Here is a 465,984-nt window from a genome sequence, read left to right as displayed (position 1 = left end):
CTCTCACATCATCTGAAGCTTTCTCTTCACGACAGTAACTATCTAGTTGTGATGATAATGAGTTCAAAGGTAATCATACATAACGAAGTATAGGGAAACAACACAGTCACATTAAATGTGGGGAACTTCATCATACGAGTCTGTTTGTACTAATGAGCCAAGTTTTGACTTGGTATGGCACAAACTGCTTATTTGCAAATGGAAGAAATTTGGCTGTGCTTTAACAAACACTAATTCAGTGACTACCTTGCTAGTCTCGTAGTCTGGACAGGCTAAGTTTGGGACCCAAGAAAGCGATGAGAAGTGATGCTTTAAAGTGTGTTGATGGTGCCAATAAGGTGGGAGAGGCCATTATAGTAAGAGTTGCAGTACTGAAAGGAGAGGTCCAGTCTTTACCGTGTCAGAGCTGAGGAGCTAAACTGAACAGCTCTGTTGGTCTCCTTGTGATTTCCTTGGGAGTGCAACATGCTGGTGGTCACCTTTAAGGGGCACCCAGCAACGTACTCTGAATACGAGCTCCCAGCATGCTGATCTGGCATCCTCCCGACAAGTGTGAATGGGTCACTTGCCAAAACCAGCCATGCTTTGGGGGAAACACTTACCTTTTACCTAAAGAAGCAGGCAGGCTGTGTTTGATGGTGCCTTTTAAACAGGAGGGCTGTTTAGTTCTGAAACTAGAACATTCCATGGCAACTGGAGAAAGTTCTGAGGAAAGTGCAGCACGAGCGGCAGGATCCCCCTCCCCCTGCCTAGAGGAGAGACAAAGAACAGGCAAGGAGGGAACTGAAATAGGAAGCAGGAAGCATGTCAGGAGGCTAGGGACTAAAAGAAAGCAAATTAATAAACCACTTGGGAAAAGGAGCACAACTGTCCAAAGCCATTAGGGAAGATAAGCACTTTCCAGATTCTTGAAGTGCTCTGTGTGTGTGTGTGTGCAGCCTGGGCAGTGCATTTAAAGACAATCATTTTCCTCACTGTGGCAAGTACAACTCTTGTGACTTGTGGCACACGGACAGACTTACAGATGTAAGCACTGCATTACCTACATAATACGGTTTATTTGAGCTGGGTTCGTCAGCACGGGTACTGCTCCAACCACCTCAGGTTTCTAAAAATACACGTCCCTATCAGGGTGAGTGCATACATAAAGCAGCAATAAAAAGCTACTGATGATACTCTGCCTGCAGTGAAGTCAAACAGCTCCTATCGGAAGCAGGAGCACTCTGGCGTGCAGGCGGAGGGCACTGCGTGTCCCGAAGAGTTGATGTGAAATTGCATTTTGGAGACCAGAGTCGGTGCGCTGGTTTGCACATAAGCAATTCGCACGCTGCTCCAGCTGTACAGCGCGGACCGAGCTTGTGCGAGGCTTGGGAGTTCGCGGTTCAGCGTTTTCCACAGAGCGGGGTGCCGATACCGGGCTGGGAGCAGGTCACGCGAGGGTTCTTCGTAAGGCTCGATGCTGCAAACGGAGAAAAGTGCCCTCCAACACTTTACTGTAAAGTGTCGCTTTCACAGACAAAGGGCTCTGCTCGGCCGCGTGCGTGTGCGGGGGTGTGGACTCGCGAGCAGCGGGGAACTCTCCTCGGAGCAGTCCGTTCAGCCGCGCCGGGTCCCAGCGGTGCCGGGCGGTTCAGCACCAGGACAGCCCGGCGGGACCGGCGCCGCCGCTCCGGGAGGAAAGCGGTCCGCACCAGAGCGCTCCCGGCGCCTCGCCCCGGGGGCGGCAAGAGGCGGGCCTGCAGCCCCCGGCCCGGGGGCGATGGACGAGGGGCCTGGCCGCGGGGGGCGGCCCCGCAGGGTCCGCGCCGGGCGATGCGGGAGGGGGCGCGCGGCCCCCGCCCCTCCTCCCCTGGCGGCGGGGGGGCTAGGGAGGGGGCGCGGCGGCCCCGCGGCATTGGCGGATCGGTGCGGGGAGGGGGGGCCGCGGCCCCCGGCCCCGCGGGCGGGCGGGGTGGGGGCCGGGCTGCGGCGCTGCTGCTCCCGCATTGGCGGATGCGGGAGGGAGGGGGGCAGGAAGCGGGGGGGCAGGGGAGCGAAGAGGGGGGGGTCTCGGCGAGCGGGTGGGGGTCTGCGCGCCCGGAGAGCGGAGGAAAGTTTGCGGCGGTGGCGGCGGCAGCGCGGGAGGGCGGGCGGGGCGGGCGAGGCCCGGGCCGGCAGTGGCGGCGGCGGCGGCGTGGGGTCGGGGGGCGGTGGCCGGGGGGCCCCGCTGGATTTTCGTAGGGGGGGTGGTATCGCCCCCTCCTTCTCCTCCCCCCAGGGGTGAAAGTGCAAGAGGAAGTGCGGCCGCTGCCATCTTTCCTCCGCTCCAAACACACGGGCGCGGACGGAGCCGGCAGCCCGGAGCCGCCGCCGCCGGAGCCCCCTGCCCCCCCGTTCCCCGCCGGCTCGCGCCGCACGCGCCCCTTCCCGCAGCGGTCCCCGCGCGCGGCGCCTCGCGGCGGCGTTCCAGGCCGAGCCCGCGCGCGCCCCCGCGCCGCCCGCGCCTTTTGTCTCGCCGCCCCCCCACACCCCCCCGCGGTCTCTCGCGCCGCGCGGGGGGCGCCGCGCGCGCCGCCGCCGCCGGCCCGGGCAGGGGCGGGGAGCAGAGGCGGGCGGGGAGCGCGCGCCCCCTGCGGGTGGCGGCGGGTGGCGCGGCCCCATGGAGCGGGTGAGCGAGGCGGGCGGCGGGGCCGCCGCGGGCTGCTACACGTACCAGGTGAGCCGGCACAGCGCCGACATGCTGCACAGCCTCAACCAGCAGCGCAAGAACGGCGGCCGCTTTTGCGACGTGCTGCTGCGCGTGGGCGACGAGAGCTTCCCCGCGCACCGCGCCGTGCTGGCCGCCTGCAGCGAGTACTTCGAGTCGGTGTTCAGCGCGCAGCCGGGCGACGGCGGCGGCGCGGAGGGCGCGGAGTCGGCGGCCGGCGCAGCGGCCGGCGGGCGGGAGCTGGAGATGCACACCATCAGCTCCAAGGTGTTTGGAGACATCCTGGACTTCGCCTACACCTCGCGCATCGTGGTGCGGTTGGAGAGCTTCCCGGAGCTCATGACGGCCGCCAAGTTCCTGCTGATGCGCTCCGTGATTGACATCTGCCAGGAGGTCATCAAGCAGTCCAATGTGCAGATCCTTGTCCCCCCCACGCGCCCTGACATCATGCTTTTCCGCCCGGGGGCTGCAGACCTCAGCTTCCCTCTTGACATGACCAACGGTGCTGCCTTGGCGCCCAATGGCAATGGCATCGCAGGCATGCCCGAAGAAGAGGCAGCACGGGCAGCGTTGACTGCTGCGCAGTCCTCCCTGCCTGTCCTACAGGGCGTGGACCGCCTGCCCATGGTGGCAGGGCCGCTGTCTCCGCCGCTCCTGGCCTCCCCTTTCCAGAACGTTGCTGCGAGTGCCCCCACCCTGGGCACAAAGAGGGGCAGAGGGCGTCCCCGAAAAGCCAATCTCTTGGACTCCATGATGTTCGGCACCCCCGGAGGCCTGCGAGAGGCCGGTATCCTGCCCTGTGGCCTCTGTGGGAAGGTGTTCACGGATGCTAATCGTCTTCGTCAGCATGAGGCTCAACATGGTGTGACAAGCTTACAACTGGGTTACATAGACATCCCAGCCCCAAGACTGGGTGAAAATGGTGTTCCTGGTCAGGACGACCCCGATGCGCCCCGCAAAAGAAGCCGGACGAGGAAACAGGTGGCCTGTGAGATCTGTGGCAAGATCTTTCGGGACGTATACCACCTGAATCGGCACAAGCTGTCGCACTCCGGTGAGAAGCCTTACTCTTGCCCGGTGTGTGGCTTACGGTTCAAGCGGAAAGACAGGATGTCCTATCACGTTCGATCTCATGATGGCTCTGTGGGAAAGCCCTACATCTGCCAGAGCTGTGGGAAAGGCTTCTCCAGGTAAGAGAGTACTGGTAAGGACCATGGACACCAACAGAAACCTAGGAAGTTGTCTTTCCTATCCCTTGGGAAACAAGAACAGTTGGTACTTACGCTAGTTTGACTGTGACTTCTTGAGAAGTGAGATTTCCATCATTCCACTGGGATGCTATTCTGCCCTCTCTTGAAAGGGTTTAGAAGTAATTAAGTCATAGAACTGGGAGGAGCTGGCTTCAGGTTCAGTGCTTGCCTGTCCTTGGGCAGATCGGTTTGTCTCTCGAATTACTCCTCTGTGGAATGGGTAATGGGTAGCGAAATAGGTACCTGCCTCACATCGGGGTCCTGAGACTGCTGACTCACAGCTGGTTTGAAGGTGCTGTTGAAGTGCGAATATTAATACATCGCAAGGTTATTCTTTTTCTTGTATCCATTTTAAATTTTCTTTTTCTTAACTTCCCTTCATTTCTCTTAGTTTGTAATGGTTTTTATCACCCAAATGTGAAGGAAGAGGTGAGATTTCAAGGGCTGCAGCGTCAAGTATCTTTTAATACATGGTCTTTGTGTCCTTTGGGTTTGCATCCTTCTGAAGGGGATCCTCTGTCTGCCCTGCAACATACGTAAGAGCCATGCATTTCATGTTGCTGATGTCGCTGTTTGTGGGAGTTAATTTAATAAGTAGTTTGATACACGTAGTTGTGTTAGTGGTATCTCGTAGTCTGAGTTAACGAATTCAAAACTTGTTGGGAAGTTTGGTGCTGGCTTTGAGGCTGGAAGTAGCGGGGGGTGGGGGATGCCTGCACTCCGTGTTATTTTCCACAGCAGTCGATTGGTTACAGCAGGAGGGAAGGAACCCCGATACCAAAACAAATCCAAAGGCTACTAGGTCTACAGTTGTCCCCACTGTACAGATGTAGGAAATTGTGTTCCCGCTCACTCTCTTTGACAGAGGAACTTTTTGTTACTGAAATAAATTTAAAAAATGTAGACTCTCGTTTTAAAATCTGCAGTAATTAAGGATGCAGCTTCATAAGGACTAGAAACATAGAGATGGAAAGTCATAACATGAACATTCCACCTATAGCTGGAAGTGGGAGTATTTTTATTGTTAAAGTGCTGCCTGGGATCACCTGCCAATTCTTATTATTTTTATTGACGCTTAAAGGTTTCTGCTGTTGTTGTATGAAAGGTTTTTGTCGACAAGGAAAAGTGCAAGATCATTGTTGAGTTCTCATTTTTCCCAGTAAGTTAATGTAAACAGGCAGTACTGCTGCTATAGAAGTAAACGACAAGTGTCTACACTTCTTTGTAAAACCAAAGTATGAATGAAAAGTGGAGACACTTTCTTTAAGTTTCAGTATCCAGTCGTGGAAGCAGCCAAGGGATTTTGGAAATCTGGTTCCGCCATCCTTTTCTCCACTCAGTAGTGCAGCGTGGTGGGCTGCCAGGCTTGAGGGGCTGGGAGGGACCCCAGCCTGTCTCTCTGGTTACACCGCTCCAGCCCGCAGGGACATCAAGGCAAGCAGCCTGACTGCCAAGCTGGTCTATTTTCTGTCTGCAGTGCAGGAATTCCATCCCGCGCCCTCTCATTGGCGCAGCTGGGGAGTTGGGGGAGGAGAGGATGGAGAACTTGTTTCCAAGCAGTTTTGGCCTCATACAATGAAAAGCTTTCTTGCCACTAGGAGAAACTCCCACCAGGAAAATCTGCAGCTATTCAGCCCTCTCTTCTTCGAAGTAGGCTTTACTGGTTGTGAAGATGATCTTTTTTCAGTAATGATTTGCTCTTCCATTGCACCTTCTAGTTGGGAACCTCACTGTATTTGTATTTCTGCAGTTTCCCAGCCGCACTGTGAGTTAGGACAGTGCTTTTTTATCTTGCTGGTAGGAAATGTGTTGCAGCAGCAGAGTTCAGTCAGTCTCGTTACACAGAGGTGCTCAAAGCTGGCGTTTGGAACACAAACCAAAAGGGTCTGATTTTCAAATATTCAGCAGCTGTAAATCAAAGTTGCCCCCATTATCAAGATCTAAACAGGATTTGGAAGGGGACATGCAGTCATGAAAACTGTAGCTTATATTCCCTGTTCGCTCTGCTCACTCAGTCATAATTTCTTCCTGAGGAAACGGAGATTTTTAGCGAGGGTGCTTCCCGAGCAGTGTTCCAGCTGCTAACAGTCTGGGTCTTGGAAAGCTGAATATTGCTATGCTTGTCATAGATGCACCACGGGGCTCTTCGCTTTTGTTTTGTTTCGTTAAAATTATGGGTTTATTCTCAGTACTTGTTTTAAGTGCTCTGTGTGTTTTCTCTCGAGGCCAGACCACCTGAACGGGCACATCAAGCAGGTGCACACCTCGGAGAGACCCCACAAGTGTCAGGTAGGAGCTGGCGGGACCGAGACCGACGTACGGGCAATCCTTGGCATCGTGTTTGTGTGCGCAGGCAGTTACGGAGTATCAGTAAAAATCCCACGTACGTGTGAGTTGGGATAAACATTTGTAGATGACAGCATGGGACAGCAAACGCTGCTTTACGTCCCTCCCATCTCCCAGCCCTTTGTGTCACCCATAGCGCTATCCTCCTAGCCCCTCCCCTCTACCAGATGTTCTCCTGCTGCTCTGTCCCAGGTTCACCCTGCATCTCTCACCCAGTCACCTTCTCCCCCGGCTTAGAAGCAACATCACAGACAACTCTCTCCACCTCTCCCCGTTTTTATCACAATGTTTGCCGACAGGAGGCTCTGACGATGACTTCATTTTTTAGAACAATTTCAAATAAAATTTGTGGATTTTCATAACTTGCAAAGATACTCTTTTTTTTTTTTTTATCACATAACCTTCAGAACATTGCACTGAGCAAAACTGGAAGCTTTTTTCTCTCCCAGGGGAACAGAGATGACAGCATCACAGTATCCTAGACAGTTATCGTCACGATGTTGTATGTGGCTTTTTACAGTTAATAAATTACTCGTTAGGGTTTGAAAGATCAAATCAAGAAATATATTTTCTAATCAACTTGCAGAGAGCTTTAAAAGGTGCCTGGAAGTATTAATTAAAACCAAAGCTCAGAATCAGCTTCCACTATCACCCACTGCCCTCATGTAGTCGTTGGGCAGACTTGTAACACATTTGTTGGCCGAACAGTCTCCAGCTCGGTCCCCCTCTAAAATATTTAAATAATTATTCATTTAAAGGCAGTTGGAATAAAGATGATTTTCAGTTTCTTTGAAGACAGTGAAGGTTAGGGGTTTTTTTTTCTTCTAAGATTTTCAACCATATGTCATGAACTTGCTCAGCCCTGCGTGGCTGCTGCTTCCTGGTCTGCTTTTTTTTTTTCCCTATGTCTTGACACACTTCTCCTATGTTTCCTCCAAATTATGAGAGTTTGGAAACATTTTGCAGCTTTAATATTACACTGCACATTTTTTCAGACTCCTAGAGCCACCCAAGGTTTCTGTTGACCTCTGCATGATCTGTGGAAACCCAGCACCTTTGAAATCAGGCCATGGAGCCTTCACGTTAATTTAGCTGCATATTCTATATAAAGCCTTAGATTGGTTTGAGCTTCTTAAGATGATTTAGGGGCTACAGATTTCTATAAATTGGAAAGTTCCACTCATAAAAAGATTTCACAGTTTGCGGATAGCAAGGGGTCTGGGTAGATGAACTGAGGGCAAGTATGGATTTTTTTCCATAAGTATATATTGGTATTTAGGTACAGAAGTGAATGTTCAGGTCCCAGCATAATCTTTTGCCAGGTGATATCAAGGTTACTGAATGAACACAGGTTATGAATAATGTTGATAGACATGGATCATCCTCTGCCAGTTGATGCCTGTTAATTTGTTCATAGGTTTCTGATTGATTTAAGAATATTAAATATAAACTCTGTCAGTGTGAATCAGAGGGTACAATGAGAGTGAGAAGGTCAAGAAATATGGAAGCTGAGATCATACAGCCAAGCGCAACTCGGTCTACTTGCACACATGTATTTTCTGATAGCAGTTTCTAAGAACAGTCTTTCTCATTATGTGTTGTTTAAAGTGCCATAATACTGTGTGCCTTGTTGATTTCAGTTAAAAGGTGCGGGCTATAGGGTACCAGCATCAGGACAGAGGTGGGGTTGTCATTCAGGTGTGGATTGGGTTTGAGTTTTGACTGCTTAACCCGCAAAGTTAATTTTTCGTAAATCTTAAGATATAGAAAATGTGTTAAGGAGCTGTCTGCAAAAACATGCTTAATATCCTGTCAGATTTAGGAAGTTCTCTTAAATATGCACAGATCTGCTATACAGGGTACAAACCACAGAAGGAACACCATCACACTAGGAATCTGTTTCACATCTGAAAGCTGATGTATAAATTGATAACGTTCTCCTTGTGTTTATCTCATAACTGGTTACACTTCTTTTTCATGACATGTATCTGAGCACAGAATCTGGCCCCTAAGAAGGAAAACGGCTTAATATTGGCGTGTTGTTTTGCCATTTTCCATTATCTTTTCCCGTTGATTTTGTTTGGCAGATTAGCTCCCTGCGAGAGCAGCCTGAGAAGCATCAAGCATCCTTTTTGAATGTTGAGTTCGTGTTGAAAATTCCTGTTACTGTCACGCTTTGTTGATGTTTGCTGCAGAAGAGAAGTGCTCTGTCAGTAAACAGGAAAGCTTTCCAGAACCCTCTATCCTAGTGGCATTCTTGGAAGCCGTGTTCTGTTACGATTTAACCAAAATCCACTGGCCGCTTACCGGAACCCTCATGTGTCTTGGCAAACCAGTGGGTAGTTGATGTTCTGTTGGTGTGGCATCACGGGACAGTTTTGGACTACCAAAACAGAGCGTGAAGGTGTCAGCCCAACTTCAGAATAAATAAAATGAAACTATGAGAAGCAGGACAGTTGCAGCTGAACATCATGCAACAGCAGTAGTTGTTAGTGCTCAGCATGTAATCCTGCACTCATCCCCCTGAAGCAACAGTTGTGCTTCACAGATCTTAAAAAAACTATACTAAATTCCAGCCCCTGTAGCACCAGATGCCAGACAAAGACCGGATCCCAGCCTTTTAATTACTGTTTAAATAGACTCAGGACAGGGAAGGCCCCCACAGAGACAAGGCAGCTGAGCAGTTGGATCCAAAGAGTTGCTGTGGTGTCCAGCCTTGACTGACACCAAATGGCACTCTGGATCCTCTCCCCTAGGTTATTGCAGTGGTGATTTAATCCGACAGTCGAGTACGTGGTGTAGGAGAGTGGGTAAGTCAGTTTTCTGGCCACAACAGGGTAGCTCAGTTTGCTGATGTGTCACAGGAGTGGGCAAAGCTGGGTTGTATGCTTTAGAGTGTGAGTGGTACCAAAGTTACGTGCTTCGTGGGAGGAAATGGTGGCCTAAAAATCTGTGGACGTGAAAGAACATGGGGAGAAAACTGGAGTTTGCTCCTTCTCAGAGGAAAAGAGACAGTTTGTTCTTCTAGCAATTTAAGTAAAAAAGAGAAAAATGCAGGTTAAATTAAAGCATAACTTTTGTCAAAGATCTAGTTATTTAAGTAAACCTAAAATTGGCACCCCAAGTCCAGTGCTTTTCCCATTGATTTCAATGCAGAATGAGTTTCTTCCTGTCCTAATTTCTCTTACTTCCTGCCTATTAGCAGGAAAATGGCAGCCACCATGGAATAAGCTCAGAGACATCCACATCCATAGAAAAGTTGAAACTTCAAGAGGTATTTCTTAAACAATGTTTTTTAAACTTTATATATATTATTTTTGATCTATTTATATACCTGTGCAATGTTTGATAGGAAAGCACTGGAGGGTTTTCTGCTGTGATTAACAATTGATTATAAATACTTAGCACTTATTTAGCACTTCACATCTTTTTGTAAAATAAAACTTTTTTTTTCTCTATACCTTTTATAAATATTAACTATTGGACCGTTAACTTTGGGTTTTCCTTTAAACCTAGTCCTGTCTCCCATTGTTACGATTCAGCTGAACTGCTTCTTGCTTTCTCCACTGGACTTAATTTTTTTGAAGCTTCTCTGCAGATATATTTACTATATTGCTTATCCAGGGTGAACTTCGCTCAGCTCAGCAGCAAGAGTGAGAAATCAAACACACAAATGGTTATATTGCCTTTCCCTAAGCTTTGAACTCGATAAGCTTCCAGTGGGACAGATGCAGCTTTGCTTCTGGCATCCCTGTGTTTATGTGGTTTATTCCCGGTCTGCGGTCCCAGTGTTTTGTGCGGAAGCTCACTGTGGCTCAGCGTGGCCAGACGTGCTGATGGTGGATCTTCTGGCTGCCATCCCCGATTGCCTTGTTACCTATCTTTAGTTGATACCCAACAGATGGGTTAAGAGTCAGTGCTGGAATCCCGCCCTAAGTGAGTGCTTCCCCCTAGAAACACTTCAGTAAAGCGCAAGCTGCACCTGTTTTGCCCAGCGCTGTGTAGTGAGATTTCAAACTAAGACAAATCTTTCACATTCTGAGCTTTGCCTCTTAATCTTAACTGCTCATAATTTAAGAGTCTTGGTGTGGTGAGTTCAGCTGAACTGTGTGTATCACAGAAATCCGGAGAATGTCACTACTGTCTAAGTTTGTCCCTGCCCACGGCAAGAGGATTAGAACTGGATGATCTTTAAGGTCCCTTCCAACCCAAACCATTCCATGTTTCTATAAAGTCCCGATCCTCTGAGGTGCTAGGCCTTGCGCTGGCTGCAGAGGAGCCTCAGCTCTGTCGGCATTTGGCACACTGAAACACCCCATAGGATCTAGCAAGGGGAAAGCGTGTTGAAATTGATAGGTGCTTTTCCGCTGCCTTCAATACCTTTTTAATTGAGTTCTTAATTAACTAAATTATTTGGGTTATCCTCTTCTGTATTATCAGTTTCACTTACTTGAAATTGTAATTTTGTAGTTGTACCGGGAGTGTTACTTTAACAAGTCTGTCTCTGTTGAAACAGTAGTTTACATGCTGATACTTGAAATAACAGAATGTAACCAGTTCCCCACTCACTCAGTAGTCTCCTATAACCTGTTAGAGGGCTCCGTTTATACATCTCAAACTTGCATTATTTTATATAAAGGTGGTATAACTGAAACACTGTACAGTCATTAATTCACTGCTGCCCACTTGCTCCGGTCATGCTAGGGTATGCTTGCCTGTTTTACCACTTGCGCTATTGAGCAGTGGTTCCAGACTGTGTCTTTAATACCCTGGTGGTGTATTTCCCTCCGTGCATCAGAGACAAAGCAAACTGTTCAGAACTGTTGGGCTGTTATAGCAGGCTACGTACGTGCATGCCTGCCAGTGCTGTGATTACAAAGGAGGGAGGGAGCCTGCACTCACCTCATCCTATGGATTGTGTCTGGGAAGTGGGCAGGTAGAATCAATATTATCTTATACCAAATCAAGCTTGTTTCCTGGCAGTAAGTGGAATGTGATACCTTGATCAGGGGTAAGTGATAAACCGATTACAGTGCCATACGCTGATACCTGCTCAGTTCTGAGGCTTCATTTGCAGCGTTTGTCTGCACTGCTGCTGTGGCACCAGGAGAGCTCTTTACTGTCTTTTGACACATCCTCATCCCAGCCAGTTCTCCGATGCTTTGTGTGTGTCTTCATACTTCAAAGACTTTCTGTGTGCTGAAGTGAGATTGATCAGATCAAGGAGTGAAACTTAGGACAATGACAGAGAGGACATTTTGAGTGGTCTAAAGCAATGGTAATGGCTCAGAAATGGCAGAATCTACTCTAAATGGAATTAAGTGGTTTGTGCTGTTTCTTTTGTTAAATATTACTTAAAGTTTTAATATCTTCATCCTCAGATAGGAGATCATAGAATCATAGAATCACCAGGTTGGAAAGGACCCACTGCATCATCGAGTCCAACCATTCCTAACACTCCCTAAACCATGTCCCTAAGCACTTCATCAGCTCGTTTCTTAAATACCTCCAGGGAAGGTAACTCAACCACCTCCCTGGGCAGCCTGTTCCAGTGCCCAATGACTCTTTCTGTGAAGAATTTTTTTCTGATATCCAGCCTGAACCTCCCCTGGCAGACCTTCAGGCCATTCCCCCTTGTCCTGTCCCCTGTCATTTGGGAGAAGAGGCCAGCTCCCTCCTCTCCACAACCTCCTTTCAGGTAGTTGTAGAAAGCAATAAGGTCTCCCCTCAGCCTCCTCTTCTCCAGGCTAAACAACCCCAGCTCTCTCTGCCGCTCCTCGTATGACTTGTTCTCCAGCCCCCTCACCAGCCTCGTTGCTCTTCTCTGGACACACTCCAGAGCCTCAACATCCTTCTTGTGGTGAGGGGCCCAGAACTGAACACAGTACTCAAGGTGCGGTCTCACCAGTGCCAAGTACAGAGGGAGAATAACCTCCCTGGACCTGCTGGTCACGCTGTTTCTGATGCAAGCCAAGAGGCCGTTGGCCTTCTTGGCCACTTGGGCACACTGCTGGCTCATGTTCAGTCGGCTGTCAACCAACACCCCCAGGTCCTTCTCCTCTAGGCAGCTTTCTAGCCAGACTTCTCCCAACCTGTAGCACTGCATAGGGTTGTTGTGCCCCAAGTGCAGGACCCGGCATTTGGCCTTGTTAAACCTCATGCCGTTGGTCTCAGCCCAGCAGTCCAGCCTGTTCAGATCCCTTTGCAGAGCCTCCCTACCCTCCAGCAGATCCACGCTTCCACCCAGCTTAGTGTCATCTGCAGACTTGCTGAGGGTGCACTCAATGCCTTCATCCAGGTCATTGATAAAGACATTGAACGGGGACCCAGTACTGAGCCCTGAGGAACCCCACTTGTAACTGGCCTCCAGCTGGAGTTAACTCCATGTACCACCACTCTCTGGGCCCGGCCATCCAACCAGTTTTCCACCCAGGAGAGTGTGCGCCCATCCAGTCCAGAGGCAGACAGTTTCTGAAGCAGAATGCTGTGAGAAACTGTGTCAAAGGCTTTACTGAAGTCTAAGAAGACTACATCCACAGCCTTTCCCTTATCCAGTAGTGAAGTCATTTTGTCATAGAAGGCTATCAGGTTAGTTTGGCATGACCTGCCTTTTGTATACCCATGTTGACTGGGCCTGATCACCCAGTTTTCTTGCATGTGCTTCATGGTAGCACTCAAGATTACCTGTTCCATGACTTTCCCTGGCACTGAGGTCAGATTGACAGGCCTGTAGTTCCCCAGATCCTCCCTGCAACCCTTCTTGTAGATGGGGTAATAGATCTTGTAGATAAATAAATCTTGTAGATGGAGATAAGGCTTTACTACTCTATCTTGATTTAAGTTTTACTGTCTGTATAATGTTAGAGCTGTTTTCTGCTTTCTTAATTCTTTTGGGAAGTAAGATCACATTTTGGGCAGTACTTTTGTGATCTGAATTTTGCTTTTGTGAGAAAATGGTTTGTGCATCATCATGTCGTGTGTGTGTGGTTGCACAGGGTGTAAGTTATTTAAAGAATACCGAATGTATTGGACAATATCAATTCTTTTAGCAGAGCAGATGAATCACATGGTTCTTCTTGTATCTGCAGACCTGTAATGCTTCCTTTGCCACCCGTGACCGACTGCGCTCACACCTAGCGTGTCACGAAGACAAAGTTCCCTGCCAGGTGTGTGGGAAGTACTTGCGAGCCGCGTATATGGCCGATCATTTGAAGAAACATAGTGAAGGACCAAGCAATTTCTGCACTATCTGTAACCGAGGTAATGAAGAAGCTGTTTTTTTTTATTTCAGTGGGATGGGGCAGCACTGGAGGGAAGCTGAAAGGCTTTGTGACGCTGTCTGCAAAAGGACGAGGTCATACTATACATGTGTCCATGTTTTTCTAATGGAAGGCTTAACCTTTTTACATAGCTGAAGCAAATTGTTTCTGGACAGTTTTAAGATTTTATTTGCTAAAGAGCAGATCCCTATAAAATAACCATGGTACTTGAGTCTTTGCATTCAGTTTGGAAGAAAAATCTTTGAAATACACACCAAGCTGAAAATTATACACTGTACATAAATATCTACATTATATGATCAGTCTTGCTTAACCTCCTGGTGCAGCAGAAGAGTCAAGCTGCTTCTCCCTCTTCACCCAATGAATTGCCTTGTAATAACAGATTTCTAAAACAAGTTTTGTAAAGAGTGCTAGAAATGAGTTTTACCTTTATTTGAACAGATACAGCTTTTCATAGAATGCTAGAATATCTCAAGTTGGAAAGGACCCGTAGAGATTATCAAGTCCAACCCCCTATTCCTCATAGGACTACCTAAAACTAAACCATACGACTAAGAGCTGTTGGAGCTTTTCCATCTGTATGTGGTACTCTTCACTTAAAGAGAGTTGTAAATTTAGGCTTTGTGGGATGTAAAGCAAGCTGGAAAAATAATTTTGACTTCTTGGTGCCTTTTTCTGAATGATTAATACACAACTTCAAAATACACTGTTGGCTCGCATGGGGGTACAGACCGCTGAATGTGTTGGAAGAGGTTGCTGGTGCGTTTTGGGATCTTGTTTTTTCTAATGAGCCATTTTTTGATGATGTGTGTTACCTTTTCTGATTTAAGAGAGGTGAAATCCTTTGAGACAACAAAGCTGTTCTGTGTTTAATGTCAGAACTGTCCAGGGAACTTTTGGATAATGAAGAGATGATGGGCAATGAAAGACATTAAATTGCAAGGGAAGTATTTCCATCAGTGGAAGTGTCAGGTCCTGGCAGTGATGTTAACAGTGTGAAGGGAAAGGCATCTGGGCTGGACACCTTCAGATTCTGAAGCTCCAGGTAGATGGTACAACATGAAGCCTGGCCTCCATTTCAGCTGAAGGCTTACTCTTATCCCAATCATTTTTGTGGTAGCAACCTGGAGGATGCTGTCCAAGATCCAGGCACCATCTTGCTCTCCTTCAGCTGATCATGGTGCCAAGCAGAAACTCATAGGGGTTGGGAAGAATTGTGTTTTTTCAAACATCTGTAAGCTTGAGTTTCGACCTAACTACCACTGGATGTCACTGCAGCCCTTCAGGAACTCAGCCAGCGTGACAAAGGCAAGTCTGGTGTTCAAACAATGAAAGCACTGCATTATTTATTCACGTTTTACAGGCTAAGTGTGCAGGGGAGATTTGAATAAAATGTGCACTTTCCTGCAGAAGGATAGGGAAACTGTTGTACAGCAGACTTTAAGCAACTGCTTTCTTCATACAATTCGTGTATTTCATGTGTGTTGTCAGAATTCAGTCTGCTGTGAATTTCAGTTTTACTGGGGAAAGGTGATTATTCTGATGAAGGTGATTATTCTGGTGAATTATTGTTAAGTATCTACCCTGTGTTAAAATTCCTACAAAAGGGAAGTTACAGACTGGATTTGTCAAACAGCCGTAGTATGAACTCATTGTTATGTGCAGTGAATTTTAAATACAGATTTATGATCCATGACAGCAAAAATTTGAATCCAAAGTGTTCTGGAATCAAATCATAATGTTCACTGTTTTAAGTAGATATTTAAATAGATGTCTTTTAAATTGTAGAGTGTGGCAAGATGAAGTAAAGTGAAAAATTTCTGAATTTGAACACCTATTTGGTAGCACTGGTGCAGTGAGAGGCCACGTGCCTCGCCGGGCTGCAGCTGTGCCATGACGGGGTGCTTGCACGGTGGGGTTTGGTTTATTTTTCCTTAGCTGATGTGCTGAGGAACTGCTGAATTGGAGCTTAGCTTGTTCTGGATATAGGAACTGTCGAGCCCTCGATATAGGAATTGTCAGGCTCTCAATATGGGAATTGCTGAGTCCTCGATACAGGAATTATCAAGCAAGAATACCCAAGGTGCTTGTAGAGAGATGTTTGGATGTTGGCCCACCAAAAAAAGCAGTGGGTGGAAAGGTGACTGTGAGACAGCTGCACATGTCCCAGTGTTGGAGACACAGCTTGGAACGCCTCAGTGTACCCCAGCAGGCTGAGCGTCTTTCTGTGGAACTTCATCAAGTGTCTCATGTTCTCCTAAATGTTTACTGGATTTGGGAGATGGGGAGCTCAGTACTTAGCTGGAATCAGCAGCCGCAGGCTTGCCGTGTCACACCTGTGCCCATCTGCTGAGGCCATTTATTTATTTATTTTATGAAATGGCAGTATACTGTCCAAAAATTGCCATCCAGGTTATTTTCTTAATTTATGCTTCGAATAAATATGGAAGCACCTGTTTTGTTAAATGAGGGAAGTTGTGCAATATAGTTGTTTTCTAAGACTTTTTTTTTTTTAAGAATTTTTCTAAAGTGGTCTTATGGAAACTAACCCTCAGTCCTCACTTTTTAAGAAAAAGTATCTTTAATCAGTTCAAATAAAAGACCTATTCCTGCTATGTTATTACGTTATCTTTTGTTGCCATACTTAGGAACTTTATTTGCTTGTATGGGCTTTTTCAAAGACCCTAAGATCGATTATGATGGCAGGTCTAGAACTGGTGCAGCTCAGAAGATTCATTTTCTGTTTCAGACACGTATGCATTGTTTGTTTCATAAAAGTCAAATTAGGAAGGGTATAAATACTCCAATGACAAGTTAGATGGAATTTTTCTTTACACTAAGATGAATCGTGTTATATTTCCTGGTGGATGCAGAGTTGATTAGAGCAAGGCACTCTCCAGATGTTCCACATTGGAATTTTTTAAAAAGGAGCATCCCGCAGTGATTTATGGAGCCTGTCTCCTTGGAGGTGTTATCTGAAAATCGAGGAATAGATCCCATTTACATAAAGCGGATCATTTCCTCTCTATGCATGTTTTTAGTATTGGTTCCTCTGTATGAAGAAGTAATCTGCTCTGCAAAGGTGAGTATGGGTAAAGCGATAAATACATTCCTTCTTTGAAAAAATACCACCACTTCCTCCTCTATATTAGCCTGGCTTCTTGTTTAAAGACATTTTTAAAAGTAAGGGATTATTGTCTATGAATCCCCCATCTTCCTAGGACAGGCATGCATAATGAAGGTCTGGTGGGAAAAAGAAGACCAGTGCTAAGTGCTTCAGAGAAAAAATAGGGTAGAAACAACTAAAAAAATCTCACTTTAGGCAGTGTCCTGTGAAGTGGTGGCATTCTCACTGCTTTGGTGGAAGTTGATGACTCACACGTTCATCTGCCAAGCGCATAAAGGGGAGCTAGCACTTTGCAGGCAGTTTTGATTATATAAAACAATGTACTCTACAAATAGAAATTGCAGAGCTCAGAAAAAATACTGTATAGCAGAGATTACAGCTTCAGATTTTCCTGTGTAGTACAGAAAACTACTGAATACCTGTATGTGGTCCTTACTTGGTGATTGGCAGAGAGAACTGAGTGCGTTGCTATGTGAAGAGGCTCACACGTGGTTATTGGACACACATATGAAGTAAGGGAGGTGCCTTGTCGTGAGGAGTATCACCATTGTATCGGCACATCATGTCCTCTTCTCTACCAGTCAGACAAGTGGTCTTTCCATGCCTAAAGTGAGTGTTTGGTGTTTAGAAAAACATATTCTGTGGCCCAGTGAGATGTGCAGCACAGTATTTTGTATTCAAGGGCAGGCCTGGCATGATTTTGGGAGGACAACATCTGTACATGAATTCCCTGAATGACCCTGCCTAGTTGATTCCGCTCCATTGTATTTTGAGTGTTGTACATGCCTGGTCCCTTCAAATGTGATGTCTCTCCAACTTGGGGTCATTACAGCAACGGTCTCGTTGGTGTTCTGCAGTCTGTCCTTTCCCCTTGGGATGCTGTGGAGTTCTGTCCTGCTCCTCAGGTCCTGTGCATCGAATCCTCAATGACCCCTGGGTGATCTTTAATCCTGGCAGGTTTGGTAGAGAGATTTCCTGTTGGTTAGGCACAGGGAATTCTGGTATAAATCCACAATCATGGTAAAATCTAGCACTGGGACTAGGAGCTGCTATCAGAGCATCCACCCAGGATGCAGTATTGGTTCTACATCCTTCCCGATATAAAATATTATATGTCATCAATGTCAATGCAGCTATAGCACTATTGAAATGGCTTTACAGAAGCGTATCTATTCATATTTAAAGCAAAGCATTGCTATGAAAGTTCTCTTGCGAGGGCTTGTGTTATAAATGCTGTATTGGTTTAAAAAACCGTCTAGGTATTGGGTTTTCTCTGTCCAGAAAGGGAACCTTGAGCTCTGTGTCTGTGATGGTAAAACTTGTGTTCTTAGTTTTTAAAGGAAAATGTTTAGAACATGAAAGTATGATAATATTCTGTGCAAAATTTAATAGAGAATTAAAGTGGTTGTTGATGGACTTACTTGTGTAGGCAGTCTTTAAAACTCTGTCTTCTTTATGCCTTACATATGGGCCAAATGTATGACTCGCAAATCTGATTATGATCTGAATTTTAAAACATTCCAAAATATATGTGATATAGTTGATTGATTAAAGGAAAGGGCCATATTTGTGAGACTTCAATAACAATTTAAAAAAGCACATGCACAAATGTAAAAACCTGTTTTGTTAATAAGTCGGTTGTTTGAAATAAATGTTTTTAATGTGAGTGGTTTGGACTTGCAAATCAGAGCTAACAAATACTGACATTTCGTTTCAGGGGTTTTTTTGTTAACTGCTGACAAAATATGAGTTTTAGTCTGTTTTTTAAAACTCAGGATGAGCTGAACGGACAAAATGTATTTCAAATATTACTATGAAACAAAATTTTATACCTTGAAGCTCAGTAGTTTGTGCCTTTTGGGAGTCATGTAAATACTGGAAACCTGAGGGGAAAGCGTACCAAATAGGATGCTCGTAACTGGCATTCCTTCGGATCTTAGCAGCACAGAGGATAAACTAATTTGGACTGTCTCCCAAAGTATTATGAGATGATTAAGGCATTTTTTAATTAAAATAAATGAAACAGCATAAAATTGGTGAAGAGGCATTGGTGTCTATTTGTGTCATGTCTCTTTTGCCTTTTTCTAGGTTTCATGTCATCAGCTGAGTTTATTCCATAGAGTTTTTCTCCTCAAGGAGGCTGTTCTTTCATTACGACTTCCAAAAAGCAAATGAGGCCTGATGAAAGGTGTGCTTGGCATTCATTGCCCAATGGTGCCTGGAGATCCTCCTTGGGCACGCTGTAGTAACCAGAAATCCAGCTCACGTAACAGCACATTTGTTATAGGGAGTAGGAGCCAGAAATAATTAAAAGAACAGGGAAGGCAGACATGTGTCTTTGCTGCTGGCAGGATCTCATCTCCTTTTATCTTGTTTAGGTTTCTCCTCTGCCTCCTACTTAAAGGTCCATGTTAAAACCCACCACGGTGTTCCCCTTCCCCAGGTCTCCAGGCACCAGGAGTCCATCCCGAATGGGGGAGCAGCGTTCCACTGCGTCAGGACCTATGGCATCAAAGGCAAGAGACTCGCTGCTCTGCACCTTGCTGCTCTGTGCAGAGCTTTGTGTTGTGGGTTGTTGGGCTGGGCATGAGGAAGGGGGAGAGGAAAGGACAGGGAAAACACTGGAAAGATGCTTAGGGAGATGCAGAGAAATTGCATAGCATGGTACAGCATATAACTCTGTCCTCGGATAGCTGGGGGGAAGGAGAGGGACACAAGAGTATTTGATTTTTTGGCAGCTTCTTTGATGTTAGAGATTGAAAAAGCCATGTTAGTTCATCCTGACCATCTTCCTAGCAGCAATCAGCATGTGAATTTTGCCTGAGGGATGCAAATCCTTGTCCATTCCTTAGTCCCACTACACTTGAGTCTCGCGTTAGCCAAACTGTTTCTGATTCGGGGTGAAAGAAGGAGGAGTCACAGAATGCAGCTCATAAAAATTCTTGAATGGTGAAAGCAGTATTCATCTTCAGGTTGATGAGGAGCCGTGCAGCTCTCTGTAGTTAAACTTACCCTTTTAATCCTGCTGTTGGGGAGGAGAGATAGAGGGTGGTAATAGTTCGCTTACTTTTTGGGGGGTTTAATCTGCATTTATCTCCTGGGGAAAAAAAAGATTTTTTAAGAATAGCTAAAGAGTATTTAACTTCGGATACGTAAATCTTTGTGTTAATCTGTGTAGATTTTTACTTGGTTTGAGCTGTCAGTATTCCTGGTGAAACTGAAACATCAGAATAGTCTTCAAAATCATGATTGTCCCAAAAAAGCTTTTTTTTTTCCTTGCCCGGGAGAGCACAGCAGGCTGGGTTAAACAAAGTCTGTGCCAGCAGAAAGCTAAGGTTGTTTAATTTTTTTCTGTTGAAGTCCTGATAGAGTTACCACAGAAGCCCTTTGGTTTTGGGTGGTGTGCTGACTTAACAGAGCATTACTCCAGCTCAGTGGTGTATTGATTTCATGCATATCCTGTTTGGTTTGTAATGCCGAGTCCAGAGCAAATCTGTCTTTTGGGTTGTGCCAAGTGGTTCTTTGGTCTTTCAGAATTAACACTAGATACAGCTTATTTGTATTCAGAGACCTGTTTAGGGAGCACGTCTGGGTTTCCCACGCTCATTCATATGCAGTGAGCAAAAAGTATGGACAAACTTCCTTGGCTTTCTGCCAGCGGAGAATGGGAACACTCTGGACATATCAATGGCTTGGCCCGGATATGTATACAAATGACATAAAGAAAGGAGTGTCCCTGGCCTCCCTCCTGTTTCACGTCACAGCAATTCTAAATTATGAAGTTGACTTCTAACAGTGTTGCACTTACTTGTAAAATAGAGTTCCTCAAGGCTAAATGGAATTGCGCTTCTAAAATTGCCATAGCTCATTGCTGTTTTGCTGAATTTCCAGTTAAAAACTCATCGTTACACCTGTCCTTTTGTAGTGCCTGAGGTATAAATGTGCTGAGACGCATTTGGGTTTCAAAAAAGTGTTGTGTAAACCAAAGATCCATTATGTATTCATTCAGTATCATGACAAATTCATAATAAAACCTGGATGTGGCTTTGTATAGAGAAGAGCTGTGGTCAGGGGCTTTAGAATACGAGGGATTGCAATGTTAAGTGTGTATCATTCTGTCATGACAAGAATTAGTGAAATTGGGTGGCAACCATATCATATATTTAAATGCACATTAAATGATTCTTTGGAGGGAGATAAGACTCTGAAAACATCTCTTTTCTTTTTCCTGTAGAAGGCCAGAAATGCTCACATTCGGACCCGATTGAGAGTTCTGATTCATACGGAGACCTCTCTGACACCAGTGACCTCAAGACTCCTGAGAAACAGAGCACCAACGGGTCCTTCTCATGTGACATGGCAGTCAGCAAAAACAAAGTGGAGACGGAAGGAGAGAAGAAGTACCCTTGCCCTGAATGTGGCAGCTTTTTCAGATCTAAGTCTTATCTGAACAAACACATACAGAAAGTTCACGTCAGGGCTCTTGGTGGCCCACTGGGGGACCTCGGTCCTGCTCTAGGATCCCCCTTTTCACCCCAACAGAACATGTCTCTCCTGGAGTCATTTGGGTTTCAGATCGTCCAGTCAGCGTTTGCGTCATCCTTAGTGGATCCAGAGGTCGACCAGCAACCAATGGGGCCAGAGGAGAAATGAGATCAGCTGGCTCTTCACAAAGCAAAGCAGCAGTCTGGCTGTAATGATAAGATGCTGTGAATGAACGAGGAAATAATGAAATTTGGTTCTATAGCTGAGAATTTTTTATTCATTTTAGCTTCCCTCTTTGTCTCATGCCTATTCCACCTTTAAACCTTCCCTGGAGAGAGGGAGAAAGTGCTTCTGAGCTGATCAATTACAGAAGATGGTGACCTTGAATAGGAGATATGTCCTAAAACACCAAATGGAGTTTTAGAGGATGCTGCTGGTGTTTCATCATGATCTTCTAGGATAAGTAAAAGTTGCCAGCACTGATCTGAGAATTAGACAGTCCTAGTGACCGAGGCACCAGAGGAGCTACAGCTGCAGGGCACTCTGCTTCTGTTCTCTCTCTATTCCCCACCTTCCCTAACTTGCCTCAGAAAAACAGTAAGTTTTAGAAACAGACCCATTATTGACCCATTATTGAATATAACATTAAGAAAAATGCCCTGTGGTACCTAGCAGGTTACAATGCAATTGTCCTTTCAAAAACAAAAATTTAAAGAAGGTGAGAGAATTTGTCCCCCTTCTGCCATTTGTGAGGCTGTGAGTGCTGCAGCAGAACTGAACTGCTGACAAAAATCACCATGCAGAACAGGTTGGTTTTGTTACTTTTAATGATTAAACTTGCTGTCCGTTTTTTAATTCTCTATTATTATTATTATTATTATTTTAGGACCTGTTGTAGTGAAATGCTACTGAAAAGCCAGTCTAAGGCAATACACAGAGCACTCTGAAAACAGCAGTCACATTAGGGTTAGTATTAATTTTTTTTTAAGATGTACCATAATTAATAACTTGGCTAGTTGGTTGTTTTAAGTCTATGAAAGAAATAGTTTTATGGAAAAAAAAAAAGAAAAGAAAGGAAGGAAAAACACCATTGCAGTCTGGTTGACTGGTGCTCATTTTTCATATAGGGAGCTAGGGTGTAAACATGCTCAGCTATCGGGTAACACTATGTACCACTGACTTGTTTAGTGTGAATAAACCCAGGGGTTTATTTTGGGGTGATTTTGGTTAATTGGGTTGGACTATTAAAGAAGTTAGTACGTAACTTTGCATCCCCTTGTTCTGTCTGGTTTTTGAGAAACTTCGCCACCTGTCACAAAGGTGTGCAAACGAGAACCAGTAAATAGGGCAGTAATCTCTCTCTGCATGGTACCGCACTTCCAGTGACCTGGGCTGTTTGGCTGCAGTTGTGTTCTCTTGATATGCCTCTAGTCAGATTTGCAAAAGCTGGTTGTACTCCTTCCTTTTCCAGAGAAGGGAGTTTCTACTATAAGAGATGAGAATTGCAAACAGCGTCTGTCTGAAAAAGAATTGATTACAGAATGCAAAGAAGCTGGTCTCTAGGCTGTTGGAGGTTCCATTTGATCTGAAAGAATGCAGAAATAATGGGGTTTTTTTTGACCCTCCTCTTCCCATGTAAGTTGTCAAGGTCTTTATGTACCAAATCCAGGTATAAATGTTGTTTAATTAACACAGGGTTAGGAGTTAGGAATGCTCTGAGTTATAATGATGGCTCTGTGGTTGATGCCCAAAGTCACGTAGGTCAGCTCACTAATTTGTTCCTTAATTCCTCATCTTTGAAAAAGTTTTCTCACACTTGCTGTCAGGTTAATGAACAAAGGCTTAAGCAGTAATTGGGTAAACAAAGTTGCTGTGTGTACTGAATACATCCAGAAAGGTCCTCCTGAAGAGCCCCAGTCCCACACCAGACTTGCATTCTGTGAAACAGTAGCTGTCTCCACTGTTAAGATGGTGCTGGAGCAGGACAGACCGCGTCCTGCAGGAGACACGTCTGTGTGAAATGTGAATGCAGCCACAAGCTGCGGTTGGGCCACAACCTGTGTTGCCCAGGTGCTCCTGATCTAACCCCTGCGGCTAATGCAAGACTGTGATAAGACACATTTCTGTTTTGGTTTTGTGTTAGAATTATAGAGCCTTTTGTGAGCATATGGATTTTGGAATGGTGCCCTAAGTTCTACAGACTTAGAAGCCCCAGCTTCCTCTTCTGAGAAGCTACTTTTTTGTACTTGTTCTCGAGTATTATAAAGCAAGGATAAATAATCAATGGCTTTTTCTTTATAGCACCAGCACTTTCTAACTTGAGAGCATGTTGCAGTGGACTTTTGCTATAAATCTGTGTTGTGAGACTGAAGAACATGTTGTTTTCCATTCATCTTCCTCAAGAATCCCTGGAATAGTTATGAGATGTATTTAAAAGGGGGGAAAACCAAAACAAAACAACCCGCCTTCAAACTAAAGCTTTGTGGAATTTCTATTAATGTACTGGTAATCTTAATTGGAAAATGGAAACAGGACATTTGGGAAAGGTAAGATAACATTTTAAAACACCTTACAAATCCAGACCATCATGAGATGGCTTTGTAAATTGCCAAGCAAGTCCAGGTACAGGAGGCTTTCCAGTCAGCGTAACAATTCACCAGGATTAGCAAATGCAGTCACGGTCACTCTGATTCACTAGCGGCTCACATTTAAGCCACCAGGAAAGTTTGAATTGAAGCTGTATTCTGAAAGATGTAAGTTTGTGTCCCTAGTGTTCCTACATGCACTGAGAGAGGGTGCACTTGTTGCAAAATTCAACTCCGAAAGCCAGGTTAAGGATATAAGATGTTTTCAGCCTACACTGAGCTCCACTGACATTGGTGTTACCAGTGGGTTGGATTTTGGCTGTGTGTGTCTGAATTTAATTTTGAACACTACAGAATTTAACCTGATGAAAGAAATGAAAAGCCTTGAACTAGAAAGGAAGCTGCCTAAAACACTAACTCTGCATTTTGCTCGTCAAAGAAAATGCTTACTAAGTTGTCATGAATACATTGAATGAAAGCTACTTACTTCTCAGTCTAGTGGACAGGGGAAACAATCGGGCAGGACGTTAATGATCCTGAAATGACAGTCCTGGGTCATCCTGATGTAAAAGGGTGAGATTTGCACCAGCCCAAGAGACTGGTGTGGATTCATGCCAGCAGTAGGCTGGGCAGATCTTTAGCAGCGATGTATTTTCAGAGTGTTTTGCTTCTTTGGGAGCATAGTGTTCCATTTTGGATAGTAATGTACTTTCAGAAATGTCTGCTTTTCCTAGAACGGAAGACAGATCCGAATAGAAAACTCAGCCTTGTAAGTTCAATTCAGAGGTAGAAGGGGAAATGATTAACATGCCTTGAGCTGCAGGCTCCCTTAACTTCTCTCCATTCTGTTTTTAATTGGCATATCAGTGTGTAGATGATAGTTCTCATGTTGGGCCAGCCCTCCTTCCCTTGTCATCTTTGGTGGGACTGCAGTTCAGTGCTGGAGTCTGCACTTCCCTACCAGGAATGGAACTGCGGTTCATTCAGTTCATTCAAATTTTGATAATGAGAGTTACAGTATTTCTTTGCGTTATTGAAGTCCATTAAACCCCTCAACTGAGGCTCAGGCTCTTGTGTATTTAGTGTGATGAAAACATCTTCAAACATTTATAATCTAACCATTAAAAACAGACAAAAAAGGAATATATACTCCTAGGGGAGTGAGTGAATAAAGATGGACTAAAAACCACTTGCATGCATGCTTAAGTCTTCTGTTGAATGTAGGGGCACAGACTTATTGTCAGGCTTCTTTGGATGTCTGAATTGACCTTTATATCCTGTTTTTCTACAACAAATGCAAGGTAAAGCAATGTAATGGGACTTTATTCCATACTGAGTTGAGTGACTTGACCTTGCATTTGTCATGTGCTAGATGTGTGCAGTCAGATGTGGTGTAGCTCACCTGATGCATGGTAACGTGGTGCCTGTGAGCTCGTAATCTGAAGTGATTTGCCCATGTTGACATGGGAAATTGATAGCAGAACCAGAAACTGAACACAGATTTTTCCTTCTCTCAATCCAGTGCCTTAACTCTGGTAGGGCAAAGTAGTCTGTGTTGGGGGAGATGATTGTTTTGTTTGTTTTTAAAGCCTAGAACAATAAGATGGTGTGGAATTGGTCTTCCTGCCAATCTTTGGCATAATCACAAATGCCCAGTCGCAATTTTAGACCTGTTTGAGTGCCAGTGACTTGGGGAATATTGATTTCCCACATATTCCCTTAAATTATTGTTTCCTCCCTCAGCTGCTGTCAGCAGTAAGGAATGACTTGAATAGAAGAGCTGTGTAACTGAATGTCTATCTAACTCAACTAATTGAATTGATAGTATGAAAGCTAACCTAGATTTTGTAGGCTCTGTTGTAACTTTAGTGTCTTGTTTTTTCACTAAATCTTTGTTCTTAGAAATCAATATCTGAACTTCTGTCTTGAGACTGGAGTGGGGTGCCACCTCCAGCTTTGATTTTTTTTTAAGGTGCTTGCTTGAGGAAGTAGATGCCAAAGTAAACTTGAAAGGAACTCCAGACTTCAGTGTTGAAAAAAACAAATGGAGGGCAAGAGCTGTCTTTGGATTTCATGAGAGATAAATGGACAAAGTAAAAAAGAGCTACCAAAATTTTCAGTAATGAAACAGAAAAGGCTTTTCTTTATCACCCACAAATATAATCAGATATTTTCAATTGTTCCGCATGGCAGAAACTCTGAGAGCAAATGCCAAACAAAACCACAGAATGTGTTGGCATTCTCAGCATTATGAATATACCTTAACAGCATTACAAATATTTTAATGTATTTTAAGCCAGCTTTTTGCCATCCACCGTTTGCCTGGGTGCAGTACCTGAGTTTTAACTGAACAGAACACAAGCTCGCAGTGAATCTCTGAGCTTATGTTCTTTGTTCCACCCTGAAAGACAAAACAAATGAGCAAATGGGAAAAAGAACCCAGTAGGAGAACTTTGAAGGGAAAACATATTCTGAAAGATTCCTGTCTGCTGAGAGAGTCCTGTTTTTTTATCCTGAGCATCCTTTTCAAAACAAGATCCTTCAGCTATTGTGAATGAGCCTTTGGGAACAGATCTGGCTTCCAGCCCACTCTGCTGCTGGTTGTCCCTGTAAGGAGGCTGTGTGTTCTGAAGCACAGAGCCTGGACCGCAGGGAGGCAACACTCTGGTGCTGCAGCTGGATGCCACGTCTGCTGTGGCAGAGTCAGCAGCAGCACTGACATCGTGTCTGCCTGCCTGCTCCTGTGGCATCTTCACCCTCCACTTGTTCCTATGTCAGTGCCTGTGCCTGCTCTGCAGAGTGCTGCTCTGCAAAGAGCCAGAAAAAAAACAAACAGAGAACTGTTTGGCTAAAATGAAAAAAAAAAAATCTTAAAACTAATTCTGTGACCTAACTGCAAAGTGGTGCAGAAGAGGAGCAGGACATCTGGCTGTGAGGGGTTGTGGTGATGGCTGGAATGGTTCAAGCATGTTTATGAAAAGCCACAGTTGTTTGCTCTGTGGTAGTGGATAATGACTGCCTGATTGTGAAGAATTAACATGGTGTGTCATCTCTAGCCTCTTCTGTTTTGTTCCCGTCTTTCAAATCAGATTATGATAACCCTTGGGTACCCTTGGGTAAGAAAGTTTCCAGATTCCATTGACATGCCAAATTGTGCTGCTGAACTCTGCTACAAATGCTTGGCCTCACTGACTTCAGGCATAATGCAAAGTTAAATATTTGGCCACATTCTACCTGAAAGGTGAAATATTTGAACTAATTTAAATATTGCCTGGCATCGTTGATCTGCTCTCAGGTTTTGTGTGAATTAAGCTTTTCCTGGTTGGCTTCTCTACTTGTACTGCAGTTTTGGAGACCTGGAAGTGATCTGAGTTGAGATGTGCTGGAGGAAGGAGGTAACTGGTGTCTCACTGATGTTCCAGTGACTCTCTCCCAGCTCCTGGGTTCCATGTGGACCATGGGATCACTTCACATGGCCACTGGCAGCCATAAATGCTCTTGAGTCACATAGTGAACTTGGGTAAGTGCTTTTACAATATGTGTCTCATGCTTGCTAATTACTTTTTGGCTGCTGCATCTATAAACTGGTGCCTTCTCCAGGCAATTTTTACATGCCCTCTGCGAAGTTTTCAGACTAACTGCTGGCTCTTAAACAGTCAACCAGGCCTTGCTGTTGGGCTCAGAATTTCTCTTCAGTACTCTTGTAATCTGGAAGTTTGCTGCAGTTAGTGCAAATACACAGTGTAAGAGAGAAAATAAAAGGCTGTTCTCTGATGTCATGTAGAGTGAACAACTGAAACGTCAGTGCAGGATGAGCCAGGAAAACTGCCATTTTTCCCTGGCTGCATGCCATATGGAAGAGACAGTGCCTTGGAAGGGAAGGAGCAGAGAAGTTTGCCACTGGCTCTGATGAATCCCAATCCTGCTACTGAAGTTGGGAATCCTCCCATTGTCTTCAGTGTGAGCAAGAAAGGATCTTAGGTGAGGATGGATGACTCTTTCCCTACTTGAATGAAGTCTCTTGCCTATTTATGGGCCTGCTTCTATTGAAACCAAGCCTGTTTTAGCCTTTTGGGTTCTTAGGGACCTGTTTGTATAAAGCAACTTACCTACCTATCTTTTTTTTTTTTCCTATTGTGTGTATTTTTTGTATGTTCTGTTGGAAGGTGAAGCCTCTGTAGAAGGGGATACAAAAACTGATTTTTAAAAAGTAATAAACCAAAAGAGAATGAAACTCTGCAGGCTGCATGCATTCATTTCCTGGAGACTGAGGGCAGAGCGTGCACAGAGAGACAGCCTGCACTTCTCATCTTGAAATCTTCCTCTTTCCAAACACAGTTCCTGCCTTTGCCTGTCTCCACAGCTCTGTATGGAAACCCATAGTGTCATGGGCAGGCTGCATCACTGGGTGTCAGGATGGCCTTATTTTGACTAGAAAACCCTTTCTCTGGGGTTGTGTGATGAGATTTCTTATATTCTTTTAGCATAAGGGGATGGAGTTACAAGTATCTGCGTGAAATTCGCTGTTGTCCTCACTGAATACGTGGAAGGCAGTGAAAATAAAAATGAGATAGGATATATAAATACAGTTTTGCAGTGCTTCTGGGCTGTCTACCTCAGGTGCTAGGTCATCGGTCAAATGCATTCTAAAGGAAGAAATGAAGTATGAGGTGAAACCTTACTAAGCCTTTGTTCCTTCCTGGTCTTTTTGCCTCCTTGTGGTGGTACCAGTTTAAGCCCATACTTTCTAAAAGAATGGCAAACTCAAGACCAAAATAACAAGAGAGGTTTGCCTTATTAGATAAACATACTTAAGGAACAGAGTCTTTGCTGTTGTAAATAGATGTGAAAAAGTCGGTGTGCATATGTAAGAGCCATGATAGCCAGGCTATCTCTGCCTGCCTCTGGCAGGTGTGCAACCCAGAGAGAACATAAAGAGTTTTGCCTTTCTATACAGGAGAGAAAGGGCAGCTTCCCAAAACAAACAACCTCTCTCACAGCCTTCAGGCAAACACCTGGGCAGAGAGATCTTTGCAGTGCCCCTGTACCAGTGATCTTATCTGCTTTCAGGTCAGCTCAGAAAACAAAATTGGAGGTGAGAGCTCTGCATTGCAAATGTCCCTGAATCCTGTGCTTTGAGGAAACACTCAGCTCTGCAGAAAAGTTTGGTCTCTGCTCACCTGTCGAATGACAAAGAGAATGTTGAGGACTCTAATCCCAGTCCCAAAACCCTAGAGAGACAAAATATGTGTTTGGGGTTTTTTTTAATGTATACAAGTTTATAACCTTATTGCCTTTCTGTTGGCATGGGATATGAGTTGCTTGCTTATCATGAGTGGTTCTGCTATTTAGATGCGGTTTATTTTCTGCAGGAATGGAAAGTTTTGCATATTTAAGTGCAATTCCACAACCTCGTGTTTTCCACAGTGGACTTTTAACTCATAGTTTGATAATAGTCTGTGATTATTTAAGTTTAAACAGCAGAGTTTTGGGCTATCTCTTCTGTTTGACTGTGCCGTCAGTGTCCATGGTGAGTGTAAAACTGGAAGAAGGAGATTTAATAGTCCTGTTCAATGCACTGGAAGTTCATTTCAACAGATATCAGAACAGAAACGTTTACTGCCTTTGGCACAAATCCCCAGATGTTTTGGTGCAGCCTTTTTTAAGTTTCTCACGTGCAGATAAACCATTATTTTTAGATCAATTTTTTTTTTAACAAGAATGAGTGTTGGTTTAACTCACTGCTTAGGTTTGCTAGTTATTGCTGCGCGTAACAGTGAATTAAAAACCAAAAAAAGCTACAAAGGTACTTTTATACCTTAAAAATCCCCAAACAAACAACAGTCTATTTTTCTTCCTCCATTAAAGCTTGTTTGTGTTTTTCATCAAAGTCAGCACTACATCTCGAGAATATCTTAAGGCTTTCCATGCATAGATCTCTTCATGATTCCTTCCTCTTCAATACCATTTTGTAAGGTTTGTATTGAATGTTTGAAGCTTTCAACGCATTTTGCAGACATTTAATCCTTTCTGCCTCTGGCATAAGTAGTATTAACATGGGAAACTGAGGCAGGAGTTTCCCTAAGATCCAACAACAAATTGGTAGAACAATTTAGAGTTGGGCTCCTGTTCTTGACTCAGAGCTTTGTGTTCCATGAGTGGATCAACAGCGTCTTCCAAAATCACTTCCCTCCCTCCACCCTTACAAACGCACGCTCTGTTTTTTGTCAGTGGCAGCCTGCGTCTGTAAGAAAAACCCCAAACCAACAATGCATGCAGGGGCTGAGACATCTTCAGACAGATGAGCCTTATTCCTACTGCTCGTGCTGGAGTTTGATGGTGTCGTGCTGGGAGATCCATGTTGGGTAGTGGGGAAAGGCAGGTCCAGGCACTGTGATCCAGGCACTGACTCGAGATGCTCCAGCAAGGGAAGGAGCTAAGGGTGGTGATCCCAGTGGAGTCCTTTCCAACAGCCACCACACACGAGTGTGAACAGGTGTCTCTGGGCAGCTGGGCTGTCACAGCCGCTGAGGGAATGTGGGATGGCACTGGGCAGTCTGTGACAAAAAGGACAATGAAAGGTTGCTGCTGGAGAGGACTCGGTGTGTGAAAGATCTGAAGTTGGTGATTGCTGAGAGCATCCAGTGTTGATCTCTTAATGCTGGAGAAGCATGGCCGCAGTGCAGCTCCGCAGGAAACAATGGGACCTCGACTTCCTTCCAGGCCCCCCACCCCCCCTTTTACTGCCACCACACAGAAAGCTCTGAGAGGGCACTTGGTGTTAGCAGAGCAAACACTGGGACCAGTCTGAACAAGTTCAGACATCACACAGGGTTGTTTTGCTGCGGCAGACTTCCTCTCCGCTCCTCGGAGGCCGGGCTGGCATTTACTTAGCTATCGCTTGCTGTCAGCTGGCAGGGAGGGGGAAGCCTCCCTCGAGCATGTCAGCAGCAGGATGCGACAGTGTGAGCCCATGTTCCCAACGCTCCACACGGATCCTCTCTGTGGTGACTGTCTGTGACTTGGGCTTGGTTATACAGGGCTCGGTTTCATAAACTCAACATTGGATCCTTCTTTTGGAACCCTGATATTTTTTTCTTCTATTCAGTCTGTTTCTAGGTTAGGAATAAAACATATTTGTTTCTGGCTCCCACATCATTGCTTCCAAAAGGCTTTTATGGGTGAGACCCACAGCTATTTTCATGATCCAGACAGGGAACAAAGGAGTGAAAACCATGTTTTTGCTGGATTTTCAAGTACTGAATAGTGTTCACTAGCATTTGATGCTACTTTTTAAGCTTTAGGCACAAACTACTCTAATATCTTGCACATGGTTCATGAGGCTTCAGAGCATTCCATCCTTATCTCAGGCATCACGATGTATGGAGGAAGCAGAAAAATGGGAGAAGCAGTGATGTGGAAAGCAATAAGACTTTAAAAAAAATAGTTTTGAGGAATAATTGGAAGTATTGTTTTGTTTTTTCCTAGAAATAAGAAAGCAGAAGTTATGAAATGTCACATATGCCCTCTTAAAGGAGGGCAATGGTCAACTTTTTTTCATTTTAGATAGTCTATATTAATTTGGCTAGGAGAGAATATTTAGATTAGAAAGTTGATTTTACTTACTCTCCCCAGTATTTTATTTAGTAAGATTAAATAATAAATTAGTTCTTTCATAGGAGTTTAGATTAACTTTTGCCTGTGAGGAGCTGAACACACTTGGCTGTGGCGAGGGAGGGTGGCTGCATTTGATGACTCCTTGCGGAGCTCTTCCAGAGCTGTGTCTGTGCTGCCTGCCTTTGTGCAGTGCGCTGTGGAATACAGCACCTTCCATGTATTTTTCTTCGTTAAGAAAACTTGCCATACACTCTATATTTTTCCACAGGTCAGAAGTAGAACAAACAAACAAGAAAGAGCAGCTGACAGGCAGGAGAGAGAAAAAGCAGAGGTTGTTCATTCTGGAGCCTGTATAAAGCAAGCTGCAGAAAGGCAGCAGCTCACAGCTGAACCTGGCTCATGCTGAGTTTAGGGAGGATGCTTAACGTCCTTCACTCCTAAACATAGCGTAGGTATTCTTCTGTGAAGTGTTTGTGGATGTGTTGGGGTACACGGATGTGTATATACCTACAGACTGGTACATGTGAGGGTGTAGCTGCAGAGCTGTTAGCTTGCTTATAGTCTGGGTAGATACTTTAAAATCAAGTCCTAGGCAGTAATGTCAGGTTTGATCTCTAAAAGGATTGCAAGAAGAGCAAACCCATCCTGAAAGAGCAGAAAGAGCAAATGCGTCTGCCTTTGACAGCTGCCACTTGGCAGCCTACTGAATCCAGCTCTGTCAAACTGCCAGGCATCCTGGAGAAAGCCAGAGATAAAAGAGAAAATACGCTTAGAAGTCAGTCTTGGAAAAGTCTTTGATCTTTACCGTGAATATGAAGGGTTCTGCATTTCTCCCAGATTCTCTATTGTCCTTCTGTGGATTAGAAGCTCGGGTTGTTTGCTGGAACTCCGCTGGGTGTGATGGCAAGCGCACATTTATTTGGTTACATAAGGAGAACGAGCTGGAGATGTCCAAGGTTTGTTTCCACAGAGATTACTGCCCAGCCTGCCATTGTGGATCAGTATGTACAGGAGGAGGGGCTTTCAGCACAGGATGGCACGGAGGCATTGGTCTCATGAGATGAGCTAAGGAAATCAATGGTACAGGTTGGCAGCGCTCTGCGAGCTGTTTTGGACAGACTGTGTGCGCCTTTGGATGCACAGTGGCCCTGTGGTTTCAGAGTGGGTGGAATTTGTCCCGTAATAGCTCTTATGAAGGGCAGTTACAAACAGAAGGCCTAATTGAAGAGCTGTTGCTAACAATTCTTGCTCACTGCAGTTAGCTTTGCCTTCACAGAGAGTGACTGGAGAGCACAAGGAAAGCAGTAACCCAGTGTGCAGACAAGGAGCGCAACGCCACAAACCAGGCACCATAGCTGCTGATGCTGGTCAGGACGGACGCACACAGGTTGCTTTTCTTTTTACAATCTCGCTGCAGGTTTGTAAATCTGACATTAATAAACTAAGTTTGCTGTAGCGTAGAGTAATAAAGTATGGATCACACACAAGTGCTGAGGCTGAGTGGTTCAAGTTCAGCGCTGGTGCTGCTTAATAGACCCATTCTCCTCATTACCTCTGTGTGGTACCGGTGCCGCTGTTATTTTGCGGCTCCATGGTGGACTGGGTGCAGCACGGGCCCTGTCTGTGAAGGGTTAAAGTGTGCATGGCCTGCTAAGAGTGGGGCCAAAGCTCAGCCCCTTGAGCCTGGCTGTCACAGCAGTACCTGGCGAGGTGCACTGCCAGGGAGTGGGAAAGGAGGACCGCTGTTCAGCCAGCACTGCCCCCAAAAGAGATTCATCCAACGCTGAGCGTAACGCACAACCTCCTGGCATGGGAATACTTCTGTGTTCAGCGGTTTCCATGTGATTTCAAAGCGCTTTAAAAGCAGGGAACCTCTCTGCTCTCTCCTGAGAAGGGAGGTTTGGTTGTACCTCGGACAGAAAGGAAGGGAAAGCGCAGAGAAGGGAGGCCGCCAGGCCAAGGTGGGAAGGAGCCGCTGGAAAGCCCCGAGCAGCGCCTTGTGCCGCCCCCGGGAGCCCCGCGCCCAACCGGCCCAAGGGCTCGGCTGGTTGTTTCTCCCCGGTGTAAAACCGACACCGGCAGCTGCAGGCGGGCACCGGGGGCACAGCGAGCGTAGCCCGGGAACGGCTGCGGGAGGGCTGCCGCCTAATCGCCCTCGAGCACTCGCGGGTTGTTCAGCTTGTTTTTCTATAAGCGGGCGCAGCTCCGGGGAATCGCGCAGTCGCGATCGCTAGCGGCGGGCACCGAGGGCGAGCGGGGCGGCAGCGCTCGGGGCCGCGGACGAACACAGCCCCCACCGCGCCTGGACCGGAGCCGTGCAGGGCTGCCCCTCCCCTCCCGCGCTCCCGGTGGCGGCGCTAGGACCCGGCGCGATGTTTACGCGGCGGCGCTAGGACCCGGCGGGGCGCGACGTTGTCGCGGCGGGCGGCGCTAGGACCCGGCGTGGCGGTGTTGGCGCGGCTCCGCGCCCTCCGCGCGAGGATGCGGCGCGGGGCCCCGCTGGCGCTGCTGCTGCTGCTGCTGTTGGCGGCCGCCCGCGCCGCCGACGGTGAGTGCTGGGGGGGCGGTGTGTCCGCAGGGTCCGCCGGTGCCCCGAGCCTCAGCCGGCAGGCGGGGCGGGGCGGACACAGAGAGACTCCTGGCGACACGGGGGCGGCCCGTGCTGGCGGCCCGGTTCCCGGTCCCCTCCGGCCGCCGCGCCCCGGTGCTTCGTCCGTGGCTCGGACGGGGACCGCGGGCGGCGGTGGGAGCGGTATCTGCGGCCGGTGCTGGCGGAGCCCCGGGCAGCCCTGCCCGCCCCCCGCGGTGGCTGCGGGGCTGTCGGTGACCGGCGCTGCCCCGAGTGCGAGCCGGGCTGGGGCGGACAGGACTCGGGGAACAGGAGAGCTGAAGGGGGGACTCCCAGAGATCCGACACTCTGCGCTGCTCCCGGGGAGTCCGTGTGGGAGGCGGTTTGCCGAGAGAAGGGCTGTAGCGAGGGCCGCTCTGGAGGGGTGAGAGGCGGTGTTGGCTCAGGCCAAAGGAACCGCCTGTTTTTCTGAACTGTTGCCTTGTTTCTGAGCCCTTCCAGACTCGCTCTCCCGCGGGATTGTTGGCCTTGTATGTAAACACCGCCCCCGCCTTTTCTTCGCTTGGCTTTTTGCCTGCTTTTCCCTAAACACGAAGCAAAACTGACGTTCTGCTGTCAAGACCCCTCCTCAACACAGCGCTGCAGCCTTCGGATCCGGAGGGTGACGGGGCCTTTCAGCCACTGCACCATCTGTGCCTTTAGGGGTTTGGGTGTCTGCGAGTGGGCACCGTTTTACTGTACTCGTGTCCCGCAGCTCCCCGGGGCTCAGCGGCTCGGGCAGAGCAGGAGACCTCGATCTCCTGTCTTTTAACCCCCCTCCTGCACTTCCATTTCACATTCCACTGAGGACTCAAAATGGCTGCAGATGGAAAATCCAAGCGGAGTTACTGCCAGCTGTGGGGTGAGATCCAGCTGGAGAGCGTTTCCAGGTGTGGATGCATGCTGTGTATAATGTTTACAAAGAGTAGGGTTACTTTGTTTAGGGCAGGTAACAGGTGACTGCTTTCTACTGCACAGCTTTTACTGTGTTGCAGCTTCTGTTTTGACTGCCATGGATGAGGGAGCTAACTTGGAAATCTGTTAGTGCTGTGGATAAAAGATCCCGGCGCTGGGAAGGAGTCTGTGCTGCCGGTGTCCATCCCTGCGCGCCTCCGGACAGGCTCTGGCTGAGCAGGGGTTGCAGTGCTCGCGGCTCTGCTGCTGCAGGTGCTGCGCAGGGGGAGCGTTTCCGTCCCGCTGAAGGGCTTTGAGGTTTGCAACAGGGCTGCAAAAAGGCTCTGGCTAAGGAGAATGTCCCCAGGTCGTTTTCACACCAGCTGGAGTCTCCTTGGATCGGGAAGATTGAGGGAGAACAGAGCCAAATAGGCCCCTGGGAGATTTGGGATGGAGTCTCATCTTGTTCATGTCTGTTCAGCACGCTTGAAGCTGCAGCCTGGGTATCGATCTGTGCGTTAAATGAAGTCATTGTGCATCCCCTGTCCTTGTGCCCTGAAGCGGGGTTTTGTTCTACTCTCTGACTTCTGTCTTGTCTGTGGTGGTGGTGCTTTGTGCTCTTAAGATAGATCATGTCAAAGGAAAGTGGGGGGAGCACGTTTCTTGTCTGCCTTGGTAGAATTTCTGGCAACAAATGAAGAGGGAACAGGCATTCCTCAGTGTTTGTGGAAGGTGGTTCGGTTCTACCGGCCTAGAGCTGTCCCAGTCACAAGGCACATGTTGTTCTGATGGGTGTTTTGCATGCTGGATGTCTCCCTCTGCTCTCAACAGATGCTGCAGGCACCACAGCCCTGGCTCCGACGGCAGAAGTGAGTCCTCCTCAGGAGGTTGACCAGGTGTTTGAACCAGCTGATTCCCTGCCCTCCCGGAGTGAGGCCGCAGCCGTGCAGCCCGTCGTTGGGATCAGTCAGAGAGTGCAGATGAACTCGAAAGAAAAGAAGGACTTGGGGACACCAGGTACAAAACCAGGATCGTGTGATGGATCCATTCCTGGAATTCTGGCAGGATGGATTTGTTTTGAGGCTCTGGAAACAATGCTACCGCTGGACCTGCTGCCTTACATTTTGCCTCGGTCCTTTGTCTCCACAGGGTATGTGCTAGGGCTGATCATGACTGTGATAATCATTACCATGGGAGCTGGCGTCGCCCTGGGATACATCTATAAAAGGTCAGTGGCTATTCTCCTTTGTCCAAAAGCTGGTGTAGGCATGAAGCAGTGTCTGTAGAGTGGGAGTGTCTGAGCCTCTGCAGACCCAACCAGATCCTAATGAAAAGGCAGACAGAAGCATGTGTTTTGATATGGCACATTGTGCAAGAGTTTCGCTTGTCACACCGAAGAAAGAATTATTTAAGAGCTAATCCTATTCTTCTCCATTTCACCCATCAATGTGCTATTTTGTCCAATTTAAAGTTCCAAACTGCTCTCTTTAGTGTCTCTGTGTACGTGTCTGCGTGTGTGCCTTGAAGAAAAACAATTACAAATTCTTTGCCTTGTGCATCGTAGCCCATGAAGCTGAACATCAAGGAGCACTTTTTTTTGCATCACACAAAGTTCATTTTACCAAACCTCCTGTATACTTTAAGGTCACTTTTGATTCGCGCTTAAGTTATGACTTGTTCAGCCGCTTCACTGTGTTGGGCGGGAATGATTTTGTAGCTCAGCAGCATTTGAGGTTAGCAGTAATAGCAAGCAGCTTAGTTCTAAGAGACAGGGCAGGATTAACAAATAGCAGCGAATGTGGCTGCAGCCAAAGGCGGCCCAGGCTTCCTCCTTGTGGAGGGTTTCTTCTGTATTTTGGCTGTTTGACAGCAGTCTGACACAACCGAGCAGAAGGAGCCCTTTTCCAAGCTGGGACATGTCCTTATATAAGTGTTTATAATAAATGTCGACAGAAAAAAACAGAGGGAGGAGTGTTACATAAGGGGCAAAACAGTGTGCTGCTTGTTGAGGAATCTGATTTGAGGTGTCGCGTCAGAGAACACTGTCTTGTGTGCTGGCAGGAGCAGCAGCCGCTGCTGCATGCTTGTAGGCAGCTTTGAAAAGCAGCCAAAATGCTTATGTGCTGGCAGGAAACCCCAGCAGCTCTGCCTGTTTGGGATCACAAGGCCCAGGAGCAGTGAGTAGCGCCTGTCCCACCTCCCCCCATCTTCAGCAGGAAGAAGAAATTGAGCGTTGTCCAAATGCAGCTTTGCTTCTTCTATCCTAGAGAGCTCGCAGCAGGCCTGCCGTGCAGTTTTACGTTCTCTCTTCTTGCCCTGCTCTTGGGATGGTATGTGCAGGCCTGGGTAGGTGTGGTGAGAAACCTTTAATGGGCTTAGTAGCTTCTGGTATACTTTGCTTTGCTTTCTGGAGAGAGCGTGCTATTAACGCCATCCATTTTAAAGCAAGTCCCTTCTTCCTCTGTACAAATTACAGAGGTGTCACCTTCCTTAACAACAGGCTGAAGAGTGAGGTAGTGAGTTGCTGGTTGTGGTTTGAAGCTGTTCACTGCAGTGGCTGAAGGCAAGGCCAGCTCTGAAGGAACCTCTAATGCTTTTGGGAATAGCTTAATTTCCAACACAGGTTTATTTGCTGCAACAAAAGGCAGAATCTGATTCGACCTTTGGCATTTATTTCTATCAGATGAAGCACTTTATGGAAGCTCTTTTCCACAGCAGTGGGCACTGTGCTGTCTCAGTGCTGCAGGAGTATAATATATAAGGAAATGTTTGTCAGCTCCATGGTTTCAAGGAGAACCTGGTTTTACAGTCATTGTTTAGCTGTAGCAATGCCAGTGAATAACCGAGTCCATGAGGGAGGCAGAGACCTCACCTGGCTGCTTGTTTTTTGAAGATGCTCACGTAGGGAGCTCTGCTTACAGCACGGAGCGTCTGTCCATCTGTCTGTACCTGAACTCATCTTCTTCTTGAAGAGCAGAGTCTTTTCTACTCTCTCACCTTTACTGACACTCTGCCTCCAAGCAGTGGCGCTCACCCCGTGTATGTATGTGTTTTTGGTCTGTTTTTTTTTGTTTTAATCTAGAGGGAAAGACCTGAAGGAAAAGCATGAACAGAAAGTTTATGAGCGTGAAATGCAACGCATCACACTGCCACTCTCAGCGTTCACCAATCCTGCCTGTGAGCTTGTAGATGAGAACACAGTCGTGGTGCACACCAACCAGACGCCTGTGGAGGACACGCACGACGGCAGCGGCCCGCTCATGGGACAGGCAGGAACTCCTGGTGCCTGAGCAGCATGGGTGGGAGCGGTACAGGCTGAGCAAAGCCTCCAGCTTCCCCCTGTGAGTGCGGGAGTTGCGTGTGTTCATTTCTGTTTTGTTTTCTTTTTGATGAAAGCCAGATGAAAGTGATGCAGAAGGGCAGAGCAGTGGGCTGTTCATCACGACCTGTTTGAGGGACACCATTCAGTGCACGACCAGCCGGGGACTGGTGTAGCGGACCCTGCTGCTTCCTCCCACCTATCTCCCCAGCGTGCCAAGGAGCTGGGGGGGATGATGGGCCAGGTCACATCCCATAGCACAGAGTGTGGTCTTGGCTTCCTCTTTTTCTGTTCCTTTCCTGTTTAATGGTGTGCACTGTTACTTAAGTTTCATCCTGGAACCCCGGGAGGGAGCAGTACTGCAGGGACTGAGGGAGCTTCGCGTCAGACTTAGCTGGGTAGTTACACTCTGATAATAGTTCCTGCCTTTTTGCTGTAGTGGGTGAGCGCTGGAGGTGTAGTGGGTGAGCAGGATTCCTGTCCAGAATCCTGCTTCTGGATCAGTTTTTTGCCAGGAACAGTATGTTTAGCCCCAGTGTCAATTTGGAAAGGTTCTTCTCAAGCTCTTGACAAATCCAGGTCTTCCAGGGCTGAGGCCACACCTCCATTCCCCTGTGGTGCTACACGTACAGCCACAGTCACAGGTATGTGGGGGTCTGTGTCTGCTGCTCACTTACACAGATCAGGAGACCAAAGGCCAGCAGAAGATAATTAAGTGAAATAAAAACAACTGCCCTCCACTTACCTACAGCAGGTTGAGGATCGAGAACATCTGCTTCCAAATTCCCTTGGCTTTCATGAAGTCACCCCTGGGCAGAGTGGCCACTCCAGAGCAGCTCTTGCTCTAAGGGCAAGACAGGGCAGCTGCAGCTGCGTGATCCCAAAGCTGTGGCGCGGCTCCTGGCGCAGCCTCCCTCACACACACTCAGCTCGTGCCACAGGACTCCGTGCAGAGGGAGACAGGCCCTACTGTAGAGGTTTCGTAACAACTGTCAGTAGCATTTCAGGGAGGGTGGAAGGGATGGGTGCTGCAGTGTCTCCCAAACAGCACTGAGGCAAGGCCGGTTCAGGGAAACATCCATGCCCCACCCCAGGGGATTCAAGCCATTCAGTAAGTTTTCTAGCCATCTGCTTCATAGCTGTGGGCCTAACAGGGAGAAGCACTGGGCAGCAGGGGTTTTAGTGTTAAATGTTTGATTCAGAAAAGGGAAACATTTTATTTTTAAATGCCTTTGAATACCATTTCTTTGTAAAATGTTTTGAATACCTCATTATGAGAAGGTGCAGATTGTGCTACCTTGTATTGAAGATTAAAAGAAAAAACTCTGTAGCCCTGCATGGATTGTGACTGCAGCTGTGCATTTCTCCTGCCAGAGCAGCATCCTTTTGCTAGTTGAAGACATGGAATTGAGGAAAAAGAGAGACGCCACTTCTGTTTGCCAGGCCCCAAAGGTAAATCCCTACAAGCAGTGCCTCTGCTCACCAGCACGGACCGGGAGCACAGAGCTTGTCTCCTTGCTCCCAGCCGCTACCCATGGAGCAGGACACCGTTCCTGAAAAGCAGCTGTGAGAGTGCGAGCTGTGCTGACAAAGCAGGCTGGCCCGTGGGAAGGCGCTCTTGGTCACAGCCCCTTCCTGTGCTGACGCAGATCAGTTTTGCTTTGGTGCTGCCCAGCAGCCGTTCTGTCCCTTGGGGCCTGGCAGGGGGAGGCACAATGGAGGCACAGCAGGTTATGGGAGGCACTGACAGAGCTGGATTTTCCTTCAGTTGTTGCCTTAACACATGCCCCTTGTGCTACATCAGAGCAAGAGGTTTCCAACAACAGGTTGTATTTTTATCCCTGGATCGGAAAAGGAAAGTAGAGAAAGGCTCCTTGTTCTGCTGATTCCTGCCTGCCCTTGGAAAAAAAAAAATCAACACAATATGACAACTGCTTCCCATCGCACTGCATCCAATAAGCCATACATAGTAAAGAGCCCCAGCACTGCGTCTCTGCAGGTCTGGGTGTCAGAGTCCTTTGGCTCAAGAAAGGGAGTTCTGGATGATACCTGGTCTTTGTGGCTTTGATGGTGCCGTTTTGTGACAACAATTGAAACTCAAGAAAGCCACATCCTGCTTTATGTAACAGACAACACAATCTCATTTTCATAGCATTCATTCACTGCCTTTTAATTTAGTTAGAAGATGGAGCTGTGCAAATCACAGTTCATAAACCCCACCCACACATCGCCTAGGACTCTTCCCCCCAGGATTCCCTTCACAACCCAGCTTGGGAGGAGAAAGAAAGGGCAAATTCTGTGAACAAACCTGAATCCACTGGACTCAGTTTTCAGAGGCTCTTCCACTGATTTGCAGCACAGGGAGTGCCCCATGTTTCTAAAACACCACTGCACAGACTAACACCCACCCCTGCACCCCTCTCCTCAGGTGCCCGCTGCTCCCACGTAATTTGACCTAATACTCATGGGTGGGGAAGGAAAAGTAACAGCAAAGACTAACACCAAATCCCCACCATTCAATGCTGAAGGGAGGTGGGGAGAAAGGAGCACACTAAAAATCCAGTTAAACCAAGATGTTTGTGAACTTAAGAGCTGGCCTTGAGCCAGCTTTTTATTCAGTTCTGCCAACCACATGAGCTATTACAGCAGTAGCTGCTTCCTTCTCCCACCAAGGGAGGAAGAAGAGAAGTGCTGGAAGAAAATACACCCGCACCCACTTCCCCAATGATTCCAAGCCCTTTTTTCTCCCCCAAAGCAGGGAATGACCCTGAGGAAAGTTTCTGCTTGGAGAATCAGCTCAGGTGCTGCAGCAGCACCTGCAAGAAGGACCTTCAAAGGGAGGAACTTGCACAGCCTGCAGGAAGGGATGAGGTAATGGCAACTGAATTGCTAGTTCTGCAGCTGCCGCTCCTGGGAGGATGGGATGTTCTCCAGCATTTTTCTGTTCATGATAAGTCTATCCTTTAAATTACCTTGGGCATGTCCCCCTTTGCTGTTGTCTATGGACAAAGTCTGAGCCACTACAGGCCTTCGGTTTTCTGACAAGCATCTTCTGCCACCCTCTCCGTCAGCTCTGTCCAAGGGGCGAGAGCTCAAGCAGCCTCAGCACTGCAGGGATGTCCACAGCCAGTGCTGTTCTACACATTCAAATACTCTCACCTGCATTAAAGTTCTTGGGCAGGCAAACACTCTGCAGACTCCAGGTCTGACGATGCTCAAGTGGCTCATTTGCTGCTGCCTTGTGCACCATCAGGAAGGAAAATCAGAGCTCAGTCTTAGTGTTTCTAGACAGGCTTTTGGAGGTATTCCATGACCAAGGAGGGGAAAAAAAAACCCCGAATCACAAAATCAAACCAAATATTCATACACGCTTACCCACAGACAGGGCATTTCAGGAGAGCTGTCCAGTTCCTGGGGCTTTTCACTTCCTCCCCTGATGCACACTGGAGGCCAAAATCTCAGTGGGTTGTTTTGGAAAACACATGCACATACATACACACACATGCTGTCCTGGCAGGGCCTTTTGCTAGATGTTCAATTTCCCCAGCCTTCCGAGCAAGGCAGTCAGTGGAAGAAGCAGTTCCAGAAGTGTGGGTCCTTGCCCAGGAGTCTCCTGCAGCAATTCCTTGCCTGGCAGACAGGCCAGAGTGGCTTCACAGCTTGCAGCCAAGTTCTAAGGCACCACAGTGAAGAAGCCTGAAAAGGCCAGAGAAATATTTCTCAAGCCAGAAAAATAGTGTTGAGCAGCTTTCCTAGGTGCACTTGGCAAAACCAGCCCTTTTTGCTTCTGAAACGTGCCAGAAATCCACTGTGAGTCAAGATGTCCAAGAGCAGGGGTGCTGGGTGGGGAGAGAGAGGCAATGCAGCAAATGCAGTGTGGTGCTCCATTAATGCCCTGGAAGTGGCTGAAGTGCATCTCCCTCCCTGCCACTCAGCTCCAATAGAAGTGGTGCAGGCAGCAGGATGAGCTAACTAGGTCGTGTTTTCAGGTAGCTTGTCACGGTTCAGTCCATACTGCACACTCACGTTGTGGTCCAGCTCCTCCAGCTCAGATGGAAGTGGGATGGCAAGTTCTCCCAGGTAGAGAGAGAGGGCTTCAAAGGAATCTTCCAGCTTGGAAAAAGGGGGTCTAGAAGCAGCAGTGAGGAAATACGAGTGGGATAGAGGAAGCAGAATGGCATCAGGAAAGGCTGAGCCAGTTGTCCATCCAGAACACTGTCCATGCACACGAGTGTGAGCAGCGACAGGATCCCTCCCCCATTCAGCTTCTGAGACTGCAATGATCCCTTCTGGCTGGGCTACCTGGTTTACAGCTGATGACCAGGGAGGTCCAGCTCTTTCAGAACCCACTTGGCATTGACAGTGTTCTGAGGCTGCAAGTTTCACAGCTGAAATCAAATGAAGCATTCGCTTTTCAGAACTGCTGCCAAGGTCTGCCCCTACTTTTTGTACACAAGAAATCCCAAACAGTCACTCCTCCTTTACTTTCTCTGTCTTGGAAATTGTTTCAGAGACCTCCACTGAGGAGGATACAGTGGTCTCTCTCCAAGGCTGATAAGTCTTTACTCTCTCCTCACATGGAAGCCGTTGAGCATTCCCACAGAAGGCTGGAATACAGCCCTCTTCCACCCTCTGTGCAGAGCAGTCCTTCCACTAAGATAAAACCTCCAGGCTTACAAAGAGGAGTCCTTCAGACCCCACACTTACCTGCTCTCTGGTTCCAGTCTGCAGCAAATAGCAGCCAGAGGGAAAAAGGCTGGAGGGCAATCAGCAGGAACAAACTTCTCCCAGAACAGCTTGACATTAAGGCCAAAATCCAGTGTGCGTGGGAGGCAGTCTGGGTCAGCATAAACCTGGCCTATGATCTAGACAAAATGAGAGGAGCTCTTAAGCACAGCAATAGTTCCAAAGTGTTAACAAACAGGGAACCTCAGCATTGGGCAGAGGCTCCTTCAAAGTACTAGAGTGAAAGTGAAAAAGCAGAAAACACCGTTCCTGCTTTGCAGCGGGGCCAGTTGCATGAAGGGAATGAGCAAGGCACTGCAGACAAAGTTCCCATGAAAATTTTCAAGACCTGGTGACGTGGCCACAGCTGTGAAGGAAGGCCCAGACACCTTCTTTCTCCCCAGGGTCACTCTTGCTAGGAGATAGAGGATGATGTGCACCTCCCAGAGCACTCATCAGTGTCTCACTGCTGGGCCAGCTACTGTGCTATAAGCTGCTGGGGATGATGCAGCCTTTCCTGATTGCAGGTAATAAACATGACCTCCAACACTACCCCATCTCTCCCATCTCTTCACAACCTTTACCACACCATCAGAAAAGCTCCTGTCTACAAAGCCTGTCCTAAACACCACTGCAAAGGCAACAGCACGACAAAGTCTGAGTTGCTTTGTTACTGGCAGATCCAACCCCATCCACGGCTAGTGGGTAGGGGCAAAGGGAAGAGCAATCATAACCAATGCCCAGGCAGAGCCGGTAGAGGAAGGGGCTGGGTAGAAGAGAGAGAAGCCCAGCCCCAGTACTCAGCAGTCCCAGTGCTTACCTCCTACCCCCATCCTCCAGCACTGGGGGACTCTAAAAAGAGGGAAGGAACCCGCAGCAGAGAGCTGTGGGGTGATCAGGACTCAGCCAAGGTCAATGTCAACACAAACTCTCACATTGGGAAGAGTATTGGGTTTAAAGCCTCCTCCAGTGTCACAAAAGGGTGTTATATATAACCACCCAGGCTCTTCTAAGCCAATAACTCAGCAGGACAACCACATCCTGTAACCAGGCAGTGGAACGCCCATTATGTATTTTGGCAGGGTTATTCCCCTATCTGTTTGAATTCTTTTTTTAGCATCTTTATTTTGGTTACAAGGAAAATATTCATATGCTGCTTCCCCTTTATTTGCCTTTTTCTAGATGAAACAATTGCTTTAATCCCGCATACAGATTTTTCAAGTTCCTAAATCTATCACTCACAACCACAGCATACTCAGAGCAGAGGGCCCAGTGTAAGCAGAGCTCCAGATGAGGCCACAAAGATTTATGCTCAGATATTTTCTTTGTCCCCTTCACCCAAACACTGAAGATGAATCTGTGCTGGTCTCCCCTAGTATTGCTCTAACGGCTGTGTTACCCGTACATGTTACAGCCCACCTTTTATCTGTATTTCCACTGTCTTACACACTTTTTAAAGTGAAACTACCCTGCAGCTTTTGAGTGCTGCTCTTTGCTCTGCAGACGGAAAACCCTGATGTAGCACTAAGACTGTGCATTGGCTCAGAGATAAACTACGCCAACAGACTTCAGGGTGCAAGCTTCATTAATTGACCTGCAAAGAGGTTTCAGTTTCCCATCTTTGAAGTGAAGTGCCATCCACAGTGGAGAACCTGAATTTGCTGAGGTCACACAGCTGATTGTTCTTTTAATGAGGTAGTAGAATAAGAAATAGAAAAAAAGTAGCACGGTTTTAGAGAATATGTCTCCTTTCAAATGGACACTAGAGCTCAATCAGAACCTGATGGACTTTTTTACAGCTTCTCTATAGGAACTTATTTCCTTCAATCCAGCAAGAAACTCTCTGGGACAAAAGAGTTACAAGACCATTATCTTCCTTGAGGGAACAGGGGCAGGGTAAGCTTGTACTCCCAGCCTAATTTACTGTGCTGTTAGGTCACAGTCTGCATGCTCTGACACAGAGAACTGGCTGACACAGTGTGTGCAAAGAGATGACCATAGGGAAGAAGTCTGCTACAGGTGCCGTGTAATAACCTGGTCTTACCTCACAGAGAACGATCCCAAATGAAAAAATGTCCACTGTTTCATCGTAGCTCTGTCCTGCATGAAATATAAGGCATTCAGCTCTGTGAGAGACATTTCCCCATCAAGCTATTCCTGGAGCTGCCAGACCAACACTGAACTAAGCCTAATCCCTGGAGGGCTCCAAAACAGGAGACAAAGCCAGGCTTAAATCCGAGCCAGGGCATCTCCCCCAAGATATATTACCAACTGCGCCTTCCTATACACTGCCATCCCATATTGTAACTCTACTTCTTTCTTCTGCTGGGGAATTGAAGAACAACACAGGAAAGCTAAGTATAACTATGGAAAGCTTCTGCCCATTGCCATTGATTGCTGTTCTGGTGCATCTCTACAGCTACCAAGCCAGTGTGCAGCTTCCTCCAGCTGGAGGCCAGTTACAAGTGGGGTTCCCCAGGGCTCGGTACTGGGTCCAGCCCTGTTCAATGTCTTTATCAATGACCTGGATGAAGGCATTGAGTGCACCCTTAGCAAGTTTGCAGATGACACTAAGCTGGGTGGAAGCGTGGATCTGCTGGAGGGTAGGGAGGCTCTGCAAAGGGATCTGAACAGGCTGGACCACTGGGCTGAGACCAACAGCATGAGGTTTAACAAGGCCAAATGCCGGGTCCTGCACTTGGGGCACAACAACCCTGTGCAGTGCTACAGACTAGGAGAAGTCTGGCTAGAAAGCTGCCTAGAGGAGAAGGACCTGGGGGTGTTGGTTAACAGCCGACTGAACATGAGCCAGCAGTGTGCCCAGGTGGCCAAGAAGGCCAATGGCCTCTTGGCTTGTATCAGAAACGGTGTGACCAGCAGGTCCAGGGAGGTTATTCTCCCTCTGTACTCAGCACTGGTGAGACCGCATCTTGAGTACTGTGTTCAGTTCTGGGCCCCTCACCACAGAAGGATGTGGAGGCTCTGGAGTGTGTCCAGAGAAGAGCAATGAAGCTGGTGAGGGGGCTGGAGAACAAGTCTTATGAGGAGCAGCTGAGAGAGCTGGGGTTGTTTAGCCTGAGGAGAAGAGGAGGTTGAGGGGAGACCTTATTGCTCTCTACAACTACCTGAAAGGAGGTTGTGGAAAGGAGGGAGCTGGTCTCTTCTCCAAGTGACAGAGGACAGGACAAGGGGGAATGGCCTCAAGCTCCACCAGGGGAGGTTCAGGCTGGACATCAGGAAAAAAATTTTCATGGAAAGGGTCATTGGGCACTGGAACAGGCTGCCCAGGGAGGGGGTGGAGTCACCTCCCCTGGAGGTGTTTAAGGGATGGGAGGATGAGGTGCTGAGGAGCATGGTTTAGGGAATGGTAGGAATGGTTGGACTCGATGATCCAGTGGGTCCCTTCCAACCTAGTGATTCTATGATTCTATGATTCCCCAGCAGCCCATGAGTGCCCAGGCCCTGCTGCAGTGACTGCAGAGGTAATAAATTACACACTAGCAGCACTTTGAATCTGGGAAAGCAGACTGGCTCCAGCATCCCATTATCAGCTTACAGACACGCCTCTCACAAGCCAATATCTGGTTAACAGCCTTGCTTTCAGAGGTGATGTCAGACTATGCTCATAACAAATGCCAGGTCTGAGATAGGCTCTAAGAAGCAGTCTCAGATTCTGGCAGTGCCTGTGAACCTTGAAAGAAGGAAAACAGAACAGCACACAAGAAAGCAACATGGAGGAGAGTTCGGCTGGTGGACTGTGTTGGGCAATACTGATCTAGCCAGCCAAACTGCCCAACCTGGTCAGACAGATCTGCTCATGAGGAACAAACTGCATTCATTGTATTACACCCTCACCTCAACTTCTGCAGGTGCAGTTTTCCCCCTAAGGGACATAGTTCACCCTTAATGCAATTGAGGGCTGCAGGCCAAAACCCAGATTTCCCTGCACTTGGACAACTCCCACTCTAATCCTGAGGCTTCAGCGCCTTGGATCTACACAACAACATGCGTTGTTTAATGATTCTCTGTCCGAAGGGGCAGTTCCAAAGCATGAAGCTATAAAGAAAATGGTCTCAGGTTCAGTCTTATTTCAGGCCTCTTTTGTCTTTCAATAGCAAGTTTAAGTCTGTTGCCCTCCTGAAGAATCCTGCTGTCAAGCCAGAAACACCACCTTGGCTGGTTCAAAAGCTTATCAAGTCAGGTACTGCAAGAGAAGTGCCGCCAGGGTACCTGTGTGTACGAATAAGCTCTGGTATTAGCAGGTCTAAGACTATAGGCTCTAATGGGTTTGATTTTTACTAAGGGCCAGGAGCTTTCAGTAATCCTGTCATCCCTATCCCTTGTCACAGGCTGTCTCCTCACTTGCACCCTGATATCAATATCTTACCATTTAGCATCTCTGGGGCCATCCAGTATGGATTGCCAACCACCGTATAGCGCTTCTTCCTGTCACTCTTGCGTAGGGTTCGTTTCTTGGCAGACGGTTTCTCCAAAGTGGGCTTTTTTCTTTCCTCCACAATCAGCCGAGACAGACCAAAGTCAGCCACCACCACCGTTTTATCCTACAGAAGGGGTTTTGTAGAAAATATATTGGAACAAACTGGACACGCTGTAATCCTACAAGCCTGCTTGCACAACCCTGCCTATGACAATCAGTAGAAAGGAATGTGCTAAAGTATCAATATTTAGACACAAAGGCCTATAGTCAGTTCTTAGATACAAAGCCTTAGTATAAGGCTTCAAGGTTGTGATGTTTTCTGAGAGCTTTGCTATCTCATGAGAATGAGGAGGCTGGATTGATAAAGTCAGAACCAGGCATGGGAACTGGGTGCGTAGTTTAACAGTGTGACTTTACAATTAGAATATGTTGTAAATATTCTGATTCCATGGAAACATGCACTCTGATTATCTGTATAAATAGACCCTCAGATGTTACAATAAACGAGCATTGATTCATACCTCTAGGAGGACTCCTCCTTTGACTCCAGGGCTCCCCTCCCCCAACAGGGTTTAGCACAAGCCACTGATTCCTTTTCAGCTGCTTTCAGGAACAAAGAGTCTGAGATTCCTGTTCACATCAACTACACCGTAAGGGCAACTCTCAAGATTTATGGCAGCCAGATGAGTGTAGCAAGCTGTCTAGACAGGTGTAAGACACCCAATTCACAATCCCAACTCATCATTTCCTCTCTTTGTAGTCATTCCTGTGTGGTCGCTATCACTGATCCCATCAATCTGGCTACACTTGCTAGCGCAAACCTGGACCTTTCCTTTCAGACCTTCATATTCTACCTGGCCAGGAATTAACTTAGACTTTCATCGTGGGTTATTTGAAGCCTACAGGCTAATCTCATATTCCAGCCAAGTGAGCAAGGGCAAGGCTCAAGGGAATGAAGCTATATAAAAAACTTGTGACCTAGCATTTCACAAAGAGGGCACACACATGCGCACACACCTGCACACTTGTCTGAATCCCTACTGCCCACAAAGTCATCAAATGGTTAAAAGAATCGAAGAAGCTGTAGAGAACATTTCACAGCTGAGATAAGGAATAGGGCTGCACTAACTCTTGTGACACGACTGTTAACAGGAGATGCTACCACAGGAGAAGGGTTAAGAGAACAGAATGAACAAACAGTGAAAGCTAGATCAGTCTGGAAAATACTATGAGAAGATGAAGCTTCCTTGTTCAGGGCACTAGAAACCTCTCTGCAATCAATTCCACCCTGACAAAAAGGGGACATCATGAGGAGAAAACCAAGGGAGGAAGATGACGAGGCAGGGAGCAGCATGTAGTGGGGTACAGAGGTGTGGCTTACCAGCTTGATTAGGCAGTTGTGTGAATTCAGGTCTCTGTGAATGATGCACATGGAGTGCAAGTAAGCCTGAAACAGAGGGAGAAAACTTGGCGAGTATATCCTTTCACATTTACAGACCTCAACAACCAGCTGCAATTAGTCAGGTAATACCTACAGCCCCTCCACACCGCCCTGCTGAAGCAACTAACCCTGACCCTGGAGGTTTGCTCTGTAATGAAGGGACAGTGTGACTCACCATTCCAGAGGCAATTCCTTTGGCAAAGCTGACCTTCTGCTGCCAGGGAAACGGGTCCTGAAAGACAAGTCCCCAGAGGTCAAGGACTCTCTTCCCAGCCAGCTGGTAACAACAATCCTCTGCAAACAGGAACTCAGAGAAAGATGATACAGCCCCAGGAAGAAGGCCCATCCTGCCTCAGGCCACCTGCAGCCAAGAAGCAGCTTTCCACACAGCTACAAAAATGTCTAACAACAAGCACTATAAGGCTGGTACAACCAACTGTCAATCTCATTCCACAATGAGTACAGAGGACTACCAGGCTTCTATACTGACCGCATTGCGGAGGAAGTCTTTCAAGGTGCCCCCCTCAATGTACTCGGTGAGGAGATTCAGCTTCTTGTCCTTGTACAGTACACCGATGAACTTCAGCACATTGGGGTGATCCAGGCTGCGCATCACCTTCACCTGGGAAGCAGAGACATCACACAATAAAGAAGAGAATGGAACAAGTCCTGATATATTTGCTCTGTGGTGACTAGCACTCCAATGCTGCAGGAGCCCTCCAGGGATCAGAGAGTACACACAATCCCCAAACTCAAGGCAGTCAATTAACTGTTGCTTCTTCATTTTCATGCTCTGCAATTAACCTGATCTTAGTCTTTAAAGAGAGCACCCTTGAGTTTGGCTAACTTTTAAGAGATGGGAGCTCTTCAGGGCAGCTATCTGGTCTGTAGTGCATGTGTCAGGGCCAGAATAGCACTGTTAGGTGTTCAGAGAGCAGCCTTTAAGCTACATCTGACTTTGAAAAACATATTAGACAGCCACCAAGAAAATAGTTAAGCTTGAATACAGCAGGAGTCTTAGATATCTTACAGATATTGCCCCTCATCATTTATATTTATGCACAAGGCTCAAGGAATAAATCCTTTATGAATTGCACAGCTCAATTTGCCTCAGACTCAGACTGCTTTTTGTCACTGAAAAATTAATGAACTGGGAGCTGAAGCCATATCTATTGCTCAGTGTGAGTCACACTTCACTGCAGCAAACATTCAGCTCATGTCAGGTTTTCTCTGTGTGATGTCTCCCTCCTCAGCACCTTGATTCCTGCCAAGTTGCTGGCATGATCAGTCTTGCTGAAGATAGAGGAGAGTTCCACCATGCTGCTGGCTTAGAATCTTTTTGAAATCTTGCTCCTACCTCTGTTAAGAAAGTCTTCTGTGTTTCCTCATCACAGCGAATCAGCTCCTTCATCACCATCACCTTTCCTGTTGCTTTGTGAGTCACCTGACAGAAAGAGAAACCACAACTACAGGCAAGGTTCAAGAATACCTAGCTCCAATGCTCTTGTAAAAGAGAGAGTAACAGTGCCCTCCAACCAAAGAGGAGCATATGAGAAAAAATCCTATCTGGGATCCCCAGGGATCTGCAGAAAATTTCTCCTTCCCCAATTCAGCAAAAATTCTGTACAAGAAATAGAAACTATCTAAAGCTGATAGAGGAACAAACCAAGACATCAACACTATCCCAAGAAACAAAACTGAAGTCTCCATTTTAGGTAGCAATGCGCTGAGCATGTATACAGGCTGTCAATGCCCTCTGAAGGCATCAGTTCCATATTTGTGCATGCCTCAAACTCCCTTATCGAAAGCACTTGCCCTGCGTGATGCCTGCATTTTGGACGCAGACACTAAGACTATATTCTGTATCAGCAAAGGAATCAATGTTCATTTGCACCAGAAACTGAACCAAGCACCCCAAAATTACATTACCATGTGCTTTCGTGTTATGGGGACTCTGAAGCCTGATGGTTTCTGATGAGCTTTATCAAACTTACTTGTGTGTAAGTGTAAGGCAGGAAGAAGTTGTTTTACCACGCTCATGGGAGCAGTGTATTGCTGCCTACAAGGAATGTCTAAGGATGGCAGCAGACACAAAAATCCAGCATAAGTATAGGTAATGAATTTCCTGGCTTTCAGCATGGAAAGCATTTCCAGTTCCTTAAGAGCTGCTTGCCTATATCCAACTAACTCCTGGCATTTTGCTGTGTTCTAGAAGTGTCTTTTAACCAGCTCTGCCTTGCTTGCATGGGGTGCATGAGTGAGTAAAAAGGGGCCAGTTTCCAATGAGCAGGTTTTCCTGGCAATCCTCTCCCCTTCAGTTGCTTATGTTGGACAGCTCAGTCTCCCCAAGATCTCCACATATCTAAACAACCACCTTCTCTCTAGGAACAGACAGGAACTATTCTGACCTGATACAGTATTTGTTGCATCAAAAACATTCTATCTCAAGCTCAAGAAAGTTGTCACTTTTTGCCTCATACCCTTTAAAATAAAAAGCCTTTCAGAAAAACTCCAGAACTGCAACCCAGAAGAAAAGACTCAGTTACAGTATTTAGGAAGCTTATAAGCTTTTGCAAACAGTGTGGCACACTAGTTCTGTTTGGAACCGTGGGACATAGCAAGGTGGAATATGAATGCATGGAATAACATAACAGAAGCAATATTCTTCTGCGCCTGTCTGAAATTAAGCACCCATATACAAGTAGCGAGCCAGGGAACACTACACATTTCAGCCAGGGACATGAAAGCCAGGGACATCTAAGACCCAAAGATAAAGGGAATTGAAGAGACATAGACAAGACAAGGCTAAGTTGAATTCTTAAGCTGACATATCAGCAAAACTGAAACAAGTGTCATCATGGAACTCCAGGAGGGCAATTTTAAAGCCCAGAGCATGCACTGGGATAGGGTGACCATCAGGTAATTTCAGCAGAAGAGAATCACCTTTGTGCTATTAACTGTGGGAACGCAGATGACAAAAGCATGCGACAGAGAAAGGTTCTGCTTACCTGGACCTGTTATTTCTCTACGAGCAGAGGAGAAGAGAAATATGCTCATTAGTATAGATCAGAAGCCTTGGGTCTGTAGTATTGGCTCACCACCTCCCATGGAAGCATGAGATGAATATGGTGGCCGGACAGCTAAGTTTATACAGGCGTAAGGAGAGAAGTCCCATAACATGGTGAACAGCACTCTGAGTACTGAGGAGCTTGCAGCACCTTCATAAGGCAGAGGAAGCTCCCCCTGATGCTGTCAGGGATGCCAGAAGCTGCTGAAGCACCCTCAGTCAAGACTGGAGAGCTTAAATACAAGACAGCAGAACTGCTATTAATGGAGATTTTAATTGAGAGAGTCATGCAAGGCCTGACCACCACCTCCACGTTGACAAGCCATTTTGGCTTTGCTGAGGATTCTGAGATGGTCACTACATCACTGGCAAACCCTCAAGCCTGCCACGCTATGGGTGGGTGGAAAGCACCTCTTCATAAGAAAGCTGCTTGTAAGAGAAAGTGTAGCTTATTTCCCATTCTTCCCATCTCACCCAGGTGGTTGCTGTGACACAGGCACTCTGGAGCTCTAAATCTAACTTGGGAGATGCATATGTGTGGCCAAGGTTGGCGTTCAAAGGGGACAAAGTCAAAACCACCTGCAGACAGAGACACTTACACGGAATGAAACAGAGAAATGGATCTCACTGGGCAAACCAGGCGAGTTCCAAGCTAGAGATAGTGAGTTCCACTATCAGCAGGGCACAGGCCACCCAGGCAGTGGTGAAGGATCCCCAGAGAGGCAGACATTGTTGAAACAACAGCAAATGATGAATATTTGAGAACCTCCCTCACCTTGATTGCTTGTCCAAAAAAACCTTTTCCTAGTACTTCGCCATGAATCAGGTCACAGGGCCGGAAGATTTGCTGGGAGCAGCTAGAAGAGGAACGCAGGGATTCAGAGCGACTGATGTCCCGGCTCAGTAGGAGCGGTTCCTTTGGAGAACTGGGGCCAGGAGACTTAGAAATGCTGTTACTTCGCCTAGAAAGCAAAGGAGACTGGAAAATGAGGGAAGGTGCTAGGAAACTTTTGGTCTAACATATCCCATCATAAGCGCCTAAGGAATTAATTTCTAGATGTGCTTCAGATCAAGAGTTAGATGTTCTTCCAGCACCCTGGAAGCTCTTTACAAGCCTAGAGCAGCTTCCATGTCAGAGCTGCCTAACACCACCACATATCCTCCACTGTCAGTCAGAGGTGGAGTGCTGTGAACAGGAGGAGGAAGCTGTAAAGGCGCAGCTCTCGCTATCTCTAATCAGAGATTAAAATATCGACAAATGACTAAATGAGCAACTGAGAACCCCAGTCTACAAACAAGTTTTTTTTCCCAAACTCCAGGTCTCAGCCATACCCCCTTTAGGGACACACTCCTCCCCAGCCATTTAAGGCTGGTAAAAATCTGACCTTTACATTTCCTAACTGTAACACTCAGCAGCTTTTCTACGTTAAAAGTAGAACTCCTTACTTTTATTAAGGAAAGTCTGCCATCCTGAAAGGGAATGGAGAGATTCTATATCAATAGCAGAATCTAAAGCTCTCCACTGCTTTGCCAATGGTTTATATGAAGGTTTATGTCAGAGACGCGTCATGTCTGTAAAGTCATTACCAACTGCAGGGCCTAGGCACGGAGCAGCCTAGCCAGGCAACACTGGGCAAAGGCAAGCTGGGTCAGAGGCAGGGCTTCCAAATCTTTACCTGAGGGAGCGCCGTCGGAGTGTTCCTTCCAGATTCTCCTTGATGTCCAGTGGAGAAAGGGAGCGTGGGGAAATGGGCGGCTTTATGTGGGTGGGAAGACGGGAGTCCAAACGAAGCCTGTCTAAGCGCTGTGAGACAGGGTCATGCTCTATCAGTAGCTGAAGTGTCTGGCTTGTCTTGCGAATCAAGTCCTCCACCTGAAATTGAACCAAAGGACAGGACGATAGCAGACAGGAGGAACACATATGACAGTAGATAGAGGAGAGAGCAGAATGCCTCTCAGGAATCAGAGTAGAGAGTTCAGTGAAATCACTTCATAGTTGTGGTTTCGTTGCATGTACCCCAGCTGTCTACCAGACAAATCAAGCTAGCTCCTCCTGCTATCCAAATCCTCTTCTGTTCCGGTCAGTTACAAGTGACTGCTTTTTTTTTAACCTGACAAGTGTTCAAAAGCTACACAGGCTTCCATCCTGCAAAACACAGCTTTGCAAAGGCTAAGGATTTATCTGAGAGATGTCTATTGCACTCCCAATGTTCTCTCTGGCACCAAGAGTAAATAAAACCCCCTTGTAGTGAAGGTAATGGTGGTCTCACTACATTCTTGCAGCATCACCCAATATCTGTACAAAGCATTTATTTGTAAGTAGATATCAAATACTTTTTTTGCAATGGGAAACTCATCCCTAGGATCAGCTGAGCTTTTGCCCTTTAGCAGTAGCTTCTAAAAGGATCAGAACAGTGGATTTCACTAACATATAAAGAATCTTCACAGCCTCTTTGACCTCTGAGGTGTTACAGCCCTATGCTCTTATTATCTTCCTACACGTTTGAATACTACAAAATCAAAACTGCATCCTAATTGCATTTTCCTCTGCATCAGGAAGAGGTAGCAAAGCTTGTCTTCATGTTTATTCCTGCTGTCAACACAATTACCATAGGTGTACACACACTGTACGTGGAGTGGGAGGACAGTGGAGAGAAACAGAAAAGCTGTAGGAAAACAGATGAGCAGGAGGCTTCAGAACAGAACTCTACCCACCTCCTCCACCTGTAATGTACGAATGGGAGCTCCATTAATCTCCAGGATACGATCTGCAGGGTGGATGGCGTTTCGGACATCTGGGCTGATGTGCATCCTGTTAACTCTAAACATGGGAATTACAGTGTGTGTGTGAAGTCAGGTTAGTCAAAATTATCAAAAATATTTGATCTCTGATGCTTCCCTATGCTAATATACCAACTGTCAGACCAAGTGCTTGGTCTGTGCTGGTGCTGGCTTGGGGAAAGCTCTTCATTTGCCCAATGGCAAAAATTGTTAGTCCTTTACAATTCTCCAAATGTTTTGTGTTCAGTGGAGGAGACTGCACTGAGGAATAAAGTTATCAGATAGGTTGTCATAAGAGCGAAATAGGAACCAAATACAAATGGCTATTAGCCAGCGTATGTCCCTGTTGTGCCGAGACAGATCCCGTCAGCAGTTAAAGCAGCTGGCAGGACTGCAGCGCAGGAGAATTTTTACAGCTCCCTCTGCACAGAGATGTGCATGGCATTCAGCCTGGTCATACTCACTCTTTCACCTGGACACCAGTGGCATAGCTGGAGCAGCCACCTTCAACAGATACGGAGAAGCCCCTCTTGCCATCAGTAGCTGCTGGCATGGAGATGAGGGTCAGTGTATAAGGCAGCTGCTCACGCAGAGACTCAGTGGAATGTTTCTCTATCATCGGTGTCAGCACAATCTGGTTATGGCATTTTCCACTAAAAGAAGTGAAGAAAGTTATTATGGCAGCATCCTGTCCCTCCCTGCCAAAACTTGTGCTTCTTTTATTGACTATAAGTTATATTTTTTGGTGCTTACACCATTCTTTTGTCTCTCCCTCAAAAGGCAGCTTGCTGGCACTCGTTAGCGTAGCGTTCAGCTGAACCACGCTTAGCCAGCTAAATAGGGCTTACACTCCCTGCAGGGAGCAACTCTGTGGCAAAGCACACAGCTCTGTCTTACCAGTAGAGAGTGGAATGTTGCACCAGTGCATAAGTGTCCCCATCTTCAATGATCACTTTGCAGCTCATACAAGCGAAGCACTCAGGGTGATACTTGTATTCGCCAGCCACCTACAGACAGAAAAGGGAGTAGCTCAGTAGGGCTAAAATCCACCCGCAGACGCAACTACTGCTTTCTTCTCTAATGAACATGTGCATTCAGATCTCAAAGTCAAGCAGTATTTTTTACCAGAGAGCTATTATCAGCTCACTCTACCTTTCTCGAACGCCATCCCTGGCTCTTGTTTGCAAAACTCTCTGAAACAAACACATCAACATGCAAAGCAAAGCTTGTGTCCCAAAAACCCCTGCTATATTTGGCAAATGCTCAACTATCAAAAAGAGCTGATAGCCTGCTGCAGACTAGTAAACGAGATATTAAACCTTCTTGTTTAGCTGCTCTTGGCAAGATAACTAATGTTACGCCTGAATTAATAATGCTGAAAGGGCTTTTTTTTTTTTTTTGGCAGACAGGCAATGCACAAATTCCGATACTTTACCAGACAGCTGACAGGAAAAAAAAAGCAAGCTGAGACTGAGACAACAAAATACCTTTAAAGAATATTTTTATTCATTGATCTGTTTTTCTATTTTCCCTATGAGAACTTCCCTTATTGACAGTATTTTGCTAAGACTTCTGCACCTTTCTCAGTACTTTTCTTTGAGGTAGCAATTATATTACTGAGTACCACGTTGCTTTTATTCAGACCCTAGAAAAATAATAGTCATGATTCATTCTTGACAGTTTTAAAGGTTAAATAATTTCAAGGGATAACCTGCTGCTTATCCCAGCCTGTAGGCTTTGATTCTGCAGTGCAGTGGAAAATTGCCCCAAGGAGACATAGAAGCACTAGTCTACAAAAACTGAACAGATCTCCCCTTAATTGCCATTCTACTTTTCATGCCTGCGTATTTCAGCACCTTACTTTCTTTTGTTCATATGCTTCAGATCCACATAACATCCTCCCTTGAGAGCTACTCTTGTTCAAAATTAATCTTCACCTAGAAGATGCACATACGTGCCACATTTCTAATCTCAGATTAGGGATCAGAGTAGCAAGCAGACTATCACCTTCAGTTTATTCACTTATCTGAATAGCTAGGGCAATTCCCAAACACTTTGAAGAGTTGGAGGCAGGTATGTCCTGCTTCCAGGCAGGAGTCCTTAGAGGCCTTACCATCACGGGTCCAGTCATCAGCAGAGAGCAGCCATGGCAAGATTCCCCAAACTTCCCCCAGTAGTCTTTGTGACAGTACAGCTTCCCGTCTTTCTCATAGTACCAGTTAGTGAGAGGATCCTGACATTCAGAGCACCTTGAAGGAAATAAAGGAACAAAGTTCTAGTTGGCAACAGGCCACAAATCAATGACAAAGGTCCTAACCAGACATTCAGCAGCAGCATCTTACTGCCAGCTTTTCCAGTTACGGATGTACTAAACCTCTTCATTTCCCAATGCTTTTTCAACTGAACAATAGCACTGAATCCAAGGTTTGTAAGGACAGGTGGTATCAACCAATACAAAGGAAGAGACAAGCGTCCTAAATTTAAAATAAATCCCATCCATTCATTAAAACACATCAGTAGGTTTATAAATTCTGCCTTATAAATTTTGCTCCTCTGCTTTCTCCCTCTTCCTGGTGCAAGCTTCAAGTTGCAGAGCTGGGCAGCACAAAGATCTACTATGTTTCTCCTCAGTCCTTCTGTAGCACCACAACACACCACCTGGTCCCAGGGCACCTGCTTGCTGAGCCAGTTCAGGAAGCGGGATAGAGAGGCAGGATCCACTTCCCCGTGCAGTACAAAACCAGTTTTATATCAGCTTTGCGGAAAGCCTTTCGATTCTTTTGTAAGTAGACCTCTCCCAAAAGGGCAACTGCAGCACTGTCCGTTTGAGGGAGAGTTTTGAAAGCAGTTTACCCTTTGAGCTCCACATACTTATTGTATCTACCAATTAACTGTGAAGAAAGTCCTCCTCCTCTCCCCACCAACCACTCTCCCTTTCCTCCTGCTGATGACAGTGTGTGAGAAAAGAAAACAACACAACCAACTAACAAAACACCAAACAAAACCATTTCTCTAATTTCACAAAGGGAGTCTCAAAATCCTTCACATATGAGTGTCAGCTCATGTTTGAACAAGTAATCATTATTAACCCTCTATCTACATCCCCTCTGAAACAAACAAACAACTCCCCCTAAAAAAAAAATCCAAGGAAAACAAGGAAAAATTTGCAGGAATTCTGTTGTAGATATCATATTAGCAAATTACAAGCAGAACCCAGATCTTCAGGCTTCCTGTACACAAAATAATCCTGCCTCAGCAGGACCCATTGGGCAAGGGAATTAAACTTTTGCAGCACAGAGGTGTGACTTTTGGAGAGATAAGGCACAGGCAGCAGTTGCATCACTAAAGAATATTCCATTAGCCCTAAGCAGCACACTCTCAGACTTCAAAAGGAAAATTAGCTGGTATTGACTATTTCTGAGTGCGGGATCGACAATGGGTTCATCACCAATAACTGGTTCAAAGAAACACTCAAGGATCAATGTCATCATTGGTACAATGCTTTCCCAAAGAGGGAAGTAAGAGTTTCTTCTGCCTCTTACTCCATCAGTTATCTCAGTTACTACATCGGAAGGGAACCCATTACAGCAAGAAGTGGGTTTAGGTGGGCATGTGCCCTCCTGGGCAGCAGGTCTCTCTGCAGCACCACATGCACTGTCAGCTAGTGGAGCTGCACTTCTTACATGCTCCCAGGTCTAAGAGAAGAGCTACTGCTGAAAGTTTATTTGTGCCAAAGACATTCCTTGTAAACTCCACCAGCTTGTAATTAGCGTGATGATATGCGAAGCCGGTTGTGCTCCAACATGGAGAGTTATTTGCTCCATTTCAAGAGATTGCAAAGCAACATGGTGAAACTGCTTGTAAACAGCCCATGGTTTTAGGGGAAAACACATCTCATTAGGTATTTAGTATCCTACCCTGCCCTCAGGAAAGCTACTCCTTCTAATGTATTTGGCTTTTACAGTGTTTGCTCTCCCAGCTGAGAAACTCCAAATCCTGCTTCCTGGCTCAGTGATGGGAAAGAACTTCATCACCTGCAACAGGCCCTGGCAACTTTGTCTGAGGTAGGGGAAGTATGGTAACACTGCTGTACACAGTACCTGCACCATCACATCCCCAGCCTTGGGGCACTGGCATGGCTACACCCTGCTGATGGTATGCAAGAGAGCCAGAAGGCATTGCAATGCATTTTGCCTTCAACTGCTAGCCTTTGGCTTTCATTTGCAGTAAATACCCACGCTGAACGATTGAGCGTATGAGTGGGAGGGAGAAAAGAGCAAGTAGAGACCAAAGATTTCTATCACCTTGTGGCAGGAACATCTGGCTCAGCATGGGTGAATCGGCTCTGTCAGACCTATCCGACTTCTGTGTGCACGCCTGTACCAGTACGTGCTCCAACAGCGATTACATCTTCAAACCGGGAGCTGTGACCAGACCTGCACTTGGGATGCAGACTGTTCCACCAGGACTTCAAGACCAGGCTTTCTGTCCAAGTTCTCTCCAAGTAGGTGGGCTATTTATTTATTTGGTTTTAAGCAGAACACCTTCCCTTCCTCACCCCTCTTCAATTTAACCTTCAATTTCCTTAAGAAAATCTAAAATTTCTGCAAAAGCAACAGAACTGCAATTCTGTTTAGACAGGTGCCAGAGGATCCTGTATGCTTGTTTTCCCTTTACCTTCCCCCTACTTCTTCATGTTTTGATTCCAGTCTTACAGCACTTTGATTAGTTCACTTCCATCGGGAAATAAGGACTAGTATCTCATTTGCAACACACCCATAGCAAAGTGAAGGTGAAGGGGTGGAGCCAGCAAGCAGTCAGGTCTTTGCTATGCAATTAAACAAATCTAGGTAGGACAAGTTTGCAGCTTAAGGCTCAGAACCCCACCCAGGGCAATGAGGCAACAGGAATAAAGCAGCCAGCCCCAGAGAGGCTAGGTGTTGGGAATGGGTCTAACTGGCTGCTTCATTAAAGGCTGGCAGCAAGAAAATGCAGCTGTGTCCCATGCTGCCAAGCAGCCCTGTCTGTTTTTTACAGTGTGTTCTGCAATGTAGAAAAGGCTTTAGGTTGACCAAGTGTGGAGAGCTGGCTGACAGCACACAGGTATAGCTTCCAGACCTGTTTCAGTGCCTTTGCCCAAATGATAACAGCATCACATGATTGTTCCACATGACACTCATTGAAGAGATATGTCAGCGTCTTATCACAGAAGACACAGGAGTTTCCACTCCTTCCTTTCCCGCCTAACTAGCACATGGCATTGCAGCAGTGCCATGGCCAGAGCTCACAGCAGCCAAGACAGGAATAAAACTGCTTCTGCAGATGCTAAGCAAGCCCATTTTTGCCAGTCACCACAACAGAAAGAAAGGAAGATTTCTTGCTCCCCTGTCTTTCATAGATTAAAACCAACTAATCTTCTCCTAGATTATTTGCTATTCTTATTACAGAATTAAAAAGCATAGTCACGAAATTTCTTGGAGGACTGGTAGCGGCCCTTCTGACATGTTTCCTCTTGCTGCCCAGCCACCATTTTCAGAGCTGCAGAGGCCTGCTCTGACTATACAGTCCCATACGTTACGATTCCTCAGTTCCCAGCCCTGACTATAAATGATAAATTAATCTGCCTCCCATAGCCCAGGAACCCCAGGCAGTGCCTGGGTGCAGTGTTCAGCCCTGATGCGCTGCAGCACAGCAGGTACAGAAAGAGTTCACAAAAAGCTGCTCGATGGCTGCTTGGTTTTGTGGGGGGTGGTAAAAGGATGAGGTCACCACAGGTAATCAGCCTGATTTTCAGCAAGATGGAAGATTCAATTGACTGGCATCTCTTTTACATCTAAATGAAAACCAATACCCTTATGGAAGCAAAGGCTTCCCTGGCACTGAAGAGACAGATCCCTTTGAGAAGGGCTCATTAATAAAATGCACTCCCCACACACACTGTCAGGCTGGATCAGTTAACGCTACACAGGCTCAAAAGAGCTGAGGTTCCAATTCTGCAGGCAGAGCAGGGGAGAGGACAGTTGCTCAGACAGAAAGCTGCAGAATAAATCATAACCCCAGCCCATAGCTAACCCAAAGGCTTCTCACCCAGACTTAGCAGAAGTGTGTGTAATAGACACTAGACAGGGAAGGACAGAGGCTAAAAAAGAGACCAAGTACTAGAAGACAGAGTCTTCAAGATATGACTATGCAAAACCATTTCTATACACTCGGAAGAGGGCGTATGTATGGCTTAGCGTGATGCCCTACACCTATTACAAATAATTCCTGCCTGTTCGCTTCCCTTCTTCCGAAGGTGGGTGCTGTTTCAGAAAGTTGCCTAAAGAAACTTCACAGTTGCACAGCAATATTTACTCCTATCCTAATGGTTTTAAAAAAACGCTCCTTACTCCCAAATCAACACAGAAGTGTTTGCAGGAGCAGGATCAATGATGAGCAAATTCTAGTTAAGGTGATAGGAGGGAGACAATGAAACTGCAAGCCTTGCCTTTCCCCACCCATTCACCTTATCAGCGCATCAGAGTCAATCCCTCTCCTGTCTGCATTCAGCCCCAGTAAGACTTTTCACTATGGGGATGCAACACAATCAAAGCCTTATTCTGTAGCTATTGTCTTTTTCAACTCTCATTTGTTCAACTGGACCAAGAATGGTTGTTAAATTAAACCAAAATATTACAGAAGAATCCCTTCCACGTAAGGGAAGCGTGCTGCTCATCCCTAGTTACCTGCAAATACTTGATTTCTTCTCTAAAGCAAGATTATGCACTGCCTCACTGCAGAGTTCATCAGTTCTTGAACTCAAGAGCAGCACCGCACCTCACCCTGCGCTATGCCCAAGCACAAGCACCTTTGAAAGGGACAACAGCAGCAGCACCCATAGCAGTCTCATTCCTCCCGCAGCAGAGCCACGCACAGGAGCAAGGGGTAAAGTAGCATGTTGCTCTGAACGGGAGCCTGGACTACGCAAACACTGCCTCACAACACAGGTGCTGCTCCCTCATACCAGAGAGCTGCAAAGAGGCTGGTAATAAGCATCTTCCCCATCTTCTCCTCAGAGCAAGACAGGATCCCAGTCTGAGGCCAGCTGTTCCCTGCACACAAGCATTGGACCTCATTCTTCATGCCTCCACTGCTAACTACTGAGGATAGCATTACGGGGGGAAAACAACACTTGGAAGGTCCATTGCTAATTAATCCTGCACAAAACTTACCGAAAGGGATCTTTGGGAGCGAAGTAAGCTGGGGCAGACAAGTAACTTCCCATCTTCAACACTGGATAAACCGGCTCAGCCACAAACTCGTCCAACTGCCTCTGAACAGCTGTGTTCTGCCAACATGGCAGCAGCCAGTGCTCATTTAATCTTGCGCTGATTCAGATACTTCACCGCTCTTTGAAGCTGCCCAGGGAATGCCAGGTCTCTCAGCTGCTCAATCCTGTTCAGATTTTTCCTGGCTCTCATGGCTATAACCATCTTCCCCTGCCCTCAGCAGCAGTGGCACCCTTGGGAAGGATAGAATAACTGCTAACCAGGCTAGTTGGACATGCTTCTGCAACAGTTCTTGGCGAGCTCTGCTGCCTGCTAACTATTGTCAAGTTTTCCCTTCTCTGGTTCCACCCAAGGGTGGGAGGGGAGGAGGAGCCACTGCAGGGCAGCGTATGGCTGCGGAGGCCAAACGAGCTCTTCTTCACAGGGGTGGAGCTTTGATCCAAAGAGCTGCTGCGTTAATGAGTGCTGAAAGAGAGACGCTTTTGCTGAAAACAGAGCCAAGGTCATAAACATGAAGCTACTCTTTGCAGCAGTGGCACATTCTGATGGAGAAGTCAAGGAAGGCAGAGTCTAACAAAGTCAGCTAGCCACTTCTCCAAACACATCAAATGAACATTTACTTTGTGCCTTCTTAAATCCCTCACAGTGAGCAGGGCTGTTTCATCTTCAAAGCGCCTACAATCCGTCTGTTCGGCCTCTTGCAGGAGGTTAACTCAGTGTGCTTCATCCAAGAGAGAAAACCCCTTTCTTTCCAAGACTGTTTTAACAGAGATCATTGCAATTATTTAACCTAATCTTCATATCCTAATAGAAGCTGAGAGGTATAAATCAGCACAGATGAGTACTCTCTCCTACTCGCAGCACATGTAGCTTGCTTGCTCTGAAGCCAAGCATGATCTCTAGTGGCTTAATCAGCTAAAGCTGATTGCAAGACACTCATAAATGTAACAAACATATGTCACCACACTGAGCCTTCCCATTTTTGTACAGTCAGAAAAGCCTGGCATGCCTGAACACAGCCTAAAAATCATGCTATATTTCAGAAGCAAGAGTACTCAAATGTGCTTTTAGTGGAGATGCTCGTCTCAGCTGGCATATTGTTCAAGGGACGCTTGGGGCTGGGACAGGCAGTCTTGACTGCACACTTGACAGCTGCTGCTTGCTGCTGAAGTAAGCAGAAAGCCAGGAAGCCTTTCGGGTTGGTTTTCATATTTTCATTTTTAGTAAGCAGCACCTTTCTGGGGGAAGAAAAGAAAAATCAATCTAATTTTCACCCACTGGGTACAGTTTCTAAGTCTGGTTGTGGAAGTGCAATGAAGCCCAGTGCTGCAGAGCCCACTGTGGCCATCAGTTCCAGTACGGGTCTAATTCCTTCTGACATTTCACACCGCTCTACTGGAAGCAGTAACATGGTGAGTCTGCGTCTAGGAATGCACTCCGGTCTCCCACATGCTCTATATGTTGCGTGCTGAACACGGGCCAGCACTCCTGATCCAAGGCTTCCCTGCCTATCAGCACATGTACCCCAGCGCATCGCAGAGCCCCTCCCTGCCCAGTATCACCTACAGACAAAAGCTTTTCCCGCAATCCCACTGCCATGGGCTGCACTCCCTCCACGGGGAGATTCCACATGACCTCATAAATCCCAGCTCTTCAGACAAAACCTTTGAAGATTTGATCCACAGATGCAATAGCAGCCAACTAGTCTGTGAACGAAGCCAGCAGATAAAGCCTAACTTCAAAGTAATAAAAGCCACCCAGACAGTTAAGCAACTGGGCAGGGATTTTGTTTGAGACTTCCTCAAAGCCAAGGGATACATAGTCAAATGTCTATTTAAACAGGAAACTTCCTATCAAAATTATTTTACTTTTGCAAAGTTACTTTTTTCTACATAGAATTCTTCATACTTCTTGGTTTTTTATTGTCTCTTTGACCTAGCTGAGAACATAACAGCTCTGATAAAACAGCTCTGGAAAAGGTGTTAGTGTGTTCATACATTCTAGATCTGAACTCCTGCCAGGATGACTGTACTTCAAAGATAAAGAGGGGGGCAACACCTTTTCTGTGTTGGTTTACCTATACTATCTCCCAAGGCCAAAATGAGCTGAAGCAAATTTATTTCTCACCAACTGAACTCAGGTATCAGCACCCTCTCTTGCAAATGCCGACAGCTTCACCACTACCAACAAGCAGCCAGGAGGTTGCTTTCCTTACTATAGTTTAGAACCGTATAGTCATTTTTGCCAGAGACAGAAGCCTAAAAAAATGTAACTGGGAAGTAAAATGAAACAAAAACTTCAACAATGACTTAACAGGAAATTTATTGTAAATCAAGTCATAGCCTTAACAGATTTATCCCCACAGAAAAGCATCCCATAGCTACTGTGCTTAATACCTTAAAACAGCTGGGGTTAGGCTGCACATCCAGACACCCTCTGCACCACACAGCTGATGCTGCCCCACTGCATGTCTGCAGACAGATGCGTTGCTCAGCAATCTACAGCCCTAAGACACACAAATTTATCCTGGCACAGACAGGCACTTTGGTATGTGAGACTGGTACGGGCTGGGGAAGAGGCATCTGCTTAATGCCGGAAGAGTCGGCAGCAAGTCTTTGTTTCAGCATTGGCGCAGTTTGGAGACATTCCAAATACTTCAGTACAATCCCAACACCTCATTGTATTTCCAAGGCACTTACACATAACACATGCTTTGCTGGTGTTGAAAGACAGTCAGCTACTGAAACTAATACTCTTTCAATATGCACGTACCTCTGAGTGAAAGCTGTTGCACACAGCACTTGCACAAACTAAAACAAACAGTGAAGCAAAGCCTCTCTCCATTACTGCATCTGACTTCTAAGCAGCAGCAGAACTTCAGACAAACACAGTAATGCCTTTTCGGTACCCAGTGTCACTAAGAACAACATTAGGATGGAGACAGAATCCACCATCCTTGCCTAAGAGCTGCAGCTCTCTTCAATATGTGCAGGCTGAGACGCAAACCAAAGAAATTCCACCTACTGAAACTTGATGGATTATATACGGTTTCAGGAGCAGCAACTTCTGATCTGTAAATGAAACACAGATGGCAATAAGACCTCTGTATTTTCACTTGCTTCCTAACTTGCTGCTTTTGCATGTGCAGATTGCTAAACTCAGGGAAGGATCCTGTCTCATGCATGTGGAAAGCCTACCACATACTGGGCTGTGTGAGTAATCCCAATTACCTTGATATAATGATGCTCTGATAACAATGCCCTAAAGGACAAGCTGCAAAAGTCAACTAAAAAAAGGTCAACTCAAATGCCCAACTCCTTCTTAGATATAAAGGGTCATCATCATCCATGTCCTGTAACCAATAGAATTCCACCTGAAAAGTGCTTCATTGTTCCTTCAGATTTTTGAACAGTGATGGTGATCTGTGTACACACAGGCACTTTGCAACTATTTCTCCCTAAATCTGATAGCGAGCTGGTGAATTCCAGTGCCGATGGAGACACCATCAGAGACATTCCCAGCAGTCTGCAGGATTAGTGGAGAAGAGCTCTCACCTCTGAGGACCTATCATTAGCTTTCTGTAACTGCCAGAAACTGGAGAAGACCGGGAAGAAGAGATTCTAGTCTTCCTGCTTCTGCTAGAATTCATCCTCCTTCTGTTACTACCACTCTCCAGTTCAGCCGCTGTGTGTACAAACCCTGCTGTGTTCACAGCTAAAGGAAGATTCAAAGGATCAAACGTCCCCACAATTCAAAGTCCTCCTAATACACACTTCTGCTTATGTCTTTATTTGTCAACATTTCTCACTGTAGATCCGTTTGTCCTGTTGGTTGTGGGGAGGAAGCATCTTTTGCGAAATGAAGGCTGTGCCAGTTTGAACCAACAGAAGTGATCCAAAACCTAGAAAATACACTCTGTGTGAAAAAGCTAGATCCAGAGCTTCTGCAGTCTAGGAGAGACTGACATGAAACACAGCTGCTGCTTTCAAATGGGATGTTACTTGAACAACAGAAGGCGAAAAAAGCTTGTTTTGTAGTGCTAGAAGACATAGTCTGGGAGACCAAAAACTTGGGAGAGTGTTTGGTGACCAGTTTTTTTGATCACAGAGATTACTTGCTTCAAATGTAATTTGAAATTTAGTGGGTATCCTAAGAACCACAGAAAACAGATTCAGAAAATATTCTCAGAAGTCATCTACTTTATCCAGCAACTGCTGCAACACGTTTAACTAATGATGCACATTCATAAACCAATTGCCTGGATTCCATTCTCCTGCCACCAAATGTGAAAAGAACCACAGTGATTCACTAAGTGTTGCTGAGAAAAAGATATTCCTATATCACACAAAATGTGCTATTCAGTATAGAAAAATCACACCTTTGTGAGAAAATCAAACCATTATTGTTGCCAAATTAATAGTGGCTCTCTTTCTGCTCAGTAGCCAGGAGCTCAGGGCATCCCCACAATGCACAGACAGCCAATCCAGACCTGTTTTCTGACCAGGGACAATGGCCACGCTGCAGAGTGCACACAAAGGCAGGTGAAGAGTGATTCACGGAAGAATCTACTTTTAACCTCTTTCCACTACTGAGAAACAGTCAGAAGGAGAATTTGTTTCCAATTCACTTCAGAACAACAGTAGGAGACAGAGCCAGGACTTCTGCGCTCTGCCAAAAGTGTTCCATTTTTTCAAAGTATTCATTCAGAGAAAACAGCCTCCTGGTATTACAACACTCCTTGTGTTTGAGTTTCTGGTTCTGGCAAAGGTTAATAGAAACTGGAACAGAGTAACACATGCAAAAAACAGTGCAAGCACCTGAACCCTAAACAATCTTTCAGGTGAGCTGATTTAACTCTACCTAATAAGGCATTTTTTATTGTGATCTAAACAAATTTTTGTTGACTACTTTAGATTTTTTTTCTTCCACAAGTGTGAACAGTTTCTTAACTGTTCAAAGACTATATTTAATTTAAGCCAATTTCTTTTACTGGAAAGTCAACTGGCTGCTTGTACTTACTTAAATATAATAAAGTAATCCCTGATTTGTATAAAAAGATTTAATACCTATTCAGTATTTTTTTTGCTATTGTACAGCAAAAGCTTGCACTTTTTAGTCATACAGTTGGTTATATTATTAAGTTAGCATTAAACTACTTCATAAAACAATTAAAAATATATATACAGAAAGCCATGAGAATTTTTCCTGAGGTCAAGTTGCATTGCATCTGATGTGTTAAGCAAATAGGAAATATTCACCCAAACTGAACTAACAGTTTCTGGTCGCCATTAGCTCCAGTGCTTTAAACCTACTGATGAAAAATTTTGGATCATTACAAAATTTCTCTCCTTTCTTCTCTTCTTCTAGAAAAAAAGATTAGCTTCTCTGTCCCTCAAACTCCTGATGATTTCTCAGCTTTTAATTAACTGGGTTTGGTATAAACAAAGTATTATATTTTTAAATCTCTAACTGCAAAATCATCAGTAATCCATCACCCCCAGTAACTTCTTTTGAAGGTACACCGTGAACAGTTTCTCTCTGATGTGGTAGGTTTGGCTTTTATTTGAGAGTTCTGTAGTAAGCCTATGCTGCTTGGCTACGTAAGTTAGATTTACTTTATAGACCATAGTAATATACATCCTCTGTTATTCCACAGTTAGGAAGGAACTGAACCTCAGCTGTCTTCCTTCCTAGAAAGTTCTTAAGCGCCCTGCTACAGCAAGAATTCCTACCATCACTTCCAATCATTTTCTTCATATGGATACAAAAGCATTTTCCACCTGGATGTATTCAACAGGCTGGATGTGAATTCATGGTTTTCAAATAATCAAAACTGGATTTTTAGCAAATACTGTGTCCTTAAGATTAAACCATGCAGCTGTATCTGGGTCTTCTCATCTCATCCTACTCCAATTCAAACACACAATACCCCTACAGAAAGAGGGAATTGTCTTTAATTTCATTTGGTTTTATCTGTGGAAAAGAAAACCACCACAAACGACCAGCAATGGACATCAAAATACCAGGTATCAATACTTTATTCAAAGGTATAATTTAGGCAGTATCTTCCATTTTGTAATATGGAAAAAAGCTGGACTGACAACAAGAACAACAGCATGCTCTATATCAAAAAAAGCTCTTCCAATAACCCCCTTGGGTAAAAGTGATCCAGACCTAAGAAAAAGACACCTTGCACTTCTCTCCTTCCTTTACTGGTGTAGTGTTCGAAGTTCTGCGTGATATAAATTCCAGATCCAGTGGAACTGTGTATCAGTGAACAGGAACGACTTTTGAAAGTATATGCTATGCCAACAGAAATTAGAAGCACAATCATACATTCAAAGTTACTGACAACAGACATCGTGACAGAAACATCTAAGAAACTTCCTCAGCCAGATCCACCCCATCGGATTCAAGCCTAAGGACCAGCTGGCTGCAGAACAGTTTAAAATAGCCAAGATACAGGAATAGGGATTTGCTTGTCCCTCCAGCCACAGCAGAGAACAGACAGGTTTCAGAGACAAAGCTCCTGCATATGCAGTTTGAGGAAGGAGGGAAGTGACAAAAACCTAAAATCCTCAGAGACACACATGTACGTCAGCTATCACTGGTACCAAGCATGATCAGCAGCGCGGCCTGACCAGGAATAAACAGAGCTAACGAGCCTGGAGCAGGGCCAATCCGCATTAGAGAAATTCTGTGCCAGGCCAGGGAGTCAGCTAATCCACAGGAAGACCGAAAGAAAATCTCTGCAAGAGCCACCGGAACTCATAGCTACCAGCTGCCAAAAGCTCCGGCCCCGAGAGGCTTTTTAAAATTTGGCTTCAGGATACCAGGCACAAGACTGCTGCTCAGCACAGTTAAGGGATAACAGAAGAGAAGGGGGAACAGAGGGCAAACTGGAAATTTGTTTTCATGTATAGTCCTACCCTGGAAAAAGGGAAAGACCGTTTCCTTTACTGCAGGATCCAACTGTTCCTCCAGCACGGCAGCTTTGCTGGGTGACAGAGCTTGCTGAGCACAGAGCAAAGGAAGTGCATCAGCAAATGCAGAAAATTATTACACATCTTGGGAGAAAAGCTGGCGTCTTCGGGTGTATAAAACAACACTCCCACCCCTAACTTCCACTATACAATATAAGCTATGATATCAAATTCTCTGTGAAGTGACCTGGGGGCAGGATTTGCCTCTAGCTCAGCTGCTGTCCACCTTCACGGCCCCAACAGCAAGATGCAACAAGGCATTTGTGAATCAAGACCCACAATGGAAATACAAATACATCCAAAGGTGAGACAGACAGGCTTGCCAGCACACACCGCTTTGGGTTTGATTATGCACAGAATCTAGAGAAGCGCAATAACAGGGTACCAGTTCTTTAGGGAGAAGAGAAACCCAGGATTAAGACAACTGACTCCATATAGCTAAACATGAATATTGGAACCAACAGAAACCCAAAAATGTGGGGGTTTGTAGCAACATAAAGCTGTAATTGTGATTACCAACATGTCATTGTAACTATCAGCATTTTCCAAGTCAACGAAACTGGCAGTGCTTTGGCAGCATAAGATGCTTTTCCTTCTTTTTTAATATACCAATAACCATAACTCTCACTTCAATAAAGTTTGCGGATTTTATTGGGTTTTTTTGGTTCTTTAAGCCAGGACAGTAGATGCCTATCTTGGCACAGCAAACACTCCTCCAAAGCCACACTCTGGCTTCCTTTTCCCTCATTTGCTTTGAGAGCTTCCAAAGCGCTAGCATCTCCAGAGCCAAGCCAACAGCTGCTCTAACACGGAAACCAGTAGAGGCTGCAGGTACTCAGGCCCTCTCAAAAACATAGGCCCCTTCAGAACTGTGATTCTGGAGCATGAAAACTGGACTGAGTATCCATGAAACACCAACAAGAGGCATTAATCCCACTGCCAGGAAGAAAGGCAGAGATCCCTTTCTGTCCTTGCCGACAGCAACGTTATCTGACAGATTTGATAACTTTCTATGTCTTAACTCTCTGAAAAGGAGAGAAAGCAAAAGGCAACAGTTCCTTTTCCAGTATCAGCAGTTTTCCCCAACACCCTGATACCTCCCTTGTTCCTACCAGACTCAGAAAAAGCAACAGACTATCCAAATTGTCGGGGTGCAACTTTGGAATGCAGCTGATGACACATGTGCAACCCATGGCTTCTGCCACCACCATTAAATCAGAGCTTTCATTCATACTTTATCTGTGTTTCTGTATGCGTTTGCGTCAGCATGGCAACACTTTGCCAAGCCGTGTCAGACTGACATTGGGACTGAAAGTCAATTCCAAAGGGATACGGCAAACACTGAAGTACAGCCACAAGAGGCCAAGTAACAAGTCAGACACAGAGATGAAGGCAAGAACTCCCTGTTAACATTGGTGCTTATCCACCAGGTTCCAAGTTAGTTGAACAATACAAGGAGAGTTTAATGGGCTAAACTTTTACCTACCGGAAACAGGAAACATGCCAAGCTTCATTAACGGTCTTGTAGAGGCGCTGACCTGCAGCAATGCTGTCCCCACATCCAAGACATCTCCAGAGTTCTTCACCTGCGAGCAGGAATAAAGTGACATACAGCAACTATTCTACAGCAGAGAAAACAAGGATTGCTGCATCCCTAATGAAGAACAACCTTAAATGACGTAAATGATGCATGTGTAGGAAGTTAACACAATATCAGTCAGTCTGTAACCCCAGAATGTAGAGTTCCCAAATCGAACATGGACATCTTATATATTCTTTTTTTTTCCCCTCCAGAGATAACATCACCACCTGCCCCTTCACATTCTGCAGAAGCAAGCAATGCAACTTCTCACAGTAAACAGCTTGGTTACACCTATGTGAGTGTCCAGAGCAGAGGCTCGAGGAAGGTAGACTGGTCCAGTATAACAATTCCCACATAGAATCACACTAGGGCCAGGAAGCGACGCAACTGTTTCCCCTGTGCTACTGACTCAGCACATAATGCTTGCAACTTATTTGGATTTCCCAGAACTGAAAGAAAGGAAAGGGAAACTTCATTCAGTACAGAACAACTGGGCTACCAGGAAGGAATTGCACCCTTGAACGAATGTTCCTGTAGAGGGTGTACAGCCAACACCACGCTACCATCAGATGCAGGGAGAGAGATTGATGCTCCTGGCCTATTGCCCTTTCAGGGAACTTGCAACAGTTGTAACGGAGTTTTAAGAGTTTCTGCTGGAACCGCCACAAAGGCCTCGAAAGCCCTAGTTATTTGGACACACACAAGCTAAGAAAAACGGTACAAAAACGTGTGCACAAAGAGCATTTGGCACACAGATAAACACAAACCAAAATCCAAACGTCCGTGTGGGTCACTGAAGAACAAGCGGAGGATGTAGACGAGCACAGCACGGTACAATGAACATGTCACATAGCTGGGCAGAGCTCAAACCTGCTTCCTCCTGCGACCAGAAGTTTACTTGCAGTAAGGTCACATAAGGAGAAAAGCACGCTTACAGACGGAAAACCGCTAACCACCAACTTCCACTTTCCAAAGAACATTAGAATTCCGTAGCCGCTCAGGCAAGCCGATACCAAGGTTGACAAGTTCCTCGAAGTCAACAACACAGAAACCACCGGCCTCGCGCCGCGCAGCTCGGTGAGAACCAGCCCCGGTGAAGATCTCCCCGCCCGTTATCGCTGCTCCGGAGCAATGAACCGCGGTCCCCGCCAAGTGCGCCCCGCGAGCGGCGGCCAAGGGCGCAGAGAGCCCGGAGAGCGGCCCACGAGAGGCGGCACCGCCCGCGCGCACCGAGCGAAGCGCACCGCGGCCGGGCCCGACCCCGGGCAGCTCTCGGGGCTCCGCGAGGCGGGGCAGCGGCGGCCGGGCAGGGGCCCCGCGGCATCGGGCAGAGCGGGGAACCCGAAGCCGCCTCATCCCCGTCCCCACCCGCCTCGACCTTTCCTCCCCTCGCCCCCATCTCACCAGTCAGCGCCTCCATGGCCCGCGCTCCGCCTCAGCCTCCGCGGCGCGCCAATCCCCGCCCCGTGCGCCGGGCCCCGCCCCCTGGGGGCCGCGCGCCAATCCCCGCCCCGCGCGCCGGGCCCCGCCCCCTGGGGGGCCGCGCGCCAATCCCCGCCCCGCGCGCCGGGCCCCGCCCCCCCAGGGGCCGCGCGCCAATCCCCGCCCCGCGCGGCAATCCATCCCCACCCCGCGCGGCACGGCGAAGCCGCTCCCTAATCCCGAATCACTCTCCCAGCAGGGAACAGCGGCGCCGCCGCCAGACTGAGTCTCAAGGAGGCGGAGAACGGGGGCTCCCGGCGCTTCCGCAGCCACCTCGGACAAATCCATCGCGTCCTTCACCAACAGACAGAAAAAAACCGCCGAGCCATTAAAATTCTGTATTTTAAAACATACGTATTAGTTCAATCAGTTTCAATACCTTTTGAGCCCGTTACAGTCACTGCTCTGTCCTTGTGAAAAAAGGCTGCAAGGGACCCGCCCCCCCTCCCTCCACGACCCCTGCGCTCCACATCGAGCTTCTCGATCCGGAGAGAAGGAAACCCGTCATTCTTCTCCAACGAACTCTTCCCTCCTCCGCAGCGCTCCAAGCCATCTCCCGGGAACGCGACAAACCTTCCTCCTGGCCAAGGTCCCGGGCTCCGTTCGGCGGAGCCGGGTGCAGGAGAGAAACTCCTCAGAAATGCCACGGAACAGAAGCTGGCGGTGTGCGCTGTTCCAGCTACCGACAACTGAGTAATCTACTCCGCCAGAATGTCATCGGGTCAGGTATAAATCTGCCCAGAGGTGGCCAAAGGCTGCAGCTTTGCAACATTCTACCCGCCAGATGGAACTTTGGAGTTAGGTCCAAGTTAAACTTCAGTCACCTCTGTCTTGATTCTAAAAGTGAACAGCTTATAATTACATAAATAAGCTTCTACAACAATTAATTAAAGTGTCCTGCCCAGGAACCTCATCCATACCCTAGAAAAAAAAAAATAGCTATTGAAAGAAAGTTTTCTATGAGTTGATTTGTTTTGTCAGTTGTCTACCCATCGCCAGGGAAGTCACGATGGTCATCTTGCAGGAAAACCTTACGACTACCAACGATCTGAATCAAAGTAATCTAAAAACATTAAGAGGAAAAAATGGAATTGCCTGGTGAGAGAAATGTGAAAACTCTCCATCTCACTAGGGAATCTCTCATATCTGTTGTTCTGAAGGAACCTACACCAATACATCAGCAGTAGTCTTTAAAGCTGTACACCCAGCAGGATCCCAAAATGGCTACTGAGTGCTCACCTTCTGAAACATTTTCCCCTCAGCACATGAATGGTTGTGGTCTATTCCAGCACTTCAAACTATCTTTGGTAGATACTGCAGAGCCTGTTGCCCTACAGCCATTCTGCGGTGGCAGAAGCAGCCGCACACACCTGCAGAGAGAAGCTCCTCCAAATGCTCCCTGCGTGCTGTGCGCTAGCAAAGGCAGGATCTCATTTTTCCTGCTGTATAGTTTTACAGTATAAAAAGTTTAACCTCAAAACTCATGTAAAGATGCCTTTCGTTCCTCTCTCCCCAAACAAGCTGATGTCAGATCCACAACAGGATTTTATTTGGAGTACATGACTTTATGTAGAAAGTCTCAAAGCCGTGTGAAGAATAGATGTAGCTATAGTGACAAGGTTGTGAGGGGATTATGGACAAGTGCAGCCATAGGCTGCTGCACAGAACCAAGGAAGACAACACTGTTTTGTCAGTGAGGAACTGGGCTGGGTGGGGCAGACCAGTGTCCTACCGTTCAGCAACTGGAGCAGGCTCCACAACAAGAGAATCTTCATGCCTGGCTACAGCAAATTCAGGCTTTAAAAAATTGCAGCATAAATTTGTATCCCTTCTTCTAACAGCCATTAGTACTGTTTCAGGAGGGAGTTTCTACCACGTCAGGGAATAATGGCAAGAAAAGAAACCACTCTTCAAACCTGGTTCCATTTGCATCACGTGCTGTGCTTAAAGAACCTCAGCAGTGCTGCAGATGATTTCCTGAAGAAGGTTGGACGTGGATGTGAAGACTTTAACATCCGCGGCTCTGGCAGATCCATCATGGTAGCCAAGCACCAGAGACTGAGCACACTGCAGAAGTTTCCTTACCTGCCCACTCTACTTCGGGGCGTCTTTCACATCAACCTGCTGTCACTGATTGGCACGTGATTTCAAAGCAGCACTCCTTTCAGGAGCGGAGCTCAAAGCTAGGCCCGTGGTTTGTGGCACGAACTCGTTGCACAAGATAGGTGAGCTGAAATACGCTTTTTAACCCACGTTTAATTTCCAACTCTGGTGCAAAAATGCGAGATTCCTCATTGTGCTGTGGTACCACCAATTCCTGAAGCCCACAGTTAGCTACGGAACCAGACACCAAGAGGTTTAAATGGGATGGGGATGCAGTTCGTAACTGTTTCAGTGACCTTGTTGGCCAGGAATATACAGAATAACGGAAAAAGACTTATGCAATCAACAGCCAGAACATTATCACCAGAGCCACAAACAGGAAGAGACGGGATAGGAACTGCTCATCCACATACTGAGGAGTCCCTGGAACAGCTGGAAAACAGGAAATAAAAAAAAAAGACAGTTCAGCTCCTTCCTCTTCTCCAGAATCATGTATATTCTTATCACAGTACATTCAGAAGTTGAGAGAGATGCAAAGAATCCACCTGCTGAGAAACCGTTGCTATTTCCTACCCTCAGCCTTGCCATCCACACTGGAAGATCAGGAGGAAGACAAGCATCAGCTTCCTGAAGCAGGACTTTGGTAAAGCTGCTCGTGACTAATAGCAGCCGGCTGCTCCAAGTGCTACAGTACAGGCAGGTCTGCTCAGAGCACTTCTGGGGCCAGTGCTGAGCTCAGCCACCACTGAGGCTAAGTGAAGTTCCCAGTTCCCATCCTAAGGAACTTCACCTCGTTCTATCTGAGTGCTCCTCCCCATTAAGCTGAAACGTCTCTGAATCAGGAAATGGTAAAACGGTCAAAGCTGCGTGTATAGCCTTGACCAAGAGAACTAATGAAAAGCAGACTTTATGGAAGTGCTTTATGGCAGTGCTTTATGGAATGCACGGATGAAATGCAGATAAAGGAGTTGGTTACATGACGGCTGTTACAACAGCACGTGTTTACAGACTCCTTAGTCACACCTCCATGCACATTTTCAGGGTACAGTGAAGCACAGTTAACAGGCAAGTTAATTTGACCCAAGGACAGAGAGAACATGGTCTTGGCCACAGAGGCGTGACATGACAAGCTTCTCAGAATTTCTACATCATACGACAATGTAAAGATTTGCCAGGCACAACCTTTCACAAAGCAAGTCCAGAAAATCCTGGGCAGTAGGTTTTCTTGTTCAAAACAGGTGGACTCAAGTTTGCCTATGGTGCAGACACAGAAGTGGTTTTCGGGAATTACCCAATTTTTAGTGAGCAAGGCCACTACGCTTGAAGTAATCCAACATTTTTTTTCTTAATTAAAAACAGTGAAATTATTTCACCAGAAAGCCAATTCTTGTGGAATGCAGATGACCATCTCTGAGATAAATTTCTGAAAAAGGAACCATCTTTGATCTCGTTATTTTGTGGTAGAGAGCAACAATTCAAATTTCTTCCTTCCCAGGAAGTGGCCCTTTCCTGCTGTTTTCAGAATGCAGGTCTCCTTCATACACTCTTACTTACTTTATTATTTTTAGAAACTCCAGTCCAACTTGTCTCATTCTTCAGAGGGCGCCCACTGGAGTTCCAGAGGGGACATTAAAGGAGAGAAGCCCTCAGTACCACTGTCCCTCTTCCCTTCCACTTTGGTCTCAGGAGGGCCTTCAGCAAATCATATGGAAGTGACAAACTTCCTTCTTCTACAAGCACTCATACAAAACGTGTAATCCATTGACTATGTTCTCCACCGTGTATTTTCCCTCATTTTGTGTTTCTATTTACAACACTGAATGGCACCATTCAGAAAGTTTTGCCATTTAGCAGGCTGATTGTTTAGAATTTACAAGGGAGTTTGTAAAACATCTGATTGTGACAGGACTCTTGAAGCAGACAGGATGCATGGTACCTGGAGGAGGTCGCCCATCGTTTATGTTGAATGCTGTTGCAAATATACCAAAGGGAAACGCTCCAATTCCAAATGACATTTGGAAGCCACCATCACCAAACCCAAAGCCCTGGAATCCCTGCAGAGAACAAAACAACAGAAGATTAAAAAAAGTACCAATCATTTAAAGCCTTTTACAGAATATTTGGTAAAAGTGCAGCCATCCCCTCTTGCTCACTCTCCTGTGGCAGAAGGAGCACCCTGCCAGTACCTTTCAGTCTGCCACACTAGAGCTAAATACGCCCTCAGTTCTGTTTCACACAGTATCAAACATGCCAAAACAACCCAAAATTTGACAAAATAAAACCCAGGAATCGCAGTTCCTGCTTGAAGGCCACAAATTAACCAAAGCATTTCTGTAACGTTTCTCAACTTATAATAGTACGTATTTGACAATATATCAAAAGCAACATTACCAATTCTATTTAGAATGTCTCAACAATGTATTAATAAACCTGTGGTAATAACTATTAGCCAAATAACTATAAGAAAGGCATTGTAAAAAAATAATCTGCATTGACTTTCATGACACATGCATCATTTAAACATTCAGTGAAGTGACAAATAGCCAGCACGATGCTGTCCTAGGTTTGGCTGGTATAAAGCTAATTTTCTTCCTAGCAGCTGCTGGTTAGATTTAGTATGAGAAGAATGTTGATAATATGCTGATGTTTTTAGCTGTTGCTAAGAGATGAAGGCCTTTTCTGTTTCCCACGTTTTGCAAGGGTACAGGTGCACAAGAAGCTGGGAGGAGTACAGCCAGTATATGCTCATGCTTAGTGTATACATAGAAACGTTGCCAGAGGCCAGGGTCTACTGCTTGGGACGGACTGTGTAATCAGTCACTGGGTGGTGAGAAATTACATTGAATTGCGCATCACTTGTTTTGTATATTCTTTATTATTGTTATTCTCTCTTCCTTTGTCTTTAACTTCCCTTATCTTTACCTGCAAGCTTTGCTTTACTTCCTGATTCTCCTCCCCATCCTTTGTCTTAACTTCCCTTATCTTTACCTGCAAGCTTTGCTTTACTTCCTGATTCTCCTCCCCATCCTGGAGGAAGGTGGGGAGTGGGCAAGTGGCAGTAATGCTTACCTGCCAGCTGGGGCTAAATCACAACAGAGGCACAAAGCGTTATAGAGAAGAACAGCACAAAAAAAAAATTACCAGCGGGACTCTAATTAAGCTGTCAGATACAGTCATCTGGGGCAGCAATGCAAGACATAAAGAACGGAAGAAAAAAAAGAAGAGTTACAATGTAACAACACTGACCCCTATGGGATCCATATGGGACTAAAATACAGCATCAAGTCAAAAGTCTTCTGAATCAAGATGAATCCTACCATATAAAAGTGATGTCCTACTTGAGAACTAACCGTATATGAATCTAAGTAGTTGCACCATGTTTAAAGATTGTGGAAACCTCACAGCCACCACATCCTGTAATGCAGCAAACTGCCCTCATCTCAGAATAAAAACAGTGACACCAAATATGGAAAAGCCCTCTGGTCTGTCACATCCAAACAGCAGGACAAAGATGATTTCACTCATAGAATAAAAAGACAGACATTTCTGGGTTGATCCCCAATTTTCAGTCTTTTGACTATGACTATTCTCAAGCACTTCGCCATTAGCTGGTGAGGACAGTAAAGCACTCTGTGTGACAGGTCCTGCACTGGCAGGAAATGGGAGGGCATTACCACTGCGTCCTCATACCAGATTCCACTGCCTTACAGCAGCACCAACTGAAAGGTTCAAACTAGGTATAGCAGCTGATTTAATAAGAAGGCAACTCCCCAGTGAGAACGAACAACAGAGCTCCCAATATATTAAATACAAAAACGTTCCTTAATCACACCAGCAGAGTTGTTTGCTAGAAGCATGAGGCATGCAAATGCTCTCCAAGGACCCTAAGCTGAGTTACATGGAAATATGCAATCATTTCATCAGGTCATGCTCACTGTCATCCTGCAAGAACACTGTGTTTCTCCGAATGGCTGCTCCCACAGCCATTCAACCTGTGCCAGCTGCTGTTTACATTCACTCTATGTTATCTCCCCAACAAAACCATAGATCCCTCTTCAAATTAACAAATATCCAACAGATAATCATTCTTTTGCTTGTAATGCAATGGTATAGTAACATCCCACAGAAATGCTAGAAGCAGGTGTCAATGCCAAAAAAAGTAAGTTCACACATGGATCAGATATAATCATGACAGGTGGAGTTTGACAGAAACTTATTTCCACGAAGAATTTTCAAAGCGTTCCTTGTATTTATAGATGGAGAACAATCAAGTATAAAGATCATAGCCAGTGATGCCACACAGGGCTGTTTTCATGAGGCACAATCAAGTTAGCCCATTCCTTGGGATGCTGAAGAGTACTACGGGCACGGAGTTCTCTGCCACACCTCAGCTACCAATTATTCATGAACAACCCTACTGGAGATGAACAAGAAATGTAAGCTATAGGATCACACAAGACCTCACGCACACACTATTTCCTCCAGGATGGATGAACACCACCATCAATAAAAATAACTTATCGCTCAAGCTTGCTTTTTCACTTACCCCTCTGTTCTCTGGTTCAGGTCTCTGTCCTTGGGGTCGTGGTGGAGTTTTCTCCCTGCAGGAAGTTGTGAAATGAGCTCAGGTGCAAGGATACATGACAACAGTATCTGCAATAGCCTGGCTAGTACGACATAACAAACAGAGCAACTCTCACAGGGCCACACTGCAGCAAAGCTGGAGTCAGTGTGTGAGTGAGCAGACCACCCAGCTTATGAACCTTCAGCATCACATTGCTGAATTAAGACACTGCACTTCTGAATAAGAAAGTCCCATTGCAAAGGAAAACTGAGGACATGAATGTTTTATCTATGCTTCTCCAGTCAGACCACATTCGTTGCAACCTGCCGCTTGTAACTGATAATTAACACCCAATTAAAATAAAAATAAATTGCCAGTTGAACAAGAAATAAAGTGAGCAAATGCAGGCCCTGAAAAAGCCAGAAATATTTGGCAGAAACGTCAGTTCCATCTGTCTTCTGACAAAGTATTTCAAATTGTGAACCCAGCACATTGATAGTTTCATCTTAAGACCTTAAACTAAAGTTTCATCTTCAGTTTCCACATAAAAACAGTTGTATTTAGGTTTCTTACCTGGGATCCTGTTGCCCAGTGCTACCTCTTCCATACAGAGGGATGACTTTATCTCGACTGATTCCTGCTTTGCATACAGGACACACTTGTCTGTTTGGCCTGGTCTCTAGCCACTAAAATAAAGGAGATTATAAGAAAACTAGTAACAGATCATGAAAACAACAACATGCAAGGGCCAAAGTAGGTACCCATCTACCTTTTCTATTATATAATGGTACCACAACATACAACACCACAGACGAAAGAGAAGAACACCCAGGGCTTGAGCCTGCAAACGAAACCTCCGTGAACTGGCTACACTAATTCCCCTCCCAAACCCAGGAATAGTGGAACAGAATCTGAGTTTTCTTTTTTCTGAAAGAGCAGACTGCAAGGTGTTGTGCATGAAATTGCATTAGCAGGTTGCAATTGCCCTGGAGAGAAAGAAGTGCAGCTGAGAAGAGGGGGAGATAACTCCAGAGAACCAAGGGCTTTATTGTGTAACAGGAGCTGATGAAAGACAAAGTAAAATGAAACCTGTCTTACCTGGTGTAAACAAGGCCAGCTGTGAGCATTCCCAGGACAATTTGTTCACAGAGCAGAAAAAGAGAAGAAAATAGTGTTAGTTACTGACAGCTTGATCCAGCAAACATATGAAGTGTAACACAGATAGCATATAATCCTGGAATCCAGCTCGGCCAGTTCCATAACCTCCCATTAAAATAGTTTTTGAAAGCATAGCCCAAGACCCATCTCCACTGGTCTTGTCAGGTTATGCAATCTAAGTTGCTAATGTGATTCTCTGTATATCACCTTTGATTCCTGGGTTCTTATCCATACCAACGGCCCATACAGAGGCTTAATTAATCTTCATGTTTACCCTACAGATCTTCTCTTCTGATATGATGAAAAGATATCCCTGAACTAAGATGCAAATGAGAAAGATGTCAGTAGTGAGACTTCAGGATCCTAATAGAAGTCACACAGGTGACATTTAGCTAAAACACTGACCACATCCACAGACTCATGAAATAATCCAGGCTGGACAGCACCTCAGGTGTCCTCTTGTCCAACCTGATGCTCAGTGTAGGGTTACCTATTGAGATCAGACCCAGCTGACCAGGGCAGAAAAATTCCCATTATACAGAACTACTCTAAGGATCAAATTAATATAGCAACTTAAAAAAGGTCAAAGAGAAACAAGCAAACTATGAGATAAAACTGCTAAGTAGCGATCTGCATTCAAAATGACCTTGACTACACTGTTCAGACACGATACATGCTAATTTTTAAGGTTCCATTCCTCCAAACCCTTTTGTGCATAATTTAATCTAATTTTATCTTAATATGCCATCAGCAAGTCATCTTCTACCTCCTCCTAGAATAAAACCCTGGATCTTCCCATGTTAGGTATAATTACACAGAAGAGAAATGCTCTTTAGGCCTCTTTCTATTGAACAGCATAATTTAGCCTATTGTGTAAAATAAATTCAAAAACCCCACGTTTGGCCATATCACTACTTAATAGCTTCAAGAAAGGGTATACTCTAGACCAAGGTATCCAAATAAGAAAAGCTGCTTGCTTATTATAATTGTGTGATACACTCCCAAGTCAGATCAAAGGACTAAGCAGTTAGCATCACACTGCAGTACCACAAAGAGACAGAAATAGTCCACATGTAAAAGCTTGTTATGTAGTTATTTTTTATGGTTTTAAAGGAAAAAAAAGAGTAAGCTTGCAGGAAGTATGAAAACTACAACCTCGCCCCCAGAACCCAGTTTCATGTGCAGTTTTAGGTATGCACATTAGAAAGGAATTAAGTCTGAACAAGGTATCTATGCTAGACCAGAGAGCAAAAAATAAAATAACACACATAACCAAGCAGTATCAATGAGCACTGAACTGTCTGTGTGGGGCTGCCTGTCGGTGTGCTTTTACCAAATTATCCAGAAGTATAAGAAGTTTAAGGTGCCAGAAATCCACTCCCTGGGAAATTAGAAAAGAGAAATATATGGAGCAAAACCAAACTGCACCTGAACCAAACCCATGGTCCTTACTCATTTTGTAGAAGACATTGTATTTGATGTGTAGAATTATGGCAGTCCTAGGCTTTTATGAGATCAGAGATACCCACGGTGTTCTGGTTTACCTGTGGGGATCGAGTACTCACCAGAAGAGATGTCCACACAAGCTGATAACTGCGTCCTTGGCAGTGTCTAAACAGATGTTACATTCAAAAGTGTTGTCCTGATTAGCATTTTCCCCAGCACCATTACTGCTACTGCTGCCACTGGTCCCTCCCGTACTGGAGCTCTTCGCTGATGTAGATGTTGTGGGTCCTTTGCTTGCCATCCTCAAGAGCTACCCAGGTCAGAAAAATTTTCCTGTTGGAATCCTAGCAGTGAGAAAGGGAAAAAAAAAAAACCACAACAAAGAACTTCTTGGCATCCTAACACTGCATTCTTGCCCTGTTCTAAACTGGTGGCGATTTACCTAGGCACTTGAATCCTACTGTTGATGGTTTTAGTCTAACATAGCCAAGAGGGATCTTTTTTTAGAAACTAAGCTACTTTAGAGTCTTGTAGTATGACCTGGCTGATGTGTGACCTGTATTTTAAAGCTACCAACACGCGACTGAGATCCACGGCTGAAACAAACCCATCATATTTTCTTATAAATGCCATTTGCTGTGAGAAGAATGAGCTCGCCTTGTCACACGCTCCTCCAAAAACTCAGTGCAAGTTATAACCATGTGTTCAGGCTGAAATAGGATTTAATCATGAAGCAATTCATAGTTTTAAGTTCAACATTCATTAGTATGGATTATTAATTATAATAATGGCAAGCAAAGGTAGCTTAGTACCAGATTTGTTTTATCAGCAGTACATTGCTGCTATCACAGCAACGCGTCGATACGACTATCAAACATTTCAAGTACTTGCAAGCTATTAAACATTTCTAATCTAGTATTAATAGAGAAGTACTAAATATTCTACTTTAACGTGTTCTAATTTTACTTATAAGTTTTCACTTCTCATTAACATCATATTTATCATGAACACCATTTATTTTATTTCAGAAGCAACACCCTCTACTATCTAATTCTTTGATATGTAATTTCCACAGCACCTAAAACTCTGAAACTCAGCATAAGCCATTTACATTTCCAGAAACAAACACTACAGGACCTTTAATTCAAGAGCTAAGAGAGTTTCAACAGTTACAGAAATTAATGTACCAAAACAAAAATGTTGCAAATATTCCACTGTGCTTTTCATGAAACTATGACATCACGTCACTGATGCAGGGGTATGAGATAAAGTTGCAAGAAAGATGGAGGCGATTATCTGAACTTCTGGCAAGCGTACAAACAGTTAAAGATTTTTAAAGGGCAACCTGAAGTTTTCAGAAGCTAATTTCTTTGCAAACTTACCCCCAAAGCATTAAAGGCTTTCCTCAGTGTCCCCTCTCTGTAGCAGTGCTAGCAGCAAAATAAACTCTCAGTATCTCTGGCTGTTACTGTCAACAGCTTTTCTTCATAGAATATAATCCCATCACGCAGTCAAACAAGCGTCATACTCAAGCCTCACAAAGGTATTGCAATGAAGAGAGTCGATTACAGCAAGCGAAATATATTTTCGCAGAGCTTTTTCACTTAGTTACATCATTTTCAACAACGTCCCAGAAGGGCAGCTCCGTACTCACAGATGCTGTACTCCAACGTAGGCTGCTTTCAGCACTGCTGACTCCTAGCATTTCACACCATGGCTTCATTTACACTCAGCAGCAATGCAGCTCATTGTACAAAATTAAAATCCATGTTAGTTTAAGGCAGACGGAAACACTGCCAGCCCACAAACTACACGCTAAAGATGATCGGATTTTTCACAGACTCTATCAGAATCTTCTTACTTAGTAGTCTAATGCTTGAAAACTTACCAACTTGGACCTCTATATATTTGCTGGGAATTAATATCGACATCAAGAAAACCTCCTTAAAACTAAGGAGTTCAGCACACTGTAAAAAGCAAGTATCATTTTATGGAATGGGCACAAGAAATGTCTGGTTCTTATATCTTCGCATATAACACAAGGAAAACATGTAGAAAAGGCAAATAAATGAACGTCTGTGTCCCCCAAAATAATGTGGGGAAAAAAGTCCTTCTTTCCAAATTAAATTCAGTATATGTAACACCAGAAATCTGGAGACTCATCAAAAACATAAAACCTGTATCTTCCCAAACACCTACTTAAAAAAACCCTTAGTTTTCAGTAACTATGAAAAATAATTAAATCATTAAGTTAGAAAGAAGGATAATAGAGAAATCCACAAAACTGTCAGTAACGTAATGGAATAAAGGTGGCTGAGATGGTAGAAAGATCAAACTGAAATAGCGCAACAGACACCAAATGTGCTTTCCTGGAAAGTCATTCCTTAGTCTGTACTGGGATCCTCTCCTAACCATTTCTCCATAGGCTGACTGGGCCTGATGACCTATTACAATACAACCAACTGAAAATAGCAAAAACATATCAAAACACAACAATAGAAATACTCAGTCTTACTCTGAAATGCCTTCTCAAACATTGACTCTTCTACGTAGAACACTACTGAACATAACTAGGTCTGTAAGAAGCACTTTTGGAGTTTGTTCATCTGCAAATCACACTGCACGCACACTAAGAAACAAGCATGGAACAGCATGCAATGACCAAACTTATATCCAACAACTACACGCTGTGCCGCTTGCAAGCATAGTCTAGGAATCCTAAAGTAGAAGTGCAACTGCAAATTCAACTCGTTCCGAGTGTAGAACAGGCTCAACATTGTTGAAATGTCACTGGAACTACTTAAACTCTGAGACAAAACTCTTTTTTTTGGGGGAAAAAAACCCAACAAATAAGCAAACCACAAAAAACCCAACCAACGCAACAGGCCAAACCAACCCCACTGTCATTCTAATTCAGAGTTCAGAAGGAACACCATGAGTACACTGGGCTATAATGTGACTCCTGGAGTTAAGTAAACAGAACTTAGAGATGGTTTGCTAAACCCCTGTCCTTTAGATCAGGTCTGCAAATCAACCATAAAGGCATGATGAGCAACAAACATAACAAGTGAAAGGATACAAACCAGCTGTGAGCTAACTTTGAGCAAGCAAAGCTTTTCTTTTTCTTTCTTCCTTTTTTACTCTCTAGATATTTACAGAAAAATAGTATATTTGTGACTTGAAAAGCATCTGTATCAGCTGTTTATTTCCTTTAAATCATGATCCCTATGACAGCCAATAGGGTGTTGTAAAAATGACTGGATCACCAACATTCACTACAACCAAGGATCAAGAGTGGCCACAGATGAATATCAAAAGCAAACAGCCCATTTTCAAGTAGTCTTCCTAAATAAAAAAGGCTGGTGAAGTGTGAAGAAGACATGGAAGTGAAGATATAAATCCCACCAAGTTACGTAAAAAACAAACATGAAAACTGAAAGAGTTAGTGAACCTGGAGCCCGGAGAAGCAGGTAGCATACTGGGACCTGAAAATCTCCTTAAAACTAAGAGCACAAGAGGTTTGTGACAAAAGTGAGGGCAGGAAATTGGTAAGGTCTGTGCGTGGCGTATAAATCCTCTGTACAAATGTCACTAACAGGCAGTAAGAAAGAATTGAAAAAATCTAGTGGGAGGAACTGCACAACAGGAAAATGAGAGCTCAGTGGCTACTGTGTTTCTGAACTCAGCAGATGAAAAATGACTGCATTTGGCAAAATATATTGACCTGACCCTAAAACCACAACAGAAACACTTCAAGACAGAGTGGAAGAGATTCCATCATAAGTTAAAGCATACAAAAAAAAATGCATCGGAAACAGAGCAAATGAACAATAACTCAACCTGAGAAAGACGGAGAGGGAATATGGATTAGAAGCTAATGCCACCTGTATGAAACAGTTGTAGAACACCTGTATGCAGCACTACAACATTTGGATATCTAAAGTACTTAATCTTCTTCCATGAAGTTTCTGGTGAGGATATAGGACTCTGATCAGTTTTTTTAATAAAATCCAAAGTCTATTCCTCTCTGTGATACCTAATACATAACAAAGAAGTAAAAATAAGAGCACTGTTGCATATAAAATCCCAGCGGACAGACACTTTTGATTGTTTCTTCCCAACGAATCTTATTTTACCTAGAACAACTGAAATAGAGACAATCCAGATCTAGTTTGTTTCTGGAGCAAGTTCTGATTTAGTTTCTGAACTTCTTGCTATTTAAATATAAAGGAAAACCTGTCAGGTCATTTTTCTTATCAACGCGACAAAGTCATTTTCAGGCATATATGACAAATCTTATAAAAAGAATATTAACATCAGAAATTCTATCTAAATGTAAAAGTAACATTCAGAGTTTATACAAATACACTCACTCATAAGTGTAACAAAACTCTGATTGTTAAGCTGTTACAATTGCCCGAGCTTCAAGTAAAACGAGGTGACCTCAACTGATAATCGTTGACAGCACCTGGAAGAGAGTACACGTACTTCTTGACAGTCATTTCTAGATCCTCTTAGTATGCAGACGACTGAAGTCCTGCTGTTAATCATTACACACGCATTTGTCTGTCACTGCCTTTTTACTCTATTCTGTTCCCCAAACAGATGACATTTTAAGATCTCGGAAGCATTTTGCGGGTTCACCCTTTCCGTTCCGGTAACCCATACCGCTCTGCGTGCCTGAGTGGCAGCACCACCACGAAGCGGTGGCAACACACGGGTCTGCGTGGGTCCTCCCTCCACTACCGGACTCGCAGGGCTGGTCTGTGTTACAGTTTTCGTGCCTGGGTCCGGGCAGGGCCGGGGGGTGGCTCGGGGCCCTCACAAATGCGAGAGTTTGTTACACAGGACAAAAAAAACCCAAATGATGAAAGCAATTCTCTTGGTATAATATAGACTCCAACGAAACGCTGCATCAATTTTTGGACCAAGATTTTAGCCTCTCAGCTCATCGAGTCCAAAGGGAAACAAAGTAAGGAAAGAGGACTCCGAAAGAACCAGTTGGACTATGCTGCCCGAGCGCTACTGACTCAGCGACCGGCGCTCGGGCGGGCTGGCAGCGGGCGAACAAACGACTCGAGCCGCAACGGCCGTCTCATGAGAGAGAAAATAAGCACGAACACGCGAGCCCAGCAGGAGAAGCCCGGCGGCAGCGAGCCCCGCGCTGAGACCGGCGGCACTACCTGAGCGCTCTCCCAGCCGCGGCTCGGCCTGGGTTCCCCCGCACTCGGCCCGGCGATTCGACTACGCTCACCCTCGGCCCGGTTAGGCTGGGCGGGTTCCCCCGCGGCTCAGCGCGCCGTCCCCCGCCGCTCCCCACCGTCACCTGACAGCCCGGAAGCGGCGCGCGGCGGAAGAGACCGAGCGGCCCGACGGGAGGGGGCGTGGCCCGATGGGAGGGGCGGGGCCCGACTGAAGGGGGCGGGGCCCGACGGGTCCGAACCGAGACCCGAGTGGGAAATGAGCCGTTACTCGAGCCGAGATCCGAACCGGACTCGCGTCAAACGCGAGGCGGGACCTGAGCCAGACTCGAAACGGGACCCGGGCTGGACCCTAACCAAACCCAAGCGGGAAACAAGCCGGACCCCTGGGGGAGTCGAGCGGAAGCGGAGCCGGGAGGCCGCGCGGCTCTTTCTGTTTCGCGGCTGAGCTCGTCCGCTTTTGTCGGATCGTATTTCTGGGAGCTGCCGTTTTCCGTAGAGCCGGTCCGCAGCACGCGGGACTTTCCCTGATCTCGAATCGAACGCGCTTTGAGGCACGCGGGGCCGCCGCCAGCGAAGGCGATACCGGAGCGCGGCCGCGGCCTCGGGACCCGCCGAGCCGGGCGGCCCCCAAGCAGCCCTCGGGTGCCCGTTCAAGATTTAATGCATTCCTGAAGATGTTTGTTACCCTTAGAACTTGTCACTGCAGACTTAGGGACAAAGCAGTCACTAACGGCAGAGGAGTCGCGCCTTTCTTCCGCTGATGGAGGGGCCGGATGTGTTTTGCCTGCTACACTTTACGTGGCCTACTGGCTCACTTGTGGCCTGGCTCCCTTCGTTTGTATGCTCGTTTCCAGGCTGTCTTGGTTTCTGGGAAGCCTTGGCCCACAGCACATCGCCACCCCCCGCATTTTTACCGTGAGGCATCGGCTCCCGTCACGGAGAGGCGGAGGAACACGGTACCCGTGGACACTGCCGCGGAGGGATACAGTGCACACGTTTCCCGGGGCTGTGGCGGCATTAAGATGGCGGCGCGCAAGGCTGAGTCGGGTTTCGATTCGGGCTCGGGCTCGGGCTCAGACTCAGACTCGGACGGCGGCGCGGCGGCGGCGGCGCGGTTCCGGGAGGCGGCCTGGGACTGCGCCGCGCGGGCCGGACCGCGCAGTGGTGAGGGTCCCGGGGCGGGCGGCGGGGCTGCAGCTCCCGGCCATCACCCGCCCGTGCTTCTTCCTTGGGCAGGGCTCCCGGGGAAGGATCGGCTGCCGCCTGGCCGGCCGAGCCGAAGGTATTTTACCTCGCCTTTCGCGCTTGGTTTCTCTGGAGAAAATTTAATATAGGGTGTATTTGCGGTTCCCCCAGCTGCCGCCCGCAGTGCTTCCCGCCTGCTGCCTTAGGAGCTGGGCTGACCCTGCCCTGAAATGACGTTTACGGCTGAAAAAGCAAATAGTCCTTTTGAAGCATGTTTCTCCCGCTCCTGGCAGCAGGGGAATGTGGGAGCTGGAGATGTGACGGCGTTAGTGCCAAGTGTTGGGAAAGTTCCTGACTCTGCAAGTGTCCCATGAAAGAATTGATTCGGTTACATATAACAAAAATCCTTTTTCTTAAAAAACTGTTGTGGTTGCAAAGCTAAGCACTTGTCTGCTGGAAAGCAACACCTGAATTAGGAGCCCTACAATGGGTGTGATGCTGTCCCGAGTCTGGGCCGTTTCTGCAGGCTCAGTTTTGAAGGCTGTCAGACAGGCAACTTGATGAAGCCCTCTCTCCTGGGACAGGTTTTGCACACGTTATGGCAGTATCTGCAAGAACTACTTGCGGGAGAAGGGATGTCCTGATGTCACTGATTTGCTTTTGTAGGTTATGTTAATGACAAAAGTCATCTGCCTGCGGACTGTGATGGAGGTGACAATAGTGTTTCTCTCTCTCTTGGGAACTGAACAGTTGTCGCTATTTTGCATCTTTCTTAGCAGTCTTCCCTATCGAGTGAGAATTGATTACTGAGGGATGTGAGGTTATACACCTTTATCTCTTATTTGGGCGAAAGTGCTAGATGTTATTGACTTTGAAAGAGATGATCGTTATGCTTCTTTTACACAGGCGTGAGGTGAACAATCATGATGAGGATGGAAATGAACTACAGACTTCACCAGAGTTCAGAGCACACGTTGCAAAGAAACTGGGAGCGATGCTAGATGGGTATTGGCATGCAGTGCTAAAAATTTGTTCTCTGAGTAGAGTGTGTCTATGTTTTTGCACGCTGAAAGCAGGAAACGAAAGATCTGAGTGCCACTCTGATATGGAGGAGAAGTTGTTTTTCTTCTTGCCTCCATAGTTTCTGTATTTCATGTTGATTTAAAATATACCAGGAACTAAGCTGGCACACTTTATTGCCCCTCTGGTGCTCTCTGTGCAGCACTGCCTGTCTCCATTTGCCTTTTGTGAAAGTGGAGTGGAAAAAGTAGAATTTGGGTGCCTTAGAAGTTTTGTCATTTAAAGGCTAGTGTGAGAATCTTTCATTTATTCTTGCAACCTAATCCAATACCTGATTCAGGGTTGTGCCAGCAGTAAACCTCTGACTGGGCTGTCTCTGGCTTTAGTTAGTGTGAATATGGCCCAGAGAACTAGAATTCGTGGTGTTTAGAACTGAGTTTTGAAACGCTGCTTTTAAGTCAACCTTGTGGCATGCATTGCTAAGGAGAGGAGACATCGTCTGCTCTGAAAACAGGGAGGTGAGATGGCTTCGCTAAGAAAAAAGTAAGAAGCTATGTAACATCTCCTTGTAGTTGTTTCCTCAAAATACCCAGCTTTAGCTCAGTTTGCACAAACCTGTTGAAAATCTCACTGGGGGTTTCTGTTTAGTTTCATCACTGTCTTGAAGGAGTCATCACCACCTGCTCAAACGTCTGTGCCACGGTCTGGCTCTGGAGATGATGGTGAGTTCTTGTCACAGCTGTTGTGGTTCTTTTGTGATATTGTTAGTTAAATGATGACAATTGGGATGGATCCTGCCCAGTGCCGGTTGTGCACCCAACTGGCTAATGGGCATTCACAGTAGAGAATTTCTGTTTGGTTAGCGCAGGCTGTCACTTCGACCTCGAAGTCTGTGCCTCATGCCTCTCACGCTGTAAGCCACCAGCAAGGCTTCACAGGGAGATTGCTGTTCATTGCTTTCACTTCTTTCTTGTATTGTGGCTAGAATTTCGTTTTACATATTCTATCTAGGTTTTCGCCTCTTCTCTTCCTCTGTCCCGGGAGACTGTGGGGATTCGGAGCTTTGCCCTGCAGCAAGGAGGAGATGGCCATCTAGCTCCAGGTGAGGCGCTGTCAGCTGCTTTTCTCCTATTGCATCCCACATTTCAGAGGCAGATGGGTCTCTCCCAAGGGAATAGGCAGCTGAAAAGCTTGAGAAGAGTGTATGACTTCTACATTTGACTAGAGCAGATTTGTTTGTTTGGTTGGTTTGGGGTTTTTTTTTTTAGTGCTGCAGAAATAGAAATTTTTGTGAGATTTCTTTCTTCATGTGTGTAAAGAACAACTCAGCCTTAAAACTGGTTAAATGCTAAGCATAGGTATCAGTGTCTTGGAGCCACTAGGTGTTTATCAGGTGCTCATTTATTAGATTACTCTGCTGTTTGTGCTTTGGATGATTTCAAGACAAAAGTTTAGCATAATTTCCTTCCTTTTTGTTATCTTTTCAGTGACATGGACAGTGACCAAGAGTGGCAAAGGTACCAGGAGGCCGCTGTTTCCGCCACAGACATTCTGAAGCAAAGTGCTTTTCCTGCACTGTCCCAGGATTCCAGCAGGGATCATAGCCAGGGTTATGTAGAGCACAGCCAGAAAAAAAACAAGAAAAAGAAAATTAGGGGGGAGAGCAGTATTCAAGAGAAAATAATAGACCCAGCAGAGTGTGACCAGATCGGCAAAGATTTGCCAGGATTGGTGTCTGCAAATGGACAGCATGAGAGTCAGGTCAGCAATCACACAGAGAACCTGGTGTTGCCAGTGGTTGTGAAGAAGAAGAAGAAGAAGGAAAAAAGAAAATGAAGACTTTGCTCGGCAAATGGCAGGTGATTATGATGGATGAAGGATGCTGGAAAAAAAAAAAACCAAAAAGCTCAGTGGCCTGAGAGTCCAATTAAGTGACTTCCTATGTTGTTGGCGCCCCATGGGGAAGGGAACGTTGTTCTAGCACAGCAGTTATCTCTGTTGCCCCTTATGCAGACCTAGCATTATAGGATTAAACACTGTGCACTGAATTGCCTGACAGGGGGATAGAGCTGTAGCTGTGTCCCTCCTGCTCTGTTCCATCACATCTTATGTCCTGGAGAAAGTCTGTGAGGAAATTAATTTGGTTTACATGGCAACAGGTGATCAGCTCTTTTTTTACTTTGCCTTCTCCTAATGCCTGCTAATAATAACTCTGGCCTGTTGGAGACTATCAAAAGCAGCCTGTCAGATATCAGGGCCCCCTTATTTTTTTTTCCTCTGATCATCATAACAATCTGTTGTTGAAACCTGCCACATTACTAATCCCTCTGTAATCTGCACTTCTCCAGGGCCCGTGCATATACACAGAGTGTGCAATGAGCTTGTTTCCAGGTTGTTATGAATAGGTAGTTCCGTTCAAGTCATGCCCATTGAAATTTCTTTTCATGTGTAGTTTTTTGTATGGCATTTGTTGTTCTAGTCCTTATTTTAGTCAATTATGACTTTTGTCTCTCTGAACTATAGTGAGTTTTGGTAGTTTTCAGACTGGCTCTGTTTATACTTCAGTTCCAGTATTTCAAGAAATTACCTGTTATTGGACCGTTACACTTCTGGTTTAAAGGCTGTTGGGGTTCAGTGGCTCTAACTTACTGTCCCTGTTCAGGAGACCAGAAAGCCAGATTAGAGAAACCAAAATAATAAAGCATTGCTTTTTGAACTTTGGAAAAAACAAGATGTTTTCTTTCCTGCTGTGAGACCCTTGCTGTTTTTTAATCAAGAAAATAGAGTTGGCATCCAAAAATGGAAAAAACAAGGAAAAATTGGCTTGTAATCTGGCTGAATGTGCCAGCAGCAATTAGTTGTCTTACAGCCAGTTAAGACTTAAGAATACTGCAGCTGACACCCAGGGTTTCAAAGGCAGAGTGGGCTAAAAATCATCTTTTGGCTTGTTTTGTGATGATTGTGCTAACTGAAGTTAAATGTATTTGTGAATGATGCACATGGGAGATAGAGAAACAATTCTAGGATAAAATTCTGTGGAGAATCCAGTTACTGAAATCAGTCTCTGGTGGTCGATAGTTTCTAGAGAAAGATTGCATCAATACAAACTGTAAGGACATCTGCAGTTTTGGAATTTCCAGACATGGTAACGGAAGAGTTTGATGTTGGGCTATTTTAATTCTCTCTTATATCTTAACCTTTTAAGAGCCTCAAGCACTGTCTAGTCTCAAGGATATTAATCCACTTCACAGGTGAAAGAACAGCTCTGTTTCAAAGCTCTGTTTCAATCACAATAACAAAAAACATGTTAATTAGGGCTTTTTGTGTGTCTGGCTAGTGACATATCAGTGATGTGAAGGTTGAGAGTAAATAGGAATAATTAGAAGAGGAATTATATAAGCAGATACTTAGGGCTAAAAACTTGCACTTAGTGCAAGTAAGACTCTTAGGCCCCAGGGTAATTATTTGCATATCAAGAACTACAGAATCCAGCCTACAGGGAGGCTAAGAATGAACTGTGCTCTCTAAAATGAATCCAAGCTGACATTATAGAGAAGAGCTGAAGGAATCGCTGCTCTTTGAGGTGCATGAGAACCTCTCGTGTGCTGTGCAGTGTTGGGGGCCTGTGGCGAATGCCATCCCGTGGGTCATTCATCAAGACTCAAGATGAGAAACCACATGGTTAGTGCAGGGAACCAGGATCTCCATGCTGCTGTTAAACTTTAATTTCTGCATTTAAAACAAAGCAGAGCTATATCAAAAATAACCAAGCCATTTCCACAAGGATAGCATGATTTTAGAGCAGGTCATTTTTAACCGAGAATGTTTGGTGGTCTTAAATTTAATTAAAGGATTTGTAGCTTGTAGTCAGTGATTGCATACTGACAAGTTTGTGCCAAGCCATTCCTGAATCTATTTCTTCGTGATTTGCACTGCAGTCAGGAACCACTCTTGCCTCCAAGATACTGTTATTTCTCATAGTTCTTATTGGTGCTTATTTACAGCAGAGGAGGTGAGTGTTTTAGAGATGAAGTCCCTTCTTTGGCAGCTCAGCTTTGCTCTTTGCTGCATGGCTTAGTCTGATGGTGGCAGGTTAGTACAGGCCCAGCTTGATGAAGGCTGAGCAGAACAAAGTCCTGCCCATGCCCTAGTGGTTTTGCCATATTGCATTCAGATCCCTGTCTCAATGGGATTTGGTCTTGGGCAGCCACAAAAGGATGTCTGGTCATTCTAGGCTGGCTCATGGAGTTTGGGTTGGCTTGTTTTTCCAGGGGCAGTGAATTTTAGCAGTGTCAGCACCATTTTTTCATGGCTTCTGTTTTGAGCCTGAGACATCTTCTCTCAGGGAGGCAGCTGAGTAGAGGATTTGCATGAAACTGTAGGGGCTGGAGGTCAGCTGAGCACAGCAGCCTTTCCTTCCCATGGAAGGCAGCAGTGACAGTGATGGCAAACAGTTGGAATCACACCCGATAGGCTGGTCGTGGCAGTCACCCTGGAGCAAGTTGTTGGGATTATTGAGTGGAGGATGCCATCTGTGTGGAGATGAAGGTCTCAATGACGTTGTGAGTGGATGGCAGCAGCTGGCTGTGGCTGTTGGTGGAGTCAGAGCTTTGGTACAGCACCAGGCTGCTGGAGGACACTGTCAAAGGCACAGGCAGATGTTAAGTACAAATTCTCATCGCAGTCTCCATTTCATTGTGCACACATAGGGTTATAACTCCTTTTCTCTATTTTGTTTGCTGCTGTATAGCTAGCTTAAGTCTAAAGCTATCATGCAAACATTGAGGGCAACAACTTTCAGAGAGTTTGGTTTTGAGGATTCTAGTTGATTGTTAATATCCTAGTTCTTCTCTTAGAACTGGGAAGGTCTAGCTGGAGTATCTTCATGAGAGAAACTTGGACTTTTCAGCCCTGAAAACTCATGCATACCCTCAGGGCTGGGTATGCACGGACACTGATTTTGTCAAAATTTTTAAGGTTATTTTCCTCTTTATATTCTGAAGAAGCGTCCCATTTCCCCAGTCTGGCCTTATACAGACTGCGATCTGAATCTTTTCCTTGTATCAGATTTTCAAGCCCCCAAAGACACTGATAGAGCCCTCTTAGAGAATTGTGAGCCCTGGTTGTCATTTTCTAAATGGATTTTACAGTGTTAACAAGAGAAACTAAGCAACATGTGGTTTAAGATATAACAGTGGCTGCTGCTCTTACCAGCAGGGCTTGAGGTGAGGCGAGGGCCTGGCTGAAGATGCTGGATGGTTGTGTCTTGATTCTGTAAATGTATCGTTGGCACCTGCGACACTGGCGTATGCATCCCAGACTCTGTGTGGGTCTCCGAGTCAGATGTGAATGCCTAAAGAAAAGAAAGTTAACAGGGCCTGGATTCTCCATCCCTTCTACCAGACGCAAGAGAAGAGCGAGCAGGTGCAGTTTCCAAGGAGATTAAATCTTCCTTGATGATGCAATGAAGAGCTTGCTGTAATGCCTCCAGTATGGCAGCTGGTACCAGCAAGGCAAGGAGATAAGAAAGATCATCCTGCTGGGATGGCATAGACCGCACACCCAAAAACGCTTTGGCAAGCAAGGAGCTACCTGAAGGCTGGTGCAGCCCTAAGGTTGGGGAACAAAGGCATGTGCTAGAGTCTGTTACCTGTTTAGTTGGTGTCAGGTTAGTCAGGGTGCTGAGATTGGCTGTGTCTGTTATCACCATGGTTTGTGGCAAGAGGCCTGTTGGTGTGTATTGGGCCACTTCAGACTTGGGGCCGTAGAGAGCTGTGCATGAGAGAAAACAAGATGATGTGGATGCTGTAACTTTGCATGAAACCAGTTTGGCTGATTTGTTCTTCTCATGCATGTGGCCCTGCTGTCTCTCTCTGGAACACAGTGGGAGTGGAGGGATAGGGACATGAATACAGGAGAAAAATAATTGCATAATTAGACCAACAATAGAAGAAGAGGAAAATGGAGTGCTGCAAGCCCAAGGACCCAGCAGGTGCTCCAGATTAGAGTCTTTGTGGTATTTTGGTTTTGGTTTGAGCAAACGAGTTCCCATTCTTACCGTGTGGGTTCTGTATCTGGGCCATGGTAGCCATGAAGGGGCTCTGGTTGATGTGGCTCTGTACCTGCTGCATAAGGGGCTGCTGATAGGATGGGTGCAGCTGCTGGGAGAACTGGACAGGCTGCAGGGTAGTAAGGCTGCTCCCCATGCTGTTTATTACAGGAACACTCTGTGGCTGAGTTGAGGCCAGGCCTGAAAAACAAGCACTGATGACAGTCACATCATGCTGTGGGAGGAGTGTGGCTCCTGCAGTAGGGGTGTTTGAGATGGCCATCATGGCATGCCTGTCGTCACAGGGTGATTTGGGATCCTGCTTTTCAGGTGTTCCCCTTGTTATCTATGATTATGAATGTGTTTCATGCCTGTGAAAATGAAGTTGGAGTGTGCAAACTGTGCAGTGTGGACAGGTACCACCCAAATACCCCTGACTTCTATTGTTTGTTCCTGCAGTTCATCCTGATGTGCCTGTATAGATCACTTTCCAGTTTAGGGATAATCTGATAGTTCCACTGGGCAGGCCTTGCTCATAAGTAAACTTAGATGGTCATCTCTGTGTCCAGTTCATTTTATTCTTTTTCTATGAAGCCACTGGCAGTGAGGAGAACTGAGGTGGCTTGTTCAGCCACGTGGAACAGAGTTTAAGCTCATTTTGCTTGGGCTGCTAAATTACAGAATTTGGACCAGTGAGAAAGAGGCAAAAAGCTACACACGTTACTCTCCATTTCCCACTGCTGTCCAAATCCTGTTCCTGCAAATCAGCAAGACTTTCCAGCACTGAGAGCACTTTTGTTTGCACAGAATTAGAACCCATATTATAATCCTTGGTATAAATGAGGAAATGGAAATTAGATCACAGCTGTCACCGTGGAGAAAAAAAAGGCCTCTGTCTTCCAGGGAAAAGGTTCAAGAGGACAGTATATATTATATTTTCCTCTATCTAATGAGATCACTTTGGCAGTAGACTGGTCTTGGAATAAAAGGAAATCTCATGCAAGTCCAGAAAAGCTATCAAAGTGAAAATTGTTAATAAGCCCAGTGATTGTTGTGGGTTCCAAAGGCATGTGCTACTCTTTGCTGGAAGCAGAGCAGGATGTTTTGTCTTGCAAGCACTGTGAACGTGCTTCAGTTTTGTTAGTTCTGTTTCTATTTGTGAGATGCAGAGCAGCAAACCAAAACATTGGCTTGGCAATAGATTGCAAAAGTCCCTTGCTCTTAAGACGTGAGTGTAATTTAATTAGAACATGATAAGGAACATCTGTCACTTAATTCCATTGGTCCTTGTCAGTAGTGCTGCTGAAGATCCTCAGTGCTTGTGACAATTTCCCCAGGTTCCTATCAATGCCAACTTAGCACTTCTGTTGCTGAAAATGAGGCGCACAGCTCTAACAGGTACAGGCAGCTCTTTATCTGGATCTTGATAAGTAGAGTCATTACAGAACCCTACTCACCTATCACCAGGGTGGAGGCACCTGTGTTGGTGAATGCTGGTGCTAGGGATGAGGTCTCACCAGCTCCGATTGCCATTACACCCGGCAGCGATGCCATGATGAGGTTCTGAGTTTGCTGGCTCAGTGTGTGTGGACTTTGCTCCAGGCTGTGCAAGGCAGTTAGGGTGCTGACAGGGGGGAGAGTTCCTCCAGGAGCAGAGACCTGTGTGGAGGGAAGACTGTGAAGATGCCATCTGCAGCAGATTGAGTATGGCAGGTCCCAAAGCTGTGATAACATCCTTCTCCCTCTTCCTGACTATTCTGACCCCTTGCTATCTAGGAAGACTTCCCGTTTGCCTGTCTGCAGTTTCCCTGTGCTCATCAGCTAACTAATGAAGGTTGGCTGTTGGAACGCCAAGAGTCAATCCTTGCTGACTGAGTTTTTGGACTGAGATTTTTAAAAGAGTTGCTGAAAAGCTTCCTTAGACCTTTTTCTTGTACAGTATGTTCTTCGGGCTGCGTTACTAGCCGTTCCTTGCTGTTAGAGGAAACGTACCTGTTAGATAGAACAGAGCTGTTCTGTGCTCAAGTGTCTTCAGTCTGTCCTTGAGTCACTGAGGAGTTTAATAACTTGGCTGTTTTCTCAGCCTTTAAAAATGAACCATATAACCTGTGTCTATGCTCTAATGGGATTTTGAGTCTGCAAGGGCCTTTGGCCCTTTTTAGTTGAAGTAATGTGGAACAGCAAAAAAGCATTCTAGTAATTTGACTGATAGAAAATTCAATGCTTTAGATGATTTTTCTTTTTTTTTCACCTTCAGATAAAAAGCTATAAGGAGTCTTTAGGAAGAGTAAGTACCAATGGGTTAAACACTGGGGTCAAATCACCTTGCTATCAATTTTAGAAGACAGCTGTAAAAGATTTTCAGCACCTCATGAAAGACTGTTTTTTTCCTTCAGCAAGAGACCAGAAAGCCAACAAAGTGGGTGACTGATGCGATTTAAATGATACTCATGGCAAACTTAAATTTGCCTCAGGCCAGCGTGCACTAATGCAGACTTCTGCCAACCTCTCCACTGTAAGCAAGGGAACATATGCAGACTGAAAATGATCAGTCTTGTAGTTCTAGTGCTTTGTTGCTAATTGTGTGGGAAAAGACATAGTCAAATCTAAAAATGAAATTTGCTTTGAGGAGGCAGATTGCTGCAGTCCAGATATCCAGAACATGACTCAGTGGTATGCTCTGCATACAAGCTGTTGGTCTTGATTTTTGCTGGTAAGATAAATACAAGTACGGATCTCTGTTCTGTTAATCCCACTGGTGTGTGATCAACTATCTTGAGGTGTGTAGAGTTCAAATGAGAGTTGGAGATGATGAGAATCTCACTGGGGATACAAGGAGAGAACAGGATTTCCTAGGAGGAAGGAAATCACGTCAAACTTTGAGCTTTGTGTTTTTGTCAAGATAGACTATTTTGATTGATTGTAAAGAAATGTCTATACTTCTGGCTTTCATGCTCTTAACACCTGCTCTCCTTACAGTCTGAAAGGCATATGTTTCTCAGGACTGCTCATGTTACGTGGTCAGTGCACAGTGACTGTGTAACATGTCTGTTGGAAGGTGGTTTTAAGACTGTTCCAGGAAAAACTATTTGTGAATAGAATCATAGAATCACCAGGTTGGAAAGAATTTTTTTCTGATATCTAGCCTGAGCCTCCCCTGGCGTAGCTCGAGGCCATTCCCCCTTGTCCTGTCCTCTGTCACTTGGGAGAAGAGACCAGCTCCCTTCCCCTTAAGGACTGTCTCCCATGGGACTTTGCCAACCAGCCTTCTGAACAGTCCAAAGTGCCCTCTGGAAGTTTAATGTGACTGTTTTGCTAATCCCCTTCTTCATCTCACCTAGAACTGAATAATCCATATTATGACCACAGGCAGATGACCTGACACCCTCCAGTCACCAGAACTTAAGTATACATCACTTACGAGCTTAGTGTCTGTGCTCAGTAGGTTCTGGCTGGGCTCCAGTCCAGGGGGAGAAACCTGATGCAGGATGGTTTGGGTGGTCACCATGGAGCTGTTCCCATGGTGGTTGTTGCTGGAGGACACTGCCTCGCTGGTTGGCTGCTGGTTATACCTCACTCCTGCATGACAATCGGAGGGAAACTGGGTGTCAAAAACGAGAAACTGAGAAACTTTTACAACTATTAAATTCAGCTTCCTTTGCAGGCGCTTGCCTTTCAATGTTCGAGGCAGGGACAAGGTGGGTGGTAGGGGAGCTAGGAGAACAGGCATTCTTGGTGCCCTGCCTTGCCTTTCGTCTGCAAGTTTCATGCAGCTGCTTCCACAAATACTAACAAGGGAGCGAGCAGGGTTCACAAGAAACCCCTCTGGGTGCGGGTGTAGAGAGCAGAGTCTCAGCCAGATCATCTCCTCCCACAGTGAGAGCAATTACCAGCTCTGGCGTATGAAACTGAAAAATCTGTGCTCTTGGGTGGAGAATGACCTTTCCTGATGCCTGAAAACTCAGTCACAGAGCCTGGTGGTGCTGACATGTATTGGAAAGAGTAGGAGGCATGCACACAAGTGAAAGGATACAGAACTGACTCGTGATGGCAGCCAGTAATGGCTTGTTGAAAGGAGATAACTGCCTGCCAGCTGCGAGGGAGTACAGGATGTCAAAGAGTAAGTAAGGAGATGTGTCTGAAAGTTTTGTTACTGAACCTCATGCCACCTCTGCTTTTCTAGCCACTCTCCTCACTTGGACACATGGTCTCTTTGTCCCTGGTGCTCTTCTATCAAGTCTACGGTTTCCATCTGTAGATTCTCCTCCTAAAGGGGTGGACTTGGGAGATAGTTTTGGTGAGTGAGTTTGGGTAGGTTCACCTGTGCCTCTTTCAGAAATTTCCTCTGGTTTTTTCTTACCGTGAACTTTGCTGGGTGAGAGAGCAGATGTTGGCTGAAGGGAGGAAGAGTTGTGAGGAGTTAGAGGAGGAGCAGAGGTAGGCTGCGGTCCGCTGAAGGTGTCCATGGCCAGCTTATGCCGGAAAGCCTCCTCCTTTCTACGATTGGCAAACCAGTTGTAAACTCTGACCTCTGTCACCAGGTTTGAGCCCAGCCCCTGGGCCTGAGATGGGGAAACACCCCTCTGAATGCACTCTGCTCTGTTGGGGGAAAGCAGAAGAAGAACCTTACTGAGCTGGCCTTGCAGTAAGTGCATAGCCCTGAAGTGGCTGTGGTCTGGACACTTTGTGGGAGGATCCTGCCAGGTGTGGCAAGACATGAGGCCCTTCTGATCCGTTGTGAACAATGAGTGCTCAGTTGCGGCATTTCACTGAAACATGCCTGGTGTCAGTGGTGACAGCAACTGCTGTGCCATTAGACTACCTTGTACAGGCTCGAACAAACTGAGAATGTGGAGAGGGCCTGCTGTGCTCTTCTTTTTCAAAGCCAGACACCCATCTTTACCTGTTGCATTCTTCTACCAGTGCCTCTCTCTCTTCTTTGCTAGGATTTTTCTGTCTCTCGTAGGCTTGGAACAGGATCTGTTGTGAGGCAGGACCCCACTTAAAACGGTTTCTTCTTCCCTTCTTGGTGGGTAGGTCATCTCCCATGGGCTCCTCTGTCAGAATACCCTGGCCGGCATGTGTGAATTCTGCAGGCACAAAGGGATAAGGGAATTTGCTTTCTGGAAGCATTTCTAATAGTTCCGTCTCTTGGTGTCTAGCAGGACTGGTGCAGCTTACCCTTAGAGAACCTCTTGTATGAGATGGAGGGTTGAATCTAGATGAGGTAGAGATTTCCATAATCTGCTAAAAATTATAAGATGTTCCTAGCAGCACCATATTTACCTTTGCTTTCTCTTACATGCATTGCATCTCTGCTCCCCCCTTGGAGTAAGGAAAGCAGATGAAGTTGAATTTAAAGTCAGTAGGACTGCAGTGCTGCTCTCTAGAAACATCCAAAGGCCAAATTTTGCCAATCATTTTACTTGCAACCCACCGATGCATAATTAAGAAGGACAGAATCCAGACAGGCTCAGGGATGTTGAAGCACATGCTGCAGGGATGCAGTCCCAGTGGGTATAATAAAAGAGCTTAGAGGGTCTGAGGTGATAGCCAACAGTGGTTTTTCACTCTGAGCACAGCAGTCTGCTGCTTTTTGCAGCTAGACGAACTGTTGCGTTAGCTGAAACTGTAAAAGCCCAGTTCTCAGGCAGAAATCCTGACTCTATCACGTGTCCACTACTCTGCTTTAGTCTGAAGATGGTAACAGATCTCTACTTGCAAATGGTATTAGTTTGATTCTCTGCAGCTGAATGGGAGGATGGGTGAGTGCAGACTACTTTGTGAGGGAGTGTTTTTTCCACGTACAGTTTGGATCACCTCACCACTGAATACTGACCTAGATTCCTCTAAGCTTCCTGCTAAAAGTGGCTTTTCCTTACATCTTTCATTTATAAAATAGAGAGCTAGGACTAGCAAGGGACAGCAGAGGCCTTTATAAAATACGGACAGGAGAGCAGTTGTTGTTATACTTACGCTGGGCCACCTCTCGCTGCTTGCGGACATACCAGGTGTAGAGGGCTGCCCTTTTCTGGGTCTTCATAGGAGTGCCCTTGTTGAGGTGTTGTGAGAGGTGAGATTGGTTCAGACCAGTAGTGTCCACCACCTCACGCTGAGGGATGTTGTGCTGCTGGAGGTAGGATTTCACCATCTTTGCTACTCTCCAGGGATCCTCTCTGGAAGGAGCAGAAAACACTTATCAGGAGAGAAAGATTTAATGCCTGCACTCAGCAGACCTGGATTCCAGGGAAGTGCACTAGTACCTCCTGAAATGCACCTTGCACATCAGTCGTCACCATTGTGTTTGGGGGGGGCAGGGCATTAACTGGCTGCCTAATGGAAAGCTGTCTGTCAGTGTGGTACCTTTTTCAGTTTTGACTCATCTTTCAGGGTAAAAACTGATGTTAGAAATGAAGCACAAAAGATGTAGCACAAGATTCCTTTAAGGTGTTCTCTGTAGGCTCTTTGATCTCCCCTTGGAAGGGGGCTCTTTGGTTGTCACAGGAATTTCCCGATACATGGCCATAGTCATAGAATCATAGAATCACCAAGTTGGAAAGGACTCACTGGATCGTCGAGTCCAACCATTCTAACAGTCCATCAGTCTTTGCTGTCTGTGCTCGTTTGGATGCAAGATTTTGGTGTGTTCTGTCTAGGCAGCTGTCATCCATCCATAAACCATGAAAAGTGCTGACCAGTAACTTGAGTGAGGAATGCACCTTTCTGCTAGAAAGTAATGTGAATGTAAAGCATTTTTGCAGCTAGTGAAAAATGGTCCCAGGAGGGAAGTGGTGATGCATTTCAATATTCAGTTGGGTGTTTTGTGACTACGGATCTCTTTTTTTTAGAGTTGACATTTCTCTTCCTTTTCCCTACATAGCTTTTCTTCTCTATTCCCTTTCTTTAAGGTATAGGTGGTTGCGGTAGGTGTACATAATTTTCCAAGACACATTCACTGTGTGAATGCTGAACATAGCTCATGCCCTGATTCTTATCCAGATTGTGTTGCCTTGCAGTGATTCAGGAAGTGAAAACAGGCTTTCTTCATGCCATCACCTGACAGCTATGTATGCATGTGTATACACCAAACCATCTGGGATTATCTTCTTGCACGTCTGCCATGTGTTATTCATACACACTGACTCACATCTAGATCCACTCGGGCTTCTAAATAAAAAAAAACCAAAAACAACGGGCTAACCACTAATTCCTCCTATTGCTACCCTCCTTTAGAGTAACAGCTGAGAGAATAGACCTATTTGAGACCTACTTACAAAACTTGAGAAGATTATCTGATTCAGGCTTTCATAATGACTGTGAATTTTCTGATTTTTAGTATATCCAATTAGAACATCCATGAAGGTTCCTAAGGAAAATGGAGAAAACACAACTGACTTCTTTGAGAGTACTGGTTTCACCAGAGATGAAAATCACAGTAGAAATAGACAGATGTGAAACAAGGGCAGTCCAGATCCAGAGTGCAGGAGCCTCTCTACGGAAATACCTTTGACTCAGTTTTAACAAAGAACATCCTTCGTTGTTGCCTGGGTGAAATGTCTGGTGGAAATGGTTTGCATGCTGTAGAAATAAACTGGTGTCACATCCAACACCAGCATCAAAGGAGCAATGTGGGGGGAAGAAGATACCTTGGGTTGTGCAGAAAGTGTCACAAAAACAGACAGGTCTGGGCAACAGGCAACAGCCTACTGCTCATTGCTTTGTTGACTTGAGAGGTTGCCAGAGGCTGCAGAGTGATAAAGGGGGATAAAGGGGACAAAGTCCACACCTGTTCTCACAGTACAAACACCCTTATCTCTGTTCCCTGCAGCCTCTCTCCCAGTGGCAGGATAGTCCAAGGAGCAAGCTCAGCTGCAGTTGAAGTGTGGCAGAAGCAGTGTCAGTTACAGCTTTCTCAAGAACCTGCTTTCTTAAAATAGTAATATTTGTTTCTCTTTTACAATGGGATGCTTGATATAGAGTTTTCTATTTTCTAGCTTCTTACTTTAACCATCTTTGTCTTTCATAAGCCTCAAATTGTGCTGAACTTATGAAAGCTTTTCTCTCTTCAGTGTGTTTATTTCCTTTTGCTGCCCAAACCAAGGACCAGTCTCTGCCCTTTGTATTGTGATAGCCTAACCAGCACTTGCACCCTGAGTTAATTATACAAGTCCCTAAGCAAAGGAGAAAAGACTCTGTCTTGCAACCTCTGGTCTCTTAGATCTGAGTTCTGGCTCAGATGGGAAGAGGAAGGACTGTGTTGCCGCTGATGGAAACCTCTGTTATGTGTTGATTCCCTTCCTGCGCCCCAATCATCAGTCACTTTTGTCACCCCTGTCAAAATCCTTACTTCTTTGTCATAGGAATAAAGCAGGAAGTATCTGTGAGTCTCTTCTCACAGTGGTGAAAGACCTGTGGTTTTGCTGTCTCCTTTTGAGACAAAGCAGAGAGCTTTGTGAGGCAAAACAGGCAGAGGAATTGCAGTACAATATGATTTCATAGGCTGTATGAAATCCTAGCTGTTCTGTACATTGTCAAAGCACGGTCTGCAGTATCAATGCAGCAATACCTTTAGGCCCAAGACCTCATCACAGAACAAATTGTTACAGTTGATCAGCTGAACCCTTGCAGGAACCATTGCCCAAATACCTAGTTCCACCTGCAGAGCCTTCACCATTGACTAAGACACCATAAGTTGAAACCTTCACTCTTTCACTGGTGGTAAGACTGTCATTGACTGTCAGAGGGTAGGATTTCACTCTAAGCCTAGTTCTCCTGGTAGGAGTTGCACTAAAATCTCAATTGCTTCAGTGAGTCAGAACTGCAGAAATGGGTCTGCCTTGCTCAAGCTCTCCTTCTCTATCTCCAATCCTCTATTCTGCTTTTTAGCTTCTTATTCTCCCCAGATGCAAAGTGTGACCCCATTCCTTTCTTGTTCTCCAAAGTCTAATCTCTGTCTCCAAATTCTTCTCACATAATTACTTTTTACTCCCTTCTTCCCCGAGTCTTGCTCTCTTGCTGTTTGTTGCTTCTTGCCATCTGAGCATAGCCCCTTGCCCTGGCTCATCTAAGCCATGGGGGCCTGGGTCCTCTCTCCATGCCAACTTCCCATTTTCTTAGTTCTGAGGTCACTTTTTAAGGGCGTTTTCACCTCCCTTTTGTTACCTGAACAATAAGTAACCCAGGTAGTTAGTTATAAACTCAAAGGGAACAAGAGGCTGGTTGATAATTTATAGCAACATCTCAAATTTAAATGGAAAGTAAATATCAAGTTGTTAGCATTAAAGAAAATCCATTTCAGAGAGCTGGAGATGTAACATTCAGGGGACCTTCTCCCTCCTTCACTCTTCCTTGACTTTTGTCTTTCTTTTTCCTTTGTTCCTTTCTTTTCCCTTCTCTTCCTCGTTCTCTGTCTCTCCTTTCCTTCTTTCCTGTTCTTAGATTCTCAGGCAAGAGACTCCTTCATTCCCTTGAGGTGGTTTCTGAATTGCTGCTTTGGACCAGACCTTGCTTAAACAGAGGTTCAGAGCTGTGAAGTACTCAGGACCATCCTCTGGCCCTTTCCTCTGGAGCCTGCTAGACAACCCTGACTGATGCCACTGCGCAGCCTGGAGCCGGGCTAGGCAGAGAGCAGGGAAGGTAAGACCATCCCAGCAGAGTTCCTTTCTATTGAACTTGGCCTGCTTTGCCTCATCTTGGTTTATATGTGGAAATGGAAGGGGTGTGGCAGTTTCATCTCCAGATTCACCAGCTAGAACCCTTCTAAGACACCCTTTACATGGGGAAAAGACTGAAACCTTATCATTATATCTTTGTTTTCTTCTTTCCTCTGGAAGACATGCTTTTATCCCTGCCTCCAGGAGAAACCTGTTGCTTATCTCAATTTCTTTCTTTCCTAATGGAGTTTCACCCCTTGCCCTACAGGAATTGTTGCTATTCCTCTCTCCATTTGCTGTACCTGCAGTAGTATGTAGTCCCTTCCCCCAGGGTAGCCTCTTCCTCGCCTTCTGCTCTGGGGAATATCTGGGAATCACTCCACAAAGTTCCATCTCCCTAGTGTGTTATTTATTCTTTCTCATATGTGCAATTTATTGTCTGTGTGAGCAATCTGGAAAGAATGTTATCCAATTTGTAAATTTATGGAAGATCAGTGAGACAGATTGAGGGGAAAAAAAATGGAACCATGTTAGTTCCTCACTAGAGAAACCTTTGTCTGAACTGTCTTTACCCACTGCATTTTTTTGTAGGGACAAAACCTGACCAGTGCCCACAGCTTCCACTAGTGCTGTCATTTTGTTCCTTTCCAGCTCCTGGCAAGCCTAGCGATGAACAATTCTGATTCTACTTTATAAGCAATGTCTGCAGTTACCACAAAGACTTTCTTGCGTCATTAATAGGTGCCCACAAGTCAATCTCTCTGTTAAAATGTGGTCCACAGTATTAGACCAGGAATTGTTAATAATTCCCAAGGAGATTTCTGCCTAAAGTCAGAATTGCCTCCATCTGGGTTCTGGATTTGAAATCCTTGTGTAGATGCTGAAATAGCTTTGCAAGCATCGAAGTTTTACTTGGATTGCTTTTATCTGTTGCTGGGAGTAATTTCTATTATAGGCTGTTCTGCCCTGTCTTTTACAATACTCATAATACTATTGTAAGGACATTACCTTTAGGCATCTGTTAATGGAAAGGTTTGTTCTTCAAAAGGAAGTTTATTAGTAGCTAACAACTGCTTGCATATTAACAAACCCTGATAGTGGTTCAGACGCTTTGAATAGATTCTCAAATATGCAATTGCTTTTTTTAATCTCTGACCAGAAATTTGAAACATGTCATTACTGTCTTCCTACTATTTGCATTTACCTTGACTAATTTTGATCTATTTTTTTCCTCTGTAAGTACACTCATATGTTTTTGCCGAATCTGAGTCTTCTGGTCCCCTTCCTTTTGCTGATCAGAAAAAGATTAATTGCTCTATCCTGAGATAGAGGGGATTGATGAAAGAAAACTCTGATGCTTCAGAACAGCACTTTGCAATAAGAGACAGTGGGAGGCTTAGGAGACCCTACTTCTTTCCCAGTCCTCTCTATGCTATATTAGATTTTTAGGTAGGTCATAGAATCTCTCTGTACCTCAGTTCCCATTTGTAAAATGAGAATGCTGCTCAACTGACTGGGAATAGATCTGAGGCTGTTCATCGGAAAGCATTCATATCACAGGTTTTCAAGAGAGGTAAGACTTGTGCTGTGGCTGGTAGTAAGCACAGGAAAGACAGACAGCAAACTCCTAGTATGGCAGGGGGGATCAGAAAACAGAAATCATGCTGAATTCCCTTCCTCCATATGCCTCTTCTTAGATCATAGTGGATTCACCCATTCATTACAGAAAATGGGACAAAGCCAGGTGCTCTTCAACTTCCATGGCTTCCTTTGTGGAGAGATACATGATAAACCATTGGGAGTTAATGATCAAAAAACTTTTCATCTATAAATATATAAGACAAAAGAGAAATAATAAAGCCATTGGATAATTAGTAACTAGCCAGGGCCCGCCCGGTGCCACTGGGCTCAAACTAACCCAAGACCTGTACGCAGACTCACGAAGGTGAGAAGAAGACAAGGATGAATGGAAAAAAAAGTGGAAGGGTGGAAGAGAATTGGCCAAGAAGACAACAAAATGTGAGGAACAGTAGCAGAGACAGAAGTGAGGAGAGAAGGCAGAAGTGTAAAAAGAATGGGGAAGGAGGTAAAGGCAACAGAGGAGACTAAAAGATGTGACAGGGCTAGAAGCGGAGGAGGTATGAGAGAGATACTGGGCCAGAAGGAAGACTGAACTATTGGGAATGCTTCCCCCACCCAGGTAAGAGCTGATCCAGTGAATTTTCCTGTGTGGGCTACTGCAGAGTCAACTCCCAGTCTGCCAGGGAGCTTTCTTCTCTGAAGTATTTACAATGAATACTAAGTCTTGTGCTGTTTTTCTAGCTCTGGCCTTTTGTGGTGGAATTAGATGTTTGCTTCTTGTTGTTACATTTTATGATAATTCCCTTTGTGTGTGAAGGGGAGTGATCAGAAAGCCTGAGAAATTATCTAGATGGATTTTAGTTTTAGTGGCTATTTTAAGCACAGGATGTCGCTGCATCTTTCTGTGTTCTGTCAGCTTGTCATCTCAAAATGCCCCCTAAACAGCCAGGCAGGAATCCAGTTCTAGCGTACAAAGGCAAATTTGTGTGGCAGTAAAACCTGTAATTGTTGCATCGTAGGTACTTTGTAGTTGTGACAGGGAGTGGATGGTAGAAGCACAGTAGCAGAATCTTCTGCCCAGGTTTTAATCTCTGCATCTATTTGGGGTGTGCTCTTTCTACAAGAAAAATCGCCACTGAAGTCAGGAGAACTTTGCACTTCTGAGAATGACAAGAATGAGTTCTTTTGATTTGTCTTTGACCAATAATCTGTAGCAAAACCCAGTGAAACTAACAAAATTAATTTCCATAAGTATAGGAGGGAAGCACTACAACTTCAGTTTACCATATAACCCCAGACAAATATAGCACCGGTTAAGAGTGACAGATCTTTTCTTCTGGTTTTTTTTTTTTTTTTTTCATTTCCCAGTAACTGAAATTGTGAATCCTATAAAAATTAAATCAAAAAAGCTAACGTTCAGTCAGAGTGATGCAAATTATAAAGACCTTGAACTATTCTGAAGCCTGATGATATAAGCACTTCAAATATGTATTTGGGCTCCGTGGCTCCCTTCATGCAATTTGAGCGAGATGAAAAGGAAGGTTTGAGCATTTATAAAGAATCTGGGGAGTGTTTGGGAGGCTGCTAGCCCTGGCATAGATGAAGACGGTCTCTATGCAGCTAGATCAGCTGTGAATACCAGGGACGCTGAGCAGAAAGGGAAAGGAAAATAGATCTAGAGGGAGAGTGCAAGAAAGCAGCAAAGAGGAGCAGCAAATCTGTCCTTACTGTAATAGTCTTTCCACCACAGCCTTCTGGTGAGCAGCCTCCTCGGGGCTCAAGTTTTCCAGCTCCTTCATTATTGGAGGGGTAAATTCCTCCCCATCATCAGAGGTTTCATCTTCTGATAACCTGGACTCCCCCATTCCGTTGGGGAGGTTGGGGATGTCAGGGCATGGTTCCCCTTTCTCTGTCTGGAGGGCATTGATAGCACGCTGACTTTCACTCTGGAGCACATAGGGTTCCACTTCGCTCAGTGCCTTGATCAGGGTCTCCTTCGTTAGCCCTGACTCCAGCAGCGCTCCCAGCAGCTCCACTTGAAGATGACTCAGCTTCGAGACCATGGTCTTCAGGCTCCTGGATTTGAGTTTCAAGTTATCTTGCTTCCAGCTTCCCTACACCATGTTCCTGAGGTAACACGTCCGACTGTCAGGAAGGTGGGCACAGCTCAGCCTCCCGCCTTTACGCCCCCCAAAAAAAACAAAATACAAAATTGAGCCACTTCAGACCCCCCACGACTGTCCTGAGCCAGTGCTGATAAAGGGACCCTTGGCTATCTGTTTACATTGGAGCAATGTAAATTCTCCAAGGTTCATATTTATCTGTGTGCTTAGCAAGTTACTGAACTTTGGACTTCAGCACGGCAGCAGCAGTTCACAAAGTGCAGAGGGAGAGAAGGCAGGGGGAGGGGGAAAGAGAGGGAAGCAGAGGAGAGAAGGAGGGTAAAATGAAGAGAGAGAAGGTCTGCGGCATGGAAAAGTAAGCTGTGGAAATAAAACTAGGAAAATGGGGATGGAAAAATGTGGCTTCTTTCTGGACCCATTATTTTTAGAGAAGGAAGGAGGTGGAGTACCCAAAAGGAAGAAGTGTGTTTGGCTGTGCACCGTTCAGAAGAAGATGCTGCCATTGGAAGAGTGCAGAGCCTGCCCAGAGCTCTGGCAGTGGCGTGGTTTAGCCAGTCTCAGCCTCTGCCAAAGGCTTTGGGCTGAGAGAAAGCCACACCAGTTGCATGTGTGCAACCCCCCAGCAGGAAAGCGTGAACACTGGGTTTATATGAATGTTCCCAAGACTTAGGGGATGTTCAGGAGCTCTAGCAGACTAATGTGACAGAGCATCAAGCGTTGAATGACTTTTTTGCTTCTGGCTGTGTCTTGCTGGGTACCTTGATATGCAGATACTAATACCTCTGTTGCAACTTGCTATGTTTATTGCTTAGTTGATGAGCAGGAGCAGTGTACCCACGTAACTGGGGGATTACAGGGCATGCCCCGCTCAGCTGGTGATTCAGGCACATGATAAAGCATAGCCCTGTGTGTTGGTTCATGCAGAAAGTCCCTGCCCTGTCATCAGTTGCCCTGCTTCTTCTGAGAAGTGCTCTGGGCAAGCTTGTGGTCACCATTTATCCTCTGCCTCCAGCCCACCTTGATGCCCACCCTGCTCTAAGGTTCTACTTTCATCTGTTGGGTGCCTTCCTAAAACCTTCATGCTGGCTCAGCTGGAGTTGCGTAGTGCAGTTCTCAGGGAGTCCTTATGACTAAATTGCCTTCTGTAGTCTGAAAATACACGAATTAATCTATCCACCTTGCGTGGCTAAATTAGGGAATAACGTGATGTGCACACATGAAGTTGATGCATGAACATCTCATGCAAAGGATTCCTTGTGTGATCAACAGGAGGATTTAAAACCATTGTCTCAATGAAAGTTTCCTAGGGCCAGATACTGGTCTCTCTTCATAATTCCCATCAAGGATAAGCTAAGAGGAGCCTAAGTAGGACTGTCCCCAAGACAATGCTGCAGAGTGACCTTGGCTCCTATTTCCCCTTTGTGGGCACTGTTAGCCGTGCTCTGCAGGCTCATGCGACAACATGCAGAGTCAGCAGCTGCAGGACAGAGCTCCTTGGCAGACAGGACCTCCTCCTCCCTCCAGGCCCAGCAAGCTGCTGCAGGGCTGCTAGGCTGACCCTTTCAGCCAGGACTGCTCCTAACTCTTCGCTTTTGTTGCAGATGGCGCCTGCACCCAAAGTACCAGGTTCCCTGGCTGCGGTGAGTTCAAAAAGCTCATGTGGATACAGAAGACTTTGGTTTTGTGGCTAAAAAGAAGTAACAATTTGGAGTCCATGTAAAAACATTTATTGTAAGAAATTTTCATGTGAACATTAATGTAAAAAGATATCTTCAGTTTCTAAAGATTTTTTCTGTACTCTTAATAAAGAGTATTTAAAGATTGGTGTGCTTTTTGGCATTGTTCTATCAATAATACAGTTTCCATGCATTTTATTTCTTTTGTTACAGTTTTCCTAATTTCCCGTCCTGCCCCCCCACAGACATGCCAACACCAGTGGCTGATAACAGTGTCAATTGTAATGGCAGTGTCCAACCATGACATGGTTTCTGCATGATGCGTCCTTATAATTCAAGGACTTTGCAAAGAGAGACAACGGACTGTGGGCCTCCTGCAGTACATGACAGAGAAGATTCTGGCATACTGTGTTACTTATTTGTCTGTCTTTGGCATTGTGATTTCTTTTACCTAAACTCAGGTGAGAAATATTACCATTGTTCTTGTCTAAAACACTGTCCAGTCTATGTTCTGTAAGTGTCTATATGTGAGTACTTGAAGGGGAATGAGGATACAGACCATTATGTTTAGATGAAGAAGAGCAATATTTGTCAAGGAAAACTGTAAAGAGAAAAAAACATAGCAACAAATTATCTGTTTATATTGTCTGGTTTCAAGGATTCCTTATGCACCCACAAGTCCTGCTGCTGTTGCTTCTGCCTGTGGTGAAAACCTTCAGCTGCAGAGGATTTTAAAACAGCCTGTCTTTAAAGCAGTGAACTCTGAAGACTATAAAACCAGAAATGAACATCTTTTTGTATGCTGGGACCTCACCAAATGCTGGATGTCACTGGATGTCATGTGGAGAATCCTTAGGTGATTATGGAAACCTTTCAAATATTAAGGAGGAGGTAAATATTCTCTTGCTTTATCCTGAAGGGCTTTTTCCCTTGTCTATTAGAATTATCCATTTTAAACTGTAGGAGCCTGGACAGTTAACAGGTAGTAAACTTCTCCACTATCAACTTAACAGTTTTCACAATAACCTGCCAGACAGTTCTAGTGAATGGTTCAGCACTCCATGAAGCATTTCAGATTCTTCAGTGCAGGAAAGCCAGTGAGATTTTCAGAGTCTCTTAAATGTTACAAATTGTCAGTGGTGAGACTCTTCTGCGCATTACCCAGCATCCCAGTTTTATATGCTGGCACTAAGAATTGCAGTATCAGATTATCAGGTTATTGCAAGGGCCATAATATGCGGTTGTGAGGTAACAAGAATAGCAGAGGTCAAGGGTGGAAGCTGCAAAGATTAACCAGCTAGATTATAGTGCTATAGTAGTGTGAGAGCTAAATTGTAGAGTGCCATCATCCAGATGGGATTCTCCTGTAACTGAGTTGTGCTTGGGGATTTTGCCTTGAGGATGGATACTGGAAAGAGAAGGTCTTGGTTTTGCTGTACCCATTTTCATACACTACCAGTACATAGGATATGTTGATTTCTTTAATCGCAACAGTTTGCTGGGCCATGACTTATTTCTCAAGTCACCCTAATGTGATCTGGGTAATTGTGATAAGGGAAACTTTTGAAGTGAAGACACCGAGTGACACCTGCTTGTTTTTCTCATGTTTGCAGTATGTGGTATTGTATTTTTTTTCCCCTGCAGGTTGTTTTTCCTTATCCGAAACTCATATGGTGGTTGAGACCCCTCAAATTCAGCACTTCAGTGGTGGGATGTAAGCAGCTTTACAACATTAAACTGGTTGAGCTTCATAGTACACTCAGGAACAATGTTACATTAACACATCAGTTTGGATGCAGATTGGAGAAATATATTAATTAGTAATCGCAAGAGGTATGATTTCTATTTTATCTTAATGGTCAATTTAATAAAAATTATTAATAAAGATTATTTAAACATGTTAAACATCTTTGCACTGTCCTATATATACTTAAATACAACTTCTATGGTCTTTTTTTTTTTTTTTAATGATTTCCTTTTCTCCTGAAGTGGCAGCCAGTCTGGTAACACCACACGACAGCCATCTCATAAATTGGGCTCCTATCATTCTCTGATATCCTTCCAGGCAAGGATGTCTTGGGTTCCTCGAATGGAATTCTGACTTACTAGTAAATAATAGTCTGTCTTGATTAACTTCCAGTATAATCCCTTCTCCCCTACAAGTAACAAAGTAGTTTAATTACTAATTAATTGGATTACTTAGCACTTGGAATGACTGCATGAAAGTAGACACGGGTATAAAACAGGAACATCATTCTTACTTTAGACTTATTGGTCTGTGTTCTGCATATTCCACTAGGGCAGAATCAAAGGAAAGGACAGCACAGTCCTGCAAAGAGAAAGGAAGGCAGAATAGACTCCCAAAGCCTGAACTTGTAATATCAACACCATTTTTTACCTTTGTTTTCATTTAATGAATTATATCCATTATTAAGTGTACATGATGAAAAATACAGTAATTTTCTGGGATAAAGCCAATGTAATGTGGCTTCAAGGAGTGTACAGAGAAGGAAAAAAAATTAAATATATCTATGCTAGTAGATATATGCTAGTAGAGAGAGCCTTCATACTTCCCTGAATAGGGTGGTAAAATTGCCATTGGCAGAAGAAACACAGAGAAATGGCTCTTTTAATAATTCTTTACCATTTTACTGTTCTTCCTGCTGAGACTGCTAAATCCTTTATCGGCCTGAATGACATTAACATCGCCCCCTCTTTGAAATGTGAGAGCTATTATAATAATGTTCACCCTTATTTCTCTGGTTGGGGAAAAGCAAGCTATGCAAATATCAAAACTGATTATTATTTGTACTTTGGGAGCTTAGTCCCAAATGGCACACAGGAGTGTGGAAAATCTGAGATAATTGTCATTTATATGTTATTTTCTCAGGGTTGAATTTCAGCTATTTGTGCAAACCCCATGTATCTCAGTGGGAAAGGACTCACTTGAATACGTGGCTTTAACGTTCCAAAAATATACCCTTAAAGTTTTAGTTCAGTAGTCTTTGTTGTAAATATGTAATTGTAACTGGAAATGTGATTTTACAGAGGAGGAAGCTTTTTTAGTCGTTGGTGCCTCTGTCTGTGCTTTCAGTGGTACAGGCAGCAGCAGAACCTCAACCTGCCAAGAAGGGGACAAGGCAGGAACTTCCCAAGTTTCTCCTCAGCACTGTTTGCAGGATTCTGTTTTGTTCAGAAGAACAAACCTCTTACCCTCAAACAACAGCTCTGGGAGTCCCAGCTGAACTGAGGCTAAGGTTCAACAGCCGCTGGGAACCAGCCTGGATGCAGAGCTAGCAGGCACAGAGTGACAATGCCATGGGGCACCTTGGGTTTACATTGTAGGCTGCCTCTCTACATTCCTCTCCCTCAATGGGGGGTCAGGACTGTCGTTCTTCCTAGCCCCAGCCATCCATCCGTTCCCCCTGCCACTTACTCCCTGTTTCTCCCCTCAGAGGGAGGAACCCGGAGGGCAGGAGCAGCTCTGGAGCGTAGTTAGGGAAAGCGGTTCCCACTAGGTGGTAGTGCAGGGAATGTTGTCACATGAACTGCTCAGAGGTGGTTTTTTTTTGCCTTTCTGTTAATTTCTGTGCTGTTTTTGTTTCTCCCAAAACTGATCAGGGTTGACAACTCTGCCTATCATGTCCTTTCCTGAAAGGTGAAGTGTCTTACATGAAGCCACTCTGGTTCTCTTTCTACCTCCATCATAGAGAATCAAGATGTCATTAGGTAAATGTCATCTTAATAACATTTCAGCAATTTCTAGGTGAGGACTCTTTGCAGCCAATACTTTTATCTGATTTTTCTCTGCCACGCTTGCCTCTGAGAGCTGCCCTTCCAAACATAATAAGAAAAAAATGAAACCACCTTATTTTTGTTTGCTGCCAGTTTTGAAATACCTTGACAGGTTTAAGTAATGCATCAGTCTACATCAAACGTTCCAGGCAGAACGGGTATTTGGAAGGACTTTGTAATGTCAGAGGAAACTGTCACTGAAATTCAGAGTAAAGCTCTCTCGTAGGTCCAGAGAAAGACTGTACAAAAGATACAGGGAGAAAAATTATCTGGGGAAAGCAAGCAGTGCTCCAATTTGCAGTGAGAGCAGACGCTGGCTCTGTGAGGAGGAATACATTTCTCCTGTGAATTCATCCCACTGCTATCCTGTAATGAGAAAGCAAGCTTGTGAAATCATTTAGTAGTCTAGTCACAGAGTCTGAGATGCTGTGAAAAATTATACTTTAATTGCTCATCAACTATAAATCATTTGTGCCAAATTAATGTGCTGGAAATTTTGCAAGACTGAGAAACTGGAAGCTATTTCAATAAGGACACAAAGGAGGGATATTGTTTCATAGATACCAATATCAGTTTTACAGCCTATTCTCAGTGAAAAAAAAAAAATAAAGTAAGAAAGGCTCTTTAGTACCAAGACGAGGCTGAGGCAGAGATCTCTCTTTTCCAGTGTTGATTCAAAAGAATGGAGAGGTTCTTTTTTCCTTTTGCATTTACTCTGTCATAATTAGTGGAAAGGATAGCATAACCAGGCACCCCAGAGACACCGGGGTTGCACCACAGCAGAGTGAGGATTCCCAATTATTTGTCGGTTTTCCAATTGTTAGTGTAGATTTTTCTGCTGTGCTGAGGGATAATAAACACAGGGACTTTCTCTTCTTGTGCAAGTCCTACCCAGAGCCTAAGCATTTTTTAACAGCGGATGTGTGTCTGTGGGAACACCAGAATTTCCACCAAAACCAATTGACTGGGCTATGTATCCTACAGCTCAAGCTTATGAGCATGACTTGCTCCTCTTGCCTTGCATCTTTCCCCGAGGTGGGCACAAGTATGGCGTATGGGGTGCAAGTTGGAGGGCAAAGAGGTCAAATAGGGGAGAGAATTTTTCAAGGCAGCCCAGCCTAAGCTGTTTAAGAGGAAATGTTAGCACTACTCACTGTTTCATCCTTTCAGCACACCGAGCTGTGACTGACCCCAGCAGGGATCCCAGTAAGCTAGTCAGTCACAGCACTTGGAGTATTTCCACCTCATAGTTGATAAATCCGATTCTCAAGAAGATTTTAGTAAGTGGGTAGAGCACTGATTACTTCTGGAGCTCTAAGGTCATTCCTGTCCACACTGTTAAAGGGCTGTGAAAGGCACAGAGGATTTGGATGCCGAGGTGAGAGAAACACCCACAGTGCTTGGTTTCAACGCATAAAGGTACAGGCAGGCATGGGAGACCCCTTCAAAGCCCTGCACCTTATTTTTGCAAGCACTGTCTAACTGAAGCACCAGAATCCCCGTCACCGAGACAAGTCAGTCTGTACTGCATACATAGCATCTTCCTTCCACAGTGCCCCCAAAACCTCAACTGGCAGAACATGCTACAGTTCCTCTATTGACGAGACCGAGCAGGCAGAGATGTCTGAGCAGTCTTGGGTGACTCCCCACAACTGGCAGCAGAACAGAGAAGAAATGAGCCGTTCTCTACTTTAAGCCTGCCTGACAACTGTGCACCAGCCTCAGGTTTTTTTTTCCTTTTTACGAGAATAAATGAGATGGATAAAATGGAAGTCATATATTCAGTCCACAAATAGAAATAAGCTCGAGTGGGGTGCAAAGGCTGTTCTGGAGGCACCCGGTGTCTCTGGATACAAGGAGCACGTCCCAACGCCCCCGCAATTTTTCAAAGATTTTAGCACACTTGTATTAGGGCACAGAATGCCTCAGTTTTTTTTTTTTTTTAAAGAAATACTCATTTTTACCCGCCTCAGGCTCTGTTGTTGTCTGTATTTAAGGCAGTTACACCACCTCAGCCGTGAGCGAGCCCGTCCCGTCCCGTCCGACTCGTTCCCAGCATCCTGGATGTCGTTTTCTTCCCTTAACACAACATTGCAAGCGTCTCCCCGCCTCCTTGCTCTGTTTTCGAAGAGGAGAGGTTCACGGGTGCCGCCATCTCCAGACCCCCCCCTAGCGCAGCCCGAGCCGGGCGAGGCAGCCGCGCCCCAGCTTCCCCAGAGCCGCGGCGGGGCCAGCAGCGCTCCCCCCGGCTCCCTCCTTCCTCCGGACGCCGCGAACGCGCCCGCCGCGCGCTTCAGCTCGAGTTCCCGGCCGGGCCCGACAACCGGCGCCGTCCTGCACCTGCGGCACGTGAGCGTGTTGTGGACACGTGACCCAGCGCGCCGCCGGCCCCGCCCCCGCCGTGCGCGCGCGCGCGGGGACGCGGCGCGGCCTGGCCTGGGCGCCCGGTGCCGCCGCCTCCGCCCCGCCCCACGCCGCCGCTGCCGCCGCCGCCGCCCCGCCGGCCATGAGGCCCCGCCGGCGCCCCAGCGCGGCCTCGCCTTGCGGCTGCTGAGCCCCCGCCCTCCCCGCCGCCATCGCCCTCCCCGCCCGCGCCGGGATCTCCCCTCGCCGCCCGCCCCTCCTCGCAGCCGCCGCCATGTTGGGCCGGGAGCCGCAGCGGGGCCGCCGCTGAGCCCAGGGCCGCCAGCCGGGGGAGGAGGCGGAGGAGGAGCCCGGGCCCGGCCGCCCGCAGCCATGGCGGAGCAGACCTACTCGTGGTGAGCGGGACGGCCCGGGCGGGGTGTTCGTGAGTCTGTCCGTGCGTGCAGGGGCGGCCCCGGCCGGTGGAGGGGGGGGGGGCGTACGGCTGTGTCCGCGTGTCTCTGTCCGGCCCTGGCGGGGGAGCCGCCTCGAGGCGAGCTGCGGGCCGGGCTCGAGCGGCGCTGCGGCACCGGTGGGGTTGCCGGCGCCCCCGAGCCGCGCAGGAGGGCGGCCGCCATCGGGGCCGCGGGGAGCCGAGCCCGGAGGAGGCGGCTGCGGTGAGAGCGAGTGTGCGAGAGTGTGAGCACGAGTGTGAGTGTGCGAGAGTGCGAGGGAGTGTGCGCGAGAGTGAGTGCACAAGACTGTGCGAGAGGGAGTGTGCGGGAGAGTTGTGCGAGTGTGCAAGAGTGAGTGTGCGAGTGTGTGTACGTGCGTTCATGCATGCGTGTTTGTGTGTGCGAGTGTGTGTGTCTGTGTGTGTGTGCGCTCACCTGGACAATGGACTCCTTCCGTGTACAGGAAATAGAAGGAGGAGGAAGAGAGCAGTTCCTGTGGGAAGAGGTGAAGTGTAGCAAATGGAAGTAAAGAGCATGTTTGTCTGCACTGTCTCAGGCTGAGCTGGCCCTGCATCAAAGAGATGGGGTTTGGTTTCTTCGTGTAACTCTCTTGTTTTTATATATTGTCACAGATCGCAACCAGAATATCTCAAATGATTTACGTGTGCCTCAGCTCTGCTGGCCGCTGCAGCAGTTTTTGCTCTGATGCTTGTACTGCGTTTTAAATCCATCCTAGCGATATTATCCAGAGCCACTTGTTAGGGTTTTTTGTAAAAAGTTATGTTATCCTTCATGAAAAAGTAGTTAAATCTCAGCTGTTCACCTTGGTGTGTGCTGAACGTGGAGGAGGGATATTCCTATTCTGAATGGTTAGGGAAACCTATTCCCCTTAGTTTTTGAAAAACTTGAAAAGCAGTGAGGGTTTCTGTTGTGCCTCATGTGGAGACTTTGGCAGGTCCTTCACCCACCCTCTGTCGAGAACCAGTTGCTGGTGGTTTGCTGTTTAGATATTCTTGTTTTGTTTCCCAAGCTCAGCTCTGCTGTGCTTCAAAACACCAGAGGCAATTTCTTTGACTGAAAGGGTTAATGATGTATTGTTACAGGGAGTGAGTGCTGGTTCAGACTCAGGCAGGTACAGAGTTAGGTGTGTCTCGGAGCTGTTGTCTCAGTGTGTTTTAGTGGCAGAATGAAATTATAAATTCTTAAACTACTCTGGGATATGTCAGCTTTCTTTTAAAAAACTAAATGAAACTAGATATCAATTATACATTATTTTAGTCTTTATCTCCCTTGGTTTTTGAATGAGTGTCTTTGCCATGGCAGTAACCTAGAGGGAAGGTGTGTGACGGAGGCTGGGAGGTGGGTTGGCTGGTCTTTAGGTTGTGGATTTTAGGGGAGTGAAGTTGGGATTTACGTTGTTCTTCACTCCTTGCTCGGTGGATCACAAGAACGGTGTTTTGCTCTTATGGCATTGAGGCTGTAACAGAAGGAGAGTGTGAGGCGTATGTCTCAAAACCACCTAATTTTGTGTCTCTATTCAGTCATTTTTCCTCATGTTTCTGAGATTGGGAACTATGGGAAGAGCAAAAACCCCACTTCAGACTGAGGAGCCCTGTTCCCGTAACTTGTGCACTCTTCTCTGTGAATGCGTGTTTAATTGCTTAAACTTCTAGCAACAATCTTGCAGTTGTTTATTTTTAATTATGGTAATGCAGCTCTGTAAAATTGGCTGTTGCTTTAGTGCTTTTAGGAAAAACGTTGTCAGCTGAGGAAGCCAGTGCTGCTACAGAAGAATTGTTCAGCGTTGCACCCACTGGCCAGTGCTGCTGCACGGTGTGAAGGGTGGCAGATCCCTACTGGCCCTCTGCTGGACCCACTCCTTGTTCTGGGTTGCAGAGATGGCTTTCTCAGAATGAGTGCTTTCCATGTTTCTTGGAGTGGTGTCTCGCTGTGGCGCAGATGCTTTGTTTGACCTCTGAAAATACATAATTTGACATTAAGGAAAATCCATTGATGATTCTGTCTTTGTGGAGATGTGAACTGTCCCTGGCCCTAGTAGTGCCTCCGTTTTGTCCCAGAGTGTAAGGCTTGATTGTGCCTCTTCGTGTGCCTGACTCTCAACGTGCATGACAAAATCACTGCAGCTTCATAAGAGGTGATAAAAGTTTATTTTGGGTTTTGTTTTTTTTTTTTTAATTGTCTCAGATGTATTAGAAATACTTTGTGAAAAAGGTACTCATGAGCTGTGGTTACTGGGCATGAGCATTGTGAAACACACAAAACAGGTTTTTTTTCAGTGGCTAACATCTCTGTTAGTGGTGTTATTTTGAAGAGATGAGGAGTCATTTTGCTATGCTTATTGTTTTGGAAATGTAAGTCTGAAATTAAAGTGGATTTATATTTTTCTTTTAATCACCACATTAAATTCCTTTCCTCTATTAAGTTATTAGAGGAGGCAGACTTTTTCCCCCACCCCTTTCATATACGTAACTTGTCTTTTGTCAGTATTCTTGTGATTCATTTCTTGCAACAACCTCTTCTGCTTTTTTTTCCTTCAGTAATGCTCACACCTATAACTAGCTCTCCTTTTATTTAGCTCTTTAATGTCTTAAATAGTCTTGCTGACCTACTGTTTCAGACCTGTGTGTTATCCCTGAGAAGAGTATCTTCTGAGAGTTTTGCTGGTGAAACTGTATGCTGTCATCTCATCCTCCAGGAAATGATTTTAATACGAAGTGTGGGACAAGCCTAGATGGCAATGCTCTTTCAAAGGATACGCACTTTTTTTTAAAAAAGAGGGGTGTTTGAGTAAAATGTTAGTCAGTAGTGAGCAGAGCAACTTTGTCAAGTGCCTGCAGGAGCAGGAGGCAGTGATGGAGTTGCATATTGTGCTGCTGTTACTCGAATCTGCAAGCCACAGAGGAACATGACTGCTGCATCACAAGGTTGCTCACGATTTTCTAGATTAAATTTAGAGCTGAAATTCGTTTCCTGTGAGTGGAATGGACTGGGAGATGAAAGGAGTTGGTGGAATACCCACTCTCCCTTTGCTTCGTGTCTGCGCTGGGGACTGGGTAGTGAAAAAGTTCCTGCTACAACAGCAGAGGGAATAAGTATTGGAAGAGGTGTTTGCCCATCATTGATATATATGTGTGTGTGCTTTAGTAAAGGCTAAGGATTTTCTCTTCGGGCACCAAGCTGTTGGAAGCATTACAGTGGATGAATAGGGAAGGAGAAGGACCTAGATCATGACTTCGCGAAATACTTGATCTTTCCTTAATTACTAGCACCTCATGGTGAGATTTTTGCACTGGATCCCATTTAGAAGGCACAGCAGCCTGCATATGTTATTTATATTCAGTCAGTAGGTGTTCAGTGTTTTTCAAGGCCTGATGCAACACCCCCTCCCTTTTCACCGTTGCCCAGTCTGGCAATAGAGATTGCTTTGTACTTTTTTATTCCCCTTTGAATGCACAAAATATTTTCACAGCTTCCTTCGTATGTGAAGAGAGGAGGGGATTTCTACACCAAACCCAAATGTATTTCTAATGTTTCCTTTCCCAGAGCATTGTATAAGAGCAATGTGGATTGCCATGGCTGCGGGTCCTGTCAGGGTGGTGATTAGGGGAGGGGCTGGGAGGGTGACCTAAGAATGAAAAGATGAAGCTGCTGTATTGAGTCACTAATCTTAAAAAAAAAAAACAAAAAAAAAAACCCAACCCTGAACTCCCTCTTAAATGTTCTAGTCAGTGGAACGATTCTTGTATTAGCCATCAAGTGTTTGATGAGTGAAATATATGTTTAGAAACTTCTCTGCATAACGTGAAGGGTGTGGAAATTAAGTCTAATGGTGTGTCAGAGTAATCAATAAAGCTGCTGAGTTCTGGAGTCAGTGTAAATGTTCGATGCCGTCTTTGCTTCTGGGTGAATTCAAATTGGTTGGTGTTAAAGTCTTTCTAGATTCAGGGGTCTGAGAATTTCATTGCATTCAAGCATCGAAGATGGTACTGCCACATATTAAATGCAGTCTCTTCAGAAGGCTGGGACAGGCCTTGTATGGCTTGGCTGGCTGGAGTAAATGTGTATGTGGGAGGCAGGGAGTAAGAGGAGCTGCAGCTCGTTGACAGCTTGTCAAGCACTAGTAAAATGTTTTGCATCCTAGGTTTTAACTTCCTCTGCTCAGTTTAGATTGAGACCTTAACTGACTAATTAAGGCGTTACAACAGAAAGCAAATAATTCGCTAGAATTTTCAAAGTATTGCACTTTTTAGGTGACAGATTGCAAAGCTTACAGATGAAATTCTGTTGTGTGTGTTGTCTAAAATCTTCCATGAAAACTTGACATACAAACATGGAGTTTGGTCTTTAATCTTGTGTTTTTCGGGACCTGAGATTACTGACAATATTCCATTTTAATGATTGTTAGAAGCCTCCTGAGGACAAAGATGTCGTTATGTGAATGTGCATGAGTATCTGGTGTCAGAAGAGTGACTTAAACCTCAGTAAATGTGAGAATATCAGGTTTATAGTTAACATGTTTGTCTTTTAGGACTGGTCTCCCTTCACTTGTTTGTTACCCTCCCTCTAGCTTATACTGTCCTGGACTGTGTGTCATGCAGGCTGGAACTCTGTCTACAGCATCAGACTGAAAGACAAATAAGGCAAAGAGCTGGGGATTAGTGAAGTTTACAATTACTTGAGTGTAAGTATACATAATAATGGCTTTGATTAGCAAAGGGGAGAAACCTTTCCTGCTTCAGTGCAGAGGCTGTGTTTACTCATCTATTAATAATCCTTTAAGAAAAATTTACAAGTGAAGAACACAAATCAATGTTTTCTTCCTGCTGGGTCGGTTCTGCCTTTAGCTTTTTCAGGATATTGTGGCAGCGGAAGTCAATGGCTCCTCGCTCACTACCCAGTGATGGGAGAGCTCCTACAGGATACAGGAGATCTGTTCCTTCCCTGTGTTTCTGAACTTGCATGTCTTGCTTTCCCAGGGAGTGCGCTCATTGCCAAACTGTGTGTTATTCACTTGTGGAGCTTGTGTGTCCAATTCAACCTGTGTCGCCTCATCTGGGATACAGTAAATGTTTGCTGTGCTGGGGAGCAGCTGTGCCTTTCTGTTTTAACGACTAACACACTGATTTGGGCCTGACTCGGACTGGGTTTCTGCTCCGTGCCTTGGTAGAAACGTTGTTTGGAAGAGCACGGGGTCTGCAGTCTGTAAAGTGGTTCAGTTTGCTTTTCTGGAATAGGGAGTTTGAATTCCCACAAACAGAAGATAATCCGGGTATGATTTTCTGTGCTGTAGGTGAGCAAGCTGCTAGGTGTGTGGATCTACCATTGTCACTACCTTTACCTGTGGTTTGTGTCATGTTTGATCCGCCTGAGAGCATCTCTTTCTTCTATGGAAGGTAAAGTAATTGCCTTCCATAGAAGGCAAAAGATGGAGTGGCTTTTTTCAGGATGTCAGAACAGAGGTTCTTTTAAAATCATCACAGCTGGTGTCCTGTAGTAGAGGAAAACACACTAAGAAAATTACTCTCTGTTGCACAGTCTTGTGCTTAAGATGCTTCCCTTATTACTGAAGTTGCTCATGTAGGAGTTGGAGAAATATAATATTATCTTATGGTTTATATATGGCAGCATTTTCCCTAACCATTTAATCTGAAAGGAAAATGATGATGATTGACTTTAATTTCTTTTTTTGCCCCCCTCTTCCTTCTGAGGACAGTATTTTCTCCTGTGTCCGTCAGGTTCAGATAGTCTTCCTTTAGTCCCCATAGCTGGTTCATAGGCTCTTGACCCGAGAAAGTATTCCCATGCAGAACGGTAGGTAGCTGAAGACTGAAACGATTCTTTTCCATTCTTGCACCTTAGCCATATTTTTGCAGGTGTCTCCATGGCAGAGGTAGCGTGGGGGAGGTGGAAGGATGCCCAGGAGGTTTGATCAAGTTTACAGAGATTAGTAGAAATGTTAAGAATCGAGTGTTCCACTGAATTATAGAAGTTTGTGAACTCTTTGCTTGCACCATTTTCTTGCACCAGCAGTACCGCAAACAGCCCCTTTGTGCTAGCATGGCAAAAGCACCGTGCGGATGGGTTCATGGCACAGCCTGGTGGTACAAAAACCGAGTGATCTCAGTGTGTAAATTTGGCATGACTGTCTTCAACGGTAGTGATGCGTAGAGAGTTTTTCAGAGGGTGTCTCCACACAGATTAAGGAATTAGCAAGTGTATATCCTCAGGATTTATGTTAAATAAAAAAACAGTAGTGACTTGGGTTAGTAAGTTCAGCTTACTCCCCTTGTTATAGCATAGCTTGGACAGGAACTAGCATTATAGAATGTTTGAGCTCTTGGGGTGAGCAGAGGTGAATGCAGCAGCAGAGTTAAAGCTCTCTCTGCTGCTGGTTAATTCTGGTGTCTGTGACACTTAGCAATCTGCCATCCCTTCTACTGCTGATAGCTAGCTTCAATGTAGACCTTGATTTAAATCTATTTAGGTAGAAATTTAACAATTAATTCTGAATAATCGTTGTAATCAGGATCAACCAGCTCTTGGTACAGATACGTTGGATGTATGAGACCAAAGCTCAATGGTATGTTGTTGTACAAAGGACTGTTTTTACTGGTATAAATTTACCGCTGTCAAGGCTACAGTTGTTATTTATCTTGCCATCATCTGTTGCAAATCCATTTGGCAAGATAAAATAGGTGTAGCGTGATTTTGACCTATTTAATCAATGGGAAGTCCATTTTCCAGGTGACTGTTAGCTAAAGGTGAGGTGGTGAAATAGCAAGAGGCAAACAGAGCACATGGAACTGGATCGTATGGGTTTCTGTAGCCTGTCCTGCAGACCAGTGAGGTGAGACATGCCTATGTCTCACTTCCTAGGTTTGATGTCACAAGGTCCTTCTTAGAAGTTCAGATTGGTGAGTTCGCTGGAGGAAAGATTATCTGCTCTGTGAATGCTTTTCTTGACGTGGCTGATCCTGTACTTTCACTTGAATAGCTGCTCTGGGACATTATCACAAAGGCCTAAAGCTCTCATGGGGAATGTCATGATCTCTGCAGGGTTTTGAAGATGAAGAGTAGAATCTAATTAAGCTTTATGTTGAAAATAGTTTAAAGAGATTTTTTTTTCCTCTCAAAAAGGAAACTTTAAAGCTAGATAGTGAAGAGCTTTCTGCTAACTTGACAGCTTCGAAAGCAGATGCAGCTGTAAGCAGTTACAGATGGTACAGAACAGAAAGAACTTCTTTATCGTACTTAAGTGCCTTACAAGAACCCCAATGTTAGTTTTCCAGCAAGTTATTTTTCTCCTTATTATTTTTTTGTGAATGATATATAAAAAAGAACTACGTTAAAGCTAAATCAAAAGATGAAGAAAGTCTGCCATAAGCCAGAATTTCTTCTCTGCAGGGTACTTTACTGGGGGGAGTTTCATAAGATTCTCAAAGCACCCTCTCTAAAGAATGTTCCTACTTTTTGTTGTTGTCATCACAAACAAAGGTGTTTTGATGTTTGAGATAGAATTTGTTGAAAACAGCCTCTTCCTGTTCTTCTGCTGCCTGCTTTTTGCACCTGGAACCAAAAGTCATACCTTAAGCCTGACACTCAATTTTATTAGCGTAGTGCGCTTCTCTTGCCAAAGGCTGTAAGGCAGAGATCAGACCCTCTCTAGTCTATTGCAGGAGAACATCTGGCAGATATGCAGTCTGTTTATCTGTACAGTGACCACGTTTGTTACTGTCAAGACATTTTTTTGAGTTAGCCTCTCTTAATTGGAGGTATTGGAGGTATCAAAAAGAGGGTACCTGTTTTGATGGGCTGTAGCAAGTACTTTCATGCTGGCTGAATCCCCTCTGTCCATTTTGTGCAGTTGTGAATAGTCACGTTCACTTCAGAATCTCACCAGGCATCGTCTGATAATGTTGCTTTGTCTTGATGCAGACCCAGCACAATGAAAGCCCCTTGGCTTTGGCCAGACCAAATTGATGCTCTGTAGCTTTGACTTGTACAGGAATGTATTTTCAACATTGTTAAGATTCGTGGTTTGGTGCTGATGGCGTTAACCTTTCTGGTATGGAATTTTTACAAAAGTAGTGTTTAATCCTATCCAGGCATGACATGGTAAGGTGTAAATCATAATTCTGTACTGTGCAGTTAAGCCAACGCGTCAGTAGGGCTCGGAGCTGCGCTGTCTGTCTGACAAGGTCATATTGATCAATTTAAGTTCATTTTTGCCTTGCTGATCGTAGGGCCTGATTCTTAAATGCTTTTCTTACACTATTAATCGTTTTATTTTTTTATCTGACCTCAGGATACACTGCTAAAAAGAGTTTGGATTTCCAAGAACATAATCAATAAAATACTTGCCTAAGTGTTGGAGGTGTGGTTTTATTTTAATTGAAGTCAACAGTAGAGTCCGCGCATATATATATATATATATATAAAAGATAACATCCACTTTTCTGACTTTAGTGAGAAAAACAAACTTTTTTTTTGATTACGGAGCCTACTACATTTTGATATCTTTAAAAAAAATTAGAATCAAGATATTCTGCTTATTTGTAACTTAAGTACTCAGTCTCTGAACCACTGTGAAGCTGTGATTATTGCATTTCCTTTATGAGGAGGCAGTGATCTACCAATGAGGTAGGATTCACAGTGTGTGCTGCTGTCAAGAGTTCTCTGCTGACTCAGCTCTGTCACTTAAAGAAAGAAACCTTATGAGTGTGAATAAGCATCTATTTTATTAGACTTCGGCTGCTGTATTACAGTCCAGGTATTAGAACAAGCTTAACAGCAGAATGTCTGTTCTTCTGGATCTCTGTGTGTTGGTGGTTACAGAGCCCAGAACTGGGCACAATGACATGAGGCAGCTTGCTCTCCTGGAGTGAAGCTTTAATTACATCCTCGGGATGCCCATGCAGGACAAGGAGCAGGGCTAGAGTGAGTGCCTGGTGATAAAAGATGGAGCAGGTCACGAGAAAAGGTAAATGGGGGTATGCACAGCGTCTTTAAATGAGTTAGGCCACTCTGAACGGGCTCTCCAGTCTAATGTCTGTGTCTTGGGTGAAGCCGAGCACATAGAGGACCAGCTTCATCTTCTTGTTTTGGCTCCTGAATGAGATCAGACATATCACTGAGTAGTTGTATTCCTTTGTATGCTTGTTAGGAAACCTGCAGTACTACTGTGTTCTCTCTGTTGCTTCAGATGGAGACACTTCTCTCCCTCTGCTCTGAACTTTTTTGTTTTAGTTTGTTACCTGATTCTGTGTCCCATAAGAAGTCAGATTTTTTTGAGATTTATTGTCTTAGATATTTACATATTCTTTTTGCCTACTATGTTGTTTCCTAAGCAAAGCTGCCAGAATGATTCCATGTTTGTCTTGCAGTGCTTTACAATAAGATTTACGAGGTGAAGTTTGTTATTAGGTCCTCAGGGGCAAGAGGCATCTTGTCCTGTCTCTAACGATGGGTTATCTGTGCATTTCAGCGGAGGGCTGCCTGGTTCACTCCTGGTGCAGCTAACTGAGCAGGCGCTTCAGCTCACACAATTAAGATGCCTTGGCAGGCATCTGACTGCTATAGCCATGCCAAATCTACTTGCCGGAATGGGCGGAAGGGCAGTCTCAGCACAGCAGTGCTGGTGTGGGGCTCAGCCCTTTGTGCTGGGCTTTCTTTAATAGAATATTGCAGGATAACAGATATACAGGAGTTTCCCTGTGCATCCTGGGAGTCCTCTCTTTCTGAAACACAATTAATCTGCTTTCTTTTCCATGGCCCTTTAACTGTTTGCTGGCACCATGACAACCATAATATTCTGTAAATTATTAAATATTGATAAATATGGCCAGGATGATGCACATTGGCTCAGTCATGCATCAGATCAGATCAGCCCTGGATCATCAGCAGATGTTGTATGCGCAGGTGCTGCCACTGTAAGGGGGAAGGTGAAGCTGAGCTGTCAGTCTTGGAACAACCTTATTTGGAAGAACACCGTTTCTGAGCTTGGATGACTGTCTAAGATGAAGCTGAGCTGCATTGCTAGAATACACACTGTGTTTTCTTATGTTAAAGACTCAATTGTCCCAACCCTTGTTCAAGTAACTTATTTCTTCAGTCCTGGAAAACACTGATACAGTTTCTTTCCATTTATGGTAAAGTGTGAAAATCAGTTATCCTTTGTTACTAATGATAGCCTTGAAATTGCTTTTTAATTGTGGGGAGTTTTTTGTAATGATATTTTCTGTGCTATTAGGAAACTTGCTCTTGTATATCCTGTACCTTGTTGCTGTACAGGAAATGGATAGCTTTGGATGAACAGGATTCCAGAACTCTGGCAATTTATTAATAGGCTAATCTGGGAAGGTTGCGGTGTCATAGTCTTTCAAAATTTAGATCTGTTTGTTGAAGTGAGATAACAGAATCTCCTGACTCCCGTGGACCCTGAAAAACGCCCCCAGCCATCTGTGGAGGTCTGACTTACTCTTCACTTCTCTGGCATATTAATTTTGCTGGCAATTTGCGCGAGAGAGAGGAACAAAGGAAATAATAAAAAAATAGCTGTATGAATTATGTGAATTCATGATTCTTGGAAAGTACAGTGCCTTATCAGGGGAGTGGTGTCCCATATTTTTTCCATGCAAGGTGTTCAACACTGTAAAAATCAATCTAGTATTTAGATTTTCTTAAGGTTGTGAACTCCTGAGGACAGTGACTCTGCAAAATGCTCAACAAATAGAAATTCATAGTGCTCTTGTTTTGGAAACAAAGTTTGCTTTGAGTGGTAGATGTTTTGTAACCAAGTGTGTCTTGGTATGTAATATGTTGGGGTATTTTTTGGAAATCAATGCTAAGTGGGTGCTTCCTTGATGATGGAGGGGCTTCTCAGTTAAATTTTTAGCGTGTTTGTAACTAAGGTGGTTTTTCTTCATTTTTTTTATGTCTTGTGTTACTCAACTTTAAGATGACCCCCTGTTTCTGATAGAGGGCAAGAACATGAGACCAGATGGTAATAAATGTTACTATACTAAGTTTCTAAAAAGTATATTTGTGGTGAGAGGCAGTATTTTAAAACTAACTGATGGGTAGATGGTTCATGTATCCCTTGGGGATTTTGCAGCCTCTTGTGCTTATGTATTGAAAAGCTTGTAGTCATAATGTGATACTGGCCAGATACAAATGTCACTCGGTCCTGTACCTGAGCCTCACCTTTGGTTTGCCTAGAAGGTTTCTGTGGTGCCATATGGAAGACAAGGCAGCAGCTGTGAGTTTGCTGATAATAAGCCTGGCAAGCTTCAGAGGCTTAGCATGTAAGACGCCTCTAATAATCTGTTTGAACTTTATTGTCACATTAAACTTCTACTGTTTAGAATGAGCAAGAACAAAAGGGCAGTAGAAGATGCTTTCCTCCTTTTTAGTGTATCTCAGGACTGAAAAGAACACACTGGGTAATGTGCTTGGCCACGGGTCTGTTTGGTTTTACCGTGTTTGGGTTTTGTTTTTTCCTTCCCCGAAAGCACAGTGCATGAAAGTGGAAGGACTGCCACCTCCTGTGTTGTCACTGTTAGTCTGAAAATGAAGTTGGGTTTGAGGATGAAAACATTGTTCCACTGGATCAGTTTACTGTTCGGTGTTGGGAAAGAATGTGAATTCCTTTATTGCTACTAACACAATTTTAGGTCATTCTAACCTCATAGTTCCCCCATCTGGTGTTTCCTTTTGCCTATGTGCCTGCTTCTCCCCTTACTGTGTAATTTTGTAGGTTAAATAAACTTGGTTCTTATCTCTTGTAGTCATCTTAGAGACTCTTTTTTGCAGTTGTTCCATTGGCAGGCTGATAATTCTGCTCAGACTAAGGCTAAATTCACACTTAACTACCAATGCCTGCTTTCTCCAATAAGGCTCCTTCTTCTTGTGCTATATTTATTGTTTGCAATAAATATAGGAAATAGGGTTAAAAAGAAGAGAAACAAAAAGGAGAGAACCTCTGAGGAAAAAAGTGACTACAGAAGTGTCTATCCAAAATGCTGGTATTGGTAGGCTCAGCAGTATGGGGAAATGCTCGTAATGTAAAACCTTAAGTAGTTTCTCTACTAAATCGTGTGCAGTTTAAACAAGTTAATTGCATTAGAGTCTGTTTACATGCATTTAGTAAAACTGAAAGTCTGACTGGCACAGTTTTAGAGTACTCAAAAGTAAGGCTAGTCCAGTATGACAAGTTATGCGAGTTTATTTTGGTGCTCTGAGAATATGTGGGAGAGAAGTTTGGGTTTGGGGGTTTGCTGATTTTTTTTTTGTTTTTTTTCAATGAAAACTTGTGGGGGGGGATGTTATTGTCAGAGGCTGTGCATCGATTGTTTGGTAATATAAATCTCATAAATATGAGACAGATATTAGATATTTGCTCACCACGGTCTTCCTGGTACAGGTGGAGCAGCAGTGAAGATTGAAACAAATACTTAATTCCAAATAATGAAAATGCCTATGTGTTATCAGCTCGTATGACTTTTAGTTATGGCTTAGGGTCATCTGAAGTGCTGTTGGCTGAAGGTAGTAACGTGTGCTGTAGTAGTTGTGTTACTAATGTTGAGTCATGATATAAATTACTTGTCAGCATTTTCACTGTGGTGGCTTCTACCCCTGCTGGGAACAGGTGTTCCTCCTGTGGTGAGAGCAAAATACCCACGTTAAGCCCACACCGAATCCGTTCTGACTGTGCCGTGGCTGGCAGTAGTAGTAGCTGTTGGGTTGGAGACATCTTGCTGTGTAGCTTGGACAGGGCTTTGTTACGAACATAGGGTTATTGTGCAGAGGTGACTTATACTCATTCTTCAAGCAGTAAATGCATTTTATTGTAAACTGGAAGTAGGGAGCATCCTCATGGTGATTGTAGTAATTGTTAATGAACTTTTCTGTTAAGGCAAAAAAGGCTTACAGAGATCAAAACATAGATGGGAGCCCAAGGTGAAGACTTTGGGGAGGTTTTTATCTTCTTCTTGTAACTAGAACAAGTGCTGTAAAATGAAACCTGGCGCTAAACAGTCTTCTGTCTAATGCAGAACTGTCCTGCCAAGTGATTGAAAGCCCTGGGTTGCTTATGCGACTGGGATATAAATTGATACCTTTATAATCCAAAAAGGTTTTAGCTGTCAAAATTGCAGAAAACCTTCCTGTGCCTGGGATAACTACTGACATTTCCAAATGGTATTTCCTGAAACCACAATGTTGCTGGCATAATGATGATCGTAGAATCATAGAATCACCAGGTTGGAAAGGACCCACGGGATCATCGAGTCCAACCATTCCTAACACTCCCTAAACCATGTCCCTCAGCACTTCATCCACCAGTTCCTTAAACACCTCCAGGGAAGGTGACTTGACCACCTCCCTGGGCAGCTGTTCCAGTGCCCAATGACTCTTTCCGTGAAGATTTTTTTTCTGATATCCAGCGTGAACCTTCCCTGGTGGAGCTTGAGGCCATTCCCCCATGTCCTGTCCTCTGTCACTTGGAGAAGAGGCCAGGTCCCTCCTCTCCACAACCTCCTTCCAGGTAGTTGTAGAGAGTAATAGCCTCCTCTTCTCCAGGCTAAACAACCCCAGCTGTCTCAGCCGCTCCTCGTAAGACTTGTTCTCCAGCCCCCTCACCAGCTTCACTGCTTGTGGTGAAAGGCCCAGAACTGAACACGGTATTCAAGGTGTGGTCTCACCAGTGCTGAGTACAGAGGGAGAATAACCTCTCTGGACCTGCTGGTCACACCGTTTCTGATACATGATGATGAGGCTGTCTGGCATAAAAGTGTAGATGGCTTGCACGGTGGTACTCTGTAGACCTAAATTACAGTAACCACACCCTTGATTTGCTTTTTTCTGATGTAGAAAGGGCTATTTTCTGAAAATTCATACAGTTGAAAGTGGCAATTTAAATAGAAGAGCTGTTTAGATAGCAAAGCTTTGGGGTAAGCCAAATATTGGGCTGACCTTTGCAGAGTTCACTGGTCTGCTGGAATCTGAGAATTTTCATAAAGAAATATGTTTGTGGTTCTGGCAAGAAAGGATTGTGCGTAAAAGATCTTGATTTTACCTCCTCTCTTCTCTTCTATTTACATCTTGTTCTGATATTTACTGGTCTTAATTCTTCCACAAAAGCATTATGTTTGTATTTTTGTTTGGCAATTTATATGTTTCTACAGCAAAACCTGAATTTGCCCTCTGTGGTACATTGAAGTCTTAAATAAATCGATAAACTATAAAGGCTATTACAGGCAGGGAAAGTGTTTTTTCTCTTTGTCATTCTCCTGAAACATGTTTTTTTTAACACACTAATAAGTTAGGCCCTTGCAAATACTGTACAGCTCCTTCTTGTACCTCACCAGATACCCTTAGACGTTAACGATGCTGGGGTTTGTTGGCAGTCCCGTTAATGGATGTCCTGCACCTCAGTGTTCTGCTGTGGAAGGACTGTGCAGCTGGGGCAAAGATGCCTGCAGGGCTTGGGGCTACAAAAGTGTATGAATCTCAGAAGGGCTTGTAGACACAGAGAGCTTTATCGGAGTTTTCAGGAAATGCTGCTGCTGCATACTGCCACCATGGACTTGCTAAAAACAGACCCAGAAGGACTGAGAAGAGCACAAAATGTGATAAAGCCTTGTTGTAAGTTGTAGTAGAAACTACTGCATGTGTGGGCTGTTTCGAAAACTTACTGAAACCAGCGCGCACTTTTGTGTAGAAGGTTAGTTAGAAGGAAATAGGTTAGTTTTGTTTAATTTACATGAGCTCCAATAAGGCTTGGATTAGAGGTGTATGTACTACAGTGTGCTTAATCAGACTTAAATATAAGCTGCTCCTGAAAGGGTTTTAGTCACACCTTGTCCCTTGCCACATGTTGACTGCTTTCATCTTTGCGTCATACCTAGTAATTGTGCAGCTGCTGCCCTGAATGAAAATGCGCTCAATGAAGATGATAATGTGCCAGTCACATCCCTGGTTTGCTGAGGTTGTTTTTCCACCTCTTTCTTGCCAAACATGGCAAATGTTTGAAAACAAGATTTTGTTAGCAGAGATCTATTAATGCCACTGAAGTCAGAGATGAGCTGAGTTAAAGTGGCTAAAATTTGCCTGGTAGATCTGGCTTGTTAAACTCTCTTGCTTCAAAATTTTGGATTTCAAACTGATATAAGCAAATACTGTCTTGAGCTGGAGTCCTTTAGCTTTAACTCTCAAGAAGGGGTGAAGTAATTACTGTTTTAAAAAGTAAACTCAGGGCTGTGCCGTGGCTGAGCAGTTTGATGGGACTGGTCTGTAGTAGGATGCCAGTGTTCTGGATTGAGTTAGCTGATCAGCTCAACTAAAATAAACACGACACAATTAAAATACAAAATTGAATAAGACATTAATTGCTAATAGCCAATGTGTTTTCATATAAAATGTCTTTTTCCATATATTCTTGTTCAGTTTAACTGAAATGACACTGACTACCTTCTCTTCCATGGGGATCCATTATTGCAGTCATCACTATATATATGTTTTGTTCACATTTTCCAAACGTGTTTCCAGTGGTCTGTGCTTGTAATAGAGTTTCGAAGTCTGCTTCTGGAGAGGATTCCTTGGCTGGTGGTGACGGATATTTGGCAGTAAAAGCATGCCCTGCTTTTTGTGACATCTTAGTTTTTCTTTCTTTGAGAAAGAAAGAAAGAAGGGGAGATTCTCGGGTCTCTTTTTGTCTGTTTTAGAGCAAAAAACCCAACCAACCCTCCGCAATAAAATGATTGGCCACAAAAAAGTAAATTTATTGGTGTGTATAGGTTAAAAGCAGAAGGTTATGTATCCAGGCTCTCATGCAGTCTGCAAACGGACAGTATGAAATAAAATGCTTGTATTTTCTCTTGCAGCAATGTCAAGGACATTTGACATATTTTTTGATTTTTTTGTTCTGGCTACATAAAAATTGGATATGTGTGTCTAGTACAACTTACTTGAAGATGTAGTTTTTCTCCGTTAACCACAGGTTGTAAATTTTGCTTCCAAGCGTCCTGTTCAGTGTGGTTCCACCAGAGTAGCGGGGAGGGCAGGATCCAGGGATGTTTCTGAAGCACAGGGATGCTGTTTTGCATTGGCTGGAAATGGTGCCTCTTTGAATGAGTAAGGTATTCCTGCTGCCATGCTGAGGCTGGAAGCTGTGCTCCCATTCCTGCGGGAAGTGAGTGCTCCAAGCTGAATGTGCAATCTGGAGATCTTCCAGTTACCCTAATTCTTAAATGCTGAGAAACATGTAATTCTTTGTTCTGTTGGCAAACATTCGGGTGAAAAGGGCGGCTCAGGTAATGTTTTTACAGAAAATGGTTTGGTTTTTTTTCCAAGATTATCTCTCCTGATATCTTACGGGCTGTATCCTTCAGCTTCCTCTCAGACGGGAGCTCTGAGGAATGTTTTGTTCTAGCAGTTCCTTTGGGAGCTCGGTGTCTCGGTGTTTGGTTTTAGGGGTGAGAGTTTTAAGAAAGAAGCTTTCTGGAAAGGGTAGAAGAGAGAACTGGATTTAGTTGGTTGGGTTTTTAAAAACAAAATTGTATCTAATAGTGTGCAAATGTTCTGAGCCTGTGTCTGATGAACAGCAGAATTGTTCTCCGGTTGCAGCTTTGAAATGCCTGCCTTGAGCTCTGGCTGAGTCTGCATAGGAAAGCGTGGGGTTAGTGGGACATCTTCAATTGCTCTTCGTTTCCCTTCAGACTTGCTTTAAGTCCTTCTCTGGTATGATGCATGTTTCCATAAGTTACTTGGACTTAGCAGAGCTTATCTGCGTGTGACGATAAGATGAAGTAGTAGACTTACTTCAGAAAACTAGCTGTATCTTTAACAGAAGTGCAGCCATAGCAATTTGCCTTTTTTTTTTTTTTTCCTGTGAAAGGCTAGAGAATAGAACAGTGTACAGGCATGTTTACAGCCATGGGTGCTATGACTTCACACTTATAATTATAACTTTAACTGTTACACTCAGGTTTAACTTCGGTTTGGCAGCGAGCCTAATGGAGGCTCTTAAATATGTATATATCTTGCACATGTAAGGCAGTTGAAAGAGGGTTTTTACTTATACTCTCAACCTGGAATCTCGTAAAGGAAAAATGTAGTATTGGTTTTACCTATGGAGTGAGTCCACCCCCCAAGGAAAATGAATATTTGCACAATTAAGTGTAATTGGTCTTCAGGTACATGGCTTTGTTATTCTTTAATGTGCCCTGGGGCTGTGTGCTGAAGTCCTTCAGTTTGATTTGCTTGTCTTAATAAATGATACTACAGTGAGAGCTCTCAAATGCCTTCCACTGTAACATCAAAAATGAATTGCTCTTAGTAATAAATCAGCCTGGTCACTATATTCTCTCATGCTTCTCTGAAGGAATACAATAGATAGTAGAATGTTTGGAAAATATCAGAGACAAGTAGACTCAAGAAACTATAGTTCTTGAGAACAGCATACTCTGATGTGATGAAGGGAAATTGACTCCTAGTGCCATCACAGCAGTGTGGAGGGGAGTACTGGTTCCACCTGCAGCCGATGGCTCCGAAACCCAGGAGTGGGGCGGGAAAGGGAGTTGCAAAATATTCTTCAACTTGTCTAGTATTTACCAACTAGTATTTCTTGACTTTCTGTTATTCTGTTGCTGTGGCAATCACTGATGTAATTAACACATGAAATAGCTTTTGAAATATATAAACCCCTTGGTAGAGTGGGAGAAAGGAATTTTCTCTGTCCTTGATTTTGTCACTTAACTGCAAATTTCCATCAAAAGTGGTTTGTTGGGGTTTGGGTGTTTGTTCTTTTTTTTTGGTTCCCTTTGAAAGAACTGACTGTCTGCTGATATGGGACTGAGCGCAGCATCAGCAAGTTCTGAACATGGATGACAAGTAATAGGGCAGAGGAAGAGGTGCTTCATTGTAATTTGCAATACCGGTCCCTACATACAAGGAATTATCTCATAAGAGAATCGAAATCGGGGAAGTGGGATGCATGTTTTGGTGGGCACAGGTTATCGTCGCCTACCTTGAGAGAAGACTGGACATTTGATAATAAAACTAGTATTTTAAGTGTAGATGAAGAGTACTATATTGGTTGAATAAATAGTCGTGGCTTTTAGTATGGGCTGAAGAGTATCTGAAGTTTTGTGTGGTCCCTTCTCAAGCAGCCATGTCTTTCAACAAGTGAAATATGCAGGTGAATTCACATATGGATCCACTTTACCCCAGTTGTGTCTGGCATGGGAAGCTCCCCATGAGTTCTCAGGGACTTTCGTATAGGAGAAAAAATACAGACTAAAATTGTAGTCAGAAAGACTTGCCTTAGATGTCCAGAAGAGTCTTCTTATTTTGCCAATGAGTGTTTTAAACAACATGCGAGATACATGTCAGTTGTGACCTATGGTTTGCCTTTCTAAAGTAAGCTCAAATTATAAATTCGGTGAATTGAATGATGTCCCTACATTCCTGTCAGTGGGAATTTCTGGAATTCTGTGTCAGATGTCTGTAAGTTGTAGATTTGTTCCCACTGAACAAAGTGGAAGACTTCTCTTCTGTTTTAATCCATCCTTACTTTGGCCTATCTAGTATGGTTACCTTCTTTTATAGTTTTATTTTCCTTAATCTGGAAAGTGCTTTGATGTTATGATCACTAATAAAGAAAAATAGATTGAAAAAAAAAAAGATTGAAATTCAGTCATCTCTCTTCATGTGAACTCTAGTGAAGTTAGTTTGGCTACTGTGCTTTTCAGCTTGATGTGATTTGTTTGTTGCTCCATTGTTTGCATTCTGGTACGTGTACAGTAAATGCAGGGCAAGTTTATCTTGCTGTGTTACAACAGCTTTTGTATGGGAATGGCTTGCGTCCAAGGCTCTTAAGAGTGCATTGCTGTGGAAACTTCAATGCACAGGCTTCTTGTTTTACCCCCTCAGCACAGTTTTTCGCAGTGATTTTCCTTGTACCTGGAAGTCAGGGGAGTGATATTTGCTAATGAAACATTGAGAGGCTGAATTTCTTTGAACATACACTTAGTAGGCATCTTGTGCAAACAGAAAGAGGCTTTTATTTCAATTACATAAAACTTCCCTGATCTTTGAGGCAATAGTTTTGGGCTGCTTAAGGCAGTGGTGCCAGTGGAGTCTTTCCTCTTTGATTTTATGTCCAGAAACATGCCAGACTGGGAATCTAGATCACTTGAGAAACCTTTCCATTCATTCTCCGTCATTATTCGAGCAGACAGGGTCCCTGATATAATTTTCCATGTGGTTTTGCAAATGGTGCTGGAGAAAGAACAGGTGATGGCAAAAGGTGAGAAGCTACTCTTGTGACTGCAGCGTTGACTTGTGGTCACGTCAGGCTGGCCCGCGACAGGTCGATTATGTAGAGGGTAGTGCTCTGTGCGCTTGTCGGTAGGTGCATGTGCCTCCTAGTCCTGTCGTTCTCTGGGTCTTCACTGAATAAAAAGAGGTGCAGATACTTATTGCTCAACACAAGGCACAGAAAGAAATACCAGGCTTTGCCAAGGGGACTCTTGCTGAGGCACTCCTTATCGTCTGGTGATAAGGAAAAGCTGAAACGTGAAAACCAGTGCTTGCATTCGCTGGGTGATGTTCATGAGTGGAAGTGCAAAAGAAATAACAAAACCAGAAACCTTAGGAAGTAAGTCCATAATAGGAAAACAAAAGTGCTATAAGAGAGGGTTTTGAAGAAATTACTAAGCAGGCAGATGGTGGAGGTGCTGTGGGTTGAACGTTCACACAGAGAGGTGAGCTTGGACCTGAGGCTGCAAGGGCAGAGAGCACTTGAGCTATTGCTGCTGATACAGAGGAAAGAGCTTGAAAGCATCTAAGGTAGAGCTAGTACTGTTGTTGCAGCTTTTATTAGCTGTTTACCATCTTCCGTAGCTGGGAAGGAAGCAGGTCTCTGTTCTCTTGGGAATGCACAAAATACTCATTTTTCCTGGAAGAAGGGAGAGTGCTGCCCTGAATGCCAGCTGTAGCTGGTATTTCACAGTGCTGCTGTCTGGGATGGGTGGAAGTGGTGGTGTGTTGCATTGGCTGGGCATCCCTGGAATTGTTTGGTAGGTAAAGGTCTATGGAGCAGTCTGTGCCTGGCTGGAGACCTCGCTGTGTGGATTGTTGTCCGGACAATGCTTTGCCTGTATAGCTGTGGGGCTGACACACAGAGCGTGTTACTGAACAGTGGCTGCTGTGTCTCTGTCCTGGCATGCCTTCGCAGGCTCTGTGTGGTAAGCATTTGCCTGTGGAGCTGCCAGAAATAGATGCCTAATGGTAGAGAATTTGCTAAAATTGATCTTGGCCCTGTAAAGATGCAGGTTCAGAGTGAGATCCTGAGTTGTCGGGAGGGTGTTTGGGAATTTACTTCTCAGTACAGGCTGAGGAAAGGAGCTTACAGAGAAAAGTAAGCCATCGGAATGTCTGGTTTTATAAAGTACTTGGATCTAATTTATGGGTCTAATATTATAGTCTAATAACTATAAATAGTTATTCGTTACCTAACTGAGTTAGCAAGAATCTATCTGATAGGCTGCTTAAATAGCTTAACTTCTAAACTAGCTTCCTTACGTGGACATTGAATTTCAGGTGTGGTAGTGTAAGAATCCTAAAAAATGTACTTCCCTGGGAAAATCGATGGTGTCTCTGTATTTTGAGCAGTGTTCTGCATGTATACTGGAGTTTAGAAACTGGTTACTAGTTGTTCTTGTAATGTGTCATGCAGACGAACTGCACCAGGGTCAGTCCTTCGAAAGACAGCAGTCTTTAGCATGGCCTCATTTGGTATTTTCACAATGAAAATAAAGAATAATGATCATTTGTTCATGGATTATCATATAGTAAGTGCTAAGAATCAGTTCTAAAATCAGTATTCAAGCCAAAGGACAACTGTGCATGGAACGGGTTTGCAGATCACTGTCTGGCATTTTTAATAACATTAGAAACTTTGAAATAATCTTACTTCTTGATTCTTTCGTGTGGTACTGTCATTTGCCTATTATTGCTAGACTAGGTTAATGCATTAGAAAGTGTGTGTTTGAAATCAAGGTTTCTGATCTCTCAGTGAACTGCCGAGCGGTTCAGAGTTTGGGAAGCAGTTCCGTTCTCAGGTTTTTGTGATACCTTATCCGAAATAGGGAGGTTAGTTGTTAAAAAGATGCAGGGATTTGTTATGATGAGATTCACTTCAGCATTATGAAATTATTCTTGAAGTTTGCTTGTGGGCTACTTGTGTTGGAAACCTTGGAATCTGGACATGGCCAAGCTGCTTGCTAGATTCTTGCCGTGTGGTTACTCTGAGACTAGCTGTCCTGGCGTGTGGTTTGCATTGCTCTTTTTCCAGCTGCCTCCAGAAGAAGATAAGTGTGACTGTATCTCCCTGGCCCTGTTGGCTGGAGTGTCACTGAACAGGAGTTTACTGGACTGTAATCGTGGTACCAACGTGGGAGTTTTTTGATGTCCTGTTAGAAGATCTCTGTGTGGAGAAGTCAGGAAGCATTACTGGTCTGTGATGAGTTTGTAGTGACACTACAGCGCTTCTTTTGTGCAGGATAATGTCCCGGTCACTGCTGCAGCCAGCCAGTGGGCATAGGGTGTTTTAGATCATCCTTTGGAATGAGTCTTCATGTGGATTCAGTTTCTTTCACTTAACCAAAGGGTCCTCAGTTTTTAATACAAAACTTAATGGACTATGTATGAGGCTGATCCATGTATCATCCTTATTTTATCTGTTATATAAATTTTTCTTAACATTTACAGCCTTGTTTTGACTAATGTTTAGTAATTATGATTAAATAGCATTTTAGTTATCATAGCTTCCAAAGTTGCTGCTGAATGATGGATTATATAAAAAAATGTTTGTCTCAAAAGTATTTGCCAATTTATGGAGGTAAAATTTGATGAACATCAGTTAATAAAGTTTAGTGGATAACCCTGGACATGTTTAATTCCAGTTGAAATTCTACTAAATCACTTTGCTTTTCTTATGAATTCAGGGTTCCTGAAGATTCTTTTAATAGATAAATTCCACTATTTGTTCTCAAATCCAAACGGGGCACAAAGTTTCCCTTTCCCTTCACTCAAGGTTGGGTGAGAGAATGCTTCTCCCTGAAGTCAAAGTTGGGAACAGGACATAAAACTATGCTCATCCGTAAGCCGTTTCTTCTCCGTGTCTGCGTAGCTGTAATCATTGACTAAAAATAATATTCAATGAACTGTATTGTGTATAACCTGAACAGCATTGTAAGTGCTTAGTTACATAGAGTATGTATTTGCAATTCAGGATATTGATCTTCACTGATGCTTTTAAGATCTCTATTCCACATCCTGAAAACTAAAGGTCAAACGTGACTGGAATTTAAAAAAAATGTATATAAAGCTTAGGATGGTCTGTGTTGGCCAGGTTTGTGAGCAAGTAAGACATCTGTTTTTCACTTGTAGTGTGATGTGATGTTGAAGTTATTTATTCTAATTAATAAAAGTAGTTTCTCATTTCTTAAAAGCTTATTTGACAAGTATGTAGTTTAATCTAAAAGAGGTGATCTGTTTTTTAGTCAGTTTAACACTGAATTTCTAAAGCAGCAGGAGTGACTGTTTCTTTTGACTTGCGAGCTGTCATCGTCTTGTGTGTCTGTTCCTCAAGGTCCCCCTTAAAGGATTTTCCATCCTTGTGGGTGCCAGCCCTGCTCCCCAGCTGTCTGTCAGCAGGGGACTTGCCAAGGCTCCTCTGTCCCATTGTCCAGGTGAAAAAAAGTTTCAGTATAAGCTACAGGGCAGGCTTTGCCCTGTCAAGGATAGAGGAAAACATTGGCAAATAGTAATATTTATATTTCTGTGCTTTAAATTCAGAGGTCTGTTGTATGAGGAAATTAATCTCGCTAGTGCTTGGATTTCTCTTCTGGTGCAGTTTCTGTTGGGAATCCTGTGTCACATGGTCTGCGGGAAGTAATTGTGTGTGGTTTAATGAAGGCATGTTGCAGCTTTGGGGTTTTTTTTCCCCTTGGACTACGCGAACCTTGACTACCTTATTGCAACTTAACTGTTACCAGTCAAGGACTCTACAGAAGACAGGCTAGTGCTAGCAAGTTTTCATGAGCTGAAATTGAAGCAATTTTAATGTGTTTGAGGAAAAAAAAATCTGAATGTGGTGTGTTGAGAACAAATCGCCACAAGGATTTTGAGTTCTTATTTTGATTATTGTACAGATTTTACATGCTACAGTCTTGAATGTAAAAAGTTAATTTACAAGCTACAGGTTTTATATTCCAAGTTGATAGGAGAACTTTTAGAAATAGCTGCCCTAAAGAGTTGTCATCCAATTCTCTATTTATATTATAATAAGATAAGTAGTCAGCAAATGGCAGTGGAGAGAGAAATGGGCATGCATGATGACATACCTGCCTTCTTTTTCCCAATTACAGGGCATATTCCCTTGTGGACTCCAGTCAAGTGTCTACTTTCCTGATTTCTATTCTGCTCATAGTCTACGGTAGTTTCAGGTAAGATTTTTGTTTAAAGCTCTACAGAATTTTTCAAATATGATGATGAGTGTCTGAGTGCAGTTTATGCCTTTTGTTTCATTGTATTTTTGTCAAATTGATGGATAACGTAAATAAAATATTTCTTGCTTCTGAAAAATAAGTGGAAAAGGAAGAGAAAGTAGCTAGTGGGGTTTCTGAAAGATGTATGTTGAGTTACAAGCACATATGAGATCTTTGAAGTTAGTCCGTGAAGACAGTTCCGTAAAATTGTGTTTTGGATGGTCTGAAAGGATAGTCAAGAGAGAAAGGAATGTAATGTTATCAATAGTAGGGTTTTATGGAGAATGTCCCAGTGTTGGTCAATTCAGCGTGTCCTTGTTGTGATAGCAAATAAATCTGGTAAAACGGAGATTCCTGGGTCCCAGTGCTATTTACTTGGGCGTGAGTAACAGCTTGTTAGAGAAGTGGGAAACACTGTCAGTGTGGAATTCCAGCAACTTGTCTGAGAACTGCTGTAGGATAAGTGTGAATCTTCAAAAATCAAATTTGCCTCATTTTAGAAGGCTTGAGTGAGTTTAGAGAAAACATTGTTGTCCCTTTTGATTTGCATCTTGCATCTATTTGTTTAATGTAGCGGCACCTGAGGAATGGGGTTTGTAGTGACATATTTTTTAAAAAAATAATCAAGCATGAAGATATTCTTTCTTTCAAACTTAAGTAGAGCATGTGTGTCTTCATGTCTGTTTCCTGAAGAACATTGCTTCATTTAACAACTCTGTGACAAAAGGCCATACATACACTGAAGTCTCTGAACTGCTATGAGTGTTCCTGAAATTGATGACAGCCATGGTCATACATATGATGTAAGTTGCAGCCATTAGGATAAAAGGTGTTAAGTTGTCATGATACATTAATAACGTTGTATGATAAAAGAGCCGATTCTTTAAGAGCTCCGTCTGCTCTTCCTAGTGAGTATTAGGTAACCACGCTGCTGATAGAATTAAAGAAGGCTTTAGGAAGAAAGAAATAAAAGGTTGTATTTGAGTAGCAATTGAGAAATGCTTAATTTTTTTGTTTAGGTTTTGAGTCAGTCTGGCATGTGGTTGAGGGACTAGCTATTATTTTTAACTATTTGAATTTATGTAGTTGTGTAAAAAGGAGCTATAGCATCTGGCTGCAATAAACCATAACACTTATTACCATTTAATTGTGAAAGCATAATGCAAAATGCCACAGCAGGAGTGCTTGAACTTAAATTGCCTGCCCCTCTCAGAGCTTCCTTCTTTTAGAAATGTTCCCCTGTAGTTTGCCATCCTATTCCTCTGTAGACATTGTGTTTTACTTTCTTGTCCTATGATTTACTTGAAAAGCTGCTCGTGGAACAAGGACTACAAACTTCAGATTAATTGAGGAAATTTCCTGTTCTAGTCCACTTTTCCATGTAGCCTGAAGATCCCAAGATGCAAGTTACTGCAGACCAAGATGGGCTCCTACAGTTTTAAAACTAATTTCCTAATTATTTTCCCGTATGTAGATCTTTAGCAGATGTGTGGGCTGAAGAGTTATAATGGTGGCTTGAACAAATTCCCGTTCTATTTGGTGAGCAAGTGAGGTCAAAAGCAGTTTTTTAAAACAGAAAATAGTGGTGTTAAGAAAGGGGTCTAAGATACAATTAAGTTATTTAAAAAATTCGAGTGAGGTCATACTTTGCCAAGTGATAGTCATCTGGAAATTCCTAAAGTAGTAAAATAAAATCTTATGACAAAGTGGATGGATTTTCTTCGAAAAGTGACTTGCCAGAAAGGCAAAAGTTATGGCTTGGGGTGCTCATTCTCAAATGAAAGCAATGGTGTCTTTATTTCGGTTTGAGTGCCTTGTCTCAAATGGAGCTGTCATAAGAGAATAAGAAAGTGATACTCCTTAGTTGAAATGATACTCCTTAGTTAACCTTCATGCTGCAGAAAGTGGGCTTGGTTTATGATTTTCAGTCTGAAAAGAAGCAGATAGTTACTGTGATACAGCTGGCAAGTGACTTCAATGGAAGAGCAGTAATAGGATCAGAAAGAATTGAGTGGGCGAGTCATAAGGATAAAATCCACGTTTGTGGTGGATCTAATCTAATGCAAGGGGTTTCAGGGGAACAAAGGAAAGTCCTGGTCTGCTGTCCTTTTTCACAGAAGCAGTATTTGTTCAAAACCAAACCAAACAAAAAAACCCAAACAAACAACAACAAAAAAAAAAGCCAAATGCCCAAGATATTCAGAAGAATGTCTAATAGATCATGGGGAAAGCCTGCATCCAGAATGAAGTACAGTTTATAGAGCTGAGTTTCCACTTCTCATGCTGTGCATGAGCGTTTCCTTTGTACATTTGTGCTGGGTCAGGATTTTTAGCTTCCAGCCCTTCTGAACATACATATCTCCTATACACATACATATCTCCTATTCTGAGTGTCTGTCAGTCCTTGAACTTGACATATTGACTGCCAGAGGGGCAAGTAAAATCTTTTGAACCATCATAAGCTGTAAACTGGAGCATGCCAGTGTATGTGTTAGTTATGGATTTCTGAAGAGATGAGCTCAGCTTGGAACAGGTGGTGTCCTGCAGGTTCTTCCAAGACAGCCCTGTGTTCTTGTCCAAGTGCTTCTCTGTGATTTCACTGTTGGCTTACTTTACAGGCAGGTAACAACTAAATCTGCTGTCCTGTCACGTACCCAGACATGTTCTCTTAGCTTAAGTAAAGCCTGATTTAACCCATAATCTACCTGTTCACAAGTATGTGCTTTTAAACCAAGCCAAGAAACATGGGATATAGTGGGTTATATAATTTGTATAAAAAGTATAATTTTGCTAAGAAAAGTTGGACCAGGTGATCCTTGAAGTCCCGTCCAACCTGGTATTCTATGATGTCAGGGTGCATACTTCACAGTAAAAGAGCAATGCTAGGACTGTGGGCAGACCTCCGCGCTGAACACTGCAGGGGTGTCCGCACATGCGCACACACTAGGACTTGCGCATAGGGCACCTGCTAAAGGCGAGGTGTTCTTGTTGGAGACATGGGACTCGGGCACTCTTACTCCCTGTAGGCAGTGAAAACATTTCTACATCCACTTTCAGCCATTGTTTCCCCTACTCTTATTTCCATCTCAGATCTTGCATTGGAACTTGCTCTTTAATCTCACTGCGATGTTTTAGAGGAGACTGCAGCAACGTTAGCGTGCACAGCGTATTGGAGGCTTTTTCTCTATAATAGGCATTGAGATTTGATTGTATTAAACTGTCTCAGATCAGTGACTGATTCTGATTGTAATTTTTTTTGTTTGGAGCAATTGAAATCTCGCAGTTCTGTGGAAACCCACAGTTCTTGTAGCCCAGAACTGTTAAGATGGGTGTCTGTCCTCACTAAGTAGAGCAAGAAGGAGCTTTGCAATATATTGCATCCACAAGCAGCTCTATAGATAATATTTGATTTTGTATCTCCTCCACTGTTCTGTAAGAATACTCTCTTTCAAGGTTTCCCTGACGCGTTACTGCAGCAATCCATAGTTGAATGTGAACTTTCATGCTAGTAATGTGCCAGCAGCTTACTCATTCCTTTGCCCTTAAGTGTAACCCTACCGAGTGGTTCCCTGTGGGAGGCTGAGCCCTGCTTTCTTTGAAACACTACGTTAGAAATCCGACCAGCTGGAACTGTGAGGACCCAGCAAAAACAATGGTAGGGTTTGTTGCCCATGGAAGGTACTGGCTGGATGTTTCCTTTGGAAGCCCAGCAGCAACTTGAATGGCAAAGCAAATGTTTCTCAGCTGGCAGCTTCCTTACAGCCCAATAGTTTTCAGTAGATGTTGTTTTACAATAGGATTCTTCACTTTCTCGGAGGATGTTTCAATGGTCACTTCTTGATGTTTTTACTGTGTTGCTGATAATTTGTAGCAGAGACAGGACCCAAATCATAAAAGGATTGGAGATTATTCAGAAATTGTCTTGGATCAATAGCTCTGTTGCTGAGTGAATTTCTTAATTTATGCCTACCTATGAGGTAGGGATGTCTGTAGGTACAACTGTAATAACTGCTGACGCTATTGCAATGAAAGGAGAGCAGCTGAAGTTGTTTGTGAGCAACAGATGTAACAATTACTTTGCAGTTTTCTTTGCTGATAGTAACCCCTTAAATTATGAATTGCTTTGGTGAAACTGTTTCAGCTAAGTAAGACCTTACATTCAACAGACAATTTCTTACAAGCTAGCTTTGGTCATTATTCACAACAAGATTGAAGGAAGGAAATACTATTGTTTTTAAAATTAAGTTAGTTGAATTTGAATGAAGAGGATCAGAATGAGAACTTGGAATGAGCTCAAATACATCAGAGAATTGAAATGTTTATTGTATTTCCATCATGTTCTACAAATCCCAGTAATGCAGCTAAATACCTGTTGCTGTGTGTTAACACCAGTTCAGACACCATGGTGACGGTCATACTGTTAGAACCTGTGTAATTTGGTGCCTCATCCATAATTGTAAGCATTTACAAATAAATTTTCCAGTGTGTATGGTGTTTTTTCTAACAGCCAGCACTAGAGGGCTTTCTCAGGGAGGGGGTGCTGTGGTGTAACAGTACTGACACCGTAGCTCATGAGCACAAATAGGAGCTTGAAACTTGTCTGTTAAGTTTGCTTTGTTTCCTGCAGGTCTCTTAACATGGACTTTGAGAATCAAGACAAAGAAAAAGACAACAGCAGCGCATCTGGTTCTTTTAATGGCAACAGCACCAATAACAGTAAGGGTTAGCTTTACCCCGTTTCTTTCTTTCTTTCCTGCCTTCAGTGTGCTGCATCTCCTTTTGCTTCACCCTTCCCTGTGTTTCAGCTACGCACGTTTTAGATTCACCTGTTATGATGGAACTGTTTTGTCTCGGCACTTCCCATCTTGCTATGCACTGAGACTGCTATGTAGTTCATGGAAGCTAAATTTAAAACATCAGTGTAACATTTCCATAATGCATGGAAATTGTGTGTGCTGCACAATTTGTTAGGTTTTACTGGAAATGGAAACAGCTTTACTATTAAAAAAAAAACAAACGGGCATTTATGAGGAGGGTATGTAATTTCTTTTTGTCTGGAGTTTATCGCTATGTTGTATTAGCCCATCTGTAAGCACTGAGAGATCTTGTGGTGTCCTCGGGTCCATAAGGATGATTTAGCTTTATCAATAGAGAAATTGAAGTATAGAGTTTGCATTGCTTTGGGCAACTCACTTGTAATGGACAACAAAATATGTGTCTACGCACAATCTGTTCAGAGTGAGGATTAACATGTCAACTCCTGCGAGGTGATCGCCTCCTCTGTAATCTAGATTCCAGACAGCTTGGCAATTTGAGATGCGCTATTTTGCAGGTAAGAATATGTGTGTGAACCATTAGAGTAGAATGTGTTGTACGCCATGTGTTGTAAATTCACAAATGCATTTAACTTCTAGCAGTTTATTTGAGTATATTCTGAGAACAGGCTCTAGAATTGAATCGCTTCAGCAAGGTCAGAATACAGGAGTTAGATACGTGAGCAGCCCTGCACACAAACCCCTGAATGCTAAGATTGCATTGTTTAAAGTAAGAAATGTAGCTTAAAAAAATTCGAATTAATAACATGTATTATGTTGTATGTGTCTTTTGCCCTTTTTTGCCTCCCCCCCTCTTTTTTTTTTTAATGTAGGCAGTTGGAATTTACGTAGTAGTCAGAGCACTGCTTCTGTTGACTACATAGAGCAAAGAGGTTGCTGTGCTTGGTGATTCAGCAATGAACAGTAGAGGCTTTTGACATCTGGGAAGTAAGAGAAGAGAGTCTGGGGCTGGGGGATAAGCACATTGAGGAGATTAGCTGTCAAAATGATCAGAAATTAAGCGGAGAACTTTGACATTTAACGCTGCAGGCACACTTGTATGCCAAGGTGGTTTGTAGCATGTCATTGCTGGGTTTTTGTTCTGCTTGTTTTTTCCCTTGGGAAGCTGAAGAGCATGTGAACAAATGCTCTTTTTCAAAGCAGAAGGAACTAGATCTAAGTCACAGATTGGAACACAGGAACTATTATGTCTTCACACTGTTGCCAGTAAACTATCTACATTGTACTTTGCCCTTTTGTGCCAGATCTCAGCAACACAGAAATCCCAATTGACTGAGGGTTTCTGCTTTTTATTTTGCTGCTTATATTTAAGGAGAATGGATCCGTGCCCTGAACTAGTAACTAGTACAGCACAAGTGGTATGGCTTCCATGCGCATGGCTTGCTTCTCTGTTAGGAAGATGGTTAAGTACTGAGGACAGATACACAGTATAGCAAGTGTATTTCACCTGTGGTTGAGGTTTTTTGATGTGCTCAGGTATTTTGGTAGTTACGAGTTATGTAAGAACTTGGACACTTGCCACTCTCCCGCAGAAAAAAATAGAACCAACGCATTCTCATGCATGCATACACAAATAACATGTGTGCATATACTTGTATGTCTGTGTATACGTGCCTACGTACATATTGCACCGTATTTGGCTTGATAACCTAAAGGCTTATCCTTGAAATCCTGGGACTGGTAAAACACTGCCTCAGCGTGTAATTATTTTAGGATAACACAGTGATGTTAAGGTGGTTTTAAATCTCATCAGAGTCTGAGTCTTGAATTAATTTTTCATTACAAACATTTTAGATACTTCTTATCAAGTGACTACTTCAGATATTGCCTGCTATTTTAATGCTCTACAAGTGTGTCTTGTATTTTGAATACTACTTACAGCTTCTTTTAACACGCCTCCCTCCGCCCCCTGATATAAATGCAGTTGCAGAGACTGGTTAAGTATTATAATCTGTGGAGATACATGAGCATTTCAGAGTCTAATGTTTTCAATTTTGTTAGTAATACTAAAAACCAGTGGTAAAAAAATGTCCTGTCCCATCTTTTGTAGTCATAATGTATCATTGAGTTGGGGGAAATAATCAGAATAAAATACTTAAGAGCTACTGCACTGTTTAAAATTGCTTGCAGCTATAAAAAGTGAGCATGAATTTTTTGTTGTTTTTTAGCATAAAAGTTGATTATAGTGCCAGGCTGAACTCTTCAGTTGGTTTTGTAAGCAGGTAAATGACTTGGGCTGGTTTTGGTTTGTGTTTTTTTGTTTGTTTTTTTTTTTAAAACTGCCTTTTATTGTTAGGCTTGATGTTATCTGCTGATGGCAATCAATGATATAATTTAAGTGCCTGATGGCCTTTACTCAGGTGAAATTTGAAGCTGTGACACCATGTGCATGAGCTGGGTCAGCTAACACTGCAGCTCTGCTGGCGGTCAAGCTCCTGGTCTCCTGCTGAGAGCTTGGAAAAAACCGAGCTGTGCTGCTGAACGCCTTTGTATTACTCAATGTAAGATGAGGCAAATATATGATTGCTGTATAATCCCTAAATAATGTTAATTTTTTAAACCTGTTCTTCATTCTGTCTATGGCAGAAGTGAAAAATCAAATGTCTTCTTTCAGCTTTCAGTTCTTAGATCCTGCAGAGCAGGACTCTTGCAGTGCCCACACAGCCACCGCATCTTGGGCTGCATCTTGGGCTGTTTGGATGGAGTGTTTTGACACTGATTGCTGTGCTGGCTCATGGCATTGCACAAAGATCGAGGGTTTGACTAGACATCTCTTGCCCCAGTACTGAAATGGAATATATTGTCCTTGTCCTTTTTGTGTCGGTGAGGCCAGGCTGTCAGTTTGTGTGTGGTAACTAATAGCCCAAGTTAAATGTCGCTTTCTTCTGCAGGTATTCAAACCATTGATTCAACCCAAGCGTTGTTCCTGCCGATTGGAGCGTCTGTCTCTCTTCTAGTTATGTTCTTCTTCTTTGATTCAGTTCAAGTTGTCTTTACAATATGCACAGCAGGTGACTAGATTTTCTTCTCTTTATAAGAATTGCAATGGAACAGAAAGCATTGATGTAATTAAATATTGTCGATAGAATTATAACAGAAATACATGCCATAGTACATTTGGAGAAAACTCGTGAAGTTTTACTGCTGCATTTTCACGTCTCTGTAGCTATTAATAAAGTGACAAATATTATTTGGTTTCTTAAGTTCCGCTTACATCTTCCTCTGGCAAAGATTTACCTTTCAGGGAAGAGTCAGGAGTAGAGGTGGGTACAGCAAACAGCCCACGGCCAGGACCAGCTGCTGCACGGAGTGCAATGCTGAAGAGCTGGCGTGTGCCTGCAGACAGGAGCTAAGCGAAGGGAGTAGCCAGGGCATAATAGCTCTTGAGAGTAGAGGAGGAGAAAAGTTAGGACTGGAAGCCCAGACAGTCAGGATTGAGAGTGGATACTCGTGGGCACTGCGTATTAGTGTGGTTGCATTTTAGGTCTTATGCTCTGTGACTGAGCCCAGCTCTGGGGAGGCAGTGGTGTGGCTGGGAATGCCAAGACGGGGCGTGTGGTTCCCTGCTGAGCAGAGCTGGAGAGAGGGAACGGGAAGGAGAGAGTGCAAGGGCAAAGAGGGTCGGTCTGGGTGAGGATGGGTCAGTCCTGCTGGGGTGGAGGTGGAGTAGGGAGCAAGGCTGGCAGGGCCTTGGGACAATGGGGGCACCGTTTTCACTGTGCCGCATTCTTTGCCACACGCCTTGGGAAAGGTTCCTACTTCAGCTGAGTTGTTACACTATTCATTCTTCCCTACCCATTCTGCCTTTTTTCCCCTTCTCTCCGAAATGTTGATAGAAGTGTGAGTTTCCATGGCGCTGTTTGCATTGCAGGCACTTATAAAAATTGGATTTTTTTTTAAATGAATTGATCTTTCTTTAAATATTCCTCCCTCAAGAAGAAGCAGAATTGAGGGGTGGAAAGATGTGGTTTGACCAAACCAATTTTTGTTTTCTAATTGGCTTAAGCTGTGTACTAAACAGAATGTTTGATTCCTTCCCATCATCTTCATTTGAGGAGGAGTGGGGGGTGGGAAATCCCTTTTAAAACCCAGCAACCACCACCTGAATGTTCTAGGGAATGAGTGGAGGATAGCACAAGGATTTGATTTGCAGCATGCAGAAGATGTCAAGTGACCCTTCCATTTTCATTTCAGTTGTTTCTTGCTGCAGCGGTTTTGGATGCGTATTGTTGACATCCTTGTGTCTCCGTGCACTTGCTCTTCTGCCTTTTAAACAATCCTTAGTGCAAATTTGGTACTGTTAGTTTTAAAAAAAACTGGAAGTGAAATTGATTATAAATATCAGCAGTAACTGAACAGTTTTACAGATGTGTGGGTGGGTTAAGTACACTTCATAAAAAAGAAAATGTTTGTGGAAAAGAGTCTATTTGGAAATTATATATTTTTATTCTCCTGTTTTCAAAAACTTAAAACACTCTGCACTTAACAAATTTAAGTTGCAAGCTACTGGTTATAACTTAATCTGTGCTGTGTTTCAGTGATGAATAAAGGATTTTGAGAGAGATGAAGTGAAAAAATAACTGAGTTAGAAAGTTGAAAAAAGCCCTTTATTATGCTTAGTCTATCTCATATGTTGAAGAATTTTAAAAGGATCTCACAACCAGTTTGTAGCAAGTCTGGGTTTTTTGTTTTTTGGTTTTTTTTTCACTCAGAATAGTTGTAAACTGTTTGAAAAGCAGGCTAACAATAGTTCTGCAGAAACCTTGGAGCCTGTAGCTGCTCTTGCTTTAATAATGATGCAGCATATGAGAATAGGACATTGTCGCAAGAGCTTTTTCAAATTGGAGAAACTTGTTTGTGTATTATAGAAATTAGGTCTGAATGTACTAATATTACCTTTTCTTCTTTTTCTAGTCCTTGCAACAATAGCTTTTGCTTTCCTTTTGCTCCCGATGTGCCAGTACTTAACACGGCCTTGTTCACCTCAAAACAAGTAAGGACTTGAGAAGATCTCTTGATCCTCCTCTTGTATGCTGTATTGATTTCTTTTAATGAGAATTCTTTAACATGGTCTTTGGTTACAATTTATTTCCAGGTTTTCAGGCTGATGTTTGTGCATATTTTTTGTGCCAACACCATCTCTGCTTTGAAATTAGGAAGCACAATTTTTGCAAGTCATATGGGCTGGCCAGCCTGGGAAACGCGGTCCTATTGCAGGGGATCAGGCTGCCCAACACAGTGGTTTTTAAGAAAGTTTGGCTTATTTTGTCAGACATTTCAGAGTTTGGGATTTGGTATTGGATTTTAGCGTTTGTTAAGGTTGGGGTATGGAGTCTCTGAATTTCAGAGATTGTAGTTACAGCAATAAAAATTACAATTGTTAATGTTGTATTTGCAAGCTAATGTTTTCTTATTTTACCTTGGAAGCTGGAGTTCATGTTGCACATAGCACACTCTCAGGTGATACCAGGAAATAGCATTCATTTCAAGAGTGGTGCCGGGGTTTTTTCCGTCTCTCTAGTTCAGACTTTACACACATTATTTGAATGTGAGGAAAGCTTTTATTTTGTTGCTCTGTTGGTACCTGTTTGTTGCAAAGGAACTTCCTTTCAGTTGTTCTTGGCATCTTTCAGCAGCAGCTGAGCTTTGTTCCAACAGTGTCCGTTTTCTGTTCTTTAAATGGAAACAAACTTCTTCTAGCTAATGTTTATGTTGTTCCTAGGATTTCCTTTGGCTGCTGTGGGCGTTTCACTGCTGCTGAGCTGCTCTCATTTTCTCTGTCTGTGATGCTTGTCCTCATCTGGGTCCTGACTGGCCACTGGCTCCTTATGGATGGTGAGTATGATAATTAAGGGATTTTGCCATTGGTTTGTGCCTGTTCTGGCACATCCTGTCACCTGGTGATGATTGGTGAAATTTGCTAATATTAATGGCTTGTGAGTTGTAATATTGTGTGGTAGACTTCCTGAAAACAACTGCTGTAAGGAACATGCCAGGGAAGTGTTTATGACACCTGTTTTTCTGGTTTGTAAAAGCTTCCAAGGACTCTGTGCCTGTGTGGTGTGGGGCAGATCGCCAGCTTAAGTAAAAGATGTGTGGAGACACATCATGTGTTGATGAATCAAAACTTGATCTTAACAGTCTGGCTAATTTTTGCTGTGCATCTTGTTGGATTTTGGTTCAGGTAATGAAATAATATGCTGTGAGACAGCTGGCAGTAGCTGGCTGTCTTTGATGCTTGCCAGTTAGCATGGTGAGATGGGTGAAGCTGGCAGGCATCCATTTGGCTTGAAGGTGTGAGGTTTTTTTTCATGCTGGTTGAACTGAATTCATAGATTACTGTTCCAAAAAGAAGCTTCCCTCCTCCCCTCCTGCCTTCCAAATCCCTTGTGCTAGCTCTGACACTCATTTAATCACATGGTAAACATTCAGCTCTCTAGAATGGGAGCAGACTATTTTGTTTTGCCAAGCTATTTTTCTGCTGCTGCGTTGAGATGAGTTGGATTATTGTGCAGTCGGGTATGTGCTAAATTTGGCAAAAGGTAAATGGGAGCATAATGGGATGTAAGAGGATGGAATGGATATGATAGGAAAGGGCTGAAGGGGTAGCCAGGAGCGGGACCTCTGCTTCTCGGCAGTGTCAGGCAGCTCAGTTGGCTTAGGACATAATGTGAAAAGGCACCCCGAGGTGGTGATTGCTTGAGGAAAAATAGCTGGGACAATTTTACCTGCCCTTGAAATTGTTTGTTGCAATTGAAGACATCCCATTGGCTTTTCAGCTCCTCCTACATGAGGCAGCAGCAGCAGCAAGTCCTTAGCGCTGAAACCTCTCATGGCACCTTGATTATTTCTTTTGCATATAGGTGTTTCATTTCATTCATGCTTTTTGCTGCGTTTGAAAGTTCCACCTGTTGCATGTTAGGGAATACTTGTTAAAACACCCAGAAACTAAATGAAAAATGCAATTGAAGTTTGTTTGGTGTTGACGGGAGTAGCCCACTGTGAAATCAAGGGTGGTTTTTGATCTGCACTAGCTACAAAGGTACGTGGCGTGTCAAGTGAGGATTTTGACAAAACCTGAAAAGACCTGTCTGTACAGAGATAGCAACAGAGGCATTTACTTTGAAGGGCTATTTTTGTGAGCACTTCAGTCTGAAATATTGGCCTTGGGGTAGTTAACCTGTAGAGCACTGATCTACTGGTGCAGAGTGTTTATGGGTTTTAGTTCTCTTGGTGGTTTGTTTCTGATTGGCTGAATGGTGTTGATACTGTCTTGGAGCATTTTATGTAGCTTATAGTTAGTAAGGCACCTGTAATTTGTTCAAATCCAATTAAATCAGTGTTTGTTGGTGACATTGAACATTGAAGCATTTATTGGCTTTCGTCAGGGAAACCCACTCTGCAGTTTTAGTTCTCATACTCTGCTGAACATTGAAGCATTTATTGGCTTTCGTCAGGGAAACCCACTCTGCAGTTTTAGTTCTCATACTCTGCTGCTGCAAGTGGGATCACATCATCTCTGCCTTTATCCTTTACTTCTCTGTAATTGAACACTTGCGACTCTGATGAGTCTGGTTTGGAGGGAAATGTGGGCACTGAGCGCTGCTCGGGAATATCTGCAAGTGGGCCCTTTGCTGGTCTGTAAGCCAGGACCTTGTAGCTGCTGGGTGTGCTGCAATCGAAATCCCCCTCCCTGCCTGCATGGCGATTATCTTCTGGTTTGCTGTTGGCAGAAACTGAAATAGATGGTGTGAGTGTGCTTCACATCGCTTGTGCTGGCTAGAGTGGGCAGGCCTTCCTTCTTAACAATGCACCTCAATTTTCACATATGTGATTCGTTGTTGTGCAGTTGGTTCTCTCTTTATGAAGAGTATTTCTGCTTGAGAACCAAGTAGAAAAGGAAGGGAAATACTTCATGGTAGTTTCCAGTCCTCACGAAATGGAGGTATGGCAGTTCCTGCCACAGGAGTCTTCCTTGCTCAAATACCGCAAGTCCCCTGTCTGCACAGCAGGTGGTTGAACTGTTTGTAAGGCCAGGGATATCTTACAGGATAGCATGAGCAGATATTGTCTCCAGGAGTGGTTCTGGCATGTGATGATGTACATTTGTAGAGCTTGAAGTGTTTATTTCTCAGAGCGGATTGTTAGATGACAGAATCATCAAGATGGTCGCTGTCGCCTGGCAATGCCTGGTAAAAAGCTTTCCTAAATAGTGAACATAGCATTCCCACTGCACGTCTCCAGCTACAGATGGGTGCAATGTCTGTCTGTAGCTACAGAGCAAACTGAACAGTCACAGGTACCCCAGGAATAGCTGCAGACTGCTGCAAAGGCTGCTTCATGTGTTCTTATTCCCACTCTTTCAAATACACTTTGAGAGTTTTATAGGAACATGATTAGGTCAGAACTTCCATATCTGTTCCTTCCAAAGGTCAGCTGGTGGCCTGTGGGGGAAATGTAAGCCTTGTCAGCTTGTACGATGCATTGTGAACCAGACCTGACATCCTGGTGGTCTCATCCCTCTGGGTACAGTAGTGCAGGAAAGCTGGAAAATACGCTGCATCCAGAGTCTAGTCACATGCAAGAATATCTGTAATCCTCAGAATATCTGTATTCCATTACAAGTGTGCTTCCAGGGACCCTGAAGTTAATTTATTCTATTAACTGAAGGTTAACTCCTGCAGTTAGTTCTTCCTTACTCAGCTTTATTAACCATTGCCCAGCACTTCCAACCCACAGCTACTGTTTGTGTGGATGTTGCCTTTCTCTCTTCTCTCTTTCTCTCCCTTTTTTTTTTTTTTTAAATGATTTGGAGTATATGTAATCAGAGATCTGACTTGCCGAGAGTGTCAGCACCATCTGTCAGTGTGGATATAGATGACTGTTTCTTGTACGATTCCTGGACTTTATTGTCAAAGGCAGCCTCCTCCTTGAGAAGCTGCTTGGTGCTTTGGCTATGGTTTGGCCTGTTTCGCTCATACTTGCTCTTGGCCATTCTTGCTTCCCTTCTGTATTTTTTAAATTTACTAACATTTCTTAAAGCAGCTGGAAAACTGTGTAATTATTAGCATGTGTATTTCCCTGTCATCTAAAGGACTCTTTTCCACCTCCTTTTCTACCCGGTAGTTGCTTAGTTTGATGTGTACCTGTGTTGATATCTGATAGAGAAATAATGTGAACACAGATATAAATTCTGTGCTGGTTAAAGTATTTCCACTTCTAGTTAATTATAGCCTGGAAATCTTCTCCTAAATATAGGCTTGTATGAGCTATTTTTAACGTTGGCTTTAGAGAAAACTCTTTGATTCAAGACAGATTGTTCCGTTGTATTTGCTCTTCTGCCAAGTAGACTGTAGGTGAAGGCTGTATTGAGTTATGGAATACGGTTCTTTTTCTTGCTGCTTTGCTCTGTCAAATTCTTTGAACCTCAATAATTTGCTTACATTTTATAGCTAGTTATAGCTACACACCGTGATTTAGGGTACATTTTTATGTGAGTAATCTCATTACTTCATTAAAACTGGCAGCCATGACACTTGGTGCACTGCTGGGCCTGTCAGGGAGATCAGGAGGGTTTGGCAAAGTCCTCACAGGGATGCAGCCGTGGGGCCCTGTGAACAACCACACTCGCAGGTGGTTAGTGGCACCATCCTCACCTCAGTCTGAGTGGAAATGTTTCCTTAATGTTTTGAGGAAAGAACTCCACATCTTTTAGGTAAAATGCAAGTGTAAGGTAGTTCTGCAATTGTCTAATTGTAGTGGGAGCATCAGAACTTAGCTTGTAAATTCTGACCTTGTCAAATGGAACTGTGGCTGGGCACATACGGAATGAATCCATTTTCCCTGTGGTTTCTGTTGGTCAAAACAAGTTATAACTTCATTATCAATTCTGGGTCCTGTCAGAAAATACATTTTGTTTACAAACATCTGCATACTTAAGTGAAATCTGGTCTCAACAGGGCTCCATTATTCCTTGTAAGTACACTGATTTCACAGGTAAAAGTGTATTTGCTTTTAGAATTTTGGGGTTTTTATTTTTTTTTTCAGTGTCTCTTGATGAATTTGCTTATAACCAGTTGAAATATATTCTGTTGTCAGCTGAGTACCTTTGGTAGTTGAGGCTATGCCTACAGAAGCAGGGAATCGCACTAATGTGATGACTGGGATTTTTTTTAATTTTTTTTTTAGTGTAACATCTTAGTTTTCTGCCCTGATAGAATTCCCCTTGGAACAGAACTAACATCTGAACTGCGGCATGTTGTTTAGCTTGTTGATCTGGCTGAAAATGCTCCATGGGGAGAACGGGGTTAGGAAAAGGTTTGTCCATATTTTTTCCTTCTTGGTAGGTCGGCTTTCGTATAGATTTTTGTTATTGGGAAATCCCTGTATATCTGACTGGTAATATTTCATAGTGTTTCGACAGTCTTGCGCGATCTTGCCCAAGCAGAAGGTTGGTTTGAGTGGGTTTTTGTTGCATCGTGTTCTAACGTGTCACATAACCGTGCTAGTTCTGGATGAAGAGTCATGGATTTTCTTTGCTTTATGCACAGACTAGAAACCCTCCTTTTCGTGCAACAGCAGATGTTTGTGTTTGTGGCACAAAGAGTTCAAGGCTGTTTTGTTGTTTCTGTTTTTAACTGGGTGGTCAGTGTTTTATGGGGAGATAGAGTTTCTAGGAGACGTGAAAACAGTCTTTGTGGTGGGTCGTGGCAGTTGTGCGTGCAGAGGCATTTCTGCTTCCATGGGTGCTGGCTTGCAGTTGGCTAGTGAATGTGTTGTGACTTGTTAATTCTTAATTTTGAATTAAGAATTTTGCTATCTGGAAACAGTAGGCAGTCATCTAGTGCCTGTCCAGGTGCAAACAGAGGCTTCTTTGGGGGTGTTTGGAAGGAAGGTAGAAGTTTGGGGGGGATTTGTTTTGTTTTGCTATATTTAATGAACTAATAATATGCTTGCATTTTGTAGCTCTGGCTATGGGCCTGTGTGTTGCAATGATAGCCTTTGTTCGGCTGCCGAGCCTGAAGGTTTCCTGCTTGCTGCTCTCTGGGTTACTAATTTATGATGTCTTTTGGGTAAGTGTTTTGTTTGGTTTTGCTAAAACTGTTTTTATCCTTTGGATTTGTAATTGGCATTGGGCCATTTTTACATGAAATGTCCTAGTATGAAGATGATGAAATCTGGCAAAGCCAGAAGGTCAGCTTTCTAGCTCCATTCTGAGATGTTGAAGTCTGCAGCAGGATACAGAATGATTTCCTCGCTATTTAGTTGACAAAAGCAGAAACATGATTAGAATATTTCAACTTTGGCATATTATTTAAGGAAAAAAAAATTGGACCTTATATTTTGAAAGCCTGGCTTAAGACCAACCGGAACAAGCATTTCCAAGTAAACATGGAGCCTTTTCCATGCTTGCACAGTCCACACTGGCCAACTTTGGATTAGCAGTGAAATCTTCAGGGCAGAAATGCGAACTAATGTGTAGCCAGTAAGGTTGGCATAAAATCTTAACCGTGCTTTTACAAGACACCTGACTGAATGTATTCTGTAATCGTGAAAGGGTTTTGTTTTGCCTTCGCGTAACACCAAGCACTGATCCAGGGCACGTGTGCTGCCAGCTCTGGCAGCCAGTCTGTTTCCCAGTGTGATGAGCTGTACCATAAGAGCCTATTTGAAACAAGTGTTGCATCGCTCCCTTATGGGTGAGCACTGCACTTCCCCCTTCTCTGCTTTCAAGCTTTCTTGTGTTTTCAGTATCCTCTTACCTGCCTGCGTAGTCCTGGGCTGCCTGTGTGTGGTCTGGACGATTTTTTGCCAAAGAATCTCTGTTTGTTGATCAGTATCTTGATATCAGAAAGTATATTCCAGATATTCTTGAGAATTAACAGTGTAAAACACTTTATCTGAACTTTTGGAATACATTTTGCCTTATATCACCTTATATACAACATCTGTATATGGAAAATTTGGACAATATTCTTTGTTCTTGAATAAGCAAAGCAAAAATAGATGCAGCTTTGAGTTGCTATGTAATTGCAGTTTGTAATTTCTGGTGATTTCCTTGCTCCATAGGTGTTTTTTTCTGCCTACATCTTTAACAGCAATGTTATGGTGAAAGTGGCCACACAACCAGCTGATAATCCCCTTGACGTTTTATCCCGGAAACTTCACCTGGGACCAAATGTGGGTAGAGATGTTCCCCGTCTGTCTCTGCCTGGTAAACTTGTGTTTCCAAGGTAAAATCAGCAATTCTTTACTGTATTAGATAAGCAAAATTCTCCCTTCCTGTACTTTTTAGTAGCCCTAATTCTGTAGGAAAACGTCAGCTTAGTTTCCTGTGTAGTCACTCCCTCTTTATGATGCGAAGCTATAGAATTAGTAGTGAGGACAGGACGCTGCGTTTGCCGACTCGCAGCATGCGGATATCATCCTAATTGGGTTAAAAGGTGGCCTGGTCGGAACAGGAGATGCTTTTCCATGTACACCTAAGTTCTACAGTTTAATAACTGCCACTGCAGGATTTATGATTTTGCTTAAAAGCAAAAGACCTGAGGTTTATTGTAACATCAGAGTAGTCTTGATTACTACATAGTTGCAAGTGACTAGGAAGGGAGTTAGAAGCTGATCTAAGTGAAGGTGGCTTTACCAGGTCATTGCTGTGTTGAAGGGCGACTGTTCCGCCTCTCTCTGCTGCAGGGGTTCCATCATGTCTTGGCCTTTGAGTCAGATATGCCTAGGCCTGATTTGGCGTTGTGCAGTAGGTTATGTTGGCATATTCCCTGTATTCTTGTTTCTTTAGTTGTTGTAATGCTGAAATTACAGAGATTAGGAGTTGATTATCTGCAGTGGTAAAACCAAAATTGTTGATTTCATCCAGGTTGTGATAATTTGGCTTTGTTTTCATGAAAAAGATGTTGGATTTAAGCTGATGGGCAATTTTAGTTCTTAATCTACTTGGCAATTGACCGTTTTCTGGGAATCTGGTGAGACTACGGTTTTCTGTGTGTTTTGTCTGAGTGAGGCCAAAGATCTGAGAAGTCCATAAATGGGGTTATTGCCATGTATGAGAGTTGATGTGTGTACGTGGGAATGAAGGTGTAGTGTCTGTGTTAATCAAACAATTCAGTAAAATGGTCAGCTAGTACTTCCTATCAATGTGCAGAGGAGAGAAGGCTGGGACACCGAGTTAATGGATCTATGTCATTGTGTGAGCTACGAGCAAAAGCACTTAAATATTGCTGTACTACATACTATAGAAATGAACTGGTTTGGAGCAATGTGTCATTTCTGTCAAAGCGGGTGTTTGAAATTGAGCTGGGGTGGAGGGGAAAATCACTGAGGAATAATCTCCGGTGGCCAGGGCTTAGCTTTTGGTATGTAAAAGTTTGCTGGTAGAAAGAAGGGATGTGCACGGTGAAGCTCAAAACCGCAGAGGAGGAGCCCAGAGATTGTCACCTGTGTCCTTGGGCACGAATCCAATGCCAGTTGCTCTCCAGTTCCACAGGCAGCCACTTCTCTATGTTGGGGATCGGCGATATTGTGATGCCAGGTCTTCTGCTCTGCTTTGTCCTGCGGTACGATAACTACAAAAAGCAAGCCAACAGTGATTCCTGTGGTGCCCCTGGGCCAGGGAACATCTCTGGCCGAATGCAGAAGGTCTCCTACTTTCACTGCACACTGATTGGATATTTTGTAGGTGAGTAAGTAGTTTAATATGGACAGCTGCTTAGTGAGCAGAAGGGGATCACTGTAGTAGGTTTTTAGAAGATGATGAAAGCAAGTGTTAAGAGGCTTTGAGAGAATGCTTGCTTATGTTCTTTTTAATCCTCCTCTCTTTGGCTTTCGTTGGCATGGGCTAGGGAGAAAAACCTTTCCACAGTCGTCTTTAAGATTTTTTTTTTTAATGTTTTATTTATAGGATGAAACAGATTGTCAGTGTATTTTTGTTAGCAACTTTTTATACTTTGCTTTACTAGCATAGATGGTGTCATAGCTTGTACCTGGATTATGGGAAAAACACGGGAGTTTCTTGGTGGCTGATGCTGTTCAAGAGTACCTCTAGGGAATCCGTCCAGATGATTCCTGCAGTTTTGTATTCCCCTGTTAGTGCGTGTGGTCCTGTGATGTTTTAGCATATACAGAAAAGCATAAGTAGTCATAACTGGAATGCTGTGTATGAATCCATCCCTCTCCTCCTGAACAAAAATAGACTGTTTTTTTCCCCATGGTCAGGAGATGTGTGTACGTGTCCTGACCTGCAGTCCTTCTGGATGCAAGGATGACAAGGGAAGATAATTTCCTACCTGTAGCCTTCCTCCTCCCCGCCTCCCTTTTCCTGCTTTGTTCCCTTTGGAACAGGTATCCAGGAAATCATTCCTGGTGTGTGCATCCCCCGCCCCGCCTCGGCCCCCATTTCTCAGGCTGGGAGACCCAGACTGACAGCCTGGGAGATACCAGCACTGGGGCAGCGTCTCAGTGCGATGCATCCAGGTTTCTCCCTTTTTTGTTGCATTTTGTTTGAGTTATTCTTAGCTTAGTACATGAGAGTCAAAACTGGAGCAAGTGCCTCAACACAGCCTCATAGTAAAGTCAATTTTGTTTTAAATCTATTCAGGGAAACTGGGGCACAGATAAGTAACTTTTCCACAGCCTGGCTCTTAAAATGGTGGGGAAGGAGCCATGTGTGGATGAAATGACAAGAACACTCATATGCAGCCCAGAGAGATCACAGTCACTCTTTCTTTTACAGGTCTATTAACTGCAACAGTAGCTTCTCGCATTCACCGGGCAGCCCAGCCTGCCCTCCTCTACTTGGTACCATTCACTTTATTGCCGCTCCTCACCATGGCCTATTTAAAGGTAAGCCAAGGATTAGACAGCAGATTGGCAGCAGGGGGCTCTGGGGTCAGGGATCAGCTGGAAGCAGCTCAGCGTTCCTGCACCGGACAGCAGCTCTCGTGAGTGTCTGTACGCGTGTCTGTACCAGCCCAGGCCTGGAGCTGAACGCTGCTGCGTTGGGGTGGATCTCCAGTATGGAGGACTGAGGAACTGAGAAGTTCCTGAAACAGATGATGAGTTATGTACATAGTGCACAAGTAATTATGAACTAAGCAAATTCTGAAGTATTAAATGCTGTCTTAATTAAATGAATGAATTTATCCTTGCCTAGCTGGTTGTGAAAGAACATGTGCACAAAGGTCGAGCAGAGATTGGAGAGGCAGATCCCTGTTTACGTCTTTGCAATCCCTTGTTTGGAACTGAAGTTTTGAAATACAGCCTTGCCTGTTACAGGGCAGCTGTTGAAACACGCATCCAGTTCTGAGTGGGGTGTAAGGAGGGGCAAAATTTCCTGCCTGCAGAAATATCTTCTTCCCATCAGAAACCCATTTTAGGTAGATCTGCTGCCAAAATAAGATGTTCTGGCCTGTCAGGGAAAGCATTTGGTTTTTACTGTCTTCACTGTAACTAGAAAAACAGGCAAAGAATAGCTTTGCTTTAAGACATGCTTGCAATTCCGTATGCCTTTTAAAGTCTGAATTCTAAATGGACTTCAGTGTTTCTGAGGGCATGGTCCTGCTGTTTTCCTGCCTAGGGCGATCTACGTCGCATGTGGTCTGAGCCTTTCCACTCCAAGTCCAGCAGCTCCCGTTTCCTGGAAGTATGATGGAACAGAGAAAGTGACCTGAACTTCTGCCTTGGTCCTTTTCACTTTAACTTGTGGCTTTGTCTCCTAGAGCTGGACTGGCTGGTACTTGGGAAGGTACCAATTATAGGACTTGTATGGAAGGACTTTGTATTAAAAGGAGGAAAAGGAAAAAAAAAAAGCTAAGATCCCAGAGCACTCCGTGTGACTCTGCATCTCCCAGCAGATGTGGAACTGGGGACCCTTTGTGCAACTGCAGCCACTTTCCTCTTTTCCTCACTTGGATGGATTAGTACCAGACTATGACCTTGGTGAGAGAGGAAGAGACAGACTTGAAACTGAAACGACTTGAAGTCGTTCAAAAACTTGTGAACACTAGAAGAAAAGGCAGTTAAGCAAACTGCAGCTTCTTCAGAGAACCCCTTGTGTTCCTTGGGACCAGTTTCCTGCTGGACTTTGGTTTTGAAAAGAACTGAGACAGAAGGCCTTCTGTCACAATATTGGGTTTTTTTTGATTTATTAAATATTTCCTGTGGTGTGAGGTTACTTATTAAATCCACAGACATGGAGTGACTTCTTGCAGTATACATATAAAAATTTGTGGTAACAAGTTACATTTCCACCCAGATGTCATGTTGCAGTGAAAAAGGGCACGATTTTTATACATATATATATACACACATATAGATATATATATGAATAAATGAAAAGGAAAACCTGCGAAGATCATGCTATGTAGGAGACAGGGGCTTGCTGTAGTTTTTAGCATGTAGAGCAGTTTACTATGGCTTTCTTGTCTATGGATCCACACTGAGCTGCTGCCTCCCACCCCTGACTGAACCTGCGGTTGAACCCACGTGTAGTGTTTGTACTGCTTCTACTCATGGACGCGAGGGGATACTTGGTTTTGATCAATGTAGCAAACTAGGGAAAAGTCCAAACCCAGCCCTGTTCGTTTGAGGCAGGAGGGGGTAGGGTGTCTTCTTTTATTTTTCTTTTTTTTTTCTAATTTTCTTTTTTTTTTTTCCTTACAAACAGCTCCCTTGCGGGTTTTCAGTAGTTCTTCTTGACCCTGTGCATGTATTATAGCAGCAGTTGTCTTTGTGCTTTCTGATCATAGTAATGTATCACTTGTAAATACATTTTTTCTATTTTCTATTTCTTTTGTATTTTTTTGCATTTTGTTTCATTAGTGTGTGCTGTATTTTCCACGCCCCAGCCCCTTAAAGAAAAAAAAAAAAAAAGGAAAAAAGAAAAACTGTCCTTTCCTGTTGTGACTGGTTGGAGTTTGTGTTGACTGCTCTGTACCTGTAGCCTGTTAAAATGTGGATTTTATTATTTTTTTAAACCAGCAGTTCCAGTTCTGTTATTTTATTGACTGAAAGGCTTCCCGGAGGTAACTAGAGCTTTTGTCCTTTAAAATACTCTGCTGGGTTTGGGGAACTCTCCCAACAGCACACAGCACCTTAGCTAGACAGATGCTGCCAACTGGGTGGAAAACAGGAGTGCATATGAACCTGACTGAACAGTAATGTCACTGGAGGATGCAGTTTCGTTACCACAGGTAAGGAAGCGTCAGTGAAACATCTGATCCCTTCTGCTCCATCCGCTGTTACAAGACCACCCATAGTGCCACAGCGTTCTGTCCCGGTCGGGGTGTGTGTTGTCACTAATGCACCTCTCCATTCCCCGCAGGTCTGGGGGCTGAGGGGCTGTGGCCCTGCGCTGCTGGAGCTGATCTGGGATGGGTGGAACCGCTGAGGAACAGTGAGGAGCAACACAGCTCTGTGGGGTCTCCAAGACAGAGCCCAGGGTGGAGTGGAGGGGTGGCAGGACAGTGCTGCGATTTATATTAATTTTACTTTATTGAGTTTTTTTCCCCAGTTCATACCTTTCACTTCATTGAAAGCATTTCCTCTTAACACATACCTGCAATGCTCGTCGTCAGGTAACTGTCACTTGTTGATGATTTACTGTTCAGCAGGTGTTAGGGCTCAGACTTGCAGTCAGCCTGGAACAAAAGGCAGGCATTGGTTTTCAGCTACACACTCACAGTTAAGGTGAAGGAAAACTATTGATGAGGATATTCAGAGAGAAAAAAAGGACACTTTTTTGCCCCCAGAGGTTCCAAGCAGTGGAATAACATCTTTAGATCCAGTTTGCTACTGCTTTATCTTCCCAGCCCTTCCACTCAACTGACAGTAGCACTTGATTAAAGCCTTTTTATAGGAAGGTAAAAGGATACTGGCAAAAAAGTGATGGACTAGAGCATGTTTACAGCAGAGTTGTTGGACATGGCCTAGAATTGTAATGTACAAACCTGTTAACAGTTCTGGAGTTGTTTTTCTGCTGCATCTTTGGGAAGTGTCAGCTTAAAATTGGAGTTTGTATTTTGAAATTTCTTTAAGGTCACACTTAGTCTTGCAAAGATTTTATGGGTTCAGAAATGACCCGGGGTTGTCTGGCCAGCCAGTATGGGTGAAGTGTATGGGAAACACAAGCTGGTCGTGCTGGGTCTGTACTGGCTCTTGGCAGCGACCTGCCAAACCCGTGCCTGGCCCAGCTGCAAGGCCGTACGTGCTGCCTGCAGAGGCCCAGGAGCACACCAGGGTGGCCAGCATTGCAGCTTGTACTGTGACGTTCAGAAGCCATTTGACGAGATGAAAGTTTCCTGTCTGGAGTGTGGAAGTACAGTCTGTTCCATGAGAGAGGGGAAGAAGTTTTTGAGACAATTAGGAAATACATACTTGACAGTTGGGTGGCTCCCCCTGCTCAGTACTTAACCTCCTTGGAGGGGGAGGGAGGGCTCCCAAGTATTTTTCTTTTTACACAAGCAGTGCGTGACTGGAATTTGAAATTCATTTTTAGCTAAGCAGTAGTAAACTGCATTTTTCTTACAAGTTACAACACTGTTACATTCTCTTCCCTATTCCATTTCTTCTTACTCTCACAGGAAGAATAAGTGCTTTTTACATCAGGATGTCTTTTAAATTTGGTAATTTTCATGCTTTCCAAGGTCCTCAGTGTAACCTGGACTGTTGCCAGGTTTGAGTGTATAATGAGGACTCTCCACTTTAGCAGAACACTATTTTAATTTTAAAACCAAACTGATTTGTCCTGTTTTCCTTATAGATCATGCTGTCAGGAAAGACTACTAGAGGAGACTATGCTGATGTAAAGCAATTTCGTGTGTAGCAATTTCAGCCGAGTCCCATAGAACGTTTTATAGGCTACTTAAACTTGGAAGGCTTGAAATGGCACTTCTGGTTTGTTTTTTTTTTTTTTTGAAGCTGTGTGAAATTGGGAGGTGAGCCCCATCCCACTGAACTCCGAGGAAGGCTGATACTTCAGAAGGGGATCCAGACTCCAGGCAGCTCCTCACCCTTGGTGGGGGACCGGCCAAGGATGTGTTTCATGCCTGTGCTTCTCAGTAAGAGCAAGTATTTCTTACCTGTGTGTATTTAACTGTGACAGCCCAGAACAGCTCATCTGTTCCTTCAGTCTGTTGCAAACTCACATGAAGAGACTGGGAGCTTCGTATATGACACAAAATATATCAAATCAAAGGTGGGCAGAGGAGTAACTCCTCATCGCTGTAACTGAGAACGGTTGTAGTCAGGGCTCACCCTGCTTCCTGCCTTGCAGGCTGCATCAGAACCAGTTTTACATAGCTTAGAGCACTGTGGGACATAACCCACAGTGTCCTTGAAATGTGTAGCTGTGGCTCATACCCTTCCCCACCTGTTCCTAATTAACGTATGACCTGATTTCCCATCTCAGTGCCTCAGCTTTGCAATGTTTGCTGAGTTTGTAAACTGATACAAACTTCTGGCTTCACCTGTCAATAGACCCTTTTCTGAAAGACAAGCTTGGCCCCGTGCTTGCGAACCTGGGCTGGTGCTGCCCCGCGTGGCTCTTGGCAGAAACTCCCCGCTTAACGCTGCAGAACTTGTTTGTGCTTTGCGCTTTCAGCAGTTCTCTTCAGCAGCAGCCCTGAGGACCAGAGCACACGTGTTACAGCGTCAGTTCTCTCAGTCAGCAGCAGCAAAGAGTAGGATCTTAGTACCTTACATTGAGAAAAGCAATGTCTTTGCTCTTGGAGCTGTGGGGCAGGTGTGTGTAACTGCGCTGTTTACCCCAAAGCACTGCTGTGAGTGGTGCTGTGTGACAGGTACCGATCCTTCTCTGGAGTTGTGGCAGCAGAGAAGGTAGTGGAAAGCTTTTGTTTGAGAGCCTTTGCACTCTCAAAGCATGTTTTTTAGTAAGACAAAAGGGAACTTGAGTATCTTGAGCTGTTCGTAGACCCAGGAACCTGACCAACATACTGTACCTACACCAGTGATTTTTTTACCAGCTCCACCCTTTCTGTAACCTGATGACATGCAATGTAATTTGATACAGACTATGGCAGAGATGTCCTACTCATCAAATTGGCACCAGGTCAGCTTTTGTACTGGCGTCAGAGGTAGCAAGAAGCTTGTTAATGAGGCCTGTGGTGTGGGACTCAGGCATTCCCAAGAGAAGGCTCTGGTCACAGACACTGCAGCAAGGGCTCCCTCAGGAACAGCCAATTGCTTGATGTTGCCCCCTGTGTCCTCTCCAGAAGGTCCACAAGTGGTTTGAGACATGTAGTTTGTAGGTTCTTCAGGTCTGTGTTCTGTCAGCTGAGGTGTACATAGCTGTTCCCCCCTAGGTCAGCTGCAGTGCATGTACAGGGGCAATTCTGCTGTGCTCATTCAGCGTTGGTAAATGAAAAGGAGCAAACTGAAAGTGCTGCCAGCATTGTAGAGCAGCTCTAAGAGAGGGGGAACCATGCAGGAGACAGGAGACAGTCTAAGAGCTGTTGACTGCTCTGGCTCACTGGGGATTCAGCTAGACCTCAGCATATAAGGTCAGCAGAGACGAGCACTAAACAGTAACTCTGCATTCCCAAAGTCCTCACTTTCTGGCAACAAGCAGCCCTACAGCTCCTGTCTTAGATGAGTGGCTGCACAGAGAAATAAGTGTAAAATAGCATTGCTTTCTTCTGTGCATCATAGATGTCAGCGTTCGGAAATCATCAAGGCAGTGATACAGGCTGAAATCTCACTAGAAAGTGTCCTGCATAATTTGCAACACATTGACAGTCATTAGAATGGTTTCCCAGTAGAAATACTCCTGTTCAATTCCCTGCCTGTCTCTGTTTCTGCTACTCCTTAGGTCTGTGATAACATCAAAGAGAAATTCCAGATCCAAGGCTGTTGCTCCAACATACAGTTGTCCTCCAGTACCCTGCAAAGGGATTATTTGTATTGCTGAGACATCTGCATTGGCAAACACCCGCTGCAGCTCACAGCGCTGTGTGACTGGTGCACGTAGGCCCTGGTGGCTTATGCTCCTGTATCTTGGAGCTCCTTGGAAGGAAATATTCTAAATGACTTCATATTTGCCTTAAAAAAAAAAAAAAAAGTGGGGACTGGTACCCTTTAAAATGGGATTTTATTTCTCTTCTCTGCTCGCTGATGTGTAGTAGAATCCTGCTGTTTCTCTCTCCACACAAATTTAAATAAATGGCGCCACAGAAAAATAACCATTCACCTCCAGTATACTTGTCATTTGGATGAAGGAGTGGAGCATACAGCTTGTATTCTTAATCCTCTCCATTTTTTCCTGAGTTTAGAGCTTTTATTTTGGCTGTTGAATCTTTTAAAAGTTATCCTCAGTTAGCTTTGGCAAGAGAATATGTGCTACTGCTAAAGCTTTGTGGTAAGTTTTCTACATTATCTCCATTTCCTTGTTCTTGCCCAAAACACATACGGATTGAAGGCTGGCCACTTCCTGCACCTTCTCTCCTGATGGGCAGGTGTTGGTTATAGTAAAAGCAGCTCTGGGAGCAGAGGCTTTTTTGGTGTTTTTATTTTTTTTTTTAAAAATCAGTCTCAGACATTGCAGCTTTTCTGTCCTTCACTTTCATACTGACATCTGGAAGTGGCTGAGTGAGCAGGCTGCTGGACAACAGGGTTCTGACCTTTGTTTTCAGATCTACACAGACAGCAACCACGGGCTGTGTGTAGGGAGTACCTGTGTGTCCCCATCTGGCTCCTCTCCTGCTGACCAGTGGGGAAAAGTGCACAGCTGCAGATTAAGGCACACAGCCTGTATCCAGTTATCAGCTCACACTCAGCTGCATCCCACACCCAAAACTCTTCATTTACAGTCTGATCAGAAGAGGCAATGTAACCTGCAGTCTGGTACAGGGGTCACTAAATTTTGCACTAGTTATCAAGTATCACATCGTGACAAGTCCTTGCAAAACAGGCACTGCCAGGGAAGTGCACAGTGAGAGCTGCTGACTTCACCGATGTCGTTCTGCTGCTACCAAACAAAAACAATACTCTGTTTTTGGAAAAGACTTATGCTCCCCTATGCAGACAGGTTGATTCCTCCATTTTGCACTCAGAGCCGTTGCTTACAAACCTAAACGTGGCCTTCCATGTACCACACTTTGTCCAAAGAAGAATCAGCACACTGTAACAAGAGGGTCAGTTACTTATTGATGAGGAGAACTTTGATCATTATCCTTGCTCAAGAGGGCCAAGACTTGATCACTGTTGTGCACTGTTGCGAGGCACTTTGGAGCAGTGTCTTGCTTTGGTCAGCTGCTTCAGCTACGGTACGCCTTCAGCACTTGACCTGCTATCACCAGTCTTTGGATCTCACTGGTCCCCTCGTAGATCTCGGTGATACGAGCATCACGGTAGTGGCGTTCTGCTGGCATCTCTGTCACATAGCCCATGCCGCCCAAGATCTGGATGGCCTGTAAGAAAGGTAGCCGGTTAGAAAGAAAGCAGCGTCAAGGAGCTATTTTTCCATAGACCACAGCCCCCCCCCCTGTCAAAAGCTGCCAAGACCACTGCAAACATAATTGGGGGGGGCAGGGGAATAAACAGGATTTGAGCTGGGAAGGAGCAATACTGATGTCCCAAAGAGTGAATCCTTTCAGCAGTATGTGCTAGTGATCCATGTTCAGCCAGGACACTTATTAAGGACAGGGGGAAATATCTGAAGACACCCAAGCTCCTGGTCCATTGGCTCATCATACTGCAAACATACTAATCCTGACTGGTGCACCCGTGCTTCCTCCTACATCACTGATCCTGCTGCAAACTCTGACACTGCCCTAGGCAGCAGCAGGTACAAGAAAATTTTTGTCGTACAGCTACCACAGGCCAGCGTAAATCCCTGCACCTCACCCCTCCACAATCCATCGTCAGTCACAGGGGTTGGTTGGTTGGTTTTTTAAAAAAACATTGTGGTGAATTCCATCCCACCTTCCCCCAGCATTTGCTGCGTGACACCACAAACTCCCTTTCAGCATGCTGTATAGCAGCGATGTCCATCGAAGTAGGTACCTGATGAGCAATGGCTGTTGCAGCTTCTGATGCAGCCAGCTTGGCCATCGCCGCTTCCTTTGGGGAAGGAAAATGTCACTGAGGGTGCAGCTATCACAAAAAGGAACAGTTCACTTGTACGAGGAACTGTGCAAACAGCCCTTGTCCTTGATACCAGCTGACAGTGGCCACCCCTCTCCCCTTGGCTAAAGCCAGGCCCTAGCTCGGAAGGCTGCCCGAGGATAGAGCAGAGGCCATCGCTGTATGCAGCAATGCTGTACACAGCATAATTATCTTGCCCTGAGTCTGTGCTCAGCACCATCACTGCTAGACCAATGCAAGGTTGGAAATACCTTTGTGAAGGGCTTCCCATTGTCTTTCAGCATAGCAGCTCTCCAGGTCAGCAAACGCGCACCCTCCAAGGCAACAGCCATGTCTGCTAGCTTGAACTGCAACGACAAACACTGCCTTTGTTCAAGGTGGCAGCCTCTGCCAGCACAAGAACAAACTGCAGGGCTCTCCACCACTGAGAAAAGGAGCACCCCCATCCCAACAATTGGTTTTAATGGTGTAAACAGAAACTATTACCCTGTTTATCTCAGACAGTGCAAAGTGCACTGCCTGCCTGAAGCCACGCCTGAGATCCCGCGTGCACTTTCCACCAGCACCAGCACTGGTTGGAACTGCCCCATCTGACTTGCTCCTACCTGCACTGCCTGCAGTTTTGTGATGGGCGACCCAAAGGCCATTCTCTTTTCAGCATAATCCACAGCACAGTCCAGAGCTGCCTGTGCTATTCCAAGAGCCTGTGAGGCAATACCAATCCTTCCTGCATCCAGAGTTTGCTGCAAAAGACACAAAATATATGTATTAAGCTAAGTCCTGTTTGATCAATAAAACCACACACACATTTCTGGTCAGACCTCCCTGATTCAGAATATTCCCAATTATGCAGGAACAGAGACCTATAAAACATACTGGGCTCTGGAGAATCTAGGGTACAAGGAAAGCAGAAAGGAGAGGTATTGCTTCTTATTAGCTGGTGGGGAAAAAAGAAAAAGAGTAGGTGCAAAATAAGGGAAACTGCGCAATGAGGAGAAGCTGCTCTGGCTCCTTCAGCCAGAGTGCTGTCTCACTGAGCAGCTCACTTGTAACTGAAACTAAAATGGAAATCTTGTCAGTTTTCCTCCTTGCCCTCATCATCAGTACACACCATGAAGAAAGCTTTTTCAAAATTACTACTAACCTGATTCCGCAAACACCTGCCCCCTGGGCTGTTAACTGCTTCCTCACCTCACTACACACAGGAAGAATTTACAGCACAGTGACAAAAGTCTTCACCTTCTCAGTGCTAAGTCCTAAGCAGTGTCTTAAAGTGGTCAGTGACTGACGGGTTCTTTCAGTTGTGGACACAATGGAATGGGCTGGTCTCCAGGGAGCTCAGTCCTTTCCAAAAAGTCTGGCCAACAAACAGTGGTTTGCCCCTACAGAGCGAGCAGTGAACACTTCCAAGGAAGAGTGCGTCACTGCAGGGAACTCACTGTTCTGCAGCTGCCTGGCTCCTCATCAGTCACACACATGCCATAACTCAGATTCCATCCACCTTTAGACACTACCCAGAGGTTGTCCTGTGCCTTCCTCTGCCACAGTATTTAGGGAAAATGCTGTTTCCTCTTTATCTGCAAGTACAAACTGAAGGAAGAGAGCATTGGGAAAAGAGAAAAATTATAAAACACCCCCCTTGCTGACACAGCACCTTAGTGGCACTGGCATTCTTTCATCTGAGAACTGCTACACTGAATCTACAAAAAAGTGCTGTCAGTGGTCGAGGGTAAATTAATGATTCACCAAACCCTACAAATGATTTCTCCTATTTTAGCAAAAGGAGTCAACTGCTTAGTGTTACAAAGAACAGCTTCCACTAGTGGTTCTCATCAAAGTGATCGCAAGGCTGAAAATGGTTTCGAACACAGTAAGCTTGGGAACAATGGCTATATGCAACCACAGCTGCACCCCAATCCATCTCTTACCATGGCGATTTTGAAGCCCATACCCAGCTGTCCCAGTAGGTTGGCCTTGGGTATCCGACAGTCCTCAAATATCAGGTTGGCAGTGGAAGAGGCTCGGATTCCCAGTTTGTCTTCTTTCTTCCCCAGTGACAGCCCAGGCGTTGGCATGGGAACCAGAAATGCGCTAATGCCCTGCAACAAGACTCAAACTCTTAGGAACGGTGCCAACTTCCCATTTACCTGGCTGTCAACAGGATTACTCCAAACATCTGCCACAGAAGCCACATGTCTAGGTAATCAGAAGGGAGGGGAGAGCTGAGACTGAACAAAGCCAGCACACATCAGCCCTTCCTCTGCTCACTGCCTGCAAAGCTCTACAGGGTCCCCAGAGTTTTTCAACCCGCTTCTGCACAACTCCTGTCCTCTTTCCTGACTGACCCACTGAACGCACCTTGTGTTTCAGGGATTTATCTGTAGTAGCAAATACCACGGTGGCTGAGGCGTCCCAGGCGTTGGTGATCCAGGCCTTGGTGCCATTCAGAACCCACTCATCACCATCAAGGCGTGCCACTGTGGATGCTGCACCCGCGTCACTGCCATTTCCTGAACAAAGCACCAGCAAACAGAACTCAGGCATGCAATAGGAGCCTGGGGTGCAAAGCCACCCCCATCATCAGCTCATGGCATCTCTTGTAACTGTGGTAGTGTCAGCACTCTCCCAGAAGACACAAAAAGGAAGGGGGAAGGCCCGTGCATTTAAGATGTGTCCACCTCCAGAGCTCTGCGCACACACAGAGGGGATGGAAATCTTCAGCGTCGACCATGACAATGGCAGTTAATACCTCGGGCACTGGGATTTCATTTACACAGAACTGTGATAAACCACCTAGCTACAAATTTCACAGACCTAAAGTCCATCCTAGGCCCAACTTAGAAAAGAAGCTACCCCATGTTCTTTACAACAGCAACAGTCACATCACCTGGTTCACTAAGGGCAAAACATCCGATTTTATCCCCGCTGGTGAAGGGAGCAATCCACTTGTGCTTCTGTTCTTCAGAGCCAAACTTGAGTATTGGCCCTAAATACAAAGACTAAGAATTGAGAGTTGTTAGTGCCTCTTCAAAGTACAAGCCGTCCAGTAACTGCTCTTCTATAACTCCACTGATGCCAGATTTGGTTCCACATCCACCCCTCACAGTCAACCTGAGACACTCACGTTATTGACGCTGACAATGACGCCCGTGGATGCGCAGCCCCTGCTGATCTCCTCCACAGCTATGGAATAGGCCAGGTAGTCGAGGCCTGCTCCTTTGTACTCCTCTGGCACGTCCATAGCCAGCAGCCCTAAGCCACCCATCTTCTTCACCTGCACGGAGGGAATAGAGAAGATCGATCCTCTGCACCAGCAGCGTCCCAGCAAACACATGCAGACACATGGAGATAAAGACGGATCATAGCAGGGCTATACACAGAAGAAAAGATGCATGCGACTCCTGGTGAAATGGGAATCTGACTGTACAAACTGATAAGCGTCCCCAGGTCCCAACAACTTCCACAAGAGCTGTGTGCACTCACTGCTGCCGAAGAGGAGATTCTGGCTTATTTAGAAAACTCTCTTCAGTACTGGGAAGCAGGGAGCCTTTTGAAGAAGAAATAGGGAGATACAACTCCGCCAACATTTCCTCAGCCTCCCGCCAAAGCTCTTCACCTTGCATGTCTCTTGTCAGCTGGATGCTCTCAATGCAAAATCTAGCTGATAAAAATCATTAGACCTTTACCTTTGCACCTGCTGAGCTTCAGCCTAGGACTGCACAAAGAAAGAATTTTACAGAATGAATGATCCACAGAGCAGTTAGCAAGAAGGTCATTTTTCATTTCTATTAAAACCAGGTCACGCTTCCCAGTGAATTTAATTGTTGGTTACATTCCAAATTAGTCCACCCCAAGTTCTTCAGCTGGATCCCCAGCTTCTTAACTGTAAGTTCTTGAGAGCATCCACTGTCTCACTCTACTTTTCTCATTAACATTTGGCAATATACAAGAGAAAAAAACCAAGCTTTCCTCTGCTTTTATATTTAAAAGGTCAAGTTTCTGGTGTTGCAGAAATAAGGTTATTATCAATCTCTGTCTGTTTTAAGCAGAACCAAGAGGAATTTTTAAACAAATATTTTCTGCCCTGTTATGGGCACCCAAAACACTAGTCCTTTATATCAAATCCAGAGCATGAACAAAAGACAGCCATTATGTTGCTATGTATGTTGCTGTATCTTAATAAACACTGTTTACATTTTGGATTTTCCCATACATACATTCAATTGAAAAGACTCAACATCAAATGTAGCCATCTCAGATAAGAACAGTGAAATAAAGAAGTATTTTCTTCCTTAGATTGAGTAGGACTTCCCTGGCTATCTTCCTTACTCTGTAATAGAAAGAGGAGTGTATGACAAAACCCACATGCCTCTGACTGTGCTTGCTTGGAGCCTTTTGTTAATGCACAGGATATATTTTGCTGGAGCCTACCATTTTATTGCAACAAAACAGGCAAGTTAGCCTACTCAACACAGCACAATACACTGCTGTGTCTGTACTGCTCTCCACCAGAGAAGTTACAGTTTGACTGGAATCTCAGTTTCTTCACAGCCTTAGAGGATGACTGACAAACACGGCCTACCTCCCAATCATTTCTTTTCACGATCTGAAATGGACATATATCACCTCCTCTACCTCATTATAAACCATTTTTATGGATACGTGCCGTCTATAAAGGCAGTTCATTGATTTTGTAAGTCAGTCAGTTGTAACATTGCCCATAGGAAAGCCAGTAAGAGAACGGAAAACTCAACCCAGATACAGCGAAGCGGAAAGGCAGAGAGCTCCAACAGTCCTGCGGGCGTTATGTGCTCCACCATCGCAGAACTCTCCCCCAGGTTGTTCCGAACCTCCATTTCCCGCTAAGCCAGAGCTACCGCCCCTCTCGCTGCACGCCCGGGCGGCCGCGCCGACGCAGCCGGGGGAGCAGCGCGTACCTGCTCGGCCGGGAAGCGGTGCTCCTTGTCCAGCTGGGCCGCGAGAGGCATCAGCTCCTTCTCAGCGAAGTCCCGGCACGTCTGACGCAGCATCTGGTGGGTCTCGGGCAGCTCCGCCGTCTGGTACACCGTGTGCAGCCGCCGCAGGCGCCCGAGGGACAGCGCTGAAAGGACGCAGAGGCATCAAGCGCCGTCGTTTCCCGTGGAGGGGCCGAAACCGGCCAAGGAGGGCTCGGGCCTCCGCGGGAAACCGGAGGGCACGGGGCACCGCTTCCTGCACAGGCCCAGACCCCTCCGGAGCGGGGCCGAGCGCGGCGCCCTCACCCTTGGGTGTCCCTCGGCAGCCCAGGAACGCCGCCATCGCCGCCGGCTCAGAGCACGCGACCACAAAGCACGCGCCAGCGCCCCCGAGCGGCCTCGTGGCACCCCGGCCCCGCGCCGGCGCCCCCAAGCGGCGCGGCGGCCACACCGCGCCCCGGCCCGCCGGCCGCGCCCGAACCGAAACGGGGGTTGGGGGGGGCTTCTTTGAAACAGGAGGTCTCTTTATTAGGATACTATTGCTGGTGACAAAATAACGTTTATACAAATATACTGCCGCCCGGGCAGGGCGCCGCGGAGGGCAGAGGCCCCGGCAGCGCAGTCCCCTCCGGCCCAAAGGCCACGCTGTGAGATTCGAGTCCTGAAGCAGCACCGAGATCCCGGCAGGTGCAGAGGGCGGTTGCTGGTGTTGGTCGCTGTCTCTGCTGCAGAGGAAGAGGTGACGACTCTGACAGGCCCCTGTCCCTCAGCCTCATCACAGAGCCACAGGGACATGGCAGTGACAGTCCCAGCCCACGCTCGGGGTAGTGTGAGGCTTGGCAGCTGGATGTGACAGGACAGCAGGGCAGAAGGCAAACACTGGGAAACAGCTGAAGAGGAGGTAATGAATCACAGAGCTGAGAAGTAGAGTTACTACGTTCAGACTTTACCGCTTCACCACCACCTTGCTCATGCATGTCGGCCTTCTACACACTTGTTTTATTCTTCCTGAATCCTTGGATAAGCAGATGAACATCCTCAAGCACCAGAGAGGAGGCTGTTGCTTCTCTGCAGCAAGAGACACTGCAAATCCTAAGGAAAACACAAAAAGGAAGGCACTTCCTACCAAAACCAGAGATGACCTTCCTTCACAAGGTGCAATATGTATTCCTCAGGAAGCCTGCTTGCATGGACCTAGAGCACTAACTTCAAAAACGTGAAAAAGAGGTCCTGGTCCCAAGAGGATAAATACTGAAAAGATTTAGCATGAGTCTGTAGGTTTGGTCCTTTTTTTGTTATAGCAAAACACAGTTCGATCCAAACTCCTTTCTCTTTCCAACTCTGTACATGACCTGAAAGAAGCTGTCTGCACAGATACCTTTTCTCTTGGTCAAACTTCAACCGAAACAGAAAGCATCTCCTTTGCGTTCAGCACCTGGCTAGGACAGCCCATCTACCTGATGAGATCTCACTGGAATTTAGTCCTAGCTCACTGGCATGAGTAATTTTGAACCATAATTAAAGCATCACAGCACACAATCCAGAAGGAAGATACTCCATTAAAACATGTTTACCAAAGACATCATTCTTGCCACAAAGAGAAGACACTTTATAGAAAGCATCTAAGAGAAAAGGAACCTCAGCAAAGTGGCTGATGTGGGGACAGGAGTATGGAAATCCCTGACTTTCTGGATTACAAACGACTTTTTCAGTGCTGGGTTGCTCTCCTGTAGGGGCTTCTTTTCTGCAGCATGCTTTTTGGGCAGAGACTTTCTAATTTGGCAAAGCAAACAAGGTTGGCTAGAAACTGGGCTGTGCTACTGCTGCCTGCAAGCATTCCTATTTTCCTCCAGCTTTCCTTTTCTTATTGCTAAACATCTGAAACCAATGGGAAAGCACCTGCTTCAAAGCTTTTTTCCTTCATTTGTGGCAGAGGTAGGAAGACAGGAATCCGCTTTTCTGTAAGCATTCCAATGCTACATTTAAATTTGGCAGTGCTCTCCCACCTCAGTCGCTTTCTGCAGAGCAGTGCCTAGACGGCACCCACAGCCCTACAAATACCTGACCATGCAGGGCTGCATGTCGACACCAACAGCTCATACAAGGTGATATTGGCCTGTGCAGCAAATTCTGCTGCTTGCCCTGGCAACAGTCCATCTTCCTTTTAAGAACCTTCACACAGTGACATAGAAAACACATGGGAACCACCCCAATTGTAAGAAAAGCAAGAGGTTGCTTCATACAAAAAATAAGATAGAATTAACATTTAAAGGCACCTGGATTTATACTACATACAAATTCAGCTCAGTATGCTAAAATTTCCCAGGGAATAACTACCAGGCTCTTCAGACACCATCCTGAGCATCTTGGAACATTTCAGGATGAAAAACACACTTCCAGACAATTCCATCCTGTCACGAGCAACTCTGTTCTTGCACCAGAACAGATGTTTCCCACCTCACCGGCACAGCACAAGGCCTTCTGAAGACAATCGATGCAATAGGCAACTCAAGCTCCACCTTGCAAGCTTTAAACTAATTCTGAAATAACTAGATGAGATTGCCTAAGTGCCTTTGGAGATGCTGGAGGGAACTGATGGTAGAATCATTCTTCGTCTTTCATCCACACAGATATCATCCCTCTGCATTCCCTAGACATCTGTTGTGGTTGCTCATGATTAATGCTCCACCCAGAACGGGTCATTTGTTGTGGTTAGTCGTAATTAAATATCTTCCAAAGAGCTGGAGATTCTTTCATGGCTGCCACCTCACATACTCTCAACTGCTTACCGTGGTGCCAGCTGATCTTCTATGCCAAAGTTAACAGCATTAATCTGCAAGATAAAGGCAGGCGTTTCCCTACTGCTGCCTCTGCATTAACAGACTCCAGACTGTGACGTCCACTAAACTTAATCCTGATAAAACATAAACTATGACAAATCTTACATACCACAAGAGGTACAGGTGCTGTACCCATCAAGGAGTTAGGTTTCAACTGCCTCAAGAACAAGTGGAACTAATAGTAGCAAAGGTCTCTACTCTAAATACGAGCTAACACTCACCAACAAGAGGCAGGACTGATCGAGCCCAGCTGCAGAAAGGAAAAGTGCCAGTCTCGAGAGCCAGCAAAATAGGCAGAGAAGGGTCTTGTTAGCTGAGATTTTGTATGGTCAGAAGCTGGGCTCCAGCATAGCTGCTGGGAAGACATGGGTCTCCTCCTCCCACTGCATGATGTTCTTTCTTATTGTCAGATCCCAAATGCAGCTGTGACGTACACCCTCTGGTCTGGTAGTAACTAACTCAGCAGAACTTCAGAAACCATAAATAGACAGCTAAGTAGGCAAAGCAGTGATGGGAATGCAAACAATTAAGAAGAGAATCATGTAAATTCTCACTCTGTAAAAATCCCACTCTGTAACACTGACCAGGGAAACTTTTAGCTACTAATACCTCAATCGAAACAAAGCAAATGAACGGGTGAGAGCACCTCTGACAGACCATTTGGGTTTAAAAGTACAGAGAGATTGAAGCCTAGCCTCATACACATTTTTCAGGCATTTTTTCCACATTCTCCCATTTTTCCTCTAAGCCCTACTAGACTGACATCTCCCCTTCAGTTAGACAGATAATGTGCTGTCAATATATTCTGTAGCAAGAGCCAAAAATTCCTACACAAAGGGAAGCAAGAGAAATGGTAATTATTGTGAGATTAACTTCAGCTCTAAGGTTGGCCCGAGCTCCAAAATGCAACAACTTGTTCGTAAGAGCTCAAACAGAATTGCTATCAGACTGACTCATTGACCAACCCAGATGGATAAAGCCCCCTTTCCCTCCCCTATCTTTTATGTCTAGTGAAATCTCTGGTAAAACATAGATTAAGCTGTTCTTGGGGGCAGCTCAAGCCCCTGGAGTCTAAAGAAGACTCCTGTATTGCTTAGAAGCTGAATTAGTCTCTTATTTTATCTTTCCCACTAGAAAATATTGAGATGCACCCTAAAAAGCCAGGCTACAAACTAAACCACTGTGCGCTGAAGGGAAGACCTACCCAACTGAAGAAGAGATCTGCTCTTGAGGTGTCACTGGCTACTCGAAGGGCTTCTGCTTCTTCTGCTAAAAAACAGCTTACCCAAAGGATCTGACCTCTTGAAGGAAGGAAGTCACCCAACAGATGAAGCATTAGAAACACTAAAGGTGCACCTAACTAAAAAGACTCTAACAGCAAGAAATTCCTAACAGTGCTTCAGATCCATGACCAGCAGGTAGCCAGAAATAGAGAACAGAAAGCAGGATATGTTGAGTGTCGGGTAGAGAAGTTTTGCAGGGAGACTCCTTTACTTTCATGAGCTGTCGTCTTTGCTTCATGTTTTCAGCCTCACAGAAGAGGAAAAAGTCTGGCAAGAAGCCTTGTTGCACGAGACAGCAACTCCAGTCCACTCCTGGACATCTGGAATGGTTAACAGCATCACAGCATCTGGTGGACACAGAATGATTATTGTCCTCCATTGTAAGCATAGTCGGCCTTGTTGTGCATAATCAACTTGTTATCCACAAAGTAAAAGCTGTCTGAACGGGTCTCGTATGGATTTTCAACCATCAGACGGACTGTGAAAGAGAAAACAATTGCATTCAAAAGCCAGCCAACACTCTACTGGACAGCAGAAAGTCAACAGTAAAAAGGACTCTGCTACTTTGCTGGATTTACCATACTGATGCTCTGCCCTACCCAAGCAAGAAAAGCTAACTGCTTTCCTGAGCACGCTTCAAAAGCTCTGACCTGCCCCTTCCTATGCTGCCTATTCACAGGACAAGTGCTGTCAAAAAGCAAACAAGCGAATTGAGTAATCTCACATAAGACAACTTTAGGTATTATCAGAGGCACCACAGCAGCAGAGTAGCAATCATATCTGTAAGCAGAGGCAGCAATCTGCAAACAAAAAAGCAGTGGCACTCCCCACACGTACACAGGCAGGGTAAACTGCGCTTAGAGGAACCCACAGAGAGCCCATGTGCTTCTGCTCTATCCACCCTGAGGTCAAACATACCCTGGCACAATGTGTATTTGCAGAGATTGTGGTAGGCTCAAAAATACACCTCTCAGACAAGATCCATCTCTGTTCCAAAGCAGGAGGCTCAAGCCCTAACAAGCAAGTGCTGAGAACAAATGCATGGCTATTAACAGAATCCTTTTTTCAGGGTTTTGTTATCTTACAGGCTACACTGATAGGTACCAGACCTATCAACCCAGTGACTCTGATCGGTTCAAGTCTGTGATCTGTCCACACAGGTTGCCTTAGGCTTTCACATTCAAAGGAGAATTTGCAGAACAAGTATCTGATTCAGTCAAGATTACACTTAGCTTAAGCCAGGAACTTGTATCTATTTATTCCCGTCCCCTCCATCCCAGTCACAGCTTCTTTCACAAGCAGAGAGGGGATCAAAATAAGCATATGCGCACAGAGAAACAAACACAACTCAGTGTGTGAAAGGAGATACTTACTAAGGTCTTCTGAGAGCTGAGGGAATTCATAAATGTGTTCACATGTGTTCCTGCTACTAGGGATGCAGAAACCAAAATCAAAGTCAAAGTTCTTCAGCAAGTGATCTCGGAAGTAATGTCTCTCAATCATTCGGAAGTTTGATACTGGCTTTTCTCCCACTGTGAATTCCACTCTATATACAAAAAGTAGGAAAAAACAGCTAAGATGACATACCTCTCTTCCTGCTGGGAATAACAGAGCCTTGGACCTGAGACTACACAAGAATTATTCCAGAAAGAGAGATGTTGTAGTGTAAGATTGGTTCTTTCTACACTGTGGCTCAGTTTTGCTACAAACTGTCAATTGACACCTTGTAAACATCTGATCCTCCTTTCTATGAACTCATACTCACGTTGCGCCAACAGTCCGAAGACGGAGAAATGCTGGGGTGAACTGGTAACGAACAAAGCGGCCTGCACTAGTGTCCAGTTCACTGTTGTCATCTTCATCCTCGTCATCTCGTTCTAGAAAACACACCAGCTCAGGATTATTCTGCTAGAAGTGTACAGGAAAGGTAATACTGGCTAGTGGGTGTATCGGAACAAGCTGGCTATTACTCACGCACTGAATGCAAAGCTGTTTAAGAACTGATGCAAGACTCATAGTAGGACTAAGTAACAAAGAAAAGATCTGCTATGACAGATGGCACAGCCTTGGTGGCTCCAGAGCCGAAACCACCCTCAAGCTCACAGGATATCCCCCTTGCAATTGCCAAAACACATGAAGGAGACTCTGTACCAAAACCAGCCAGCAAGGGAAGATTTGCAGTTGATACTACTTCCCCATCTCACGCTAAGCACCTCACATTTCTATGACAACAAGTTTCTCAACAGAGGTAAATTCAGCGCTACGCTTAAAGGGGAGGAATTTAGTCACCAGGGCATATCACAGGACTGCTTGGTTCACACGGGTCCTGCACTGTAACTTTCCAGCCTCCTAACAACCATCAGGCTGACATACCTGAAGCGGATGGCTTTGCAATTTCAAACAGCACCGTTCCAGTTTCAAGATCCCGGATCTTAAATCTCGTGAAGTCAATGTTGTAAATGTTGTCCTCGGGTTTGCATAAATAATCTGGAAGAAAATATACGGTAGCGTTTCAAAAGATCTCTGAGCAATTACCAAAGGAGTTTGGTTTTTCCGCTGGCCCGTTAGGATACGCACTGCAAACTGTGTTTTGCAGAAGCTTCAGGAAAGCAGGACAAAACCAAGGCCAGAAGAAACAAAGGCACGCCCGGCGCCAGGCAGCAAAATGCGAATGGGGAGGGATCGCGACAGAAAACCAGAGGAAAAAACCCAACCTCTAAACTCCCGAAACCCGCTCCCGAGCCTTCCGGTGGCTGTGAGGAAGCCGAGGCCAGGCGCAAGCTCCGCTCCCGGCAGCGCCCGCCGCCCGCCCCGGCCCCCACTCACTCTCCGTCACCCGGCACAGCCCCAGGACGTGCTCGGGGCGGACGGTGTCCAGCGCCAGCAGCTCGGACTCGGTCCACGGCGGCCGCGTCGCCGCGTCGCCAGAGCCGCGCCGCCCCCGCAAGCGGCCGAGCGCCCCCCCGGCCCCCGGCGGCGGCCGTTTCTCGGGCCCCGCCGCCGCCCGCGCCCTCGAGCCGCTCATCGCCGCGCGCCGCCAAGATGGCCGCCGCCTCCCGCGGTAGCTATGGGAGCAAGGGGCGGCGCCGCGCGGGTCAGAGGGCGCGGGCGCTGCTTAGCGACCAGACCGGGGGGGGCCGAAGCTCAGTGAGGTACGGTACGCCACGTCTGTGGGGATCCGGCACCCACCTCGCGGGCGGCCGCGGCCTCGGTCTGCGCGCAGCGGGGGTGGCGGCCGGGAGGCACCCGATGAAACGAAACATAAAACCCAAAGAAAAGCGGAGCCCGCACCCCCGCCGCTCCTCTCCGCTCCGCTCCTGCGGCGCCCCCCAGGCAGCCGGGAGATCTCCCGCAGCTGCACAGCAGGGCCGCCTGGGCCTCCCGTTAATTAAATCACGGTTAATTAAATCACGGTATGAATTCGGCAGCGCAGCGGGTAATTACAAAGAGCGGGTGCCCCCCTGAGAGCCCCGGTGTGCGCAGAGGAGAGCGCCGGGCGGGCAGTTTTCGGGAAGCAGCTGAAGCAGTGCAAACACGGGGATGCCGCGGGGACACCCCGCTGCCAGGCTCGGGCCAGGGGGACAGCTGTGTGCCCCAAGAGGGTCGGCCGGCACCCGCAGCCCTGCCGCTGACCCACACTGCCGAGGGACGGGGCAGACATCGGAAGTCTCCCGAGCCTGGCAGGAGGACTGGGATCCTATGGGATCATCAGCTCGAGGAGAGATTCACCTCCACCCCTCAGGGTGCTGGGCAAGAACAACAAACTTCTGCATCCTATGTTTGGACTCCAGCTGACGCTCGCAGCACTCAGGATGACTGGAAACAGATTCAGGGCAGCGGCTGGTGATGTTTGCTGCTGCTGCTTCTGAGCAGCGTGTGCCTGCTAGTACTAAGAGAATGCTATTTCCAACAAGCTTGCCCGTGCCAGTCACATCCCTCCACCCTGCGCCCTAGGAAGGACAGACCAGAGACCGAGGCTGTCAGGAAAAGTGGCTGCCCTGTATGTGACCAGGGTCCCTTGTCTCCTGACAGCAGGCATCTAGAGGACGAAGGTGCCGCTTTCTCTCTGCTCCAGCTACAGCCCCTTCTGCCTCTGCAGTTTCAAGCAGAAATGAGGGCAGCTTGCAAAACCCCAGAAGGGAGATTACACCTCTTTGCATTCCTGATCTGAGCAGGAAGCAACAAGATCCACATCAGCATTTTTAAGAGGATGTTGTACCGTTCAACTTGCGCTTTATCACACACGACAATTGTTGAAAGAACAGCGAAGCTATAGCAGAGGCAGCAGCGTCAGGGAAAGGCTCAGGGCTATAACAGCGGTGGGATGTTAAACTGCATTTCGGCGGCAGCAGCCTGCAGTCCTCTCCGCAGTGCGGCCAGCTCTGCCTCCTGCACCACCAGCTGTGAAACAGAGCTGGGGGGGGCCCTACCCCCACCACCAGAAAAGAGGGACCACCTCATCTGAGTGACAATATAATTTTGTTTATTTTGCTTTAACACACTGCTGGTAAAAACTGCCAGACAGTAGATTTCAGAACATTCCCTCAACCAAACATCCTGGGGAAATTAAAAAAATAAAACCGCTACCATGTACCAAAAATAACATAACCCACCCCAACACCCATCTTTTCCCCAAAACTAGTCTCTGCAAAGCCAATGCAATCAGAAATAGATGTCTGTGCTTTTCACCCAGGGCGCAAGCTTGCTGCAAAACAAACTAAAAAAGTGTCACTGCAAGTTGTTATAACACAAAGCAATGGACCATAAAATAAAAAAACCCCTCCTTAAAAACCCTTTGTACTGGTGACAAGTACAGATGGAGATCTCTCCCCACACTGTTTAGCCTTTACAGACAACTTAGACCTGGAGCTTCAAGTAGTTTGTGATGTGTCCTTGATGCCAAGAGCTTGGGTTGCTTCCATGCGTCCGAGCCTACGCAGCCAGATGCTACGAAGCAGTGGAACCATCTGCTGATGCCAAAAGCTGCCATGCTGATGGGACCCAAGCATCGCTGTCATTTGACCAGCATCTCATAGTCCTGGCTACTGCCTCTGGGCACAAAGCACAAATCCTGCCTCTTCTCTCCCATTTTCGGGGGCTGCATTACCAGCCTGGCTGTTTCTTGAGTGGGGAAGTACTGAACACACAAAGCTCCTGTAGAAACCATGAAAAATTCAAGTCTCCACTTGCCAACAGGTTTCCAGACACTCCTTCACTCCAGCTCAGGAACTGTTAGTGTAACAGAACAGCCGTGGTAGCACAGGCAAGCACATCCCCACTACGCCTGACTGGGAACGACTCCAGAGCAGAGATCCTGCATTTCCCAGATTCACACTCCCCAGTTAAACTGGTTAAGCTGTACTTTGCCCCTTGCCTTAAAATCTCCATCACACAAACTCTTTAGCAGAGACCTTTGATGTTTGCAAAAGATTATTCACATTTTCTAATCAGCCAGCACTGTTTCTAGGAGGGAAGAAAGCACTTCTGTATTGTTGATTACTTTTTTTTTTTTTCTAATAAAGTACTTTTTGGGGAAAAAAATAATCAAAACCTATCAATAATCTGCAGTAGTGTCCCATTGATCAGCCTGGGGACAGTGCCATCACATCCCTCCCCCTCCCCCATCTTCCCCTCAATCTCCAAAAATAGTATTTAATATACAGCAATAAACTCTGAGCAAGCCAGAGTCCCGGAAGACATGGACCTGCTTTCATGTCTCCTGTCCAGCTCAGCAGCATTTCAATGCAGTTGCTACTATACTCCTGGGACAAATCCATTTGGATCCAAGATGAAATGCACGTGCTTCAAACCTGCTGGGCAGCGGGCGACGCAAGGTTGCAGCACAGGACGCCTGTTCATGTAATCATATTTCTAAGCCTCCACAGCTCCAGCCTGGTGTTGTGTTTTGTGCCATTGAGAATACTTGTCGGAGCCTATTTGAGACTAGCCAGTGAGGACAGACTGGTGGAACCAGACTGACGTTTAAAAAAGCATCTTTGAATTGTATTAGACTTTGGCATTTGTTGTGGAGATGCAGAAGTGCCAGTAGGTAAATGAGCTCAGTACTGGCCCAACTCCCGTTTTGTTTGGAATCTCAGCAAGGATATTTCCCTCCCCACCACATAAATGCAAGAAGCAGATGGCTCTTCCACATTTGAGCACTGAACAGAGCCTCAAACACTTGGTACTGCACAGCTGCTCAGAATCTGTCTCACATCAAGGGCTGAAGCTGCCCTGCTGGTCCTCTCCCCTCTCCTGCTGCTCTCCATTAAAGACAGGCCTCTTCAACACACACTTCCCATATCAAGACATGTCCCTGGCTGCTGCAATCCCATTCCAACTTAAAGGAATACCAAGGGACAAACCATAGGTTTCTGCTCCTGTTCAGACTGAAGCGGTGCAGGACAAGCCCGTGGCGAATGAGTTTGGGGGACAGGACCCCCAAGCCACACTGCCCACAGAAGGTGCAAGCACCATACAACTCTAAGTGCCCAGCCGTGACTCACTCTGCTCTGAACTGCACAGACACAAAGGCACCAGACTGTCTGGAAGTTCTCCATTCTGCCTTTAGGAGATTTCTAGGGGAGGCCAGACCTGAAGGAGCCCTTCCAGTTCTTCTATCCCCTGCTAGGCTTTTTTTTGCCACTGACTTCAAGGACTGGAACCAAAAATACTTGCTCGCAGTTCTCTGCTTCAGCTGTGACCTCTGGAGCTGACATGCAGGGAAGTGAGACAGTCCCTCAGCTGATCACAAGGGCAGAGAATGCCTGTCCCTTGGGGAAAAAACAAAAACAACTCAGAAGCTCCAAAAAAAAAAAAAAAAGCTTCTTCCAACAAACTTTTATTCAAAGCCTGAGGCAAAGGCACCGAAAAGAGAAGGGAATTCATTTGGCTTTCTGCTCACTGCCACCTGGGATAGTCACAAGGCTCAGAGCTGTTTCAGTCACACACAGGGAAGAGACAAAGGGCCTGACTAAAAAGTATGAAAGGAGGAGCTGATGAACGTCTAATTAAAATAGGCTTTGGAACCATCACCCTGATGCTGGATCCCAGTCCAAAACATGATTGATAGTGAGTCTCTCCTTTATTACTTAATTAATTAATTAAAGCTTTATTAAAATTGCCTTATCTGCACCTCTCTACACTACTGCTCCATGAATGAAGCCAGGGTCTGTTTTGACTCAGCTCCCCACACTGCTGCAGAGGGATACGTGCTTCATCTGCCTGCAGCTGGCTGGAGGCAACAAAGCACAAACAGGCTTGTATCTAACCGGTTTCAGTTAAACAACGTCTTAGGTATTCACAACACCTATGCCGGCTGCAGCGAACCCTATCTTTTTCTTTCCCTGGCCAGGATCAGGTACCTCATTATACCCATCTAGCTGCCTTACAGGTGCCAGACAGGAGAACCAGCCTGAGTATGCCATTCCCTGCAAGGTGCTGGCTGGTCATCCCCTATCATCCTCCCAAGTTCCCACATGCTTTGTTTGGCTCCTGAGGCAAACTGCCAGGAAGCAATGGACCAACAAGCTAAAACACTCATAGCACCCTAATAGGGTCAGGATGCCCCTCAGGCACACAGACATCAGCTTTGTAGTGAGAAAACCCAACTTAACTGAAGCCATGAAGGATTAACTATTCCTCCTCCGTATTCATATTCAAATAAGATAAATTCATTTGCACTAAGCAACTGAAACACAACAGATCACAACCTGCATAGCTTTTGCCTTAGGGCAGTTGATGGCACCAAATGGGTGGCCTGGCTGTCAGGAAAAGCAGGGATACACTATCCCTGTCTGACTTTTGTGCACCTAAACACGCACCCCTTTTGTCGTGCTAGGCAATGTGCAGAGAATCACTAGGTGAGCCACAAGAAGCTGAGCTAGTTCTTGCTTCAAGGATGTCCAAGTAAATCGCAACCTAAAAGGCCTGGAGGAGAACAGCTCCTTACAGAGAAGCCTCCTTTCAAGCTCAGGTTCTTTGCTTAACAAATTAATGCAGTTTATGATTCTTAAAACTGCTAAGACGTAAAATGTCTCTGTGCACCAGTTAGAGCAATCCCCAAAACACTGGAGAATCTCTGCAGGCACCACAACCAAACAAACCAGAGCTTTTATAGAGGTTTTTTACATGCTAGGATTTTAACAGTGGCTAGAAGATGAAGCAGACAGCTTCAAGCTTACCGCCTTTCATCCTAAGGTTTATTCTTAAGATCTGCTCTCTCTAAAGCCTGTCTTCTCCTTCTGGTGTGGCAGGGACCCTCTTACTTCTCCCAAACTTATGCATCTGGAGAGAAGGCAATTAAGGTCCTACTGCTTGCTTTTTAGCTTAGATGCAGCATTAGGTTCAGGCCCATAGCAGTGATACAGGAGATTGGAATGGGAAGGTTCAGTTCCACTGCTGCTCAGAGCAGTGCTCTGACAACTCCCCCCAGCTCCCACTCTGAGGCCCATGAGCTGACAGCTCACATCACAGCTTGAGGGCTAGGAGGAAGCAAAGGCTTCATGTGCTTTAACCCAGCAGAGCAGAAAGGCTGCTCCTTCAGCTTCCTTTCCAGAAACTGCAGAATTTTGCTGACCGTTTTCAGCTTAAAGAAAGGCTGAGTCACTACAGAAGGTCAAACAAAAGTACAACCGCTATGAAAACTCAGGCCTCAGAAGGAACAACAGCAAGGTGGACATTGCTCTGTGCAACTGCTCTGGGTAAAAAGAGAGCACTTCTGAGAACAGTGACAGCATGACAGTGCTCTGTGAGCCCAAAACTCACCAGGATTAAAGCACTGGTGCTCCAGCACGCAGAACAACCCCCCTCCTGGCAGCCAGAAGGGCTCAACGTATCAGAGGCCAAGACCATGGAAAGGCAGCTTCTGAGGGCCTGCAGCTCTGGATTTGAAAGTGCAGCGAGGGCTTTCACTTTGCTCAGCCTCTGTCAGGCAGACACAGGCTTTGCAGAAGCCTCTTGCAGAAATATTCCCAGGGGAAGCAGGTGACTTTATCTCAAGAGTTCTGCTCACTCCAGATCTCTGGAGGGCAACAAACCACCTTGCTCTACAGTACTGAAATGCTGGACATCTGCCCCTTCACCACAGTGCCTCAATACACAAAAGGTCGAGCTAACTGAAGACACTAACCAACTCCACTGCGCTTCTCACTGTTGCAGGCAGGCCTGGTTCCTATGACAGGGAATGAGAGCTAAAAGGGAGCATCCACGAGGTGTTCTGTCCTGCAACACAGGATGTTCACAGTCATGGGGCAGGGAGTGGAGCTAACTGTTAAGAAGGCCAAGGAACAAGTCCAGAACCTTCTCTCTAGGTTTTCAGCTTCTTCCAAAGGAGAAGTCACTTGGCAGAAAGGGCAAAATAAGGGACTAGGCTTAAAATTAAACCTTTGAAAAGAAAAGGATATTAAAGGAAACAAAAGCCACAATTAATACGGAAAACAAGTGCATCTGATCAGATGCTAACAATGTCAGCCTTTCATAGGCTACAGCAGAATCCTTCTACAATGGATCTAACATCACAATTGCCAAAGTAGGAAAGTCTCTCCCAACTGCTGCAGCAAATCAGGCCAGATAAATCCCTCTGCTCCTGGCACTGCTTGCAGTCTTAAGAGGGGAACGCCTCCACAGAGTCCAAGAGGCTAGCTGGAGTCTTAGTATCTTTATGCAGGCGAGTACCATACATTGTGCTGCACACATTCAGGGAGACGCTGAGCCAGGCTCCATCCTCCAAAATTGTTAGTGACCCAATGGTACCACAACACTTCCACACTCCCGGACACGTACCCAGGCTTGGTTTTAGGAGCTGCTTTCCTGCTTAAGGAACCATATTCCACCCAGCAAAGGCAGAAATCTTGCAGCGCATGGCTTTCTCTCAGTGTGGGATGTGGCCCAGGACTGCTAGCATCAGCTTCCAACAGCCCAATACACAGACAGCCGGGACTCCGTTTGCTCTTGGATGCCCCAGGGAGGACTAGATGCTGCACATGGTAAGGTAAGAAGCTCCCTCTTACCTGGACCTGCTATTCATTCCAAATGACTCATTTTTTTTTTTTCCCCAAATTTTTTTTTTTTTTTTTTTTAAACCTTAAATTATGAACAATATGGAGAAATTGAAAGCAACTGTGTTCGGTCCAACTCCTTCCCTCCTAACCCCTTCGCTGACACTCTTTGGGGCTTGCTCTCACAATCGGCAGAGGCAGAAGAGGGTAGGAATGAAGACACCAAAGGCCACCAATATAGGAAACATGAGGCTGCTGTTGTCCGAGGCATAGGGGTTTGGTGTGCGTGGGCCTGACTGAACCCGGTTCTTATTTGCCTGTTTTTTAACACTGGAGCCGTCATCATATTCATCTTCATCATCATCTTCCTCTTTTTTCTCCAGACCCGGGTGCGGCTGCAGCTTTGGAACATCTGTTGGACAAGACAAAAGGTTGCAAGGAGGCAGGATGTAACCCGGGAAATCACCCAAGTCACTCCATTCCCCTTGCCTCTATCCAGCAAGCACATTGGCAACAGGGCACCTGACACCATATCAACATCACAGCCAAAGCACCCAGGAAATAGAAGCATTCTCCCTCACAGAGGCTCGCACCACTATTTCTGTCCTCCATGATTCAAGAGCACCTAAAGATTCAGACTACAAAGAAAACGACATCCCTCCACCCATCTACCTGTCACACAGGAGAAGTTACAGCACAAAAGCACAGTTAGAGTATACGGTCAGATACCACAGCTGTTTAGTGAGATCTAGTCAAGAACAAGTGCCTGCAAACTGCAGAACCAGCACACAGAGGTGCAAGCAGGAACAGGAACAACCCTTTCCCCAAATGGTCCTACCTCACACCACTGCACACACCAGCCCCAGACCTACCAGAGCAGTGTGGCCCTACCCGACTCAAATTCAGTCCTCCAAGCCTGGAGCCTGACTTGCAGGTCCCCCACACAGCAAGCTGCCACCTAGTTATGCACTAAATCTTCAGCAACACTTGGCAATCCCTGACCAGCAGTAAAGCAAACTGATGCTTTGGTCAGAGAGGCGTCCCAAAGCTCCCTGTTCAGGAGCTAGAGGGGCTCTAACTCCAGCACAGACTTACAGAGAGGGGTGATGCAAGGACTTTACTAGTACTCCTCACTGCTGTCCAGAAGAACGCCTATCTGGGAAAAAACACTGCCTTGTTATGGGGCTAAGAAAACAAAACAAAGCTCTGCGTAAGAAACACTTAACTACTCGCTAAAAGATCTCCATAAATTATTTGTCTGCAGGGCTGCTGCTGACATCCAACACCACAGGGAATTTATCTGTAGCTACAAGCTAAGTCTGACCAGATGTGTTCCCTTCTTCTCTACACCATATGCAATGCAGGAATTCCCGAACCAAACTGATTTTTCATATTCCAAAAGTGACACAGCTTTCTACACTTGGAGAGGTTGGACACTACACATCTATTTCACTCTGCAGCAACTTGATGAGAGAGAAACAGTTTTGGCATAGGTGGGCCAGCGAGAGCTATGATCTCATGGTCTGAGAAGCAACCGACTGCCCTCCAAGGGGGAAGTTCCTTCTGGCTCCAAAATTGTGCTTACCTTCCACTGTTCCTTGCAGGATGTATAGGGCACAGATTTTTGGATTGTCATAGTAGCCCTAGAGAAAGCAATGAAGGAAGTCAGTGCTGCAGCTTTGAGGCAAGAAATATCGCCCCCACTTACAGTTGCCTCTCCTTCCCCAGCACACAGCTGCATCACGTGGCTGGAGAAGAAGAGAAACAGGAAGATCAGGGCTTTGCCCAGCAAAGCTTATTACCTTTACAAACTCAATGTGGAGCTTCCCGGTGAATGTAGAAACCTCTCCCTGGACGCTCAGTTTCCCCTTTTTGATACTCATGGGAATGATCTCATCATGAGCTGTGCTGTGTCCAACTCTGTCAAAAATGTCCAAGTCCTTCACCACCACATGGCCGTTCAAGCGAACATCAAATACCTTCAGGGGTGGAAGAAATGACAGCGTCAGAATGGATTCAGGCACGTGACAGCTGAACAGGGAACAGAATAGTAAAGGTCTCTGCTTGTTACGCACCCAGCACCAGAAAGCATTGCAGCATGCACTGTCCCACCACACATGCTCCACTCCCTTGAGAAGGATTCAGAGCTCAAAAGCAGACAGGTAAAGACACTGAAGCATTAACATTATTTTAAGTACACCAAAGTCTGCCCTCAACTTTAAAAATAACTCCTATGTCTGCTATTCAGAACTGAGAACAGCACACTTTTATTCTGTTTTATTTATACTTTTCTACCACAACTTTCTTCCATCTACTGGTTGAGGACCGGCTCCTACTACCCCAGGGTGGCTGTGGCACACAACACCCTAGGGAATTAAGACATTTCTAACTAACAGCCTGCAACAGAGCAGAGAAGAGGAAACAAGCTGGTGAAGTAGGGTCTGAAGGAGGTAAAATGCTGAACTGCTAGCCACATCTGTGAATTCAGAGTGAAAGTCCTCCTTGGGGCTGTAATGACTCAAACTTCACTCAGCACCTGGGGAATCCCAGCAGAACCGCATGAAGGAAGAGGAACCAAAGATGCTTCAACCCACAGTTTCATCTGAGGCTGCTTTTTGAATCCGTTCTGTAGACCAGCCCCACCAGTTCTGATCCCTGCAATACTCCTCTGGTAAGGAGGCAGCACAGTATTTAAGGAGCTCTAAAGAAACTGATGGAATCAAGAGAAAGCCAGACTAAAACACACACACCACTTCTCTCCCAATCTATCACAACCTCAATCAGCTTTGAGGTTTTTGTACTTCTGCTTCCATGTCTGTCCATGAGGGGTTTCAAAAGTGGGCAAGGATTACTCTTCTCTAAAGAGCAATAAAGACGGTTGAATTTAACAAAGTTTTTGGGATCATTTTGAATGCACATCAAGTCTTATTACATTTGTAAAAATTGGTTTGGGTAGGTTATTTAACATTAATCACTCCCTGATTCAATTTGTGCAACACTTCCTTCAGCAAAAGCACGCCATCAGATTGGGAACAAGCGTTGAGGAAAATGGCAAACACACTTCTTCTTAAAGCCAGCACAACCTAAACAGACCATAAACTTCTACTACTAATTATGTTTAGTTGCACGTCTTTGAATTCTTTGCAATGCAGTTTTCCAGGCCAACTGTTTATCTGGGATGTGGAAAAGAGCTCAACGTTTCAGAGCCCACAACGTTTCAGAGCTCTAGGAATTAAGCTAACTATTACTGCCTTACTTCATTCCTTTCTCCAGAATGCAAAGCAGCAGAGGCAACCTGGACATGCACAGTCTTAGCCAGGAACTCGCATCAAAGAAACAAAGCAAGGAGCTGTTGCTTACCTTCTGTTGAGACTGTGCAAAATAGACTTCTGCAAACTTCAGCACTAGCACATAATCGCCCTCTTCTTTGATGGGAACTTCATACCCAAAGGTTTCCTCATTGTAACGCTCAGTCTGGTACAGAATCTGATCTTCTGCGTTGGACCGCAAGATTGGCAGCTTCATACCATAGTCAGAAGCTGGGTTTCAAGCATAAAACAGTGAGAGTAAGGGTTAATTTCTGAGGCACATGGAAGAGATGCTATATATTCTTGAAGTGCTTAAATACCTATGCCCTTACCAGACCCATCTCCCCACCTTGCTCTCACCAGGAGGAGGCACTGAGCAGAGGCAGAGGTAGCTAAAGCCCCAGAACCTAAGTCCTGAGGAAAAACAGGTCTGGGCCTGCTGTAGTCTAGGATACGGTAAACTCACTCGCACCATTTCAGAAAGAGTCTGATTCACAAACAGGGCAAAGAGCCAAAGGGTTTGACCATTGACTCCCGCCTCAAAGAGGAAAAACACCTAGAATATCTTTACATTTTCAAATTACAAACTCCAAGCGCAAACCCAAAACAGTCAGCGTAGGACTGACTCAACTCATTCATTCAACAGACTCGAAGCTACCAGTCAATGGCACTTGATTTTAGAACCTCATCTCCTCAAGTGAAAACATGGGGAGCAGCAGAATACATCTTACAAAACCCTTCCTTTTCACCACAGCCACGCAACACCTGCTGGCTTGAAGATAGGATGACAGATGCAAGAAAGATACACGAGTCTCAAGAGCACCATACGCAGCCACCCAGCTGAAACACACACTGTCTGCCGGCATCGGAACAACCCCCCAAGAGAGGTCCAAATAGTATTTCCAAATGGGACAGTAACCGAGAAAATAACCGAAATCATAAAATTTGCCACTTCTACACATCATTTCATCACCACTACAGCAGTCCTGAAAAGACCTTAACCCAACTTGACATTTTATTGGGTTAGGATTACTGCATAAAAGCAAACTGACGCATGCCTGGAGAACTCCCAATCAAATAATCCCCCAGCAAAACAGGGGCAGGAGGGAGGATGGTGGACAACACTTGCCCACCTGCACTTCAGGCAGAAGTTGATCCAGACGAGATCTCTGCTGGCACTTGCCACTTCTACATCCATTTCCATGGGAACAGACACTGCATTGGCCAAGACAAAGCAAGAACTACTAACCCAGCGCACGTTGCCAAAGATAGAGCCAATGCAAACGAGTGCGAGGAAATTAATGCCAGTTCTCAGTCTCTTGCTTCACACAGGGTTACTCATGCAATCTTCTGCTTCTCTTTACCACCCAAACCTGGGCGCAAAGGCTGAAGACTTTAATCACGAGAAATACAGAGGGTGAAAAGTTTAACCTGTCTTCCCACACAGATATTTCTCACCAGCTACAGATTACAGCAACAGCGAACCAAGGACTCCAGAGAAGTCAGCTTCTGTTAGAGGAAAACCTGCATAGGAATAAAGTCTTTTAATAGCTGAGAAGATAACTGAAGAGGAAGGCCTGTCACCTGCATATCAGAGGTGTGCTGACACGACTATGGATGCAAGCTTGATTTCACAGTGTTCTGGGCATCACTGAGAGACAAGCAGTATGCATTAAGCTGCAACTCAACTATGTTTGGAACCTGGCTATTCTGTAATTGCTATCAGCACATTTAATCCTTTAGGGCACGGCATCCGAATGAGGCTTGGAAAAAACCCAAACAAATAAAAAAAAAACCATTTTATTTGCCCAGAGGCAGCACAGCCCAGAAACACTATCCCAAGGTAATTTCCTCATAGCCAGCCTCATATTTTTGCTGTGGCCATTACATGCCTATCTATACAGAGAGTAAACTGAACAATGGTGCAATAAAAAAAGCCATTGATGGAAAAGCAGCGGAGAGCTGAAAGGGGTAAAGTCTCCTCCACTATGCCTCGCACTGCTGGCTGAAGTGGGACTACTGAAACAGCCTTCTGTTCAGAGGAGACACCACAGACACTACAGGCTTTCCCCAAAGGGGAGAGCATGTCACAGTGTGCTTGAAAAAGACCCTTTTTTGGATTCTCAACTGAAAAATAGAATGTTTAAGTCCACAAGGACATTCTCCTTAAAGTCACACGTGTGTGAGAGGTGTGCGAAGCGAAGCTGAGCTGCATCGGATCAGTATACCGTGTGCGACTGGGGCATCAGCTTCCACCACGGGTGGAAAATACCTAACAAACCGCATTAATATTTACATGTGACCTCCTCCGCATCCATTGTGATCAAAGAGCTCTCCGTTCGGGACGGCAGTCACGCAGGGTGAGCAATGGCAGTCCTGTACCGCACAGGACAGTCCTCACCGCCCTACACGAGAACAGTGAAGGTTACACTTAGAAGTCAGCAGAGAGCTCACCTTCCCCGCGCTCCACCACTCACCTGCTGCCGCCTTAGAGCAGCAGCAGTTCGGCGCCGCTTACTTTTCAAGACATTCGCGAATCAACTTAAGTTTTGGTGCATCAATGACCAGAAACGGGCAAAATTCACGCAACTCGAGTGTTTCCCAAGGAAGCAGGAAAAGGGAAGCCAAGCGCAAGCGTAAGATTATTTCTCAGTGCCGTCCTTACCGGCAGCTCGAAGCTTTTCCCGATTCAGCGGGGAGAGCAGCGGACCGCGCCTCCTCCGCCGCTGCCACCGCCCCCGGACGGGCCCGCGCTGGGCTGCGGCGCTCCCCGCACCGCGGAAAACGGGACAGCGGGAGCGCGACGCCCCCCCGGCGGCCGCGGCTCGGCCCCGCGCTCACCTCGGCCCACGCGGCCCTCCAGCGGGTCCTTGCGGAAGTGGATGCCGTTCACGTCCACGTGCGCGTCGCCGCCCGCATTGACGGCCCAAACGACGCTGTCGGCGAGGCCGCCCGCCGCGCCCCGCGGCAGCAGCAGCAGCGGCAGCAGCAGCGGCGGTAGCAGCAGCAGCAGCAGGGGGGGCGGCAGCGGCGCCCCGCGCGCCCCAGCACCCACCATCTCGGGCTCGCCGCGCCCGCCCCTTCCTGCCGCCGCCAGGGGGAGCCCGCGCCGCCCCGCGCGTCCACGCGGCGCCGGGCCAATGGGCGGAGCGAGGCTGCCCGAGGGGCGGAGCCCCGCGCCCCACCCCCCGCCAATGGGGGCTTCGGCGCGGGCGGAGCGCGGGTTGCTGAGGCGACCGGCGGCGTCGCGACCCGCTCGGGGCGGAGCGTAGACCGGCGGGCGGGAGGCCGAGCTGGGGGCTTCGTCACGCCGGGGGCGGGGCGGCTTCGGTGCCGGTTCCCTGCAGCGACCGAGCGCGCCCAGCAGAGCCTTCGGTGGTCATCGGCTGCTCCGAAGTCCTAACGATGGTTTATTAATTTGAGTCTTTCACAACGCGTTTGCCTTTAGAAATAACGACTTAGAGCTGCGGATTGTGAAGTAAATGGGCTCGTTGGTTTCATAACGAACCTTGGAGGCCTCTTAACAGGACTCAGCCTCGCAGAAGTGAGGTCAGTTTGCTGAGGGGCAAACCACCCACCCCCTGTCCCCTTACGTGCTCTGCCCGGGCCGGGCCGGGCTCCAGAGGCTGTCCTTGCTGCTGTCACAGAAGCTCTTGGGCTCCTGGTTTCCCTGGGCTGGGGCAGGTGAGGCACCGCTGTGAGAAAGGGGTTCCTGAAACTGCAACGCGGCTTAGGCGTCTGCGTCCAGAGAGGCGGCATAAAATGCACAACGCTTAGCGCTTCTCCAGATCAACTCACCTCACGCTGGTTCCCGGCAAATTGTTTCAGCATTACAGATGTCAGCTTGTCAGCATCTGATCAAATCCAGACTAATCTCCCATCTCTCTGCTGTGTTTGTGACCTTTTGGGTGTCCCCCAAGTTCAGTGAGCAAATGAGTACAAGCAGCTGTGACCAGAACAGTGTTGCCCAGTTGGTAAGGCTGTGGGAGGCCTCGTCGCAGTTCATTTGTATTGTTTACACACGATCCTCCCAAATTCCTCAAGATTTCCCGTCTTAAATTGCGATGTGCTTGGGTCAAGAGCACACCTTCAAAGCGCACAAATTCTCTGTGTGTCAACCGGTTACTGCCATGAGCTGTTGAAGTGAAGCTGTTGAAGAGGGATGGTGGGAACCATCGGTAGGCCAAAGAGGTGGCTGGGGCTGAGGTTACAAACAGCAACGTCTGTGGTTGCAAATCTTCATATTTCCAGTTCTGAGGCCCAACAAGGCAGCAAAGGTCCCAACAAGGGCCACACACAGCTCCTTACGTGACCCAGGTGGGCTGAGGCAACTGGTCATTGGTTCCGAGGTCAGCAGGGCTTTTGCAGCTCTCTCTCTCTCTCACACACACACACACACACACACACACACACTCTCAAATTGCAGTGGGATGCCTGGCTGAAAACCTATTGTACCTCTCAGTGAGCTGGGGAGGGAGCATGAGGCTCACGGTAGGACCTTCAATACCTCAGCACGCGCAGCGGCCATGCAGCTGGTGACTGGGGCTTCATTACAAACTCAGCATCAGACTGCTCAGTCCAGACTAAATGTGCCCATGAGCAGGAATTCACACATGAAGGGGTTTAGTAGCTAATATTCAGGTATGACAAAGACAGGTCCCTCAGCTTGAAGGGGTCTCTTTGGCCACAGGCATGTACAAGAGCAGCTGGGAACTACTGCACCTTATCTCCTACCTTGGGAGTATCACCATGGCTTTCACAGCTGTGCGGAGCCTGGGATCCCTGTCAGGGGCTCCTGTACATCTCACAGTGAAGTATCAGCAACCCTTTATTGAAAGGAGAAGTTTCCTTGAAGAGTTACCCTGCTTGAACAGCAGGGAAAACCCCTCTCTTTCCCTTCCATCTGAGGACTCAGCCTTTTTAGTGGGCCAGGCATTGAGCGTTGCAGTATCTCCTCTGCTTCTCCAGTCAGAGTATTTTCTAATAACTGTCCTGGGTGGGTACTTCCCAAGAACCATCAGCCCATCATGAAGCAAGAGGGATTAACTGAGCAGCAGCAAGCAAGGAAGTATAGTGGCTGTGCTCATCCCAGTGCAGGAGAGGCACTCACCTGGTTCTTGCTGGCAGAAGACAGCAGACATGCCACCATGGCCTGCATCCACAGTATCTTATACTGCCACCCCTGAATCGTTACTTGTGGTTACCAACAACTTGTTTATGCTCCAGATGTCAAAGGTTCTGTATCCTGTTACTAATCCAGTGAGCCACCAGCCCCTTGATGCAGGCTGGATTTACACCCGTACCCTACAAGTGAAAGACTCAGGCTTGCCTTCTCAATCCCTTGACCCTTCTCTGTCCCCTGGCAGCTGTGCCAAAATGACTCTGTCTTGAATAGTCCTGCCTGGTGTAAAGCCCTGATCAGAGTGTGGGATGTTTTGCATATTAGCCATTTCCTGCAGGAAGAATGGATGGGGATTCAGGATGTCCAAAAAGACCAACAGAGCTGTGTGGGTCACAAGCAGACCTGGTAACTAAGGAGCCATTTAAGAAGTCAACGGGAGCCAGATCCCAACCCACACAGGGCTACAGGGCTCAGGTGTCCAGAGGGGACTGGCTCTGCTCTGCCATGTGGAGCAATTTGGAAGACTACCTGGTAATGGATTGGAGATTGAATGGATTGGAATGGAGAGCAAAACAATTACCTCTCAAATCAAGATTATTTAGATTGGAGCTTTAATCTCTGACCCTGTCTGCACAAGAAAGTAGTAAAACTCCCTGGGATTATTTGGGGTTTGTTGTACAAGCCAGGCTTGCAGCAAGAGCTTCTGCTGGAAGGAGAAAAATGAATGCTTTCAAGACCTGCCCTGTCTGACCTGTCCACTGTATCATAGCAAGACCTGGCAGAAAAGAGCTACAGATAATTTGGTAGAGGCCCAGCTTTTCTCAGAAGCAGCAGTGGCTCCAGGACTGCCTCTGCAATGACACAAAAGTGTCCTGCAGCCAACCTTCCCCTAGCACTGGTGTCTCTGCATTTCTTGGGAAGAAGAATACAGCTCTGCCGTGGTACAAACACAGGGACCCACCCAAGCCAAAATGGCAGTAGTTCGCAGAGCAAATCCCCAAACACCTTGATGCTGTGCTGTGGATCAGTGCAGCTTCTAGAAATGGGTTTATAATCTTAAATAAATTAAGACCATGTCCTACCATCTGCTGCTGTGGGCAAAGGATGCAGCTGCTCAGTGCAGAATCTGGTAACAAGCAGGCAGAAGCAGCCACTGACTGTCCGTTGGGCTTGTGCATGCTGGCTACTGCACCAGGCACGTGCCCCAAGCTATTGCTGACCCTGCTGGCAAGCACAGTCACTTTGATGCATACAGTCAAGCAATGCATCTGTGCTCTCGCTCTGCATACAATATACACTTCTCTCCTTCAATGGGCTCAGCACATTTGTGTACCAACACTCCGTGTGGCAGGCAGACACAAGCCTGCACAGGTCTCGCCCTCCCCAGAACTACCCTAAGTACATATGTAACTCACCAGGACTCTGGTTCAGTTTATCATCCTCATCTCCTAAGCACAACACAGGTCAGCTGCTGTACCAGTAAATGTGGAGATCTGTAAATATCCACTTTCCAATCTCTTGGCTAACACACACGCTTCGAAGACTGGACTAGCTCCATAGATACATACAAACAGTTTGCATACACCCACTTGCAAACAAACTCTTTACTGCTGCACCCCCAGGTACCTATCTGCATTCCCTGCTTTTATGAGCACACGCACAAACCTTTCACACTGCACATGCCTGTGCAAACAGAAGTTCACACACACACACAAATATAAGGAGAAACAGAGTTTTTCCATTGCTGGGATATCAGCCATCACTGCAGCCATGCCGGTTGGCACAGAAAATCATCCTTTGGGACACAGATTTGTGGACCCCGAAAATGTGAAAGGGAACCTGTGAAGTGAAAGATTTGAGATGGAGGAAGCAGGATGATATTGGTCTTGAAGTGTCAGTTGGAGTAAGTGCCAAACTGAGAGGAATGCAGCTCCCAGTCATGCAGAGAAACACACGGAAATGATTATGCCCTTTGAAGCCAAGCAGAAATTAGTCCCAGCAACTTGTCACCAAGCCTCTGCATAAAGAAAGGGCACTATTGTAGGTCTGGCAGGGCAGTGGAAGGGAGCAGGAAGCTGGAAGCATCTTGGGGAAAAGGGAAGGTAGATGAGTATCTGATGCGTCTGGAAGCAGCTGGTAGGGCCTGGAGGCTGCTGTTGTCACCACTGCAGACACGTCCAGCATTTTTGACTGTGACCAAGCTGGAAAGTAGGGCACTGTCATAGAAGGAGGCTCCTGGACAACCCCTGGCACAAACAGTGTTGCAGCTGAGCTCCTGCAGCACAGCCCTCACTGTGCATGCGCTCACAGCTGTGTTTGAAATGGTCTAACTGGACGGTGGGGTGTTTGCTGTTGTTGACTATCCCCCTCCCACCCAGCTCCTCTCTGTTCCCTTTCTTTCAGGGCCCACAGGGGCTCTCAGCAGCCCCCTTGCAAACAGGGGAAATACATAGGCGAGGACTCTCCACGCTACCCTTACAAAGAGGCACCTGAGGCTGTGAGGACAGCAGGAAGGAGGGCAGAGCCCAGACTTAGTGGCTGCGACTCCCCTTTCCGCCGCAAGAACTTGCCTCTGGACCCCAGTGCAGATGCCTGCAGCATGCATCTGCCACAGCCCTTCCCCCTGAGCTCAGCCACCACCTCTCACAGTGACATCCAGGCTCCACATCATTTCAGCGTGCATATTTATCACTTTCTCCCTGCAAGACATGTATTTGAATTCACTCTTGGTAAACATAACCACAGGAGATGCAAATATGTGCTGCGGAAGCATAAATAACTCCACATGGATAGACACATACAGAGACAGCAAACACAGACATGGTTCACCAAGGGAAAACAAGAAGTGCAGAGTATGCCCTGAGGCTGCCACCAGTCCCAATGGCTTTGCTCTCATCCACCAAGCCAAGAGGATTTCTCCTGCCCTTGCTTTGCAGCAGCTGGTGGGAGAATAAAGCTGGGGAGGAGGAGTCTAAATTTGCAAATATCCCATGAAAGCATCATGGCAAGTCCTGGCTCTGCAGTTTCCTGCAATAATTTCCAAGGAATGGTTCCAGTTGTAGGAAGTTGGAAGTCTTTCACAGTGTGAAAGGGTGGAGGGGCATGGGGACCATCACGAGGGAGGAGCAGCAGGTCATCTTGCAAGGTCCCAATTGCAGCCAGCCGATAAACCTTCACGTGGGAACATCGGGGCTAGATGCTCCATCTAGGTCCTCTTCTGCCCTCTCTAAGGTGCTGATTTTTCTTTAGCTGAGAATTATCTTCAACGGGACATCATGCGAACAAATTCTGAAACCAACAAGAAAAGACAGCCCTGAAGCAGAAGGCATCCATGGTCCCCAACCCAGCCCTCACTCCCTGGTTACAGCATGCAGCCAGCATGAAACCAAGAGTCTACATAATACCAGCAGGCTTGTGCTGCTCTGTGACTGGGCCTGGAGAGCTCACATAAAATGGGCTTTAATCCTTGCATTAGATATGGTGATATGATCCCACTAGCAAGTCAACTCAGTGCCTCGGTCTGCGTCCCAACCACTGTACAGTCTTCTTTGCACAAGCAGCTCCTTGTGATGCACAGTGGTAAGTGTTGTCTCCTTCCACTGTAAACTCAGTTAGTCTTGGGGATGCAGACTAATTTCTTAGAAAGCCTGCTACTTCACAAAGACTCCAGTGAGGGAAAGCACTACCAAAACAGGTAGGTACCAGTATTTTTGTAGAGAAAAGCTTAGTTTGATGGACTTCTTGCTTTTAAAGATACAGGTTAACTCTAAGGATACCTTGGATCTATTTTTTCACCACCCTGCAGCTTGTGAAGTCAATTACAATTGTTCAAATTGAGTGTAAATGCCATCATACATAAATGTGTTTTCATTCTGCACTCGAATTGCCAAGGAACTAATAACTCTGCAACGAGGAGGGCAGTGGAAATTATCCCTTTGACCTTTCCTTTTTCGTTGATGGAGCTGTCCTTTTGACAACTAAATCAGTAACTCACAGAGAAAATGATATGGGGATAGCATTTCACGTATTTGAGCTGTCTAACAATTTAGCTGTGGGAAACAAGGAGAGCTACAGTCATATAATCAGTGCATTAGAACAACTGCAGCTACCAGATACTTTCTAGGGAGACACTTCCACTTCTTTCTTAGCATTTTCAGCCCTCAGAAGCTTCAGTAAGTCTAAAGACTGAGAGTCCTCATCATGTAGGAGACCCAGAAATACTTTTGAGTCAAAAAAGTTATGTCAATTTTGTTCTAATTCTGTAGTTCCTGTGCTTCACCCTTACTGCAAAAAGATGTCTGGATTTGCACTAGGAAAACAAGCAGCCTGTTATGCTTTCGCACATTCCAGCTCTTATATCCACTTAACTGTCTGATATCAAGTCCCTCCCTTGTCAGAAAGCCTGAGTTCTATTAATATTACTCCTGCCATGGCTAATAGCTAGGATAATAGCCTAACCACTCTCATTTCCCCAAGTCCTTCTGGCATGAAAAGTGGGAGAAAAAATTAATGATCTCTAGGATTTAACAAGACACCTCTAGATCAGATATCTGCACTCCTAGTGAGCACACCTGGCACGTGATGATCTTCTGGCATAAAGGCACAGAAGCAAGTTCTCTATAAACCCAGATAAAAAGATGAGGAAATGGAAAGTGCAATGCATTCTCCAAAGCAATCCAGTCTCCTCACAGATCTTGCAACACATTCAATAGAAAGAAAAATGCCCCATAAAAAGAAGGCTGGCATAACATGTGTGCACCAGAGTCTGCTTCTCTGTGACAGGGAGTATCTCACACTATGCTGAAGTTAACAAATTGAAATTGAGATGCAGGCAAGAGATGATACACCAATGAACACTTCTGCTGAAGAATTTCCTCTGTGGACCAATGTTCTCTATTTCCCTCAGCTAATGAGGGGAAAAAAACAAGTCTCATTTGATTTTTCTGTCCATGCTTCAGATACCGGGGCTTCAAGCGTGCACATCTTTGCTCTGGCTTTCACCTCTGAGCTTAAACTCTGACTCACACCAGAGCAGACAGACAGGGAGTGGTCAGCCCTCCTCACCTTCAAAATCAACACGCCCATCTCCATTCAGATCCACGTCCCGAATGATCTCTTCAATATCCCGATGGCCCACCTGCTGCCCTAGAAGCTTCTTCATGGCTTCTCGCAGCTCACTGGTGCTTATCTCCCCGTCACCGTTGGTGTCAAACTGCAAGTACATGAAAAATGCCAGTAGGGGAAATACAGTTCATGGACATGGATTTTGCTCTGCGTCAGATTTTGTACTGTCCTGCTCCTGAGTGCTCTATTTTTCCTGCACTCCTTTTGGGTCCCTCCTTTTCCTCCTTTGGTTGCCTTTTGGATCCCTTTTGGACCCCTCATAACTGCTGTGTCTGCACCAGCTTTCCTCTTCCTTGCCTCAGGGGTTCCCTATCTTAGGGACTGCTCCTTCCTTGTTTCATGCCTGGCTTGGCTCTTTCCCTCTCTTCCACTGTGCTGCTCTCTCTTTCTCCTCTCCCCCAGTGGGTCCTCTCTCTTTCCTGTCTCCTGTTGCTCACCTCTCTGGGGGCTACCCAGAAGGGAGTACTCACCTCTCTGAAGGCATCGCGGAGCTCTTTTACACCAATCATGTCTGCAGTTTCTGCCAGCAGCTTTGGTCCCATCAGCTCCACAAAATCTTCAAAATCCACATGGCCACCCACTTGGAACAAGACAAAAGATTGTATGTAAGAACTCCATATGTTAGCCAAGCCCAGCACTCACTCTGCACTTCTGTGTGTGACAGAGAATGCTTGGCTCTCCAGGAAGTAAAGCACAGAAGGTGTAGGGTAACAGAAGGAAAAAAAGAGGCGGTTTTACACTGCCTTTGTAATTTCCGGATTGAGGGGTAGGTGGAATGAGCCTAAGCTATTACGTCCTAGGCTGCCGTGAACTGTCACATCCTTATTGTATCATGTACCACGTATCAGAGTCTCGATCACTCTAGAGCTCATACCCACCCTCCGCTGTGCCTGTGTCAAAGGGTACGGCAAGGGCACAGCATGATGCTCCTGCATGGCCTGGGTAGTGCCCTGCAGCAGTAGTGGAGTCTTGCTCCATTAGCCATGGTTAATGTACGTCAAACTATTTGTTCATCATATTAGCTCCTTTTCTTGCTTATCTCCTATCTGAAAGCTGTCAATAATACTCTCAAATTCCTAAGCACTTGTGTGTCAGGTTTTATCAACTGCTTTTGGATGTGACTGGTTGTGTATGTCACAATAGTTTTCATAGAATCATAGAATCATGCAATAGTTTGGGTTGGAAGGGACCTTAAAGATCATCTCCTTCCATCCCCCCTGCCATGGGCAGGGACATCCCACTAGATTAGGCTGCCCAAGGTCCCATCCAAACTGGCCTTGAACACCTCCAGGGATGAGGCAGCCACAACTTCCCTTGGCAACCTGTTCCAGTTTTCCTTCCCTTGACCAAGTAGCTTGTCCTCTTTACATGATCAGGTGTCAGAAGTAACATGCACTAAATATCCTTTTTCCCACCTGGCTGAGGGTAATAACCTACACTGCTACAGACAAAAGGCAACAAAAAACAACAGTGAAAGACAAGGGGCACAAACACAGTTACAATGAATGGGACATGCTTGTCACAGTTGTCTATGAGTCCAGAAGATGCCTCCGTTTGACACCGCCAGCACAGCTCGCTCACAACCCAACCGCAGGTGCGCAGCAGATTTGCAAGCACCTACTGTGGAGTGAACAGCCCATCCATCAATCATCCTGATCAAAGCATCTCCATCTTCCCAGGCTCTTTCTTCAGTCTGACACCAGCTACAATACGACAACATCCACAACTTCTGCACTGATGTCTAACTGTCCACAGCAAGGGCAGTTCTATACCTGACAGTATAAGCACGAAGAACAACGCTTCCACACGCTGTTCCCATATAGCACAGTCCACACAATTCCTTCATTGGATAACCAGGAAACAAAGGCATCATCTGCTAGGGACCACAAAAGAATAGGAGATGACAGGGAGCAAAAACGAGACCCAAAAAAAGAGGGGAGAAAAAAGACCAAAGGAAAAGAGACAGAAGGAGACTGAAAGAGCCTGAGGCAGTGATGCAGGGAACAGCAGCAACAGAGAAGTACAGCTAGCTGGATATTACTCACGGTTCATGTTGATCTGCTGGGAGAGCTCTATTAGCTCCATCTCAGTAGGCATGTAGCCCATAGTTCGCATACAGTTCCCCAGGTCTCTGCAGTTAATAAATCCATCCTTGTCTTTATCAAACTCCTTAAACGCTTCTCTTAATTCTGTGGGAATGGATGCAAAAAAGAACAAAACTGTCAGTGACAGTTTGAAATACCTTCTCCAAGAAACCTCTCCAGAATCAGTAGCACTTTATGAGGCCAGACTCCCCAAGATACTCCATATTTTCCCAGCAGATTGCCCTCCAAAGAGGCAACAACTAGAGCAATGTTGAGCTCTTCTATCAGCAGCACTGCTTACCCATTCCTCATAGGAAAGCCTTCTGTGACTACAAATGCCATGAACTGATCATTCCTAAACCGCACTCCCTAAAGAAACTGGAAATACTAAGTTTTCCCAGCTTTTACCCTTACACTATATTATATAGCACTTACTGTTTGGATTAGCAAGTAAAGCAGCTTCCCTGGAGCCATACTGTTGTATCATGCCCTGCGACACTTTCTGTGGGAGCTGGGGTGGATGGCAGTTGCCTGACAGCTAATATCCTACTTTTTTTTTAACTTATCCTTGCACCCTGAGGAAGCTGGAATGGATGCAAATTCCTTCCCAGTCAGCACTCTTGCAGTTTTACATATTATTTCTTTTTTACTGAGGTTGGCAGGAATTACTCCAGTAACCATCTCCCTTGAGATGCCCCAAATTATTTTACCCCATGGGGGCCAACCTGAAAGGGCCAGCCAGTACGTTTTCACTGGGCAGAGAGAAAGGTGACGTAGAGCAAGTGACAAATTTTACCTTCAATTTCTTCTGGACGCAGTTCTCTATCCTGCAAAAAGAGAACATACTATGTTAAAGCTTGCCACAAACACAGCTTCAAAATAGCACTTGCTGGTGCAAACAGTTCTGGGATAAGCCAGAGAGTGAGAGAAGAAACAAGAAGGTGATGACATGTTTAATACCGTCTACCTAGCAAGGCTTCCCAACCCTCCTCCTCAGCAGGGTGGGTGTTAGCCTGCACACCTCACTGTGGAAGCCCCTCTCCATCTCATCTGCTGGACACGGGGGATGATAGACGTTCCCTCAAAACAGAAGAGATCTGTGCTGTGGTTCAGCACAGCAATATGTGTGTTTTTCTCCCCACCTGATGGTACTACGAGCACCTTCATGAGGCTCCTACATCATTCCTCATCACCAAGTCCTGCAGCAGGGACTGGCCCTGTCGTAATTAAATCTCCTCTAGAGCTCTGATTGTTATTTCCTACTGCAGCTCCTGCTGACACAGATACATCAAAACAGCTGGAAGAAGTCCCTATAACAGCAGGTCTATACCATCATCTCCTTTGATCGGTGCGTGATCCCCGTCCTTCTAGCAGAACAGGGGCAGACATGAACTCTCTTTCAGCCTATGTCCTAGAGCCATCTCCTGCAGTCAGTCCCCACAAAAAGATAGGAACGTCCCCCTTCCCCCCATCCTCAACTCCATATACAACCATTTTAAAACCAGGCATAAAGGCAGACACACAACACATACATCATCAAGGTCATCTACAAACAAAACAGGACAAGGATTCACCATGTTCAGGAAACACTGCAACTTCAAACATCCAATTTCAATGTCTTGGAAGAAGAGGGAGGATATAGAAGAATACAGGAAAATTCCAACACTGCACCAGGAAGAAGAGATGAGCATAGAAATGCACTGCTTTCTGGTGTAAATGCCCTTTCTAATTCCTTTCATGGCTCCCAGACAAATACATAACATCTGAGAATTTGATAACACAGAAACACAATCTCTTTTGTCATCTCACTCTCAGCTTTCCCCCTCAACTGCAGGGAGCTTCTCCTTGCCTTCCAGGTGTCCTCCAGCCTCATCACACGTCCCTGGAGACGTCCTTGATCAGTTTGAGAAGGATGATCTTTTGCTATTTAACCACAGGCTCCTCTGGAAACTCTAATGGCGGCTGCTCAGAGTGCATTACAAACTAGGACACACACTGGTTTACGTCTGTGCAAAAGTGGGCTGTGCCAGAGAAATGACCAGCTTGCCACTTGTAACCTTCCCAGAGGCATCTCTGTGGTGGATGGAACTTTTGGAGCGCATTGGCTCCATTTCATCCTTCACAGACCTGGTATTTTCAAACATGTCATCCCATTTGTTCCGCTTTCATCAACACCAAGTAATATAAAACAACTCAAATTCCCCAGATGGGATGCAGGAGGCATTATTGCTCTTCTGCTTTAGATAAAAGAGCAGATGAAAAACCACCCACGATCAGTACCAACATCCCGTGTCCCTCATTTCAGAGACTGCAACCATTAATCCCCTGAGATACCGCTGCATGCCAGCAGCCAGCTCGGTGCAGCAGCAGCTGCAGAGGTGCAATTACCACTGCCACAGTGTGACAGGTGCTGTGACTCACCCGCAGGAACTGCTGTCTTAACAGAGTGGCTGGGGTAGGACCCAGGCCATCCTCCAGAGGACTCCTCACTAGACCATCCTCCTCCTCGCTCACTGAGGACCACATTGCAACTATGACTTATACATGTCAGAAACAGAGGCTTCCGCACCAGCTCTAATTTTGCACACCAAGGCATTCGCGTTTGCAGGGCTCTGAGCATATCTTTGCACATGCAGATTCTACCACCAGAGAGCCACAGACTGTGAACGCAAAAGAAGGGGGAGGGTTTACGTCCCTCCAGAATCTCACTCAAGCTATAACTAACGGCATGAACAGGTTTTCTGCTTAAATTTGAAAGAAGATCCTCTAAAATGATAAAGGAGGAACACTGCTGGGAAGAAATGGGCTGAATCACTCTAAAGCTTTTGGAGAACATATGGAAAAAGGAGAGAGTTTAGATCCTAGATGGCAGCAGAGGTGGCTCTCAGAAAGTCCATCATATGTAATGATTTTACCCTCATTTATTTCTGCTCAATGCAGAATAAATCCTGTTTGTCTATGGTAAGGAAAAGAAAAGCTGTTTATCAGATGTGCTTATTCTACATCAGGGTGGTTAGAGACCTCACTAATCCTACTTCAGAAACAGTGTGGCACTGTGAGTTTCCAGGGCCTAAACAGAATGAATACTGGTCCAGTGCAAGCCTTCCACCAGGGAGCTGCATCTATTTCCTTTGTTGGGTAGCTCTGTGCATGTCTGCTTGTGTAAGAATATTGCATTTTGTGTTAGTGAAATGGCCCAAGGAATGTGTGTTTCACTGAGCTGCTGAAGGTTAGGAAGAACAAAAGCTATTTGATCAACAGTGACAAATAATGACTGTTTTGGGTCGCTGGTTGAAGAAGGGGTTTCAGAGATGAAGATCCTACAGCTGTAGATATCCATATTAGTGCATGAGTAAAACAGATTTCTTACAGAGGCAAGAAAGCTCTACATCTCAGGTAACCACGGTTAGCTTTTTTTTTCACCAAAACAATACGGAACGCACTGGGTGAATATCTGACAAGGTGCATATTCACTCATACATATCCATAAAAAGTGTGTTAATAATATGTTTGCGTATATCTTTAAATTAACATTATTGTAGGAATCAAATGTTTATGTGCAAAAATATGTTCTACTTCTTGTAAATATACAATACTGGGGCATATATTTCTGTACATTAATGTGTCCCAGTGTATACATTTGAATTTACATACAGACACTTATTTTTTATTGTTGTTATATAAATGCATACATAAGATGCATAAGAACACGTAGTTACAAATAGGTGCGGCTGAATGGATGGCTGTGTTTTTACTATTTATCTCCGTGTGTATGGATAGCAGCATTTGGTAGTCTGGCACTATTTGCAAATATGAGGACAGACTGATGCTCTTTGGTTTATTTGGCTGGGATTGCTGCAGCTTCAGGCTATGTGTGATAGCATATAAAGAACTGCATTTGGGTATCTGTGAGGAGGCAGATGTACGTTTATTTCTGCTGGTACCAGTGTGCTCACTATGAGCTGATAGGAACAGTATCAAATATGAGCATCTCTGTGGGACAGCTTGTTCCCAATACGGATGGCCTGATTTGCATTTAAGTGGCTATTTAGGCCATAAATACTAATCCGAGCCTCTGGGAATAAGATGTGGATGTCTTGCTGGAATAACAGCTTTGAACGCTGGACTTCTCCTGAGCTCATATGATTATGTAAGTCCTGAAGTCCTAGGTTCTTCTCCTGAGTGCATACCACTAAGCCTACTTGAGTGTAGGCTTGGATCTATCTTCCACAGCTGCATTTTTAGAACCCTCCTTTCGTGGTGTTTAGGCACAGGGATATCACTGTACATCCTTCAGGTAAGACATTTGCCTGTTATTGTATTTGTACCTGGAGCTGGAGCCAGGATGCTTGAGACCCAGGGCTGAGGGTTACAGAGCTTCACACAGACAGAACATGTGGGCAGCTCCACATTCCCAGCTCATGCCCACATGGCTTTGTGCATCTCGCCCGGCTAGGTGTAACTTACGTACAGGCTGCCTGTTTTCTGCGAAGCCCTTCCTCAGGAAGATGCATGCTGGCCCCAGCAGGTTGTGCATGACGGCGCAGTTCTGGGCCAGCATCATGAGTGGACCCTGGTACTCGCAAGACGACGGCCCCTCTTCACTCGTCTGGACAGCCTTATAGTACGTCTTCTCCTCATGGCGGATCTTCCCAGCCAACCAGCAGCAAGCAAACAACACAACAGAGGACGTTACCTCCCCGTCTCACCCAGCCATTCCTCTGAAGTTTTATGAACCTCCTCGCAGAGACATTATTGCTAAATTTCCTTCATCTGGTCCACACTGCGTGTCCCACCCCCCACCGGCCTATTAGGATTTGTACAGAAGCAGTAAGTCCAGGAGTTCACTTTCAAAAGCTGATAGAAGGGCAACCAACCAGGAGAATTTTTCCTTGATGTGACATCAAACTCCCAGCACTACTCACATCTACCCAGACACAGCCCAAAGAGACACAATCCTATTTTCAGCCCCAGAGTTAACTATCACTTGAATGAGCTGCAAAGGATGAGCATATCCCAAGTTAACAGTGCATGTGCCAGTCTGTGCCCAAGGCACAGCTGCTGGCAGAGGCACACGGCCAGGGCATCCCCAGGAGACCTGCGCAAAGACCTTGCATGAGACTCTGCATTTCATTTTCAGCAACACAGCATCACATGCTTTACAATATTATTAGAAGGCCATTTACAGGACCAGGAGGCTCTGCAAACTGCAGGCTCACACTCCCTGTGCCACTTCTAATTAGTCATACTCAGGATCTCAGGCAGTTACTGCATTGGCCTCGTCTAATTATTGACAGTCCCAAAGTGGAGATCAGGCATGGGCACAATATTTTCCTCTGTTTGCATTTGTAAATCTTCTAAGTGCACACATCTTGCCAAGCCAGGGCTCCAGAACAGACTCCTGCACTGGATTTTGTAAGGAAGCACTGCTTTCCTTTTATAGACATGCATTTCCCTGGCTCTGCAAGAAAACTCTTATCCTGATATTCCCATGCAGCTATAAAAAGCCAGCACAACCCACAAGACCCTTGGTTTTATAGAATAAATATTAATCATACATCAGATTCCTCTTCAGGAATGATTCTGCTTTTACAGTGGTGTTCCCAAGGGTGATCAGAGAAGCCCTGTCAATTGTCATTGTCTATATTAACCTTTTCCTTAAAGCATGAGGTGCTTTTTCAGGCTAAAAGACCATACACACATGCCCCATTCATACCTATCCAAGTCTATTGTACCTGCTTGCTGTGTCTGCCATGTGCTATTATATATGCACATGTGGTGTGCAGTTTGCATTTTTATACAGTCTTACACTAATCTGCTCATATATAATGTCACGTGAATATCAAGCATCAAAACAAAAACAACTCAAAAAGCAAGCCATGGAGAACGAAAATGATGAAGCAGTAAAGCATTTTCATTGCAGCCATGGATGAGGAAAAAAATCTGTCTCCGATTAAATCTGACACATAGGACACTTGTCCTTAAAATCCTGAAGGATGAGCATCCATTCACAAATGGTATATTACAAGCTCAGCTAAATGTCAAGGCAGCTGTGTTGAACTGCACGGCTTTGTGATATCAGTGCAATGTATCTTCAAAATTATCAGCTTTATTTCCTGGCACATTTTTCAATTCAATATACCAAATAATATTAATCACTTAAAATAGCCCACGTCAGTTTTGTGTTTAATTCCAGTGAAGCTATGTGAAAGATGAAAGGCTCCACAGCTCCTAATCCTTATTTGCTAACAATTCTGGTCAATAGAGCTTACTACCAAGCCACAGAGCAGTACCGCAGAACAGTCATCCCATTACTGCCTTGTGGGGATAGAGACTGCCAGGTTGATGAAACAGTTGCCAAGGGCCACCCAGGATCCTGATCAAACAACTTGACGCAGTGCCAGGACGACAACATGGACATCTCAGCATGACACTGGCAGGGGATCCCTGCCCCGCTCTGCTGCTGCAGATAGGATTTATGGCATTCAATGTTCCTTCTGCCAGCAGTCCCCCAGGTTTCTCCTACAAGTATCCCCACCAGTTCTCTCCCCCATGCTCCGCCTATGCCCCAGCAGAGCCAGAAAGGGAACTGTGCTATGGGTACAGAGCACAGCAACGTCAGAAACAGCAGCATGCGTGACAAGGAAAATGCAAGGACAGGACAAGGGAGCTCAGGCTTTCCCTGTCCCTTCCCTGAGCAAAGGACCACTACCCTTCCTGGCCATACAGCCCTTGGCTGTGTCAGACCAGCAGACTGGGGAGAGAGAAGATACCAGGATGATTTAGCAACGGCTGTAGTGATGATGAAGGGAGGCAAAGCGAGGGACTTGGATACCAAAGCCTTCCCTTTCTGCACAGCAGAAGGACAACAGGATTCACTTCATCTTCCTGCCTGCGTGTCAGAGGGAATTTTTGCAGAGCGGCAAGCTCAGAGGCCCCTCTGCATCCTGACTGCAGTGCTTCTCAGAGGCAAAGGCAGACAGGCTGGCTGCTGGCATCAGGAGGGGGACACTGCAACAGTGGGAAAGAGAAACTGCCAACAACAAAGTTGTGGAGACAAAGCCTGAGCGTTGCCACCTGAACAGGCAAAGTATCCTGTCAGCTAGTCCCATACAGAGATAGCCAATGCCTCAGAATGACTCCCAGATCTTGAGCTGAAATCATAATTTCAGGACATCAGTCTGGCACCCAAGACCAGCCTTCATGCAACATTATCTACAGTCCCTCCTTTTACCATTTCAGCAAAATGAGTCTGCTCAAGGCAAAATCTGACAAAAAAGAGCAGGATCACAAAACAGCCAAATGAAGTTGTGCAACATAAGATGGATCTGCAAAGTCTCCACTATAATAATATGTGTTGTGATTGGCAAAGCCTCAGGACCTGTCAGGATGAGTGCTTGAGGCCTTATTCAAGGTTAGCTGGAGCAATGCCTGAGAAATTCTCCAATTCAGCTTTGCAAACTTCTTTTTTTAGTTCTGCCATCCCAGGCCTTCTAGCTAGGCAAAAAGTGCATTATTTCAAGCAGCTTTTAGGAATGAAAGCAAAAATTACCTAAAAAACTGACGACATAGAGCTTATAAGTTCTTGAATCCATTTTGATTCAAGCAGCCTGGTCACACGTCAGACTTTAATTGCAATCACCTTGATCATGTTGAGTACAGCTGCAGCCAACTTCTTTTACTGCAAGTTGGAGGCAACCTACGAGCAACCAAGTTGTTTTTTTTCATATGTACAGCATTTGTGTAAACATCAACTACTTCTGCCTCTCCCTGAAGGTCACGCTGACCTACGGACTGGTCTCAGAACTGCCAAACTGTTTGGTGATGAATTCCCTTCTCCTGTATCCCAGCTCCCCCACAGCAGCACTGTGTCATTACCAGCTTTGTTTACAGCAGCAGAGATAAGCAAACTGTGTTTCTACACAGAAGAGGCAAATCTCTGGCCAGAAGAAACTCCCTTGTAGGGACGTCCTCCCTCCTCAATAGCTATTTCCCAGAGGAGCCTTCCTGGGTGGCAAGGTCTCCTGGATGGAGCATCCTGATGGCAGTGGCATTTCACTGTCAGCAAGACTTCCCAGAGGTAGCTCCTCAAGGCAAAACTTTGGAGGCTTAGCATAACTTTTTCATTTACGAGTGAATTGCATAGCTTTTTGCTGAGTTATTACATTTTCAGCAATGCTAAGCAAGAACTGCGTGGCTGACAGGTACACAGTGCTGCAAGACTTTTCTCTGTCAGACAAGAAATATTTCTAGGGCACATAATTCCCATTTTAACCTAGCCTCTAACAATCAAATTGTTCCTGAATCTAATTTGTTCTGGGATCATTGTAAAATCTCGGCACAGAGCAGACCGTGAGTTGAAGCCTAAGAGAAACACACGGCAGCTTGCAGATGAAGTCCAGCTGGGCCCACGCACGTAGATATATGGGCCATGCTGACGTGCAACATGATGCACGAACACACACACACAGGACCCAGTGGGTCCACTCACAAACAGAGGTATGGACAAACAAATCACAGAGGAAAGTATGTGTCTGTACTCAAACACATACCAACAAAACTAGATGTGCGAACACGCAAAGATGGCTATAAGAACACGCATGTGCCTACATAAAGACTTCTGTGAGGACATCCACTAGCAGGTACACACACACAATGCCATAAGCAGGGATGCACGTGTGATGCACACAAATACCCTCCTCTACACTCACACCAAACACTACACATCTGCTCATGAACCTCAGGATGCATACAGAGGGACATAAACAACCAAGGACACACACATACTTCAGATGTGCTCATGAGATGTACATATTCTTACATGCCCACAGGAATATGTACATGTCATTGACATGTACATGAATGTTATGTCCTACAGAAATGAGACACAACTAGAATCATGCAGACACCTCTCAACTGTAGCACATGCACACACACACACAAACTCACACGTATACACATTCATTAAGGTGCCCATGCAGATGTGTGCCAGTATACAGCACACATCTACACGAACCTTGCACCCACCCACTTATACACACAAGTATGCACACTAGCAAGACACAAACCTGCTTGTGTGCATACATACACACACATTTATTTACACACATGCTGTGGCACCCAGCATCCTGGGCTCTAACGGCTGCACTCGCACAAGCAGCTCTTACAAAAAAAGACTCATGAAGAGAGCTGAACACTTTGCACATATCTCTGTGTTTCTCCCACCTCCCCTTCCCGTCTGCCCACAATGTCACCCATCCCAAGAAGCCGGGCTGGAAGCGCACAATGCACTTTGATTCAGGAAACATACCTTTTTTGAGAGGTTTCTCAGTGGAGACTTCACACAGTTGCCCATAATATGCTGAATCTGCCTTTCCGGTGGACTTGGTTATAAAGGAACTGAAGCAACTGATCCCATTAAAGGTATTCCTTGGGAGCAAAGCAAGAAAGGCAGCACCAGGCAAATCCAAACAGCTACTGGCTGCTGGGGCTTCCCTCTTCAGGGAGCTTTTTCTCTCTCTGCCTCTCTCTCTCTCTCCGTGTTTTTACTTTATGTTCACTTTCTTGAAGAGATGAAGCAGGAAGGAGAGAGAGGGGAGAGAAACAGAAAGAAAGAAAGGGAGGAAGAGAGAGAGAGAGAGAGAGAGTGAGAAGGGGAGAGAGAGGGAGGCGGCTGTATAATCTACATCAGATTAATGTTCAAATCCCTCCCACCCCCCTCAATCTGCAGGCAAGATTGTTTCACTCAGGGAGAGGGCTGATTCAGGGAGAATTAAAACAAAGAGGCATCACAAGAAGTTATTTCAGTAATGAGTTCAGTGAATCCAGCTAGTTTGGGTCCATGCAGCCTCTGAACATCTCATCTCTCTCCACCCCTCTTCTAACTCCTCTTGGCTTTTCAATCACCAGAGAGCTAGGCTGGCCAGCAGGCAATCCACTTAGGGGCTTGAGAGTCCAGAGCTCATTTCGGAGCAGAAATGGACCATTTTTCTGGGTGGGACCTGTTTCAGTTTATAAATACCAGCAGACCTAGAAGCCCCTCATTCTTTTCCTGCCATGGTGGAAGCAAGCCTGGAGGTAGCAGCTCAGGGACCCTACAACACTCTCAACCTCAGGATAGTAATTTTAAACCACAAGGGAGAGGCCTTGAGCCAGTCTTGCAGTAAAGTTCTTCCAGATTTCTGAAAGCAGGAATCAGTTGGTGGTTTACCTGCACAAGTTTGCCAAAGATGGGCTCACACTTGAACCTTAAATCTGAATAGCCCCAGCAAAGAATTTGGACCACTAAAATGGATCCATCCATCCCATTTCAAAGAACCCAAGTCCTGCAATAAATAATGGGCTCCTAAACCTAGAGCCAGCTCTGAAGTCTGGACTTTAGGCCTACTGTGGTAACAGAATGACCTCTGAAAGAAATGGGGTAAGTCCCCAGTACACTTTCCTCTGATCTCAGGCTAAATATAAGAGCATTCAGTGTGAAAAAAAACCTAAATTGCATAAAAAACTCACCACCACACTTGGGCAACAGGATCTGAACAGGATAATCAATGCACCCTTAGCTATGAAGCCACCACAGCTGCAGCTCCACAGTGATCAGAAGCCATGGCATGAACTGTGAAGACCAAGGTGACACCAATCTTACACCCTTGTCTATGCAGCAGGCTGGTTGGGCACTCAGGTGTTCAGCTGAAAGTTTTCACAACTGTCTTTGCTAGTGTGGTTCCAAACAAAAGGCTCTACAAAGACCTAACCTTTGGGCTGAGCACTTGTACTATATGCTTTTTTTGTGCAGAAGCCACAAACTCACTCTCCAGGTAGCTCTAGGGCATAGGACAGAGAAGTAGGAACTATCAATGTCACAACGAAGCAGGGATTTCTCTGCTTCTACCCTGAGGGTGCTGTGGTGAATGAATTACAATTGTAAGGTGAATTGACAGTTGCTTTAGAGCTTAGAGGCTTCTTCCAGTAGAGGAGATGAGTTTAGGAGTCCAGCTATGACAAGAGTCAACAGCTTCTCCAGTTCCAGTCGCAGCCAGAAGTGCATGGCCAAGCAGGGTGGTGTTTCTTGCTCTTCCTTGTACTAACCACTTCCCAAGAGTCAAGGTAGTGGAACAGACTCCTCTCAGATCTCCTCAATGTCTTCCTCACTGCATGGCCTGGGAAAGAGCTGCACAAGGTCCACAGGCCCTCCAAAGGCCCTTGCACCCAGGGTAGATGAGAGAGGGACAGAGGAGAGGGAGAAGCCCTAGTCTGGAAGATCTCCATAGCAGAGCCCACCCACGGCGGGCTGGGAAGCGAAACTGTTGCTGAGCTGGGCCCGCCTCCTGCTGTCACAGTTTGAAGACCCCTGACACTGGGGATATACACAATCACCTCCTTGGAGGCTGTGCCAGCCCTGGGCTGTGCAGCAGGGGATTTTGCAGGAAGATGCCAAAACTCCCAGCTTCTCTCCGGGCTGCCATCTTTAGCACTATTTCTCTTTCCCCTCTTAAAGCAGCTAGTGATAGGCTGATCTACCCTCAGCCAAAACGCTGGTCGTTAATAATATCCTCTGCCAGATGGAGCCATTCCCTAGACTCCTTATTTATTGACAAAGGGCTGTCTCTGTTGAGCAAAAGCTGCCACACAGTGAGCGAGGCGCCTGGGCTCCTTCCTGAGACAAACGGCTCCAATTCCAGAGCAGAGAGGAGAGAGAATCACCTCCTTGCCTCCAATGAATCCGCCTTTGACAGGCAGCGTGGAGGCCAGGAATGCCTTGCCATTGAGAAATGTCTGTTCCCTGCATCCTCCCAGAGAGCGAGCGGAGCAAGGGAGTTAGGCATGTGCTGCCAGGAGAATCCATCACAGTCCCCAGACTGCCATGGGACAGCTTCGGAAGGCAGGCATTGAGCACGCCTCATAGTCCTCTAAAAGCTTCTCAACAAAAGCTGAGATGGGCACTCTCTAAATATTAGCTTGTACTAGAGCTTTCAGAGCCAGCCACCGTGGCACACTGCTGCATTTGCCTGCTCTCCTACTTTTCTTCCCTGCAGATGGAGGTAGCTGTAGGAAATGTGCAGGGCAGAGTGAGAGCGCTGAGACCTGCTGCCAGGCTTGGCAGGGAGTTCACAATCCTGGAAGGAGAGAGGCAATGGGAGCCCACTTGCACGAGGTTTGCAGCACAGTCACAGTTCTTTGACTGCAAGAACTCTGGCAGAGCTGCAAAGGGCCCAAGAGATGCAACCATAAACAATTTTCTTATCTCCTCATTTACCCTGAATTTCTTAGGAGCAAATCTAGTGGACAGACCCTGCTGATCTCTGAGAAGAAAATGCTCCACATTGGGATCTTGTTCCCATCACTGTCAAGGGCTGCTTAGAGACAGGCTGCGAAGTAGAGGTAGCAGAAAGGTCATTAGAAGATTAGGTTAGAAGGAACATATTTTCTCTCTTCCTCCAACTGAGGCTGCTGTAAAAGAACAGGATGCTGAGAATAAGTGTGTCAAAAACATTTGTGTGTAGGTGCTGATCTGTGGGTATGCCTATATCTGGGGTAGTCAGTCTGCATGTGGGAGGGCTGCACATGCATGTATGCTGTTTTTTCCACGCTGTTCTTTTAAGGTCTGGGGTTCTGTTGTGAACTTCCTAAAAATTGGTAAGTACTTTATAAAATGTGAGTCTTGCCTATGTGCCTGAATCCTTTCTCCATCCTTGAGGTCTAAAGTGGAGAGCAGAGACCTCAGTGGATGAGGTTTGGCACAGAGCAAGGTCTCACAGTAAAGAAGCGTTTGGCACACTGACTGACCTGAGTCTAGAGCAGGGAGCAGTCTGGGTGACTTTGCATTGCTCAGGAAGTGATTTAGTTGGTTGAATATGTCTGGATTCTTTAAAAAGCAGCACTGCTGTGCTTTGGGTTGGCACCTTTGGCAGAAATGCTCATCCCATAGGAAAATGTTGGATTCCTCCATAGCTAGTCCCATGGTAGCTGCCAGAAACTTTATCCAGTGGCAGCAAACACTCAACAACCACAAGAGAAAGAACAGAAGTGAATCCAAAATATGGGACTACTTATCAGACTGTAGCTTTGCTTGAAAAAAACTTCCATTGTAAGTACAGATCTGTATAGGGAGACTGTTCAGATGTCAGGCCCATTTCAGTGCAGTCTTTCACCTGCTGGAACATTATATCAGATCGTTGTTCTCAATACAACAGAAACACTTCAGCAAAGCAATTTGGGGGGGGGAATGTTAATCTCTGATGGGAGTACATAGTAAAGCAGGGAAAACTCATTCCTTTCATTCATTTTCACTGAAGTCCATGGTTTTACCTAAGAGCCCATTGCATGCTTCCAAGATTTAGCATTTTAAAATACTCTACCTTATTTAACAAGAAGTTTTGGTCTATATTTTCCTCTCTCGGAGTAAAGAATGTGCATAGTCATTAGTAGCTTTCAAATCTGCTCCCAACCACTCTTTAGCTGATGGCTATAGATACGCATTTTACAAGAAACAACCCGGACTTGTTTACTGGATGACCTCAAGTGAGCCTAAACATTTGGTTTGGTCAACATCCTTCCATTGGCAGTGCTGTCAAGGGCCTCATCTCAAAGCTCCTGATCACTGGAACATGCACTGGCACTCTGAACTTCTGTGACTGGCTTCCCTCTTCTCTCTGCATCAGGCTCCTGAGTGCTTTTACTGCACCTCAGGTAGTACCTTCTAACCTTGAATGAATCTTGGGTGGTTCCATATTCCAGTCAGACAAGTACAGGTCCATCCCAGGGGTAGGCACCAGCAGGTATTGGTGGATACAGTCCAGATCCTCCTCGAGAGGGAAGGAATATTTCTACAGAGATTTTGAGAACTTACTTTGCTGTCAGCTGTTCCAGGAAGAAAGTGTTGCTGATTCATGCTGTGCATAATATTCTCCTCCATTACAGCAACTGGACCATCTTCAACTACAAACCCCAGAAAGGTTATTAAAAAGACCAAGAATATTTTCCATCCCTCTCAAGGTAGCAAAGCCTGGGCTGTCAACTGGTTAGAACAGCTTTTTCTGTAATTAGCTAGCTTTATTCTGCATTAGATGAAAAGACAGGAATGTGCCATCTCCTGACACCTTCCATGCAAATCTGGTCCACATCTTTTGCACTAGCCCAACTTCTAAGCCCCTGTGCAGATGTGTTGGCGAGAGCACGTGTTATGGAAATTTTCCGCTTTGAAGATCATCAATGGGCTACAAAAAGACAAGTACAGGCTTGACAGCCCAGAAGCTGCTTTGACAATTTGCCATGTATATGCAGTACAAAGACTGTTTAAAACAAACCCTATGTGGTCCCTACCCTTTGCTCAGGGATAGGAGAATTGTAAATTACTCTCTGTTCATCTGGTACTAGTGCAAAAGCAGCTAGTTCTGCCCTGGCTCCCTCACCTCTTTCAAAATAAAAGGGACAGGGGTCAGTATTTGGCTGCCACACTGAGCTGTTTTAGAAAGCATGGCTGATCATTAGATGAGCAGAGGCCTGCGAACCAATACAAACCAACTACTCCAAACCAACTCTGCAGCATTATGTGAGACGTGCCTAGGGCTACCCCACTTCTATTTTGAGTAAGGTTCTGACAGCGCATTTAGAAGAATTAGACTGCGTAACCCAGTATGAGATCTCCGCTATCTCAACACAGCTGGTAATAAACTACACAAACCCTTTTTGGGTCATTTCAGCAGAATGCAGGGTAGTCGCTGGTGGTTTTCTGCTTCCTACCTTCAACCACTGTGACAGGATGCTTCACAATGCTACGCAGTTGCTTGTTTCCTTCCAAGAGCAGAGAATGTATTTCTACTGCGTGGGATGAAGCAACGCTATATATTCCTTCCAAAGATGGTACATAGTACCTTAGCGGAGGAATGGGTGGAAGAAATACTGCTGGTGACTTCATTCATAGGTAGTATGGATGGTCTTACACTGATGCAGAAAGCCACTAAAAAAATCAAAGATGACCATACAAGCTATGGCAGCTGTTTGACTTGATTTCTAAGCAGGGCATTTGACTGAAATTGGAGGATTACTCAAGGTCACGGGCACTGCTGTTGCTCTCTAAGGTCACAGGAATGTCATAGGATTATTGAAAGGGAGCCCAAAGTTAGCTAAGTGTCTTTTACTGGATCTACACCATATAGCTGCTTGTTATTGGAAATCAATACCACTCACAGAGCCATCAGGGAAAAACAGTTACTGAAGCTGCTATGCTACAAAGATCTACAACTAATTCAGCTGACAACCCTGCAGCCTAGCCACTACCTGTAAAGAGAAACTCTTCCCTGACGCTTTGTTCAGACCCAATATCGCATGGAACAAAAATCAAGGCGGTATAGGTTGATGGGATGCACAATGGACTAATTTATAGGATGATACATTTTTTATTGAAAGATTTTCTCCTCTCAAAAGATAAGCTGAATCTATCCAGAAGGTTTGTGGATTTCAGCGTATTAGATCATGCTGCCGTATATTTAATGAACGGAATATTTAATGAACGTTCTTTTAGATTGGTTTTATGTCTTTCCCTACCCTTTTAAAACAGATTTGTTTAAAAAGTAAATCACTGACACAGATTAATGTTTGCTGGCAGACCCACCGCAGGCAGGAAGCTTATCCATCGCCCCACAGCCATTCCGTGCGCCTCGGCTCCCATCACTGAAGCTCTTTGCAAGCGATAAATACGAGAAATCTTTCTCTCAGCTGAACAAGGGGGAACTGAGCAGCTGTGTTCAGGAGGAGCAATGTTTTCCCGTGTCCGTTACATACAGAAAACAGGCGAGACGTACCTGCAGAGGCACGGCGAGCGGTTCAAGCCCAGCACCGCGTACGCTTCCACAGAGGCGGCAGTCCCGGCGCAGAGACCGAGCGCTCGGGACGCTCCCCGGACGCGCGGCTGCTGCCGCCTCCATCGCGGGGCCGGGAAGGCACCGGCCGGGCCGCCCGCAGCAGAGGGCGCCCCGGGGCCCCGCGGGAGCCCCGCCGCGGAGAAAAGGGCAGCGAACGGCCCCGGCGGCCCGCAAGCACCGGGAGCGGCAGCGGCTGCTGGAGCGGCCCCGGGACGCCCGTCCCTCGCGGCGCCCTCCGAGGACCCTCGCGCGGCCGAACAAGTCTTCGGAGGCGCCGTAAAGAGGAGGAACAGCCGAGAGAGGATACGGCGCTGCTTCGGGTTGCTTTCCCCCAACCTTTGCACCCACGCTCCGTACCGGCGAGCTGAGGCTACGCAATGGGAGCAGCATCGCTGCAGCGGCTGTTCGCTTTGAGCCAGAGGTCATCTGTTCACCCCGAATCACTGTGCCGATTTGACATTACAGTGAGTAGCTGCTAGAGCGCTCCTCGGTTTGCCACCAGCCCCGACACGCCACCCCCTCACCTGCCTGACAGCACGGTAAGACGCGACACACCGGCACCTGCAAACCTTTCCCCTTTGCCTTCCCATAGCATCACACCCTAAACGTTGTATCGCTGGCACCGCTGCTCCAGCTCAGCCCAACGTGGCGCAGCGTCCCTTCCAGTTAGGAGGGCAACTGGAAACTCCCATTCCTGTGCTGTTAACCACTCTCCTTCAGCCGTGCTGGCGAGAGGCTCTGCTGGCAGAGCTCCAAATGTGGTCCTGATGCAGCGACTGCTCTTGGGCAAAACCTCATTAGAATCACCTGAAGCCAAAGCCACTGGAGGGGGTCAAGGTCATCCTGCAGATCAGGAGACCAGAAGGGTGAGAGGTTGGACAAGGTGCTTTTTCCTAATGGCTCCCGGACAGGTTAGAGGAATATGTTCTTGACACCTGCTTCCCACACAGGCAGCCTGGGGACACAGCCTGTCCCAAAACCTGAGCCACTTGCTGTAAAGTCTATGAACACCTGGGAAGTTGAACGAAAGCCCCTGAGTAAAGGAAGATGGAGCAGGACAAGAAAAGGAAAATGATGCAGGAAATGCAGAAAGATTCCTTCCCTATTTTAATGATAACGCAGACTCTGACATTAAAAGTAGGAATAGTGTCAATAGGAGAGGCTTTTAACTTCCTGTACAAATAGAAATACAAAAGCCCCTTTGGCCACAGTGCTAACAGCCGAAGTCTGTAAATATTTAATGATTCCCTACAGCGTTGTTTGACCCTTCTGATGCCCATGCTACCAGAGGCAATTAACAGAAAACTGTTGGGGAATCACTTCGCTGAAAAATTTAACAGTCTGGCAGGGTGTGAAAGCTAAATGGCTCTGCAAGTGGTCAGGTCTCATGTGGCAGGATCGCTTGCAAATTAATATTACATAGCAAAGGCCTGTGAAACGCTCAAGCTCTTCTTAAAGGTGACAGCTAGGCCAACACCGTGGCACAGGAGGAATGAGGTGATGAGAATCAGCGGGTTTCTGTGCTGCAGTACCTATACAACCCTGTGCCGTGAGACTGGTGCCAAGCTGCTACTGCACCGTATGTGCTTCTGCTGCATCACCGCTGTCCTGGGAAACCTGCTGCTACAAACCTGTTGCATCAGGGTCCCTGCCACCACTGCACTGCTGTCCCAGTCTCTGTGCTGCTGTTGCTACTGTTCTCACACTAACAAACTGTGTTCTGCTGCCAGGCTGCCACCTCACTGCCATCTCAGCTGCTAACAGAGCACTGCTCCTCTTCTGTTATTGATATGCAACTGTTTGATACTGCACTTCCTAAACTGTGTCCTTATAGCCACCCTATAGCATGACAGCATGTTTTTCTTGTTCCAGGACATTCCTTTACCTCATGGCCACTTCAACACTACCCTGCCACCAGGCCAAAATCATGTGAAGCATCCTCCCCATGCTCTCTTTTCTTGTCACTTTCCCACTTTGCTGCATTATCACACACGCATCCCTTGCCAACTGCACGCGTGTGTCACTGCACTGCTTTCACACCGTGCTGAGCTACTGCTGCTGCACAGCCACTTTGAAACACTGCTGTCCCACCACTGTATGCGTCATATAACCAACCCATACTCACATTGCACTCCCATCGCCAGGCAAGTCTGTGGCGTTGCCCTTGTGCTCTCAGCCCTGCTTCCGAAACTGCAGCATGGTGGTAACACCTCACTCACTGCCTTCTGGTACAATGTGATGGTGCTGTCAGAGCGGTGCAGTCCTTTGCTAATATCACACCAGAAGTAATCACTGCTGTATAGGATAGCTCCCGTCTGGAATATTGTATTACTGCATCATTAGACTGCTAAACTCTTCTTTCAGGCTACAACACAACATAATTATCACACCTGTGCACTGCCAAACTCCTACTGCATGGTACCAGCATCACATCTCCGTTCTGCCACAGGATTGCATTACCACAACACTGCATTGTCAGCGCTGTCCTCTCCAGGCACTCAGTGCCGTGTTAGGCTGCAAGCTAACCCAGTATAAACGCCACAGCAGAGTGCTTTCCTGCAGCTGCCTCACCGATCCAATGTGCGAACATGTCATCGGACTAAGACGACATCCTAGTTTAACCGGATACATCATTACACTACTCTACAGATGCCAGTTCACGTACCAGTCAATTACAAAATAATAAGATGCCCTAAAACAGTATTATTGCTTTATTATATTAGAACATCACTGTATCAATATAGTATGAGCCTAATTAATAAAATATCACTGCATCCTGTATCCTGGCAGTATCTCAGCATTCTACTGGAGTACACACCCACAGTGCACTAAATTGCTGTGCTGGTTATATAAACACAGCACTTCTGCCTTCGCTCTGTCTTTTTTTCTGCACACCTACAAATCTGTCTCTTTCAGACTGAACCCTGTAGTCCTAGGCCGCTCCTTTTTGCTGTTACTGCAATAATGACATCCTCTGTGAAGTCATCTCTGCAATATATTCTGCGTATCTGATTGTACCACTGTAGTGCCTGCATCTGCAGCCACATCACTGCACCACAGCAGAACAACACAGTGATGTTCCACATCTGTAGAGCTGGGACAAGATATACTGATGCCGCTGGACCACAGTGCTCTGCTGCTGCAGATATGCATCACTGTGCTCCTCTCCTTCCATGCACTGCAAAATTACCATTTTAACAGTTTCACAGCGGGCTGGAGAGAAGTTCTTGTATTAAATAGTCCGCTGAGCTGTTGCTCTCTTCTAATTACAATGTGAAGCAGACTAGCCTTACAGCACCCGCAGCTTTATACTGCAAACCTGGAAACTTCTGCGCCCATGACCCTGCCTCAGCCCAGGGCAGGGGGCTCCTGCAGGTTTAAGTCCTTGCCTGTCTCAAAATATTACGTTTTTACACAACGGTTAAAATTTCTTTACATACAAAATTTCCATTGTTCGGTTCCATTTCAAAATTTCCACAGTTCTTATCCATGGACCCTTATTAATCCCAGGCTTTTGACTGCGCTACAGAAATCTTCACATATTTCTTCCTGTAACCAACTCTTTGTGTATCCTGTGTTATAGTTCCTCTTCTTGTACCCATAAATTTATACAGCCCTACTGCAGCCCACGGCTACAAGCGAGTCCTAAAATCTCCACTAGACGGTTGTTCTCTCATAGTTACTTCAAACAAAGCAAGCAAAAGATTAATAAAGACAGAAATGGGAATATAATATTATGTTCCAAAAGAAAGATGTTGGTGTTTGTTTATAAGCACTGGTACAATGTACCTAGCAAAAAGAAGAAAAATAGAATTGTGATCTGTCTCATTTCTGTAAGGAACACTGTTCAACATCACAATTAAATTTTACTAAGTTTGTGGCTTTCAGAAGTATCTCATGGCACTGGAGAGCAGAGCAGGTAAAATAAAGATGCTGTTCAGGTGAGGCTTCTGTAAGTGGGAGCCCTGGCACGGATTTGTTTGTATTTCTGACACTTTGGGGACATACAGCTCCCTAGACTTAAAATCGGTTCTCAGATACATCTTCATTTTCCTCAGAACTGCAGGGACAGCACAAGTCAGGGATGAGCCCACAGATTTCAAAGCCTGGTGCTGGAACATTGCTTTTCGTAACCTAGTTGAGAACCAAGCTGCTCACCAGGACCTTCCTCATCACTACTATGAAATTTTCATCTAGAATTCAGGTACACCATTGGCACAGGAAGGACAATATTCTTTCTGAGTTAAACACGACCATAACATTCATGAATTACAGACTGCCAGTGAGGATGCAGAATTACTGAGGAGAACAGATGCGGTCTGTTTTTTCTCTGGAGAAGTCGCAGTGAACAGAATTGAACAACACTTCTTGAAACCACAGTACACAGGTACAGGTCTACCACCTCCTTCCACCCAATTACAAAAATACTTCTCATTCTCCCCATAATCTTAATAAAAAAAAAAAAAAAAAAGGGGGGAAAAAAAAAAAAAGAGAGAGACCTAATGACAACAAACTCCACAAATCATAATTCTGGTTTAATCGATCACTTCCAGGGCTGGAACTTAGCCACTCACACTACTGGCTTATACCTATAATTGTGCTTCTGGGAGATTGCAGCTACATTAATCTTCCTGGAGATTACATCTCCCAGTAACATCCCTAAATGGCTCTAAAAGAAAATTTCGAGCCAGTCTCCTTCTGCGTCTTCATTTTTAGAGGATAGCCCTGTTGGGTAATTTCACTACCAGAAGCAGCTAAAAGCGACAGCTTTGTACCGAAAGAGCTTGCAAACACCGAAAGCATCTGTTCCATCCTAGCATAGTGACTGAGAAGGCTTCGGAATTGGGTCAGGATTTTTCAGTCGTCCTCCCCACTACCTTCTCCTGACAGCTTCTGCCATCAGAAATGATTCATATGCTGATTGTACAGAAATGTACCATAAGGAGATGTAAACAAATACAGCAAAGCAAAGGCTGGGAGCCAGAGAGATGGGATCTCATCAGTAAATACATTTGCACCATTCGCTGCTCCGACTCTCACCCCCAGCAGGCAGAGCCTCAGCCTCCCCGCGGACAGGGACAGCGCCGGCTCTTCCCCCGCCGGCAGCGCCCTGGGTGAGGGATGCGCTCCGCGGCGCCGGGCGCAGCCGGGCCGGGCAGCAGCGCGTTGGCGGGGGCTGCGGGAGGGACGGGGGCGCGACGAGCGGCGCTCTGCCCCTTACCTGGCCAAAGACCGAGCTGAGCATGGGGTGCAGCCGGTGGAAGAGGGGGTCCGCTTCCATCGACCGGTCGCTGCCGCTGGACTTGGTGGAGTACTTGCTGCTGGATTTGGACAGGGGCGAAGCGCCTTCCGAGAGCCTCAGGGACTCTCTGCTGGAGCCCTGCCTGTGACTGGAGAGAAAGTCCTCCCGCGCCGCCTCCCCATCCCTGTCTGCGAGCGGACGGTCCGGGGGGCGGCCGTCTCCGGCGTGGGGCGGGAGGCGGCGGTGCCGCCGCGATGCCCGCACCGCGTCCTCGCCGACTCCTTCCGCCGGCTCGGGCCGGCTCTCCCCTCGTCCCTGTGACGGCTTCCCCGCGCCCCGCGCTCCGTCTCCGCGGGCGCCCGGGTGGCAGAGCGGCCTGCGGGCGCTGGGTTCCCCGGGCAGCGGCTCCGGGCTCTGCTCCCGCCCCGCCGCTCCGCCGTCCCGGGCGCAGCCGCCGCGGGGTTGGGGCCGGCTCCCCGCCGCCCGCAGCAGCGAAGTGCGGGACTCGCTCTTCGCCATGGAGGAGCCGCTCATCGCGGGGCCGCTAGAACCGCATCCCCGGCCGGGCGGAGCGCCGCTGCGGGCAGGGCTGCAGCGCGCCGCTCACGGCATGTCCTGCGGAGGGAAACCCGCTTAAATCCCGCACCGCGGCCCATGTGACAGCGCAGACAAAGGCCGCGGCAGGGGCACCGCGCTCCGGTGCCCACCCCCCGCCAGGTGAGCCGGGGCCTCCCCCCCGCCGGGTCGCGCCGGCAGGCGAAGGGCGCGGGCGGCGGCGGGCGGCGCTCCCGCAGCGCGGCGGGCGGGCAGGGCCCCGGCTCCGGCGGGGAGGGGTCCCCGAGATCATCGCCCCCGGCGAAGGGGCCGAGCCCCCGCCTCGCCTCTGGAAAGGCGCCTCCGCCCCGGCACCGGAGCTCGCGGCGGGGGGGCTCCCACCTGAGCGCTTAACCGGAGGGCTCAGCCCACCGGAACGGGATGGCGGGGGCGCCGGGCGGCACCCAGAGGTCTCGGCGTTACAAGTGAGAGGATCCAAAGCCTTGACCCAAATCCCATGTTTCCCGAAGTTCACGGAAACGGGGCGCTTAGGCGCTGCCTGTCGGACACTGCCCACGGGGAAGTTTTGATTGAAGCCTTTGAAATCCAAAGAGAGGCTTTGTTAGGGCGCGTTATAGAAGGGTATAAAAATTGAAGGAGTTTATACCTAAAAGCCAATTATTTAACATCTTTGTAATCAAACACAGATAATTAAGTGGCGACAGGTGGTGGTTCAGTAATGATGTTCTGTTTGAAAACAGTAAAAGCTAATGGTGTCAAATCAGACATATGTTCCCGATGAAGAAAGGACCCGCTGCCTTCTTGCTCATCTTCAGACGGTGAATGTGCCTCACTGCCAGACTTGGATACCTCAGCAGTTTATGTACCCAGAAAGATGAAGGTGTGATTATCACATAATAAGCTTACTCATGCTAGCTCTGCTCTTGCTGGCACATGCACAACAGTTACTATGTGATGACACAGTCTTCTCTGCAACAACCCAAGTGCAACTTCTCCCTGCAGCCTCAGGTCCCGTTGCAGCCCGTGCTGCTGTGTCCTTACCATTGCAGTCGCATGTCCTGGTCAGGGCAAAGCTGCCACAGAAGGAGAATTACACTGCAGCCCTGGCTCATGGGCTCCATCCCCTCAGCTGTGCTATCAGCACCAGAGGCACAGCCGCCATGTGCAATTACTGCCCTCTGTCCATCCTCTGGATGTCATAGAGGAGAGACTGGTCCCTCTGCTCCTTTCCTGCTTTGGATGCTTAGCAGCAGCTATCACTGATGGCTAAATGGGCTGTTGAAGGGGTTTGTGGCTGGATGAACACAAGCCCTGGCTTTCTCTAATGCAGCTGCATTGCTGGAGCTGTGGCTGCTGAAGGGGTTCTTCTGCCAGGAGCTCAGAGGTAGCAGGTGGCTGAAAGGGACATTTCTGAATTCCTCTCTGTCCTGGAGAAGTTAATTCCCTCAGGATGTGACTGCTTCTAGAGAAGCTGGCATTTCTGGAGTTGCAGCTGGTGCTGACAAGGCAGTGCTGTGAGGAAGTTCACAAAGATAAGAATCATGTCTCGCTTGATTAATACTGCCCTTGCCCTCCTTGGGTTTTTTATGAGCTACTCCTGAGGACTGTAGTGACACTGCTGTCTACAGGTGGGTTGTAGCTCCTTGCCTTGATCAACTGAGCACTGCAGAATTTGGAGCAGATGCTTCATGAATGAGAAGGGACTGACTAGTGCAGGTGAAGAGCACTTCAAGGATCAGGGCAAGAAATATCTTAAGTAACAGAGGCAACAATGCAGGCAGGAACCACGTTACAGAACCAAGCAACTAAACAGCAGCAGAGGCTGAAAAAACTGTGAAATAGGACAGAATGAGAGCATAAACCAGAAATCTGGCTGTCCACAACACCTGCGTTTGAAGTTTAAGCTGGGAACAAACCTTGGCTGTTCAGAGAATATGGAGTGCGTCCTCCACACAAATTAATTTTGGAGGTTCTTCATGTGTGTTCTTTTCCAGACAAATCACAGACTCGGGATCACAGTGGCTGTGTAGCATCAACAGCATACTAAAAAGCTAGCTATTCTGGAGCCAAATGCCAGGGAACAACTGTGCCCGGCTGCAGAGAGAAGCACATAATTCCTGCACGGCTGAGCAACGCGACAGGCAGAGGCATCTCTCCAGAGAGAGCACGACTCCTCTTCCATCTGGCAGCACAAAAGAGGACAGGCCTGAATCCTCAAGACACAAAGATTACATTATGTAATGCGCACACTTGCTGCTTCCAGAGACAAAGTCAAAACTACCTGTGTGATTCAGGGAGAGGCCAAGCCAGAGGGGAGCTGTGCTTCACTCCCCTAACTGAGAGGGGGAGTACAGGGAGTGAGTACCCTTGGGCTGGTGGGGTAAGGTGGATCCAATTCCGATGTGCAAGTGTGGCACTGCTGGCAAGTGTAAAATCCTCTCTTTACTTAAAAGCACTATAAAAAAAACATGTATATGAGTAAAAGCACGAGCATTTGGTGGAGAAGGGTTCAGTCGATGCTTTTTCTTCTCCACTTGTGGAGTGAAATTTTTTTATAAAAAGTGAGAACACTGTTCCACAAACAGGTTGCGTTGCCTGCCCTGAAAGCAGAAGAGTGTATTTAAATTTCAAGTAAAGACAGCACCCCAGAAAAGGAGTTTCAGAGTAGTGAGGTGGCATGAGAATTACCTGTGACAAAAAAGTCTCCAGCAAGCTGTTGATGGAAGGCACAAAGAGTCTGGGATATTTTTGAGCAGTTCTCTTGCTACTAGTTTCTTAGTCTTTATTATCTGTCTCACCTGCATCTGCAAGAACATCATCATCTAGGGCAAGTATGATATAATTCATACAAACAATCTGCCAAAGCACAGTAAAATCTGAGCTGAGAACTGGGATACTAACCAGGAATCTGTCCCGTAACAGATGATTAACTCTAGTCTTCATTTATGGCCTTACCTTCACTATCTTTCCATTGCTTTTAAAGAGTATCAGAAACTTGGTGTGTTTCAATAGTCATAAAGATGCCAATTATAGGTCTTCTGGTATATTGTATTTGGACAGGCGTGTGTCTGCCTCGAGAGGAAGCTAAAGCGCTGACAGCTGGAGATTCCGTTTGCTTGGAGAGACTTGGTACTGCTCTTCAATTTTTACTCCACGGGAAAGGAATAATCCCGACAGCATTACAAAGGCATTATTGTTCGGGCTGTAATCCCTGTGCTCAAATCCACCCTGGTTACTTGTGTCCTGATTGCAAGCAGAGAACTTCCCTTTGTAGTTGTCAGGACAGGACTGGCAGCAGTGGCATTGGAAGTCACTGTTTTCTACAGTCAAAGAGCACTGAAGGGGGGAAAGTCCATGGTGTGATCTTGTAATAAGGCTACAGAAATGGGAAAGGAGGATGAAGGACAATGGAACAAAAATAAACAGTCTGCAAGAGGAACTCATGAACTACAGGGAAAACACAGTTGGAGGAAGGCAAGATGACAGAGAGATAAGGGGAAGAAGAAAATGCGTAGGGACGAAGCTGAAGCTCCCTATGTGTTATAATACACAGGGCTTGCCAGAGGGCCATGCTGTGCCCACGGAGCTACCAGTGGGAAAAACAGGTAAGAGCAATCATCTTCCCTGTGGAATAGGGAATGGTTTCCGAGGGGAAGGAACAAACCTTTTCACTACAGTTTGTTCTGTGAGGGCACAGACCCTTGGCTTGACTCTACAGCTCCGTGTTATTGGCACATGAGAGGCCCATTGGAGCAGGAGACCACACTTCAAGCAGGGATGATGCCTCAACTCTTTCTTAGCTTGTTAAACCAAGTAACATGAAAGAAGATGCAACAGAAACTCTGCTGCTCAACAGGACAGATACGGCTGAGCTCCCTAAGCTAGCATGTGTGGCCTAACTTTAGGCTGACTCCTGAGAAGAAACCCAACTGTCCCAACTCCAGGAATGTGTGGGAGAAAGAAAAAAAGTAAATAATTTTCCTGGAATTATTCCTCACCCTATCTCCTTCTCACACACCCTTTTTTAGACTCACAGTCTTCCAGTTCCCATGGCTAGGGAGGCAATTAATTAAACTGATATTGCTGGCTCAGCTTTGCAGTTTTAGAGACCACAGCTGGCAAATGTCACCTTGTTCCTATCAGACACTTCTGTTGCCAAACTACAATCAGTTTCACAGTCACATCTACCTAGAAGCCAACTGCTGTGCAAGCAGAGGTGAACCACAAGGCAGGCAAGAAGCACATTAAAGCATAGGTATGACTACAGGTTCTAGGGAAAAAAAACAACGCACTTTGAAAATCATTGAAGCAAGACTGATATGGTTCTAACAGTGACAGTGGTACCTCTCTCATTTTGACCCAGTCTCAAGGCAGAAGAGGATAATGAGCCAGAGTAAATAGCAAAGGAATGCTCAGTTGATTGTCTTGTCTTTGGCTTAAATGGAGAGCCACAATTACTGTAGGAAGGAAAAAATTAAATGGCTTCATAATTTTCCACTTTCAGATGACCTGAGCTCTCATAGATAAGAGCAAAGCTTTTCATGAGCCTATGCAGATGTTTTACAGTCACAATAAACTACGTATGTGATGGAGTACTCTTTCTGAAATATGATCTGCACTACAGGATTATGGCTGCTTGTCGGAGATAGAGGTGGACTCTTCAGCTGCATTAAAAAGGATCCCTGATTATCAGGTAAAAAGCCTGGATTTTTTTTTCCTGACTAGGAACATTTAATCTTTGCCATTTTTTTTTTTTAACAGATTAGTTATCAACAGCCTAAAGAATTAATTTCAGGGAATGGGAAGGAAAAAGAGAATCACTGAAGGCCAGATACTTGCCATCTGGGGACAAAGCTGAACAAATCGCTATTGCTTGCTCATTGCCTGGCAGCCTGATCTCAGGCCAGTCTATTGGCAAGAAAACCTCTTGTGTTTATTTTGGGAGAGGGTTATTTTCCAATAGGAAGGGCATTAAGGTGTATCAAGATTATGATACATGAGTCCTCATATTTTATTCTGCCACTATTGATGCACATGGGAAATCAGAATAAAAGTAGCTGCTGCTGTTCATCCTTTGACTCTTTCACTACTGCTAACTAAAATATGAGCTACCATCATGTGACAACTCAGTTATACAACATAAACTCAGTTATACAACAAACAGGCAAGAGTATGAACTACAGTGAGTTCAAATGCATTTGGGAATGGCTGGAGTGAATTACTTATTACCTCCAGGGCAGCTGTTCTCTCTCAAATATTTATTGAATGAACACAGATACTAGTACATAATCAGCACATTTTCTGTAGGAGATATCTCCTGAAGGAGACAGAGTTTGGCACATCTGGCTTGTAACCAGAAAGGAAACTGTAGGTGTTGCAAAACATGGTCAGGTTTCTGTTAGCAGCTGTAGTCCCTTCAGATGAAAATGTGTAGCCTTCATACTAACACAAGAGAAGAGGATCAGGAACGTGTGGCCAGAAGGAGAAGGACACCTTGCTTCAGTAGCAGAGCAGCTAAAACCCCCTGTGCAGGCATGCCCACCTCACTGCTGAGTTGGCAGGCTCGCAGAGGGAGAGGGAGCAAGGTGCTGCTACCAGTGTCACTGGCACAAGGAACTAAACAAAGGCACTGCGGATTCTTGGAGATTTAAAATTTTTCTTTTCCAAAGGTTAAATAAAAGACCTGATGAGCTGAACAAATTACAGCTTAGGTAGTTACATCCTCCTAAACAACCCTTCAATTTCAGACAAAGTAATTTGTCAATCCTACAAATAAGTTAGTTGCAGAATGCCTTTTATGCCTCATTTCAGAGGGGTGCTACATTTTGGCAGTTGATCTAAGAACATCTCATTGGTACAATTATCAAGTTATATTGAATAATGTAGGTTTTTAGTAATTTCCAACAAATCCTGTTAAACATCCAGTAAGGCATTTCCATTTCCTTGTTATTAGAGGATCAAATCGGCTACTTGTTCCGTATGAGTTTTATCTTGTGCAGTAGCAAAGATCAGCTTTGCAGTTTTCAGGCAGGCAGCGTACACTAGTGTATAAGCAGGGAGCTGGCTGTCAAAATTAGAGTTAATGACCACTCTGCCTGCTTGTGATTTTTTTTTAATTGCTGAATGCTGAATTCTCACATCTTCCCTACAGTGAAGGGTATCCGACAGGGATTTGAGTTTTTTGCACTATGCCTTAGTTCCTTTCCATGGGAAGCGCAGGCAGCGATACCTGTTTTCCAAAGGTCTTCTCAGCATTTTGGATTTAAGAATTTCTGTTCAGATACAAAGTGTTTCAGGCTTCTAAAAATCCTATAACACAGCTTGTACAGAAACTGGAGAAAACAGAAAGCTCCTGCTTCTGGATGTGGCTTCTAAATGCAAACTGTGGACACGTGCTGGTATGTTCTTTATCTTTTTAAGTGGGATTTAAGGAGATGTTTATATTTGCTGTCTGAAGCTCAAGTTCACATCTCTCCTTTAACTGCTTACTAATAAAACCAGACTCCATTAAAATTGTTTGTTTCCTGCACTAGTTTACCAAGAAGGCTTTCAGTTTACTCCGTGGGCTTTGCTCAGTCTGAACAATATGTGTCTGAGCTGAAACAATCCCCTGAAGAAAATCTCCATAAGACAAGTAAACATGAAGGTTTGTGTTCTAAATGTGCCAGTTTGTTATTTTTAAGGTTCACTTCTAGTTGTTACTAAAATATATAAACATTGGGAAAAGCTGGGAATTGCCTGAAATGGCGGAAGCAGTAGAAGAGGAAAAGGGATGATCACCTGTGATGAATTGAAACCTTAAGAGCCGTACTTCGTAAAGGCTTATTACTGATTAGCAAAAATGCCCCTCCTTTTTTCCTTTTCAGTGACTTTCTGGGATATTCACAGTGAGGAAACAAGTAGTTCCCAGTTTCCAAGTGCTCTCATCTGTTTACCCAGCTGAAAAAAAAGCTAATGTGTTCTAGGACCTTATCAGCACCGGCACTTTATGAAATATCTTGGTTCTCTCCATTTCCTATAGCTTCTTTCACTTTGCAGCTGGTTTAGAGCTGCAAACGGGGCTCCTAGAAGACTTTATAGAGGCTTTGCTAACATCGGTTAAATCTGTATATGACAGCAAGTCATACTCTTTCTAATAATATCAAATATTTTAAAAAATACATTGACTGAGATTAGACATTTGAATCGCTCTGTTGATTTCTAATGTGTTTGTACATTAAAGGCACGAGGACTAATGCGAGACTAGGCAGATCAAACAGAGTTTTTTGCCTGACAATCCAGCTCTGAAGGACTCGAGTGTGGATAAGGCTGTTATGTAAACTAGGCTTTTGGATATCACTGAAGTGCTTTACAATTAAGATGGAATATTAATAAAAGACTTAAACTGAAAACCTCCAGCTATTAGAAGGATTAGGACTTTGCAGTGGGCTAGGGGAATACATACAATATCAAAGCCATCTTCTTGGCTGTGGTCAAACGCAGAAAAGGTTCTGGCAGAAACAGCATCTTGGAGGGAGGGGAATAGATATGCAGCGTCACATAGTAATAATAATAAATAATAATAGCAGCAACAACTCGTGCAAAGATTGCAATTCACAGCAACGAAAGACAAGAAACTAAGGGTGCAGCCTAGAGCTCCCCTGGCTCAGCAATGTGCCCTCTGACCGCAGAAAATGCTGCTTCCAAAGGGGAAAAGCATCTCTTCATTTACAGCCCTGTGACTGTACTGGCTTTCCTAAGAAGAGCATGTAAGAACAGAATTCGCACTTGGTGCATTTGTCAGTCAGCAGCAATGTCAACTCCCTTCACCTATGCACTGGCCAAGAGGAAATAGCACGAAAACTCAGAGCCCAATGCTATGAAAACAAACTGGGCTTTATTAGATTTATTATTCTGGAGATTGAATCTTTTTTTTTTTCCAAAACAATCTCTACAAGGAAGTGCCCTAAAGGGTATTTTCTTTAAGAGCACAGGATATTTCCCTGTGATTCTCCAGGGAACAATTACCCTGATAGTTTCATTTTGTCCTACAGAAATACCATTTTGTACTACACTGTAATCAGGCGAATAGTATTGATCCCATTTTGAATATACTTCTTACTTATGAGGTAGTCTCCTTTCGGAAAAACCCGGGGACTGACCCCCTCTCTCAGTGTACCGTTGGCACACCATGTCTTCCACTGCAGGAACCATGCCTGGACCATGTTCCCTCCCAAGCCATGGCCCCAGCAACCGTAACTCTAAGTGGTTGTTACACTCCATTCTCCAGGGAACAGGGACATGGCAAAAGCCTTCATTCTGTTAAGCAGAGATAGCTGGAAATGTGTCATTAATAAGGAATAACTTTTTAAGAAGTTTGGGTGCAGAAGGATTAAGGAATGCTGTTTGGTATTAGGAGTAAAAAGATGCTGAAGAGTGTAACTCAAATGGAAAAGAAGATACTACCAAGATTCCTAGAAAAGCTGAAAGTCTGGAAGTACAGAATGCAGTTGGGAAAATATTAAATTGCATGTGTGTGTGTGCTAGAAATCCATGTTCATATAAAAATCTAAAAGCCACATATACCAGTGAAAAGGAACACAGTCAGAAGCTTTTCTTAATACTCAGTTTTGATGCATTTGAAGTGTTTAAGAGGTTCCAGTCAATTCCAGCAGTGAAAATGCCTTAGGAATCGGTATACATTGTGACATATTGCACTTCATATAAAAATGAAATGTAAAGATGGGTCTTTTTAAGGAAATATACAAAAGGACAGTGGAACTGAAGAAATGCATATGCCTGACTGATTCTTACCTTTTCAGAGGGACGTCTCTCCTGAGATTTTTGCTGAAAAATCAAATCATGGTCTGTGCTCTTATTAGGGAAATGATTTTCCCTCAACATTTTCGAGACCAATAGAAGGTCAGAGAACCAAACTACGGCAATCATCCAGTACAGAATAAAGTGCAAGTCAGATCTAAACACAATGAAAACACAAAATATACCATGCAAGAGATCTGAAGGAGACAAGCATATTAAGCTGAAAGATAAAATCATGTAGAATCACACATGCACTATGACAACCAGAATAGACCGAGAAAATATTTGGCATATGGGAGAAGATGCAAGAAATGTCATGGATGAACTTCGCAACTTTTGCAAGTGGCAGCAGAGTTTACACAACATGGACGAGGTAATTGCATTGCTACCTCAGGTATACTGGTTGCAGGAAGAAAGCTCAGTGTTGCAGTCATAAATGAATATGCTATCAGCTTGAAAGGAAATGAAGCATTTATTAAATAGGACAGCGGCACAGAAATGAGTATAATACTAGATGAAGTCTTATGTGCAATAAAAAACCACAACAGAGAGTGCAAGGGATATCCAGGTGAAATACAGAGATTACACTGATACGCTTGTCACCATTAACGGATTATAGAGACTAGATATATGACAAATAGGAGACTGAAAAGCATTTAAGGGTACTGTCTAGGAGTATTGTTTACCGTCCCAAAGGCACAGCAAGCCCTGGAGTTGAGCAAATGGCAGCAGAGGTAGGAAGACTGGTACAACATGGAATGTAAAGAAAAGCTTGATAGTGATTTTCCAGCTAAAAAATGCCAGCATTATCTGTAATACTTTCCAATGCAGGAAAGGCTTATTGGTCTCAGAATAACCAACTAAGTAAAAGGGACAACAAGTGAAAGAAAAACCTAATGTGGTGCTCTCTCAGTGGTACTGACACGGTATTCTGCCACCATAGATAACTAACCCTAGTCTCCATTATCCTCAATTTAACAATGTGGTGGAAAACAGTATTAAAATAAGTTATCAGTTATTGGCAAATGCTGTTGATAAAACCAATGCAGTCAGATGCTAATATGTATTTAATATTGGATAATTTGATCTGCAGCAAGTAAATCCAATGGGTATCCAGCTGGATTCATAACTCATGCCTTTGGCAAAACAAACACTACTGACTTGGGAAAATGTTCAACCAAAATATTAATAAACATTATGAATACCACGAAAGCAATCCAGAACATTGGCTTTAACAAGACAGCATTTTAAAAATACACTTTCCAGATACTGTCTACTTCCTTTCTGTGGTGGCAAAGCACAAGGTTAATGAATCAGCTACTTCTGCAGTAAAATCTCCACTTTTTCCAGCAGAAAGACAAGATAGAAATTGAAGAATGCCCTTTTTATGCACATTTAATTCAATTTCCCATTGATTCTTTGGAAAATGTCAGTTAGATGGATTTATTTTTTTAGAACCTAAAGATATGTAAAAGGAGACTTGCCTGTACCATTGCAGTAACAATTAGCTGAAACTTTCAGGCTAGTCATAAATTAATGTCCTCTCATAGCTAACAGCCTAAGTGTGATTTTATTAATGAAGTTCTGAAGTTCATTAACATTTCAATTTACTGTCCCTGGCTCAAAAGCTGATTATTGACAAGGTTGAAATAAATATACAATTACGAGCAAGAATATATTAACTAGATAAAGTAAATAATTCCTGAAATGCTATTAATGTATTAACAACTAAAACATCAACGTATGCTTTATGTATGATTTTGAGTACTTATAATGTAAGCTAATAGTCTCTGATGCAACATATGAGAAAACCACTTTAATAAAATAGTGTTTCTCACCTGTAGACAATGTATCTAACAAAACAAAAAAATTAAGATTAGAATACTTATATTAAAAAAGCCTGAAGTTAGAGGAATTGAGGTTTTGAAATCATATAGAGAGACAAATAAAACAGAACAAACTTGCAAGCTGCGCTTTCTAGTCCCTGCATACAGTAGCTTTATAAGCATGACACAATACACATTTATGATCAAAATCAATAGCTCTAAACAAATATTCACAGCAGGCTGTGGACATATGAGGTTGTCCTACAAGACAGGCCTGAAGAGGAACACACAACACACCTCCAACCCAAGGAACAAGATTTTTTCCTTGTCTGAGCAAGCAACAGCTTAGTAGCAGTTACAGTAAGTTGAAACAACTTCATGCTAGATATGGTATCACCAAGCAGGCTTAGCATATCCTAACAACAGTAGTTTTATACAATGAGAGACATTGCCAACTTCATGCCACACTCTAAATCATTCAGAGAATAATGAGTATCTTTAGCATGCTTGTTCTAAGCATTTATTAGAGCTATGTATCGTTTAAGGATTGCTTTGTTAATTTTTATGATGATGCTGATTCGGCTTGGCTGGAAGGGTGAGATGCTGAGCATTTAAATAGCTTAGCCTCCCAAACACAGGAACTCTGTGGAAGGAGCCCAGCAGAAACACATGGTGGGTGAGCAGCTGAAACTCTGAGTGATTACTGAATGTTATGCAAGCAAAACCTTTGCGTAGTTCCTTACAGTGATTTCTGCTGGTAAGAGAAGCTGTAAATTGCAATAAAAAGCAACACTGGTCCATTACATTAGCAGTATGGTGAACTGTGCACATGTTCAAACAAGATGTCTATAGTCAAGACTGCTGATTACTCAGTCACCAACCCCATCTCTCAGCCTGTGGTGTCATCTCATTCTCAGCTAGAGTTGGGGGATATGAAAGTTATTCCCCCAGTCTAGTGCTATTCCTGGAAGCACGCTCTGATCCTATTATTTGAATCCCCACTTGAAGCAGAAACACTGATCTGGAATGTGGCATCCTGTACCCCTCAGAACAGCAAGTCTTCTACGAGTCCTACCGTGACACAAGAGCCAAGAGGACAGCATGGGAGGAATCGTCAGCAAGAACGCCTTGGAGAAGAGGCTTACTGGAGTGTAACAAAAACAAGCCCCATCCCTCCTCCCCTGTGTGCACACACACACCCTGGAGGCTTTTGCAAAGCCACAGGAATGGAAATAATTTTGTTTGAATCCATCAAGCATTAAAAACCGTTCACTGAGGGATTGAAGTGAAAAATGAGCCAGAGACAGGAATTAGAAGCTCACTGCCTGGGCTGTCAAAAGGGATTTTCCCCAGATAGAAAACAAGCAATTGGAAATACAGGGAGGTAAATCCTTTCAAGTCTCTGACATGTATGCACACTCGTGGTTTCCCCTCCTTGCCCTCTCAGTTCTAGGCTCATGGAGCCAAAACATAGACACATCTGCTTGTGTGCTCTCTGGCCATAGCACCCATCCTTGGGATCACCCTTCCAGGGGTCTGCTCAGGAATGTTGCAAGCCTTGTGCAAAGGGGAGGTGGTGAGACATGTCGCGGAGCCAGATGCACTGCCTACACTGTACTCATGGGTGCCAAAGGGAAGACAAGGCAACTTTTCAAAGGATAAACAATTTTATCTACGGTGTAAAATTTGCTGAAGCAAGAGACAACAAGCAATGTTGACACCATAGTCATAATCACTGCATGTCTTAGTTTACCCCTCAACTCACACACCCCCTCCCCCCTGGTTCTCAATGCTCCTGAAATTTGGTCTCTTTCTTTCAATACCAATACAAATATCTCTACACTGGCTACATTTTGTTTATGTTTCAGAGGCTTATTTGCAGGCATAAGAGCTAGAGGTCTACTTTTTCCAAAATGAAACTGAGATTCAGGAAAATAATGTGGCATCTAGGGAGAGTTGGAGCTACTCTGCAGAGGTCACCTCCAGCCCAGATTATGAGCTGAAGCATATAAGGTAATTCTCACATTCACAAATCTCTGCAGTCTTATAACTGGGCTTCAAGAAAGAAATTATCATCGCAGCACTGTTTGGTTTATGCAGGGAAGACTTCCTCTTTAGTTCGTTTCCAAAAGTGAATGCAGGAATTATTTATAGTATAGCTTCTGTATGAAGATCATATATACGACCCGCTGTAAAAAAGGCCAGTATGTGTCTGGGTCATATAGCGCAGTGATGCAGGACAGCCAGAAGAGAGAACGCTACCAAAACTGACAGATCTACCAAGTGGCCTTAACAGTGTGCTGAGACTTTATGATCATCAAACTGTACAGCAGTCGTGTGGAGACAATTGTTGACTTAGGGAAGAATAAGTAGGAAAGAAGAGACAGAGAGAGGAAAAAGAGAAGATGAAGAGCCAAATACGCAGCATTTGAGCTATGGGAAGAAGCAACAGAATGACAGGAGCCAAGGAGCCATCTAACTGAAGCCAAATTTCAGACATGCAAATTGGTTTAAGAATAGGGCAGAGTTAGAACAAGAACAAGATAAGCATTCACACAACAGGACCCCTAGTGTTGTGTGGCTTTGCATTCCAAAGTTAGTTAAAAGAACAGACAACTCGAAGAAGTTTAGCTTAACATAAAATTCAATAATTTTAATGTAAGCTAATATGCTTCAAGATAAAGGTCACAGTTACCTAGATGCAAAGACAAGTGTGTTCATAGTAAATATTTTCTTTAACACATGCTGTCTTCTACTGTTGTGTAATATACTTTCCTATTGCTCTGTGACTGTCTCTGGTAATAAACACCACTTAGGTGGTGTTTCATAGCTATAGATCACACTGTGCTTAATCCAGGGGGGTATCATTATCTCTGTTTCATGTATGGAGTCATGGAAGCACCTAAAGATGAAATGAGTCCACCAGAAGATCAGAAAACCAACTACAGTTTTATAAATTATAGTGTTAGCTTGTATGTAAGAGAAACCTCAGGAGGTTTAAATCAGATTTGCTAGCAGCATAAAGACTGTTTGAAAACATCCATCTCATCTTAATGGCAAGCCAGGGATAAATGGAAACAGAGGCAAAGAAAAGATAAAGTGATAATGCTATGGCCACGGGTCAAAAAGAATCAGCAAGAGTCAGGTTAGCAGCTACCATAGAAAGTTTGTGGTTTCTTCACACTAATAATTATATTCACAGTTGTTTCCCTGCTCTTTGAGGAGCTGATGAGTTATCAGCAGAATCTTACAGTAGGACCAGGATACCCAAACTGCTGAGCTAAAGGCTTGGGAAAAAGGGCTGGCTGAAGTCAGCTGGGGGCTACAATACTGGGGTGGGGGTTGATCCGTATCTGAAAAGTCTTACGCACCATCTCCATTCCTGTCCCCCTCCTACGACTAAAGATGCTGTTGCACTGAACCTGAAAGGTCTGGTTATAAATAGCATCTCCCTGCAGCTCCTCAATGAGCCACTGAGGTGGAATGAGTCATCTGCTGGCTTCGCGGCCCCCCCAAAACTGACTGTGTCAGGTTGGGAGCGTGGCTGCCAAAAGCAGTGGTACGCACTGTTCTCTCTCAAAGGGCAGCAGCCTTGGGGAACATGGACAAACTAGCTTCACTCATTACTCATAAGTACCCAAAAGCCACACCACTTGTAAATAAGAATAACGTAAAATCCATCAAGACCACTTAGAAGCCAACACTAGCCCTTCACCCTCCTCTGTCCACACCATTATCTGTGCAACCTTGGTTTTTAACTGGAGTGTCTAATCCATTAATTGGTTTGTTATAGAAATGATTGAGCAGCTCTCAGAAAGTGAGCCTTTCATTCTACTTACAAAGAACTTCTCACCAAGATTTGGTGACATTGTTCAGTGAATGGACACAGCAACAAGCAGGTGAGGTGATGAAGCCTCAACTCTAGGTGAGGTGTGCTCCTAGGCACACCTCTGTATTACCTACAAGGAAAGAGGGTGAGAATTTTTAACCAGTCAGACTTAGATTTGCTTATTCCATTGTGAGAGAAATTCACTCAGGACCCACATCCTCTTCTAAACAAGACAATGCACGGAGCTGATAGGTCTGTCTCTCTTCCATTCCTGTTGCAGGAAAGTGGAGCATTCCCTTGTGTGATTTCCTGAGCTTGCATAGGATGTCAAGTGCCCAAAGTAGAGAAATTCTAGTAGCTATTTGATTTGTTCATGCAACCTTTATTCAGAGGCAAAGGAGTTCTCCGGAAACATGCCCTTTCTCAAGCCTAAGACAATAAAGACAGATCTTTCGTGAATGTTAGGATAAACACCTATGTAAGTAAGTAAATCACAAGTCCTAGCCGAGATAAACATACCATTTGCTGTGATTAGCAGAGATTTGAGGGGTTGGGAGTGAGTACTTACGTTGAGGAAAATAATGTAAACCAATACTGGATTAAAAGGAAGGAAAAGAATTTCAAATAGGGAGTAAAATACAAAGTTGATGCCAAAGAAGAACACAAGTAGGGTCTGGAAGCCAGTATTACTGTTATTAAAAAATCCTAAGATTTGGAGATAGGAAGGGAGGAAATCTAGTGCTATCCTTCAAATGAAGAGTTTAGTATAATGTCATCGAAGTGATTCTGGTATGTTCCCCATACACCAACTTTGATGGCTGTGACCCATGGCTCACTCAAGCATTGTGTGAGAAAGCAAGCACTGGACAACAGGACAGGCAATCAAGAATACCTTACAGTTCAGTTGAAGCCAAACCTTTGCACGTAGAATCACGAAAAATAGAATTCACACATAGCTATTATTGGACCTGAAAACTGGTAATGTTGATGAAGTTCCACACAAACAAAATAAACAGAGCAATACGTTTCAGTTCCCTCGGTATGACAGCATTCAGTAGTGCTGACAAGACCAATATTCCCCGATCATATGGCCACTGTAGTTCTACAAGTGACCCCCGGCACTGTACTGTGTTACAAGAGAAGGTATGTTTGCTTTTGGGTCATGCTGCAACGCAAAACAAGGACAAAGCTTGGCAGACTTTTTGCTGTCAGCAGAGGTGATACAGTGTTGTCTCAACAGAGGCAGAGGATGATGCAGCTTCATTTTCCCCACAGTTTTTAATTCATCATTAAATCAACAACGTGCATTCTGTTAAAAGTTAATGACTCTGTTCCGATGGAGTTTTAAAACCAACCTGCTACATTGAATTTTATAAGTTCATTATGTGCAGCCTCATCTTTTCTGTATTCACGTTGTCTGAGAATATTTTATCTGTGATGATAACATTGCTATTGAACGCTACAGTCCTGGGACCCAAGGTTTAAAAAGTTGTATAACTATAGAGTAATTGTGTCTCAAGAAGTTATCTGGCCTGTACCTGAGTGCTGTCCTCACCTCCTGTGTTGTACCATGGCCAAGAAATAAAATAGCAAAAGCTAATTGCTTGGTAACAATGTCAAACCCCATCTTCCTTTACTGATGGGAGAAGGATAGAAGAGGGGAACTCCTGGAATTTCATTACTTTTTTAATCTCACAAATAAATGTATTTACCAATTTAGAAAGTTAACAGTTTGGTCCTTTGTTACATCTGAATCTCAGTGCAGGTTATTTTAACTATAGCTGCAGTCCTGTTACTTGCTACTTGGATGCAGCAGCCAGTACAAGATACAGGCCACAGAGAGATATGTCAATACATAAGAAAGCAGATTCTCTGCTTATTTGCAAATATACAATTCCAATTAACTTCAAGAGATACGGCCAGTGTATCCAGAGGGAGCATCTGTCCTACCAATGGGAGGGAATGCCAATGGCAAAGACTGGAGTGACTACTCCACAACACAGCTCATGGTTGTTCCCGTATGTAAGCAGTGCAATATATATTTTTCTTAATGGTAAAGAAAATAGCTAGTAAAAAGAAAATGAGGCTTATGGGAGGCAAGAGTCTTAGTGAAGGCTGAAATTCCAACGGGAGCAGAGGAATACTGTACAAAATACAATTTCTTACTGTAAATATTTGTAAAGGCCAACACATCCCGAAACAGCCTTTCAGGACATATAAAAAAAACCTAAGAAAACAATTCCATCGACAGGCATCCCAGTTGTCCCAAGACTGTAAGGCATCCTTTTGTTGTCACACAGGGTGAACTTGGAAATTAAAGATACTGAAACTAATGCAAATGAAATAGCTGCTGCTAGGAAAGCATGAGAGCTTTGACAGGGCAGCTGAAGCTATCTAGCTCCTACTGTTGCCTGGAAAGGTCTGCCGTTTGCAATCGTCAAACAACAAATGAGAGAGAATCTCTGAAAGCTGTTCTTTCTGTTGAAATGGTGTTTGAAAGATCCTATCTATATTCTTTCTCACCTGAAACCAGCTGCCTCTCCAACATCCAGGTCTGTTTCATCCTCATCCGTGTCATTCTTTGGCTGCCCCAAGAATGGGGAATTCCAGATCCTAAAGACAAAAAGTGACAAAACATTTAGCCCAAATACACCCATGGCATCAACTACAATTGCAGGTGGATTCTCTGTCTTTCAGACTAGGATTATTCAAATATTATACTCTTTCCCTAGAAAAGCAGGCTTATTTAAGGCCCTCCAGGTTGCCTGCCAAAATCCCCAGAAATTTATACAGACTTTCCTCAATCATCCCAAGGGACGATTTTTTCTGTGAGGCTTATGCTTATCTCTTAGGTTGTGTAGTTTCCCAGGTCATCTCATGAAGAACGTAATATAATCAGAGATTTTCATAAACAACATCCCCTTGCAACAGGCAAAAAAAAAAAAATCATGTTAATCAAGTTGGAAACTGGATACCATGCTTGAAAACTGATGAAGGAAATATTTTAACTGAAATCTTTGAGGAACAGGGGAAACAGCGCAAAAGAAGCAAAATCAACCCAAATTAGGTTCAGGTTTCAGGATTCATAATTCAACTCTATTTTCTTTCCTGCATCCTTCCACCAACATAGTTTTTCTCCTTTCTCCACTGGGTCCATTTTGCTTTCCCTTCTGCCTATTCTACTGCATTAGAATTAGTGATTACACAATGAGATTTCTCTTAAATTGCAAAGCAGCATGATTAAATTGTGTGTATGACTAGAAGAAAAATTCTTCTGATGGAACTAAAAAGTCAAGCACAGGTAGTCAGCTGCTGATGCCGAATTGCGAGTCCAGTTGCTTGACCATGCTGTGTGGGAGAACCCATGCTTGAGGTGCACTGTCATCCTACCCAGATACAAGCAGGATTTTAGATAATGATGGGAACTGAAGCATTCATATTTGCTACCATGGTTGCTTAGCAGAAAAAATTTATTCCTTTTAGGCTGTCCAGACATTTCAATTTCTCTTAGGAGCCAGTTTTTTTTTTTAAAAAAAAGGCGAAAGAAATTATTATTCCAGTGTAGATAAGAATATGGAGGTCACCATATGCTTTTGATAAATATTCTCCTGTCGCCAACTTATGTCGGCCAATCACCATCATCTGGTCTGTGGAATAGAAATGTCTCAGATAGGGTGCACTCAATCAGAATTGCCCATCTTTTTTTTTTTTTTAATTGAACCTTTACCTGTTAAAGCTGTTAAATGTAAAAAAACAGACAGAGACAATGACACAGTTATGAGATTTCAAAAGAACTGATAGCACCCATGTTAGGAAATTGGATTCCTCTGCAGAACTTTCAGCAGCTGTGCTCCAATGCTGCTTCTATACCTGTCTTTCACTGATTTTGTTATACATTATCAAAAAGATATTGTAGACCCGCATCTGAATCTAGTACTAAGGCATTGAACAAAAGGTCATTCTGTCCCAAGGGAGAGGAGAAGGATTGGGTAAAGAAGAGCAATGAGAGAAAGGGAGAGGAGCACAGGGAAGAATAGAAAGGCTAAACGATAGCTGAAAAGAGAAAAGCCTTTCTTTCTGCTCTGTTCTTGTTTCTTTCTCATACTGAAGTTCCACCCCCACCGTCCCCTGCTCTGGGTAGTGGGATAAAGTGGTCTGCATTATAGTGCTGAACGATGGCTTTAAACTGAAACTGAGTCCGAACTTGACTTTTCAATTTCTAGAGCTCTTGAAGGGAATGGGCAGGAGGTAAAAGCATCCTTGAAGAAGCAAGGCTTCTTCGGCAGAGCTTCTGCAGCAGCAAAGCTATTAATAAATGTTTGCGATCTTTTAATCATTCTGCTAAATTGCCATCGTATTCTTGCAAACCCTGTAGTGTGTCAGTGCAGCTGCCTCCTCCTGCCTGCCTCCCCGTGTCCACGCATGTGAGTGAGGGGGAACGTCAGGAACATGCTCAGATCTGAGGGCTGCTGCAGTGTTAGAGGCAAAATGATTTTGACGAGGGACTTTTAAAATCTTACCTGTTCCAAAGAAAGCAGCCCTTTTAGTTACATCTATAAAGCCACACTTTGACCTGGTTTTCCTTCTCCAGCAAATCCTGCCTGCTTGATGCAAACACTGAACTTTTCTTCATGAAAATATCACATCTCATCTGTCATGGCTTGGGATCCACTACCTGAGAGGCTACATCACTTGGCATGCGATAGCACTGCAGTCACAATGAGCTAGCAGTCACTTTGACTTAAACAGAGATATTCTCAGTAACAGAACATTTTTGTCCGCTTTATTCAACCCACTATGGAGTTGATTGATAGTCACCAGAATTCAACACAAACATGTATTGCTCTTCAGGCTTTTTCTGCAGGGTCAATTAGTCAGAATATAAGTGGACTGGAAAGCTGTGATCCTATTTATGGCAAGAGATAACATTTCAGGATGAAAAGGATTAATACTTTTAAATAAATTGTCTATTTGCCTCCTCATGTGCCTAAAGAGTATCCATTATTGTCCACACTAGGATAAAACAGACAAAGCCATCTTCTAACGTCATGGTGGAGATCAGCTTAATCCTTTGTGTGTTCCCTCCTCCAGCTCAAACTCTCATCTTCGTCCTAATTATAATAGCATTTGAAATCATCATGGTTTAAAAAAAGATGCCAGCTTATATAATATTCTTATTGCTTATTAATGATTTCAGAAGGGAGAGCAAGTTGCCTTGCATTCTGGGAATTATGTAAACTAAGGCTGAGCCTTACCCTGCTTGGCTCCACCAGTTTCTTATTTGGAAGCCTGATGCGTGAGGATTACCATGTAATAACAGATGTGAAGGCTTTTAGTAAATGACAGGCCTGCCACACAAACTTGAACAAGAAGACATGACAGGCGTCACATATCACAGTGATTAGCCTTGAGCACTTTTCAGAGGCAGAAGACTCGAGGCAAAGCGGCTTTAACCATCCTGCAAGTGTGATAATCCCCAAGACAGCACAACCTGAAGAGTTAGATCGCTGTTCAGCATGGCAGCTTATGAATAATAATAAAGAAAATATCAGACTGGATATCAGTGACACGGTTACATGGTACTGACAACCAGAAAGAAAGATATGAAGTCCCTAAGTCCATCACTTAATCTAAAGTTAGTTACACATGTCCTCTAAACATTATCTCCTCTATAAAGCCATAATGTGTGAAAAGCACAAACAAACTGAACTCGAGACTTAGTATGTGTCTTTGAGTTTTCTGTGTTTTTAAGTGCAGTACCTTTCTGTTGGAGAATATGAAGCAGAGTAGGAGGGAATGTGAATGGAAGCATGAGCTCTGTATCCATGTTATAAACCGCTGCAGTTTTATTGAAAAATGAGCTTGAATATAAGGTGACACCACTGGTCTTTGATACTAAGAGACTATTAAAAGACTAATGAAGCTGCTTGCCCCCACACTTAACAGAGAAACACCGGCATCCTGCAAGTCCCAAAAATAAAAGAGCTTTGTATGTATCATTTAAGTAAATTAATGAAATAAAGTTATTTTAAAATTATTTTGTTAATGTCTGTGATGTTACTCACAGATGTTGATCTTACAATACTCAGTACCATTATAATAATAGAGGAATAATAAAGAGTATCTGTGCTTCTTCAAGTAATAGGTTTATCTATGTAGCGGTATACATAAAAATGTCGAAACCTGAATTTGAATGTATGTTTTAGGGGAATCCAATAAATTCTCAAAATCATCATCTTTTGCTTTTTAAAAATCCTACATCGTACAAGAAAAGGAACCTTTTAAGTATTGCTTAAATAGTTGTCCCCCTGTGTGCCACAAAAATGCTGAGGGAGTTTTGTTTCAGCCAAGTGGTTGGATTAAGGACAGGACAGGAGAAGAGGTGGAACAAGTTAAAAGAATTAGTCCATCTCCTGGACATGAAATAAATGGTGATGATATGCAGACAGTGCTGGAAATTAGGATACAATGGTGGGAGTATTGTGTCCTCTACTAGCCCTGCTATTTCATCAGCAGTGCCCCACCACACTATTTATCCTGAGAAGTCCTTCATGCCTCTTATGGAATCAACAAAGAGAAGCCATGCTGTGCAAAACCACCGGCTTCCGTGGCACCACACGATGAAAATCTTGCTACCCCTACACATCCTACACAGAGGAAATAAACCTAATGCTTAACAGGCTCCAACTTAGTTTCTTGACCTATAAGCCGGTACTAGTTTTAAGCTATGCACAGTCTGCAACACTAATTCTTGATGTGTCTCACATTCTGTTTCCACACTATTTTATACCTTGCTGGCTGGAAGAGTGGTACTTGGCTTGGCACAAGACACAGGCAGCCCAGAGTGCTGACACACAACAGGCATTTGCTGAAACGTGGGGAAAAGTGAGCTCCCTTAGGAAAGATGGAAAATGAAACCAGATGCCACCAGTACTGAAGAAACCAGATCCGATCCTTTAGATGACTTGATGGAAGCTGCTCATGTTCAGAGGCAGTAGGACCAAATTCGGCTCTAATTAAGTCACTAATGTTACAGCAGGATAAACGTGATCTTTTAAGCACCACAGGTATGAAACACGGACAAAGAAGGTCACATAAAAACAACTGCTTGAGTTCCAGCACTATGAGCAATATGGAATTTTACCGAAGTGGCCTGAGGGACATGCCCTGGGTCAGCTGCCTCCAAATCATCTCACTGTGCCAACTGCCATCAAGCACTGCAAGAAGGTTGCTGTGTGCATCATCAGGAGCTTTAGCTTTGGACCAACCAGCTGCAAGCAGAAGTCATCTCAAGTGCAGCTCAAACCCCCATGCCTTCAGGGCAACTGGTGGAATCAGCCTAGCAAATCCAACAAGATATTTTTTAGCTTGCTTCTGTCTTCACGGTGCACATAGTTAGGAAAACTAACAAATCCTTGCAGTCTCTTTGACTCAGGTGCAAGCACATCTTTAGAAAAAAAAATGAACAAAATAAAAGCAAAAAGCCCTCGCAGGCTTCCCAAAATAGGGCAGATGCTTCCAGTGGTTTTTGTCTTCTTTGATCTGTAACAACCATTGCCTCCGGAAACCTGTTCGCACTTACTGGTCTTTGTGAGCACCCACAGTCAGTGCAGCAGAAATAAAAAGATTCTCCATCCCAAATCTGTCCTCATACTCTGCACCCTGCTTTGCTTTTGAGGGTCTTTCACCTCCCATGCTGGGTAGTGGAATGCTGCCCCTAAAACTGGATCTAGGCAAGAAGAGATAGGTGGGGAGATCTCTGTCAGAGTGGATCAGGCAAGAGTTGAGACCCATTTGCCCCAGCTAGTCAGTGACTGACATACTCTTCACTCCAAGCTGACACCAGTACAAGCTGAGACCCTGCAGCTGCCAACGGAAGCACTGGCCGTACTCCACTGAGCAGCTCCACTGCAGACCTTCTCCTCCTCCCTGACAATGCTGTTGCCCTGCCAGAGCCAGGCTTCAGGCACAGATTACACAAGGTTGCTCCAGGATACCTGTCCTCTTGCCTCGGCACCACAGCTGCCAAGTGATGGATGCACTGGAAAATGTTTTTCATTGCCTCTCTCATTAGGGAGACAAGTGAGCTGTGGAAGACATCTCTGATCCCATGCTGCTTTAGGTTGCTGGAGTTAAACATAAAGATGTGTACAAAAAGTATTGTTCAGTATATGGCAACATAAGCAGATACAGTTCACTCTAAAATAGGATCCTGGCTTAATCTGTACATGGGAATCCAGAAGAAAGAGAAAGCAGATAGCAAAGATCTACAAGACAAGCAACAGTAAATGTAACACTTTTGTTTCGGAGTAGCCTTTACACCAACTCATATCTGAAGAAGGCGAGGTTAGGATGTGCTTATGTTGCAAGAGCTTCTATTATCTCAATTATATTAAGTAAGTAAGAACTCATTAATTTATTTGTAGCAGTCCTTGAAGTAGAAAAACGTTATCCTCATTTTGTGAATTTGAAACTGAGGTCTAAAGAGCTTAAGGGCCAGATGTTTATGCATACAAAGGTGCCCAACTCGCACTGAAGTTGAAGGAAGTTACGCACCTAAATATTTTGAACATTTTTGAGTTAACAATCAAAATTGGTGGGGCAATTCGGAATTTCAGCTCTCAGGCTAAATTCTGCCCTGTAATATTTTTTTTTTTCTTTTTCACCTTAATTCAAATATCTCCATACAGTCTCCACTCTTTGTCAGACAACTTTCCTGTCTGTGTTGACCTGCAGGTGATGTACTGGTTTCTAAAGAGTCATGGGTTGTTTTTTAATTTTTTTCTGAAAGCTTCTTTCCTAAACAGGCAAGCTCAAGGGTTTGTTTTGTTGTTGTTTTATCACAGAACAGAATACTAACTCCTGTCTCACTAGTGTGCTCTGAGATCTGTTATCTCTGAAAATACTGGTCTCGAGTGCGCCCTGGAAAGTGAGTAAGCCTCTCTGAGACCATTCGTACGTTTATGGCAGTCTTTTCCATAACATTAAGGAATGTTGCACTCTTCCCTGTGGATAGCAACATGTTAAAATCTTGCTATAGGATTCTTCACGAAGGGGCGGTTTTTCAAACACACATAATTAATAGTAATTACCCTTTATCTTCAGAGGCCAGAACAAAGAATAATTAATCTATCTTAATGTCCCTGTTAAAAAGGTATTAAATGTGGGGTTTCTTTACTCAGCAGATTACATAGTAACTTATGTGACCTACTGTTCAGTCTGTGTAGAAAAGAAAAGAGAAAAAGAGAATCCTGAACTATCTATCTGAGCTAATACTCTATTTTTTTCCTGAATCTAATTAACTAGTTTGGAAATAGCTGTTTGCTTCTTGAAAGCATGCTTGCTTCATCGAAGTGTGCTGCCTACAGGTCTCTCGTATATAAAGTTTTACTATATTTGATTATTAACAAGATTTGAGCGGACATTTTACTGACTTTTAGCATGTATATACCAGTATATTTGCAGTTATTCCCATTGCAAAGCTGGAGGAAGTGAAGCTCAGCTTAGATGCAGCTTTTGACTTGGCACAAAGCTTTTTTGCTCTGCTCTTCTCTCACACTGTTTTTTTGCTGTACTGGAAGAAAAGACTCCTGATTCTGTGCTCTGTTCCATTCTGGGCAGTAGATGTCAAACTCAAGGGCACTTATGCCCTTTATTAGATCTTAAGCTTTGGCTTCAGTCAAAAGCAGTGGCCTCCAGTTTTCAGTATCTTAATTAACGCGCACCTGACAACACTTGGGACTTCTCTCACTTCTCTCTGGGACTCTATTAATCTGAACTGAAATTTCCTGTTCTTGACTATTAAAAAAAAAATCAAAAAAATGTAAATTTATTCTTTTGATCTGAAGTGAGTAGTCCAAGATCACGCTGCAAGCCACTAAGAGAGACCGAAACAGAATTTGCTTCAAATGTGGTTTTGCAAAACAAATACTCCACATGGCAGGACGTGAGCAAAGATGAGGGCAGTGCTGCAGGCAGTGTGCTGGCAGCTCTGGCAGACGGACCAGGAGTCTCTGGCCTGTGATAACTTGGGTGCCCAGAAAGCTTCTGATTAGCAATTACATGTTAAGGCAAAAATAAGGATAGCTTTTATTCCTATACGTATTGATTTGAGGGATCCTGAGCTTAAAAGGGGGAGTAGAGAGATACAGAAAATGGGGGAGTGAGAAGGAAGGGATTGAAGGGAAAAGGAGAACATCCCAAAAGTGAAATGAAAGCATCTGCAGGAAAAGCTCCAGGCCAACAAGCTCAGAGAATGCACTCTTCTGTATCAGTGACCTTGTGAAGATAAACTAAGCGAAAAGCTTCAGGCAACATCAGACGGAGGATTTAAGAAGCAATTTTAATTTTAGCCAGATTGTTTTGTATTTTGTTTTACATTTTCGACTGCAGGGTTATCTGGGGATGCAATGTGCACATAGTGGAACAAAACGTAACTGTCACCCCCAACTCTGATACTGCACCCAATGGCAATTTCAGTTCAGTGCTTCTAGGCAGAAGCAAAATGCAGGAAAGATAAAATTGCAATATTGCAAGGATGCAGGACCAGTGCATCCTAATTTTATTCCAGAATGGAATTCCTTGGCTAACTTATGCAAGAGCAACATACAAGACCTATACTCCAACACAATATGCGCTGTATGATAGTTATCTCTACTCACTTTACACTCTTGCTCTGTATCTCCAGACTGACAGCTATTTAGTAAGAACTGTTTTATTCCCTTGTACCTCAGTTTCCTAGTCTATAAAATGGAAACGTCCTATCTAAAAAGAGTGCAAGGATTCACTAACTAGCAAATACCCACAGACTCTAAGAGCTAGTGGTATACAACAAAACCTATGCATTAATCACTACATCTGTTGCGGCTCATTAGCACAATTAATTCTATACAATAGAAATGCAATCTAACCTGCCATCTGGAGATTATGAAAGACATATAAATCCAAAATAAGGGTCTAGATTTTCAAGGCTCTAGTAAAACGTCAAATCACTAACTTAAACAGTAAGAAACCAAATCCAGACTGATCGGCAACAACCCCTCCACATGCATACTACCACAAGTAACAAACACAAACTGGGAAAATCATAGAATCACAAGGTTGGAAGAACTCACTGGGTCATCGAGTCCAACCATTCCTAACACTCCCTAAACCATGCCCCTCAGCACCTCATCCACCCATCCCTTAAACACCTCCAGGGGAGGTGACTCCACCCCCTCCCTGGGCAGCCTGTTCCAGTGCCCAATGACCCTTTCCATGAAAATTTTTTTCCTGATATCCAGCCTGAACCTCCCCTCGTGGAGCTTGAGGCCATTCCCCCTTGTCCTGTCCCCTGTCACTTGGGAGAAGAGCCCAGCTCCCTCCTCTCCACAACCTCCTTTCAGGTAGTTGTAGAGAGCAATAAGGTCTCCCCTCAGCCTCCTCTTCTCCAGGCTAAACAACCCCAGCTCTCTCAGCTGCTCCTCATAAGGCTTGTTCTCCAGCCCCTCACCAGCTTCATTGCTCTTCTCTGGACACGCTCCAGAGCCTCAACATCCTTCTTGTGGTGAGGGGCCCAGAACTGAACACAGTACTCAAGGTACGGTCTCACCAGTGCCGAGTACAGAGGGAGAATAACCTCCCTGGACCTGCTGGTCACGCTGTTTCTGATACAAGCCAAGAGGCCGTTGGCCTTCTTGGCCACCTGGGCACACTGCTGGCTCATGTTCAGTTGGCTGTCAACCAACACCCCCAGGTCCTTCTCCTCCAGGCAGCTTTCTAGCCAGACTTCTCCTAGTCTGTTGCACTGCATAGGGTTGTTGTGCCCCAAGTGCAGGACCCGGCATTTGGCCTTGTTAAACCTCATGCCATTGGTCTCAGCCCGTCGGTCCAGCCTGTTCAGATCCCTTTGCAGAGCCTCCCTACCCTCCAGCAGATCCACGCTTCCACACAGCTTAGTGTCATCTGCAAACTTGCTGAGAGTGCACTCAATGCCTTCATCAAAGTCACTGATAAAGACATTGAACAGGGCTGGACCCAGTACCGAGCCCTGGAGAACCCCACTTGTAACTGGCCTCCAGCTGGAGTTAACTCCATTTACCACCACCACCATTTTTTAAGAAAAAATTTCTGTACCGAAGGAGTGGTCAAGCATGGGAACAAGCTGCCCAGGGAAGTGGTGGAGTCTCCTTCCCTGAAGGTATTCAGAAAATGTGTAGATGTGGCACTTTGTGACACAGTTTAGTAGGTACAGTGATGGTGGACTGAGAGTTGGACTGGATGATCTTAGAGGTGTTTCCCAATATTAATGATTCTATGTTTCTATCCATCCTCTCTCTCGGCAGGTCTCTTGACACACTCTTCCATTTAAATAGCATTTTTTAATTTTTTTTTCTCTCTCAGATCTTTTCTTAGGATACAGTTCTTTACCACCTTGACTGTATAACTCACCATCACTTGCAACAGCTTCTTGAATCACTGATGCTGGAATCAATACAGCAAAGCTGGCAGAGGATGGGAGTGAGGAGGTAGGAAAACAAATGTGAAGATGTTCTAACCTTTTAGTCCTGTGCTGTCAGCTCAGCACACCACACTGCTTCACCACACTCACACAGCTTGTACTAACACAGATAGTGACTGCACAGGGAGCTGCAGTGGCTCAGGACTCCTCTGTGCATCCTCCAAACCAACAAGAAGGAACTAAAGGCAATATCCTACATGAAATGAAGGTGGACAGGGCTCTCTCACCACACTGCTCTCTCTTTGCACCATGTCTCTCCTAATCAGTCTTCTGTACCAAAAAATGGAGGCCTTTGCTATACATAGGGCCCAGCCTGTAGCATGCACACTGCACACGTCTTATTAGATTACAGGGCAGAGTGCACTCACATGGCCTGCTTGTCAGAGACCCAGCTGTGTCTCTGCAAAGAGAAGGAAATGAGGGAGGGCATGAATGAAAGCAATTTGAGCCGCATAGGACAACCGGAGCCCAGTCAGAAGGCAGAATGGGGGATGCCACCAGGAAGATGGGGGCAGCAGGCAAGTATATCTTGGCAGGTATCCTATGAGGCTAAGCCAGGATACCACTCTACAAAGAAAACATATGGAAATGTGTTTGATATTGCTAAAAAAACTGAGACTAGCTTACCACCTAGGAGCTCACTGTATTGACAAGTGGAACAGCTGACAGCTAGATTCCTGTTTGGATATTAAAACACAAAGCAATACAGCAAAGATCAATGCAATACAGCCTCTCTCATCAAAAAAACGCTTCTATCTGCATCAGCTTCGGAAGCTGACACACTTCCCCCAGTCCCTTTGATCATGAACCAAAAGAAAAGGTCTCTTGGTGAGTCCATGCTGGACTTTGTGACTTTTTTTCCTCATGCAACTTATATTCTGCAGTTCTCAGAAAAACGTGACTCAAAAATGCGATCACAGGTGAAGGAGAGAGGAGTTAACGGAGAACGAGAAAGCGCAGAACAGGCATGTATTTCAGAGAGCACAAGTTTATCACCCAGGATAGGATTTCCACTGGGTTTATCATCGTTTTCTTTGTCTAGTATTAAGATCATTAAAGAGGGTGTTTCCACTCTGAATTAGCAATGAGTTGCAACTTAATTTCTAGTGCCTCAGCACTTCCATGTGATTTGGCTCCAGGGATCTTGGTGTAAGTCCTTCTGTAAATTACGCGTTGCCCAAACCGGCCCTTACTCTCATTCAGGTGCCCCCCCCCCCCCCCCGCTCTCCCCTCTTCCCATTTTTTCCTCACGTTAGTTCTCCTCTAAGAACGCTCTCAGATTCCTCAGACCACCTGCTAGAAATCACAGCTTTGAAAAACACTACAGAAACACCTGAAGAAGTAGCTCTGCTCCACAATTCATTAGTTACCACATACGGCCAAACGGCCCAGACCCGCAGCCGAGGAGCCCGCGATCCCGGAGCACAGCAGCGCGCGGCAGGGACGGCAGCGCCCGCCTCAGGGCCCAGGACCCTCTGCCCTCGCCCTCCGCCCCAGCGCGCCCCGCTCGGACCTTCCTGCCTCCACCGTTTAGACGCTGAAGAGGACTCGGCCAAGGCTGGATGAGGCAATACAGCGAAAGGGGCTAAAAACAAAGGAGTCAGCCTTCAGTCAACACCGCCGGCCCCCCCCCCCCCACCCCCTCAGCGTCCTCCCCCCCGCACCCCGCGCCCTACCCGTACCCCGCACACGCAGCAACCCCCTCAACCACCGCCCCCAGCCCGGCACATGCAGCCGCCGGGCGCGCGCGCCCCCACGCGGACAGCACCGGCCGCCCCCACGCGGACAGCACGGGCCGCCCCCACGCGGACAGCACGGGCCGCCCCCACGCGGACAGCACGGGCCGCCCCCACGGACCCGCTGGCCGTTGATGGAGCAGCGCGCATGCGCACAGCCAGCAGGCGGCTGATGACGTTAGGGCCGGGAGGACCATCCTCTGTCCCCGCCCCTGCGACAACGATTGGCTGCAGTGCGCGGATGCTCCTCGTCCATTGGCTGGGCGCAGCGTCCGTCCGAACCGCGGAGAGGTGGGGCCGCTGCCCCGGGCTGGGTCGGTCCCCCCCGTCCTGCAAGTACGCGCCGAGCGACCTGGTCGCGGGGGATGGCACGGTACTGCTCGGGCGGGTGCATGGGGATCGCGGCCTGGCCTGCGGCTCCGTTCCCTTGGCAGGTACGTGTTCCGCAAGGGTTCAGCGAGGCCGAGCGCCGGGTCCAACGCTTGGGCCGCAACAGCCCCAGGCCGCGCTCCAGGCCTGCCTGGGGAAGCGGCCGAGTCCTCACCCCTGGAGACTTTTAAAAGGCATGTGGATGTGGCTCTTAGGGACGTGGTTTGGTGGCGACCTTAGCAGCGTGAGGGTAAGGTTTGTACTCGATTATCTTTTCCAAACGATATTATGCGATAACGTATGGTTCGGGGTGTGTCCCCACAGCGAAGCCTACGCTGGGGATGTGCTGCTGCAGTGTCGCAAGGATGCCTGTGGGCTGCTCTGCTCTGTGTCCCTCCCTTTGTGAGGCAGCCGGAAAGCTGGAACCAGGGGTACCCCTGTGTCCCCAACACCTTGCATGCTGGAGGTTAGCTGCTGCCTGAGCCACCCCCAGTGGAGTCTCTGGAACCTGGGGGGAGGCTGTGGAGCTTAACCCTACCTTCCAGGCCTGCTGTTACAAGAACCCCACCTTATTGCCGTGGGTGAAAGAGACTCATCGTGCATATCACTACCTGAGCAGCTCCTAGCAGATCTAAATAAGAAATGGGCACCAGCAGTCCTTTGTTGAAATCCTCATCAGTTCTGCTTGAATATTATTTGCATTTAACACAAAACCAGAGCAGCAAATAGTATATGACATTGTTTACTTTTAAAAATAAATTTTCAAAGTTATCATCCATTATCATCCATGTCCTGAAAATGAACCACTTGGGGCAGAGAACAGGCATTACCTGTTAGATATTACTATTTTACCCCTTTTTCTCCACAGTGCAGAAATGAAGTTTGCAGCCACTTCTTAGCACTTTCATTAATAAAGCTGTTGTCCAGGGTATTTTGTCAGTTGATACAATGATCTTCAGAAAATTCACTGGGACCTCTGAAACACTTGTAGATTTACATACCGTTCCTGTAACTCCTATAGGTACTATAAGAACACATCAGAAATTTCTAAATCGGTATAACACAAGACAGCTGCTGATGTTGGTGCAAAACTGTACAAATTAAGGTGTGTTCCTCCAGCTGCTCTCCTAAAATGCAGTCTTTAATTTGTGGGGAAGTTGTAGGGCACACTGGGCTACTTCTGAATTCTTGAACTCCTTTCTTTAGAAGTTGAGGATATCCCAGTGTATGTGAAGAGATCAAGTCATGACCCTGTGTTGCTCTTTCTGCTGCAGAGGAATGACAGTGTATGCATGTCATTGTTCACCTCTGTCCTGTATCTACGGAATCAATGTGTTACTAGTTATCTTCAGTGTCAAGCAAAGCACGGCACAGAAAAAGCATCTGTTGCTATTCAGATTTCATTCCCCCATTACAAATGTTCTTAAGTAAATGAAAAAAAAACAAACCAAAATGGTTTTATTAAAGTAGGTTGCTTGCCTGTTTCACTCCAAGAGTCAAAAACTCCTTGCACTCCTCAGGAATGTAGCAGTTAAATGTGACCTTCGTGCTGAGGTTAACGTGAACTCTAGGCAGTTGGTATGGACAAGGAATGAACAACCAATGGTGTTATAATACCCGACTCCAGTCACCTATTCACATCAGGAGAGGAAAAAAGTGGAAGATGCTTCCAGAAGCCATATACTGGGTTACTTGCATACCTCTTCCACGTATCCCTAAGGAGACATTTAGTTGCTGCTGGATGCTCACAGGGGAGACAGGGTGAGCTGGAGTCAAGAATAAATGAAATCAATGATAAAAGTGCTGGCACAGATAAATGCATAGCCAGCGAGATTAGACTAGAAGGTGAGGGCTGGAAAAGGGTCACCAGGTCTGCAGGGAAGGCACTGGGACACAACTCAGCAACTGCTCTGATGAATGCAGGCAGGATCTGTGGCTCACAGGAAGAGGCAGCAGAGATCTCAAACTTTTTGTAGTAATTTCCAGCCAGACCAGGGCAGCAACTGAACAGCACAACAATTCAGGGGAGCAGGGTTGGGCTGCGCTGGGTGGCAGCCTGCCCCTTCCCCATCAGTCCCAAAGGCGCAGGTGCAAGGACGTGGTGGAAATCCATCAGTTGCATTAAAAACCAAACGTAAGCAGCAGATAGCTGGGAATTTTCTCTCACTGCTGCTGCTCCCACCCACTCGTCTCTGCTCACTGCTTGCCTGCATCTCTGCTCTGGTGCAGGAGCTGAAATTGAGGAAAGGTGCTGCCATCCACACAGCCCAGGCAGACCACTCCTCAGCTCTGTCCTATGTCAGGAAGTATTGCCATCTCTCCTGCCTCCTGAAGCATGCTCTCCACTGCTAGAAGTGTGGATTTTTTCCTGCAAATGCACAAGAAGATAAAAAAAAAAAAAAAGGCCCAGTTAGATCTGGGTTTGTTAGAGAGCAATGAGGAGAGTGCGGTTGGAGTTGGATTTCTCAGAGAGTTACAAACAAAAGCAAAGCTGACAAGGACACAAAGATATGATGATGAATAGGAATGCTGAGGAGATAACTCATAGCTCACAATGAATCAATGTCAGAATCTATTTCTACTGACATCAACAAAAAAAAAAAAACAAAACCCCCACAATTTGCAATGCTAAGAACACTCAAATCACCTTAACTGGTTTTTTCCACCTTCCCGCCATCTGCAGCACACTGCTTAACTCCCCTCCATCTGAATGTCTTGTTTTCCCTCTTTTTATGATAGTGTAAATTCTCCAGTTCCAAGATGGTGTCTAAAGTACAGCTGTCTATTACAGGCAGTCTGGTTTAGCTCAGAGAACACTTAAACTGGACTGAATCCACTACTTCTGTTTCTGGAAGTCATCAGTCCTGTGTATACAGCCCAGAAATAAAATGAACCAAAGCATGCAGGGCTTGCAGAAAGGGGAAAATATTGAGAAAAGGATCAGCGGGGAAATAATTTGCCTGCAAGACAAGTGACTCCCTGCAAGAAAGTGGCTCTGTCCCCAGGATGACCTCTTCTGTTTCAGTCCTGTTGGAATCACAGGGACAACAAGTACAATGCAGGATGAAGAATCTGGACTGCTGTACAGAACACAATGGTACAAAGCGCATATGATGCACTGGAATTTTATTTGTTTAAACTGAGTTAAAGAAGCTGCACAATTGCTTTGTAAACAACTGAACACGCTGACGATGCATACAGCTAATTGTCAGCTTATTAAATCTATCATGTTGCTATTTCTGTGTTTTAAAAAAATTCTGTAAGTTCATACTTATAAACAAAATGGAGAAATGCTATCTAAATTGTGCAGTGATTTTTGAGGAAGGGTGTTATGACAAAAATCTGTGTCTCACACATACAAAATGTTTAGTCCTCACCTACAGCCCAAAAAGAAAAGCCCCTCTCTAACGCTGCAGAACAGCATCAGCTGCCAGTGCATGGCCTGAGCGCAGGCCTGTTTTCACTGTCTGCTCCCTCTCCAGCTGTATCATGGCTGCCATCAGTTTGCACAGGCTTTAGCAGCTACAAGTTTCCAGAACCGCTTACAAGGCAGGGAAATAAAACATGTAAAACACGCAGTATCTTCCTCTACAGGTTCCATCCAGGCCTCATTAAAATCAGTGGAAAACCTTCTCCTCCCTTTACTCTGACAGACTGTTACACAGAGCGCTTGAACTGACTTGTACACAAAGCGATGCCCCATGCTGCAGAGTGTATCAGCATGTGCTGCAGTTCCTCCCGCCTGTCCTACCGCTAAATTCCTTTCCCTTGGCCAATGCAGCAGATGTGATACCATACACAGAAACCAGTTTACCTGGGTTCCCTGTCATCAGCAAATCACGCACTGTGCATGTTGCTGATTCAAGGATGGGCAAAGTTGGTTTCTTCATGGCTCCAGGCCATTGCAGCCACAGACTGAGAGAAACATCTCCAGGGGGATCTCACTGGGAGGCTGGAATCCTGCTGGGAGGGGAGAAAGCAAAGGAAATGACACCAGAATTGTGCTCTGTGCCAGGCTATAGATCATAAAGTTAAAAAAAAACTGCCTTTTTTATATGCCTTATTTTGAGTTTGCCACACTTTATATAAGTTTTCAAATTTGCAGGGAATCTCCTACAGGCTGTGTGCAAAGCAAAGCGAACACTGAGGACCCTCAGAACAACCAGTTTCCTCAGGAGTCCCCACATCAGCTGGCATCTGGTACAGCGTGGGGCAGGAGTGTGGAAAGGCATCTTAACATGAGATGAAAATAAAACAAAAGCAGCACCACATGCTTCTCCCGTGAGCTGCAGTCTCATGCACTACACCTTAGACAAATACAAGGCCAGGAAAGGCAACATTTCTGCTACTTTCAGCCTTATTCACACCCTCATCAGCTTAACCCTAAGGAAGTGTCCCGCATGGATTGTGTGTGATGCCCAGGCTTCCCGTGCTTTCACTTTATTTGTGCATTCTGCACCTCCTGCCGACATTTTAACGCAGCTCATGCTGCAGCAAATGTCACTCGAGTGACAGGGGACCGGCACAACATAGGAGAAGTTACTGAGTGTCTCCCACAGGACAGATGTCCTCAGCTGGGTACAGACAGGGTGAGAGCTGGAACAACTCATCTGTCACATAAGGGGCATCACAGAGAAAGACTCCTTGGTCTGGGGACTGAAAAGGGAGCTGCGCTAGGCGGCTGGAGTTGGAACTATGAAGCAAGGAAGAGAACACATCCCAATGTTTTATGGAAGATAGGAAGCTCAACAGAACATGTGTGAATAATGTCAATGAGAGAGAAAGACAGATTGAGAGACGCATGGGGGACTGGAGAAAGAATGAATGTTAGGAGCCTTGCAGAGAGATGGAGGATGGGGAAAAAGGGCAGGGAGCAGTACAAAGGGTCAGAGAGAGTAAGCAATGAACAGGAAGGAGGATGGGGACAGTGAGCAAGACAAAGGGATGGCTGCCAAACAAGCCAGGAGTGGGGATAAACCATAACGGCTAGGAAGACGTGAAGGGCAGCTGCGTGTCTTGCTCAGAATAAAATTCTCTGTGCTGCGTGTGTGAGCTGGTGAGTTATGCTATGTACCTGTTGTGCTGAGTCTGTCCTCACTGCAGTTCATCTCCATCTTCAGGACCTCGGAGTCATTGCGAGTTTAACTGGACCCACTGTTGGCCGAGGGGGTGGCATTGCTCTGGTGGCTGTCAGCACAATGGTGACGGTTGGGTGCAGCCGGTGGTTGAATGCTGCAATGAATCTGCTGCACATGTTTGTTCCCCTGGGAATCCAGGCATTCCCAGAAAGAAGGGGCCGGTGGAGCGGAAGTGCAAAATTCTGGAGCAACCAAGCTGGATCAAAGCACTTGTCCAACCTCTGGTCACAGTGTGGCCATCCTGCCGTTTTTTTCTGGAATTTTCACTGTCCCTGGTTTCTGTTATTTGGATTTTTACTGGTTATTATTTACCGTAAAACATCCAGAATAAAAACTTAAATAGCAGTAACTGGAATGGTCTTTGTGAGTAAATAACGCCTGGACTGTTGCTGTTCTGCAAAACTTTGCAGATGGTAATTACTCTTGATTTATATTATAAAACTATAAGCAGCAAAATATAAATAATAGAGCACCAATCAGATTAATATACACACAGGAAGAATTCTGTTGAAGAACTAATCAAGGTGTTCGTTAATCCCCCTCAGCAGTAAAACCATCAAAACATTACAGTGTGAATACATAAAAGAAATATTTAATTGTAGGTTTCACTTACCGAACCAGTCTGTAATTATTCCCAATAGGCATCATAATTAAAAAAATACCCTAAATTTAGCAATCCTTTTTTAAACCATAATGATGGAAAATGAGTTGAGAGTCACTAATAGCTGAAGTTAAATGTAGCTGTTTATAAATAAATTGCAGGCGTTAATGACTCCCATTAGTAAACAAAACGCGAACGTTTGAGAATTTAAAATGAAAATAAAACCGGAAAGCCGATCGGGAGCATTTAATACTGGAACTGTAACAGAGCTGCGAGTTCGTTCAGAGGCAACAGCGGCTCCTGCTTAGAAACAACCCCGTGATCGAGGCTTTGAATCGTTAAACTGTTTCCATGAAGGCATTAAGGGAATTCCAAGGCGGTGAAGATTCCCAACCAGAACGAACGAAACGGAAGGGTTCCGATTCAGAGCGCAAAAGAGAGCCCCGACAGAGCGCCGTGCCCGCCGTTTGGGAACCCCAAATCCCAAGGAACAATGGTTCCTCGAGCCGAGCTCAGCCAGAAATCAGACCCGTGCGAGCGAAACCTGAGCAGCGAGCCCGGAAACCGAACGTTAAAACGTTCGCACCGCGAGCCGGGCCTCTTCAGCGGCTCCTTTGACCCCAGCCCTGCTCAAGCCGCACCCCGGTCCTCGTTCCCCGCCGGACACGGGCGGTCAAACCCCGCCTGGAGCGGGACTCACTCGCGCTCCGCTCGCCGCTCCTCGCCCTCCCCGCAGGGCACAGCCCGGCCCCAGCCCCGCACCGCGCAGCGACGGAGCGCGGGGTCCCCTCGGGAGAGTCGCGACCGGACACGGCGGAGGCCGGGGTCGAGCGGCAAAGGGGACTCCGCGGGCTCCAGGCACCCGAGCGGCTTCACAGAGTGCCCTGCGCTCCCACAGCCGCAGCGGCACGAGCGTCACAGAGCAGCGAGAACGCCGCTCAGTCCTCCACATTGCTCTTGATGACCGGTGGCGGCACTCAGTTCTCCGGATCACACTCTATGGTCAACAATCCTCCAGCAGACAGGACGTTGCCGCTTAGTCCTCCGGAACTCGCTCTCTATGAACTGGAAGTGCTGCTCAGTCCTCCAGGCTACACTCAGTGGGCCGGAAGTCCTCGACTCAGGAGGAAGGGAAAGGGAAGGAGGGAAGGAGGGAGGAAGGTGGGGGGGGCGGGGGGAACGAGGAGGAGACTGGAAAATATTCCATTTTTTATAATAGTAACTTTTTAATAATAGTAACCACTTGTTTTATCAATGTGCCAAATCACTTTAAATTCAACAACTCGCAAAGGCAATAAATATAGCTTAGCTGGTTGAAGTAGAGACTTCGCTTTTAATTCCTCTAAACGGTTATAGCAAACTGCAGAGACTTTTACAAACAAGTCGATTCTATTAAGAATAACAGCTCATGACTTAATATGGTTTGTTAATAGCTGCTGAGAAGGTAACGTTTGTGAAAATACATTGAATAACCCTGTTTATGATACTACACCCAAATGCATGCAAGCATGCGATGAGCAATGATACGTGCAGAGCAATAACAATCAGATGCAGGTAAAGATAACATGGAGATAGGATTAGAGTACAGAGAGATACTAACAATTATCTTGATGTTAATTAGCTGGATGCCAAGATGTATACTTAGTGCGCATACACAAAGTGCTTACCCCAACTGAATCCAGGAGTGGGAAGAAGGGTGGGCAGGATTCAGCCCATTGGCTGATCCCAGAAGTTTTGATCATATTTTTCCCTCCACTCTTGCCCCGATGAAGTCACCTGGGGGTGAATATGGTTCAGCCCGTTGGCTGATCCCTAGAAATTCAGTGACATTTTTATGTTCTTTATGCCTGCCCACCCACCTCCAAAACTTTTCATTTGTTTACAGTACTTGTAGTAAGTTTACATCTAGGGGTGTAGAAGCTTGAGTGAAAGTTGTCACTGTATTAGTTACTGATTGGTGAAGAATTCTCACTTCATGTTCCAAAACTGCACAAGCCCAGTCGGTGTGGCCGTGGGAGTGGTTTGCTTCACAGGCAGGTAGCCTTAGGTGTGGAGGTGTGTTTTAATGTTATAATGATGTTATAATGATATTACAATGACGAGCACAGGTCATCCGTAGGCCAAGCTGTCAGGACAGCAGCTGCAATCTATCTTCTTTGAAAATAATTAGGCTCTTGTCCCATACTTAGCTTTTATTCCCACATTCAGCCTTATATCCCACACCACTCACATTTGGCAGACATGCAAAATAGATTCTGAGGCAGAAAGGCTGTTTAAATAGTCAATATGTAGCATATAATTTGGTGTTCAATGATGTGTGACATGGAGACTGTCAAGAACACCCCTTTACCCGTAGGAGAGTCCAGATCAGCAACAGGGGAAAAAGATCAGGCTCTGAGTGACTTTTTTTTTTAAAAAAGGGACTTGGGACATCAGAAATCCCATCTTTTGGAGAATAAACGGAAAGAAACAAGGGATGTGCTGGATGGGCATTGTTTGTCGCTCAGCCTTCCCATTGGCAAAAGAGGTTCCTTGTGAGAAGCAAACCCTTTCAAATTGCAGCTAATGTGCATGTAAAGAAGAGCTGACTTGTTAGGGAAGCACAGGGCATTAGATTAAAAAAGAGTAGCATTAGGAGCCCTGCAGACAGAGGATTGAAAAAAGGGCAGAGATTAGCACAAAGGATCAGAAAGAGCAAGATGACCAGAAAAGGGGACTGTCACGGTACAGAATGAAAGGAAAAACTAGAATAACGACAGTGAGCAATACAGAAGGATAGGGAGAGAAACAGAGGGATGGAAGGAGGGAGAGAGGAAGGCAAGGCACTTGCAGACACAGAGAGAAAAAACTCCAGGGATCAGGCTAGTGAAATTATGGGGGAAAAGAGAAGTGTCCATATTGGGACAAAGATGGAAAAGGAGAAAAGAGACAGAAGATTTGAAAGAAAAGGGAGAGAAGAGAAAACAAAAAAATAAAAGAAGAGGGGTACGGGGAAGCCAGGGGTAAAAATGCTGTGACAGCCACAGCCTCTGTGTTAACCACACATAACTCTTCAATATGTGTAATCCACTCCATCACTGCATTAGGATTAAGCCATGATAAAACTGCGCTCTATCCTTCTGAACACAGAACACGGGCACAAATAGTGAATGGGAAATGGCAAACTGTAAATTTAGAATCTTGCATTACATGAGAACAACAAGGATTCATTTGCTAAATAATGCAATCGATGCTCAAGACATCTGCCTCGACACTGAGCAAAGCATCTGTCACCTTGACATCCATCTGGATGATAATCAGATGACTGTACTTGTATATACGGGCCAGGGTTGTGTGTGTTTGAGAACTGCTTGTACCTCTGTAGGAATAGATGAGATAATTATGGATAGTAAGCATCACTTTAATTTCTAATTTCTGTATTTGTAATCTTGTTAAGATTGTTGGGGGTGACTTTTCTGATTTAGCACCAGTTGTAGCCCATCAGCTGATATAATCTGATTATACAATATTTCACAAATTACCACCTGTACCTATTGGAATGAATCTTACATTGGTAAAATAATTAATGAAACATCAGGACTTGATTGTAATTCTGTATAAATACTTGTATTATAATGTATGTGGTGTAACAAGAAATTCTGGGTAACATATTCCAGCGGGCGAGGAACCCAGCGGGTGCGGAACGCAGCGGCCCCGGAACGCAGCGGCCCCGGTTCCGCTTCTGCTGGGCCCGGACCAAGCGGCGCAAGCGGAAGTGCGCGGGGCAGCGCTGATTCCGTGGCGGCGGTGCTCGGTGCTGGCCCGGCCGCGGTGAGTGCCTTCTTTCTCCCCTCCTTCCTTCTCCCTCTTTTTCCCCGCTCCCCCCTCTTCCTCCTGTCCCCTGTGCCCGCCCCGGCTGAGGCCGCTGGGAAGGGAGGTGTCGGGAGGTTGTTCGGGAGGCTCTCGACGGGCCGGTACGCTTCGTGCAGATCCTTAAAGGCCTGCGCCCCCTCTGCTGAGCTCCTAAAGGGCCGCCGTGGCGCGGATTCGCTGTGTTGGGGTGACAGGGAGGGGCTTCCTTTCAGCTGCATGGCTCAGAGCGGCTGCCGGGCTCCCAGCTCCGTGCCAGGGCCTGGGCGAAGCTGGGTGGGCAGGAGGGCCGCCCCGCTGTGGCCATGGAGCTGGTGGCAGGGTGGAGGCAAGACCACAGCTTTGCGGCGCAGCCTGCCTGGGATGCGGTACTGGTGGATTCGGGGCTTGTCCTCTTGCTGTAGCATCACCCCAGACTGTCTTGGATGTTCCTACCTGTGCTTAGCTCAGCATGTGTTGACCATGTTGCTGCAGTTGTATAAAAGCTGCCGTGTCCACGGATGGAACGGACCTGAGACCCAAACAGTGTCCTGCCCACGAGGCCCTGGTGTGAAGGATGGCTGCTGGGTGTGTGTCAATGAAAGATGGGAGTCCTCGGAAACTCCCCTGTGTGTCTGTAGTCGTTTGGGGTTGTTTTTTTTTTCTGATTGAAATTTCCTTTTGGAAATAAGTCAAAGGCCTGATTCATTTGAAGTAAATCGCCGATTGGGAACATCGAGGTGGTAAACACGCAATTAATTAAATGCAGTAGTTGGAAGGTGGCAGTGAGAGAGCATTTCCCAGCTACTGCTCTGCTGATGGTGCCAGTTTGTTTTTTAGAGTAATGAGAGCATATATCATGCCGTCTCTGGCCTGTGGCTGCCAGCAGCTGCTTGGGCTGATAGAGAGGGATGTCAGCTCAGTGCATAATCTGTTTTCTAAAAGCAAATTGGAATATTAAAAATTGATTCCTCCCCTTGGCTCGCACCTGCTCTTGGTATTTTAAATAAAGGGGTGACTGACTCTGTGTTCAGCTTGGGAAGGGCATTTCATTATGAAGACTATTGCTGCAGCAGCGATCGTACCTTGCCAGCGTGTCTTTGCAGGTGCAGTGTGTCATCACTTCCCGACAACCGCAGCCTCATGGGGTCATCATGGCCTGTGGCCGCGGGGGCGTTTCCACAGGGCTGTGGGGCACAGCGTTTCCAGCAAAACCAAGCGAGGATCAGCCTGATTCTTTCTTAGGCCTTGCATCTCGGGCCAGACACGAAAAAGTCTGGTGGAGGTTTTGTGCTTGGGGATGGTTGTCTCAAGGAATGCAAGGGCTGCCCAGGGACAGCAGTGCTGGCCTGCACGGCCCGAGCTTACTGATGTAATCCGTTTGTTCCTTCCAGGGGCTGACATGATGGTCCACAGCCAGTCTCAGAAACGTTCACGAAGCAGGAGCAAAAGCAGTTCTCAGAGCAGACAGGAGAAGAAAAGGAGGAAAAGCAGCAAGGACTCGCACCGGGGAAGCAGGTCTCCTCCAAAGAAGCTGACTTCTGCTTCTCACAAACACAAGTCAAGCTCAGCAGCAGGTAGGGAAAAGGCCCTCAAATCTGCACTGTCACCACATTTTCCTGGGGCAGGTGCCCAGAGGGGGCTGAGGTGGGAAGAGCGGATTCCTGCTATTAGCTAAATCAGTGCCTTACTGTGCACTTTGTGCCCATTTTAGTCTCATTCTGACAAGCGTGGAGCCCTGCAGCCCCTCTGTGTGGTGGTCTGGCAGCATTGCAGCACAGACTCTGGTGTCGTAAAGGTATTAGCACATAGGGGTCTTTGCCCTGGCATTTGGGGGCTTTGCTGTTCAGACAAGAAAGAAACCAGACTTGGGGGAGGGGGTTGTGCCACAGGGCCAGAGCTGATCCACTAAACCTCTTCTTATGTATTGCAGAAAATAAGAAGAAAAGAAAGGACAAAAAAAAGAAGTCAAGTACCTCTTCCCCTGAAACAGCATATTCATCCACCAGCTCCTCCTCATCTTCATCTTCCTCCAGTTCCTCTTCTGATGACTCCAGTGACAGTGACTCCAAAACAAAGAAGAGGCAGCATGGAAAAAAAACCCAAGCAAAACAGAAAGACAAGAAGAAGAAGAAGAAGAAGAAGAAGAAGAAGAAAATAAAGAAGAAATCAAAAAAGAAGTCAAAGGAAAAGGTGAAGGAAGAGAAACCCAAGGGAGAAGTGGTGTCCGGCCCCTCACTGGAGCAGTGGCAGGAGGCAGTGGTGGACTCCGGCCCAGGTAATAATGGTGTTTCCCTCCTGCTGAAGCCAGGGCACACAGGTGATGCACTGGGGAAAGGCACTTGCGTGTCGCCCTTCCTGGGACCCAGATGAGGTGTCTCATAGAAGCAGGGCTGTGTGCAGGGTGGAGCTCCAGACTCTTCTCCCTCCTGCAAACCATGGCCATATTTGAGCCATGTAAAAGTAATCCAGGAATTCATTTGAGCAGGGAACAAAGATGCCAACTGTCATAAGCAGTAAGAAACCAGCAAAGCTGGTGCCAGCTTTGGGATGTGAAGCATCCCATCCTTCGCATGGTTCATCACTGAACCCCTAGTACCACGAGGACCTGGTGTGGGATGCATGTCTGTTTCCATCAGGTGTGGTGCTATGCCTCTTGGCCAGGCACTGACCCTGTGAGCACAGCTCTGACAAACTGATCTGTTCCAGTTTTGACAGACGAACAAAAATCCCGAATCCAGGCTATGAAACCAATGACGAAGGAAGAATGGGATGCGAGGCAGAGCGTCATAAGGAGAGTTGTGGATCCTGAAACGGGGAGAACCAGGTATGATCCCTGGGGAAAAGGGAGGCAGGTTGTCCATCCCCATCCGCATTGGGTGGGTTGGAGTCCTGGAGGATGCAGTGGCACATGTGGACCTTGGTCCACTTCAGCAGAAACAGCCTGAGCCCCTCCCTTGGAGATTCCCTCCTGTCAGACCTGGTATCACTTACCCAGCAAGTGATGCGTTTGACACCAAATTATTGAATTGTGCTGGGGCTCCATTCAAGGGTCTGTGGGACACAGACAGCAGAGCAACTGGCTGCTGGAGGCGGAAGATTTGTCCCTTGCACACTGAAGGGTTTAGCTTCTTCCTTTTAAATGGGACTCTGCAGGCAGGGGCAGAACAGGAAGGGTGACTGACACTTTCCTGCCCCACTGCTTATAAAGTGTTCATGCACCCAGTCCTGGTTAGCACCTGGTGCAAGTGGAGAGGGAGTGTCTGCCCCCTGGGCTGCAGACAACAATCAAACTGAAGTTCATTTAGCTACCAAATACAAATGACCCAGTTTTCATAAGCTGCATCTTAGCAAGCAGAAAACATCATGCTGAAGAGAATTGGGTATGACAAGTCCAGTCTTAAAATAGAAAGCAGCCTGCAGGGCGCAGGTAGGTGTGAAACAAAGGTTGGTTCCCTGTAAGACACTTGGTGAAGACTATTAAATTTCTGTTCATGTTTGGAGGTGTGAGCTGCCTCCAACACTGCTTGGAATATGCTCAAGATTCTTCCCGGTGTGGCTGACTTTCAGGCCCAAACCGGCTCCTGTTCCTGAATGGCTCTACAGTTTCCTGGGGTAGCTGGAACCAGACTTGAACTCCAAGTGAAACAAGGAGGGGGTTTTGCAGGGGCTGAGGCCACTGCTGTTGACAGTGAGGCCTTTGCAGATGGTGGGGTGGCAGGAGATCATTTAATCACAAGTGGTTTCTCCTTGCCCTGTGCATGACTGGCTCTGCAGACAGCAGGCAGTGCTCACAGCTTGGGACAGGGGCTGCTGGCCCATGCAGGGGGATGCTGATTTCTGTGGGGACCACACCTGTCCTTGCTGCAGCATGGTGACATTAATTCCACAAGAGCAATGGAAAAGCCTACCATGGTATTTAAAGCTTGATAGTCCAGAAAAAAAGTCACCTACGGCAACTTCAGGAGTAGGAGGTCACTGGTTTTAGCTTCGAGGGGCATCAGCCCAGCACATGGTCCCAGGCCCCAGCCTGAGGTGAGGCACAGCAGCAGCCCTTGGTGGTGGGAGGGAGTCAGCATCTTGTGCAACTGGGAGAGAGTATGGCTAGCAGGAACATAACCTGTAGTCCTCATGGCTCGTGGGCCTGTGCTTGTTTTTCAGGCTTATTAAGGGAGACGGAGAAGTACTAGAAGAAATTGTCAGCAAGGAAAGACACAAGGAGATTAACAAGGTAGTGGAAACTTGCCACTAGCGTGAGCTGCTGGTGGCTGGGTGCAGCCAGGGAGCTGCTGTGCCCGATGGCATTATATTGCCTCCTTGGGGACCCCACTGACTCTACAGGGCAAACTGAGCCCTGATGGCTCCGCAGGGGCCCCTGCAGGTGTGTGGGGGAGTCCTTCATCCTTGGGCAGGCGGTGCACTGAGTGTCTGTGTCTCTCCCCTTGCAGCAAGCCACCCGGGAAGATGGGCTGGCCTTCCAGGTGAGGACGGGGATGCTGCAATGAGCACTGGGAGCCTGCTCTGCCAGGACCCTGCCCTGCTGCCAGTGCCAGCCCAGGTGTGAGCCTCTGTCTCTGGACCATGCAGACAGCACTGCATTAGGATGCTTCCCCAGGGCAGTTTCCAGCCACTCTGTAAGTTACTGGCTGGGAAGGAGAATGATTTTAATGGTTCAGCTCCCAGTAAAGGGTGTCTGCCCCTCCCTTTCCTGACTGGGGCCATTGTGACTGTAACACGTTTGGACCCGTTTGCCCCAATGCCGCTTTTGAGGTTACAGGAGCTGAGCAGCACCCAGGGTATGTGTTTGCTGGCACTGAGCACCTCAAGATGCTCTGGGCTTTGGCGGGCAGGAGCCAACACTGTGGCCAGGACAGGGCATGTGCTACAGCTGCAAAATAGGCAGCTGGCTGCCTTTCCTGCCTTCAGGGGCTGCTCTTTGCCCCTTCCTTGCTGGAGCTGCATGCCCCATGCTTATCTGGTTGCTGTAGGATGATGGGCCCTTTGCACTCACCCACCCAGCTTGTGGCTCTGCTTGGGCTGCAGCTCTCCTCTGTGCCTCTCAGGCATGCTGGGCGAGCACTGAACACCACACTGGCGTGCAGGCTGGCATGCTCTGCAGAGGGGTGGCTTTCCCTTGCTGTATGTTCCTGCATGCAACTTGCGTCCTTTCCCCACAGCACAGGCCCCAGGCAGCATTAGAGTTCTGCATTTCTCAGGGCCTCTGCTGTAGCCACTGTGAAGTAAAAGAGCTGGTCTTTCCCCCACTGCCAAGTGCATAAACTTACAAACCGTTACAACAAAAGGGACAAATGAATCAAAGGACAAATGGGTCTTGAAGGACTGATCTGCGTGGAGGGTTTCCACATTTTGTTCATCGCTGTAACCCCATTAAACTCGTGCCTGCTCACATTTTGGGTTTTGTGACTCGACCGTTTCTAGTGTCTCCCCCAAGAAAAGCAGACGGAGAAGAGCCTTCCCATTTCTTTAATCTGTGTAACTCACAAGGAAACTGTACACAAAGCACACCCAGGCATTGGAACGATGCACTAACAGCAAGAAGGAGAAGGAAGTTTTATAAGGTTTGTTACACACAAGCAAGTCATCAGCACAGTACTGTACACACAGGGGCGTACCCAGTGCGGCTGCCGGTGCCCTCGGGCATCCCCTCCGGTGGTTCCCCTCACACGTCTGTTATCCCTTAAAGCAATTTTTTATAAATAAAATATAACTAGCATCATCAGAATATAAAATTGACAAATTGAGGGTATCAACAGGCAGAGGGTGCTGAGGATGGGGAGGGGACTGTAAGGCTTCTAGAACTAATACGAAATGCAGCAAACGGTGGCGATACCTGAAGAAGGGGCTGCTACAGCAAGCACAGCGGCTGCTGGGCGGAGCGGGAGTTCATTAGTAACCCTTTGGCTAGTTACTGCTCTCTGCTCATGGATCGGACACTGTAAACGTTTTTGGTATTAGAGTTTCACCACATCTGACTGAGTGATCTAGCAAACCCAGGAAAGAACTCGATGGGAATGCATGGGTTCCTCTTTGTTTTGAAAAGACTTTAAAGGGACAGTGTCGGGTCACAAGTCTGGCCCAATAGTGCAGGAATACAAAAAGCTGGTTTTTGTACAAAAATCTGAGCTCCACAGCACAGTGCGATTCCCATGAAACAAAAAAAAAAACCCAAGAAGATGGAGGCACCCATGCAGCACAGGCTGTATTGTGCTCGTGTGTGAGAACAGGCTGTGGGCTGCAGCAGAAGCAGCGCCACTGTTGCTGGGCTCACTGATGGCTGCCCAGACAACGGCCCAGAGGGAGAAGTACAAGAAACTTTCAAATTCTTTAGTTTGGAAGCAAACAAGTTACTTGTAACAAAGCTAAATTAGGTCTTTAACCTGACAGTGCCCCTTTAATAAGAATGGAATATACAATCATCTTTCCCTCACTGCATCCAAATGGATCCTCTTCCATACACGTGAAAAGGCATCAGGTCACATGCATTGCTCTCCAAAACAGCTCGGAACAAACAGGTTATAAACATAGAGTTAAACTATTGCTATTGTTCTTTGAGTGAGTAGCACACTGATCTTTGCTTCAGATAGATGAGTGCTGGATGGGGGCAGCTGAGGAGGTTGATGTAGACTGTGATGGACTGAATCAGTGGAGAAAAACTTATTGGCATATTTCCTGGTAACCACACCCACCTCATCTGGTATTATTGCAGCAATAAAGGTCCTGGTCTACAATTGCTTCTCTGTGTTGGATTCGTACAATGGCAACAGATGGAGGGCCAGGGAGAGGACCTGGGCAAGTTTCAAGAAGCTCAACAAAGGATGAGGACAGGTGCTATGATTGTCAGTCTAACTGGTCAGCAGCTGTTTAAAGATGAAGTGATGGAGAGGTGAGTATAATATTGCACTTCTGCATTCATTAACAGTTACATTAAACTTGGTCCATAAAATAACTGTTTTGTACATAATGCCTTAAACAAAAAGCTACATTTTTAAATATTAATAAACTCTGAAGGTTCCAGTCCCTCCAGACATTTTTTTCCCTCTACATAAATAAATAACTAACTTTCAATTTTATATATCCACTTTTTATGTTGAACATTTACATTCGCCTCTGCTTTACACTATCTACACATAAGAAAATGTGAACATCTCGTCCGCATTGGAAAATGTACAGATCATGCCTTGGTGGTGGACTTAGAGGAAAGCTGAGTTTTGCAAAGGCCATATCCAAATTTGCAGAAATTATTTTGTGATGTGGTTTGGTGACTTCACAGGATGGATTGTGGCTTGGTTTCCTACTCAGATGGCATCTGTTTGGTATAACATTCAACTAGCAAAAAGCTGGGAAAATTCACATTGCTTTTAAACCCAGTAAGCTCTGGATGTACATTCAGAGAGAGCTAAGCTGAGTCGGCAGAAAGGGAAGTCAGTTCTCGGTAACAAAAGTCATCAGATACATTCTGTACTTCAATTATCAAAGAGAAGTGGTTAAACGTTTTGTAGTCAGGCTGCAAGACATGGGAGCTGCACTGGGTGGCAGGCAGGCAGCTGGGTTTGAGCACTCCTGCGGCTGGGATGCAGCTCAGCACTGTTCCTCCTCTGCCTCCGCTCCGACCCTCCAGCGCCACAAACACACAAGATCTACCTTGGATGTCTGAGGAGTTAAGATTTGCCCACCGTGGTCCAGAGCCAATTAGCAGAGCAGTGTTCACAGTGCTGTGTGTCTCAGTGAGGCCATCCTGCACTTCATATTGAAACAGTTAATAAAATGAAGCAGCCAGTCTAAAAAAATCTTTGTTATAAATAAGATCTTCTTAAGTAGAAAGTGATATAAAGACAGGAAAGTGTGGTGGAGAAAGCAGGGTTACACAGAGTCGGGGAGTTTGGTAGGACTATAAAATCTCCACGTGAAGAGGGCAAACTGGAGTCTGTAAGTGGGCAACCCAGAGCACCCAGGGTGGATGCCCCTCCGCCCCAAGAGATGTGCAAGGAGCTAACTGGGCCCTTTGCTGGGGTCAGGCTGACCCGATAGGGACACGACTAAGGGCGGTTTTGGCAAGCCCTCGTTCTAGGCACTGTTCTCCTCTGCTGCTGCAGAGCAATGTACTCCCATTCCTGCACCACATACCGCATGCTCTTGGTGTCACCAGGGATGCCAGCCAGTAGCCAGTGCTTCGCCCCGTGCATGGGCAGCTCCCCTCTGCCATGCACCCAGCCCTGGCTCACTCCAGCAGCACCCAAACCACCAGCTCAAACACATCCACACACCAGGAAAATTAAGATATGGCCTTTTCTTAAGCTTGCCTGACATTGTTGGCGCACTTCCTTACAGTCTCCTTACTGCTGGAAAAACTTCTGCACAGATTATTTTTCTTAAATATATACATATGCACATACATATACATATAATATACATATACATACGTGTGTGTGCATATGTATATGCATGTATGCACGTATATACACACACTCTGGCTTAACAATATTTTGTTGTCATGCACTACAAACACTTAGGTGTAGCTACATGAGATGGTAACAGGTTTCCATTCTAAAAATTATCAGTGCAAAAAACAATGAGGTTTTACAGTTCAGTAACTACAGGTAAAAGAAGCGTGTCTAGTTCCCATGAAAGCTGCTACTGAACTTGGAGAGAACCTGGGAAGAAGTCTCAGAGGTGGGTGTTGAGAGAGTCAGACCCTGCTTTTGGATGAGAAAATGCAATCCAAGTGCCTTCAGCTGCTTCCAAATACACGGTGATTACTTTTGGAAATAATATATAGCAAGGATATTTGGAGACTTTAACAGCAAATTAAGTGTCTGAGGTTTGTAACAGCTCCAACAAAATAGCTTGTATTCCTCTTTTAGTAGGTCAACACCTTCAATTCCATCAGCCTCTGAAAGGTCTCTTTAAAAAATAACAGTAATAATAGTAACAACCCCATTTTCTTGGGCATGAATCTGCTGACATTCTGCCTCTACCAACAGCATGGAGACATCCTTATGCTTTGCCACTGCACATACTCCTTGAGAAAGTGGCTGAACTTGAAGCTTTTTGTACAGGTAAAGCTCTTGGTTGCTCTGCCTGGCACAGCCCACAATAAATCGCTTGCTTGGGGCCACCTGTGCCGGGGAAGCCGCATGTGCATCCAACCCCAAGCCCACCCTGTGCCCACATCAGCAGAACTCCTGGGACAACGAAGAAGTTTCCCAAGCCTCATCCCCTGTTCCTGTGGCTCTGAGGACAGTACTTGGTCACGCATATCGGAGTGATGGCTAACAAGGTGAGGAGGCACGTATTTACAGTCACTAAACCTGGGTAAGAGAAGGAGGCAGGAGAGAGAGTGCGATCTTGACCTGGAGACTTTTCCCCCTCAATTTCCAGCTGTTCCTTGGGCCCATGCTGCAAAAACCTGATGCTCCCACTGCAAGACCTACGTGTTGTGTGGGAAACATCCCATCTCTTCCCAGAGTACCATGATGTTATAAGAGTAGCACCATATTTACCCTTCCAGCCCGTAACGCTGGCCTCGTCCCTCTTTCCTTTTGTTTTCTCCTCCAGTGGCTGCAGCTGACAGTTGCTGGCTCTGGCCTGGCTACTTCTGCCCCAGGAGGCCAGACTCCAGCCGGGATGCTCCGCTCCGACCCCAGCACCCTGTGGCAATGCTCATGCTTCTTTGGCTGCGTTCCCTGTCCCTCTCCTTGTCACTCTCAGACTGGCTCTGGGTGCGTTCAGGGCGGTGGCCGGCACAGCTGCTGGTGGCCGAAGGCTGGGAGGAGATGGTCCGGAGCAGGTGATTCCTCTTGCGCAGGAACTCGGTCTGGTTCGGCAGCCCAAAGCTGCCTTTCCGCAATGCCATGCGTGTGGTGTTCTTGGCGGGGCGTGCACGGTGGTTGTACTCCAGCTGGGCCAGGTGGGCTGCATACCCCTCCGTGATGAACTGCAAGATAAGAGGGATGAGGCCAGGTGTTAGAGGGATGGGACACATTTCCCTAATAGCCACTGGCAGCCAAATGCGCTTGCTGTGCCATGGTGACGTACATGACATGGAACCGCTCAGACAGGCGAGATGGGTCCTGGTATGTGGGACAGCTCTTGACGAACACTAGCTAAGTCTTAAGATCAACAAATTCCCATTGCCCTCCCATGGGAGGCCCTTGGCAGCACCTCCAGAGCCCAGATAAGCTGGCTCCTACCTGACATTGGCTCTGCAGCTTCTTGGTGGGTCGGCCAACAATGTAGATGTTAGTGGGTGGGAGGCTGATGGAGCTGTACACAGAGATGTCCTTAGTAGATCCATATGCCACATGGATCCTCATGTGGAGCTGCAGGGAGAGAAAGCAACATGCAGTCAGAACATATGGGTGCCCTGTGCTGTGCAACAGGCAGGGCTTCTCTTTTTTTCCCACAGCCGTTGTGGGAATCTCAGGTCAATACCTTACATAAGTTTCCAGCTGGATAACGCACTGCTGTGCAAAGCGCTAATTAACAGAACTGGGGATGTTTACAGGCCAGAATCAGAGGAACAGCAATATGAAAGCAGATCTCTGCTTGCTGATCCACAGCCTTTCCTTGAAGGTCTGTGGGGGGCAGGGACGCTGCACACTTCACTGCCTGCTTGTCACTGGGGGAAGGAGCAGTTTGCAACCCCCTGGGCAGTAATTATTAGCAGGGAGTGTCTCCCTCCACCAGCCATGCTGCTGGATGCTAGACTGCTGTTTAACTCCTGGGCAGAGGGAGAGTGGACAGCCAGCAAAATATGCTGCTTTTCAAGGATTCGCCAACCTCTGCTCTGAGCAGAGCTCGGAGTTGGCTCCTGGTCAACCCCTTCCTTAATGGCCGAAGCATGGCTGACAGGGGAGGTGCAGACAGCAGTGCCACCACAGACTGGCCGCTTTGGCCCTGGAGCTGCAGGCCAGCCAGGGAGGTGGAAAAGAAGCCCCTGGTGCTGGTCTCAAACTTCTAGAGGACAAGGGAGAGGAGGCAGCAAGTAAGGTCCAGCTGCTCTCATGACTGTGACTCATGGTGAAATGAGAGTCCAATATAGAGAGTGAGGGACTTCCCTGCTTTTCAAGGCAGGGCACAAGAGCTCGGGATACTGTCAGTTCCTCCACTTGCCAGAGAGAGAAAATCTTGTTTTATCTGGAGATTTTCTGAGGCTCTGGGCCATTAAGACTTCCCTGAGGTTGAATGCTGGGGAAGATGCTCTGTGGAGTCTCCCATCAAGGCTGGGCGGTGCAAGGTCATTTCTGCAGCAGCTCCATGCCCTCTCAAGATTTGCTGGTTACACCAGAGGCAGCCAGAAAGCCACCTAATAGGTGAAAAAGTTGCATCTATGGGTAAGGGGAGGCACTACTGCCTCAGTTTCATTAGGCATTTGGTGTTGGAAGGACCAGTGATGAAACGGAGCTGTGCAGAGCAGAGATTACACAATTTAACAGCACAGACACTTTTATAGAGCAATAATAAAAAGTAGCATGTAAAATGAACAGATTAATCTTCGCTGTGGGGTCATGTCGCTGCCAAGAGACTGGTGCTGATAGGGGCAATCAGACAAGGAGCAATCTAAACCCCTGCTATGAAAATATTTCAGCAGGCCCAGGCTTACGTCTGTGATGAGGGATTTCAGGAAGTTGGCCTTGTGCCGCAGGGGGTCGTGAACAAGCCCGTCGCAGAAGGAGACGATCCCATGGGGGAAGTTGTGCTGTGCTAACCATGCTACCACCCTCTGCTTCTGCATGTCAGGGCGGCCTGTGACATAGATAATGAGGTAGCCAAGGTCTTGCCAGTGCCTAGAGGGAAAGCCACAAGTCAACAGATTGCAGACACAGAGCAATGTGCGTAAAATGGACCGACTCCCCCAGCCCCCGCTGCTGACCTTACAACATCAACTGCTCCAGCGCGGACTTTGGGGTCACTGCCCATGATGGATACGCTGGCTGCAAAGGAGCCATCTATGCTGAACACCACAAACTCCGTCCCCTTTGGCAGGACTGTGATGTAGCTGTCTGCATATGTATGGTCACCCCTGAAAGGAATGCAGGGATTTGAAGGAATACAGAGGTTCTTTCAGGAGGTACCATAGAGTCCCGCCACACATCACAAGCTCAAAGCAGCACCCAGATCCAGCCCGAAGCCTCTAAGAGCAATGCCACCCTCAATTAAAGCAGTGACAGTCACTGCATGAAAGCCTGGTGGCTGGTAATAGAACCCTGGAGCCCTGGTGTCAGTCAGTAACTCAAAAAAATACTCCCAGAAAACCATTGCTGGGTTCACCAGTGAAAAGATAGTCCTGTCCTATCCCTTCCAGAGCTCAACACCAGCAATGAATTATCATGAGTACAAAGATGTATCTTTCAAGGCCAAGCTTATAGTCTTTAAAATATGCTCGGTTGTGCAGACGATCATGAAGCCATGCACCTGTGGTGCAGAAGGCCTGCTCCTGCAATGGCAGCTCAGTTACCATCCTGTTGATGATGCAGGAGTCAGACTAAAATGCACATCTTCCTCTTACAGCTGTAGAGTAGAAGTGGTGTCATCCCAGTTGCTGGGGACAAACCAGGCTCTGACCCTCCCCAGCAATCACAGCCGCTCCTCAAGGAGGGACCGTATTCTACAGTCATCAACTTCTACTTTTGTTCCTCTTGCAAACTAAGCCCCAGCACCCTGCAGTACCTCACCTGACCACCATCTTGACGGGGTACACGCCAATGCCCAGACGCCGGTTCTCAGGGATGACGTAAGAAATCCTGCCACTGCTGTTGCTGATCTCAGTGTCAAAGTAAACCCACTCTCCTGACGGTGGTTGGGTCATGATGTGAATGTCCACCTGGGAAGACAGAAAGGCTGGGTGAACAACAGCATTAAAGACACAGATGAGTAGAACAGGCCAAGCACACGGACCTTCCAACCAAAGACTCTTTGGATGTCAGCACAGCTGGGTCCTGTTTGCACCCACTGCACTTCACAGATCTGAGCTGAGAAGGACCCAAACATCAGGATGCTGGAACGAAACCCAGCCTCAGTGGTGAAGGCCTCCATGATGAATGCTGATCCTGCTGGGAGGCACCACACAAGACTGACCAGGGTAATCTGTCCAAGATGCCAGTGACCAAGGGGGTGACCAGCGCCACCTCTGTCCCCCCTACATTTCACCAGAAGGTGCACAACCCCCCCAGCAGGCAGTACCTTTTCTCCTGTGAGCGTGACCATATCTAACGGACCGTACATAAACCTTCCTGTTAAGGTCTGGGGCCCATCTTCATTAGCGATGGTATCATTTATCCTGTGGTTGGCTGTGACGTTCTACACAAGTCAAACGGGAAAGGGGAAAGAAAAAGGAAAGAAAAAAGTTTGCAGCAATGGACAGGCTCACAGGGAAATGCCAAATATAACCAGACAAACTGGAGCATGGGTTTCTCTTTGCCATTCCCCAGTTCCACTCCAACCACAGCTTTCACTTCAGGAAAGAACTTGATCTGTGGCAGCAGTGAGACTCTGTGCCCCACAATGATAGGGTGGATTTGAGTGCACATGGCTGACGAGCCAATTTCAATGGCAGTTTGTACGTTAAATGCCGATAGCATCTATTAACTCTCCAGATTTAAGAGGCAACACAAACAGCTGCCAAAGAAATGCACTGACATTATTTCAGTTCTAGCAAAGAATTGCTCTCTTTCGGGAACTGGAGACATTTACTGGGAGCGAAGGGCACTTCCTGAGCTGAGAACTTGTGTTACTGGACTTTGAAAGATGTTCTGTCTCTCCCTGACTCACAGCCAATCCTTTCTGTATTTTACATAGATGCAAGGCCAATATGAGACTTTGCTGGTACAGTTCTTTAAGTCTGCTCTTTCAGAACTCCATGGGTGGTATAATCGCCAATATATACCAGCAGTGCAATGTGATTCTCTGGTCTGCCATGGACAGACATAGCTGTACCCATGCTGCCCACCTTCAGTGCTGTTCCTGTAGCCCAAATCAAAACCCATCTCCAGGACAGTGCTCCCCACTGCTGCAGCCCCAAAACACTCTTACCCGGAGCTTCACATGTGTCCTCTTGCGAAGCCACTTCTCGCGGGGCTTGGAGGGGGTGAAGACAGACACCTCCTTCCCATCCAGCTCCAAAACACTCGAGTTCTCATGCCTCATCACCTGCAGGGGGACAGATCTCATCAAGACATCCACCGCTTGTGCAGTGACACAAACACCTCTGCCCATACTGTTCAGCATCTTCCGAGTCAGCACTGAGAAAGGACAATGCCTGGACAGAGGCAGCCTCAGGTTGCCTGCTGGGTGTTTGGATTGTCAGTTTGCAGGTTTACAGGCTGCTTCCTTAATTGCAAGGACAAGTAGGTCTCTTCTGAACTAGCGAAGCCTGAGGCCAGCATTGGCTTAATCCTGGCTGGGATACAGGTTATTTAGATTGTCAGGAGGTACAAAACTGATCAAATGCAGCAGGATGAGCTCTGCACTTACATATCTGCCCTTCCTCCAGGCACTCATTAGTCCCTTCCCATGGCCTGCAAGGGACTGCTCTCTTCCTTTGAACACACATCTTGTAGCAGATCAAGCACCAGCTGCTCTGACTGGCCTCGTGCTGATAGGTGCTGTTCCTTCAGCTGATTTCTTCTTTCTATTTAACTGTATTTCAGACTGCTCTTGTCCTGTGCTTTTTTCTCCTCTCATTGATTTGACCCCAGCAGAGGCAAGCAGGGGTCTGGGTTGGCCACACACGAGGCAGAGCCCAGGGCGTCTGTCCATCCTGACTTTGACTCCAAGGTTGACATTCCTCAAGGATTTTGTGCCAGTGGGATGGCACTGCATGAGTGTAAGGATCAGAGAGGGGGAAAGATGATGCCCACCAGCCAGCCTTTGTGGGCAATTCTTGCCTGTCACCAGGGTGCAGGCAGGGATGGAGGAGCATGATTAGACTGCTCTTAGACTCTAGAAAAGAAAGGGAAGAATAACACCACAGCCCCAAAAGCGTGGGGACATCTGAAAGACTGATGTAAGACTGGGAGCTGACAAGAGAACTCCAGAATCGGCAGCAGTCCTTAGTGACCCTATCCCACCAAAAAATAAAAAAGCCTCTAAAATGTGGGCTCACATAGGATTGCACATATTTTGTGCAGTCAGCAGCTCTCCAGCTGACCCAGGCTGTAATGGCCTGACACAGGCCAACCTGCTTTGCAGAGCTGAAGCTGCTTTTCTTCAAGGGAAATGCAAAAATGACCCCAGGGAGGATGAGCTTGCGGGACAGTGTTCATGGAAATCCAAGGTAAACAAAATCAGATGATTTACTGAAAAGTATTTAAATTGGGAATCTATTTCAAGTCCCATTTGGGCTAGTTTTAAAAAAATTTAACCTTCGGAGGCTAAAGCTATTCAACAGCTCACTTCTACATTTTGTCCAGAGATGACTTTCAAAGGCGATTAGAAACAAGTGCTTATTAGCGTAAAAAGTGGTGTGGTGGAAGTACAGCAAGAAGGTGGAGAATGAGAAAAATCTCAGTTTCAAGACAAAGAGAAGTGAGTAGAGACAGGCATTGGGGAAGGGAAGTGCCAGACTATCCAGGCAACCACCAGCAGACTTTGAATGGATGGAGAGGTACCTCAAGCTGCAAGATACGAAGCACCATGCTGTGCTACAGACCCAGGTATGGGTTGAACCCTGAGTAACTGGCTGTTTCTTGAGTAGAGCATTTTATGTTGGGACTGTTCCCACTCACGCGAAATCATGGTGTCTCTCTCCCTCCAACCCTGTTAGGCTGAGTTTGATGCAAGTCTGGGGTTTCACAGCAGCTGATCCGGCAAGGTGTGTGCAAGCACAGGGATGCCTTGCTGGGCTAGACACAGCCCAGAAAGAAAGGGTCTCACTGGATTATCACTACAGCTCAGCTGCCACCAGCACTGACATCTCTGTTGCTTATGGTTCCTGCACTATTTGGAAGATAGAACTTGCCAACAGAATCATAAATAGGTTGCCAACAGAATCATAAATAATTGAGAGCTGCAGTACAGGAGGCTGGAAGAGAGTGGGGACAGCTTAACAGCTGAGCTAACACAAAGCAAACCCAAGTGCTGAAGTGGGCAGCACAATCCAGAGTCTTCAGTTTTGTTTTTTCCAATTACACACTCTAAGAACTATTCCTTTGGGGGTTCATATTTTGCAAGGCAAATAACTCGCCCTCACTCCCAAGGAACTGGAGGAAAAATATTTCTTTTAGGAAAAACACATTTTAAACAGTAAATTTAAATCTCAGGCCAAACGTAGGTTGATAGAGTCTAAGATGTCAGACTCCAAACACTAGTGGTCCCCCTTTACCTACCCACAGGAGAACTCCTTTGTGCTGCAGGAACAAGAACTAAATCCCAACGCGGTGATGATGGTATGTTCCTAGATGAGACCACAATAATGTAGAAACCAAACTCTGTCTATCAGCTCATGTGAAATTCATACAAAACTTGTCCTTTTATTGTATTTGGTGCTATTTTTATTAGTACATTGAGAAGTTTCCTTTAAGTTTCAGACTTGAGATCCAAAATCACACAGAGAACAGCTGACTGAAATAAGTGCCACTGACTTTCGCCACTGGGTTCTCATAGGAAATGGCCCTGGGCTCCACAGCTCCTTGGGAAGCCCCTCTAAGACCTGCTCTGATGATAAAATCCACATTCAAGCTAAGCAGGCATGACAACACACATCCGTAAAGTTTGCATCTCTGCTAGCAATACAGACGAAGAAAAGAAAGAAAGGGAAGAAGATGGATCTGCATTAGCAAAGGGTTTTTTTCACCTCTACACATCAACAAGAATTATGGAAGGTGCAGTGGAAAAACAAAAAGCACAAAATATTTTGCAGCAGAAAGAGGACTCAAGGGAGGGAAGATGACTGTACCTGTCTCAGCAGGAAGGAGACAACATCTGTGGATTCCCAGTAGCTTGCATGGAAGAGGTGTGGCAAGGCAACTGTTGGGAAAGCTGTCAGAGCATCAGGACAGTAGAGAGCGTAGTCGATCCTTTTGGTTCCCCACCACTTGGCAGCAACTAGAAGCAAAAGACTCGTTCAGACAAAGCGAGTTCACACATACACATGGTCTTCACCACAGCCAGTATTTCGAGGCTCTGGCCTCCTGTTCCAGGTACACCAGGATATTGTTCCCTGGCTGGTTGCACTGCTAAGAGTAAGCAACCGACCCAGGGCTCAGTGTTTGCTCAAACCAAGGGAGGAACACACAGAGGGACGACCACCTAATCTCTCCTTTATTTAACCAAATAAGAAGGCACCAGAGGACAGGTACTAATTGGCTCAAGACCCCAGGGAATGGGTCCAAGGCTCCAGTGCATTGAGAGCCTCATATGCATGGGAATCCATATGACAAAACATGAGACAGAAACGCCTCCTCCTTGGAGCTGAGGAGCAAGCGGGTGTGTGCTCTGCTCACTGTAGTGCATGCCCAGGCCATCTTTGGCCCAGCATCCAACTCCTTTAGCCTTCACTAAGGAACACAAGACTTTAGCATCCTTTCCAGATATTTGCCACACTAACAAGGATCTGAATAGTGGGAGCCCACATGAGATGTTAAAAGGCACTATAAGGCAGGGTGCTACAGCATGCGCTGCTGTTACTAGCAGTTCCCAACAAGTCCTGGTTGCCCTCCTGGGCTACCACATTGCAGGCAACTGAGACACCCAGCCCAGCCACCCCCAGAGCACAGGCTCTGCAGTGGCCAGAAAAACGTATCCAGGGGCACTAGGACTCCATTGCACGTGGGGCTGAAAAATACACTAGGACTTGGGTGGGCAAGGTTACAGACAACACAGAAGAGTTTCATCTCAGGGAGCCAACAGCTTGCACACAAGTGCCCAACAGTCACCATTCACCCATGGGACACCACCACACTTCAATGCTGCCCTGAATTCTGCCCATGCACACATCCTTTCTGACTTGCTACCAATGAGCACAGATCAGCCCAAAGCCCCAGCCCCTAAAGGTGTGGGTTGCTTTCCCAGCAGTGAGGAGTCCTCAAACCCCACGTGCTCCAGCCTAGCAAAGTAGCAATGGAAAGTGAAGATGGATCAGATCAAGAAAGCATCAGGAGGAGCTGTGTTTGCATGTAGGTTGCATGCTGGGGCTGTCTCAAGCTTCGTTTTTCTCTCTGACAATGTTCCCTTTTTATGGAATTCCAGGAAAGCTGCCAGGTCTATGGTACAATTCAACAAACCCCTCTAGCCGGTGATGAGCGCAGATGCTGAAATGAAATGGACCCACCAGTTCCTTCTAGAGATGTGCACAAAGCTCCCACCACAGCAATGCACAGAAGGTTATGGCATCAGCACATTCCCACGGTCCAGCCCAGACTGTGCCGAGTGCTAAGGCCACCCTCATCCTAATGAGCCTTTGCCTTTTTCAAGAGCCATGGGAAGGAGGAGGAGGGCACTGATGGATCAATATGTCTCTTCCAGAGCACAAAGGCACCTCCTTTCTGACTCCCTGTCTTCCAAACTGGCAGCTCCTGGTTGCACCCCAACCTTTCATTTCTCTTGCAAGTCCCCAGCTTAGGTAATTGCAGATTCATTGTAAGAAGCAGCCAGGATTTACTCTTCCATGCTCAAAAGACAGTGGCAGAGGCAGAAGCATTGTCCCCACAGCTCTGCCCAGAAGAACTCCTGCTCTTGCCAAGTTGTTAGCCATGTTATGGTCGATCAAAGTGACTGAAATAGTTGCTAAAGTGCAGTAAGAAATTGCAAGTGCATCAGTAAAAGCACATAGATTTGTTATGAAGTTCCGTGACTATCAAATGAGAGAAGAGGTTGACTGGAGTGGATCTCTCCAGAATACCTGTCTTGATGTCCAGGTCGGGTATCCAGAGAGCACAGCCTGCAGCCTGACTCCATGGCCCTTTGAGCTTTCTTCCCTTTGAAGGGATTTCACGTTTATGCTGCCTACATCTCTTGGACGAGGTTTGGGTAGGGGATTTGTGAGGGAGGGCAAGTTGGGACAGAAGGCTAAAGCCTCTACAATGATTAGGGTGGTGTTTGATTTCTATAAGGAAAAATAAAATAAAATAAAAGTAAAATAAAGTAAAATAAAATCAGAAATCACACATTATTATGGCACACACATGCTGCACTAGTTTCATTCTCCAGGAATCCACAGTGCAAGGGAAGCTGCACCCTAGGAAGGGCTTCCTGGAGGAAGCCATGGTTTTGTAGTGCCCTTCTGGACCTCCTATAGCTCTCCCTGCGGGATAAGCACAGACCACATATGACCCACAAGGCCAGGACTTTGCATTCCCACCGCATTGATAAGGTTGAACGCAAGAATTGCAAAGCCAAAGCCAGGGCTCAAAGGACACATCAGCACTGTGGGGGCGAAGGCAGGCTGCATGTGGGCTCAGGGTGCTGCCCGTGTTGGGCTCTTCCTCTCCAATCTCACAAACAGATTTTGACGGCTGTGAAGCACACAAACCAGAAGCTAAATCACAAGGAAGAGCCCAGGGAAAGCAAAGGGAGGCAAGCATCATGTGGGCCTGATTCTGTGGTCAGCTCACAGAAGCAAGATCCTTCCGTCCCATCATGCGGGCTTTTCGGTATTGCTACAGCATAAACACTTCATGACAAACACAACAAACCCCCCTCTGCTTCCTATCCTGGCCAGCAGAGACTGGCGTGAAACGAGCACAAAAGAATCACAGTCTCCCTCCCGAGCTTTCTTCCCAAGTAGATTAGTACTTAGCAAGCGCTTGGCAAGATGTCTTACCAGGACAAATATGACTGAGAATGCACGTGAGGAGTACGGCATCCGTGTTCGGATGTGCTTTGGGAAAGAAAGCCCCATTTGTCAGAGCGCACATAGCTTCTTCCTGCTTGTTGAGTGTTGCCTCAAACAGGGCAAGAAGTTGCAGCAGCCCCTGACAAGCATCCACAGACCTTCAGCAACTAATGCTTGACTCAGGGAGCGTTATTAACCTCAGCAATTAACTATGATGGGAGTTGCTCACCGTACATGTGCTAGGAAAGGAGTAACTCTAAATTTCTGCCACCTTCCGGGACAAGCATTTGGGCTGAAGGATTTTTTTGTGTGTTGTGGGTTTTGTCTGAGTTTGGGCTTTTTTAAAAGTTTGTTTGGTTATCAGCCTTTTCAGAGGTCTCTGAGGACACAGACTGTTAATCTCAGACCTCAGCTGAAATGAAGAAGGGTCTGAACTGTTAACAAAAGCTGTCTCCACTATATTAGCTGAGAAGTTACGCAGGTCTTGGGAAAAATAACAAATTCAAAATCCCTTTTACTCCTCCTTCGGCTTTGGAGTATGGGACACAACTGTCTGACTCTGAGCTGCTCTGCTGGATACAGAAGAGCTGCATTTTTAATGCAATGCAATAAATAACCAGAACCTGCTCTTCCCTTTCAGAATTACAGAGGAGCTTACTCAACCCCATTTTTGTGGACCACATTTAAGCAATCTGCATCAAGCCACATGTACATCCTGCAATGTCAATCTGGCAGTGCTGACTCCTACCAGCGCTGCATGACTTATCCACAGCAGCACAGAAAACGTCCCTTCGGATTAACCCTCACCACACACAGTAGCCAAATGGTACTCAGATTTATCAATAATTACAATTTTCTTTTAAACAATTTATAGCCAGCACAGCCCAACATGCATACACCTGGATGTGGCCCAGTGTGTGGCACTGAGAGAGCGGTGCGGCAGCAAGCAGTAGTCTCAGAGGGGGTGAAACACTTACTGTTGGCTATGTTGGAAGCAGTGTAACTGTCTGCCATTCCTGAGACCTGGCTGGCAATGCTGATCTCACTGGCTCTCCGGAAGCCCCTGAACTGGGGGGCTGAAATGGGGGTGGACAGGGACGTGCTTTCCATGAAGACGGCACCATGAGACTGAACAACATCTGCTACAAAGTTGAAACAGGGAAATCAAAATATTAGACCAACAGACAGAGGGTGGGCAAGATGAACTCGAGGGGAGAAAGGAGGCAAACAAGGCTGGCAGATGCAAAAAAACCTTTCTGAACTGATTGGAATAAAATAAACATTTCATCAGAGCTCTGGTTTGAAAAGAAAGCAAACACCACAGAAGGCAGAGAGACATGTAGCTGAAGGAGCAGTCTTGGACTGAGAAAAGCAAAATAAGTAGCTCAAAAAACCAAATCCAAAATCCAAAGAAAAATCCAGGCAGACTTATTCAAGCAGCAATGACAGAAGCATGTGTCATACATACAGATACAAATATACACAACCTTATATATTCACATCAAGACAAAAAAAAACCAGGTAAAGAGAACAAGAAAAACAACTTTTGAAAGAGGATATTTGTTTTCTTGAACTGTTTAGACTTAAAAGATCATTTCCAAGATACAAGCATTAATGCAAAAACAAAAAAATCAAGAAAACGTTTTCATGCCTGGCAGGGACTAAATTTGAATTTGTATTTTATTGCTAACGGATACTTGCCAACACTCATTAAATTAAAGTAAGGGCTATTGAAAGAAAGGAGTCCGGTGCTGAGCACTTACATCTCCAATCGGTGTTGGCAGATTGGGGAGCGCTCAGTCTCTGTGAAAATGGAGCTTCCTTTGTACAACGTGCAAGTCTGGATTTTTAGATCCCAACCTGAGGTTTACCAAGTGTGGCCTAACCCTTTAGTACATAAATACAGAAAGGGATGATTTAAAGTCATGCTTACATGGACCTTATACATGTACTGGAGGGAAGCGGAACTAATATGTTCAGGACTGGCAAACCAAGAGATGCTGAAAGTCACAGTCAAATCTTTTCATTTCACTTTTCTTCCCTCTGTGGATGCTACGAGGCCAAACTGTCTGTGGGACATCCCAGGATCCTGCACAGCAGAGGGTTTGTAATGCCAATACCATAGCAGGCAGCACCGGTAGGACACTAACATGCAAAAGCAAACCTACTTACTATAATTTTAACCTTGCCCAGCTTTGCTGTACCTAAGGAGCAACATCTGAACTTCATTGCCAGGTGTCAGACAGAGCACAGGTTTGTGCCCAGCCAGGCAATAGATTCCATGGGGAATGCAAATACATTACTCCTGCACACCATCATCCTCTGCCTATTTCAGCCAGTTTAGACACCCTTGGATTCCATCCCAGTAGAAGGCTGACACAGGGCATTTTTTTGGCCACTGGTTTCTTTTAATATTGATCTTTCTTGCTTGTGGCTACTGATCTGCTTCCTCTGATCTCTCAGTTCGCAGCAGCAGTATCTGTGCCCAAACAAATCCTGCAGCAGTGGAGGGAAAGGGAACAAATGAAGCACAAAATGTGTAGCTAAGTGTTGGTAAGAGTTCTGTTCTCTGCAGGGAAAATCAGGCAACAAGCTGCTCTACGGAAAAGCTTCATGGACTACAAGATCTGAGCCCTAGCAGGAGCCTGACATGATGATGAACTGCACACTACCCCTATTGTGCCTGAAAGACACAAGTACCAGCATTGCTTTCGCAGCACTTTCCTCCTCTTTTCACTTTGCCTTGAGCTGCTGGCTGTCAAGGCTGCTACCACCATCCACCACCAGGTCAGCATGGCTTCCCTACTGCAGACAGCACCAGCACAATCAAGAGGCAGCGATTCAAGTGGAGGCTGTATGTGAGCCAAGCCAGGAGCTGCACTCAACCCCACAGAGGTCTCAAGGGTAAAAGGTTTCATTCCCACTGCTCCATTACCTGGGACAATACTCTCATCTCTTCCTTGGTTACCCCTTCTCCTCATTTCCCCTGTTTATACAGACTGTGAGATCTTTCCGCAGTTATGCCCTTGTGTCACACTGAATGGGTGCCCCAACACAGCTGTAATACAGATGATGACCATCGGCTTCCCTGAGCTTGATCAGATGGAACAAGAGGTTTGGCTTCATCTGCACTAGGAAAAATGCCAGGTTCAGGTTTAATTAACACCAACCAGCAAAGCCTGAACTTCTTTCTTTCCCTCAAATATAAAACATCTGTGGCTTGAATTAAGAAGCAGCTGAAAGACACTACGAAGTGTCACAGCAGTGCTGCACAGGAGAAAAGGCCAAATATTGTGCTGCCTAGGTTGATTACAGCTCCAACTCCATTAACGTGTCTTTAGTCAGCTCTGCCTGAATTTTATTTCCTTTTTTGAGAACTCAGAAAATGGAAAGAGAATAAAAGAAAAAACAGCAGTATTTTGAGCTTGCTCTTTTTAAGTCAGTCTCACCTTCCTGGGCCTGACAGGGGATTTTTGAATACAATGAGTTTGTAGCAAAAAAACCAAACCTCAACAGCCCTTCCAACACCATCCTAGCTAGTGTCACCAGAGAGGTACTGTTACTCCTATAAAAGCCTAAACTTTTTTGGTGTTACTGAACTGTTTAGTTTAGTGCCACCTGTGTTAGTGGAAGGAGTCTACTCTGCAGGGGACAAAATGCTGGATGACAGCAGCACTCACTCCCATGCTCCAGCCCATTCAGGTTGTCCTCGTGCTTCTCCATTTCCCAAGCTACACACTCTGAAAAAGACAGTTTCCAAGAAAAATGAGGGCCACAAAAAGGCAGGGCAGGAAGCATGGACAAGAAAAGCTTTTTGATGCCCCTTCAGCCAAGCTTCCTTGACTCCAAAGCTGCAGTGACAGCGACTTCCGGATGAAATTCTGGGACCTCACTCACAGAAAAAAACCCAAAACTAATAACATCTTTCCTTAACTCTATGCATTCTTTGCACCAAATATGGTTAGACCCAATGATCCAAGAGGTCTTTCCCAACGCGGTAATTCCATGATTCAATGAAATACCTTGTGCAGCACCGCTCTTGCAATTTTGATAGTAAGGGGAGGATGGTGACCAGGATGGGACGCTGCAGATGCTGCCACGCCAGCACAGACTGACCCCAGCACTTGCAACTGCTCCTGAACGGCCACATCCGCATTGCAGCAGTGGGATCTCCAGTCACAACTCGGGCCCTGCCAATCACAGGGAGGTTTTTCAGGCAAGCGCTTCGAGCTCAGGGTGCAGTCAGATGGCTGGACCGGGACCAGCAGTAGCAAGACTTTAAAGGAGATTAACTCTCCATTGAGGACGCTAGATAAGGACAGAGGTGACCCTGGTTTACTGCACTGGCTGAAGTGTTCTTTGCACCATGGCTGAGGGCAAAGTTTTTCAGAACGAAGAAGTTTCAGGAAGAGGAGACCTGGCTTTGACTGGTGCCCTGAGCACCCTCTCTCCCAGCAAAGCACCTGCTGCTGCTCCAACACATCGAGCCGGCGCAGCAAACTGAGATTTACCTGCACTGCCAGAGGAGGTGACACTATCACTTTTTTTTTTCTTGCCTAGCTATGGTTCTTTAATACTCATTTCAGTGCTGTGCCTTTTCATTTATGGACTCATTTGTCAATGTCCTTACTAGCTGTCTCCCACCAAGTGAACAGCACTGGGTCATCCTCCTAATGGACTGCTGGTGCTGAGTTAAGTCCTTGGGGTATCTGAATGGGAGATTTCAATATGTGCTAATTGCAGGCTGAGCTGTGGCACTGAAGCCAGAAATACTGAAAGCAATCAAAAATATGTAAAGTTCCATAAAAAAAAAAAAAAGAAAAACAAACTGAAATGCCAGGCAGCTGCTCAGCACAGGCTTGTACTGGAATCACTGGCCAGTGCTGGGTGGGCACTCTGCAGATCACTACCATGAGATCAAGAGCAACATTGATTTCTGTTGTCTGTAAGTTTCTGTAATTCTGGAAACTTCTCGCAGTCCAGCGGTTGAACTGGGATTCAGCACTTGCTGCAGTGGAGCTGAGCACTGCCTGGCCACACGGTGCTCTTGAAACACATGGTAATGAGCAGAGGAGCTCCTGAAAGCTCTGTCATGACAGCAGGAAATATCAGATGACAGCTAAATAGCATTTCATCAGTGACCTCCACAGTAATTAATTAATAGTGCCAGGTCCTTTCCCTCTGCTTTGTTACAGAACATCACAGCATAGGCAACACAGCAACAACATACCTAAAAATAATTTACATCTTGAAAAGACAAAGGGAGAGGCTATGTGGAATTGTCAGCAATTTTGCCATCCTGTATGACCACATAACGTACTGGACTGTACAGAAACAGCAAGGATTAGCTTGTTAAAAACAAGGCAGCAGAACCAAACTCTCAACGCAAAACACTGCCAAAGGGGTGAGCATGGACAAGTAAGAGACAAGGGGAAGAAAAAAATAAACCAAAGTCAAGTTGCATTAAAATTGCAGGTGTAGCACCATCCACAACCAGGATAAATGATGACATGCAGCATTGGTGATGGAAAATAATGCAAAACAAATGTATCAAAATTTGCTTTTAAGGCAGAAGCCAAGGAATTAATTTCACAAAGCCAACAAGCCATCTTGGGGTCTGAAAGCCTCAGTCACTGTATTCAGCAGAGCCACAAGGAGCATCCAAACATGAAATACTCAAAAGGACAAAATCTGCTCTGACACAGATATTAATTACAGATATTAATTACTTCTGGCCACACTGCAGTGTGACTGACTACTGGGCAGTTGTACACGGCAGACAACTGACCCCATCCCAATGGATCTTGCACACGATGCATGCCACGTGGGCAGGGCCACCCGGGAACTTCGTTTTCCAGTGCTAAAGCCTCTTGCCAGCAGCACAGCCACCACAGATGGAAAAAATAAGTACATGGCAGCAGTCTACCCCTCCAGCATCAACACCAGAATGGGACAGAGTTCACAATCCCAACCCAAGCATGATCCCAAGTGGTTATTTCTTGTGGCACAGCCTGAGACACAGTGTGAAGATTTCAACTCCAGGAGGCAATAGCATGATCTCCAAAAAGCACCCCGAGTACCCAACACCATAGACAATACAAAAGTGTAGATTACACACACTCAGCAAAACCAGCACTTTTATTGGAAACATCTTGCCAATTCAGTACGGGAACAGGGATACTTGTTTCCATGAAGCTGTCCTGGTGCTGGAGAGCACCCAGAGGGCTACTTTCCATGAGGAGGACAGGATTGTCCTGGATTGTCTCAACTATGACAAAAAAAACAAAAAAAAAGAAGGACAAAGAAGAGACATGCGGCCACAAAGTGTCAACATACAAACAGTTAACAACCGAGCACTTCAACTATGAGTCTTCAATGAAAGGACAACCTTCAAATACAGTAAAAGAAACAAAGCACATTTGACTTTCCAAGTCGACCCACATCAGAGAGATTAACTAGTAGCGGAGGAGAGCACAACAATGGCATTTTGACAACACAAGAAAAGAGAGTCCTCTTAACCAGCTTGTCCAACAAACCAAATCCAAACCCAGCAGATCCAGAGAAATCCTTTTACTACATGAAAAAAAAAAAAAGTGTGCTCTAAGGGGAGATTTCCTTGAATCAGACTGGCAGCCCTCACAGTGCAAAGCACAGGAGTAAGCAAGGATGTGAATTGACTTAACTCTGCCAGTTGGTTGCAATGGAACAGGCACCCAACATTTAGTACAGATGGGGAAATGAGAAAAAAAGAAAGTCTAGGAGGCTTTCTGAATGGTGGACTACAAAAAAGCCAGCTGTCCAAGTGAGGAAACATGCACAAGCAGTGTTACAGAAGGTTTTGTACATAACTAATTTTAATTGAGCACCTGAACTTCATGTCATCACCAAATCATACGGATTAATTATAGCAGCACTTAACTTTTCTGGAGCACACTGCAGTGAACACTAACTTCAGCAAGGACTTTGCAGATCATGGGTAGAACAGTCCTTCTGGGTAATGTGTAAATCATAACACTGAAATTTTTACTCTAATGGAAAGGAATAGCCTGTCACTTTATGATAAGCAAATGAAAAAGTCTTTGTTTTACATGAGAAAATAATTTAAAGCTGCTCTTTTTGTCAGTTTTATTCATTACAGCAGAGCAGCATCTCTTAAAATAACAAGGCTCAAACCTGGAGAGGGTTTTGCAGTCATTCTACCCTTCTCATAATTGAGCTAACTGCTGTTAAACTCTGCCCCACTACGTAGCAAGTGTCTCTCTAAAGGCAGTCAACCCAACAAAGAGGCCTAGGGAGGCAAAGCAAACTTTTAAGATCCCTGCTGTTGCACAGGATGATAACCAGAGCGCAGGTTGCTTGCTGTCAACAGGGCTTTTACCTCTTGCTTCATTGAGAACATAGGATTTGAAATGTCTTTAAGAGGAAGATGTTTAGGATTTTTTTTTAAGAAGCCATTTGCAGCTGATACCTAGAATACATCCAAAAAGCAAATTGCTTTTCAAGTTGCTATATATTTCCCAAGCTGTTGCAGCTGGACTGGGTACATATGTAGTTGTGGGTGGATCCATTTTTACAAGGTGTTGCAGCACGATCTCTGCTTAATTTGACATGTGAGTCGGGCCTGCAGAAAGCATTTTATTCACTTTATTAAACATAAGTTTTAGTTTATGCCCGTTTAACAAATAAGACCTTCAGACTCAGCAATTACAATATGCTCTTTAAAGATACAGATACATGGGAGACCACAGCTTTGAATTTTCAATTTCAAAATGATGTAGAGCATCGCCAGAATTATTCAGGTCTAGATACATATTCCCCTTCATTTAGTCCTGCATGATTCAAATATTAAAAAAATGGAAAGTTACCGGAGCTTTGGGGAAGAAACAACAAGCAAATCCCTATCTGTCCAGCTGGTAGCTTTGATATTCTACTCCAGTTCGCCAGCATGATTTCCTGTACACTGCAAGTCTAGTTTTGTAGTAGTGTCTTTTATTTGCAATGTTGACTTTAAGTAGCCATCGACCAACAACCCCTAACAAGGGAAAAATATGGTACAGTTGTTGTTCTTGCCCCATAGCCCTGACTCTGCAGGGAACCAAAGCTTTAGGTGAAGGGGAAAGGTCAAATTTAGTTCTGCACAGTGGTGATCTTCCCCAAGAGCTCCTTGCAGTGTGAGCCCGCACTGAAATGGCAGCAGGCCATGAGTGTCCAGGCACAGAAGTGAGGTGAAAGTAGTAGGAAATACAATTTATTTTATTAGCACTTATGTAGTGGGAGCTGAGGCAGGGCACAGTCAGGACACAGTTGTTTCAAATGCAACCTAGTAAGACAAAAGGGCATGCACACAGCCAATTTAGACTTCATTACTGCTGCAGCTGGGGTAGAGCAAGCGAAGAGGCTACCAATGGCAGAGGAATCCTAGGAAGACAGTGTGTTATTGGCAAGGTGCAAGGGCAAGGCACTGTCACCAGCCCACTGATCTGCACTAGCCTGTCCCATGAAAATGCACAGGTTGCAATCAAGCCAATTATCTCATCATCTCACTATTGATTCTGCTCTTTCCAGTCTTCACAAGCCCTCCACACATGAAAGTCCTAAACTCAGCCAAGTTATTTGTTTCGTTTTGTTCCAACCACAACCACCAGCTTGGGTGTAAAATGTTCACCTGTCACCACATCATGACTCTCAGCAGCTGATGGCCTTTGTGTAACAAATGAAGGGCCTATGTGTCACAAGGCATTGATTTTGTTGGAGAAAAATTACTTTTCTGGTAAATCAGGAATAAGGCTAACATTATAAGGCCAATTCTCTTTCTTGTCATTCCCAATTGCTTTGATGATTTCATGTACAGTTTGGATATACAGATCCAAAGTGACTTACCCAGAACAGCAGAATTGCCATCACCCAGTGGGAACCTCTGGTAACGGGGAATATTAAAAGGAGGCAAAAGGTAGAACTTTCTCTCAAGAAGAGGCTCAAGGCGTGAAGCAGATGGATCTGCAGGGTGGAACAGGTTATAGACCTGCTGACAAGATGGTCTGAGCTGAAAAACTAAAAAGATGGAGGAAAAACACCCGTAAGTATCAAAAGGCTATTTGTTATTGTAAATATTTGTCTGCAAAAAAGACAACTATTGGGTTAAAAAAAGCACCAAATATTTATCATCTCCCTTATTATCCTATTTAGTCAATTGAAACAATTTTCCTGCAATATTTATAGACTCAAAAATTGCCCGGTGTTTTAATGCTTGAAAGTACATTGTAAATAAACTGTATGATCAGTATTGGCTACAGCACACAGTGATCTGCTTCCTTACAATGTAATAAATATTATAGATAAATGTTTGTGTTTTACCGGTTTGTCTTATTAGATTGCTGGGTTTGTAGCAGGAGGTGCCTCCACCATCCACTAAGTGAGCTCAACAGTTTACATCAGGACTTACTGTCAAGAGCTGGAATGACCGTTTTTCGCAGTGCAAGAACCAGACCCAAGGGAGAACCAAAGAGGAAGAAGTCAGTGATCTCAAATTCGAACTTTCCAATATTTCCTCCATCCAACATAGTAGAGCTACTAGATCGCCTGGATCCTGGGTCATTTCTGAGAACACTAGAATGTAAACTGGGACAAGAACAGAAAATACAGTCAGAATTCTATCCATGCTGTTTCTTCATAATTGAAGGCCAGATCAGTGATTGACAGTGAATTTCTATCTCTTTAGTGAAGGAACCAAGAAACACACCATGCCTCAGTACTGTAGTTTTACTGTAGTTTTACTAGCCAGGAAAACATCCCCTCAAACACTTGCCCCATTACATGGGCATAATTTAGACTGCACTAAGCTTCAAGTGGGTTTATGTACACCCTTCTATCTTTGGGTTTTTCTTTGGGGAGTCAAAATCTTGGCTGATGTTAGTAGGATGGTCATTTGCAAGATAAAATAACCAACAAGCCAAAATTACTAGAGTAGCAGGGAAAAAATCAGGTCTACACTGTTTTACTGCATTACACACATTACTGCTATGCTTTCCAGTTGTCAACATTTGAGTTCCTTCCATCACCGTATTCTCAAATGTTCTGGAAAGCTGTGCTTACCCATTTCTTCCTCGAGGAAGTAGGTGGATAAATGTTATAGGATTGAAAAGGAAAAAGAAAAAAAAAAAAAGCGGGAGAGAGAAAAAGAAAGATCAAAATCTGCAAGAAGATTTCTAACATCCTTGCACACTGAGTTTGCACCACAGCTTCCATGAATGTGTAAGGCATTCACTGGAAGTGGGAATTTGGGATAATAAACTCAGTGGCCATATAGTAAATTGTATTTATCATGCACCCAGGACTCACTCCTCTTCTGCCCATGAAGCCACATCTGTCAAGTTATTACCAAACTACTTCTCAACCCCAGCACAACAACTCCAGGTAAATGTACTTAAGAAGAATAATGACATAAAACACGTCCAGCTTTCCCCTCCTCTTTAAGTGTCAGATCTCCTTGTAAAATCAAGCCTGCATGCACTGCAGGCTTCACACTGAGATTTAAATTCATGTATTGCTTAGAAACTGAGGAAAACCAGACCTCTTAGATAAAAATCCTGGGAATCCACCCTCAATTAGGAAGCAGTGCTTCTTCTCTAGATCTGGGATTAGACAGCGAAATGACAGATGGGTAATAAACTGGATCACAAAAGGGTTTCTGAGATTCTTCTGTTATGACCCAAAACCAATAAGCTGTAATTTCTTCAGCTCTCCAGGTTCTACATCCTCAGACAGCAGCCTTGCTGGGTTATCGTCATTCAAATTAGAAGCAGAGAATTGAAGACAGAGTACTAGCAGTGACTTTACAGCATGTTTGCAAACAGTTTAAGAAATATCTGAACAAGTTCTATAAAATATGTAGGATAAAGACATACCACAACAGCTGGGTTGGATAAAAGGTTTACTGGCCCGGAGTTGGGAATGATGCAAACTCAACAGTCTCCTGCCAGCTCTGTGGTGCCAAGTCAAAACCCCAGGTGGTCACCAGCACTTGCCATGTCTCAATACAGAACAGCATTTGCTTTTCAAAGCCACTTCTGAACACAGCATGTTGGTTGCCCATCTGGAAACAGGGTGCTCATACCCCACCATTTCTTTAGCACTGGAGCAGTTGCTCACACATACTCCTCCTCTGGGACACCCATTCAAAAAGCAACAGCTACAAATATTCACAAATTTGGGAAGAAAAATAGGTTTCACTGACTTGGTTTTCCTGCTTTGGCAAAAAACATTATTCCAGAGACAGCACCTCTGGTGAACACCACCCTCAATGGATGCTAAAAAGACTTCTTCTCAGGCCACACTGTAAAGTATTCTCTAAAACTGCGTGCATGCACTGTTCTTCTGGTTACCAACCACAGGGAAATAGCATACTTATAAGCTTATTTATGCCAGACACATAATAGAAAGTCAAGACAGTGATGGCAAAAGGGAGAGGAACAGGAGGTTACAGCAGTGACAGCTAAAATGAGCATGTTCCCATTCGTGCGACATGAACGAGCTTCCCTGAGATCACACCTCAAGATGTGCAACATTGAATAACATCTAAAAACAAGCCACCTTCAACGAAGCTACAATTATTTTAGCTGACAAGACTGCAACACATTAGGTTTGCTCTGTCTAAGGAATACAAAGTTATGCAGAACGTGCTCAGTTTTGCCAAAGACAGGGTGATAGCAATGTGATTAAAACAAAAGGAAAGACTATCCTGACAGCAGATGTCTTAGGGCAGGACAGGTGCAAGGGTTTTTTTTTTTGTGTATTCCACCCACCTTCCCACAGAATCTCTTCGTGGGGAACAGAAGAGTACAAGAGCACTCATACTACTAAGCAGCTTGGGCAATTTCTCTCCTTTTGCTAAAAAGACTATCAAGTTCCCAGTAATCAAAAGAAATGAGAGCCAAGGGGAACTCTGAATTCATCATGCTCCAAACAACCTACAGTGCTCTGTTCTCTCTTTAAAAAGCAGCAGATGCACTGTGTGCATTAATTAAACAAGAGCTTATGGATTTCAGAAGCAAATCAACTCATTCACAATAATACCAGTACAGCACAGCCAGAAATAATGTAGTTGTGCAGAAGGACTGAATTCAAAAATAAAAAGCGTGACTGTAATCTCCAGATGCTGCTCTGGCTTGCTGGGCATTATCCCAGGGAAGTGGGGAGGTCTGATACATGAATAAAAATGAGTGTCTTTGGCTCAAATTGAAATCTGCAGTCGGCATGGACAGAAAGGCCCCCATATGCCAGGCTGCCTGAGCGCTGAGCCAATTAGGAAAACTTGGCTCTGTTCTGCCAATCTCCTGCACGAAGCCACCTCACATCAGGGCTTGGTTTTCATACGGGAAAATCACTGCTTAGTGACACAGAGGTCGAAGGGCATCCTGCTGATGACTGCGTGTCTCAACGATGACAGCTGTTGGTACAAGGTCCAGGTCTAGGGCCAGGTGTGATGTCTTGCCATCACACAGGAGTGGAAGAGGTGAGCCACTGCATCAGAGTCCTACCTGCACCACGGAGTGGAGGGGAGAGACATGGAGAGAGCTTGTACAGCAGCTTCACACTGCTCTTTCCCTGAGCCATGGGAAGAGACTCATTTTTGACCCAAGGTTTAAAGGTAAATTTAAGATATATATATATAACCCTAAAAGAAGTAAAGGTGCACGAGTCCATGAGTGCACTGAACACTGACAGGCCTCGTCAGGCTGTCCCAGCAGTGCTTTACCTTGGGAGTGGGCACAATCCTTTGAAAATGGAGCAGGAAGGACCAGGACAAAGCTATTTGAAAAAACAAACTGCAATCCCTTGGCCATGCCAGGTCTCACACTTATTCTAGGTTAGATGTAAAACTGCAGGAAGATGCCAGCTGGCTTTCCACAGCTCAGTCCATGCCCCAGAGGTCAAGAACACGGAGGAAAGAGAACACATTTTTGCACAACTAATATTTTCTCCTGTAATACAGGAGGCTGTTTTGATAAGGTATAAACAAGAGACTGATTGCCTTTTATTAACCTGCTGGAAACAGCTGAGCAGCTTATTGTGGCTTTTGTAAATGCAGCTGTCTTTCTGAATATAGTATCTCTGTGTAGCAATGACATTCACTTTGATAGGTTCTCTCTTATACGAATCTATTATAAAAGGGCCCCTGACATGGCAGGACAACACAGAGTCCCTGTGCTGGGGCAACAACAAGAAGTAGTGAAGGAAGGGCAGAAGTGTAGGACAAGCCTTCGGCTCAGCACAGGAAAAGAAAAAAACAGCCTTGGGCACAGTTGTAATGCAGATAATGATGTTTGCTCAGGGGGTGGGCATTGCTTCCTCGGGGGTGGGGAGGGATTAATAGGATGTTGCAGTTCCTCTGGCCCTGCAGGAGAAAAAGGTCTGGGTTATCCAGTTCCACAGGCTGAGGAAGATGATTCAGTCAGAAAAAGCCTCCAGGCTGTTACGAAAATCTCATTGGTTATGTTATGGAATAAGTTTCTGGAACTCCATTTGAAGAAGCTTAGGAAGGTGATCATGGGGGTTTCAATAGCAAATAACAAATCTGAAACACGACTTTGATGCAACAGAGCAGCCCTGGCAAGGGCGGAGAATGCCATCCCTGTCCCTGCTCCATACAGAGGACTTGGATTGCTTTGCCAAATAGTCACACAGACAGAAGAATCCTCACGTGCAGCTGAAGGTTACTCCACGAACCAGCTAAGGTACAAGATCTCTCATCCAAAGCATTCTGCCACCATGACAGAGAAACCTGCTCCTGCGATCCAAAAGGGCACCGCAATTCAGTCTCACACTTAAACAAGGTCAAGATTAAAGGATACTCTGTTCACCTCCACCTTTCCCAAGAACAGGCCAGACAACTCAAAAATCAGCTTTCACAGATGCTTTGAAATTAATACAATGCTGGATTGCCAGTTCTGCTTCACCATCTTCCCTCGTGCAATTTTTACATCCCACAACATACCAAAATAGCAGTTACCTGACTGCCTCGGTTGTCAAGCAACAGGATGATGGGCTTCTTGCCACTGCAATACAGATGCAGGAGAGCAGCTGGATTCTCTCACTGCCATTCAGCAGGAGTGCTGTTAATTTTTTGCACACATACAATGCACTGAAATCTATACCCCTCTAATCTAAATTAAAACACTTCCCTCAACCTCGCTTATCACAGGATAACAAAGCAACATTTGAGTTTCACAGATGCACCAATCTCGGCTCCAGAATATTGCTGGTTCTGTTCCTTCCAAATCTCACCTTGAAAGAAAGGCTTGATGCTGCTTTATTGTGTCCAGTTCATAGGTTGATGAATCACTCCTTTTTCGTGGCAGCTGCTTCTTTGGATCTTCTCCATTGTTATGGGGAATATCAATGTTGCTCCTGCTGAGGTGTCTGCTGGCTTCCAGATTAGAGCCACTGGAACAATAGCTGTTGTTCACCGTTATTCCAGGAGATAGGAGGTCAGTATCCTGGGATTTGAAATATAAGGATTTACCACTCTGACAGCTCTATTGGGAATACACCCACATTATATCCTTCTCCTTTCCCCATCTACCCCAAGATCCAGTTGAGGGCAATACAGTAACTCAGACCAAATCACTTCCTGAGGGTGCGGGTAAAGCAGGTGAGGATGATGCTTCACATCAAGGGGTGTTAACGCACCTCATGAGGTTTGCCATTGATAAGGAGTAGAATCTTCATTGTTTCATGAAAAGATCCTTACTAAAAACAGGGGCCATGGAGGTATTGTGGCCAGCAGACCTATTCCCAGCAGGCACTGGGAGCCAGCATTACCTGGACACTCACAACACTTCCTCGACGACTGCTGTTCTGGCTCTCAGACACAGTCTGATTGCTGTAGCACAAGGCATCAAATCCCAAGATACCTCCAACACAATCCCCTACCAAGCACACCTGAAAAAAATAACAGAAGCATGGGTGGAGGGAAAAGAAAAGCCCCGTGACTTCAGTTCAGAGATGACAGTTAAATGGAGTGCCAGATTATACCTAGGAAAACTGCAGTAACAGGATGCCCAGCGCTTTCATCAGTAAAGCTATTCTGACAATGAACGTCCACTCACATCCTTCAGACTCTCATTAGCAAACACAGCTAAGGTGTTCTGACTGTCCCCACCAGCTGGCTGGAGCGGAGTGAAAGCAACACTAACTACAATGCTAGCACCGGCCTCAGAAAACCAAGCTTGATTCTCTCCTTGACAGCTGCCAATGTTACTTCAAGCAAGCTTCCCTGCACACACCCGGAGGAGATAAGGCTGTCCGGCCTCCAAGTGTATTGAGCAGCTAGACACAATAAAGTGCTGAGGCCCCCAGGCAGGTGAGGGCTGTCTGGGTCCCTGGGCACAGCACTGGCTGGAAACAAGCTCATGGTGGATAAACCACAGTATAGCAGTGCAACATGATTGCTAGTCCAACAGCTCAAACCTCGGGAGGTTAGAGAGTCACTTTGCCCACAGAGGTGTGGCACTCAGTCATGGTCCTCTACAGGGTGCAGCAGCTGTGCCATCCCGAAGAAGAAACCTACTTCTGCAGCAACTCCCGCACAAAATGCTGAAGGTCCTTTAAAGATGCGAATGCTTAAATAGCCTTGGTTTGCAGTGGGAGTAGAGACCATGTTTAGTAACAAAAGCAGCATTCCTGATTTGTAAAGGTGTGTCATGCTGGAAATCTATTAACTTCACAGCTTTATAGCTTCATTTCTGAACATAAGCTCAGACTTTGCCTTGAATCCCAAAGGTTCAAGGCAGAGCATAAGCAATAATCTCTCTCTCTCAGAAAGAAAGAAATGGAAGCACAACACTTTCTTATTGCAGATCAACACTGTCGTGTTTCCATCCCTCCCACGAGATTAATGGAAAAGAGAGCTTCAGAAGGAAATTGCTTCACTTGCTCTTCCTTTCATTGTGGCTATAAACAGCCGCTGGCTCACCTGGCCGTTGAATGATGTGCCCTCCTGGGATCTGATGAACTCACTGTAGGCCTGGTTGGCTCTGACAATGACTGTGGCTACCGCTTCCTGATACTGTGGGGATGATGTTGCTAGCAGAGGGAGTGCAGCAAGGGGAATGTGATCCTGGCTGTTGGACAGGCAGCCTTCGTCATAACTGTATGGGCTGAGGCTGGATAGGGCAAGAGATATTGGAAATATTCAGTCTAACATGTAGAGTGGGGAAAACCATTTGCAAACACTACAGTCAGTACTGTGGTTCATTAAAAAAAAAGCCTCAAGATAGAAAGGTCATTTATTTCACAGTGAATGGATAAGAGCTTAATAAATCTTTCCCTCCCATCAAACGAAAATCTTCAAGGACAACATACTTACATTGATAGAACAACCCTCAGACAAGGAATTAGTATTTATTGGATTAATTAGAATAAATCAATCTCAGAACTCTCACTGCATCGTTATTGTATTCACTGCACAGCTAAGTATGAAACCGAGATTGAATGCCTTGCTAGTATATTAATAAGTGCATTCTCAAAGCGCGGTCAGAGCTTCCAATACTACACAGAGAACATTTCAGGGATGCAAAAAACGAGAGTGGAATTTTATATGTTTCTCTCCATGACAAAGTTGCATGAACATACCTGGACACCAGCGAAAATGCTTCGGAGCAGATGGCTGGGCAAGGGACTAGCCTGATGGCAATGTGTCCAAGAGCAGCTGGGTAATGTACCCTCATCACTGTGTCAAACACTGTTGTGATGGTATTGACATCCCCTTGTTTAGAGCTCTGGTCACCACCTCCTGAGTCCAGGATGTTCCCTCCATGGAGTACCAAGAGAAGGACATGGATTTTACTTGGCTGCATCAATGGCTGCACTGATTCATCCTAGGTGGGAATGAAACAGAATACAGTAGAAAGGCTTGTTTTACAAAGAGGTTACATTTGGTTGAGTGCATTTTATGCAAATTCTATCACCTTTACTCCTCCAGGCTCACATACAGTGCCACATATGCAGTAGCTACATCAAGTCCAGTCAGGGAAGAGACTAACAACAATCTGTCAAGCAAGATATTTCCAGCAGAAACCGTATTAGCCATGATAGAAGGCTGAGGCAAACCCTATCCACACACAACGATAATTGCAGTGGAAGTGGGAGCACAGAGGAGCAAGAAACATGGAGTCTAAACTGATCCTGAACAAGTGTAGACTGAAAATCAGGTTTCTAAACACAGGACGTATGAAATTTTAGAGTAATATCTGCAGGTCGGTGCATGTGAAACTAAACTGACTTCAAGGAGGAAGGTGCTTTATTTATGGAAATGGTTTTTAGATACACCTGGATAAAACAGCTGAGAACTTTAGTCCTCTTTTCAGGTCTCATACTTAACACGTGTATGTACAAATGCACACAGGCAGCCTCAGCGTAACTGACTGCTCCAAGCAGAAAGAATGCTGAAAGTAAAAAAATTACATAAAACTGTAACTAGGTAAAACATGGCAGCAGTAAAGACACTACTTGTGTCTGTTGGGGTGGAAAAATAAAGTAATAAAAGACAAATGTTGCTTTCTGTCAGGATGCTGAGCTCAGCTGCAGCAGTTGGCAGTAAAACATTCAGCAAAATTAGCAAACAAGATAAAAAAGGTCAACAAGTGGCAAGTTACTGGAAAAAGAAGTTGTAGGAAGAGATCAGTCATTGCACCTGCTTGCCTACAACAGCAGTTATAAAGTTATATTTACTTATACCACTGCAAAATAGGAACTGAAGAGAAAAAACTTCAGGACCCCTGTGACCCAAGGACTGGCCAACATCTGTCTGGGAGCCTGCTGCATGAACACAATAAAGGTTTTTATTTCAGCTGTCCTAGTAATTCACTCATGTTAAATCAATTCCTCACCTAAACAGAGAGCCTGTAGTTTTGGGGAAGGAGAGAAGTGCATCTGAACTCCAGAGCCAGCTGTCATTAAGTGCCCTACCAGAGGAGCTGTAAGCCCAATCCTGATGCCCCAAAGCAGGTACAAGAGCATCCATTTATACTGATCACATACTATACCACAATGGAGCAGTAACTATTTTTAACATCTATTCACTACCAGGGCTTTCAGTGTTTACAGGTCCCATACAGACTCAAATTTCCCATTCAAACACATCCAAGACTCATGAAAGCAGGTACTGATCTTTCCTCCTGTGTGTCATCCCTTGTGCTAGCAGAGACACCATTTGAAGACATCCTGGGCAACTCCCTGTTGAGGCAGAGGAACAGCAATTGGGAGGGGGTGTAAAAGGCGTAGAGGGCAGCGGCACTTTGCATTTGACAAATGTTTCTCATTTCACCATCTTTAGTCACCTATTGTCCTTTGAGCAGCGACTGAGCCCCTAACAAACCTGCTGGTGGGAGGTAAGCTGCCAAGGCACACAATGCCAACTTAACAACTAGCTTATTTTTTTCCCAGATAATGTTAAAGCCTATCTTAACACATAGCCCACCAGAAGCATTATAACTCACATCCAAGTTGGTAATAAAGATTTTCCAGATCTCCTCCATAAGAATGTCCTTTAATTATTTAGCACTGTATTAATGCCTGCTTTTTAAACCTTCTCTGATTCCAGTTTACAGTGCCTGCAAGGTGAACGTTTGCCTGGCCAGAGGTATGGGAGGAGTGCCCTCAGCATCTCAGCACTGCTTTTGCTTTCAGATGTTCGAAGTGCTCATTTCGAGAACGAGTCACCAAGCTCAGGTCATGTAGAGCTTTATCAGCAGTCATTGGAGGCGCCTTTCCCTTTCAGCTCATTAACCTCTGCTCTTGAAGGAAGAGAGGAACATGCAAGCAATGACTGACGAGTTTATGGGTGGAGGTAGCTATTTAGAATTTCCCTGTAAGATCTGGAGTCTCTTTAAGAAGCTCGATTCCTGAAACTACCTTTAAGTAGGCTCTTAACCTAAAAATCACTGCCACAGTGCCTAGGAATTTCCTACTATTTTAGTAGACTGTTTGTGAACAACTACAAATAGCTGTCTTTTTGATCTCACTTCGAAGCCTGTTCTTTTTCTAAAATGAAGGCAGAAATGGGAGGGAGTTGAGTTTGTACAGGCCTCTGAAGAAAAGTTCTTCACACCATCATGAGCTCTAAGAGAAAACTTATCTTGAGGTGACTAGAGCTGTTCCTGTTCTCAGCCACCCACTCTCCTCATGGCCCCTCAGCTCTCAGTCTATCATGAGAAAGCCAAATCACCATGAACTTGCAGCCTGGCACACCAGGCAATATTGAAACCACACTTGTGGTCTTAGACCAGATCTAACTTAGGCACTCTGCGAGCAGTCACATCATCTCTGCAGCACATACAGGTGGATGCTTGGAGGGCAGGATGAATACAGCCACTTCAAGATGCACTGTCTCATGAGGACACTGAACTGCAAAGTCCAGAAAGCCAGGGAGGAGTTATTATTTATTTATTATTTTATCCAGAGTGCAGGTAGAGGCTATGCTATGCCTGATTTCCAAACCAGACTCAAGCAACTCTAAAGAGCAGGCTGACAATGCCGCTTGGACTATTTGCAGCCTACACTTTGGTGCTGCAGTAACATGTTTCTCGGGCTCCTATGTCCAGGCTAGCTCACTTGGCATTAGCGGGATAGCTCTACCCAGCAGAGCCTCAGGCAGCAGTTTTCCCTCCAGGATTAGTGGTTTTTTTTTCCAGCTGGACACCTGATACTGCCTGCAAAACTACAGAGCACTTTCTATATGATGTTCAAAAGATGAGTGAAGTAATTCCTTAAACCTAGCCCTGAAGCACACAGCATGCTGGTGTGGCTCCCAATGACACACACGCTGCTTGCAAAGGGAGCTGTTTACTCCACACAGACACGTTCCAGTGACAAAGGACCACTTTACAAGAAACCAAAGCACTTACTTCAATGATGCTCAGCCTCTCCATGCTGGAGTCAACATGGTACTCTGCAGATGTCTCATGATACAAGTCACCTGGAAGCACAGAGGTTTAAAACGTCATCACTGCAAAATGCTTTTTGGAAAAGATACTCTTCCATAAAGACGCTGTTTGTGCCAATATCTCTCAGTCTCTTTTGCCTCACATTTCCTCAATTATTTCATTAAATTATCCTCTCCTTTCCAACCTCCCTCCACCTGAGATGCCTGGGCAATGGTGGGTCACTTATATTCCAGCAATTTCTCATAACCTCAGCAACTGCCGAGAACATTAGCAAGCTCTTCTCTCATGACAGTGACCCAGTATCCTTGCTTTATTAAGGATGACAACAATGGAAAATCCCTGCACAACTGTCAGAAATGAATGGCTTATGGGAAAATAAAAGGAATCGCTTGAGCTATGCTAGGGAAGCAGAGATCTGATGCGTTCATACGTCTGTGACAGAGCAACGGGACACCAAAAAGTGTTATCTTCCATTGCGCTGCTACATGAATTGATCTAGCTCACCTCCTTTCAGAATTTCAGAATGATGAGCACAAAATAGAACTGAAAGAGATACAGACAAGAACAAAGGATGGAGCAAGAGGAAAGAAGAGCCAGGAGAAATTCAAGTTATTCAAGACAGATTTGGAATATTTCCTCATTATACAAGGGTATCGCAGCTGTCGTACAAAGGAGTCTAACCAACGCGGAAAATAAATGAGAATCAAGAGCTATCCCAACTCCCACTGGGCAATTCTTTTTCAGCAGCACCAGACAGTAATTTTTAAGCTCTGCCTCAGTTTCTCCTTTTGTGATATGAGGATAACAAGTTTTCCCTTTTTCAGAACACAGCTGTAACAATCACCTGGAAATACTGTAAAATATCACATGCAGGTTTTACTTAAAAAAAATTACCCTGGACATCATCACATTCTGGGGTTTCAATTTTATCCATCAGATCATTGGAACTCCATTTGGTTATTTCTTTTGGGAACATTTCCTCATTGTCAGACAAGTCCTCTGTAAAAAACAGAAATTTTGAGAGTCACACACAAACACAAATATGGTTATAGGCAAGAGCACAGAATAGAATTTGAAGTAAATGTAAAGCCCCATAATTCTATGCAATCTTATAAACGTTTGGATGGCTCAAGTAATAATGATACACAATACATTATCAGCTTTTGTTATATAGAAACAAAAAAAAATAAAACATGATACATTACCAGCTTTTGTTATATAGAAACAAAACTCCTCAAGTGTGGAAAAAATAACATGGATTTTTAATGCTACCATTTCTTGCCATACTTTCTGATGATGTCAAAGCAGTCAGAATTGCTCTGGTACAAAGAAGAGGACAAAGCAACATTTGCTGCTGGGATCCTCCAAGACCTGTTTGAAAGCTGTGTGATGTCTTTTGGGGAAGAAGTGACAAGGACCGCTATTGTTAATGTGACTGAATACCTAAAAAAGCACGAGTAATACAGGAAACATGAATTCCACAGCTATCTTTAGCCTGATTTCCTTAAGAGATGAGACTTGTTTGATCACACTGAGTGCATGTGTCTGCCATTTCCTTCCTATCTCAGGATATTCCACATCCCTGGCCCAGTTCAACTACAGCTGATAAAGAATAAGGGTCCCAAGATACTATGTTCCTATAAGTTTAAGTAAAAGGGAGAGCCATATAAATGAGAGATCCTATAAAACATCCCACAGCGGTATCCAACACAACAAAGATTAATAGCCTTGCTCTACAGCAGACATCAGAGGAGCTATGCTAGGTTAGGAGAGAAAGGACAGGTGAGTGACACTGGAAGGCGGACTGATGCTTTGTGCCCACACCACATGGTGTTGGCCTGCAGAGCCCTAATTGACTGCAGTGAAAGCGTGACTCAGGCAGGAATCCAGCCTTGCCTGTCTACAGGCCTTAGCTCGTACATCAACAGGGAAATCTGCAGCAGAGCTTTGCTGAAGCATCCCTAAACAGGCCATTCACAGCCGTAGCACTGTACGAATTCATCCCAGTGCTTCTGCTGGACACCCCACACATCCTCCTTCACACCTACTGGCCTGGGTCAGGTTATCCAACACATTGGAACTTGCCCCACAAAAGGCTGAGCTCAGTCTCAGCCCAAACCTGAACACAGGGTGGCCAACTTGGAGCAGAAAAAGGGCTCACAGAAACATTCATGTCAAACCAGAAGTCCTCTGAGCCAGCTGCAGCCCTATGGCTTTACCAGGTGAGAGCACAGACCCAGCACTAGCTGGGCAGGGCACCCTGCAGCCTTCACACTTGCTGCTTAATCCTATCCCAGGTTCCTGGGATAGAAACAGAGCCCTGGCACTCCCACTTGAACCCACAGGAAACCAAACAATGGCAATTCAAGTCTTATGAAGATGCCTTTGGTATGGGTGTGTTCCTTTTTTTTAATTCCTTCTTCTTTTCTTTTTTTTTTTACATTGGGGATGTATCTGTTACTGCTACAGAGGTTAAGCGCTTTCTAATTTATTTATTGTTCTGTGCTTATTATTTTTTTCCTGAAAATTTGGGGATTGTAGATTTAATAAAGAGTTATAAACATAATAACAGCAGTAATTACAGATGTCCTGAAGATCAAAAAGCTGTAACCTTCAGAGTCCCAGATAAGGATTCCCTCTTTCTTGTTGATGTACAGGTACTAAGAAAATAATTAGTTAGAAGAATTCTAGGATGGGAAACAAAAAGATTATGAAATATATACACCTTTTCAGCAAATCTGTGCCATAGCTTAAAAACCTACATGAAGGAGACTAAGTGGAGAGCCAATCAAAAACGTTTTAGGAAGTTCTATTTACACTTTGACCATAAAAAGAGAGTGACCTGGAAACTTTGCATCAGCATGCCATTTCCTTTTCCAGCTATGGAAAAAAAACAAACCAAAAACATTTCTTTGCACAAGGGAGCGTGGAGCTACCTGTCCAAAACAAGTGGAAAGCACAAGCATACAACATACAAGCTGGCACATAATTAAGATGAAGATTGCACTCAAAGCTCCTCCAGTAACTTAATCTAAATATTAAACTTATTTCCTTGAAAGGCTTAGTTACAGCCTTTATTGCTGCTCAAGTGATCACAGAACAGGATATTACTCTCGTTATCAGCATGTATTACAGGATAGATATTAGATATTACCGCATTTGTAACTATCTTTACCAGAATACATTAGTGAATGAGGATGAGTGGGAAGCCCATGACAAGAAATTTTCTTGGGCTCACATTACGCCCACTGCACTGTGAGGAAATATGTGTGTATACATGGGAAGCACTTCTGAGGAACTCTGCTTGGTGTTGACTCACATCCTGATCTGTGCCAGTTCCCATGGTACCGACCCCACAAGTCTCCCTGCAGGATGAGCTGCAAGCAGTGCTTCATCCCTGCTCACAAACCCAGAGCTGGGGTGGGTCATCTGGCAGCCAAGGGGCAACGAGAGGTCACACCCAAAGAGAAAGCTGTGTTGAACACGCATCAAAGCTTCAACTCATAAGCCAAAACCCCATCAGACTAAGCAGATTTTTCAAACCTAATTGCATGGACTGCAGAGGACAATCTGTACGTAGATGGAGACAGGCTGTGTGCTAGTAAAAGAGGAGCTGCTTTTTCTGTCAGCAAGCTCCTCAAATTATTGCAACAGAGGTGCCAATACCAACGGTGGCACAAGGCTCATTGTGTTAAACCTCCTTCCTAGGCCTTTTAGGAGCATGTCAGGGACTCCCCAGGGGCCCAGATCCCAGGCAGAACTTCCTCTATCTCAATTTTATTGCTAAGTAATTAAAAAGGTAAAAATTATAGTGGAGAGCAATGATGTTGTTTTGATGACTCACTCCTCTTTTCTGGTATGTATATTGCTACAATAAATCCCTTACATAGTTTTTTGTAGATCCTACAAAAGTTAACAAATAGGGACACTTAAATCAAGTTGCCCCTTTTCTTTCCAGGCAAGAGACACACCCATTCCCCGACTTTCAGGCAACATGGCCATTTAATCAAGTTACTCTTTTGCAGTAGCATGCCACTTCCTAACCCAGAATTTGAGACCTATACCTAAATACTTGATGTGAGAACTCTTCTAGAACACGTTACTACTCCTTTTTTACAACTAAATTTTAGCTGAACGTTAGTGCAATCCTGCTTTAAAAAACTGGGGCATCACCTTCTAACAATTTCATTTCACAGAAAGGTCACCAACTTCATCAGCACACACCGTGCATCTAACTTAGATTAGCATTACAAGCCAAGAGAAGAGTCCATCTGTTGTCAGTAACAACGGAGCCTTTCAGGCTTAACAAAGCATTAAGTACGATATATAAAAAGAGTGCAGTGGAACAAAGCTCCTTCACACACACATGCATAGAGGTAAAAAAAACAGCACAGCTTTCTCTGAATATGGACAGTCAAAATTACTTTAAGAATTCTGGAATCAGCACTGATTAATTTGAAGTATGTTGTTGCATTTCCTATTGTAGTTCTTGGTATGGAGAGTAGGCGGTTAATAAAGGCAAACTTAGGTCTCTTCAGGCCCAGACAGGATAATTAATCACACTTCCTACTGATTAAAAAACATCTTAGAAAAATAATCTGTAATACTGAACCAGAATCATTAGGACACACCCACAGTCCAGTTAGTATCACTGAATTTTACCCACACTCATTAGCACCAAAAAAAATACAGCTCCAAAGGTTAAGACTGTTCAAGACCCCTTCAGATAGATCACACTGAATCTAAAATGTTGCTGTGTTTAATGCAAGAGTCTGCTGGATGATGCTGAGGAGGCTTGAATCAGCTGCACTGAAGGTGCATGTATCTTGGTTAGAAAGAAACAGATTTCAAACAAAGCAAGAAAAGTCTTGCTTCTTTCCCTGCTCACTCCCCACCTTCATATACCTTCCGTTCTCTTACCCCACCATTTCAGGAAACAAACAATGGCTCCACATACCATATGCATCAAAGAATTCATCATCTGAGCTGTCATCTGAATCTCTGGCAATGCTCTGCATCCTCCACTCAGAGATACTATGGCGTGACGGACTTGCTGGAAAAAATAAAAAAGCCTTATGTGATACGCTACAGCGACAAGACGGAGAGTTCCCAACATGAATTTTGCTGGAGGAACAGTTGTGTATTCTTTATGAAAATTCACTGCAGCAATATCAAAACCACAAAACCTCGATGATGCCGGTGTGATAATGTACTGCTTTACAGATCCCATTTTGTTTACTGTTGTTAGAACCTGCCAGCAAGATGCTACATTAAAGCAAGCTGTTTGTATCACTCTTATGCTATTTCGAATGGCAGCTATTTATAATTGTTAGTAGGACGTGCAAAATCAGCTGGGTTTTAAAGTTTGCAATTAGGAAGGAAGCAGAGAGATTGGAGGCTTTCTTCATGCCTCTAATCAGCACACAAACCGTGCCTCTGCTTTGTTAACTTTCGGGTGGGTAGCTAAGCAGAGCAGCCTGGACAGAAATAATCTGTTTTCTGGAAGGAAATTGCTTCCACACAAATTGGATTAGAGATCTATTTAAACTTTAAACTTGAATGATTTAAACAACATGCTATCCGACTACTTCATATGGAGCTGTCTGTGTGGCTGCCCTGGCGGAGTGAGGAGAAAACCCAACTGTCCTTTTGGTTCCTGTCAACCCTCCTGTTCTCACATACACCTACCTGCTCGCTTTCGTTTTCCCCTCCAGAGTTCCCTGCGCTGAAAATATTTGTATTACACCTTTTTTCCCTTTTTCTTATCAGACATAATTTAGCAATTATTCATCCTGAATTCTTCGTGGCTGAATCTGTTACAGAACAGGTGCGTGATTGAAGGGAGCGCTGCTCAGAAAATGAGGAGAGAGGGTTTCTTCCCTCTTTCTGACAGCTCTTGCATGTCATAGTGCACACAAAGCACTTACAGCAGCCACCTAACACAGCAAAAACCTAAGGAGTCTGACAAATTCTCGTTTAGCATATACAAAGATGGTGAAAGGCTCTGGTTACTGTGACAGCTGCAAAAGCCATTTCAGGCTATTGTTGTAACAGTGTTAAATTTATAAGTCAAATTCTTCTAATTTTACTACCCAGTTGTCACATGGAACGAGGATGGAGGCCCTGTGCAGAGTCATCTAACTGCAGCTCAGCACCGGCTCTGCATCCTCCAACTATCCCCTCGCCCATCCCTTCGGGAGCAGCAAGCAAGGAGGTTGGCCAAGCCGAGCTAATTCACGCTGGAGTGACGTCAAGGCACTCGCATAATAGTTGCTAAAAATAGAGCATGTAATAACATATGGGATGGCGACAAGGGTCCTGCTATCACCAGAGGTCTCATTCAGATGGTATAGGAAGGATCGAGATCTTCTGGAGAAAAAGCACTGCTTTTTCAGCTGGAAGTAGCAGTAAATGGAGACAGCCCTCCTTGCTTCTATACATTAATATATGAAGAAGGATTAAAATATCTGCACGACGCACTTCCCAGAACATCACAATTCATTTCTTTCATTATTTTTTCTTGTAAAAGCTGAGACATTCTGCAGTTTAAAAGAAATTCATGTTTTGCTAGCAGTGAAAACCTCCAAGCAAAATCCTAAGAAGTCTGAAAACTACAGCTTCCAATGAACATGTCAGCACTGGAAGAGGGGGTTTGTAACAAAGAGCATAGTGAGAGACAGGCATATCGATATAAAATCCTGGTGCAACCAAAGTAGCCAGCACTTTTATCTTTATCCAACAATTCACGAAGCATCTGGCAGGTTCTTCCCTGGGGCTTACTCCAGTGAGTCATCGCAAGGTAAAACTACCGCTCATCTCTTGTCCACCCAGAGACGAAATCAGTGACGGAGTGGTAAATAAAAATGGAGATTCAACTCAATATTTAGCGCAAATAAGAGATGGAGAAGCTTCACTCACACACATGTCCCCTTCCACTGTCACTGAAAGAAATGCTGCCCCTTGGGGTTTTCAGAAAAATCACAATTTTTTTTCCCTCTTGCTGTGACAGCTTTCACCCAGCTATCAGTTGCGCCTGGCTAAATGGAGAGGGAGTTGCTGAGGGTTCAAGCCTTTTGCCTGTAACTCGCTAAGAGCTCATCTCTTTGTACAAAACAGTGTGAGGAAGGGGAGAGTTTAATGCAGAAAAAAAAAAAGGTGACTGCCAGGGAGAGGTGCATGACAACATTCAGGACTCAAAGCTGAGTCCTTACAGGGTCTCCTTAAAGGTTCTAACAGCAAAATCCTGAAAGCTTGCTGAATGGTATTTAAAAGGGAATATAAATGCAATCCATGGTCCCACCTAATTGCAGGCTGTAAGGTTTGGTTTCTGCATTGCACATCGTGACCAGTGGAAGGCAGCAGCCCCTACCCACTTTTTTGGGGGTACCTGCCTTAATTTCCTCTGATGGGGAATCTTCACTGCGTGAGCTACACCACAGCACCCATGGAGCCAAACTCCCACTTTTGAAATGAATGGCATGTGATAACTTATAACCACTGCCGGCTGTACCTACCTTCTGGAAAACAAGAGGCAGTTAAGAGAAACCCACAGCAGAGTTGGTTTCTTTACACAGCAACCAAGACGGAGAGCACTTCTGAAGGACTAGGGCTTTTAAAAGCCACCAATGGCCCTTGGGTAACAGGGACTAACTCTCTCAGCACTGTCTTCTTCTGAGACCTCACACTACTACCCAGTGGCTGCCTGCTCTTCTCCTGTTTTTTTCATAATTACTCTGCTTTTGAGATAGGCAAGAATTCTGCCATGTGCCACCGAGTCACAGTTATGGGATGACCAGAAACATTCCCTAACTGATAACAGGTCACCCAAGCAGACTGAGCCTCCGACAGCAGCTGAGAAGGTCTGTGAGTCAAAAGAACCTACAGAAGAAATATGCAATGCCCCAAAGTTGTCATATCTACCAAAAGCTCAACCTCCATGCAGCTCGGAAGAGCAAGTCATCATCAGCATCTTACCTCCTCTCTTTGAAGATCGTGAGGACTTGGAAGAGGTGGACCATTGCTTGGTAAGTGATTTTCCAGAGGTTGTTTCGCTGTTACCAGTGACATCCTCTGTGTCAACAGGTGAAACTGTTTTGGCTTCAACATCCTTTTCACCAGGAGTATCTTTGCCTCCATGCTGCTCAGTATCATTTTCACTGCAGAACTGGGCCATCTTCTGAGCCAACATAAGCTGTGCCTCCTTCTCCAGCTGCCGGATATCCTCAATGGTGAGCCCATACCATTCATCCTGCCAGCACCAAGCCTGCCGATGGGCACGGACCATGACCTTCCGCAAGCCTGCAGAGCCAGAATGCCACTGTCACCAATGCTACAAGACTGCATGAATCCACTTTCCCTTCCCCCAAACCTCACGATACCATGGCAAGGATATTACACAACACAATACTATAAGCTGCAGTAATGGACCATTATACAGCAAGCGTCAGGATGGCAAACTGATTGCTTTGCGTACTTCTCAATTCTTGCTAACTAACCATGCACTGAAATATTAGCCAGTCTTCTGCACCTGCTTTTAACTTAGGAAGGGATTTCCTGATTCTAGATCTAGGAGTCTTCTGTGGCTGCCTGATTCACCAAGGAAGGGCCAGGCACAGACCACAACTGCAACTCCCATGAAGTTCTAGCAAGTTGTAACATTTGGATGCAGCCTTCAAAGTGAAGTATGTTCCCAGAAGAAAAAACAAAAAAGCTAACAACAAAACACACTGTTTGTTGTGTTGTGGGTTTTTTTAATCCAGGAGAGTTCCAAGTGGTTCCTTCAAGAACCCTTCATAGCCCACCACAATCGTTACATGACAGAAGCACATCCCATATCAGCAGCACTAGGACAAAAATCTCTCCTTTCCTTGGAAACCTGGTTTCTGCACCTGGTTTCTATACGTCATCGAAACAGCATCGCAAATACGAGCTTCTGAGATAACGGCATGGGAAGCAAAGTAAGGGAGGGAAGAAAGGCACTTTATTTCGCAGATATCATCTCTGTTCTGCTGCATGAGATAAATGAAGTGGGTAAAGCCAACTGAAAGTATTTCAATGTATCACATACATGAAAGGAAGAACTGTCTCAATATGAATGCTCCTGACCAGGCAACAGAAACTTTCCTCCAGGACCTACACTTGTTGGCTAACATCGCCATACCACCAAGACTTTTAAAATAGTAATGTCTTGTAAACGACAAAAAGGATTTTCAACCAATATTATTGCTTAAAAGCTTACAACAGGTCAAGCTCCAACCTGATATTTATTACTGATGGGAGCACACAGCAGTAATAGTGCTTTCAAAAGCTTCTATAAATATTGACAAACTAATCCTCGGGAGACATTCTAAAGATAGATGATAGACAGAAAGACAGATAACTAAAATAATATTGTGCCCCCATTAGTTACTGGGAAACTGAGGCAGGGATGGGTTGAAGGACATGCCAAAAGCAGCAGTAGGATTTGTCAGTGTGATTATGGATCCACAGTCCTCTGCTTCTAAGCTTGACGCATAAACAATGTGCCGAAAAGCTGTCAGACAGGGTAGCCAGGCTCTCACTCTAACAAAGACTGTGGCAAAAGACCACGGGCCACACCACCACCACTGCTGTTACAAGATAAGGAGCACCCAACAGGCTGCGTTAAAATAATTTAGGTCTCAGGAGCTGCAGATCAAGCTCTCTAAGCGCCACCAAGAGTACAGATGGCCCTCGTAAGCTACCATCCATTTCCAGGAGCATGGTTAAAGCTGGATGGTCCCACTGCGCGCAGGGTTTCTATGGTGTTTCCGGCAACATTTGCTTCTCTGTTGTACAGAAAGTGTTATATCTCACTACTGCCACAGTTTCTACATTCTTCAAGCCTAAATATCTCTTGTTTTCAGCAATATTTTGTAATTTTTTTTTAATCATATAAAAAGCCAATTTTTATATAGTTATTTCCTTCCAGGGCTGGGCGCTTTATTTTCTGCTCTGCAATGTGGTTAGTTCTTAATGTCACCAGCCACCACAAGTCATCCTGTCAGGAGGACATAACCACTGAAATCAGTAGCTAATGTGACGGACCTGAACTTCATTTGCACAGTAAGATTACATTCATCAATATTTTATGCATTTCTCTGCCTGACTTTCAGAAGGGAGCTCTGCATAGGAGAGGCGATTTTGAGCCAGCAGCCTGTGACCTTCTGGGGGCTGAACAATGGGCCTTGGTAACTTAATTGTGTTTCACCATAGTCGAGATTGAGAGTTATTTCCCCTCCAGATTACATTTTGCAGAACTACAGAAGACTCTTTTAGCCTCTTGACGTCCCATTATGATTGACAATCAGCCAAGATTAAAAAATGAAGATTAAGCTCCCATCACATCAACACTGAATGCCAAGAAAACGTTTCCCTTCCTGTAATTCAGCCCCCAACACCACAAGCGTCCTTTGGACTTCCACATCCACAATATTCACTTCTACCTTGCTTGAAACACCTTGAAAACAGAAGGTGATCAGACACAGAAGTGAATGGCCCCCTTCCTCTCATCCCAAGGCTTCCTGGGTTCTGGGGCTCAGCAGCCTACGCTTACACTCCTGGATCCAGCCTTGATGTAGCAATGTACCTACTCCTCAGAAATTCTGTGTAAAGGCACAGATGCCACCAACTGCATATCTTTGCTTTAATGGACTAACATGACAGGGAACATGAAAACCACTTGGGGGTAAAAAAAAGTCTCCTGATGTTCCCCTCTGCCTTCTTTCACTTCATCTCTTAGATCACAAAAACTGCCTGTATTGCTTCCTTCCAACCCACAGATCTCCCCATCTGCACTGCTCACATCACTTTGATTAGGCATCCCAAATCACCCTTCCTTAAAGCCTTGTTCTTTTGAAAGCATGATGGCATTACAGGGCTTCACAGCTGTTGTGCCTCTATGGCTCCAGACGAGTTACAAAGTCAAAAAGAATGAAATTATTTTCCTAGCCTCAGGCCTTCACCTGGGATGTGTCAGCGATGCTGCATCTCCCCTTCTCAAGCGCAGAGAGAATACGTGGAAGATAATAAGGCTATCCAGGTACAAAAGGAGTTGAAAAATAAAAGTCATGGCTTGCAGAAAAAGTCTTTGCTGCTAGGGACAGAAAACTTGAGCAGTCCCCTCAGTGCACAGCAGTGAGTATATCATTGAATTAATCTTCAGCCTCTAGCACTGAAGTCTTCCAGTAGGCAGCAGTGACCCAGAGGACACAGCCAGTGCCCCCATGCATCTATATGGATTCAAGATCCAGCTACAAATGACTGACCTCACCTGTCTGGATACTGCTTCCCTCCCTGTGCCATGGGAAAAAAAAAATAAAGCCTTAAAGCATTTTTTTTTATAAAATGCTGAACTGAAAACCAACTTTTTAAAGTGAAAAGGAGGGGACAGATCAGACCCAGGAAACAGAGTGCAACTGGGAAAAAAATTCACTTTTTAACAGATCAGAGATGCCCATAAGGACAGTGCTGAAGGCATCTGTGGTCCAGTACACTTTTGTTTTTCTCTGACAGGAAGGGAGGTGCAAATGTTTCCTGCTCAGACCGTGAAGTCCCTGGCCCACACTCTATCCTACACACTGCGCTTTCAAGCCATGCCTGATGGCCGGCTGCAGCACATTTGGCAGTTTGCCTTGCAAGTCAGTGGCGTGCTGCCCTAGGCAGTGGGAGCTGGCTAAGGAGGGCAGGCTGGGCACAGCATCCGACCAGTCACCTTATTCCAAACCAGACAGAATGCAACAAGCCTGGACTAGAGGCTCCAGGCAGCGCAACACTCCTCCACCCCTCTGCCACCACTGGCGGTGTGTGCTCCCTCCTCATGCGCAAAGTAAACAAACCCAGCATTACAGAAGAAAAGAACTGAGAACTGAGCATCACAAGAGAATCAGGGAGGATTTTAGAGTGGGTTTTCTACCTCCACCCAGTGTGAACTGTGCTCATTCCAGACTTCTTGCCCACAACCAGAGAATAACGGCACAGTCTCAGCAGGCAAGTCATCCAGCTGAAGTCAGTCAGAAATAACAGCGACAGTATTTTTATAAGGATGCAGGTACAAGCCAATTTCTGTACTATCAGTACTTAACAAGATTTTACTGTTTCTCTAGAGAGTGCAACGCTTTGGTTTAAAAAAAATCAAGGAAACCACACATGCACAAACATACACAAACAGACTGAGTTCAGAAGTACCAGTCATCAGTAAGTTGATTTAATTATACCATTTCCCACTGCGTTGTGCAGAAAGATAATCTGTGAAGAGTCTAGCAGGGTGCAAATATTTAAATCACTTGTCTTTCTACTCAGCAACTCAACAACTTTGCTGCAGAGATTGGCTGAATACATGAGGTGCTGCCTGTTGTAAATTATTTGCTTGCAGATTGTGGTGTTGAACTTAATCTCACAAAAGTAAGTGTAAATGACCACGAGACAGCCCAGGACAGAGAAGACTGAACTTAAAAGTGAACTTATAGTTCTGGGTTGTTCAAACTGAAGTAAAAAGCGTAATTGGAACAAAATCTCAATGCAAAAAAAAAAAAACAAACCCCAAAACCAAAACAATCAACACCAAATCCTGCCTAAATGCCCTCAACTATTCATATAGAGCAACTGATACCCATTGACTCTATACCCAGTGACAACACCCCAGAGCATTTGATAATGCACTCTCCTAATTTCCTGGCAGGAGATAAAGGATGCCCGATTTTCTTTTCGTGACACTATTTCCTTGATAGTCACAGCAGATCCCATAACCTTATCAGTAATGTTCTAGTTGTCTGACTGCATTCAATGAAGGGCAAGCCCCAGTTATACCTGCTTGCTTGCCCACCTTCCCTTCCTCCCTTGCTCAGACTACTCACAAAGAAAAGCCTGGGTCACATTGGCATCATGCTATCTGCAGCCTGACTACCCTCGAGGAGACTCTACCTGCAGGCCCCAACAGGTAGTGGCCTTTATGGATGAACTTCTCATTCAAGGGCTTAGGTGAAGCAAAAGTTCTGCAAAAGAGCTTTCTAAAACTATCTTCACTTTATCACTGTGCAACCATTTGGGTATATTTAGCCTAAGACGCACTGGCTTAGACAAAGCTCCAGTTACTGAGATGTGAACACACTTTGTTGTCGTATATAATCAATAACCTATAAACAGTCAACACACTTGTTTAACAGCAGAAGAATCATAGCCCACATGCACCATTAGGAAGCAAGTGGGAGCAGAACATTATGCAGTGCTAGTCCAATTACACTTAAACCCTACGGGAAAGGAGTAAAAAAGCATACAAATATTACAGCCAAGTAGACTAATAGCCCACAATTTCTGTCTGTGTCTCAGGCTGTCGAAGCACTAAGTAACTGTCCAATTAGTCATCAAAAAAAATGGCTGTTGCACTCACTAAGACTGAGAACATTTCAACACCATCCCCCAGAGTTACTGCATTCAGTAGCCTTTCTACATATTGCAATCTATCCATGACTTAATTCAGACGTGTTCTTCTTTCAAGCCATTCTCTAATTTTAGTTTGCACTACTAAAGAACTGCTCCTCTCCTCAGGTGGAGTTTGGATCCTGATCTTGTTTTCTGTCTCAATTTTCTTGCTGGCTTGGTGGCTCTGCACAGAGAGCACCAATTCCCCAAGGAATAAATTTGCAGAAGCTGGTAATAGAGGGAACCAGGAGAAAAATGTCAAGGAGGCACTGGCCCACGAGAACATCTCTGGCACTTCAGAGCTTGGTCCATCATCAGTTGCACAATGCAAAAAGGTTTTCATCTGCTTTCGGTCACCAGTTGAAACACCAAAACTGAGATCACTAGATACATCTGGTCAGTCATGTTGTAGCCCACATCTTTCCAATTTAAACATCCTCACATCTTGCTGTCTTTGACAGATATGCACTGGCACTGTTCCTATTCACTAATGGCTTCCCCATAGCTATCCCATTGCAGGGGAAGGCTCCACATCTTTGTAGATACCCAAAGCTTTTGCTTTTGCTTTTCACTCACTCAACTTTGTCTTGCCTTAAAGACTTTTCTGATTTTATGCATCTTAACCACCTTGAAAAACAGTATTTGCCATCATTATAACGGAGTGGAAAGGCTTTTGAAAGGCAGACGATGAGCTGGCTCGGCGCGTTGCGAAGCCTCAATCAAGAGGAAAATGGCAGGCGATCTTTCATGAAACACAGAAGAAATGTTTCTAAGGGACCACAGTTTAATCTATGCCAAACAACTCTGAAAAACTGGAAGAGTCACATGCTTCTTTTTCATTTAACAGATACAATAGAGTTGTTATTCTGCCCCCATATTTTGCAGTACACACTAATTTAACCCATCTCTTTGAAGCCAAGGGAGTTCATTGCAGAGAGCCACTTGTAACAAAGTCTGCAACAGGTAAACACTTCCGTCTGGGGTAAAGTAAAACCAAAGAAGCTATAAGAAAGCAACTTGTGCCTACTCAGAGAGCAGTGCACACCATTCTCCCCTGTTCTATCAGTGTTTTCCACATTAGCTGTTCAGGAACACAGTATGACTAAAAGAGCTATAAAATCACTTAATGCTAGCACGAGACACTTTAAAGAAGCTTTGTGTATAGAAAGGACAGGCGTAGGGGTCACATAGGATGATTTACTGTGTACAGAAACCAGGTAGCATCCTTTAGACTGCCTTTCTGTGGCCTTTTCTTTGCCAGACGACAGCCATAGCTCTATGCTTTTCGAGATGGGAATTCTTCTCTAAAACATTCTTTAAATTTATTCTTTAAATAGATCCCATCTCCTGTGGCACAGCTCAGAAACTTTATCAGTTGTGTTACAGATTTTCTGCAAAGAAAATATTACTGTCAGCACTGCTACCACCTGCACAGCTCCACTTCGTTACTTCTGGAACACAAACAATACCTCTTTAGAAGCACTGACCTAAGAATGCTGCATCAATCAAAGCAGCACATTTACTCACAATGAAGAGCTGTCAATGACCCATGGTGGGTTATAACGGAGTGGCGGGGAGCCCTGAACACTGCAGCCTTGAGAACAGAGATGTATGGTCATACAGAGACTCACCTGCCCTTCACCTGCCCTGCCACAAGGCAGGCAGAAATTAGGGACACTCCAGGTAGTGGTTTTATGAAACCATTTAAGACTCAAAGGTGAAGCTCATTTCTTTGAGCAGCCCTTGAGGATTTTATCAAAAATAAAGAAAATCGGAAAATGCAAGACCTTGCCTAAACAGGCCTTGAAACCCCTTCTGAGACTACACGTGGTTTGGATTCACACATATCACAATTGTAAGTGACAGAATAACATGTTTTTTTCTGAACTGATCCACAGTTCTGCAAAAGAGTAATTAGATCTGAGAATCTCTTCATAGGCTTGTCTTCGGGTATGACACATTGCACATACCTCATCTTTATGTTTCAATTCAGAAACAATATGGACTTGACTGTGAACTTTGCAAGACTATAAATGCTCACCAACATCATGGATAAACCGCTCAATTTTCGACTGCATCCCCCAATATCTGAACTCGACTTTACAAAGTTTGTATGCACACATGATGGGGTATTTCCCAAGGTTGTTCTTGTACTCTTCAATCCAGTCTTCTGATAGCGGGCCTCTTTTAGTCTTCACTGATTTATACAGCTTTGGATCCTCCTCTGGTTTGTATTCATGTGGAGGGATAGGATCTTTAACAATATCGATAGGATCTATAGAAAGAGATTATAAAATGTTAGACATCTTCTCTTCCTAGACAAAAGAGGAAAACACCATTTCCAGGAGTTATTTCTGGATTTCTGGTTTACTAAGTACCAGAAGCATCACAGCAATTTAGTTTCTTTTTACTGACACTTAAAACAATTGATATTTAAATTGTTTATACATCACTGCTGGGCAGAGATCATCTCTGCCAGAGGAACCGGTACACACATTTCCAGCAAACAGAGACTGCTCCAAATAGATGTTTCTTCCCACATTGACTGCAGATCCACAGCACTCTGGCAGATCTACACACTCTGCCTTTCCAGCTCCAAGAAGATCTGTTGCACATTGCATCTTTCAGCTTTTCTAATATCTTTCACAGTGCTACAGCTCTGCCTTGTTGAGACAGCTAAATATATCTGCCCTTTCTTAGCACTGTTGTGCAAAAGATGCTATCCACTGAACATCTTATCTTTGGAGTCCACCAAGTGAGGTTAAGGTAACTTTTCACATGCTGCTGTTACATCAGTTCTACAGAAGGCAGGAAGTTCAAATTGTCCTATTTAACACTTCGACAGTGAAGAAGTGGAAACTGCAGTGGGAGCGGAGCGAATAAACCCCCACCCCAGCTCTCAGCAGAAGCATCTCAAGTTTGGATTGAAGGGCAGGATCGCACTTCTCAAGAAATGACAGTTCTTCTGACACTTCTCAGTGAGCCAGCATGACTCAAGTCTGTTTGTTCAGGACTGAAAGCCTGATCAAATAGGAATGAGGACAGTCAACCTGAAGTTCAAAACAAAGTTTAAATCAAGTAACACTCAAGTAAAATTGCACAAGGTTGCTGCCATGTCCCACATGTCAACAGTGCTCAAGGAGCCAGAGCAGCCACTAGACGTCTTTCCCAGAGCTCCTGCTGCACCAGTGGGGCTGTGAGAAGTCTGCCTGAGCTCAACACTCTTCCAGTCTCAGCAGCTTTGGAGCAAGGGATGCTCTGGTCCTGCATGGCTGCAATTGCCAGCACTCCCTGACACACAGCCAGGTCCCCAGCAAATGCCACAGGGACAGACTACAATGGACAGCAAGACAGAGAAATTGCTACGGCATTTGTAATTTTCTGCTTTATTCTAAGATGTTCCCTTCTGCTCCTTCTCATTAAATTCCTGCATACATAAGGCTCATTAAACCAATCTTCCAAAGACAGCTGCAAAGCTGAAATGTTAACCTGCATGAAGGCAAGACTAAAATGAGAGGAAGCAAAAATTAAATACACCTTCATGTTTCAGAAGTGCAGGTAGGAACGATTCTCACACATGCAAAGGAGCTACACAATCGTGCAGTAGTATTTTCCTCTTCTATGGTTACTTTACTTATTACCCTAAAAACCATTAGATGTCTTACTCTCCCCTTGGGAGCTGCACCACATAAGGTAGGAAAGCATCAGCTTCAATTTACAGATGGGGGATTTACATCAAGCCTAGAAGAGAAATCAGGTGTCCTCACTACTTGATGTAACCTTACCCTGTGGCCTGACACTGACAGGGGTGCAGGTGTGTTTTTAGAGGGCACAGGACAGGCTGACAGGACACAAAAAACCAAACCAAAACAAAAAAAAAAAAGCAGAATAAAGGAAAAAGAAAGGCTATTCACCTAGAACAGTTTGTCTTTTTTCTGCAGGAGAAAGGTTGAACACGTTGACATGCTCTCCTGGATCAGTTTTGTAGTATGTTTCAATATCAATAGAGAACTTCTCCACAAAAGGACATGTATATCTGAAAATAAGAACAATACAGCTCAGAGTAAATTCTGCTCGGCTTGGCAAGTAGAGAAAATGCTTTCTCAAGATGTGCAAACCCAACCTCAAATCAAGCCAGACTTCAGCCAAGTTTTACTTCAGATACGCTTAAAGTACCAACTGTACAGATTAAAGTGATTTTCTAAAGTAACTTTTTAAGATATGAGCTCACCTTGGACATGGTTTCACTGTAATAGTTCTGGTTTAGTAAAAGCCCCAGCCCACAGCAAAAGGGTGTGCTCCGCATGAGGTGTTACATGGATTACAGGTGAAAAGGTACCAATGTTCCCCCGCAGTTACTGGAAACCACACTAACCAAGGAACATCTTCACAGGGTGGCAACAAGCAAGCACTGGCAGGAGAAAACCTAAGTGGACCACCAGGTCATCTCACTTGCAGAGACACTGATGAAAACCTGCAACTTAGTTTGACAATGTCTCCTCCAGGAGAAGACTGTCAGAACCGACTGCTTTTAAAGGGACAGTTTTCAGTTGGGAGATAACTTCTGGGTCTGATTTACTAACAAGTTATGTTACCCTTGCAGGTATGACACAGATACAAACAAAAAGACACCCTGGAAATGGATCTCTACCAGAAGAAAAGCAGAGTTCTTGCCTGGAATCTATGGTAGAGTAAAATACAGACTGGTTCTGTGCAGTGCCAGATTTCCTGGCCAACTGACTGACTCACAGACTTTAATCACTCAGAAGTCAGATAGCTCTATTATGTTTAGTCATGAACAACCGCCCATATGCACAGACAACTTCTCACCTTTCCCCACAACATTACTCGTAGAGAGCTTCAAAAACAGAACTATGAAACATTTCTAGATTTTTAATAAAAACATAATATCCGTTAAAGCCTTTTTATTATGACAGATGACAGCAATATCAGACTTGTAAACCTGGAAAAGGGCAAGTGCGCTAAACCAGAGTAACTGCTGTATAGGCTACTTATTCCAGGGTATCTGAAGTCGTTAAAGACAAAATCAGCCGAAACAAAGAGGGCCCAGAGGGCTCCACAGAACTTCTGGCACTCCTCCCTTCTCAGGGTGAAAACCATGGGATGTAGGTTTGTTATTTTCTAGCTAAATGACAGTAAGAGTTCCCAGAAAAGAAGCACCAGCCTTATTTATTTAAGATTTTTCTTTCCCCCTCTAGGACAAAGGAATCTTCTCTTACTCGACAGTGTTCAACACAACTATCCCATCACTGTGTTCATTTTTAACTTCACTGAGCTAACAGATACCTGCAACACTAAGGAGAACATGCAAAGCAGGATATAAAACTAAATAAAAACCATTCAAGATTTCCCATGCTTTGATGGACAAAACAACCCCGATTTTATAGCAACCAGGCACAAATTCTCAAGTACGTATGCAGTCAGCTCAGGCAAGACTAGCACTCCTAAGATTAAGCACTGTATAAGAATTTTAGGACTTGACCCCAGTTTCTCTAAAGGATATTACAGGGGAGGGAAGAGATGCCATTGCCACACAGTGACATCTAAAGTAGAGGAAACAACTCTGGACATTTTGATAAGCTTTACCTTGTCCTTGTATAAGGATATGCATTCCATGATTCCTCTTCAACTCGCAGAGCTGCCTTGGGCAATATTGACCGAAACCAGCTGGGTATATGCATACCAATGTGGTACACTTTGTGCGTGTACTGCCCACTGCCTCCTGGTCCATCCATGTATGGCCTGTTCTCCAGGATCTCTACTCCACTGCCTTCCCCACATGTCTCCTCTCTGCTCTTTTTCTAAAAGAGAAAAATATACAACACAGTTAAACTTTCCAGTGCATTGTACATACCAAGGTCTCAAAACACATGAACACTGGGGATGGCTTCTAGGATTCCTTTGAGTGGAACTTCATAAAGACAGCAGAACTGCAGCAGCACCGTGCTGGTAAGATTGTCAAATCTAGAGATTACAAAGGGAAGAGTTAGAGAGACTCACCTGGCCGATGCAGGAACAGAGATCTGATATTTTAGGAAGCCTGTAAGATTCTGGGTTTGGATACTAAGAAACATTTTGAATGGAGATCTGACTGCACACTAATTCCTGCTCCTGTAATAGATCATGTCTCCCTTTCCGAGAGCACACTAAACCTTGGCACCAGCTGCAAATTAACTCCACAACACAAAAAACTTTGCATCAGTAGATCACATAGAGAAGGGGAGTTGCCCAGCACATTCTTGTGGTGGTGTATCAGCATAAAGAATCATACACATACTCAGCACAACACTATACTATTTTATGACCTAAAACCACAGGATCTGGGGGCTTGTTGCTCGTGGTCTGGCAGGGCAGCAGCTCTCCAAGAACAGCTTGGAGACTATGCTCTGCTAATTAAGATATTTAGAAGAAACAACCCAAGTTTGCCAGAATGCACACAGCACCCCCTGGCAGCCTTCACATTTTGGCTTATTTGTAGTATTGTCCCTCACTGAGAAATCTGGCAAAAATTCCTTCAATAAAAAAATACTAATTTCAGTGCTTCTAAAAAGAACTAGAAGCAAACCAAATATTTATTCATTTGTAACACATTTCAGCAGATTGGATGATGTATAACCTTCATAATTTCCAAACAACAGATTCATATTGTTAGTATTTTGAGTTTACTGTTTGTATTTGAGAGGACAGTACTTTGGAAATTAAGACATAAAAATGGAATTTTATACAAGAATCAACTGTGAAATGTAACACAATAACAGCCTCCCATTTTCGGCATACAAACAACTCAAAGGATTACATGGTTTAACAGAAAATTATTAATAAGATGCAAGAGATCAGCTTATCATCTTCTGAGGACAAGGTGATAAGCCAACACAGCAAGTAAATAAGCTTTTTTAAAGACCTCTCAAGTGATTTTAAACCTAAACAGCCGTAACCAACAATTCTAAATAAATGACAATCTAAATAGTACTTTGTTTTCCCAAACTGCAACACTCCTGCACAAGAAAAGCACTTTTTTACAGTTTATACCTAACATTCATCTGGCAGTTCATGAAAACACACATTCTCTTAAAACAAATTACTGTCTTTCAGTTCTTATGTAAGCACTGACCAAGTCCTGTACAAATATTTATGACAACAGCATTAAATAATCTTGATGACCCAAATAGCTGGTTAATTCAAAGGTCTTGGAAAAGGCAGTAACCCAGCAAGCACAGCAAATGTGTCAGATAGAATAATAGCACGGCATCTGCTCCGAATGGTTGATACAAATTATGGAGATATAGAGTTTTATTATATAGCATAAGCACGTGGAAATCACAAGCACAGGAAATACAGGTTCTCTTTTTGCCAAACTATCACATGAAGGATAGTATATCATCTAAATTTAAAACTCCATTCCAGATTGTGTGGTTACCAGCGATTCCAAGGCAAAACTGCAAGTCCTTGTTTGGGACCAAAACATATGTAGGAGTTTTTTAACTTCCAAAGAAACTCACAGCACCGAGTTGGACTCAGCACCTCCCAGGACTGGGCCAAGCCGGACCTGCACAGAAGAACTGGGTTCCCAGATGTACAAATTGCATCACAAACGAAAACACTGAAGATTTCTTTTTGTTTTAATAGCCACGGTTGATGTGAAAATGCATAAAAATACGCTTTCTTTCTCAGGATGCAATTTCATACTCTTCTTTTCAAGGACGTTTGAAGCCCAGACCAGCAGGTGCCCACTCAGACACACACAGCAAACACTAATGTTCTCTGACATTCTTTTCCCTATTTAGCCACTTTTGACAAAATCTTTCTGCATGAAGATGACCTGCCTGGTTCTCATCCTGCACCTAGAACTCTGGTGGACCTGCAAGACTGGCCAATCTTTGCTTTACATGAATACTTCCATAAAGAGCTTTTCCACATGACCCGGTAACACTAACACTCAGCTTCTCAGACAGAGCTGTCTAATCTCTAGAGACATGATGGATGTCATGGTGCTATGGTACCAACACTTGGTGAGGGAAGGAAGACAGCAAAAACTCAAACTAACCAAGACCTTGTGGAAATCGGTTCATGCCCCAGTTCTGACTTCTGGTTATTTTGCTCATTTCCATGCACCTGCAGGAGACCATGAATTCTATTCTGAGAGCAGCCCACAGCCTCTTTCACCTAGTTGCAAGCCTTAAGGATATTTTGGCCCTACACATTCCTCTTGCTCGTCGCTTATCTACACAAGAGACATCAAGGGACAGCAAGAACATGCTCTTAGATGAATGTGAAATAAGAGCTGCAACTTTGCATGACAAAAACATCAGAGCTGCACAGTTTGTATCCCAAACTACCTCTTCAGTCAGGATTTTTGAGCCAGGCCAGTTCATACTCAAAACCTAACATAACTTATCACTAGTAATGATAGCCTGAGCAAAGAAAAACTTCACACAATAAGCCCACATGAAGCTGCTTCCCTGCCCTGCATGCTCTTATACAAACCTGTTAGCTTGTCAGGAAGGCAACAAGCCACAGGGAGGTCAGGAAGGACCAAAGAACTCAGCTTAGATGGTGAACAGTGCAATTACGAACTAGACACAGGGAAAAAAAAAAAAGATAAGTGTCTCAGGCAATAAAATTAAAGACATCAGCCACGTGCACTCGAGAGACCAGGATGATACTCCGTGCCTAAGTGGTACTATGGAAGTACACCACTTAGAGCAACAGAGAGCAATTTGCTTTTCAGCCATACAGCCTCTTCATGTCCAATGTGACTCAGCTACAGCACAGAGAGGGCTTGTTACAAGGAAGTGGTTTGTAAACAACCATTAAAAAATAACCATCGATTAGGAAAGCATTTGGCTTGAAAAGCATCTGGTAAACCCTCTACAAAGAATAGCTGGGAGTGGCAGATGTGCAAGCATTTTAGGGTGTCTTGAAGGTTTCAGCTTTGTAGGCCCATGCCCCTGTGAGAAGCAGAGATTTCAGCTTACCTGAGTTATTACTGCTCGCCACTGACTGACAACTGTATCTTCCTTTTATATAAATATCTAAGGAGTGGTACCCAACAAAATCAAAGAGGAGCTAACAGCCGTTATATGGAAGTTATCTGAGCTGTAATCACAGTAAACCATCTTATATTGTATTACAACAGGAAACCCAGTCATCCCTTTAGAAGTCCCTCTCTTCTGCTGATGACATTCCATGTTCTGTACAGCCCCATCAATAGCTTTCCAGGACAGATGGTGACACAGATCCCTTCTAGCTAAAGTAATAGCATTAAATTACTCATAACAGGGAACCCGGAGAAGCAGATGCACCATGATTAGCAAGAATGCCAGTTACTTAAAGGCTTCTATTAAAATAAATCTCTTGGCACAGTAGAGTACCATGGGACACTGCACATGACCTCACCATAACAATCATAGACGAATAATTCCCATGAATGTCATCTAAACATTGGACTAGCCTAACCCCATTTATCATCTGTCCTTCACAACAGGAGACAAATGGCTGTAAACAAAGCTTTCCACTAGCAAAGACAAGTCGATCAGTTCTCAGGTCTCCCACCCACTTTACTGGTCAGAAATGTGCCTCACTATCAGCAAAGAACAGGGAGCACATCTTGCAAGCCTTCATCCAGCAAAAATTTCCTGGCACAGCTGGGTGGGACCAGGTGACTAAACGCAACTGAAATGTTTTTGTAGTGGAGTACAGCCCAGGAAAGGGATGATGGTTGATGGCAACAGAAACTCCCACAACTTGAGGAGTCACACTGCAGCTGGAGGAACAGCATTCACAGAACAAGAAAGCATAATCCTGGAGAAAACAGCTAAGATATGCCTTATTGTATCAGCTGGAGAAATACGGAAGTCAGGCTGTGGAAATTAAACTTGCCTTACAGTGCTTTGCTTTTGGTGAATTATAAGAAAAGAAAGCCCCACCAACCAACTCAGAAGAATACCAAGAAGAATATCATCCTAAATCCAGAGCGTCCTCCTCTTTGTGTTCCAGCCCTGAAGCAAAGGACAGGCTGCACACAGGCTCAGGTACACACAAAGAGAATCTCCGCAGTGCCTACAGCAGCCCAGCAAAGGGCTCAGTGCTTTAATTTCTCCTAAAGTTGTTTTTCTTTACTATAATTTATTACTTCAAGCACTGAAACGGTACTGCAAAGTACAGTACAGACAGGGTAGGCTGCACAGCGATAACAGGCAGTCCAGGCATTGTTCTAACTTTTAAAAATAGATTATAGCTATAATCTTACCTTGTTTACCACTGATTCTTGTTTACAGTACAACCTTTCAATCTAAATAAGTTTGACAATGATTGACGTGTTTTAGCTCCACGATGAAGTTTCTTGGTTCATTACAGCAACATATTTACACCGTACCAGTGGCCTGCATTGATGACCCATGACAGTTTTCATTTGGGATTATTCGAATTATGAAGACTGACAGCACTATGCTTGGTAGACCTATTGTCCATGAATAATGAAGACACAAATCATTGTCTGGAAACAATAACATGAGATTTTTGCTTTTTTTCTTCCAGCTCCCATTTGGTAACAGGGTATTTTGATAGTCTAAACAAATTCTTCTGGGAAAATCCATTAAAATAACACTGAAGGCTTGGGACTTTTTTTTTATCCCATTTAGAAATGGATATGGAAATAAGTTTTCAGCTGGTTGATGGTTTCAGTTAACAATGACAGCAAACAAAGGCATCTATGTAACCACTGACAAGAACACGACAGCAAATACCCCCAGAGGATCCTGCTAACATACTTGCTCATACTGTTGTGGCAAGGGAGGCCGAGAAAACATTCTCTATGGACAATTACTATTTTTCACTGTTTTGTATGCTAAGGCTACTGCAAATGCCAATTAAGTTCCCAGAAACAGACCTATCCTTTGGGAACTAGAGAAGCCTAAATTGCCTCCCACATTCCACCAGACAACAAAATGCCTGAATCTGCCTAGGATGGATGACTCCTGTCATCATTGGAAAGCTTTTAAAACTAATTTTCTTCACTAATCAGACCTGTTTTCACTTTTTTTTTTTGTTCAGTTTTAGAAAGGAATTACAAAGATTCCTAAGATGTAAAGGGCTGAGTAACAAAATCTAGGCTGGAAGAGGAACGAACTACTTGTTTTCAATCTCTCTCATATGTTAAGGGAAAAATATTCCCAGTCACCTCCAGTTGGACATTATTTAGCTGATGGAAATGTCATTCTTCTGATGGATTTTCCAGAGTGTTGCCTTCTTCCCATCAACAACTGCTTCCCCATGATGTGCTCCAGAGCTGCCTACCAGCCATCATCATCTCCTACCCGCAGGCACTGGGCAAGACCAGAAGCTGCAAGTACGAAGAAGGTACCATTTACCATGACTGATGCACTGCAGGCAACAGCCTTTTAAAGAAACACTGGGAGAGGTTATAAGCAACGCAGCCTGTTGCCTCAGCCACATATCTGCACTTACTGTGGCGGTACTGGCATTCAAACACCACAAATAAACTGGCATGACAACAGATGCACAGTTTCAGCCTTAGCTGTTGCAAGCCAGGATTAAACAGCACCTAAACCCAGAAATTCAATTATAAGAGACACTAGAAAATACCAAAAGGTCCCCAAACTAATGCATGGCTTATTCTTAACACATTTTCCCAGTACAGGATTTCTGTACGTGGACAACATATAGAGTGATGATGTATACGCGCATGGGTATATCCGTTCTGTCTCCAGCTCGCTCCTGCTGCGGTATGACTCAGCTCTGTGTTTGTTATCCGCTCTTTTCTGGGCATTTGAACTGACATCTAATTCATGACGAGCAATCTGCTTTCACCACTGCCAACCTTCTGCCCGCTGATACAGATATCTGACAGACCAGCTTAGCACTGATTGCAGGTAATCAAAAACCAGGTTGCTGACCAGGGAAATAAAATGTTGGTTTACCCTAAAAGTACAATAGAGTCATACATTCCAGTCTGATTTTTGTGGTTCAAAATGAGTGTGTCAAAGACCTGAAGCACCCAGTTAAAATCAGATCACCATAATCAGGGTGATACCTGAGCAAAAAGCCTTTTTCAGTATGAAAGAACGGAGCAGAGGAGATGGTATTATTCCACCCTTACAGAAGCCAAAAAGGAGAAGTTCTGATCAGATCAAAACCAGCATAATTTTATCAGCGCAGAACATGTTCTAAGAGCAAACAGGAAGCTACTTGAATTAAATTAAAAATAAAAATGACCCTTATTGTTACTAATGCATTACAGTGCTAAGGTAGAACAGCTCCCAACACACAACTTCTTGCTGTCAAAGGCATTTGTGCCAGAGCCAGAATAGCTGAGTTGTCTCACATTAAAGATGGTTGAATCAATGACAGAGCACTATTCTGAAGAGGGAGAAAGCAACCCAAAGACACAGAGCTGCTGGCAGGGCTATGTCTACTACCCAGATCTTTCAAGCCCCATTTCAGCATTCTTACCACGATGCAGCAAGTCTTCTTCACTGGACTTGAGTATAGGGACCTTTGCCAAAATACAGAAAACAGTGTTCAAACAGGGAAGTTTCTCTATCCCTGTTTCGCAGGAGTTGAGTGTAGTCTTACCGGTTATATTGGAAAGACAATCCTAAAGGTAGGCACAAGCCAGGAACCCCATGCCCCCGGGGATGGATTTTAATAGTACTTTTCATCTGCACTTTGTAAGGTACAAATTAGAAACAATCCACATCCAATCAGACTGACAGTCCTTCCACAACAGCATTGCTGCAGGATAGTAAGAGACTTGTGAGTTTTGTTCTTGTTACTCTAAAGCAAGGCTTAGTCTGTATCTCATTGTGCACAGTTCAGTTGGTGCTACCTTAAAGGAAAATGAATTCCAACTGCAATAGTATTTTCTCCATTAACGCTATTTATGCTCTTTCAGAAGTTGTGGACACCACAGAACCATGTTTTTGTTTAAGCCATGTGCATCACATTACGAATGCAGGCAACTTTAAGCTGCAACATCTGTTTCCATGGCAATGGCACTGCATCAGCAATCCAGTGGGTTTAGGTTAGGCCATCTTTACCCAGGCTCCAGCGCGGCACACAGATCATTACTGTTAACAGCAAACCAAGTGATGTCACTAGTAACCATGGTGCCCACAGCTGAGGTTTCCGTGTGCCCTTTGCACTCCAACATGCATCCTTCACGCATGACCATTGTTTTAATCCAATTAGTGCTGTTAAGAAAAAACAATACATGAAAGGCCAGTGTCAATACTTATTTAGCAGAGGAAGGTTAGTTTGAGCCAACAAGTTAATGATCAGAACACGAGGCTTTTCAATAGCACTTTGACTCTAAGCCTCACTGCACTGCACACATAGGAATGACCTGAAACCCTGGGGAGAGAGGAATGAAATCTGTTCCTCATCAATTGCTTTATTAATAAAGGCAAAAGAGCAGCTGTTTTAAACACGCTCCTTCTAGGTTTGATCAATGGCTGGGCAATACACAGGGCTTCATTCCACCTAGGAAAGATCCTCTCCCCCAAACACTGGTGCTTCTCTGGGTGAACATAAAACCTGGCGTTAAACACTTCCACGAGCCAGTCGAAAACAAACAAAAGGAGTCCTAAAGCGAGTGAGTGATTTGTAAAGTGTGTGTGTGGAGGGAAATCACCCCCATCCTGGCAGAAACCTAGTCATAATGCCATGAAGAAGACTGCTGCTTTCCAGGCTGCTGTATCAGATGGCCAAAGAGGACAGCTCTGTCAGCATGGAGCCAGTTCACAGAGCCTAAGACTTTGCTGACTATAAGCACAGTTCCAGACCCAATCACCTTAAAGAATAAAGAACCACGTTCACACCTCTGCCCAACACTGGGCTGGAAGCAATGTGTCCTCCTGGCAGATCAGAAATTCCAGTGACTCAGTCTCAGCAGGAGTGGGACTGTCGTGCATGCTCTGCAGCTCGGGCATCATGCTCCAAGCCATCAAGACAGCCAAGTACCTTCTGCCGTTCTCCTTCATGATAGTCTGGTTTTACCTGGGATATTCAACCACATTAGCTCATTACGCAGAAGATTTTGATGGTAATCATGAAGTAGTTAGCATCTATCTTCCCAACCTAGTGCTGCACAGCTGCAGTTTCCAGGAGGGTCGTCCTTCCCAGCTATGCAGGGAGCTGCAGTCTGATCAGCCCCAGTCTGCAGCAGGGATGTTATGAGGCTGTTCTTCAAATTTACCAAACAAGATTTGAGACTATCACACAGAACAGCCAGCCTCTTGTCCCATGATTCAGTCACTGTGTAATGCTGCCTCATAGTAGATATTAAACACATAAGGAGAAAGAAGAGGATGACACCCTGGAAGGGTCTTCCTGTCAGAGAGAAGCACGTGTATAATAGATCTGCTGATGGGAGACAGTATCCAGGAGATCCCAAGTCTGTTCCTGCCACCCCTTCACTCTCCTGAGAGCTGTCTGAGGTGGGGGTCACAGCTCTAGGCAGCTGCAAGAACTTCCGACCTCTGGGTTTCCAGCCCAAATCCTTCAAGACTTTCAGCCAGCAAAAGCAGGGCAAAGTCGTGCATGTAGAAGGCCCTGAAGAAGGGACCATTCTCACCCAAGCAAGTGCAAGTTACCGTATTCGCACCACCATTCTTGGCTGCTTTTCTTGTAATGTAAAACACATTCCTAAAAAAAGCCCTAAAAGTTAACAGGAGGACACGCTGTCAGCAGCGGACTCGTGCAAAGCAGAGCAGAAATATGTGCAGCATCAATTTGTGCAAACGTTGTATGTACTGCATTATTTAGAATCAGGCCTAGATATTAATGAAGCTGTTTGCAGAAAACCAGGATATTTGGGGGCAATCAATCGTGCAGGACTATAAATAATTCACAGCATTAACAGACCCATTCTCATGGCCACTCATTAATCACTTCTCCTTACAAAGATGCCCAGTTATACTCCTATGGAGCCAGTCCTGGATGTGCCAGAGGCACATGAATTAGGAATCACTTTATTATGGGGATACCTCAAACTTGTTTACCCCATTTTTCAAAATGTCTACTGCACTTCCAGCACAGTATTTCATCTTACCTTGAGCATTTCCCTCCTTGTCTTTGAATGGATTTTTCACTGTATTAACTATTCCATAGGCACTGTCTATGAGAATTACTGTTTCTAGTTTAAAGGGAGGTAAAGCAAGTCATCCATTATTATACTGTGAGCCAGAGTCAAAATTTCAACTCGGAGTGTTCTGGATCAATTCGGATCCTCTGACTATCCCTTAGATTTTTAGGTACCTGGTGCAACTATTCATTAACAATAGGCTGTACAGTAAAATACTGGAGTCCTAGCTTAAAGAAATCCCTGCAGTTTTTGTAATACCTAATTCATTACTTGCCTTCAGGTATCTGAAAAAGTGAGAACCTAACTAGGTCAATAGTCAAGATTTTGTACACACAGAAACAGAAATCTTCTTTCATAGGAATAAAAAAACCCAAAGAATAAAAAAGGATTTTTGATAGCCACAAGCTCAGTAGGATCATTATCAGTCCTGCATCCTCGATTAAAGCCAGCACAAATCTGAAGTTTTTCTTAATTTTTGCATTTAACCTTATCTCAGCTTCGCTAAGTTTTGTTAGAGAATGAGAACTGTCCATGTAACAAAGTTCACTACTCTAAAATAAAACTTTTTTTTTTATTTTTTCACAAGGTATGGAGTAATAATCAGGCTGAGAACCATTCCAGGATAATGACTAAGAAACAAGAAAACAAGTAAATGCAGAAAAGCTGTTTGCTACCACTGTACTTTTTTCCCAAATGATAACCTGTATAGGAGTTGCTGCCACTTGCGCAAATTAGACCACAAGGCTGGTGGCACTGAACATACCTGGACCACCCTCATTCTCAAAGCCAAGCAACTGCAAGGGTCTCACTCTCCTGTTTCAGACAGATACAAGGCCTTATGATGACAAAGAAGAGGGTATGAAAAACAGAGAAAGAAGAGAGAACATAAAAGACATAGGTTTTTAATGCTGCAGCATAGAAGTTGGCAGAAAAGCCTCAAACCGGGTTTTTGCTTTTATATTTGTGAATCTTCTAGGGTCTCAGGAGTTGTCAGCAGTGTCCCCTGCTTTTAAAATTAAAGCATATATGTCTATCTGTCCAGATGGCCAAGGCATCTGCAAATGAAACAAAAATAATCACCCATTCTGTTCTTCAGAGTCCAGAGATGAAGGGTTAGTTTGTTTTCCTCCACTCAATCAATCTTTCACCATCTGCTGAGCCTGCTGGCAACTGTCAAGGGTAGCTAAGAGTTTAGGGGGCATGACTTTTGCACCCAGATCTAAGGACATAGCCTCAAGAATTACTACCACCAAGCTAGTTTATGTTCCTTCTCAAAGGTGCTACCTGAGAGCTACACAAAAACAAAGGAGAAAACAGGACAGCGCAGGTGTATGGAGACCAAGATGATAGACCTCCTTCAGAAAGAAGGGAAGATACTCAGGGTACTCCATGAGCATCAGCAGACACAACAGGTGAGTACAATGCACTACACATGCTTGGGAACACCCTCCAATTTTTCAGGGAAGACAACAAATGCAAAGCCCTGAGGAACTGTAGAAGAGAGGCTCATGTTAAAAGATGAGAGGAACCCTTGATTCCCAGGACCCAACCCAAGTTCAGCAGACAATGCTGAGCAGATGGGCCATCTTTAATAGGTTGTTTCAAACAGGGGCCAGAGTCCTTCCCCAGTCAGGAATCTTCTAAGTGCTCAATGACAAAGTATTAACACTATTAGCTTATAAGGATGACGCGGCATCTTAAAATAAGTCTCATCCTCAAAAGGTAATCACTAGGTCCAGAGAAGTATTTTTAAAGTACACTGTCTTTGGAGGAAGGTCATAAGCACTCAGAGAACAGTGCATGGAGAAAACAAGGACCAGACTTATTTAGAGCAGAGAAAGTATGCTATGCACACTGATATAAAAATAAGATTTAATAACAAGAGGTCTTCTCTTGTTTTATGTAAGGGTCAGAACAGCAGCGGTCTTCTGGAATCTCAGGGCATATGGAACCACAGTAATGAATGGTATTAAGATGATAAATGGACTGACCTTTGGCTAATAACATACTGATCTTTCTGACAAACACATTGAGACTTGGAATATAAGCCTTTATGAGACAGAGACTTAGCATTAAAGTGTGCATTGTTTGTGGGGTGAGGGGCATTCATACAGAAAAGCAGGTTCCCTAAGCACACAAGAAAAGAAAGCAAATGTTACAGGGAAGGACAGCTTCCGAGACACAAATATGTAGGACACTTAGAAGAGGAAGAATTAAGAGACCCTTTAATAAGGGCTATCTAATATATAAAACAGAATGGATTTATCCTTTGCCCCCAACAGACTTCAAAGTCCTTGCAAAGAGAGAAATATTGCACATGCCTTTGATGCAATGTGCAGAGTCAGAGAAGACATCCAGGACAGAGTCCTTGGTTCAGCATTTCTGCAGGAAGAAAGAAATCCCTATAGATTAGCTGTAGCTCATGTACAGATAGCTGGCTCCTCCATAAACAGTTTGTGCTTCAAGAAACTTATTTCAGCACTCCTCTCTTGTTGCTTTCTGTATACGTTGGGACAGGAGGCTGCAGTTTCCCCAGATCAAACTGAAGCACTCTCAGTTCTATGGGCGACTCTCAAGTTTGAGTTTATTGAGGGATATCTCACCCTTGGAAGCAGAACAGACTTTTAAATATGTGTATAAATAAATATGTGTATATTAGGAAAATAGCTACAATATAAAATTATTGCCTAGAAAAGAGGTACAATAATAATCTCACTGTTTTCAAAATACTTTGCCTGTTTTATGTACCAGAATAAAACCAGGTCATAGTAGGAAGGAAGATCACTGGTTCTTAGCTCAGATATAAAAACTAGTATGTTTCAACTTTGATAGCAAAAGAGACAAAAACACAGCAAAGATGAAAAAAAAACCTTGTGCATATGGGAGAGCTAAGATCAAACTGCTCTGCAGCTAATGCAGCAAGGGCTTCCAACCTGAGCACGGTGACAACACTGCGTGAGAGGTTTCCCATGAAAATATACATATTCAGAGCCTAAAATTTAATAGAGAAAAACAATTCTGTTCAGATCTGCTAGGCTACAAGCAAGTCAAGGGTCCATTATGTCCTTCACTGTAATGTAAAATTAACTTATTTATGCAAGAATTTAAGTGCTACTTCAAGTACTGGAACCACTGCCTCTGTAGATAATATTTCAGAAGCCAGCAGAAAGGAACACTTAAGAGACTTGTTGCTCTCCTCCCTCACATTTAAAACAAAAAAAAATAAATTAAAAAGCAAGGACATTCAACTCAGTTTTCTCAGCTTTATATACCATCTGGCAGACCTTTAAGTATAAGAGGAATTACAGAGCATGTGTGGACATGCACACAATTATTGCCTGCCTAGTGGTGTAGAGAGCCAACCAAGATGCTGGATTATATGCCGCCAGACTTTAACTGTCCCATGCAGTAAACACAGTGAATATGAGTACAGCCTGTCACAGTTTAACGGAAGGCACCTTTGCTACTTGGACATGATGCTGCTTACATCAAACTTGGTAGAAATTTTTGTTAGGACTTCTATTGAGAAGGAGGGATTGTTCTCTCATGAAAGGAGACACAAGGTCCTTCCACTGCAATACAAAAACCTCCATGAAAACATCTGTTGAAAAGCAACCACAGTACTACAGCCCGAGTATGAACATCCCTGCTCACGTGGCTTTGAGGCACTAGTTCCACAGAAAAGCTTACCAGAGCAACTGCAGGGGCCAGTTGCTTCAGCCCTCAGGTGAGAAGGTCCTTTCGGAAAACTTTCATTTGAAGGGTACTAAAATCTAGGAAAATTATTCAATTGCTCTTTAAAGAGCAACTTTCTACCAACTGTTCTGGAGTTTAACGGGGATCTTCACTCAGCACCTTGCACTCAAATGAGTGACCAACTTCAAGTACATGCTCAAGGCTCTCCAAGCCTCTTGAGGAATAATTGTGACATCTCATTTTTACACTGTTGGAAAACTGCTTCTTACAGGACCGGGCTGACTAATGTCTCCAGCAATAATGACACCATGCTGTATACAACAAATGCCTCTGAAGTGAACCTTTTGCTTTTAAGAATCGCTCCTTTCCGCAGGAACTGCATTGAACAACACTGTTCTATGTCTCAGCCAAAGATTTCTAAGAAATGCCTCCACACTGCTGTTTCTACAGATATCTCAGCTTGTTCCCCTAAGGAGGTTCAACAAACAGAACTTGCTTCTCCTGTGGCCTCCTTACATGATTCACTGGAAAAATAAAGACAAACACGAAGCACTTTCTAATTCTCTGAAAGAGAATGCTCTCCAATGCTCTTCCCCCAGCACTTGTGTCAAAGACAAAACCTCGACTTTAAATCAAATGGAATAAAAAGGGCATTTGCTATCATGGTCTAGGAAAAGCTCCCACTGAAGTGGACTGTTTCCACCAATTTCAGGAAGAGTTGATCTAGATCACTACCAAACCCTAAAGAAACACCACATTTATTTTTTTTCTTTTCAAATCGGAGGCATTTTCAACAAAAAGCCGAGCTAACTTTTCTTCTTGTACGACTTGTACACGTAATGCAGTAAAGTCACTTCTCCAGATCACCTGGATCTTGGGCTGCATGCAGCATTTCCAGCTTAACCCCCATTCTGGGTAAGTGGAGGGACATCAGAGACCTGACTTGACACCAGCTACGGCACCTGATCTAAGAGGACATCTTATTTTGCTGCATATCGACGCATTAGAATATTAGAGCCGGTCTGAAGCAGGGCTGGAAGACAATTCAGAGGTGTAGTTTCTCAAGTAGTTTCTTGGGCCAGTGAACTCTCCCCTTGCATGAAACCCTAATGACTCATCATATACTTTGGCATGAAGATACAGAGAATATCACTGCCTACGGAACAAAGCAAGAATCCAGTGTTTTGCATTAATGAAATAAAAATAACTATTTTAACTTCTGAAAGCACACAGCAAATTCAGGCCCTGAACAGGTCCCCCACATGTTGTAAGAAGCCCCCCCAGACACTCCCCAGTTAACAACTGCCCTGGTTTCTGCTGGGATAGAGTTTTTTTTCTTTCTGGTAGCTGGTGTAGTGCTATGTTTTGGATTTGGGATGAAAATAATGTCGATAACACACATGTTTTGTTGCTAAGTAAATCAAGGACTCCAGCTTCTCATGCTGGCCTGCCAGCAAGGAGGCTGCTGGTGCATGGGAAGCTAAAAGGGGACACAGCCAGGATGGCTGACCTAAACTGGCCAAAAGGATATTCCATACCATATAGCATTATGTTGAGCAATAAAACTGGGGGAAGCTGGCCAGGGACAGTGACTGATGTTTCGTGGTGGGATGGACATCGGTCCCTGGGCGATGAGCAATTCCATCATGCATCACTTATCTTCTATATTCTATTATTATTATTGTTTCTCCGTTTTGCTGCCTGTTGCAGACAGTTTCTGTTAAACTGTCGCTACCTCAACCCATGAGTTTTACTCTTTTCCATTCTCTGCATCCTGCTGGGGGGCTGTGAGTGGGCAGCTGCATGGTACTTATTTGCCAGCTGGAGTTAAACCATAATAATTCATCCTCCACTAAATCAGGTGGGCTCCTCCTTCTATCTCAGATGATTCTCCTGTGCACTCTTGCTCCTGGTTGACAAGTTCTGCACAGCTAATACATTACTTCCACCAACCAGCTCTTTAGTCAAATCAGCTCAGCCAAATTTGGAAGAAAAAGCCATAACAGAATAATTACAACAATAATCAAAGCAGCTACAGTGTCAGGAAAAGATACACAAAAATGAAGTCACCTAAGAAAACTGTTTCCTCATTTATACTAACATTTAGGTTAAACACACAAAGATGATACATGCTCTATATTTGTGTCAGGAAAAGGAATTTGACTGTTATTACTGGAAAGCACACACTTAGATTGCTTTAACAGTCAAGCATAAGTCCTTAAAGGAATATAGTTGGATGGTCCACAGGAGAGGAATGGGGGAATTGTGCTTTGGTTCTGGGCAATTGTTTTTCTCTTTAATTAACTTTAGGTTTTAACCCAAAGTAGATGTTTCTAGCATCACTTCATCCTGCCACATAAAGCAGAGTTCTACTGCAAACTCAGCATTTGACATGTTTTGCTGGATGAGCAAAATTAAATTCTATTTAAAGGGTGAGACAATGAAATAACACTTCATATTAATTTCCATTTTAAAACGTTCCTCATTGGATTTCAAACACTGAAAGAATATGGGCACAGAGGATTTGAGTTACAAAAAAACCTAACATTTTAATTAACTGCTTTATAGAAGACAGGGAATTCAACAAAAATTCCCATCAGTATTCACAAGCCTACTAAAAATAATCAAAGTTTCATGCTTAAACTGATTAGTATCTGTTTCATAGTGGTACATAAGCAAAGTATTACATCTAGATTTCTAGATTCCGCCTCCCTCCCCCCTCCCAAGATCAAAAGCTATGCCTCTGATTTAGCTTCTCAAATTTATACTAGACTGCTTCTTCCCAACAAAAGAGCAGGAGCCTTTCGTTTGCAGCTGGACCTGGCATGACCAGTAACTACAGCCTAACTGGGAAGCCCTACACCTTGATCGCTTCCAGGTAGGTACCCACACACTTAGGTTCTGTGTTTCTTTCCATAAGAACAGTCTATCCATGAGCTGTTGTTTTCCCAGGTAGGTCAAACAAAGGTTCTCTAATTTAAGGACAAGAGAAGGCAAATCACAAACCGAAGTATTAGTTTTCCTCACTGCTCCTTTACGCACATAGCAAACCCCAAATTTGAAACGTCTAATCCTGCAGCAATACTCCACTCTTCCACACAACACCCTGTGTTAGCCTGCACCCAGCTGTAGGAGCTGAAATATTACTGACCTGTATCATGTACAGCTGCGCAATTCGATATTCTTCCACACTCATCGGAAGAGGAATACGATATTCCTTTATGAGCATTTTGAATACAAATCTTTTGTCCACTCAGAAACACAATCCAGAATGTTTTTAGCAAAGTCTCCTCAAAAAATGGCAAGCAAATGCATTGAGGATGCCTGAAACAGAGTGAGAGAAAGAAAAATCAGAGAGAAGCAGTTATTTTCCATCCTTCCTATAAAAAATAAAAACCCAACATGCAAACATTAATTTTTCTAATAGCTATAAGCTTAATAGCAGAGAGAAGAATCCCTGGAGTGCTACCAGACCCTTGGCATCAAATTTAACAGAATGTTTTAGAAGAATTTAGATTTGCTTCAGAGGATACCATCAAAGCTATTACCCTCCTGACCTTTGCCACCGTATCAATCTGACTTTCATATGCAATAGCATCTCCACGGAAGAGATGTGACAAAAGCTCCAAATGAATAGGCACACCTTCTGTTGCCAGATAATAAAGTACTTCTCCAGTGTCAGCAAAGCACCAGAGATGCACTCACTCTATGGTATCAAGTTTTAGCCCCTCACATTAATTCAGCAGCAAGAAAAGACAATAATTATTAGACTTCCTCAGCCCCCAGTAACACCGTGACGAAGAGAAGCATTTGGATTCTAACAATAAAGACAGCAGAAATGTACTTTTCTTCCTTGCTTTATTCTGAATTACTATCTTGGTAGGATCCCTTCTCTTTCAGCTCCAAAGCAGTCCACAGACAAAATCCTCCTGCCACCAAGATCAATGCCAGGCTCAATTTTACACTCACACCGCGTAAGAATACAGCCAAAGATGAAACTGAAACATAAGAAAATCCCATCATACCCCATCTTGAGGTAATTTAATAGAATTATTGCTTGAGAACATGGGGAATGCAACATTTACTACACCTCAGGTTAAAGCAGTAACTTTTCAAATGTTCTTAAGACTCCCTATGGGCTGAGGATACAATAAAGTCACATAAGGAAGTGGGCTGGAGGGAGATGACTGGTGAGGAAGAGAGGACACAAAAAGCAGAGCTGTCTGCCATCAGGCCAAATGAGCCTCAGCAGGATCTGATGATCGCTCTCCCAGCACACAGAGGACTCGCTTGGTTCCTTCTCATCACCAAAATTCATCTTTCTGCTGTGTCTGTTTATTGGAAGTCTTCAGATACAGCTGCTGGAGTGAAATACAGCCCCAAACCCAATGCCTGAGGAAAAAAAAAAACCCATAACAAAAATCAACAAATTTATCTAGTAGATTAAACCATGCTCTGGGAACCAGGAAAACAGAGTGCTATCAACAAGGCCTCAGAGCTACCCAGTGATGGCACAGCACTTCACCACCCTCTTACAAGGTTTAGATAGGTTAAAACACATGCCCATGGCCACAGAGCAACCAGACCACGGACAAAATTCAGTGTTTATAACTCAGGTTTACTGACTTCTAACCTGCATTGGACTCCAAGCGGACCGCAACATCTCCGTCTCGCATCAGACCTCATCCATGGCTAAATTCATGCAGGAACACTGCTCACCACATCCCAGACCAAGGGTTTGTCTGACCCAGGCACAAAGCCCCTGCACTGCTGTGCTGTTTGCTTGCCTTCTTTTGATTGCTGCATTTCTAATTTGGGAGCAAAGCCAATCCATCCCAGACCAACTCTTCTGGAACAGCTATCAGTCTGGTGCTGCATCATATAAACATTTATTTTCAAATTCAATTCTCTGTTTCATATTATCTCTGTCAGCGTAACTGGGGGCAAGGGGATGTAAAAAATGTCTTTGTAACAGTAAAACCACGTAGAGAATAATTGTGTGTAGACTGAGCTTTCCAGCACTGCGGTTCCTACGCACACAAGTGTATGCATCCATGTGCAGGATTTCCTCCATCAAACTAATCCTCTGGAACAGATGGGGATAATCTCATTATGTGTTTTTTAATTAGTGGCACGGCAAAGAATAACAATAACCACCAAAGGATGGATCTCAAGCAGTGACCTCTGATCCTCATTGGTGCAATGCTGGATCTCAACTCTCGGAACTAACGATGGTGGGATGGACACTCAGCTATGTATCCTTAGCAGATCGTTGTACTTTAGAGATCTTTGAAACCTACATTTAAAAACTCTTTTTCCCATTCCCATCCCCCAAATGCTCCAAAAGCAATTTGGCTCCCACCATAAGGATATCAGTCACGTCTGCCTTTGCTGCTTGCTAAAACCAGGATATTTCTATTGATTAGAAGAGATTAATAAAAGAAAAAATAGAAACTTAAAAGCAATAAAATGGCCAGAAAAACAGTAAAAAAAAAAAAAAAAGATGTGTTCATAATGAAGTGACAGCAGGCCATAATTCAGATAGCCAAGACACAAGAGGGCTTACTTTATTACAGACTAAAAAACCCAACTGTTTCAGCTCGAAGCAGGCACAGCAGCAGGCACGAAGCACCTAGCATGTGGAGCACGTCTGGCCCCAGCACTGGTTCCTGGTCCAGCTTCCTGCTTGGCTTTTACCAGAGGTGAGGTTTTGCTGTAAAGTTTCCCTTCAGGTTTCTACTTCCCTGTGCTCAACGTTTAAAATCAATTTTTTGAATGAGGATGTAGGTCTCCAGGCAGCAGCAGGTCCTGATAATGTGCCTATTGGAACAGCAACACTCCCAAAAACTCCTCAAGCAGCTGTTACTCCAGCTACTGCAACCAGTTCCCAAAAGCTGGGTAGAAAACAACCTTGGAAACACACCGGGGAATAGCAAGAATGAAATTGCAACCTCAAACCGAGGGGAACGGCAGAGAAAGGCATCTGGGATCAACAGTCTGACCTTGAAGGAGGCACAAAGACAGCAAACCTGACTTGCTTGGCTTTTTTTTTTTTTTTTAAGCTAGACTGATTAAAAAAATATTTATCAAGATAAGTTTGCAGCTTGGGCTGCCTTTGAGCCAGGTGGCAAACCGTGAAAGATAAAACATGGGTTTTTGCCAGATTCAGATCTTGGGGAACACCATACCGGGTGGGACAGAGGGGACAAAGTCACGCTGTCAGACAACTCGCTGGCCTCCATCCAGGGCCTTGAGACTTTAAATAAAGAATCAAAGCTCACTAAGATCATTTATTGTGTTGTCCAAACAAAGCACAGAAGTTTGAACGCAGACTTGAAAGCTGCTCTAGGGAGGAGAGAAAGCCCTCTGGAAGCAAGGGAGCCACGACACAGCTTTGGAAAATGGGTGTCGAAACACCAGCTGTGCCCCGGGCACTTACCTGCATCCAGCCCATTGCTACAAAGAGACAGAGGTGTTTGAACAGAGATGCTCAGCACGACAGGATTAGCAAGCAGACAGCGTTTTGATGGCAGGCTGGGTTTTGGCTGCCCAGCTGCTGAGCACCAAGCAGGACTTTTTATGCATTTGCCAAAGTCCTGCAGCCACACATCCAGGATCAGCAGCAGCCCAAGGCAGCTCGCAAAACTCAGCTTGCACTTGGCTTCTCTCAGCAAGAGGCAAACAATTGTGACGCTGGACATTTCCAGACTCACTGTTATTTCTGCTATAGCCAAGCGGCACATTTGTACAGGCTGTTATTCAATTTATACACAAAGCTGTAGTAATCCTGAAAGCCAGGCACATAATTTTATACTTCAATTATTTCAAAATCAGGTTTTCAAAGCATCATAATTACACTCCAGAGTCAATATCCTGCTGCGATGAGTCAAGTTCACCTCTTGAGCTATTGCTTCAGACTGTCTGAAGGCTAATGCAGTGTGCTGCTTTTACTTCTGATTTTAACAGCTTCTCTCCCAACAATAACAAACTTCTTAAGGAAGCATCCTTTCTTTCAAGTAACGGGGACTATCACGATCTGCAGAAGCTGAACAGATCAAGAGACCCAGCAAATTCTCTCCATTTAGCCCATGAACTTGGTGTTTGGGGTTGTCACTTTGGGAGCATTGGGGCCAGTCTCCATGTTACTAATGAGGTAGCAGAGGACTGATGACAACTGACAGTTTGTAATTAAGGAATAAGAGTTAGCTTTTGAAGGGTATTTAAACCATGCTATCAGAGTCCTGGAGACCAAACCCTGGCCAGGCTTGACAGGCTGCCCCTGAAAGGTATGGAAATCGAGCATTACAGCAAAAATCCTGGCTCCTCAACATGTCAGTTGGATCCAGCACAGGAGAACCACTCACGCCAGTGGGTTCAGGCTTCGAAAGGGCTGTAACCGCCCTGCTCCCAGCTGTGCCGTTACAGCTCTCCTAGTTGTCACCTGCACAACTGATTTTTGACCAGCTCACATTCTTCATGTCCAGGCTGCTGACACAGGTTTTTTATAGCTGGAATGAGCTGTGTCACAGCAGCACAATGCACCCTGCCCCATGGCTGATGTTTCCTACTTTCGATAGAGAAGAAAAAGCCCTAGATGCAGAGAGCAACTATAATGACCTTTTTCTAGCCTCACGCAGGAGGCTCATTTCACACTATTTTAAAGTTAAAAGATGAACATTAGGAAGGAAAAACCTCTCACAGATAGTCACACAGCTGCCAGTGGCAGAGGCAGGTATCAGCCCCGGGACTGCAGCCTCAGGTTCTTATCAACCACGTCCTTGTTCAGGGCTGTGCTCCCTTTTGAAGTTAAGAAAGTCTCCACTATGAAAGATCATGCTCATGAGCTAGAGATCAATACCTTGACTCAGCTATTGAGCTATTGAGCAATTTTCCTTGCAATCTTTTCACATAACTGAGAAATGAAAGATAATTAGCAGAAACAACCATAAGAAAGCCAAGCCGAACATGTAAAGGCAAAAGGATGAGCAAAGGCATTTTCTGGAGATCTTGCCTACCTCCCTAAAGACTTTCTTTAGGTTCTCTACATCTTCTTTATCCCCTAAGAAGACACTTCCTCAAACAAAGGGATACGAAAGAGACCGTTAGGTTTGGTCCCAAATGTTTGGGAGGCAACACCAGGCTTAGCAGCCCAGACACCTTCCCCCTCCTGCAGAGCTTCCTGAAGGAGGATACAGTGCCCTCCCACGACTGGAAACTCTGCATACATATTGCACTTGGATTTATTTATGCTGTTAGAAGCAGAAGCATAAATGTGAAACAGATTCTTAGAACCTAAGTCAGCTTTTTTTTAAGGCAGCCTCAACACTGATTAATGCGGCACTCTTCCTCTTGGCCCAAAGCAGTCTTGCTCAGCTTTATGCACCCAGAATGTCACTGCCGCAAAGACCACTCCCTTTATCTGTCCCTCTGATCCCATTTGTCCATGATGTCCTTGCCTCTCAGGAGACACTTTCCACCAGCAACTGCAAAGTATCGTTGCCGAGTCCTCCTCAAACCTTGCTTGCAGCCTTGCCTACCTGATCCTTGGCAAAGGGTGCAGCACACGCAGCCTGCAACCTATCAAGCAGACCAGCGCAGCCTCATAGCTGTCCTACTCAAATCCTGCTGCTGTCTCATCAGGAAACACCATGGGACAGAGAGGAACTTCTTGTTTTGTGAATGTATGACATTTAGCACAATATCAGCTGGAGCACAACTGTCTCCTCTGATCAAATGAATGACTACATTAAGGTTGAGGGGGAAACACAATTTACAAGGGTTTTCCAAGCAGCTGAATATTGACAGCCTGTATTTTACCAGTCTCTTCTCTACCCTCTCCTTCTGACCCTGTCAACGTCATCTCTCCTGCACAGGTAGTGGGATTGTTTCAAGCAATGTTCACCTCGAAAGGTTAAAAACCCCCAATATTTCTATTTAATAATTTTGTGGCTATTATTATTTGCAGTAAAACTCAACACCACCCTTGAGCTTTCTCACGCACACGTGCGTGTGTGATAAACTGAAGAGACAGAATGAGCTTTTTAAAATCAGCAGCTTTCAGTTTTCGTAGTGTGGGTCATGCCTGCTGACCAACAGCTCAGCAGATTTAAAAACTCATTATGCATTGGGCAGGGGATAAATAAATCAGAAGTTAAAGCTCCTTAGAAGTGCATAGTTCACACGCTTGCTAGGCCACTGTGCCAGTAAGAACTGTTCTTTGTAATCACACATCTCAACTGTACATCTAATCTGTCACATCTTTTTCAAATAGAAGTCTTTTTATGCAGATGCTTACACATCCAAGTTTCAAGACAGAGCTTAGATCACATCTGAGAGTGAATCAGCAGCTAATGAACATTTTCCTACGTTGCAAAGCCATGAGGCAGGCCTCCCAGCACTGGGGTAACCGCAGCACGCGGCCAGGGCTGGCAGCTGAGCTGGGGCTGCTCCTCTGTCTCCATTGGGTTTGGCCACAGCATAAAATGCAATCAGAGAAAAAAAGAAGGGAAGAAGAAAACGCAAGCATGCATGGAATATAATTTTCCTCAGAGGGAACTCAAAAGATCTCTCAAATGTAGATAGCACTGCAATGGGCTAAGGATAAAACACTGCTTGACGAGACAGACACAGACCGAACAAGTCGCATTTACTGTACTTGATCTTTTTTCCATTATTAGATACAATGTGATGTCACTTATAGAATTCAAGAGCTTACTGTAAAGCAGATGTTTATTACAACAGAAGGATGGAAACAGTCCAAATGCAATATAGCTACACTGGTGCTATTAAATCTTGTTATAGTTCACTGGGCAGCCAAATACCGGCTTGGTGCAATGACGGGAAAAAAAAAAATCACCCTGCATCAAAGCACATGCACACATAACTTCTTCCCCTTAAATATTCCAGGATACTGTCCTGTTTCTTTCTATCTCCCATTTCTATTACTCCTTTAACATTTGATGAAAGAAAAACTTTACTCCCTTCCTTCCCCCTTGTAAGCGATGCTGCAGTGCAAAGCGAGCCAGCCCTCTCTTTTCACACACTGACTTCAAGGGGAACAGGTAAAGTCCATCAACTGAACTTTGGTTGGAAAATTAATGTTTCAAGTCCTGCCATGCCTGGAGGTTATGCAGTAATGAACTAATAAAGAAGCCATTAAAAGAACTAATATGCACACTGAAGTCACAGATGAGTTGAGAGGGAAAGACAAACCAGCCTCTAATCCTTTTGCTGATGCGGGGAATAAAGCTGAATATTAAAAAGAACACGTCTGAAATTAAAGGTTAAAAGTTTCCAGGTAGTCTACATGAACAGAGCAGCCACAAAACCCAGTGTTCAGTGGCCTCACCGCAGTCAGGCTCCTCTGTTCAGCTGAGCTAAAGGAACTGGGCAGATCCTGCTTTTAATGGGTTCCTCTTAGTACAAATCTCTCAGCGTTATGTGCTGAAAACAGGCAGACATTACATACATGCATAAAAACACACATAGATGTGCAATATATATCTTATATATAGACACGTATATATATAGACATCCATATACATACACACGGGGAAGCAAAAATAAAAGCAGCATTGACAGCTGTAAGTGCAGCATGTTGGCTGAAAACAGACTGAAAATTGCTGGCGGCTGAGTAAACTACTGTAAAGAAAAATGTGTGCAACACTACAGGCATACAGCAGTGGACAGTACTTTCCTTTCATTTCTAGCACATCCATTAGCTGAAGGCCACTGTCACGCAGAAGCCTGTGCACTCTGTGGGCAGCAATGGCAGAGAGATGGGATGCTGGCCAAGTTTAAAACAAAAAACCAAAACAAACACATCTAATTTCCAAGGTAGCCTCCCTGGGAGACTATTGCATGTACACCTCACGTGTCAGGGTGTTACAATCTCTCTTCCTGGCAGAGTTCAGGAGAGGAGCAAGCAAAAGTGTGCTTGGTGCAGTCCCCACCCGTGGGTCAAGACTTCACTTGGATTAAACAGTAAAAAGCCAACAATAAACCTAACCACACTCTTAACACCTTGTGGAACAATTCTTTTACCTAGCTTGTAGCAAAAATATTGGCAGCGGCAAGGTGTGGGAGAAAGACCAAGGGTGAACTAGAGTCAAGGGATGATCTCACCTATCTAAGCCAAGGCAGCATCCACACCATCCCTCTTCTCTCTTTTCACTAGTTGCTGCACTGGAAATTACATTAAAACTACCCAACAGCCTCCATTTTTTCCTTTTTTTTAATTACAACAACAAAAGCAGTAAGTCATGAGAGCTCTTACACTTTAATCTAACCAGTCACTAAGCATGAAAGTAAGAAATTTGAGGGTAAAAAATTTGAAGAGCAGTGAGGCAGAGGTGCAATACCTCTGCAAAGCACTGATGACCAGCTTACCCAGAAGGTCCTCAGGTACCCAGCTGAGCACAAATCCAGCCCAAACCTACCACGCTCAGACTTGCTCTGAAGATAACTGGCCTTACAGCTAAAAGCTGCTCAGGAAACAGGGCTATTTATCTGCTGTCTAACCTCAGTTATCCTCACTACAGTTCAAGTTCTTCCTTTCTTGTGCTAATCTCAGGAGAGCCTGGAAATGGTTCATTAACTCTTGTGTTCCTCTTTTTCATGTTCAAAGATGCATGCAATGCCTCTCTTCTCTTTCTTCTTCACCCCTTCTCCCTCCAATTCTCACCTCTAAGTCTGGTGTTAGACACAGCAATCCTGAAGAACAAGGGTAACTTCACATCTTTCCTAGTTTGTTCCTATACCCCAGCAGACTCCTCAACATCATAAAGCAGCTGCTGACTCCTCAGTCTGAAACCCACTGCAGCCTTGTCTCCTCTCCTGCAGAATGGCAACCACACCAGTCATTCCCCATTTCATAGTTTATGCGCAGCCCTTTGCACTCATCTTTTCCAAATTATAGCCCATTTCAGACTATTTCTCAAGGTTATTTTGAATTTTTACCTCCAGATACCTTCAGATCCACTAAACTTGTTTCTGAGACACAAAAACGCTATTTGGGGATCTGAGTCAACACTGGATAGACCCTGAACTGTTTCCACTGTAACTCCCTATCAAACTGAAAGATGACATCAACAGCTACTCCACTTTTTCAGTAGTTACAGTCTAGATGGAAATAACATTTTATTACCTCACTTATGTAAAGATCATTAGGAAAAGGAAATTAACATTCATAGCTGGTTTGAAAAGACTATTTCACGGAGGGAAACACTATATGATTGCCAAGTCAGTGTTATAGCACTGTAATACTGCACACTCGTTTCATTAGGCTGAGATATGCCTTGCCTAAAGGCAAAATTTGTATAGAAAAAATAAGTCCTCTATCAGAAGAAACTTGTAATGACACCTAAAATTCCTGCATGGGAGGCAAGACAAAAAGCAGCGAAGGCTGATGAATAATGTTGCAATTGAGATTGAAAGTAAGAGGCCATTTTGCACAAGAGCAGTAAAAGTTTACTGTCTCTGCTTCTTTTATCCATAACACAAACAATCTGTTTCTGGGGCTGTGCAATTTCTTTGGAGTTTTGATCTAGGAAATAATTACACTAAATATTTCATGAGTGCCTTTGAAAGTGTTTTTTGGTTTTTTTTTAAATAAAGAACAAAGAATTGCTAGCTTCTCCCTCATTGCAACAGCATGATGAAGGTGCACAGATAATCAATAATCATTTTCAGTTCGTTACTCAGAGCATTTTGGACTGGTATTACTTCTTCCCTTCTACCACCCCACAACCCACGCACGACGGAGTGATGTAGCATTTTTAAACCATCAGATCTTACTGCTTCTGCAAACATCCTTAATGGTAACCACAACACGGAACCTCCAGCCTCTAATAACGTCTACATCATTTGTAGGTTTCCAGGGTGTTTTCAGCTAAGCAGATTGCGAGCTGAGGCAGAGGAGGCAAAATCGAACCACACGCCAGACTGGTGGAGTGGCTTCTTTGACGTGGGTAACAACTTACTGGGTAATTTCTGTTGTTTATCCCTCCACTTTTTAATGAGTCTAAAGGGTAACATTTTCTGTTTTCAGTCACTTCACCAATCCCCAGCTCAAGGGACAACGGAGAGGTAACTCCAGGCTCCTCCATGGGGAGCTGCCGTGGGTTTGGAGGCTACTGATGTAGCCAGGCCCTTTGCTTTGCCCCAGACCTAGCTGCTACACACCTCCATAAAAATCAGGACCTTTGCAGGTTTTTCCAGGACCTCGGTAACACTCTCCAGCACCATTGCATTGCTAGTGGTAAGGACTGAACAGAGTCACAGTGGTTCTGACTGAGGACAGAAGCATTACCACGTGCTGCTGGAAGAAGAGACACCATTCAGTCATACAAGGATTAAAACAGGAGCCTTCTGGAAGTAGGAGAAGGTTCTCATCCGAGAAGGCTAATTCCTGCTCCTGCCTTCCGACTGGAGAATATACATTTGCAAAACAACTAAGGCTGAAGTGGTCCTAAAGTCCTAAAAGAGGGCAGTTTTTTTTTAAGAACCACGCAATGTTGGTTCATCCAAATATTAAGACACAAGAGCCCAAGCTGCCTAAACTCAATGCTAGAGGAGATTTTTTTCTATTATGCATCCAGGAGGAATATACATCCTGGTACATTTCCCACTGAGTTCAGATAATGATGAAGACAATTCTGGGTGCTAATTCTCCTTCTAATAGTGTGGTGACTCATGCAGGAGCACTGCCTGCTGCCAACATTTTCCATTGCTACTGCCCAGTCATCCCCAGGGGTGACAAAGCCCAGGGCCATCACGATCATCCTGGAAGGTCAGATGAGGAGCTCTGAAACCAGATGAAGGCCTGAAGCTCCATTTTTACTTCTCTACATCAGGTTAAAGAGCCCTTTCGCAGCTGGGGAGTGTTTCACATGCTCCTTCCAAACCACGATGCAATGGCCACTCCAGGCAATGAGACAACCAAGGGATACTGCCACCTCCACTGGGAAAATCCAACACCCTCCCACCTCACTGCCCCCCAAAAAAACCCTAAGGGACATACTATGATCACTTATAACATAGCTTGAGATGGAAACTGAATCCAGGACTGTGGAAGGAGAAAGACACATGGATGAATCCATCAGACCACTCCCTCTTTCCAAGAACATAAGCAGCAGAAAAGCAACTACTACACAGAGACAATTCCCTCTTTAAGAAAATCAAAATCTTATGATTTTACAGAGCAGAGATAATTTGGAATCTGCCTGGGACACCAGCAACCCCCTAAACTCCCACAGACCTTGATTTATTAGTTTAGCTGGAAACTTGGAAAAGACACACTATTTGTTGGTGCTTTTTAATTTTTTTTTTAAATAGCCACATTTTCATGCAAAGAAATGGAAATGGACAGTCTGTTCTATAGACACAATGCACTAAGCAAACTGAACATGTATTTTGCAGTTGGATACAGGCTCAAGAGGCAAAAGACTCAAAACATAGGATGACCTGCCACATGGTATTGGATGGGTAAATAGACGTCAAATTATATCTATACCTTCGATGCAAGCAAACCACAATCAACCACACACATATTTGGTTTCACCTTCTTGCTGTTTCCTTCTTTGTTAATTACCTCTTCAATTCCTTCTTGGAATGTAGAAACCACCTTCTCAATAGCCCTGATGCTTCTCCAGCACCACAGCCATCCATCACTTGATTTCCCACAACACAGAGAGACCTTCATGAACCTCAAGGGATAGGACGTCTGCAGTAAAGCCAATCATAATAAAACACCCAGGTGCTGAGGCAGAGGGGGACTGGAGGAGGCTGATTACACTGAAGAGAGCAACACTGTGACTCCCCGGAGGGAAGACAGCTGCACCTTTGTATATTTAACTTCTGTACAAGCTTTTCTGAACACGAAGTACGGCATGTTTCTACACAACACTTCTAAACCCTTCTCTAGATTAAGCTCAGGGCCAGCTGTAGAGTCTTGCATTTGTTTGGTTTTCTTGACATGCAATTCAACTACCATTTCCATCACTTCGCAGACTTGTTGTTAAACAAGATGTGATGTAACAGGGAAAGAAAATAGCACCATGAAAGGAACGTGAGCCCCTCCAGAAAGCCTGGACACCCTCGGTCTGAAACTCACAAGTCCCATCAGGTTCCGAGCAGCAGGCTGCAGGCTGCTCCCCAGAAAAGCTGGCCAGTGGCTTTCTGTTATTGCTCTAAACTGCAGGAAAACCAGAAAAGAGGGTGAAAGGAATATTAACAAGTGATGAATTTGCTGCAAGCCAAGGACAGCAAGCAGTACCTAAGGACACAAATGCAAGTGCTGGCAAGAAAAGAGGAAACAACACTATTTGACTGAGTCACCCAACCTGAGTAAGCACCCGTGGAGCAGAGGCTGCTCCAGACCTACAAGAGCAGTAGCGCCTGGCTGGTGCCCAGATCTACTCCTTGCAGCCATCTCACAGCCCTTGACAGATGCATTACACTCTACCTGGCCTCATGAACTCGGGACACAATCATCCCTCATTTGCAGGGAAACTGAAGTACAGATAGAAAAATTATCTGTTCCAACATCCAAGAAAGAATTAGTGGTGGAGCACATTCAGGAGTTTCTGGATCCAGCTTTTCTATACATTCATATATTCTTTTTAAGTGAGAAGGGAGTGGGGGAGCTCAATTAAATTAAGTTTCCTTGATTACAAGTCCAATTCTGCAAGAATAAAACACAGATTACTTTTTTATTTCTTACCTACTCCCCTTGGAGCTATCAGTAATTTCTGCAGAAAATCAAAGTAATTCCTAGAAATTATCTCAGTTAATAAATTTCTCCAAGGACCGAGATGTTCTCTGCGCACATCCCACCCTGCCTCTCTCAGCACACAGTATCTTTTTCCTGCAGAAAAGCAAGTGGAATTCAAGAATTTTTCTGTTTAAGATTGGGTAGACCCGGATTCGCTTGATGCAGTAACTTGAATGAAGACTAGCAGAGCCACCCAGGCAGCCTCCATAGCGTGTGGCTTCACAACATTTGGGATAAGTATGTCCACAAGTGAAAGCTCACCCCTCCCTCTTCTAAAAGGACTACAGATCTCCTGATTGTTTCTACAAATGACAAGGAAAGAAGCCAGTGAAGATCAAACCCTCGCTTAAAGCAATATCCTCAAAACTCTGTACAAATAATTCTTGTCATGGTAATGTTATCAGATGTAATTAAGTTGTGCTCTGAACCGAGTAGTGGCATTAATATCTTGGGAATCACAAAACAAACTTACTTTTCAGCTGTCAAATCCATAACATGATGAAGCCCTAAAGCAATTCCTTTGGCCTTTTATTACGAGCCTTTTTGCTGCTAAACCACTCCCATGGTCTCTCCCCACAGGCACTGGTTTCAAAAAGCCAAGATCTGGCCTCACTCAGACTCCTCTCCAGGAATCAATTCTCTTCCCTACAGAGAATTTCTGGATGGAACAAAGCAGTCACCAGCCCTAGACCACATGTTGTGGTTTCGACTCAACAAGGCAAGCAGAGAGGTTTCCCAAGGGTGGATTTTTCATGTTCCTTGAGGACTCATATAGAATTCCATGTGGTTTTATTCCTCAAAGTTAATTGGATTTCAACTTTCTTCTCCGACTAAAAATTCAGCTTCACAAGTCAGGGTGTCCCTACAACAAGAGGTCATTCCGTGCACATGGGGCAAAAGAAAGCACTTTATGAGGATCAAAACAAAACAAACAAAATCTGTTTCTCTAGTCCAAGGCCAGTTCAAATAAACTCTTTTCCTCTGTTCCCCACCAAATATCCAAATTATATCTGGATTGTCCTTTTTGAAGTGTTTGTTATAAGAAAGTGTTATAAAAGCAAATCCATGAAGGCTTATGGCACAAAAATTTCCTTTTTGTTAGATGTGCCATAGGATTGAAACCTTGTTCCAGCCTGACAATGGCTGAGGAAGCAAAGCACAGAGCACAAAGTGCCAACCTATCAGTTTAGATTACAGGGACAGCTCTAAAGGCTTTCACTGAGTGGTGCAGCATCCTGTCCTGGTTTTACAGTTCTCACTATGGTCTGGCCAGTTGTTCCACACCTTGAAAATTTCTCCGTCCTCATTATTCCAGTTTCAGCGGTCAGGCAGCAGAAGTGCCACACGCAGCCTCTGCAAGAGCCGCACATGCCCTTCATGAGAAGGCATTACAACAGTATTTATATCCGACATAAATCTCCTTTGTGAACAGTGACCTGACTTAGCTTCTGGACTTTCTTAGACAGCAACATCAAGCACACACATGTATGCCGGCCTCTCACTAACAGCACCAGACCTGCCTGACCACAAGAGGAGATGCTGCTCACCCTCCTCACCTGCTGCAAGTGTGACAGCATCTAAAAGCCTCTGGAACTGTAGATGGAAAGGCAAACCCACAAAAAGGTGGAGAGTTTCCACATACCCAGAGAGCATAACAGTGCCTTGTAGGCAGACAAACCACAGTGCTTGAGCTTTTCAACTTTGGTCACAGCATGGCACAAAGAAAAGGATAATTATTCTAAGCAATCAAAGTCACCTGCATTTTACAGGCAACGTAAGTGTCTGAGAGACAAAGAAGTTTGGATAATTTAGTCCAAAATTCAATGCAAAAATTCACAGTCAAACCAGAAATCAGTAGCTGAACTGAAGATAATATTGGAGTTCTCACCCCAGGCACCAGACCCTGTTTTCTCATCTCATTTCTACTTTTCTATTTGCTGCCTATTCAAGACGCTATGACAAGAAAGCCACCCCTTTAGACTTGTGCTTAGAAGTTTTAAGCTCTTATATGTGAAGTTAATATTATTAACAAAGTCCATACATTGCAGCTAAAGTACATAAAAGAAGCAATCATGACAGCCAATATTTAATCTGAACCAGATTGTTACAGTCAAAGAATTGTTTTTCAAAATGTTAATTAATTTTTAGAAGACTAGATTAAAGGAGGTTCTCAATTAATAGAATACTGTAAGGAGAGAAGCTAGAGAGGATTGTCCATTTTGTTAATATAGCAATTTAACAGCTATGTGACATCTAATAACTTCTCATTGAAAGTCAACACTCCTCCTTTTCCAGCAGATTAGCTCACGATTTGTCAGACATAATACAGCTTTATTAGCCTAAAAGTGCAATTTCTGCTTTTCCACACATTTACGTTTATTTTGCTTGTGTCAGTCAGCTAAAATCCAGAAATCAATAACACAAGCAGTAAGTTCATGAGTTCTAGATGGTATTTTGATGTAGCAATGCTTGCTACAACAGGACATACAGCCAACCACTGTAAAAGCCTGGAAGGAAACCCCCATCTCTACCTACACAATGACGCCCAAACACACAAGGCAAAGGCTCGTCTGTGAGCTGCATCTCGTCTGGAAGATGCTGTTTCCCAACACATTTTCTACCCAAGTACTACCCAGCAGCACCTCAAAGCCTATGTGGAACTGGAGGGTATTGTTGAAAAGAGGACAAACAGCAATTTCCACTTTTGTCAGAAGGTTCAGTTCTTACTACAACCTTGACATTTCAGATTAAGTATCATCTTCACATATGCAACGCACAAGTAAACACGTTGTTCTTGGTAGTCGTTTTAAGCAAGAATATGGTCAGCCTGTGCTGAGGCTCCACAGTCCTCCGGCAGGGCCAGCAGACACAAGATAACTGCTGCAGGTTGGAGCTCAGGTAGGACAGCACGGACAAGTCATGAGGCAGCGCACAGCAACATGCAGTCCTCGATACCTCTAAAGAAACTAATACCTCAATGGCTTATGAATACAGGCAAGACACGTTAGTAGATAAAACCAGAAAAGTCCTATGACTCCAGTAGGAAAGACCAAGCAATAGTGACGGGCGAGACAGGCACCCCACAACTGCAGTACAGCAGCAGTCCTGTCCTCAGTGCTGCGACCTCAGACCTTGGAGCAGAAGGACTCCTTCTGCATGGACTTCATTGCAGGATCAGAGCTCTAAGAAGTCCATATAAAAGATAACAGAAGCTGAAAAAGGTTACAATTAAGGCTAATACCACCCAAAAGCTAAAGCAAACAAAAACATTACAGTCTATCAGCTTTATCTGCAGACTACTCGAGCTAATCTTAAGATCATAACAGCCATATGCACAGGCTTTAATAAAAAGGGACACCTTTCCCCCAGCTCCTGCTGTTGCAGTTTTAGGGACAAATCCAGACATCAGCAGAAGTACAAGTTCAGGATATATAAGGCATCGGTTTCCAAGAGAATATTTATCATGTCACATGAGACCAACATTTTTAGCCAACTTGGCAGAAAACAGACAAACTGCAAACCTACCCTAAAAATTCCAGTCATGATAATTACAAGAAAGAAAAGCAAAGCATAAGCAATGGCAGCACTAACAATCCACACTTCCAGTGACACCATGATAACAATTCTTTTTCATTACACACAACACTCCTAAAAGATTGTCTCAGTCGCTCAGGTGTGCAATTTATGTGTTTAGCTTTATATCATGCCATTAAGATACAAGCCAAGCTCATTCCAGACTGGTGTCCTATGGCTTCATCTGTGTGATTTACCAACATATTTATCCCTCTCTATCTCTCTTCAGCACAGTACTATGAAGTTTCCAAATTCTGAAAGTCAGCTTTCCTCAACAGACACATTCATAATACTCCCAGCTGCAAGTAGGGCACCAGGCCATGATGGGATGAAAAAAATCTGGGGTAGAGATTAGCATAAAACCAAACCAACAAACAAAATAAGACAAATTGCCGTTGTGCATCAGCTCCATGGTCCATCTCATCTGCTGTGACATGTGAGGGTTGCACAATGGTGTCTTCAAAGGATGCCCATAACTCACACAAGCCATTAGTCTTATCACACCTGCCCTCAGAGAAAGTCTCTCTAAATCCCAGCGTACTAGAGGCAACATAACATGCGGTATAAAGCTCTGTTTCCTACCAGAAGCAGGAGTGCTATCCAAGGAACAGCAAGGCAGCGAAAAGGGAAGTGAATCAGAGCATTACTATTTGGGAACTGAAGAACTTCAGACCTGAGGGTAGACTGCCTGCTCACCCAGAGTGTCTACTCCACTGGGGTGGCAGCTCACATCCAAGAGGCTGGCCAACATCTCTGACCTCTGTTGGAGACAAATCCTTGCAAAAACAAAGCAAAGACGAGCACAAAAGGCAAATGTGAAATAGTGTTTCTTGAGAAGGTGTGAGCTGAACAAAGTAAAAGGTTCTAACCACTCTCCGAGCTGCTGAAGATGATGTGTTGCATGCCACAGTCTGTCTGCCCTGCTGATGTCTTCCACTCATTCACTGTAACATTTTATTGCAATTATACAGACAAAATATAAGAGGAACAAAACCAGCAGGTAAAAAAAAAAAAAAAAAAGATGGCATCAACCATTATGTAAATCCAGGGCCTCATTCCCACTGTTATCCCACTAAGAACCAGCTACCACTCCTTCCTCAGGACAGCTCTGTTCAGCTTCAGCATTTTCAATATAATTGATAAAGAGCAAAAATATCCACAAGCTCAATTACTTCGCCCTAGGTTAGACGCAGAGAGGTGGGAGGCTGGCTCCGCACAGGAGTCGCGCATGGGTGAGATGCCTCCTTAGCCACATGCTGGTGGCAATGGCTCTTCCCAAGGCAGAACACAAGCCAGCTCCACTCACATGATGAGTAACTGCAGGGCTTTCAGGAGTCAACCACTGTAAAAGAAAACTTATTTTTGTCACTAAAATCAGCAAGGGTGACTCACAATATGCTCGGGGAGCCTCGCTGATGAGTTTGATTGTTATGCAGTCACTTTTCACCCTTAATTTTCAAAAATACCCTGAGTGACAATAATGACAATACAGCATAATAGCCATAATTAGCCAACATGAGAGAAAACTTCCAAGTTCCAAACTAACTAGAAATGCTACTTCTAAAAATGCATCAGAAGTCAGTGATGCAGTCAATCCCTGTTGATCTCTGAAATTAGAAGAGGAAAATCTAAAGGGATTGGCTGTTATTTTCTGCAAGTTCAACAATAAGATATCAACAGCCCCACCAGGAGAAGCAGTAAGGTCTGTTCAGAGGACTGGCTTTGAGGACGATTTACTAATAAATACATTAGAAGCATCTCCCACTTACAAAATAAATAGGTCTAACTGTATCAAAACCAAGCAAATCATTGTCTTGTCAAGCATAACTTAATGCTGCATCAAAAGAAGCGTGGCCAGCAGGGCGAGGGAGATGATTCTGCCCCTCTATTCCTCTCTTGTGAGACCACATCTGGAATACTGTGTCCAGTTCTGGAATCCTCAACGTAAGAAGGATATGGAGCCCTTGGAACGGGTTCAGAGGAGGGCTACAAAGATGATCGGAGGGTTGGAGCACCTTCCATATGAGGACAGGCTGAGAGAGTTGGGCCTGTTCAGCCTGGAGAAGGGAAGGTTCAGAGGAGATCTTATAGCGACCTTCCAATACCTGAAGGGGGCCTACAGGAGAACTGGAGAGGGGCTTGTGGTGATAGGACGAGGGGGACGGGAAGGGGTATAAACTGGGGAGGGGCAGATTTAGACTGGACATTAGGAAAAATTTCTTCACCATGAGAGTGGTGAGACACTGTAACAGGTTGCCAAGGGAAGTTGTGGATGCCTCATCCCTGGAAGTGTCCAAGGCCAGTTTGGATGGGGCCTTGGGCAGCCATGCTTTAGTGGGATGTCTCTGCTCATGGCAGGGGGGTTGGAACTAGAGGATATTTAAGGTCCCTTCCAACCCTAACTGTTCTATGATTCTATGATTCTAAGCTAGTGGTCAGATTTAGGACCACCACTACTGCTTCTCAAAGCACCAACGTTGGCCAGAAACTTTATTTAAAACTAAACCTAGTAGCTTTCCTCTGAGTAGGGATAACATGGAAACTATTCTCCTTGTGGACTTCATTTTGAACTGAAAACATATTCCAGTTTCATGCTGGCAGACAGGACTGTAACTACATTGCGTTTCAGAACAATGACCCATCACAAAGGTCACATCACAAGGGAAAGTAGACATTTTCCTTTTTATGGTAGGCAAAAGTTTTTACACTTTCAAAATAAAGGACACATGCTCCTTTAACACACAAGGAACAAAGAAATAGAGCGCGGCTGTCTATCCCATCTATCAACCCAGGCAAAAGGAGATAATCAGGTTAGCCAAATAGTTATAAATTAACAATATATGAAGGCGAAGGAAGTAATTTTCTAATATTTCTCTCCCTGGCACTCCAAGATTTTCAAAACAACTTAACAGTATCAGCCTCCCGAACACTTCCTAGCACTGAGCTCCTCTGAGATTTAGGGACAAATTCCTTCTGCCTCTCTGGAAGCCTCGGGTTAGATTAGCCTGTCACATTTATTGCAGAAAATGGTCTGCTAAGATGATGTGGTAAAAGCATGCGTTAATACCTCTAGCTTTATCCACACCTCCAGAAATGTTCTCAAAGACCACGCTTGTAAACAGCTACAGAAACCTTCCTGGGAAAGGCTTTCCACTCTCTTCACCCAAGTCAACATGTGTTGGGGGCAGCATAAGGGGAGATTACAAGGAGAAAGTGGATGATTTTCTTTGTTCCTCCAGCATCTTTCACCCTGAGTGGCCCAGCACCTCTTACTTCACAAACGCTGCTGGACCAATGGACATGGGAGCATTCAGGAGGAAAGTTAATGAGCATGAGAAGGTCTTAAAGGTGCCACCCAAAGAATGAACTGCAAAGCGTGGTATTTGCATCAGAGGAAGCTATCTCTGAAATCTCTCCTTGGGCCCTTGATATGGTTAGGGGTATCCTAAAACAAAGCTTAAGTTATAATTTAAAGTCCTAATAGAAGCAGGAGGGGGATTAGTTAACTAAATGCATTTTTACCTATAGAGTTCAGTTCTTATACCGAAGGACGCTTACAGTCTCTGCCATCTGTACCGAACAGTTCTTTGTAAGAAGGTTTCTAAGCCAGCACAGCAGATGAGCCTGCACAAAGTAACAGTGGTAACAGTGAGCACAACCCACTTAAAGCTTTTAAACTACAAAGGTGATTGACAGTTTTTCCAGATTAAAAGCCTTTCTTAACACAGAACCATCAGCTAAACAATACCACACACTTGTTTTTTGTGAATGGCAAGTTGCTAGTTTACTGGAACACAAGGTGCCTTATTTTTTCCCTTAGGGCACCACTAATCCTGTATGCAGAGCTAAAATATCCGCTGCCCAGCCGATGCTCTCAGTGTTGAGACACACTGGAAAACAGAATGCTTTGATCCACACCAGGACAGATGCAAGAAGTGTCAGCAGTTTTTATTAAAATGCACGTAGCTTTGCGCCCAGAGCAAGGAACTCTCCCAGTTCCCTCAGATGTTCTAGGGCATACCAGTTCTTCTAAACAAGATGGTAGAGACAAACCTTTCACTTGATAGAAGTGTCCTTCTCGAGTAGTCAGCCACAGAAGCACCTCTCTTCCTGCACTTGCTGAACAACAGTCCCATCCCTGGGACTGCTTCCAGCACACATCACGCACCAGGGGACTGGTAACCATAAGGTCCATCCTCAAGCCTGCCTGGCAATATCACCTTCTCCCTCATTTTGGCTTTCTCAATTCCAGGAGATAGAGAAGACATCTATCGGATTGCCATTTCTGTAACTGACCCTGCGAGTTAATGTCAAACACCCTCTGCCCCACTCCTGCAGCACGATTCAGGCACAAAATTAGCACATGCTAAGCAACACAGAGAGTGACTGTGCTGCAGTCATGAGGGTTACTACACATCACCCGAACCCGTGACATTTCCATAGAAACCACAGTGGGAAAGAGAAAAGCCTCAAAAAGCTGATAAGATAAAACACACATGGTGAAACAAGTAATTCTAGTGGGAAAATTACACACGTGCAAGATCCTCTCCAGTTCTCCAACACCTCAGGCAGTCAGAGGTAACAGAGTTAACACCAAACTGACATCAACAAAACCTTTTTTTCAGTCCCTCAGGCTGCTTCCCAGCAGCATGCTTCCCCTACTGCTTTCCAACATGGATATTTCAGGGGACGAACTTGTTGGGCACTATAAGCAACTTTCTTCCCTGTTACTTATGAGAGTGTTCTTGTTAGTATCAATAAACACAAAGGAACTTTCTTAACTTTTCCTAGACTGGGTAAAGCCTTCCAGAACACATTTTCCTCATTAGCAGGATCAATTAAGCAAATAAATACTGGAATGTGCAAGAGAAGCAATTGATTCTTTCGGTCAAACAAACCTCCCCGCAGAGAACAAACTCCCCCATTACTACCAAGAGCACAAATTTTGAGCTGTAAGCTAATAAGCCACTCCCAGGAAAAAAAACTTAAATACAACCCACTACATACCTGCCTACTCCACAGAAGTGGTTTTGTGCGATATCAAAGAAAAGAAAGAGAATACGAATAAATAAGTCAAGAGCGCTAAGCAACAGCTTGTAAATAATTCTGGATGCTCTGCTCTTGTTCTGGAAAACTAGTCCTGTTCCAGTGCTTGGCACAAGGAAGCCATCTCTACCAGCAGAGACACAAACATGCATAGAAAGAGATTGTTCGTTACAAACTGAATTATTCAGTGAGATGCCTGATGCATCTCCAACTTTTCCACACAGAGGAGTAACATCACACAGCTTGCCTGGTGTTAAACAAAACTGACCACACACCACAGTACCTTTCTACAAAAGCCAGAAATAAGAGCCAAGCCAAATTCCAGGAGGTTTGGAAGCCAATCTGGACACAAACACATTTCAAAAGGTCAGAGTTGTTTGGTTCAGGCTCATTAGCTCCAAGTGACATTTTAGTGTGACAGTCCCAGAACAGTACAGAAATTCCCACAACAAACACTATCTTCACGCAATAAAAAGCAAACTTGCTTACCATGGCACAACACGAAGCTGCCTGCAGTACTTCAAGAGAAGCTGTTCTACTCAAATAGCCCACCTCTAATTAATAGTACTTGCTCCAGGCACACATGCACTTAAATCACGTGAAAGTTACATAAAGCAGCTCACACCACTGAATCTTTGCTATTCCCTCTGCTCAGCTCATACAAATCTACGCACTGTGCCAGTCATGAAATGAGGAGCTACACAAACAAGAATGCAATGTGTGCATCTTGCTCTCCTATTATGGTTGCGATGCTATGAGCTGATTGCCCCTGTTTTTCCCTTTGGTAAGCCAAAGCTTTCCACTAGCATCTTTCATAGATAGCAAATGATTTTCTGCTTTGGAAAAAAAGATTGATTCTTGGGTCTTGAAAAATACTTTAGTCTGATGGATGTGTTTTCTAGAATTAGCATCTAAATATATCCTCTACCTACCACTCCATTAAAAGCAGAGCTAAAGACACTAACTAGTCAATACATTAAACAGTTTATCTTGTTAGAGTTTTTACAGATACTTAATGAGTTCTGGTAACTGCTGCCTGTATATGTTTATTGTTGTTAAGAGAGTCCTTAAAAAAAAAAGATCTGTGTAGCAGCACAACCTTTCCTTTTAGCTGCACAAAAATGCCACGCTCCAAACAATATCATCATTAGCAAGAAACTAAAAAAAAAGATCACCAGAAGCTATAAAATACAGTAAATTACATTCTGAGAACAGCTATACTGCCACCATATTCTATAGAAATCCTATTTAGAATTCACACATGGAAAAAATGAGATATACAAGAGAACACAAATCGGACAGGAAACAGAGCAAATGTTGCGTTCTCTGACAAGCACGATAATAGAAGCAGAATGGTAGACTAGAATCTGACCTTTAAGGGTCAGTCACATTTTCCATGTTCTATTAAATATCCCTTGCAAAGGAGGGGGTGTGGGAGAAATCGATTAATAAAAGCCCCATCAGTGATTACGTTAAGTAATCAGTGGGAAATTATTATTTTACAAATCAGAGCAAATCTTCCATTACTTACCTGGACAAGAAGGGAGTTTAGCATGACTGCCTGTATTTTGGTATTTAAAGGATTTACACATCTCACAGAGTCTGAGCCTTAAAATGGACAGGCACTTCCATCGCACAAAATAACAAGCATTCCTCCCTCTCCAAGTACACAGGCACTGAAGGGCACAGCAGCTGAGTTCACAGAGCACGAGAAAAGCGTAAGCATGTCTTTAGCCAATAAAAACAAAATTCAAATCAAAGCTACAAATATAAACTCAACCTGGCCTGTGAGCCCACTGCTAGGGAACAAGCTGCCCCTGAACAGTGTCATTAGAAGATGCTGACAGGTGGAATTAAAGTTGCTGCCACTTTACTACCTGGACCACAGGCTTATACCCCAGAGCCCACACTCCATCTCCAACTAGTAAGGAATCCAACAAATGTAAACATCAAGAATAAAAAAATAGATAAATATTTATAAATATAAACATAAATAAACATGAATATTAATAAAACCTGGTCATTAGAATAGCATATTAAACAAAAAGGTTCAAAATTTAGAGAAACTTACTGCAACTTAAAAAAAAGGAGCAAGCCTCACTGCTTTTTCTGCTTGCTCATTTCCCAAAAGCCTGGAACATCTGCAGAACTGCCTCACTAAGTATATCCCTGGGTGTACTTACTATTTATTCCCAGGGAAACTTCAAACCACCACCGTTTGCCACAGCTGGCTGAAAACATGACCCTGCAGCCGCCCACCTCCAGGCTGCATTCCCAGGAGGGAACAACATCATGCAGGGTAGTGGGAGAACGCCAAGGCTGCAGGGCTCATGCAAGGCACCAGCCACCCTCCTCTACAAAAGCTGCTCCTCTCACCTACAGCAAAGATTTTCTTCATTCAGCTTTTCTGGACTGAGGCTACATTCAGTCTGACTTGGAAAGATGAAAGGAAAGGAGATAGCAAGGCATGGGTAGCAGCAGAAGTAATTAGGGTGCCTGAAACCAAATGAAAAAATGAAGATAGAGGTTTTAAGGAGTCTACCTCTATTAATCTCAGTCTGAGGACTTTAGAAAAATGTTTTCATTCTAATGATGATCTTTGATGAAAAAGTTTAGTATTTGGTACAGGAAGAAAAAATAAAAGCAAGCAGTATTTCCATTTATTTCCATTTCCCTCGCATTTCCCATGCACAACTCCAAAATCAGAAGTCCTTAATTTAAACCTAAAAGAGGGATTTGAGACGCTGTAGGCAGGTATGCAAAGCAAATACAGCAATACCAAAATTTTCTCTGAAAAATTGTGGGATTAGGATTGTTTTTTTTCCAGGGATTTTTGTTTAATGGCATGCTTTTGTCTTTTTACCTTTCTGCCACCTTCTCTAAAACAAAAAAAAAAACACGCCTCGCTGACTAATCCTTAAGGTTTGCCAGCTGACAAAAACCACTGCATTACCAAACTATGTTTAAAATAAAAACAAAATTACAATTTATCTTTGGGGGAGGCAAAAAAAGGAAGCACACACTGGTTCTCTGCCTTCCCCCTCATCCCCAAAGCATCGCCCTGCACTGGCATCTTTAACGACCCCAGGCTGGGGCTGCTCCCTCCGCTTCATGGAAGCCTTACAGTGTGCTGATACATATTGACCGGGCAGAAAAGCCACACTAAGGCAGAAGGAGAGAGAACTGCCTCTCTGTGATACAGGAACTGCTGTGAGAAGTTGCCATGGAGAAAAGGGAACTGCTGAAGTTGTCTTGAGATACACAGTGCCAAGAGACATTACAGCAAAGCCAAAGGGAATACAGAAGCAAATGGATTTAAATGCTCTCACAAACCTGAAGCTTTCAGACAAGAAATTACCAGTAATTACTAATAATATAATTTTCATGCAGCACTTGTCAGCATGAACCAGTTCTGTCCTCACAACAAAGAGGAACAACAAAAGCCACAAACAGTTACCAAATTGGTTTATTAAGATCTCTGGGATTTTTTTAAACCTTCATAACTATCAAAATTGGTCTGAATGCACAAATAAAAAGGCCCAGATATCTTCTAGACACAGGAGATTTGGACACATCATCATATTGCAGAAAGCATGAACTGAGGAAGCTTTCTTTCAAGGGAATGAGGGCTGCTCCCCAGAGCCTCTACCCGTCCTGCAACACTGCTCCCCTCCAGGAAGATCTGCTGAATGGGAGGAATTCGGGAAGCCATTATTCCAGTTTCAAACAAGAGCACACACCTACCAAATGGCAGAGGAGCTAAAGCAGATTGTCCAGACGACAGCTCACAAACACCAAAATGAAACACCCACAGCACAAATAATTTATACAGTTGTCCCAACTAAAATACCCATTTGACACTAGATTCAGCCCCTCCTCAGATTAATTCATGCTCTGAAACATGCCTCTAAAAGGAGAATTAATTGTTCTTTCGCATTAACCAAAGCTGTGTTAAAATGTTTGTTTCCAATGAAATAGGGTGACAGACATCGGGAGGAAGCAAGCTGTGTCTGAAGAGCAGAATTTCTGGCAGATGGGTCAAGAGCAGCAGCTGTGTTCACAGAAAACACATGCATCTTTACATACTTAAGAGTTGTAATTTGGAAAACATCATAAGAGACAGTTTATGGCAAGAAGAAAAGCGATCATTTTTGACAACAGGTCTCAGGATAATGTTCTCCTGAATCTTTCCAGTGGCTGCTGCAGATGAATGTCTCATTGGGCAGGAAAAAAGTCAACATTACTAATGAAACTGTATTGAGTCATGACAGCACCAGGAATACCATGCAGAAATATGTATCTTCATTGTGGCATTATCACCACATGTATTACAACAACCCTCATTTGCCCCAGTCCAAGTTGAGCCGCTGCTGTTCCAAATCAGGCTTCAGTTTCCTTGGCAGCACCACGGTTCTGTGCTGCAATCCTTGTGCACTCCAGGGGCACATTTCTCTTCTCTAAGGCAGAGGGTAGAATTTACCTACACAGTGCACAAGAGACGTGAAAAGGGAGAAAAAAAAAGTGATGTGTCTTGGCCTGTGTCCTTGATATGAAACAAGAGCCTAGAGTACAGATGACCAAGAAAGACTGAACCTGAGCAGTCACAGCCCAACCAAAATGAAAGAGTTTGTGCTTAATATATCAGTGACCAGGTTTCACAGTGCTCATTACATGCCACTCTCTGCAGCAAAGTCAAAAAAGCAGCTCCACAGATTCTCTGTGAGTCAGCCAGGCAAAGTCAGCAAAGGCAAAGGTCTGCTGCTGGATTTACTGAACTGTATCACAGAAAGAGCTACAGATGCCTTATCATCACTGAAATGTTACTGAGATAATGTATGTGTGTTAGCAGCCTCCTGGAAACGCAGCTAAGGGCCCTTCTATGCTTATTCTGCATTGAAACCAGTGTATTAAATCTTTCATGCTAAGAGAAGTTCCAGACACACAGCAGAAAATGAGAGCATCAACATTACCACTATGTATTTTGAACTGCCTCAGCAGGCTCTCTCTAGCCCTTCTTTCAAGATATTGCAAGAGGATAGTTTTCCCCAGGTAGGGCCAGGGAGACCCAGGAATTGTTCCAAGCAGGACTATTAATGATTTTATCAAATCCCTTATGCCAGTTACACCTAAAATGCTGCCCTATACACAATAGATGGTAACAGTAACCAAATAAGCAACACAATTGTGCTCCAAGATATTTCCATTGAAGGACTGGAAAACACTTAAAGAAAAAGCCTTTGTCATGCTACTGTGTAGGTTCAGCTTTGCTCTTTCCTCCTGGTGAGGAGGAAGCACTCCACTTTCAGAGGAGCACTCTATAGGTTAACAAGCACTCTTGGTTCTCCCGTATATAAGCTCAGGGATAGAGGAACATGAAGCGTGATGTGAACATCCGGTTTAGCAAACACATCCAGAAGGGCTGCAATAAGAGGAAGAAGAGCATTAGAGATAATTGTGTGAAAGATGGAGCCAGTTCTACAAGCCTTTTGCAAGTGAGTGCACTAATGATTACTCCTGAAAAATCAGCCTGTTGGAGAGAAGAAACCAGTTATCCTTCTGCTGAACGACAACTCAGCCAGCAACACTGATTATAAAAGAAAATAAATAATCATTTTATTGCAGGTGCCCTCAGCATAATTTAAAAATATTTCCCTACTGAAAGCACCTCTTCAGCCTGGTAAGATCAGCAGGATTCAGGAGGAGACCATCGCCAAGTGCCTGGCTGAATTTCATTCTGCACGGCAAAGTGCTGTAGCACAAACATACTCTTACTGTGGTTTGCTTCATCACATATGCAACAGGGTCACCTCCTTCCAACTGTTATTCTAAGGACTTGATCCTTCAACATTTTTTTATTTATGCACATTGTTCATCTGAGCGTGCCTTGTATTTCTAAGCATTCACAAGCCTCCAGATAAGAATTGCTGTATTCATAAACAGCAGAGTTCAAACACAGGAAGATCGCAGCAGCAGTCAGAGCTATTAGAGCAAGGAAATTAGAGAGCAGGTATGGAAAGAAAACCCGAGCATGTGTTAAATGTATTTAAATGACATCAACATTTCTTCAAAGCCTCACAGGGTTTTTGTTTAGGGGGTTGATTGGTAGGGGGTGTTGTTTTTTGGGGGGGGATTTGGGTTGGGTTTTTTTTCTTTTTTTGGAAGGTTGCAGTTGTAAAGGTAAGATTCTTAACAAAAAAGATCAAACAGTTGTCACAGTGGGAGGGGAAGAGGGTAAGGAGAGGCTGAATACCATATAATTAACATCCCAGCTTACTGCAGAACAAGAAAGCATGGCTAGAAACTCAAACTCAAAAAAAAAAAAAAAAAAGGCAGAAAACAAACACCACTACACCCAACCCAGAGAGTTTAGGTACTTAATGTATAGTCACAAGAGACAGACTGTTCCAAAAGAAGTACACATGAAGAGAGACCTGCGTAATCCACGATGTGCACACACCAAGGGAACAATGCCCGTTTCACTCTGCACTGCAATATGCTCGAAGAGAAACATGAAGGCATTCACACTTCCTTGATACCTGGTCCTGGCTGAAGGCTGGAAAACACACGGCTTCTGATAATAAACTTCTCATCGCAGAAAAAAGCTACACCCACTGGAAACCACACGTATTGAACACACCAACTAAGAAATATAAAGATAATTCGAGAAATATATGTTATATTGTCTTAATTCCTTACCTCATTAGCTGAACTACAAACTAAATTTTTTTCTTCTTCTGTTAAGATTTATTTCCCCATCCTCATAACTGCCATATTGCATTGTTGCTCCATTGTCGTTTCCAGATTTTTTTTTTCCGTCACAGTCCAAGAATTTACTTACTACTTTAAGCCCCAGAGCTGTGAACCCATGCATAGACAGACAGCTTTCCTGAAATTGTGGCTACAAGTCATAGAATGGTTTGGGTTGGAAGGGATCTTAAAATTACCCAGTTCTGACCTCCCTGCCATGGGGAGGGATGCTCAAAGCTTCATCCAACATAGTGTACATGGCACAGTCCTGTCTTGTGCTGCTTCAGAAGAAAAAACAAGAGCGAAAAACAAACACCAGACCTTTAGAGAAACTCTTTTTTGCTCCACCAACTGCTTGGACTAAAACCTGCTTCTCACAACCAGGCTCTGGCAATCCCCGCTCCCTTCTTTAACATGAAGCAAAGTGATCCACCTGCAGTGTTAGACTGCACCGCAGACAATTTGATTCCAAAGGCACCCACTGTCCATTTTCATCCTTTGCTTTACATGGGCACAACCTCTCTTCAGGCTAAAAAACATATAAAATAGTTACAGGTAGAAGAACATGCAGGAATAGCAGAGTAAAACTAGCATTTCTGCCATGATTGTGCTGGTGAATCATCAGTTAATTCTTGTTTGTCAGCTCCTGTAAAGGCCAAGACCTTCAAAGGCAGCTGAGGCCAACACATCCTTGCCTGAGACGGCAGCCAGGCTTGGGCACCAATGCCCAGAGCCAGAAATATCTTTTGCTCCTTTTACCGGTTAGCTGCCAACAAAAGCAGGAAGGGATCATAGAAGAACCTCAAGTGACAACATCCTTCCCTCCAGCCCCTCTCCCAACTATGAAGTCCAAGACAAGACACTCAGGACACAAACCCCAGCAGTGTTTTGGCCAATCCTGACTCCATCAGTCAACCCTGTACCTCCGGGGCAGCAGCTCCTCCACCATGGAAACCCAGGGTTTAGTTTCTGTCCCTAGCAGAGTGCTCCCTAGTGCAGTTTTACTCCAGATTTAGGAAATGACCTTTCATCACTCATCCAGAAGCTCTCCACCGCAAGTGGCAGGTATGACAGCTGCCCAGATCCCAATTAACAACAGCAGTAGTTCAAAAAGTACCATCTCAGTGACACGAAACAACAGAGGCGATACAAAACACAGCTTGCTTCAAGCTGAGGCAGAAGTGGTTCAGATTTGTTTGCATAGTCTGCCCTTCATTAAGATTTTGTTGGCTGGGATGCAGAGGGGGAAATCAAGGATGTATTTCTATTTAATGGCAGGAGCTACATAATAATTTGCAATCTCTATACCCACGTGTCACATATATCACTTGTGTTGAACACATGCTTCATTTCTTTTATTCTTATTTCCCAGCTTTTCTTTCCTATGGTGACCCACTGTGTCCTTCCTGTACTTTTGCCTTCTTCCCTACATGGAAGGGGAGCTCTGTTTGAGAAAGCTTCGCAGAACAGAAAAATCCGTCCCCTGCTGAAGCCAGCCAGAGCAGACCCTCTTCTCTAAAGGAAATAGCATTTAAATACAATAGTAATCTTCCACAACTCTGAGCTAGGAAAACTGATCAACAATAACAAAAACCCCAAGTCAGAGTAGTTCAAGAGTCAAATTTCTTGTCCCTAAAAACAGCCTCCACACACCCCCATTACCTCACAAATTTAGGCCAGCTAAAAATGAACCATCACAAGGGGAATGAGCTTGTTCGGTGGCCAAGACTGCTTTCTCCAAGTGGGATCAGAGGTAAAGCGTTCAAAAGTCTCATTAATAAAGTAACAGCCCTTTGATGTTTAAGTAGCTTAATGCTTTCAGAAAACAGGGCTTGAGTACATTGGTGATCTAGTATGCTATCGGAAAATTGCATTTCTGGTGCTTAAAAGCTTGTGTCTCTACGAAAATTCAGGTTACAGGATAGGTTTTTAGCACTAAAACCTCACACTGAGCAGTCTGAGTTTTCCTTTGCTAATCATCAAAAGCCAATGTTGGCACGGAATACTACATGCTTATACAATGGATTCAATAAAAAAAATTGTTCATTTATGGACATTCTGAAAGGGCAGCCCCTCCTGCTGCACCTCTCTTCCACTGTTACATTTAAATACATTAATATTTTAATCTTCTAAAAGCACGAGCAATTTATCACTTCTTTAAAAATAAATAAGGTGGAGAATGTGATCATTTTTAGAAAGCAGTATCTAGAGAAACATTTTAATGTAGCTACAGACATGTTTCAACACCCCTAAAGCCTACAGAAGGTCAACCCAAAGTCAGGAGGGACTAGCAATTTTGGATGCCCAATCCGACACCTTCTTTAAAAAGAAACGGTTTTTAAGAGATAAACCCACAACCACCTACGAATCTCTTGAAAAGACAGGTGAGCAAACAGACAGCCATCACTTCAAAGAAATATTTCCTTCCACGTTTTACTATAAAAAGATTAATAATAATTATGATAATTAAAAAAGAGACAGAAGGAGACAGACAGACATCTGGGTTACATTCTAAATGTAATTAGAAGCCTGACAACAGGACAGAACAATGTAAACAAATTACAAGCAATGTGTTTTCATTCACAGGGTGACAAGTCAACAGTCAGTCAGTTAATTTTAAAACTGATTATGTACCAGTGCTTTAAATAAAACAGGGAGTCCAAACACAACATCGATCTCCCCTTAGGCAGAGCTCAACATCTAAGCTCTATCTAAGAAATAACGAGTGTGAGTATTTTAGAGGAGTTTGTTTGTTTCACCAGCAGCTGCCACTCCTTTCTGGGCACCCAAGCCAACATGCCTTGGACCCCAGTCTTGGAGCTGCTGAGCATCTTCATTAGTCAGTAAACACTGACACAAGCATATATAAAGTGACATCGCATATATATATGTGTGTATATATATATATATATATATATATATATAATGACATTGCAGAGCGCAACTCCCACTAGCAGTCCTGCCTGAGGCAATAACCTTCAGGAGGAAAAGCCAAAGGATCCTGAACAAAGGTCTCCGGGGACCAGTACCTTCACGCCACATGGAATGACCCCTCTTCTGGGTTCCCCAGCTCCTAGGTGCTGGAATGTGCAGACAGGGAAGAGCTTTGCCCTCTGAGCTCAGCTACGCTTCCAGGGGCTGACTGGCACATCCCCTTCCCACTGAAGGGCTCGTTGTTTGATTGGGATTTTGCTTGTTTGTGGTTTGCTGTTTTTTTGGTCAGCGTAGGGAGATGCAGCCCCGTGAGCTGAGGGGCTGGCTGAGAACTGCACACTCATCATCAAAACAACTGTTAAACTGGGCAGTGCTGGTGGAAACAATACTTCTTAGTGAGATGCCTCTGCCAAAAAAGCTTTTCAGAATAGACCAAGCTTCACAGACTTTAAAGCGTTCCCTACAACAGACTATGGACAAAGCAGGGACAAAAGCAGCTACTAAAGACTCCACAATATTCCCCTCCCTGATCTTTAAGTTCCATCAGGGGACAGTTCTGCTGAGTGGATATAAAGACAACCGACAGCAATCCCTGGGCAAAATGGGGTGTGTTCTTGCAGGAAAGCAGCACCTCTCCTTCTCAGTGATCCACAAGCAGGGTGATTCCAAAGGCAGAGCTGCACCCCTGCTACAATGGACCCATTCTCCTTCTCACAGTGGCACCTACAGGGACCAATGTACACAAAGCTTCAACTTTCTACTTCTGAGGCAATTTGAGATAAATAAATAAATAAATAATCTACTGAGTAGCAGATGTGCAGCCTGGGGAGCTGGAGAGAGAGCAGTTGCAGAGGGCAGAGCTTGGTTTTCTTGTGGCAGTAAGAACTACCTATTTTTTTTGAATGATAGTGGCTTCATGGGAACACCAACGCAGAGCCAAAAGACGAAAGCTGCGACGTAAATAGAGAGGAAAAAGCAAACAGGCTCAGTGCAAAGCCTTAAGGCAGCAATGGGACACGATGGTGGAGACGTCAGGCTGCAAGGAGAAACAATGCAGCAAGACAGAATGACAGATGAAAAAAGAAAGGTTACAAAAGCAGAACAGACTAGAAAGCACTTACAGGATAATAACCTTTGCCTGTGTTTCTAATTATATATGTAATATGTAAAGCTGAAAAGATTTTAGAAGGCCAATTTACTTTTAGTCCTCTGTGCCATTTTCTGCTGGCATTTGCCTGAATACCTGAAGACAAACGGTTTGATTCAGTATCAGCTAACATGTGTGTGTAGCTGAGGTGAAACACTTCCCAGGAAACTGCAGGGGACAGAGCTGAACTGGCTAAACGCCCCCAGAGGGGCAGGGACAAGCTGGGCAGCTCTGATCAGATGCGCATCTGCCCTGAAACCTGCCAGTGGAAATGCAAACCCAGCAATGCCCCTGATGTTACTCCAGGCACCTTCTGGGGAAAACCTTAACAAATCAGAAAGCCATGGAAAAGCACCAGACTGCAAGTTTAGACATCAACTCCAAATCCAGTGAATAAGTAAATATACATGCAGTTTAGGATGGGCTATTTTGAAGGCTGGTGAGACCATCTGGAATGATGATGACAACCCAACAGAACCATGCCTGGGCAGGAAGAGACATGGAAAGAAGGGAGTAATCTTGTTAAAATTCTCTGGACTCTTCAAGCAGCTCTTTAGAGCTTCACATTAACCAACTAATACATCTAGAAGCTTATACCTGTGAAGAACGTCATTTAACTTAGATCTCCAAAGAAGGAACTGGTCCAAACCACTCAAATTTGAAACAAAGAGGAAATATTAGGTATTAGATTAACCAAGTAAAGATATATCAATTTTACTTGTAGAGCTATTTAGAGTAGAGTACTCTGGAGAGGAAAAAATACTTAGCCTATCTCCCTGGGAGTAGTACTGCTTAGGTTTATTCTCAAGTGTTGTCATTCTACAGAGATGTGGTGCTCCAACCAGACTTCAAGAACTCAACTCAAATTTCAGAACACCAAAGACTGTAACAAAGAGTCAAACACGACAAACATTATAATTGGAAGCATTTTAAGTTTGGAGATACACGAACAATGAAAACTGTAACAGCACTACCAGCACACTCTGGGAATAAATGTTGCCACCTGAAGGGAAGAACATCTCAGCACTTGCTACCTCTTGCATGATTCGAGAGCCTGGCACTTTTGCTAACACCTGAATCTCCCTGCTAATTAGTGTCTTCTGCGCAGAAATAGGGGGAAAGGAAAGATTTTTGGACAAAAAAAATTACATCAGAGATGTTGTTATAACAGTTCAGAATATTTCCAGTAATGCTTCAGATGCTGCAGTGAGGGATCTTACCCAACAGCATTCAGAAACAAGGCAATATTTATCATCATCGCCTTCCCTAGCTCAGTATGCTGAAAGCACACAGAGAAAAAACACTCAGCTTTAGAATAGTTTAGTGTTTGGGGTTGGCTTTTGGGTTTTGTTTGTGTTTTTTTTTTTAATTACTGATAACCGAGTCAAACCAAGAAACAGTCTAAAAGTGCAGCCTTTACAAATGACACTAAACTTTGTCCCACAGCAAAAGATAAACACACTTTTGCAAAAGGACAACACTGCTCCAACATGTTCAGCAGATATTCTCAAGATTTCTAAAATTATCATCCTCCCAGCCTGACCACACTTGGAGGTTTACTACACCAAACTTTGCCTATTGTTGGGAAGGGCTTTTTCAGCTGGTGTTTTCTTAACCAACAGCTTACAAGTAAAGGGTCTCACTGCTGTCCAGACACAGCAAGAGTCAGAGCCCAAACTGAGGGCCAGCTTGACTCTCGTGAGAAAACAAACTGGCCAGAGATAGCTGTGAGGATCACTGTCAGGCTAAACAGACCAGCGCTTCCCACAGCTGCCAGAAAAGCATCAGCACTACCATGTTGCACCTGCAATTATTTCAAGCAATCAGCTTTAGAAAATCACTAATAAGTAAGGCTCATTCCTCCTTTCTCCTAACAGTACAACTTATACTTAACCTTCCTGTCGCTAGAGAAATATTCCATCTAAGAACGCAGCGCAGTACCAGTTTGACAACGGAGCAAACAATACCTTCCCCTTGTTATGTCTGTTAACCTTTGATTTACAACTACATTTTTGCCAGGTTTGTTTTTTAAATTAAGATGGTTATATCCTGAAGGGTAACAAAGTTCACTCTATTAAATTAACATCTGCTATAGTAATGCACTACCAGAGCGTGAACGAACATCCATAAAGCACTAAAACCAGGTGCCCAATCATTAAACAATCTTTCTCTAAATAACTTTAAAGATAAAAAGACAATAAGTGCTTGAAATCTGAAATCCTCCTTTGCACACATTTTTGGTATAAGGATAGTCAGCTCCATTTGCTTTGTGGCTGCTGTCAAGATTGCTGAACAAGACAGCGCAGGCTCTGCACTGTGGCAACTGCTGATGCGGGAAGCAGAGGCTCCCAGGACAGACGGTTTGTCCACCCTTACATGTAGGTTGTAACACTGACTGATCATTACGTTTTCATTATTAAGTGTTTCCCAGACCAGTCTTTCTCCTTCCCTAGCCCCAGAAGAAGCTTTACACAAGACTTTCGGAAACCAGACCTGCCCTCTCTCCCTTTTACAGATGGGAGAACCAAGTTCAGCAGTTTCTTGTGCTATACACACACAGGTAACAGTCAGCAGATCATGGGGCATTGGCTTCCCTGTCAATGGGAGTGGTATGTGCTTGGTGTAAAGGCTGTATTTTTTATTTACATGAATCCACAGAGCTCACTGCTATCAGAGTCAAAGACTCACTGTCGCTTCTGCACCATTTAAAAAAGGCAAAGGAAATAAAAATGGATAAATTATCTTCTAAAACAAGTGCTTTTTTTTGTGCTGAAGTTTTCAGTGGAAAAATATAAAACACTATTGCAACAAGAGCTCAGATTGCTGCTTTAAATTCTAATGGCTCTGTAACAGTAATTAAGGTTTCTTCCTGACTTCATAAGTATGCCATAATGTATTTATCAAAAGCATATTACCACAATGGACACATTCACTCTTCCTGCAGTATTTTAACAACTCCCTTTGGACACTATCAGTAAATAAAATCTTACGCAGTCCAATTAAAGAAAGTACAAATCCAAATTGCTTCTCCGTAGCTATCTTGTTTCAAATGCACTGCTCTGACAAATTTTTAAATGGAAAATGGATGAAGTGTTTTGAATACCATAAAAACTTCCTCTCCAGAACTCCAGGATGCAGAGTCTTTAAGAGCCACAGGAAGAAAGGAGGAGTGTTACTCAGGAGCTTTGTTTTTATCACAGACAGAGGAGAGGTTTTCACAGACACAACTGTCAAGTGCATTTGGACTCATGTCAAGCCTCTGCCTTGAAAAATTGGGAGCCCTTTCACGGTGAAAGTGCATGAGCGTACACAATGTGCAATCCAGAGCCATTTCTGCACCTCTATGAAAAGCAGAAGGGAATTACAGAGCTCTCTTCCCCTTCCTCCCATCCAGTTGCCTCCAAAAGGCTGCAACAAGCACAGCACAGCAGTGTTCTGCGGGGACACGTTCACAGATGTGAGCAACCTCCCACCAATCCCTTACCCACGCAAACCCCACTATTTTATTGTGGGGAATACAAAGTGCCACTGCCAGCTGAGCTCCAGGAGGAGCAGCACTGCTGCCAAAAGTGCAAATGCAAGTGGGTGAGTATTGGCATGAGCCATGCAGAGCATGCCTGAAATTAGGGCTAGCAATATGGAGAATCTATTTAATACCCTCTGCACCTGGATAGCTCAGAGCACTCTAGCCCAAACACGCTTTAACTGGAGAGTGGGGGAAAAAAGGGGAAGATACAAAATACATGACCTTCCTTACCATTTTTTCCACTACAAGAGGTTTTGCATTAGCCATCCTGCAGCAACAGCTCAAAAGAGTGTAGGGTAGAGATAATTCAGAACACATTACCCTTTATTTGAGCACTTCAAAGATGATTTTAAACCAAACAGAGTACCTGTTCCAGCAACGATGCTTAACCTTTGCCACACACTTCTCTTTCCTATCTCTCAACTACTATCATGGGGAAAATTTGGCAATTTGTTTAAATATAGGATTATTAGTATTAGGTTAGTGTTCAAGCTAGAAGTAACAAAACCAATTTCACATAAGGAATGCACAATTCTTACCATCCCTTACCAGTTAATGTGTTGTTTCCTCCCTTGGCATGGAAGGTTTTACATTGATGAGTTCTGACTGCTCCTCAGTACAGGGAGAGCTGTGGGCAGAAGCCTGACCAGGACTCTTCACAGCACAATTCTGTCCCTACTGATTTTAGTATCCTTTGCGAAGAACACAGTATCTCTAATGGTATCAGAGAGAGAGGCAAAGCAGGCAACACACAAAGGAACTCTTTTTTTTTTAATCTCTGGGTTGCAGGGGGCGAGGGGGAAGATTTGTCAAGAAACCTTCTAGAAACCCTGAGCACTAAAGAAAGGAGAGCACTAGAGTTGTTTACAGTAAATGAAAAGCATAATTCAAATGCTGACGTGTACTTCACCAAGCTGTTCTTTAACCTACATGGGAAGGAGCTGCACCAGCCTCCATTTAAAGAAAAAAGGAGGAGGGAAAAAAAAACCCTTAGCTACAGTATTAACCAAGGGCTGTTCTCAAGGCCTCCATCCAGAAACAGACTAATGAGCTTTTCATTCAATAAGGTACTGCTACACCAAAATTACCTCCTGGGTGTTAATGGTCTCTTAGTTATAAATAACCTCTTTAAATAAAGAAAAAAGTGTTTATCAAGGAATTTGCCACACATTTCCTTCACTAAATCCTTCCTCCATTCACTGCTTCCCAACAGGGGCTGGCCCACCAACTCTCCTCACCCGTAATTCTCTCCCACCAGGGGGGAAAGTAAAATAAAAAATTCAGACCATAAAAATATCTCTGTTATCACAGGAGAAAGTTATTACAAGCCTTCATGCTGCCTGTGCACACTGATGGTCTCTCTTTCTCCATATTTAATTGCCTGCAGAGGGAGGAAAGAACAAATGCTGACCATTTAAGGTGCACCCAGAGACTCTAAGTAATCATACTCATTTAGTTTTATTTATTTTGACAAGTATTTTATTTAGCTGATTTTATTTACACCAAGAAGAATAGGTCCAAAGGCTCATGGCAAAAGCATCCAGTTAGGGCAGCTGGGTAAGCTGCCACCACACCGCGCCAGGTATTCCTCTCCTCAACCACCTACTCTTGTCATATGCCAGAAGAAAAAAGATTCCTTTCTAATTTCCCAGAGATCCTGACAGTTTCTACCTGCTTGGTTTGTTCTCTGCCAGCTCCAGATTTCTTGGCCAGTGCCCTGCTCCAGAGATGTATCTCTTCAGGGCAGCCAACTCACTTTCTTGCTGAGCCAGAGCAGCGGGACTTGGCTGCAGAAATCCAGGAGAGCTGTCAGGGCACTGCAGGGAGTGCACCCAACAGCTCCCAGACACAGCTCCAAACAGCTGGAAATGCCATTGCTTTCCAGACTTTCCCAGCCCAGCACACGTGCCAGCGCTCCCTGGGATCGCTCACACTTCCAAGTCGAGGTGGTGACAGAATAGGACCACATGTCAAATAGCTCGGCACTGCATTTGTAGCGGGACAAGCATACGCCAGCGCGAAAAGCCTCCCAGCTACAAGAGCCCACTGCCAGAAGAGCTCACCAGGCACGGTGAGGAGCCCAAGGGAACAAGCGCTGCCCAACCCACAGTCCCCTTTGCAGGGCTCTTGCGCGCACCAGGTCACACCGATCTGCAGAAAAGTGGCTTGTTTAGTACAAGATGGACTGCACAAATGGGCCCCCACAGGGAATGGGACAGCAGCTCTGGGCCTCGGCAAAGCACTATTGAGGCAGGGAGCAACACACATTTTCCTTAAGCAAAGCCTAGCCATAGCCAGAGAGACGGGCAACTTTTGTCCTCCAAATGCATAAGGTTATTCCTCATTAAAAAGTTTACATAGACTAAAGGAACTAACAGTAATAAAGTTTTATCGCTTCCTACACCCAGCCCTCAAGGGAGAGCCAGCAAAGCTTTGAGGGTAGGCACAGCAAGAGCCTGGGATTGCACTGCATCCCATCTGAAGGAGAGGAAAAAATTCCTGCTGACAACCAAAAGCATCAAACAGTTATTCAGGATATATTCAGCCCTGAATCAGGGGGAAAAAAAAAAAAACCAAACCAAAAAAACTCCATCCATGCTTGTAAGCTGGTCACACCCTTAAGCTCTCCAGAGGAGTTTTACAGCTTGTAAAACCCTCATGATTCATTTGGAAAGAAACCATGGCTTGTGCTGCAGCCATGGAGTACAAGGTTTCCTGGGGAGGAAGGGATGCCTCCATGAACTGAACTCAGAAGGGATATATAAAGAGCACTATTACATTCCAGGGCTCAGCTACAAACACAAAACATGGGAAAATAGGAGAGGCTCATACACACAATATACTTTGTGCAAAAAAAAAGGACACTGCTTGCTTGATACAGAAATTTCCTTTTCAGCATGCACCACTCAGCTACAGTATCAGCCCAAAACCAACTGGACACAGGAGACTGCTTTCATGAACAGCATGAGCAGGAAATACAAAGATGTGGAGCAAGATTTAAAGCACAAATGGTCCAGGCACTCTTGTATTTCGAGAGCATCATTCACTGGGCCTTTATAATTCATTTATCAAATTATATCTGTAGTCATTCTGATTCAAGAAACCATCACGCACCTTTTCCCTTCAAAAGGGTAATAAATACTTCATTTGTAAAGCATTTTGCATCAGAGGATCTTGAAGTCCATCCCTGGCACTGCGCCTCACAAAACCACCCAGGCAGAGAGCTGCTTCACAGAATCACAGAATCACCAGGTTGGAAAGGACCCATTGGATCATCAAGTCCAACCATTCCTAACACTCCCTAAACCATGTCCCTAAGTACTTCATCCACCCGTTCCTTAAACACCTCCAGGGAAGGCGACTCGACCACCTCCCTGGGCAGCCTGTTCCAGAACCTGCTGCTTACCCCTAGACAGCCATTAGAGGTGCCACGGAGTTAAGCGCTTTGGCCCCAGCGAGACAGCCAGATCTCAGCCTTACACCTCCTCCCCTGAGCCAATTACAGACGCTGCTATCCTTAATGAGAGCGATTTTATAGCCTCTATTTTTCTAGTGCCTACCTTGTCATCATAAACATCCTAGTGTTTGCTCACAAGTTGTTCCATTAAACCCAAATATGCTACCACTCTGCGGCAGTGGAATTTGCAGCAGAAAATCATCAAGAGAATAGCACCGTCTTGCCAGCCACCTGCATCACCTCCTCCTTTAACTCAAACCCAGAGGCGTGTTACAATTACACTATTCCATCTAAATAAAATTATTTTCCCCTGTTCCAAGACATAAAACAACGAGATTATTATGGCCGTAGCCACTGTGATTCAATAATTTAAACAAAAGACACACAGGATCATAGGAACATAGTAAGTAGCACAGCACTTCATTACAGCTGGAACCAGTATTTATGATTCCTGAAACCAAAGATGGTCTTGAAAATTACATGCCCAAATGCATCACTTCAAAATTACAACTTAATCATATAATGTTCAGCACAGAGCTTTAAAAAGTAGTGATCGCCTTTTGTTTTTTTTCCAGGGTGAAGAAAAGCTCTGAGAGATAATAAATCATTTAAAGCATCAGTGGAAGCAGCTTACTTACAAAACAGGATTTGCAATGCAAAAAGTGAATCATGAACCATCACCTTCACACTTTACCCTTCCTCAGACACTGCTATTGATGACTGTCGCTCCAGCTCACCCACTGCCTCCTACAGCAGGTCAGTGACAGGGACAGTCGCCCATTTCTCCATCATCCACCCATCTGTAGGAAAGGCTTCATGATGCTCTCCAACCTATGACAAGCTGGAATGCAAGCCAGCCATCCAAGATCTGCAAGTGCTTTGAAAGCTCTAGATCATGCTGTACAGAGAAGTTAATGCAGTAAAAACACTTCGGACATGCAGCCACAGCCCAAATACAGTTCTTAGCCAAAACTGAGGACAATATGTTGTTAACTGAAGTTTAATTATATCCACAAACATACATTTCTAGCTGAGGCATACAACCACGTCTCTGTAGATTTGTTTGTTCCTCTAGCCGTTCCATTAAGAAATTAGTTTTGTGTTCACTTTCATAGCCCAGTACACACATTTATCTGGTATTACATTTGCTCCTGTTCTGTTTCCTTAGAAATTTTACTGGTTCCATATTAATTAAATTATGTCAGAAAGAGACATCACTTCACAAAGGACCTTCTAATCAGTGGCTAATGAGGGCAGACTGCAATACGGCATTTACGACACATTGGTAAGATTATTTTCAAAACACAAAGCACCGTTTCAAAGAACAGCTAGTGTCTCCTCACCAATCAAGTGCAGAAATTAAGTAGATCTCAATTATGACATTCACAATGCTTTGGATTAGGTGAGATCAATTTCCAACAAGTATCATTCCCCGTAGAGAGAAGAATCCAGCTTCTTGTAACATACAGATGATGTATTTTTCTTTTAAGAGAAACTCTGCAGGAAGAATGAGTCAGCAGCAGACACCCCCACCAGGTCTCTACAGCCAACCAACAACCACTACACGAGCTCCAGCAGGGAAACCTTCCCACTCTTGAAGACTCAAGTGTAAGACAGTCACGTTCAAAGGCTGCCCGCTCTCCCCAAAGCAACCCAGTAGCCCAGCTGCCACAGAAGTGATGCAAGTAGCTCCGAATATCTTCCCTTCCCACACTCTTTCAAGTGCATCAACCACACATGCCAGTGGAGAGCGCACTCTCCGTTCTAATGGAAGAGGCAGGATTCAATTAATGACGCCAATCTTAACAAGTCAGTGGAGGCTGCAGAAATGGCTCATGCGGAAAATCTTTCTTTCTGAAACCTTCCATGCACTATAAGAAAGCAACTATTGCAAGCATTTATTTATTAATATAGAAACATTTATTTATTAGAGATCTGCAATCAGCTTAACCTCTGAGAGCACAGCTTGATGTAGCTTAGCTCCTGGCCAGAGTTTCTCATCTGCTTTTACGTCAGGCAGCAGCATCCATTAGCTAAGGGGTTAGTTGGGAATAGCCCCAGCAACACATCAGCACTCGTTCAGATTCAAGGCTACGAAAACCAGCCAGCAGCCTGCAATCACCTCAGTTCCACCTTTATGCCGGGCTTCGATATGGTAAAGAGGCAAACTCTGCAAGCAAGGAAAGCTGGTAGGTAGGTGGCACAGCCAAGGTGTGCATGGTGTTCATGAGAACAACTAGAGAATTGCTGCTTTCCCCTAAATTAGCGTAGCAGGCAGAATTATGAAAGGCTGCTGGTAAGTTACCCATATCCTGCTTTTCTGCAAGGGGAAAACCAATGTCAGATGGCCACAGCTCAGAAGATGCAACACCAGCATATCACTGTGTCTCTGCTGGGCAGGGCACCTCCCAGAGCTACCAGCAAGGGGAGGTGTGGCAACAATAGAGCCACCAAGTGTATTACTGAGTGAACATAACACTCACAATATAGGCTACTTTATCTTTAAAAGAAAGGGAAAGAGAATGGCACAGGGAGCTATTTCAGCTCCTAAGAGGCAGCTAATAAGACAACAGTAGTTTCTCCAGTGGTTTTGCTACATTCTTCCATCATGATTTCACGAAGCCCAAAGATTCAATAAAAGCATATTTTAGATCTTCAAGGAAGAAGATCCACATTCTGTCTCGACTGTCACTGTTAAGAGACAAACTCAAATGGAAGTGTTGCCCAGCTGCCAAGTATCAGGATCCTAGTCCTTTTCAGCTTGTTCTTTATCACTAGTAAACAGCCATGTTGATAACAATAAGACTAAGCACAGCTGTCTAGAGAGATGGCAGGTACTGAACATACCACAAAATTAAATATAATGCACATCAACACAGAACAAGCACAGATCTAAAAACATGTTTTCAGCCGCAGAAGCCTGGGATCACGAATCTGCTTTCTGCTGTCCCTGAACCTCCTGAACTTCCTGCCATCCTGTCCAGGGAATACGCCTTTGTCCCTGACCATGACCTGCAGAAAACAGCCATCCGCCCAGACCTAAGTATTATGACTGTGCTGGGACAGTCCCTTCCCTGCAGGTTATCAGAAGTTCAGCTCTGAAGAGCACTAGTGTTCTACCTACCATGACACCGCAAAGAGATACCCTCCATGCCCTGCTGCTTCTGGCTCCTCACAATGAAATCACTGGTTCCAGGCCAAAACTGAGACACGCTTGTCTCCTAGGGGGACTAAAGTCCTTACTAAAAATCTAGCTAGGCTCTTAAATGGAGCTTTAAATTAGATAAGAAGGGGGACGAGACCCGGCTAGTTGGGAGTGAGACTGGAAGTGGGACTCCATTGACTGAGAGATGGTGTGCTGGCGAGGACCGCCAGTGTATCACCACAGAGCACGTGGGGGCGATTATACCTGGGGACAGTAAGGATGAAACTGGCACTGTGGTGTTAGTTATTCCAAGGACCAGTCAATTGGAGAACAAGTCTTAAGAGGAGCGGCTGAGAGAGCTGGGGTTGTTTAGCCTGGAGAAGAGGAGGCTGAGGGGAGACCTTATTGCTCTCTACAACTACCTGAAAGGAGGTTGTGGAGAGGAGGCAGCTGGCCTTTTCTCCCAAGTGACAGGGGACAGGACAAGAGGGAATGGCCTCAAGCTCCGCCAGGGGAGGTTCAGGCTTGACATCAGGAAAAAAATTTTCACAGAAAGGGTCATTGGGCACTGGCAGAGGCTGCCCAGGGAGGGGGGGAGTCACCTTCCCTGGAGGTGTTTAAGGGACGGGTGGATGAGGTGCTGAGGGGCATGGTTTAGGGAGTGTTAGGAATGGTTGGACTCAATGACCCAGTGGGTCCCTTCCAACCTAGTGATTCTATGATCCTATGATCCGTGTCCTCAGAACACAGGAAGGGAGAGAACTGCTCATCCTTGCCTCTGACACAAAATAGCAAAATCAATTCAAAAGATGACATTTCGCAGGTCAAGTATACATGTAAAATACTTCGAGATGTTAACTTTTGTCAGTGCTTTATCTCCCTAAAGGCCTCTTCTCAAATCCCCGGGAAATGCAGTAGGGTGCCCAATGGGAAGCACAGACCAAAAGGCTGACTTGAAACAAAAGAAAAATGGCTCAAGTAGTTTGTACCATCTGTGGAGGAAATGGTCAGAAGGGAGAGGACGTGGCATTAAAAAAGTCCATCTGAAAGAACAGCATCAAAAAACTGCCTAAGAGACCATACAGCCATTAGTCAGCTGCTGACTGTTAAGATTACAAGACTTGTAATTTCTGCTACGGCTCAGGTTCTGCACTTTCTTACTCAGGAATTTCATGCATGGACAGAAGTGCTCTTGGGCACCAACCTCTACCGTACTCTGCTGAACGTATCCTCAGCTCCACGAACTGCAGGGACATCCTTGGCTGCTGCTTGACGTGGCGACAAGGGGACAAGAGTGCTCATAAAATCCTTGAGGGGTAACTACCTGTGGGGCAGTAACCTCCTAGGGTGCTGGGGAGCCCCTCAACCATTGAAACAGGAGCACCTCTGTCCACATCCTCCACTTCCATTTCAGCCAGTAGTTTCTTGCCAGCACAGATGACTAAAGCTCACACCAACATCTGAAGACTCAAAGGCAAATACAAAAACCCTACACGTCTTAATCTGATTCATGCTTTTTTAAAGACTGGAGTCAGTATCGTGTGGAAAGCATCTTCTGAAGGCTACTACTTTGACCACTGCTGTTCATAAATATAAAAAGGCTTGCTAATGCTCTGCTAAACTTCTCACAGAAATATTTATATCAGCACCCCCCTGTTTTTTTCCAACAATAATCTAATTCATGCGCCTCTTATCTTAGCTATGAAACAGCATGTTAAATCCAAGATCACAGCTCATTTAGATAAATGAAATTAGGCACATCCAGCAAGTCATTCCTGCTGTGACGTTTCTACTATTGACAGAGTTATTTCCAGGCCGAGCGTGGGCAGGAAACTGGGAGGACTCACACGCTTCAGCACAGTCACTGCCCCTCACTGAGGGCGCATAGAACAGCCAAATTTTCCAAAGGGACTCTACCTGGGTCTGGTCACATGTTAATAACCATTCTGCCAGCATTACCCAGAAATAACCTTGAATAGTTACCTAGAAACATAATCCATCAAAACAAACTTCAAAATAATAAATTAAAAAATAACTTTTATTGGTAGACTGCGTTCTAGCAACACACAGAATTAGCAGACAAGCCAGAATCATTGATCAAGGGCAAAGCTCAAATTAATTTCAAGGTTTTCTTCTTAGACAGTTCTTTTATAAACACAAATAGTACTGCCAGAAAGCTTTCCTTTCCTCCTCCTTTGTTACTCTCCATGAGCTCTTAAGAACATAGCTGAACTTTATGGGCCTCTATAGCACCCAGTGGAACCTAAGAGCTTAGCAGGTGACATTCTGAAGTGACCCTAACCGTTAAAGCAAGCTTAACATTTATATCATCCAGAATAGATAAAAATTTCCCATCAAATAAACGGAAAGTTCTCCTGCACTGAACAGTTCCCCTTTCCTCCAGGGCTCCATCCCCAAATTCCTTTCTAATCTGAATAAATATGGTATTTGCATTCCCCTCTCTTTTTGGTTTGATGCTTTTTCTGGATAATGCAGAAACAGCACAGCCAAAGGATTTTCTTCAGATACTTGGAACACTCCTAATCTGCATACCAAGTTCAACTCATCATTCTTCATAAACATGCATACACAAGAGAGTCAGTCCATACATATGCTGGTGCATCCTTCTCTCTAGATTAATGCAAAATTCTACTGCAGAACTTACAGCCTCATTATGAACTGGTACATTTTGGACAGTTTCCACTGGAAGCTGTAAAGCTGAGGTGCAATCAGAGGGGTCGCAACCATGCAGCCACACACACCAAAACACTTCCAGTGCTCAGCCAAGGTTATCTCCCTGATAACACTCATACACCCCAGGGGACAACTGTGCAATGTATACATCCACACATTGAGGTTTCAAAGGACATAAACGAAAGCTTGGCTGCACTATGTCATTTCCCAGTACTGCGTCGGAGTGCCAAGAAATGTGCTCCGCTCAGCCTTCAGAAAGGCTTCCAAAAGCCCTTAAGGCTGCAGAGTTTTCAGTTACCTTTCTCCTCACTCTACCTCCACTAGCATTAATACTCTTCCTTAGAAGCCTGCTGCCAGCTGCTGCGTGGTCTCTCTGGATACCATGAATTAAGTTGTCGGTTTCTCTCACTTTTTCCACCGTTAGAAGGACATTTATCAGGTTAAGCCCAGATTTCTTTCCTTGTCTTACCAGCAGAGTTTTGGATGACAAATCAAAAGACTGAATATATTTTAAAGATCTAATCCTCCCCTCACTATTTATACTAGTCAATATCACTTTGGCACTATTCTGGCTTTGGACTGCAAAAAAACCTTTCCAGCTTAAATTCTCTTATAATGAACACACTCTCGTAAGTGGACAAGACTGCTATTCATTCCATCTTTCCATCACCCATGCTAGTTTCATCTGTCACCTAAAACACAGTAAGCATTTTCATTCTTGGGAACTATGTGTTCTTGAAGTTATAGTCAGTGGACCAGAAGAGTGTGGCACTGGAAAAAGAACTATCTGATTTCTTGGACTTACTGCAAGAGAACCTGTCTTGGCCAGACACAGCTATTACCACCAAGAATTCATTTAAATTAAAGACGCCCTAGGCAAGAAATATGGGCTATACAGCGATCAGCAGTCACCCACTACAGATCCAGCTTTGGACTGCTCTTTACAAGGTGAGCAAAACATTCACTTTCTAAGTTAGTGTAAGGACTTTCAGAACTGCCATCTATGAATCACTACCACTATTTTAGTTAGTGGAAAGTAGTCAGTAGCTCTTAAGGACCTTTCACATTTGCCTCTGTTTTCAGTTTGTTCAGATCTGAAGGTACATTTCAGCTTAATTCAGACTGAACTTTTAAGTCAAGGTCAATTTAATATTTTTGCCATGATTTGTACCACCTTCTTTCCGCCACATTCCGTGTAATGTCTATTTCTATGTCAAGTTATAAAGAGGGCAGTATGGCTGCAAAAGTAGCTGCAACTTAGAACTACCTTGAGACACTGGACCTGGGTCGGCAAAGAGTGTTCAGATGACTAATCCTTACAAGACAATACTCCAACACTGCAGAGAGCACGATCTCTGGGCAGGAGGGAGGAAAAGGCACAAGAAGAAAAAATAAAAAAGACTAACCAGACACAAACCACCTTCCTGAAAATCTGCTTGAGGCGTGAGTTTTCCAGAGATCATTCCTACTAGTTTCCATCTTTTGGCTTGCTACATGCAAGCCCAGTCCTGAGGCAGAGAAAACACCTCTGACAACTTCCAAGGAAGTCAGGTCTCCACCTGGATCTGCCTCTGCTTTAAGTGGCCGCCTCTCTCTTCATTAATTGCCCTTTTCCATCACACTATTAAGGTATGGTAAGAGCAGGTTTGCAAGCACATATCTTGCTGTCCCCTCCAGGAAGGGTTCTACCCCCATTGCACAGCAAAGGCACAACGGGAGTTTTATCGAATGTCACAGTGAATTGCACAGCATCTGTTCTATGCTGTGCTCAGGACAACCTTCTCTACAGAGCTTTTCCATGAGAGGTTATTCATCAGGTCTTATTTTTAAAGAATCTGGGCCAAGTCATCCCTGCTGCAGCTTTAATGACGTCAATGAGCTATAGCAAGGGTGAAATTGGGCCATTATTTTTTATGTCCATATGTCATGTGCCCATTAGAGAAAAAAAAATGCAAAAGAATATCAAGGAAGAAAAGAAGTTATTGACTCAAAGGACTGTCCTGGGCAGAGACTAATATCTAGATGTGGAATGTTTCTCTTCTGTTCCTGCCGTACATTTATAAATATAACAGTTTATGGAAAGAGAAATAATTCTTGTAGTGTCAAGGTACAATGCGAGTTCTGTAGTGGCAAATTAGATTCATATTTTGTATCCTGTTTTGATGAAAAAATAACAAAAACTCTTTACCAGGAAAAGGCCTCTTCAAAACTCAACAGAAGTGAGTAACACAGTTGCCAGTAACTCTCAGTTTCTGCACTGTTGGCCAGGATTAACCATACTGCACATCACCAACCAGTAGTAAAGCCCAATGGACCTTTTTCTGAGCTTATTTCTTAGTACACCCAGAACAGGACTGTACAAATATCAAAAGCAAAACCACGAAATGTAAGTTTAAACCTAGGCAGTGTTTTCTGTGAATATTCAAAGCCTCAAACACCAATACGGATAGGGTCGCAGCTGAAGAGACCAGGACTGCCAGATGTAGGACACGAGCTGTGAACACCAGCAGTAACAGCCACCACAACGCATCGCAATTCTGTGCTGGTTTTCGGAAAGCAGAACCACACTACTGATGTGGAGTGAGCATGCATACATATTTTCCACCCACGCCCAAGGCAACCAGGCACTGTCATGGGCTGTACACAGCAACCCAGGCTGGTCAGCAAGAACTACACAAGGTGCATCACAGCCAGCAAGAACTACAACCAGAACTTCTCAACTCCACGTTTAAAAGTGCACTTCACTGATATCTAAGCATATAAGTAACCATATTCACAGGAACATAGGTAAAACTACTCACTAATATGCTTAGAGAGTCACATCAATTTGTCTTTAAAGCTAGACACCAAATTTCAGAAGCATCCAGGAACAGCACTGGATCACAGGAGTTTGGTGTTCAGGGCCTCTACTCTGGAGATAAATTTTTTTTGAAGCTTAACAGAAAATTCCTTTGAAATCTTTGACTCTAATTCAAATTCAATCTTTGACTCTTGTCAAATTCTAATCTTTGACAAGCGTCAGGTTTAGTCAAAGACTAAAGTCTTCTCTGTAAAAGAAGTGTTTTCCAATTGTTTTCCCTTAGCATGGACGAGTTCTCTTTACCCACAACAAGCCAGAATAGTTTTAGGGTTTTGCTTTTTTTTATTTCCTTCCTCTTTCCCTCCCCCAGTTCCAGCACTGGAATCAAAATAACTTGAGATGGAAACGTGTGACCTCCCAAGCCTTTATTTACAGTATCAAAACCACAAGGGAAGAATCTGTCCAAGTTTTCTAGCTGGAATGGGAACAGCAGGGAAAAACGTGCTCTCATTTTTGCAGCTGTGATACTTAACACATCACAGGGAAGAAGGATGGGGAGGAGGTAGGAGAGCTAAAAGCAAGTAATGATGCCATGGAAGTATTGAATGTGGAGATCTCAGCCTCACAGGTCAGTTCACATGATTACATCCTATCTCCCAAGAAACAAACAGAGCGTTGTACACACAAACATAATTCCAAATCCCATCTCACGCATATTTAATGGGGTTGCTTCTTGACATTTATATTATAAAAGATCATAAAATACCAAAACTTTCTGAACTTCACCTGAATTTGTATCAGTGCTGTAATGATCTTTCTTCATGCCACCATCCCCCAAATTACTACTACAAAGACTGTCAAAACCAAAAAGCTTCAATATTTAAACAGCACAGACAAACACGAATGAACAAGGTTTATATCTATAGAAAGTTACTTGCAGCAGGAAACTGTCAGTTAGTTTGTGGTTACAACCACACCAGTGTCACAGCTCTTTTCTCCCAGTTAAACACATATGTCCAAACCGTTCCTCATGGCTAGTGTTTCTACTGTAATAGGAGGAAAACAACCAAACCCAAAAGTTGGCCATATTTTCACTAGAAATTTCAGTGTCAGACTATACAGAAGCCTGTCTTTTTTTTTTTTTCTAAAGGGATCCTCCTGTTACTTTCAAAACATTTATGTCCTAGACTGTCAGATTTAACTCAGTTTACCTGTAACTATCTCCTAGCTTTATGAGATCCCACTCTCCTTTCCTTACTCATTAGCAGCTCCCCCTGCTTCCTGCCTGGCACCGTAACAAGTGCCACTCTAGCCCACAACCATTGCAGGCTGAGATAGGGGAATGCCACAACTGTACTCCTCCGTTACGCTGCCAAACAGGGTTCCTCTCCTCGCCAGTACAAAAGCAGCCACCACTCAGCTCTCTGAAGTGTTATCACCTTGATCTAACTTACCGTAAAGTGTTCTGCAGTAATGAAGGATCTAACATAGGCATAGATTTCTCTTGTATTCAGTCCATTTCCATGAACTCAGCCCTTAAAAAGGGTACAATTCTCATAAGAAGTCACACAGTAAGTCTCCAGGAAAGTACAGAGTGCAGAAAAGGTAAGATTCAGCCTCAACTTGTGTCCATATAAAAAGGCACAGGGCTCTGGAATGGGAAAAGCTTCTCACATTACACAGCTGGGGTGGAAACGTACTCGAAAATCAAAGCACAGCGTGGCACGAGCACAAAGACAGGTGTGGCAGGCAAGGCAGGGAGTGCTAGAGTGTCATTAGAAGGGACCAGCTGCAAAGCAAACCCATGCTTCCTTTTGACAGCACACCACACATCCCTTCTGTGATGTCCACAAACTGTTCAGAGGGAATACCACTTCCCCAGTGGCCCAGACATTGGCCCCCAATCTGCCTCATCACCTCAGGATATGGTACCCTGTAGACCCTCCTGCTTTCACCTCATCTGCACTCCCCTCTCCCACCTACTAGTCTCCTGCCCCATGTCAGTTTCTGTCTCTTTTTACAGAGAAACACTCACTCTTCATCCCATCCAGGCTTCTGCGTTTGCGGGACTGGGGGAAACAAAGGCTGTGCAGTGCCCCTGGGCAGCTGGAAGTGAGGACGCTGAAGGACGGAGCAGAAGGTACCTCCTCATTCTGCATCTCTCTGTCACACTGCTTCCCCCAGTAGCTTCTTGCCAAGGTCCCACAGCCATGCTTCGAACATCACAGACAATTACACAGCTTCCAATACACACACGCCCCTTCAATTCTGCAGTGCATCAGGGACTGAGGATGCTTTCCTAGATTTTTAAATAATTCTATTGCAAAATATTCCCAGATGTAACCTCGTCCTATCATTTTCACTCTGTCCAGCTGTTTGGATTCAAGTTTCTGGGTTTGGAAAAACAAAGGGTTATACAGGGACGCTGGCAGAACAGAAGGAAAACTACCTGGTGCCTACAGCTTTTTCCTGGACGCTGCTATTTACTCTTTGTTTTCACAAACGCTGCATTCCTTGACAAAGTTTAAAACCTGTTTTCCTCCCTGCATTCCTTACCTGCCAATCCATGGACATTTCTAGCTCTCTAGTGATGCAAGCCACACAGATTCATTTCGCTGTGAACACAATTCTGAAGGCAGTTTCCCCTCACCCACCCACCCAGGAAATTAATGGCCATTTGGGTTCCTCTCTTACAGAGGACATCGGCCCCCTTATGTCCTTCCAGAAAGTGAAACGAATAGAGCCACAGCCTCAGGGCAAAGCAAACCCTAAAAATTGCTAAGGACTGCATTTCTTCTTTGCTGTTACCACTAATTCAGAGAAACACACTCTTCTCTACAATAGCCTACAGGGAGGAAAGAGAGAGAGCAAGATCTAAAGCAAGGGAGGCAAAGCTCTTGGGGCACCTCAGCACAGGAGCACAGATTCACATGACAATTAATGCAGCTATGAGCATAAACTCCCCTGTTAAAGTTGCTGACAGCAGCTTTTGTACCCAGAGAGACCTGCAGAAAAGAAGCCGGCAGGCTCTCTCCCAAGGAAATCAGGTATCCCAGAGAGGGACAAGCTGCAGCACTGGGAACAGCCTACACAGGCTGGCCCTCAGCTCCGCTAAGCCTGAAGAGAGATGCTTCAGGAAGGGAATCAATGTGGGGAATGGCAATGAATTCACTGGCAGCCAATTTCTCAACAGGAGATTCAAATCACCCTTAGTTTTCAAGGATTTCTGGTAAAGATACTGCATGTCAACACAGAGCTGGTGTCACTGCAGTTCCAGGGTAACTGCTGCAACCCTAAGGTATAAATCCAGAGAAACTGAAAACATGTTTCAGTCTGATAAGAAAACAGCCTAAGATCCAAATTTATTTATCCTTTCTCTGTTCTTCTCAGAAATTCATTGCTCTCAAATAAAAAATCTGCAATTTTTTTAATTCTGGCATCGAGCAGCAAAAATACAAACATAGCACTGTATCACTGCAAAGAGAAACATCTGATGGAGTTAACAGTTAAAAACCTTTCTGAGAGAGGAAAAAGACCCTGAGTGTTGAGATATGTATTGGAAGAAAGTAGGAAGATGCAAAACTACACAGTCAGGCTAAATGCTGCAACCCCGTTTACTGAAAATCCTCCTGCTGAGCCACTCATTTTGTAGGCAGATTTAATACTATGATACACATTTCTAGAATTCACACAGAAGAGGTTTGCTGAGAGCTGGACACAGTGAACCCACAAGAAATACTCCAAAATCTACAGTTTAAGGGAGTAGCAGGTACACACACTGAGAAAAAAACCCAAAATCTCTTAAAATGTACCTATTAAAAAATCACCACAGGGTACTTGCTTCCCTCATTTACACTCCTCACTGAGGAAGTTCGGCGTGTCAATCCTCTTGGCAATGTAAAGCAAATTAAAAGTTCAAAGGGCAAAAGAAGGTAGAAATTAATAATTTTATGCAGTACCAGAGGCTGCACACTATTTAAACACAAATAAAATGCAACACAGTTAAGATTTTGGGAGAGTAGAGACCAGCACAAGATTTAAATATACACACACACAAAAATGTTTAGTGCACATCTTGTACAACCACGCTCCCTTCTAAATCATTTACGTGAAAGATTTTAAATAAACGAGAATGCTGACTAAGCAGGGGAAAAATGGGGGAACTTGAGCTTTCTTTAAGAAGAGGCTTATTACCAATACATATACCCGTGTAATTTAAGCCAACCACATCCTGTGGCTGCCAAGCCCTTCTCACAGGCAACTCACACAGCCCTGCTGCCAAACTCCATTTTATCACATTTCTCCCTGAGCATCTAAGTAGAACCCAAGCTAAGGTTAATCCCCTCTCTTCCCAGCAGTGAGCTAAGATCCCTCAGACTCATTACCATTCTCCCTAGTAACACCTAAATTTTTTTTTTTTTCACTCATAATAGAGAGGAAAAAACAGCCATCCAGCTGAAACACTAGAACCTACCTTCCACAAAAAAGTATCTCTAGATGCTTCTGAATGCAGGAGGGAGTAAAGATAGCGTTGCTGAAAAAGGATGTCACTGTTGGTCCACATGTGTCAACATCCTAGAGAAAGACAAAACACAGTTCCTTAACTGCCGTGCCCATGGGAAATCAACAGCAAGAATAAAGCTGCATTATTTTCACAGTTATACCATGCTAATGGCTCCTATGCAAACAACATAAAGCTACAACATTTTATAATTGCACAACAGAGTCGCTCTGCAGACATCCCTCCAGTATGTCAGAAATTCAATACGTGATAGTAGGCGGCAATGAGCACCTCAGGGATTTAAAGCAGATCCAAGCCATGAGTCATCGTCATCTCTAACTGATGGAAATTTAAAAAATAATAAAAAAAAAGACAAAAACACACACATGCACGCATTGCGCTGACCACTCTCACGTGCTCTGTACCACACCAGAGCTTCCCCCTAAAGCATTTCTCTTTTAGAGGGGGTGTTCAACGATTTCCACAAAGGGGACACCATCGCAGACAAAAGACACCACGTCACACTATTGTTCCAGATAGCTCCCCGCAGACTGGGCAAGATCCCGCGTGTGAGAGGGGAAACTGCACTACAGCTGCCTCTACATCCCATTCCACACCCGAGGGAGTGAGGAGAAGGCACCTCCCTTGGCTGCCAGAGAGAACAGCGGGGCCAGGCCCAAGGATGCAAAGACAGGGGTGGTGAACCAGAAGCATCCAGGAAGATGACCCAGCTCCCTTCCCACAGCTCAGGACATGTTAACCCCAGGCAGCCCATTTACATTTCACTTTCCAGCCATCGGCTACTTAACTTCCCTCAAGGCTGATTTTTGTCAGGAGAGCTGAGGGCCAGAAGGAACTTGCAAGGTTTGCTGAGCCGCTTCCCTGGTTTGCTTCATTACAGCAAGCAGCCCTGTTACCTTTCCAAGAGATTCCTGCAGGCAGAGTCTCATCATTACCTCCAATCACTGGAAACTGTTTTTTTGTGGGGCTTTTAAAGCATCTGGTTTGCACTTTAGGGCACACGCATGTGCTTCCCCCTCCCAGCCATCACTCCTCTCTCTTCTTAGATCCCCCGAGTATATTCAAGCTCATTTAGGTCTTTAATTTCTTGCCTTTTCCTTGCTTTGTCTTCTCCTGCTGTCCTCCAAGCAACAGCCAGAACAGAACAGCAGCTCTTGGTACCACGAGGTCTAACAGGGCGCACAGAAAAGGGAAGGCTGGAATACATGCAGCCGTCCCCCTGATGAGTGACCCATGGGCAGCAAGCACAGCTTCAGGAAGTTGAACCTCCCACACACCCCTGAAAACCACCTGCTCAGATTAAAGCTGCCTTTAACTCACTGAACTCCCCAGCAGCAGAAACATTCCTTTTCCCCTTTGGATCAGGAAGGGCACAGAGCCATGTTTTGCACCAGAACATGTAAATCTGGGTCCACCACCACACAAAAAAGGCATATCCTCAATTGGGACCTAGATCTAAGCCTTAGGACCAGCACCCACAACAAAAGATTTACAAAAAAAAAAATTAAATCAAACACAAATACTCTGCTCTCTGCAACAAAGAACCTGAAATGCTTGGAATAAAACACTGATAACTGAAGCAGGGTATTGCAGCTAACGGTAATAGACAGATTTATGCCTTACCAACAAGGAAGAAAAAAGTACCCACTCTTTACTTCTGTAACTTCTTGCACAGCAATTTTAAAAAATAATAGTGCTTGCACAGGTCAGATTCATCCTAGAGGAAAAGCAAACGTGAGTAACATTTCAGGACCATTAATCTCAGAGATCTCACCAAGAGCAAGCAGCCAGACGGCTTAAAAATATATTTAGTCCACAAATGCTTATTAACGTCATGTGCTGATTCACAGCTGAGCCAGTCGCACGGAGCCCAAATGCCACTTCTGCTTTCCCAGGCTGACTTTAGAAAAAAAGAAAAAGTGAAAGAGTTGGTCATCGAGTCGTTTAACTGACCTCAAAACCTTCTCGCAAGGCAACTGCTAGCTGTGGATCTGCCTGGGCTGGAAACTACAGGTCCAGTCTGCAAACCTGAGCTTTAGGAGTCTGATCCAAGTTTAAAGACAAGGGATTCCCATGCGCTGGGGGCTCAGGTACAGCTTTCCACTGTGGTCTCAAAGCAGCCACCATGCATCTGCATCCTCATACAGACGGCACAGAGGAGACACTCCTGCCACACAATGGTGTTACGGCATTCACTAAGCTTTGCCAGGCACCTTGAGAGCTGAAAGCACCAAGAATGAACACTGAGCTATGCAGGATGAGCTACAATTCTGTATTTGTAATGCACAAATGCAGTTGTCTTGCATACTCACTACACACCATTCCTTAACGTCATCCAAACATGACTTCAGCTGAATCTTAGCTTTCTTTTCTTTACTATCACTCTTGTTCCCAATATTAATACAGTCAAGACTAGTTCATTAATAAAGTGGACTCCGCAGACTTACAAGATTAACACTGTAAATCATTACTACTTCTAAAATTACATCTTAAAATCGGCTGAAGTTAAATATTTGGTGATTGGATAGATATAAAACTGCGTCAAGAATCTGTGTGTGTGCTTTAGGGCAGAATTAACCCACTTAATTCTTAAGGAATCCTTTAAGTAAAAACTATTTTCATTAAGCAAAATTTGAAGCGTTTCTTCTCTTACTGTTATGCACAACATCATGTTTTAAAGCCTAAAGGATTTTATCTCTAAATCACATATTCAAATCTGTATGATGGAAATATATTATTAAATATAACATTTTAATCTTGCTTTGCATTTGAACTTTTAAATGCTTTTCCAGGGAAGCAAGTGTTTCATTAGTCCTTTTAGCCATTCTACCGCATTGACATGCAAGAAAATAAGAATCCTCACATTACCTTTCTTTTTAAAAGGATTAATTACATCTACATCTGATTGAGTCTTACCATGTTTTAAATGTCATACAATAATTCACTCCTCAAGTGCATCGGGATCTGTCAATATCCATTCTACGCTTGTTTTCACAAGCTAGAAAAGCTTCTACAGATGCTGGACGTGCTAGACAACATCCTCTCAAAAGGAATATCCTCCAGAACCTACACTTAACCTCATAAGTTTTTCAAATGGAGTCAGCCCAGAACCCTGCTCCGTTTCCCTGGATTTCCAGAGCAGAACACAGTTCTCAGAATCAGCAGGGCCCTGGACCCTGAGTTTAAGTGTTGGGTTGACCAGCTGTGGGAGCAATCTTGAAAGCCTCACTGGGCACCTATGCAAACCAGGATGAGCAGACAAAACCTCCTCAGATTAATTAAAAAAACCAAAAACAAAAAACCACACATTCGTCCTTCCTGCTTTATTCATTTTTGTTTCAAGGTTGGGTTTTTTTTTTTCCTTTTTTTTTGTAGATTGGGGAAGGACAATAAAACTTCTTATTCTCAGTGACAACAAGTCTGAAACAATTATTCCAAACGGAAAGACAGAGTTCTCCACATCCTTGCTAAAACAGTACTGGAATCACAAGTGATTAAAAGCAAAAACATTTCTGAACAACAGAAAGTGAAACTATTGCCTTTGGCAAAATGTAAACACTGCCATTTTCTCTGCAGTAAACACTGAAAGTGACAGATAATTAACCTAGTCTAGGACATTATGCCATATTTTTAAACTTTTTTTCTGCAATAATCATACACAATTCACCTTGACTGTGTTCCCAAGTCACTGCAGTTTGCAGAGGCCTCACCAATGCTATTCATAATTTACTTATTTCTAGGTATGAGATTACCAATACAAAATTTAAACTTAAAAATGGTCAGTTTTAAGCCACTTTTAGACTGATAAAAATTAACCCTGTCTGCATTTCAGAAACATTTTGTGGTAATAAGTGGTACCAAATACACAGTTAAGACTGCTTCTGTTTTAGAATGATCCTACTGAAGTGCAGGAGACTTAAGAGTTCTTAAACAAGGGACTCATTTGTCCAAAGCAAACCGCCAGGAAAAAAAGCAACCCAACAAAATCATTTCAAAATGTGAGTTAATCAGCTCCCAAAAGGCTACAAGAATATGTTTATTATGGGTGATTTGCAAAGATGAACATTACGAACTTCCTCCCTTCTTCAAAAGGCTTTCAGGGAAGCATCTCAGCCTCTGGGCACCAGAGCAGCTCAGAATCGAACCTATGCGAAGACCACGTTTGGCTTTGGAGCAGCACAGTTTCATGCCTGGCACCTGCAAGCAGCCCACAGCTGTTAGCAGACATTCACATGCAAACAGATTTTTGCAAGGAGGAGGTGCCACCTGCAAGCAGATCATTTTTAGCACAACCATTGAAAACACTACATTACACTAACAGAACTGGCATTTACCTTTCCATGCAGGGTGATTAATTACACGATGCTCTCTGCTGGCTTGTGAAGGCTTCCCTGCTTAACCAATGCATTGCGCTCCACTTTATCCGTCCTTCCTCCTGAAAGGCACCATCACTGCCACCACTAAAACACTTCATATTAGTGAGTCAGGCAGCATTCCCTCCTCACTGCTGCCTGAACTAACACCCTTGGTGACAACCACAGACCAGAACACACTGGCCTTGCAGCCGAGATCCGGGTCCTGTCGTGCAAGGGCGAAGGCAGTAAGAAGGCGAGATTCACGCGCTGTTTCTGCAAAGTCAGAGGCACTGACAACACAATCTTGCAGGGATAAATGAACTCACAAAACTGTTCCTAGCAAATACCACAGCTGTTTGAGCTCAGCCTACTGCTCTTGTACGATCTGCATTAATAAATACTAAGCTAGAACAAGTGTCAGCTGTGGTCAAACACAGCATGCCCGTGGTTTGGAAGCATCGGTTTCAGACCACAGATAGTCACAAGAGTCCTTTATCCTCCGAGATGGTGTTTTCCATTCTTGTACGAGTTAGTCATCCTAAAAACCATAAGGGGATTTAAGTGACAAAACAGAGAGAATAAATTCAGAACCCTGAAGAACTCTGTTAACTAGAAGCACGATTTCCAGGATGCACCAGGAAATTAATCAACATGCAAGATAAATGCAGCAGTTAATTAGAAAACGTGAGGAGCTCAGAAAGGCACCTGGACCTTTTTTCCCTGTCTGATGCTCATAGCACCTGGACCCTCCAAAGTGCCTCTGGGGTGACATTCGCTAAGGAGCTTGGGGTCCTGGCCTCATCATAAGCAGTCACACCCAAAGGGAAGAGAGAGAAAGCAAAATGCTGCCAGAAAGCTGCCTGGGCTCTGGACCTCACGGTAGCTATAATAAGCTTTTAATTTGCAAAGCATTCTCCCGCTTTTCTTTAAAGGTGTTATTCCTTTACGTGAAATGGGAGACAGGAGCGTGAACTGTTACAACCCATGGCTCCCATTAGGCTGCAAGAAAAATACATTAAGAACACCCTACGCTCCATATGCACCCTTACAAGACTCTTACGAAACTCATATCAGTCTCTGCAAGGTGGGAAAGAGTTCACATTCCACATCACACCCCAACAGAGAGAACCTGGTCTCCATAGCCCCTCGCCCTCCAAGGGCGGATGATCTGCCTCCACGGCAGGATCCCAGAAGAGCAAACAGCAGCATCTGCTCCACGCCACATGGTATTCTGAGATGGGCAATTACACGTTCCAATCTTTAAAAGTAGCTTTTATAAGCATCTATTTATAATCAAGTTCCAAACTCCCCTCTGAGAGAAGTATAGCCTACAGGATTTTTTTTATTTCCAGGAGCACAAAAGTGGAGAAGGAGGGTGGAAAAAAAAACCCCAACCAAACAGAAAAGGCCTCTTGGGTTCAGCACCCGTGTATGCTAAATGACTTCGTGATTTATACATGAGAAAAATCCTCACAGAGGGGGACAGCAAAGTGAATCAGCCAGACAGGGTCCCTACAGCCTGCTTTTAGGAGGACCTTTTTTGAAAATGTATTTTAATTTGATCTTTTGATTTACAGAATATTGTATATTCCCAGTGATTTCTGGCTGGGTATATTTCAAGCAGAGAACTCCGCTTCAGCTTCCACCCTTCCCATATAAATGTGGCAGTTAGCACAGAAAAAATAGTCAATTATGCCATATTTCACCTTAAATAAAGCAGCTCAGAAACAATGCACCATTTAATCTGTACTTGACAGCCAGGTAAGAAATAAAGTGTCTCAGTAACATGCTTAAAGAGCGCCTGAAATCCATTCGTAGCCCTTGATGGAAGCCTGTCCTTGTCAAACCCACAATCCGTATTAATGCACAGTACTGTGCTTTTATTCTTCATTTTATCAGAGCTCATCTGCTGATCAATGAGGAGTCCCATGAAATAGCACTTTGAATTTCAATGTCAACACAGCAGTACTGTGGTAATGATCAAAAATATTTACATATTGCTTCATTGATCATGGGGTGTTCTTTTCCAACCATCTGGCTACTGGGCATTATTTTTTTTTAAAATTCATTTTATTTTTTAGGGCTTTAAACAGTAGTAAAGCAGGTTATTTGAACATCTGCACAGCTAACATCTAGCATTCCACCTGAATCATGTTCTGTTATTTTTAACCTAGAACATCAGCCATAGCATTAATCAACTTCATCCCATCTCACAGAGGAAAAAAAAAGGGAATTTTCTTAATGAGGACAAAACCAAAAAAATGACAAACACGTGCTCCCTGCTTACCAGAACAGTGTGCCAATTCAGCTACAAGGTCTCATTTCTAATGTGACTCGAGAGTGTCACCATTTTGACAACAGATGAGTCAAATGGAAATATGTCACTCACTCTGCACTCCTTACCAGCCTTGAGATACAGAAACCTTGTAAGGGCTGTTTTTTCCACCTCCAGATGGAACACCTTATGATAACAGCAGTGCTGAGCCCCTGGGCTCCACAGAGTGCTCCTGTGTTGATGCTGTCTTTAATAACTGCTCAAGCTACCCAAGCCAGGCGGTTGAGACCAGATGCTGCCACACAGGTGGTAAGGATGAAGCTTCAACAGGCAACAATTCATACAATCACAGAATCATTAAGGTTGGAAAAGACCTCCAAGATCATCAAGCCCAATACCATCGTGCCCAAACTCTCATGCAGCTCCCTAGCAGTCACCTGTGGCGTGCTTGGCAAGCCTCCCCTGGGGCAGCATACCACCCTGCAGGGCCAGGGACGCACACCTGTTCTACACAAAGCACAGAACTGTGGTGAGAATCAGGGGTTCAACCTCAAGAAAACCCAAACAATAGCAAAAAGCACCTTTCTGCAAGGTGCTCCAAGCACCAACACGTTGCACTCCCCCAGCAGAGTACAGCAGTTCTAGTTAACTCTTGCCTAGCCGACACCAGGTTTCCACATAAAAATATCTTTTTAAAAAGCTTTGAAAAGCTAATCTGCATACATTCTTCAAGAAAGCTGAACAGTAAGTTAAATGAAATACGCAGGAAAGACTGACATCTACAAGATCTACAAGTCTTCTGCAAGAGACCTCTGCAGAATAGGAGATAAGAACATTAAAAAGCTGCTTCTCAAACAGCTGTCAAACTCATTTCAAGGGTTTTTTTTTTTTGGTGCCTCCAAACCTATTTATAAGCAGAGCTGAGTCTCTTAGATACTGGTGCCACAAACTTGATTTAGAAAGAATGGGAGGGAGTTAAATTATACTCTGCCTTTAAGTCAAGAATAAAAATAGTCTCTCACCACAGTTTAGCTGATGACTTTTGGTAATATTAAGATAAAACATTTTTACCTCTTTTTTTCATTTCTTCTTTGATAAAAAGGAATAAAACACAAGTTCTGTCAGCAAAATGACAGACAACAACAGGGGGAAGTAATCCAACGTATCTACCTTTGATAATACAGATGTTCTGTTAGACAATGAGATCTCACCTCTGTGTCAGGCTCCTTTTTCTGCTGAGGCAGCTGCATTAAGAAGGACAGGCTGCCCAGATAAGTCGTGGCTGCCCCATCCCTGGAGGTGTTCAAGGCCAGGCTGGATGGGGCTCTGAGCACCCTGATCCAGTGGGAGGTGTCCCTGCCCATGGCAGGGGGGAATGGAACTGGATGGGCCTTGAGGTCCCTTCCAACCCAAACCATTCTATGATTCTATAATTCAGAGAAGTCTTCGACAGACAAAGGCTCTCTCCCCTACATCCTCTCTGCCTAGACAGCCAGATGTTTTTGCAGACATGATGCAGTGTATTTGGCTCTTGACCTGACAAACTCCACCGAAGGCCACACACAGAAGGAAAAGCACCTACAAAACATACGGAGCAGTTTTCCTTACAACTTTGCATAAATAATTACTGCTGTTAGAAATCAGTTTATAAAACCATATAACTGAGAAGTTTTACTATCCAGAGTCTTCTCCCTCCACTCCAACACAGGGATGCTGCATATCCAACGCTACTATTCCTGCTGAGCAGAGCACTAAGCAGAGGTATCAAAGTGTACGCCCTCAGCAAGGCAAGTCAAACCATCTCTTGCTCTCCTAAACAAAATGATAGAAATGATAGATTAACACTGGGAAGCCAGAGCAACACACAGAAGCTGTACTAAAAAGGTTAATCCTTCAAGTATGCTTGCCTAAATAACTCGCAGAGGTAGCATGTTAGATAAATGTGCCTTTTGGAAAAGCCTATTTATAGGCTTTAAATGTAAGCAAAAGATAACATTAAAAATTATTCCATAGTCCCAAAACAGATAAAGGATACATGGTGTCCATGCTGAACACATTTTTGAGGATATTTTGTGGAAGACGTTTGCCATCTGTTGAAGTTAAAACTTGGAACAATATTTTATAATCCAGATACTGGCTAGACAAAGAATGGGTCTCAAGAGTCTGGATAAACGATGCTTTAAAACAAGGGAGAGAGGGAAAACAGAGAAGCTAGATGCTCTTCTCCATCAGCTTGCTTTGGTAGACCCGAGGCTGAAAAGCACCATGGTTCTGCCCAACCAATAACAGCCCATCTGGAAATGAGGTTTCTTACAAGCCAAGCCACCTCACTAGCACGGCCCAGGAAGACTAAGTGTTGGACTGGAAGACAGAATAAAATTGGAGGCAGAAAAGTACAAGTTTTTTACTGTCTTTTCTACTGTGTTGTGATCTGCAACATTTCAGATGTCTGCTACTGCTTTACCCTTGTTTAAAACAGAAGGGATTCTCCACTTCTGCTTGCAAAGAGAACTGAAAGTCAGCCACAGAGAGCACTACCACGGAGATGAGGATGGCAGAAAAAAAGCAAGCAAGAGGCCTTCCTCCCCCTCCCGTTCTTTTCCACAAAATTTCTCTGAGTTATTTACCTACTCGTATCCTGAACTCCCTCTCCAGTTTCACAGTTTGCAGTTAACTCTGCATTCTGCTGGAGATAACACATGTTTAGCTTTCAGCATGTTTAGGCTAGAACACCCTCTGAATGTCACGCGAGGTCGCCGAGCCCACAGAGGGAAGTATTTCCAGCTGCAGAGACAGGCTAGAAGATAATAGACAGAAATATGAGGCTCCATCTCTACAGCACCCTGAAGAAATCAACCTACTCAGTGAAGGAGACAACCAAACAGCTTGGCAACGCCTACAACTGGTGCTCAACTCAAATCCAGCAAAAAGATGTAAATGTTTAGATTTCAGTTTCATCTGATATGATAAAAATAAAATGTCTATTTCCTTCTTTAAAAAAAAAAGCATTAAAATAGGTAAGCCACTCACATAGAGAAAATTATCCTGCAGCCTTTCTACCTTTAGGAGGAGCTTATTTAAGTTATAGTATTGATCTTGAGACAAATTACCATCACAAGCAATATTATTCCATTGAATTGTCTTCTGACGTATATAAAACATAATGACACTGCGTGTCTATATATAAATTCCTACATAAAATTGTTTTCCTGTTCATTCCAAACATCTAGTGGCTGATAGCAGCACATTATTTTTTACCTCTGAATAAACGCCCGCAGCTCTCCAGGGTTCTCTATGGACTGATAACTCTGATTCCAATGCACATCATCTGAAAAAAGCCCCAGAGCAATCCACTACGTCCTGAACCGGACTCTTTACGAGTTAGCCATGCTAGACGCAATGGAAGCTGACTGGCAGTTTACCATGGCTGTACTATAAAAACCTGAAATCCTTCTGTAACCTTTTAATGCAATAATGGAATTAAGGGCCCACTACACATCCATAGTTAACAGTCATGCAAATATCAAACTTCTCTGGAGCTGAAGATAACACGGCCTCACCCCTAAAGCCCCAAGATATGCCAAAGCGCTCAACATGCCAATGTAATTACACATTCCCACCTTCCAAATCAGTTATTGTGCCGTTAAAGAGAAATGCCTTCTCAGGTCATTGCTCTGTGGGTTAAGTCAGCCAAGATGCTTGAATTAGCCTCCCGAAGCTCAGTGATCATTATGTAAGTGCCAGCAATCTAAACAAATCAGAGTTAACTTCCCTGTCCATTAAAAGAACTGCTGCTGTGATGATGAATTGCAGAACTTTCAGCTGTTCATTCACTATTAGCTTCCCCAAGTACTCCCAGTTATACCGCAGCCATCAGATGTGCCTGTCCAGCTGCAAACTATCACTTGCTTCATTACTGGCTTGCCTGGACCACCGCTGCCCCAGCCAGCCTATGAGAACTTAGAAATCCCTGGATATCGTCTCTGAAAGGAAACAGAGCTGTTTAAAGAATAGAAAGGATGGATGGCGAACTGTTTTCCCTCATCAGGAGTCTCCCCAACCTACACAAACCCAACTGCTTTTCTGCAGAGGAGGGTTTTGAAGGTTCCTGCTTACAATACCATGGCAGTCATCAACGTCAGCTGTCCAAACAAAAGTCAGGACTGTAAAAGCTGTGCAGAGTTCTCGCTAATTAAAATACTCAGTGTTCAGGGTTGGGTTAGTGAAAAATCCTTGAGGTCCACAAGGATGCCAATTCCTGGATGTTATGGCTCTTCAAATCTGTCTAAGCCAGAATTTCTGGAAACTGTTTAAGAGCCGAGAAGAAAACTCTACTTCGAAGGTCTCAAGTACTAGATCGGAAAGGAGAAGCCAAAGATCAGCCTCCCCATGATGGGAAAACGCAGTCGCCACGCTCAGGGTGCCACGCTCCTACCCAAGCATCTGCATCCTGCCCAGCAACCTTCTTAATCAACCGAGGTGTTTGCTTTCTGTCCCTGCTCTCTGTGGCATTCTGCCTGCAGAGTCAGAGCACTGGTATGTGCCCTCCTGCTAGGTGGTGGCCAGGAGGACACAGGAGCAATGACCTCAACGTCTTCACTCCTGAACTCCAGAGCACCCTGCCAGGGCTGACAGCTTCACTGCAGCTTTTCACTCTGTTCACTGACCTGAGCTATGTTAATCACCAAACCCAAAATCACTGTATCCTTGCTAGCATCCCTTGCATATGAGAGCCCACATGCAGGAGACGCTGTTTTCCACCTCAGCAAGACACACCAAGTTCACCCCCTAGATGATCTTTCATTGCAAAGCTGCCACCTCCTTGCTGGCATCTCCTTCCATATACCCAAGGCTCTCCAGGGTAGTTTTTGGCCCTATGCTTCTTTGATTTCCTCCTGGTTTTGCACAGTAAATCATGCAGCTCCCTGCACCCGCATACACGCAGTAACTATCTCCACTTGCCTAAGAAATCTCTTAGTTCTTCTCCCGTCCAAAGCTTGACTCTGTGTCAAACGCACTTGGGAAGGGTTGCAGGAGTGAGAAGCAGCTCTGCCTCCAGACACCACCTTCTCTCCAGAGATCCCCTGCATCCCCACAATCACCCTTCAAAAAGAAAGAAGCCAGTAGAGAAAAAGGTATCAAAGTTCCCCCACGGGATTTGCTGAATCACTTTGCTGTGTGCTTCAAAAGGATACACATTTTTTTAATTAAAATACACCATCAAAGCAGTCACTGCTCTGAAACCCCTCTGCCCAGGGAAAATCCACAAGGACGACTTCAGTTCTGTCCAGTAACTTGGAATCGTGCTGATCAAAACTCCCTGCCATGATAGGAGCAGCACTAGCCCATGATAAATTGGTTTGCTCTTCTTACATTAAGAACATCTAAAAATCATTCATTACTTTGTTCATACAAAACTCCGTAGGACCCTTGGCATTGACACCATGATTAGAGAAGGCACATTCCCTTCCAGTTCACACAGACTCCTCTGCCCCAGCGCAATGTCGTGGCATTTGGATTTCCTCCAACACCCACAAAACAAAGTCAAAAATAAAGTGTTTTATTTATGCCATCCCCCCCATTAATTACTCCATTTTCATTCAGCTGAATACTGTGGAACATTTTTGTTTATAAGGCACTTTCAGGCTCAAAACTGAATTTAGATAAACAGAAATATTAATTGTGTCATACCCTATGTCAGCCAGCTTTAAAATTAGATTAGAAGGCATCTTCGATGTTTAGAGAAACCGGCTGTTGAGAAAACCATGGGTTTTATATGTCGAATTTTCTTTCTAAGAAAATAAAAGCAAAAAGAAAGACACTGAGGTCTTTTTCTCCTCTCTCCTCAAAATGAGGGACGTGTCCCAAATACAGGGAAGCCTAAAAGAAAAACATCATGTGAAAAAAACATTCCTCAGTGGATCACGCTGGTCCTAGAACAGGACACTGCTGTGAATATGCATGAGTGGCATGAGTCAAACGACACTCGGGAGCAAGCATCAGCTTTCACTTGCCATTTTCTTAAGCCTCCCATTCAGGCTGCCAAGACAACAACTGAACGACAAGATTTTTATTTGAATGCCGTTTTGGATTAATTGGAGGAATCTTCTTTAAATTAGCTTGCTTGAAGGATGTGCTGCTTCCCTATTAGGCCAAATCACAGAAGCAGTAACAAATTGCGAATAAAAAGAGACCATTTATTTAAATTCAACACCCCTCAGCACCTCAGTCAGTTGTAAGTTTTGAGAATTGCTATTAACAACAACACAAAAAGAAAAAAAAAAATCAGGACAAGGTCTTTCCAAACTGGTTGCTGTCAACTAAAATGAGAAGTTAGATAAAACTCCCACATGCCAGATGGCAAATCACAATAAATGCTTGGGCTGTTAGATGCACAACAAGTGGCAAAGATATTGAAATACACCATCAGCAAACCCAAAATAGAAAGGATATTTCAATAAGAAATTAACATTAGGGAGAAAGATCCTTCTGAAGCTCATCGGAATCAAAAGTCATACATGGAGGGCTTCTTACTTTACCGGCTATCTCACATAGACACAAGGAACAAGGAACAGTTCTAGTAGAGTTACCTGAAGCTAAGGGCTACCGTCAACAAGAGCCTCAGAGTTAACTGTTTAGACATCACTTATGACCTTTTCTGCCAAGATAGTTTAAAAATATATCATTAAAGGATTCCAGGGAATTGTTTGCTCAAACCATTACTGTTTCCTGAACACAGATGCAAGAAAAAGTTATATTAATAAGATAAACAGCTGCTACTATATGCTGCTTAAATGGTAACAAAAGCATCTAAGGGCCATAAAGGGAATAGTAAGGGAATTAAAAAGCATTTTTATGCACGAAGATGGCTAACATCTGTACATTCATTAAAGTGTATCAACCATGCTTTTAATTAAAGTTAGTGACAGAAACCTAAATATGATTAATGAAGCCTAGCAGCCTACCAGAAGTCTGCTCTATCAAAAGCAAAAAGCACAAGCTGTGTTTCCAGGCCTTCCCTGCTCATTTCTCTTTCCCTCTTGGAGATGCTGCCACAATCAGAACATATTGCAAGGACCACGAAGCAGCATTCCTGTGAAAAACAGCAAGCCAGGACAAGTCTGCAACCATACTTTCATGCTTGGCCATTCTTTATTTTGTATATCCCAAGGAGGCGTTTCAATTACTGAACAGCCCAGGGCCAAGACAACAAGCCGGTTACCTGTCAGAATAACCAGCTCTACAGCAATCTATCAACCACCGCAGGCGAGAGGTCTGCCAAAGGCCGGGAAAAAGGCTGCACAACACATAGGAGTCTCCTGTTTGACAGTGGGAAAAAATCCCTCCTAAGCCAGCACTGCACTCTGTAACTCAGCCAGCCTTCTTGGGTCACTCCGAAGCACAAAACGCAGTCACAACAAAAATAAACTACATGGTTAGAATACATTGAAAGCAAAAAGATGTGGGCATGGAGAGGGAATTAGAACGCAATAGGAGGATAAGAAGTCCTACAGGACACGGATATTTTAACATGCAATGAAACCACATCCTGCTCAAGTCCCGATGTCTGCAGACTCGTCTATTACCGCTGTCCTGTGGAAGGGCTGTCAGGTTCAGAGCTGAGCACGTGCAGATTAGGTTTTCAAAGACTGAAGATACGTTTTAGCACCTTGTTACCCACTTAGCTGCTTCCAGACACACAGAACATGGACGTTCTCACTTTAGAGCAGACATCAGCACAGCAATAAACTTTTTTTTCACTTAAATACACAAATTAAATAAACTTTGTCTTAGTCATCACTTTTTAGCATAAAATGCAACAGGACTGAATTGCAGGGCTGACTGAACAGGGCTCTGCTCCGAGAGGTTCCTCACTCCCAGCTCTGCTAGAGATGCTCCAGCCCCAGGGTGAGAACCTTAGGGCAGAACCTCTGCGCTTGCACCTCTTCAGTGAAGCCAGAAGGGCTGGGGAGGAGGTGAAGGAAGGATTTAACTCTCCCACAGCTGGGTAAAAAGCTGCTCGTGCTGTAGGCTGCTGGCATGGGCAGCAGCACCCTCCAGAACGGAGCTCAGAGATGCTCAGGGGCACCAGGCTGGGCCCCTTCTGTCCAGTGATGGAGGGGCCAAGGGATGCCAGGCCCAGCAGAGAGGAGCCCATTGTCCAGTGGAGGAATGGGCGCGCTGCTCTCTCTAACGGGAAAATCTCTTCCTCCTGCCTTCCTGAGCAGAGACACCGCCAGTTCCCTGTCACCCCCCCCAGCAGTTTGCAGACACAGGGGTGTCAGGAGCCAAAAAAGCCCACAAGGTTCTGCCTCGGCTGTAACTACTCGAGGGTGTCTCTTCCGTGAGGCCACAGGGCTCGACCTCCTGCTTGCAGCCTCCGCTCCCTCCTCACCGCCTCGCTTCGACCGAGGGGCTCGTGGCCACCGCCTTCCCCACCGCAGAACGGCTCTGAAAAAGGAGGCTCTGCCGAAGCGGAATGCGCTGAAATTCAAGCCCGAGAGATGCGGAGGCTGCGGGAGGAAGAAGGGAAGGAGGGAAGATGGGGGAGGAAGGAGAGAGGCTGGGGAAGTGAAGGAAGGGAAGGGAGGAAGGAGAGGAAGGAGAGGAGGAAGGAAGATGGAAAAGGAAAGAGGGAGGCTGGAGAGGGCAGAAGGGAAGGCAGGAGACCGGGGAAGGCCGTGGGCTCTGCCCTCGGTGTTCGCACGCCCGCACAGGTCCCCGCCATCTCGCCCCGCGCCGCTCGCTCCGCCGTTACGAAACGCCCGTTGCGGTGGTGCGCGGCGGGAGGACAGCCTGCACCCACCGGCACCCGCGGGGGCTGCGGGCGATGCTCCCCGGGACCCGCGGGCGCTGCGGCGGCGCTCCCCGGGGCTGCGGGCGCTGCTCCCCGGCGCCGCCTCCCATTCTCTCCTCTGACTCGGGGAGCTCTCCCCGCCGCCGCGGACTCCGCCGAGCCCCCCGCTCGCCCCCCGGTCCCGGCCCCACGCACCGGCTGCTCCCGGCGCTGCTCCCGGCGCTGCCCGCGGGTCGCTGCCGGCCGTGGCCGCGCTGGCATCCCCCGCGGCTCGGGCAGCTCCTGGCCCGGCGGGGCGGGGGGAGAAGGGCCCGGCGTCCCCGGCCGCCGCTCGCCCTGCCCGGCGCTGCCGCTCCCCGGGCCGGGGCGCCCCCTGCCGGCAGCGCCGCCTCTGCGGAGCGCGGGCAGCGCCGGGGCCGGCAGTGCTTCACCGGGAAAACAACAGCAACGAAATCTGCTCTGACGCGATAAACATTTGTCCTCGAATGGTTTGGGTAGGAAAAGACCTCAAAGCCCATCCAGTCCCACCTCCTGCCATAGGCAGGGACACCTCCCACCAGACCGGGGCTCCCGGCCCCATCCAGCCTGGATGGACACCTCCAGGTTCGAGGCAGGCGCCGCAGCTCTGGGCACTCTGGGCCGGGGCCTCCCCACCTGCACAGGAAAAACAGTCGTTCTAATGTCTAATCCGAATCTCTCATCTTAAAACCCTTCCCCCTCATCCTCTCCCTGCACTCCCTGATCAGGAGCCCCTCCCAAGCTTTCCTGGAGCCACTTTTCTGGACTGGAAGCTGCTCTGAGGTCTCTCCGGAGCCTTCTTCGGGCTGAACAACCCCAACTCTCTCAGCCTGTCCTCATACAGGAACGTGCTGCGTGTTATTTTTAAGGATGCACCACTTCACTGCTTCTGTTCCACTCCAAAAATGTAAACTACTACCGGCAACCACCCCCTCAGTAAGTCCTGGACAATTCCAAACTCACCGGCTCCAGGAGCGCTGCACAGCTGATGCCAGCTGCAAGCGTGGTCTCTGTCCTCAGTGCCCTCATCAAGACCTGCTCTCGTTTCTGCTCTCCCTGGGGTCCCATCCCTGCTCCCCTGCGCTACCCACAGGGCCAGAACCCGCCAGCCTGGCCATCAACTCTTATTTCAACTGTTTTGTTCAGTACCTGCACTGCCACCGCAAGTTCTGGTCTGCATCTTGGCTCTTTTTAGAGCAGCAGATCTCAGCAGAGGCAGATTGTTCCTAAAGCTTTCACTGTACAGAGAGACATCTTTTTTTTGTTGTTTATTTGTTTAAATTTGCTTTTTAGAGAAGTGGACAAATAGAAATGTTATTTTCCAAAGGTTACATCCCAGAGGTGAAGGACCTGTCGTTTTATTATAAGAGAAAACTGTTCATGGGAGTGCCTGGCATGAGAAACAGAACAAAGCCTGGGGCTCCAAATCTTGTTGGTCTGGAAAGGTGATAAATGCCTGAGGTGAAGGAACGCAGGAGGAATATGATTCGTGTCCTCTCAGAGGAAGCATTCTGGCTCTTTGGGAGTCTGCATTTGTCCCAAACATGGAACAAAGCAATGTGCTTGTATTAAAGAGAATAATTTAAAAAGGGATTTAAGAAAAAAACAAACACCCCGTCCCCCCAACACCAGCAAAGTGCACAAGGGCAGTCACGTTCTCCACAGCAAACACGCACTTCGTGTGCCCCACTTTCTGGCACTTCGGGTCTGATCTTCAGAAGTGCTGAGCCTGATTGAATCTGGAACCGCAGATTCCTGGCCCCTCTGAAGATCCAGGCCGAAGGCACCACGCTCAACAGCTCACCCCAAGCCAGGCATCCGTTTGAAAAGGTTGTCCTAGAAGTTTATCAAGAGCAACACAGATTCCTCCCCCCTTCCATGTTATAATAAAACAGAAATAGCCTACAGAGCTCCAACAGATGGAGGAGGACTTCTGATTAAAAAATAAATTCTGACTCACAATTCAGTTTTCTGGATGCAATAAAAAGAGTACATGAATATGAATAGCACTGGAAAGAATGGAGTGGGGATAAAGCGGGGTTAGAGGCAAAAGCAGTGAAATGGCTGAACCCGTGTACCTACTTGGTTCCAAGGTCTGTTAGGAAAATTTTGTTTGGTTTTGCTGTTGGGCAGATGAAATAAAACAAAACCATCGGTGGGCTCCTAAAGTTTTATGGTGATGGATTCCTGGGAAAAATTCTGCTGGCTGAATGAAAATTTTGAAGATGACTTTTAAAGGATACCTGTTAATAACTTAAAATGGTGGGGAAACTTCTTCAGCTCAACACTGGAGCTGCACAGGGAAGTCAAGATTATTTTTTCCTCTCTCAACCCTTTCTAAGTAAAAATCACAAGTAGGAATGTGGAATACCATCAAAATTTGTACATCTGTTCCTGTAGCCTGGAAATACATTTCAGCAAGGGATCTCCAAGCATTCAAACGCCACTTCTACATTTTAGAGTAAAGGGACAAATTAGTACTAACAGACCTGACTTCCCAACTCTGATCCTGTGTTAACAGAACACCCACAGAGCAGAATAATACAATTTTCCAAAAAGGCTGCAGGCGTAGGACAATTCTTCATCAAATATCTTAAAACACAGCACTCTAATTTTAGAATCAGACCTTCCTAAGCTTCCTTTATGGCAGCTATTGTGGGCTTTTAATCACTTCATTGGTGGCTAAACATCTTGATCAAGGACAGAATTTGAAACACACAATATGACTAAAACCTACATTATCGCTGATGTAATATCCCAGAGCCTATTATTGTTCTTGGGCAGGAGGGAAGAATCTAATTAAACTTTTATTTAATATTAAAATACAAACTGAAATATCAATGTTGGACAGTAATTCAGCAATATGCCAACAAGCAAATATGTATTTTTCACCAAGAAAAATGGACGTATATTCACAAATACAGCTGGGATTTTATTTGGAAGTGTACGCGATCGGAACACTGGCATGGCACAAAACCAGCCTGGTGTATTAGAGCAGTGATTCTGGGGAAGTAGCTCCAGTCCCGGAGTGTCAGCCGGAATTGTGGCTCACTGGGAGACAGGATGGCTGCTGTCAGTCTCGTGAATCCTGGCACCCGTGGAACCAAGACACTACTTGCTGCGACTGTTGGGAGACATCACGTAATTTAGAGGAGTATTTTCCTAACACAGCCAAATGAGCAGAACAGACCGGTTTGCAGCCAGCCAGCCGTAATGAAAGTATTGCTCACAGTTTTGTCACAACGAAAAAATACCCATGTTATAAGTTTGAATTTACCACACAACAGTAATTATCTTTAACACAAGTAATTCGTGTTGCTTTTTGTATTAAAGTTCAAAATTTCCTATTGGCTAGTATTTACATCATACCATAAATATTTATAAAATGGTGAGGAAAACACAGTGCAAAAGGATAACACTGTTATTTTCTGAAAACAAGCTGCCTTTTAGTTTCTTGTTCTTATTATAAATTGAATATCACTGTTTAAAAATAATTAATATCTCTAAAAATATTACAATCCAGGATAAACGTTGATTTCTCAAGTGTAACAAAAATACATTTAAAATATAGGTGGCTGTTTGAAGTACAAAATATTGCTGCTTGTAAAGGGTAAGACGGTTGTAAAACTACTATTGAGGGTTTATAAAAATACAAAACATTTTGCATTTACTAAGTGCATAATTACATATTAGTGCAAACAAAAAAAAGCATAATTGCATTCAAGAGAGAATTGTCAAAGATTTGCAGATGTACGTAAAACATGAAATCTTTTCAGAGTCATGCGTATTGACCCCAAATCTCTATTAATCCTCTCCAAGCGATCTTCCAGGGCTTCCTAAAAGAAACAGTCAAAGAAAAGAAACGATTTAATAACATACAACAAAATCCAATGTTTCTTCTAAAATGAAGCAACTACTATTTTTCCTAGATTAGGACTGGTATCCATTGGGACACATTACTGGCACTCGGTTAGCACCCAAAAACCAGGGCCAGACCTACACACCTTTCATATTATTTTTCTGTATCTGTGTGTATTTGTGGATTGCTGGCTTTTTTAAAAATCGTTTCAAGTGAATCGTTTTCAAGTGGTTTTTTTCCATGTGACTTATGAAACTGCATGATATAAACCTGACAAGAATTAGAACAGGCTGATAATTAGGGAGCCACATTTAGCAGTCAGGTGACCACTGCCAGGAGCGGCAGTCTTGATTTACTGGAATGCACTTTTACTTTCAAATTGCTATCAAGCCCTGAGATTACCATTTAGGAAATGCTGAAGTCGTAGGCTTCCCAGAGACCTCTAACACAACTTTGAGACGCTTCTTTTTTTCTAAAGTCTGAAGAACTTCCCAAAGAAGGCACTCTCCTGTATTCCACCTACACTACTTCCTTTTCCTTTCCTATTTTCTTCTTTATACTTTCAAGCAGACAAAACCAAATCAAATGAACAAAATCTGATTTCGCACTTTCTTCTACGTACAACATCTTCTCTACAGTTTCAGGGATCTATGTCATATTCACTGCATTTTCTTAACTTTATCTACCTCTCAGTGTTATTGCAAGAACACACTATTCTTGCAGTAATACAGAAAAATGCATCCTGTGTACAAAAAAGTAGACGATATAAACAGTCTTTTGCAGAATACACACTATGTAGTATGTACATGTATATGTATATAACATGTCCTTTTCCTGTATATGCATACATATACACACACATTCACAAAAAAAAGAGAAGTCATCTGTTTGTGGTTGGGGCAGCAGAAATCAAATGTTTGCAGAGTTAATTACTCTTTTCTGAATCACTTGCTTACAAATTATTCAAGACAGCAAGTCAGAGAGTGTTCATAATTAACTTGCAGTAACTTTCCCATTATCTGCTAATAACTTGAAGCCTAGAGAACATCTTTCACACAGATTCAAAGTTCAGCCGTATTCAGGAACAATTCTCAGTGGTATGGAAAAATTCTGATAGTAATCACCCTTTGTATAGAGTGGAACATTCATTTACGCTGTACATCTTCAAATTGTGGAAGAGCAACTTAAGGGAAGAGTCATACATAGAAGCTTTTTCACCTGATTTAACCTTGCTTGCAAGGTCATTCTTCCACCAGAAGAAGGTATTCGATTCAATGCAGCCTCAATCTATTAACAGAAAATACTTCAGCTGTAAATGCCAGTTTCAAGAGCAAATGTAAGCCTTCCTAACATCTTACAAAGAGAGGAGTGAGGTGTAGAGATTACAGATACACAACCATAACACTAACTTTTGTTACCATGGTACTGCGCCACGCAGAACTGATGCAGAAGTTAACATTCAAGAGCAGACCCTCTTAAGGACACTTTGAATAGAGCACTCCTACTTGCCAGATTGACCTTCCTTGTTTGAAAGGCTGATTTAAAGCATTATCCATCAAGGAAGAAAGGAAGTTCACTTCAACCCCTTCCATTCACACCGTGTTTATGTTAAATTCCTTTAATGAAGTCAGGTACAGAAAAAGAGTGGAGTGTGGGAAGGAGAGCGGGGAATGATAATGGCATTTTCCTAGGGTAACACTAGAATTGCGCATGAATCTCAGCCATGCGCTGCAGAGGTGTACAGCTGCATCCCTTGCCTCTCATACAACAATTATGTTTTGTCACAACTTTAAAATAAAAATAATCTTTGCCTGTTGCTTTTCTTGAGTCAGCTCATCAAAAAGCCTTTCTGTTTCAGCCAGAGAAATCCTTGCTGTGTACTTGAAGTCTCCCTCGAAAGGTGTTACCACTGGCTCGTATTTCTGTGCTATGCCCCTCTCGTCCCAAGCTGTCGTTCTCTTCATCCCAGTATTGACGGATTCAGCGCAAGAGGTGTGTCTGACATCTGAATGCTGCCTTCCTATCAACAAAATAGGGGTCTTCTTATGTAATTGTCTGTGAAATTGTTACATATGACAGAAAAAGAGACTAATAACAAGAAAAGCAATGTGATCTTGGAGGTACATAAACTGAGGAGAGGGCTAGCAAAGCCTTGTTAAGCTTGCCTTAAACGAACTTCCCAGAAAAATGCAAAACACTTGTATGGGTCATCTTTCAAGTGATCTTTGTAACTCAGCATATTTTTTGGTTAACAGATTACTATACTATGCTAATTAGGAATTAATTTTACTGACACAAGTTTTCTAAATATCACCAAGTAGCCTAGTTGTCATAAAAACACTTGTCTAAATAAACACATCAATAAAAACAAAAGCAGAACACTGTGACAAGAATTACAAAAGTGAGAAAATATTCAGTTCAATAAATCATTTAAAAAATCTGAAACAACTGGCTTTATTATAGTTACTCCTTGCTACCTGTAATGCAATTTTTAGCAATAGAATATTATCCGTATCACTATGTACATCTTACTGTAGACCCTACTAAGATACTCATTGTGTAACTGACTTAAGCATAGGAAAACATATTGCCCTTCTTTCCCAATTTACTTTTGTTGTTCCATTGTGTTCATACACACACATGCACACATAAAAATAAAATGCTGCATGAATGGTATTTCTCTGTCTACAGGAATAAAGACAAGATTTAGAGGATTTTTTAAAGTAGGACTTCATAGAGTAAAGTCTCAGCTTTCTATTTGAGCAGCTGTTACAAACGTGCAAGAAATGATGGTAAAAAAAAGAAGAGCTTTCTCCTCACTCTGACAGATTACCTTCTGTGTCATCTACTGATTGAAACTGGAGTCTTTTTCTTGGATTATTGTGCTGTAGAATAGATGTAGGACCAGTTTCCAGGTCATCTAGAAGTATATCAAATCTACAGAGCAGGAAGCATACAATTACTTGCCAGAAAACATCTATCAAGTAATACAGTATTTTCTACTTTTTCACTGTTTGGTTAAATAAGCAACTGTTTAATAAAACATTTCTATCTCACAGGCATAGCAAGTCTTCTGATTACTGCTCATAGTACCATACCTCAATACGCTCCTGTTTGCACACACCAAAATACCTCCTTAGTGTGCCTTTCCTTCCGAAGCAGGTCAGGCTGCCCCCTCTTAAGCAAACCAAGCTCCCATGTTGTCATCCTCAAGAACCATTAAAGTCCTGCTAGACATTTCTTCTTCCCCATGCACGTCCTACACTTTAATTTCACAGCTCAGTATGTCCTCAAACTCTACAATCCTTGCCAAGCAAAGACCAGTATTTAATACAGTTAGCAGAATGGTGAGTTTAACACACTAGAGATGCCATGGCAGGTAGGTAGGTACTACTTTCAACTTTGATTTACACCTCCTGATAAGTAGCACGTAGATCTGAACTTACTTCACAGACCAATTATTGTATAACTCATTTTTCTCATCAGTGTTCTGTCAATAATAAACCAAACACCTCATCTTGACGAATGCTGAAGACGGGAAAGCATTCTGGATATTTTTTGCCAGATTTTAATTTAAAAAGTAAAACTTAGCTTTACATTCAGAAATCTTCACATGACTCATCTTCTAGGACTTTTAATGAACAAGAAACAGCAGGAACAGTATTAAGCCTGCATAAACATACTGCTGCTATAATAACGACCAGAACACAATTGTATTCACAAAACTGGTACCTTGTCACTGTGTTTTCATTTTTGCTAAGCAAATGGCTAAATCCAGGAGAGAAGTTTTCTTTTGGAGATCGTTTTGGGCTGTATGTCACAGACACTGGTGCCAACATTATCTCTCTTCTTGCTGCAAAAGACAAACTATGTTTACCTACCTAAAACTTCTCCCAATGCAGCATCTCCCACTCATGATCAGACACTTACATCTTAAAAGAATGCTTTACAAAGCTGTCTATGTGTTTATTCAAGTTAGATGAAAAGTCCACATAGAAAAATGAAAACAAACTCTCATGTTTTCTATGATAATAGATCAGGTTTTTTTCAGACTGTTAGAATAATGCAGAAACTCTATCTTTATTTTTATTTCTTCTAGAGCAGCCTTTCATTATCTGCTTCTACTTTTTGAGTAACACAAACCAAACTTCAGAAAAGCACTTACTTGGAGTGCTATTTGATTTCCTGTTTGAAGGAGGAAGAGATGATGACCTCTGGCCAGAAGGGGGGCTGTACCGTTTCGGTCTGTGTTGGTCTTTACCTTTCTCTGGGGACCGGTTAGCAACTAGAGAAGTTTCAACAAAGCCAACAGTTTGACGTCGATTTGATGTTTCTAATTAAAAGGAAAAAGTTGTTAAATTAATCATTCTTTTTCAATGCAAGAACTGACCAATATTCTCTCATACTCAGCTTTTAATGGACAAAGATTGCACTTAGTCTGCTTTACATCACCATACATGTGCTGTTTCGCTCAAGCCTTGCTTCCTGCTCACCATATTCATGAAACAGAGAGTTTAACTCATGACCAAGCATGCTTTGCAGAGTGTGTGGGAGAATTGATGCTAAATAACATTGATTTAATAAAGAGACAATGGAAAGCAGAACAAAAGATTCTTCTGGGAAAGAGGGCTGAGTACTTGCCTGAACTGTTATACAAGTATTTATGAAATGCTTCCTACTGACAAGGCTTCTTGAATCAGTGCTGTTAGAAAAACTCACTGCAGTCCTACAGTACATGTGCCAGCTTTCATAACAACATACTGATACACCACCATGAGAACAAAACCTAAGTGGATGTACAGCCAGCCAGAGCTTTGTTAGGACTCCATTAACTGTTTATAAATACCAAGTTATTCTTAGAAAAAGACAATTATTACCCTCTAGCTTGAGACCTAACAGCAAACTTTGCATTCCCTCTATCTTAAACAAGTCACTTATCTATATAATTTGGGATTTTCTTAGGAAAATTCCAGAAGTTTGCATGCTAAAACTGTTTTTATCCCATCACTCAAGCCTGATGGACTTTAATGCTAAGAATACCAAAATCAAAAGACATGCAAAGATGGAAAAGCCAATAAAGACAAGTTCAAGAATACAAAAATAAAAGTTACTAGCTGATGTGTCGTCTTTTTCTGTCTGTGTACCCCAATCTTTAAATGCTTTTCCTTCTTCAAGTTCTTTAAAGGCTTTTATAATTGGTGCTTCTGACATCTCATTTTCTTTCTTTTCTATTGTGTTTGTTGAAGAGTCTTCCTGTGAGGAGTCTTTTTCAGGAGGAGAATGGTGCCTTAAAGAATGTAGGGCAGTGGAGGGGGAAAAAAAAAGGATCAAGTTTTATTTATCTAATTTCATATACCCAAATACTAGCAGAATAAATGAAACCTGGAGAAATTGCTTTTTAGTTTCAGACAAGAACCTCAGAGGGTTGTGTTATAGATAATTTCAGAATCTCACGTTGAACGACATGAGCTGAATTTGGTGACTTGACATGTTGTTAGAACTAAATAAATCCTGACAGAGGCTTTAGAAACTTCTGAGGAAGAAGGCAAACCACTGAGAAATTACACTTGAAATTACACCAGAAGCTTCACACTGGAGGAAGGCTGTATCAAACCACTACAGCTCACACCCAGTACAACAAAGCACACGGTGCCCAGACTCGGAGTAGAACTGGACACAACTTAGAGAGTGTAAAGACAGTGGCACAAAATGCAGTTGAAGCTTTCTGCTGTTTCAGGGAAGGTACTGAAGGATGACACTGCTTGCTTCATACCAGGTTGGTGAAGGAAGAAAGCTGGTTTGCTTTTAAAGAATTGTATTTTATCTACAACATTGAGAATTTTTTTGTTTAGAACTCTATTTAACAAGTACAAAATCCAAAAATATTAACCTAGTCAGTTCTGGATAAAACTACTTTTAGAAGCGTTCAACCTCACAACATAGTGGAGACTGAAGAAAACCAACTCACCTAGAAGGAGTGTAGGTTTCCTCTAGTCTGTTATCTCTAGGGCTTTCCTGGGCTTCCAAAGGCTGGCCAGTGAAGATGGAATACTCTGCCCCTGGTATCAGCCATTTTCGCCTGCTGACATCAGGAGCTGACAGTTTGCTGTGGAAACCAAAAACTTCAACATTATGAAAGATTTTGGAATTTTGTTTTACATTTAAAAAAAGTCAATCCAGCTATTTATTCTAGTTAAGAAGAAACAATAACAAATACACAATAAACTTGTAAATACTATGGAAAACTGCTTTTTAAAACGTATTTATAAATAAAAAATAATTTAAAAAACCTCTATGTTGAGGTTTCAGTCTAATTTACACGTTAGGCTCAGAATGCAGTGCTCTACAATATCTTCTTGCAATTTAACGTGCTTATGGAGATTAAGGTTTGGTTAATCAGTAGTTCTCAACCAATTGAACAAAAACCTTTTGGTGCAGATTACTCCAGTAGTTCAGAGCATCTGACCTCACCTTTCCCTTTGACACCATTAGAAAAATAAAAACCAAAGAGCCTAAACAAGAAAAAGTCACTGTTGATGACCTGAGAGAGATAGGTATTAACTAATAAGCATCAATGAGTACATTATTATCTTGAAATATCAAAAGAAGATTGTGAGTTTTATACACAGGAAAGTAGATGATAATTAGCAAAAAAGGTTCTTGTTTACACAAGCCACGAACCCTGACTACTATTCTGTAAATCTATCCTGCTGTGCTTTCAATTGGAATGAGGCTTTCTCCAAGCCTTTGAGATCAGCGAGGGGCAGATTAACTTCCAATCCCTCTTGGCTATTACATCCTCTTCCCTGATGAACACAGCTTGCCATGTTCAGGTCTTGCTTGTCTCTGTTCACTGTTGAGGGATCTTGTTCATAAATACTAAAATAGCTCTAAACAGAAATCTGTCCCTGTAATATGTTAGTACATAAATTGCATCTGCATAATTATAAAAAATCAGATTCCCCTCAAAATACCACTGTTCAATAAATACAAATGGACATCCACAAAACACATCAGATTATCACTTCGTGCTTCTCAGCATCTGTGTTGAACTGAGAGAAACAATGAAGAAACCATAATAAAGTAATAAAAAAAAGGGTAACAAAGCATTTCAGCGTCATCAATTTTTTTTTAATTTTTCAAAATAAAAAAAAACAAACCCACAAAACCCCATAACACAAGCCAACAATTTCCTTAACATAAATTCATAATTAAAACTAGAGTATGCATTCTACTTCCACTCTACTCTCAGGATACCTCTACAAACTATGTTTAGAAACATAAGAAGTAGTCATCCAATCAAATCAATCACAAAGAAAACCTCAAATGTCTAGTCGGACTCCTAGATTTTATTTCCAAGATCTCTGTTGAACAAGGGAATTGTACTCAGCTGAGCAACTGAGACCTATCAAACACTCATTTGGGAAGACCAGAGTGAGTTGGCCAAGTCACATATATATTATCCAAAGTAGTTACATGTTTTTAATAATTTCTTGGCATGTGAAGTCTCTGGATTACATTGTATGTTTAATCCAGTTTAGACTACAAACTGACATCAACTTGATCCATCTTTAGCCAAAACATGTCAAAAAATATTCTAAAACGCATGATCTGGTTTTACGTTGTTAGACTATTCACTTACTTGGCACAAGAGGTTCTTAAACGACTTTCAGTAATATGGTGACGTTTCAGCGTGTTTTCGTGTTCCACCTGCTTGAGCTGAGCTTCAAGTTTTGAAATTGTCCTAATGTGGAAGTAGCCAAGATATGCTATGAGATTATTTAAATGAAATAAAAGATACATCATATTTCTTAGAGCTTACTCATTTCTGGTCAGATATCCCGGGTGGAGCTGAAGAACAAGAGCAAATACTATATTTTTATCCACATATGTATACAAATATGTATATAAATACGTATTTGAATTCCGAGTTACATAAGTTAGGTGACCTAGCTAGACAGACAGGACCAGGAGACGTTGCTGTGGATCAAAGCATTCACTTCAGAGGGCTTGGGGGAAAACAAAACAAGAACATTTTCCCTCCTTGAAACGATGTACTTATACAAAGGTCTCCCTGACTCTGGATTTAACGAGTGGCTCCTACCCTGTGTCACTCAGGTAACGCCATCGATGTGCTGCTCAGACTCTTCACATGATTTTCTACTCTCCCATATACTGTAGTCCACATCTTCAATGAACTAGCCTTGGGCAATGCGACAATATCTTAGGCATTCCCCACTTAATAGAACAGAAATACAGGTTTTTGGGACTAAAAATAAAGAAATCTCATTTTCCACTAGAATTTCCTCAGTCTGGATTGGTTCCAAGCCAGCAGCACTAAGAATCAGGCAGGAAAACACAGATGCACCAACAGAAATACTGGACTAAACACCATCATTTCCTTAACAATCCCAATAAAAACTGAAGGCAGAGTGGGTTTGACTTCCTCTCATTCCTCTCTTAAACTCTTCCTATTCATTCTTTCTGTTCTTCTTGAAAAAATCAGGTGATCTGAGGAAAAAGAAAAGGACTGTGACATCTCCCAACTATCACATTTGCTATTTTTCTGGGTTTGGCTGAAGACTCTGCACAGGTTAATGCTTGGTGGCAATGACATTTGGAATTAATTTTGATGTGAAACTTGTAGCCACAAGTTTCTAAAAGAATCATCAAAAACCGTGCATAAGAAAAAATTTGTCCTAACAATGTGGGTTTCAGCTGCTCATATAAAAATATAAAATTATGGCAGCACATACCCAAAAAAGAAGCTGAAAGGGAGATGAACGACATGAAACATCACCTCATTATAGTTCTACAATGTTTGCCCCAGAGCCCTCTCAGATGTTCTGTCCTCCCAACTCTCTACGCTTCCCTGAGCAAATGTGATGTTTAACACCCTCGACAAGGAATGGCTGAGAAATCCCAGGCTACTGGATATGTTTATAACAAGAAACCCCTTGATGGTCACACACACCTTGCTTAGGGCCCACACAGAAAGTATAGAGCTCTAGGAATTTCTGTTCTCCCAACCAAAAAAATAGATTCAGGTTGCATGAGGGACATCCACAGGAGATATTATTCCTGCTCTATACATGGAACACCTTTCTGTCCTTTATTTATGCCTAGGAGCCATAATCTTGAACAGCAAACTCCCGTCAGCATCCTCACTCCTGAAAACAAGGACAGAGACTGGTTAGCTGAAGATGGGGGCTCCTGAGAAGTCAGCTGCAGCAGTGAGAGCTTGAGCAAGGGACTGGCTGATCTTCCTGAGTGACAACGGTCACAAAGGAAGCAATCCATTCCATCCCACTGGAAGGGGTTGAGATTGATGAAGTAGAAAAAGCACATAGCCTAAAATAACAAGATTTTTACAGTGTATACAAAATAACAAAGCAACATGAACCACTTCATAAGACATAATTAAACTTGCAAGATATACAGCCTTCATGATCTAGGAGTAAACATTCAGGGCACAGCCTACATTTCATATTGTTAAAATAGTAATAAGATGGTTTCACATTTACCTTTTCAAATCAGAAATCTGCGTGTTTGCATCAAGCAATTTGTTTTCAGTTGTATTTAATGTGTCCTACAAGTACACAAGGAAAAAAAGTAAACAGCCTAGAAACTACACAAGTGTATTAAAAGAAAAATGAGTAACTCTACATCAGCCTTGAAGACAATACATTAAGTACATCTTTCTATTTGAAAGGGAGGGCGATTCGATTTCTTTGGCTTTGACTTTGCAGACTTTTTGCTGTCTGTGGCTGGAAAACAATACATTCCAAACTCCCTTCTTTCCTTCCAGGGCTCTAAAGATGTAGCAAGAAGCTATCAGTCAAAATAAATATGGATCTTTCAGTTTGATTTTTTTCAAAATACTTAAGTTTATTCAGTTAATTAAAACACCAAATATGCAAAATGCATCATAATATGCCATAGAACTAACTAGCATGTACTTACCTTTACTCTTTCATGTTCTTTTCCAAGGGACTCGTATTCTCCTAAAAGCTAAAACAAAACAAAACAAAGAACACAAAAACCCACACTGAGACAGTTTTGTTGACTGCTGTAAAATTATCTAAATCGTTTCTCTAAAGTATGTAGAAGCCCTACAAGGGATACAGAGTGTACTTTAACAGTACTTCTGAAGTTCTAGCATCTTCCAACAGGAATAAAAAGTTATAGGCAGGACAAGAGGAGACAGAGCTACTTGCAAAATGTATTTCTAATTTTCAAATTATTTCTCTCTAAAGAAACTGAAGGAGTTGAATGAACTGATAAATTCCTCACCGACTTCTATGCTGACTTTGTATTTTGAAATTTTAGTTGTAAAAGACAAGCTAAAGCATCAAGTAGCTTTTCCAGCTAATACCCATTTTGCCAATCCATTTAAACATTCCATAAAGCAATTACTGAAGAATCAGAGAACAAATCCTTTCATTATTTAAAATCATATCACAACTTGCTAAAACTGTTAATTGTGTGACTTGCGACAAAAATCAGTCCCTCGCCACTAAGTTAAACAGAGAAAAAATAACTTTCTAAAATAATTTCCTGTAATATCTCTAAAAAAATAACATAATAGTACATGAAGTAATAAAATACCTATGCCAGACTATGACAAGTGTTATCACATGGAGTACACACATGCTGCCTTAAACAACTGGTTTTAACTATCTGCTAGGCCTGCAGTATCACCCAACATCTAGCCAAGAGTCAGCCAATAATTTCTCTTCTCTTAGTTGTGCATCAAGACTTTACAATGGTAATCTGAGTCATTTTCCAAAACACCTAGGCCTTGCCCTGTTCTTAACCTGCTGCACAACTGTGTACAACATTGCCCTTTTCATTACTTACATTTTGAAACATTTTACTTTCTTCCTTTAGCCTTGTGTTTTTATTATCAGACAACTTATAAGCTTTTTCAAATGCTTCCTCTAGATCGTTAAGCCTTGATTTTAGTCGACTGATAGTGTTATCCTTCTCTTTATTATTTGTGCACATTTCTTCAACACGTTCTTGCAAAACTTTGGAAGCACTACTGGCTGCGTAAAAGCGTTCTCTCCAATCTGCCTGTAGGAGGAAAAAAACCCCATTAATTATAATGCTTGCCTAGCAGATTTTTTATTGCAGTATGAAGCATAATCTAAAGCCATCTAAACAGAAAACAACAATACATCTGTACATGAACTAAACAAGATTTTTGCTCATTTCTATGTTGTATAAGAAATAAAAACGAATATTAAAAAAAAAGTATTTATTTTATAGGACTTAAAATACCTAGAAGTTAGGCCTTTAATCCCAACTGACTGTCATGCTTCCCAGCACAAAAAAAAAGTTTTAAAAAGGTAGAATGGCTAAGTCTAGCTGTCATAACATAGTGTCCTATTGTTTGACCAAAAAATGCAGCTATGCAGTCATAAGCAAACTGGTCTGACCTAGTCAGAAGGACTGTATGAATATACTTTGAAAGAAAATACTTTTGGCCCAGTAAAGATGAGATTTGCCTTTATCACAGCTTTTATCACTTTCTCACAAGAGAAAGTAATCAAAACAAAATAAATTAAAAAAAAAATCTCAGGAGAAACATCATAAACATCTCACAATATCTCACTCTTAAACTTTGTCGGATCCCTGCTGACTTGGGAAGGTTGTTCATAAGCAAAGCGATAACTCTTCAAGGAGGGAGTCTTAAACTCAGCTGGGAAAGCCACTGGTGTAACATATTGGCTGATGTGATATATTAAGGAGAAAAGGTGAAAACAGGGAAAGATGCGGAAACACAGATCAGCTTAGTAACAAACAAGTGTGTTCTCTTACTCTTTTAGTGAAAAAGCAACTTGATTTAAGAACATCTACTCACCACCTGCTTTTCTAGCATATTATTCTTATTTTCAAGGGCTTTAATGCGAGCACTTGCTTCATTCAGAGCTGCATCTAACTGGTCACACCTATTTAGAACACAAAGATTACAAAAAATCTCATGAAATTTTAAAATACCAAATCTACATTTTACAGCCTTCTTTCCTTCCTCTTGCATCCCCACGAATTCTGATGCCCAGCTCGTGACCTCCTCCAGCAGCCTCTGCCCGCTGCAGCGAACAGCAGCGTCTCCGCTCAGACAGGCTGTGGTGCTCATGCAAGCAGCAAACTGGGAACGCGCGCAGAGACACCAGATGGCTTAGACTGTAAGAGCTGCAGAACCAAAAGCAACTCGGATGCACCAGAGCAGAGTTCCACTTCAGCTAGTTGATGATGCTGTGTGATAATTAGTGACCGACATCTTACCGCAAGCTACTTTAACTCAGTAAACAACTGCTCGAAAGTCACTTTTAATAGCTAGAACACACTAGCTGGAAGATTAGTACTAAAGAGTCTCAACTACCCACACATTTTTTTAATTATTCTGAAGGGTATACATTTTTTAAAGTATTTTAGCTGTCTACCTTTACAATATGTATTTTGACTGGCAATAATGACATAAAAATCGCATCAAGCTTATATATATAGCAATCTAATGGAATATATGTTAGGCACACAGACTCCAGTAGTACATCTGGTCAAAGAGCACTGACTGGTAAATTGGCTTTATAAAGCTAACAGTGAGTTCAAGCATGGTCTTGTATCATCTGTGGTTTAACATGAAAGGTAAAGAGGGACAACGTTCACCAGCATGACCAGTGAGCACTATCCTGCAACAGAGATACTTCCACCAGAAATCACTTGGGATTACCTCAGCCTGCCAGCCTTCATCAAGCAAAGCTTATTCTGGCATCAGCAAAAATCAGGTCAAACAAGATCTCTGCTCCAAACATCACACTTGCCTAACAATAATTTTAAACTGACCTTAAACAGCTGCATAAAATAAAACAAAATTTATATTTAATAGGAAAATATTCGTATCATAAATGCATGAAATCTTCAGAATAGAAGAGCAAGGTAAACTTTTCAAGATATTCTAAACAAGCATAATCATTTTTTAAAATAGAAAAAATGCCATATAGCAGAGTAAGAGGACAAGTAAGGACAAACAGTACCTGTCAGCAAGATTTTGATTGATTTTCTTCAAGTCTTCAGATGAAGCAGTTTTGTGGCTTTCCATTAGCTGCTGTTTTAAGCTATGTATCTCAGATTCATAGTAGGCTCGTAGATCAGCTATGTGTCGAGCATGTTTTTCTCTCAAGTTCTGCCTAATCCTATTTTCAAAATTAAGAGCAAAGAAAATTCCAGCTATCCACATCACCATGCACGGCTGTATTCACTCACATAATGAGCTCAGCACACAAATCTCCCTAACACAATTTTATTGCATTCATATTAAAGCAAAGGAAGCTTCATCATAAAGAAGGGCTGTAAGAGACCCAAGGCTTGCACAGAAGTCTTCCTGTTAATACAAATATTAACAATATATAAAAATACAATACAAAGCTTAAGTCTCTCTCCTCTCCTTTGCTATGCACTAGAAACCATGCATATAACTTTGAAATTCTCTGCCCAGCTTAACTCCCTCACACAGCCTATGAAGAAAACATGTATTTTTAATGTATAAACAGAAATAACCAAAGCATTAAAACACAGAACATTGCTTTGTCTTCTAGTTAAGACTTTGACATCCAAGGAAGAGAGAGATTAAATATTAGATTAAATAGTACGGTCTAAAGACGATTAAATAGTATGGTCTAAAGAAAGATAATTGCAAGAAGAAGAAAATGAGTGTTCTATTTATACACCATCTGTACTGCGGGGAGGCAGAATGAATTAAAAAAGGAAAAAAGAAGCAGCAATGTCAAACCACGTTCTAAGCAAACAGAACTCACATTTTGCCTGTTTTACTAGTATTGTGAAGTTTCACTTCTTTCATGGAAGTACCAACTCTATGACTTTTTAAAAAAGAAAAAAATATTACTTACTTCGACATTATCACAGGATCTTCAACAGATGTCACTGAGAGACTACATTCTGGCACACTGTTGTCAGCACGCTGAGTAACAGAAGATGGAGTTAGAGTCAGTGTTTCTTCTTCCTCAGTGTCGACTAAATTATCATTATTACCATCCCTATATGCCATTGGAAAGGGACAGCTGGTCTTGTTTTCATTTTGGAATGGGCGATTTCTCCAGAGGTCCAAATGCACAGCTCTGCTGCTGACAGGATATTTCAGAGAATCATCTAGCTGAGATGAATTACTTGTTTGTGAAAAAGAGTCTGTGTCACAATGACTTGAAAATCCGGGCTCCACCACAGAGTCTGGAGAAAAAGCAGTAGTGTCTTCAGGAATATTGAAGAAACAGCGCCCTGGGTTCTGCTCCCCTGGTTTCATATGTAGAGTCGGGTCCAATGTCAAGATCTAGGAAATAAGTTATAAAGCTAAAAAAATTGTAGTTTAACTTTTGTAACCTGAAAACATTAGCAATCTATATAATATATTAAAGAAATTATATTGAATATTACTACAATAACTTAGTAGTGACAATCAAGATGAACCTTTAACAGCTTAGATGATGATACATATTCCCAATGTTTGCAACCTGAGTTTCTTCATTTCCATTAAGAATAAAACACCTATCTAAAATTCGTAGCTGTCTACAAAACATTTGACATTTCAATTGCATAAGTAGGACTATGATGTTTGCTTTTAGGTTGAAACAATGCATTTGATAAGTTAAAAAAATCACTTCGTGGATTGTATCAATATCACAGAGTACCCATCATTACTGGATTCTGTAGGAGACTGAAAGCTGTATAAAGAAACAGATATGATAAAGAATATTTCCACATCCTGTGCTTCTTCTGTTTCATGGGTGGAATTAACTTGCCTGGTGAGAAGCTGCAAGAAACCCTGCTTCTGTGACTGCAGTTCCACGTGCATTTCATCAGCTGCAGCCTCAGCGTAAGCAGATTCATCCCTGTGCCATCCTCAAGGTTGTGCAGCAAAGGTGCTTGTTTACCCAGGGTATTCTTAGAGGTTCTGTTCAGCTGGATCCCTTCCCAATCTAGTTCATCACACGGCAGCACAAACTGCTGTTCCAGCATAACACTGGAGGTGGCAGCAGGGGCCAATTAATACGAAACCAGTCTATAACCAACCATATATTTCAGACTAAGACATGAAGTTAAGAAATTAATGTTACCTGTGGTGGGTGACTTGACTGGGAAGAAGGCATAAAATTCTGGTCTGGCAGCTGTTTATTTTCCCTTTGTCTTCTATGATAAATATCCTTCAATGATGACAACTTCGTTTCATCAGCAGACTTCAACAGGCAAAATCGCTATGTTAGTCTCTCTGAACACAAGCCTCCATCCTCAACATAGATAAGCAAGTTGGGGGGTAGGTTTAGCTAATAAATCAGTTCAGAATGGAAAGCAGCTTTATTCAATGCACCCAGTTTACATAAAAGGTACATACACCTTTAATACACTAGTCTCTTTTCACCTCCTATACACACAATTTCTTTAAAATGACAAAAAAAAGGTTAATAAATTCCTTAATAAATTATAAAAATAATGGGGGTAAAAAAAGAATATAAGAGACTGAGCTAACAGAAGACTTCTCACCAAAAAGTTCGCTTTGGGAGGGCTGTTTCTTTCCACTGTAGAAAAAGCAAAGATGACAAGCAACTGTAAGACAACTTTGAAAACATGTACAAACTTTACCTGATCTGGTGATACTTTTGTAGAGAAAACATCAGCAAACTCACTTCTATACTTCTCTGGTAAAGAGTGATACATCTCCTTTTCATCCAGTTTCCAGTAGGAAAGTCCTGATAAGAAGAAGCATTGAAAGAAAAAAAAAAATTACAAATTTCAAGCTCACAGGTATAGAACAGGAATCCCAAAACTCATTAGTAAAATGTTATTTTGTCAGCTAATAAGAATCTTGTATTAATTATTTGCATCTATTGCTTAAGGATCTCACTAAAGCATTTGTTATCAGAAGTTACAAAAATCCCAATGCAAAGCACAAGCAGCAAAATCAGTATTACAGCACACAGCAGCCGTAACAAAAGATATAAATCAATGAAAACATATTTACTCCTTGGTATTCAAGGAACAATCCTCAATTACCACAAACTTTTACATTTCTACTGATTCCAGTACAGCACTTAAAACTTGTATTACCCAAGTAATAATCCTAGACAGCCATTTGACACTACAGACTCTCCACTTTTGTACTTGACAGCACTTTACAGCATGCAAAAAGACAGACTACCAGGAGTAAGAGGGATGGCACAAGAGGAACAGATACAGTCTCTATCCCACTTCAATTTCTTATATGAGTCCCCTCTCAATGGGTTGTGAAGAAGAAATAAATATACACAGTTTGCAGGGCTGCATCTCTGTGCCCCTGCTTGTTATCAAAATGAATCCACCCTGTTGCAATCAAAATGTGGGAATTAGTTGTTCGGAAACAAAAAAATCCAAAACAAAACACCAAGACTAGAAACCACCTCAACAAAAATAGCCCAGGAACCAAACCCCCAAACCCCCCACCAAGCACCCCTCACACACACACCTCAAAACATCAAAAGCAATACCAGACCAAAAGAGAAAAAGGCTATGTTCCACACTGTGTTATTTTGTTCTTGTGTATTAACACAGTTATTGAACCACGCCTTTGTCTTACAGGAATCCTGCCTCTTATTACCATGAGCTCCTGCAATTACTAGACCAATGATGCTAATTTATGAAAGATCATTTGATACCTTACCATGATTTTAATAGCAATTACATTATGAAAGAGTTTTAAACACAGAGCTCAGCCCTGAAACACTGAGAAATTTGAAGGATAAAAACTGCTGTACGTTCTACATCTGCCAGCAGTGAAACATAGGAGTTACCATCAGGTTGAAATGCAAGAGCAAGAACAGCAGAAATATGTTATATTAAAGTTTAATAGCTTGTTAGTGCTCAAACCCTCCTCACCTCCCCAAAGTTATAGGAATGTGTTCTTGTAAGAGTTTTTTAAAAAAAAAGAACTCAAAAGAAAAGGAAACTCAAGTACAATAAATTAACTATACCTGAAGCTTCAGACACTAAGGAATTCGGACCTTCCTTCGGCTGACTGAGGTAAAAAGTGTAAGGTGGCAAAGCAGCATCAGTGAGGTTTGTCTAAAATTACAAAGGGAGAACAAACTTAAGGAAAAAATCGCAAAGCAAAAACAAAAAAAAAAGATGAAGGGTACATCTTTAGAAAAAAAGCATGTAAATGCTGTCAGTCTTCTTAAACAAAGAGATTAAATTTAATTATACAGTATGTTCCAAACCTATACAATTTATATTCAGTGCAATCATGGCCTAAAGGGGAACTAAACTAAGCCAGGTAGTTAAAAGATACTTATTTTCCAAGTCACGTGCCTGTCCACTTGTGGAGCATTTTTGAGATTAACTGCTACAAAAATACACATTTTGGAAAGTCATCAATACTTTCCTGCTCCTTAAGAGGTGCAAGTACATAGAGGAATGACTCATCAACAAAGTGTTACTCTTTCCTCAACCTAAGACTGGAATTTATTGCATTCCACTGTTACGACTCTACCCACCACACATCAGGAGGTAAGCACAGTCTATCATCTCAGACAGACGAGAGACTACGTTCCCTTCTTCTCATCACTCCAAACTTCCTAAGCAACCTCCCGGCTAAATACAGAAACAACTTTGAAAAGGGCGGGACCAACACTTGGAAAAAAACCCACATAATTTATGATTTGCTACAACTGTCCTCTTCCTCAGCCAAAAGAAGAAACGCCGTTGATATCAGTGATACAAGAGCAAGTGAGTAAGGGCAGCTAGCCTCAACGTGTGCACCTCACATTGCTCGTCTACCTTGCTCAGGGCTTTTTGTTCCATTAGAGTAGCTGAACAGTCACGCTACTTGGCAAATTCATAGCACTCATACAACTGAGGACTGGAACAGGATAGCAACCACTGAGTTAACAAAAGAAAAAAATTAGAACTAAAGCTTTTCAAGTTTTTGCATGAAGGACCATCTCACCTCAAGGCTATTTTTGTCCCTCTTAATGTTTTTATTTAGGTATTCTGCTTTGCCTAAGGAGGAAGAAAGGAAAATGAAAGGGTATCAACTGAATTCTTACAAAGGAATAGAGAGAGAAATTTCTTTTCAAAAGCTGAGAGAGAAAAACAACAAACCACAACAGATAAATTAGACTCCTGGATTGAAATAGAGTAACATCTTGTTTCCACTGACAACAGAAGATGAGAGACAGCAAGTCCCGACAGCTCCTAGCCCTTCTAGATCACCCTCAAAGTGACCACAGGAAAGAAAACAGACCATGCCTTGAATCAAGACAATCGTATTTGCTAGTTCTCCTATTCTCTTGTAGATGGAGTCACTCAGAGTTTCAGGAATTATTCCCTTAAAAATAGCATATGGAGAGAGGTTTGTGACAATTCATCTACTGAAAGTAACGCTAAAGCTTCATGGTTATATGAATGATATACACAATCATGTTGCATAACATCCTCTTGGATCAGAAATATTTTTCTGATCCCCAAATTTCCCTCTCCCAAAGAAGCAGATTTGTGGACATACATTTCTATTTATTTCTATTTCTATTATCTCAAGAATAAGGGGGGAGGGGGAGACACAAACAAAAACTTTCTTCTCAAAACAAGTATTTTGAGCCGATTCAGCAGTGACAGCAACAGGCGTTATCTACAAACACTTCTAAAGAGCCAACTACATTTTCTAAAGTCTCTTGTGGGAGTTAGTTACTTTTAGTAACCAGTTCTGTGTACTGAAAGAAATGTTACCAGCTGAAATTAAAGATTTGTCCAAAAATTTGTTATGGAATTATGCACACCAGCCACTATAACAGGGTTCAAACTCCAGGATTCCTTCTATAAATTAAAGGGCTCAATAAATTACCATGACCTGAATCGTCAACTGAGAATGTGACTATTATCTCTGTAAGGAAAAAATGTGCGCCGCTTAGGTAAATCAAGACAAAAATTAGGCAAGGAATAAACCACTCCAAAACAGCCATATAAATGTAGAATGATGCAAGAAGTGAACTCTGCCCATGTGAACTTTAAACATATGACTGGGAACACCACTACTCAAATGCTAAGTACGAAAGCACATTCTTAATCAGAACATACTACAACACTGGGAAAACACCGGTGACAATAATAAAATTAGGAAAACAACATAAAATAAAAAGATGCTTACATTCTCAAGGGGTAGTTTCTTCGCTTGCTCATTTTCTTGCATAGAGTTCACACATACTTCTTCAGCATTTATTCTTTTGGGTTGGTTTTGTTTCAACTTTTGTGCCCATGATGTTAAGGATTTACTAGATGGGAAGAAACACACACATATATCATCAGTACATAGGGCCTTTTCAGTGAAAAACACTCTTGAATTGAGCTTCTCTAGCTCTTTGTTTCCCTAAAGTCCATGAATTGCAGCTCCTCCCCTCATGGAACTTGAATCAAATACTTGAATAAACCTCAGCAGAATGGAGGAAGAAAACGTGTATCAATGAGGTGAGCATCTATCTTATATTCTGAAATAAGACATTTCCAAACTCAATTCTCTAAAGAAAGCTTGTTTATTATCTACTAGGAAAATGCAAGTTCATTTTCACAATTCTCTCCCCAGCAGAGAGAATGCTTTTATCTTCACAAACCACTATCAGGGGCTCACAGGCAACATGCTGCCCACAAGATCTTTGACACTGCGCATGACCACACAAAGCCACTGTCCTTACAACCCAGTCGGACAGGAAGAATGAAGGAGACTGTTCAGTTCTGTGCAACCAGAGCAGTGCTTGGTCAGTATTACTGCCAAATTAGCTAGCCAGTCTTTCAAAAAAAATTCTTGGTAGATCTACCTACCTATTGAACAGAACAAAAAAATAAACATCAACCAAAAAAAAAAATTCAACAGAAAAACCCAAACGTGTTCCGCTGTTGTCTGATACAATTTATTTCTGTAATGTACACAGATAAGCCAGAAAAAAAAAACCAAACTGTTTGAGCACAACAGGAAAGTATCAGCCATATAATTGGTAATTGGCACCTAAAATTGTGGTGCACACATAAAACACTATAAGTAAGCTGTGTCTTAGCTGAAATTTGCAGTAGCAAGTAGATCTTATAGTTTCCCCCCCAATGTATCTACAACACATAAACACTGCAGATGTAAATATGTATCACACAGAAGTGTGAGGCTAAACTTTATGTACCAAGCAGCATAGTATTTTTTACAATCAAGAGGCTCCATTCCTTTCTCACACGTTTCCAGCTACCAGCAGCTGTTTACTGAGTGGGGACTATCTACAATAAATCTAACATATTTTGGAATTCCATCACTTACCTGGGTTTCTTTCCACATCGAGCTTCATCAACTTCATGTTCAAATTCAGCAGGAAAAACTAAAGTATCATTCCTTCCTGACGAAAAATTTTCCTCTATTTTTTTTGGGAAAAGTTCACTTTTATTTTGAACACTAGCTACAACTGTATCACTTTGCAATACTGGTGTGTCACCCTGTCCTTGTGACGTTTTCTCCATGTAGTCTGTGCAGTCGTTAATGCCGTCAGATCTGCTAAGGTTCAGTTCGGGGGCAGCAAGAGTACCATACCCACTATTCATTGAAACGTCACTTGCAAACCATTCCTGATGCAGATCAGAGGCATTCATCTGACTTTCTGCTTCATTAGATCTAAGTTGATTGACAATGCACTCATTTCCTTCAAAGATTTCAGAACGCATCCCCATTTGACTTTCTAGGGATGAAAAAGTGTCTGTAAGCTTGGCAGGCAAACTTCTGCTCTTGTCGGCACCACAGCTGCTGGTCTGCAGTTTCACCAACTGCCTTATCTCATCCTGAATCAGCTACAGAAAAACAAAAGGCAAATTTCCTTTGAAATCGTGCCACAAATCACATTTATATTTTGATGCATCTTGAATTCAATTTATTAGTGAAAGAATCAGAGTACTTATAGGAAATCGCTCAATTATTTCAATGTGTAGACATCTCATGCATGAAGTAGATAAATATACTGTGCATAACAGTAAAATGTGCATGGTAGCAATCCTCAATTCCATGCAGTGAATCACAGGCCTCAGGAGTAATTTTAGTGTAAAAAACCACACATGCATGTATTCACTGCATGCATTCAGAGCTGTAGTCACCTACCAGTCAGCTAAAAAATAGAAACTCTCTAGGTATGTCATTAGAAGTGGACAGAAGTCTTGCCAAGTTTAGGTCTAAAACAATCTATACTTTGGGTATACATTTTTAAAGACTGCAAGGATGCTTTAATGGAAGTATAAATCATTACTCTATTACACTAATAGGAATAATGTACCTCTGTAAGATTATCTGCATAAAACTTGACTTTAATACATCTGATTTAGATAAGACCTAAATTTTGATTGTTTTGGTATCTGAAGGAGTGGAACAAACCTATAGCTAGATCACTTGAAGAAATACAAAAGGTCACTTTCTCTTTGATCTGCAATGTCCATGAAGAGTTATTTCAGTATATTATATCAGTAATTATGGGTTTTGTTTAACTTTTCAGTTGCACACTGGAAACAGCCCTGAGAAACAACCCACGCTTTTGTCAAGGGCTACGAAGACCTCACGCCAGTGCCCATAGCTGTGTCCTTTGACGAGGGATCAGCACTTCTGCTGAGTTATACTGAAATTATCGAACTTATTCTACACATCACAACATCAAAGTACATCATTGTTTTGAAGAACACATTTAAAACTATTTACTTGAGGAGAATTAAAAAGAAAGAACTTGCAATAATTTTAACGGAACTCTACTAATGTTTTTTTACAGAACTACAGTTCATCACTCACATACAAATAGCAAGTGCAAAGCACAAATTGAACAAAAATAAATCATTCTCTGAAAGCAAGAACTAAAAAATAAGGCCTAATTTCAGAGGAACTTACATGCAAAGCTTGTCGGAATCCAGCCTCATGTTTTACTAATTCGTAGTAGAATTAACAATTGAATTTCAGCTGTTTTTCTATGCTAAAAAAAACCCCAAAACAAATTAACCCACCAAAAAACCCAGAGATGAAGTTTTCTGTCATAACAAAGTTTTTTTGTTGTGCTAATGGTTTCAATAATGACTGCAGCAATCATTTTGTGTTTTAGTTCTGTGATTCAGCTCTGCCAAGGAAGGCGGGAAGCGAGAACAAAGGGGAAGAAACAGAACCGTGGAGGACAGAAACCAAACTGATCAGATTCACTGCTGATATTTAATCTTTGTCATTAATACTTTGTGCGGTGAAAAGTGAAAGGCTACTATTTCAATTAAATAGCACTTTTACTTCTCTTTGCATAGTCATAAATAATTCCAAGAGAAGAAAAGACTTGGGAAAAATAAAACAACATTTCTGTAGAGTTTCGGAATTGTAAGTAACTTTTTATTTTAAATCCTCTTCAGCCAAGCCTGACCTTAGGATGATCCACAGGTGTTGGTAGTCTGTCATTGGCACTCTTTGTCTTCTAGTGTATGGTTCACATAAGTCGAGGAATAACCCAACCAATTCCAAAATGAAATGAAGGTCTTTCGATCCATATTTTCATATGGATGAGGAAGTATTTTTAGAAGCACAGTCGGTCTTGAAACGCAGCATAGTGCAAGCCTTATCTCAGAATCATGTCAATGCAAATGCAGCATCTTGCTTTTCTACCGCAAATACTAGATTTCTGGTTTTGTCTTTTTATTATTCTAATTAGAATGTGTTGAGTTGCCTGTATATCAGTATTTTCACTAAGTCACTCATATACCAGTCTAAGTTTGAAGTAACTCCATCTATTTTATTCACTCATACAACTGAAGGCCGGTGATAGCTGTTGATTTTATATTTAGTGTGGCAATTCATGCAGTTAGTAAATCCCTGCTGATACTACAAACTCAGCTCTTCCAGAGGTAGCCTTTCCTATTAATAAAGGAAAAAATGGGCAAAGCCAACACAATGGATTAGTCAAGACTACAACTAGCAACAAGTGAATCAAACCACTACGGTGATAGGAAGGATATGCAAGGGTAAGGAAACACCAATGGGAAAAAATAATGAGATGGGAGGGGGAAAAAAGGCAGGAAGGGGGAAACAGGAGATAGGATAAAAGGACAATACCTCTTGTTAATTCAGTTCAGGAACTGCTGTTTACTACTAGTGTAGAGGGCATCAGGAAAAGGAAGGGAAAAACAGCAACCAAAATGATGAAGATATTAAGCATTATATATGGAATTAACTGCCTCATACATGCATACACATTTCTCCTGTTTTAATGCATAACTATGATTCAGCAAAAATGTCACTCTCGATGCAGGTCATTTTTTATCCTTAGAAAGGTTTCGACTAAAGGATGAAATAAAGCTAATACAGTGAATGTTTTCATATACTGTCTATATACTGTCTAGACCAGGAAACGACAAGTCGCATAACATTTTATAAAGAAGAGAAAACTATAATGTCTCAAAATTAGAAATTATATAATCCAACAGTTAATAAAAAACAGCTGCTACCTACAAAATCCAATTATTGTGTGGGCATACTGAACCAAAAGTTTGTGAAAACAGCAACTGAAAATAAATTGTCCAAGAATCTTTGCTTCTGAAATGGTTCCTACCAGTGACTTTATTAATTAGCCAAGGTGTCTCAAATATGCACCCTGCAAACTGGCATTCCAGTTATCCGCTTCCTTTAACTGCCCATATGATATACTGACAGAAAAACTGAGCAGTGCCAGTATTGAATTGGTTTGGAGGGGCAGAGGGTAGAAAAGAAACATTCAGCCTAACCTGTCTACATGAACAAATTATTACTCACTTGGATTTGATGGTGGAACTGCTCTTGCTGGGCGATTATTTGTTCCTGACATTGTTTTTCCACCAGTGTCAATAACTGTAGCCACCTTATCTATTAAATCACAAAGTAAAATAATTAAAACACAGCCATATTGCATCTCCTACCTTTTACTCTAGCTACAAAACAGTTCTGCAACCTTATACTTAGATGCTGACACTATATAAAGTTTAATAAGAGCACTGCTGACGTCCACCCCACAATACATGCAGTTGCCTTCCCTATCATTCAATGGAAACAACTCACTAGGGACACATTCTCTTAAAAAAGGTCCTTCTAGGCAGCAAGACAACACATCTCTACAATTTAAGTTTGGTTTAAAAAAACAAAAAATTAGCAATGGAAGAGAGTTACTCTATTTAAAAAAACCCAAACATTATTTAAAAGTAGAAAGAGCTGGCAAGAAAGGTGTATTCCATTTCAATAAACTGTAGACAATTTTAAAATCGATAATTAAACATCTCTATGTCCAGTGAACCATTCATTTCAATAAGAAACTCTCCCCTTCAGCAGCCCAGGAAAAAGGCCATAATGCATGTCTATTTAGTGACAACAAGCAGGTAATTTAAAAAATCCAATATATGGGTTCCTACAATGCAGTAAAATCTGAATTTATGCTAATGTTTACAGAGGCCGATACTTAAAGCATAGGACATGGGACATAAAATGCACATGCCTAGACACAAACATCCAAATTCTTTTCTTGAAGTTGTTAAAGAGCACCAAAATAAGCATCTGTCAAGAGACAGTTTGATGGACCACAGCCAGAAAGTTCAAAAATTCTGCAAGAACAACTTGCCATCTTAAAATACTATTATTGACATCTGTATTGCAAAACACTAAAATAAAAAGCTAACATAAAATCGTAATAAAATCCATCCATGTGACTAGTTCAAACACTATAAAAAGATTTGTCCCATCATGAAGAATAAACACGTGCATATATAGAACTTACGGCTAAACTATATCATCATTAAGTCTATCTTCAAAAATGCTAAGCCAATGAATTAACATAATTTATTTTTAAATAGACCCTGAGATCAAATACCTCACAGTTTTTCACGATTTCTGAGTCAGCATTTCCAACATTCTGGATATCTTGCATAAAAGACGTGAGCAGCTCAACAGAACCAGACATTAACGAGGACCTAGTATTCCCTGAGTAACCAGAAACTCCATTGGGATTGGATGAGGGACTTCTAGTGAAACATGAGGAAAAACATTTCAATTATTTACTGAGCCAGTTGTCCAACATAGTGGCCAAAATAACACATTGCTTATGCTACATAGCCATAAAATAATTATACACTTAATTTACATTGTGACACTCATTGTGCTGAAAAAAACACCTGACACATTCATAAGAATGAGGATAGTTTTCAGGAAAACCTCAAAGACTCCACCGCATGCTTCACTCTTATCCTACACACTGCTAAAATGCAGTAGCTTTCCGAGAGGAGAGACAGAACAATCAGCACAGATATTACTGTGCACTAGTACAAACAGCAATAAACTCAGTTTTTCAAACCTGTGTGTGTCTTCATAGATTCTGAGGTCAGAAGCTTTCAGATCTAAGCTTCTGTGCAACAGTGATTTTATGACATCCAAGACTACTGCCTCCTTTTGAGAGGTTACCAACGCAGTAAGCAACTTGTAATTCTCATCTTAACAGGTCAGTCAAGGAGAACCTCTCCTCATCTGTCCCCCCTTAGGCCATTCACCTGCATTTGCCCTTTTTATTCACTGAGAATACCTTGGGCAGGTAATAACTTGAACAGAAAAATTTGGTTCCTCTGAGCTGCTCTTCTCTACAAGTGACTTAGTGTAATGCGTGATCTTCCCAAAGAAAGGTCTCTTACAATTTGTCGCGCACCCCCCTCATTCGAAGAGACACAAGGCAATGGAAGTTACTAAGCTTTTAAGGGACACTAACAGTTCTTCACTAAGGAAGACACCTGCAAATTTAATATATATATATGTGGCATAATAGTATGTATTATTTCACCTTAGCACCAACATTACAGTAAAAGCGTACTAATTAAGCAAAACAAAAATAACAAACATATTTGTTAGGAACTCTTACAGCACAGTACCTGTTACAATTCAGGTCACAGACAGAGCTGTGTGTATTTTTGACATCAGAGCCTGCAGAAGATGAAGGGATTTCTTGTGTTGCATTCACATCACAGTTTTCCATATCTTAGGCTCAAGAATGACATTACCCTGAAAAAACAAATGAGAGTCACCTTCATATTTTAAAAAGCTGGTTGACTCCATTGTTCGAATAGAATTTGATTAAAGAGACAGTTGTCTCAGCCAAACCACCCCAGAAAGTGCCAGCATTCCACAACCAACCTTTTTTCCTAGTCCCACACGGTGCTTGCAAACTGCTGCTACTGACTCAGCCATGTACTTGCTGGGACTGCTACAACTCAAAGAGATTCCTAGCTCTGCATCGAACACCTAGACTGAGCTGTAACAGGAGTCTGAATCCAAAACATTCCAGGTAGAACAGTGTTGTTTGGTTGGGTTTTTTTTTAAAATCTGAGCCTCTACAGATTTATTTTGAGAATTCCAATTTATTTAACCTGCTGAATTGGAATCTGTGCCTTCCCTGGAAGAAACACACCCACCAAAACATAAAATACCACTGAGTTAGACTGCAGTTGACCAGTTCAGCCATTTGTGTGTGTAATATTTGGCTTACTTTTTTCCACAGAACCCTTATTATCACTGTTTAACAGGGTCTCTGGAGCGGCTGGATGGCAGTGGTGGGGATGCAATCATGGGCAGCCTATCTCGGCAGCACAGCGGATGGGTGGGACTTAGCTGTGACACAGGTTCGTTTCATAACCTCATTACAAGTCTGTTCTCAATAAAAAAAAATATTAAGTGAGCTATAACTGGGCTGAAAAACAGCACAGCCGTCAGCTGCTGTTTCCATAGCACAGAAGAGTCCTTATACAGCCAAGTCCCTACATAAAGGAGATTAAAGAAAAAAAAACAAACTGCAACGTATTTTGACTCCCAAGCAACAGCGCTGATTTAGATGCAAACACCCCGGCCAGCAGAGACCCGCAGCACACGGCTCTGCACCGCTTCCCGAGCGAGACCTGCCCGCTGCTGCTGGTCACAGTCCGTTCAGGGGTGACAGGGCGCCTCAGCCCCACCTTCCCGGCTTCCCAAGGACTTCCTGAGGAATACTGAGACGGGACAGCAAGCCTCCCGGCTCTAAAGCCCCGCTCCGCTCAGGGAAGACCCTCGCCCCCACAGCCAAGACCCCTTAGGGCTCCCTCCCCTCCCCAGTGCCTCCTCCTTCCCTCCGTGACGCCCCTCACCGTGTCTGCCTCCTCAGAGTCGCTTCCCCCCCCCCCCCCCCCCCCCAGTTAGCGATCTCCTCCCTCTCTGTCGCGTCCCCCGGGTCTCTCCCCTCGCCAGTACCCCACTCAGCGACCTCCCCCCCGCCCCCCACCGTGGGGACAGCTCGGATTGCCCGCCGGGGCGGCAGAGGCGGCGGGGCGGCCTGGGGACGCGGCTAAGCGCAGCGGGCTCGGACTCCGCCGCCGCCCCCGGGGCCCGCGCGGTCCCTACCCACGTTGCCGGAGCCCGCGAGGAGGCGCGGCGTCCCCCAGCGGCCCAGCGCCCCCCTCCCCGCGATTGGCGGCCGCGTTTCGAACGCGCTGGAGCCGAGCGCAGCCGAGGCGGAGCGCGGCGCGGGGATTGGCCGCCGGGCCCGCCGCCGGGCAGCGCCTCCCGCTGCCATTGGCCGCGAGGGGCAGAGCGCGTGGGGATTGGCCGGTGAGGCTGCGCGCCGCGCGCACCCCCGGGCTCTGATTGGGCTCCAGGCGGGCGCGAGCCCCTCCGTCGCGCAGTAATTGGCTCCCTGGGTGCTGATTGCCCCGCAGGGTAACGCCCTCCCGCGCGAGCGCAGAGGCGGCGGGAAGGCGTGCGCATGCGCGGGGGGCGGCCTTCGGTGTGGGAATAGCCCCGGGTGCCCTGAGGTAGGCGGTGGCGGTAGGAGGACCGCGGCTTCTCCCGGTTCGTGACTAGGCCGGGGGCGCCGGGGACAGGGCGTCCGCCGCCCTTCCCTCGCGCCCCTCCTCCCCTCCTCCCCTCTCTCTGGCGCGGGGCACACTGGTGCCGCTGTTAGGGCGAGCTTTAACCCCCGGTGCCGCCGCCGCTCCCCTGTGTCCCTCTGAGGAAGCGGGGAACGGCGGCTGCTTCTGGAACTGAGAACGGGAGATTCTTGCTGACCCAGATCTGCGCTTAAAAACCTCACACACAGAACGTTAGGAAACCAGAGCAGGAGGGACGAGGTCCCCGGCAGGGCGTTTCTGATTTAAAATAGAGTTTTCCCCATTTTCTGTATTAGACCTGTGAGAATTAATTGATAAGTTTTGCTGCAGATGGTTTGTATGTTTAATTATCTCATCGTATAAATCCGTCTTGTAAAGATGTAGTTGGTTTAGGTCAAGAGAGAACCTGTCTTAGGGCTGTGTGAATTTATTAATGCGCTTAGTTGTCTTGTAAGATGCAGCTGTTGTAGGTCAGGAGAGAACTCGAAGGAAGTCTCCAGACATGGTTGGATAAACTAAAAAAATAATGAACTTTCTTTGAGGATTTATATGGTTGTCTAAAACTAGTAAATATACTTAATGTTTTTATAAGATGTTATGCCTTTTTTAGAAGGGCATCCAATTCAGCGCTGAATTGCAAACTAAAAATATTGCCTTTGCTTCAAAGACTTTGTCCTTTTCAGTATTTTACCAGTGAATGAGTGTTTCTCACAGACCACTCACCAAATCCAATGCACGCTACAGCCTGACCTTAGCATTTGGAAGCCACTGTAATGGAGCAAGGTCAAAAGCAGAGTCTGGAGCATGTAATCTGTTTAGATAAGGATTACTCTGTTTCTTGTACTAACCTACCAAAACGAAAAAGGAATAGCAGAACTCGGTTTTATAAATCAGTCTATAACTGTAAATATACCCACCAGCGTGCTGCTGCATACCACTAGTCAGCTGTTCTGACCGAGCAGTCGTAAATTTTTCCCACAGGTAAAATTCTGTCTCTGCATTCTGACTTGTTCAAACTATTCGAGCTCTGTTCTGCTACACCTGATTTCTCATGTCCGTATCCTTGAGACAGAGAGAGGAGGGTTCCTGCACGGTCCCCTGTCCGCCCTGCCTGTAGTTGAAGGGCGTCAACAGGTGAATTGCAGGTAGTTGCCAGCAGGACACAACCCAGGCATAAGCGAGTGTCAGCAGAGGCTTCCCAGTCAGACTGCAGTTAGAAATATCCTCTTTCCTCTCTTTTTTTTTTTTTTTTCCAGATATCTTCAATCTAAGTGTCAGTAGGAGTACCAATTTGTTTACTGTTTTCCAGATCCCTTTCAACAACAAAATAACCTTGACTATTTTAAGACACCTAAATGCAATGAGAACTGAAATTCCATTTGGAATGGTAAATATTTCAAGGCAAATGCCTATGATACCAGTTCAAATATCCCTTGAAAATAAATGTGAATATCAAAATACCACTTAAGCCATCCAGCTACACTAGATCGTCCTAAAACAAGGATTCTCCTGGTGAACTCCACTCCCCATTTCTATTTCAGGTTTCATTCCAGAGAAACCGTGTCCTTGTTTCTATATGAATGTTCCAAGTTTATTTCATTTTACATTCTTACTGAGAGAAGTACGAACACCACTGTGGAGACAATGGATTTTGAGGAAGCAGCAGTTTTCTCTACCTGCAGCACCCTTACTCCAGGCAGCGGGAAAGAAGAACTCTTCCAATCTCCTTGAACTAACTGAGGCAGAATTAGAAGAACAGTTTGTGAGAGGGGATGGCCCAGGAGGTCAAGCCACAAATAAGACAAACAACTGTGTTGTCTTAAAGCATATTCCATCTGGGATTGTAGTGAAGGTAATTGTATTTTATTTCACTAAGTCACAAATCTGTCACGTCTTCCGAGTCTGCCTTCATAGTGAAGCATAATCACAGCGTGAAAGTCATGGAGGAACAGTTTGTACTGTGAGGAACCGTGGCAAGCAGTAATTTTGGCTATCAGCAAATAAATGAACTTGGGGTCACAGCTGATCCTCCTGGCTTTGACGTGCAGTGCTGTGTTGTATTTTTCTATAAAATTCATCTTCATTGTAGCTGCCTTTCAGTGCCAGCTGTCGCGTTCCCATCCTGTCCTTCTTGTGAGTTAGTTAATTAACAAGTTGATCATACTCACTTTTTTTAAGCATTACTCTTACCTACTTCTTGTGGATTAATACTTTGAAATTAATCTTTTGCTTCCTTATCACAAGGGAAGACACAGCTAAGTTAAACTCAGAAGCAGCTTTCCAAGGTGATATGGAAGCAGTCTGTTTGCTGACAGAATTAAAGATTAATGCAAAAGCCAGTCTGACAAGTTACAGTGGCAAATAATTATTAGGCAGCCTCTCCAAAATGTATCACCTCGATACAAAAGTTCTGTTGGTCTTTGGTAGAAGGATGCTCTTGGCTTGGGGAGAGGGGAGTTTCTTTACTGTAATGGCAGGAATATATAGACTGAAAGGGAAAGCAGAATGAAAAACAGGTTACTGTTTTAGTGAAAATGTCCTGTTGTATTTCTTCAGTGTCATCAAACACGATCAGTGGAGCAGAACCGAAAGAGAGCCAGAGAAATCCTGCAGGAAAAAGTTGACCTTTTCTACAAAGGTGAAGATAGTGATGTTTTTAAAGAGAAGAAAGCATCAGAGAAGAAGAAGCAGGAGAAAAAAAGAAGAGCAAAGGAAAACCTAGAAAGGAAAAAGCATTTTAAAGAGATGCAACAATTGGATAAGAAATAAACATGTGAAATGAAATGCTGACTTGCCTTAGCAGGGTAAGGGAAACCTTTGTCATTGTACCTAAACACTGTTTTCAAACTGGTGATGTACGGCTTCACAAGTGCAACTGAAATACTGAGTAGAGGCCTGCTATTGCTGTAAAACCAAAGTGAACAAAGCAGTTATGTATGCCTGCTTCTGTATGCTACCACCTTGTAATTCACATTTAGCAATCAGTTTTTCTGCCAAATTCAGAAGATGAAAAAACAGTCCTTGTTAAAAAGGAACTGTAAACGTTCCACTATTGTTACCGGACACAAAAAAAATCAACAGGTCTCCTTTTCCCAGATGACACCTTATGATGCTTCATAGGAGTTCAGTACATACAGAAAACCGCCCTAAAAGGTTCTAAATGTTCCATGCATACTGAAGCAATGCCAGAAATCCTTTATAAAGAGTGACTAGGCTTAGATATGGTTCTAAGAGTGACAGTGGTCCTTGGCTGCCTCCTTCACAGCTGTCAGCTGAACAACTGTTCTATTCTACTCAATTCTGAATGAAGTTTACACAGAGACTTTACATATCTCATCTGGAGTGGTGATGATCATTGTTAGGGGAAGGCAGTCCTGTGAGTGAGGGTTGCTCAGTCATGTTCTTCCACTTAAAAGGTGAAATTGGATCATTGCAGATAGAGAACAATGCCTGTTGGAAGCTGCCTGCCAAGGCAACAGAACCCAGTTCATCCAAGCTGAGAAATAATTAACTTTGCCTCTTAATAATGTGTTTTCTTCAGGTATTCATAGCTCCGTATGTATTGGATATCCTAGATATTCCATCTTCCTTAGGTTTTACATTTGATTTTACAATAGTGAATTAGTCCCTTATTACGTTTGTGCTACGCTGCAGTTAATCTTGGGAACTTCGGTATCTTCACTCATTTTGACAGTTTCCCATTTTATGCAAATACACGCAGCAGCATTTTCCTTGTCACTGTGCTTTGGAGCCACCAGCGAAGCATACGTCCCTGCTTTAGTCCTGTTAACAACTCTTAATTGCTTAACCAGCACTTCTCTTTAATTTTTGGACAGCACCCTCACCAGCTTCCACTAAGTTCTGACCTCCAGCAGCAAAGGGATGCTGCTTCAAGAACTGAAGCCAAAGGGTGTATTTTGAGAGCAAGGGAGACTCCTAGCAACTACCCTTCTTACAGAGCTCGACTGCATCTGGAACTTGCCATGGATGGAAACGCTCCAGTAATCTGTAGGCCCGCTCCTTTGTCTGTTCCTGAATTTAAGCCTCTGGCATGAAGGTTAAATTTTTATCTGCTGAGAGTTCTTGTTCATGGAGTATGAATCTGATTAAAGTGACTGTACATAGTTTTAATACAAACTGTTAATGAAAATAAGCTTTATTACGTCAAGTAATAAATACATACAAAGATGCAAATAACAGTTTTAGTAATTTATCTAGAATTTTCTTTTTTTTTTTTTTTTGGCAAACTTTAAACTGAAATCTCCAGCCTTAATGTAGAAATTAGCTTTCCAGGACCTTGTTATTATTTAATAGGTTTCCCTATTCTCCATATCATTCATGCACTTTAAATAGACTTCAAAGCACTAACAGTCATGCAAATGTTTATGTAAAATGAACAAAAAAAAGGAAAGAGAAGGAGAAGGTTAATTCTAAGCAGGGTCTAAGCTGTATGAAAAATTGTGACTTAGCAGACTACTAGGTACAGCATGCTATTCTGCCTTTATTAAAAAAATCCTTAGAGCTTATGTCAAACTTTGAAAGATTGACAGTTTGGGGTTAAGTGAATATAGTCAAAGGAAAAAAACAGAACGAGGCTGTGGCTGGATAAGAAGAAAACTGAAATAGAGCCTGGGATAGAGCATTCCTCTGCATGCAGTTCGGTTTTCATGTTTTAGAAACATTTTAGGGAGTTTTAACGTTTTTACAAAATGCAAACCCTCAGTAAGCTGAAAAACCCTTGTTTTCTCATTCTTGACTATACAGTTTTATAAGGGAAAAAAAAAGAAAGGTAAACCATTCAAAATAAAGGCATTTGTCTGAATGTTTCAAGAGTCAAAAGGAATAACTGTTTCCTTTCTTTATTAAGAGATGGAAAATCTTGCAACTGAATTCGTGGGCTAGGATCTTGCATTTCGTTCCGTCTCAGCCAGGCATTCCCGAACTAATCCTCTAGCGTGAATAATGCCTGCAGAAGAATTGGACATACTTTAATTCATCTCATTCAGGTCACACTTGCAACAACAGTTCAAAGGTTTACATATTTCTGTCCCGAGTTGCCAAGGTTACCGCAGCCTCAGAAGAGGGAGAAATCCCTGCTTCTCCAACATCAGCTGCTGCTAAACAAGTTTGCTTTCCAAAACTGGCATTATAAACTGAAAAGGGACTACACCAGCAACTGGAGCATGGTAAGATTTGTAAGTCTGCAGTGACAGGTAGATCTTAATGTACAGCACAGGCCTACTTAAAATCAGAGACTTAAAAGAAAGGGAAGAAAAAAGTCATCTCACTTACCTGTGAGTTATTTTGCTGAAGAAGTGAAAAGTGAAGTGAAGTGAAGTGAAGTGAAGTGAAGTGAAGTGAAGTGAAGTGAAGTGAAGTGAAGTGAAGTGAAGTGAAGTGAAGTGGAAAAAAACCCCACAGTTATTTGGGGAGTCATTTTAGCAGGCTCTAAAAGTCTTAATACTTTGGAGTTTTCTAAGAGGGTGCATCAAAATCCAAGCCTTCATAAAACTGCTTAAACCCAGGTTGTGCCTCTCATAAGAATAAGAAGACATTTTTTATGGTGAGTGCAAAGAGTTCCTTCCTAACACTGGCTCAGCTCCCAGTGTAAATCATCACCACTTTACATGCTGCCATGTCTACTCTCATCTGATAGATAATGTGGAATTTTCCACTACGAGTCCTGTTGCCTCTGAGTTCCAGCAATCTGGACCTTGATTCTTAATCTTGGAACTAACTAGACTCACGTTCACAAAGCTGCTGGAGGAGCAGAGCTCAAGATAAATTTTTTAAATGAGACACTCAGATTTTTTTACAACAACTGAGGTTATATTTTAGTGACAGGACAAGATAGAAGGTGATTTCTCTGCTCAGTCATGCTCCCTAACAAGGTGGAGAAAGGACAGTAAGGCAAAAAATGAGGTTTAATCTCTGTTTAAAGGGAATGGATTCTGTTTCTAGAAGGCTGCTAGCCCAGATCACAGGAACAGCCCTTACATCCAAGGAGTACCCACCTGAGACTTGACAGGTGCAAGGCTTTGCAGAAGGTTTAACTAACACAGAGAAATCAAGCTGCATCCTGCAGCTGTGGGATGCAGAAACGTGTACTCAAAGCAGTGCATTAGATGCAGGTCTGGTGGCAGGATGCCCAGTTTATGCAGCAGAACTACCCTGAATTATGTAGAACACTGGGAATTTGGCCAAATTTAGAGGTCAATAGCCTCCGTGCATAGGGACGGGTGGAGCTGGGAACAGGGACTTTATTCAGGAATAACCTCCATATGGCCATGGAGGCTGCAGTCACATGGCTGCCCTCAATCACTTCTGCTCTCACACTTGCACGTGCTGGTTCAGAGCTCCTTCAGCCGTTAGGCTCCCAAGATGGAAAGAGAGGGATGTCTGTGACCAAAAGATGGCAGCAAAAAGTATTTATTGGGATTCTTTGCAACACTGCCAAGTCACAGTGGCAGCCTTGAATCTTAAACCTGCATTAGCCAACAAACTAAATACTCACTGCAAGAAGCCGCAAAACAACATTTCCTTGCCAAATGGAACCACTCAGTTCAGTCTGCGTCTATGCCGGTCTCTCTCAAGTTGTCCCCATTAGCCTCTTGCCATTCATGATCTATTAATACTGACTCCGGCAATGCAATAAAGAGAGACTCCAGCAACATTGATTTTAGCTGGGCCAGATTCCACTTACCACTCATCAGAAGACTTTATTGCATCCTTTCCCAGAACAGCTACTAGTCATTTTACTGCATGTCATGGCAGATATATTACTCTCCCATAATGGCTGAGCCTTAAATAAAGGTTTGTAGTCTTGGGTAAATGTAAGAAGGATTTGCAAGGTGAATTTAGTCTGTTACAATAACATGCTCATTCCAGGTGGAACGGATGAGCCGAGCTGACCAGAAGGATCAAGGAAAGGGAGAAAAAAGGTAACTACCGCTGGCAAAGGACAGAACTGCCAGCACAACTGTTGTCAATGGCCTTTCAGGATCACTTCAGGAGCTGGAGAAATGGAATGTCCCACTGCTCCTTCAGAAATATCTCTCACGTCCCCTGTAGAGGACAATGTAAAGCTGATGTCACTAGTGGGGCATGCAGAGGTTTCTTTTACACCGCAAAGAAAGTGCTTTTATTGCCCCTTTTAGCTGACAAAGCAAAGCTAAGGAGACCTCATCAGCCAGGCCTAAAAGCTTCTACCTCCCTGATTAGTGGACTCTTAATGACACCCACTCGCGATTAGGTAATGGAGGCAAAGCAGCAGCTGCACAGAGAGGCAAAACTGGATGTTTGACATCAAAATCTGAACAGCCTTCCCTGACAACCCTTTTCTTCTTTTAGACGTTCTCTCCACCTGCCCTGGTGTGCACTACCACAACATAGCAGCTCTTCAGTAAAGACCCTTGTGTCAAGAAGATAGGTGATGGATATGAGAAAAAGTAAACAGTGTTTTTGGAGACTGGGTAGAAAAGGGAACTGATGGGGCCAAGTCGGTCACCAGGAATCTAGCAGCACATATCCGCTAGACACCTTAATAATTCAAATCTTGTTTTCGAACCCTTAACTGAAACTCCTCTTGTGCACATGAAACACATTTGGTCACTGGTTTATCTATCAGATACCGCATGAACCGAGTATCTCAGCGGTTCAGCTGCTTGTTAATACACCCAGTTTAATGATGAGCTCAAAACAGCTGTCTCCTTCCAAAGGAAACAGTCATCATGAAGCCATATACAAGTAGTAAGTGTACAAAGAGTACGTGACTTTTTTTTTTTAAGATAAATTTAAATGTTACCTCTTTTTAGCCTCTCCATCGCACTTTTACTCCCAGCGTATGTGGGTCTAATCTCTTTTCCTAATTCTTCTATGATAGCTAGAAGTTCTGCATATTTGCTTTGTGGTACTTGACTGCTGCTGGTACCCTGTAGTTGAAAGTAGATTAATCTCAATTAAATATTGCTAAAACCAAAACAATTACAACAAACAGCAACTGGAAATTCATGGAGGACCAGAAATACCCCTGGAAGCCACTTTTTAAAAAAATAAAACTTCAGGTTTATTATATAAATGTGATTTTCTTTTTGCAGTTGCTGCTACAGTTGAACACAATGCTACATGCCCTCCAAAATCTGGGATCGACTGGCAGGATGCAAGATTGAGACCTGAGGTGGAACAGAAGATAAAACACTCCTGCAAGAACAGCAAACAGAGAACTGCTTATTTAACTCTCTTTTTGCTTTTTCAATGTTTATGTGTACATTTTGTGGAGACGTTAGCTAGGCAGAGAGAGCGAGAAGCAGATATGAACAGAACTGCCTATAAGATAAGGGAAATCCTATGAAGTCAAACAGATTTCACTGAAACTGTACTGCTCCTGAAGCAGCCTCTTGACTGTCTGTGACACACACTTTGTGAGTGTAAATTTGCCAAAGAAAAACAATAGAGAAAGATTCATTTTTTAACAAATAATTTCAAAATATGTTAGAGTCCTTACAATGAGAACACAACTCAAGATGTTTCACTGTGAGGGATGGGACTAACAGTTAATTAGTAAGCAATCTCACTCAGCACTCTGCTTAGTCTAATTTGATCCCAAGACATGTGCGATGAATCAGTCTGCCATTTGGGTTTGATTTCAAATCTTAGTGGGAGGGAGGAACACCTCAGATTACAGGGCACAAAGCACGCTGGAGTGCAAATGTAGGGTCAGTAATCTGATTAAAGAAAAACAACAAGTAGAGCTGTACCTGCATCCCTTGTGTATAGCCTAGAGATGGGGGTCCATAGTCATTTATAAGCTGTCTGTATTGCGCAGACGTTGCCATACTTGTGGAGGGAGAGTGAACGCTCCCAGCTGTAAGAGAAAATGTAAAAAAAAATCTATTATTACCTAAAAATTAATTAGTCTGTTACACTGGGACACATTTTAGATCAATTTTTCTCTAAAGCTGTGACCTCTCACCTTTGTGTCAGCCCGCTAACGCCATTTCAGAGTCAGAGTTTGCTAGGAAGAGAATGGTTAAATTAATGCTTTTCTAACATTTGCTGTACATTTGAGAACAGCATAACCTGCAACATTATCAGGGCAAATTGTTTGCTTAAAGGTGAAATAGTAACATGACAGGTTGTTCTGCCCAGACGAACTGAAGGAGCCCTATTTTTGCTGTATACGTTCCACAGAGATGAGTCTATGCACTGTACTATTTTTACTTTTTCAGTGCAAGTTATCTGAAAGTAATTTTGCAACTCAAAGTGTCACCACATGGTCAATGCACGTTACCCTCAGTGCTATTTTCAGCCAATGCCAGAACTATTCCTAGGGAACAGTCAGTTGAGGTACCTCAGATCTGCTGTTCATTGTATGCCATCAGAGGCAAAGAGTGCTACTGCTCTTTGTGTGACATCAAACATTTTCAGCCAGCTGAACTGTGCTATGCAAGAAAACCAAAGGAAAAATAACATCACTTTGGGTTATGGTTATTTTTTTCTGAAGTTATAAAAGACTGTATTCATATCTACAGGGTTCTGAGCCAGCTAAGAGTTACAGAAACAGACCGTAATGTGATCATTGACAAACTACTCCAGAAATGAGCAATCACAATGCTTCTCACTCCCAACAGTTAAGAATTTGGGTCTGAGAAACAACTTCTAGATTTTTCCTAGGGGGCTTCGTGACACTGCCCGTTTCACAACAGCGTTAGAGCACCTGCTGGTTATGGACTGCACACATAGGACTGAGGCAGCATTACATCATCCAATGTGTTCACTCTCGCAGCTGCAGTGCCCGTGCATCCACTGATGCTGCTGCCTTTGCCTGTAGGCACAGACACAGACTGCCTGCTGTCTGGAAAGATCTTCCCCCTTGCAAACTCCTTTGCTGAAAATTCCCAACTGTCTTTCATAGGAGGAACAGATCTCATTTACCAGCTTGCATCTAAAATCTAATTTAAACTGATGCTAAAAGTCATTGGGGGTCAGAACTACGTAAATCTCTAGCTGCGTTTTAAAGTTGCAAGTGCTTTCATTCATATTTTCCCCTGACTGCAAAAAGAAAGAGCCAGCAGTTACACTGGAAAAAAAAACTATGCTGGCCACAGTGGAACAGACTCTTGTCCTCAGCCAGGATGTCTTTCCACTTCAGAATTAATCACACGATATCACTGTGGTGTTGTCTTCATTATGAGAAGGGAATGAGTTTCTAATTTTAACTAGTTAACCAGATGCGAAATCTTAAAAAGGGCAAACTGGGCTGGTCGCCAGGTGACTTCAAAAGAAAGGCAAGGTTTCTCCTTGTCTTTAATTAAGCTGGTAAATTTTAGTGCATTACAAATGCATTTCCATTGCTAATGTTTCACATAGAACTAGCTGTCACATTTTGTTAAAGCACAGTAAAACACAAAAATCCCACCACATGTATAGGGTGGGGCACAGTGAAGGGACACCACAGTGGTCAGCTATTCTCTCAATTAGCTCTTCACATCACCAGCTGAAAATATGCACACAATTGTCAGATTTCTGTCTGTGCAACTCATTCAATACTGCAAGTCCAGATGACTACATTTCAACAGTTATCAAGCATGACACAACAACAAACCGCATCTTTCCTCCAAGGACTACAAAACGCTTCAATAGCATTAACAAGCCCCTTGTGCTGCAAGATAAGGTTTAATTATCTTAATTAAGCAGAGAAAGACTTAAGCAATTTTTCGTCATGTGCAATAAAAGACCCATCCTGCAAAGACTTGTTCCTAAACTGTTACTGCAAGCAATCACACTCTAGACCTGGGAGCTCCAAACAAGCTCTGAACTAAGGTGAGAACTTTGATAACCAGGCCCACAAACCCTGCAGTACCCACTGAACAAACCTTAGCTGCAGCCCACACAGAATAAAAAGCAATCTACACCACCCTATTGGTTAATGATAACACAGTACAGATAATTTTGTGATTGTTGCAGATTACGTTGATTTAAGCAATGACACACGCTTGGTCTGTATAACGCAGCAGAGTATGTCTAGATAGGAAAGAAAACTCTACTAGAAATGTGATGTGCCAAGACAAAGCAGGGAATCCAGCGGCTGACCAAGAAAGTTTCACAGATGTGAAGCCAGCAGCACATGGCGTTGCAGTGGACAGTAGCTGGTCCCAGCAGGGAAGCCTGAATCCAGCAGTGACTTAGTCAACACTGAATGACAAAAACAAACAAGAACTTTCAGCAGGCGACTGTAAGAACCTGGAGGCTGCAGCCGGAGCACAGCTCCTGCTTTGAGTCAGCAGCGGGATGGGTAGAGTTGCGTGTGCCGTATTGTCTGCCATAGCCGCGACATATGCAGAGCTGTGCAGCAGACACTAGAGGCCATCGCTGAGTGCGGCGTGCCCTGCCAAATGACAGATCGTGGTAACCATGGTGAGTTTACCCGTTTCTTTGCAGTCTGCATCAAAAATGTAATAAGACATAATGCCATGCGCTGAACACTTTATCAGCAGCAGCAGGCCTGGAGAACAAAGAAAAGGATTTGACTTGGCCATGGCACCAGCCTCCTTCCACCCAGGTCACAAGTTGTGCCAGTCAAACTCAGGGTGGGTTAGGAATGAAAAAATACTTAATTTCACCTGATTTTAAGATGATGCAATCATGAAAGTGAAATTAATTGCAGGGCCATCAGTATCTCATAGGGTAACAGATGCTGAGCTTTTTGACCTCGCACTTCATATATTAATGTCGATGAGAAGACCTGGGTCTTGGATGACTCTTACTCAATTAACCCAAAACACATCTGTACCTCCGAACATCCTGTATATCTCAGATTAAAAATAAAAAAAAAAAACACAACACAACAAACAGCTACTGCTATTGCAGTTAGCAGGAAAAATTGCGCCAGCAAGTCTCACACTCAATACCCAGTCAAAAATCAGTGTGACAATTAAGTATTCACGAGAGAGAGGAAAAAAAAGGAGGGGGGAATCTAAATTGCAGTTTGCTCTCTCGCGTTAAAATGACAATGGAGACAAGACAGTTAAGAACTGACAGAATGGAAAAGGGAGTGTGCTTGGTACTGAATTTAAGTGACACCCTGTATCACATCCCAAATTGTCTTAATGCTCGCTGCTGCATGAAACCTAAATTAATGTATGCACTTTCCTCCCTTCACTTTCCTAATTAAATGTACACAAAACCTTTTATACACACATTTATTCTTGTGCCAACAATGTCTTTTATTCCTGTATTCAAACAGAAGACTGCCAGAAGCATTTTCCCCCACAAAAATATAGTGATTTTCTTGTTAATCAATATTAATCATTATTAATTGGGGGTGAGGGTGTCTAACAATACAGCAAACAGAAATGAGATTTTTGTGTCAAAATCTCTTCCTTGCAGCTGTTCTTTTGAGCCCAAATTAACACCATGGGAGACAAAGGATCTAGGATCAATCTTTGCTTGCCAAAATTCCCACTGACCGGGAATTACCCTGTGCTGGGTAAGGTCCTATAAAACCGCATAGGTGAACTCCTGCCATTTTACAAACTCTTTGTACACATGAATATGACAGCCTGTAAGGAGAGATACCTGGAGTTTATCCAAGGTACATGGTAAAGTCTATGGAACCTCACAGCTCCTACCTCTATTTCACAGCCTCTTCAAGCCAAGGTTGCTTGCAACATAAAGGCTGTTGCCTTTAGACAACTAGGGGTCATCACCCCTTTTTGGAGGACCTGCTGCTGGAAGGTACTGCCTCTGCCACACCACTGGAGGACATTTCTCATCTGATTCAGATGACAGCAGTTTGATTCCTAATGGTATGCGGTACAAGACAACCAGGCTGGAATATTTTAACTGAGAGGATATAAATTCTTTTGTCCTAAACTGGACAACTTTGCAAGAAAACACATGTTCACGTAAGCTGCTCTGCCAAGGTACATTGTGAAGCATTGTCAAACACAAGGGGAGCAGTAACATCTTCAGCCAGAGCAGACATTTCTGCAGCTAGTACCTAAACTCAGCCTGAATCACAATTGCAGTGTTTTGGCTGCCTACAAGAATATTTGATTCCTTAGCCCTCTACGCAGTTTGGTTGAAATTCAAGAAGAACTCCTTGCCATCCATGGGACACCACATGCATGCCTACACAGGAAGATCCAGTGCACAGCCAAGCCACACACTGAACTTGACTGGAGTTGCCAATCCAGAGCGAAAACAGACAGCCTCATTTTTCCCAACCTTCCAATAATTTCTTAAAATAATGGACCCCATTCTCATTCGCACAAAACTTTCCTTAAAGCAATGGCTGTGAAAGTTGTATTTTTACCCACTATTCCTCCCTTAAACAGCCCATATGGTAGAAACAGATCCTTCTTTGAATAAAACTATTTCCTTTTAAAAAACATCCAGAGTGCACACACACACAGATATGTTCTCAAGAACTAGGACATTCTTTATTGGAACAGCCAGAGGCCTTGCTCTTTTGATCTGTCTCTGGGCTGTTCCTCTAGTGTTCTCATTCTATTTAATCTTTCCATGTGGGTAATGGTGATGTTTTAGCTCTCCTCTTCCTATCCACCTGCTTCTTCTTTTTTTTTTAATCAGAAAAATGATTTAATCAGTCACTGAGACTCCCCACTATTCCTCTCTTAAAGCTTAGGACACAGGCTATTTCTACACTAGCAAGGTATTTGGCACAACTAGGAAGATGATCAGAAGATGAAAAACAGGTGAAAGGGTATAAATTAAGATTAGATTTTGGCCTGGGCCCCCAGACTAAGTGTCTGTATCATGGGTAGGGTTCAAAACTGTCCAGTCCTTGATTTGCACTCTTGTGTTCCCATTAAAAGTAATGGAGCATCAACGTTGCACAATTAGAGCAGAGTTTCTGGTTTACTTTTATGCAAAAATAATCAAGTTAGCGTGAACCAAAACCACTCCGCAACTCAACCAACATGTGATGGGTGGGGACAATGAGGAGATCTGCTGATTGTGAAAGCCGTACCACTGCTCTGAACCCAAACATGCAGGTACACAAAGCCAAAAATGCCAGTTTTCTACATGTCCAAAGAAGTCCACTTGAAAATCACTAATTCTGAAACATGTTTAGTGTGCTTCTTTTCAGGTCATTTTTAACTTCATAAGGACTTCAAGAGATCAGGGAACCAGCAAATTTCCGTTCAAATCAAGGGGAGAGTATATTTCCTAGAAATCATCCATTCTGATAAGGCATGAACACTTTGCTCTCTGCTCCGCCTACAAACAGTATTCTTTCCAGTACTTCCACTCCAAAAACAACCTCTCAATGTGGACAACAATATCAAACATAAGCTGTCTCTGCAGAAGGCAACAAGCAAGCCATTTGCTCATGCAAGTCTGTACTGCAATATTAATGGTATAAGGAATGGACTAGTGCACTTGGTATCACTTCCCAGGATGGAATGAAATTAGCCTCTCTGTTTGCAAGCTGCAGCCCCAGTTAGGGAAATTATTTTCGTTTCACCTCTGGGTGAGAATTTACACTTTTCACCAAGTAACTGCCTGTTGCTGTGAGGTGTGGCAGGTTCACGGACAGCCCTGCTGGTCCTCAGCCACAGCAGCACCCCTCATACAGGTCACCACTTGTTGTCAGGGAGCTAAGGAACAGCTCCTTCCCTTCTCACAGTCTGCTGGAATTTGTTTTTCCAGATCCTACATATATCAATTTTAAGTTTTATTATATGAACAGGATTTTGTCTTGAAACCTGATATTTCTGGAAGAGTTAGAATAAAACCAAGAGAAAATCCCAAACTCTTTTAGCTGGCCTCTGTAAAACTACTTTTCTCTGACCTGTGCACAATCTCAACAAAATAGGAACGCTGGTGAAAATCCACAGAGCCCAAAAACACATGGACAGAAGAGAAAAGACAAACTACAGAGAATACAAACAAATCAAAGCATGGCTGTTAGAAAGTGTAACACAGGATGCTGAAGGGTCAGGTGAGACTGGGAAGGTAGAGCCACAGCATCACAGGCCCCTAACAATGCACTTTTTTACTGTCCAGGCAGAGAAGGTGCTCGTGCAGGAAATTAAATCGGGCTCCCCAAGAACAGCTTGGAAGCGACAGCCTGGGGTGCTACACACAGGGGCCCAGTTCCCATAGCACCTTCCCACCAGGATGGCAACAGATAACTCGGACAAAACAGAGCAAGCCTGGCTGCAGACACCCTGGGTCAGGTTTCACCACTGACCTGGGCAACGGGGAAGAGGAACAGGCACCAAATTCTGCTGTGACAACATGTTCTCCTTCCCCCAGCCTGGTGTAAGGCAGAGGAGTCAGCACCCAGATGCTTCCAGTATCCTGAGTCACTTGTGAAGCAGCTGCATTTTCCTCACCCACAGTCATCCCCAGATCTGCTGACAACCCATGACGGCTTCCTCCCCACATTTCCTGCCCCCTAAACAGCTCCTCTCCCTCTGGACTTCAGCCCAGGTTTCTGAGTCTTCAAACACGCTCCCGTGCAAGAACAAAGCACAGTCACCCCTCCACAACTGCCTCATCTCACCCATCCACTTACTGAGTGCAGTTTAAACACTATTTTGCAGAGTGGCCACTCTCAGCCCAAACTTGAAAAGAGTTAGCTCTGCAGCAAGGACACGGCTCCAGGAGCTGAGTCGACACTGCCTCTCCAAATACTCCTGCACCACAAGCCCTGCACTGCAGGGAAGCAGCATTACCTCCCAGAGGAAAATCCCTGTGAGATCCACAGCTGGCCAGAGCCCTTCGTCGGCCGAGACCAAAATATTCAGCATTCATACAGAGAGGCTTCTGTTGGGCTGATTTCAGGCCAAAAGGGACAGATTTCCTCTTTTCCTCTCCTCTGCAGAACTGGAGAAGGGGGGGGGGGGGGGGGGGGGGGGGGGGGATGCTTCTCCCCAGGTTTGGAAGCAAACCTAGGATTTCTCCTCCTGGCTGGGGAGGCATTTAATTTAAGCACAATAGAGAAGCAATCTTCTTCTACTCAGAATCACGCTCCAGAAAGGAGGGGAGGGGGGGCATTTGCAGTCATATCACTGTGAATTCGATATGTGCAACTGCAAGGACTGCTTTGTCTAACTCCCTTGGCCTTAGGCCACGGTGCTGGCAATACCACTAGCTGGAGGAAGAGCTGGTGCGTGAGGATAATGGCAGAAGACAAGGAGGGAAGAGAGAGCCCATTTTGGATTCAAAGGAAGACGTTCTTTCATTGAAAAGATTCTGGGGGTGTTGAGAGGATGATCCGAACTCAAAAGAGAGGACAACTTAAGACAGGAATAGTTCCAGCATGACAACAAACTGCTGCAAAGTTGCCGTTATGAGGAAAAAAGGGAATGGGGGAAAGGGAAGATAAAACTGCACGAAAAAATCTAAACCCCTGACTGCACACGGAGCGTCGGAAAGCACACAGACACAGCAACAAGAGGACCAGAGAAAGAAACTTCACCACTCGGCTCACAATGCGAGCAGCATGTCTGACCCCTGATTTCACAGTCCTGGCTTGCAGCACAGCCACATTCAGACCCCGCCCTGCATGACCTAACCCCCACCCCTCACCCACCACCGCAAAATACCACCTTTGTTTTCCCTGCAATTTTATGGCTGTTCTTGAGAGCCAGGCACAGGTTCTCGTGGGAGCCGACAGGAGAAAGGTTTCCCTTGCTGGGCTTTGTTTTGTTTCTCCTTTTTTTTTTTTTCCCCCTCCGGTGACACGTCTGCTTTTTGTCAGGAATCCTTAGCACACTCCCTGATTCCTGAACCCCTGGCTGAACCCACTCGCACAGCCCAGTCCCCCCGAGCTCAGCCCCACGCAGGATCCAAGGGTGTGGGGCAAAGGGACCTCACTTCTCCCACCAGTTGGTGAGGCTCCTTGCAGTAAAGCAAGATCTCTGCTCTGCCGATGGCTAGAAAAGAGGTGCATCTTCTTCACCCCTTTCCTTCATCCATCTTTCAGGATTACAAACGCAAACGGCACTCTAAAAACCATCCAGGCAGGTTTTCCCTCCTCCCTAAACCCAACTGCAAAACTTTCCCTTCTTCCCCAAACCCACCAGCCTGACTCCTGGCTGCAGACGGTCCCGATGCCCGCCAGGCTGGGGCGAAGGGAGACGGCAATATCATTCTCTTGAAGTCAGACTCAACTTCTCTCCATGTCGGTTCTGTTTCCGAGGGGGCACAGAGGAGCCCGATCCGCTCCGAACGTCCCACAGCGAAGCTACAGCAGCCGCGGCTTTGTTCGGGATGCACCGATCGAGACGGGAGACCCGCTTCTACCAACCCCTCAGCGCAAGAAAAACCCCTCGCCGGCTGCTGCCCGCGGGGATCGGAAAAAGGGGGGAGTTCCGTTAAAATAATAATTAAAAAGTTAAGCCATGAATGCCATCAGGGAAACTTTTTAGAGAGGAAAGTTGGAAAGACTCCTGTGCAGATCCAAGGAGAAGGAATACACGGCGCTTCGGGAGAGGAGAGGAGAGAAGCGGACCCCCCCGCAGCCCGCGGGCGGCACTTGCGCGGCGCGGCCAGCAGCGGCCCCCGCGGAGCCTCCGGGCGCCGGGGCCACCCCGGGGCCACCCTCGGCGATCCCGGGGCCATACCGGGGCTCGGCGGAGCCACCCTCGCCGCCCCCGCGGGTCCCGTCCCGTCCCCCCCCCCCCCGAACTCGCCCCCGGCTGCCGCCGCCACTTACCCGCGGCGAGGGGCGCCCCGGGGAGGTGCGCGTTCAAGTTGGGCTTGTAAGACATGGCCAAGGACATGGGCGGCGGGAGGCGCCGCCGAACGGCCCCGCGGCGCCCGGCACGCCGCCTTGTTTACGGGCGGCAGCGGCACCGGCAAATATGGCCGTCAGTTATATTGACACCCACAATGCAATATATCATCCATACATCATGAGGAGACGCGGATCCGCAAACTTTCGGGGCGAGGAGGGCGGGCGGGAGGGAGGGAAGGAGGGAGGGAGGGAGGGAGGCAGCCGGCGGGGCGGGGGCAGCGGGGGCGGCTCGAGAAGTTTGGCACAAACTCCGTGTAAGGGGGGGACCGGGCGGAGGGAAAGGATGGAGCCGAGGAGCTCCCGAGCCGCCTCCCTCCTCCCCATCTCACACCCTCCTTTCCATAGAATCATAGAATCACCGGGTTGGAAAAGAGCTCTTGTATCATCGGGTCCAACCATTCCTATCTGCCACTAAACCACGTCCCTGAGCACCTCGTCCACCAGCCTTTCAAATCCCTCCAGGATGGGGATTCCACCCCCTCCCTGGGCAGCCTCTGCCAGGGCCCCGTGGCCCTTTCTGTGAAAATTTTTTTCCTGATGTCCAGCCTGAACCTCAATCACAGCTTGAGGCCATTCCCTCTTGTCCTGTCCCCTGTCACTTGGGAGAAGAGCCCAGCTCCCTCCTCTCCACAACCTCCTTTCAGGTAGTTGTAGAGAGCAATAAGGTCTCCCCTCAGCCTCCTCTTCTCCAGGCTAAAGAACCTCAGGTCCCTCAGCTGCTCCTCATAAGACTTGTTCTCCAGCCCCTCACCAGCTTCATTGCTCTTCTCTGGACACACTCCAGAGCCTCAACATCCTTCTTGTGGTGAGGGGCCCAGAACTGAACACAGGATTTGAGGTGTGGTCTCACCAGTGCCGAGTACAGGGGCAGAATCACCTCCCTGGACCTGCTGGTCACTCCATTTCTGATCCAAGCCAAGATGCCACTGGCCTTCTTGGCCCCCTGGGCACACTGCTGGCTCGTGTTCAGTCACTGTCAACCAACACCCCCATGTCTGTCTCCTCCATGCAGCTCTCCAGCTGCTCTTCCCCTAGTCTGTAGCTGCATAGGGTTGTTTTGCCCCAAGTGCAGGACCCGGCATTTGGCCTTGTTAAACCTCATCCCATTGGTCTCAGCCCAGTGGTCCAGCCTGTTTAGATCCCTTTGCAGAGGCTCCCTACCCTCCAGCAGATCCACACTTCCACCCAGCTTAGTGTCATCTGCAGACTTGCTGAGAGTGCACTCAATGCCTTCATCCAGGTCATTGATAAAGACATTGAACAGCTGGATGGCCTCCAGCTGGAGTTAACTCCATTGACCACCACTCTCTGGGCCATCCAACCAGTTTTCCACCCAGGAGAGTGTGTGCCCATCCAGGCCAGAGTCTGACAGTGTCCTGAGCAGAATGCTGTGAGAAAATGTGTCAAAGGCTTTACTGAAGTCCAAGAAGACTACATCCACAGCCTTTCCCTCATCCAGTAAGCATCCCCCCACCGCCTCCTTTTGCTCCCCACTTTCCCCCCTACTGCCTGCCTTTGCTCCCTGTCTTCCCCCCAGCTAATTTCAATGGAAAATACCTGTTGATAATTTTAGAATAAAATATAAATCTTTTTTTTTTCTTTCCTAAGTGCCACCAAGGATAAATCTGCCCTTCATTTTTTTTCTCCCCTGTCTTCCGGTGGCCTCAAGTTGCATCAGAGCAGGTTCAGATTAGACATCAGGAAAAATTTCTTCACTGAAGGGGCTCTCGGGCACTGGCACGGCTGCCCGGGAAGGTGGTGGAGTCTCCATCCCTGTGGGGATTTAAAAGACAGGCCGATGAAGTGTTTAGGGATCTGGTTTAGTAGTGGACAGGTACAGTTAGACTCGATGATCTGAAAGGTCTTTTCCAACCAAGTATTTCCATGATTCTATGATTCTATGATTCAAACCTCTGTTTCTCCCCACCTGGAGGCTGAGGGTTAATGTCGATTGAAACTTTGGAGGGATTAGAAAATAAATTAGGAATCTTGCTGATAACTGACTTGATTTTCTGCTTGCAAGCAGTGGTAAAACTTCCCCACAAAAAAAGCGATAGCTAAATTTGCAGGTTAAATTCTGAAGCTTCCCAGCCTGCATCTGCCACCTCACAACTCATCCTTTGCACTGCTAGGTACTCAGGTTCGCTCTTTCTGTCAGTTAATCCAAAACAAACCTCTATAATTGTTAAATTACTCCAGGTTTATAATGATATAACTGCCTGGGACCTGGACAACCGCTCCTCTGGCACACAGCTCAGCCGAAGACCCACCAGGTGAGACCCAATGTACCTTACCAGAAGCCACTGTGAGACCAGTGAGGTAGTTTTATTGCACGTGTTAATTAATGTCTATCCAAAACGATCTACTGCTCTTAGTGCCAGTGACAGCAGACACAGAAAGCCCAGTCCTGCTCCTTGGTAGGCAGGCTCGAATTCCTTTTTGGTGGCACTGATTTAGGCCCACAGTATCTCTCACCATGGGCTGCTCTACAGGGGAGGCAGGTGGCATCTCCGTTACAGAGACAAGGAAACAGTCACAGAGCAATTAATAGATTTCCTCAGCTTAAAGCGGAATTGAGGCAGAGTGGGAAAAGCGATCTGGCCTTTGAACCCCCTAGCTGATATCCTAGTGACTGCACACTGCAAGAAACATCTGAAAATTATGACCGGTACCAGATGAAATATGTAATCTTCTTAGAGTTGTGTATTTTATCGCCAGGCCAAGTGCATGAGTCCAGCTTTTGTGGCAAAGCCCAGGGTGGCATAGACCATCCTTACACAACTGATCCACACTCTGGTCTGGGGACCTGAGAGCCTCAAGTGTGGAATTACACACTCAGAGACAATATTTTTACACTGGTGCTTGGGGTTTTAACTGTGTAATTCTTATTAGAGTCCTGAAAGGCTGCACTGATCCAGCACCATGTGAGAAAGAGCTTTGCATCCCTAAAGCTTCACTTCCAGGTTGGTAAATAACTGCTTGTCTATTGGCTCCTGGAAGGCCAGCAAACTCCTGCAGGCTAGGGGCATGCTGCTCTGGGATTTTCCATCGCTGCGTGATTGTTTACAGTCACACCAAGTGAGTACGAAATGGGAGTGTTCCGAGCTAGCCGTGTTTTTCACAGCTTTACACCGACTCTACAAAACTGCACTCAGAGCAACACTGTGAAGAACAAGATCCCCTGTATTTTGCTTGTTTGTTTTAACAATAACTTCAAAATATAGAATATTGCAGGAGAGAGGTGGGAATAAGGGAACTATCCTGTAAAGATTATCCTTTCTTCAGCACAAGGCACTGCTACCTTTGGAGCAAACCGTGAGGGTCAGGCTTGATGAGACAGTCGGGCTTGTAGGGTCAAATTATTTGCCCTGTGAAGGGAAACCCAGCAGTCCCACAACTCAGTATTTTACATTCACTCTGCAGTTCTCTCCGCACAGGTAGCAGTGCTGGCATGAGACAGAACCGTGGTAAATGACACCCATACTGCGTGGCCTCAGATGCTACGCAAGCTTCAACCAACTTCTCTATCTGTCTCCTGGTTTTTTTTGCAGATACTGCTGAAGTTGGCTTGGGGAGGAAGTACTTGCATGTTCTTCTTATCTGCCATGTGCTCTCTGGATTCCCTTCAGTTGTTTGGAACCAGGTGTGGCTACAAAAATAAGCCCACCATCATGCTTGGGCTCTAGGCTGCCCGTTTAGCAGGATGATCACAGATCTGAGCTCCCTCGGAGAGGCTGCCTGCAGTTTGTCTTCTTTGTTGACATGAGCATGGCTTGCACCATGGAGAGTTGTGTGCTGGAACTACAGTTCCAGCAGCATGCACACACCAGGCTGTTCATAGCAAGCTACAGGTCCCTGCTCTGCAGGCTGACGGCACAGTCTTGTTTACCGACAGCAAAAGCAGCTCTTAATAACCAAGTGGCCAAGTCATAAAGCAGGAAATACAGCAGAGCCATTTTATCTCACATGTGACATTTTCAAGCCTTCTCCACACTAAGAGGTAACTTGAAAATAAATACATGTGACTTGTATTTTTCAGCAAGGGAGATGGACAGTAAGATACGCCTGTCTCTTCAGCCATCTGCAAGTGCAGATGATGTATTTTCCAGGTATGGCTACCTTTCTCTGTTGTGTAAGATTTGCAAAATTCACCATGTCCCCCTCCTCTTTTTCTTTTCTTTGCATTTTTTCTGCTCCCTCTCCTATTTTAACTCTCATCTCTGCTCCTCCTAAACCACTGGGATTACCTAGCAGCCAGCATTTCCACAGAGTGAGCCTTCCAGCCCCTGCTTAGCCAAGCTCTGAGTGATCTCATGGAGGTTTTCCCTTCCCAGAGCTCTGTGAGTTTGGATGCCGTACCTCCCTGGCAAGGGTGTAAGGAGTATACATGCAAAGTGTGATGCTGGAAGGCACTGGCAACTGCTTGTCAAGATGGCTCTCCATGGTAAAGCCAGGCGCCTTGGGCCACGCTGTAAGACCAACTCGTTTGTCCCATTTTATCTGGAAATAAAGCAAAGAGCCATCAGTGTCTGCAGTGCCATGCTGGAACACTGTTGGAGACCTGCAAATGGAGAGCACAAACTGGGCTTCTCGTCATCTTGGATTAAATCAACAGTGAGAAGAATTAAAGATGGCACAGCAAGACCCAGGTTTTTCCTGGCGTGTCTTTGACATGTGTAGAATATTACATTTGCGCATTAATTTCAATTTAATTAAGTGTTGTCAGGTTTAGTGAACTCAGTAACTTGGGGACACTCTAACTGCCCTTTACCCACCACAGAGACCTGTGCAGCAGTGAGGAGACAGAGATGGGGAGTTCGTTCCTTTTCCTGGAGCGAGTTTATTTTCAAATATTTATCCCCATGTTTCTATGGATTCAGCATCATACATAAAGAAATCATAGAGGCACCGACAAGTTTCTGAGCACTGCTTTAACCTGCAAGTCTCCAAACTACTTTCTTGTTCTAGAACGAAGATGATCATCCAAAAAGAAGTGAAAAATCTCTGATAGGCCTAGGCTGAAAATTAAACTTCTTAAGTCCTGAGTGAAGGCAGGCTTAACCTCTTTGAAAAGCAGAAACAGCAGAGTGTTAGCTCTAACAAACAGCATTTTTAAAGTTGTTTTATAGAGCAGAGGCACTTTCTTACTGGAAAGAACACCTCCTTTGCCTCCTTCCCCAGGCACACCTCAAGGGACACCTCATATGTTCATGGGGCTCTCTGGAACACTGGCACAGAGGGAAAATTGTGCATTTTATCCTTTTTGGCTCAACTGTCACTCCCTTCTTATCACCTTGCTGCAGGTCCTTACATTTCTGTCTCAGTTCCCAGCAACTGCTTCGGCTGATGGTACAAGGTTTCCCTCCTGCTCTTTTTGTTCCCAAGGGAAAGCTGACAGCTCTTGCTGTCCCTCTGCTGCGATCTGCTTTTTGGCTGATATTTGCTGCTTATTGCTTCATCCTCAACAAAAAGCACGAGAAGTACCCAATCCTGAACAGAAATACAGATTCCTCAGCTCTACCCTGTTGCCTTTCCTTATCACACCTCAAAATATGTCTGGAAGCTCTGGATTCCTCCCCCTGCAGGACTCAGCCCTCTGAGACCCTCTTCAAGGGGGGGCTGCCATAGAGATTGCTGAAGCCAAAAGCACTGCAGCAGCAGCAGCTGTGAGCCAGGCCCCAGGAAATCCTCTCCCAGTGCTTGGCCCATGTCAGCAGGCAAGCTTGCAACAATTTTGGATCAAAGTTTGGATGCTATTTCCGGACAATCTCTTCCCCTTAAATTCTCCCAGATAAACTTTTTTTCCCAGACTATCCCTGCTCCCCAATTTCAGATGGTTCCTCCCAGGCCATATGCCATATTATCTGGAGTGACTTTCCCTCCCAGCCTTGTTTTCCTCCTACTCCTGAGTCCTTTGTCTGGCTGCCAAGTGGAACAGCCCTGCCAGGCAGACAGCTGCTCGGCATTGCTACACGGGTGCTGCCCTCTGGGCTGAGGAGCCGATTCCAGGCCTATTCCATCTTTGAGGGGGATGATCTGCCTTAAAGATGGTGCGTACCAGAAGGAGAAAAAGCAAATAGCACCTGTGAAGCTGTCAGAAGAGACTGGAAATGTGTAAGGTAAAGAGGCCTTAGTGCTACTCTGAGTTTACCTTTGAGATAGTGTGAGTAGCAAGCCTGCTCTCTCCTGCTCCAGCTGGAGGTCTCCCTGGAGGACAACAGAGCAGGAATAAGAAGTTTCCAAGCCTTCAGCCACAAAAACACAGGCCTGGAATCTCTCTAATGAGAGTTTTCCTCTTTGCATTTTGCCAGGCAGACAAGCAGCAGGCACCAATATCAAAACCAGTCCAAATTCCGATGAAAACCAGCAAAGAAAATAACAGCAGAAAGGAACCAGCTACGTTTTGCTTGTCAAAAACAAGTTACTGAGCCCCTTCAGCCAGGAGCAGAGCTCTGCCTGCCCATCCCATGGGGTGAACTCCTTCCTCGCCGTTGCTCGCAGGGATGGTTTGTTCACACTATCCCCACATTACAGGGCTTCCCTGCATCGTCTTTCCAGACAAACTAGTGCTCCACCCTGCCTCATTCCTTCCGTTTGCCTGGGAGGACGCTCCCTTCTTGCCCTGCGGGCCGGACTCTCATTCCCCTCCACTCCCTGGCCCTTGAAGCCTGTGCCAAGGAGGGCGGCTTGGCCCAGGGCGCGGTGAGCTGGCACAGCTGGGCTGCAGCACAGCCCTGCCTCTGCCTCCCGCTCTGCGAGGCTGGGGCCCCGGGGCAGGGAGCATCCCACCCTTTGGCTGGGGCACAGGAGCCTGAGAGACTTGCTTTCACCCCAGCTCTGTCTGGGAAAGCTCCTGAACATGCTCCGCATGCAAGAGCAGGAATCCATGGCAAAGTGGAGTTCTTGCTCGCCTGCCGAGTGCTTCCTGTACACCGGCTGGTGTCAAACACTCAAACCCTAACCGAATTGTGCCCATGGGAGTTAAGCATCCGAGTGACACCTGCGTTGGCTGCAGAACGGAATTCCCTTTTGAAGGGACACACTGGGGTTAAGACTCACAGAAAACCTCCCAAGTGCAATCCAAGTGTCGCCAGACCAGTGACATATTCCTGAAACAAACAATCTAGAGGCACAAACACCTCTGTCCCTCATTGCCTCATTGCGACCCCAACTGTAAAGCCTGATGGGAGCATCCCTAATTGTTGCTGCTCATTTGAGCAAAGAAAGTGGAGGAGAGAGTGGAAGAAAAGCCCAGAGATGGAAAATGGAAATCACTGTGAGGAAAGGAATGTGGAGCTTCACAACAATTTCGGGAGGGAGGGGGTAAGATCACAGGGCAGAGAGAAGGGGGAAAACTGGGAGGTAAATCATAGTGACAGGAGAGCACAGTCTCGCAGAGTGCAGTGCATGACACAGGCGGCTCTTCAGTGTTCTGCGGTTGGGCACCATGCCCCAAGCTGACACTGCTGGGCACAGCACTGCCTTCTCCTGGGCCAGAGCCTCACACCTGGCTTTTGCCAGGACGAGTCGAGCAATCTGCTGAGCTCCTGCTCCAGAACACCACGCGGTACTGAAGCGAGAGCCCTGAAGACATTTCTTGCCAAGGTGGCATCTGCATAGAGGGATCTCTGGTGTGAAAGCCTTGGTGTCGAGCTCAGTGAGTGTGTGGGCGCAGAGTCTTGCGGTGCTGATTGCAGGATTTCATGCTCCTGGTGCAGGCAGTGGGACAGCGCGATGCTCACAGCATTCGGGCTTAGAAATGCTAAGTGGTTTTAGGCAGCTAAGTAATCAAACTGCTTAAAAAGGTCTGCCTGGGGAGTGACAGCAGCAGCATGCTGCCTATGGACCCCTTCTCCTCCCCCTACAAAAGCAAAAAAAAAAGAGGCAGTGTGTCCCCCCAGTCTCTCTGGCACAGACACGCGGTGGGTGTCCCTGTGGACCACTGGCCAGGCAGACACCCCCATGGATACCACAGCCTGGCAGCCGCCACGCCAGCCCCATCCAAGCTCCACGTGTGCGAGAGAAAGGAAGGGACAGTCCCTGATGTGAAGGATTTACAGCCTGGGCAGACGCGCATCCCAGGAGATAGCGTTGTCTGTAACTTAAACAGTGCAGTCTGAGGCCGAGACTTGGCAGCAACGGAACACGGCGTGGCTGAGGCGAAAGCCAACAGCAGAGCCCCCGCGGCCCTGAAGCACCATCCACCTGCCCCAAAGGGCTTTTGGGAGGGCAGGCCGGGCATACTCGCCTCCCCACAGGCGCACGGGGCTGGGACGTGTTTTTCTCTTGCCAGGGAAGGGAGAACACGCCAGTGCTTTGCTGGGTTCCACCCTGGAAAGCAGCAAAGGCTCAGTGGGACGTATGTAGCTCAGTAGTCACGTCACAGCCCCGGGGCCTGATCTGGGAGACCTGGGGCCCCTCACAAAAACAGGCAAAGCAGCACCGCCCGCTCCCAAAGCTCAGTTCTCTGGCACAGAGAGGATAACGCTGGGTTTGTGGAGTCTGACTGCAGGCTCAGATCTTCCTTGTTTCATAGCTCACATCTGCCTTTTTATTCACTGCACGTAACTTCAGGGGAGATCTTACCCAGGAGTAATCAAATCACTTGCACCCTGGTTTATGATTTAACTTACTCGCTGTGGCTAAGCTGATAACAGATCTCTGTTTCATGACCTGCAGTTCATTGTGTATTTAACAGGCACAGTCAATTCTTCCAGCTTATAAATGTGGAAGGAAGGAACATATAAACCAGCCCTGGACTTCCAAAGGTAGAAACTGCCAGCTCACAAGCTGCCTCTCTGGCATTTTTAAGGTGTATTACTTGCATATTGGAAAAAAGCCAACCAAAACCTCTCTTAAGACATTTCTCCCTGACTTGGAGAACAAAGCGTACTGCTTTATGAAAATGAATAATTAAATCCTGAGTTTTGGGCACCTCCATTTATTGCTGAGAACTTGGCGTCATCACCTTTCCAGACCTAGGAAAAATGAAAATAAAAGTCAATATATAAAATGATTCACAAAAATTATATTACAGTAGCCAGTTTATCCCAAAGTGGCTCTTTGGCCAAAGGACAGATATTTGTGCGCTATGCATAGAATATGAGGTTGATACTTTCCAGTCTTGACACAGTTTTTATAAACTCTGCTCCACTTTTAAAGTTCATTACCATCGGTGTTCGAGGAATGTCGTGAATCTGCTCTGAACCACCAGTTTAATTAAGTGGGGAAGCGAGCCAGGTTCAGTGCCAGGTATGTAAATATATTGAAAGAAAAATTGTTTGGATTATTACAACATGACTTCTGCTAGTCTGAAGGATCCTAAAATGGAATGACAATGAATGTTTAGTGTATGCAGAAGCACTGTGCAAAGGCATTCCAGTATAAACAACCTATTTAGACAAGTTGCACAGCAGAAAATTAGAAGGGAAAAAAAACCCAAAGTAGTAGTCAGTTTACTTTATTTAACTTTTTTGGTTTTTAAACAAAAAAAAAATCCTGCCTCAATAGAGAATGCATCTTGTTCCACAGTTTGTCATTTTCAGGAGTATAAATCTTCCTAAACATTGCTGTAATATTTTATTGCCAGGCACTCCAAGCTCTGCTGTGTTGTGTGAGGACAGTTGGCACGCACGGGTATCATCTGCTCCCATGGAGAATGCAGGGACACAGTACAAAGCTGCACCAGAGCGGAGGCTTTCAGGTTGGCAAACGTTTCCACGAGGGCAGGCAATAAAAAGGACACACACAATCCATCCTACGTTACGTGTCTTTGGAATTCTGTCAGTGAACTATCAAAGGTGTAGACTGAAGTACGAATAGCGAAGTCTTACTTTAAAAAAGCAGCGTATCCTTTGTGCAGGGGTAGTCTCACCACCACGGTTACTGCAAGGGTGCAGTGTGGCCCCTCCAGGGGTGGCTGCGAGGTGCTGAGGCAGAGAACACCCACCGCCAATAGAATTCAGCAGCCAGGGGACCTGATGGCAATGACTGACAAACAAATGACTCGGCAAAGCCAGATGCCGGTCTGTGCACCTGCAATGAACCTGGCATTTTCCTGGTTTTCCTCTCTGAATCAGAAAGCAGACACATAAACATGTACAGAATCAAGGAACATCAGTAGAAATGTCTCTGTTCTTCTCAGTGCCGATCAAACACAGGAAAACTGCTCTTCTGCAGGTGACCGGTCTCACTGAAGTTATGCCCTAAGTGCAACTCCGTTCAGAAACACTCACCTAACTTAGTTCTTACAAAATAAAACGTAACACATTGATTCTGGTATTCATGCGTTGCTGGACTTCTATAAACAAAAGACACCGCTTGCATCTGAATGTGTTTCGGTGTCAGTCAAGCTGCCTGCTAAACTGCACCAGATCCATTACTTTGTCATCTTAGCACACGCGGCTTTCTGCTGGGAAGAAATGCCAGCATCCCTCCCTCCTGCGGTGTGCAGCTTCACAGAAACCTGCAGTATCAGTTCATGGCACAGCGGGTGAAAAATTCCTTATACAAGTTTTGGGCTCAGCTTAAACCTGCCCAGTTCCTACTCTTGAATCTTATTACTGCCTCAAACATCATGCACTCAAGAACTACTTTGACTCAATTAAGAAATAGCAAAGCACATCAAATAAGTAAATTCTTGCTAGGTTTTTACTTGCACTCTCTTTAGCTTAAGGTTTTAGAGGCAACCTGCCCCCAGCTGTTATCACAGTGGCTGAGAAACACTGGAATTTCCAGTCTTTTCTTCCCCCCTTTGTGTTTTATTCCTTACGAGG

General features: G+C 44.5%; 16 protein-coding genes across 48 annotated transcripts; 6 read left to right on the top strand and 10 right to left on the bottom strand.

The window, feature by feature from the left end:
* Positions 1 to 2,580: 2,580 nt before the first annotated feature.
* Positions 2,581 to 27,923, top strand: PATZ1 (POZ/BTB and AT hook containing zinc finger 1). Of its 3 annotated transcripts, XM_054082566.1 has the most exons (6): positions 2,581 to 3,876; positions 6,162 to 6,225; positions 9,485 to 9,556; positions 13,371 to 13,542; positions 19,068 to 19,205; positions 20,924 to 27,923. In XM_054082566.1, exons 1-6 carry the CDS (start codon positions 2,639 to 2,641, stop codon positions 21,340 to 21,342), a joined length of 2,103 nt encoding a protein of 700 aa, XP_053938541.1. In that variant the 5' UTR covers positions 2,581 to 2,638; the 3' UTR covers positions 21,343 to 27,923. The 3 variants fall into 3 exon arrangements, with proteins under 3 accessions (XP_053938541.1, XP_053938542.1, XP_053938543.1); XM_054082567.1 differs by lacking the exon at positions 9,485 to 9,556; XM_054082568.1 differs by lacking the exon at positions 9,485 to 9,556 and having other exon boundaries at positions 19,133 to 19,205; positions 20,924 to 21,104.
* A 5,824-nt stretch (positions 27,924 to 33,747) lies between these two features.
* PIK3IP1 (phosphoinositide-3-kinase interacting protein 1) lies at positions 33,748 to 39,535 on the top strand. 2 transcript variants are annotated; one of them, XM_054082288.1, is made up of 4 exons: positions 33,748 to 33,924; positions 35,710 to 35,895; positions 36,028 to 36,106; positions 37,961 to 39,535. In XM_054082288.1, exons 1-4 carry the CDS (start codon positions 33,858 to 33,860, stop codon positions 38,166 to 38,168), a joined length of 540 nt encoding a protein of 179 aa, XP_053938263.1. In that variant the 5' UTR covers positions 33,748 to 33,857; the 3' UTR covers positions 38,169 to 39,535. The 2 variants fall into 2 exon arrangements, with proteins under 2 accessions (XP_053938263.1, XP_053938264.1); XM_054082289.1 differs by lacking the exon at positions 33,748 to 33,924 and adding an exon at positions 34,212 to 34,874.
* Positions 39,536 to 40,191: 656 nt separating this feature from the next.
* Positions 40,192 to 71,975, bottom strand: LIMK2 (LIM domain kinase 2). 2 transcript variants are annotated; one of them, XM_054082287.1, is made up of 16 exons: positions 71,887 to 71,975; positions 70,387 to 70,486; positions 56,763 to 56,898; positions 55,547 to 55,656; positions 55,114 to 55,302; positions 54,584 to 54,689; positions 53,545 to 53,741; positions 52,644 to 52,830; positions 50,159 to 50,245; positions 49,292 to 49,423; positions 48,977 to 49,033; positions 48,742 to 48,807; positions 47,310 to 47,484; positions 44,967 to 45,022; positions 42,905 to 43,062; positions 40,192 to 42,326 (listed from the first exon to the last, which is right to left on the bottom strand). In XM_054082287.1, exons 1-16 carry the CDS (start codon positions 71,900 to 71,902, stop codon positions 42,170 to 42,172), a joined length of 1,929 nt encoding a protein of 642 aa, XP_053938262.1. In that variant the 5' UTR covers positions 71,903 to 71,975; the 3' UTR covers positions 40,192 to 42,169. The 2 variants fall into 2 exon arrangements, with proteins under 2 accessions (XP_053938262.1, XP_009569602.2); XM_009571307.2 differs by lacking the exons at positions 70,387 to 70,486; positions 71,887 to 71,975 and adding an exon at positions 61,861 to 62,232.
* Positions 71,976 to 72,420: 445 nt separating this feature from the next.
* RNF185 (ring finger protein 185) lies at positions 72,421 to 87,492 on the bottom strand. Of its 3 annotated transcripts, none has more exons than XM_054082105.1 (7): positions 87,354 to 87,492; positions 81,355 to 81,579; positions 79,730 to 79,748; positions 79,205 to 79,317; positions 78,614 to 78,668; positions 76,004 to 76,121; positions 72,421 to 74,499 (listed from the first exon to the last, which is right to left on the bottom strand). In XM_054082105.1, exons 2-7 carry the CDS (start codon positions 81,534 to 81,536, stop codon positions 74,402 to 74,404), a joined length of 585 nt encoding a protein of 194 aa, XP_053938080.1. In that variant the 5' UTR covers positions 81,537 to 81,579; positions 87,354 to 87,492; the 3' UTR covers positions 72,421 to 74,401. The 3 variants fall into 3 exon arrangements, with proteins under 3 accessions (XP_053938080.1, XP_053938079.1, XP_053938078.1); XM_054082104.1 differs by lacking the exon at positions 87,354 to 87,492 and adding an exon at positions 86,490 to 86,620; XM_054082103.1 differs by lacking the exon at positions 87,354 to 87,492 and adding an exon at positions 86,419 to 86,561.
* On the top strand, positions 86,647 to 111,679 carry C17H12orf43 (chromosome 17 C12orf43 homolog). Of its 3 annotated transcripts, none has more exons than XR_008452700.1 (7): positions 86,647 to 87,721; positions 88,531 to 88,629; positions 89,293 to 89,366; positions 89,656 to 89,746; positions 90,132 to 90,503; positions 109,652 to 109,690; positions 109,940 to 111,677. XR_008452700.1 is itself a non-coding variant. In XM_054082099.1 (6 exons), the coding sequence occupies exons 1-5, from the start codon at positions 87,213 to 87,215 to the stop codon at positions 90,478 to 90,480; spliced, it is 1,122 nt and encodes a 373-aa protein (XP_053938074.1). In that variant the 5' UTR covers positions 86,647 to 87,212; the 3' UTR covers positions 90,481 to 90,503; positions 109,652 to 111,679. The 3 variants fall into 3 exon arrangements, 1 of the variants encoding a protein (XP_053938074.1); XR_008452699.1 differs by lacking the exon at positions 109,940 to 111,677 and adding an exon at positions 104,132 to 104,329 and having other exon boundaries at positions 109,652 to 109,781; XM_054082099.1 differs by having other exon boundaries at positions 109,652 to 111,679.
* On the bottom strand, positions 90,494 to 109,660 carry HNF1A (HNF1 homeobox A). The gene is made up of 10 exons (XM_009571304.2): positions 107,656 to 109,660; positions 100,670 to 100,869; positions 99,597 to 99,783; positions 99,054 to 99,292; positions 98,115 to 98,272; positions 96,151 to 96,352; positions 94,703 to 94,894; positions 94,295 to 94,416; positions 93,856 to 93,997; positions 90,494 to 93,283 (listed from the first exon to the last, which is right to left on the bottom strand). Exons 1-10 carry the CDS (start codon positions 107,988 to 107,990, stop codon positions 93,156 to 93,158), a joined length of 1,905 nt encoding a protein of 634 aa, XP_009569599.2. The 5' UTR covers positions 107,991 to 109,660; the 3' UTR covers positions 90,494 to 93,155.
* Positions 111,680 to 115,947: 4,268 nt separating the features above from the next.
* Positions 115,948 to 161,364, top strand: SPPL3 (signal peptide peptidase like 3). 2 transcript variants are annotated; one of them, XM_054082096.1, is made up of 11 exons: positions 115,948 to 116,280; positions 139,773 to 139,850; positions 144,520 to 144,614; positions 147,619 to 147,738; positions 149,642 to 149,720; positions 150,450 to 150,562; positions 155,693 to 155,799; positions 156,797 to 156,960; positions 158,221 to 158,420; positions 159,474 to 159,583; positions 160,317 to 161,364. In XM_054082096.1, the coding sequence occupies exons 1-11, from the start codon at positions 116,258 to 116,260 to the stop codon at positions 160,386 to 160,388; spliced, it is 1,161 nt and encodes a 386-aa protein (XP_053938071.1). In that variant the 5' UTR covers positions 115,948 to 116,257; the 3' UTR covers positions 160,389 to 161,364. The 2 variants fall into 2 exon arrangements, with proteins under 2 accessions (XP_053938071.1, XP_053938073.1); XM_054082098.1 differs by having other exon boundaries at positions 144,520 to 144,608; positions 160,317 to 161,363.
* Positions 161,365 to 166,257: 4,893 nt separating this feature from the next.
* Positions 166,258 to 173,167, bottom strand: ACADS (acyl-CoA dehydrogenase short chain). 2 transcript variants are annotated; one of them, XM_054082100.1, is made up of 10 exons: positions 173,101 to 173,167; positions 172,777 to 172,940; positions 170,964 to 171,113; positions 170,727 to 170,838; positions 170,198 to 170,349; positions 169,768 to 169,938; positions 168,445 to 168,582; positions 168,091 to 168,186; positions 167,759 to 167,815; positions 166,258 to 167,163 (listed from the first exon to the last, which is right to left on the bottom strand). In XM_054082100.1, exons 1-10 carry the CDS (start codon positions 173,135 to 173,137, stop codon positions 167,011 to 167,013), a joined length of 1,230 nt encoding a protein of 409 aa, XP_053938075.1. In that variant the 5' UTR covers positions 173,138 to 173,167; the 3' UTR covers positions 166,258 to 167,010. The 2 variants fall into 2 exon arrangements, with proteins under 2 accessions (XP_053938075.1, XP_053938076.1); XM_054082101.1 differs by lacking the exons at positions 172,777 to 172,940; positions 173,101 to 173,167 and adding an exon at positions 171,323 to 172,737.
* Positions 173,168 to 174,067: 900 nt separating this feature from the next.
* On the bottom strand, positions 174,068 to 179,981 carry UNC119B (unc-119 lipid binding chaperone B). The gene is made up of 5 exons (XM_054082102.1): positions 179,744 to 179,981; positions 179,291 to 179,404; positions 178,683 to 178,794; positions 178,291 to 178,463; positions 174,068 to 177,395 (listed from the first exon to the last, which is right to left on the bottom strand). The coding sequence occupies exons 1-5, from the start codon at positions 179,940 to 179,942 to the stop codon at positions 177,283 to 177,285; spliced, it is 711 nt and encodes a 236-aa protein (XP_053938077.1). The 5' UTR covers positions 179,943 to 179,981; the 3' UTR covers positions 174,068 to 177,282.
* A 1,367-nt stretch (positions 179,982 to 181,348) lies between these two features.
* Positions 181,349 to 193,533, bottom strand: MLEC (malectin). Of its 2 annotated transcripts, none has more exons than XM_054082613.1 (5): positions 193,065 to 193,533; positions 190,276 to 190,454; positions 188,718 to 188,894; positions 188,501 to 188,558; positions 181,349 to 187,327 (listed from the first exon to the last, which is right to left on the bottom strand). In XM_054082613.1, the coding sequence occupies exons 1-5, from the start codon at positions 193,279 to 193,281 to the stop codon at positions 187,098 to 187,100; spliced, it is 861 nt and encodes a 286-aa protein (XP_053938588.1). In that variant the 5' UTR covers positions 193,282 to 193,533; the 3' UTR covers positions 181,349 to 187,097. The 2 variants fall into 2 exon arrangements, with proteins under 2 accessions (XP_053938588.1, XP_053938587.1); XM_054082612.1 differs by lacking the exon at positions 193,065 to 193,533 and adding an exon at positions 192,889 to 193,040 and having other exon boundaries at positions 181,355 to 187,327.
* Positions 193,534 to 198,029: 4,496 nt separating this feature from the next.
* On the bottom strand, positions 198,030 to 224,337 carry CABP1 (calcium binding protein 1). 7 transcript variants are annotated; one of them, XM_009571300.2, is made up of 8 exons: positions 223,635 to 223,775; positions 211,864 to 212,116; positions 207,025 to 207,201; positions 203,350 to 203,380; positions 202,515 to 202,658; positions 200,940 to 201,049; positions 200,410 to 200,557; positions 198,030 to 198,633 (listed from the first exon to the last, which is right to left on the bottom strand). In XM_009571300.2, exons 2-8 carry the CDS (start codon positions 211,906 to 211,908, stop codon positions 198,608 to 198,610), a joined length of 681 nt encoding a protein of 226 aa, XP_009569595.1. In that variant the 5' UTR covers positions 211,909 to 212,116; positions 223,635 to 223,775; the 3' UTR covers positions 198,030 to 198,607. The 7 variants fall into 7 exon arrangements, with proteins under 7 accessions (XP_009569595.1, XP_053938294.1, XP_053938291.1 ...); XM_054082319.1 differs by lacking the exon at positions 223,635 to 223,775 and adding an exon at positions 218,354 to 218,480; XM_054082316.1 differs by lacking the exon at positions 211,864 to 212,116 and having other exon boundaries at positions 223,635 to 224,337.
* Positions 224,338 to 262,663: 38,326 nt separating this feature from the next.
* Positions 262,664 to 267,421, top strand: ARL6IP4 (ADP ribosylation factor like GTPase 6 interacting protein 4). Its single transcript, XM_054082187.1, has 6 exons — positions 262,664 to 262,817; positions 264,230 to 264,412; positions 264,769 to 265,113; positions 265,545 to 265,662; positions 266,997 to 267,066; positions 267,284 to 267,421. Exons 2-6 carry the CDS (start codon positions 264,238 to 264,240, stop codon positions 267,338 to 267,340), a joined length of 765 nt encoding a protein of 254 aa, XP_053938162.1. The 5' UTR covers positions 262,664 to 262,817; positions 264,230 to 264,237; the 3' UTR covers positions 267,341 to 267,421.
* Positions 267,422 to 272,440: 5,019 nt separating this feature from the next.
* PITPNM2 (phosphatidylinositol transfer protein membrane associated 2) lies at positions 272,441 to 405,969 on the bottom strand. 13 transcript variants are annotated; one of them, XM_054082176.1, is made up of 27 exons: positions 405,813 to 405,954; positions 390,143 to 390,243; positions 337,979 to 338,151; positions 321,615 to 321,829; positions 319,922 to 320,043; positions 318,049 to 318,282; positions 310,545 to 310,868; positions 307,528 to 307,623; positions 303,465 to 303,569; positions 302,532 to 302,602; positions 299,260 to 299,504; positions 298,601 to 298,790; positions 297,448 to 297,567; positions 296,911 to 297,122; positions 292,070 to 292,245; positions 291,508 to 291,678; positions 288,746 to 288,895; positions 283,605 to 283,769; positions 281,695 to 281,898; positions 279,751 to 279,899; positions 276,888 to 277,004; positions 276,039 to 276,155; positions 275,531 to 275,679; positions 274,729 to 274,878; positions 274,459 to 274,642; positions 273,047 to 273,175; positions 272,441 to 272,790 (listed from the first exon to the last, which is right to left on the bottom strand). In XM_054082176.1, exons 3-27 carry the CDS (start codon positions 338,054 to 338,056, stop codon positions 272,446 to 272,448), a joined length of 4,218 nt encoding a protein of 1,405 aa, XP_053938151.1. In that variant the 5' UTR covers positions 338,057 to 338,151; positions 390,143 to 390,243; positions 405,813 to 405,954; the 3' UTR covers positions 272,441 to 272,445. The 13 variants fall into 13 exon arrangements, with proteins under 13 accessions (XP_053938151.1, XP_053938152.1, XP_053938154.1 ...); XM_054082177.1 differs by lacking the exon at positions 405,813 to 405,954 and adding an exon at positions 357,695 to 357,796 and having other exon boundaries at positions 390,143 to 390,229; XM_054082179.1 differs by lacking the exon at positions 405,813 to 405,954 and adding an exon at positions 350,365 to 350,509 and having other exon boundaries at positions 337,979 to 338,154; positions 390,143 to 390,206.
* A 2,497-nt stretch (positions 405,970 to 408,466) lies between these two features.
* MPHOSPH9 (M-phase phosphoprotein 9) lies at positions 408,467 to 437,086 on the bottom strand. The gene is made up of 24 exons (XM_054082614.1): positions 436,952 to 437,086; positions 435,454 to 435,583; positions 434,409 to 434,559; positions 433,325 to 433,414; positions 429,836 to 430,356; positions 428,687 to 428,810; positions 426,516 to 426,606; positions 425,152 to 425,258; positions 424,629 to 424,766; positions 423,408 to 423,844; positions 422,535 to 422,693; positions 421,361 to 421,448; positions 420,355 to 420,570; positions 419,458 to 419,505; positions 419,019 to 419,083; positions 417,137 to 417,238; positions 415,463 to 415,600; positions 414,606 to 414,781; positions 413,660 to 413,827; positions 413,227 to 413,347; positions 412,328 to 412,431; positions 411,306 to 411,514; positions 410,713 to 410,781; positions 408,467 to 409,471 (listed from the first exon to the last, which is right to left on the bottom strand). Exons 2-24 carry the CDS (start codon positions 435,555 to 435,557, stop codon positions 409,370 to 409,372), a joined length of 3,528 nt encoding a protein of 1,175 aa, XP_053938589.1. The 5' UTR covers positions 435,558 to 435,583; positions 436,952 to 437,086; the 3' UTR covers positions 408,467 to 409,369.
* Positions 437,087 to 437,231: 145 nt separating this feature from the next.
* On the top strand, positions 437,232 to 441,503 carry MTRFR (mitochondrial translation release factor in rescue). Of its 2 annotated transcripts, none has more exons than XM_054082617.1 (4): positions 437,232 to 437,361; positions 438,978 to 439,288; positions 439,993 to 440,240; positions 441,273 to 441,503. In XM_054082617.1, the coding sequence occupies exons 2-3, from the start codon at positions 439,013 to 439,015 to the stop codon at positions 440,203 to 440,205; spliced, it is 489 nt and encodes a 162-aa protein (XP_053938592.1). In that variant the 5' UTR covers positions 437,232 to 437,361; positions 438,978 to 439,012; the 3' UTR covers positions 440,206 to 440,240; positions 441,273 to 441,503. The 2 variants fall into 2 exon arrangements, with proteins under 2 accessions (XP_053938592.1, XP_053938593.1); XM_054082618.1 differs by having other exon boundaries at positions 437,336 to 437,398.
* Positions 439,295 to 455,372, bottom strand: CDK2AP1 (cyclin dependent kinase 2 associated protein 1). 3 transcript variants are annotated; one of them, XM_054082622.1, is made up of 4 exons: positions 454,494 to 454,914; positions 446,193 to 446,299; positions 445,241 to 445,367; positions 439,295 to 439,924 (listed from the first exon to the last, which is right to left on the bottom strand). In XM_054082622.1, the coding sequence occupies exons 1-4, from the start codon at positions 454,561 to 454,563 to the stop codon at positions 439,899 to 439,901; spliced, it is 330 nt and encodes a 109-aa protein (XP_053938597.1). In that variant the 5' UTR covers positions 454,564 to 454,914; the 3' UTR covers positions 439,295 to 439,898. The 3 variants fall into 3 exon arrangements, with proteins under 3 accessions (XP_053938597.1, XP_053938596.1, XP_053938595.1); XM_054082621.1 differs by lacking the exons at positions 439,295 to 439,924; positions 454,494 to 454,914 and adding exons at positions 441,657 to 442,402; positions 455,129 to 455,372; XM_054082620.1 differs by lacking the exon at positions 439,295 to 439,924 and adding an exon at positions 441,657 to 442,402 and having other exon boundaries at positions 454,494 to 454,893.
* Positions 455,373 to 465,984: the final 10,612 nt, after the last annotated feature.

This window comes from Cuculus canorus, chromosome 17 (assembly GCF_017976375.1).
Source record: "Cuculus canorus isolate bCucCan1 chromosome 17, bCucCan1.pri, whole genome shotgun sequence".
NCBI lineage: Eukaryota > Metazoa > Chordata > Aves > Cuculiformes > Cuculidae > Cuculus > Cuculus canorus.
This window is presented reverse-complemented; position numbering and strand designations above follow the sequence as displayed.

What these genes read in the sequence shown, in the direction of transcription:
- MPHOSPH9 (XM_054082614.1), bottom strand. Translation starts at nt 435,557, where the DNA reads ATGGAAAACTGTGATGTGAATGCAACACAAGAAATCCCTTCATCTTCT. An exon ending in CAAAAGTATCACCAGATCAG is followed by an intron (nt 424,767 to 425,151) that starts GTAAAGTTTGTA and finishes AGACTAACATAG; the next exon opens with CGATTTTGCCTGTTGAAGTC. An exon ending in AAGAACATGAAAGAGTAAAG is followed by an intron (nt 419,084 to 419,457) that starts GTAAGTACATGC and finishes GTGTACTTGTAG; the next exon opens with GACACATTAAATACAACTGA.
- RNF185 (XM_054082105.1), bottom strand. Translation starts at nt 81,536, where the DNA reads ATGGCAAGCAAAGGACCCACAACATCTACATCAGCGAAGAGCTCCAGT. An exon ending in CTGAACCAGAGAACAGAGGG is followed by an intron (nt 76,122 to 78,613) that starts GTAAGTGAAAAA and finishes TGTTCTCTGCAG; the next exon opens with GGATTCCAGGGCTTTGGGTT. An exon ending in CGATGGGCGACCTCCTCCAG is followed by an intron (nt 74,500 to 76,003) that starts GTACCATGCATC and finishes CCTGTTTTCCAG; the next exon opens with CTGTTCCAGGGACTCCTCAG.
- PATZ1 (XM_054082566.1), top strand. Translation starts at nt 2,639, where the DNA reads ATGGAGCGGGTGAGCGAGGCGGGCGGCGGGGCCGCCGCGGGCTGCTAC. An exon ending in CTGCACTATCTGTAACCGAG is followed by an intron (nt 13,543 to 19,067) that starts GTAATGAAGAAG and finishes TATCTTGTTTAG; the next exon opens with GTTTCTCCTCTGCCTCCTAC. An exon ending in CAGGACCTATGGCATCAAAG is followed by an intron (nt 19,206 to 20,923) that starts GCAAGAGACTCG and finishes TTTTTCCTGTAG; the next exon opens with AAGGCCAGAAATGCTCACAT.
- UNC119B (XM_054082102.1), bottom strand. Translation starts at nt 179,942, where the DNA reads ATGAGCGGCTCGAGGGCGCGGGCGGCGGCGGGGCCCGAGAAACGGCCG. An exon ending in GCTGTGCCGGGTGACGGAGA is followed by an intron (nt 179,405 to 179,743) that starts GTGAGTGGGGGC and finishes ATTTTCTTCCAG; the next exon opens with ATTATTTATGCAAACCCGAG. An exon ending in TGCAAAGCCATCCGCTTCAG is followed by an intron (nt 178,795 to 179,290) that starts GTATGTCAGCCT and finishes TGTGTTTTCTAG; the next exon opens with AACGAGATGACGAGGATGAA.
- C17H12orf43 (XM_054082099.1), top strand. Translation starts at nt 87,213, where the DNA reads ATGTGTTTTGCCTGCTACACTTTACGTGGCCTACTGGCTCACTTGTGG. An exon ending in CTGGGAGCGATGCTAGATGG is followed by an intron (nt 88,630 to 89,292) that starts GTATTGGCATGC and finishes GTTTCTGTTTAG; the next exon opens with TTTCATCACTGTCTTGAAGG. An exon ending in GTCTGGCTCTGGAGATGATG is followed by an intron (nt 89,367 to 89,655) that starts GTGAGTTCTTGT and finishes TATTCTATCTAG; the next exon opens with GTTTTCGCCTCTTCTCTTCC.
- HNF1A (XM_009571304.2), bottom strand. Translation starts at nt 107,990, where the DNA reads ATGGTCTCGAAGCTGAGTCATCTTCAAGTGGAGCTGCTGGGAGCGCTG. An exon ending in TGAGCACAGACACTAAGCTC is followed by an intron (nt 96,353 to 98,114) that starts GTAAGTGATGTA and finishes CCCTCCACACAG; the next exon opens with GTCTCTGCTCCTGGAGGAAC. An exon ending in CCTCACCTCAAGCCCTGCTG is followed by an intron (nt 93,284 to 93,855) that starts GTAAGAGCAGCA and finishes TGCCTTTGACAG; the next exon opens with TGTCCTCCAGCAGCCTGGTG.
- ACADS (XM_054082100.1), bottom strand. Translation starts at nt 173,137, where the DNA reads ATGGCGGCGTTCCTGGGCTGCCGAGGGACACCCAAGG. An exon ending in CTGCCGAGGGACACCCAAGG is followed by an intron (nt 172,941 to 173,100) that starts GTGAGGGCGCCG and finishes GCGTCCTTTCAG; the next exon opens with CGCTGTCCCTCGGGCGCCTG. An exon ending in TCATTGTCAGCGTCAATAAC is followed by an intron (nt 170,839 to 170,963) that starts GTGAGTGTCTCA and finishes CTCAATTCTTAG; the next exon opens with TCTTTGTATTTAGGGCCAAT.
- CDK2AP1 (XM_054082620.1), bottom strand. Translation starts at nt 454,563, where the DNA reads ATGATATTGCCGTCTCCCTTCGCCCCAGCCTGGCGGGCATCGGGACCG. An exon ending in TGCAGCCAGGAGTCAGGCTG is followed by an intron (nt 446,300 to 454,493) that starts GTGGGTTTGGGG and finishes TTTCTCTTACAG; the next exon opens with CTGGGAGCGTTCACTCTCCC. An exon ending in GCTATACACAAGGGATGCAG is followed by an intron (nt 445,368 to 446,192) that starts GTACAGCTCTAC and finishes TTTCAACTACAG; the next exon opens with GGTACCAGCAGCAGTCAAGT.
- PIK3IP1 (XM_054082288.1), top strand. Translation starts at nt 33,858, where the DNA reads ATGCGGCGCGGGGCCCCGCTGGCGCTGCTGCTGCTGCTGCTGTTGGCG. An exon ending in GAAGGACTTGGGGACACCAG is followed by an intron (nt 35,896 to 36,027) that starts GTACAAAACCAG and finishes TTGTCTCCACAG; the next exon opens with GGTATGTGCTAGGGCTGATC. An exon ending in CTGGGATACATCTATAAAAG is followed by an intron (nt 36,107 to 37,960) that starts GTCAGTGGCTAT and finishes GTTTTAATCTAG; the next exon opens with AGGGAAAGACCTGAAGGAAA.
- LIMK2 (XM_054082287.1), bottom strand. An exon ending in AGAAGACTTTCTTAACAGAG is followed by an intron (nt 49,424 to 50,158) that starts GTAGGAGCAAGA and finishes TCTGCTTCCCAG; the next exon opens with GTGAAGGTGATGCGCAGCCT. An exon ending in AGACTGGAACCAGAGAGCAG is followed by an intron (nt 42,327 to 42,904) that starts GTAAGTGTGGGG and finishes TGCTGCTTCTAG; the next exon opens with ACCCCCTTTTTCCAAGCTGG.
- ARL6IP4 (XM_054082187.1), top strand. Translation starts at nt 264,238, where the DNA reads ATGATGGTCCACAGCCAGTCTCAGAAACGTTCACGAAGCAGGAGCAAA. An exon ending in AGTGGTGGACTCCGGCCCAG is followed by an intron (nt 265,114 to 265,544) that starts GTAATAATGGTG and finishes GATCTGTTCCAG; the next exon opens with TTTTGACAGACGAACAAAAA. An exon ending in CCTGAAACGGGGAGAACCAG is followed by an intron (nt 265,663 to 266,996) that starts GTATGATCCCTG and finishes CTTGTTTTTCAG; the next exon opens with GCTTATTAAGGGAGACGGAG.
- MLEC (XM_054082613.1), bottom strand. Translation starts at nt 193,281, where the DNA reads ATGGTGGGTGCTGGGGCGCGCGGGGCGCCGCTGCCGCCCCCCCTGCTG. An exon ending in GGAGGGCCGCGTGGGCCGAG is followed by an intron (nt 190,455 to 193,064) that starts GTGAGCGCGGGG and finishes CTTGAAACCCAG; the next exon opens with CTTCTGACTATGGTATGAAG. An exon ending in TCCACATTGAGTTTGTAAAG is followed by an intron (nt 188,559 to 188,717) that starts GTAATAAGCTTT and finishes TGCTTTCTCTAG; the next exon opens with GGCTACTATGACAATCCAAA.
- MTRFR (XM_054082617.1), top strand. Translation starts at nt 439,013, where the DNA reads ATGAATGTTCCAAGTTTATTTCATTTTACATTCTTACTGAGAGAAGTA. An exon ending in CATCTGGGATTGTAGTGAAG is followed by an intron (nt 439,289 to 439,992) that starts GTAATTGTATTT and finishes GTATTTCTTCAG; the next exon opens with TGTCATCAAACACGATCAGT.
- CABP1 (XM_054082316.1), bottom strand. Translation starts at nt 224,189, where the DNA reads ATGAGCGGCTCCTCCATGGCGAAGAGCGAGTCCCGCACTTCGCTGCTG. An exon ending in TCGCAGAAAACAGGCAGCCT is followed by an intron (nt 203,381 to 207,024) that starts GTACGTAAGTTA and finishes CTCTTTTTGCAG; the next exon opens with GATAGAGAACTGCGTCCAGA. An exon ending in TCCGCGATGCCTTCAGAGAG is followed by an intron (nt 200,558 to 200,939) that starts GTGAGTACTCCC and finishes ATGTACTTGCAG; the next exon opens with TTTGACACCAACGGTGACGG.
- PITPNM2 (XM_054082174.1), bottom strand. Translation starts at nt 390,232, where the DNA reads ATGTGGACCAACAGTGACATCCTTTTTCAGCAACGCTATCTTTACTCC. An exon ending in GAGATACTTTTTTGTGGAAG is followed by an intron (nt 321,830 to 390,142) that starts GTAGGTTCTAGT and finishes TTTCTCTTTTAG; the next exon opens with AAAAAGAGCAGAGAGGAGAC. An exon ending in AAAAAGACAAACTGTTCTAG is followed by an intron (nt 318,283 to 319,921) that starts GTGAATAGCCTT and finishes CTCTTTCTATAG; the next exon opens with ATCCTATCGATATTGTTAAA.
- SPPL3 (XM_054082096.1), top strand. Translation starts at nt 116,258, where the DNA reads ATGGCGGAGCAGACCTACTCGTG. An exon ending in CAGCACCAATAACAGTAAGG is followed by an intron (nt 144,615 to 147,618) that starts GTTAGCTTTACC and finishes TTTCTTCTGCAG; the next exon opens with GTATTCAAACCATTGATTCA. An exon ending in TAATTTATGATGTCTTTTGG is followed by an intron (nt 155,800 to 156,796) that starts GTAAGTGTTTTG and finishes CTTGCTCCATAG; the next exon opens with GTGTTTTTTTCTGCCTACAT.